This window comes from Rhinolophus sinicus, chromosome 15 (genome assembly GCF_057876585.1).
Source record: "Rhinolophus sinicus isolate RSI-liver-muscle chromosome 15, RSI-T2T, whole genome shotgun sequence".
Taxonomy (NCBI): Eukaryota; Metazoa; Chordata; class Mammalia; order Chiroptera; family Rhinolophidae; genus Rhinolophus; species Rhinolophus sinicus.
Window position 1 is genome coordinate 77,785,152 of NC_142515.1, and position 512,219 is coordinate 78,297,370.

Sequence of the window (512,219 nt, forward strand, 5' to 3'; positions counted from 1 at the left end):
GGTCATATTATCTACCCCAGGGTGGGAAGAGTAAATGAATTGTATATAAAGTAGTTAGAAAAGTGCCCCACTAGGGGCCGGCCCGGTGGCTCAGGCGGTTGGAGCTCCATGCTCCTAACTCCGAAGGCTGCAACAGCAACTGGACCTGGAGCTGAGCTGCACACAACTGAGATCGAAAGGACAACAACTTGACTTGGAAAAAGACCTGGAAGTACACACTGTTCCCCAGTAAAGTCCTGTTCCCCTTCCCCCCCAAAAAAAAGAATAAAAGAAAAGTGCCCCACTATAGTGGGCATTAAATAAACACAAGCAATTATGATTCAGCTACAACTTCCAAAGTCAGCAGAAATCACCATAAATGTGAACATCAGCAAGCCAAGTCAGCAGAGCCTGAAGGTCAGAGGGGAAAGTGGTTCCAAGAAGATTGGGGGTACTGCCGGCTCACCCCATCCTACGTGGAGAAGGAATAACAAATTAGTGTTACTTCCCTTGTCACTGGATTTCATCAAAAGCATCTCAAGCTGGCCACGGCTTGAGTGGACCAGTCCTTCTCACTGTCGACCTGACCCCAAGGCACCCAGCAGCACTTCCCTGGCATTCCTGGAAGGTCATCGCATTCTATAACAGAAGCCCCCACCCTCTCTGCCTTTGTGGTGATGAGTCAGTGCCCAGTTCCCTATTTCCTTCCTGAGTGAAAGTAGATGTGGGGAGTGAGCATCCCAGGCTGGGAAATAAAAGCTGTGGTCCACAGGGACTCGGACAAAGCTTTTGGAGACAGTGGGTGGACTTGTGTGGTCCAAGGAACTGATGGCACAGCAGCCGGGCTCCCTGGGTGAGGCTGGGTGGGGACTCTGGGATCTAGGGCAGGTGGGTAAGGGGATGGCTAGGTCTGGTTTCAGCTTGTCCAGGCTCTGAATTTGTTCTCTGCCCACTCAGAGGAGGAAGAGCAGATAACCAACAGCAACAGAATCTCCCCTCAAGCCTTTGGATTCCAACGGACCCCTGATTCCAAGACTTTCACAGGTACAAGAGGATTAGGGGACCAGGGGACAGATGACTGTTACCAGATTCCTGGGTCCTGGGGAAGTGCAGGCTCGGGGTCTGGGCTCCTGGGACTTGGAGAAGGTGGGGGCTGGGGCCCTGGCTCCTGGGTGCTGGAGGTGGAAGATAAGGGACAGGACGTCCCTGGGGCAGGCTGAGGGACACAGGCACGCTAGAACTGCCATCATTTTCTCCCTCAGGGTGTCTGGGACCGGGCCAGGTCCCCTTGGTGCTGCTGCTTTTCTCTTTCACAGTCTTCACTGGACTCCTGGTGGCCATCCTTGTTCAAGGTCAGGGGCAGGCCCTGAGGTCTGGGGCTTCCAGGGTTGGGGCTTTTGGCTACGGACATAGCCTTGGGTGGGAGAGGGGGACAATCCCGGAGGGAGGTGGGGCTGAAAGCCAGAACTTAAGTTACCGTCGGTTTCCCTGATCAGCTCTCTGGTGGCCTCTTCCATAGCCCCTCCCACCGCTGGTGCCGGGGAAGGGGGGAGAGGGGCAGAGGGATGAATGCTGGCTCCACCTCTCCTCCTGGTGTGGACTTCTCTGGACATCAAATTTCCTCATCTGTCACAGGATTAACCAAGACCTTGACCCTCAGAAACAATGTTCTCCACGGTCCAGTGTAGGGCATGACACAGAGTAGGTGTTTAATAATTGCAATTTGTTTTTTCCTTGGCATAGTCTCCAACATACCCAGGCCCCAGGGACTGGAGCCCTCGAAGCAGGAGGAGATTTACCAGGAACTGACCCAGCTGAAGTCTGGCCTGGGTGAGTGGCCGGAAGCCAGGGGCCACGGGCCTGGAAGGGTCTCCATGTGGTGTGACTCTGTTGGCATCATTCTTCTCTGCACCTTAGTTTTCTCATCTGTGAAATAGGAACACGAAATAAAAAGGATGATGGTACTTGATGCTCCCAGGGGGCCAGGCATACAGTAGGCACTACATTAAACCAGTCTCTTCTTCTGAGTTCTAAATCCCTGTTCCTCCCTGCCAGGGAGTGATGAGGGTCGGTATTTCTACATTCTCTGGGGGCTGAGAGGGAGTCATGGGAATTGGAGAGGGGAATGGTCCATGTGGCATGTGGAGTCAAGGAGGGTCCTGACCCTCAAGGGATTAGGGTGGACAGGTACAGGTTCAGGGGTGTCCGGAGCTGGGTCCCAGCCCTGACTCACCTTCCCTAACAGCTCGCCTCTGCCACCGGTGTCCTTGGGAATGGATCTTCTTCCAAGGAAACTGTTACTTCTTCTCCAGTTCCCAGAAGAACTGGCATCAGTCCGTCATTGCCTGCCAGGACGTGGAGGCTCAACTCGTGGTGATCAAAAGTGCAGAGGAGCAGGTACACCTGTCCTTTCGGGGGACCTGGCTTGGTCTGGAGCATGCACCTGACCACTGGCCAACTGGGGACCAGATGATGAGAGTGGATGTTCTGGGAGAGAAGCTGCTCACTCCACGTGGAACAGTGGGGCGGGGAAGGATACGCATGAAGAGACCCCGGCAATTTGTAAGGAGATACAAACAAGATCTGAACATGTGCGAGTGTTTTGGGGGACACCTAAAATATAAGTAAACCCCAGCGGTATCCTGGCAAATGTTTAACAATTAGCTCTTTGGGAGGCAAAAGCCCTGATTTGTATCGGTTGCCAGTTTCCCGGGTGTAAATTCTCCACCATGGCTGATTTCAAGCTGATATCATTCAATGCGGAGCTGCAAAGAGACGTGCATGAGCAGCTCTCACAAACTGGTTCGATCTAATTCCAGAACATTAATCTCAGGCATGAATGAATTAGTGAGGACATGCTTAGCACATGTAAAACCCATAACCATGTCATATTACCAAGTGTGTGTGATGAGAGACCAGTTATGTACATATATCTGCAAGTCAGAACAGCTGTGCTCATAGGATACAGATGTGAGGGAAACTCCGACATCCTGAGCGCACGTAGGGGCTCAGGATCTGGCAAACTAGAGGCTAAATGTCAGACTAAAGGATGGACTTCCTGCCAAAGGATGGGGAGATGCTGCGCCTGGGAAGTGGGGGGCCGAGCTCCCTCCTGACTTCTCTCCATCCACCAGACTTTCCTGCAGCTGCGGGTTCCCAAGGATGACCCCCGTACCTGGATAGGGCTCTCAGACCTGAAACATGAGGGGAAGTGGCATTGGGTGGACAACTCAACCCTGTCGAGCAGGTAAGTCTCAGGCAAAGGGGACCCTCTATCAAAGCTTCCTGACGTGAGCTTTACCTGGGGATCCTCCCCCACTGCCTGAGAGGGTTTAAGAGTCTGGGATTTTTCTGAGTTGGGAAGGTGGTCTCCACCTACTCCTCTGTCGATAGCATGCCAGGAGCCCCAGATTCCACCATCAGAACTGCAGGAGCAGCTTGCAGGCTGAGTGGGTGTTTTAAGATACAGCGTATGTTAGCAGACTATCTGAGATATGAGGTTCACCGAGCAGATTGCCATTGAAAAGATAGTTTGTTGCAGACACAGATTCTAAGAGAAGGAATACACATCACGGTGCAGGAGCGTCCCACGGGGAAGCACAGGTTGGTCAGGAAGAAGAGGGAGAGGAAGAACTGTGGGCAAGAGTCTTTATTGTGGTTTCAAGGGAACGAGTGGGCAAGGCAGTGTGAGGGGCCTTAGCATTGGCTCGTCTGAAAAACGTCAGTTACTCTCGGGCATAGGGGCTGCCCCTAGTTGTCTGGCGCTGGCCCTGGGGTGATCAGGGCAGGATCCTGAGTGTGAGAGCCTGATAACTAAGGTGGTTGGGGTGTGGGCTCTGGATGGTTGCTTTATGGTTGAAAAGCATGTCCCAGGGAGAAGGGCTTCTGCTCAAATTGTAGGGGCAGGAGGCCAAGGCGAGTTGACCCAGGCATGTCATCGGGCCGTCCAGAACAAGGCAAGCCCGTCATATGCGTGCAGGGCAGATGTGAAAGCATCAGGTTAACCGAAGCTGGAAACACAGTTAACACAGTGGGATCAGGGCTAACGTCTGGGTGGCCTTTGCAGCTTCAGCAAGTATTGGAACAATGGGGAACCTAACAGCCAAGGGGATGAAGATTGTGCAGAATTCAAGGGCGATGGCTGGAACGACTCCGGATGTGACAGAAGCAATCTCTGGGTCTGCAAAAGGCCCTCAGCTTCCTGCTCTGGTGATTGAAGGCTGGTTTCTGTCCTCACCCCTGCAACCCCAACCCCTCCTCTGCTGCATCTGCTGAATTTCACCCATGTTTACGCCATGTTCACCCATGGTCCTTCTCCTGGTCTGTGCATGCTGAGATGTCTACAAAAGCTCCGAGACTCTTCTGTGTCAGACTCCTCACCCTCTATGGGCTCAGCTATGTCCTTCCTCTGATGCTTCGAGGTTCCCCTTGGCTCAGAGATTGTAGTTCTAGAGACCTTGGAGCTCTTAAAAAAAAGATGAAGAAAAGAAAAACCAATAGGCTCAAAATGGAGTCGGTGGTGCTAAGCCCCATGTCAGCAAATCAAGACTTCTTTGCAGTTCCAGCCCCTCCCAGGAACGTGTGCTGTAACCTGTCCACCTGGAACTTCCTGGTGAGCACTAGTGAGGTCACGGGCTTGAGAAGACTCTGCCTTCTCCTAAGGGAAGGCGACCTTCCCTGGGATCATCCACTCTTTTCATTTCCTTGTTCCGTCCTCCTTCTGCCTATAAAAGCATGCATTTTGTCCAGCCTCTCAAAGCTCCTTGCTACTTGCCAGATGTGATGTTGCCTGATCCATGAGTCATTCAATAAAGGCAATGAGAGCTGCCAATTTACTCTACTGAGTTTTGTTTTTTAACAGAGCTACACAAAGTGACCAGAGCTACATAAAGGATACCATGGGGGCTCGATGGGGATCGTGTGTTTCATTGATCTACTCTCTCTGCCTTGAGAAGATCACATGGTTTTGGTGATCACGTCAGATCCCACAGGTTAAGGGCTGGGTCCTTCAAGACTGTCCCACCCTTCAGAGACCAATTGTAAGTCCAGGTTGTCACCTGGGCTTCTGACCAACCGGCTATAAATCAGAGGTTCCAATGACCCCCCCACCCCTGCCCTCCTTGGATTTGAGGAATTGGCTATAGTGTCTCACAGAACTCAGGGAAACACTTTACTTACTAGATTACCAGTTTATTGTAAAAGGATAGATCATGAACAGTGAGATGGAAGAGATATGGAGGAAAAGGTATGGGAAGGGTATGGAGCTTCTGTGCCCTCTCTGAGCACCACTCGCCCCTAATCTCCAAGTACTCACAACTTAGAAGGTGTTCAAATCCTGTCCTTTGGAGTTTTTGTGGAGGTTCATTACACAGGCATGATTGATTAACTCATTGGTTATTGGTGATTGAACTAAATCTGCAGCCCCTCTGGTTCTGAGACTTCAGTAGTAAGTCAGACACTTCTGTGGGTTCCTGGAAACGGCCGCTTATCAAATGAAGGAAGTTTTATCCCGGATTTTGCTTACTGACCATTTTTCTTGTGTTTATCTTTTTTTAAATGAAAAATTAGTGTTGAATAGACATATTTTATAATTGTAACATGAAGGGAACAAAAACAAATTGTGGAAGGATATAGACCATGTGGTGCCATTTGTTTAAAGCTTGCAGATGTGCAAAACAACCCAATATATTGTCTAAATGGATACATAGTGTTGACTGGCAAAAATAACTCTCCAGAAAATCCACCAAAAGAGCTGTTTATTCGGGAAAAGAAAAAGAAACAAAACTCACCACTGTCGCCCGGGAATGCACACCTCCAACCCAGGGCTCCAACTAGCTGCCCAAGTGAAAAATAACCCCGGTTCCAAGATGGCTATTCTATATATCTGCAAACCCCCCACCCCCACCCCTGGTAGTTACCACAAAGTCCAACAGGAAGTCAGGACCAGAGAGACAACAAGGGGCCTAGCTGCACCCATAGTCCTCCCATTTCTATGGTTAAGCATTTTAAGAAGCCGGTTCATTTTTATCAATAGTTGCAGTATATTTTAATATGATAAATATCAAGTTTGGGAGGGCAGTTGACTTGGGGGATGAGGAGAGAAATAAAGTGATTCGACCTTTACGGAATAAAGAAGTTTTAAGGTTATGCCGCAGGCTGCCTTTCTTCTGTGGTGGGTTTCTTTCCTGCGGGCTTCTTCTCAGCTGCTGGCTTCCTGGTAGCTGCAGCCTTTTTCCCACCAAAGGCTTCTTCTGCTTCGTAACGCCAACAGCCTTCTTTCCTTTCTTCTGTACCACTGGCTTCTTGCCTGGAGCCCCCTTCTCATCTGACTTGGCTTCTAGCACTGCTGCTGCTTTATCCTCCTGGAGCTGGTGGTTCTTGGCCTGGTGAAGAATGGGTTCCGGTGCATGGTCTTTGCATGTGGGTTTAGCGTCAACCCAAACGATTCTCAGGTTTTTCAGTGGATTCTTTTCAGGACTCTGCAGTGACTCTTCTTGTGTGGTGCTCGGTGGGCTCTTTGCATCTCTGGGATTTTCAAGATTCCACTAAGGTCTGTACTGAGTGTCTTGTGCATGGGAAGGTTGTAGTTACTCTTGAGGGAGGCAGCTTTACACCAACTGCCACACACATCATCTAAGTTGTGGAAAGCACTTTCAGCCCAAATGCAGAAATGGCACGCATGCCCACCAGGAGCAAGTTTCAAAGTGTTCAGTTTGCTTACATTAAGCCGAGTAATTCAAGGGATGTTTCTGAAGGCTTTGCAGTTGTCCTCATTATAGATGACACAAGGTACCCTGTATTGGAAGCGACAATGTTTTCCCATTTTGCCCTTGAGAGCTCTCATTTCCTAAGATGCATAGACATTTTTATTTATTTATTTTAAATTTTTATGGGGGAATATTGGGAACAGTACATTTCTCCAGGGCCCATCAGCTCCAAGCAGTTGTCTCTCAATCCAGCTGCGGAGGGTGCAGCTCACTGGCCCATGTGGGAATCCAACCAGCAACCCTGTTGTTCACAGACCGAGCTCCAACCAACTGAGCCACCCAGCGTCCCTGATTGATTTTTTTAAGGAGGGTGCAGCTCACAGTGGCCCATGCGGGGATCGAACCGGCTCTAACTAACTGAACTAACTGGCCACCCCGGTATTGACCTTTTGATGTCATTCCAGGTTTTAAGCTTTTTAAGGAGCAAAACAGCCTCCTTGGTCTTCCTGCAGCCTTCAACTTTACCTTCAACCACCAAAGGAAGTTCAGCAACTTCCTCAATACGATGACCTTTAGACATGACCAGCACTGGTTAAGGCCGAGGCGGCCAAGGCAGAGCAGATGGCATATCGCTTCTGTGCTGTGATCACTGCGGTGCCAATGGCGCCAGGTTGTGGTTGGTGCAAACATGAGGCCCCCATGACACACATTGCCAATGGCACCCCAGTCAGAACGCTGAGTCCCATCGCTTCGAACGCTGGGAATTCGAGCCACAGCTCTGCCAGGACCCCACGACTCAGCACTGGTTTGATGACCTGCTAATTCACTGACAGCACAGGGCTGCCTGTTGTTTTTGCGCAAGTTGGTGTGAACAAAGTTCACAATATCTGGCCGAATGGGAGCTTTGAACACAGCAGGAAAAGTGACATTTTTGCCAGATGATTCCCCCTTTTCGAATACACCGATATCAGTGAACGAGCACACGCCTGGCGGGGAGAGGAGACGCCACGCTCCCCTCAAGCCCATGGCTCCCACAGGAAAAGGCAGGACTGATTTACTTTTAAGAGGACCTGACGAATGTGAAGATGTCAAACCTTGAGAAAGCTGCTTGGAAGATGTGGCTTTTCATGGGCTTTTTTTCTGCATCCCTTTTTGCATGCATAATTTTTTCCATAATAAAAACAGCGAATCCAAAATTAACAGCAACAACCAAAGTGTAATATTCCGTTTGCACTGAGCTGGGTTCCCTGATGGGTAGTGAGCCTCCTGTCTCTGGAGAAAATAGAAGTCACGAAGTGGCCTTGGCCTTGGGGCTGAGTCCTGTGACTTTTGCCTTCTTCCCATATTAGTTCAAACCCCTTGTTCCCACTCTTCAAGTCCTTGTATGATCTGGCCCTAGCTGACACCCCAGCCCCAGACTACTGCCTGCGAATTCCTCTCTGTTTTTCTGAAAAGTCCCATTCCCTCTCCCCTCCCACTGTTTACAGGTGCTAATACCATGTTTGGAACACTCTTTCATCCACCCATCTCCTCCAGAATAATACTACTTCTCCAGGCATCACCTCCTCCAGGAAGCCTTCCCAGATTTTCTGGGCTGAATTAGAAGTCTCCAAGAGTCCTCATAGTGCCCCATGCTTCCTAGACTCATCACATGGTTTTAACATCCCTGGTCACTTGTTCCCCACCATTCTGCGCTCCCACCACCCCAAAAGGGTCTCCCTTCATTTTTATGGGCCAGGGCGAGGTTAGAGGTCTGTGGCCAGCCTCATGCCTGGAACCACCCTTCTCCTTTCATTTCCCCTTTCCTTTCCCCTGAGGCAAATTCTAGGCACGGGACATGGTGCTGGCAGCCTTCTGGTGACTCCCTAAGCTGGACAGCTCCCCCCACCCCAAGGTAACTTGGGCTCTAGGGATGATGTCTGACAATTAAGTTTGCGAACTTGTTGCAACAATGTTCCTAATGTTTTTTGATATCAGAGGGATTATTCATTATGAATTGCTACCAACTGGACAAGTAGTTGACCAAGTTTACTATTTGGAAGTGCTGAAAAACTGCGTGAAAAAGTTAGACAACCTGAACTTTTCACCAACAATTCATGGCTCTCGCATCATGACAGTGCACCAGCTCACACAACACTGTCTGTGAGGACGTTTTTAGCCAGTAAACAAATAACTGGATTAGAACACCCTCCCTACTCACCTGCTCTGGTCCCAATGACTTCTTTCTTTACTCAAAGATAAAGGAAATATTGAAAGGAAGACATTTTGATGACATTCCGGAATCGAGGGTCATATGACGACAGTTCTGATGGCCATTCCAGAAAATAGTTCCAAAATTGCTTTGAAGGATGGACTAGGCACTGACTTAGGTGCATAACTTCCCAAGGGGAGTACTTCAAAGGTGACCATAGTGATATTCAGCAATGAGGTATGTAGCACTTTTTCTAGGATGTTTGCGAACTTAATTGTCATACCTCCTATATACCATCTCTTCTTTTTTTATCTATCGATGGACACTTGGGTGGCTTCCTGTTTTGGGCTACTGAGAGTAATGGTGCAACGAACATACAGGTACATATACCTTTTAGTGTCATAAAAGTTGTGTTTTGTATTTCTTCAGATAAATACCCAGAAGTGGGATTGATGGGTCATATTGTAATTCCATTCTTAATTTGTTTGAAGAATCTGCATACTGTTTTTTATAGTGGCTGCACCAATTTGCAATCCCACCAACAGTGCATGAGAATTTCCTTTTCTCCACAGCCTCTCCAACACTTGTTGCTTGTTGATTTATTGATGACAGTCATTCTGACAGATGTGAAGTGATAGATCATTGTGGTTTTAATTTGCATTTTCTGATGATTAGTGACATTGAGCATTTTTTCATATGTCTGTTGGCCATCTGTATGTCCTCTTTGAAGAAATGTCTATTCAGGTCCTTTGCCCATTTTTTAATCAGATTGTTTGATTTTGTGTGTGTGTGTTAAGTTGTACGAATTCTTGGTACATTTTCGATATTAACACCTTATTAAATGTTTCATTGGTGAATACCTTCTCCCATTTGGTAGACTGTCTTTTCGTTTTGTTCATGGTTTCCCTCTCTGGACAAAAACTCTTTGGTTTGATGAAATCCTATTTGTTTATTTTTTCTTTTGTTTCCCTTGCCATAGTAGACATATCCAACAATTTTTTACTAAGGGTGATGTCAAACAATTTACGGCCTATGTTTTCTTCTAGGACTTTTATGGTTTGGGGTCTCATATTTAAGTTTTTAATCCATTTTGAGGTTTTTTTTGTATATGGTGTAAGAAAGTGATAATTTCATTCTTTTGCATGCATCTGTCCAGTTTTCCAAACACCGCTTGTTAAAGAGACTGTCTTTATCCCATTGTTTATTCCTGTTTCCTTTGTCACAGATTAATTGACTGTATAGGAGTGGGTCTATTTCTAGGTTCTCTACTCTGTCCATTGGCCTACATGTCTGTTTTTTTATGCCAGTACCATGCTGTTTTGATTACTATAGCTTTGTAGTATAGTTTGATATCAGCTAGCATGATACCTCCAACGTTGTTCATCTTTCTCAAGGTTGCTTTGGGTATTCAGGGTCGTTTGTCGTTCCATATACATTTTACAATGATTTATTCTAGCTCAGTGAAAACTGCCTTTGGTATTTTGATTGGGATTGCGTTGAATCTGTAGATTGCTTTGTGCATTATGGACATTTTAATGATGTTAATTCTTCCTATCCATGAGGACAGTACATCCTTTCATTTATTTGTATCTTCTTTGATGTCTTGTAGTTTTCCAGATACAGGTCTTTTGCCTCCTTGGTTAAATATATTTCTGTGTATTTTATTTTTTATGCAATTGTATGTAAATGGATTTTTTTTTCATTTCTCTTTCAGATAGTTTGTTATTGCTGTATAAAAATACATCCAATTTCCTAATATTAATTTTGTATCCTGCTGCCTTAGTGAATTCATTTATCAGTTCTAATAGCTTTTTGGCGAAATCTTTGGGGTTCTCTCTGTATATTATCATGTCATCTGCCAATAATAATAGTTTTAGTTCTTCCTTTCCAATGTGGATAACTTTTATTTCTTTTTCTTGTTTGATTGCTGTGGCTAGGACTTCCAATACTATGTTGAATAAAAGTGGTAAATGTGGGGGCCAGCCCGGTGGCTCAGGCGGTTAGAGCTCCATGCTCCTAACTTCGAAAGCTGCCGGTTCGATTCCCACATGGTCCAGTGGTCTCTCAACCACAAGGTTGCCAGTTCAACTCCTCGAGTCCCACAAGGGATGGTGGGCTCTGCCCCCTGCGACTAAGATTGAGCATGCACCTTGAGCTGAGCTGCCACTGAGCTCCCGGATGGCTCAGTTGGTTGGAGCGCATCCTCTCAACCACAAGGTTGCCCGTTCGACTCCCGCAAGGGATGGTGGGCTGTGACCCCTGCAACTAGAAATGGCAACTGGACCTGGAGCTGAGCTGCGCCCTCCACAACTAAGACTGAAAGAACAAAAACTTGAAGCTGAACGGCACCCTCCACAACTAAGATTGAAAGGATAACAACTTGACTTGGAAAAGTGGCCTGGAGGTACACAGTGTTCCCCAATAAAGTCCTGTAAAAATAAAAAAGTGGTAATTGTGGACATGTTGGTCTTGCTCCTGATCTTAAGGAAAACGTCTTTAGCTTTTCACCATTGAGTATGATGTTAGCTGTGGCTTTGTCATATATGACCTTTATAATGTTGAGGTATTTTCTCTATTTCCACTTTGCTGAGTGGTTTTCGCGTTTTTATTTTATTTTTATCATAAATGGATGCTGGATTTTATCAAATACTTTTTCTGCATCTATTGTTATAATCAGATTTTTATCCGTCATTTCATTTATGTGGTGTATCATGTTGATTGATTTGCAGACACTGATCCAAACTTGCACCCCAGGAATAAATCCCACTTGATCATGATGTATGATATTTTAATGTAATGTAATGTTGAATTTGGTTTGCTGATATTATGTTGAGGATATTTTGCATCTGTGTTCATCAGAGATATTGGCCTATAGTTTTTCTAAGTTCCTTCCTTCTTTGCTTCCTTCCTTCCTTCCTACCTTTGTAACGTCCTTGCCTGGTTTGGAATTAGGGTAATATTAGACTGGTAAAATTACCTTGGGAGCCTTCTCTTCCCTTCATTTTTTTTTTTTTAGAATAGTTTGAGAAGAATAGGTGTTAATTCTTTTTTGAATGTTTGATGAAATTCACCTGTGAAACCAAAGTCCAGGACTTTTGTTTGTTGGGATTTTTTGAACATTGATTTGATTTCATTAGTAGCTATTGGTCTGTTCAAACTGTCTGTTTCTTCTTCTTCTTCTTTTTCTTCTTCTTCTTCTTCTTCTTCTTCTTCTTCTTCTTCTTCTTCTTCTTCTTCTTCTTCATATTTTATTGGGGAAGGGGAACAGGACTTTATTGGGGAACAGTGTGTACTTCCAGGCCATTTTTCCAAGTCAAGTTGTTTGCCTTTCAATCTTAGTTGAGGAGGGCGCAGCTCAGCTCCAGGTCCAGTTGCCATTTCTAGTTTCAGGGGGCAGAGCCCACCATCTGTTGCAGGACTCAAGGAATTGAACTGGCAACCTTGTTGTTGAGAGCCCACTGGCCCATGTGGGAATCAAACCGGCAGCGTTCGGAGTTAGGAGCATGGAGCTGTAACCACCTGAACCACTGGGCCGGCCTTCCTTCTCCCTCTCCTTCTCCCTCTCCTTCAAGATTTTATTGGGGAAGGAGAACAGGACTTTATTGGGGAACAGTGATTTTATTGGGGCAGGGGAACAGGACTTTATTGGGGAACAGTGTGTACTTCCAGGATTTTTTCCAAGTCAGCCTGTTGTCCTTTCAATCTTAGTTGTGGAGGGCACAGCTCAGCTCTAGGTTCAGTTGCCGTTGTTAGTTGCAGGCGGCTCAGCTCACCATCCCTTGCGGGAATCCAGGAGTCGAACTGGCAACCTCGTGGTTGAGAAGACGCGCTCCAACCAACTGAGCCATCTGGCCACCCAGGAGCTCAGCGGCAGCTCATTGACTTCATTCTAGTTGCTGAGGGCGCAGCTCGCTGGCCATGTGGGAATCGAACTGGCAGTCCCATTGCCCAGAGCTCGCGCTTGAACCAACTGAGCCACCCGACCACCCTGTCTGTTTCTTCTTGATTCAGTCTTGGAAGACTGTATGTTTTTAGGAATGTATCCATTTCATCCAGATTCTCTAATTTGTTGGCATAGAATTGTTTGTAGTATTTTCTTGTAATACTTTGTATTTTTGTGGTGGCAATTGTCACTTCTCTTTCATTTCTGATTTTAGTTATTTGGATCCTCTGTTTTGTTTCTTCATGAGTCTGGTTAAAGATTTATCCATTAAAAAAAATTTTTTCTAACAACCAGCTGTTGGATTCATTGATCTTTTTAGACTCTATGTCATTTATGAGGTAGGACAATTAAGTTTGCAAACTCACCCTAGAAAAGTACTATATACCTCATTGCTGAATATCACTATGGTCACCTTCAAAGTACTTCCCTTGGGAAGCTATGCACCGATGCCAGCGCCTAGTGCACCCTTCAAAGCAATTTTGGAACTCTTTTCTGGAATGGCCATCAGAGCTGTCGTTGTATTACCCTTGATGTCTTGAATGTCATCAAAATGTCTTCCTCTAAATATTTCCTTTATCTTTGGGTAAAGGAAGGAGTCATTGGGGGCCAGAGCAGGTCAGTAGGGAGGGTGTTCCAATTGAGTTGTTTATTTACTCCCTCACAGACAGTGCCGTGTGAGCTGGTGCATTGTTGTGATGCAAGAGCCATGAATTGTTGATGAAATTTCAGGTCGTCTCACTTTTTATGCAGCCTTTTCTGCTCTTCCAAATAGTACAGTTGGTTAACTGTTTGCACAGTCAGTAGAAATTCATAATGAATAATCCCTCTGATATAAAAAATGGTTAGCAACATCATTGCAACTAGTTCGCGAACTTAATTGTTTGACATATTTCTGCTCTGATCTTTGTATTTCCTTCCTTCTACTCACTTTGGGTTTTGTTTCTTCTTCTTTTTCTAGTTCTTTTAGGTGTAAGGTTAGATTCTTTATTTGAGATTTTTCTTGTTTCTTGAGGTAGGCCTGTATTTCTATGAACTTCCTTCTTAGAAATGCTTTGGCTGTGTCCCATAGAGTTTGTTTATTGTATTTTTATTTTCATTCATCTCAAGATGTCTTTTGATTCCTTCTTTGATCATATTGTTCAACCCCTTCAATGTTTAGTAGCATGTGATTTAGCCTGTAAATGTTTGTGTGGTTTTCAATTTTCTTCTAGCAATTTATTTCTAGTTTCATACCATTGTGTTCAGAGAAGATGCTTGATATGATCTTAATCTTCGTAAATTTGTGGAGGCATGTTCTACGCCTAACCTGTGGTCTATCCTGGAAAATGTTGCATGTGCACTTGAAAGGAATGTATGTTTTTCTTCTTTGGGATGAAATATTCTCAAAATATCAATTTAAATACATCAGGTTTAAGGTGTCATTTAAGGTCGCTGTGTCCTTGATTTTCTATCTGGATGATCTATCTATTAATGTCAACGGGGTGTTAAAGTCCCTTCCATACTGCATTAATGTCGATCTCTCTCTTGCTGTCTGTCAAAATTTGCTTTATGTGTTTAGGTACCTCTATGTCGGGTGTGTAATTGTTTACAATGGTAATATCCTCTTGTTGGATTGACCCCTTTATCATTATGAAATGTCTTTGACTTTTGTAATAGCCTTTGTTTTAAAGTCTATTTTGTCTGCTTTAAGTATTGACACCTCAGATTTTTTCATTTTCATTTGCACAAAACATCTTTTTCCATCCCTTTACTTTCAGTCTCCGTGCGTCTTTTGACCTCAAGTGTGTCTCTTGTAGACATCATATTTCTGGGTCTTGTTTTCTTATCCACTCAGCCACCTTATGTTTTTTAATTAGAGAATTTAATCCATTTACATTTAAGTAATTGTTGATAGATATGTAGTTATTGCCATTTTATTATTCATATTTTTTATCTTTAGACTTTTTTCTTCTTAAGAAGTCCGTTTACATGTCTTGTAATAGTGATTTAGTGGTGATGAACTCCTTTAGCGTTTTCTTGTCTGAGAAGCTCTTTATCTGTCCTTCGATTTTAAATGATAGCCTTTTGGGGTACAGTAATCTTCATTGCTGGTCCTTGCTTTTCATTGTTTAAAGATTTCCTGCCAATCCCCTCTGGCCTGCAAAGTGCCCGTTAAGAAATCAGCTGAGGATCTTATGGGAACTCCCTTGTAGGTAACTAATTGCTCTTCTCTGACTACTTTTTTTTAAATTTAAAGTTTATCGGGGTGACAATTGTTAGTAAAGTTACATAGATTTCAGGTGTACAATTCTGTATTACATCATCTATAAATTCCATTGTGTGTTAACCACCCAGAGTCAGTTTTCCTTCCATCACCATATATTTGATCCCCTTTACCCTCATCTACCACCCCCCTCCCCCCTTATCCTCCGGTAACCACTAAACTATTGTCTGACTACTCTTAAGATTCTCTTTTTGTCTTTGACATTTGTCATTTTAATTATGATGTGCTTTAGTATGGGCCTGCTTGGGTTCATCTTGTTTGGGACTCTCTGAGTTTCCTGGGCTTGTGTATGTGTTTCTCTTCCAGGTTAGAGAAGTTTTCAGTCATTATTTCTTTAAACATGTTTCAATTCATTGCTCTCTCTTTTCTCCTTCTATGATCTGAATGTTTGTACAGAGGTCCCTTAAACTATCCTAATTTTCTAAAATTATTTTTTTCTGTTTGCTGTTGTGATTGGGTGTTTTCACTTTCTTGTCTTGCAAATTGCTGATTTGTTCCTCTGCTTCATCTAATGTACTTTTGGTTCCATCTAATATATTCTTCATTTCAGTTATAGTATTCTTAATTTCTGACTGGTTCTTTTAAATGTTTTCTATCCTTATTTTTATGCTTTCTATCTCTTTGTTAAAGTTCTCACTGAGTTCATCTATTCTTCCCCTAAGTTCATTGAGCATCTTTATAACCAGTGTTTTGAACTTTGTATCAGGCAGCTTGCTTGTCTCCATTTTATTTATTTATTTATTTATTTGTTTGTTTGTTTGTTTGTTTGTTTTCTGGAAGGTTGTCCTTTTCTTTCATTTGGGACATGTTTCTCTGTCTCCTCATTTTGGTGGCCTCACTGTGTTGTTTCTATGTGGTAGGTAGATCTGCTAGGTCTCCCAGTCTTGGCAGATTGGCTAATGTAGTAGGTGTCCTATGGGCCTCCGTAGCACCATCTCCTCGGTCACTTGAATTGGGTGCTCCAAGGGTGTCCCTTGTGTGGGTTGTGTGTGCACTCCTATTGTAGTTGAACTTTGATTGCTGTTGCAATGTCTGTGGGAGTGATGGATGCACAGGCTGACTCATAGAGAAGACTACAGCAGATGAAATATTGTGCATGGATTGACCCTACAGAGCAGGACTTGCTGTAGTGGAGCTCTGGTTCCTGCCAAGTTCACCCTTTAGGTGTGTCATTTGTGGAGCTGGTTGGGTGGTGATCTGATGTGTTCTGAAGCCAGCCACAGGGTGTGTTGGTTCTGGGGCCTCTTGGGAGGGGCTCTGGTGCAGGCCAAGGTTAGTCACTGTCTGTCCCTAACCTGGGTCACCTGGTAGGAGCTACAAAATGATCTGTAAATGCAGGCCACCTGTGCTGGGCTTGGAGCCACCTGGAAGAGGCTCATCTGCAAACCAAGCCTGGCTGCCACTAGTGCCAGTCTTGGAGCCACTTAGCAAGTTTTATGGGGCATGCCAAGGCCAGCTGCTGCTTGTTTGGGGTTTGTGAACATTTGACAGATCTTAGGAAAGTTTGAAGCATGAGCTGAAACAGGCCATTTGTGCGGAACAGCTGATGCAGAGGTTCAGGCATGAGATTTGGGTAGGGTGGGGTCTCAGGGAATCACCAGGGCAGAACAAATGGCGTTAATGGGTTATATAACTCAACATAATAATTATTTATTTTGTTCTATCTTTGGCCATTAACAACTTCTTCAGGTTGACTATTATGTCATTTTAACATGCTCCAGATTCATTTTGTATTTTCCTTGACCAGCTCTGTAATCAACCATTTCTCCAATGAACTCTGGTTTCTTTTAGTAAAAAAGTAATACTTAGAAACCAAAGTCGGTAGGCTAGTTATTGTATTGTTTCACCATTTTAATATGTATGATTCAATGGTGTTAAGCACATTCACAATGTAGCACAACCGTCCCCACCATCCATCTCCAGAACTTTCTCATCTCCCCAAACTGACACTCAGTCCCCATTAAACACTCACTCTCCATCCCCCTCCCCCAGGCCCTGGCACCACCATCTACTTCCTGTCTGGATTTGACTCCTCTAGGGACCTCATGTGAGTGGAATCATACAATATTTGTTCTTTTGTGATTGACTTATATCATGAGTATGTCTTCAAGGTTCATTCATGTTTTAGCATGTATCAGAATTTCCCTCCTTTTCATAGCTGAATAATATATATTGTCTGGAGGGACCACATTTTGTTTATCTATTCATCTCTTAATGGACACTTGGGCTGCTGCCACCTTCTGGCTATTGTAAATAATGCTGTTATGAACATGGGTGTACTAGTATCTGTTTGACTTCCTGTTTTAAAATCTTGTGGGTAGATACTTAGGAGTAGAATTGCTGGATCATCTAGTAACTCTAATTTTTTTTTTAAAGATTTTTTTTTTAATTGGGGAAGGGGAACAGGACTTTATTGGGGAACAGTGTGTACTTCCAGGATTTTTTCCAAGTCAAGTTATTGTCCTTTCAATCGTAGTTGTGGAGGGCGCAGTTCAGCTTCAAGTCCAGTTCCCGTTGTTAGTTGCAGGGGGCGGAGCCTCCCATCCCTTGTGGGAGTCAAGGAGTCAAACTGGCAACCTTGTGGTTGAGAACCCACTGGCCCATATGGGAATCGAACCAGCAGCCTTCGGCCTTAGGAGCATGGAGCTCCAACCGCCTGAGCCACCGGGCTGGCCCTGGTAAGTCTAATTTTTTAATTAAAATGTATTAGGGTGACAGAGGATTCATTTTCAATGGAAACTTTGTCCCCATTAAACTCCTGCAGACCCTCGCCTGTCAAAGGGTTGCCTTCATTTGGGCCAGAAGCACCCTTTCTTTCCTCTCATTTACCCTCTTCCTGCCTCCAGAATCTGATCTGGGGTCTTCAATGTTTGGAGACAGAGGGAGTCCACTGGGAGGCAGCCAAGGCAGTCGGCCATAGCAAAGGGTCAACCTAAATTCTGAACTCCCAGAGAGCTGGACTGAGTGGCTGCTACTGGGAGCAGGGTGAGGGCCTAGCCTCTGCTGTAGGAGAGGCAGCTTCACCCAGCCCTGAAGCCTAGGCACTGCGTGGCCTGACCCCCTGTGTCCAAATCTCAGCTCTTCCACTTGGGTGCTGTGTGAACTTGAGCCTATTCCTCAACCTCTCTGAGCCTCATTTGTGCATTTGTAAATGGGATAATCATAGCACCCACCCTGTAGGGTCATTGTAAGGATTAAATTAGATAATGCCTATAACATTGTTGAGAAGAGTCTGTATGCATATTTTTTTTTGTTTTGAGAAAATTATTTAAATCAGTGAGATATTTCATATATGAAAGAAAATTTGCACTTCCTAAACAAAGTCACAGTGCTATGGAAGTATGATGTTGTCTACTTCCCAGTGTGCCCAGAATGTTCCAGTTGGCGTACGTCTGTCCTAAGTGGTATAATGATTAGAGGCAGAGGTGGGAACAGTTGACTCCAGGTGCAAGCCATTGTCGTCTGTGGAGAATTTTATAATGATAACAAAACAGACTAAAAGCCCCTCTGCTTATTATTCGAATGCGCCGGCAATTCTAAACAACGTCAGTGATGAAACACTCCTCTCCCCCAAAATCTTTCATGGGTCTTAATTCTAAACAAGCACTGTGGTTACTACTGTGTTTTTTTAAAACACTGAAATATAAACCACATACCATAAAATTTACCCTCTGAAGCATAAAATTCAGTGGTTTTTGGTATGTTTGTGGGGTTGCGCCATCACCACTACCTAATTCCGGAACAGTCTTTTATCACCCCCAAAAAACTCCATACCCATTAGCAGTCACTCTCCATGACCCATCAGTTACTGTTGAGTTTTAATAGCATTATCCGTAAGGTTCAAACAAGTACATTTTTATATTTATTTTAATTATAATTTTTTAACTTGTATTTATTTAAGTGTGTTTTTCCAGGACCCATCAGCTCCAAGTCAAGTAGTTATTTCAATCTAGTTGTGGAGGGCGCAGCTCACAGTGGCCCATGTGGGGATCGAACCGGCAACCTTCTTGTTAACAGCATTGTGCTCTAACCCACTGAGTTAACTGGCTGCCCCCAAACAAGCACATTTTTATTCCTTTCTCCTACATGGAAGTTAGTTCTCAGAATTCCCAGATGTGTGGCATCAACTACTGATGTCCACACACTGAGCAACTGTGGGGACAGAGCCCCAGAAAGTAGTTTACAGGCTCTCGGCCTCACGTGGAGGGGTGCTGGTTCGGGTAGTGGGTGGCCGTCAGCTGTGGCTGATTGGCCGTCGGCTGTGGCCGGTTAGCTGATTGGCTGCTAGTATAACTGCTGTGGCTACAGAGGAGAGCCGAGGATTGCTGAGGAGAGCAGAAGAGAGTAGAGAAACAGAGTTGAGGAGAGGGTCGGTTGGTGGAAAGGCTGACGGCAGGTCACGCGTCCGGTGAGCCCAGCCTCCAGTAAGACCATAGTGGTATGCCTCCCCTATCTATGGCTCCATGGGTGTTCCTTTTTGGCCTCACCATATCCTGCGTTCTTATGTGGGGAGCGGGACCAGAGACCCCGCAGGCTGCCCCGCACGACAAATGTCGCAGCGAACAGGGTCTCCTGCACGACAAATGGCGCAGCGAGCAGGGTATGGTGTCGGCCAAAACTTTCCGGAAGATACTGGAGCAGTTTACACATATAAACCTCAGTTTCGTAAGCAGGGTACGGTGCGGGCCAAAACCTACCAAAGGATGGTGGAGCGGTTTGTGCGTGTGAGAGCCCAGCTTCGGGAGGCCCATGAGGAGCGACACCGGGAACGGGAGGCGTGGTCTGCCTGGGAGACTCAAGCCTCCAGCTGGCACACCACCTTCTTGGCCATAGAAGGCGTTGTCCTCCTTTTGTTGATCTGCTGCGGCCTTAGGATCTGAGGGTGGTGGACATCTTACAAGGAGGCCTCCACCCACTCAGACACCTGGCACAGTGAGCAAGATTCCGACCAGGTAGGAATGGCGTCTGACTCTGGGCAGGAGGACGTGTGGCCCCCACACAGTATATGGTGTTCGGTGGCCACTGTTCTCAGGAGTTGGACCCCCAAGGAAAGGTGGGAGGACATGGACGGGTCTCCGGCCAGCGTGGAGAGGGCCCTGCAGGCTCTGGCTGAGCGGTTGCCAGAGGAGGAGAAGGCTACAGCCGGCCACGTGGGCTGGATGTTCCTCACGGCCTTGAGTCTCAACACGGAAAATGGGCTTAATGAAATGGCCCAGGTGCCTGACCAGGTGTCCCGGTTGGAAGCGCTGGAAGCCCGGGTCCGCCTGTTAGAACAGGGGCCCCAAGGTGGAGACTCTGAGGCAGAGGCAGAGGAAGCGAGTGGAGACAATGTAGCTCCCAACCCCCAAGCCTGGCCAATCTTGAAGCAAAGGGTAAAATGTGAGCAACCTTTGGGCCCGGGGGCCATTGCTGCCGGCAACCCAGCTGTGACTGAGTTCACAACCTACACCCCTTACACTCCCACTAAGTTGCAGGAGCTGGGGAGGCGGTACAGACAGCGCCCTGGAGAGCCAGTCTCGGCTTGGCTATTACGTTTATGGGATGAGGGAGCAGACAGCATTCTCTGCTCCCCAGGCAAGATGGAAAAGCTAGCTTTCGTGACAGTGCATCCGTCCCTGCGACAAAGGTTACAAAACTGCCATAGATTGGCCAACAACCAGGGCAACCATTCTCTAATGCAGTGGCTCACTGCTGCGGTACGCACAGTATGGGGACAGGCTGGCGAGCTGCCAGACACTGTGAGTCAATGGCAGTCATATACAGAACTTACGCAAATAATCCATGAAATGGGTATGAGACATGCTATTTTTAACCTCAACATGCAGGGCCCAGATGACGAGCTTTTTACTGCCAGCACGAGAGATTTGGTTTTGGACACTGCACCTGCGAGTGCTTTTGGATCCTTGGTTGCTATTCTTACACCGTATGTAGGGCAACGGATCCATGAAGTTACAACTGCCATGGCCACCCTAGGGGATGTTGAAAGCCGGAGGTGAAGGAAGTTAAGACAGGAGGTCCGCACAGTTGAGACCTGGAAGCCCAAACCAAAGGTAAAGGGGCGAGGTCGCGGGCCTCAGAGAGTAACACGCGCACAGATGTGGCGTGATCTCATGGCAGCAGGGGTCGATAGGAAGAAAATAGACTGACAACCCAATGCACTCCTGCTGGAACTTTGGAATCAGTTGCGTCCGGAACAAAAATTCTGGAGAAGCATAAAGGAGGAGTCTGGGAAAGCGCGACCCGTGTCCCTCCAGGACTTCATGCAGCCACTTGAGGCCGACTCCTTTCAGCTTGATTAGGGGTGGGGCCAAGGTACCCGGTCAGAGGGGAGGAGCAGGGACCAGAGGCCCCACGTGGAACTGTCCATACATTGGTCCCCTTCTAATGTGCAGAGGGTTTTGGCTCTAGTTGACACTGGGGCAGACTGCAGTCTTGTTTATGGGAATCCAGAACTGTTCCCTGGACCAGCAATCTGCATTGATGGCTACGGGGGGAAAACTGTGACTGTGAAAGCCGTTTCCTTACCACTGGGTATAGGAAGGCTTCCTCCTCGTACCTACAAGGTTTATGTCTCCCCCGGTCCGGAGTATATTCTAGGGGTGGACGTGCTACATGGCCTCAGCTTACAGACGTCGGTAGGAGAGTTCCGTCTCCGGATCAGGGTGGTGAAAGCGGTGACATGCGGGCATGCTCACCACCCTTCTCAAGTGTTGCCACAGCCCTGGCGCATGGTTGCAGTGCGACAGTACCGCCTGCCAGGAGGACAGGAGGAGATTGGTCATACAATATTGGAATTGGAAAAGGCACATATTGTGAGGCCAACGCACAGTCCCTTTAACTCCCCAGTATGGCCTGTCAAGAAGCCAGATGGGACCTGACGAATGACTGTGGACTATAGGGAGTTAAATAAGGTGACACCACCCTTGCACGCTGCAGTGCCTTCAATTCATGATTTAATGGATCATCTGACTGTCCGCCTGGGGACATATCACTATGTAGTGGACTTGGCCCTGGCAGGTCAAAAGCCCCCACTGTCGGTGGTTGGGTCTGATAGCCCCATGGGGGGCCAGTTTGACTCATGATTTGCAAGTGACGCCAGGGGTGGTGGCTGAGTGGCCACCGCAAGTGACTATAGTATACAGAGGTCCTGATACCGGGAAGATTTTGCGAGGAAACTATGTGCTCTCACTATGGCCTATTATGGGGTCCCCTGTTCTGTTACATGTTGAAACTATGCAAGGGACCCCAAGTACTGCCATAAAGGTCTGGTACCACAAACCGGGAAAGGTGCCAGTGGCAGCGACCCTCCTTTCCCAGGACAAAAAGCTAGTATGTATCCTCCCAGATGGAAGGGATTTGCCATTGTTGGTTCCTAAGACTACCGTTTCTTTTCGTCCGTAGGTGTCAGTAGGCTAATACGGCACCAGGACCCTCGCGGAAGACGCTTGTCGCGTAGATTGTGAGGCGAGACCCTGTAGGGGTGGAGTGTGGGGACAGAGCCCCAGAAAGTAGTTTACAGGCTCTCGGCCTCATGTGGAAAGGTGCTGGCTCAGGTAGTGGATGGCCGTCAGCTGTGGCTGATTGGCCGTCGGCTGTGGCCCATTAGCTGATTGGCTGCTAGTATAACTGCTGTGGCTACGGAGGAGAGCTGAGGAGAGCTGAGGATTGCCAAGGAGAGCCGAGGATTGCCGAGGAGAGTGGAAGAGAGTAGAGAAACAGAGTCGAGGAGAGTGGAGGAGAGTCGTCGGTCGGTTGGCGGAAAGGCTGACAGCAGGTCGCGCGTCTGGTGAGCCCAGCCTCCAGTGAGACCATAGTGGTATGACTCCCCTCCCTATGGCTCCGTGGGTGTTCCTTTTTGGCCTCACCATATCCTGCATTCTTATGTGGGGAGCGGGACCAGAGACCCCGCAGGCCGCCCCGCACGACAAATGGCGCAGCGAGCAGGGTCTCCTGCACGACACATGGCGCAGCGAGCAGGGTCTCCTGCACGACAGCAACGTAGTGTTTTAAATATTGTTTTTGTCGTGGTAAAATATACATAACATGAAATTGACCATTTTAACCATTTTTAAACACACATTGATAAATTGCAGAACTATCCTCACCATCCATCTACAGAACTTACTCATTCTCCCCGGCTTCCACCATCTACTTCCTGTCTCTATGAATCTGACTCCTCCAGGGACCTCATATAAGGGGAATCACACAGTATCTGTCCTTGTATGTCTGGCTTATTTACTGAGCCCAATGTCCTCAAGGTCCATCCATGTTGTAGAAGGTAGTCACTTGGGTCTTTCTAGGACTGTTACGAATAAAGCTTCTGTGAGTTTTTGGTTTCCTCCTTGATGCTATTTATACTCTTTGGATAACAGTGTGGACTGTGGAGGTGGACTGTCCAGGTTCGAATGCCATCCCCACTATTTAGCAGCTATGTGACTTTGGGCCAGAGGCCTAGTTCAGTTTTCCCCTACCTGTAAACTGGAGGTCAGATTATCTACCCCAGGGTGGGAAGAGTAAATGAATTGTATATAAAGTAGTTAGAAAAGTGCCCCACTATAGTGGGCATTAAATAAACATAGGTAATTGTGATTCAGCTACAACTTCCAAAGTCAGCAGAAATCACAATAAATGTGAACATCAACAAACCAAGTCAGCAGAGCCTGAAGGTCAGAGGGGAAAGAAAATTGGGGGCACTGCCAGCTCACCCCTGTCCTGCGTGGAAAAGGAATAACAAATTAGTGTTACTTCCCTTGTCACTGGATTTCATCAAAAGCATCTCACAGCTGGCCACGGCATGAGTGGACCAGTCCTTCTCGCTGTCGACCCGACCCCAGACACCCAGCATCACTTTCCTGGCATTCCTGGAAGGTCCAGCCCATCTCATTCAATAACAGAAGCCCCCACCCTCTGCCTTTGTGGTGATGAGTCAGTGCCCAGTTCCCTATTTCCTTCCTGAGTGAAAGTAGATGTGGGGAGTGAGCATCCCAGGCTGGGAAATAAAAGCTGTGATCCACAGGGACCCGGACAAAGCATTTGGAGACAGTGGGTGGACGTGTGTGGCCCAAGGAACTGATGGCACAGCAGCCGGGCTCCCTGGGTGAGGCTGGGTGGGGACTCTGGGATCTAGGGCAGGTGGGTAAGGGGATGGCTAGGTCTGGTTTCAGCTTGTCCAGGCTCTGAATTTGTTCTCTACCCACTCAGAGGAAGAAGAGCTGATAACCAACAGCAACAGACTCTTCCCTCAAGCCTTTGGATTCCAACGGACCCCTGGTTTCAAGACTTTCACAGGTATAAGAGGATTAGGGGACCAGGGGACAGATGACTGCTACCAGATTCCTGGGTCCTGGGGAAGTGTAGGCTCGGGGTCTGGGCTCCTGAGACTTGGAGAAGGTGGGGGCTGTGGCCCTGGCTCCTGGGTGCTGGAGGTGGAAGATAAGGGACAGGACGTCCCTGGGGCAGGCTGAGGGACACAGGCACGCTAGAACTGCCATCATTTTCTCCCTCAGGGTGTCTGGGACCGGGCCAGGTCCCCTTGGTGCTGCTGCTTTTCTCTTTCACACTCTTCGCTGGACTCCTGGTGGCCATCCTTGTTCAAGGTCAGGGGCAGGCCCTGAGGTCTGGGGCTTCCAGGGTTGGGGCTTTTGGCTACGGACATAGCCTTGGGTGGGAGAGGGGGACAATCCCGGAGGGAGGTGGGGCTGAAAGCCAGAACTCAAGTCACGGTCGGTTTCCCTGATCAGCTCTCTGGTGGCCTCTTCCATAGCCCCTCCCACCGCTGGTGCCGGGGAAGGGGGCAGAGGGGCAGAGGGACGAGTGCTGGCTCCACCTGTCCTCCTGGTCTGGAGTTCTCTGGACATCAAATTTCCTCATCTGTCACAGGATTAACCAAGACCTTGACCCTCAGAAACAATATTCTCCACGGTCCAGTGTAGGGCATGACACAGAGTAGGTGTTTAATAATTGCAGTTTGTTTTTTCCTTGGCATAGTCTCCAACATACCCAGGCCCCAGGGACTGGAGCCCTCGAAGCAGGAGGAGATTTACCAGGAACTGACCCAGCTGAAGTCTGGCCTGGGTGAGTGGCCAGAAGCCAGGGGCCACGGGCCTGGAAGGGTCTCCATGTGGTGTGACTCTGTTGGCATCATTCTTCTCTGCACCTTAGTTTTCTCATCTGTGAAATAGGAACACGAAATAAAAAGGATGACGGTACTTGATGCTCCCAGGGGACAAGGCATACAGTAGGCACTAAATTAAACCAGTCTCTTCTTCTGAGTTCTAAATCCCTGTTCCTCCCAGCCAAGGAGTGATGAGGGTCGGTATTTCTACATTCTCTGGGGGCTGAGAGGGAGTCATGGGAATTGGAGAGGGGAATGGTCCATGTGGCATGTGGAGTCAAGGAGGGTCCTGACCCTCAAGGGATTAGGGTGGACAAGTACAGGTTCAGGGGTGTCCGGAGCTGGGTCCCAGCCCTGACTCACCTTCCCTAACAGCTCGCCTCTGCCACCGGTGTCCTTGGGAGTGGATCTTCTTCCAAGGAAACTGTTACTTCTTCTCCAGTTCCCAGAAGAACTGGCATCAGTCCGTCATTGCCTGCCAGGACGTGGAGGCTCAACTCGTGGTGATCAAAAGTGCAGAGGAGCAGGTACACCTGTCCTTTCGGGGGACCTGGCTTGGTCTGGAGCATGCACCTGACCACTGGCCAACTGGGGACCAGATGATGAGAGTGGATGTTCTGGGAGAGAAGCTGCTCACTCCACGTGGAATAGTGGGGCGGGGAAGGATACGCATGAAGAGACCCCAGCAATTTGTAAGGAGATACAAACAAGATCTGAACATGTGCGAGTGTTTTGGGGGACACCTAAAATATAAGTAAACCCCAGTGGTATGCTGGCAAATGTTTAACAATTAGCTCTTTGGGAGGCAAAAGCCCTGATTTGTATCGGTTGCCAATTTCCCGGGTGTAAATTCTCCACCATGGCTGATTTCGAGCTGGTATCATTCAATGCAGAGCTGCAAAGAGACGTGCATGAGCTGCTCTCACAAACTGGTTCAATCTGATTCCAGAACATTAAACCCAGGCATGAATAAATTAGTGTGCACATGCTTAGCACATGTAAAACCCATAACCATGTCATATTACGAAGTGTGTGTGATGAGAGGCCAGTTATGCACATATGTCTGCAAGTCAGAACAGCTGTAACAGCTGTGCTCATAGGATACAGATGTGAGGGAAACTCCGACATCCTGAACGCACGTAGGGGCTCAGGATCTGGCAAACTAGAGGCTAAATGTCAGACTAAAGGAAGGACTTCCTGCCAAAGGATGGGGAGATGCTGCGCCTGGGAAGTGGGGGGCCGAGCTCCCTCCTGACTTCTCTCCATCCACCAGACTTTCCTGAAGCTGCGGATTCCCAAGGATGACCCCCGTACCTGGATAGGGCTCTCAGACCTGAAACATGAGGGGAAGTGGCATTGGGTGGACAACTCAACCCTGTCGAGCAGGTAAGTCTCAGGCACAGGGGACCCTCTATCAAAGCTTCCTGACGTGAGCTTTTCCTAGGAATCCTCCCCCACTGCCTGAGAGGGTTTAAGAGTCTGGGATTTCCACTGAGTTGGGAAGGTGGTTTCCACCTACTCCTCTGTCGATAGCATGCCAGGAGCCCCAGATTCCACCATCAGAACTGCAGGAGCAGCTTGCAGGCTGAGTGGGTGTTTTAAGATACAGCGTATGTTAGCAGACTATCTGAGATATGAGGTTCACCGAGCAGATTGCCATTGAAAAGATAGTTTGTTGCAGACACAGATTCTAAGAGAAGGAATACACATCACGGTGCAGGAGCGTCCCACGGGGAAGCACAGGTTGGTCAGGAAGAAGAGGGAGAGGAAGAACTGTGGGCAAGAGTCTTTATTGTGGTTTCAAGGGAACGAGTGGGCAAGGCAGTGTGAGGGGCCTTAGCATTGGCTCGTCTGAAAAACGTCAGTTACTCTCGGGCATAGGGGCTGCCCCTAGTTGTCTGGCGCTGGCCCTGGGGTGATCAGGGCAGGATCCTGAGTGTGAGAGCCTGATAACTAAGGTGGTTGGGGTGTGGGCCCTGGATTGGTTGCTTTATGGTTGAAAAGCATGTCCCAGGGAGAAGGGCTTCTGCTCAAATTGTAGGGGCAGGAGGCCAAGGCGAGTTGACCCAGGCATGTCATCGGGCCGTCCAGAACAAGGCAAGCCCGTCATATGCGTGCAGGGCAGATGTGAAAGCATCAGGTTAACCGAAGCTGGAAACACAGTTAACACAGTGGGATCAGGGCTAACGGTCTGGGTGGCCTTTGCAGCTTCAGCAAGTATTGGAACGATGGGGAACCTAACAGCCATGGGGATGAAGATTGTGCAGAATTCAAGGGCGATGGCTGGAACGACTCTGGATGTGACAGAAGCAATCTCTGGGTCTGCAAAAAGCCCTCAGCTTCCTGCTCTGGTGATTGAAGGCTGGTTTCTGTCCTCACCCCTGCAACCCCAACCCCTCCTCTGCTGCATCTGCTGAATTTCACCCATGTTTACGCCATGTTCACCCATGGTCCTTCTCCTGGTCTGTGCATGCTGAGATGTCTACAAAAGCTCCAAGACTCTTCTGTGTCAGACTCCTCACCCTCTATGGGCTCAGCTATGTCCTTCCTCTGATGCTTTGAGGTTCCCCTTGGCTCAGAGATTGTAGTTCTAGAGACCTTGGAGCTCTTAAAAAAAACGATGAAGAAAAGAAAAACCGATAGGCTCAAAATGGAGTCGGTGGTGCTAAGCCCCATGTCAGCAAATCAAGACTTCTTTGCAGTTCCAGCCCCTCCCAGGAACGTGTGCTGTAACCTGTCCACCTGGAACTTCCTGGTGAGCACTAGTGAGGTCACGGGCCTGAGAAGACTCTGCCTTCTCCTAAGGGAAGGCGACCTTCCCTGGGATCATCCACTCTTTTCATTTCCTTGTTCTGTCCTCCTTCTGCCTATAAAAACCATGCATTTTGTCCAGCTTCTCAAAGCTCTTTGCTACTTGCCAGATGTGATGTTGCCTGATCCATGAGTCATTCAATAAAGGCAATGAGAGCTGCCAATTTACTTCATTAAATTTTGGAATTAACAGAGCTACGTGTAGTGACCAAGTGTGTGATAGGCTGGGAGCTCCTGTGTTCCATTTATTTATTCTCTCTGCCTTGACAAGATCACATGTTTGGCTGGCCCTGTGTAGCCGTCATGGCCCCTGCAGCTTTATCACATCTATGCATGCCTTCCATCTTCCCAACACTATTCTGCCATCACCTGCCACCTCTGTGATTGCTAGGAGCACCAAGGAGTTAATGACCCTGGTCAACCAGTGAATGCTGGGAGTTGGCATATAGGTGTTCCAGCTCTGTCCTCCCTCAGTGGTGTGGTGGGCCCTGGGGTGGGCCACCCAGATCTCCTGTCAAGGAAGGAGGTATTGCCCCAGCTGCTGGAACTGCTGCTGGCAGACAGGTAACAGCCCTTTAGGGACTACTCAGCTGCAGAGAGCCACCTGACCCAAAGTCATGTGTCTTCCTGGCACAGCTCTCACTGGTGCAGGGGGACAAAAGTCTGACCATGTTGGCCCAACTTGGGGACCATTCTGGAGTCAGCTGGAGATGTTGTCACACCTGCCCTGTTCAACATTTTCTGCTCATTCCTGCTTCCTTCCTTTGGTAGAAAAAAAAAAGAGATTTAGTCTTTGTCCCCGCTTCCTGGCACAGGGCACCTAAAATCCTTGGAATTTGCTGAGTGATAGGGGTGTCTTCTGTTAGTCACAGTGAACCCCTTTGACCACACTTGAGTTTATTCCAATGATGGGACCACTAGAGAGCTTCAGGTTGGAGCTGGTCACCAAACGACCAAACGTGTGATTAGAGGATGGGAACTTTCAACCCCACCTCCTGCTCTGGGGTAGGGGGTTGGAGATTGAGCGCTATAAAAACTCCTCAACAGGAGATTGGATGAGCTTCTGGGATGGTGGTCACCTCAAGGTGCTGGGAGGGGGACACCCCTGGAGAGGGCACAGAAGCTCCACGCACCTCCTCTTCCCCCACACCCTGCCATGTGCGTCTCCTCCATTTGGCTGCCCCTGAGTTGGATTCTGCACAATCATCCAGTAAATGTAAGCAGTGCTTTTCTGAGTTCCATGAGCCATTCTAACACATTAGTGAACCTAAGAGGGGGTCAAGGGAACCCCCAAATTGGGCTCAGTGTGCAGAATTGTGGGTATCCTGGGCATCCCATTCGCAGTTGGCGTCTGACGTGGGCTCAGTCTTGTGGACTGAGCCCTGTGACCTGTGGGATCTGAGCTATCTTCCCGGTAATTAGTGTCAGAATTGGAGAATTGCCTGGTGTAAGAAAAAAACGCAGAGATTTCTGCTCTGCTCCAAGTGCTGACTCTGCACCCAGTTCCAATATGGGGTGTGGTGCTGGAGTCTCCCCACACATTAAAGCAGTTCTCCGACTCCAGGGAGGTGTCCTACAATTCAGCTAAAATCTGACACTCTCTATGTGGCGATAATGTCAGATCCCACAGGTTAAGGGCTGGGTCCCTCAAGACTTGTCCCACCCTTTAGAGACCAATTGCAAGTCCAGGTTGTCACCTGGGCTTCTGAAAAACCCCCCTCGTTGGGTTCGAGGACTTTGCTAGAGTGGTTCACAGAACTCAGGAAAACATTTTACTTGCCAGAGCACCAATTTATTATAAAAGGACACATCAGGAACGGCCACATGGAAGAGATGCATAAGGCAAGGTGTGGGAAGGGGCACTAAGCTTCCACTTGCCCCAGATCTCCAAGTATGCAAATCTTGTTCTCTGGGGTCTTTATGGAGGCTTCATTATGCAGGCATAGTTGATTACTTCATTGGTTATTAGTGATTCAACTAAATCTGCAGCCCCTCTCCTGCTCCCTGACATTGGGGGTAGGCCTAAAGTTTCGACCCTGTAATCACATGGTTGGCTCCACTGGTTACCAGTGCCGTCCTTAGGTGACCATGGGGTTTTTCCCAAAAGCCACCTCATTAACATAGTCAAGGAAACCTTTAACACTCTCATCACATAGGAAATTTCAAGGGTTTTAGGAGCTTTATGTTAGAACTGGGATAAAGACCAACTATATCTTCTTATTATAAATCACAATACACAACGTGCCTGTCCCATCTCACTTACAGTCAGCTTCCCAATAAATGCAACCTGCTATCGGCAGTATAACTCAGAGGAATGTTCTAGATCATTTCCCAGAGGCCCGCAATGGGTTTTAGCCCCAGGTCTCTACGTCAGTCGCCTGCTCGCGGATGCCCCCTGTGTTGGCATCTTCCTTTCCCCGCCCCACGTTCTCACTCCTCTACTGGTTCTTCTTGGGATCACTTTCCAGACAAACCACTTGTAACCAAATCCGTGTCTCAGCCTCTGCTTCTGGGGAAACCCAAGTCGAGTTGCTAGGCATTTACCGTCTCTATCAAAATGTCCTTGGCTATTCTTGTGCAATTTCTTTTAAAGATGATTCTTTAAAATTATCACAGCTTAAATGTTTTTGCATGTAAGTAATCCATGCACACGGAACCAAAACATACCAATTTATACCATGAAAACTAAAGCTCCTCCCTCCCCATCCTCTGAGCCCAAAATGTTACCCTCCCTCGTTGTAACCCCCACTGCATTCCAAATACTCCACTGGTGAGGCTCATCTCAAAATCTGCTCGGCAATCCCTTCCATAAAATGTTTAGAAATCTATTTGTGAATAGGCCGAACACAGAGGATTTTTAGGGCAGTGAAATTATTCTGTGTGATACATGTCATGATACATTTGTCCAAACCCATTGTAGTCACACAACAGCCTAGCCAACTGTCCCCCCGGGTCTTTCCTTAAGGAAAGAAGAGTCTGTGAGACTGTGCCTTTCTGGGACTCTGTTCCATCCTTGTGTTTACACCTTATGTCTCTCTGTCTGGTCCCCAAAAGATGATTTGTAGCCAAAGACACGTAAGATATCTCACAGGAGATACAACCTACGCCAGGCGGAACCGAGTGGGGACCCCCAATGAGCTGCCTTAGAAGAATACGGGAAGGGGCCTTGCCTCCCCTTCCCCCTGCCTGGGAAAAGCTGTTGCCGGCTCTGGCTTTTCCCTGGCACCTGTTTGTGAGAGAAGTCATGAAGACAACAAAGATCAGTTCTCTCACTTATCTCAACGGAGCTGTTACAATATGAGAGACTTGACCCTGAGAAGGTACATACCTTATGTAAGACATCATGGGACCTTGTGCTTCGGCTGTTTACAGACAAAGGGTGATTGGAATAAACACTGTTCTGCTATGATGTATGAGTCTCACAGACCGTGTAAGAAACAATGTTACTTTCTTGTTTTTGTATACCTATCAATAAAAACCCCCAGTTGGCCTTATTCTGGGCTCCAGTCCTCTGAGACTGAGAGACCCCTGGCCTTCTGAGAGATTTAACTGCATTAAGTCTCTTTGTTTCTTTCTTAAAAACTTAACCCAAACCGCCCCTTCTCACACTCTCACTGCCCGTGTTGCGCTGGACGCGACACCCATAGCGTGCCCAACACCAGGAGTGAACCCTAATGTCATCTGTGGACTTAGGTGATGGTGACATGTCACTGTGGGCACATCCATTGTAACAAATATGCCACCCTGATGCAAGGTGTCGATAGTGGGGGAGGCTGTGCCCGTGTGCGGACAGGGGGTTTATGGGAACTCCATGTCCTTTCTACTCAATTTTTCTGTGAAACTAAAACCACTCAAAAACATAGTCTATTTAAAATAAACTGTGTGATCCTCCTCACAGAACGATTGCAGTTGATAAGTGTAGAAGGAATGAAGGAAATAGGAAATCATCAGAGAATGTCATGGCAGTAAATGCTATGGGCCAGCTCCACAGACGGATGCTATACTACATTAGTGTGACTTCAATGAGAGAACCGGGATCTTTGCATAACCTCAAAGTATCCCCCCTAAAAAATATTTATTAATTACCGGGCTGGTGTTGACATGTTCACACAGTTTTATAGTGCTTCCATTCAGAGGGGGGGCTTACTCCTCCTCCCCCATGAGTGGGGCAGACTTGGTGACTCACCTCATAGAAATAGAGCGCTGTTTCTCAACCTTTCTTACCCCCGATTTTCATCCTTGACCAAGTGACCTTTATAAATATTTCCCTGATCGTCTCCCCCATATTAAATATTAAGGAATAAGATTTTGTTGGGTAGAGCTGAGCTTTGAAGGGACACAGGCATGGTCACACTTAAGATTTGTTTTCTGCCTCCTTGGGAGCAATATAAACCCCATTGAGAATGCTTGGAATAGAGTGTGGAAAAGAGAAAATCAGGACTTTATAGTGGAGAAACCTGGAAGACAGCACCTTAACCACATTGTCAGTAATAATCGTGTGGACATCATGTACTCTCTTCTCCAATATGATGTGATGAGAAGAGCATTTCCCGCTTGTTGTGTTTTGTCCCAAATGTGTAACCTCTGTCTAATCATAAGAAAAGGCCAAAAAAAACACCCCATCAGGGACCATCCAGCACAGTGCCTGGTAGCTACTCAGCAAAACTGTCAACATCATGAAAGACAAGGAAAGACCAGAAACCTGTCAGAATTTGGGGGAGACTAAGGAGATATGGTAGCTGTTGTGGGGTAACTTGTGTCCTCCCTAAATTCATATGTTGAAACCCTAACCTCCAGCACCTCAGAATGTCAGTGTATTTGAAGATCAGGTCTTTGCAGAGGTGATTAAGCTAGAACAAGGTCATTAGGGTGGGTCTTAATCCAATATGACTTATGTCCTTCTAAGAAGAGGGGATGAGGACACAGACACGCACAGAGGGACGACCATGTGAGGACATGAAGAGAAGATGAACATCCGCCAGCCAAGGAGCGAGGCCTCAGGAGAAACCAACCCTGTCAGACACCTTGGTCTTGGACTTCCAGCCGCCAGCACTGGGAGAATACATTTCTGTTGCTGAAGCCCCCAGCCTGTGTTTCTTTGGTATGGCCACCCTGGCCAATGAATACAGTGACTAAATGACCTATGGCTTCCTGGATGTGATCCTGTGACAAAAAAAGGACTCCAGTGGAAAAACGTGCATTCTAAATGAAGCCTGCAGTTAATAGTACTGTACCAGTATTGACTTCCTCATTTTGACACACATGGCGGTAATGTAAGATGTTAACGTCAGAGGAAGCTGAGTAAAGGTTACACAGAACTCTGTCTACTGTCATTTCAATTCATCCGTAAATCTGAAATTGTTTTTCAAACTGTTTGAAAAAGACTGAAAAAAATCCGTTTAGGATTCCACTTACATGAGGTACATGGAATAGTCAAATTCATAGAGACAGAAAGAAGGGTGGTTGCTAGGAGCTGGAGGGAGGGGAAATGGGTACAGAGTTCCAGTTTGCAGTGATGGAAAAGTTGTGGAGAGAATGGTGGTGACGGCTGCACGACAGTGTGAAAGTACTTAATGCCACTGAGCTGTGCATTTAAAAATGGTTAAGATGGCGAATTTTATGTCTTGTGTATTTTACCACAATAAAACAACTCTATCACAAATCTAATTAGGATTTTAATTGGGATGGCATTGAATTTTATAAATTAATTTAGGAAGAAATAAACTCTGAGTGTCCTGTTAGGGAACTCCCATTGGGTCTTGATTTGCTCAGATTTTAGTCGAGTTTAATAGTTTTATTCATATTCTTGTTATGATTATTCTTTAATGTTCTAGAGTTTTTCTTATATAGGGGTGAAGATTTGTACCTTCTCTCATTTTCAGCTGCTTATTCCTAGAAAGCTACTCCCTTTATAGATTGATCTTACTGCATCTTTAATTAGTCCAGAAGTTAAGTCTCTAGGACTTTCTAGATAGAGGATCACGGCTTGGAAATACTGTCAAATTTGACTCTTCCTTTCTAAGAGTTATAGGTCTTATTTCTTTTAATGTTCTTACTGCATTGGCAAAATAGCAAGATGGGTATATTAATTTTGTTCTTACTTTTATCAAAACTGGTTCTCAGAATTCACTAGTAAGTCAGACATTTCTGTGGGTTCCTGGAAACAGCCACTTATCAAATTAAGGAAGTTTTATCCCATTTTTTGTTTACTAAGCATTTGTTTTCTTGTGTTTATCTTTTTAAATTAAGAATGAGTGTTGAATAGACATATCTCATAATTGTAACATGGACAAAAAAATTGTGGAAGGATATGAACCACGTGGTACCATTTGTTTAAAGCTTCCAGATGTGCAAAACAACTCAATATATTGTCTAAATGGATACATAGTTACAGTATGTTTTAATATGATAAATATCAAGTTTGGGAGGGCAGTTACCATGGGGGATGAGGAGAGAAATAAAGTGATTCGACCTTTACGGAATAAAGAAATTTTAAGGTTATGCCGCAGGCTGCCTTTCTTCTGTGGTGGGTTTCTTTCCTGCGGGCTTCTTCTCAGCTGCTGGCTTCCTGGTAGCTGCAGCCTTTTTCCCACCAAAGACTTCTTCTGCTTCGTAACGCCAACAGCCTTCTTTCCTTTCTTCTGTACCACTGGCTTCTTGCCTGGAGCCCCCTTCTCATCTGACTTGGCTTCTAGCACTGCTGCTGCTTTATCCTCCTGGAGCTGGTGGTTCTTGGCCTGGTGAAGAATGGGTTCCAGTGCATGGTCTTTGCATGTGGGTTTAGCGTCAACCCAAACGATTCTCAGGTTTTTCAGTGGATTCTCTTCAGGACTCTGCAGTGACTCTTCTTGCGTGGTGCTCGGAGGGCTCTTTGGATCTCTGGGATTTTCAAGATTCCCCTAAGGTCTGTACTGAGTGTCTTGTGCGTGGGAAGGTTGTAGTTACTCTTGAGGGAGGCAGCTTTACACCAACTGCCACACACATCATCTAAGTTGTGGAAAGCACTTTCAGCCCAAATGCAGAAATGGCCCGCATGCCCACCAGGAGCAAGTTTCAAAGTGTTCAGTTTGCTTACATTAAGCCGAGTAATTCCAGGGATGTTTCTGAAGGCTTTGCAGTTGTCCTCATTATAGATGACGCAAGGTACCCTGTACTGGAAGCGACAATGTTTTCCCATTTTGCCCTTGCCAGCTTTCATTGGCTGAGAGGCATAGTCCTTTTTAATATAATTCCAGGCCTTAAGTTTTTTAAGGAGCAAAACAGCCTCCTTGGTCTTCCTGTAGCCTTCAACTTTACCTTCAACCACCAAAGGAAGTTCAGCAACTTCCTCAATACGATGACCTTTAGACATGACCAGCGCTGGTTAAGGCCAAGGCGGCCAAGGCGGAGCAGATGGCATATCGCTTCTGTGCTGTGATCACTGCGGTGCCAACGGGGTCAGCTTGTGGTTGGTGCAAACATGAGGCCCCCATGACACACATTGTCAACGGCACCGCAGTCAGAATGCTGAGTCCCACCGCTTCGAACTCTGGGAATTCGAGCCACAGCCCTGCCAGGACCCCACGACTCAGCACTGGTTTGATGACCTGCTAATTCACTGACGGCACAGGGCTGCCTGTTGTTTTTGCGCAAGTTGGTGTGAACAAAGTTCACAATATCTGGCCGAATGGGAGCCTTGAACACAGCAGGAAAAGTGACATTTTTGCCAGATGATTCCCCCTTTTCGGAATACACCGATATCAGTGAACGAGCACACGCCTGGCGGGGAGAGGAGACGCCAAGCTCCCCTCAAGCCCGTGGCTCCCACAGGAAAAGGCAGGACTGATTTACTTTTAGGAGGACCTGACGTATGCGAAGATGTCAAACCTTGATAAAGCTGGTTGAAACGTGGCTTTTCATGGGCTTTTCTCTGCATCGCTTTTTGCATGCATAATTTTTTCCATAATAAAAACAGCGAATCCAAAATTAACAGCAACAACCAAAGTGTAACATTCCGTTTGCACTGAGCTGGGTTCCCTGATGGGTAGTGAGCCTCCCGTCTCTGGAGAAAATAGAAGTCACGAAGAGGCCTTGGCCTTGGGGCTGAGTCCTGTGACTTTTGCCTTCTTCCCACATTAGTCCAAACCCCTTGTTCCCACTCTTCATGTCCTTGTATGATCTGGCCCTAGCTGACACCCCAGCCCCAGACTACTGCCTGCGAATTCCTCTCAGTTTTTCTGAAAAGTCCCATTCCCTCTCCCCTCCCATTGTTTACATGTGTTAATACCATGTTTGGAACACTCTTTCATCCACCCATCTCCTCCAGAATAATACTACTTCTCCAGGCATCACCTACTCCAGGAAGCCTTCCAGATTTTCTGGGCTGAATTAGAAGTCTCCAAGAATCCTCATAGTGCTCCATGCTTCCTAGACTCATCACATGGTTTTAACATCCCTGGTCACCTGTTCCCCACCATTCTACGCTCCCACCCACCCCAAAAAGTGGGCCTTTTTATGGGCCAGGGCGAGGTTAGAGGTCTGTGGCCAGCCTCATGCCTGGAACCACCCTTCTCCTTTCATTTCCCCTGAGGCAAATTCTAGGCACGGGACATGGTGCCGACAGCCTTCTGGTGACTCCCTAGGCTGGACAGCTCCCCCCACCCCAAGGTAACTTGGGCTCTAGATATATACATGAGACCCATCTTCTTGTCTCCTTGCCCTTTCCTTGGCTTGTACCCTCTGCCTGGTAGACCCTTCCTTTTTCTGTACATGCCCTTGACGACACAGTTCCAGTGTTACCACTTCTAGAAAACCTCCCGTGATCCCGTGACTGCATTCATCCTTTCTCCTCCATAACGGCTGATAAATCAATTCCATCTAGATCCTATCCCAACAACACATTATGCAATCCTTGCATTTTTTTCCCCATTTCCTCCCACTGAGCCCTCACCCCTCCTGTGCACCGCTATCCTCAAGAGCCCCAGAAGGAGGGTGTGCCTTCCCAGAAAGTTCTGCCCCATAGTAAAATCCTGCTGTAAGTCAGCTGTCAGCGGCTGTTGACTCAAGCAAGCTCCACTTCTGATGATGAAGGCAAGTTGAGTCTTGTGTCTCGGAACAGGGGAACTTCTAGAAAGAAGAGAGGAAATTTTCCCATTCCATGGAAAATTACCTTCCTCACCCTGCACTAACCTTGGAGAACGGCTGACCTCTAATGTCTCATCTTTCTTCCTCGCTCTGTACCTTAGGCACCCACTAGATGATGTGTGATCTGTGTCCTTAAATACATGTACTTGATGTGATTGTGTGATGCCATAGTCGCATGGATCGCAAGTGGTTTCTGCTTTTCGCGACTCCAGGTTACAGAGATCTAGACATGTTGTTGCCTGTACAACTAGTTTACTATGAGTTTGTTTCAGCGTGTGTGCCCACCAAGCTTTACTTACTCACTGACGAGAAATCAAAAGCGCCAGAAAGGAAGTGGAAAGACCAGGCACTACCCGAGAGATAATTGCATCTGTATCTATAATACATACAGAACTTCTATAAATGAATAAGAAGAAAACCAAACCGCATCCTAGAAAAAGATGGAAGGACACAAAGAAGAGCAGATCAAAATCTAATGAATATTCAAAATCTCGAGGAGCCAGGGAACAAAATCCAAACCCGCAATGAGATTCAATGAGAAGCAGCAAAAGTAGTTCTCTGGTAAAAATTTAAAGACTTTTTTTTGACTAAGGGGAATGAAAAATGAGAGAAGGGGGAGGGAGAGAGAAGACAAGAGATTGAAAATGCAGGAATTAAGGATTTCACTTGATAACTTAGCTATAAGAAAGAAATATAAATGAAAGGATAGGAGCAGGGAATTTTTTAAAATAAAAGGTGTGGGCCGGCCCGGTGGCTCAGGTGGTTAGAGCTCTGTGCTCCTAACTCCGAAGGCTGCCGGTTTGATTCCCACATGGGCCAGCGGGCTCTCAACCACAAGGTTGCCAGTTCAATTCCTCGAGTCCCGCAAGGGATGGCGGGCTGTGCCCCCTGCAACTAGAAACAGCGACTGGATCTGGAGCTTGAGCTGTGCCCTCCACAACTAAGACTGAAAGGACAACAACTTGAAGCTGAATGGCACCCTGCACAACTAAGATTGAAAGGACAACAACTTGACTTGGAAAAAAAAAGGAAGTACACACTGTTCCCCAATAAAGTCCTGTTCCCCTTTCCCAATAAAAATAAAAATAAAATAAATAAATAAAAGGTGTAACTGAAGAAAACAATAGCAAAACCCACCAGGTTTAAAGAGCTTTTTATATGTATTGACTCATATAAGCTCATTAACAGTCCAATGAGGCAGGAACTACTACTAATATTATTCCCATTTTATAGATGGGAAACTGAGGCATAGGAAGAAAGTTTATTCATCCTCCTAAGACTATATGCCTCATAAGTGGTGTAGCTGGGATTTAACCCAGGCAGTCTCTCCCTGAACTAGTAAACTATAACATGTCTTTAAACTAAAAATAGCAGGAAAAATAAATAAAACCTATTTTTTTAGAAAAAGACTCACAGGCAACAATCTTGAAACACGGGTAATAATACAGTTGTTGTTTTTTTAAAAAAAGAAAAGACTCACAAGTGGAATATACCTGAAGTCAGCCTGGAATGAGAAGAGAACATACAGCAGCAATTAGAAATTAAGAAAACAGTCTGTGTGCCCATATGGCAATAAACTTAAAGATCTGGAAGAAATACAGCTTCTTAACAAAACATGACCCATGTCAAAAGAGAAGTATTAAAAATGTAGTCTAATGTCTTAATCATTCTTTTGTCGTTTGTTTCCTTGATGTTTTGATTCTCGAAAGTTTTGCTTTTCCAGTATTTAGAGTTAGACCCCTCTGGGCAGGCATTGGCTGTCTTATTCACTACCACATGGCCAGGACCTTCCATAAAGCACATAGCAGGCACTCAATAAACCCTTAAGTGAATTAGGGCAGGCTGTGTGTCAGCCCTGAGGGAATGCGTACCCGGATGGTCTTACCCAGGGCAAATGAAAGTGTACAGCCCCACAAACACTTGTACACGAAAGTTCATAGCAGCCTTATTGCTAATAGCCCAAAACTGGAAACAGCCATCAATAGGAAAATGGATAATCAAACTGGTATGTCCACACATGAAATTCTACTCAGCAATAAAAAGGAACGAAGTTTTAATAATCATGCTAAGTGAACGAAGCCAGACTCAAAAGGCTAAATACTGTATGATTCCATTTATAGAAAATTCTAGAAAATGCAAACTAATCTAATGACAGAAAGCAGATCAGTGGTGACTGGGGGAGAATAGGGGTATATTAAATATATCATAATATAGTCACACCTGTCATCTGTAAGGCCACAGACACATGAGTTGGGCAACAAAAGCTTTATCACCTTTCGATGGTAAAGATGAAGAAACTGGGTACCCAGAGACTGTATGATTTGCCTGAGGTTATCAACTGGCTCATCAGTGACATTTTTACACCTCCTGATTCTACAAGAAGCAATATTCCTCTCACTGTACTTAAATGATCATTTCCCCCTCGGCTCAGGATTCTCATTCAGACCTGATCCATGGAGAGAGAGAGAGAGAGAGAGAGAGAGAGAGAGAGAGAGAGAGAGAGGTCCCAGGTACCCACAGAAGTTCAAGGCTGGCCCCTCACTCATCCAGCTTCTCTCTATGGTTTCAAACTCCTCAGCACTACCTGAAACATGCCAAGGGTACCCAACAGTGTTGACAGTCCACCACTTTGAGTTAAGGCACGCGTGCTTTTCCTAAAACTGTGCCTGGCCATGAGTGAAGCCATCGACACTGGCCCAGCGATAGAAAGTTGCTTCTGTATTTATGGAAAGTTTGATGAGGACATGGTCTACATATCTTCTTGGAGAGATTCCTCTGAATGAATTCTCTGCCCTTCTCCAGGTGTCTGATCCGAATTCTCTGCTGCAACAAAAGGAGGAGCTATATTTGTCAAGAGCAGGGAATCGATCTGAATTTTCTGCACAAGTCCAGTCTCTTAGATTCACGCTGCCTTTTTGATCCTCATTTCCTTTTTGATTTTCTTTTTTTAAAAAAATTCTCTTCTGTTTTTGTTTTATTTTATCATATATGTCTCTTTCATTCCTTCCTGGAACAAGAGAGGAAAACAGGCATTGAATAACATTTTTAAATAAAATGTGGATGATGTTTATGTCTGAGGGTTGTTGAGAGGATTCGAGAAGGTAGGCCATGTTTATGCATCTACAGGAGGGGCTGAAATGTAGGAAGTGCTCGGTAAAAAATAACATTTTACCAGCACAGCCAACTTTATTTGTGAAACAAGGAAAATAAAGGCTTACTTCTCTTGAAAAAAAAAGAAAATAAATAAATAACATGTTACCTTCTCAGCAAGGCCCACTCCGGCCCAGCACTCCCAAGCCCTTTGTCCTACTCCATGTTTTCTTCCATAGCACTTAGGACTTTTAAATATCCCAATTTAGGGTTCTCGCCCTCAGAATCAGGGGCCGGAGATTCTCTGTTCTGGGGGTGTCCTGTGCATTGTAGGGTGTTGAGCAGCATGCCTGGTCTCCACACACTAGATGGCAGTTATCACAACCCCCCTCAACTTTTGACAATCACCAAAGTCTCCAGGCTTGGCCCAATGTCCCCTGGGGAGCATAATTGCCCCCAGTGGAGAACAACTATTTATACAACTTACTTTTTCATTATTTACCGTCTGTCTCTCCCTACCCACTGCTAGAATGTTTGCTCCATGAAGGAGGGAATTTGCTCATTCGGGACATTGATGTCTGCCGGTATAGATGTAGATGTGAACAAAAGTCCACCTCTGTGCCTGGATTTCATTTCCTTTTTGATTTTTGTGTTGTGACCAACCTCATTGTCCTTAGCAAGCACATCAAAGCTTTTTCGTTGATGATCGTCTGTGCTCCTTAAAATGTAGCCATAAACATTTGTGTTAATAATGGCAGGTATGGCATGACAATGGAGGTAAATTTCAAAATGTGACAGTATGGATTTAAACAGTCACCTATCACAGGATCACAGGAGGTACAGCCGGCCTGGCACTACTGCATTCTTTGTCCCTTTGTCTTGTCAATCATTAGTACCGAGTTATGCTATAAAAAGTACAGTAACAGGGGTCTGGTAACGGAGAATAATCTGCAGAAAATTGCTGGGTGGTCTGTTCTGCTCTGACCCAACCTTCCCGTAAGTAGATTACCCCATAAGAAGTTCTGTTATATTCTATGGAGTTGCCTGCATAGTTCTTAGGTCTGAAGATGCCTCTCGTTAAGGTCCTTACACCGTCGCACCGCTGTCGGGTGATGCCCAGTTCCTAGATCGATGCCTGGCACACCGTAGGTGTTCAGTTTTTGTTGAAAAGATGAATGAACATTTAGTGGGTTTTGTGCCTCGGGATGGTGCCAGGACTTGATTTGCATAACCTCATTTCTTTGTCACAGCATCCCTTGGAGGGAGTCCCTGTCACTGTCCCCCTTTGCACAGAGGAGAAAAACTGAGGCTTCTAGGAGCTACATACATCATCCCTCCACCCACTCACCTAAGAGTTGAGTCCAGAAGCTTAGCTGACCACCACCTAACAAACGTCTGTGTTCTCCCTTCTGGCCCAGTGTTGAATTAAGGGCCAGCCTCTGTCAGGCACCTATGGGAGAGATGAAGAGGGAAGCTGAGCTGGCCTGGGGGGGCCAGACGTGAGGGGGCTCTCTCAGGGACCCAGAAGAAAGGACTGGAACTCATCCGGGTTCAGCTGGTCCCTCTTAGAAGGAAACCCAGCCCCTGACCTGTAAGAGATGGAGACTGAGCTCCAAAGCGAAGTCCCCAGCACCTGCCAGATGTTGCTATGGCAACCCCCCACACACACACACACACACACTCCACCCCCTTCCACCCTCTCTACCCTTCCTTTACTCCCCACTCTCCCACTTCCCCTACAACACTTCACCCTGACCCCTAGTCCAGCCCAGAAAAGGCACAGCCCTGTAATTTGTCAATGGGTCCTTGGTACCAGGAATTGAGACGCAGGAGATAGGAAGGAAGGAAGAGAGGGTGGAGCGAGGGAGGAGGCTATATTTATATCTATGTCGAAGCGGGGAGCCTGCTCACCATGGACACTGTCGGGTACAGCAAGTGGGATGGCAAGTGCGAGGAGGCATCTGGAGGTATGAGCAACGGGACTGCCTCACTGGCCCCCTTGGGTCCCTCTCCAGCCAGTGATTTGGGGGTTGATGGGGGAAGGGAGGGCAACAGCCAAGAGAGGGCACAAGTAGTGGGTGCAGAAGAGACACTACAGGCTTTAGAGCCAACCGGAGGTGGATTCAAATTTCAACTCTGCCACTTAAGGGCTGCGTGACCATAGGCAAGTCACGTAACTTCTCTGAATCCCAATTTCCCTGGACGAACCCAAGCGTCCAGGATTCAGTCCTCCAAGCCCAGGGATCCAGAGCAGTCCTAGTACAGAAGGGACCCAAGAGTCTATTGTTTATCCAAGGGTACCGGGGATGCTGGGGACGGCGACTCGTCTTCCTGGCCCTGGCTCTCCTGGTAGTCATAGCCCTGTGGGCCTTCATTCTGAGCGTCCTACTTTCCAAGGGTGAGTGACCCTGTATGATGGGAAGATTGTGTCCCAGCCCTCCCCCTCCCCCAGTACTGTCCTTCCTTCCGCCAGAGGGTCCACCAGCTGGGTCCCTGATCTTTGCCTGGGGCTGAGTGTGAATACATATGAACAGTTGGTGTGCATCTTCGGGCTGTGTGCACCCCACATTTGTGTGTATGTGTGTGCAGGAATGTGTGTGCATGTCCCGGTGCGCTTGTCACCCCTCGGCGCATCGGCACATCAAGTGAACTGTGCCCCTGCCGGTCCCCTCGGTGGGTCCCAAGAAGGGGGTCCCGGTACCCTCCGGGCGAGTGGAGAGTTCTCCAGTCCCCTGGACCGCGCCTGCCGGAACTTCTCTCCGCAGCCTCCACTCAGCGCGGGGCGCTGTTCGGCAGCCAGGACCTGTTGAAAACAAACGGTGCGTGCAGACCCGGGACTCCTGGGTGTGTGAGTAGGTGGGCACCTCAGGGTCCCCGGGGCTGCCCGCGGAGTGGAGAAGGGTGTCCCGTGAGTCTCCGCGAGTAACCTGGAGCCTGTGGGGCGGGCGTGGGTCGTTCCAGCCTCGGAGCAGAGGGCGGCGCTGGGAGCCTTGAAGAAGGAGATCGGAGTCTGCAATAGCTGCTGTAAGACGAGCGGGCTGAGGGCGCGGGGCCTGGAGACGTGTCTTGCCGGCTGGAGACCGGGTTTGTGGCCATGATTCCATGTCTCAGATGTCCCGCGCCATCTCCGCCCTCTTCCCAGGCCTTAGGACAGAGGCGCAACTGCAGAACGTGCGCACCGAGGTTACCGAGGCGCAAGAGAAGTTGATCCAGCAAGAGAGCTCCCTGAAAGAACTGAGCGAGCGCGGTGAGGGCCGGACATCGCCACGACCCCTGATCTCTCAGCGCTCCAGTCACCCGACCCTTGATTCACATCCTGACCCCTCTGTGACCCAGACCCTATTCTGTGATCCTGACCTCTTAACTCCAATCGTGCCCCCCCCCCCATACTGATCCTGACCCCTGGACTCTGCCCTTCACTACAACTCTTTAGCCACAACTGGACCCTTCCCAGCTAAAACAGTCCTTGGCCGTGTTGTCCTTTTTGCCCTCAACACTGACCACGGACATGGATGCTGCCCTTTATCTAATGGCAACCCTGCTCCTGACCCTGACCCCAGCTATAATCTGGACTCCCTTGACCTCGCAGTGACCCAGAGCTTGGCTGAAGCGGCCAGGGACCGCGAGGGCATCCGCAGCGAGCTGTACCGGGCGTTGGAGGCCGCACGATTTGGGAACAGTGAGCGGGACGGGGTGGGGTGGAGTGGGGGAGACAAGTGAACCCTGGCCGTGGGCCTCGGGGTTCCCTGATCCGCCCGGATCCGCCCTTTGACCTTGGCCTGTTCTCCATGACTCTGCCCCTGCGCCCCCAGGGCCCACTCCTAATCCCCTGGGTCTGCTCCACCTGCGAGCAATCTACCTCTTTGGCCGCCTTGCAGGCTCCTGCGAGCAGTGCCCCACGCGGTGGCTGCCCTTCCAGGGCTCCTGCTACTTTATCTCTGCGCTGCGGGCCAAGTGGGTAGACGCGCAGCGCAACTGCTCCGGCGAGAGTGCGCACCTGGTGATTGTCGGGGGACTGGAGGAGCAGGTGCGCGGCCTAGGAGATCCTAGGGGGGAAGCGGAGTTCACCTGAGGGGGAGGGGCCCAGGAGGTGTGTGCATGCCCGGTGGATTTCCCTGGCTCAGTTTCCCTTTCCATCCAGGCCTTCCTGAGTCGGAATACCGGAAACAGCGGTTACTGGCTGGGCCTGAGGGCGGTGCGCCGACAGAGGAAGATCCAGGGCTACCAATGGGTGGACGGAGTCCCGCTCAGCTTCAGGTGAAGGAGGGGATCTGGGGAGGGGGACAGGTCAGACCCTAGGAGCAGTGCTTTGGACAGATCTCAGGGACTCCTTAGGGATGGGCAGGGTAGCCCCAGGAACTGCCTAAGGGATAAATTCTGGGAGTTAGAAAGTTATATCCCAGGTGCATGCTCAAGTTAGATCCTCAGGCTGTTTAGGTTAGACCCAAGCAATTAACAGTCTAGACCCTGAGGCTGGACCCCAGGGCTATCGTCGGCCTAGACACCCCCATCAACACCCCCACTAAACCACTACAGCAACTGGAACTTGGGAGAGCCCAATGACTCTCAGGGGCGCGAGGACTGTGTCATGATGCTACACAACGGGTTATGGAACGATGCACCGTGCGACAGCATCAGAGACAACTGGATCTGCGAGAAGAGATTCAGCTGCTAAGCCCGCCCAGTGCCCCCAAGCCACGCCCACCGCCACAAGTGTGATTGCCTGCGCGGCTCACCCTCCTGGCTCCGCCCACCGCCATCAGATTTTTTTTTTTCTCCCTCCCTACCCACCACTACTGAAAACTCTGGGACTTCCTCTCCAACCTCACCACAAACTCCTCCCACGTGGACCTAACTTAGCCTCCACCCCTTCCAAAATCCTGGTTCCTCGGCCCTGTGATCTGACCCCACCTCCCTCCCTAGCCAAGATCAGGTGATTCCGAGATGGAGATGTTTGGTTTTCTTGCATTTCTTTTCCGAGACTGGAAGTACTTAAAGATAAGGGTTTTGTGAACCGTCCTCGATGCCCTAGGGAGCATCAATAAATGTTTGAAAAATGAATCTGGGCTCCTCGCTCTGGTGAGTTCTTCTCAGCTTTATCCCAAAGACCCTGACATGACCTCTCTAAGTGACCTCATGGCCCTATGATGCTCCAAAACCCAGTGAGTAGCGCGCCCTGGGCCAGGTGGGCTGTGGGGCACTGGGGACACAGGAGTAAGAGCCAACCCTTACTGTGTCCCTCCCACCCCCAGACCTCCTGCACCTGGTCTGGCTAAGCACAGGGAGTGACTCAATGGAGGAATGCATGAATGAGTGACACATAATGCATTTGAAGGAGCCACCTGTGTCCTCAGGGAGAGGGACTGTGCAAAGATTCCAAAGTGGTGGCCCCTTTTCTTGAGGAGACTGTCACTGCATTATGGAGAGACAAGGCCCTGAGACAGGTGAGAGAGGGGCTGCCCAGATCTGATGAGCAGGACCCTTTTGTCTCTGGAACTGAGGTTCTGTGATGACTGGGTAGGGCGATCAGGAAATACATCCCAGAGAAGACGGATTTTCGAGGAGTAACGAGATTTCAACATGTGGAGCTGGGAAGGGAGGGTTTTGCAGGTGGAAGATGTTGGAAGGTATTAAGTATGGCTGAACTCATTTGAGGGGTGGAGGATGCACAGAGCCTGGCTTTATCAACTGGGGGCTTTTTATCTGAATTTACCCTGCATTCCCAAAGTTTTCTGCGCCCATCCTGGGGACCTGAGGGCTCTCCTGGAATTTCCAGTGGAGATGAGTCTAACTAAGGGGTGTGACAGGCTATCAGCCTTTAGTTCTGTGCAGAACTGAGTCCAGAACCAAAGCTGCTGGGCGCACCCAGGCTGCGTGGCCCTGAGAGAGTCAACTGAGCAGGAAGAAGAGAGAACAACACCCAAAGGCCCTGGCCAGGTGAAACCTTTTGGTGGACCAATCCCCCAACCCTTCCGTGGACCCTCTACAGCTACAGCCCAGAGCGGGCACTGGCCAGGCGCAGGAGCCACCTGACTCCTGGACAGATACATACTTAGTGGACTGTTGGCCAGGCGGATGGCTTTCCAGATGGTTGCCTTGGAGGAGTATATGAGTTTCCCAGGGTTGCTGTGACAAATGACCACCAACTAGGTGGCTTAAGACAACACACATTCCCTCCAATTCTGGAGGTCAGAAGTCCAAAATTAGTTTTACTGAGCCCAAATCAAGGTGTCACCAGGGCCAGACTCCATCTGGAAGTTCTAGGGGGAGAATCTGTGCCTTTATCTTTTCCAGCTACTAAAGCTGCATCCCTCACGTTCTCTGGCTCAGGGCCTCTTCTTCCATCTCAAAGCCAGGAGGGTAGCACCTTCTTCAGTGGTTGCATTGCCTTCTCCTTCTGGCTCAAATCTCCCTCTGTTTCCTTCTGATAAGGACATTTGTGATTGCATTTAAGGCCCACCTGGCTGACCCGGGATGACCTCCTGTAATACTGCAATGCAGTTGTGAAACTAACCACCCCAAGTCAGCACAGATGCCACCCGCAGATTTAGGGCACAGTTCCTAACAAGACTGCCCTCACTGCAAGTTGGAGGGTCCCCACGTCACCCATACTTCTGACCAACTGATTCTGAGCAACTGATCTCACAACCCCTTGTGGTTCCATAATTTACTAGAATGACTCAGAACTCAGGAAAGCTCTATACTTACAATTACAGTTTTATTATGAAGGACGCAAATCTGGACTAGCCAAATGAAGAGACCCATAGGGTGATGGCTGAAAAGATCTCAAACACATACACCCCAAGTGTTCTCTTCCCGTGAACTCAGGACATGGCACCCTCCCAGCACTTAGATGTGTTCACCAGCCAGGAAGCTCCTCTAAGCATTGGTGTCCAGAGTTTTTATTGGGCTTTCATCATGAAGGTGTGATAGGTTGAATCATTGGTTATGCAGTTGCACTCTGTCTCCAGCCCCACTTCCCCCTCTGGAGCTCGGGTGGCTGAAAGTCCCACCTCTCATGGTTGGTCTTTCTGGCATGGCAAAACCCTCCCCCCGCAAAAAAAATCTCCTTAGTTTATAAACTCAGGTGTGAGCCAAGGGTCCCCCATGAAGATTAAAGACGCTCCTATCACATGGAAAATTCCGAGGGTTTAGATGCTCTTTGCCAAGAACCAGGGATAAAGACCAATCAAATTCTTTAATACATAACATCCCCCCCATCTCTAAATCCCTAATCACATGTGCAAAATCTCTGTTGCTGTGTGAAATAAACCAATCACAAAAGGAAAAGTACTGCATTATTTCACTTACTTGAAGTATCTCGAGTAGTCAAACTTAGAAAGAAAGTAGAGTGGTGATTGTCAGGAGCTGTGGGGAGGGAGATGTGGGGAGTTGTTTACTGAGTATGGAGTTTCAGTATTGCAAAATGGAAAACATCTGGAGATTGCTTGTTCAACAATGTGAATATACTTAATGCTACTGAACTAACTGTCCACTTAAAAATGGTTAAGATGTAAATTTTATATTGTGAATTTTATACCACAATGAAAATTTAAAAATATTTAATGCACCCATTTCCAGCTCCAAGTCAGATTGTTTTTTGAAAAATGTATATATCTGTGTAGCCATCACTACATTCCGAATATAAAACATTTCCATCTTCCTCTCAAATTCCTTCCCAACACTCCCCCTCCTGCTCCAGGCCACCATGATCTGCTTTCATCACTACTGGCTAGACTTGTCTTTTCTGGAACGTCACATAAATTAAATCACACTGTATGTTGTCTCTTGTGCCTAGATTCTTTCTCTAGGCATGATGTCTTTGAGATTCATCCGTACTGTTGTGTGTACCCAAAGTTTGTTCCTTTTCACTGTTGTCCCATCTTCCGTTGTGTGGCTGGACCACAATCTGTGTGTCTAGTCACCTTGAGTGATGTTTGCATTGACTTCAGTGTGAGTTACTATGAATTAAGCTGCTACGAACACTCTTGTACAGATCTTTCTATGGCTGTAAGTTTTTACTTCTCTTGAGTAAATACCTGGCAGTGGGTCAGATAGTAGGTGAACGTTTAACTTTTATAAGGAACTTGTCAAACTATTTCCCAAAGTGGTTGCACCATTTTGCACGCCCATTAGCAATGTCTTAGGGTTCTGGTTGCTCAGGGAGGGTATTTTTGACCCAGGAGAGACTTTAGCAGTTCTAGAGACAGGTGCAGGGGGGTTATCTAGAGAAGAGCAGGAGGGAAGGAAATAAAGCTGGAATCTGAAGCAGATAATGGGGGAAGATAGGAAGCTGGTAGTAACATATGCCTGATAACGTGTTTTCATGAGAAGACTGGGGGACTGGGAAACAGGAAATGGGGGAAGCTCTGCTATTTGGAATTATGGCCCCCTGAACAAAGACCAAGGAGGAGGTCGGTGAGAGAAGCTGGAGAGGAGTGAGATCAAGTCTCCTGGGAACAAGGAGCAATTTCATTCATTCATGCATGCATGCATGCAATGTAATTATTTGGATTCATTCAATGCAGTTATTTTCTCATCCACAAACATTTCTCCAGTGCTAATTAGCTTATTATACATCAGACACTGGCATTCGACAGAGAACAAAAGGTCAGGGTCTCTTCCCAGCAATCCCTCTCCTGGGCATCTACCCAAAAAACTCTGAAAACATTTATACATAAAGACACGTGTGCTCCAATGTTCATTGCAGCTTTGTTTATGGTGGCCAAGACATGGAAACAACCAAAATGTCCTTCGATAGATGAATGGATAAAGAAGTTGTGGTATATATACACAATGGAATACTATTCGGCGGTAAGAAAAGATGATATAGGAACATTTGTGACAACATGGATGGATCTTGAGAGTATAATGCTAAGCGAAATAAGTCAGAAAAAGCAGAGAATCATGTGATTTCACTGATATGTGGTATATAAACCAAAAACAACAAAAGAACAAGACAAACAAATGAGAAACAGAAACTCATAGACACAGACAATAGTTTAGTGGTTACTAGAGGGTAAGAGGGGTGGGGGGTGGGAGATGAGGGTAAGGGGGATCAAATATATGGTGATGGAAGGAGAACTGACTCTGGGTGGTGAACACACAATGGGATTTATAGATGATGTAATACAGAATTGTACACCTGAAATCTATGTAATTTTACTAACAATTGTCACCCCAATAAATTAAAAAAAAAAAAAAAAAAAAGAGGTCCAGGTCTCTGGGCATAGAGGATTCTGAAAATCCTTAGGCTGAGTGGATGTAGCCATTCACAAAATAATACAAACTGTAGGAGCCCATTTATATGAAGTTCTAGAACAGGCGAAACAATCCCAGGTAGGAAAAATGTGGGCACAATGGTTGCCTAGGAGCAGAGGCAGGGATTGCCAGGGAAAGGCCATGAAGAACTTTCTGGATTGATGGAAACGTTCTGTGATCTTGATAGGAATTTGGATTATAAGGTGACTGCATTTGTCAAAGTTCAAAGAGGGCGGCCGGTTAGCTTGGTTGGTTAGAGCGCGATGCTCGTAACACCAGTGTTGCCAGTTCGATCCCTACATGGTCCACTGTGAGCTGCGCCCTCCACAACTAGATTGAAACAACTACTTGACTTGGAGCTGATGGGTCCTGGAAAAACACACTTAAAATAAATTTACAAGTTAAAAAGAAAAGCTCAAAGAAAATACTCTTTTTCATGCGTTTCATTCTATGCCATTTTACTCAAAAAGAAAAAAAAAGTAAGGAGAGTGGCAAACAAATATTGGACTTTAGTTCACGTTCTGCAGGCTGGAGTATTTCAGAGGAAGTAAGCTGATGTATGTAGCTAACTTTGAAATGCATAAAAAAATGGATTGAGGGGTGGATAGAGGAGTGAATGAATGGATTTGTAATTAAGTGCACATAGAAAATATTGATTGTAGAATCTAAGGATGGGTTTTTCCTTCTAAAATTCAACTTTTCTGCATGCTTGACGATTGTCCTAATGAAGTGTTAGGGTTCAGGTCGTGGTGCTGCCTCCCTGGGGCTCACAATCTGGGCATGAGATGATAAGGAGGGGTAGATGGTTGTGTGCCCACATGATGAGGTTGGAAGTAGAACTCTTCAAAATAGCAATTCCCTGACTCCCTGCTTCTAGCCTGAGGGGTGAGATGGGGCGTGGGGGAAGGAGGGTCTCCCTTGGCGAAGCTAAGGGGATTTATACTGGGCAGCAGGGGTGGGAGCAGAAGAAGTCCCTTTCAGCTGCCCTCTGCCCCTTTCCCAGGGGGTGTCCCCACCAACAGCCCCCGGAGTGACCACAGGACCACACTTTCTGGGGCTGAATCAGCAGGTCATTGGTGACTTTAGGGGCCAGCCACAGTATCCTGGATAAACCTGCCCTACCCGTCACCCCACTTTCCAAGGAAATAGCCTTGAGACAGAGTAGCCTGTCCTTTCCCACTTCCCACCTCCCTCCTCCCAATTCCAGGAAAATCCCTGGGATCCCAAGGCGCTTTACCAGGTTGGCTGAGGTGTCTGGGGAAGCCCTCAGGGTGGGACAGGACACACTCTCCTCCAGCCTTGGGAAACCCCTTCCCCATCTTCTTCACCCTCCCTCCTCCCCACTCTCACCTCTCTTGTGTCCTCAGATCCACTCACAAGTGACTCAAATGGATGAATTTGGCAGACGCTGACAGAAAGCCCAGAATCCAAAACCATGCTTGCCACTTACTGTCTGGATGAGTCTGGGCCCGTGACTTTGTCTCTCTGAGCCTCAGTTTTTGCATCTCTCAAGTGGCAATAATAATAACAGCAATAATAACAACAGCATCTACCTCCTAGGGTACTGTGGTCAGCTGAACAACGGCCATCCTAATCCCCAGAATCTGTGAATATGTGACTTTACATGGTAAAAAGAATTTTACAGATGGAATTAAGGTAAGGATCTGGAGATGGGAGATGATTCTGGATTTTGGGGGGTGGGGCAGGGGGAGAATGTTGTCATAAAGGTCCTTATATGAAGGCGGAAGCAGGGTCAGAGTCAGAGAAGGACACGTGACAATAGAAGTAGAGTCAGAGAGAGGTGGGAAGATGTTACACTCCTGACTTTGAAGACGGAAGAAGGGTCCAAAAGCCAAGAAATAGGGGTGCCTCTAGAAGCTGAAAAAAGCAAAGAAGCAGATCCTCCCCTATAGCCTCCAGAAGGAACCAGCTCTGTGGAGGCCCTGATGTTAGTTAGTCCAGTGTGATTGTGTTGGACTTCGGAGCTCCAGAGCTGCAGGATAATAAATTTGTGTTGTTTAAAGCCTTCCAGTCTCTGGTAATGTCTTACAACAGTCATAGGAAACTAATTCAAATATGATGCCTGCAAAGCACCTACTGTGTGCCTTGGGCTGACGACTTGGTGGTGACCACTGGCAAACCAGACCCGTTCACACACGGGTCAGGGGTGAGAGATCATTAAACCGATGACTGAGGGGCTAGAGGCCGCTTTAGCTGGGGTCACTTCCCTCAAGAGCAGAGACCTGGAGGATGAGGAAAGACCAGCGAGAAGGCTCAAAAATTGGAAAAGCCGGTGGGTGTGGCTGGAGCCAAGGGGGAGCCATGCAGGAGGAGAGGGTACCAGCCACACTGCCCTCGCTGGCTGCTGGGAGTTTGGGTTTCCTTCTAAGGGCCTTTGCAGGAGTTGGGGCTTAATTATGGGAGAGACAGGACAGCCACGTGTTTGGGGAAGTACTGAGCGCTTCTCTCCAGCCGTGGTGCAGACGGTTTTACGCCCTTCACAACCTATGGGGGAGAATTGCGTTTATCTGCACTTTACAGATGAGGAACCTGAGGCCTAGACAGGATGAAGTCACCCCGCAGGGAAAGGGGATGGAGCTGGGACTCTGCCGGCCTCCCCTTTCCCACCTAGGGGTGGGCAGTGAACAGGTGTGTCCAGCAGGGGGCAGCACCCCTACTGTCCTGGCCACCTAGCCTGCCAGGATAGAGAAGAAAAAACATGCAATCCTAGATCCAAGTCCCTGAAGGGCTGGGGGCCTGAGACCCTGAGGGAAGGACTGGGGACCTGGGGTTCTGGGTCCCTAAGGGGCTGGGGGTCCTGAGGCCCTAGATTTCTGGGTCTCTGAGGGTGGGGACTGGGGTCCTAGAATCCCAGATCTCCAAAGTGCTTGAGGCATGGACCCCTCAAGGTGGAGCCTGGAGTCTTGGCTTCTGGGTCCCTAAGGGGCTCCCAGAGGGTGGAGTCTGTAACTTTGGGTGCAGCAGAGCAGAGCCATGGAAAGTTGTAGGCGTCAGGAAGATGTGATCTTGTCGCTGCTGTGCAGGGAAGGGACTGAGAACAGGTGGGAGGGAGATGAGAAGGGGGCTGCCACCATTGTCCCGGAGACACAGTGGCTGGGGGTGGGGTCATGGGAGAGGAGAGAGAACCAATCAAAGGAGGAGGAATGTAAAAGGTGGGCGCCCATGGCCCAGTGCTGGTGCTGGGTGATACTGGGCCCAGCTGTGGCTGCATCTGGGCTCACTCTGCTCCAGTCTCACTCGTCTGTGTTCCTCCAACACACCACCAGGGATCCCCAGCCAGGAAGGGAAAACCACAGGGAGGAGACGTGACAGCCACACTGGGCCTGCGGGCTGTTGCCCTTTGCACTTGCTGTTCCCTGTGCCAGGGATCCTCCACCTGATCCCTGAAGGCTGCTTCTTTCATTCCCTTCAGGGGCACCAGCTCAGACGTCACCCACTCACAGCCGTTTCTGATCACTCCGCTTCAACTGCACCTCTGTCTCCCCGTGTCCTACGTGCTTTATGTCTCTTCACAGCACACGGCACTGGTCTGTCTCCCGAGACTGAACGGCAGATCCAAGGGCAGGAATTTCTGTCCAGCTCATTTACTACTGCAGCCCGAGTGCCCAGGGCAGTGTCCAGTGCCTCAGTGAATGAATGAATGAATCGATGAATCAATGAATTAATCAATGCATGAGCAAATGAAGCTCAGGACTGAACACAGAGATGTGAGGCGTCAGCAAGCATTGGGGCGACTGAAGGCGAGGGGTCGTGAAGAAACACAGCAAGCAAGAGGTGCTGAGGGGAAACTGAGGCATGCAGTGCAGGGAGAGCAGAGTGAAGCAGGAGGGTCGCTGGTGGAGGGGCACCGATTCTGTGCACTCAGCCCTCCTTCAGCTCTGCAGAAGCCTGGCAGAGGGCCTGTGTGTGTGTCTGTATGACAATGTCTGTTTGTGTTGTGTGTCTGTGTGTGTGTGTGTATGTTTGTTTGTGTGTATGTTTCTGTGCATTTATATGTGCGTGTTTATGTGTTTGTGCATGTGATTGTGTCATGTGTGTATCTGTGTGCACACTAGGTGTGTCTATCTCGTATCTGTAGTCCGATTGTGTGGTGTCTATACCTACATTTATGACATGTGTGTACTTTGTTTGTACCTGTGTGGATGTCTATGGACTTGGCTGTATCTGTGCTTCTCTGTGTACGTGTTGTGTGTGTGTGTGTGTGTGTGTGTGGATGTCCACCTGTGGTTTGCTTGTGTCGTGCGGTCTGTAGATCTTTGTGTATGTGTTGTATCAATGTCTATGGGCTGCTTCTGTGGTTTTATTGTGTGGTGTGTTTGGTAGGTTGTGTTGTATCTGTGTTTCTAAATATTTGTATTTCTGTGTGTATGCATTATGTATGTCGTGTGTGTGTCCATTGTAATATGGTGTGTGTGTGTGTGTGTAGTTTGGTTGTGTCCTGTGGTTTGTATCTTTGTCTGTGTTGTGCAGCCATCTCTGAGTTGTGTCTGTGCGCATGTGGTGTGTGTGTGGTTTTGTGTTGTGTCTGTGTCTGTGGTTGGATAGTGTTGTGTTTGTCTATGTGTCTTAATTTGTGTGTGTGGTGTAAATGTCTGTGTGTGTGTTTGTGCTTTCATTGTTTGGTGTCTGTGCGCATGTGTTGCGCGTGTATCTGTGGTTTAGTTGTGTAGTGCTTGTTGGTCTCTATGTGTGTGATTCTGTGGGCAATGATGTTGCATCACTTGTGTGTGTGCGTGTGTGTGTATCTGTGTGTCTACGTGTTGGGGGCCCCCACACTCCACATCCCTCACCCTACTGAGTCACGGCAGCTGTCATTTGGGCCCAACCCCAGTTCTCTGGAATTCTCACTTCCCCACAGCACTGAGGCTCTGCAAGAGGTTATAAGAAGATGTCAGGCCTGCCAGGGCCAGAAGTCCAGTGCCCTCCTCTGTGTGAGAAACTGAGGCCCGAGAAGGGCAGAGACTGCTTAAGCCACAAGGTCAGAGGAGGCAGAAAAGCCACTGTCCCCTCTCCAGGACCTGGCATCTCTGGGAGAGGATGGTGTGGATTTCCCCTGGCTGGGATAGGGCGGGGCACTGGCTCATGAGTTCAAGGTCGCAAAACCCAGGGGAGGACCTGTGGCGGCTGGGACATTGAGAAAGAAAATCCAGCTGCAGCTTCTGCTTCTCCCAGAGTGGCCTGCTCAGAGATCTCCAGGTTTCTCAATCCTCCAGTCTAAACGAGCTCTTCCCCAAGGTACCCCCAACCCTGCTTTCCACCACCTAAAATTATCCTGTGGATTTATAGATTTTAACCTTTGTTCTTATGCTACAACATGGATAAACCCTGAAGACATGGTGCTCTCAGGAGGACTAATACTGTGTGATTCCCCTTATACGAGGTCCCCAGAGGAGTCAGATTCATAGAGACAGGAAATAGATGGTGGTGCCAGGGGCGGGGGGGGGGGGGGAGTGAGTGTTTAATGGGGAACAGAGTGTTAGTTTGGGAAGGTGAAGAAGTTCTGAAGATGGGTGGTGGGATAGTTACACAACAGTGTGTATGTATTTAATGCCACTGAGCTGTACACTTAAAAATGATTAAAATGATAAATTTCATGTTGTGTATATTTTACTACAATTAAAAACAAAACTCTTTGTTTTCCTCCTTCATGAGAGCTGGGACTTTACCTTGTTCCCAGGTGCTGGCACACAGTAGGTGCTCAATGAATGCTTGTTGAATGAATGGAAGAAGAAAGAGATCTGTCAACAGCAGATGGAAAGGTAGATGGAGACAGAAAGAAACAATGAAAGTGTGTTGAAGCCTGAAGCCAGCATCTCCTTGTCAATAAATCGTGCTTTGAAGCAGTGGTTCTCAAAGGGGGGTGATTCTGCTCCTCCCAGGGGGACATTAGGCAACGTCTGGAGGCATTTGTGGTTGTCAGGACTACTGTGTTTCCCCGAAAATAAGACCTAACCAGAAAATAAGCCCTGGCATGATTTTTCAGGATGATGTCCCCTGAAAATAAGCCCTAATGCGTCTTTTGGAGCAAAAATTAATATAAGACCCGGTCTTATTTTCGGGGAAGCACAGTAGATGCAAGGGAGGGGGGAGGTGCCACTGGCAGCAGTGAGTAGAGGCCAGGGATGCTGCTAAACATCCTGCACTGGACGGCCCCCAAAGCCAGGAATCATCCAGCCCCAATGTCAACAGTGTCAAGAACAAGAAACCCAGGTTTTAGAGACACCTCCTCCTGGAGGCCCTCCTGGATTTGACACACCTACTGCCTCACACACCCCGTTTCCTTCTCCCCCTGGCAACACCAGAAGAGATTAAACAGATGGGATGATCCCGGCGGCTGGCGCTGAGCCAGGAGGCAAGGTTCCTTCACGTTTGCGGTTGGCGCCGGGCCCTGTCCCAGGTGCTGACGTTCTGCATTTAGTGCTGTGGATGTGGCTCCACTCCGCACAGGGCGCCGGAGATCCAAGCATCGGTGAGTTGGAGTCGCGTAGAATCGGGTTGGGGTGGAGCTGAGGCTGGGGTTATATCCCGTCTGGGGACCGTGAATGGTCGTTGCGGGACCCCTGACTCGGTCTTATTGAGTGGAATCCAGAACTGGTGTGGAGCGCGGTGCAACCCCAGGCTCAACGATCCCAAACCTGAAAGAAGAACCGACAGTCTCAGATCGCGGCCCACATCCGCACGGTTTCCTGTTTTTCCCCTAAAGTGAATGAGACGTGGGTTGATACCGCAGAGGGGAAGAGGGAGGGGGCGATCGCGTGACAGGGTCCCCAGCTGAGATTTCACTCCCGAAGCATCCTCTTGTTTAAACTGAATGTTGGCAGGGACCCAGCACGGACCCAGCCGTAGAGCCTGGAAGGACACCGTACTCAGTGTGGCTTGGTGCTAGGGCACGAGAACATCTGGGAAACCAAAATCCACTCCGGACCCTGTCCTGTGTCCTCACTGAGGCCCGACAGGGCTTGTTTCCAACTTTCTCCCTCCCCCTCCTTCCTGTGTCCTCCTCATCGCCCTGCTGTCCACACAGCCGCTCGGCTGAGACCCCCGTCATTTTTCACAGCATCTTGCGAGTGCCCACCCCCACATCTCACCCGTTACCAAGGCCCATCTCTTTTCAAGCCGACATACTTCCCTCCATCCCCATAGCCGCTGCTCCAGGCTACCTCCTCTGGCCCGTGCACCAGGTGACAGTCGTCCCCCCACCCCACCCCAGTGTCTCCATCCCAGCCAAGCCCTCCAAAAGCATCCCTCCCAAGGTCCCTCCTCCTGCCTGGCTCCCCATGACAGCTCCGTGGGTCCCCCAGGCCTCCTACTGTCCTGTGTCCACCCAGCAGCCCCAGTGACCCCTCTGATGCCCACCTGAGAACTCTGTCTCCTACTTGAAATGGTCATCCTCTGTCACATGGCAAACCATGCAATGGGTTCAAGCCCCCACAATTAGCCCAGATCAAGGTCGAGAGGAACATTTGGAGGGCCCAGAATGAGCAGCCCCAGGCCACTATACTCATTCATTCAGTAGACATATAGAGAGGGCTGTGCGTCCCCATGCTGGGGACACAGTGCGACAAACAAGGCAGCACCATCCATCCCTGCTGTCCTGGATTGCACGGCCCAGGGGACATTCCAGTCAGGCCCCTTCCCATCTGGTGGAGGGCCCGACTCAGTCCTGGTTGGGAGGTGGGACCCAGGGGCACAGGTGGGCATCTTCTAGCATGAGAGACAGGGTGTCAAGCCTGGGGTGAGGAGGCAGCCCATCCAAGAGTGGGGGATTTGGCATTGGATATTCCCCAGTCAAGAGTGGGGATAGGGTTCAAGATTGGGGGACATGGTATAGGCATGAAGAGCAAGGTAGGCAAAGTGCCAAGGAGCCTCAGTAAATACAAGGCCAGGTTGCACGATGGTTAGGGCTGCAGACTTGGGATCCATGCTGCCTGGGTTCAAATCCTTTCTCTGCCACTTGAAAGCTGTGTGACCTAGGGCAAGTTACTTAACCTCTCTGTGCTTAACATCCTTCATCCATAAGGCAGCATAGATAACAAAAGCATCTACCTTATAGGGTGATTGTGAATATTAAATGTGTTACTGCATCTAAGACACTAAGAACTGTGCCTAACATGTGTTGCTACCAAATTAAACTGTACAACAAAATTGCCAATATCTGACCACAATCTTATCATATGTCATGTATCTTTCTTTTTCTTCCCTCCTTCCCTCTTGCTCTCTCTCTCTCTCCTTTCTGCCCAGTCACTTTGGTCCAAATCCTGATTCTACCACTTACCTCCATCAGCACTTTGGGAACGTGGGCTCGTGTCTCTGAACCTCAGTTTGCTCACCTGAGACATAGAGATAATAATAGTACGGACTTTACCGGGTTGTGGTCACAGAGGAGGCCATGTGTGTAACGTGGTTATCTGGGTGGTGAGCCCATAAATAGGTCTGTGAAAATAGATGCTGGGGGTGGGTCTGCTTTCAGAAGAAAGTGTGCCTCCAAGTTCAACTTCTCACCACTGCTTGCGGCCTCTGCGGCCTCTCCAATCGGCCCCAACGGACCAGGACAGCGACACTCACAAAACTCATGTGAGTATGAGTGTGTGATGTGTGTGAGTGTGCAACTCATGTGTGATGTGTGTGATTGCCTCTGAATGTGTCTGTGGGTGCACATATGTGACTGTGTGTGTGTGTGTGTGTGTGTGTGTGTGTGTGTGCGCGTGCGCATGTCGTGGCTGGTGGTCGGAAATGGACATTGGTTTCCTGGAAGAAATGAGCTCTGCACTGAGTCTCGAAGAATGACCAGGAGGTGGTCTGCGTGTGAGGAGGGTAGTGGGCAGTGGGTGATCGGTGTCATGGACAGAATCTCCAGGTGTGTAGGGACCTGGTTGGGCAAAGTGAAAGCCAGCCTATTGGCATGACTGAGCAGAAAAGGTGAATTTCGTGAGTGCACTGGGGAGCTGATGGTAGAGGGCCCTGAGGAGCCACGGAAGGTCATAGGCAGAGGCAGGAACTCTCATGTTAGATACATGGCCTGGCTTCTGGACCCTGCTGCCCTGGCACTTACCAGCAGCCCACGCCAAGAGGTCATGTCCCCAGGTAGTTGATCAAACAAGCTCCAGGTCTTGGGTTTGAGTCCCACTCCCACCACTGGGATGTGGGCAAATTACTTACCCTCTCAGTACCTCCATTCACCCAGCACCCCACCAGTAGATTTACTGAGTACCTATTGTGTGCCAGCCCCTCACACACCCCACCCTACTTCATCCAGTGGAGTCAGCGCTGTCGCTCACCCCCAGTTTACAGATGAGCAAACTGAGTTGCTCATCCAGAGAGAAGCCAGGACTCAGCCCCCGGTCTGGCTGGCTTGGGCTCAGGCATGTCCAGCCGCAGGATGGTGACACCTCTGGCCTCCTCCAGGATGGCCAAAAACCCGGTCTGAGCTGCCAGTAATCAGAACCTGGCTGCCCCATATCTCCATTTCCCCAAGGCTCAGAGATGGGAAGCCACTTGTCCAAAGTCACATAGCAAGAGGGACAGCCAGTGACCCCCAGGCTTGTTTGACCCAAAGCCCATGATCTTCAGCATGTAATAGGTGTTTTAAAGTCAAGCAGCTTTAAAGATATCTTGAGCAGGTTGGCAGAGGAGGAAGCTGAGGCCTGGTGACAGAGTTTCTGCATTTCCCAGCAGGACCTGGCACACAGTAGATGCCTGATAAATGCTTAGTATCTGAGGACTCACTGTGTGCAGCCCTGTGCCAAAAGACTCGCGTACATTATTATCTCATTTGAACCTACCACTGCCTCCTGAGCTGGGCACTATCATAGCCCGCATTTTACTGAGGGAAAAACTGAGACAGAAAGGTTGAGTCCTGGGCTGAGCTTGCACAGCCTGCAAGAATAACAAGACTGGAGGACAGTTTGGGGGTTTACTATGTGCCGGGCCTTATACAAAGCACATAGAGTCAACCACGACCCTACAGTGTTGATATTATTACTATCATAATTTTATAGATGAGGAAATTGGTTTCAACGCTCAGCCACTTGCCAAGATCACATGGGTGCACATTTATTGAGCACCTGCTGTGTCCTCACATGTGATGGGCTTTGGGGCACCCACCTCTGATCTCAGGCCTGTGGCCCTCCACACCAGCTGCGTCTCCCAGTTAACTGCAACACAAAACCAGCCACTGAGCTTCTCAAGCCCAGGATGCTTTCCTGTGGTAACTAGAGTCTGATATAACCCTAACCCTCATTAGAACCCAGATCCCAGCTGGAGCTGTGACTGTGTTTGTCAAGTGGACTGCCTTGACAGGTGGTGAGCACCCCACCACTGGGAGGATACAAGCAGGACTGCCATGGAGGAAAATTCATACTCAGGTGAGAGGTATCTCTGGAGCTGACACTGGCGAAAGGAATAATTCTGACCTCCTACCTTCCACCCAGGAGAGGAGAGGGGCTCCTTCCCTCTCTGGGACAAAAAGTGAATTTCTAGGGAAGACCCACCAGGGAGGCGGGTAAATCTCAAGTGGCCTTCATGGCACAGAGTCAGGCAAAAAGGGAAGCCGAGGCACCTCCCTTCTCTGACTCAACACCTTCCCAGCAATAACCACCAAAAAACCCAGTTCCAGCTGGGGCACTAGGAGCCCAATAGAGCGGGAGACCAGTGGGACAGGGACTGAGAACTCAGCATCATGGATCCTCACAGCCAGGATGAGGGCAGGGGGCCTGGGCCTGCGGTGGAGCATCAAGGTAGAGTTTTGGGGGGCCCAGGAGCTGGGGTGAGACCTGGGGGTCTGCCATCTGGGAAAATGGCTAGGGAACAGCTCAGATATGGGGGAAGAACTGAGACCCTGTATCCTGTGTTTAGGGAAGGGGCGCAGGGTGGGAGACAAACATCAGGGTGAGGGCTGGGGTAGGAGGGGAAGGAGGACCCCGCCTTCTGGAGGTGAGGCTGGGGACCCAGTATTATTGTGGGGGAGATAGCTGAACTTATAAAAAGCAGAAGGGGCACAGGTGACAGCTGGGCGGGGATCAGCCGTCTTTGGAGGGGTCTCAGCTCCTGGCCCAGGGCATGTATCTCTGGGCAGAGTCAGGCTTGCTGATGGCTGGAGTGTGGGCAGGAGCAGTAGAAAGTGGGCTGGATGGGCAGAGGGACAGACTCAGAGATGCACAGATGCAAGATGGACATACAAAGGTCAGGGGCCTGATGGACATGAAAGATAGCATGAGGGGGAGGTGTAGAGAGGAGGCTGGGGGTCCACTGAGACCTTCTGCTTCAGTGTGTTTTGGACAGGTTCTCAGGACTTTGGGGCTTTGGTCAATGGGGAGATGGGCAGAGCTGGAGTCCAGCCTCATCCTGCACCCTTCATTGCTCCGCCCATTCTTCCCTTTGTCCCTCCCCGCAGAGGTTTTGAAGTTTCACCGAAGACATGGGCAGTGCTGCAGGCGGGGGACGCAGATTGCCCTGTTGGGGCTGGTGTTCACTGCACTGTGGGCCGGGCTGCTGACCCTGCTTCTCCTGTGGCGTGAGGACACCCCTGGCCCCACATGGCCCCCTCCCAGACACCCACTCCCAGATCCTGGGGAGCCCAACACATCCCTGGGAGCCCAATTCCCACACGTGTCTCCAACCCCTTTTCGGGTCAATTTCCTCCACTCTCAAGAGCCCCCTCCCCTCGCTCCTGCTCAGCACCCATGGCTCCCGCCCTTCGGGCACCTCCCACATGATATACCCAAGGCCTCCATCCCCAGCTGGCCGGTGGGGTGTGGGTGGATGAAAAACCCTTTGTCTTCCCTCCGCTTCTCTTCTCCTGCCCAGACTGGGACACTGAACGGAATCTGAAACAGCTGAAAGAGACCGCTGCCTGGAACAGTACGGAGGGGCCAGGGTGGGAGAAGGGGGTTAGGACACCAGACAATTGTCCTGCTTCTGTCACTCACCACTGTGGGACGTGGGAGGAGGACTGGGCTTCACTGTTTCCCCAGGAACTGAGAGTCACCCTGTGTTCCCCCCTCCCTGGGTGGGGGAAAACCCCGCAACTCTTGGAGGGGGTGCCCTGAGAAGTTCCTGATAGAAGGGTGCCTGACCTCTCCGTGCCTCAGCTTAGTCACCTGTAAAACGGGTATCATTTCAGTGCTATGAGGTGGAAACAAGCTAAGACTTGGGAAGCACTTAGAAAACATCAGGGGGTGGCCGGTTAGCTCAGTTGGTTGGAGCGTGATGTCAATACCACCAGGGTTGCCAGTTCGATCCCCACATGGGCCACTAAAAAAAACCATCTGGCCTCCAGTAAGATTTTAATAAATGTCCACTGCTTTTATATTTATTTCTGGGTGGGGGAAGAGAACACAAATTCATTCTATTAAAAACAAAAAGCTGCGATCATTGTGACTGTGTGGGGGGAGGGGGTCCTGCACTTGGGGTCGGGGGGAGGGGAGGGGGATTCAAGGACCTGCCTGCTGGCTCCTGAGGCCATGTCTTCCCTTCCCCCACCCACCCCAGTCTCTCAGGTTTCCAAGGACTTTGAAAGACACACAGGTGACCAGATGGCCCAGAAATCCCAGGGTGAGTGTCCTCAGCCCGGGGTCTAGGGGAAGGAGAGGAGGGAACTTGAGTGAACATGGGTATACAGTGCTCCGGACTACCAGTGAATTGCAAAATGAGCAGGTGGCCCTAAAGCCCCAGGCTAAGGGGTCCAGGGTGCCAGTGGGAGGAGTGGGGTTGGCCTCGAGGGGCTTGCTTACCGCTGAGCCTCCTCCCCTGCAACCAGCTGCCCAGATGATGCAGAACATGGAGAAAATCCGAGCAGAACAGAAGAGAATGAAAACTCAGGGTGAGAGATCAGGGTGGAGGGCGGGGTCCCAGAACCATGGGGACCGCAAGGCCCGCAGGTGTCACCTCTGACACCTGTCCTGCACCCCATCAGAGTCTGAGCTCTCCCAGAACCTGGATGGACTTCTTGAGGACCTGAGCAACCTCAAGTCCCAGGGTGAGGCTTGGGAGGGGTCAGAGGTGCGGAGGGACCGGGAGGGGCCCCCAAGCTTGTCTGTGACCACTGCCCCCATCCAACCACCCAAGGCTTGAACGAGCGACACACAGCCTTGAATTCACTGGAAAGACTCCAGGAGGAGGTGGCGAAGCTGTGGATAGAACTTCGAGTGTCCAACGGTGAGTGTGTGTGTCTGTGCCTATGTGTGTGACAACACAGGTGTGTGGTGGCATGTGTTTGAATGCGTGGGAGACAGGTGTGTGTGACAATGTGGACAGATGTGTGTGTCTGTGTGTGGCAGGGCCAATGGGAAACACACAAGAGAGCCCTTTCTCAGTTCAGCTGCTCCCTCCACCAACCTGGGTGGGGGTCCCACACGTTTTTCCTCCAGGCAAAAGCTGTCCTTGTTTAGCATCACTGGGTCCTCTTTACTGATCTGTCCTCTGCCCATCATGGCTCAGCAATGGGTCATCAGTAGGATGCCCTCAGCCACAGCCCTCCCGGAAGGTTGTCTGACCCAGCCAGAGAGCTGTAGGGTCACCTCTGAAGAGATGGGGACAAGAGGCATTGTGGCATCTTCCCCGGGGGTGGCAGGGGTGGACGCAGTGCTGGCAGTTACAAGGTTCATGCGGGTGGCCCCAGCAGGCTGCAGACGGAGCAGAGGTTCAATCACTGTGCCTTTAACCTGAAGTCCCACTCTACCCCACCGCCTGCCCTTGATTTTTTGTGTGCCCCAGCTGGGTGAGAGGAGGAAGGATTTGTGCATGGTGTGAGGGAGTGCTGTCCCTTGAGGTGTGGCGAGGGGATTCCAGCAAAAGACCCCGTGTGCTCCCCTGGGGAGGCTGAGAGGATGGATCTGGACCACACTGACTCTGATGGATCACTAGCCCAGGGCCGTCTCTCAATGACTCTGACACAGCCACGACTCCTTCCCCAAAGTTTTCTTGAAAGGAGACGTTCTCTTCCTGTTTTAGTGCAGCACCCCCAGAGGCCTGCACGCTAGTTAGCATTTCATCACAGAGAAGCACACCGAGCTGTGTCCCTCCCAGGGCTTTGCAAACGTCTGTGGACCACAGGTCCCTAGAACAATTCCACCAAAGCTGTGGAGCTGTCCCTGCCCGTCACTCTAAGGTCTATTTTAAATCACAAGTGAGTGTACCCAGTAGCAGTGGGTTCAACCTCCCACCTGGGAATGCTGGTGGCAGCAACAGTGCCTGAGAGTTTTCTTGGGTTGTAAGCAAGGGGAGAGAGAGACCAAGGTGGCCCCAAGTCAAGGCCATGGGGACCCAGCCCTCTAGTCCCGTTCCCCACTCCCACAGGTTCTCCTGACCAATGAGAAGAAAATCAATTCATACCCCAGAAAGTGGCCAAGAGTGCCAGTTTTGGGGGTGCCAGCAATGATGGTGGCCAGGGCTGTTATTGGAGCAGTTGGTGGGGATAGTAAAGTAATGCTGGCGACCCTGGTGCTGGCATTGCCATCAGCATTGGTGATTAGGACATGGCCGGTGCGGTGTTGGTGAAGGTGATGTCAGTCAGGGTGTGGGCGGTGGAGAGATGTTGCTGGCACGTGGGTGACAATGCCACGGGGATGATATTGATGAGAAAGGGGTCGCTGGCAGCGGGCGTGGTAACGGTGGTGGAGGTGCTCCTGTGGTGGGCTGGGCTGGCATGTCAGCATCCGAGCTCCAGGGACTAGAGCTGCCTGCCAGACTGTTAGGCGCTGAGGTGGGTCTGCTTTCAGCCCGGACCCCAAGAGTGACTCCAGGAGAGACGCTGCCACCCACTCTGCCCATTGTACCCATGGTGCCTGCCACAGCGCCCACCCCAGCACCCACCATAGTGCCCACCACAGCGCCCACCATGGTGCACACCACAGCGCCCACCCCAGCACCAGCCACAGCACCCACCATGGTGCCCACCACAGCGCCTACCCTAGATCCAGCCACAGCGCCCACCATGGTGCCCACCACAGCGCCCACTCCAGCTCCAGCCACAGCACCCACCATGGTGCCCACCACAACGCCCACCACAGCTGCCCCCTTGAGCCTCTCCTCCACCCCAGGCTCCATGTGTAACACGTGCCCTGAGGAGTGGGTCAATTTCCAACGGAAGTGCTACTACTTCGGTGAGGGCGCCAAGAAGTGGATCCAGGCCAGGTTGGCCTGCAGCAAACTCCAAGGGCGGCTGGTCAGCATCCACAGCCAGGAGGAGCAGGTGGGCTTGGGCTCTCCAGAGGGTGCGGCCAGCATGGTGGTCGGGGGAGGGGGGAGCCCCACCCCAACCTCTTGGATGGCGGGCGGACCCAAGCACATCTCCCCAGCCCTCCAGCCCTGTCCTGCTCCCCAGGACTTCCTGGCCAAGTACATCAACAGAAGGGGATCCTGGATTGGCCTTCGGGACCTGAACATAGAGGGGGAGTTTGTCTGGATGGACCAGAACCCCCTGGACTATAGGTGAGAAGAGAGGATGTAAAGGAGATGGCCCCAGGCCCAGGCTTGGAGAGGGCACCTCTCTGTGATGAGAGGAGAGGGCATTTGGGGGCACATACCCCAGGCCCAGACTTGGGGAAGCGTCTCCATTGCAATGGCGGGAGATGATCAGGGTGTTTTGTTCTGTTTTGTTTTTCTGACCACAGCGCTAGGTTTTGTTAGGGATGTCACTAAGGTTGACTCTCTAGAGCTGCACAGACGTGTGGTGGAGACCCAGGAATGGGGTTGGGAGGGCTGGCTCAGCGGGGTGTGCCTAGGCTGAAAGCAGTGGGGCCCCTTCCCCCTGCTCCATCCTCTGACCCCAAGACTTCTGCTCCAGCAACTGGCGGCCGGGGGAACCCAGCAACGGGGGTGACACAGGCCTGGGAGAGGACTGTGTGATGATGCTGGGCTCCGGGCAGTGGAATGACGCCTTCTGCAGCAACCCGCTGGACGGCTGGGTGTGTGACCGCCTGGCCACGTGCTGACTGTCGCCCACCACCTCGGTTCCTCAGACGTGGACCCAGACGGCCCCCTGCCCGCCCACGGAGCACCCCTCTTTGTCATTCCGTTGCCTCCAATATGGAAACAGCCAGGCCCCAAGTGGGACCCTGAGGACCCCAACCAAAGTCTGGGTGCCTCTTTTGTGTCTGAAGGGACCCAGTGACATTTTCTCCTGCCCAAATGCAGGCAGCTGACCCATCCCTAGCTTCTGCCAATACCCCAGAAGGCCTGTCCCTTGCCCCTTAGCCCAACGGGCTATCGCCACCCCTCTGCCTTCTAGTGCTGAGTTCCCACCTCCAGAAGCCCTGGCTGCCAGCCAGAATGCTGGAAGGGCCCTCCCTGCTGGAAGGCCCCGCCCTGCTGCAGAGCTCGGCAGCCCTGCTTTCCCTGTATGCTTCCTCCATCACCTCCACCTTACCATCTGCTAGAGTCAGAAGTGGACTCCCCGTCCTTCCCAAACGCAGCCCATGTCTTGGCACCACTGGACAGACCCCCGGCTCAGGCAGCCAGGCCCCCCTGCCCCACCTGTATCAGGAACATGGAGAATGACAGCCCCTCACATGCACCCTCTGCAGAGGCCCCTTTGACTCTGGTTTCTAGGTGTGGATGGTGGGAACTGGGAGTTCCAGAGCCTGGTGCCTGAGCCCACCTCTGAATAACGGGAACAACTGAAATGACATTTGTACCCCCTTACTTCATTAACAGAAGCATTTACTAGGCAGAGTTGCAGATGAAGACTCTGGGGTCCAATGGAGCAGAGAACAGCCCTAGAGCCCCAGAATATTGCAGGGCAAAGCCGTGGACCGCCCTGAACCTAGTTCCCCAACCCAGGCTGCCGGGAATGCACCCAGTACACAGAAGGCGCTTAGCAAGTGCTAGCCAGCTGCAGAGACAGATGGGCAAGTGGTCTCAGCCTCACTCCCACTCAGGGTCTGTGTGGCCGAGGTGGCACCAGCCCTGGGCTTGTCCAGGATCAGCCCTGCACCTGAGGCAGAAGGGAGGCAGGCCAGGATCTCAGGAAACCCCACACTCATTAAACTCATCTGCCTACCCCACCCCCAATTCCTGGTCTGGAGAAGAGCCAGACGTGATCACGTGATTCTCAAGCCCACTGAAAGAGGAGGAAGAATCATGGGCAGATTCCCACAGTGGACCACCTGGGATCCTGGGAATTAAGGGCCAGGCCAAGGGCCAGCCACCACCCTGGGGGACTGGGGAGGGCGCTGTAGTAGCACCTGGGAGTCCTAGGGCTCAGGATGAGGCTGGGACAGAGCTGGGCATTCAGAGTGAATCGTGGGTGAAATCCCAAATCACCTGTTGTCTCTACCCACTGCCCACCCCCAGATTTGTCTCCCCCAGACTCGTCCTTAGAACTCTGAGCCACTCTACTTGCTTACCTGAGCTCTCCACGTGGAGAATGGGGAACTCAGCTCCACTCTACTAGTCCCTCAGGCCAATACTGGGGTCACCCTAGCCACCTCTTTCCCTCACCACCCCCTCCAAACTCCTAAGGAAAGCCATGGGCTCTGCCATCAAGCCATATTCAGAATCCACCCACTTCTCAATGCCTTGGTGGAGCCCACATCCTCGCTCACCTGAACTGGTGTGGTCTCACTTTTTACTGTCCCAAACCTTCCAGAGTTTCCCTCCAGCTCAGAAAAAAAGCTGAAGTCCTACAGGGTCCTTTGCCATGGCAGAACCCTTCCCACGCACCTCACCTCCCCAGCTTTCTCTCTCCTCCCACCAGCCCAGCCTCCTCACTGCTCCTGAAGCACTTAGGCTCACTCTGCTTCAGGGCATTTGCACATGCTGCCTCCCCTGCTCACTCCTCAGCAGGGTCTATGCTGAGCACTCTCTCCCTCCCATTTAAATTGACACCCCAACTTTTTTTACCCCACTGTACTTTTTCACCATGGCACTCCAACAAAATGTGGAATTTACTGATGTTTGTTGCCCATCTCAGGTTAAGAGTGCGAGCTCCAGGGCAGGTCTATTTGTTTTGTTCTCAGCTGTGTTCCCAGCGCCTGGCACATAGTGGGCCCTCAATAAATATTTGTCAAATGCATGACCATGGGCAAATGACCTCTTCTCTTGAAACTGCTTTGTGGCCTGGAAATGAGGGGATGCTGCCTTCCAGTCACCAAGGGCTGGTGCTGGGATCCTCCTCACTCTACTTCACACCCACTTGTCTGGGGGCTTTTGTGGAGACCTTACTTGCAGCCCAAAGCATCCTAACTCGAAGCTGCTGTGGTGGGAACCACCTGTTCCTTCTCCTCGTCCTCCTCTGCCCCAAATGGGTGCTCAGCCCCACAATCCTATGGCTTGTTCCAAACCTGCTTCCTTCTCTACAGATCCCTCCTCTTCAGCAGGAGACACACACCCTGGGCCCCCCCTTTCAGTTCACAAGCTCTCCTGCATCTTCTCCCCTCCCTTTCTCTCTGGCATCCTTCACTGCTGGACCTCTGGACGGAGCTGGCTGTGCCATCCTTGCCTCCTGCGTCTCTCTCCTACAATCTGGTTCCCAACCCCCCAGCAGGGCCCAGAAGCCACTCCCACTAGGGTCCCTGAGAACCTCAGACTGCTAAACCCAAATATGACCCCTGCAATTCCCTCCAAAATCTGGCTCCCCGCCACGTCCTCTGGCTGTCCTTCTTCTGGGCCGGTGGCTTCCATCTCTGTACTGACCCCCAACCTCTCCTGGACTCCAGACCCCAAATCCCTGTTGGCCTCCTACACACTGCCACTCAGCCCATATTCGGGCTGCCACCCTAACCACCCCGTTTCCCAGCTCCCTTGGGCCACCTCCCCTCCCCCAGCCAATAGCTATTTCCCGACCATCCCTGTGCTACACAGGCTGGGCGGAGTAGTTTTATTTATCCCGTTGCCACTTACTGCCTTCTTAATAACGTGCTGAAGCCCGCTGAGCTCATCGCCTTTTGCTGGGATGACTGAAACTGCCCCTGACCAAGCCTGGTGCCCTGGGTCTCCGCCTTGCACATGAGGCTAGAAAGAGCATTCTAAATAGCATATTGAAAAGTGCACCCACCCCTTAAACTCTCCATAAGCTGCGATGGGGACTCAGCCGAAAGTACCCGAGGTTCCCTTTCAAAACACACTTGTCCAGGTCCTGCGGAGGTAAGGGAACAGGGAAAATTTACACAAGCTTCGGAAGGATTTACCTTGGGGAAGAGGAGTGATCAGGGCCTTGGGGGTGGTGGGCAAAAGGGGTGCCTGAGATGTAACATGTTTTAAACAAGGGATGTGTGTTCGTGTGTCAATCATGTATGCAGAAATTAACTTCAAACTATTTTAAGCGTCCAGATTATTCTGAAGGGAGCCCACCCACTTCCCCTTGAGGACCAGGTGTCTGAGGCCATAGTTCTCAAAGGGTAGGCCTGGTGGTTCCTGGGAACTTGTTAGAAATGCAAATCTTCTGGCCCACCCACATCTGCAGCATCTGAAACTTGGGAGGGGAGGGTGGTAGTGCCCAGCCACCCAAGTTTTAATATTCTGTGCCCCAGGGCACTGCTTTTCAAACTACGGTGCACAGGAATCCCTTGGGGGGCCTGGGGTGGGCCTGAGGGTCTGCATTTCTGACAAGCTCCCCTGAGATGTGACACTGGGGGTTCCTGGACCACACTTTGAGTAGAGCAGGAGTCAGCCTGTTTTCTAGGCACAGAGCCACACCTAATCGTTGACCTACTGCTGGGCACAAACTATTCACTGTCTACTCCTTTACAGAAAGGGTGCCAGCCCCTGGTCTAAAAGAGTCTCTCTTAGCCTAATCCCTCAACCCAACCCCATTTCCAGCCACCCATCGCCGGTGTTAGGGGCAAGAAGAACCCTGGGGCCCCCCAGCCCACACTGTCCCTGACCTCCCCCAACCCTATCTGAACGCCCAAGCTGGGTCTGACCTGGCCCTTCCCACCTCCCCACAATATTATAAACATGCCTGGGTCAAGGTGTTGAGTGGATCCCTCAGGCCCCCACACAAGACACAAGACACATGTGAGAAGGGGGTTTTCTCATCCTTTATCTCCGGTGGGGTCAACGGCCCTCTAGTGCCCGGTCTCGAGCGATGACAGCCTCCTCGAACTTGATCATGAGCGTGGTGCCCTTGTGCCAATGTGCTGTGACCTTGGCGGGGAAGCCGCTGTGTGTGAGCACCGCCTCCACGATGCCCGCCGTGAAGCTGGCACAATTGAGAGTGCTGTTTTCTTTGGGCACCGAGATGTAGGTGTTGATGAGCGGTTCCCGCTCGATGATGTAGAAGGTTCGCGCATCATCGTTGGCCTGCTCCAGCTTGTCGGCCTCCTTGCCAAAGAGTGCCTTCCACACAGCACCCTTTACGAAGAGCAGGGCACCCAGCACCTTGGTCTCACGCCGGGCACCTTTTTCGCGAGCCACCAGCGCATCCAGAACACGAGCACCCACCTGGCGGCCCAGTGCTGCCAGGCGTGCTTGCAGCTCCGCCACAGAGAAGACGCGGCTCTGGCAGTGCTGCACCAGTTCCGAGAAGAGCAGCGCGAAGGCACTCAGGCTCACCTCCGTGCGCGGCCGCGCCAGCGCGCGTTCCAGCAGTGCCGACTTCCCTCGCGTGAAGCGCGCCTCCATGCCGCTGCTGCCCTGCTGGGAGACCAGGCATCGCCGGTGTTAGGGGCAAGAAGAACCCTGGGGCCCCCCAGCCCACCCCCATGTGCTCCATCGCTGACTTCCCACGTGGGAAGAGATGAATGGAAGGAAAGGGGGCATTCACCTGTGCGTAAATCTCGCCTCCATTACGCCTAGCCAGCAAAGGATAAATGGGGGAAGGGGTGGGCTTATACCCTCAATCAGAAGTGAGTTTAGGGGGGAAAGGTGTGAGGAGAGCCAGGAAGATCACAAGGGAGCGCTGGAAACCACCCTCACCCTCGAGTTCCAGATGATTCCACCTGCGTGAGAAATACCTTTGTACCCCCTCCGTCTCCTGTGGCCACAACTAGAAAACTAGTGCGGGGGGCAGAGGGCGTCAGACCTAGGGCTGGTCGGGGAAAAGGATGGGGTACAATGAGCGCACACTGGCAACTGTCTCTCCCCTCGAGTGCGCTACAGCACTGACTTCCTGCGGGTAAAGCAAACTTCCCTGCCTCTCCCCGTCTCTCCCCTGCAGAGACGTGGAAGGTGGAAGCAGGGGTTATATCGAGAACCACCGGCCAAGATTAGAGGCTTGAACAGACGAGATACAAGAGGCAAGCCAGGAGGGGACGCTGGGAATCCTTCCAACGCCGCGCCTTCGGGTTTGGGACATGGATGGGCCTGCATTTGTAAGAAAGACTGGGAGGGCAGAGAAGGCGTTGGGAGCCCGCCACCCCGGTGCTCTCCACAAAGGTAGCTGGACTATATGGAGGGGGCACACAGTCAGACCCCGGGCTTAGGGGAGTCACGAGGGGACGCTGTGATCTTTCATCCGGAGCTAGAAGCCACAGCTGTCCGTGGAGACCGGGAAGGGGGGCTGTTGGAGAAAACCCTGAGGCGTTGCTGAGACCTCCACAGTGTGGCTCTGCGGTGGGGATGGCAGCGGACTGGGGGATCCCAAGGGCGCTGAGACACCCTACTTTCCCCATCCACCCTCACCCACTCAGGTGTGAAGCCGCCGTCCAGGGTGAGCTCGGGAGGGAGAGCTGAGAACCCCGCTCCCACCAGGCAGGGACGGAGCCAGAGGCCAGAAGGGTCTACGGATGCTGAGACGCCCCCCAAGAGGTCTGCGTGGAGGATGGGAAGACCAGCGGGTTCCCAGGGGCTCCAGGACGCCCTCGCCCCGGTGCACAGCCGCCTACATAGGTAGGGCCCAGCGCGCGAGACGGGAAAAGGAGTGTTGAGACCCCCTCCACCGGGCTGCGATGAGGACCAGTGAGCTGAACCGCGGAAAGGCCGGGGCCATTAGACCCCCTGCCCCGGCGCGGAGCGGACAGAGCAGCCCACCCTCCTGGCGGTCCCCCTGGGAAGGCCGGAGCGGGCGGTCCGGGGATCGCGGACGCCGAGACCCTGGCCCAGGACCTACAGGCCCATGGGGAGGGGTCGGAGCCTACAGGAGCCAGCGCGGGCAGGGGCGCGGGCGGCTGGGGGTCTCACCAGGAACTGCAGTCGTCGGCTCGGCCGAGCTGCTTTACGACGCCGTAAAAAGGCCTTGTGTGCGCAGGCGCCGCGGCGGACAGGCGTGTGGGCGGGGCGCGCGCTGTGGTTCTCGAAAACGGCCGCCTGGGGTCGCACGTGTCTGTGCGGCCCGACACATGGGTGCGGTCACTCTCCCAGGGACCTTGCTGGCCTCGGTTGGCCCACATTCACGGGGACAGTAGCATGAATGGTCACATGCTCAGGGGCACATGTTTGACGATGGGCACACCTCTCTGTCTTAGGGCCACATATGTACATGTGTACATCTCAGGACACAAACCCTCATGGGCACACATTCAGGGACACGGACTCAGTTACTCTCTAGGTACACATTCGTGGACACACAGGGACCCACTCGAGACAGCGTTCTCACACACTCTCGTGCCCCCAGCGTTCCTGGCATAATGTCCTCCTGTTCACTCTGGTTTTTCCCATTCCCCAAGTGCAAACAGTTGCAGACCTTCGCCCACCAGGCCCCAAAGACCCCAAGTCACCCCAGTAACAGATCTGAAAGCCACATTGTTTTCCCTTGGCCTTTATTTCCATGAATCACAAAATGTGACTGCAGAAACAGACACACAGTGTACATGCTCTGAACACCCTGGGTGACATAATCAGTCACGTTCACATTGACACACACCTGTTCACCTGGGCACAGGGAGTGCCAGGGCACACACAGCAACACCACAGTTACAGTGATACATTCCCATGGTGTGCTGCACACACACTTCCACCATGACACATTTGTACACACAACATACTGCAGGATACTCATGCTTGTTTACACTCACAGTGAAACATGCATGGGCAACACATGTCAATAACACCTACACTCACGGTGACACGCTGTCACATGCATGACACAACATGCCACGACATGCACATGTCACATAGACAGTGACACAGGCGTGCACATCACACCCTCTGTGACTCCCACATTCAACATTCACCCAATATACCTTCCTGTGAGACACACTGAAATACCCACCCTCCATGAAATGCTTACCGCCCCCCCCACACACACACATGCACACACACACCTCCACAAAACTCATTCACCCTGACACATGATTTTCTATATGTGCGGATGATGGACAGGTTCAGACCAGGCTGGGGCCCCCATGTTCCATCTTCACTGGGAGGTACCAGCCCGTCAAGGTACCAAGCTTCAGCCAGGGCTTCCATGTCTTCTTGTTTATTCAAGTGAGGGCTGGGCCTCTGGAGGGGTGGAGATGTGAGGTCAGGTAGATCATCCCCCAACCCTTGAGAGAGAAGCTAGGGCCAAATCCAGGGTTCCACCTCCCCAGGCCCCAACTTACTTTCAGTTTGTATAGTCTGCAGCTTCTCAGAGATTTTATCTAGTTTAGTCTTGATATTGCCTATGTCTAGGGGTAGGGAGAGACAAGAGGAAGATGGGGTGGAGCCCCAGACAAGGCCTCCACTTTTATTGGAAGTTTCCTTGCCTGATCCCCAGGCTGGCAGAGCCTGTGCACTTGGGGTTTCCAGCAGCATTTAAATACCCCCAAGTGACTTGAAGGTGACATCCATCACCCCTGCAAACCCTGCGCTCTGGGAAGGCAAGACCTCTGCTGTCCCCTCCCCCTATTCCCCAGCACCACAATTTGCCCAGTGAAGGTCCACAGGGGCACCTGTTGGCAACGTCTCCAGTTTCTTGTTACAGGTCTGGACGTTGCTCATGACTGTGGCAATGAGCTTTTGGGTATCAGTGATTCTCTGCTTGACTTTGCTCCAGCCCAGCGTCTGCTCTTCCTGGCACTCTTGCACCGACTTGGAGACTGAGGGAATGGAGCAGGGATGTTTGTGTCACCACTGCTCTCCCTACCCGCACCCCAACCCTTCGGGCCTCCCCCAGGTCCTGCCCTCACCATTCTTGAGATCACTTTGCAATTTCAGCAGCTCCTGGGACATATTGGAACCTGTTCAGTATGGGGAAGGCACAGGAAAACCCTTCAAGCACCCCAGTTCTGCAGGCCTGGGAGCAGGGGTGGAGGAAAGGAGAGGAACTGGGAGAAAGGGGAATGATGGGAACTCTAGGCCTCCCAGCTCCTTAGGACCCCTCCGCCCCGCCACCAAACCCAAAAAACAGTCCACTCACCCTTCACCAGGATCCAGACCAACAGGATGATGCACAACAGGACAAGGAGAATGTACAGGCACGTGATGGCTCTGTGCAACCAGCTGGGGGCCTGGGCAGAGTCCGAGAACGGCCTGGACCGGGCTGGGACTGGGGCAGAGGCAGGGCAGGTGACCTACAAGTGCTCAACACCACCACTCAGACCTTTAGTACTGACGAATACTATCAATAGCTCTGTCACCTACGCCCACTCTTCCCAATACCATCAGCAGCTGTGACCATCGACAACACTGACACTAACATGCACCCTGACCTGCATTCCCAGTATTTGTCCCTAACACTGTCACCATTGTCCCCCACTCACCATCTTCACCAACAGTCACCAATGTCACTAGCTGTCACCAGCAGCCACCAAAATCAATACCCATTGTTACCAGCATTGTTCCCATCAATCACCCTCATCAGTTCTAAAGTGATTCCTTCCCAATCCACTCCATTGTCACCTACTCACCATCACCATCATCCAAATCTTCACCAACACTTCCACCTGCACAATCCCCACCACCTACAAAGCTACCCCCACCACTGTCACACACAAGCCTTGATGCCACCACACCCCACACCAGTGACCCTGACTTTCACATGCTTCTGCTGTTCCTGCAATCCCCTCCCATGGATGTGGGATGTGGGCTGGTGGGTGGCTGCTCACCCTGTTTCTTGGGTGATGAATGACTGCCCTTTGGCTGGTCCCGGTTTCTGAAGGTCAGTGTGATATTCTCATAGGCAGGGTCATCTACACCTGTGGGTGAGTCAGTGGGCAGCATTTGGAAACCTGCGTGGAGCTCCGGGGTGGGGGTGAGGGTGAGGTTGGGAGAAGGGCTCAGAAATCTTGGTTCACTGAACCACTGAACACATTTCTGGGGATAAAAGATAAGGAGTAGGGACCTAAGATCTGCTTCTTGGTTAAGAAAAGAGAGCTGTGTGAGTGTGTGTGTGATACACACACACACACACACACACACACAAATTTTGGGGAGGGGAAGGAGCCCTCTGGCCCCCACTCTCAGCCCCTTACCTCTCCCATCCCACCCTCTCCCTCTTGACCTCTTCCCCCATCCCCAGGTACCTAACCTTTTTTATTGTCTGGGATCCCCTTTTGCTTGTCTTTGAAGGCGGCTGCCTGCATCCTGGCCTCCTGGTTCATGTAGATTTCCTCAGCCTCCATGGTCCCCAGTGTGCCAATGTATTCACGCATATCCCCACCCACCGGAAGGTATCTCAGCAGATGAGGAAGTCTCCGGGTTGGGGTGGGGGGAGGATAGAGAGGTCAGTCTCCTCTTTTCAGGGATCCAGGACCCTCCACCCTGGGGCATCCTCACCCACTCAGATCAAGAGAGATTTACTAACAATGGTCACCCCAATAAACTTCAATTTAAAAAAGTGCAACAATTAAAAAAGAGAGAGAGGATTTAGGAGACCAGAGGTCTCAGGGAGGACCAAGAAGAGAAAACCATAGACCCAGAGACATAACACAATGGTCAGGAACTTGTGATAGCTAACTAACACTTGAGTCAGGAAGTGTTAGCTAACCTTACGATCATCATTTTGCAATCTAGAAATGTATCAAATCAACCTGTTGTACATCTGAAATTTATACAATGTAATGTGTCAGTTATATTCAATAAAAATAAATATAAAACGTTAAATGGTCGGGAACTTACAGAAAGCTGTGTGTGCGTCTACCTGGGTGAACCTCATCGTCCTGTTCTCTCTCTCTCTCTCTCTCTCTCTCTCTCTCTCTCTCTCTCTCTCTCTCTCTCTCTCTCTCAAGAGAGAAGCCGTGGGCCCTCAGAGTTCCCCTCTTAGGATAGGGATAGTCAGCCTTAGAGGCAGGATTCCTGGGTTCCCACACCTTCTCTCCTCTTGCTCCAATCCCACCCGAAGAAATTCTGCATCTTCAAGGCCTCGTGGAAGAAAGGAACGGATATGAGGCAACAGTGCTAACCACGGAAACTCCACACACATATCTGGGACTGAGGCCAGACCTACGCCTTCACCTTCCTGTGATCGACTTTCCCCTCAATCTGGAGACTTCAGATGGAGCAACACCCACTCTCATCCACACATCTGCTCACCTACCCAGACCCAGACCCACATACACACTCCCAAATACCCTCAGTCATACATGTGCTCATGTATACACACCACACACCCATTTACATGTTTCCACATGTGCTTACCCAGAGAAACATACACGTTTATGCATTCACCCTCCTACACTCTGTCTAGGTATCTTAAAGCTCTCTTTGTGTTTATCTGACCTTGAAAACGGGGGATAAAAATGAGACAATGTGTATCGGGAATTTTCTCTGTAAGTCTAGAGTAATGCCTTCCAAGAGAAATATAATATGAACCACATGTTTAAAATCTTTTGGCAGCCACATTAAAAGACTAAATTAATTTTAATGTTTGACATAATATACCCAAAATATTATCACTTCAGCATGTAGATAATATTTTTAAATTATCAATGTATTTTACTTTTGGGGGGTACTAAGTCTTCAAAATCACATATGTGTTTACACTTGAGGTGCATTTCAATTCGGAAGGGCTACATTTCGAGTGCTCAGTCGCTGCCGTATGGGACAATACTGGTCTAGAGTGTTATTATATAATAGTTTTCTCCCTTTGGAAAAAATAAGTAAAAGACTTTTTGACAATGTGCAAGAAGTGTTATGTTCTAGGTTTAAAATATATGATTAAATTCAAGATAGCTTTGGAATGGTCCCCCAAGATCTGGCGAGAAGAACGTTCTCTTTCCTAAACCATTGCCAACCTTGTCTGCTCCAGGAAGATCAACCTAACAGTGATTAGGTGCCAGCTCCTCCCTCTGATGATAGAAAGCAGTCAGCCATTGAGTAATTCAACCCCCTTCTGATGTAACAGCCACAGAGATGGGCCAATGGGGAGCTGGCTTTGCTCTGATGGACAGGTTCTGGGGGTGGGACCACAGGCTTGCACCTTTCCCTGGCTCAGGTGGGGCTAAGACTGGCTTCAGCCCTCTGGACCTTGAGAAAAAGGCAGCAGTGACATTTTGTCGCAAGCACCTGGAAGGGCAGTCGCCACATTTCAGTCCCGTCTTGAAAGTCTAGGGGACATTAACCCCTCAGCGGGGCCTTACTTCCCTGCGTGGTACTCGTGACGCGAGTGGGGAACAAAGTCCTGACACACAGGTTCAGGTAGAGTGAGTAACACAGCTTTATTTGGGAGCTAATGTCCCTCCAGAGGCCAATGCTCTGGTAAGTACAGAAGGTTATACAGAATAGAATAGAATTTAATAACGAACCAAGTCCCAGAGTCACATGAGGTGGAAGAAGGTTCCCGGTCCCGGAGAGGCTAGTGGGCCCATGACAGGTCTGAGGAAGCCGGTCTTGCAAGGAAGAACTTCGGAGAGTTCCGGTATCACTGCTTGCACCTGGCAGAGGACTCTGTCAGATCATCGCCCAGACAAACGTCCCGGAGGATCGTTCCAGAGTGTCTCGCTCAGAGCCTCGCAGAGGGACTTAGCCTGAGCGACCAGCCAGACCACTCATGGCATTGCTCTCGAGCTCTACTTTTATCCTCCTTTCCCTGGACTTGTTTGCTTCTTAGGTGACAACCGGAAGTTGTTTTGGTGAATGTGTTTATCATTCAATTTTGTTATGCTCAGTTTCACACAAAAACGTGTTTTTCACTTCACTCATATCAGTCTCACACATGTGTGGCCATATTCCTAGCTTGCATCCCTACTAGTAAACAACTTGTTTTGCAAACCTCAATCCAACATATACAATACATTTTATATGCTTTACACACACACACTTGGAGACCCACAAGCAACCATGTCACAGTGACCTGAGAGGGCTCAACAGGGTTGCCTGACCAGCCCCTTTCATGCGGGTAACAGTCTCTATTTTCTTTTAAGAAAGAAAATGTGTCCTAATCAGGGATTGGCTTAAGGTGAGCACATGATCCAAGCCTAGCCAATCAGAGTCTAAGATTTGGCACAGGGCTGGGCAAATGAACTAGACTCAACCAGTGAGACTCAGGCCCAGGACTTTTGTGGGTTAATTAAGAAAAATTAATTTTTTCCCCTCCACTGGGGCTGTCACACTGGAAAAATGTAACCCTAAAGCTGTGACAGGGGAGAACCTACTTGAGAGAGTGAAACCAGCACTGAGGAAAGCAGACCCTAGAGTCAAGTCCTAAAGATATCATTTGAGACCCTGGGTTTAGCTTCCTGAATCTGTTGTTCTAATCTTGGCCTCTTAGTTACGTAATCCAGAAACTTCCTTTTACTTTTGCTCAAACTAGCTTGAGGTGGGGTCTGTGGCACTTGAAGAATCTTGGCTGCCACAGGTGGCTGGGTAGTTGGTGAATGAAGAAATAGAGGCTCAAGAAGGGGGGCTTGCCTGTCCAAGGTCACATGGGCAGTACGATGTGATCTCCAATTCTGGGAACGGAGGCTAACTGCTGGAATTGAGGGTTCTTTGAGAAGAACTCTTTGATAACTGTGCTGGACTTGAGAAGACCCTTCTTGGGGTCCAGTTACAGGGGCACAATTGGGTGGGACTTGGAGACAAAGGCATACACCTCAGGGTCTTGGGACAAGGGAGTACTCCCCCTACCCCAAATCAGTGAGGGAGAGGGACAGGCAAGGCACTAAATTCACGTTCTCAGGTCCTGGACACACTTTTGAGTCAGTGGTCTCACTCCAACCCCATGGCCAAAGTGGGGTGAGGAGGGAGGACCCCTGGATTGGAGGGGAATCCCTGGATTGCAGTCTGGGTGGGTTCCTCAGGCACCAGGAGTGTTTATGATCTCACTCATGGCCCCCAGGATCAGACAGGGGGCTGTGCCATCATAGTGGGTGGGTAGCAGTGGAAGGAGAGTCCAAGACATCCTGAAAAGCAGGAACCCACCCTAACACCCATTCTCCAGACCCTGGAGCTTGCTGCTGGAAACTGTGACTTTTGAATCTGGGGTCCCTTTCAAGACTGGGCACCAAGGGTTCTGAGGTCTGCATTTCTCAGGGGCTGGATTTAAAGACACCCCCCCAGGTGAAGATTCCCAGGAAACTGGACCCTAATTACCTGGATTTGTGCCCCCAGGGATGCTGGAATTTTCCTCTTAAGGAATTAAGTCCAGACTGAAACCAGTGTTATCCAGGCTGACGTGGGGACTTGATGCTGGAAGCATGAGTCTGTCCAGGGTATATACATGTATACGAGTATGTGTCTCTATATCCTCATCCTGTCGGCATGTCTGTGTATTTCAGGGGTGCCTCCGGTGTCCATGTGTGTCTGTGAGTATAGAGTCTTCTGCGTGACAGTGGTAACTGGGTTGTGTTCTATGTGTGCAAATGGCCACATGTAACTCTGTGTATGTAGTGTGTGTACACCTGGGTGGTGTACCTGCATGTGTATGTGGCTGCTTATTCTACAGACATTTCCTGAGCACCTACTATGTGCCATGATCTCCTTTAAACACCAGAGATACACCAAAGAGGAAACAAGTTCCCTGCCCTGTGTCTTCATATTCAAGTGTTCATAACGGTGTGCGTATGTGCCCCCGTGGACTGCAGGTTGTAACTATTCGAAACTGTACCTGCACGTGTGAAAACTTGAACCTGTGGTGCTTTTCCTCTGGTAGAAGTGCTCAGCAGGCCCAGGTGAAGACTTTTCTGTCCACAAGCCAGGCTTTGCCTGAGCCTTGGGGTTCCTTGATGGGGTGGGGAGTGACTAAAGGAGCTCAGGGCTCTGGGCTGAGAGATGATTGAGGGATCCACCCTGATCCTGGGGCTGCTGCGGCCCTGGAGTGTATGTGGGGTGGGGGCAGGGATCCCGGTCTCATCCAGACCCAGACCCTGGATGAAGCCTGATTGTGGGGGCTGGGGGAGAATGACCAAGCAACTTCCTGGAAGGCCGTCAAGGTGACCCCAAAGATAACACTCACTTCCACTCCTGAAGGAGGCGATGAACCCATTCTCAGAGGTAGAGGTGGGGGCCAACATGGGAGGAGGAGGGAATGGGGCAGAAGAAAGACACAGTCGCCCCCTCCCCATCCCTGCCTCCCTCTAGCGTCTACACGCCCCACTCTTTTCAGAGACGCCCCACTCTTTTCAGAGACGCAGGATCAGTTCCCCACACAAAAGATCCTCTTCAGCATTTTCTCAGGGTTTATTTCCAGCCCCGTTCCTCAGACACCTGGCCACGCCCCCCGGGCTCACGCCACGCTCAAGCGACCTCAGGCGGCGGCCTGCAGACGACAGCAGCGAGCTCCCGTCCAGTCCATGCCCGCGCACTGGCAGTGGCAGGTGGTCTCGGCACGCACATCCCACGAGCCACAGGCGGAGCCACACGTGCAGCCGGTGACAGCGAAGCCTGTCAGCAACAGTGAAAAAAGCTTGGACCCCGAGCCCGAGGCTTGGTGGTGGAGGTCTAGGGAGCTGGAGGCTCCCAGACCAGGTAATGGCAGTCCTGTGCGTGGGTTGTGGGGAGGCTGGGGGCCTGGACACCAGTGTCCTAAGGAAATGGGGTCCCGCCCCTGGGACAGGAAGTATGCTGGGGTTGCAGACCAGTACCCTGGGGAAGTAGAGTCTGGGACTCCATGGTCCTAGAGAGAAGTAGAGGCTGAGCATGGGGAAGGGGTTTACACGGTACTGGGAACAGAACTGAGAACATGGACAACGGACTTCTGTACTCACCTGCGGGACAGGTGGCCAGGTCCCCCCTGGAGGTGACACTCCGGCAGGTCAGATCAATATTTCTTACTGCCTCAAAAACTGCAGGAGGGAGGAGGAGAGGGTCTGTGAAACCAAGCTGCCCAGGCCCTGGTGGCTTAGAAAGAGGCATAGGATCTAGAAAACTCCCCTGAGGAAGGCCCAGGTGGCCCAGGCCCTTGTGGAGAGCCCAGGTGATGGGGAACTCACCTGGAGCATGTCTTGAGGTGGGCGTTTTGGAGGAAGAAGGGATTGGAGCTTTGGTTAAAGGTGGAGCTGGATGGCGTTGGGATTGAGTTGGGTTTAGGGGTGAGGTTTGCTTAAGGTTGGGTTGGAACCTGAGGTTTGGTTGGGGTTGTGGTTGGGGTTGGGTTTGGGATTGAAGTTTGAACTTTAGGTTTAGTTGGGGTTAGGCTCAAGGTAGAGGTTTATCTGGGATTGGAAGTAGGGTTGGTTTGGGTTGGGTTAGGTTGGGGTTGAGCTTTGGTTCAGGTTGGGGTTGGGGCTGATTGACCTTTGCTCTAGGTCTGGAATCACAGGGGCCTCTGAGGCCCCTGGTAAGGTTGGATGTAAAAGTCCTTACTTAGGGAGCTGGTGACATCTTGGATCTTCTCATTGATGGCTTCGTCCACGGGACACAGAGACTTGCCATACACCAGCAGCCCCAGGAAGGGGAGGAAGAAAAGAGAGAGACCCTTCATCCTGCAGGGCTGGAAGAGGGAACCAAAAGACCAACAGCTGGGTCAGCTCCTGCCCATCCGGGGGAGGGTCCATGCCCACAGAGCATGTAGGATCCACAACCCTGGGTCCCTGTGGGGGATGGGGCCGGAGGCCCCGCTTTGCCCCCAGTTCCCGCACCAGGGCTCTGGGGGGAAGCAGGAGCAGCTGTGACTTACCGTTTAAGCAGACTCAGCAGGCCAAATCTTGGACTCGAATTCCATGCTGCTGCCACATCTCCCTCTTTAAGGCCTCTGGGTGTGGGGCTTCCTGTCTTGGTAATACCACCATTTGCCCCTGGCACTTCCTTCCCACATCCGGGGCCAAGAGGAAGCCTCTGGAGCAGGCTGCAGGGGCCCAAGGGTGGAAGCTTTGTCCCCCTTTTTGCCTAACCCTCCCCACATCCGGGGCTGGGACTGATCCAGAAGGTAGCGCCTGGGGGATGATTCCAGAAGCCGTATTACAAGAGACAGGTAGGGAAATGAGTTTGCATGAAGGGGTGGGGAAAGCAAACATGACCACAATAACATCCCTGTGTGAGAATTGCAGACCATGTTCAAATGCCTACCTACGATACAATGGATAAATAGAACCAGTTTATTTCCTCAGTGGAACAACCTACAAGGGCCTGTGGGCCAAATCCAGCCTGCTATCTATTTTTGTATGACCCATGAGCTAAGAACGGTTTTTACTTTTTTTTCCCCAATAGAAATTGATTTTTAAAGTTGTGTAGAAGACACATAACAAAATTTACCATTTTAACCATTTTCAAGTGTACAGCTCAGTGGCATTAAATACATATACACTGTTGTGTAACCATCCCCATCACCCATGTCCAGAACTTCCTCACCTTCCCAAACTGACACTCTGTCCCCATTAAACACTCACTCCTCCTCATCCCCACCCCAGCCCCTGGCACCACCATTTACTTGCTGTCTCTATGAATCTGACTCCTCTGGGGACCTCACATAAGAGGAATCACACAGTATTTGTCTTTCTGTGTCTGGCTTATTTCACTGAACATGATGTCCTCCAGGTTCATCCATGTTGTATAACATGTACCAGGACTTCATTTGTTTTTAAGGCTAAATTCCATTTTATGTCACATTTTGTTTACCCATTCATCTATTGATGGACAGTCCAGTTGTTTCTTGGCTATTATGAATGATGCTGTTAGGAACATGGGTGTGCAAATATCTCATGGAGTCCCTGCTTTTAATTCTCTTGGGTATGCACCCAGGAGTGGAATTGCTGTATTATATGGCAATTCTATATAGTTGAGCTTTTGGGGGGAACTGTTGAACAGTTTTTATATTTTTAAATTGTTGAAAAAAATATTTAGTATTTAGTGGCCAGATGAAAAGCATATGACATTCAAATTCCAGTCTCCATAAAGTTTTCTTGACACATGTCCATACCCATGTTTTTATTATCATCTGTGGCTGCTTTAGCAGAGTTGATTAATTGTGACAGAGACCATATTGAGGCAGGACACATTGAGGTAGCCTAGGAAATTGACATTGAAGTAACCTAGGAAGTTGACAACCCCCTCCAGGGTACTTAGATGCTTCACTGGTTACACCAGTAACAGAGTGAATGTATCCAGTACCTACAGCTGGAGAAAAATAAGAACCAGTTTCTTCCAACTAGGCTGATCCCTATGTACAGGGCATGACCCTTAGCTAATTATAATGTCATTATAATCTCATTTGCATTGTTGCTACTGAGACTCCCATCATGCATCTGACACCATGACAGTTCCAGAAAAAACAAATAAGGAAGAAAAAGCAGGAAACAGAGGGTACCGCCCAGGGGGAGAAGATGAATGAACTACGTCAATGGGACATCACTAATTCCCACCCTGGGAGGGATAAATACCCCTGATCGTGACTTCCTCAGTACGACTCTTCTATGAGTTCGCCCTCACTTTCCTCTCAAGTGTGTATTTTCATTTTCAGTACATCACATTCACTTTCCTGCGTCTGTCTCACTCTTGAATTCTTTCTTGCATGCTGCTTTGGGTTGAGTCCTCTCTTGGATATCTCCGTGAGCCTCAGGCGATATGGCCCACAAAACTGACCACGTTTACTATCCGGTCCTTTACAGAAAAATTTTTGTCCCACCCTGGTCAATAGCAATGAGTGTGAATGAGAGACCAATGAATGGATTGCAGCTACATGCAGTAGTCTGGATGATTCTCACCAATGTAATGGTGAGCAAAAGCTCCCAGACACAAAAGAGAACGTACCACAGAAATCCATATTTGTGTACTTTTCTTTAAACCTGTTATATTTTAATAAAAGTGATGTGTGTATGTGTGTGTGTGCGCACGTGTGTGTGTGTGTGTGTGTGTGAAATCCCTGTGTGGATACAACAGTACACAGGGCCAAACATAAGCAACATTTACTGAGCACCTACTATGTGCCAGATGTTGCACTGAGCATTGAGCATTGTGTAGGGAGCAAAGGGGCATTCCTGCTCTCATGCAATTTGCCCTTGTCTGTCCGGAAAGACAGACACCAAGAGAACACTTAATCAGCCTCCAATTCCACCTGTCATCTGTGCCCTGAAGGAGAGGAACGCCATTCTGGGAAAACTTCTGGCAAGAATCTAGCCTCAAAATACAGGAACACAAGAAGGTTTTTGTGGAGGAAGAGATGACTGAGTGGAAATTGGAAGATGAGCAAGCATTAAACAGGAGGACAAGCCAGAGAAAACATTTCTGGTGAGGGAACTGAATGTCACAAGGGGCAAGACAAAGGGCTCCAGTTTTGAAGAACTGAAAAAACACTAGTAGGGCAGGAAGGCAGAGAGCTTAGTTGGGATAAATGAATTCCACAAGCTCCCTTCTTTGAAGACTCTGTCAACCAAGCAAAAGTTTAGGCTGTAATAAAGAATAAGTGGCATTTATTGGAAGTTGGGGTTTGTACAGGCAAAACATACAAGGTGTAACTCTTTCCTGCAAAGGAAGGGTTGCTCACTAGGTTAACAAGGTTTGGTTAGTTCCAATACACAAACAAGGAGGGTGAAAACTACAAGGAGGAGGTCAAGTCCATAGGTGTCCATGCAGCAGTGGTTGTTCCAGGATGTTTATTGCCTCAGCCTTGAGCAGAGTTAGCAACAAGTTAGCAACAGAAGAGCAGCTCTGAGAACTGAGGCACAAGACATACAGAGGCCCCACTTCTGGAATTGCCTCCTGACTGTATTTTAAGTGGGTCTCCTAGCAATTCTTTTTCCATGTTATTATTTTTTTCATTACCAACCCCCACAGTTTGGGCACAGGGTGGCTCGGGAGGTGGCAAAAATCATTTTTTGAGCGCTCACATTTTTCAAAACTTTTAGTTTCAGGACTTTTCAGATAAAATCTTTTGAGGGGTGCAGAAGAAGTGGGCAGCTCTGATAGAAGAGTGAAAGCAGGGAGGATATATGGAACCCCTAGGGTTCCCTGGGGACTCAGTTTGCAAACCATTGGTTCAGTAGCAGGAAAAGTCCATATCATATGTCCCTTCTCTTTTTTAAAAAAAAATTCCGGACAGCCAGATGGCTCAGTTGGTTAGACTGTTGAGCTCTCAACAACAAGGTTACTGGTTCAATTCCCGCATGGGATGGTGGGCTGCGCCCCCTACAACTAAGATTGAAAACAGTAAGTGGACTTGGAGCTGAGCTGCTCCCTCCCCAACTAGATTGAAGGACAACAACTTGGAGCTGATGGGCCCTGGAGAAACACACTGTTTCCCAATAAAATTCAAAAAAAAAAAAAAGAAATCCTTTCATTTCCCCTGAGTCCTACCAGTGACTCTTGAGCTCTGCTGGCTTTAATTTTGCACTTAATGCTATCTAATATAATTTTCAGAGCAAGGTTTTTAAAAAGTACAATAGGACAATCATATACTTAGAATTTTTAAAAATCCATTTTATTGAGATATGCATACTTTCCTTACAATAAATCTCATCTATCTTAAGGATTCAGTTGGATGCATTTTAACAAATGTATACACCTGCATGCTGCATAATGTTTTGTTTTTCACAAGTATTTTGTTTTTTCTCTTTCTTTAAAGATTTTATTGGGGAAGGTGAACAGAACTTTATCATGGAACAGTGTGTACTTCCGGGATTTTTTTCCAAGTCAAGTTGTTGTCCTTTCAATCTTAGTTGTGGAGGGTGCCATTCAGCTTCAAGTTGTCCTTTCAGTCTTAGTTGTGGAGGGCGCAGCTCAGCTCCAGGTCCAGTTGCCGTTGCTAGTTGCAGGGGGCTGCAGCCCACCATCCCTTGTGGGAGTTGAAACCGGCAACCTGGTTGAGAGGACACGCTCCAACCGAGCCACTCGGGAGCTCAGTGGCAGCTCAGCTCAAGATGCCATGTTCAATTTTAGTTGCAGGGGGCGTAGCCCACCATCCCTCGAGGGACTCGAGGAATTGAACTGGCAACCTTGTGGTTGAGAGCCCACTGGCCCATGTGGGAATCGAACAGGCAGCCTTCTGAGTTAGGAGCATGGAGCTCTAACTGCCTGAGCCACGGGGCCGGCCCCCACAAGTATTTTTTTTAATCAGTGTAATTTACACACAGTAACACTCACACTTTTTAAAAAAGATTTTATTGGGGAAGGGGAACAGGACTTTATTGGGGAACAGTGTGTACTTCCAGGACTTTTTCCAAGTCAAGTTGTTGTCCTTTCAATCTTAGTTGCAGAGGGCACAGCTCAGCTCCAGGTCCAGTTACCATTGTTAGTTGCAGGGGATGCAGCCCACCATCCCTTGTGGGACTCAAGGAGTCGAGCAGGCAATCTTGCGATTGAGAGCCCACTGGCCCATGTGGGAATTGATCGGGTAGCCTTCAGAGTTAGGAGCACAGAGCTCCAACCGCCTGAGCCACCGGGCCAGCCCACATTCACACTTTTTAGTGAGTTCTGAGTTTCGACAAATACATAGTTGTAGAACTATCACTACCAAATAATAATTTAAATTACAAGTGGAAAAAAAAGTGATTTCTGAAAGATATAAAGGAAATCTGTGTCCTGAAGCCACAGAAAGAGGATTTTTCTACCCCATACAGCTGGTTTCCCACACAGCTGGTTTTCCTGTGGTTGAAGACCTTGTGAATATTCATAACTGTTACCAGCTCATTTTCTCTCTGTTAATATACATCTGCCCTTGAAGGGTTATTTTGAACAAAGGATCCCTGTATGACTAGGAAGACTAGACTCTGTTGCCACATTCTGTGAAACTGACCTCCACAGGCAACCTGCACTTCTGATTGGTTGCCTTGATAGATGATAACTTGTTGCCCTGGTGACACTGCTGCGATGACACATGGTTCTGTCAAATCAGAAAAAGAATCATTGATACTTGCTTCCCGTCTGTCCAACATGAATGTTGTAAAGAAAAGGAAACGCTTTGGAGCACTGCCAGATTCCTTTAGCAAAGAGTTGGAGAATTTTGTCTCTTTTATGTCAATACTGGGGAGGCAAGGTGGGGCTCCACCTTGCAGAATGGAAGAGGACAGGCGGATGGCTCTGGCAGAACCCACTGGGGGCAGGCTGTGCTTTGGGGAAAGGAGTGGCAAGGAGCGGCACCTTGAGGGTGGGTGGTGAAAATTGTGGCAGTTTCCAGTGTGAACAACCCGAGATTTTCCTTTGCAGAGACCCACTCCTGCCTCTCAGTGTTCCCCTGGCTCTTGCTTTCTTATAAAATATCATCATTCACTTCCAAGCTCCCAAGCCAGTTCTGAGATGATCGTATCTACTAATTGTTGAATGCTCATGCCTGTGCTGAAAATGTACACATAGGATCTCATTTAATCACCACCACCCGTAGATATGATTATTATCTCTGCTTTACAAAAGGCGAAGCTGAGGCCCAGAGAGGCTAAGTGACGTGCCCCAGGTCACACAGCCAGTTGGAGGAGAAGCTGGGATTTGAACTTGGGCGGTCTGGCTCCAGGACCTGCACATCTCAGCCCCAAGAAATGTGTGCTGGTGGGGAGATGGGTGGAGGGGCTCCCTGGATGGCCACAGCCACTGTCCCAGATTTTCTTTTAAGAAACGAAAGAAAAAGAAAAAAGGAATGGTCTTTTGAGAATATTCCTACAGCTATTCTTTTTCTATTCAAGAAATGACAGAAAGAAAATGTCCCTGTTTAAAAAAGAATTCAAAGAATTCAAAAGTTTATAAAAGAAAAGTTCCTCCATATTCCTACTCTTCTGGAGTAATCAAGAAATGAGAGGGGGTGGTTTTATGAAGTAACCTGCACCCTCCCCACCCCCAGCTGAGCAACTGTGAATAAACGGAATGGTAAGGGGTGGGGAGCGGTGGGGGAGCGTCTGGCCACAGCTTCTTCTGAGAATAAAACTGGGCCACAACCCCGAATGCCTCAGCCCCCACTACGTACCCCAGCACTCCCTACTGCCACCTCCCGAATCCTCCCAATAGCTGTGTGCAGTTTTACAGACGGGAAAATGGGGAGATTTCAGATCTAGATTTGTGTGATACCGAAGTCCTTACTTTTAACCAAGGCATTTTCCCACCCACACCATAATGCAGGGGGAGGGATACATAGAGCAGGGATGGGAATGCAAGGAGGACAAAGTGGGGGAGGGGCAGGAAAAACTTTGCAGAACCCACTTCCGGCCCAGCCTGACTCTTGAGGCCCAGCCCACCCAGAAGGAGCTATCTCTCCAGCCCCTTCCTATTGTATGTGCCATGTCCCTCCCCTGCCCAGCCTACCCAAGCAACAAAGGCAGACACTCAAGAAGGTTCAAGGATGTGAGGGGGCTGGAGCTCCCTTCCTGGGATGGTGTTCTGGCCCAACCACTTACTAGCTGCGTGGCCTTGAGCAAATGGCTAAGCACCTCTGGGCCTCAGTTTCCCCATCTGTAAAATGGGAGCGTTATTAGTGACTACTTTGTAGGGTGAGGTTGAGTACTTCCCCCCCCCCCCAGTTTTACTGAGATAGCATTGACACATAATGCAGTGTAGGTTTAAGGTGTACAACATGATGGTGTGATACATGTATATATTGTGAAATGATTACCACAAAAGATTAGTTAACACTTCTATCACCTCATATAATTACCTTTTTGTGTATGTGTGGTGAGAACATTTGAGACCTACTCTCTGAACAACTTTCAAGTATACAGTACAGTATTATTAACTATAATCACCGTGCTGTACATTACATCCTCAGAACTTACCCATCTTCTAACCGGAAGTTTGCTCCCTTTGACCAACATCTCCCCATTCTGCTGGTTGCCAGGGGCTGGGTGGTGGGAAATGGGTGAGGGTGGTGAAAAGGTACAAACATCCAGTTATAAGATGAAAAAATGCTGGGAATCTAATGTACAGCATGGTGTTTATAGTTAATGATACTGTAGTGTGTGTTTAAAAGTTGCTCCAGAGTAGATTTTTAAAAGTTCTAATCACACACTAAAAAAACTGTAACTATGTGAGGGGATGGATGTGCTAACTAACCTTATTGTGATCATTTCACAATATATACATATATCAAATCACTATGCTGTACACCTTAAACTTACATAACGTTATATGTTAATTATTTACCAGTAAATGTTGGTCGGGGAGATAGATTCCACATATACGTGAGATCATACAGGATGTCTCTTTCTCCATCTTATTTCATTAAGCAAGTACTTTGTGTGAATCTATGCAGACAATATAGATGGGGCAAGGCACATAATAAATGCTTCATAAATGTCGCTTTTGTAAATCATTATTTTCCCAGAATTTCCCCAGCCAACAGCAGGGATTCAGACTCTGAGTGGTCTCAAAAGTGAACTATGGTCACCCAAGCTGGAGGGCCCCCCCTTCCTGTCCTGTCACCTGAATGCTCCAGCCCCAGGGACCCCGTCTCTGGCCCCACTGGAGCAGAACCTTCCCACTCACAGGGCAATTTCCTCACCCCAGACGCTTTTACGCAATGTTCTTGGCAGTAGCTGTTGGTTAACTTGTGTTTTAAGATTTTGAGCAACTTTACAAAAAGAAAAAAGGAAAGAAAAGGACGCTTGCCCTGCTTCCTCAATGTCTAGGTTCATCGGGGACACTGGCACCTCCTCCCTTCTTCACTTTTCTCACTTCCTTGAGCTTTCCTTTCCTCATCAAGTCACAGTCACTTCCTTTTCTGCCCTGGGGCCACGAAATTCCCCCTCCCCCAGACTCATGGCACTTCTTACTCTGCCCCCTTCCTCTGCCAGGGTCCCTCCCAGGTTACAGTTTTCGCTGTCCCCCCACCTGGCCCAGTGGGCAACTCCCATGTGCCCAGGACCCTCACATTTTTCAAGTCGAGCAAGTTCATGACCACAGACCTTACTATCCGTTACCCAGGTGAGATATTATTCTAGAAGAAGCCCCTTGCATAGCACGGGTGGAGAATTATGGCCCTGTAACACGTTCCCGACCTCAATAACATGGGTGCTCACTTCGTCCCAGGGGTCCCCCAGACTGTCCAAAGCACTGATGTTAGCCTGAAGAATCCCTTTTTTTCGTTTTGTGGGGTCCTCCTTCTTGGCACACACAGAACCACTGCTCAGCCCAGGGCTGGCCCCCATTCGAGTGTTAAATAATCATATTATTATGTCCATAATGTATTATTACAGTCTATCTTTACATTATATTAATCTATGATGATGATGATGATAGCTAGTGGTTCCTGGTTGCCCCCTAAGTGTTTATAATGTGACTACCAGTGACTCTGAGGTCTGTCCCTACCCCAGGCTTCCCTGATGAGCGCATGAGCTCAGTTGCCTCCTGGGTATCTTGAAGACAACACATAAGAAAATGTATCAGGTTACTGGCTGAGGGGCAGTTCTTTTGAGAAGGACCTCAGCTAATTCCAGCAGAAAGAATGGTAAGTTTGGAAACAAAATTCAAGAGAGAATGGATCCAAGTGGCGAGAACCAGTGGCTGCTAACACTTTTATGTGGAGAGTTGGTGGGGACCAGAGGACACCCTTTCATTGATCGGAATGGGGGGTTCCAAGTCAACCGGTAAAAGAATGCGTATAGTCAGGCAAGTTAAGAAAGATTTTATTGTAAGACAAAAGTTTATCGGGCTGAGCAAAAGATGGCTACAGCCCGGGCTGCACGTCTAAAGGAGACTTGCAGCCCCGAAGGAGGGGGTGAGGAGGGTTTTATAAGGGCTGTGCTGACAGGGGAGCATTGTTTGAACAGAAAACGCTGACTGCCTGCAAGCCAGTAGCTGTTTTGTGGCGTTTTCTGTTATCGCAAGTTTGGCTCTGTCTGCAGGTGCAGGCCAACCGACATTTTGTTTTCTTGCAGACATGGCTCTGTCTTTAAGTCAGGGTCTCTGAGACCTAACATTCAGAGACCTAACAGGGGGAATGTCGAGGAACAAGCTATATGAGGTTACAAAGAAGCAACCAGTCAAATCCAGAATAGGGGCCATTCCCAGGATGAGAAGAGGACCCCAAAGAAAACACACCAAGTAGTGATAAATGCCCCCAAGGAAGCAAAGCAGAGGCCTTTCCAAGGTGGTGACATTGCAGCTAAGATGGAAAGGAGGGAGGGATGCGAAACTTTTGGAGAACAGTCTTGCAAGATGAAAACAGCAGGTGCAAAGGCCCCATGGCAGGAACAGTCCAGTGTTGCTGGAGCAGCTGTGGCTGACTGATCCAGGATTGGAGTGGGGAGGGAGGGTCTCACAGGACACAGAGAGGAGGAGGTTGGATTTTATTCTCATAGGAGGGTTCTGAAGACTCTAGATCATGTGTGTGGAGGGCTTGGCATGATGCCTGGGACGCTGTCAGGGCCTGATACTGCCGTCTGCTGTGGCCCACAGGGGCCCATGCATATTTGTAGAATCAAAATGTCCTTAGGTTAGAAACATTACATCATCTGGGTATAAATAAGGGACACAAGTAGAGGTGGTTTAAGTAACAAAGTTTTGTTGTGGCTGAGTACTGAGTAACCCCTGACCTACTTTCTGGACGTTTCTAATTGGGGTCACCCAAGCTCCAGTTACAGACGCGAAAGATCAAAGAAAGCGGAAAATTGAGCCACAGCGCCCGCTGGTGCTCACAAGCGGGTCTGGCAGGAAAACAGCCAATGCCTAGGGAGGCGTTTCGTTTTACTCTAAAACCGTCTCCCTCCCAATTCCTCTGTCTCCCGCCAGATAAATCGCTTTCCTGCCGAAGCCCGTCGGGGAGACGTGCATGGAGGTTGGGCCTTCTCAGGAGTCCGCGCCGACCCACTTTCTCTCCCGTCCTCCGCCACCCACGCGACAACCTTGCTCGTCCATTTTTCTGCTCTGGTGGGAGTCTCAGACAGATCCTAGAATTGCTGAATCAGAGTTTTGTACTTCTCCAAGGCCCCACCCATAAACTGTGTGCACGATTTTTTCTAGGAAAGTCGTCCTTAGATTTCCCTGAATTCTCAAAAGAATAGGTGACCTCCGAATCAGGGTCAAGTCCCCAATGAGCAGGGAAGGAGGGCCCTGGATGTCCTGTCTCTGCCAACACCCTCCTGGTCCCAGCCTTGTATGGGCTCCATGCCCAGAGGTGACAGAATGGAAACAAACGTCGTTCCACCGGGGGTGGGGGTGGGGAAGCACCATACCCAGCGTACCCCCCCTCCCCAGGCACCCGAATCTTCACCATGGCCTTCAACGCCCTGTGTGGCTCTCGTATCTTGTCCCTCAATACCCTTCCCCTCTGGCTTCATTCCACTTTCCTGCGTTTGCCTCCAAGGTCCCCTCCCCTCCTCATTTTCATTCCCAACTCAAACTTCACCTCCTAAGGAAAGCCTTCCCCGACAGGTGGATTAGGGTGTCCTCTGGGCTGCTAGTCTCCTCTGCCGTCAATCCGCCTGGCTGCGCGTTTGTGCCCGAGACAAGGATTCTCGTCTGTCTTATTAGTGCTATGGGATTCACATCTCATCTTAGCTGAGTGTTGTGGGCTGAACTGTGTCCCCCTAGAATTCTTATGTTGAAGCCCAAACCCCGAGTACCTCAGAATGTGACTGTATCTGGAGACAGCGCCTTTAAAAGAGACAATTAAGTCCAAATGAAGTCATTAGGGTGGGCCCTAATCCAATGACTGGTGTCCTTACAAGAGGGGATTAGGACAGACACACACAGAGGGCAGACCACGTGAGGACATGGGGAGAAGTTGGCCATCTGCAAGCCAGAGACAGAGGCTTCAGGAGAAACCAACCCTGCCAACACCTTGACCTTGTAATTCCACCCTCCAAAACTGTGAGAAAATAAATTTCTGTTGTTTAAGTCATCTAGAATATGGTACTTTGTTATGGCAGCCCTAGCAAATATACCCAGTAAAGGCTCTGGTAAGTCTTGCAGTTAGGAGCCCCTGGAAACACCCTGGGGGTGGGGAAGAGAAAGAGCGGTGGGAACCCGGCATGGTCTCTGTGTGCTGGTGCTCATATAAATGCAGTCTGATCCTGGGAGCTGGAGATCCCCAGCCTATGGGGCTGCAAGCTCCATCAGGACAGTTCCTGGGGGCTTACAGGACCTGTCCTACTTGTTAATACTACTAAGAATCCCATTGGAGCAGCCAAGGTAACTCTAGTGACAATGGAGGAATAGCAGCTGTCACCCATCAGCTTTCTGCCACCATCTCTTATTTCCTCTGCAAAGCAGTGGCCATCTCTGGCCCCATTTTTTAGACGGGGAACCCAGCCAGTTGGCCAAGACCTGACAACTAATCAATCTTGGAGCCAGTATTCAAACCAGAGCCCAAGTTCTTAATCTCCACTTGGGCTTCAGATGCCCCCTGGCAGGGCAATAGGGTGTGGTGGAATGTGGGGGGAGTGATGTGGGCACTGGCCCCAGACAGAAAGGAGGAGTTTATTTTTCTGGAAAGGGAGCTGGGCAGGTCAGGGTGGGGGTGGGAGGGTCAAGGCAGGGAAACGTTCTCTAGCTTCTGGTCCAGCATCTTGAGGTCGTCCAGGAAGCGGGTTGGAGTGAGGATGTGTGAGGAGCCTGGGCAGGAGAGGAGGGTTGGGGAGATGAGGTCGCTGCCTCGGCTCCTGACATCCCATCCCCCAGCCAGGGTCCTCGGGAGACCAGGCCTTGACTCTGAGTACCTCTTAGAAACACAGGGGTCCAGGCCTCAGGTGACCCCTTCCCTGGGATCCAAAGCTCCAGCTACAATGAAACCCAGGTGTTCAGCTACCTCTCCTCACCCAGGGCTCTCAGACACTAGCCATGCAGAGGTTCCAGCCTTTGGGGACCGAGGAGTCTAGCTCCCAGCCCCACCCCAGCCCAGGGACCCCAGTCCTGGCTACTCACCGATGAGTACCTCCCACTTGCCGTCAGTGGCCCTGGTTACTTCATAGGCAGCCCTCATCTCTGACATGGCCACGCCGCCCACGACGTAGATGATGAGCCGGGGCCCTGCCCGGGCCTCCACACCAGCCTTGTTCTTGTGCCAGTGGCCGAAGCGGGCACTGTGTATGTTGGGGGGGGCGGACAGGTCAGTAAAGGTAGGAGATGCCCCTGCCACCACTCTCACCTAACATGGGCCTGGGCGCCAGTAGGGGGGTCCCTAGTGCCCTCACCTGACAGCAGCCTGGGAGCTGGGCATGGGGGCGGGATCAGACACGAAGGGCCATAGCTTGCGGTCCAGCCGGTCCTCCACGGCATCCTGAGGCGAGAGGGGAAGGCTAAGGAGAAAAGCTCCAGGCGGTGGGGCCCAGGCTCTGGAAGCCCCTCACTGGTGTTTCAGGAGCCGAGATCCTGGCAGACAAGAGCCACCATCTGCATCTCCAGACCCTGGGGGACCCAGGAGTCTGAGCCCATAGCCCCTCGGGGACCCAGGAGTCTGAGCCCCTAGTCCCTCGGGGACCCAGGAGTCTGAGCCCGTAGCCCCTCGGGGACCCAGGAGTCTGAGCCCCTAACCCCTCGGGAATCCAGGAGTCCAGGCATCCAGGGTCCATGGGGGTGAAGGAATCAAGGTCACTGGGCCCCTAAGTGGGTGGAAATGCCAGGACGCCACAGGGACACCAGGCAGGAAGCCAGAAGCCTGGCCCCTGGTCTAGTCTTTTTTGCTTTTGGGTCCCAGGGCCCGGCATGGGGAGGGAGAAGGGGAAAAATGGGGGCTTTCCCAGGGACAAGGGAAGAGAATAGAGGGGGATAGAGGGGACCAGTGGGTGGAGAGGAAATGAGGCTCCTCCACGAGGGGCCCCTCTGCTGCCTCAATTCCTCAGGTGTGGGTTTGGGGTGCCCCCCTGATAGAGCAGACCGGATGCCAGCAATGAGGGATTTTCCATTAAGCCCTGAGGCTTAGCACCGTGAGCATGAAGGGCGCTGAGTTGCTGCCTGGATCAGGGCAGGGCGTGGTGGTGGCAGGAGAGGTCAGGCCCCTGCCCCTCCCCTCCCCGTGTCCACCCCCACCCGTGGTACCTCCATCACATCCTTGATGACTGGGGTCCAGCGAGACAGTTGATAGGTGGGCTCCAAGCGCTCCCTCCGCTCTAGCCGGCTGGAGGTCCCAGGACCCTACAGGCAGAGCATGGTGGGCCGGTGGGGGAATTGGGGAGAAGGAGGTGGGTCATAGATGGGGTTGGGGGCTCATCTGGCTTGGGGAGAGGTTGTACAAAAAGATAGAGAAATGGAACAGAGAACTAGAGAGAGAGGAGAAAAGGAGAGAATGAGAGAAGGAAGAAACAGGCAATGAGACAAAGAGGGCAAAAAGAAAGACAAGGACAAAGAGAAAACAATGCGGACAGAGACTGGAGGACGCAGAGAAATGGGGGAACCGAGAGGTGGGAGCCAGGGAGATAAACAGGACCAGGAGAGAGATGAGAGGCACCGCCCAGGGATGGAGACTGGGTCAGGGGAAGTGGGATATGTCAGGCCAGAGAGAGACAGGAATGGCTAAGCGGAAAGCTGAAACAGGAAGCTGCGTGTCCTGGGTGCACAGGGGGGTCCTCTGAGATGTCCAGGAGCCCAGGGTCAACTGTGTGCCCTGACCCCAATGCTGGCAACGCTGCTGTCCACCCCGGGACTCAGACCACATACCTCATGTTGCACCACCAGGACCTGGGCTCTGACTACACCTCACCCCCCTAGCTTATCGTGTGACCGAGAGCTGGGGACAGCCCTGGTGCTCCCTGGTCCCCAGACCAATCACCACATAGCATTCTGTTCCCCCAAAACCACACCATACCCTGTGGATGCCAGCTCTGTGAGGTGACCTCCGCCTCCCAAGGCCCAGGCTGACTCCAGGCACCGCCCCTCCCCACACCGACACTGGCCCAGGCTCTGATCCCAGCATACCCCAGGGTTGGTGACAGTGGCCCCAAGCTGCTCCAGGTTCCGGATGAGGCTGCTGTGGGCCTGCACGTTGGCATGCTGGATCAGCTTGGCCAGGTTCTCCTCACTCACACCTGGCCAGGGTGGGCATGGGTGGGCTTATGTGGGTGGGATTCTCATGGGGGGGGGGTCTGGGAGGGTGGGAGGCAGAAGGTGGCCATGTGGGTTCCTGGGTTAAGGGATGGTGTGTGAGGAGGTCCCAGGGCCTGCAGTGGGGAAGTCCTCAGGACCAGGAAAGGAAGTCACAGGAGGGAGTCCTGATGTTAGAATTCAGGATGGGAAGGGAACCCTGAGAATGTAGTCTGGGGGTCCTCTGGAATTATTTGAGGGACCAAGTTTGGATGAGTCACAGATTTGGGGGCTTCTCTTATGTCAATGGAGCCCTCATGTCAAAGAATCAATGAGGGGTCCCCGAGGTCAATGGCGGGGTATCTGTGAGGTCTGGCATGCCTGGTGAGCTGGGGCATCTCAAGGACAGGGGGACTGTGGGGTTGGGTAAGTCCCAGGATTACTGGAGACCTTGGTGACTCAGGATATGCTAAGGCTCCCACTGCCCCCCACCTACCATTCCGTAGAAGGATGTAGAGCAACAGGACCCGAATCTTGTCATAGGCGGGCACTGCTGCGTCCAGCAGCACAGGCACAATCAGCTTCATGGCATCCTTGATCTTCTCGCCCTCTGCGTCAGAGCCCATGGCCAAGTCCTACAGGGATTGGGGGTCAGCTGTCCTGTCAGCCACTGGCGGCAGGAGGAGGAACTGGGCAGGGACATCCCCAGGGTCCTCAGCAAGACATTTGTGGCCTGGCTTCATCCTAGTACCAGGTCTCTCTGAAGATTCCACCCGTCACTGACAAGCCCCACCCCTCACATTGGTCCACCTCACCACTGGCCCCACCTCTCACACGGGCCCCACCTCTCACACAGGCCCCACCTCACCAAGGCTCCGCCCCTCACCCCCTCCCAGCCTCTTCTCCAAAGTCCCTGCCCCTCACACAGGCCACACCCTGTCCTGGGCCTCTCCTGTACCTGCTCGACACTGCACAGCTTCTCCACGGAACCCTTGAAGTGCTTCATGCAGTCGTCAGCTAAATGCAGGTGTGTAGAATACTGTGGAGTAGGGGGTGGGAGTTGGGGGTAACAGAGACTGACTCAAGTAAAAAATAGGGTGGCAAGTGGGAGTGTGGGGGAGCAGGTTCTCCACCCCTGCTCACCTTGTTCAGCTCCTTCTGGTACTGCGGCATCTTTTTCAGGATGTGGGACAGGTCTTTGATGTTGGCCTGGGGACAGGGCAGGTGTGAGGTCCCCACTCCAGGCTTGGGATCCAGGTTGAGGCCTGGATGGGAGGCGTTTTCCTCCCAAGCTGCCCATCTGACGCAGGCCGGCCCCTACCTTATCCGTGGTCAGCCTCTTGCTCTCACAGAATGTCTTCAGAAGCTCCGTGACCTTCCTGGTGGTGAGGGTGGGTAGGGATGAGGTTGGCTGGGGGCTGCTGCCAAGACTATAGTTTGAGGGCAGTGTGGGGGTTGCAGGTTTGGGGGACAGAAGTTGGGGGGATGAATGTACGTGCACCAGGCTGTGTGCAAGCCTACACACAGAGGAGTAGGCCGAGGGGGCGTGGCTTGTAGAGGGGCACACTCATCGAGGGTGCAAGGCCCACATGGAGGGGTAATGGTGGTGGGAGTGATTCAGGTGGGGACCAGAGTGCAGAAGGGCCCACACCCCTGGCGCCCTGCCACATGCACATACTTGGACACGTCTGCAATGTGCATGTGCCGAAGTTCCACCCACAGGTCATCATCCTCGTCCAACAGCACGGCTTTCTCACGGGCCTCGCTCAGCCCAGTGGTCTCATACCTGCAGGAGGAAGAGACGTGAAGGTCAGGGGCACTAGCTGAGGCCCAGGGACCCAGATCTGTGTTGACTGGGGGAGGGAGGTTCTGGGGCCCACCTACCTGTACGTGTCCTGCTGGATATCCAGCAGGTCATAAGCCATGGCCTGAAATGTGAGCTCGTGCAGCAATGGGGACACGGGGTCAGCCGCCCGATCCATGATCAGCAGCTGTGAGCGGGTTTTCTCAGGGCCCTGGGGATGGTGGGGGTGGGCAAGGATGAGGACATTGACCCTGACCCCGGCTGGGGCCTCGTCCCACCTCCCCAGTTAGCCACTGACCTCGCCCAGACTGGGAGTGTCTGCCTTGAAGGCGTTCAGCTTGGCGAGGACTGCATGGGCCAGCTGGGCCGTGTCCTCTGGGCCCCTGGGGGGTAGGGGGTAGGCAGACACAGGGGCCTCAGGGCCTGGGGTTGGAGAGGGCCAAGCACAGACTGGGGGTCAAGGATGGGGTTAGGGACGGGAGTCAGGTAGCAGGTGAGGACTAGGGGTGGGGTCAGAAGAGGTTGAAGGTGGGATACAGGATGGGGCAGCATCAGGGTAGGGTCCCCACTTGCGGTAGCGGATGGCTGGGTACTCCTGCAGTGTGGCGCACAGTGTGGCAATCTGCTGGGCCAGCGCCTCAAGCTGCCGTGCCCGCTCGCCTGCCCGGAAGGGGCAGTAGAGGTTGTAGGTGCTATGGGGAGCATCGAGGGAGAACACCTAGAAGGACGCAAGTGCTGGAACCATGGCTGTAGGTGTGCACCTGCCAAACTCCAGATGCCAGCACCTGCCACTCCCTGGGGCCTCCCTTGGAGCCCGCTTTGCCATCCAGGAAGCAGGGTGGGGCATCCCCAACCCATGCCTAGGGAGGTGGAAATACCCAAGCCCCTTCCCCTTGGGTAGGACAACTCAGAGGTATGCTCTACACTGCCCCCTGAAGTTGCCCAATCGACCGAGCTGCAGGTGCCCACAGTGGTAAGAGCTCATTCTGCTCCGTGTTGGCTCCTTTCCTTTAGGATTCGCTATCCCCTTTACTTGTGTCAGAGCCTATTTCTGAGGGAACCTGGGTCATTTGGTCACAGACCCCCACTCCCTGCCCAGGACTAGGCTGGGCTGTACCTGCGCCTCGTAGGGGAGGAAGGCAAGGTGGATCTCTTTCAGCGTCTTGACCACCTTTGCCAGACGGGAGCGGCCCAGCTCACTGAACAGGGGCTCAGGGCAGGCTGGGGGGGACAAGAGGGGGCATCAGGCCAGAGCCAACCCCACTCCCCCTGGCCCAACCACCACGCCGCTAGCTCTTCTCACTCACTGTCGGTGAAGAAGATGTGTGCTGCTTTGTAGGTGAAGGTCGGGGTCCCCCGGAAGTCTGCAATCAGGGCCTGCACCGACTGGGGAATGGGGATCATTCTCCAGGCCTGGCCCGGCACCCCCTGGCCCGTCTGTCCTCTGCCCCGGCCTCCCAGCCGCTGCCTGTGACCCCACACACGTGCAGACATGCAAAGGCAGGCACACATGCATGCTCACACACGCGCTCACGAAGGCACCTTCTCTGTGGGGCTCAACAAATAAATGGCTTCCAGGCTGGGGATGGGTTCTCGCCGCTTGTTGATGTCCTCGACAACTAGTAAGAACAGAGGAAGGACATGTGAAGGTGGCATTGGGACCAGGGCACATGGCAAGTCTCAGACATGGCAGGATTCTGAACATTCAGGGTCACACAGTCACAACCCTGGGGGCCTCCCATAGAAAGCTATGCATTCTGGGGGCCCACAATGAGTTCACCCTGAGGGTTCTATACAGGGTTCCACACACAGGGGTTGCAAGCTGGGGAGGCTGACCCCTTAGGGGGCTGCAGCCAGGAGTCCTGTGTGGGAGATCTGCCCATCACGGTCTCCCACACTCAGGTTGCCCATTTGGGGAACATATTTGGGAGGGTGACACGCTCCAAGCTGTCTATGCAAAGAGCTGCATACTTGGGATTTCTGGACAATTTGAGGAGATGCCATACGCAGGGGCTGCACCCCAGGGGTCCCACGTTCAGGAGATCCCACCCTCAGGTTCCATCTGGGGAGCACGAGGTGGGGGTGTCCACTCACTGGTGATGCCCTCAGCCAGGATGTCGGACATCTTGCAGCAGGACGACAAAATGCGCATGCTTGGGTGGTCCATGATGAGCACCTGTCCACATGGACAGACAGATGGACCAATAGACAAGTGGGTAGGAGAGGCCATAGCTGTCCCGGGGTTGAGGCTGGTGTGGTGGGCAGGACCGACGGCTTCAAGAGCTGGCTGGATGGGAGGTAGGACCCAGGACTCCACCCCCACCCGATCCCACCCCTGTGGACAGAAGCCTCCTGGGGGAGTTTGAGGGGGTTCCACATTCAGGGCCCTCCACATGGGTTTGGACAAAGCATTCTGCTTCCCCCCTACCTTCCACTCCCCATCCTTTTTAACACTCCGAATAACTCCGCTCAGAATTTCTGTAGGGAAGGAAGGGGTAGGCTCAGGACGCTGGGTCCCCTGGCCCCACCACACCCCAAATCTTCTGGATCCCTGGCTAGACATACATCTTACATAAATCTTCTGGATCCCTGGCTAGACATACATGCTGTTTACTCCTCCCCCTCCCCATTCTGTGACATAGCTCCTGGTATCACCCCCAATTCATAGATAGGGAAACTGAGGCTCAGAGAGGGCAAGTGACTAGACCAAGGACCCTAAGTGCCCAAGTGAACAAGTGCCTGGGGTATAAGTAGCCGCTGGATAAATATGCTTAAAATGAACAATAACTGTAAAGCCAGGGCTCCATACTGGTCTTTTTGCCTCCGAGACTTGGCTTTCCCCTGGTTCCCTGCTCTGAAACATGCCTGGCTGTGGTCATTCCATCACCCAACCTCCAACCTCAATTTCCTCATCTTAAAAACGGAATCAGTCTCCCCATTAACCTCTATGTAGGTGGCTCCTTTTTAGTTGGGGTTCTGGGAGTTTGAGCCACACTCTGTCCTGCCCTGCCCCGCAGAGGGGAGTTGGGAGAACGGACGAGGTGGCCACGCCCTGCCAGTGTCATGTCCACTGTTATCAGGACCGCCAGGGCGGAAGGAGCAGCTGAGGCCGGAACTACCCGAGGTGCCGGAGGGGGCGATCTCCACCCATCCCCCAAGAACCCAGCCCGTGCGGCCTGGACGTCTGGGTCTCATGCTGCATGGGACTCTTACAGGCCGAGCAGAGGAAAGCGTCACCCACTCCTGGACCTGAACAGAGGCTTGGACACGCCCCCTGAGCATTCACACCACCTGGGGTCGCTGATCAGCGTACCCAGCCCGGCCCGTCCGCAGCATGGGGCCCCAAAAATCCAGCTCCCCGCGGCTCTCTGAGCCGGGGTCTGGGCATCCAGCTGTGCCCTCCCCACGTCCCGCCGGCACCTTAGCGGACCCAGGAATCGGGCCTCGGCACCTGCCGACGCCACACGTAGCCTGATACCCTTGGGTCCCTGGAGTCCAGTCTACCAACTTTGTTCCGCTCCGGCACGGGAGAGCCGGGACGTCCAGCTGGAACCAAGTCCCCCGTCCGCCCCCTCGAGGGTCAGGTGCTCGACGCCCAGGTCGGTCCCCAACTCCCCGCCGCCAGGGCCCCCGAGTCCTTGTGTCCCTGGCCCCCGCCCCCCAGGGGACGCAGAAGCCGAGCCCGGCCTGGGGCGACACTCACTTTCCCCCACCACCGCCTTCAGCCCCGAGGGCGCCATCTTCCCCAAGGGGCGCCGCCGCCGCTTCCGGGTCTGTCCCAAGGTGGGGGCGTGGCCCCGCGCGTCATCCACGTGGACCCCGCCCCGTGGGACCTGGCCCCGCCTTCTGCTCACCTGGCCCTGCTCCGCTGTCGGTTCTCGGAGAGGAAGGTGGGTCCCTCGTAGAGTGGACAGGCGGATGTGTCCAAGCAAAAGGCTTGGAATCGCTGAAGGGGCCCACCCCGACGACACGCTCACAGACGAGAGCTCAGACACTTCCCCTGCTTGTGTGCAGCGAGAAAGTGGGATCGCAGAGCAGTAATAACCCCTTAATCTTTCTCCGTGGCTGAGGGATGCTCCGTGCCCACACAGGGCCGCGGGGCCACAAACCCATGACCCATTTACCTTTTGTACCCCATAGTTTAGCAGCAACAACAGCAGCAAGCTCTGGCCACATTTGATAAGCTCAGGTGTTGGTCTGGAGATAGAAATGGAGCCAAGCCATCCCTCACTCAAACCTCCCAGACACCCTGACGGAGTGCGGTATAGACTATGAAACGGCGGCTCAGCGGGACCCCTGTCCGAGGCCGCATGATGAGTAGGCCTATTGGGATTTGAACCAGGGTCTGCCACAGGGGAACGCTGCTCACAGCCTGGTGCTCACGGGCTGCACACACACCCTCGCAGGTGACAGTCATGTTTATAGGCTGGTACACACGTGGGTTGAGTGGTATGCTCAACTGCTGGCACACTCATACACACCTCGATTCACACTGAACTTGAAATTTTAGGGCCTGCTCCTGCTGTGTGCCAGCAAAGGGCTGACACTGTCACAGGCAGGGCACCCATACAATGGGTGCCAGCAGCACGCATACAAATGAGGTCCCGAATTTAAAGCGTGATGCACGTGTGCAAAGGCAGAGTCCTGAACTGGTTCCTTCATTTAGTGTTTATTAAGAATTGGCCAGGTGCCATGCCCTTTGCCGCTTACATGGGACAGGCATGAAACAGACAACAGAAGGTCTGCCACCTGGCACTTACAGTTGACTTCAGGAGGGAGGGGATAGAAAATATTCAATTCTGCCCTAAAGGGAATAAATAGTGATACCGGTATGATAGCAAATGTCCCGTTGGCGGTGCTTTGTTGGGGTGGCACCAGAGGAACTCTCTGAGGGGGTGGCCTTTGGACTTGACCCTGAATGACATGAAGGAGCAGCCATGCAGCAACCCAGGCAGAGAAGAGCAGGAGATGAGGCTGGAGTTAGCGGTGGGAGTGAAGTGATGCTGGAGAAAGGGGCCAGGCAGGAGGCCGGACTTCTGTGGGACAAGGTAGGATTAACCCAGCCCGATCTGCATGCAATTGAAGGGTTTCTGGAATGCGAGACACTATGTGATAAAATTAGGACAGTCCCAGGCAAACCAGGAGGGCTGGACACCCTAGATGACAGTTTGGGTTTTTCTTTCTTCCTTTCTCTTTTTTCTCTTTCCTTCTTCCTTCCTTTTTTCTTTCTTTCTTTCCTTCCTTCTTTTTCTTTCACAGCTTTATTGCGATATAATTCGCCCACTGAGTGTACAATTCGATGGCTTTTGGCATATTCAGAGTTAAGTATCCATCACCAGTCCATTCTAGAACATTTCCATTATCCCCAAGGTGTTTAGGTTTTCTCCTGAGGACAATGAGGACCAAAGGAGAGTTCTGAGCAGTGAAAGGAGGGGACTCCTGCAACTAAGGAGGGAGCTAGGAAACTATGAGGAAGCTGGGACACCTTTGGCTTCTCGACCGGTCCCCTGGGCGTCTCTTTGTAGGGCCTGACACCCTCCATTATACTGAGTGAGGGTGATCAGGCTTTTGCTCTCTTATGGCTGAATGGTGTCCTGCCTACCCCTTGAAAAAAAAGCATGCTGAAGTCCTAACCCCCAGGACCTCAGAATTTGGATATAGGGTCGTTGTAGACATAGTACTGCAGTAGCATAGGTCCCTAAGGCAATATGACTAGTGTCCATGTCTCATGACTGACATGTGAAGATAACGGCACCAGGGGAATGTCATGTGATGACAGAGGCAGAGATTAGAGTACTGTAGCTAGAAGTCAAGGAACACTAAGGTTTGCCAGCAACCATTAGAAGCTGGGAGAGGCATGGAAGAATCCACCCCTCCACCCCACAGTTTTCAGGAGCACAGCCCTGCCAACACCTGGATTTCAGACTTCTGGCCTCCAGAACTATGTGATAGTAAGTGTGTGTTGCTCTAAGCCACCCAGTTTGTTAAGGCAGCCGCAGGAAACTAATACATCCCTGGCAGAGGAGGACATCACATAGGCATTGAGGACTTGGGGCCATGGAGAGGGTGTGAACACGGGTCCTGGATTGAGGAGGGCTGCCCAGGAAGAGGACCAAGCTTTGCACTCAGGCAGTGTGGCCCATTTATTCCGAGAAGGATCTTTAACTGGTTTCCAGAAAGACATCTTGGGGGAGGGGATGGGGTGTCAGTGGGTTCCTCCCAGTGGCATCCTTTCCCAGGGCACTGAGGGAAAGCCATAGCTGCGCAGGGGCGGGGTGGGGCTTTCCTCCTTGCCTCCCTCCCCAGGAGTCAGCCTCTAGTCCCCAGGTGAAGCTGAGGGGACAGATCGGAGGAGACCGCTCAACTTGGTATTGGCGGTGGGGAGATAGATCCCAGCCCTTGCCTTGGGGCCTATGGGGGGCAGCCAGACCCAGGGACAGTGAGTAGGGGGATGGCCAGGAGATAGAGATGGCACTAGGCTGGCTAGTGGTGCCTCAGGGGTCTTGGGGTCCAGCTTCCCCTTCCCCTACCATCTGCAGAAGGCAACTGCACTGCCTTCCGGTATGGTGAGACAGTCCTGTATTTCTTCCTGCTGGTGGGCTTGCAGACCCCACCAGAGCTGCCCTGTTGGCTTCTCCTCTCCCAATCGGGACCAGCCAGCCTCTGCTCCCCACTGTGGGACACTGCTCCGACCTGCTGCTGCACCCCACCTGAGAGTTCTTGGGGGCCAGTGAGTCCTGCAGGATCAGCAAGGTCCCCACCCAGATCACCATGGGGACTCTATCCCCATGGCAACCCCAGCATCACACGGGCAAAAACAATTATCTGGATCATCTTTATGGGGCTTAAGCTTCGGTGGGAGCAGATGGGGTGTGAGCCGGGGATTTGGGGCTGGGTATCCACTCTCCCCACATCCCCGTCTTTTAAAAAGCCTTCTCTGGCACAGGTCTGGGCCAGAGGCCAGCAGAGAAGTGGACAGCGCCAGGGAACAGGGACAAGAATGGACCGGGAAGAGAAGGTAGATGGGAGTTTAACCCCCCGTGTCAAGGTAAGCAGGCCCCACCCCTACTCACCCCCAACTCCTCAAGAGCTGTGAATGACAAAACTAGTTTGTAGGGCACCTAATTAGTGATTGAGTCTCCCGGGACCCCTGACCTAGTTTGCTGCTCAAGGAGGTGCTGGTGGGAATGAGGGTCTGAGTGCCTATCCAGGCCCCGGGGCAGAGGTCAACGCTTTCAGATGGTCTGGGTGAGCTGGGGGGACGTTGGGGCTTGGGGGCAGCCTCTGGTGTGTTTCCGTAGCTGGTGTCCCAGCCCCCAGGCTACCCTGCAGGCAGGCCCCAATCTAGGACTGCGGGACACCAGCAGCCTCTCCCTTGAGGTGGCACCACGTGAAGTGGCTCTGCTGGCTGAGCCCCGGGGGCAGGGGCTGGGAAGGAGACTTGTGTCTCATTCAGAGCAGCTCTGCAGAGCAGCACATCAGCGGGGACTATGGTGAGAGCCGAGGTGGAGGGGAGGGCAGGGTGGTAGTTGGTGAGGGGTCCCCCAACTGAGGGGCCAGCTGGACCGGGTATGTCTGTCCCTCAGGCGGGCTCCCCAGACCAAGAGGGCTTCTTCAACCTGCTGAGCCATGTGCAGGGCGACCGGATGGAGGAGCAGCGCTGCTCACTGCAGGCAGGGCCAGGAACAACCTCCGAGAGCCGTGAGTGGGCAGTAAGGGGAGTGGGGGGAGCTGTGCTTTCTGGGGGTTGCGACAGGGCAGAGTGTAGGGGTACAGGGCAAGTGACCATCTGGGGGGCCTGTGGGCAAGAGTCTGTCTGAGAGAGTAAGCCAGCAACTGGGGACACAGAGGCCTGTGGGTCTGGGGGCAAGGGGTGTGGGGGAAAGAAGAGCATGCTTCCTGGAGAATGTGAATGGAGGGAAGGGGTGGGCCGCGAGCTTCAGCTGGGCTGTGTTCCCTGGACTCTGTGTGTGTTCATCCCCACCTGCCTCTACTCCACACAGAGAGTGGCCCTGCGCCGGAGATGGACAGTCTCATGGACATGCTGGCCAGCACCCAGGGCCGCCGCATGGATGACCAGCGTGTGACAGTCAGTGCCCTGCCTGGCTTCCAGCCTGTGGGTCCCAAGGTAGATGATGTTCTGCTGGGGCTGAGGAGACACCAAGCAGGCTGAGCCCCCTAACCCTGCCTCCCACCCCCAGACCAGAGTGAATGGCCCCCCCACCTCTGTCCATCATGTGTCCCCTTGTGATGAATGCCTGGGAGAGCCACCCTGTGTCCCTGTCAGTCACAAGGCCCTGGCCAATCCAATACCTGACTTCAGACAGGAGGATGAAGGCCCACACAGAGCCAAGAGGTGCCCAAGGTCATGCAGGGGCCATGTTAATGTCAGAGCCATGGTTGGAACTCATGGCTCCTGCCCCCATGTATGACGGTTTCAGGGAGGCCAGAGAGAATAGAACACCCCTCCTGGGAAGATACCCCCAGGGCGAAGGGCCCATGAACTCATGCACAGGACACATGCATCCATACACTCATGTGTATCTATGTCACATGTAATCATGCAGATTGGGTTCTGATCAAACCCCAGTGTGATCCCCAGGACCCCACCTCACACCCAAATACCACTCTAAGTGTCGAGTAACTAAGGTATGTAGAAGCTTGGGGGGGGTGGGGGCAGATGGTGGGAGCTGGGACACTGGTTCCAAACTGCACCCTCCTCCATTGTTTGTGTCACCTCTGGCCTGGAGGTGTAATTAGCACAGGGCTTCCAGTGTAATTGTGCTCCTCCGCTCTCAGTTCCCTTCTGCCCTTGGTCCCTACCTCTGGCTGACCTCTCTTCATCCACAGGATGGAATGCAGAAACGAGCCGGGACCCTCAGCCCCCAACCCCTCCTCACCCCTCAGGACCCGACTGCTCTCAGCTTCCGTCGGAACAGCAGCCCCCAACCCCAGACACAAGCCCCCTGAGAGCCTGAGCTGTCCTGGGCCCCACTCGGCCCCCTGAAAGCAGACAATAAAACACTTTCACGAGCAACAAAAACTGAGTGTGTGTTATTTTATGGATGGAGGGCCTGGGACTTGGAGGCTTCAGGAGCTTTGCTGGGCACTGCGAAGGAGTTTCTCCTCCCGCTGCTTCCGTATCCTCTCTTTAAATTCTTCTAGCTCTTGGCGCTGAGGGTGAGGAAGGGGTGGGATGGGAAGGAAGGAGGGGGGCACATACCTCAGGGCCTGGTTCCTTCCCCCACCACTCTGCCCCTACTCCCCAGGCCACAGCTTCACAGTTCAGTGTCTACACTGGAAGCCCTGTGCCAATTACAAGGGTCCAAGTGGGATCAGCTTCATCCTTCAGGGAGAGGACAATAAGGAAACCATGTGCTCCTCCGCTCTCAGCTCCCTTTTTATGACCCAGAGGTAACATTTTCATTTGAATCCATCATGGCCAAAGGGACCCAGGCCCCTCCGTCCCTCTGGTGGAAGGAGGAGTATGTCACTTACCTGGTCCTCCTTCTCAGGTGGCCACAGCTCCCTCTGTGGGGACAAAGTCACAGATGAGCCAAGAGCCTCCAGAGCCCCACACCCGGCAGTTCAGCTCATAGGAGGCAGACATTGGTTCCCAGCAGGTTAGTACCCCATACCCTCCCCCATCCCCTGCAATGAACCCTTGAACACTCTCCCTGCGCCCACCTTGCGCTGTATGACGGCGTCCTCAAACCACTCGGCCTGATTGGCAATCCAGAACATAGCCACAGGGAAGGTGAGATAGAGTGTCATCTGGAAGGTGGGGAAATGGGAGAGCAGAGCCAGCGATAACCACCCCCCTCCGAAGTGCTGAAGTTGCTCAGAGCCTGGAGGACCATCCTCTGGCAGAGCCCAGAGGCATCTCCTCAGGGACCCCAAGAAGCCTGGGATTATGGGAGTCTCGCCCCCATAATCCAAGAGACCTTATTTTTGAAAGCTCCCTCCAAGTAAGGGAGACTCCCTCTCAAAGAAAGACACACACTCCTGGCCCCAGCAGTACAGGAGCTCCTACCACAACCACAGGCATCTCTTTGAGACTTCGTTACCCAGCTCCCCCAGGTCAGGTCCAGGGGGCACTCCAAAGCCCTCATTCTTCAGAATCTACTCCCCTAGTCTAGGAGTCTCCCTATCGGACACACACACACACACACACACACCCTGAGTCCAAGAACTCCCCCAGAGTCTGGAGCCTTCCGTCTTACAGCCCTCACCCTCGATCTCCCCTCTTAGAGGCCCTTCCTCACACCAGCCTTCCCGGAGCCCCCCGAACCGGGCGCCCCCTCCTCTGAGTTTCCAACCCTGAAGGGCCTTCTCAAATCGCAACATCTTTCTCCCCAGAGCTCTATCTCTTGGAATCCCCTTTTTTTAGAGCCTCCTTCTCAGATCCAGGAAAACGCCCCCGCCCACCCGCTCGATTGCCCACTGACCCGAAACACCTCCAGCTTCACCCCCATTTCGCTTCGGCGAGGCTACAAAGCAGCTTCCGCCCAAAGCCACCCCCTCCAGCAAAACAGCAGCAGCTCATTGGGAATTCGCGGGATCCACCGCTGAAGCTGATTGGCCGACGAGCCCCGGATGACGTCATCTCCGGGCTCCTACTCTCTGCTTCTGATCGCCAGCGACGTCTAAGTGAAAGTCAACAGCTTGTGTGGCAGTCTCGGGATGGGGTCAGCCAATAGAAAGTGAGTCTGGAGGGGGAGGGCGGGGTTGGCCTGCAGAGCGAGACGTCATTCGCACGCGACTCCTTCCTGTAGCTGGAGAGCCAGCAAAATGGTGGTGATGGCTCGACTCTCGCGGCCGGAGCGGCCGGACCCTGTGTTCGTGAGTTTGTTGCGGGGCAAGGGGTGGCTCGTGTGGGGACATAGGGGCTTCGATGCCGCAGGCGGTCAGGGTCTGGCCCCCCGGGGATCTAGGCCACAGCTGTGTCGGCCTGAGGGCGGGAGGACCCTAATGGGCCAGAGGCCGTATGGTGATGTCCCGGTCAGGCTGGCCAGGAGTAAAGGTCTCGTGCCGGAGCCCAGGGGGCCTGAGCAAAGAACTGCTGTCGAGGTTAAAGCTCTGGCGTCCCGGGCCAGGAGCGGAAATGGGAGCGGAAGAGGAGGGAAATTCGAATAACTGAATAATTGAGAGGCCTGGTGTCAGAAGTAAAAGCATGGTGACCAGGCCAGGGCTCTGGGTTTCTGTGGTAAAGGCTTGGTGTCTTGGGTAATAGCCTAGATCTGGTCCTCAGCGTCATAGTTTCTGGGATAAAGGCCTGGTGTCTGGCTAAGGAGAACCCTGGGGTCAGAAGTAAAGACCTGCTGATGTGAAGCTGGTCAGGCAATGGCCAGTGGAATCCTGAAGAGTCAAAGACTTGGTGTCTGGAGTAGAGGCCTGGTATCTTCACTAGATTCTTGGTGTTGCCCTGCGAACTCAAAGGCAGTCTGGAGGGTTTAGCTGGAAATAAATAGTAAAGATTTATTCAAGGGTCTTAGAGTGTGCAAACTGGAAACATGGCTAGGCAGAAACCCAGAAGTGTTCTAAACAGGAAGGAAAAGTTGAATTCTTATGGTGAAAAGTGCATTCCTGAGAGTAATCAGTTCTGCATTCTTAACCTGGAGGGTCTCGGAGGGTTATCAGTCAGATGTCAGATGGTCTGGATGCTGGACATCAGATGGTCTGGATGCTGGACATCAGGTGGCCTGGATACTGCCGTCGAGGGTATAAGGGGGTTTTCTGGAGGTCTGGTGTATATCCACATATTGACACACAGTGAACTGATGGATATATCCAGGCAGTGACAGAAGACTGGAAAGTTCAAAAGGTCAAGTTCCCATGATAGTTAAAACGAGTATATTCATTTCCTTGTTTCTCAGTCTACTTGACTTTTTGGTAATTTAGCAGCTTTACTATAGTGACACTATTTTCTTTCTTTTCTTGTGTTGAGGATATCTTTTTTTACCCATCCCCCCCCCTTTGCAACCATCAGATGGTTGTCCATACCGATGGATCTTTTTCTGTTTTGTTTTCTTCGATTCCACATATAAGTGAGATCATATGGTATTTGTCTTTTTCTGTCTGACTTATTTCACTTAGCATAATACCCTCTAGGTCCATTTGTGTTGTCACAAATGTCAAGATTTCATTCTTTTTTATTGATGAGTAATATTCCACTATATGTCCCATTCTTCCATTGATGGACACCTAGGTTGCTTCCATATCTTGCTGTTGTAAGAAATGCTACAGTGAACATAGGGGTGCATTTATCTTTTTGAATTAGTGTTTTTGTCTTGTGATAAATACCCACATGTGGAATTGCTGGGTCATAGGTAGTTCTATTTTTAATTTTTGAGGAATATCCATATTGTTTTCCATAGTGGCTGCACCAATTTATAATCCCACCAAGAGTGTTTGAGGGTTTTCTTTTCTCCATTTCCGCACTAGCACATGTTATTTGTTGACTTATTGATGACAGCCATTCTGACAGGAGTGAGGTGCTATCTCATTGTGGTTTTGATTTTAAATGCTCTAATGATTATTGACGTTGAGCATCTTCATATATCTGTTGGCCATCTGTATGTCCTCTTTGAAGAAACGTCTATTCAGGTCTTCTGCACATTTTTTATTGGATTGTTTGTTTTTTTGGTGTTAAGTTGTACGAGTTCCTTATATATTTCGGATATTACCGGCTTATTGAATGTATCACTGACGACTATCTTCTCCTATTCAGTAGTTTGTCTTTTCATTTTGTTGATCGTTCCCCTCACTGTGCAAAAACTTTTCAGTTTGATGTAGTCCCATTTGTTTATATTTTTTGTTGTTGTTGCCCTTGCTCAAGGAGATATATCCAAAAAATACTGCTAACATGGATGTCAAAGGTTTTACTGCCTATGTTTTCTTCTAGGAGTTTTATGGTTTCATGTCTTACATTTGTCTTTAATCCATTTTGAGTTTATTCTTGCATAACGTGTAAGAAAGTGATCCGGGGGGCCTGCCTGGTGGTGCAGGCAGTTGGAGCTTCGTGCTCCTAACGCCGAAAAGCTGCCGGTTCGATTCCCACATGGTTCAACCACAAGGTTGCCAGTTCGACTCCTCGACTCCCACAAGGGACGGTGGGCTGCGCCCCCTGCAACTAAGATTGAACACGGCAACTGGACCTGGAGCTGGACGGCACCCTCCACAACTAAGGTTGAAAGGACAACAACTTGACTTGGAAAAAGTCCTGGAAGTACACACTGTTCTCCAATAAAAGTCCTGTTCCCCTTCCCCAATAAAATCTTAAAAAAAAAAAAAGTGATCCAGTTTCACTTTTTTGCATGTATTTGTCCAATATTCCCAGCACCACTTATTGAAGAGACTGTCTTTACTCAATTGTATATCCTTGCTTCATTTGTCATAGATTAATTGACCGTATAAATGAGGATTTACTTCTGGGCTCTCTGTTTTATTCCTTTGATCCACATATATGCTTTTATGCCAGTACCATATTGTTTTGATTATTGTAGATTTGTTTGAAATCAGGGAGCATGATATCTCCCACTTTGTTCTTTCTCAAGGTTTATTTGGATATTTGGGGTCTTTTGTAGTTCCATATAAATTTTAGGATTAGTTCTAGTTTTGAGAAGAGTACCATTGGTATTTTAACAGGTATTGCTTTGAATCTGTATATTGTTTTAGGTATAAGGACATTTTAACAATATTAATCCTTTCAATCCATGAGTATGGTATATCCTTTCTATTATTTGTATCGTCTTCAGTTTCTTCAGTATCTTATAGTTTTCAGAGTACAGGTCTTTAATCTCTCTGGTTAAATTTATTCCAAGGTATTTTATTCTTTTTGATGCAGTTGTAAATAGGATTGTTTTATTAATTTCTCTTTCTGATCATTTGTTATTGGTGTATAGAAACACAGATTTCTGTATATTGATTTTGTATCATGCAATTTTTCTGAATTTATTAGTTCTTTGGTGGAGTCTTTAGGTTTTTTTGTTTTTTGTTTTAATAAATTTTATTGGGGAATATTGGGGAACAGTGTGTTTCTCCAGGGCCCATCAGCTCCAAGTTGTTGTCCTTCAATCTAGTTGTGGAGGGTGTAGCTCAGCTCTAAGTCCAGTTGCCGTTTTCAATCTTTAGTTGCAGGGGGTGCAGCCTACCATCCCATGTGGGAATCGAACCGGCAACCCTGTTATTCAGAGCTCGCGCTCTAACCAACTGAGCCATCCGGTCGCCCAGGATTTTTTATATATAGCATCATGTCATCTGAAAATAGTAACAGTTTTACTTTTTCCTTTCTAATTTGGATGACTTTTATTTATTTCTCTTGTCTGATTACTGTGGCGAGGACTTCCAATACTACGAATAGAAGTGATGAAAGCGGGCACCCTTGTCTTGTTCCTGACCTTAGAGGAAAAGCTTTGTTTTTCACCGTTGAGTGCAATATTAGCTGTGGGTTTGTCATGTATGCCTTTATTATATTGAGGTATGCTCCTTCTATACCCACGTGTTGACAGCTTTTATCATAAAGAGATGTTGAATTTTGTCATATGCTTTTTGTGCATCTATTGAGATGATCATACGATTTTTATCCTTCATTTTGTTAACGTGATGTATCCCATTGATTGATTATGGACGTTGTACCATTCTGGCATCCCTGGGATAAATCACATTTGATCATGGTGTATAATCGTTTTAATGTATTGATGAATTTGGTTTGCTAATATTTGTTGAGAATTTTTGCATCTATGTTTATCAAGGATATCGGCTTGTGATTTTTCTTTTGTTGTAATGTTTTTGTGTGGTTTTGATATCAGGGTAATGTTGGCTTTGTAGAATAAGTTTGGAAGTGTTCCTTCCTCTTCAATGTTTTGAAGTAGTTTAAGAAGGACAGGAATTAATTCTTCTGTAAGTGTTTGGTAGCATTCATCTGTAAAGCCATGTGGTTCCTGAGCTTTATATGTTGGGAGTGTTTTGATTACTGCTTCAATTTCATTGCTAGTAGTGGTCTGTTCAGATTTTCCCTCTTCCTGGATCAGTCTTGGAAGGTTATATGCTTCTAGAAATTTATCCATTTCTTCTAGATTGTCGAATTTGTTGGCATTTGTTTGTAGTACTCTTGAATGATTCTTTGTATTTCTGTGGTGTTGGTTGTAAATTCTCTTTTATTTATGATTTTATTTGGGCTCTCTCCCTTTTAGTTTAATTGCTCTTTCCTGCTATTTTTTTTTTTAAATCTCTGTTTCATTTATTTCTGTTCTTAATTATTTTCTTCTTTCTGTTTTCTTTGGGTTTTGTTCTTCTTTTTCTAGTTTCTTTAGGTGTAAATATAGATTTATTTGAGATTTTTCTTGTTTCTTGAAATAGGCCTGTATAGCTTTTAACTTTCTTCTTAGAACTGCTTTTGCTGCATCCCATAAATTTGGAAAAGTTGTGTTTTCATTTTCGTTTGTCTCAAGGTCGATTTTGATTTCCTGTTTGATTTCCTCTGATCCATTTTGTTGTTCAGTAGCATGTTGTTTAGTCCATATATTTGTGTGCTTCCCAGTTTTCTTCCTGGAGTTGATTGATAGTTTCTTGCCATTGTGGTTGGAAAAGATGCTTGATACAATTTCAGTCTTTTTGAACTTACTGAGGCTTGTTTTGTGACCTAATATGTGACTTATTTTATTTTTTCACTCTATTCCTCAGTGTCCAGGGCTAAAGGTGTGGTGTGTGGTCCATACCTGCTCTTCTGAAATAAAGGTCTAGCTTTCAAGTTCTGGGGCACAGTTGAACTAGGCTCTGGCTAGTGGGAGCCTGAGGTGCCAAAGACGTGGTGTCTAGGAAAAGGCTTGTTGTGAGGAGGTAAGGCCTACTGTCCAGGGCAGAGGCCTGGAGTTGGACCAGGGAGCCTAAGGAGTCTGGTGATCTGGCCCAGAGAGTGGGTAGCTTGATTTGGAAGGCCGAAAGAAAGATGTCTGGGAGACAGTCTTATGTCTGGCCTAGCACCCTAGGACTGAGGAGTCTGGTGAGCTGGGTCAGGCTGTGGGCAGTAGAATTCTGAGAGCTAAGTCTGGATTAGGGTCCTGGTATCTGGGCATCGGGTGACCTGGCTGTGAGGGTGGGCACTGGGATCTGGGAGGGGCCTGGAGTTCGGAGTGGAGTGATGCCCAGGCACTGAGGCAGGTCTCGCTCTGCCCCATGACGCGGCACCGGCAGGATGAAGAGGACCTGCCCTACGAGGAGGAAATCATGCGGAACCAGTTCTCAGTCAAATGCTGGCTCCGCTACATCGAGTTCAAACAGGGGGCCCCGAAGCCCAGGCTTAATCAGCTGTACGAGCGGGCGCTGAAGCTGCTGCCCTGCAGGTGAGAATGGCTCCAGCTGCCCTGCCCGCTCCAGCCCCCACCCCACCCTGTCCAGTCATAACGGAACTAGCCAGTAGGTCCTGGGGTTGCTGTGTGTTGCATAGCTGAGTATATATCCTCTGAAGGGTCAGTACACCACCCTCCCTGATGCCCTTGCCTATTCCCTCATTGCTGAGACCTCTCACCTCTCCCTAGGCCCCTTCCCCCAGCAGTTGCTCGTGGGGATGGAGCGAAGGATTCTGGGACTCCATAAAGCTGACCAATTCCTGTCTGCCTCCTCCCTGCATCCCCCAGCTACAAACTCTGGTACCGGTACCTGAAAGCACGCCGGGCACAGGTGAAGCATCGCTGCGTGACTGACCCTGCCTATGAAGATGTCAACAACTGCCACGAGAGGGCCTTTGTGTTCATGCACAAGGTTGGGGGGCAAGCTGGGACTGGGGATCAGTGGGGAGGTGGGGCTCAGAGTCCATGCAGGTAGATGAAGCAGGCGGGTTGGAGTCATGCTACTTCTGTGCACTTGAGGTTGAGCTAGATATACTAGTCACAGAGGGAAATGGTGCTGCATTCTTTGCTTAGCCGTAGGACATCTGGTGTCTTTGTGGCCGGGCCATGGTGCTGGCAGTTTAGAGACCCTGCCTCTCCTCATGCCTCCAGATGCCACGTCTGTGGCTAGATTATTGCCAATTCCTGATGGACCAGGGCCGCGTCACTCACACCCGTCGCACTTTCGACCGTGCCCTCCGGGCGCTGCCCATCACACAGCACTCTCGTATTTGGCCCCTGTACCTGCGCTTCCTGCGCTCACACCCACTGCCTGAGACGGCCGTGCGGGGCTACCGGCGCTTCCTTAAGGTAAGCCCACGGGGAGGGAGGCAGGGCCAGACTCAGGCAGGTGGGCTAGTTCCACAGGTCCAGTGTTCCCAAAACTGACTCGCTGGGACACTAGCCCCATGCAGGATGTCACCTAACAGACAAGATATGGGGAAAAGGCTTTTTGAGACAGGCAGGCTTTTAATGCCATTTATTTGTTTATTCTCCAAATAGTTGCTAGGGCCAGTTCCACATCGGGCATTGAGATACGTGCTGGGACAGTGTGACTAAGACAGTCCCTGCCTGCAGGGAGCTTTCAGTCTGACTGGGTAGACAGATGCACATGAGTGAGGACGTCGTAAACCAGAGTAAAACTACAACCCTAGGAGGGCAAAGAATGGGACACGAACAGGCAGGGTGGAGAGTCGGGTGCAAACGGTGGGGAGAGGGAGGTTGTTGTGTGGTTTTCTCAACTTACAGTGTCTGTTATACATTGTGAAACCCTTAGTATAGTATACTGTTCGGGTAGTGGGCTTGTGATGAAATCAGGGCCTGGCTTGTGAGGCTGGACCATTGGTTTAAGCCAGACCAGTCAGGGCTGAGATTGGACCAGTGTGGCAGGTGTGGTGGCCGGGTGGATGTGTGGCCTGCAGCCACCGAGCAGGGAGGAGGGCGCAGCAGGGTGGCCCCACTGACTGCTAGCATGGTGGGTTGGTGCCCAGCTGAGCCCCGAGAGTGCAGAGGAGTACATCGAGTACCTCAAGTCGAGCGACCGGCTGGATGAGGCTGCACAGCGCCTGGCCACCGTGGTGAATGATGAGCGCTTCGTGTCCAAGGCCGGCAAGTCCAACTACCAGGTGGGCGTGTGGGGAGGCGGGCCGGAGGGGAGGGCCCATCCCCTCGGGGACCGAGGCTCAGACCCCTTCCTGCGCCCTGCAGCTGTGGCATGAGCTCTGCGACCTCATCTCCCAGAACCCAGACAAGGTGCAGTCACTCAACGTGGACGCCATCATCCGTGGGGGCCTCACCCGCTTCACCGACCAGCTGGGCAAGCTCTGGTGCTCGCTGGCCGATTACTACATCCGCAGTGGCCACTTTGAGAAGGTACGCGGGCTCGCTGGGCGCAGGGCACTGGGGGCATGCACGTGGCCACGTGTGAGCAGGAACGCCTGCATATGCCGGTGTGCGTACACGTGCACACGTCCGCCCTCTGAAGGTCTGAAGGCCTGCTGGCCAGTGCACCGCCCGGGGTTAGCTGGGCCCAGGTTCTCCATGGCTGTGTGGCCTGGGTGTCCACATTTGAAATATTACAAGACTGACAGTCTCTCCTGTGAGGAATCAGGTGCCAAGTAGGTGCGTGACGTGAGGACGACTTCCGAGATGTTAACCTAAAGGTAAAAGAGGCAATAAGCATTTGAGATCCAGAAGAACAGCTGTTCAGGAAGCACTGATTTGGCAAAAACCCCAATAGTGTTCCAGTTAGGAGGTGAAGGCAAGGAGTATTTATGAGAAAGGGAAGGGGGGCAATGACACGAATAGAAGGAATTCCTACAGGTGCAGATAAGCTAAGAGTGACGTTAATTCTAAACAGTGTTGTTAGTTTTCAGTCCAATAGTCATAATAATCTGCTGTTCTGTCTTTGCAAATGTGGTTTAGGACACAAAGTTGCTTGAAACCCAGTCCAAAGGTTGTTTTGCCCAGTTTTAATATTCCAAAACTTTGAGGAGTCAGATAGGCAAGGCAGTTCCCCTAGGATGGCAACTCTGACTCCATTTATGTCAATTTCTACAGTGTTACTGTCAGTGTCCGTGTTATTTTGCTGCCAGTGGAGTGGCACGCTTGGGATGAGGGGTGTATATTGCTCTGAGAGGTCCCCAGGGGTGGGGGGGCTGGCTTGGGCTTTGGGGACCTGGGGGAAGGTGGGAGCAAGTGGAGCGGCGCTGAGTGGAAAGGGGGTGTGGCGAAGGGCTGGGGAAGCGGGGGGCCTTGCAGGCTGACTGGGTCCAGCTGGTGGAGGCGCCAGCCAGACGAGGCATGGCCAGGTGTCCATTTTACAATGACCGTTTAGGCCTCCACTTCACATAGAATGCGCAGGCCAAGGCTGCTGGCAGGAGACAAGCTGGCAGCCAAGTGGAGGCAGAGAAGCAAGACCAGCCAGGGGCAGGCAGGCTGGAAAGACGGGGTCCAAGCTGGGGGGAGCAGGTAGAAGGGGGCGTAAAGGGTACTTCGTAGCAATGACTGAGCCCTCTGTGACCGAGCTGAGTTTAGGTCCCTGCAGTGTAGATATGGGTGTCAGGCATTGGACACGTCTCCCTCAAGCCCTGTGGTGACGCTCCGTGAGGGGCTGTCACTCTCAGTTCACTGGGGAGGGGCTGAGGTGCCCACATCCCTCTAGCAGGTCAGGGCCGCTCCAGCTGTGGCTGTGCTGTGTCTGCTCCCAGCCTGATGGAGCCGTGCAGGCCCTGTGGGGTCTCCCGCCTCAGCACTGGTGCCATGGACGGTGCTGCCGCATTCCCTGTGTCCGTGTGGGCCCCACGTGCCGCCTCTTCCCTGGCAGCACTTCCTGGCAGCCCCCCTACCCCCACAGGCTCGGGACGTGTATGAGGAGGCCATCCGGACCGTGATGACCGTGCGGGACTTCACCCAGGTGTTCGACAGCTATGCCCAGTTCGAGGAGAGCATGATTGCAGCTAAGATGGAGACCGCCTCAGAGCTGGGGCGGGAGGAGGAGGGTGAGCTGCTGGGGAGAGTGGGCTGGGGGACTTCTGAGTGTCTGTGGGGGAGAGCGAGGCGAGCATCTCCCATCAGTGGGGCCAGCAGGGAGGGAGGCTGGGTGGACACTGGGGGAGTATCTTGGAGACCAGCCAAGACGGGGCACATCTCGGGCTTGGGCTTGGGCTGGGTGGGGAGGGAGGGCTGGGTCCACAGTGGGGTGAGTCTGGAAGGCCCAGAGCATTTGGCTGAGGGCTGGAGGGACAGTGGGCTGGGAGATGGGAGTGGCTGTGTACTGAGGCCCTCCCCCCACTGCCCTGGCCGTTCCCGGGGGTCCCAGATGACGTGGACCTAGAGCTGCGCCTGGCCCGCTTCGAGCAGCTCATTAGCCGGCGGCCCCTGCTCCTCAACAGCGTCCTCCTGCGCCAGAACCCGCACCACGTGCACGAGTGGCACAAGCGCGTGGCCCTGCACCAGGGCCGCCCCCGGGAGGTACGTGACTGCCCCCCCAGCCCCCCCACTAACCTCGGCCCAGCCAGCACCTGACCCAGCTGCTCCCGCCCAGATCATCAACACGTACACGGAGGCCGTGCAGACGGTGGACCCCTTCAAGGCTACCGGCAAGCCCCACACGCTGTGGGTCGCGTTTGCCAAGTTCTATGAGGACAACGGGCAGCTGGATGACGTGAGTGCATTTGTGTGTGCGTGTTGCGTTGTGAGCGTACAGAGGCGTCCTTGTTCAGAGGACCCAGGGGCGGTGGGTGGGTGGGTCTCGCCTGACCTCTGCCTGCCCTGACAGGCCCGCATCATCCTGGAGAAGGCCACCAAGGTGAGCTTCAAGCAGGTGGACGACCTGGCGAGCGTGTGGTGTGAGTGTGGCGAGCTAGAGCTCCGGCACGAGAATTACGACCAGGCCTTGCGGCTGCTGCGGGTAAGCACTGCTCGGCTTGTGGGCGGGGGCTGCGGGCGTGCAGCTAGCCTGGGGTTCCCCACCCGAGCTCCCCTGCTCTGCTGTCTCCCTGCAGAAGGCAACAGCGCTGCCTGCCCGCCGGGCCGAGTACTTCGATGGCTCGGAGCCCGTGCAGAACCGCGTGTACAAGTCACTGAAGGTGTGGTCCATGCTCGCCGACCTAGAGGAGAGCCTTGGCACCTTTCAGGTGAGCTGCCCGAACCCAGGGGTTGGGGGAGGGGGCGGGGCCGCGGCCGCAGCGCCCCAACCTGCCCCGCCCCGCAGTCCACCAAGGCTGTGTATGACCGCATCCTGGACCTGCGCATTGCCACGCCTCAGATCGTCATCAACTATGCCATGTTCCTGGAAGAGCACAAGTATTTCGAGGAGAGCTTCAAGGTTAGGAGGGCCCGTCAGGAAGTCCCAGGCAGCGGTGTTCCCACCCACTGCCTTAGGCACTGTATTGGTCTGCTGGGCTACTGGGCGGCTTATACAAATCTATTTTCTCCCAGTTCTGGAGGCCGCAAGTCCGAGATCCGCAGGGGTGGTTCCTTCCGAGGCCTCTCCTTGGCTTGTAGAGTCGTCTTCTTGTGTCCTCACACGGTTATCTGTGTCTGCATGTTTCTGGGGTTTCTCCGTGTGTCCAGACTTCAGCTTCTTATAAGGACACCATCATATTAGGTTAGGGTCCACCCTGACGACCTCCTGTTAACTTCTTTACTTCTGTGAATACCTTATCTCCAAATGCAGTCACATTCTAAGATGCTGGGGTTAGGACTTCAGTGTGAGTTTCGGGGGACACAGTTCAGCCCATCCCAGGCATGGAGCCCTGCCTGTGTGTGTGTCTGGGGGAGGGGGAGGTTGTTGGCGTGGGTGTGTGCAGGCTGTGTCTGCCCTACTGCTCAGGCGACAGGTGGTAGGTATGTGGGGTGTTCTGTGTGAGCATGTGTGCGCGTGGATACTGTGCATATACCTGGATGGGAGGGGTGCACGTGTGCCGCCCCTGCCTGAGTGATAAGCCCTGCCCTTCGGCCGGGGCGCGAGTGTCTGCAGAGCTGAGGATCCACGCCCCTCTTCGCCGGTTATGTCACCCAGTGGTGGGACCTAGTGAGTCTTGGTCCGGCCCTGTCTTTAGAGTCCGATGGTCTGTGGAGGGAGACAGGCAGCACACAGACCCACCTGACTGCGCCACGATTGTAGGGAGAGGTGCCCGGGGAGGGGCCCACTCACTGAGCAGGAAGGGGCCACGGGCAGTGTCCTGGCAGACTGGGTGCCAGGTGATCTTGCCCTGCAGACTCACACGATTCCCCCTCTCCGGGCAGGCATACGAGCGCGGCATCTCGCTGTTCAAGTGGCCCAATGTGTCTGACATCTGGAGCACCTACCTGACCAAATTCATCGCCCGCTATGGGGGCCGCAAGCTGGAGCGGGCGCGGGACCTCTTTGAGCAGGCGCTGGATGGCTGCCCCCCTAAATATGCAAAGAGTGAGGGCCAGGAGGCTCGGGGCAGGGTGGTGGGGCGGGGTGGGGTGTCATGGGGCAGGCTGCTGACCTCGGACCCTCTTTTGTCCTGCCGAAGCCCTGTACCTGCTGTATGCACAGCTGGAGGAGGAATGGGGCCTGGCCCGGCACGCCATGGCCGTGTACGAGCGGGCCACCCGCGCTGTGGAGCCTGCCCAGCAGTATGACATGTTCAACATCTACATCAAGCGGGCAGCCGAGATCTACGGGGTCACCCACACCCGGGGCATCTACCAGAAGGCCATTGAGGTGCCCACCGCGGGAGGGGCGGACGGGGTCCTGCAGGCTGAGCTGAGCGTGCCTGCACCTGGGGGGTGCCAGCACGCATTCTGGACGCTCAAGGAGCAGCCTGGTTTGTGGGGCACCCCCGAGGTGGCTCTCCTCTCGCCTCACGCCCTTTCCGCCATGACACCGTCATCACCCAGGTGCTGTCTGACGAGCACGCCCGAGAGATGTGCCTGCGGTTTGCGGACATGGAGTGCAAGCTCGGGGAGATAGACCGCGCCCGGGCCATCTACAGCTTCTGCTCCCAGATCTGCGACCCCCGGGTAGTGTAGGGGGGCGTTGGGCTGGTGGGCGGGCGGGGAGGCTGCCGCCGAGGGCCTGCGCGTACAAACGCCTGCACCCTCCGCAGACGACCGGGGCCTTCTGGCAAACGTGGAAGGACTTCGAGGTCCGGCACGGCAACGAGGACACCATCCGCGAGATGCTGCGCATCCGCCGCAGCGTGCAGGCCACCTACAACACGCAGGTCAACTTTATGGCCTCGCAGATGCTCAAGGTGTCGGGCAGCGCCACGGGCACCGGTGAGCCAGGGGCCACGCCTCACCCGCCAGTCCCCCGGGGTGACACGGGTCCTGGGCTCGGGGCGGTGGGTCCTGCCTCAGCCTCGGCCCAGACTTGATGTCCTGGGTCCAGGAGCATCAGGGTCCAACTCTGCCTCCCCTGTCTGAGGGCTGGGGCTTCAGGAACAGTAGGGGGCCCCCAGCAGCTGCTGTGGCTGTGGAGAGGGCCTGCCCACGGTGTCTGACCCCCACTCTCCCCCCAGTGTCCGACCTCGCCCCCGGGCAGAGTGGCATGGACGACATGAAGCTGCTGGAGCAGCGGGCAGAGCAGCTAGCGGCTGAGGCCGAGCGTGACCAGCCCTCGAGGGCCCAGAACAAGATCTTGTTTGTGAGGTGAGGACTAGGCTGGGGGCTGGGAGCGAGCCAGCCCTTCCTCCGGACGGACCTTCCCTGGGAGGCTGCAGAGGTGGTGGGGCCCAGCTGAAGAGTGTGGCCCCCCTACCCCAGGAGCGACGCGTCCCGGGAGGAGCTGGCTGAGCTGGCGCAGCAGGCCAACCCGGAGGAGATCGAGCTGGGTGAGGACGAGGATGAGGACGAGATGGACCTGGAGCCCAATGGTGAGGGGCCGGCCAGCCCGGTGGGGGAGGGCAGGGGCAGGACCCCCTTCTGGAGAGCTAGAGAGTGACCATGTTCCCCCCCCCTCCCCCAACAGAGGTGCGGCTGGAGCAGCAGAGCGTGCCGGCTGCCGTGTTCGGGAGCCTGAAGGAAGATTGACACCCCACCCCACCCCCACCCCCGTCCCACCCTGCAATGAAACCTGTTTGTAGGATATGGTCTGAGCCTCCTTCCTACTCACCCTTCTTGCTGCCAGGTGCTTAAAGGGACTGCCAGCTCATTCTCGCTCTGGTCCTGAGCCCGGCACCCCACCCCCCACAGATTGGCTGGTGTGGGAGGTAGGTAGCCGGGCTCCGGGCCAAGGCACACACCCGTCCTCACCCCACAGAGCCAGTTCTGGACTCGGAGACCAGTATCTCTGCCGCCCGAGGCCTCCTTGATCCCTGAGCCTATGGGGCCTTGCCCACAACTGCCCGGGTCTCACCCTCTTGCTCTATCCGACCTTCCCCACCACCCTACTCAGCAGGTAGGGACTCCCAGCCACCCTCAGGAGAACTGGTCAGCGAGCTTGGGAGGCAGGCACTCCCTGGTCCCAGGACTTAGCAAAGGCGATTCTCTCTCGGACAGCGGCCAGGAGTCAGGCCTCGGCCGTGGGCCACATCAGGGTGTGGCCCTCAGTCCTAAGCTCTGGGAAGCCATTAGCAGGCTCGAAGCTATTAAGGGATTTAAGGATTCAGGGATATAATCCGATTTGTGCCCTGAATGGGCCATGCAGGCTGCTGTGGGGGGTTGGCTCCTGACAGGAGGCAGCTGGTCATGTGGCAGGCCTGGGCTGTTGGCTTGGGCTGGGGGTGGTCATGGGGACAGAGAACAGAGGGCTCCAGGAGGCGAACTGTGCAGCACTGGATGGCGTCGGGGAAGCCGGTCCCTCACCTGGCCTGCCAGCGCCGCAGGGAGGTGAGCTCAGCCTGGCTTGAGCTTACAGTGTAGGGCCTACATCTGAGACATCCAGTGCCCATGCCAGGAGGCAACTGGACCCTCAGATGTGGAGCTCAGAGGAGAGAACACGGGAATCCCTGGCCCAGGTGCTGTAACTGAGCCTAGAAAGGTAGGCAGGCCGCTGGAGAAGACGATCGAGTTTAGCAGTTGGCCGCCGACCAAGTGCCAGGCGAGGCCAATAACAGCCACACGGAGGAAAATGAAGTGAGTGGGGGTGGGGGAGGCGGGCTGCTCAGAAGCCTCCTGTGCCCAAGACGTCAGTAAAAACGCTAAGAAATGGCCACAAGGGGAGCTGGCAGGGAAGTCGTGACCTTGGCAGGAACTGTGTCAGGGCCAGCAAGGGAGCTGAAGAGACTGGAGCAGGTTCAAGAGTGAACAAGACACAGGAAAACCCTCTCAGCCAGCCTCGGGGACAGGCCAGCACCAAGTCTCTTTAAATTATTTTATTCAAGAAGGTAGGGAGGACAGACAGGGGACTGAGCTGAGCCCTGAGTCCCTGAACCTCCCAGCTCAGCCCCCACAGCAGGACGAGACAAAAGTTAGGGGGTGGGAACTCCAGCCCCACCCAGACAAGGCTGGGACAGGCAGGACCCAGGAACACCCACGGCATGTCCTCCAGCTGTCCTCCCAGAGGGCAGTGACCTGGTGCAGGGCTATTTGGGGGTGCTGCCCCCCTTCTTGGGGGTGGTGGGCTTCTTGCTCTGCCAGAGGTGTCCCTGGATGGTGAAGGCGTCCACACTCATGGACATGGTCTTGGCGGGGATCTGGGTGAAGCGCTTGCGGTCCGAGTTGTACTTGTAGATGCCCTCGACCATGGCGGGTGTGACAGTGCGGGGGCCATAGCCTGCCAACCTGGACAGCTCCTCCGTCTCCCCCGACAGTGTGTAGAGGGCCCGGAACTGGCAGCTCGAGTCCCGGAAGAGGATCAGGAAGTGGTTGGCCTTGCTCTTCTCAATTTCCTGGTGGGCAGGGGAGGTGGTCAGCCAGCCCAGCAGGGCCCCGGACCCACCCGCCGCACCCCCATGCCCCACCCCGGCACAGGCTCACCTCTAGAATTCGGTTCTTCTGCGGCTCGTTCACCCTGCCCGCCAGGCAGCAATGTGACAGGGCATTGTGGATAATGAACTTGTTGGACTTGGCGCTGGGCTCCTTGTACAGCCGAGGACCTAGGGGGCAGGGTGGTCAGGGATGGCTGGGGACAGGTAGGGCCCAGCATTCACCACCGTAAGTCCCACTCACCTGTGTACTCAGGCACTGATGCTGGGGAGGAGGCGTTGCTGCCGTTCTCCCAGTCGCGGTCACGGTTACCAGGCAGGCGGCTTGGGGACATGAGACCAGATGGGGAAGGGGCCCTGCAGAGGAGGAGGGGTGGGACGGGGATGTGGTCATTGGTGGGCAAAGCCACCCAGTATGTGGTGGGACCAGGGAATGGACAGCCCAGAATTCCCCCTCCCCCACAGAGTGGGAGACGTACACGTGTGTTGTATGCCCTCCCAAGTCCACGCTATGCCCTCTTGCGCTCTCAGCCTCAGTCACACTGCACAACCACTCAGGTGCAGGGAGGCACATTCTTAGGTTCTGTCCATCAGGTACAGACAATCCCCCTTGCACACATTCATGTCCTTTTAGCCCTTTAGTGGCAGATACACATGCCACATACTTGTAGGCTCACACACTTGCATACACACAGACTCAGGCCACTCGCCCAGGCCAAACTCACCGAGATGGCCTCTTCACCCCCAGGTTATTGGCCTCGTTGGCCACGGTTGACAGTGATAGAGTGGACTGGGAGTAGACCTTGCTGAGCCGAGAACCTGGGCGGGGTGGGTAGAGGGCATTAGTTCAGGCCCTACCTGAAGCCCTCTTGTCTCCAGAAATGCCCAGTGGGGCCTAGCCTGGCAGACTATGAGGGAATGTGGGGTCAACCCTGCCCAAGACCCTCACCCTGTGCAGTCCCCAGCAGAAATCTCATCCCCAGATGGACCCGAGGGGGCCTCCTCTACTCAGCCACAGAGAGAACTCGGGGCTGGATCTGCCCAGCAGCCCTTACCTTACTGTAGGCCCCACATCCCTCTGGAAGTCTTCACCCAGCAGGAAGGGCACCCCACCTGAGGCCTTTATCACCCACATACAGCACCCCCTGCCGTATCCTTCCCCTCCCCAAGGGGTGTTGGGCAAGCCACACCCCACAGAGTCCTCACCCAGCAGGCCACGGGCAGGACTTCGTGCCAGGGCTGAGTCATCGCAGCAACCAGAGCGTGGCCGGGGGGCCCTCCGTCCACCTCGGCCTGGCCCCCCGGTCCCCCGTGGCCGTAGCACCTTATCCAGGTCATCCATCAGCTTCAGCTGGGCCCGGCGTTCATACTCGAGCCGTGTGAACTCCCCCCGCCGGGTGCCCACCTCCTCTTCAGCTGGGGCCCGGGCAGCAGGGGCTGGAGTTGCTGTGGGGGCCGAGGGGCTGGGGACCACCTCCTCCTGGGCCAGTCTGCAGATGGAGAGAACGAAGCAGTCAGGTCATGGGGTCACCGGTGGCAGGGGTCCCCAGGGACGGGCCCAGCCTTACCGCACAGCCTCCTCTCTCCGCTGCTCCTTCTCAGCCTCCTGCCACTGTTTGCGTCGCCGCGCCTCCTCCACCCGCCGTTGTTGCCGCTCCAGCAGGCTGGCCCGCTTTTGGGCCATCTCGTCCTCGGGCTTGTCTTCATCCTGGGGGCAGGCCCTGAGTCCAGCTGGCCATCCCTCCCCTGGCACAGCTACAGGCTGATCTGTCAGCCCAGCCCGCCAGCCATTCACCTGTCCTTTCGATTTTGTAATTGTTCTAAAGGCATTTAGTTGGTACCCACTTTATGCACAGCCCCATGTGCCTTGGGTACAACAGGGGCGGTGCAACCGGGGTGCTGCTCCCACAAAGCACTTAACCCAGTGGGTTAACCTGATACCACACAGTAGGGAAGACGCTCACCCCATTTGTCCATCTGTCTATCACCCAGCCATCTATCCATCTGCACACCCCCATCTATCTACCCACCCACACACCCTGTCTGCCCACTCCCACCCACCCATCCACCAGCTCCATCTATTCTTCCACCCACTGGAATGCCACATCCACCCGACCGTGTCCACCTGCCCACCCACCTCCCCACTCCCTGACCATCCATCCAAACCCCCCACCTGCTAAGGTGACTCACCTTATAGAAGAAGCCCAGGCCACCGCGGGGCTCTCCCTCTGAAGATGCCTCTTCCTCTAAGGAATCTTCAGCACCAGGGGGGCTCCCGTCTCCCTCATCCTCAGCCGAGGGCTCTTCCAGGCTGCCCAGTGGGATCTCGATGAGGCCTGGCCTGGCTGAGGGCTCCTCAGGAGGCGGCCCCTCAGACAAGAGGATGGAGGAGCGAGTTTGCACAGGCACCTGGCTCGGTGAGAACTTTCGCAGGTGGGGGAGGCTGTCAACATCATGGGGAGGTGTGAGCACCCTCGTCAGAGGCGCCAGCCGGAGATCCGCTGGCCGCGTGTGCTTGGGGCTGCGGGGCGTTGGGCTGGGACCGGGCCCTGGGCTACGCCGGGCAGCTGAGGCGCGCCGTACAGGGCTGGGGGATGCAGCTTTGGGGCCCATTGTGGGGCCAGGGATGACCCATGCAGCAGGAGACGGGGCAGCGGGAGGTGGGGCAGGCCCAGGGGCCTCAGGTGGGCCCAGGAGCCGCTGCTGCTGGTCTGTGAGCCTCTGCATGTCTCGTTGCAATGAGTTCAGTGCAGCACTCAGTTTGTTGACTGCCCGGTTATAATCCCCCAGTCCCTCGGGGGGCACCGGGCCCAGTTCTGGTGAGAAAGTCACTGCCTTGGGCCGTGGAGATGGCTCACCCTGGCCCTCACCTGCCGGCCGCTCCCCACCGGGAGCTGGGCCTGGCTCAGCCTCGGCCTCGGCCTCCCCACCAGCCTCCCGAGGCTGCACCTGCAGGAAAGCACTCTTGCCCAGTCGTTGGCGGTGTTTGGCAAAGATGGCCTCAATCCGTCGTTTCTGAGCCTCTATGGCCCGCCGTTTCTCCTCCAGCCGGGCTCCAAGCTCACTCATCTCTGAGCTCAGGGCCTCCGGTGCTGCTGGGGTGGCCACCGGGGACCCAGCTCCGGCCTCCACCTCGGCCTTCACCAGCTGCTTCTTGCGTTCAGCAAAGCTGGTCATCTTCACTTCAGAGTTGCTGGCAGCTGGGGACGAAGCCATCGCCTTTGGCGAGCCCTCAGACAGGGCCTGGGGTTTCAGTACTTCCCCCGCCTGGCAGGGAGAAGGTTTCGAAGGGCCTTCGGGGTGGGGCAAGTAGGCAGGTACCTTGTCGGGTGGGTAGGAGGAGGCCAGCGTGGGTTTGGAGGGCCCTTCAGGGGAGTGGAGGTAGAAGCTGCCATCAGCAGCCCCATCTGGGAGCAGCCGGGGCTCAGCACTGTGGATGATCTGCAGGGCCTCCTCGATGGTGGGCAGGTCACCAGGCTCTGCGGGTGGTTGGGTGGGGGTCCGGGCTGGCACGGGGCGTGGGGGGCCCAGGCTGTCTGAGCTGACGGAGCGGAGTAGGACGGGGTCTCCCATGACGACATCCACGTCGCTGTCCAGGCCAAAGGGGGTGCTGAACGACACAGCCTGGGAAAGGGGACGGCTGGGCGGCCAAAGGGAGGGGTTAGCCCCTGGCCCCGCCCCAGTCCCGCCCCCTCCACTGTTGGGGGAGGGAGGGAACCCGTGAGAAGCGCTCACCTGAGCTGTCGGTTCCAGGCCTTGCCGAGGACCTCCATGTGGGACATGGAAGGGGAGGACTTCAGCGAGCCTGGGGAGGGGTGATCAGTGGTCACTGTGGGGTCACTGGAGACCCTGGGTGGGGTCAGTCAGGGCGTGTCACTGGGTGAGTCATTATGTGGATGGCTAGCTGGGGGCCATTTGATGTCACTAGGGAGACTTGTTGATCCACTGGGAAGGTCACTGTGAGGATCAATGTGTGTCACCATGGGCTCTTTCAGGTGTCAGAGTTACCCAATGTAGGGGTCACAAGGAGACATGAAGTCAGCAGGGGTGGTCCTTTTGGATGGGGGTCTCCAGGGACAAGCCACCCCCTGCCCTCACCTGTGGATCCGCGGAGTGGAGACTGGGGGCCGCCGGGTGACAGAAGTGGATGGCGGAAGTTGAAGACAGGAGAACTGCCAAGAAATGCATGTCAGCCGTGGGACCACCTCCCTCACCTCCCCTGGGGTGGAGACCAGAGCATGCCCCAGCCCTGTCCCATGACCAGCCAGGAGGAGGAGCCTGTCATGGCCATGGACACTCATCCAGCGGGAACCGTACCTGCCGCCGCTGCTGTTCTGAGGGGTGGAGGTGTCTGTGGCCCGGGGGGAGGCAGCTGCAGCACAGAGAGGAGGGTCAGGCAGGGCTTGGCCTCCCCATCCCCACCTGGACCCGGGGCCAGGCCTCACCATGACCGTCAGGCAGCTCCTTGGCCTGCACGAAGTCAGGTTTCAGCACCTCGAAGCACATGAACATCTCCGCCAGCAGCACCACCAGGTTGACCTGGAGGCGAAAGGCAGGGTCAGCCCACGGGACCCATGGCCTTGGATGCCCGCCCCAGCCCCCTAGGCCCCAAGATGGCCTTACCTTGAGGGGCGGTGGTACATAAAGCAGGTCCTCGAGGGACAGCGGGCAGCCACGAGGAAGGCGGGAGGCGCAGAAATCCTGCACCAGCTGGAGGTTGTACAGGCTGTCCGCCACAGACATGGGGTCCTTGAGGCACACCTCTGTAGGGACAGGATGCCCGGGTCTATGGGCAGGAGGAGGGAGCCCGGGGGGAGGGAGGGCCCAGAAGCCAGCAGACACGGAGGACCTCCTACAGGCCTGGTGCCAGGCCTCCCTCACGAGGTGGGCACTGTGCTAGGCTGTTCCTCAGGTCTCTACACCTGCTACTTCCACTGCCTAGGCCACTCACTAGTCTCCCAAGAACTCAACAAGCTTTTCCTGATCACCCGGCACCCTTCAGGGCACCTAACATCTGGAATGTTCTTCTAGATCAACTTACTGTCTTTCTCTCTCAACGAGGACAGAAACCACCTGAGGTCTGTATTGTTCTAGCTGGATCCCTGCAGTTTAAAATGGGGTCTGGCTCACAGTACACACTCTAGAAATCTTTGCTGCAGGAATGAGTCATATGAAGTGCAGAGAGGTTTAGACACTTATGTGAGGTCACACAGCTAAATAGGGGAAGAGAGAGGTTCAAAGCCAGGTCTGCCAATTCTGGAAGCTGCACTTAAAATGACTGCACCACTCTAGGGACAGACACCTGGGTCTTAGGACACCAGGCTCCTAAAGGCAGGGTCTGGTCCAGGCCCACTCACCCTCAAGTCGTAATAGCTGAGGACAATAGCAGTGGATTGTAGCAGCCAGCGCAGCCCCACTCGCCAGGTCCTGGAGGCTGGTCACGGTGGGAAAGCAGGGGGCACGTCGGGCCAGGGCACGGTCCTTGCGGTATCGGATCTGTAGGTAGGAGCCGGGTCAGGTCAGAGGTCATGCTTTTCCCCATGTCAGTGGTCATGCAAGCTGGGCAGGGAAGCCTGGGGTTTCCGCCATGAGGGGGAGTGAAGCCAGGGGTCCCAGAGCCAGTGTGATGGGCCAGCCTGGAGCGGGGGAAGGGCAGCAGCAAGAGGCAGAAGAGGTGTCTGAGAGCAGCCAGGCCAGCAGCGGGGGCTGGGGGCAGGGACTCCTGAGGTCCTGGGGTGGGGGATACGTTACCATGGGGGGTTTGCTCCCCGACTCTTTCAAACAGAAGGCAATTGCGTGCTGGGGGGAGAGGAGCAGCCGTCAGCGGGGCAGGAGGGGTGCTGACTTGCTGGGCCCCCAAGCACACCTCCGGGATGGGGGAGAAGGAAGCCCTGAGCCCTGTCCTGAGCCCTGGCCGTCCAGCTCCCTGACTGCACTCTGGCTGGCTTTGGGGACCCCAGCTCCTCCCAGCCCAGAGGGATCCCACAGAGTAGCCTCCCATGTAGGGAACCCTCCTCCCACAAAAGACCCAGGCCTCTGCTTGGGGAGGGGATGCAGAGGAAGCAGGTAGGCAGAAGGAGAGGAACCCCCAATCCAGGCCCCAGGGGAGGGGGAAAGAGGCCCTGGAATGAGCAAAGGTGGGGACCTCATCCAGCCGTCACTTTCCCCTTGTGCTTCAGGGATGGGCAACTCTCCCCTCCCCAACCCCCCAAAGCTGGGATCTATCCTTAGGGAAGCTGGAGCCTCAGGAAAGATCTGACATCCTCTTCTGGGTTTGAGGGTCTTCCTCTTGGCTGAGGGGGGTGTCTTCTCCATGCACCCTTCCCATTGGGGTCAGGATCATGTGTCTGATTGGCTGGGGTCCTCCCTTCAGAAGCGCCAGCTGGCTCCCCACCTCAGTCAGGGGGATGAGCTAAGGGAGTTCTATCCTCTTAATTGATGGGAGAAGTTCATCAATTAACCAGTCAGGTTCATGGGGAGGGGTCTGCCCTCTCTGAACAGTGAAGATTTCCCCCTTCTCTTGGTTCACAAAGGGGTCCTCTCTGTTCCCCAGGGTTGAGGTCCCACCTCCTTTGCTCACAGCCTGGGGGAGGGAGGAGGAGGTGCAGACAGGCAGGCAGAAACAGACACACAGACAGAGTGACAAGCGGGACAGGCAGGCAGGTCAGAGAGACAGCCCCACTTACAGGAACCAGCTTCCAGTACCAGCGTGTGGGGCACTGATGCCAGAGAGGCAGAGAGGAGAGCAGCAGGAGTAGGCAAGGGGAGAGGGCAAAGAGAAAGAGCGTCACCTCCAGCCCCTCAGTGCACGGATGGCCGCGCGGGCACAGCCCCACCCTGCCCCCAGCCCTCTGGTCGTCCGTCCTTCCATCTACATCGCCTGAGCCTCACCGAGGGCTGCGTGGGGGCCACCCCATCCGCAGAGGCTGATGGAGATGCTCTCTGGGCTGCTTCCTGCTCCGTCTTCTCTTGCAGACGCCGGATGGTCTGAGGGGCCAGGAGAGGTCAGTGGTGAGGTCACTGGGTGATCCTGGCCCCCAGCCCATCCTGGCCCAACACCACCTACCGTGTCCACCCAGAAAAGGAGCTTGTGCTCTAAGCTGGCCAGGGCCAAGGGACCGGGCAGAGTCTTCGTCCACTCGAAGGCAAAGGCAACCATGAGAGCGTCAATGACAGCTAGGTGGGCTCCCTGTGGGGACAAGGACTGAAGGGTCAGCCCAACGCGGGACGGAGGGTACCCTCTGTGTGCCAAAAATAGAGGGGAAGAACCTAGAGGTCAGAGGGGCTTGAGCGTCTGAGCCAGGGTTGGTGGGTGGGATCTCAGGAAAGAAACTAAGATAGGGGGTCCTGGAAGAGCCACTGCTGGTGGGCTGGGCTTTGAGGTCCATACTAGATCTGAGGATCCGGTGGGCCAGGTAGGCAAATCCTCAAGGGCCAAAGTAGTATCTTTTGGGAGAAGCCAGGTATGGTGGGCCGAGCTTAGCGGACAGGAGGGGGCGGGGTGCCTACCATGAGGATAGGCTGGTGTCGCAGGTCGGCCTCCTGCACTGGGCGCTCGGGCAGCGCGGGCACAGTGCCCCTCCGGGCCAGCAGGGCCAGCAGCGCTGAGGGGCTCGGGGGTGTCTCGAGCTGCGGCAGCGCCTGGCGCCAGGCCCGGCAGTACAGCTCCGCTGAGAGCAGCAACCGCGTCACCGGGGGCTTCACGTGCTCCTGCGCATACTGGTCAGTGTAGAAGGGTTCCCACAGCTCCGAGGGTACATGCTCTGTGCGGGGGAGGGAGGGTGTGGGCAGGTCAGGGCCACCAGGCACACACACCCCCTATAATCACAGGGCCCCAACTAAGGGCGGGGCGGGGGGGGGGGGGTCAGGGTCTGGGCCGGAGGAAACACCTGGGAGAGTTGGGACCTGGGCTTAGATGCAGCTGTGGAAGAGTTTGCCAGAGGAAGGGGTAATGCTGTTCCAGGCGGAAGGGGGCACAATATCACTTAATTGCTTGCCCTGGGTGCCCTACACCCAAGCAACCCTAGGAAGCAGCAGCCAAGGAACAGCTGGTAACCCCAAAACCCAAGCACAGAGAAGGAGTAACCTGCCCAAGGCCACGCAAACGGGCAATACTGGGACTGGCATTCAAACCCAGCCTCAAGCAGACTGCACTCTCTCGCTTGGAGGCTGGGGTGGGACGAGCTGTGGATGGGGGGCTGGCTGGCAGGGTACCAGATGGGGGAGTAGAGAGACTACAGACACTTTGGGGGGTGAGGAGTCGGAACTTGGTAACTAAAGGAGGAGGTGAAAGAGGGAGGCCGCAGGGCCCCATCAGGTGTTGAGGAGCAGAGGGGGAAAGAGGGTGTTGCTGAGAGGGAGAACAGGAGGCTGAGTCTGAGGGGCTGGGGTTTCGCAGATGGCGAAGTCATGTCACAGAAGCAACCACCAAAACCCTGAGTGAGACGAGCAGAGTAGGAAGAAGCTTGAAGAAGCCCCATGTGGATGGGGGTGGCAGGGCCTCAAGTAGGACCCAAGGGTTGGGAGGAGAAAGATCAGAATAAGACCCCAGGAAGGCTGAGGCCAACATGGGTTCTTCCAGGGAGGCCCCAACTCTCATTCCAGTCAGAGCAGCTTTTTTGTATATTGGGGTTCTGTGTGTGTGAGAGAGTATGGGGGCAGGGTTCTATTGCTTAGAAACACTTGAGTGTGACCAGACCTTCCTCAGGTGCCCGTCTTCACAGCCACGCTCCCCAGAGACTTCCTGGCCTCGTCCACAAGGACCCAGGCATCCTTGCCTTCAGTCCCTCCCTGTCCCGGCTCTTTCCCCACCCCCTATAGTCACACTTGACCTTCCCACTTAAAGCCCCACCCCTGTGGAGAGTTGTGTTCACTCTGCCTCTCTCAACTCAGCTCCTTGAAAGAAGAGTTCTCCAGGCTTCACTTCCTTCCAGCCTATCCCGGCCCCAACCTCCCTGATCCAGCTCCCGCCCTCCCAGCTCCCAGCCTCCTCAAGGCCAGCAGTGGCCAACCAACTCACAATTGTGGGCCCATATCTCGCCTGGGCTCTCTGCCCAGCACCTCCTTCTTCTAGAAGCCTTCCTCCCCCAGCTTCCCATCTTTTTCTCTCTCCCACCACTCAAACTAATATCCCTCCCCACATGCCCCTTCCATGCAGATCTCCTGACTCAGTAGCCTTGTAAATGGACCTGGCCCCACCACACACACTATGATGGGTTCCATGGCCATCTGAGCACCTGCTGCAGCCTTGGCTGTGAATCCCACTGACCTCTGGGCATCTCCCATAATCCTTAGCTTCTTGCTCCAAACCTGCTCCTTCTCTCCATACCCACAGCAGTGAGAAATCACCATCCCTCTCTCACTCTCCCCCTCCAACATCCAATGTCTTCTTGTTTCAACTTCCTGGCATCTTCCAAAGCAAAACCCTCCTCCTTATCTCTCCAGCTCCTGATCATTTCCTGCTCCCATAGGCAACAATTAAGCAAGTTTCTTTCCTGAGGGGCTTGTCAGGGCCTTCAAAATGAAAACGTGAGCTAGTGCTACTGATAGCTAATGTTTATCAAGCACTTCCTCTACACCAGCGTGTCTGCACCTCTGCACTGTTGGCATTTGGGGCTGGATAATTCTCTGTGTTGGGAGTGGGGTAAGCTGCCCTGTGTACTGTAAGATGGTTAGCAGAATCCTTGGATGCCAGTAGCAACTTCCTGCCAAGTAGTGACAACCAGAAATGTCTCCAGACAGTGCCAAATACCTCCTGAGAGCCAAAACTGCCCCCCACCCTGTCCCTGATTGAGGACCACCACTCTATACTATAAAATGTTTATTAAACATTTACTGTAGAGCACTGCTGTCTGATACAAATATAGTATGAGCCACAAAAGTGGTTTCAAATTTTCTAGTAGCCACATTTAAAAAGTAGAAACAAGAAACATTGATTTAGCAACATAGTTAACCCAATATACACTTCACCCGTGAACAACGTGGGTTTGAACTGCATAGGTCCACTTATATGTGGAGGTTTTTCAATAAATACAGTAAATATATTTTCTCTCTCTTATGGTTTTCTTAATAACATCTTCTTTTCTCTTGGCTTGCTCTTATATACTTTAAGAATACAGTATATAATACATATGCAAAACTGTGTTCATCAACCATTTATATTATCGATAAGGCTTCCGGTCAACAGTAGGTTTTTAGGAGCTAAGTTTTTGGGGGGTCAAAAGTTATACGAGGATTTTTGACTGCTTGGAGGGGGGTAAGGTGGGTGGCGTCAGTGTCCCTAACCCCCATGTTGTTCAAGGGTAAACTGTATATGCAAAATACCATTTCAACATGTAATCAATATAGAAATATTATTAATGAGCCTCTTCATATTCCTGTGTTTTTTGGTACCAAATCTTTACTGTGTATTTTACATTTACAGCACATCTCGATTCAGACCAGCCACACGTGCTTTGTGGCTATCATGTGGGACAGCAGCTCTAAGTACAGGTAGCATTTCCCTACACCACGACCCCTTTGCGTGCATTTGGTCATTTAATCCTTACAGCACTTACATTCTTTTCCCCATTATGCAGATGAGAAAACCGAGGTCCAGAGAGCTAACTTGCCCAAGCTCACACAAGCTAGTACACAGCTGAGCCAAAATGAATCCAGTTTCCCTATGCATCGCATTGGTATTCCGAAGGTATAAGAGGGTGCATGTGGTGTTTCCCAAAGTTGCTTAAAGGAGGCACCCTTTCTAGCTTATCTCTGAGCTAGAGTTCTGCTGAGCCCACCTGCCTGCATTCCTGCCCAGCCTCCTCAGACCTGCGCCTTGGGGCCACCAGAACTCCCCCTTCCCCAGACACAATTCCCTGTGGGCACCTGCAAGGGTGCTCTTATTTGGCGAGTCCCCGAACACCTTCCATGGTTCCCCAGTGCCCTCAGATCCTCACCCTCGGCCTGACAGGCGCTGCTAAGTCTCATTAGTCTCCCTCATCCCCTGCCTCCCTCGGCCACCACCAGGCCACCAGGCCACCACCAGGCCCCGCATGTTCTTCCTGGAGAACTCCCTGTTGGCCCATACGCCGTTCCTTTGCCCCCTGCGTAATCTCCCCCTGGCAAACTCCTACGCATCCTTCAAGGTTCAAACCCTCCCTCCTCTGGGGAGCCTTCCCTTCTCCTCCCCTCCCTGGAAGATTTCAGGGATTTCCTCCCCCTGGGCTCGGCTGCATGCCTCTAGCACTCTAAGACCTTATCACTCTAAGCAGCAATGATCTGGTTTCATGTCCAGTACCCCACTCTCCTGCGTCCATCCCCAACCAATCCATCCTGAGCACCCAGCCCTGGCCTGGCACCCAACAGACATCCATAAACAGTCCCAGAGTTCATGAACCAAGCAGAGCTCTGCTCCTCACTTCCCTCTAAGGGCCGGGTGTCCCACCTTCTCAGGCTTTCTGTTTAGAGAAGGTGGGTGGGGAACAGATTGAACTTGACCCTCAGGGAGGGTGTTACACAGGGCAGGGAGCTGGGTCAGTGAGTCAGTACATCTCCTTTCCGTGAAATGGGACAGTAATTGCTACTCTGTCCCCTGGCCAGGAGACGGTGAATAATATTAATAAAAACATCACACGGATGCCAGCAGCAGTAATAGCAAGCACCCGTGTGGTGTGTACTGTGTGCCAGACCCAGTGCAAAGAATTCTGTAGTCAGGCTCTCTCCTCTGCCTCCCAGCAACCTTGTGAAGAAGATATTGGGATCCCACTCACCCTTGCACTGCCCTGGCACACAGTGGGTGCCCCCACAGACATTTGCAAAATGAGTAAGTGAACGAATGCCTTTTTTTTTTTTTTTACAGAAGGGGAAATGAAAGCTTAGAGAATTGGGATAATTTTTCCAGTCGGGTGGAGCTAGGACTCAAACTCAACTCTGATTTCCAAAGGTGAGCCCTTTATGGCCTCATAACCCAAGAGGTGAGGGGCTCAGGCTACCAGAGTCTCTTCCTACCAACTGCCTTTCTTTCTCAGGCAGATCCTTGGGGACAGGCAGGCCCCAGAGTGGGCTGGAGGAAAGACAGGCTCAGGCAGAACCAGGACAGGGACAGCTATCACGGAGACCCACACCCAGAACTGGTTGATCTGGGAAGGCCACTGAGGGAGCATGGGCTGTGCCCAGCTGGTGCCAAGAGCAGTGGGCAGGACCAGTGGGAGGGCAGGGCGTCCCCCCCCTCAAGGCCCAGACCTTAATTAACTCCGTGTTCCCCATGTCCAGGCCCTGGCTCCCATTTCTGGCATACGGCTCTGACTGAGCCCGCTCACAGCCTCTAATCCTGGGAACCCACCCACCCGTATCCTACCCTAGGAGTGACCCTACTTCTTCACACAAGTGGGACTGGTTAAGGCACTGGGAGAAGGGCTTGCACCTGGGCCCCGGCCGCAGGCGATCTTGGACAAGCCATTTCTCTTCTGCTGGGCTCGCCTGCATCCCAGGCAAAAAAAGGGCAATAAGTCACAGATGGCAGCGCAGGCTGGAGCCGTGGAGGTGAAACAGAGGGTTCCCCGAGCTCCCCGCGCCACCCGCAGCGCAGGCAGGGCCGATGCGGGGTGTATGTCGGGCTGGGGGGATGTCCTCGCGGGCGCGTGATGTGAGTAAAGGGGAGGAGGGCGTGCAACGCAAGGCCCGTGCTGGAGACCCCAGCCGGCCCGCAGACATCCACCCGCTCACCTGGGGCCCGGACGCCGGGGTCCCGGCGCGGAGCTGGGCCGCCGGCCCCACCCCCACCGCGCTCCGGCAGCCGGGCGGCCAAAGTCCACGGCCCGAGCCGAGCAGGAGGCCTGGAGGCCCGGGGACCCCGGCAGCCGGCGCTATTGTTCCCACGGCCCCGGCCTCTCCGGCCCGCCCCCCGCACCTGCCGCCCCCCGGCCGGTACCTGCGCCCCCGAATGCGGCCCGCAGCACCCACGCCAGGCTGGCCGCCGCCTTGGCCCGCGAGAAATCGTACTGGTCCAGTGACTTAATCTCGGGCACCAGGAAGGTCCTCCGCAGCGGCCCGGGCCCGGGGGGCGCCGCCTCCACCATGGCGCCGCCGGGGCTGCGGGCGCCCGCTCCGCGCTCGCTCAGACTGGGTTGCGCCGCGCTCGCACCCGGGCCGCCGCCGCCGCCGCCGCCGCCGCCGCCGCCGAGCCAGGTGCGGCCGCTCGCGCTCGCGACGCTGCGTCGGTCCCGCCCCGGGGCGGAGCGCAGGTGCACCCCGCCCCCGACCCGGTGCCCGCGCCTCGCCTCGGCCCTCGCTGCAGGGTGGGGCGGGGAGGCTGCAGAGCCGCGTGTATGTGTATGTGTGCGTGTGTGCGTGTGCGTGTGCGCGCACTGGAGAGGATGAGGGACCCCTGTTTGTGCATGTGTGTGCTGGTCCAAGCCTGTATCCTTAGATGTGTGAGCATCTATGCCGGCTTGTCTTCCTGGCCAGAAGGCAGCTGTGCGTGGGTGCACCTGTTTCTGATTGTGTATCGTGAGTGTACAAAGAATGTGTGTATTGGCATCTGTGTGTGCGTTCCTGAATGTATTTGAGTGGTGAATGAATGTATTTGAGGGTGTCTGCCGATGCGTATCTAGGTGTGAGTGTAACAGCGCGCTTATGTGCGTGTGCGGGTATCCGTGTTTTTCATGTGTGTTGTGTGTACAAGGATCTGTGTTGTGTGAGTGTCTGTGTCCTGAGGATACAGGAGTGCTTACTGTGTATGCATCTGGGTTTTGTCAGTGGCTTTGTGAGTGTATTTGTGACACCTCTAGGCACTTGTGTTTTGTACAAGGGTGTGATCAATGTTGATGGAGGATGGAGAACTATGTGAGAGAAATTGAGAGTGTTTGTGCAGGAGCGAGACTACTTGTATCTATGCGTGTGGTTGAATGGCTGTTACTGGGTTGTAATTGCAAATGTCTGCATGTGTATTTGTGGTATCAGCAGAATTTGTTGGGGGGCTCCTATTGTGTGTAGGTGGGGATGTATTTGTGTCCAGTGCATTTGTATATGAGTATTTGAGTGTGGTTGTGTGCACATGTGTATGTATGTGGGGAACAGTTTCGGATGTATTTTTGTGCATATATGTGTGTTTACACATGAGTGTATTTGTAGATGACTGCGTTTGAGTATATGGCGTCAGCCTAGTGTGACAGGGTGTGAACACAGTGGAAGTGGGTATAACGGTATAAGAATGTCCTGAGAGTGTGAGTAGGCATATTTGCATGAGTAAATGGGTTTGTGTGTGGTATGAGTTTGATTGTGTATGTCAGTGTGGAGGGGTGTTTGTGAATATACTTGTGTACATGAGTGCGATTATGTGGGTGTTACCTGGGAATATTCGTAAATGTCTGAATGCCTCTTTGTGGGTATTTGTTTAATATTTACTTTTGTTTTCCTTTGTGTTTTTTGTCAAAACCTTGACTGTGTACCTCTTAGCTGTGTGTAATTATGAATGCACAAGTGTTCATGTGTTAGGTCTCTGAGGGCCTGTATGTGTAGATATGTATCTACAGGTGTAGTTGTTTGTGTAGAAGTGTGGAAGGAGTGGCTGGTTAGCTCAGTTGGTTAGAGCGTGGTTCTGATAACACCAAGGTTGCCGGTTCGATCCCCACATGGGCCACTGTGAGCTGCGCCCTCCTTAAAAAAAAAAAAAGTGGGGGGAGGGGGGTTCACACAGTGTGAGGGGTATAAATGATAAACGTCTAAGTTTTGCTTTGTTTTGTGCACCTGAAACTAATATAAAAAAAAGAAGTGTGCGTACGTGATCTGTTTATGAGTGTCGACATGTATCACTGTCTGAGTGTATTTGTGTGTGTGAAATTTGCTTTTACATCTGTGTGAATTTGCAAATATTTGCAAGGGTCTGGGTGAGCATGAGTGCAACAAGGTGTGTTACCTGTTTTCTGAATGTAAAATGAGTATCTGAACATATCTCTATATGTGAGTGCATTTGTGGGTGTCTGGGTGTGCCTGTTTATGACTATATAACTGTGGTTGTGTGTGTAGGTGTGTGTGTGTGTGTTTTGAATGGTTTTGTGGGTATTTGTGTGCATCCAGATGCATTTCTGCGTCATATGTAAGTGAGACTGGGTGGGTGAATTCCGTGTAAGGAGATGTAAAGTGTGAGTTCTTGCACTCACAACTACGGAGGGGTTTCAACCAACACACACAGAACAGTGTTTTCGTGACTATATAAAATATAGCACTATAGTAATGTATTTCCTGAGACCCCACCTACCCCCACCCCAGATGGGGGTCCCTGAGCCCACCCTTTGTAGAACTTCCTGGGTCCCTTTAACATACACAGGTGTGTTTGAGACTGGGTCTCTTGGTCCAGAGAATGTGACTGGGCAGGGGGTGGGTGTGCCCAAGGGAGGGGAGCTGGGGCGTGGGCCCTCCTGTCTGGATGTGCCTGTGCGGGAGTGGGTGTGGGTACACAAAGGCGCCAGTGTGTATGTGTTTGAACACACATGTGGATGTGTATGATGCACGTGCCCTGGCTTTGTCCCAGTCCCCATCCCCCTGAAGGACCTGGACAAAGTCTTTCCCCACTGAGCCTCAGTTTCCCCATCTGTGGTACTGTTGGGGATTCGGGGCTCCTGCCATGGGGCGGCACCCTGGCATGGACGGCGTGCTGTCATGCCCTGCCCCTCCTGTGAGCATGGCATGTCCGGCCAGCTCACACAAGTGTTTGCTTTTCCTGGGAAGGTTCTCATGACCTCTGTGGACCAAAAGGACAAACACAAGTGAAGGCATTGCCTGTCGCTCGCTAGCTGGCATATACTCCCGGGGGACGCACCAGTGAACATGCAAGCAAAGGTTTCCAGCCTCAGGAGGAGGCCCACATGCCCTCACCAGTCCAGGGCCCTGAGGGCCTGAGGGCATCCGCAGCAGGAGCTGGGCCAGTACCCTCCCCGCAGGTGCCTGGGGCCTCCTAGTGCCCAGCCCCCACACTGGGCCAACTGGAACGCCTGGCTGGGCCAGACTGCCCCACCCACACTGAGGCTGGAATCAGGTCCCACCTGCCCCTGGGGGCCTGTTCCTTGGGCCCAGGCAGCTGCAGACATACTGGCTCCTCTGTGTGCACAGGCGGCCCCCTCCTCGCTGCCCCCTTCAGGCCCACCCCAAGTCCCTGCCTCCCGCCCCCTCCCTACCTGGGGATTCCTTCAGCTCTCATGCCTCCCAACTTTTTAGGCCCTACTGATTTAGCTGGGGGTGGGATAACTTATACAGTTTGTAGGTCAAGGCTTCAGGACTAGATTTGGGGGAGTGTATGTACCCCCAAAAAATCATCTGCATGGGGCAGCCAGATGACTCAGTTGGTTAGAGCGGAAACTCTCAACAATAAGGTTGCTGGTTCAATTCCTGCATGGGATGGTGGGCTGTGCCCCCTGCAACTAAAGATTGAAAACAGCTGAGCTGTGCCCTCCACAACTAGATTGAAGGACAACGACTTGGAGCTGACGGACCCTGGAGAAACACACTGTTCCCCAATATTCCCCGGTTAAATTTATTTTTTAAAAAATCATCTGCACAATTCTGCGGGGTGTGTGCATTTTTGGCATCACATTAACAGGTAACAATTTTTGAGGGCATCATATGCCCAGTGCAATCTCATATGATTGAATCTCATATGAATCTCAATCTCCTTACAACAGCCCTAGTATAATGAGTATTATACCCATTTTACAGATGGGAAAATTGAAGCCAGGAGCCCCCACGTCACACGGCAAGAGAATGGAAGGCGGCTTTGAGCCAAGATCACCAGGATCAAGGGTCCACCACTGAACTACTACCCTTTCCTTCCATTCTGAACATGACATCCATGACCCTCAGATGGGGCTCGGTGAGGCCTATAGTTGTGGGGCTCTCAAAGCAGAGGAGGTTGGGGTCCCCTCTCTGAAACTCCAGCCCACAGCGAGCTGTAGTGATGGGATTTGGATATGACCTCTGTTTTTGCCCCCCCCCGCCCTCCCCACACACAGTGTCCCATGGTGGCCCCTCTGAAGTTTGGCCAAGGAGGAAGATTATTATCAGACCCCCAGGGACCTCTGGGAGACATTCCCAAAATATTTCAAAATAATTAAACAAATAATATTGTGCATGCCAATGGCTGTCCCTGTCCTCATGCATTTAGAAGCAATGAACAAATACACCAAAAGAGATCATTTCAGCGAGGGACAAAGTATTGGGAAATAATAAAACAAAGCAAGAGTGCTAGAGACAGCTGGAGTGGCAGCCGCTTGGTTTTGGGAGGGGAGGTTTTTGGGGGAAGGATGGGATGGGGCAGAGACAGGAATGATGAAAAGGAGCAGTAGAAGGAAAAGCATTCCAGGCAGAGGGAACTGCAAGAGCAAAGGTCCCGAGGCAGGCATGAGCTTGGCGGGCTCAGGAAAGGTCACTATAGCTGGAGGTTCATGGAAGAAGATGCTGGGAGGTTTCAGAGTGTTTCTCCAATTCTCTCCAGTGAAGGGGCAACTTTCTTTTCTTTTTCAATCTATTAAATGCAATAAACATGAATTTCTAGGAACATAAAACTGAACAAGACGTTCACAGTGACAGAAAGTAAGGAACAACTGACCATGATGGGGGCATGTCAGAGGTCCATGGGAGCCAACTGAAAGGGCTCCCAATGGCCAAAGCTGGAGCAACTGGAGCAACAAAATTAATATAGTATTGGATTATAACCCCAAGAACAAAATACATATCCATGAGTCTAGACTGATATAAATAAATAATCAAATTATGTTAACAAATGAAGGGCAAGAGACAAACCTGATGTACAGAAGAATTCCAAATATTTTATGTAAATGCTCCACCCTCAAGGAGGGGTGGAACTGAACTGTGTTTAGTAATTCCTCCCAAAAGGTACAATTTGGAAAAGGGGGACAAAAGAGTAACGTTTCAGTGGAGAAACCCGAAAAACATGCTAAGTCACCTGGCGAGGTGATCAAGGTCAACATCAACAGTCATAATTAGACTGATAGTATATACTCTTGATATGACGTGATGAAATAGCCACTGTGATCTTCCTCTCCCCAAACCCATAACCCTAATCTAATCATGAGAGAAAACCAGAAAAATTCCAATAAGGAGGTATCCTTCAGAGTACCTGACCAATACGCCTCAGAACTGTGAAGGTCATCAAAGACAAGGAAAGCTCAAGAAACTGCCCCAGCCAAGAGGAGCCTAAGCGGACATGACAACTAAACGTCATGTGGGATCCTGGATCGGTAAAAAAGACTTCAGGAGGAATCTGAATAAAGCATGCGTGGGTTACTTAATACTAACGTATCAATATTGATTAATTAATTGTAACAAATGTTCCATACTAGCTTAAGATGTTACAAATAGGGGAAATTGTGTGTGTGTGTGTGTGTGTGTGTGTGTGTGTGTGTTGGGGAAGGAGTATATGGAAACTATCTACTATCTGCTCAATTCCTCTGTAAATTTAAAACTGTTCTAAAAAAATTTATTCATAAAAAAAGAATGCAAAACATGAGACTGACAGTCATCAAATTGCTGTCAAGATACTGTAGTTTCTAAACACTTATTACTTTCTGCACACTCTCATCTGGATGGGTAATCAGTGGGTTGGGCCCAGCACGCGTCTGTGGTTCTAATGGGGTTCTCACCCTCAGCTCTATTGATGTTAGGAAACAGATCACTCTTTGTTTTGGGGGCGCCCTGTGCATGATAGGGTGTTGAGCAGCAGCCCTGACTTCCACCCACTAGATACCAGTAGCCCCCCTTCAATTGTGACAACCACAAATGTCTCCAGACCTCACTACCCATCTCCTGGCTGACTGAATCACTCTCCAGCTGAAAACCACGCAGGCATACAGGTGACAAAGTAAAACCTGGAAACTTGGCCCAGAAGGAAACGTACACATCTGTGAGCTTCAGGCCTGTCCTGAGGGGCCTGGGATTTCCAAGACAATCCTGCTAGTGCCAGGTGGACCGTGGAAGTTTTGCTCAGGAGGCTAAGCCTGGGGCCTGGCTTTGGGGATAGAGAGGACGCAAGTATGCAGAATGCCTTTGGGAGAGAGAACTGACAGGACTTGCTGATTGATGGGGGCGGGAGGCCCTTGAGGACAAGAAGGGAGGAGGTTTGGGAAGATGCCCAGATCTCAACCTTTCGCAACTGGGTAGGTGGTGGTGTCATGTGCTGAGATGGGGACATGAGATGAGGGGCCAGGTAGGGTGAGGGAGGGGAGGATGATGAGTTTCGTCTCGGACAGGTTGAGTTTCACATCCCGGAGGGCCCTGGAGAGCAGAAGTTCATAATCTTTCACACATCACACTGAGTGTCGCCCCGTGTGCCTCTGTGAATGTACAATGTCCTCAAAGGGGCAACTTGGCCCTTTCCTCTCTCATATACACAAACACAATTGGACTTGGAAGCCAGCAAGATGTCCTTCCGTAAGTGAATGGAAACATAAACTGTGGGACGCCCAGGCAATGGAATATAATTCAGTGCAAAAAAAAAAAAAAAAAGAAGAAGCACTATCACGCCATGAAAAGACATGCAGGAAACTTCAATGGGTATCACTGAGGGAAAGAAGTCAGTTTGAAAAGGCTACCTACTGTATGATTCCAACTCTATGACATTCTGGAAACGGCAAAACTATGGAGATGGTGAAAGAATCAGTGGCTGCCCGGGGCTGGGAGTGGGGTGGGGGAGGGATAAATAGGTGGGGCACAGAGGACTTTTAGGGCCATGAAAATACCCTGTGTGATACTGTAATGATTAATACCTATCAAGACACATTCGTCCAAACCCACAGAATGTAGAACACCAGGATGAACCGTAATGTAAACTCTGGGCGCTGGGTGACGGTGACACATCAATGCAGGGTCCTCAGTTGTAACCAATGTCCCATCTGGTGCAGGACGTTGATAAAGGGGGAGGCTGTGCCTGTGTGGGGGCAGAAGGGATATGGGAAACCCCTGTATTTTTCTGCTCATTTGTGCTGTGGACCCAAACCTGCTCTAAAACAATAGTCTATTATAAACACCCACATACCTATGTGTGTACTTCCTCTTGGTGTAGGTCAAGGGCGAGATTATCTCAGCTGTGCTTCTGTCCTTTGCATGTCCTTGACGGGAAGACATTTTCTGTCCACTTCACCCTTTCTTCCTCCTCCTCCCTCTGGTAGGAGGAGGCCTTTGGGCAGACAGAAGTGAAGCAGTGACTTTGCAAGTGGAAAACACAGCAGGAAAAACCCAGACCAAGATGATTGTAGGGGGAGGAGGGTGGAAGAAGAACTGCAGAGAGAAGGGGGCTCTGGCCGCTCTTCGGGTGTCAGGGATGGGGGGAAGTAAGTGAGATGACAGGGAATAGACATGTTGCCTAAAATCTCCCCTCTGAAACTTCTATGCCTCTCTAGCCACCCTCCATGGTTTTCTTCTGCTTCTCTCCAAAGCTGTTCTCTCCCTCCCCCTTATCCCACCCTTCCACCGACTGGGGTCTTCCCTTTGTGTTCCTTTTCTACTTCCTATCTTTCCTCAAACCTCAATCCCTGCTGGAGAATTGCAGAATATTAGAGATGAAGGGAACTGTAAACATTGGCTGGTCCAAACTGTCACCCAGAGCTCAAACGAGCCCCCTCGTCCAGCCCATCCTTGATTCTTTCCACAAGAGAGCTCATTACTGAGAGAAGCAGCCCTTCCTAGCTCTGCTGGCCAGTTATTCCTTTAGCAGAATCACGCATACAGTAGGTGCTCGATTCATGTTTGTGGAATTTGTTTCACTGCCTCCCCCCGCCCCCATCTATCAACTTTTTTATTAAATTATGTATGAGTATGCTAGACATAAAGATAACTGTCAGGGTGTAGCAATGTAGGCTTTCATTTAGAATGCATTAATTAATAGAACATCTACTAAGCGGAGGAGCTGGGGATACAACCTGGACAAAGACACAGTCCCCATCCTCATGGAGCTTCTGTTCTAGTGGGAACACAAATGTTGAACCGCTAAAGACAATTATTTAATTACAGTTGTGGTCAGTGCGCTAGGAGGAAGAAGTGTAGGGTAAAGTGCAGGCAGAGAAACCATACAACAAGGTGGTGTTGATGTATGTTCAATACTCTTGTTACACCTACATAAATAAAACTGGTCACACAAAATCACTAATCAGCTAATGTGAACAGTTCTGTTCCTTAGGGACAGAAATTTACCACTGAGAGGGACCGTGTGTGGTAAATTGTTGAAGTAATGGTTTCCAATTTGTTCACATCTGCCTGTCTCCACCCAGTCAGGGGTCACCTCCCACACTGATTCAGAGCTTAGGCATGTGACTTGTTTGTGTCAACGGGGTAATAGGAAACGTGACAGAAACAGAGGCTTGAAAAGCATTTACACACTGGAATAAAAGAGGTGAGATCATTATAGGCCGTTCAGACACTAAAAGGATGAGGGAATTTTACGAATATGTACATTGATAAATTTGACAATTTACATGGCATACACAAATTCCTTGAAATGAAAACTACCAAATTTTACTTAAGAAGAAATAAATAACCCAAAGAGTTCTACGTCTATTTTAAAACGGAATTTGTGATTAAAAATCTCTCCATAAAGAAATTCCATGCCCAGATGACTTCACTGGTGAATCCTAAAAAATGGAGGAATGAAATAATACAAATTCTACACAAATGCTTTCACAAAAATAGAAGAAGAGGGCATACTTCCCAATTCGTTCTATGAGGGTAGCATTATCCTGATACCATAACCAGAGAAGGACATTACACACAAATAAAACCACAAACCCATATCTTTCTTGAATACAGATACAAAAATCCTTAACAAAATATTAGCACATAGAGTCCAACAACATGTAAAAAGAAAAACACATCATGATCAGGTGGGTTTTATCCCAGGAATGCAAGGTTGGTTCGGCATTTGAAAATCAATCCATCTAATTTGTCATATCACAAAATTAGAAAAGAAAAATCAGTTGAGAATCATCATTTCAATAGAAAAATCATTTGATACAAACAGTCACGCATTCATGATGTGGAAAAAAACTTTCAGCAAACTAGGAATAAAATGGAATTTTCTCTACCAAATAAAAAGTTATCTATGAACAACTTACAGCTAACATTATACTTAATAGCAAAAGATTGAATGCTTTACTCTGAAATTGGGAACAAGATAAGGATGACTGTTTTAACTGCTTCTATTCAACATTGTATCAGAGGTCCTAGCCAGTGCAATAAGCAAAGAAATAAAGGGGCAGCCTGATGGCTCAGTTGGTTAGAGCGCAAGCTCTTAACAACAGGGTTGCCAGTTCGATTCCCACATGGGCCAGTGAGCTGCGCCCTCCACAACTAGACTGAGGACAGCGAGCTGCTGGTGGGTCAGCTAGTTAGCTCAGTTGGTTAGAGCGTGAGCTCTTAACAAGGTTGCTGGTTCAATTCCCACATGGGATGATGGGCTGTGCCCCCTGCAACTAAGACTGAAAACGGCGACTGGACTTGGAGCTGAGCTGTGACCTCCACAACTAGATTGAAGGACAATGACTGATGGGTCCTGGAAAACTACACTGTTCCCCAATATCCCCCAATAAAAAAAATGTTTAAAAGAAAAGAAATAAAAAGCACACAATTGGGAAAAAATTAAACATGATAACCTACATAAATGAAAAGAAAGAAAAGACGTAAGATGTGATCATCTACTGTAAAAAATGTAGGGGCGGCCCGGTGGCTCAGGGGGTTAGAGCTCCATGCTCCTAACTCCAAAGGCTGCCGGTTCGATTCCTGCATGGGACGGTGGGCTCTGGACAACAAGGTTGCCAGTTCAACTCCTCGACTCCCGCAAGGGATGGTGAGCAGCTCCCCCTGCAACTAAAATTGAACACGGGCACCTTGAGCTGAGCTGCCTCTGAGCTCCCAGATGGCTCAGTTGGTTGGAGCGCGTCCTCTCAACCACAAGGTTGCAGGTTTGACTCCTGCAGGGGATGGTGGGCTGTGCCCCCTGCAACTAGAAAATGACAACTGGACTTGGAGCTGAGCTGCGCCCTCCACAACTAAGACTGAAAGGACAACAACTTGAAGCTGAATGGCACCCTCCACAACTAAGATTGAAAGGACAACAACTTGAAGCTGAATGGCACCCTCCACAACTAAGATTGAAAGGACAACAACTTGACTTGGAAAAAAGGCCTGGAAGTACACACTGTTCCCCAATAAAAAGTCCTGTTAAATATTTAAAAAAAAAAAAAAAAAAAAAAGCTATAAAAAAAAATGTACAAGAAGGCTCCTAGACTTAATGCGAAATTTAGCAAAGTTGTAGGACACAACGTTGATATATAAAAATGAATTCTATCTTTACATACAAACAACAGACAATTGGAAATTTAAAAATATCAATACCATTTTCAATAGTGTCAAAACCACAAAATACTTAGAGATAAATTTTTTAAAATGTGCAAGACTTCTACATATAAAACTGGAAAACACTGTTGAGAGAAATCAAATAAGGCCAAAACAAACATAGAGGCACACATGTTCATGGATTAGAAGGATTCAATATTTTTAATATGTCAAGTCTCCCTAAAAATGATCTATAGATTAAATGCAATCCCAATCAAAATTCCAGTAGGTTTCATTTTTAGAGATTGATGAGCTGATTCTAAAAGTTATACAGAAATACAAAGGACCTAGAATAGCTTGGAAAAATAGGAATGAAGTTAGAGGACTTAAACTACCTGACCTCAAAACATATTATAAAGTTTGAGTAAGCAAAACAATATTATGTTGGTATAAGGACAGATATATATCAACGGAATAGAGTCCATAAATATAGACCCACGCGTGTATATAATCAGTTGATCTTTTTGTGTCCTTGGCGCATACTGATTCATGATCAGTTGATCTTGACAAAAGTGTCAAAGTAACTCAATGAGAAAAGGATCGTCTTTTTGACAAATAGTAAGGAAACAATTATGTATCCATATGCAAAAAATTATGTATCGACTCTTACCTTACATCATATATAAAAAATAACTCAAAATAGATCATAGACCAAACCTACAAGTAAAAACCATAAAATTTCTAAATAAAAACATAAAAGAAAATGTCCATGACATACGTTTAGGCCAATATTTCTTAGGTAAGACACAAAAAAACCAAATCATTCAAAAAGGACAAAGTGAGCTTAATCAAAATGCAAAATTTTTGGTCTTTTAATGATACTGTTAGAAAAATGAAAATACAAGACACAGACTGGGAGAAAATAGTCTCAAAAATATTCTCTGATAAAAGGCTTTTATCCAGAATATATTAAAAACTCTTACAAATTAATAATGACAACAACCCATTTCTCCTCATGGGTAAAAGATTTAAACAAGCCCTTTACCAAAGAAGTTATATGAATGGCAAATAAGTATATGAAAATATATGTTCAGCATCATTACTCAGCAGAGGAATTCAAATTAAATATACAATCAGATACCACTACATGCCCACTAGAATGGCCAAAAAAACAACAACAAAAAGATAAAATATGACAATACCAAAAGTTGGCAAGTATATGAAACAATTACTCATGTATTGCTATTGGGAATGTGGAATGTTTTGGCCACTTTTGAAAACAGTTTGGCATCTTATAAAGTTAAATATATACTTATCATACAACGCAGCAAGTTCACTTTCCCACAGGAATGTAAGGGCAGGGACTTTTTTTTTCTTTCTTATCACTGTAGCCACAGATTACAACATGAGGCTTGCATATAGTTGGTGCAAACATTTGTTGAATGAATAAAGAAAGCCTGTTTAGCTCTTTTTTTTTTTTTTTTTTTTTTTTTAAGATTTTATTGGGGAAGAGGAACAGGACTTTATTGGGGACACAGTGTGTACTTCCAGGCCTTCTTTCCAAGTCAAGTTGTTGTCCTTTCAATCTTAGTTGTGGAGGGTGCCGTTCAGCTTCAAGTTGTTGTCCTTTCAGTCTTAGTTGTGGAGGGCACAGCTCAGCTCCAGGTCCAGTTGCCATTGCTAGTTGCAGGGGGCATAGCCCACCATCCCTTGCAGGAGTCGAGGAATTGAACTGGCAACCTTGTGGTTGAGAACCCACTGGCCCATGTGGAAATCGAACCGGCAGCCTTCGGAGTTAGGAGCATGGAGCTCTAACCGCCTGAGACACTGGGCTGGCCCAAGCCTGTTTAACTCTTTGATTAAGCTCCAGTATTATACACTTACTGGTCCACAGGCCCTCTTTACCTAACTCCTAGAAAAAAACTTAGGGAATTCAGTTTGGGAAATGATGGTCTAAGTCCATTCAGTGATACAATCCAAAATTGGTCACAGAGATGTGGGGTCTCTGTCAGAATCCATAAGAGGTGAGAGAGGACCCCTGGATAGTAGAGACCACCTTCAAATGGCCCACCTCACCTGCCATCCTTGTCTATACACATTAAAGAAGGTCAGTCAATTTAACACTCTTTCCTGATTAAAAAAACAACAACAACTCTTAAATGAAAGCCAACATCATGCTCAAGGTGAATTCCCACAAAAATTAAAAAGAAATGAGAATGGTCAATATCATCTGTAGTGTTCAGCTTTGTTTCTAGAAGTGCGAGCCAATGCAATAAGGCAGGAATCAGAAGTGACCTGCAATTATTGGGAAACAGAGATGATTTATCATTAACATGAGTCTACTTAGAAAACCAACTGCAAATTATTAGAACTAGTAAGTGTGGCCAGTTACAAAATAAAAATAGAACATTCAATAGGTTTTCTAAATGCCAGAGATGAATTATTTTGTATTGGCTAATTCACAATAATAACAAAATTTAACAAGAAGAGGGCAGGACAAAATATTATGAGAAAAATAAAAGAAGGCTTCAGTTAAATGGAGAACTAAAACCATTACTGAATGGGTGACTTTATATTATAAGGTTACTGATATTCTCTGAATTCATTTACAGGTTTAAAATATTTTGGGAGGAAGCTACTTGGGGAAAGTCCTGAAAGACTGACCTAGACTATATCTGGAAGAAAAAACAGGCAAGGATACCACAATAAAATTTTTTTGGGGAAAAAATGAAACTACCATTAAAATGACAATAATATAAATAGTGTGGTACTATTACATGAATAAATAAACATTAATAGAAAAGAACAGATTCTAGTTTTAATCTAGCTATATCTCATTCTTCTTACCTATAAAATGTAGCATAATACATTTTAATAACATTTAATAATAATTCATAATAAAGATGGCATTTCAAATTTGTGGGGAAAGAATAGAATATTCAATAAGTGTGGCTTGAACAACTGTTTGACCATTCGGGAAAAGAATTCAAACTCTACTACACATCACATTAAAAAAAAAAATTCAGTATCGATAAAAGATCTAAAAGTAAAAAATGAAGCCATAGAATAGGTCAGTATAAAAATGTTTGCCACATAAATTACAATGAGTTAATATCTTTGATGTATAGTGGACAACTAAAACAGAGACAGGTAAACTATGGCTCATGGGCCAAAACTGGCCCACCACTTGTTTTTTGTGTGACCTGCAAGCTAAGAATGAGTTTGACATTTTTACATGATTTTTAAAAATCAAAAGAGGCTATTATTTGACAGTACCTGAAAATTATATGAAATTCAAATTTCACACATAAAGTTCTGTTGGAGCACAGCCATACTCACTCATTTACAAATTGTCTGGCTGCCTTTGAGTTACAATGGCAGAGTTGAGTGGTCGTGACACAAACTGTATGGTACGCAAAGCCAAAACTATTTACTAACTGATGCTTTTCAGAAAAAGTTGAGAATACATTACTGTCAGAGAGGTCAGGAGCTCAGAGCCTCAAGCCATTCTGCCAAGAGGTTCAACTCTAGGCTTCTTATTTAAAAATTCAGGCTATTGACTGGGCCTCAGTTTACCTATAAAGAGCAAATTAAGATTGTTGCAAGGAATAAATGAAAAAGTAAGTGTGAAACACTTAGACTGAAGCCTGGCATATGCACCCCTGTACGGATGGGAGCTAGTCTGTTTTCAATTGCATCAGCAGGTATTTTAGAGATGTGATCCTGGCTGGTGCTTTCAAGTGTTCTATGAAGCGAGACTTTGGGTGTGTGTATCCCTTTTTCCAGGGCAACTTGGCAAAATGTATCAAGAATGATAACAAAACCACTTGTTTTTGATCCAGCATTTCCACGTCTGAGATTTTTTTCTAAGAACATAAGCAGAGGAACAACAAATATGTGTTTTTCCATTTATTTCTTCAATAATGAATTGGGGGTGACATAATGAAATCATCAGAAAGGCCCACAAAGATTAACGTGCCAGGATGTTCATCCCAACTTCATTTTTAATGGTGAACAGTTGCAAACGACCTACATACCCGGCAGAGAAGAGCTGCCTAAAGAATCATGCAGCCGTGGGAGTGGGAGAGAGGGAGGAGTTATGCTTTAAAGGAATATTTAACGAGAGTTTCTGGGGCTTTTAAAAATATCAATATAATACAATCTCAATGTAAAAGGCTCACATAATAGAAAAGTGAAAATACAGAAGTTCCCCTGAAACTCTCACCCTTCCACTTCCACCCAAGAGGGAACGGCTGTTGACTGTTTGGAACAGACTTGCAGGGCGTCTTATGCATGTACACACTTGTGTAGCCTTCGTGTTCTTGAGCGTAACTGCGATCATACGGAACACCATGTTCCCTGGCTTTTTGTCTCATGGAGCAACATAACTAGGGATTTGTTTCCATGTCAGGAAATGCAGGTCTGTCTCACTTTGTAAATGGCTGCAGTGTTCCCAAAGCATGCCGTGCCCTAATTTGTCTCACTATGCCCCTATTGTCAAGGCCTTGAGACTGTTTTCCACGTTTGTTTTACGAGCAATGGCATCATTACAAGCCAGGCTGCGATGAACACACATCTTTAGGCGCCTGTATTCATGGAATCAATTGTTGGATGTGGAATGGTCCTGTCAAAGGTGATGGGCTGTATTTTATTTTATTTGGAGAGGGGTGGATGGGCGGGAATCCCTTCTTTTAATGACAGAGACAGCACACCAAACTATAACAGAAGCCCATCAGGAGCTGCCACTGTACAAGTCAATGCCCAGAAGCCCTGAACTAGCATCAGACATTCACAGGAAGTCAGTTATGGTTAAGGGAACATCCATGCAGCATTTCTGAGGACACTGAGCAGACAGGAGACAGCGATGAGTCACACACGTGCTGTGTAACTTGGACTCCTCTGCAGGTTTTTCTCCCCTTCTCATTTGATGGTAGGGCCTGGGGAGGTTTGCAAATGACCAAGTGGAACAGAGGCCTTGTGTAGCAGCATCACAGAAGAGCCAATAGGTAAACAGATGTGGCCCCGGTTCTCCATGGCTCACACCAATGAAACAGGCATATGAATATCTGTCCTCTGAACATTGACTCAGGGAGCAAGTATGATGGATGAATTCTAGGGTCTGTACACAACTTCCCAAAGGCATACTAGGAAATAGGTTTATCAACAAAAACTTTGCCATCCCAAAGGGTAAAAGTCATTCTCCTAGTTTTTACTGCATGTATCTAGGTTTCAAATTAAAGGACAAGAAAAAAGGCAGCAACTCAAAAATTATTTGGAATATTGTGGCACTTCACCAATCTCTTTTGCTTATAATATAGGGCAGAGCAAATAAAAAAGATGATGTGCTTTAAATATTTGTTCAACCATAGTCAAATTCCCTTCCAAAAACGCTTCAATAATTTATACCTCCCCCACTCAAGAGTGTGGCAATGTTTACCATTCATCCCATTCTTTGTTAAGACTTGAGGTTCTCAATATTTTTAATGTTTGCCAAACTAAAGAATGAAAACTATAGGGTTAGGGTTAGGGAATAAAAAAAGAAAAAAAGAAGAAAGAAAAGCATTTTTAAAAAGGAAAAGACTGGGCGGCTGGATGGCTCAGTTGGTTAGAGTGGGAGCTCTCAACAACATTGCCGGTTCGATTCCCACATGGGCCAGTGAGCTGCACCCTCCACAACTAGATTGAAGACGATGAGCTGCAGGGCAGCTGGCTGGCTCAGCTGGTTAGAGCGCAAGAGCTCAGCAGCAAGGTTGCCAGTTCGATTCCCATACGGGTCAGTGAACTGTGCCCTCCACAACTAGATTGAAAACAAACACTTGGAGCTGAGCTGCACCCCGACTTGACATCCTGGAAAAATGTACTGTTCCCTAATAATTCCCCAATAAAAAAAAAGAAAGAAAAAACTAAAATTTGGCTGATGACTAGGAAGGTTCAACATGTGGTCATTATTTATTTTTTGCTGTTTATATTTCTACTATTATATATTCTTTATATTTCTACTGTTTACATACTCTCAGTGTCAACCTAGACTATAAAGAGGAGTAATGATGTAGGATTAGGAGTATGGACGCTGGGGCCAAGTAGCTTTGATTCAAGATCTGATTTTTACTGGCTGTGTGATCTTGGGCAAGTTGCTTAACCTCTCCGTGTCTGTTTCTAATCTGTAAAATGGCAATAATAATAGTATCTATCTCATAGGATTGAAGGTTAAATTACTTTGTATATATAAAGCACCTAGAACAGTGCCTAGTATGCAGTAAGTATTCAATAAACATTAGCAATTCTAGACCTTTTGCCTACAGTTTGTTGCAAATATTTCCTTCCAGACTGTTGCTTTGCTAATCTTTTGCCTTTGTCACGTCATCAATCTATTCATCTTTTCTTTCATGGCTTTGAGTTTCCATAAAAGCAAAATCAGGCATTTAAACTGAACATAGAGTAAGAAACTGGGAACAAAGAAGAAAATATTAGCAGTGTTTGTGTCGGGCAGTGAAATTTGCATGACTTGTTTTCCTTTCCTAGTCTCTGTGTTTTCCAAATGTTCTAATGAACATATATCATGAATATATATTTCCAAATGAACACATATTACCTTTATTGTTATACTTTGTTTTAAAATTTTATTTTAAGCACACTAGGAATCAATCCATAGAGAAAAAGCACTCTCCACTCCCCAGTAAATGTTGTTTGCCCCAAAGAACAAAAAGAGCAAGGAGCTAGCCAACCGCTCTGCACAATGCTGCCACAGCCCACAGAGGAAAGCTCCCCTTGAATCTCCACTCCCGGGGACAGACACCCAAACATCACAGCAGGGCTGCCACCTTGTGGCAGAGAAATAAGAAGCTGATCCAGGAAGGGGAGTGTATGTGTGTGCCTGTTCGCACATGTCGTCTCCTTAAGGAGCTCTGTTTCATTTTATTTAAATCACAAAGCAACCTTTGAGCTGAGAATTAAAATTACATGAAAAACATGGGTGAGAAATCTGAGTCACCCAGCTAACAAGGGGCAGAGTCCCCAGGCTCTGAGAAAAGTCCTTGTTCTTTTTTTAATCACCGAGTCCTCTGCTCTCAAAGGTTCCCTGCCCTGTCTGTGGATCTAATTCACATACCATATAATTCATCCATTGAACGTGTACAATTCAGTGGGTTTTAGTGTATTTACAGCGTTGTCCATCCATCACCATTGTCAATTTGAGAACATTTCCATCACAGGATTTGGAGGAAAGGGAACCCTTGTACACTGTTGGTAGGAATGTAAATTGGTGCAGTATGTAGGTTCCTCAAAAAATTAAACATAGTGCCAGCCCGGTGGCTCAGGTGGTTACAGCTCCATGCTCCTAACTCCGAAGGCTGCCGGTTCGATTCCCACATGGGCCAGTGGGCTCTCAACCACAAGGTTGTCAGTTCAATTCCTCGAGTTCCGCAAGGGATGGTGGGCTCTGCCCCCTGCAACTAAGATTGAACACGGCACCTTGAACTGAGCTGCCGCTGAGCTCCTGGATGGCTCAGTTGGTTGGAGCGCGTCCTCTCAACCACAAGGTTGCTGGTTTGAGTCCCACAAGGGAGGGTGGGCTGTGCCCCCTGCAACTACTAATGGCAACTGGACCTGGAGCTGAGCCACGCCCTCCACAACTAAGACTGAAAGGACAACAACTTGAAGCTGAATGGCACCCTCCACAACTAAGATGGAAAGGACAACAACTCGACTTGAAAAAAAAAAAAAAAAGTCCTGAAAGTACATACTGTTCCCCAATAAAGTCCTGTTCCCCTTCCCCAATAATAAAAAAAAGAAATTAAACATAGAACTACCGTATGACACAGCAATCCCACTTCTGGGTATTTATCCAAAGGAAACGAAATCTTTATCTCAAAGAGATATCTGCACCCCCATGTTCATTGAAGCATTATTCACAATAGCCAAGACAACCTAAGCGGAGAAAACCTAAGTGGCTGTTGACAGATGAATGGACAAAGAAGCTGTGATATATATGCACAATGGAATATTATTCAGCCTTTAAAAAGAAGGTAATCTGTCATTTGCAACAATATGGATCAACCTGACGTTATGCTAAGTGAAATAAGCCAGACAAAGACAAGTAGTTGCCAGGGGAAAATAGGGAGAAGCTAGTAAAAGGGTAGAGACTTTAAGTTATAAGACGAATAAGGACTGACGGACGATCTGATGTAAAACAGGGTGACTATTCCCACATGGGATGGTGGGCTGCACCCCCTGCAACTAAGATTGAAAATGGTGACCGGACTTGGAGCTGAGCTGCGCCCTCCACAACTGGATTGAAGGACAACGACTGATGGGTCCTGGAAAAACACACTGTTTCCCAATATTTCCCAGTAAAAAAAAATTAAAATAAACAAAAAACATGGTGACTATAATTACTAACACTGTATTGTGTAATTGAAATTTACTGAGAGTAGACTTTAAATACACTCACACACACACACACACACACACACACACACACAAAAGGTAAACGTGAGGTGGATGTGTTCATTAACTTGCTGGAGGCGGGAAATCCTTTCACAATGTATATGTATATCAAGTCATCACGCTGTGCACTTAAAATATTGTATAATTTTGTCAATTAGACTTCAATAAAGCTGAAAAATAACATTTCCCATCACCCCAAAAATAAACCCTGTGCTCATTAGCAGTCATTCCACATCTCCCCCTGCCCCAGCCCCTGACACTCACTCATCTACTGTCTGTCTCTGGGATTTCCTATTCTAGGTATTTCATACAAATGGAATCATATAACATGTGGCCTTTGTATCTGTCTTCTTTCATTTTGCATAACGTTTTCAAGTTTCATCCACATCGTGGCATGTATCTGGACTTCCTTCCTTTTTATGGCTGAATAGTATTCCCTTGTATGGCTATGACACAATCTGTTTATCAGTTCATCAGTTGATGGGCATTTGATTGGCTGTTATGAATGAGGCTGCTGGGAACTTTCATGCACAAGACTTCGATGGTCATGTGTTCTCATTTCTTTTGGGTAGATACCTAGGAGTGGTTTGATGGGTCATATGGTAACACTACGTATGAGAGGCCTTTAAGCTCATCTTCCCAGATCTTGGGGTCTGACCTCTACATGGCTATTTCCAGAGACCAGGTCAGAAACGTACCAAGCAAACTCTCTTCTGAGTCTGACCCCAGCAGTCTCCTGATTCCACTCCTCTCAACCAGCTCCTGTGAGCTACAGGGCAGGTCCTTTGACCCAGAACCTGGGCCACCGCTGGTCCCCCAAGATTTCTTGGCATTAGCTGAGCCTCAAGTTCTGGAACCAGAGAGAAGTAGCCTGGACACCCCCAAGAAGCTCCAGTGAAAACCCAACTAACTCTTAGTCATGAATGATGTTAACCAAGTACTTGCAACACTCTCTGTCCTGTACACATTGGCAGGGCATGTCCCCTGATGGGGACAATGTAACTTGTTCTGGCCAATGAGCAGTGAGCAGAAAGGCCATGTCATTTCCAGGCCAGAGTATTTAATAGCTGGTGTGAGGGTTTCCATAGATTTCTCTCCTCTTCTACAGTAACCTGAAACATTCCAGACAATGGCTTCTTCATCACCTGGGTCGTGGAGTGAGGGATATAGGGGGAAAATCCGCAGGTGATCTGAGGGAAAGTAATTAATTTTGTATTGTTTTAGGGCCCGAAGACTTTGCGGTCATTTGTTAGAGCAGTATATTCTCCCTTATCTGACTGATACAGCAACCCATCCATGCCATGGCCCTTGGGTCCAGCCAATGGCTCTATATTAGGTTGCTAGGGCTGCCATAACAAAGGACTACAGGCTGGACAGCTCAAACAATGGAAATGTATTTTCGCACAGTTCTGGAGGCTGATGTCTGAGATCAAGGAGTTAACTGGGTTGGTTCCTGCTGAGGGAGGACTCTGTCCCATGCCTCTCTCCTAGCTTCTGGTCACCTCAGGCATCCTTTGCTTTAGAGATGGTTCTCCCTGTGTCTTCACATTGTCTTCTCTTTGTGTATCTGTCTCTGTATCCAAATTTCCTCCATTTGTCAGGACACCAGTCATTGTGGATTAGGAGCCACCCTAATGACCTCATTTTCACTTAAGTACCTCTTTAAAGATCTTATCTCCATATAGAGTCACATTCTGAGTGCTGGGGGTTAGGACTTCAACATGAATGGGGGAGGGGCACAATTCAGGCCATAACAGGTTCCATTCCAACTCCCAAGTGCCAGGGTCCCCCCCTGCCTGGGATAAGTGAGAGAAGGTAGGGGAGGTTGATGCTAGTCTAAGTAGGTGAGACTTGGGTCACCTTACAGGTAGGTTCTAGTGACGGGGGCTCTTTCTAGGTCCACGGAGGACTTCTTTCCTAAGGACCAAGAGATGCTCCCAGGATTGCAGCCTGCAGTGGAAACCTCAATAAACCCACTTCCTGAGGAAATAGCATAGGACGGTGAGAAAGCTTATGAACATGAATCCCGGCTCCACCTCTTAACAACTGTGTAACTTAGCCCCCTCTCTAAGCCTGTTTTTCTCTTCTACAAAATGGGATATAAGAATGTGTTCTCAATAGAGCTACTGTGAGAAATCAAAGAGAGACTATACATGCATTAGTTCAAGGCCTGCTATATGGCAATCTTGCCATAATTAATGATGATTGTTATGGCTGTTGGTGGTGTTCGTACTTGAGTAAAGGAAAGATAATGTGGTTTCAGGGTGGGAATTCAAGATTCCTAGAGAGTGGGAAACTTCTCACGTATCTTTATCTTCAGAGCTTGATCTCATTCAAAAGACATTTATTGAGCACCTACTAAGAGCCAGGAGCTCTTCTATGCAAGGTTTCCCTGGTGAGGGAACTTATATTAGAGCACATCTCACAGAGAGTTGATACACAAGTAAAACCACTGTGGATAGTGAACGTGATTTAAAGGCAAGGGAAGGGAGGCGGGTGGGGATGGAGAAGCTACTTTAGACAGTGGCTTCAGACAGTCTGAAGAGGTGGTATTTGAGAACAGTCTTATATAGCTACTCAGAGCGAAGGACTTCAAGGGAAGAATCTATGAAGAGTTTGAGGAACAGAAAAAATGCTGGTGCAATTGGAGCAGCATGAGGGTGGAATGACAGGTAGTTAGGATGGAGACGTTGATAGGGGGCAAACTTGGGCTGAATAGTCAGCTTAATGGGCCCCTCAAAATCTGGCGGGGGCAGGGATGTTGGGGACGGGCGGGGCAGGCCAGCGGGGCAGGGGTAGTGCCTCAGACAGTATGCTCGCTGTCCGTGGTGCTGACACCCTGAGACCCGATTCCCCAGAGGCCCTTTCCACATGAGGTCGAGAGCCTGGAAACTGTCTCCTGACTCTTTCCCCACAGTGCTCAAAGAGGTAATTAAGTTAAAATGAGTCTGTTAGGACCCAGTATGACTGGTGTCCTTATAAGAAGAGATTAGGACAGACATGCCCACATGGGAGACCATGTGAAGACACGGGGAGAAGATGGCATCTATAAGCCAAGAAGGAACTAACCCTGAAGACACCTTGATCTCAGACCTCCAGCCTCCAGAACTGTGAGATAAATTTCTGTTGCTTAAGTCCCCAGCCTGCAGTACTCTGTTACATCAGTCTCAGCAAATCAATATACTTGGGGACTCTGGGAAGCTCCAGCCCCTCTCCAGCTCAACCTGAGAGCCCCCTTGAAGAGTAGCACCCTCAACTCCTCATCACCAGAGTTAGAAAGCCCGACCTGCCCAGTGGGTCTAAATTGCTGGGCTAGTTCAAGGCCAGGAGGGGAGCTCAGAGGAGCATGTAGAGACAGCACCTGCACACAGGAGGACCAGGGCCATTCTTACCTATCACATCCTCCCTGGACTTCATTTATCCCCATAGCATCAGTCTCTACTGCAGTTCGGATGCCTCCAGACTTGTTTCCGGCACAAATCTCTCCTAAGTTCCTATCCCCAAATGTCCAGAGCTCCTGCCATCTCCCCTGATGGACCTTCTGGCTCCTCAAACTCAAGTTCTAAATGAAGCCCAGCATCTTCCTCTGCTCCTGTTCCCTTCCTCTCATCCCATCTCGGTAAAGATGTCTGTGGGGACAGAGCCCCAGAGAGTAGTTTACAGGCTCTTGGCCTCACGTGGAAAGGTGATGGCCGTCGGCTGTGGCTGATTGGCCGTCGGCTGTGGTCGGTTAGCCGATTGGCTGCTGGTATTAACTGCTGCGGCTACGGAGGAGAGCCAAGGACTGCCGAGGATTGCCGAAGAGCCGCAGAGCCGAGGAGAGCAGAAGAGGAGGGCCGAAGAGAGCAGAAGAGAGGAGAGGAACAGGGTTGAGAGAGTGGAGGAGAGTCGTCGGTCGGTTGGTTGGCGGAAAGGCGGACGGCCAGCCTCCAGTGAGACCATAGTGGTATGACTCCCCTACCTATGGCTCCGTGGGTGTTCCTTTTTGGCCTCACCATATCCTGCATTCTTGTGTGGGGAGCGGGAGCAGAGACCCCGCAGGCTGCCCCACCTGAAAAATGGCACGGCGAGCAGGCCTCTGCGCACGACAATGTCCCTCCCCACACTCCCCTCATTCTCCTTAGTGTCCCTGGCTCTATGTTGTCCGCTGCCCACCAATCTCTATGTTCTGCCAAATTAAATGTTTCTTGGGCATTGTCTCCTCACTCTCCACGTCCACTGCTCCAATTTAGGCCTTGTCATTTCCCCCTGGTCTCTGGCCTTCAGCCTTGCCCCCTCTATGCCACCCCCTCCTGGTAATAGAACCCAGTAACAGAAACACCTGATGGGGCAGGTACTATTAGCATCCTCACTCACAGGTGAAGCAGCTAAGGCTCAGATAACTTTGGTCACGAGCCTGGGGCCACTGGTAAGAGGCCAGGCAGTTTGGCTCCAATCTAAGATCTTAACCGACACACCAGGAGCAAGGGCCCTGGGGGACATGTCTCAGTGTACAGCAGGGACTGGCTCATTCTCCGTGACCTCAGCTGAGCACACAGTAGGGGCAATGCCTGGGAACCTGAGAGTTCTGGAGACCTGTGCCTGTGTGTACGTGTGGATGCATGTGTATGCATGGGGTGTCTTTCAGGAACCAGACTCAGCAGTGCACACAGCAGAAATATACAGAAGACATGGAGGACTTACACATAGTAGGAGCAGCCCAGGGGGAGAGGCTGTGGGAGGGAACCTCGTAGGGAAAAGGAGGGGTGCCAGAACAGGCACCCCGGGAGTGCACCCAGCACTTGGAGGTCCTGTGGCCTGGAACCAGCACTGAGCGAGACTTCAGGTGAACTTGCGGACGGCACTCAGAGTGTGGGGAGCTTGGCCTGGGGCTGGGCACACAGGTCATTGTGACAAGTCCGGTCCCAGCCATCCTGAGCATGAATGCTAGGGCGAGGAGCCCCTAAACCCAAAGATGACATGGGTTCAGTTCTAAAATGGGAAGATTTATTAAGAATGACTGTTCAAGGGTTATCAGTGCACTACTGTCCCACCCCTTGGGGGTGCAGCAGTCCAGTGTGTGGCCCTGGGAGTCCAGGGGGACCCAGAGGGTCACAGGCATAGCAGCAGGCAGAGGGGGAGTGAGCCACCCCCACAGGGCCCAGCCCCGGGGGGATCCCTCTGCAGGTCCTCAGGTGTCCACAGCTGAGCTGGGCGGGTCCTGTGGCAGACAGTGTCGGTGCCTGAGAATTGACTTCTCCTCCTCCTGTAGGGACAGTGTCACACACGCGCATGTCACACAGCACAGGACCCTGGGACACATCACTCAGTACCCATCTGCCGCGTCACCCCATGTCGTGGGGGCCCCGGGCCGCCTGCTCTCACCATCTCTGAGGCAGTGCTGGGGCTGGCGCCCTCAGGGGAGCCGCCTTCATCGCGAGAGCAGTCAGGTCCCGCATCCTCCTCATATTCCGTCAGGCAATCCGACTCCTCCCCTGGAATTCAGTGAGGAAGTGAGGGGGCACAGACTGGTCTGCCATCTGTAGCCATATCCCACACACCCCAGGCCAGCCCTACCCTCCTGGGGCGCCCTCAGCCCCTTACCATCAGCACAGCCGTCGGACACGTAGGTGGCGGGGGGCTCGATCCTGGACACGATCTCTGCCAAGTCGGTGAAGCCAGAGCTGGGGAAGGCCAGCACCTGGGGGGGCAGCACGAGTGAGTCTGGGGTCCTGGGGTGTCAGAGGACAGGTGAGTCTCGGGGACCCCTGGGGTCCTGGGGTATCAGAGGATGGGTGAGTCTCGGGGGCCCCTGGGGTCCTGGGGTGTCAGAGGATGGGTGAGTCTCGGGGGTCCCTGCCGTCCTGGGGTGTCAGAGGATGGGTGGTGTCTTGGGGCACAGAGGTTTTGGGGGGAACTCTCTAGTTGGAGGGCTCAGTGAAACCCAGGGAGGTCCAGGATCAGTTGAGGTTTGGGGGAGACCCAGAGGAGCTGGGCGAGTCCCGGGCTTACGTCTGCTCGGCGGCTCTCGATGAGGTCAGCAGACCGCCGGTCTGTGAGCATCTTTTCAATGACGTCGCCACGGCTCCAACCCCCGAACACAGCCTTCCCATACTGGTAGCCCACATCCTGCAGGAAGCAAGGGGCTGGAGCCATCCATGTCTGCAACCCCCACCCCGGATGTTCTTCTCTGACTCGTCCTCTTTGTTTATTCCCACTTTGCCTGCTCCTTCCCTGGCCCCTCAAAAGCTTCCTGTTCTGGGGGAGCTGATATTTGAGACTAACCCTATTTCAGAATCACGGAGATACCTGCCCCTGTGTCTCCCATCCTGTGCCCCTGCAGGACATTACCAATCATTCTTTCCCACATAGCCCCACGCACTGTGCCAAGTACCAAATGACATGAGATGGTGGTAGGCAAGCTTATTTTCAGTTCTTCAAATATGCAGTACATTCATGGATATTGCCACCTCCCAGGCCCACAACAGACATCACTAATCCATCAGGGCACACTTTCCCAGTGAGCCTGGAAAAGGCATCATTTTCACTTAGGGCTCTGGGCAGCAGCTAGTGATCAATTGTGGTAGGCATGGGCTATGCCACATTTTTCAGGGTCAGTGGCACAGGACATATACACTGCTCCATCCCTCTCCCAGACTTGTGACAGATACTACTATTTGATCACTAATCTCATTCCCACCAATGCAGAAGCAGCATTAGAAATTTCTACATGGTGCTTCAGGCAGTGTGGCTGGCAGATACGAAACTAGTTCCTACATAGCACATGGGCAGCCAGCCACATCCCCTTGTCACAGCCACCACAGACATCATTAATCGATTACTGTTCTACTCCCTACAGATCCCACTTGGGAATGGAGCCCTAGAACCCTTCCCTTCATGTTGTTCTGGGTTTTCAGTAGTAAAGCTTTGCCAGGCCCCCACACTGGCACCAGGCCATTCCCACTTGCTCACATAGATCTGGTCGAACTTCCCAAAGTCCATGGTCTTGAAGCAGTCAATGGGGGGGCGCAGGTACTCGCAGTAGGAGCTGGACTTGACAACCTCCAGCTGCCGTACACAGGACACATAGGCCAGGCGAGACTGGATCTCGGCCATGTCTGGAACCTTGATCTTGTCCGCCCAGGGGTTTAGCCGCTTCCATAACAGCCACCAACCAGACAGGCTGTCCCCATAGGTGCTGAGGTCCGTCTCATCCTGGCTCCCCACGTCGATGGCAATGACTGTCTTGGCACCCATACTGCGGGCGATGTCCGCTGTGGGGCCCAGGGGGGGTCAGCGGGCAGCTCCCCACCAGAGCCCTGGCAGGGAAGTTCAACCCAGTCCCACCGACACCATCATGCAAATGGTCACACAAAAAACCCACGCGAACAACATGCTGGTATGCAAAGGGCATGGAAATCTATGCAAATAGCATGGAAATCAATGCCAATGACATCAAGAAGGTGGGGTCAGATGTTGGAGCTTTTAGGTGGGGAACCATGACCAGAAGGATGGAGAAGATGGAGGCAGAAGGACAAAGTCGTTGAGAAAGAAGATATGAGAACATACGTGGAAGGAGAACAATGCAGAGAGAGAGGGATCAAAGACACAGGGAGACAGAGATACAGGGAGATTGATGGGTGAAGAAACAGAGAAATGTGAAGTAAAGACAGCAGGACACAGAGCCACAGGAAACAAATGCAGTGGAACAGAGGCAGCAAGAGATTAGGGAGAAAAAGAGATATCTGGAGTCAGAGACCTGGAAGGGAAGAATCCAGGTGGAAACAAGGACCTTGGGGCTATGACAAGGTACAGAGAGTCAAGAACAGGGACAAGGAAACACAGAAAAACAAGACAGAGTGTGTGAGTGGGGGTGATGGCCCAGCACAGAGGGTGATATGTCCATGGGTCCGTGTGGCCCACTGAGGGTCCCTGAGTGGCTCTGGGGGACCCTGGGGGAACAGGGACAGGATCCTACAGCCAGGCCAGCCCAGAAAAACACAGAGTCTCTGTCAGACTTCACATGTGTCCCTCACGAGCTTGTTCGTACGTCTGGGTACACGTGCCCATGTCCACGTGTCTGTGTGCATCTAATGTGTCCGTCATCTGTGTGCATCTCCTGTCCATGTGTGTTTGGGAACAGACACAGCTCTGCGTGTGCATGCATCTCTGTGCACACCCCTGGGCCTGTATTCACTTCAGTCCTTGTGCACCTGGACCAACCTCTGTGTTTCCTTGTGCATCCAATGTGCCTGTCCACCTATGGCTTTGTACACACACGCCTGTGTTAGTGCGTGTTATGTGTTCAGAGAACCTATACAGGAGTTGGCAACCTTTTTCTGGAAAGGCCAAGAGATCAAATAATTTTGGCTTTGCAGGCCACGTGGTCTCTGTCACAACTACTCAACTCAGCCATTGCAGTGAAAAAGCAGCCACAGACAAGAAGTAAATGACTGGGTGTGGCCATGTGTCAATAAAACTTTATTTACAAAATCAGGCCGGGAGCCGGATTTGGCCTGCAGGGCTTAGTTTGCCAACCCATGGCCTACGAGACTGCAAGTATGTGTGTGCTGCCACAGTACAAATCTACTTGTGTACGCATGCTTCTGGGCATATAAAATTTTAAATTGCAAACCCACCCACCTTTCATCTGCACAGTCAATGGGCATGAAAGCTTAACTAGGTTTCGTACACCCCACCTGTCTTCGGGTGTACATTCATGTACATTTTATGCAATGTGCTAGGTGAGTGTGGATAGATTGGCATGTGAGGACACACGCACTGTTTTACCAGCGCATGTGTTGACCACAAGCACACGTGAGTATCATACTTGCCACGTGAGCATCTGCGAGAACGTGTATATGAGCACATATGCAGCTGCTGTGCACACATAAAGGTACCCTGTTCTTTCCCCATGTACCTTGCTGTGTGCATGTGTGTCTGTGTGCATCCGTTTACGTCTTAGCACATGGGTACACTTTTCATCTACACACATTCCTGTCTGCGGGAACACCACATACCTGCTCGTGCATGTGTGTGAGTACGTGTGCATACATACCCCTGCACAGGTCTGCTTGCTCGCATGTCCTCCTGTGCGCGTCTGTGTGTGCCTGTGCGTGGACCCATCAGCTCATGGGTTTACCTGTGTGCGTGTGTGCACATGCGTGAGTGGGCAGCCACTTGCCTGGCAGGTTGTTGATGTAGCCGCCGTCCATGAGGAGGTGCCCGTCCTTCGGGTCGCACAGTGGGGGCAGGTAGCCCGAGAGCGTCATGCTGGCGCGCACGTACCGCCACAGGGAGCCTGCCCAGCGGACACACAGACACAGACACGCACAGACACTCTCAGACACGCTCAGAGGCCCGGCCAGCCCGGTGGGCTCGCTGACCTGGCACGTTGTTGACATAGCACCCGTCCACCAGCAGGTGCCCGTCCTTGGGGTCGCAGAGTGGGGGCAGGTAGGGGCAGTAGGAGGCACTGGCCCGGACGTAGCGCCACACGCAGCCTGCAGGGACGGCGTGAGGGGGTGAGGCGCCCGACTAGTCTTCTGGCCCCCACCCGATAGACATACCTGGGACCTCTGGGGCATTAGTGGGTGACGGTTAGTGCTCGGCAATGAGGTCAGGGCAGACGGTCACTCGTGTTAACAGTGTCAGATGCTCAGCTGCCCTCCCTGTCCCTCCCCCCACGCGGTCACAGTGGTTGTTGTGGGGCCAGCCAGGGACCTACCATCTTTATGGACACGCATGGCCGAGGCAGTGATGTCCGTAGTCACATTGAAGTATGGCAACCACAGGTCCTATGGAGACAGGAAGCAAGGTGGCGGTGGGATGGGGACACCTGTGGGGAGGGGCAGGGGCGGAGTGGGCCGGGGTGGGGTGGGGGGGCACACACCTCAACCTGCTTGTCCTGGAAGACGCGATGGATGCTGCGGTTGAAGGCTGATCCCGTGAACATGGACGTGACAGGGTACGTGAGGTCCAGCACAGGCTCCAGTACGGAAGTCATGCTCTAGGGGCAAGGGAGGCAGCTAGGGTCAAACAGGGGTCACTTGGGGGTCACCATCAAGGTGGTCACTAAGGATGCTGATTGCTCAAGCTGGGAGTTGGGGCTTAAGGTCACTAGCGGGGGGTGGGGGGAGGGGGGAGATAGGGAGAGGGGGGGGGTGTCACAGGGGCTCATCTAAAGTCCTGGATATATCTCTTAAAGGTCCACAAATTAAGTCAGGAAAAGATCAGGAGAAGCCCAAAAACACCTCTGTGATCAGGTTTCAGGGTGCTCCTGGGGTGAGGAGACCAACCCAACACACACCTTGGCCCACTCCCGGGCCCGCTGCTTAGTGCGGCTGGCGCTTCGCTCCTCAGCATACAGTGCCCCAATGAAGGAGCCGATGGATGTGCCGCCAACTAGGTCGACAGGAACCCCCACTTCCTCTAATGCCTTCAGTACCCCAATGTGTGAGCAGCCCCTGCAAGGGGGAGGAGATCTGGTTACCAACTGAAAATCCCGTAGGCTGCGTCCCCAGGAAACTCCCTTCTCCTATCACCCCCCTGGCCAGGAACAAGATGCCAACTCCGCCCCTACGGGAATCTCACCCAGAGTAAGCTCCACCCTACAGGCAACCGGGCCCCGCCCCTGCCTGCACTGGCCCCACCCCCTCACCTGGCTCCGCCCCCGCCCAGCACCAGAGCAATGGTGTTGCCCGTGAGCACCCGTGCCAGGCGGGAAAAATCACTGTGCCGGTCCACACGCCTTGAAAAAACCTTCTCGTACAGCTCATGCTGGGACGGGGAGAGAGAGATGACCCGTAATGATGAGGGTGTAGGAGGTCGCATTTGGACCTCCATGGCCCCATCCTCACAGGTCCCTAACCGATGCCCCTCCAGCAGCCACGCCCCAGAAAGATCTGGAGAGGGACCTTTTCTTTGGATCCTGCCCTTACCAGCTTGGCAGGGCTGCGGCGCGAGAAGAGGCGGCGGGGACAGCGCAGGTGTAGGTGCCCAGAGCACCAGCTGCGCATGTTGAGCCACTCCACAGTGCGTGTGGGGCCCGGGCCCTCCTCACGGTGCAGCAGGACCAGCTGCTTGAGGGCGCGCACTGCGGTGTTCTCCAACATCTGCTCTAGCTGCGAGGGAGCAGAGGGCAGGTGTCACCAATCACGGGTCATTTCCTCCCCGCCCAACACACCTGGACAAGCATGAGACCCTAGGGTGCACGTGGCCTGGTACAGGCACTGGAGGGCAGGGGACGGGGCCCAGGGGAGGGGTCACTGCGCATGGTCTCCGGACCTGGCCCAGCGTGGGCTCCTGGTCGCCCAGGCCCACAATGAGGATGCAGTCGGCCTGGCGCAGGCAGCGCACGGTCCAGGGTGTCAGTGACGAGTCTGTCTGGTAGAGCACGATGCGGTGGGTGTCCTCCTGCTGGGCCAGCCACCCTGACAGCCGGAATTCTTGGATGCTGGGGTTGGGGTGGGGGTGGGGGAGTGTCATCCTGGGGCTGGTCAGGAGTTGCACACCCCGAGACCACTATAGCTCCACTGCTGGGGGGAGGGGGAGTTAGACACCCAGGCTCCCACAACATACACCCTCCAGAGGCAGATTCACCCCACTGACTGGATGGGTGAAGAGTATGCTCCTTGGTTCACAGCCTAGAACTGGAACCGGATCTGAAAGAATCCTAACCTTCAAGCTCATTCCTTGAACCCCCCCAACCCCCTGCACCCCAACACACACCTGTCTAGTGCAGAGGCCCCCAGGCGTGCCCGGATGATGTCACTGTTGAGGAGGAGTGTGGGGCCTGAGGATGGGTGAGGAAGGGGGTTAGGAACCCAAGTCAACAGAGCTGGGGGCCTCTCTCAGAACAGAATACCCCCCCACTCCTGTGGTTCCGACCTGCCCCACTCCCTGCGGGCCCACCAGGTCTCTCCACTCATTGGCCAATGCCCCACCCATATGCGCCTTACCCCACAGACCAGTGGCCAGCCCTCACCCACGCCCCTTCTCCCAACTGACCGATGGCTTGCAAAGCATGCTGCAACTCCAGCATGAAGGCCACCATGGGCACCTCGGCACACACAGGCAGGACTGCCACCGTTGCCAGGTTGCTGGCTGGGTTGGTGAGCTCCGAGTGAGTGGGGACACCCAGCCCCGAGCCTGTTGAGACCGCAAAGAATGAGATCTGCTGTGCAGCCTCCTATCTGCAGAGGGAGATCCTCTTTCTCCTCCTCAGAAATCCCTGCCCTTGTCCCTCAGCTGAGGCTTAGTGGAGCCACAGTGAAAGTCATGGCCTGGACCCACAGCCTCACACTTTCTCCTCTCCTGATAAGACCTAGACATCCGACCTTCAATTTTGGCCCGATTGTGCTCAATGGCATCCATTAAACAAGTCTACAACCATTCCGATTCCCCACTGTGCCTGCATAGACCTAGCGGTGCCCCACCCTATTCTGGCCTGGGTGCCTCTGTTCACTGAAGGGACTTGAACACAAAACTGGGCAGAAACAAATATATTTCTGACCCATCTATTGTTTCCCAGATTCTCCCTTAATACCTTAGACACCCATTAACCTCCATCTCCTGTGTGAACTTCTCAATGCCTCCTCCCCTCCAGCTGCTTCCCATAACAGTCTGAATAGGCTCCAATGCCTTTCCATGCCCCCCAGCCCCTATGTGACTTGCCCCAGTCTTGCACTCCCCATTGCTCACTTTCCTCCTCAAAGTGTTTCAAAATCACCAAACGCTGTGTGCAGAGTTTTTGAAGTTCTCTTCAATGTCCAGCCTCATCTTATTTATCAAGTGTCAGATCATTGTCCTCTGAAAAGCCTCCCTCCCTTCCTCTGCTAGCCACCCTCCATCAAGACCCTGTTGTTTTCTTCACAGTGCTTATGTGAGGTGTTGCCTACCAGGCTGTAAACACCTTTAGGGGCCTTGTCTGCCTTGTGCACTCTCCCACTCCTGTGCCCCCAATAGTGCCTAGCACATAGTAGGTGCACACGGGAAAATTCCTTTTCTGTAGAACATCAACAGAAAGGTTCTCAGGAATCCAAGATCTTAGCATCTGTGCCCCCATAGATGCCCAAGCATCACGTCAAGGGTGGCCAGGGCAACCAGGAGGGAATGAATAGGCCATTTGTACATACTGTGCAAAACTGGGGCAAAAAGGATGGGGAAAGACCCTGGATATGGGGTGGTTCTCGGCCATTGCTCACCACCGCCACCACCATGTGGGAGCCAGGTGTCAGGGGCGATAGGGCAGAAGCCCCTGGGGGAAAAGGAGTTTAGAGACTGCCAATCTCAAGCCCTAATTTCTGCACGCCTCGAATCGGACTCCATTTCCCAGTGCGCCATAGCTCATAGAAACTACACCTCCCAATATGCGCCAAGACAAGGAAAACCACACTTCCCAGCATGCACCCAACGAAACAGGTAACTTCAGAAACCACTTCCCAACATGCCTTGGGCCCCCAAACACCGATACATGAACTCCATCTCCCAGCACACTCTGGTCTAGGATGCAGACTCCATAGGACTCTTCAGGAAGTCCTAACACTCAGAACAAAGTTCATCCCTAAAGTCTCCACCCCCCAACACAACTGATATTTCAGATTTTATAAACAAGCATGCCCTGGGCCTAACACTCTGTTTCCCGGCATGCCCAGGAACACTAACTCCATCACACCGCAGCCGCCGGATCTCGGTCTCACTTCCGGTTTCAAACCACGCCCAGTTCAGGGCTTCCCTCTCCCAGCTTGTCCTAAGCGTCGGACTACATTTCCCAGCATTCCCGGGCACCGTCCGGCTCTCACCTGGGAAGGGTCCTTGAAGCTGCTGCAAATTCCCCAGAATTTTCTGGCTCAGCAGATGTATGAGGCGGGTCACGACCTGGGGCGTCAGAGGTCAGCAGTCCATGAGACTTGAGGGGCAGCTGTGCGAACCTTACCTTTCCTCCTGTTACCTGGGCCCCACCTCCAAGAGCCCCACCTTCACGTTGCCTCCTCCCTAGGGCCCCAACCTCCATAAGTTAGGCCCTGCCACCTCTGGCCCCCCCCCCCCCCCCCCCCCGCACAGACTCCCCCCATCAATCCCGCCTCCATTAGGAAACCATAGCACATGCCAAGAGCCGCACCTGCGGGTATCGTCGTTTGATGTGGCCCAGGGTGCCCTCGGGGAGTTTGGCCAGCTCCGTGTCGCGCACCGCGTGCACTGTGGTGGCGCGCGGCTGTCGTGTCAGCGCCTCCACCTGGGGAACCGTGTGCTTAACCGGGGCTGCTTGGGCCCGGAGGCCAGGGATAAGTAAGGGGGAGGCCAACAATGCAGCAAATAGGGCAGTACCGTTCTATCCAGAGTTCCCCAAGATACGTATGGAGGGAACCAAGCCTCACTACCCATTAGAGCTCCGGGGAAGGGGAGAGGGAGAGGACATGGATCCACCCAGGAGGGGGTTCCCTCTTGTGATGCAGAGAGGTCTAGGGTGGAGGTCAGATCAGAGTGACCACCCCGATGAGGTTCCCCCACCGCAGCCCACAGAAAGAAGCTAGGAAAAGTGGAATGGCGAGGTCACAGGTCCGGTGCTGCGTTCCCCGGGCCGATGTGTATGTTGGGGGTGGTGAGACAAACTGGACTGGGAGAGATCAGAAGTAAGTGGGTGGGGCCGTGCTCACCACACCGATGAGATCCCCTCGGCCGTACTCTCCCACCAGCTCCTTCTTGCCACTGCCACGCTGGATGACGCTGCGCAGCCGCCCATTGAGCACGATGTAGGTGCAGTCGGAGCGGTCGCCCTGCCTGGGGTGGGGGGCGGGTCATACAGGGTCAGGCAGTGACCTAGGCAGCGTCTGAGTGTCGAGGTGGCAGTGGGGGTTGCACCTGTACAGCGCGCGTCCCGCCTCCACCGCCGTCCAGTCAATAGCAAAGTCCATCTGGCGCACGAAGGGTGACATCCTCGCCGCCACCGTGTGCGCGGCGCTCAGCACCACACTAGGCTGTGCACGCATGATCCTGTAGACAAAGGGTGGGGGTGCATGGGCCAGGGACACCCTGGAACTGCCCTTAGGGAGGGAACAGAGCAGGTGATGGCCTGGAGTTGGGGCTGGAAAGGCTCAAAGCTGCCCTGTTAAGGTGTAAGCCGTCCAGAGGGATGGCCTCTCCCATGGCAGAATGGAGTTTGGTCAGGGCCCTCTAAGCGCCACTCCCACCCCAACATGGGGCCCAGTCATACTCATAGAAGTCAGACTTGGAGATCCGCAGGAAGGTACAGTCGCGCTGGGCTCGCAGCGTGAAGATGAGGGGCTCACCAGTGAGCACAGCCAGCTGCCCAACCAACTCCCCGGGCTGTGCCACGAACAGGCACACATCCTCGGCCTTGTCGATCATGCGCTGGTAGACGTGCAGGCAGCCCCAGAGTATGAAGTGCAGGCTCACATCCTGTGGGGGCAGGGATCAAGAGATGGGCATGGGGGCAACGCCCCCACTGCCAACTCAGGTCAATGCACTCCAAAGGAAGCGATGGAGAAGGGAGTGAAGGCTTTGCATAGCTCAGCTGAGCAGCATGTGTCTCAATATTATTCAGTACCCAGGGCAGACATTGCTAATGGATCACCAAACTTTGAGCCTATATTAAGGCCCAGGAATTCTTTCCAACACAACCAATTAGAGGCTGCAAGGACGGGCTACCTAAGGACATGGCTGAATTTAAATTTCTTTTGCTTACGCTGGGCAACTGGACAGCCACATGGAAGAATAAAGTTGGACCCTCAACTCTCACCGTATCAAAATGAATCAAGGATATGAATGTAAGAGCTAACACTATAAAACTATTCGAAGAAGATATAGGGGTCCACCTACATGACCTTGAATTTGGCAATGGATTCTTCGATAGGACACCAAAGGCATAAGCAACAAAATAAAAAATAAATTGGACTGTATTAAAAACAAAAGCTTTTGAGCTTCAAAGGACACTATCAAGAAAGTGAAAGGACAACCGACAGTATGAGAAAAAAAATTTGCCATCTGCCAAGGGTCTTGAATCCAGAATATATACAGAAATCTTACAACTCAATAATAAAAAAGACAAATAACCCAATTTAAAAATGGGCAAAGGATCTGAATAGACTCTTTTCCAATGGCCAATAAACACATGAAGAGATGCTCAAAATCATAAATTATTAGATAAATGCAAATCAAAACCATAATGAGATGCGACTTCACACTCACTAGGAGGGCTAAGATCAAAAAGTGTTAGGATGTAGAGAAATCAGAACCCTCAGACACTGCTGGTGGAAATGTGAAATGGTGTAGCCACTTTGGAAAATGGTACTCAGAATTAAAAGTAGAGCTGCCACATGATCCAGCAATTAGACTCCTAGGTATATACCCAACAGAAATGAAAACATGGTCCACACAGAAATTGGTACACAAATGTTCATACCAGCATTATGCATAATGCTGTTTCTACCAAAAGGTGGAAATAACCCAAATGTCCATCAACAGGAATGGATAAGCAAAATGCTAAACATCCACACAATGCAATATTATTCAGTCATAAAAAGGACTAAAGCACTGACACTCGCTACAACGTGGATGGACCTTGAACATACGTTCCTCAGTGAGACAAGCCAGACACACCAGGCCACACAGTGAAATGTTCAGAACAGGCAAATCTATAGAAACAGATTAGTAGTTGCTTAGGGCTGGGGTGGGGTTAAGAGGTAGGAGATTGATATCTAAAGGGTATGGGGTTTCTTTTCAAGGTGAAGAAAATGTTCTAAAATTGATAGCGGTGACAGTTGCACAACTCTGAATGTACTAAAAACCACTGAATTGTACTCTTTAAATGGATAGATTGCATAGTACGTGAACTACATCCAATAAAACTATGACACACACAAAAAATCCCCTTTGCTGCTGGTTCCCTTGTCCCACTCCATCCCTGTTGACTTCCTTGTTTCCTAGAAATCAGCATCTTTCTTCCCACCACCGGATATTTTGTTTTCGTCCCACCACTGGGACAAGTTGTTCCCTCTGCCTAGAATGCTCTTTCCTCCCCTTGCACCTAGTTAATTCCTCCCCAGCCTTCCTCCTTAGCTGAAGGTCACTTCCTCAGAAATGCTGTCCTGCCTAAGCCAGACGTCTATGCACTAAGTACATAAGATTTTACAAGAACAGCGTAATCCTTTGTATGTAACGTCCATCAGAACTGTGGGTTTCCCAAGGGCAGTAGCGACCTGGTGTTTCCTGCCTCTGCAGCAGGCAGCACAGGGCCTGGGACGCAGCATACACTGCATAGGAACAGGTACCCCTCTCTTCTCTGGTTAGCCTGCCCAGCCAGAAACCTCCCTGTTCCACCCTTTTATAAACAAGGAACTGAAACTGTCCAGATATGATTTCTTCCTCATCCACCAGAGGAACCTGTCTGGCACCCCACAAAGCCCCAGTGAATGCCAAAACACTGCACAGCCCCAGGAGACATACACACATGCTGGAACCTCTAAGACAGAATTTCCAGGCTGTGATTGGGAGATGAATGGGAGTTACTTATATTAGGCTGCCATTTGCCATCAGATTGGGAAGCAAATTTCTTTACTGCAGGACTTGTCAGAGCCTTGAATACACTTAATGATGTTCATTGGGAACTTCCACCAAGGTATAAAACCACCAGCATTTCCCAAACCTCTTTGACCACGGGCCCCTTGTTTGTGATATAGGTATTTCATGAAACACATGGAGAAATACGTGTGTAAAGCATGGTTTCTCAACGTTGGCACTACTGACATTTTAGATTGGGTAATTCTGTTGTGCCGGGCTGTACTGTGCATTCTGGCATCCCTGGCCTCTACCCATTAGATGCCAGTGGCAGCCTCCCAAGTCAGAAATGTCTCCACACTGCCAAATGTCCCTGGCGGGCAAAAATGTCCCTGGTAGAAAAGCATCCGTATAAAGTTTCAGAGGTGGACACAGCACAGTCCCTAACAAAGTCATGCCAACCCTGAGAAGCCCTGCGTGGCTGCATACTAGCCTGCTGGGTTGAGCCTAACACGGTCTCCCAGATAAGCAGGGTCTAAGGGCTCCCCAAGAGCCACTGTGGGACCCAACTTCCTCAGCCTGTCCTCAGTAAACCACACACAGCTGGCTAAAGCCTCACCCAACTTCCTCGCAGAAAGCAGTTCACTCCTGCAAGGAGTAGGTCTAGGCCACAGCTGGGTCAGCTGATCAGATGATATAACAATACCCCCAGCAGGTAACAGGTGGCTCATCCTGCACTCCGCCCTCCACGCAGAGCTGCAGTCTCAGTTGCCTGTCGTTTCCCCGTGTCACCTCAACCTGCTGCTCCACCCCAGCCCTAGGCCTGTCACCCTTGCAAACCTTAGACAGCTCAGAACTATTTCCTCTTTAATGCTACTGGGTCGTTATTACTTCCATTCCACAGATGAGGAAGTAGAGAACTTTCTAGATGACTCGCTCAAGGTCACACAGGGACTCGGGCAGAATCCGGATTTCAGCTCTGGCCTCTCCCTCCAGAACCTGCCTCCTGACTGAGATGGTGGCCAGGTTTCAGTCTCCCCACAGGGGTTCACGGGGCAGAGTCTCCTACACCTCCTGGGAGCTACCAGCAGGCACTGAAGTCCAGCTCTGGAGGCTGGGTCATGGCCTCCGGGTCCACATTCCGATTTGTGCACATTTATTAAGTGCCCATCCCAGCAGGGGCCCAGGATTGGAAGTTAGAAAACTCAGATGTACTATGGAATTGAAACATCAGAAAATAGAGGTTGCAGGAAAGGCCAGGGCAGGTGAGAGAGATCTAGGGGTTGGAGTTCTAGGGAAAAGGTTCAAGGGTTGGAGCTGAAAGGTCGATTGGTCCAGAGGACATGGGTACGTGGGATGGGGGTCAGTTCTAGGACCCGAGGGGCAGGGGTTGGAAATCATATAATACTGAAAGGTCTACATGTAAGGTCAAAGGCAAGGATCAGAGGTCAGAGAGAGGTCTTGGGGCACAGTTGTACAGTTAGCGATCACAGGTCAGCCTCACCTGGTCCCCCTGGCGGGCGATGATGGTGCCAGCTTTGGCATGATGTAGCAAGACTCGGCCGTTCAGGAGGGAGGGGTCCTGAGGAGGGAGGGGGTTTGAGACTGGTCCAGTCAGCCCTCCCCACCCTCCGCATCATCCTGTAGCTCCCGGGCTATGGCTGCCTACCTCAATCCGCATTAGTTTGGACAGCTCCCTCTTTGCTGCCTCAAAGATACTGCTGGTCTGGCGGCCCTGGTAGGGCCCGAAGAGGCAGCCGCCGGTGGCTGATTCATCCTCACAGTAGCTATATTCGCAGGCGCCTGCTGGCTGCTCCCGGAACTCCTGAGTGGGGGTCTGTGTGGGGCAGGGCCTGTGACCTCCCTGCTCCCACCCAACTTTCCTCTTCAGGGGACTCCACCAGGGAAAGGGCAGAAAGGACAGGGCCTTACCCGAACAGGGGCTACCTGGGGTCCCCCTGAGGCCTCTTCTTGCAGAGACACAGAGATCCGGCCACGTTCATATGCCATGTCGAAATCTGAGCGGGGGCCGCCGTGCAAGCCTGCGGTGGGCAGGGGGCAATAAAAGTAATAAAGACGAGAATGACCACAACTGCAGTCTAAGCCACCACGACCTCTGTGCCAAATGCCACATCCATGCAGACATGACTAACCAATGACCGCACTCTCCCTTGGAATCCTTCTCACCATGGTTGGGAGGGGACCATTTCAATGAGCACCCACAAAAAAGCCAGGAAAAAGTGCTGCCAGTGTTCCCATTTCACAGAGAAGAAAAATCTCTGGACAGCCTACGTTCCACCCAGAAGCTTAATGGCCAGCGCCTTCCCCTCCCAGGGCTCCAAACCTGAGATGTCCACTGGCATGGAGATGCAGCGGCTCAGCAGGGGGGCCGAGGGGGCTTCCAGAGATGTGGGCTTCAATGGGTCCCCTGGCAGAGACAGGCTCTTAGGATTAGGGGGTGAGGAGCTGAGAGGGGGCTGGGGAGGGGTCAACTCAGAGTCCCTGGGGACTGGGAAACTAGGAAAAGCAATTCCAATGGGTCCATGGGTCTGGGGGACTAGGCAGAGTCAGGCCTGAGGCTCTGGAGAACCAAGAAAGGGAGTAGGAGCAGAGCTCCCATGGGCTACTTAGCAGGCTGGGCTGGGCCCATCTTGGGCCCCTGGGGCCCAGGCATGGGTCATCTTGGGTACCTGTAGGTCCAGGCAGAGGGGCCCCCGTGGGATCAGGTGGCCGGCCAGGGGCCTCCCTGGGCTCCTCATTTGCCGAGGTCAGCACGCGCTTGGAGCCTCGCACGGGGCTGGTGCGGGCTGGGAGGCCCGGGCTGGGGAAGAGGCGCAGGGGCTGGATCTCCTGGGAGCAGAGAGCGCCCTTGTGGCATGTCTTAGGAGGCATGTGCCACCCCACCCTTCCAGCCCCACGCTCTCCATGAAACTCACGTGGCTGAAGAGCTCGTTGGTCAGACCCAGGTAGTTGTGAAGCGCCAGGAAGGTGACCCGCTGCAGCCTCACCATGATGATCTGCAGGTAGAAGGTCAACAGGAGAGGTTAGTGGGGGGGGGCATGGATGGGGAGAAAAGAGGTGCAACAGAGCCAAGGCCAAGGTCAGGAGCACTAAGGGGCGAGCAGGGCCAGAGACAGGCCAGGGAGAAACCCACAATGAGGTGGCAGAAGCCTGGGAGATGGGCCAAGGCAGCTAATGGGAGGAGTCGGGCAGCCACGGGAGGTCTGGCTGCTCCAGGCCCATAAGCCTGAGCACCTGCTCGGTCCAGCCCACAGGTGCCTGTGATGGGTGGGGGTCCGTGAAGGGAGGAGGAAGGCCCACTGACCTGCACCACTCGCACCAGGCTCTCAGGATACTTGGTGAACACGGCAGAGAAGGCCTCCACTGGCAGCCGCAGCACCGTGGAGTCTCGGGCTGCCCGGGCGGACACAGTACGCTGGGGATGCTGGTGACCCTGGGAGTGTGGGGGGAGCACGAGGAGAACAAAGGTCAGGGGCTGTGAGCCCCCTCACTGCTCCCCAACCCTTCCTGACACCAGTGCCTTGAGGGAGCACTGAAAGCATCAGGAATATATCAGAGATTGCCCCCCCGCCAAGGGGCCCTCTCCAACCCAGTCCACTGAATGTAGTCTTGTACCCTTGCCTCCTTCCCCTCACCCCTCAACTGGTCACTCACAGTGATGACATCCAGGATGCTCAGAAGGCTGTTGACGCTGTCCCCGGGGACCACTTCTTTCACCACACACTCCTTCCCATCCTGTAACATGGGGGCAGGGGGGCCAGTGACCAGGACTGCCCCCACCCTGCCCACCAGCATGCCACCCCTGGCCATGCCACTGGCCCTCGCACTCACCCAGCAGGTATTCCCTGATGCCCCAATCCCTGACCCTACTGAACCTTCCAACCAGCACCCATTATGTCCTGGCCATAACTAACTGCAACCACTGACCATGCAGACCACCCCAGATACCCTTGGGCATCTGTTCCCGACTCCTGTCTGCACATCTCGGAAGACCACCAAGCCTGCTGACTGACAGCAGTGCCTATCCCGAGTGACGGCTGCACCACTGTCCGTCTCCCTGCGGTGCCCCCGCGGGCAGCCCACTCACAGGCCCTGGCAGGCAGAGCTCCAGCAGCCCATCTTGCACCACATAGATGCTGGCGTCTGGCTGGCCGGGCCGGAAGACATAGTCACCCTGACTGAGCCTCTGGAAGATCATGTGCCGGCAGAGCTCCAGAAAGAGTGGTTTCTCGAAGTGGCCCAGCACCCTGTTGGATGGGGTGGGGGAGGAGGAATGCAGGTCAGATGAGCCCCCAGCTCTGCAGCCCCCCTACCCCCATCCCGCCTGCACCCCGACACTCACCGGACGTTCTTGAGCATGTAGAGCACCTCGGAGGGCAGGTGGGAGTTAGCCAGGTCACCCTCCGTCAGGTCAGCCTCGAGCACCGCGGGCGGGGGCTCCTTCCGCTGCAGCGTTGGCGTCTCTTTCTGGATACGCAGGATCCTGGTGGGAGGAGAGGGGTGCAGAGGAGAGCAGGGAGAGGGCTCGGACAGACCTTAAATCACCACATAGCCCTTCCCCAGGGGACATAGAACAAGGATCAGCACACTCTGGCCCACTGGCCAAATCGGGCCACCACTTCTCTTTGTAAATAAAGTTTTATTGGCACACAGGCACATTCTTTCATGTATGTATTGTCTGTAGCTGCTTACATGTTACAACAGTAGAGCTGAGTAGTTACAGCAGAGTTGTATGTGCCTTCACAGCCTAAGATGTTTACTATCCAGCCCTACACAGAAAACATTTGCTGACCCCTGATGTATAACTCTGAGATTGCCCCTCCACTAGCAATAGGGCCCAAAGATGGACCCTCTAGTTAGACCCCTGACATAGCTTCCAAGAGATGGGCACACCCCAGAAAAGCCACCTGTTTGTTATGGGACCCCTGACATAGTCATTCCAGTAACCACAGACTAGACTCCTGAAATAGTCTCTCTAATATAGGCAGACCCCTGGGGTCGCTTCCATTATATGAGGATACCTCAGATACCGCCTCTCTGTTCTTTATAAGGTCCCTAAGACAGGCCTTTTCCCCAAGTCTCAGAGAACCCTAAGATAACCCCTTTCATGGTCACACCAACTCCGGAGATAGCCCTCACTGCATGTGGAGAACCCAGATATATGCAGCCTCTCCACTGTTCATACACCTGGGAGAGCGCTTCCCCAGAAGTCTCAGATACTACTGTATACCCTGCATTGGTCACAAGAGGCTTGAGATAGACTCTCTAGTGTGAACAGTCTCCTGAGTTAAACCCCATGATACGGACAAATCCAGATACAGCCCCTCTTGTGAAGAGGGAGGTCCTTAGGCTAGCCTTTCCCCAGGTCAGAATGCTGAGCTAGCCCTCTGACGGTCATGGCAACATCAGGGTAGTTCTTCAACTGATAGTGGAAAACCAGATACAGCCCTTCTTCTCAAGTCACAGAAAGCTGTGTGACGAACATCTGTTTATCACGGGTAGCCCTGGGATGTCACCTTAATGTGAAGACACCCTTGTGACAGACTCCATGATGTTAGGATACCCCAGAGCCAGCTCCCAACTTAGAAAGATCCCAGAGAGAGCTTTTCTCAGAGAATTTGAGGGAGCCCTTTGCTGATGACAGGAACCCCTGAGATGTCCTTCTTATGTTTCTAATGCAAGAAGCTTCTTGTGATCATTCCTAGGGGACAGAAATTCCTGACATAGCCTCTACAGCGTGAGAAGAACTCCAAGGTAGGGAACATAGAGAGGTGTTTTCTGATACAGAGAGATTGCTGAGATAACCCCTGGAGAACAGTAACTAGAGATAGCCATTCCAGCTGGTCACAGAAACACCTGAGCTAACCCTAATGCGGTAGCTCTCATGTAAGGAGACCTGTGAAACAGCCTACATGGAAATCCCTGATATAGACCCCTAAATGTATAGCAAGGGGTCTGAGATACTGATTGCAAAGCAAATAGCTCATAGATAGCCCAGGGAGGCATGTCGCCGGTAGGGGAATATCACTGAGATAGCCCTTAGGGGACAGAGACCCCAGAGACAGCCTGTCTGGTGTGGGGGAGTGCTAAGATAACCTCTCTGATGTGAGATGACTCCCAAAACAGTGAGATACACCCTTCAGTGTGGGCTGATCACTCAGAAGGCCGCTGACATAGCCCCCAGCACCAGGTACACCCAACACAACCTTACTTCTTGGCGATGTTAAGCATCTTGAGTTTCTTTTTCATGCGTGGCCGGGAAGTGGTGCAGACGGAGGTATCCACCAGGGAGGAAGTTGACTGTGACACCTAGGAAAATTAGGAGGGAGAATGGGTCAACTGTCAGTTCAGACCCCAGGGAAGAGAGGGGCCAGATCCAGAGGTCCTTAATCAAGGAGGTGTTTACTAAAAGGTGTAAGTAGGTAAAGGGCAGGCCTGTGTGGTCAGCAGGAGCCCCAGGGGCTCCTAGGCTCACCTTCCGCATAATCTTCCGGCCATAGAAAAGCACTTTGTCCCTCTTCCGGAATCGATACCGCGGGCCCTCCGGGGCTGGGGTTTCTGAGAATAAGGGAGAGGGCCACTGAGCTCTGCGCGGACTCCACGCGGCCAGAGATGGGGACGCTGCGTGCAGACTCCAGCAACTCCCATCTCTACTGCCTCAGGGACCGCGCATTTCAGCTCCCCACCCCGCAGCCTCCCCAAAGGGGCCCTCTGGGTCCTCACTCGGCACTCGAAGCCTCCGCACCAGCAGGAGGATGAGCACGGCCGTGACCAGCACGGCGACTCCGGCCCCGATCATCACTCCCAGCACCTGCGGGACGAACGGCACTGGCTGTGCATCGCATACCCGCCCCGCCGAGCCCATCCCACTGTGTCACGTCCTCCCCTAAGAAAGCCACAGTCGCCTCTGGCTTCGGTGTCCCCATCCGCAGAATGGGACAGCGCAGTTCCCTCCCGTGGGGGCGCAACTCGTCCCTGCGCCTCGGCGGCCCGCGGGGCACGCCGGGAAACGTAGTTCCGCCTGAACAGAAACAGTCGGGTTCTCGCGGATCCGCGACGTTGCGCGCTGAGTACATCGGAACTTGTAGTCCCCACGGCGCCACATACCACCCACCCACCCCACCCCATCCCCTAACCCCTACCATTCCTGTTTGTAGCGGGGCCTCCATCAGCTGCTTCAGACTGGGCGGCAGGTCTGGTATCCCCAAGTCCTGGGAATCAAGAAGCTGTAGAAGGCCGTGGAAGTCTTTACTCTGGGCCCGCCCCTCCTCTGGTGCAAGCTCTGCCCCCTTCCTGCCCGCTGCTTGGGCGGGGGACAGCTAGAGGGGCGCTGCGGACCAGACGGGTAGGGCAAATTGACCTCGGGGCCCAGGCTAGGGATAGAGATGGGTCCCTGGCTCCTCTCCTGGATCCCCTCACCTACGCACCGGGCCGACCAGACACTCTACCTGTCCAAACCCCACCCTGGGGCCAAAGGGCAATCGGCCGAGTACCCAGTCGGAAGCCAGCGCACGGATTCCCTAAGGGCACGGCTCCATCATGCCCTGCGGGGTTGACCCACCGACCCTAGGTCCCACTCCCCCCGGACTCCCTGCGAAACTGAAGCCTTAAGCCACGAGGTCGGGGAGATGTCTGGCTCCCGGTTGAAGCTTGCCCCTGGGAAGCCCCAGGTGCTAGGAAGAGTGGGAGTGCTGCCGGGAGCTCCCACACAAGGGGTCCTGGGGGATGTCAAGGTCTCGGAAGGGTCCTGGGACCCTCAGAGTGGAGTGGGCCGCAAGGTGTTACTGCTGAAGGTTGATGCTGAAGATTTACTGTCACTTAATAGTAAAGTTACGGGGACAGTGCAGAACATCACTGGGGCTCCGGGAACGACGCTGGCGCCATTGCTGGGCGACGTAACCGGGGACGCTGGAACTACTGGGGTACTGGAAAGTTACTGATTCTGAGGAATACGGGATATTTACTGAGAAAACCGGGAGCGTGGGTGGGCACGTCCCTGGGGTCATTCGAGGGTGAGCGCGGTCCTAGGGAGGGCGTCCGGGTTCATTGGAAGGTACTGGAATATTACTGGGACTTTTCTGGGAGACTGAGGATGTTTCTGGCGCCACTGGAGTATTCATAAAAATATGGAGGAGTCACTGGGCCCTTGATACATTACCTGGAAAATTCATGGGGAGCTAGTCTCCTTCCATCCTAGGGCGTACCTGGCTACCGGTGTGGAAACACCTGCCAGGAACTGGGGGGAAGGGAGCTTCAAAAAGTCGGGGGCTACCGGGAATGGCTGAGGGTAGATGTTGGGAAAGCCGAGGGCTCGCTAATGACCCCGAAGGGACGCCCTTTCGGGGACCACGGAAACCCGGACTTACCCAGAGGCCGCAGCCGGGGTCCACTCAATGCCAACACCACTAGGGTGCCGCCCAGCGCCTCAGGCGCGGTCCCTTTAAATTGTACGCCGCAGGGCGCACCGAAGCCCCGCCCTCCGCCGTATTTGGAAGGTTGCGCGAGCCAGTTCAGTGTGGCGGCTTTAAAGGGGCCGAAGACCAGTGGGCGAAGGGAATACCCCTCCCGCTAGAAATGTGAACACGTTTATTTTCTCGTTTTATTTAACACCCATCCCACCCCAGTGTCCGACCTGACTGACCCAGGCCCTCACAGGGCGCTGCAGGAAGCCGGTCCTTAAAAATCAAACCCTAAAAATAAATAAGCAGGGATCTCCACAGTCCGAGGTCCTGGGGGTAATGTCCAATGGCAGTGTGGTCAGTTCACCAGCAGAGAATGCTCCTCCGAGGCGTCCCTGGAGGAGGGTCAGTGTCAGTGTCAGCCAGGGGCGGAGGGCAGCAGTTCCTTCTGGCACCTCCCAGTCCCCCAGCCCCCAATCCGAACCAATACTCGAACCTGCCGCAACAGCAGAGGAGACTGCAGGCTGAGCCGCTCCCGCGGCGGAACTTGCCGGAGGTGGGGCTGTCCTGGCACTGCGCGATGTAGGCCTGTAGCTCACTCTTCTCTCCGCCCGCACCGCCTGGGTGCTGGGGAGAGATGCCCGGTGGCCCAGCATGAAAGGGGCCCCTTGAGAGCTGCCCTCCCCTCCACCATCCCTCCCTGTTCCTCGTTGACCAAGCAGGATCCCAACTCTGGGCCTTTGCACTTGCTGTGCCTGCCACTCGTTGTACCTCATGGCTTCCTTCCAGCGAGAGCTTCCCTGACTCCTGAATGTGTGCACACCCCACATCTTGGTCAGTTGGTGCCACATCTGCGTCCCCTGGTCCCCAGATGGAGTAAACGTTGTGGCTTTCAGCTGAGTCTTTGCCCCTCCCAACCTCATGGAGGAGCCACCGTGGCTACCCCAAGTGCTTTCTGTCTACTAGGCCTTTGTTTTGGCTGTTCCTTTACCATGGTGCTCCCTCCCTTGGGCTTCCAATTCTTCAATCTAGAAGTTTCTGAGATGACAAAAATGTTTGATTCTATGCTGTCCGATACGGTAGCCACTAGCCACACTGGTTTCTGGGCACTTGATATGTGGATGATGTGAGTGAGGAAATGAGTTTGGAATTTTATTTCATTTTAATTAAAATCAAAATTTAAATAATCCCATGTGGTTAGAGACTAGTATTGGATAGCATATTCTAGAAACCTTCCTGGACTCACCCTAATACCAGTCTAAAGCAGGGGGTCCTACCGTCACGTTCCACACTTCCTTCATACCTCTCACCAGTCGGTCATCATACTTCCTTCCGTTCATGTATCATCCTTGTCTACTGGCCTTGGACAGACTGTACACCTTGCCTCATTTCCTAGATGCCTGGTGCCCAGCACAGGGCTTGGTCCACAATAGGCCCTCAGACATGTTGGCTAAAAAAGTTCTGTTTACCTGCCACCCCAACATTCTGCTCTGACCCCTTTCTCTCCTCTGATCCCTGTTCCTCTGACAACCCCAGTTCCTCTGACCCAAACAGCCCCCGCCCAGGCCACCCCACCGTACAGAGAGCTTAGGAGCAGGGCTTCCAGATTCCGACAGTACTGGGTTGAGCCTGGTTTCACCTTGGGCAAGTCACTGAAACTGTATGGCCTGGTGTCCCTGTTGGTAAAAGCAGACGTGGACACCCTACCTGGCCAGAGCCCCACCTTGATCAAACTGAGAATGAGGCAGCTGTGACCATGACATTAGTCCCGCCTGTGACCCCAATTCCAAGCCACCCTCTCCTTTGGCTTTGCAGAGTCTCCCACATTCTTTTCTCCCTGGGTCACCTTCTCTCCTCTCTCCGTATTGTCCCCCGAGACCCAGCTATGGCCGACTCCAAGGGACCCAGAGCCCGAGCTGTAGCTGAGTGTGAGTGTGGGTTGGCCCCACGGGCAGAGGGCCAGCGCGGCTGACCTTGATGGTGTCGTAGGCACCAGTGATGAGCGCGATGAAGAGACTCAGCACCATGTAGATGAAGAGACTGATGAAGGAGTAGAGGTAGAGCTGGGAGAAGAGCCAGACGAGGCTGCTGCGTCCCTGCTGCGCCTGCATCGCCGCGAATGTCACGAACATGTCGTCCCCGTTGATGAGCGAGAACAGGCACTCAGATACCATGGACAGAGAGCGGAACTGTGGCCAAGCAGTGAGGTCAGTGGGGTTGTGGGGACAGAGGGAGCGATGGGCGTGGCTGGGGGCAGGAAGAGGACACTGGGGTAACAGGGTACAGGACCAAGTACCAGTAGTCACAATGGGGTCACTGTGTAATGACAAAGTCATAGGGTCAAGGCCAGGGTCACCAGGGGTCAGAGGGAAGGTAGGCAGAACATCAGCAGTCATTATGTGGTCACCTGGGAGTCACTGTGGCAATTAACAATGTTATAAGGTCAAAGCCAAGGTCTGAGGGGACAGTGGGCAAAACTGCTGCAGACCTGCTGGTAAGGTACCAGGGGTCAAGGTGGGTTAATCAGTGTGACCAGCTCAATGATAGCTAAACCGAGGGTCAGAGGGCTTAGGAAGTGGGCTTGGAGGAGGGTAGCCATGAGCACCCTCTACCAGCCCGGGTCCTAGCCAGCTCATACCTTCACATGGTAGGGCCCCAACACGATCCAGCCGCAGAAGCAATAGCCCAGGTAGATGACAGCCACGCAGCAGCAGAAGCGCATGACGCTGGGCAGGGCTACCCGCAGTGTGGCAATGAGGATCTGCGGGGAGGCAGATGGGGACCCGACAAGGGCGCGGTCACAACCAGGGTCAGCAGTGTGGATGGGGGGAAGCAGGCAGGGCCTGGCTGAGGGCACTCCTCGGGGACAACTTAGAAGGGGCAGCGTGGCGCTGAGGGGGCCCAAGGGCACCCTATGACTGGACTCAGCTGGGTGGCTATGAAGGGGCAGGTTCATGTGGCCCCTGCCCAAATACAATGACAGGTACATCTGGGGTGGGCAGGTATGGGGCTAAGAGGCTTGTGATGGGCCATCTGCAGGGGCTGGTGATTGCCATAAGTGTATGAATTTGGGGTGGGGGGAATTGGGGGACATGTGACTGCCACCCAGAGGGAGGGTCCAGCTTGTGCATACAAGGCTTACATTGTACTTATGGAAGAAGGTCAAGTAGCGGATGACGCCGACCCAGACAAGCAGAGTTGAGGTGCCCAGGAGAATGCTGCAGACATCATAGCTGGCCATGTTCTAGGGGCGGGAGCAGTATCAACCCATCTAGTCGGCCATTCCAGGGATTTGGCCCCAGGTGGGCATCGGCTGGGGTGGTAGGAGGGCCAGGGTCTGGAAGGAGCCATCCGGGCCCTGGGTAGGGTGTGGGCAGGACCCACCTTGGCTTCAATGCCAATCTTCATGATGGTGCCCGAGATGGTGAGCACGTCACTGGTGACCAGCAGGATATACCAGCCGTTGACAAATTCCAGCCGTTCCCACATGCTGATGACCCGTCCCCGCTGGCACCACATGAACCTGACAAACTCCTGCAGGAGGCAGGTGGTGTGAGGGCCTCTCCAGGCACAGGAGCCTCGAGCCACCTCTGGCCCTTATGGCCCCAGAGCTGGGCGAGGTTGGCTTGGACACATGTGACACTGGGGTGGCTCTCACATTCTGCAGCAGGAAGCCACGGAGCAGGGAGCGGGCACACAGCAGGAAGGAGAAGGAGCAGGTGAGGATCACAACCACGTCAAAGAGGAGCCGGAAGCTGTTATCTCCTGTGGGGAGGGGGTCTTGGGTAGGGTTGGAGTGGCTCGGGGCCTTGGGAGTCCAAGGCTGGGGCTGAGCCAGGCCTAGGGGGCTGTAGGGCTGGTCAGTGGGCTCATGGGTTATTCTGGGTGAGTCAGACGTGTGGTCAGCGCTGGTCTGGGGCTTGAGGTCTCACCGTGCCTGAAGACGCTGGGGTGCTTACACTCCTGGATGTGGGCCTGGGTCACCAGGCTGATGGGGATACGTCCGCTGTATGCCTTATTGTCAAACGTGATCTGCAGTGGGGTGCAGAGTAAGCCTTGGGCAGACCTAGGCTCCCAGACCCACATGACAGATGGTCTGTCTGGCCCCCAGGTTCCCCATCACTCCCATGCTGCCCCTGGCCAAGGGTCCCCCGCCTTGGAGCTCAGGAGCCCTGTGGCGCCATGCCCCACACACCCTTGCCCTGGACACCGTGGGCTCACAAGGACGCTGAAGGTGTAGCAGTCTGGGATCTCATTGTTGATCAAGCTCTGGAGGTTGATGGTCTTCAGCTGGAAGTGGATGGTGACGTTGATCAGCCTGGGGAGGAGGGGCCCGGTGAGGGGGAGGGGACTCTGCCTCGGCCAATCCCATGCTGTCCCATGCTGACTCTGCAGCTGGCAGAGGAAGTGCTCACTCAGCAGGCATCAGCCTGGGCCGCGCCTGCCCCCGCCTTGTGGGGAAGTGGCTGCCAGGGGGCCCCAAGGACACCTGGCATCCTGCCTCCCCCCACCCTCTGTCCAGCCCTGGGGTGGCCCCTCGATCAGGCAGTACTTGTGGAATTTGAGCGTGAGGTTCTTGTAACTTGGGCTGCCATCCAAGAGAGACAGATCATCACTGGGGGGCACAAGGGGTTTCTCGGGGGGGTCCACACCGATGCAATCTGAGGACAGGGAGTCGGGGAAGGGACACTGGAGATGGGGGAGGCATAGGCAGGTCTACCCAGAATCCCTGACAACCCCCCTCCCTAATTCACTTGCCACTTTGCGCTTGAACGTTTGTTGTTTGTTCCCCTGTATCCCCCCAGGGTAGGACCCAGTCTATCTGTTCCCTGCACAGATGCTAGGACCTAGTGCTCTGTGGGCCCCCAAATGTTTAGTGAATTAATGATATTAAAACATAGCACCCAGCTCTTTCTGCACACCAAGGATTCTTCTAAGCATGTTGCTTACATCAAATTATTAATGCTCACCACATCCCCATCTCCCAGATGAGTGAGGGGCAAAGCTAGGATTTTAATCCCGGCAGCCAGGGGCCAACAAGAGCTCAGCCCTGCCTTGTCCACTCACCAGTGATGACCATTGGGTCGATGTCGAAGGTGTCATTGGCTGGGTCCACGTGGCCACGGTGGTAATACTGCTGACAGAGGGCCAAGGCCGAGCCATTGGCCCAGGGGCCACCCCCGCCCCGCACATATGCGTAGCGGCCCAGTGACACATCAGGGAGCATCAAGTACTGTGGGCAGAGAAGCGGAGGGTCCATCAGCTTGCCTGCTCTCCTCCCACCTCCTGAGCTGCCCTGGCCGCCCGTACCTGGTCCACAGCGTAGAAGATAGCCTGGTAGAGCTGCTCCCGCGTATAGGCTGCCAAGGTGTCATCCGCCCCATCCGAGTAGCCCAGAAGGAAGAGGTGGCGGAAGGCAATGGTGTTCTCCTCCCGGAATGTCACTGCCAACTGGTTGCTGAGCCCAAACAGGATGAGCTGGCAGGAGGGACAGGGGGTTGACATTGCTGGGACGGGGCGTCCCTCAGTGCATGAGTAGAGGAAGAGAAAGCCCACTGCCTGAGGGCGTATGTCCCCGTCTCCCATGCCCACCATTGGTTCCCGATGCACAGCACACAGTGGGCGCTCATGTAGCTCACAGTACAATTACTGTACATTAAATGTTTACTGGATGCCAACTTCCATGCTAAACCCAAACCTCCAGGGTAAGTACCACTGCTAGGCCCCTTTACCAGGGGAATCAGTGTAGTAACATGCCCAGTCACAGCACTAGACCAGAAGCTCCTTAAGGCAGGAGCTGGGCTGATCCATCTTGGGGTCCCCACACCCCAGCACAGGGCCTGACATGGGGAGAGGGGCAACTATCTGTTCAGTCACTGGGTCACTTCTCTTTGAGTCAACCTGGCATCAGACTACTTGGGTTCAAGGGGCAGCAGCTCCTAACCCTTGGTTGCCATGTGACTTAGGACAAGTGCCTTAACCTCTCTGAGCCTCCGCTGCCTCATCAATAAAATGGGGGCGACAGCAGTTGCCAGGACCTCAGAGGGCGTGTGTGAGGCTAAAAGGGGTTGCTCACATACAGAACTCAGAGGGCTTCCTGACTGGTTACTGCCACTGCCACTGTCATTATGTGCTGTGGAATCAGGACCAGGCTCCAACTCCCAGACTTTCCTTCAAGGAAAACAGCGGCCACAGGCAGTGTTCTGCTGGGGCCCCTGCAGGTCTCACCTGCACAGTGACCACCAAGATTTTCACCACTTGCAGCATCAGCTTGAAGGGCTTCCGGCCCTTGGCCCGAAATTTGTCACAGGGACTCATGAAGAAGTACTTGAGACGGCGGCGGAGGTCTTCCTCTTCCAGAGGGGTTGGAGGGGCTGGTGAAGTCCCCTCCTGGGTCCCATATCCAGGGCTGGGGCTCAGGAGGCGCTCTGTCTCTGTGGAAATGGGAGAGAGCAGTGGGGACTGGGCCCAGGCAGCCAAGAAAGAACTCTGGGAGAAATTCCGAAACTCGTCAACAGTTTATGGATATATGCAGAAGTGCTGCTGAGAGATTACCAACTTGGGTTTGGGACTCCAGGGCTGGGCTGCTTTCTGTGAGTGGTCGCCACTGAGTAAGTGTCGTTCAAGTCTCCCCTCCCGCGGTCGTGATGTCTGAGTCAGTCTCCCAGAGCCCAGACAGCTGCGGACACGCTTCCTCAGAGGTCTGAGCTTTGAAACAACTGATGAGTCTGAGGAGCCATTCTGAGCAATGGGGGACTCAGACTGCGTGGTGATTAGAGGCCCAAACACCAAGCGCTCCAGAGGCTTTGGGTTTGTCACATGTGCCACCATGGACGGGGTGGGTGCAGCCATGAAGGCAAGGCCACACAACGTGAATGGGAGTTGTGGGACCAAAGAGGGCTGTCTCCAGAGGAGATTCTCAGAGACCTGGTGCCCACTTAACTGTGAGAAAGATTTTTGTGGGTGGTGGTCAAGAAGACACTGAAGCACATCACCTGAGAGATGATTTTGAACAGTGTGGGGACACTGAAGCGATTAAAATCATGACCGACCGAGGCTGTGGCAAGAAGAGAGGCCTTTGTGACCTTTGATGACCGTGACGCCGTAGACAAGACTGCCATTCAGAAACACCATCCTGTGAATGGTCACAACTGTGATGTAAGGAAAGCCCTATCTAAGCAAGAGATGGCTAGTGCTTCATCCATCCAGAGGTCGAAGTGGTTCTGGAAACTTCGGTGGTGGTCATGGAGGTGGTTTTGGTGGGAATGACAACTTTGGTCGTGGAGGAAACTTCCGTGGTCAAAGTGGGTTTAGTGGCAGTTGTGGTGGTGAGTATAGGTGATGGTGGGGATGGCTATAATGGATTTGGTGATGATGGAAGCAATTTTGGAGGTGGCAGAAGCTTCAATGAGTTTGGTAACTACAACGATCAATCTTCACATTTTGGGCCCATGAAAGGAGGAAACTTGGGAGGCAGAAGCTCTGGCCCCTATGGTGGTAGAGGTCAATACTTTGCTACGGTGGCTATGGTGGTTCCACCAGCAGCAGTAACTATGGCAGTGGCAGAAGGTTTTAATTACTGCCAGGAAACAAAATTTAGCAGAAGAGGAGAGCCAGAGAAGTGACAGGGAAGCTACAGGTTACAACAGATTTGTGAGCTCAGACAAGCACAGGGGTGGTGGGGTCGAGCTGCTACAAAGAAGACATGTTTTAGACAATACTCATGTGTATGAGCAAAAAACTCAAGGACTGTATTTGTGACTAACTGTACAATAGGTTATTTTATTAGGTTGGTACAAAAGTAATTGCGGTTTAAAAGGTTAAAAAATTGCAAAAACCGCAATTACTTTTGCACCAACCTAATAGTTTGTGTTCTGTGGAAAGGGTAAAGCATTCCCACAAAGGGTTTTAATGTAGTTTTTTTTTTTTTCCACCATGCTGTTGATTGCTAAATGTAATCGTCTGATCATGATGCTGAATAAATGTGTCTTTTTAAAAATGTGCTGTGTAGAGTTAGTCTACGCTGAAGCCATCTTGGTAAATTACTCCAACAGTGTGAAGTTAGAATTCCTTCAGGGTGGTGCCAGGTTCCATTTGAAATTTATTTACAACCTGTTTGGGCTCAGAAGCCATTGCCTTCAGAAACTCTGGTGTAATTGAATTAACAATTACTGTGTTGGTGACCTGGAGCTCACCATTAAAAGGGTCACCCAAGCAGAATCATGGAGTTTATTTGGTTATTAATGATTGTTGGCACATCCTATGCAATATATGCGTATCTAAATTGAATTATGGTACCAGATAAAATTACAGATGAGAATGGAGCTTGTGTATCATCCATTATCATGTGTAATTAATACACAATTTAATATCCTCTTAAAAAAATAAAAAAAGATAGGAGTTGATTTCTGACCCTGATGCTCACCGGCTTGGACAGGCCACTCAGCCTCCCTGAGCCTGTTTCTCATCTGCAAAATGGGGCAATAGCATCTCTCATCAAGAAGCTAAAGATCTGATGCTTACAAAGCACTTATCACAGGGGCTGCTACCTGGTAAGAATGTCACGACATCCCATCATTGTTCCTGTTGTTGATTTGTAGGGAGAGAATGAATTGCTTCCACTGGCTTCTCACAGGGTACTCAAGGCCCCCAGGCGTGAGCATGGAACTCAGCTATATATTCCAGTATTTTCTGGACAAACACCCAAAGAATGACCTTTCCACTCATCATGAGTTGGCCTATCCACTGACACTCTCTCAGGCCACAGGCCTGGAGGAGAGATCGACAGTAACGGTAATAATAAGGGAATGCATTTGCTGAAGACTCACTGTGCACCAGCAGGTGTAATAGTGCTGCCCATATGATAGTTTATGAACTAATATGGCATCTTCATTAAGGCCACCAGCTCCTGGAAATCACACAGTCCTAGGACCAAATCCCAGACCTGCCACTTCCCAGGTGGGGGACCCCAGCACCTTTCTAAGTCTGTCTCCTCATCTGCAATGTGGGGGGGAAAGTCTCCCCCGAGGCTAAAACTCTGAAAGTGGCTCAAGAAAGAAGTGAGGCACCCTGAGTCTCAGCAGTTCTTCAGCAAATGGAAGCTGTTCTAAGCACTGCTTGTTCCCCTTCAATCCTGACCAGCCTAAGAGGAAGCTCTAAGGATTCAGCATCTGCTGGGGTCATAGCTGGTCACAGCAGCCCAGAACTGTCCCTGACACACCCCCACCACCCCCTCTGGGAGAACCCAGCTTTCCAGTCTGGGCTGGCCCCCTGCCTGGCGCTACCACCGAGATGATTGTGGGCACAGTCAGAACCTGTCCTGCAGGGAGGGCCAGCTCCTGGCTGTCCCTTTGGAGCTGGATGCTGTGCTGTTGTGATTGTTTACAAGACAGCTGGATGGAAGCCAGAGGGCGGGCCTGCCTCCCTAGCTAGGATGGTAGCTAACCCACCCCAGACACTACCAACTGGAACACCTTTCAGGTGTCTCCAGCTAGCTCAAGAAGGGGAGACCAGCACAAGGGGCCTCCCTCCAGGTTCCCCCATGAGAGGTGGAGACTGAAGAAGCTGGAGGCTGGGCACCCAACACCTGAGTTAAGGTAAGCTGAGCTTCCATGGGTTTGGAAATCTGACATTGAGTTAGGTGCCTAGGCTCAAGGAGGCAATCCCCCAGCCCTCCGCCTGAGTTTAAAGAAGGTATTTGCCTTCCGGATTGGGAAAGGAACACCTGGGAGTCTCACGTGCGGGTGGGAGAAGCTCGTGCCGGCTGAGTTCCAGCAAAGCTGAGCAATCGGAACCTGGGCTCAGACTGGAACTTCGCCGCCCCGTCAGAGAAGCCCGCTCGCTGTCTGATTTTAGGAACTCGACTAGAGCCTGGGGGTCTAGGAAGGGCAGTTGGGAGTCCCGCCACTCTGAGATCGGAGAAGCTGGTGCCCAACCGCCGCCCAGGTTCTTAGGAGCCTTCTGCCCAAATTTTCACACAGGGAAGCTGAGAGGTCAGCACTGGAGGTTAGGAAAGGGAAAGTGAGAGCTCCGCCGCCTCAGGTCGGGGCAGCTGGCCGCCTGCCTACCCGCCCGCCGCCCGCGTTCTGAGACCCGCGGGGGCGCCCGCGCCCTCACCTGAGCCTCGCCGGCCTACGGGGGCTGCCATACCGCGGAGGGGAGAGCCGGACGCCAGCGGGCGCCGCTATCACTGCGGCCTCGCTCCCTCGCGGTGCGGCTTCAAACCGTGGCGCATCAGCTGACTCGCGCCCCGGTCACGTGACCTGGGCATCCTTGGAGGCACGTGACCAAATCCAGTTCCGCCCCCTGCGCCACGACACCTGCCTGAGCAGTGCGCATGCGTGTCTCGGCGGGCGACTCCGAAGGGCAGTCGCGAGGTCCTAGCGCCGATAGGCGAACAAGATGCTGGGGGATGGGCTGGCTCCGAGCCTGCCAACGTAGGACTGGCTCCGTCATGCCGCATCTAGTACCAACCTCTTGGCTTCCATATAGTTGACCCCCTTACCCTCCGCGATGTCCCGTGATGACCCTACATCCTATCTCAGGGTTGTTCCTTTCCATCCTACCGAAAATCCTAGGGTTACTCTTAACCCCTTCCTCTTCTGCCCCTCTCATACGACCTATCAGCAAATCCTATCTCACTTCTTAATTATATCCCTAATAGGACCACTTATTTCTACTTTTATGGCTCTCAGGCCAGTCACCCACCATTCCTGGCCTGGACCGCTGCAGCAACTTCCTCTCTGATCTTAGGCCCCCACTCCTGACCCCCTCCATTCCACTCTCCACCCAGCAGCCAGAAGCATGTTCAATGAACAGTTCGTATCAGTCCTCTGCCAGATCCCGCCGGTAGATTCCCATTTCTTTGGGATGACAAGCAAACTCCCCACCGCAGTCTACCAGGACCCTCTGGTCTGCACCCATCTCCTCCCCTAGCTCATCTCTCAGCAGTCCCAGGGCCTTTGCTCACTTTTCCCCTAGAGCATAATAGTTAAGAACACAGGCTCTGGAGGGCAGATAATTCAGGTTTAAATCTAGGCACTGCCAACCACCACTTCTCTGTCTTCCAAAGAGTCCCTTAAACTCGATGTGTCTCAGTTTTCTCATTTGCAAAATGCTCGATTGTAGTTGTCTGCTGCATGGAGCTGTTGAAAGAATTAAGTGAGAAAATGCAAGAGCATAGTACCGGTACCAGGCTGGGCAAATAGTGCTGATGATTAAATTAGTAGTTACTAGGATTATAGAGTTCTTCCTCAGGAAAACTGTCCCTGACTTAAATAAGTCTTGTATACTTATTCTAGAATGTACCATACGCTGTAATTACTTTTTAGATGCTTGTGAATTTGGCATCTGTGAGCTCTGCCAGGTCTAAGGCCATGCTTATCTTGCTTCCTGCTGAGACCTGAGCAATCAAATGCATAAATGGGTGAAGTCCTTTGTCCAGTGGTGTAGCATCAGGGGGAAAAGAGAAACAGGAGAACCATGAAACAGAGCCAGGAGGCAGTGGGAGGATTTTACTAACTGCACAACACACAACTTTCCCAGACCCCCATAGGTGCCAGCATCCCCTTCAGCCATCGGGCCCCAGCAGTGCCCCTTGCTCCTGCACCCCCTCGGGACTCTCACCAGTAGAGAGGGCTGAGCTGTCATGGGTGGGAGAGTCTGGGGCAGGGTGGGGATCAGGGTTGGGGTCGGGGCTGGGCACGGGATCCAGGTCCAGGCTGTGGTCAGATCCGTGGTCAGGGATGGCCACAAGGTCAGGATTGGCATCGTGACCAGGATTAGGGTCAGAAGACTTGACAGGTTTAGGGGTGGATTTGGAGCCAGGGCTGGGTTTGGGGAGGGGGCCCAGCACAGAGCCAGGGTCAGGGGCTAGACCAGAACTGGGGCCCAGGTCAGAGCTGAGCACAGAGACAGCATCAGGACCCAGGAGGGAGACCTGCCCGGACCTCAACATGGAAGCGGGGCTGAGGCCCAGGCCGGCGGCAGCGGCAGCAGCCGCTGCGGCTGCAGCAGCCGCGCCCTCATGCACCCGCTTGTGCTTGGTGAGGCTGGAGGCTTGGCCGAAGGCCTTGCCACAGAGCTGGCAGCGGTAGGGGCGCTCTCCAGAATGCACGTGCAAGTGCTGCAGCAGCGCGGAGCTCTGCCCGAAGGCCTTGGAGCAGTGGGGACAGGCGTAGGGCCGCTCGCCCGTGTGGATGCGTAGGTGGTGCTGCAAATTGGAGCTCTGGCCGAAGGCCTTGCCACAGTGGGGACACCGGTAGGGGCGCTCGGCCGTGTGCGTGCGCTGGTGCTGCAGCAGTGCCGAGCTCTGGCCGAAGGCCTTGCCGCACTGTGGGCATGGGTAGGGCCGCTCGCCAGTGTGCGTGCGCAGGTGCTTCAGCAGCGCGGATCCCTGCCCGAAGCCCTTGGCGCACACCGGGCACTTGTGCGGCCGTGGGCCGCCATGCGTGCGCAAGTGCTGCGCCAGCAAGGAGCCGTGCCCAAAGGCCTTGCCGCACACAGGGCAGTGATGTGGCTTCTCGCCACTGTGGCTGCTGCGGTGCTTCAGCAGCGTGGAGCGCCAGCCGAAGGCCTTGCCACACGCGGCACACTGGTAGGGTCGCGCCCCGGTGTGGATGCCCCGGTGCTGGGCCAGCGTGGCGCCATGGCTGAACGACTTGCCGCAGTCGGGGCAGCGGTAGGGCTTCTCGCCACTGTGGGTGCGGCGGTGCTGGCTCAGCCCCGAGCTGCGGCGGAAGGCTCGCCCACAGTCGGGGCAGGAGAAGGGCCGGGGCGGGCTGGCAGGTGCAGGGAGCACCGCTGGGCTGGTGGCCAAACCCTCAGGGGTGGCAGTGAGACTGGATGAGAGGGGGTCCAGGTCTGGGGCTTCCTGGGGGCTGAGGGTGTCGCTATTAGGGTCGAGAACCAGAGGGACAGGGCCAATGACGTCTGGATCGAGATCAAAACTTGAAGACATGGGGTTGAGATCTTGGGGATCCGAGTCACGGATCCCCGAGATGGAGCTCGGAGCTTCCACATCGGGGTTCAGGTCATCGGAGATGGGTTCCAGATCTTCATAGCTGGGATCCACGTCTTCAGAGACAGTGTTAAGGTCTTCTGGGTCTTCAGAAACTGTGTGCAGCTCTTCCCGGTTGGGGTCCAGGTCTTCTGAGTCTGAGTCAAGCTCTTCATAAGCAGGTCTTGGGCCTTTGTGGCCTGGGTTCCTGACCAGGACCGAGCGTCGCATCCCAGGTGTGGAAGTGCCAGATGCTTCCCGGGCAGGATCTGTAGGGTGAGGATAGGGTGGGCGAAGGTAGGTTCTGGGGAGCAGGAGGGGTCTCTTTTGTAGCCTGGGCAAGGATGGGTAGGGGGCTGGGCTGTGCCCCAGAACCCACTTCTGAACACACACATGGATCCTCCTCTTGTCTCAGACTACAGGGAAACTTGTGACTTGCACCAGCCAGGGCAGGGAAAAGAGGGACCCTAGTGGGACATGGGGGGGGGGGCCCTCCCTTCTCAGCCTCACACCTGGATGGAAGTCATGGGACCCGGCACTAGAGGTCTCCAGTACCCAACTCCATGGCTCTGCCCCTCTCTCCATGCTGGACTCCTCCTCTGGTGGGAAGCTCGGGTCCTGTAGAGGAGAGAGAGTCCTAGGTTCCTACTCCATTATGGGGAAGAGGGTGGGTGTTGGGTTCCTATGCTTGTTCCTAAGTACATGGCCTGAGTTCCTGTCCCATAGTCAGAGGTGGCATATTTGGAGGTTCCTGGTAAGGAAGGGACCTCTGGCTCGCCTCCTAGAGAGGAAGTATCCTGAACTTAGAAGCCTATATCTGGGCAATGAGGGTGGGGGACAAACCACATCTGATAGTCCTCTTGGGTCCCTGGGGGAGAACAGGGGCACCCCTGGCTTGCTTCCTGGAGAAAAGACCACCTGAATGCCAGATCTCACAGTTCCAGGGTGCGAGTAACTGTCAAAACACCTGTGATCCTGAATGCCAGTTCCCAAAGCTAGAGAAGGAGGTGGGGAAATAATATGTGGGACCATGGGGGGGGGGGGCGGGGAGACCCATGGATACCGTTTCTAGGATGACTGGGACAGGTGTCAGCATACCTGCTGTCCAGTTGTATAGATCCTGAATTCTAACCCCTAGCGGGAGGCCAGGCAAAAATAATACCTGGGAACTCCTTTTGGGTGACTGTGGGGACTCCTGGGTAGAAAGGGGAAATCCGAGGGACTGAGCCCATGGCTGGGGTATAGGGACACATGTCAGGACACTTTTTGTCACCTCCTGGAGGAAAGATCCTGAATTCCAAGCTGGAGGTAGGGAGGTGGGTAGAGAAACAATAGCTGGGACCCCTTCCGGGGAGCAGGGGGAGCTCAGGATAACCTAAAGGGAGGTGATGTGCCTTGAGCTACCCACCCCATGGCATTGGGGGGCAGGCAAATAGATCTGTTCTTGGGGGACAAAGAGACCTTTCCTTCTGGGGAGGGAGACATCCTGAGCCACAGCCCCATACTTGGGAGTGGGTACATGAAAGGAGGGGGCTGAATTCCTAGATCACCTCCTCCACCCAGAACCCCAAGATCACCTCCTAGGGAAAGGGCTTCCAGAACTCTGGACCCCCAAGATTGGAGAGTGAGAATAACAATAACTGGGGTCCAAGGGGACAGAGGGAACCCCTGCATCCCCCATTGAGGAAGGGCCTCCTGAACTCCCGACCCCAGACTCAGGGTGGGGAGAACAATGCCCGGGGGCCCTATTGGGCTCCTGGGAGCAGGGGGTCTGGATCGCCTCCAGGGGAAGGGACGTTCTGAATTCCCCACCCCACAGCTGAGGGGTGGAGATCTAAAGCGCTACCCCCATCCTTCCCGACCTAAAGCGCTCAGTTCGGGCCCTCTCCTGGGGCCGCAGCGGCGGAATGGGCGCGCTAGGCCCGTGGGGCGTTCGGTCCTTCGCATCGCACCGCGACCCTGCTCTCCGGGCGGGGCGGGAGGCGCGCGGGGCAGGGGGCGCACCGAGGTCGTCCCGGGTCTCACCCCGCGACGGGGCCCCCCGCCCGCCCCCACCCAGGCTCCCGCCCGCCGGCCCGCTCGCGGGGACACTCACCCGGCGCCCCTCGCCCCTGCCCGGCCCGCCGCGCCGGCTGGCGCCCCCGGGTCCCGCAGCCAGCCCCCCGCCCGCCAGCCCCGCCGGCGGCCCCCTCGGCCCAGCGGCCCCGCCAGGCACTCCTGGGGAGCGACAGGGGCTGGCCGAGGGCCGCAGCGGGAGCTGCTGGGACTTGTAGTTCGCCTGCGCCCGCCGCGGCCGTCGCCATCGCTGCCCCCGCCCCCCCGGGCCAGCCTTTGTCCCGGCCCGGCCGCCCCGACCTCGCGGCCGCGCCTTTGTCTGCGCCGCGCGCCGCCTGCTCGGCCGCGCCCGCCCTCTGCTGTGCCTGTCCCTCTCTCTGCCCCTGCCTACTTCCGTCCCTGTCTCTGTCTCTCTCTGTCCGTCTCTCTCTGTTCCTTTCTCTGTCTCTCTCCACTTTAATCCTTTTGTCTCTGTTCCTGTCACTTTTTCTACTTATGTCCCACTGTCTCTGTCTCTCTCTGTCTCTGCCTCCTGCCTATGTCTCTGACTCTCTTTGTTCAAAAAACAGCAAACATTCTTTCTCTCTGGCAGACTGGCAGTGCACATAAGCATAGTCAAGTCTCTGAGAATCCCTGCAATTTACAAACTTGTTTATTTTTGCTTAATCCAGCATTTCCCTTTATGACTCCTCAAGGAAAAGAGTTGGGGATTCTGTCCCTGAGTGTTTCCCTCCTCCTACCCAGTTGATGGGTCACTCACTGCTGTCGCTCTGTGCCTGATGTTCCCTGGAGTGAGGAGAGAAGCCTGGGCCCAGACTTGGAAGGACTCTGTGCAGACTTTACCTGGAGACATAGATCCCCGCATAGAATGAAAAACAGCCTGGCAGCTGGCAACTGGGCTGTGGTGTTCTTCACTGAACATAAACAACAGTCACAGAATATAAACAGTGATCACACAAGGCCACTCTGTGACTATGTCTGCCCCAAGCCAGAGACAAGGACATGCTGCAACCACAAAAATGAATATATACACCCACTCCTGACTAACACAAATGACTGCTGCTTGTTACCAATGACAGCTCCCTTCCATCCTCCTGCTTGAAATGAAAAGCACCCATCTGCTCCAGGCTTCCTGATGGCACCAACTTATTATAGAATTGCTCCTACTTTCTTCAACTCTCCTTAAAACTACCCTGCACATGCCCAAAACCTATAAGATGCCCTCCTGCGCTCAACTCCCTCTTACAGACGTGCCCATGGTTCTCTACTATGTGGTCTTTCGTGCTGGAGCAAGCTAAAAAACAAAACTTTTTGACTACAGGTGTGTCTCTGATGGTCTTTGCCTGGTGAATTTTGACACCAACTACCCTTGAATACAGCTTTGGGCAAATCAGGCCTCCAGGACTCATCTCTCTTCCTTCCTGAACCTTCTAGCTCTGTGCTGAACTTATGGCCTAAGACCTGCTGTTCACCTCTGTGGAAAAGCCCGCAGCAGATCTGAGAGATCCGAGACTGCAATTGGATTATGTCACTGGTTCTTCACTCTGCCTCCTCCTGGATGATCCTATTGCAAATAATACTTGTAATGACAGCTGTCGTTTCTATCTTTTCAGTATCTCTGTCAGCACCTTGCTTTCCCTCGGTAATCCCCCTCTACTACTCCAGACGGACCTGTAGCTAACACAGCCCCCCAGTATCATGCGACCTACACTTATCAGAGAACCCCATCCCCTGGCCACAATAATTAGGCCTGGGATGAGGACATGACATTAGAGGATTTCATTATTCTTCTGGGATCACGAGCTGTATATAGGGCCTCATTCTGCCTGCAGCCATCGTCCTCAGTTGTCCGGAAGAACAGTCTGTAGACTGAAGCAAATCTACACCAGGATATAAAGGTAAGAGTTAGAGAGATAGCTCTGGCTACACTGGTTGAGCTCCTGGATATAGCCATACCTGAAGCCAGAAGCCCTCATTCTTTCCAATACTATGAGCCAACAAATTTCTTGGGTATTTAAGCTAGTTTTACTGGGTTTCTTTCCCTTGCATCCATGACAGTCTTGACTAATTCAGAAATGAGCACCTGGAAAAGAAAGCATATTAAAGGAAATAACTTGAAATGTGAAATTGGCTGAGCAAAGGTGAGGTAGAGGGCCGCCACATACATGCCCAGGGTGCCAAAAAAATATATACAAGAGGACACTTTGGTCATTGTTGCTCAAGCTCGCCATAATAAGAAGTGTCTGGACGCTGATGGTAACCACTTTGAGCACCTCTTGTAATTGCAGAAGTCAAACGTGACTTTTATTCATCTTTGCTATTGGTATATATTGAGTATTACAATTTTAATACAATTTTCCTTTTTAAAAATGTGTATACATTCTTTTGGCACCTTCTGTATAGATTCACTATAAGTGAATACGGCTCCCAAGATTTGCGCAGTGCACACTCTGCCCGGGTGTATATGGCAGTCCTGTAGAAGAGGTTTCCGCCTAGGCAACTGTGAATCTTTGTTATGTGGAAGAAAAATAGCTGATTAAATTGTTGCCTATTTTATCTTGGGACTCTACCCTGTGTCTCTTGAGACTGTGGCTTTAGGAGCTTTGGAGAAAAATATCAGGATGTTGGAATATAAACAGAGATTAGCATCTACTCAATTTTTGAGATTGCCAGAGTTGAATTCTCTGCCCCAAGATAAAAGGTGAAGATAGTAATGAGGTAGGAGATAAGATTGGGATTATGAGAGAACTGGGAGGGGGGGTGTCCTTGATGCCCCAGGCTGCTCTCCAACACTGAACATTCCCTGTCTATAAAGGAAACAATTACCCTCACTGGGAAGAGCCTATTAGCTGTCTTTCCACCTTCCAGATTGTAACCTGGGGCAAGGTAAATGCTAAGGAGATGGGCAGGCACAGGTCTGTAGCTAGAGACAAAATCCACCAAGGTTGGGCTCCAGACTCAGATTCTCACCCCGATTGGGAAACCAAATCACTTGGGGTGGCAAGTGAGCTAGGCCATCCAATCACACAGCATTTCATTCCTCTGGGCACAGTGATTGGTTCATGACTGTGCATGTGACTCAAATGGACCAATCACAGTGTTCCTTAAATTCCAATATAAGGAGTTGGGGGAAGATGCCCCACCTTCCTTTGGGGCTTTTTATTCGTAAGGATTTGGGTTGCCAGTATCCTTTTTTGCCACCCTTGGAGGGACGCAGGACTGTGAGATGGCAAGAGCTTGAGTCCTGATACTGAACAAAGCATGCCTGATGTTAGACCTAATTCCAGACTTTCTTGATTCTACGTCAATAAAATCCCTTTCTTAGAAAAGCAATGTAGAAGCTAATATGAATCCTCTTATATATTCACACTGGACATTTGAATAGTGAAGACTCTGAGAAGTGCTACAATTAAAATCCCTGTTTAACTCTTTTTTTTAAAAAAAAAAAAATCCCTTTCTGCTAGAGCTAGATAGAACTGGGTTTTTGTCACTTGCAACAAAAATAACTTAAGACGTTCACAAAATTTAGACACCATTAATTGAGCTGCAGTTGAACGCTAGGCCCTGTTCTGAGCATGGTTTGTGTGCACTTTAATCCTTGTAACCACTCTATGAAGGAAGAGCTATTGCCACCCCCATTTTACCAATGAGAAAAGTGAGGGTCAGAGCATAAAGTCACTTGTCCAAGGATAGATAAGTGGCAGGTCTGAATTCTGCTGCTTGGTGATGCTTACCTTTGATAAAGTTGTCTTCCTTTAACAATGAAGCTGTTTCCCCACATGAAATCCTATTTTATTCATTTTATTTCATAAGCCTTTTGGGTTTTATACTTCACAGGAAATGCCTTTTTTTTTTTTAGGTGAGTGGGATATAGGAGGCTTTGATATAAATCCATAAAGTACGTCCAGAATCATGATGATGTAGTGTCTTCCTGCATCGATTAAACATTTACAGTAAAGGTTCTCTTCTTTCCTAGGTCTGGTCAGCTCCATTGTTAGAAAACGCTTCAAGTTTTGCTGAAATCTGCCTCCTTGTAACTCCTACCCATTGTTCCTCATCTGGTGTCTGAGTTGCTTTAAACCATTCCTAGAACCAGGGAGGAGCAGAAATAATCCTGCAAACAGAGCTACATGGACTTGAACACCAAAGCAAGCCTCCTGAACTTCCTGGCAGGCAATGCAAAAAGGAAAAGCTTTTTTGAGTAGTCTGACCAATTAAGCAGACCAGCTTCATCAGGAGAGCCCGATTTTGTCATTCGGAATCATTATAGGATGGGTTTATTGCAGTGGTTCTCAACCAGGGGCAAGCCTCCCTCTGCCCCAGGGGACACTTGTCAATGTCTAGACTTTTTTTTTAAATTTTATTATTGGAGAGTATTGGGGAACAGTGTGTTTTTCCAGGACCCATCAGCTCCAAGTCAAGTCATTGTTTTCAATCTAGTTGTGGAGGGCACAGCCCACTGGCCCATGTAGGAATCAAACCGGTGACTTTGGTGTTATGAGCACTGCACTCTAACCAACTGAGCCAACTGGCATTTTTTTTTTTTTTAAAGATTTTATTGGGGAAGGGGAACAGGACTTTATTGGGGAACAGTGTGTGCTTCCAGGACTTTTTTCCAAGTCAAGTTGTTGTCCTTTCAATCTTAGTTGTGGAGGGTTCTGTTCAGCTTCAAGTTGTCTTTCCAGTCTTAGTTGTGGAGGGTGCAGCTCAGCTCCAGGTCCAGTTGCCGTTGCTAGTTGCAGGGGGCACAGCCCACCCTCCCTTGCTGGAGTCGAACTGGCAACCTTGTGGTTGAGAGGACACGCTCCAACCAACTGAGCCATCTGGGAGCTCAGCGGCAGCTCAGCTCAAGGTGCCGTGTTCAATCTTAGTTGCAGGGGGCAGAGCCCACCATCCCTTGTGGGACTCGAGGAATTGAACTGGCAACCTTGTGGTTGAGCGCCCACTGGCCCATGTGGGAAACGAACCGGCAGCCTTCGGACTTAGGAGCACGGAGCTCTAACCGCCTGAGCCACCGGGCCGGCCCCCAACTGGCATTTTTGATTGTCATAATTGGGTGGGAGAAAAGGAGTGTGCTAACGGCATGTAATGGTTATAGGTCAGAGATGCTAAACATACTACAATGCATAACACAGCCTCCAACAACAAAGAATGATCTTATCAAACATGTCAGTAGTACCGACACTGAGAAATCTTTATCATGAAGTAATTCAAAAGAGTGTCATGTACATCTTTAGTGGAAACAAGCAAAAGAGGTGCAACCAAAAGGACCATCTTGTCCCTGTAGGACCCAAAGCTGGACTCCTGTCCTTTCTTTGGAAATAAAACCTAGCTCCACACAATTGCTGCCCATAGGGAAAGGGCTCCGGGTCAGGTTTGAGGTTGGCTCTTAGTGGCCCATGAGATTGGGGACCTTGAACTCTGAAGATCTGAATACACGGTCAGGGAGTTGTATTCATTATTTGGAGTCAATTCTCAACAGCCTACAGAGGCTGGACCTGGCTACAGCCACCAAGACCCATCTTATCCCAGACCGAGCCAGCTTCTTAGTGTTGTCACCAGACCCTAGAGCGTCAAGATGGGGCGCTGTCCAAGGTGCTAGTCCTTGACTTGCTAAACAGGGTCACCCATGGGCTTCAGGGCGCCCACTCTACCCTCCTCCTTCCCACCTGTTTCATGTTATTGCTGTCTTGACACCTATCCCCTTGGACCTCATTATTTCCTGATGGATTTTGTCAGTTCTGACCTGGGGGCCAGTTGCCCAGCCATCCAGTGCACCATTCAGCTCCCAGCCTCTGCACACAACGGAGGAAATTACTGGACCATTCTCAGTGTGGCCTCCCCATAACCCTCTGAGCACCACCCAGTCTCTCAATCATTGAACTCTCCTTCCCACACCCTCATCTTCCTCTCCCCTGTTCATCTTTGTCTTTAGAAGGGAAGCTCTCTCCCTCTTTGACCCCCAGCCACACACAGGGATCCATGTGTGTATTTCTCATTTATAACATGCTAATGAGAGCTACTATTTATATTCACTTTACAGATGAGCAAACTGAGGCTCAGACGGGTTAAATGACTTGCCCAAGGCTATTATCCAGGACATGGAGGAGTCAGTATTTGGACACTGTCCATTCCACCCCAGGAGCCTGAATTCTCAACCCATCACCACACTGCCTCTGTTCAACACTCCATCCTTTCCATGTCATTCAGAACTTGTCACGGCACCTGAACACCTTGTATTGAGTCTGACCACCAAGCCTTTGCACAGGCTGGCATGGCCTCTCTGCTCAGAGTGGGGCAATCTCCAGGGTCCACAGAAGTGTCTGTTCAGAGTCTTCTTGATGGAGTCATTATCTCCTGTACAGCCCCCACTCCTCCAAGCATCCTTTTTCATGGCCGACTGATGGAGAGGGGTGGGAGGTTGCCAAGGTGGTGTTTATTGCTGACTAGGTCACGGGTAGGTAGGGGTCTGGAAGGCTTGAGGTTTTACCTTCCCACCCATGCAGCCCCACTGGTGAGGGGAGCCCAGTGGCACGTGGCTCTCCTGGAAGTTGCCCAATCTCAGCACTGCTGGGCCCTGGTACTTGAAGGCAAACTCATCCTTGTGTTGGGTTGAGAAGAAGTGCTGTCTACCCAGCGGGGGCTCCATGTGGCTATACTTGCACTGTGGATTCAGGGTGGGCAGCCTGGCAGAGCAGCCTGGAGGGTGGCTGACCCACCCGGGCCACCCTACGGTCCCTGCCCCACCCTGGGAGCATCAGAGCCTGGTGATGAGCTCTGTGGAGGTAGGCAAAAGTGGCCCCAGTTTGGGCTGACCCAGGAGCTGGATGAGAAGCCGGAAAGAAACTGGGTGTGGGGCTGGAATGACCCCAGGACTGGGCTGACCCCAGGCGACTCTGAGCTAACCCTCAGTTTGGGGTATAACCATGGCTGGTAATAGGAAGATGCCCCTGACCTAACTTTGACATAACCCTGGTGGTGAGTTTGGGATGACCTTGAGGAGGCTGGGATGACATTAAGATGACCCTGAGCCTGGGGTGGCTCTAGAGTGACCCTGAAAGGACTTGACAGAAAATCTGAGTCTAAGGTGACAGTGTAAGCATCCTGAGATAACTCTACACTGATTTGGGGGGGTTACCTGTTCAGGGAGGTGCCCCTCCCTCTCTCTCACCCGCTGTAGCATCTCCTCAGTCATGGAGGCTGGAGCTGTTCTGTGCGGTTTCAGCATCTTCTGGTTCATGGTTAGAAAATCTGGTTCTGGAGATTTGGGTGAGGGATGGCCGATCTGAGGGGCGGAGGGAGGAGAGGCAGGCCCCGAGGGATAGGGACTTGCGAAATTAAGAATGGGGTAAGGGTTCAGGGCTAAGCCTGGGCCAGTGCTGAAGTTGAAGCCAAGGAGGGACTAGTAGGCGGGGAGGAGGGAGGAGCCGGGGCGGGACTGAAGCCAGGGGTTGGGCAACTGCAGACGTATTTTGGAGGTGGGGCCAGGTAGGGTAAGCTAGGGAATCAGGGGGCGGAACCAGAATCTGACAGAGGAAAAGGGTGCGGCTATGGTCATGCAGAGGGCTATGGTCCCACGCGGAGGTGGGGAGTGGGGGTCATGACCAGGAGTGGGTGGTTTGTCCAGGTTTAGAATTGGGATCTTGGTCCATGGGGTGGGAGCTAGCTCTTTAGGAGGCGGAGCCAGAGATGGGCAGTGGGCGGAGCTGGACCCACCAGGGGCGGGACCAGACTGTGGCAGGGGTGGGGCCTTCCGGGGTGGGGCGAGGCTGCACTCACCGCCTGTGCCCTCCGGCAGGTTGCTAGGCAGCAAATGAAGGTTGGGGGCTTTATGGGCATGTTGCGTGTCAGGGGGGCAATAGGCCGTGCCCATGGAAGTCTGGAAGAACTGTCCCTGAAGCTTTGACTCCCCTAGGGTCACGTGACCCTGCAATTTCTCATGAGGCACGTGGCGGCTGGATGGCTTGGTCGGGGGTGGCGGCTGTAGGACCACATGGCATTTGGGAAACTCCCGCGTCCGGGATGGCCCAAGGCTCGGTTGGAAGGAAGACATAGATGGGCACTGTATGACTTTGGACAGATCACACCCTCTTTGGGCCCTAGGTGATGGAGCTGGAGGTTGGTATTCTCTCATTTTACAGACGGGGCCACTTGTCTAGCGGCTTACCCTAGATCACGCAAATAGATCCAGGGGATCCCCACACACATATCAAGTTTACTTCTACCTCAGGGCCTTTGCACATATTATTCATTCTGCCTGGGAAGCTCTTTTCCCGGATGAGCCCTGCCTCTTTCCCCCTTCCTGCTGACCTGGCCATAGAAGAAGTGCATGGAGGTGGTGAGGCTGCCTGGGCCCGGGCACCGATTTCCTTCCAAGATGTGCGACTCCGGAGTCTGGTCATGGTGAAGACAAAAAGGCTCTGCCAGTGGCGGAGTAGATGCTGAGCAGCTCTAGGAGGCTGAAGTGGGAGTAAGGGGCAGGGTAGCCAGCAGGCTCTCACCTGGCTCCTGGGCGCAGAAGTGCTCGGCCTTGGTAGTCCTGTCATGGAAGAGGCCATCTCCAGGACGAATATTCACACAGTGGATGCAAGTGGAAGCCTGGGCCTTGTCATACCTGCATATAAGGTATGCAGGGGATCCATCTGATCTGGGCCCTTGCAATTCCCAGGAAAAGGGAGGCGGGTAGGCTTCCCAGTGGCCAAGCCATGCAGTGTTAATGGTGGGAGATCTGGCACAACAGTGGGCCTTGCTTGAGGGTGATGGAGACCTCAAAGTCACAGTATTGACCCTAGAGCCTTAGGTGGCACACTACACATGTCGCTGAGCCCTTTGGTCGAAGGCCATGGTCCCTTGTGTACCTGTCTAGGGGCAGACCCTGAGGCCTGTAAGCTTGTTTCTGCTCTGAACACATGGGTCCATAGCCAATCTTGAAGTCTCCCAGTGCCACGCTGGAGGAGTCCTGTAAGTAGACAGGGGCAGTGGGAAGGGCAAGGCCACCAAGCCCCCCATCATTTCCCTCCCCAGAGGCACCAGCCCAGCTTTGATTTACCCTCTTACACATCAAGGCAAGTGGGCCCAGCAGTGCCTGGAACTGTCTCTGGTAGGAGGTCCCATCATCTGGTCTCCTGTGGTCCCACTTGAGGGGGTTGGGGCCCCCTGAGCATAGGCAAGAAGAGAGAGAGAATGGGATTGAGTCCCTGGAGCTTCAGGCCCACTGGATTCTTTGCTGGGAAGGGGAGGTGGAGTCCTGACTAGCCTCGCCTGAGGGCTGTCTGGCAAACACCAAACATAACAATAAGGATAACAAGAATCACTACCAAGTATTGAGCCAGGCATTCAGGTTAAGTGCTTTGCACCTCATTTTGGGGGCTGGTATTATCCCCACACACACTTTACAGCCTCTGCGAGGCTCAGAGAGGTTAGAACACACAGCAATTCAGAACCAGAACTGAATAAAACCCAGGTCTGACAACCCCTGAACCCAGCCTGAAGGGATTCTGACTAGTGATATCCACCAGCAATTTCCCTGGAGTCATAGAATTGGAAAACAATCACACAAATGACAGCTACTCTGTTGAGTTCTCTCTATATGCCAGGTTCATCATGCACTCTTAAACTCTTTTTGCTTTGCCAGCTCCTGTGAAGTGGAGCCCTGTTATTGCACTAATTTTGCAGATGAGGAAAACTAAGGCTGGGAGAGGTCAACTTGCTCAGAGTCTTACACGTACTAAGGCAGCAGGGCTGGGGTGGGGGTGGGGCACTAAGCAGATGTGTCTGATCCCAAAACAGCACTCATGATTTCTGCCCACGGCACAGCCTTCCGGAAAAGATTCAGGCCATGCCTTTTCTAGGGATGCAAAAACTAAGGCTCAAGGAGGTTCCAGGGTTTCTTAGCCACGCACTATTGCCCTTTGGGGCTGGATAATTATTGTGGGTGGCTGTCCTGTGAGTGGTAGGATGATTAGCAGCATCCCTGGCCTCCATCCACTCCCTCCTCCAGCGTGACAACCAGACCTTGCCAAGTGTCCCTTGGGGGAGGGCGCAGAGTTCCCGACCTCCTTGAGAACCTCTGGGTTGAGCAAATCGCACAATGCGCCGGGGTGAGCGCTTACCCAAGTGCCTGCAGGACGCGCGGGGCTGCGGGCACGCGTCGTGCTGCGGGAACAGTTCCTGGTGCGTGGTGGGCGGGATGCGCAGCTTGACTGGGTCCCCGGGCGGCACTGAGTCGCGGTCGAAGACGAGGCGCGCGCCTCGGATCTGCTCGCTGGCGCGCGCCGGTGACTCAGACCAATCAAAGTGGGCCCGCGTGGTAGAGAGGAAGGAGCGGGCGCGCGCGTCCGCGTGCATGTGCAAGTGGCTGGTCCGCATGGCAAGCGTGTGCGCCCGCGCCCGCGCCCTCTCCTGCCCGGTCGAGGACGTGGGCGGCAGCGCGAACGCGCAGTGCGTCTCCGACTCGCGCCCCTCGCTGGCCCAGCGCGCATCCTGCTGGAAAAAGGACGCCTCGGGCGGCGGCGGGCACCGCGGCGTGCGAGGGACGCCAGGGTAGGCCTGGAAGTCTCGATGCATCGTGGAGTGCGTGGCGCCCACGTGCAGCCGCGGGTCAGGCCCCAGCGCGAAGTGCGAGGCCTTGAGGAAGTCCAGCCGGGCGATCGGGCTGTGCAGCAGGGCGCCCGCGGCCATCGCGGGACGCGGCGCCACCTGCGAGGGAGTGGGGACAAGGGATGGAACAAGTGCCCACCAGGACCATGATGCCTTTTACTCCTTACTGTGTGCCAGGCACTGGGCTCGGGACTGGGGACATAGTAAGCAAGAGTCGCAGCCCCTGTGCTGCCCCCAGGGAAAGTAAGATAAGAATAATCATTCATTTGGCACTTACTGTGTGCTAGGTGGGGACCTAGGCCCTGGGAGGAGGGTACATCAGTTAAAGAAACAGACCAAGAGTCCTGCCCTTGTGGATCTGATAATGGTGTGGGGAAGTGTCTAATCTAATCTAATCTATAAATTGCAGAGTAAATAGAAGATGGAAACAGAAGTCCCAGAGTAGCAGGATGAGGGTTTAGGGTGGAAGGGTTGCAGTTTTAAAAAGGAAGCACCACTGAGACCACAGTTGAGCAAAGACCAGAAAAGGGTGAGAGGGGGCATTTGGGTCTCTGGGAGAATAGCATTCCAGGCAGATGCAACAGCAGATGCAAAGACCCTGAGGCTGGCACAGAGTGAGCAATGGGGAGAGCTGCAGAATTAACCTCTGCATTCTGCAGTTTGTCTGATATGGGAACCCCCTCTCCTCACTCTCAGGCAGTTGTTAAGGCCATGGGTCTCCCCTCCTTCATGTCTGGGAACCTACTTCTGTCTCTCTGCCCAACCCAGTCATGTCCCATCTCTGCCATACCTCTCCTCCCTGGTCTTCCTGCCCCCTGCAATTGTCCTGGGCCCTGATCCCTTCCTGTCCTCAGACTATCTGAGGTTTACACACCTCCCACTTACTTCTCTGACTTTAGCTCCAGGATTCCAGCACCCCATTTAGTCAACAGGGACTTTCTTGTCTTCGCTCAGAGCATAGGTGTCTGCCCTACTCTCATCCCTTATTGGAAACCAGCCCTGCAGGGTGCTAGCAACACCCCTGGCTCAGGCTCACCTCCTGCAGGAAGTCCTCCCAGACCATTTCAGCCCACAACTACTTGCTCATGTTGACTTCCAGAAAACACACATCAAGGTGTTTTTTTTTTAACGAAACTACAGTTTTTCAGTGTCTAAGTTTGTTGCTTTTTCCATAAATTTGCCACCTAAGATAGTTGAGAGTTGAGAAGATGTTAAATGATTTATGGGAGAATCTGACAACTGAAATTGCTAGCTGGGTCACCTTGGAATAAGTAACTGGGCTCCTATGAGCTTCAGTCTCTTCATCAGGGATGAAGATAGGGTACCTACCTCAAGCAGTGGCATGGGGACTAACGAATCCTAGAAAATACGCTTGGCATGGGGCTGACCCTCAAGACTCCCTCTGTCCCCAGTCTCCCAGAGCACGCTCACATGCTCCTCCCAAGGCTGCATCCAAGGGTTGTCCAGCCCTGCCCATTGTGACCCAATGAGCTTCCCCAGACAATGCTGTCACAATGGTCCCCCAGCCATCTGGTGGCAGCTGGCAGAAAAATCAAGAGCAAGACCATAGGATCCTGCCTCCTGAGAGTTCAGAGAGCCTGCCTGCCAAGTGACTTGACTTTATTTTTTCTTCAGACTTTTATTTATTTAAGTGTGTTTTTCTAGGATCCATTAGCGCTGAGTCAAGTAGTTGTTTCTATCTAGTTGTGGAGGGCGTAGCTCACGGTGGCCCATGTGGGGATCGAACCGGCAACCTTGTTAAGAGCACCGTGCTCTAACCAACGGAACTATCCGGCCGCCCCCCGTGACTTGACTTCTTGAAGTCTCGGTTTTGTCATCTGGAAAATGGAGCTGGGAATGGTAACCACTTTGGAAAGCAGCACTGGGGATTTAATGCAGTAGGCTGCTGGTGTCTCTTATTACCATTTCCCCAAGTTTTCTTTCTCATCTGCTTCCTAATCTCCCCACGAAAGATGGGCTAATCTCTGAGTCAGTGCCCACCCCCTCCAGCCCCAAGACCACCAGGAACACACATGTAGTTGAATGAATTTGGGCTTATTACTAGTTGCAGTGAGGGAGAACACACTCGTGGGGAACTGGGGGCATCTTAGGAGGGTGTGAAAAAGGGACTTAGCAGACTTGGGCTTGTCTTAGTTACTTCCGGGGAGGTTTGAGGAAGTGGGGCTTAGCTCTACGCTTGATGCTTTTACTGGTTGGAAGTCTGACTTTCTTTTTTGAGATGATTTGACAAAAAAAAAAAAAAAAAAAATATATATATATATATATATATATATATATATATATATATATATATCAACAGAATAAGGGAGATGGGAGTTAATGCTTAATGGGCGCAGTTTCAGTTTGGGATGATGAAAAAGTTCTGAGGTTGGATGGTGGTGATGGTTGCACAACAACCTGAAATCACTTAATACCACTGAACTGGACACTTAGAGATGATTAAAATGGTACATTTTATGTATATTTTACCACAATAAAAACATTTTTAGAAAAGAAAAATCAATTTCTTAAAAAAAAAAAAAAAAACAGATGAAATAAATATATAAATGTGGTCAACCTGTCTCAGTTCATGATGCCAGAAATAACCTATTGAATAGGTTCTTTTTTCTAATTCAGATATAACTGACATAACACATTGTGAAAGTTTAAGGTTTACAACCTATTGATCTGATACATTTATATTGCAATATGATTGCCATTGTAGCTAACACCTCTAAGGTGTTATGTAATTATCATTTCTTCTAGTTTGGGAACAATTAAGATGTAGTCTCTGAGAAAGTTTAATGTTTATGATACAGTTTTTCTGTCTGTAACCCCTGTACTCAGTAGTAGGTCTCTAGGATTTATTTACTCACAGTGGCCCATGTGGTGATCGAACTGGCAACCCTGGTGCTATTACCACCATGTTCCAACCAACTGAGCTAACTGGCCACCCAGGACTTATTTACTAGTAGGTCCCTTTTCACTAAATTTAAGCAAATTTTTGTTTTGTCTATTGAGTTGAGGTCCTGTCACCTGCTCTCTAGCCCCAAGCCCACCAAAAGGACTGGCAAATATACGTTTCAGCCTAGTCCGCCTGCCTGCTGGAAAAGGAGGACCCACGAGCGTCCTGGGTGCTGTCAGGCAGCAAAGGGGGAGAGGTAACTCTATTTTTGAGGATCTTAACTTGTATAAAACCGTCTAAGGAATGAAGCAAGAATAAAGCTGTGGTTGGTGAAGGAGCAGCAGTGACTCACATTAGTCAGGAAAAGTGAATGCCTGGTCGCGGTTGTGGTTTGGAGAATGCTCAAGTTTTGCCTGGGTTCAGACATGATTACGAGGGGGCTTGTTTTGTCTTGTTCCACCACGGTCACCTAGTGGCCTTGTCTGATGGTGGCATTTTGCGAAATTATTTATGTCCGGCAGGAGAACACCAGGGCCTTGCTCGGACGGCCAGGCGAGCTCCTAGCAACACCAAGGCCAGCTGGGAATGCCAGGCTAGCTCCTATCTCCTTCTCAAAGGTCAAGGTCTGCCCTAACCAGATGGCAGAGGATGTTTGGAGGGCTGGGCAGCGCCTGGGAGGCTCACTGCTGCACCGTTGGTGCCTAGAGCAGGGCCTGGCACACAGTAGGCACCCAGAGAAATGCATTGTGCTTTTACAAGGCTGTCAGGAATAGTACAGGCTCACGAGGAGGGATCCAGCTGCTCATGCAGGCTCTGCAGCCTGAGGCCCTCTTCCCTCTGCAGACCTAGGGCTTGGCTTGGATTTTTTCTGCTGCAGCATCAGTGCCCCTGCACCCTAGTCTTAAGCAAGGAGGACTGTCACAAAGTGACCGTCATGCCAGAGCATCACGTGAAAGGCGTACCCCGTGAACACCCTAACCAGATAACTCCAGATGCAAGGTGGAGTGACCATCTGGACAGCTTTATCGGACTGCAGATGGGTGCACCGCACCCAGTCTCGAACATAAATAACATCAGAGCTCTTTGACAGCTCCTTGCTCAGGCCTCAACTGACGAGCTGATAGCCACATCTGCACTTGGGGTTGGATGTGGGGGTTAAAGAGTCTCGGGATGTTGTGGGGAAGGTAGGCCTGGGGGTGGCAGGGGATTAGGGTCCAGGTGAGAGAGAATGTGGGCTCCCTATGGAGGGTGCTGTGGGCTGGGAAGAAGTGGGGGGATTCAAGGGATATTTTGGTGACTGTTGGGACGTGGGAGGAGTTTGTGTGGAGAGAAAGAGGTAAGCATGATGTCCAGGTCTGCGGCTTGGTGGCTGGGTGGCTGGCAGGTCAGCTGTGAGATGGGGACATGGGAGAGCAAGATGTTTGGGGATGACGCTATGGTCAGTCTGGGACTCGAGCACGAGGGGGCTTGTGGGATGGGCAGGTGGGAGTAGGAGGCAGGTCAGGATTGGCGAGATGGGGAGAGCCAGTGAAGAGGTGGCTAGAGAAGCTGTGGGAGTGGAGTTCTCCTAGGATAGTGTGCATGGAGCTGAGCCGAGAGGACAGGGAGCTGTGCCCTTGTTGTGAGCGGGACGTGGCTATCAGAGTAGCAGTCTCACACGTTTGTGTCTTTCCACAATGTCCGACTTTATTAGAATAAAGCCATGGATCTAGTCCTACCGACTGAGTTTACCACGGGCATTAACCAAGGCTTCGGTCAGAGGATAGTCTCTAATAGTCGAGGTAGAGTGGTTTCAAACAAGAAGGTCACACAGGTTTGTACGCAATAGGGTTAGGCAAAGCAAACAGAGTCTCACGAAAGAAGGATGAGAGAGAGTCCGGTGTTCAGCAAGAGTCCCTATGGTGCTGGGGTGCGTAGCCTCAGGCGTCAGGCTAGGCTGGTGAGATGGTCAGGGGACGAGGCTTCAAGTGTTTGGTCTGGGACGAGTGCAGCTGCGGCTGTCAGCTCGTCAGTTGAGGCCTGAGCAAGGAGCCATCACAGAGCTCTGATCTTATGCTCAAGACTGGGTGCGGTGCCACCACCTGCAGCCCGATACAGCCGTCCAGATGGTCACACTCCACCCTGCGTCTGGAGTTATCTGGTTAGGGCGTTCCCTGGGTACGCCTTTCACGTGATGCTCTGGCATGACTGTCACTTTGTGACTGACATAGCTATCAAAATTATTAGCATCCATTTTGTGTTCATAATTAATGCTCTAGTCGGCCTTGCAAACAACGACACTTATTGAGAACCTATTTTGTGCCAGGCAATGGAGCTATAGCTGTGACCAAGACAGATCAACATTCCTGCCCTGGTGGAGTTTACATTCTGTTGAGGAGAGACAACTAGATGAAGCAGCAAAATATACAATTGCATTTGATAGTGTTACAAGCTAAGGAGAAAACTAAGACAGCAGGAAATGTGGGTAGGAAGTGCCCAGGGGGGTGTGATGGGGAGTTCTCAGGAGAAGATGATGTTTGAGTAAACATGAGGAGGAGGTGAGGGAGGGAAACATGCAGGCATCTGGAGGGAGAGCATTCCAGGCAGAGGGAACAGCAAATGCAAAGGTCCTGAGGCAGGATGTGTTGCAATTTCAGACAGGAAGAGTAATAGGAGTTGAAATCGAGAGGAAATATTTTGCAAAAGGTGATCAGTCAACATCATTAGGCATTAGGGAAATGCAAAACAAAACTCTGGTGACATACCACTTCACACCCAGTAGGATGACTATAATAATAATTTTTAAAAGCAAAATAGAAGTGTTGGCAAGAATATGGAGAATGTTGTGCACCACTGGTGGGAATGTAAAATGGTGCAGCCAGTGTGGAAAACAGTCTGGTGGTTCCTCAAAAAGTCAAACACTGAGTTACCATAGACCCAGCAATGACAGTAGGTATCTACCCAGAGGAATTGAAAGCAGGGACTAGAAGAACAATTACATGCACACCCATGTTTATAGCAGCATTATCCACAATAACCAAAAGGTGGAAACAACCTCAGTGCCCATCAACTAATGAAGAGATAAACAAAATGTGGTCCATCCATACAGTGGAATATTATTCATCCATGAAAAGAATGAAATACTGATATAAGCTACAATGTGGATGAACCTCAAAAACATTATGCGTTATACTCAGTGAAACAAACCACACACAAATGGTCGCATATAGTTTGATTCCATTTATATGAAATTTCTAAAACAGGCAAATACATAGACAGGAAGCAGATGGTGGTTGCCAGGGCCTGGGGGAGGAAGGAATAGAGTGATTGATTGCTTGAAAGAGGTACAGGGTCTCCTTGGAAGGTGATGAAAATGTTTTGAAAGGAGTGATGTTTGTACAACACATGAATGTACTAAGTGCCTCTGAATTGTACATTCTAAAATGGTGAATTTTATCTCAGATTAAAAAAAAAGAAACAAAAAATAAAGTAAAATGAAAAAAAGGAAACAGGTCGTGTTCACTTTTAGAAAAAAGTTAATTTTTGGCTAGATAATACATGCATATTGCACAAAATTCAAAAGCTACAAAGTGGTATAGAGGTGGAAATTTAATTTCCTCTCCCCAGCCGCCCAGTTACCGTCTCTGGAGCTGCTCCGGTTACCATATTCTTGTCTATTCTTCCAGAACAATTCTGTTTCCTTAACTTTCTAAAAATGCCTTGTATGATATATTACAACAGCCACACATGCTCACTATACATAAGCCACAATGTGGATGAACCTCAAAAACATTATGCATTATACTCCGTGCAGACAATGCAGAAAGGGTGAAACAGAAATTAAAAACGAAACTCTCTCCTTGAACCCAAACTAACAGATTGGTGATTTTGCTCGGCACATTTTTTTTGTGGGTGGTTGGGAGGATTGGTTAACTTTGTGGGTTGGTTAACTTTGAGAAGACAAGCCGCGGTGCGGTAGAAGGCAGCGAGCTCCCACTACTGTCTTGGGTGCACAGGTCCGCAGAAGCGCACACGTAAGGGACCAACAGCAACAAACTCGGTTTGTCGCTGCAACAGACAAAGGGCCGGCTCAGGGACAAAGGGTCGCAGCCGCGCCTGCGCAGAACTTTACCGGGGCGTGACCTAGCGCCCGGCCCCCCTGGCGCTGCGCGGTGACGTCACGGAGGAGTTGCCATGGCGTCGCTGAGCGGCCTGGCGTCGGCGCTGGAGTCTTACAGGGGCCGGGACCGCCTGGTGAGGATGGGGCCGAGCGCGGCCTGACGTCGTAGAGTTGGGCCAAAGCTCAGAGACCGGGAAACTGAGGCCAGAGAGGGGGCGGAGTCGCTCAGGAAACCCCATTGGAGAGGCCCAAGCTGGGCACCAACCCGGTCTCCTAGCGGTGGACATTTAAGTTATTCCGGCCGGTTAACCCGTCGTGGCTGGACATTTACCGTAGTACCAACCAAATCCTCACGCTTGGACATTTAGGATCTGACCAGATCACTGACGCTGGTCACTGGGTTGTCCCAAATAATCTCGTAGGAGGCCTTAGGATGTTGTGGGGCTCCCCCTAATGGCTGGAAATTTAGGTTGTAACCACATCCCCTCCCGTTGGGCATTTAGGTTGTTCCATCTGTGCCCAGGGAGTCAGATTCTCAGTCCCAAACAGTCTCTCACACAGGTAGGCATTTCTGCTGTTCCAGGCAATTAGGTGGCTGGGCAATTATTAGGTTCCAACCAAATCCCCTCGGATTGGGCATTCAGGTTTTAACACCCCCACCCACCCACCCTCCGCGCCCAAGTTGGACATTTAAATTGTAGCATTTTTGCCATTACAAAGGGGCTGAACAGAGATTACAAGTGAAAATAATATATAACATATATATATATATAATAATATATAAAACAGGAAAAAGCAATTTCTGAAAAACAGATGAAATAAAGATAGAAGGGTGGTGAAGCTGACCCAGTTCACGATGTCCCAAATCACCCACTGTGTGGGTCCCTTCTCACTAAAACAATTCAAGCAAATTATCCTTTTGTCTGCTGGGATGAGGCCGATCATATCCCCACACCCCAGCTTGATGCAAATAACATTTCTACCTAGTCCTCCTGCCTGCTGGGAACAGGAGGACCCAGGAGGTGGGAAATGGGGTTTCGTGTTCTTGTCCCCATCACATCTGCCTCCAAAGGCTGTGCCCCTCAGTGACATGAGCCAGTACTCCCTTAGAGCCTCCTCAGAGCCTTCTGGACAATGATGTCATGCTTTTTCATTTGTCCCACCTACACGTGTTTTTTTTTTTTTTTCCCAATTTTCAGCTTTTATTAAAATCTTGTTGATTTAGACTCTTCCACTTGCTCATCCCATAGGGCCCAGGGCCGGCTTCGTCCAGGAGCTGGGTCATGCTGACAGCTTCTGCTTTCCCACAGATCCGAACAGTGGGGTACTGCTGCCAGCTAGTTGGAGGGGTCCTGGTCGAACAATGTCCGGCCAGGTCAGAAGTGGGGACGCGCCTGTTGGCGTTGTCCTCCCAGCTCAGCCACTGCAGGACCATCCTTCGACTCTTCGATGACTTGGCTATGTTTATGTACACTAAGCAGTACGGCCTGGGGGCAGAGGTAATGGGGTATGTGCGGCTGTGGGAGGGGGAGCAGACTCCAGGAAGCTGGTGTTTTATGGACTGGTCTAAATGAGTTATTTTTTTTCAATTTTGCTTTCTTTTTGGAGATGATCAGACGTTCTCATTTTAATTTAAATTTTAAAAATAGCTAATATGTTCACACATCCCTAAAGAGTATATAATTAATAAAAAGTCTCTCTCCTTCCTTTTTCCCAGTCCCTAGTTTTCCTCCTCAGAGGCAGCTACTGTTCTCAGTTTCTTGTGTTTCCTTCCTGAGGTCTCCTGTACCCACACAGGCAAATACACGTTGTTTACATGAATCGTTGGGTACCACTGACACTCTTCAGCCACTTACTTTTTTCACTTAGTATAGCTTGGAGGGCATTCCGTATCAGTTCAAAAAGATGTCCTTCCTTCTTAATGGCCACATAGCACTCTACTATGGAGTAGAACAGGGATTTATTTAACCGATCCTCTGGTGCTGGACACGTAGATTATTTATAACATTTTGCTGTCACAGCACTACTGCATCATTCCACATGAGTGCCAATAGGTCTGTGCTCCTCACTCAGGGGAGAACTTGTCCCCCTAGGGGACATTTCACCAGGGGATGGGCTGACAAGCTGCCCTGGGGTGACCTGCCCATTCCGCCTGCACTCTCAGGGCCCCCACTCTATACTCAGATGCTCTCCTGTTCTGCTTTGGTGCCCCTGGCCTGATCGTCCCCTCTCCAGTGTCTCCCTGGACCTGCCTCCAGTTTTGACACCCATTTCCTATCCTCTTGGCTTAGGGCACACTTGCTATACATACCTGGAGGACCCCCTCCCCCAAACATCTCCTCTGCAAAGACTCCCTTGAGTCCTCAGGAAAGGGGTGGGGGCCTCTGTATATCCCTCAGCCAGAACAAGAGCCCCTTTTGTTAGTCCCATGTTTGTGTGTCTGGGTTCCCCCTGCCCCTCTGAGTGTGTCTGTCTCCCCACATAGGCTGGGAACTCCCTGTTTCTCAGAAAATGGAGGGGGGAATGAGTGCATTAGAATGGGGACATGGGGGGGCTGTCCTCATGGAGGTGTGAAATGTGTCAGAATGCACCAGAAGGTCTCAGGCGGGATGGGGGAACTGGAGCGAGTTCAGAACCCCACTGAGGCAGGATCACAGCTGGCCAGAAGGAAGGAGGGGACAGCATCACCAAGCATTGATGGGGGTGAAGAGGGGGTTGCTGGGAAGACAGATGGGGGGGCAGGCAGCTAAGATAAGGAGGGTAAAGGCAGGGAAGTGATGGACAAAGCTGGGGGACCCCACCAGCTTGTCGGCCTTGAGGGACAGGGGCCTGAGGGGGCGTGGTCTTGAGGAGGCATGGTCATGAGGGGCGGGCCTGTGAATGTAGCCCCAGGGACCAGGCTCCTGCAGCCTCTATTTCTCTGCCGGGCTGGGTGCAGGCGGTGCGGTTCAGAATTCAGGTTTGTGGGCGTGGGTACAGTGCAGGACAGACAGCCCTCGAGGGTTCTGCAGTTCAACGACTTGAGGCCCTTCTCTGTATGAGGTGGGGCAGGTGGCCGCTTACCCTAAGCACCTCACTTTGCCTGTTCGTGGGGATGGTGACCCAAGCAATGCAGCGTAGTACAGCCTGGTATTGGCACCCTGTCCCGCTCTGCCTGGTCAGGCTTCTCCGCGGGCCTGCCTGCCTGCCTTGCTCCCCTCTCGGTCCTGTGGCAGAGTGGCTGGAAGTCTGTGGTGGGGCAGGGAGGCTGTGAGGCAGGGCGTCCCAAGTCATCCTACAAGGGGATCATCTGGGAACTTAAAAAAAATGTAAGGTTTTGTTGGCATGGTCTGGGCCCCTAATATGGGCAGTGGGTAGGTCCCACCCAGGCCCATCCCCCTCTCTCCTGGTCCTGCAGGAAGACGATGTCTTTGTCCGCTGTGTATCTGTCCTGAGCAACTTGGCCGACCAGCTGTACTACCCCTGTGAGCACATTGCCTGGGCTGCTGACGCCAAGGTCCTCCACGTGGACTCTGCTTGGTGGTGGTCGCTGAGCACGGCCCTCTGGGGCCTGTCCCTGCTCCTGGGGATTGCCAGGTAAGCAGTGCACTGCCCACCAGCAGGCTGGAAGAGGGCACCTGAGGTACCTGGGTGGGCTGACAGACAGGCTGGAAGTGTCTGGGTTGTGCCACTCCTACTTTTCCTCCTCTGGTCACCACCTCACTCTGGCTGCTGTAACAGGACTACAATGTGGTGGCTTTAAACAACATGAGCTGATTATCTTACAGTTCTGGAGGTCAGAAGTCCAAAATGGGTCTCACTGGGCTGAAATCAAGGACAGGGCCGTGATCCTTCTGGAAGCTCCAGGGGAATATCTGCTCCTTGCCTTTTCCAGCTTCTAGAATTCCTTCCTGTTTTCCTTGGCTCGTGGCCCCTTTCTCCATCTTCGAAGTGCATCACTCCAGCCTCTGCTTCCGTCGTCAAGACTCCTTCTCTGACTCACCTCCTGCCTCACTCTTATGAGGATCCTTTAACCTCTCATCTGAAGACCCTTAACTCAGTGCCATCTACAAAGTCCTTTCTGCCATGTAAGGGTCCTGGGGCTTAGGATGTGGACATCTTTGGGGGCTATGATTGTGTCCACTGGGTCCAGGAAGAAGAAATAACTCTATGGCCTGGACAGAAGTGGCAGGGCTGGCTGCCTGTACCTGGGTCCTGCTTGCATTGTCATCAGCAAATATCCCCAGATAAACAGCCAGGAATTCCCTGACTGGCTCCATGCTTCTGAAAACCGTAAGGTTTCTAGAACTCTCAAATAATTGTTTCCTCCCACATATTTTCCTGTCTGAAAATTTGCTGAGCAGATTTGTTCTGAGTCCCCTGCCCCAGAAAGCACAGGCAGAGCGGGACCTCCCCTGGCCAAGTTTCGTGGAAGTGAAGGTCTCTTGGATCCCTGAAGGGGAGCCCCTGACCTTGGGGGTGGGCAAGGCCCACATCTGCTGTCACTTGTCTCTGGGCAAGACACTCACGCCGTGTTACTGATGCGCTAATTATACACTTCTTGTAGACAGTCTGGAAAATGAACAAATCCAAAGTAGAAGATTCAAATCACCCAGTCTGGTGATCCCCCCTCTATACTTGGTGACGCTTCCCAGCCTTTGATCTTACACTGCGGACACATTTTTACTCACCTCTGATCTTATTTCAAGGACGCAGCTCCTTCTTGATCCCAGCTCTCTTCCTGGTCATGGTCACTTGTCAGTGTGTCAGGAGCTTGCTTCCCCTGTCTCCTCCTGGCGTTGACCTTCCCCATGTGCTCCGTGTCTCTGGCAGGGGCCCGGGCTGGGCTCTGGACTCCTGCGGCTGTAGTTCCCAGGGGAGCCCTGGCTCATGGCCTCTCCTCAGAGTGCCCTGTGACCTCTGGCCCCAAGAGACCTACCATTCCTGTTTTAGGAGCAGCCTTGGTTTCATTCATATTAAAAAAGTAGATTTTAAATTTTACAACAGTTTAAGGTCCACAGTAAAATTGAGCTGAAAGTAAAGAGATTTCCCACACACCCCTGCCCCCTGCAGCTTCCCCCAATGCCAACATGGCACCAGAGTGGCACCTTTGTGACAGTTGAACGTACATTGACACGTCATCATCACCCCGAGTCCATGGTCTACATTAGGGGTCACTGTTGCACATTCCATGGCTTTGGACAAATGTATGACAACACGTGTCTACCACTGGACTGTCACACAGAGTATTTTCACTGCCTTAAAAATCCTCTGAGTTCTGCCTACTATTGCATTCATTTTCAGAGCGTGTATTTTTTCCATCATTTTTCTATTTGCTGTGAGGAACGGTGTGGGGGTCGGGGAGCATTTGGTGTGAACTGGTTGCCAGGTTGCCAGAGAATCCCCCGGGAGGTGGCTGAAATGCAGATGCCTGGGCCAGGCACCCAGAGGATCTGATTCCATGGGGCTGGTGGCCTCTAGGAATCGTCATTTTCCCTAGTGCCCCAGGTGGCTGTGCTGCAGATCCACTTACCTCACTGCAGGTGCTTCCCTGTGTCCTCTAGTCTCTGGGGACGTGTCACTTGGATGGGTCCACGGTGGCTGAAGTCTGGCTGGGGTCAGCCCCGCAAACGGCAGGAGGGCTGACCTCAGCACAGTCACATCCCTGCCTACTCCCCAGCCCAGGCTGCACAGTGCAGGGGCCAGGCGGGCAGCCGGGCGGGCAGTCCTGGGGGAGCTACAGGCTGCTCGCCTGCTGGCCGCTTCCTCACCTAGAGACACCAGCTCTCAGGGGCCCAGATGGTTGGCAGACTCACCTCACACAGAATGGTTGGAGCCACTTGGTAGAGAGCTCGGCACACGTTACAGGGAACCTGTGGCCGCAGTGGCAGGAGGCAGGCGGCAGAGCCTCCTCTTGGGCCGGCATTGGGGATCAAAGCCCTGCGCCCCCACTCTGCTCTCGCGCCTCCTGTGGAGTGTCCTCTCATCCTCTGTGGTGTTGCAGGTCCCTGTGGATGGTCCTGAAGCTGAGAAAGAAGCTGAGGAGCCCCATGGAGGCCTTCACCAGGTACGTGTGGGGTTTTGTCCAGGAGAAAGGCTGGCTTCCTCTCCTGTAGGCTGGGGCCCCGTGGGTTTCCCCAGCCGGGAGGTGCTCAGAGTCACCACCAGTTAGTTACCAGCCCCGCCCCTGTGCAGGGCCCGTGCTGGGGCGGGATGGGCACCAGCTCACCGGGCCTCACGCAGCCTCCAGGTGGATGGTGGTCCTCGTACAGGTGAGGAAACTTAGGCTCACTTGAGGCCCCAGAGGCAGGAAATAGCAGAGCCAGGCCTTCATGGCTGTGCTCCCAGCAGAGAGCGTGATGGGTGATGGAGTCAGTTTCCTGAGGACCATCATCACTGTCAGTCTCTTCATGGGAAAGAACTGGAACCTGCCTACTGACCGGCCCCCACCCCACCTCCCGGACTGATCCCAGGGCGTTGGGAGGCCTGAGGTGTGGCTGCCAGTCATGCCCTGTGCACGCTGGGGGCTCCCTTTGGGGGTTGTGATGGGGACCCCTCCTCACTCACAGGTGGGGCCTGTGGTCACTCATTTCCCTTCCCCAAACGTCTCCTCTTTGCTCCCACAGCCAGCTGCCCCCGAGCAAGTGGAGGGCCATAGAGGCCCAGATCCAGTCGGAGGTGCTGACTGTCCTGAGTAACCTCGCTGACCTGGCGAACGCTGTGCACTGGCTGCCCCCGGGTGTTCTGTGGGCCGGCCGCTTCCCGCCGTGGCTAGTGGGCCTCCTGGGCACCGTCTCTTCCCTCCTCAGCGTGTACCAGGCAGTCCGGGCTGGTGGCCGGGCCAATGCCACCACGCCCTGACATAGCCTGAGGGTGTGTGCATACCGCTGGGACCCCGATGGAGGGACCCTTCCCACAGAGCAGAAATCACCCGGGCAGGGGGCTGGGTCTCTCACTGAGCAAATCAAGGCCTGGTGTGGGGAGATGCAATCCAGAGAACTCATGGAGCAGCCTGGGGCGCGAGCCCATGGTGGAGCGGGGGTGAGGTCTCCTAGGGGCCTTTCCACACAGGTCCCAGGATGTGCATGCAGAGGCCTGCCTCAGTGGAGTCCTGCTTTGTCCCCTCGTATCCTGTATTCACACAAATCCAGGGGGGCCACAATCATTTGTGCCGAGTGGGCCTTAAGAAAGCTGACAATCAATTAAATACATGGTGCTGGTGCCAGGCCCAGGTGTGGGTCCTTTTTCCTAAACTCAGCGGCTCGCCCCTCCCGTCCCCTGGCCCACTCCCATGCCCCTCTCTCCAGGCCGGGGTGCCTGTATCTTATTTTATGGAGGGCGTGCAGGTGCCACCTCTGGATGTGGCAGCCCATGTGCCTGGGATGTTTCCTGTGGGATGGAGCCACAGTGGGAAAGCACCCCTCCCAGCCCACCTTCTGGAACCTCCTTGGCCGGGGGGTTCTCTCTGGCTGCTGGCACAGCCCGCTGCCCCAGAGCGGCCTTCAGCCATGGAGGGCAGTTCTATCCCAAAGTCACGGGCACCTTGCCACCGATGCCTCCCACCAAGCCACGCCGTGCTTTCTCCTGGAAACCACGGGGTGCTTTTTGTGGCCAAAACAGCAGACGCTCAGCCATAGCTCAGACCAGGGCCGGTGTAAGCATTTCCTGGGCTGAGCCAGGGCTGGGCTGCGCAGGCTCCCGTCCCACACCTCATGGAGACTGGCAGGGTGGGGTGCGTTTTCAGTATGACAGAGGCTGTGTGTGTGGCCTCGGTAGATGGTGGCCAGCCCGTGCCTGCCCGTTGCTGTGGATGTGTCCTCAGAGCCTCCACTGCCGAGTCCCAGCGGCAAAGTGGAGGGAATCAGGCTCTGCCTTATGTCCCCACGTACTGGGATGCCAGGTGTTTGCAGTCCCTGAAACCTCATGTGATTTCAACCACAGCTTGTTTTTGCAGGGAAGCTAGGTGTCTGGGAATGGCTGGGATGGAGGGCTGCTCGGAGCAACATAGGGTGCAGAAGAGACCCCCACCCTGCCCTTGGCCGAAGTGCCTCTGGATTAGGGGTGGGACGCCAGGCTAGGTCAGTCTCCCCATCCCTCTTGTAAAGAGGGGTGCCCTTCCCAGCACCCGAGGAACCAGTGAAATTAGGGCAGGGGTCAGAGCAGCACCTGCCTACCTGTCTAGAGACTCAGAGTGAATACCTGTATGGCACGCAGTGTCTGTGGGGAACTCACGTGAACACTGGAATATGTGACACATCAGGTCACAGTTATCCCAAAAGGCTGGTATCCCTGTGGGCCTGAGCAGAGCCAGCTGCCAGGGTTCCGGCTGCAGCTCCTGGGCAGTCAGGGCTGGCACTGAGGTAGTGCTGGGGCCACCGCTGCCCAGACCCACTGCTGGGCAGTGCAGACAACCCCACCTACAAGGTGGCCACACCCCCTGCCCACCACCCTTCCTGGGCTGGCAGGATGCAGGGAGCACATCTACTGCAAACTTGGTCCGCTCAGGGAGCAGGGGGCTGACATCCTAGGACCACAGGGACAGGCCTAAATTGGAGGGGACCCAGCAGAGCAGGACTTGGTGGCATTCCCCATTATTGTCTGGGGCTTTCCCAGAGGGAACCAGAGCAGGCTAAGGCGCCAGGCTCCTCTGTGCGCTCTCCTGGCTCATCACACCATTCACAACAGGCCTGGGGTACAGGCAGCTGATTCCAGCTGGACTTGAGGCCACATCACTTGCCTAGGAGGTGTGCCCGCATCCCTGCACTCCCCATTTCAGCCGCAGGGCAGGAGTGCTGTGGTGTCACTCTCACCCAGCAGGAGGTAACAGCAGTGGAAGGGGCTCCTATGGTATCCTGGGCCCACGGGGAAGGCTGGGACGTCACAGCCTGGTTTTCAGGTAGGCCTTGCACTTGACGTCCAGGCCTTCCCAAGTTCCTATTGCAGCAGAGACTCTGAGGGGGGGTCCTGCCTAGTGAGGTGAGCCCCCTTAGGGAGCCTCCACCATTATAGCAGTGATGTTTGGTTAGTTCCTACAACAAAGCCCCAAAGAACAGCCACTCCTGTCGGCTCATCTTAAGACACTTTTATTGCTAGAATCAGGTCTTAAGTTCTAAGGTGGTTCTGAAATATCTCGCATGAGGAAATGCTGCAATCATTGTAAGAATCATCGTCAGGTGGATGAAGATCACAGTCACGATTTACGAAAACGTGCACAATCCCACAGGAATAAGAACATTGGCTTGGCCACTAACTTTACAAATAGAATTGGTACCCAGGCGTGACCTCAGGGCACTGGCCAGAGAAGATGTGCCGATGGCCTGCCTTGCTGCGTGGCACGACTGGAGACCCCTCAGCCGCGAGGTGAAGTGCTGGTTCCCACCACATGGCCAAGAGGAAATCCTTTGGACTCATCATCCGAGGAATTGTGGCATCTTGGAGGGTGCAAGCAGAGCCCATGGACAGGGGAGCGCGGCCTCGACTCATCCAGCACAGAGGGCCCAGGAATGTTCTCTTCACAATAGGACGGGAATGTTAAGTTGACTTTTCTAAAGTGCTGATTTGTCTCAGTACCAAAACACAAAACACTGATTAGACATGGCATAGATGAGCGCTGATGTGTCACGGGGCCAGGAAGCTTCTCCTGCTCCTCGCTGACACTGCAGGCCCCGCGGGGGTGTGGGGAGGGCCTGGGAGGGAGTCTGGGGGACAAGGGTGAGGATGCCATGTCTTTCACTGCTCTGCAGGGGCTGTGAATTGCCGTTTTCAGTTCCTTGTCACTGACTGGCTGTGTCGCCTTGACACTGATGCCCCACTCCTGGGCAGCCCAAGACCCAATCCTCTTGCCAACGCTTCAGGAGGTGCTGGGCTCTGGGTCCAGTGTGCGGAACCGGGGTGTAGGAAAAGGGGGCAATGTTCCCCCTTTTCCACCCCAGCACCCAAGCTTGAGTTTGGCCAGAGCTGGAACTCAGATCTGACCCAATCGCCACCCCTGGACATGTGACACCATCCACAACATTTATAGCCTGGCGACCCTTGCCCTCCTCTAGGGGAAAACTGACAGCTACAACAGCTGACTCGATACGAGGCGCCTGTGAGGTGGCCACCTGTCCATTTGAGGTCTCTAGGCCATGTGTGATCCCTCCAGTGTTTCACCATCAGCAGCCTGGACCTGGCAGCCCCACTGCTCTGCTCCTCATACCAGCATCTGCACGGGAAGGCTTCCCCGGGACAACTGACCCATCTCACGGGGACTGAGGACCCTCTGCCTGGGGCTGGGACCTCTGGGTGTGCACTGGCCCTGGCTGAGCTCTCTGGCCAGCTGAGCGCTGGGAGAGCCACACCCACTCGGTAAGGCGCCTTGGGAAAGCACCGAGTTGGTCAGCAGCAGGTTTTAAAAACCTCCGCCAAATTCAAATGAGTCAGTCAGACCCTTTCAAGAGCAGCCCTGACCGTCCAGAACCCACCCAGAGTGCCATCGGCCATGTTCTCCAGCTGCTCTGTCCCCAGGCAGGCTGTGTGCTGCCCTTGTCTGAGCCCACACCCTGGCTTTGAGGTTCATCATGAACCACGTGGATCTCTGCTGATTCTGCAGACAGACAGCTGACACCGACACCACCCGGCCTTTTCTGTGCCCTAATGACAGGCTCTAGAGCTCCAGCATCTCCTAGTGGCTGTGGAGCCCGCTCTGGTGCCAGCACCTCCTTTTCAGACTGGGGTCTGGCCTGTCATCAGGCTCCATGTGGAACCACCATTTGTCTCTACCTTGGAAGAATGCTGTGGGGTTGACCTCTCCCTACCCAAAGGGGTGCTACGATTTAAATCAGCTCCTTGGGTTAGCTCTGGTTGAACTTTCGATTAAAAATGTTCCTGTGTGTGTGTGTGTGTGTGTGTGTGTACATGTGTGTATATATGTATGTATACATATATACATATATATATACATATATATATATATATATGTGTATATATATATATATATATATATATATATAAAAGAGGTTTAGAAAGTTACCCAGGCACCACTGCAGATCCTATAGGAAGAGCCTAGAGACGACAGGTCAGCCCTGACCCTGACCCTGACCCCGACCCCAACCCCGGCCAGGCAGTCATCGTGGTGGTTTGCTGGGCAGGGAAAAGGGACAGCTGGGTGGTTCCCCAGAGAGCACAGAGGGTGTACAGGACAGGGAAGGGTCTGCACCTCGAGCCACACCCCCTAGAAGAAGATGACATCTTCCTTGCTGGCTTCTTCCTTGTTGAGTGGTGTGGGGTGCGCTGGCATGGGTGGGAAGGATGCCCCACCGGCCTTGAGGGGGAAGCACTCGGGGGACACATCAGCTGGGGCTGGGCTCGGGGCTTGGCAGGAGGGGTCTGGAAGAGAAGGGTGTGGGGTGTCAGCAGCCACCGGGCACTGAGGGTGGTCCCCCTGCCCTGGCAGCCGGGCTCACCTGCGGGGGGCACGGAGCTGTGGCTGCTGAGCTGGCTGGGACTCAGCGAGCAGCGATTCCGAGAGGTGCTCTCATCCTTGCCCATGAACTTGCTGAGAAGGAGCTGCTGCTTCAGGTCGAACGAGGCTGAAAGGGAGGGTGCAGCCTGAGGCGCTTGGCTTTGCTGCAGGCACACACGGGGCCCCTTACCTCGGCTGGGGTCTTCCCCCCATTGCTCAGCACTTCCCACTGCGCTGGTGCCCAGGGACAGGTCCTGCTCAGACAGTAAGCCCCAAGTACAGTGACACAAAACCTAGGAGAATAGCCCCCAACTGTCCCTAGAGGGGCCCTGGAGTAATTTCAACCTCTGGACCCAGTGGTCCTGGGATATAGGTCGTGCTTCCCGGGAACGTCCTTGGGAGGGCTCCCCCACCAGCACTTGCTTGCTCACAGCACCCAAGGGAGCCCCTGGGCTTTCTCTACTACAGGGTGCCCTGGGGCAAGGGCCTAGGGTCCCCCCTGTGGAAGGAGGACACTGGGTAGAGCCCTTGGCCCCTGGATTGACATGAGGTGGAGCTTGGGTGGGGAGCATTAGCGTCAGTCCCCATGCTGTCCCTCAGTGACTGGGGTTCTCTGACTTCTTGCTTCTGGTGACCACCTCTCTAAGAGTCTCCACATTCCCTTTTTTCTGAATAGCCCAGATGCTCCCTTGTCCCATTTTCAGTTTGAGAACCAAGGTGGGAAAAGGACCTGGGGTTTGTCATGTCAGTTTTGTTTCTTGAGACGAAAGACCTCCACATGGCGGGGCTGGTGGCAGCCTCAGCCTCATTGCCAGCTCTACTTTCTAGTTTCCTCCCGGCGCCCCTGTCAGAGGATGACCCTGGGGTCCTGTTTTTATTTGCCCACAAGGAGCCGCTCTGGTGTCACAAAATGGCCCACAATGGGACCTCCCAGTCCAGGTCAAAGGGCCTGGCAGGCACCAGACATCACCCACCTCCCGGAGATCACTCATTCCTGATGACGGCTTGGCCTGCCGTACCCCTGCCCTGCCCCCAAGTGCAGGATTCACCTGAACTCTCGCTGCGCTGGGAGCCCCTGCTCTTGCCGCCCTTGTCCTTGCTGCCCTTGGTGGAGGCGGCCAGCTTGGTGGGGATCTGCTGTTGCACGGCTGTCTGTCTCTGGATCTGGTTGGTGGCGCTGAGCAGCTGGATAGGCACGTCGCTCTTAGCCGGTCGGCTGTCAGCCGGGGCGCTGTCCCGACGAGCCACCTCGGAGCGCTCGGGAAACTCAGGTCCAGTGCCAGACAGCAGCACGCTTACCCGGGGCCCTGGAACTTTGACCATGGCTGTGGGGCCTTCCAGCCCTTCCCCGTTAAAGCTGGGGGGCTGGTTTGGGGGCTGGGCCTGAAAGAGTGACAGAGGACACATCCCACTGCTGGTTCCTCTTGGAAGCCCTCCCTGGGGCCCACGAGAAGCCACTCTGCTCAGCACAACCCACCCAGCTCCTGGGCCAGGGCCCCTCAGTGTCCTAGCTGGGAGGGTGTGACCTAGGGGCACGCCCAGTGCTGGGCCCCACGGAGCTGCCATTCATGGCCTATCCCCAAAATACACCACAGTGCTGGCACGCTCACGTGCACACACACGGTTATCATACACACACTTGTGTGCGCTCGCACAACTCATACTTGTATACATATATACACGCACATTCCCTCTTCCACCAACACGCTTGTACACCCACAGGCCACACTCCTCGTGCGCACCTCCGCTGGTGGTTCCGGCGGCAGTGCACTGGGCGCCGTGTTCTGCTTCTTGAGCCGGCGCTGCAGCTCCAGCCGCTCGCGTTCGCGCTCCACGGCGCGCTGGGCCTCACGCAGGCGCTCCAGGTCATGTTGGTAGGCCTCGCGCTGCTGGTCCAGCTCGGCCCGCTCCTGGCTCTGCTGCTCCTGCAGCTGCGCAACCTCGCTCTCGCGCTGCTGCAGCCGTGCCGACGCCAGGTCCAGCTCCTGCCGCTGGCGCTCCCGCTCGCGCTCCCAGCGCTGCTGCTCCAGCCGCAGCTGGCTCTGCATCTTCTGCACGCCCGCCAGCTCCTCCCGCTGCTTCTCAAAGTTTCGCTGCCTCTCCTGCTCCAGCAGCAGGTTCCCGCGCGTCGACTGCAGCCGGAACTGCTTCTCCCGCTCCTGGATAGTGGCCCTCTGCATCTCCACGTAGCTATCCTGCTGGGCGATGACCGCCTGGGGGGGAGGGTACTGGTGAGCGGGCACACCCTCCCCTAGACCCCAACCCCAGTCAGGGAAAGGGCAGTGCAGCTTGTCACCCCCACCCCCAGACCCTGTACCTGGAGGCTAAGGAGCAGCTGGGATAGCGTCTGGATCCGCTGGATAAGCTGAGGGAGGTGGGGGGTGGGGGAGGGAGGGAGAGAGAGAGAGAGAGAGAGAGAGAGATACACACGCTGGTTCTCAGTCTGAAGCCCTACTGGGTGTGCATGTCAGTCCCCGAAGAGATGGACAAGCGCAGAGCCTACCTCGGACTCCAGGACAGTGGGCAGACGGGGGCCAGACTCAGGGCCCAGTGCCTCCACCTGTGGAGACATGTGTCAAAGCAGAATTTTTAAGGACCAATCCAACTTGAGTCAGATCCATTTATTGACAAGACACTCCCTTAGCATGGGACAGGCACTTTCTGATCATCTGACGTGGGTGAGTCTTGGTGTCTGAAAAATGAGGGCGCAGGGTGGCCCCAGGTGGTGGGAGGGCTGCCGCCTGACTCCAAGCCCACCACCTGGCCCTGCTCTGAGCCCGACGCTCGGCAGGAGTGGACCTTCTGAATTGAAGGGGAGGAAGCAGCCAGCATGACTTTGGCATCTGTGGGAGTGAGGAGGACACTGAAAGCTTGTGGCCCCTGCAGTGTTTCTCACCTGTTGAGGAGATCATGGCTACTGTCCTGAGCCCCTCCCGTCCCCGGCCTCCCTCCATTCCCGGGGTCAGCAAGAAGCATGGAGGTTTACCTGCATGCATATTAACCTGGGCTGAGATATTACTATTCACCAATGAGATGAATGGCACTTGTCACCATTTGCCATAAGGAAAGACTAGAGGACCAACACAGGCTGCTCACACTTGTTAACGATAATTAAGAGGAGTTGGGTGGATTCTACTCAGCGCAGGGCCGTCCTGAGGAAGCAGCGTACCGTCTGTGGTGCTTCCTCGGAAGCCCCTGGGGCGTCGCTGAGCTTCCCGTCTGTGCTGCCTGCAGGGTCTTGCCCGTCTCGGGGGCCGGGGTCACTGCTACACACCTTCTTCTTAAAACTGCCACCTGAAAACCCCAAGCCAGGCATGTGAGAATGCTGGGGATCCTCAGGGGGTCTAGACGCCCCACCCCTCCCAGGTAGGAAATCACGGCTGGGTTGCAGCCCTCAGCCCTGTGCTGAAATGGTGGCATTTGTGGTGGAGGTAAGCAGAAGGTTCCAGAACCCTGACCATGAGGGAGGTTGTTAAGGGGAAGCAGTAACAGAGATGCCAAACAGCAAATGTCTGGCTTTGCCAAGGACGCGGTGTGAGGGAAACATCTGAAGAAACTGAACCTCTGGCTGCTGACCTTCCCAAGGGCCCTAGAAGCCCCAGCCTGGGCATGGGGGGAGCACCACTCACTCTTGCCAGGACCACTGGCGCTGTCGTAGCCCCCAATGGTCCCTGCCCTCCGGCGCAGGCTCCCGGAGCCGCTACTGTCTTCCGCCAGGCTGTTGGAGCTGCCCAGCCGCCTACAGATCAGGCTCTGGATGTCCTCGACTGTGAAAGGACGCAGGAGGGACCCAGTTACCCAGGAGCCATGCTGTTGGCGTCAGAGTGCTGCAGGGCCCAAGGCAGAGGTCTGTGGGGTGTTGGTCACCCTGTCCTAATCGCCTGATGTGGGTGATTCTGTGCCCTGCCTGCACAGGTACTGCAACCAGGATGGGCCAATCTGTGTCTGCAGGAGGCCAGCCCTTGGGGCAGCCTGTGGATGGGCAGCCTGGGCCTGTTAGGGAACTCGGCGTGGCTACTGCTTATGTGACGAGTCATACAGAATGTCAGTGGCCTTGGGTACAGGGCTGGTCACACAAAGCACTCTAGGACAGACAGGCTTTGGCCAGGACAGGAGGTAGGAAGAACATTCCAAGCTGAGGCACAGGACATGAGAGGGCCTCTTGGGGCCAAGGGGCCAATGTCCACTGGAGACGCAGGAGGAAGGAGAACGTCGCTGTTCCTGGGGAAGCAGGGGCAGAGTCCACATGGGATCCCTCTGCTCGGTTCCCTTCCCTCTGAAGGCAGGGCTGTGTCTGTCTGGTTTGCTGTTGAAAGAGGGGTGCCGCCGTCCTCCCAGACTGAATGCACACTGGCTGCCTGGCCTGCCATGTGCCCTGGTGAGCACGGGGGGCAGCAGCTGCATGGAAGCTGCCAGGGACGCTGACTGCGTGGTGAAGCCGGCATGGGCAGGGCGTACACTGGGGGAGCAGGGCGTACACTGGGGGGGGCAGGGCGTACACTCGGGGCGCAGGCCATCTACTGGCCAGTGCCCTCCCATGGTTGCTGGTGCATCTTCCCACTACATGCGGGGTTCAGGCCCAGGGTAGCTCTGGGTCCAGGAGTCCTCTGCAACGACCCACTAACTGTGTCCATGTGCATATTTCTGGATATGTCATCAGTGACCCACTTCTTAGAAAGGAGAGTAACGTCTTGAACGTGGGGAACCCGTCTCGGTCGACTCCAGATCCCAGGGTCCCAGTGTGGTGCCTCACATGTGTCAAGAAGGGGAAGTATTTGGTGAATGTGAGAGAAGGTGGTTTAAGTCTGCAACGAGGGGCTTGCACCAGGTCCTGTCTAAGGACCTTCTGGCTCTAGTAGGTGCTAGAGAGGAGCCAGCACTGCTCCAGGCCTCCAGCTGCCCACCCAGATAGAAGCGTGGCCTGGACAGGGTGGCGAGTTCGCAACACTGGGTTGTGTGCCCGGCCTAGGGCCCCTTGACAAAGCCACCCAGGCAGGACTGTGGCTCGGGAGGGGGGCAGCGCCCCATGGGGCCCCAGGGCCCGGCTACTTACTCTCAGTCATGGCCAACTTGAGGATCAGCTCCCCCTGCAGGTTCTCTGAGGGCTCTCCTCCTCGGAACAGGAGTCGAGGTTGAGCCAAGTCTTCCGGCCCGCTCATCTCGGCCATCTCCAGGTAGATGAGCTGCTTCTCGCTGAGGCTCTGGGCTATCTGCTGGTCCTTCAGGTTTAGTCGCTCTGCAAAGCCACGTGGTGTCACTCTTGTTTGGGATCGTTCCCCCTGAGCCCAAGGGTGCTGGGGATCCCCGCTGCTCCAACCTTGCTGAGAAGCAGTGGTGAGGGCCTGACCCTGCCTTCTGATGGCTTTCCCCAATTGTAAATATCAAACACAGTGGGGTGTGGTGAGACCATACCAGGCCGATTTACGAGTTTTGGACAAACTGAGAGCCTTGTAATATGTAGTTTTCTAATCTTGAAAGTCCTTCTTCAGGCATTTAGATCAAACTCCTTGTTACAAGTCTCTCGGTTTTATAATTTTTTGGCTGCTATGACTGCGACTTATTTTATTATACTTCCTCCCTGGTGATGTTTAGTAGAGCTACATCACGTTCAGCTAAATGATTAAGTGCGCTTACCAGTTCCAATCATTTTCCAGTTGATTCTACTGTATTTTGTAGGCAAATAATCATGTCACATGCAAAACATAGTTCTGTTGCCTGCCTTCAATCACATCTTACTTCTGTTTCTCCCAATATTACCCTGGCTGCAACTTCTAGGATGAAGATAATAAGCAAAGGGGGGTGGCCCTGCCTGGCTCCTGATTTTGATGGGAGTGTCCCAGACGTTCAAAGTTAGGGTGAGTTCAGCCTTTGATCCAAGATGGGAAAGAACATCTTGATAAAGAAAATATTTTTTGTATTTCTAATTCTCTAAGAATCTTGTTGGGAATGCGTGATGAACGGGCATTACTATGTCACTGTGGCATCCATGCAGGACATAGATTTCACTACTGCTCGGAGGAAAGAAAGAGTCAGAATGGGATGAAATGAACACTATGTTAGGATTACGTTTCCAGGGTCCAGTGGGATGTCCCCCCTTCCTTTTGGACATTTTTATTAATACCTTCAAAGGGGCATCTCCCCACAAAGAGAAATAAAGTATGTACTACCTGATTTTCCCATATTTATTACTTAAATGTGACCTAACTTAAAACAATGCAGTTAGTGAAAAGGAAGAGGAAGCTGATGGAGACCACAAAGTCCTAGGAATTGTTCTTGGCAATGACTCACTGAAATCGCACAGGATGCTGTTACAACTGGGAGGAGAATGGATAGCACAATACGTTACGTCCACACAATGGAATAGTATTCAGCTGTAAAAAGGAAGGGAACTGACAGCTGCTGAGGATGAACCTTGACAATATCATGCTAAATGAAATAAGCCAGATGCAAAAGGACAGATACTTCATGACTCCACTTATACAAGGTCCCTAGAATAGCCAAATTCCTAGAGACAGACAGTAGACGAGAAGTTACCAGCAGCTGGGGGGCGGTGGGGGGGAAGGAATGGGGAATGACTGCTAATAGGGACAGCGTTTCTTTTTGGGGGGATGAACGTGGTCTAAAATTGATTGTGTAGTGGTTGTGATAGTGGGATGAAAGCCATTGCATAGGACCCGTTAAAAGGGTGAACTGTATGGTGTGAAGCTGAGGTCCCTGGCCACAAAGCCAGGGCTGGTCTCGGTCTGCCTGGCTGTAGGCGGCTATGGGGGTCCTGTGCTCCTACAAGGCCCCATGGGACCTGTCCGAGATGGTATGTGACCTGGGACACCCACATCGAGCTTCTCCCTGAACAAGGACCAGGGGAAGGGAGCAGCATGTGTGGCAAAGCGCTTGTGTTAAGAAGGGGCTCAGGGGCCCTGAGTGCCACCAGAAGACCACTCCTTCCAGAAGACCACTACCTCATGACAAAGCCTTGCTGCTAATGCCCCACAGAGCTGCAGGACACAAGTCAGCCCACAGCAAAAGGCCTGGGGGACACGTCTGTGGGCATGGAGGTTGGGACTGACTTGCCCTTACCTTGGAAGTCCCTCAGCCTCACGGCGCGGGCCTCCATCACCTTCCTTTCCTCTTCAGCCTCGCTGAAGGGCCCCTCCTCCTCGTCTGGACAGCTGCAGGGACAGGGGACAACAGGTGGGTGAGAATGCCTCATGGGCTGGCTAGCCCCTGCCAGGGGCACTGAGAGGCATCTCAGTGGGCACTAAAGATGTCTGCAGAATCAGCTGCTAAGAGTGTCTGATTTTGTGATGGATTTAGCTTGTTAATGGAGGAAAAGGAGGGGGAAGAGAAAGACAGCATTAGCATTTATCCAGTCTCAGTGTTGGGATATAACCAACCACAGGTTTTAAATGCCTAGCCACCACTTGGAGGAGACTGTGGATAGCTTGTTTCCTGGGACCTGCTGGGCACAGGAGGCTACAAGCCCAACAGAGCTGAAGTTGAGGGTGGAGGAAGCTTGAAGCTGGCTGAAGTCTTCGGGAAGCTTCCAAGCAGAGAGAGAGGGAGCAGCAGGCTGGCTGGGTGTGGGGGCCAGGCCACCTTTCCCTGTCAGGTGGACAGGGAGCCAGGCATCATGCAGAGCCACTGGGCTGGGGTCCGGAGGGGTCCCCTGGCCCAAGGAGGAAGGACAGGACGCCATGACCTGCTCCAACAGGTCTGGCCCCAGACTCGGGGGGATGGGGACAGCCCGTGTGTCAGGCGGAATGTCCTACCAATACAGAACGTTAGAGCTGCCTGGCTCCATGTCCCCTGGCCAGAGGCATCGGGGCGTTTTTCGCATCTGATAGGTGGAGCTGTTGTCAAAAGGAGCTGGAATGGTGCCATCTGTCCCCTTTAGATGAAGGATGGACAAAGCACCAAGGTGGAAAGAGGGAGAGGAAAAGCAAAGGGGTCTCTGGTCTGCCTGTGACCTCTGGTGCTTTCAGACATTTCAAGGTCACCGCCAATATGCCAACCAGCAAAGCCAAGGGCAAACGGCCAGTAGCGGGAACACAGGCACACAGCCCTGCTCACCTCTCAACTGCCCTTCGGATGTGGGCCATCCAGGCGTTCCTCTCCTCTTTGGAGCTGGTGTAAATCTCGTACATCTCAGGCCCTTGTAGGGAGGCGCTGATCAGAAACATGGCTTTCTCCTCGTTGGCCACTTCCCTCACAATCAGCTTTTGTAACGAGATGACGGGGCGCTTCGAGTCCTGCAGGGCAGAACACGGTCGGGAGGGTCACCTTTCACCCTACTGCAGGGCACCCCACTCATCTTCAAACAATTCAAAGCAGAAATATTTTGCCATCTGAGGAAACAAGATACTATTGCCATGACATCCTTGTATCCTTTCCATGTGTGTTTGATGTGCTTAAACAAATGTGTTTTACAATCAGTAACGCATGTACATGGTACAAAACTCAAGAGAGGGCCGGCCCGGTGGCTCAGGCAGTTAGAGCTCCGTGCTCCTAACTCCGAAGGCTGCCGGTTCGATTCCCACATGGGCCAGTGGGCTCTCAACCGCAAGGTTGCCAGTTCGATTCCTCGAGTCCCACAAGGGATGGTGGGCAGCGCCTCCTGCAACTAAGATTGAACACGGCACCTTGAGCTGAGCTGCCGCTGAGCTCCTGGATGGCTCAGTTGGTTGGAGTGCGTCCTCTCAACCACAAGGTTGCCGGTTCGACTCCCGCAAGGGATGGTAGGCTGCGCCCCCTGCAACTAGAAATGGCAACTAGCAACGCCAACTGGACCTGGAGCTGAGCTGTGCCCTCCACAACTAACACTGAAAGGACAACAACTTGAAGCTGAACAGCACCCTCCACAACTAAGATTGAAAGGACAACAACTTGACTTGGGAAAAGAAAAGTCCTGGAAGTACACACTGTTCCCCAAAAAATTCCTGTTCCCCTTCCCCAATAAAATCTTTAAAACAAACAAACAAACAAAAAACTCCACAGAAACAAGAGTAGATCATATATAACAACAAACACCTCTTCCTCCTGACACTGCCCAAACACCCAGGGCCAATCAGTATTAGTCTGTATGTCCCACGTGAGATATGCTCCAGATGAACCAGTAAAATGCATATTTTTAACTGGTTATTACGGGCTGAATTATGTCCCCCCAAATTCCTGTGTTGAAGCCCTAACTCCCAGGACCTCAGAATGTGACTATTTGGAGAGACGGCCTTTACAGAGGTGATTAAGGCAAAACGAGGTCATTAGGATGGCCCTGATCCAACACAACTAGTGTCCCTATAAGAAGAGGCGATTAGGACACAGACATGCACAGAAGGACAACTGTGTGGGGACACAGGGTGCAGATGGCCCAGCAGCTTATCGCGTCCCATCACACAGGTGAGGTGGAGTCAAGGTGAGACAATGGTTTGGTGAAGCAGCCGGATCCTGTCTGTGGTGCTGGGAAACCTTGAGAAGGTCTAAAATGTCTGGGGAAGGTACATGGTCCCTAGTTAAGTCAGAGGCCACCTTCATTGCCAGATGAAGCTGGAGGCAAACCAGTTCTTTGAGTCCCGCAGCACTGCGTGCCCATGGTGGGGGGGCCTGACATCCTTCCCCTGCAGTGAGGTCTGCACTGTTAGACGCTAAAGGACCGGGGTCACCTAGGCGAGTAGGTAGAAAGCCACATCCCTGGTGGACACAAGCCAGGAGGGATGAATGGCATCCCAGCTTGACTTCAAGTCCATCAGCGCTCACGGCAGGCATTCTGGGACCAGCATGCTGTGGGGTCAACATGGTGACAGCACACAGGGATGCAGGACAGCGGCTGCCTGAGCTCGTGTCCTTAGTGACGAGCCAGTAAGTCCCTGGGAGGCATGGAAGGGCTCTTCTGCCCACGATGCTGAGGCCTGGGAGAACCTGAGTGCTTGTGACAGAAAGAGCCACAGAAATGCAGAGGGAGGCGGACACTGGAACGTGCCCCTGAAGCCTCGTCAGGCAACTAGACAGCAAAATTCTGCTGCTTCCGTGCTCAGGTTATTCTGCTGCTGCCTTGTTGGAACCTTCTGGCCCTTGGGAGGACCCAGGACAACAAAGCACAGCTGTACGTCACCCAGATGAGCTTTTCTAGCCGCCTTGCTCTGTACTGTTCTCGTCTTGTCGTCAAGGTAGCGCCCCCGGCCGCCCCCTCCACCCAGCTGCCTTCTGCGCAGGCAGCTTTACAGCAGCCCTTCCATGAATAGGGGGACACATACCACAGAAGCAAAGACATATTTCTGATCCTTTTCTTGGAGCAGCAAGAGCACATCGGTCAACAAGACGGCAAGGACGTCTAAGGAGAGAGCACAGGAAGAAAGGTGTGGGGTGACATGGCTACGTAGGCCCTGCTGGGCAGCTGGGCAGACAGAGCCCTAGGGGCCATCAGCACCACAGGAAGGAGCCCCGGTCACTCTCAGCCCGGCGCCTTGATGCTTCTGCATGAGCCTGAATGCTTCTTTTCGCCTCCCACCTCCCCACCACCTCCCCAGGTTTCAACACCTCATACCAACTACCGTGTTTCCCCGAAAATAAGACCTAGCCTGACCATCAGCTCTAATGCGTCTTTTAGAGCAAAAATTAATATAAGACCTGGTCTTATTTTAATATAAGACCAGGTGTAATATAATATAATATAATATAATATAATATAATATAATATAATACAATACAATAATGGGTCTTATATTAATTTTTGCTCCAAAAGACGCATTAGAGATGATTGTCTGGCTAGGTCTTATTTTTTGGGAAACAGGGTACTAGTGTCCTCTTGGTGGTCCCTCAACACCTCCTGCTCTGCTGCCAGGCCACTGTGCTCTGACGTTCCCCTGGTGTAGCAGTGCCCCTGGGGTCTGTCTTTGAGACTCTCTCACTGTGATTTCTCAAATGAGAACCCATCCCTGCTCCGTTCTTCCTACCCCCAGGTCACCTGGGACCTGAGCCGCTGGACGCTCACCTCCTGCCTCCTACCAGAGGGCCACACTCTTGCCTCCTCATGCCCGAGCTTCCTGGTGGCAGCAGACTGCATGCCTTGTCCTTGTAGGAACATCTCACGGCCACCCGCATGGCAGAGCTTTTGCACTTGGATGCACATCCTGAATTGCATCTCCACCAGGAGCTCATGTGGTGGGAAGCATGAACACTGCCTTCTTGGGAGCTGCCTCCGACCCCGTCTCAACCACATGCCCGCTCTTGCGGTCATTCTCTTGCACTGCAGCCTGCTGGCTTCCTTGAAAGCATTTACTGTGCTTTTCGCCATCTTTCTGTTTACTACTCTCTCTCTCTGCCTGCTGACTGGCCTCGTACCACCCTCCTGGGGGCCTAGAACACAGGTGGTGCTGAACTGTATCTGCAGGACGCACCTCGCTCAATATATGAACAAACACATTCTGCGGTTCGGCCAACTGAAGATCTGGCCACTCCCTAAAGACCTTTAAAGATGCCGCTGCCAGTGGACAGCTCAGTGTGTTTCTGAGGCACATGAAATGGACAGGAGACTTGGGGATGAGTCCCGAGTGCTCGCTGGTCTGGACTGCACCACGGATTCTGGAAGCCAGGACCGGAGCACACGCCGAGCAGTGACTGAGATGCTCGGTGACACTGAGGTCGGCAGTCCAGTCCGGGTGGCGTGTTCTACCCACACTAGGCCGTCAGTGGTTGGGCCCACTGCAGGCGCGCCCCGCACGGCCGGGTGGGAAACCTGGGGCCTCACGGTGCTATGGAATTCTGCTGGCAACGAATCCCCACCTCTCTTCATCCAGGGACCCTCCTGGTGTGCGCCACACCATCTCAGAGACTGGAGGAGCGTGCTGGGGTGACTGTCTCATTCTCACTCCACAGTGGCTGCCTGTGCTCCTACTGACTCAGCACACGACCACCCTTTAGCCATGAAGCAGCCAGGCTGCGGTGGCTCTGTGCCAGCCGGCACCCACAGACCCAAAATGGTGCCCATGGATCCAGAGGGCACCCACTACTTCTAGATAGTGGTATCAATCCATGAAGGGGCCACCCGTCCAAGGGGGCCCAGGGCAGGGCTTCACCTTTCAAGCGCCCGGACGTGGTCTTCCAGCACAGCGTGCCCTCCAGATGGAGCTGCCGCTGCAGCATGTCCTCCTTGCGGAAGGGCAGCCCGTTCTTGAGTTTGCTGGAGGACTTCAGGTCCATCTTGCCTGCGATCTCCCTGAGGCGCTGGCCTTTCTCGCACTCGCTGACCTTGGCGTCCACTTGTGAGATGACGTCTTTGATGAGGTTCAGGGCCTGGGTCAGGTCTTCATAGTCTTCGGAGCCAGCTGCCAACACAGCAGAGTTTTAGCGCTTTCCTTTGTCCACGATCACGAACGTGACAGAGGCGGACACACTACAGGGTCTGGGGAGGTTCCCTGAGGCCACTGCTCAGAGGACCCTCAAGAATTGCCTTCCAACTTGAATCTCCCCAGATATAAATGCTTCTCCAAAATAAATGCAACAGCCCAGCATTTGTTTGTTTTTTTCTTACCAACACAGAGCTTCTGTGGAATGCAGAAGCTAAGGTGCAATTCAGTGACACATGTAAAGGCCACCCCTTGGTAAAGAGACTCCCTATGCCCTCCAGCTTTGCATAACACTCCCTCCACCTCCTGCTGTTACCAAGAGTGGGCTCCTCCCTCTCCAGGGATGTGCCTTTCGTGGCCCAAGTCCCCTGAAAATGAGGGAGATGTGGTCAGCATTGCCCTGGCCTCTGGGTCTCGTGCCCCTTCCCTTCTGCCCTCCATGCTGTCGGCAGGCCCTCCTGTGGCACTGCTCATAAACACAGGAACCATCTCTTTTCTGTCTGGGTCACTCAGAAGTGACCCTAACACGGGCACTTTCTCCATCACGCAGCCACTCCTCAGATGCTGAGTGAGGGCCTGCTATGGCCCAGCCTGTGCCAGGGGCCGGGGTGACAGCAGGCCCGTGAGGCCCAGTTCCCATCCTTCTTGGTTGGAAGCCCCAGCACCCTGCACAGTGATTCTGCCTGGTGACAACTCAGTGAATGGTCCCCGAGCCCAGCAACATCCAGAGAACCAAAGACAAATCACAGAGGGGCATGTGTCCAAAGCAATGGTTACAACAGGGGGCAGGGCGACAGAGACCACCGGCATAACACCGACGGGCAAGGCAGCGACGGTACCTTCTGTGTTCTGGATGATGCGTTCCACCAGCACGGGGTACTTGGTGATGCGCTGAGTGACCAGAAGAATACACTCCTGCACGCCCAGCCGCCGCACAATGGAAAAGTTGCCGATTTTCTATGAAATAGAAAACAAAACCATGCCGTACTGACGTCTTACTTCCTGCCAAATCAGTGGATTTAACTTGGCCGGGTACCGAGGCCGGGGGCTCCTTCCTTTTTGGCTCACGGGAACCTTTTCTTTGCTGCGTCACCAGAAATGTAAAAGCAGGATACACACAAAGGCAACAAAAGCAAAGGCAGCCTGGCCTACAAAGGGGGCCCCAAGGCAGCAGGGGAGAAGAAAGCAGAACCAGCCAGGGGGCGGCCACGGGAATGACCCGGAAAACTATACGAGGCACGTGCACGTGCGCACATGCGTGTGAAGATCCTGACCCGGACTGACGGCTATTGGACCTTCCAGAACCAGACAAGGCCTGTGCCTTCTGAACCGGCTCCCTGCAGCTTTCTGATACATACCTCTAGCTAAGAACCCAAGAAGTGGTCACCGGAAGCCGTTTCTTGGTGGGGGGCTGAGAGCAGCTTCCGGCGCTCTCCTGAGCACACCACATGCTCTCCTTCTTTGCTCCCACCACTCTCGTCTGAGTTTCAGGAATGCCAGCCATCGCAGAAAGGACCAGGAGAGTCACTGTGGGATGTGTGACATTCTGGGGACAAAACTCGCTCTCTCTTGGTCTCCTTCATCTCATCAGAACCCTCCCACTTTCTAAGTGTTTCTGGCTCATGATGTTGGGTGGCCTGTCCCATGCTTGTCACCAGATGAATTTAGGCCCTAAAGTGACTTTTTTTCCCTTTCGCGTCCATCCACTGTGATGATAATGGAGTGACACTGAAAACGCATCATTTGAACCCCAGACCATTAGTTACAGAATATCATTTCAGAAGAAAGTCCTCAGGGTACAGGCGACAGGGGATGAAGCTGTTTTGGAGCCATGTGTCCCGGGGCCACCACACAGCCATGCGGACAGAGCCTAGCGGCCTCAACCGGACGCACTTTCTAGAGAGCAGGAGGGAGAGCCTTGGCCGACCCAGCTGACTCAGGCTGGGTGAAGCGTTTTTGGTTCTGAGCTTTGAGTGTCCACACTCTGTTAGGCAAAAGATGGGTGTGGGTCATTCCACAGACTATGGAGGACATAGGGGACCAGAGAGGGGAGGAGGCAAGGGAGGGGACAAAGGTTTAGAGTAAGGAATGCCTTGCATCAGTCGGAGCGTCCGAGGCACCACGGGTGACTCCAGAGGGGGCGGCTCCCAGGGCAGGGTGGCCCCGTGGAACGACACTTGTGTCACCTCAACAACCTGAGGAATGATGGTCAGCTGGTTCCATGTTGGGGCCTGCAGGGGCATCTTAGGGGCCACCCTTGTGTCAAGGAACAAAGCTCTAGGTCTGCTTTGCTTTTACACCTTGGGATTCTCCAGAAGATTCCACTGACATGTTCTTGAATGAGTTCATGGTTAAGAATGAAAATAAAAATGTGAAGATCACTGGTTTGTAACTGGCGCCTTAATTTGAAGATCTGCAAACAGCTGTGCGTGTGCGTGTGTGTGAGTGCGTATGTGTATGTGTGCGTGCGTGTATGTGTGTGTGGGGGGGGTGGGGGTGGGGCGAGGGGGGGAGGGAACTACAGTGAAAAGCATGTGTTAATTTAAAAAATAATTTTTTTTTTTTTACCTTGATCAAGTTTTGAAATTTCTTATTTTGCTGCAGCAGCAACTTGTAATGACTGACTGCTTCATTGTGGCCACTACAAAAGACACCATATTTTTCTTTCATTCTCTCCCCGTTTTCACCTGAAAACTGAAAGACAGTGGAGATGTTACTGAAAGGAAACACGAAAACCGCCAGGGAACGTTTTCATGTCGTTCATCTGACTCTGTAAAGTAAGTACTGAATTCACTTGCAATTTTACTTTCTTCTCTAACACATACTCAAGCAGAGACATGCTTTAGTACAGGCACAATAAAGGTAAAACGAGAAAACGTTCTGCTAATGGGCTTTACGATGTCACAGATGCTGTGACGACATCCTGAACTCCGAGAAGGAAACATAAATTTAAGCTGAACAAAATTAGAAAAATTTAGAAGCAAAAGAGGTATTCTTCCAGTTTATTCTAACGAGTTGACTCGGGAAGCTTGGATCACTCTGAGGTCAGGCGAGTGGTGGTGGTGCCCTCTGACAATCTTGGCTGAGGCTCAGAAGTTGACTCAGAAGTCAATTCAGGGTCAACATCCCTCCCACAGGTGGCTCTGGTCCATAGATACGCTTCTAACAGCCAAAAACACAGCCGCCAAAACCAAAAAATAAAGACCAGCTAACCAACCGAAGAAAAGCCCAGAACACAACACTGGACAGTGTTTGGACAAGTGCATATGCTTTTTAGGTCTCTGTGTTGCTAGATTAGCTGCACACACAGCTGTAACGGCCCAGGACTGCTGTGCTCTGGGGAGGCAGGCTCTCAATAAATGGGGGCGAAAGGGTTCCTAGACTCAATCCCAATGTGTGTGTGTGGGTTTCCCCCACATCAACAATTCTCAGATGACAGCAGGGTCTGACACTATCTACCAGGAGATGGCATCTACAAGTTAAGGGTTTAGTCCTATAAGACTGTCCTCCCCCTACTTCAGATGCCACTTGTCACCTGTGCTTCAGACCAACTGGCTATAGAGCAGAGGTTCCTGTGATCCCCTCCTCGGGTTCAATTAATTGGCTACAGTGGGTCACAGAACTCAGAGAAACAGTTTACTTACTAGATCACCACTGCCTTTAATAAGGATCAACTCAGGAACAGCCAGGGGGAGGACCAATTATGGGGGAAGGGGTGGAGCTTCCATGCCCTCTCCGGGCACACTCTCCCCGAATCTCCACGTGTTCACCAACCCGGAAGCTCTCTGAACCCTGTCCTGTTGGGTTCTTATGAAGACTTCATTACAGAGGCACGACTGATTAAATCATTAGCCATTGATGACTGATTCACCTCCAGTCCCTCTCCCCACCCCCAAGGTCGGGGAGTGGGACTCCAGCTTCCAACCCTCTAACCACGTGGTTGGCTCCCCTGGCATCCAGATCCTATCCTTAGGAGCTTTCTAAAAGTCGCCTCATTCACATAACCTAAGACACCTTCATGCTGTCACCAGTTAGGAAATTCCAAGGGTTTTGGGACCTGTGAGCCAGGAACTGTGGACAAAGAGCAAATACATACTTCTTATAAATCACAATACAGGGCCTTGTCCCTGTTGTTACTGATGAGGGACAGAGCCAGACGGGGGCTCATCCCAGCCGTGCCCACCTGCTGTACCAGGAGGTCCCCGATTTTCTGGATGATGTAATTCCGGTCGCTGCCTTCCTCCAGGGCCTTCCAGCGGCGCTCCTTCAGCCGAGAGAGGAAGTGGCTGTGCAGCTCGAGGAGGTCGTCCGCGCACGGGAAGAGGCGGCCGACAGCCTTGCTGCTGAACTGCAGCTCCTCCTGCAGGGCCCTGGAGTAGACTTTGAGCATGATCTTCAGTGTCCGTACGTGGTGCGCCTCCGTCTGCATCAGCTCTGTGGGGCACGGGGACAGGACTTACCCACGCAGGGAACACACCCTGGCGTCGCTCCTCCCGTGATCCACGGGGGCACTTGTGCGTCCTGCCCGCCTGCCATATGCCAGGCTGGCTTCTCAGTTCTCTGCTGAAGTCCTTGCCCCCGTGGCCTTGCTACCCAAAGGCCAGGCCTCCCACTCTCCCCACCCCGGTGCTGCAGGGGCCCCCGCTTGAGGGAGCAGCGAGGCGTGGGGTGGCATCTGGAGAGGCAGGATGCAGGATGTGTGCCGGGACCTCACATTCAGAGGAGGGTTTTGTGCCGAAGGCGTCTCAAGGCTGTTTGGAGCCAGAACGCCGTTCGGATGAACACCACTCCTTGGGGTGTGCAATTCACACATTTGTGCACGTCAGGGGCCAGACCCAGACGGTAACTGATGCAAAAGCAGAGCTCAAGTGAGATTTTAATTCACTGTTAACGGCAAAGAAAGACCAGGTTTTGTGTTGGAGTTTTCCTGTCATTCAAATCAAGGCCTTGAAGCTGTTAGAGATGAAACCAAGTCAGCAGCACTGCGCCCAGGTTTGTGTTTGCCCAGGGCTGAGACAACGCGGCAGCCGGCCGCCCGGATGGAAGCGTGACTGATGCTCTCCGTCCCTCTCTGAAGGATCTCTGGCCTGGACTGGGCCCTGGGAGGAAGCATCCACTCGCGTTCTCTGCCCCACCCCCACCCCAACCTGGTGGCCTGGGCAGGCAGCTCAGGGTGTGAAACTCAGAAGGAAGTGGGCGCCCGTGGACACCCCTGACTGGGGTGTGGGGATCCCGGAGCTGGACCTGCCATGTGGGATAAAAAGTAAGGACGTTTCTAGAAATGCCAGAATGCCGACAACGGACAGGAAAATTCCTCCTCAGGTGACACAACACTGTCAGTTTTGGGGGACAGTTCCCATGGAAGAAGGACCATATGAACAGTAAGGGTTAAGGGAGAGAAAGGCCTCAGCTTCCACTGTGGTTGCCTTGGGCCTCTGGCACCCAGCTTGTAGGGGTCCTGGAGCCTGGCAGGACATAGGTGGGGCATCCAGCGCAGCTCTGGCCCAGGCACAGGCGCTGTGTCTGGGAGCTGTGGTTTTCATTGTATCCTGCAACATCCCATTTCAGGGCAGTGGCTGCCCACGGCTAGTGGAAAGGGGTGCCCACCACGGAGCTGTTGCTACAGTCCCACACGGAGAGAGGGACAGCCTCCAAACCCCCCAATTATAGCCACGTTCAGGCCTGTCTGCGGTCACGAGGGACAGCTGGGACAGGCCTGGGGTGGTCTTCTCTCTCAGGGTCACCAACAAGGTAAGCGTGAGTCAGGCCTGGAAGGCAAGGCTGTCCTGGGGGAGCAGGGAGCGGGTGACACAGTTTCAGGGAGAGTCGGTAGTGAAGCCCAGACTCCACAGTGGAACAAATCTTTACAGAAAGAAGGAAAAGAAGTGTGGAAGGCTGGTGTGGCAGCAGAGGGCTTCCTACCGTAAAGCACATCCTGTCTTTTCACCACCTCCCTCTTTTGTTTCTTTGCGTACGCCGGCTCCACGGAGAGGCTCCAGGACTCGGCCTCGAATTCATGGGCGTCCGATTCAATCTCACTTCTCAGTGAGGCAGTATAGGGGTCTGGGGAAAGAGCAAGAGGCCACTGCTTGGGGCCAGCCCAGCCTGAGTCCCGTGTACACACTGGTGTGGGTCCCAGCACTTCCCAGAGTGATGGGGACCCCGTGACATCTGTGAAAGCATCGGGATGACTGTACCTTCTACGAAAATGGACTCGGCATTCGAGGATGTAAGTGAAAGGGAGTCATCCGTTGCCTGCTTAAATTTCAAAAATGCAGAGTCGGCTTCATCCATTTCTCCTGTGACTAGTCTAAATAAAAATCATAAAAACAATTACTACAAAAAATCGAAATACACACACACACACACACACACACACACACACACGCACGCACGCCCCATTTTATGAATGCAAATTAGACTGTTAATCCGCTTAAATACTATCTGAGAACTTTCCGGATTTCAATGTAAGCCTTAACTTTGCCACAGATCACTTCTGAAAATCAGGAGACTATCTGCCAACATAACATCAGGACTTCTTTCATAACTAACTTTAATGTTCAGGTACATTGTAAAGGTGTGTTAATCATATCCTTCCTTTACTGGCCACTGGAGCCCCTGAAATTCTTTCCAGAAAGAGTTAGGTGGACACAGCCTCACTCAGTCAAGGGTGGAGGGAGAATCCTTTCTAATGCAGAAAGATAATCAGCTCCTTTCCCCACCAACTCATGCAGGGATCACCGCGACAACATTTTTGTAACATGTTTTCTCCCTGAGCACTGCTGAATGCACTATTAAGAGAACCACCTCGAAGCTCTTGGAACACTGGGTTAGGGCATAAATAATGGGATGCAACCCCCTTGGGAACTTCCAGCCTCATCTTGAGTACACAAAGGGACCCTTCAAGAGCATGAAGCAAAATGGCTCCAATGGTCCAGCCCACCCAGAACACACCTTGTTTGAAAAAGAAAAGGAATGACTCTGAAACAAGTGTTAATGGGAATTTCACTGCTTGGCTGGGGGCCCATGAGTAGATTCACACGCCCCTGAGGGTCTCCTTTCAGAGAGGCTGCTGGCAGGGTCCCCAGGAAACGGCACCCCCTGAGCCCCCTCCCTTCACCTGCCCTTGACAGCAGAGAGGGGACCTGGCTTACCCGAGTCGCGGCCCCGTTCTCGCCGGGCTGGGTGCTGGCTGTGGACCCCCCTTCTGCGAGACCGTCATGCCGACATTCCTGGACAGGGCCGGGCTGCCATCGGACAAGAGGGTGTTCCTCGGGTGTTCCTTCAGGGACGCTGCGACGGAGGCAAAGACAGAGTTGGTGCTGAGAAAGTGGGCAGGGTAGTGGAGGTGGCCTGTCCGGAAGCCCTGCTCCGACTGCGGCCGCAGGACCGACAGGATCTTGGAGGTCAGCAGCTCGTTATCTAGAAAGACATTCTCGCTCCATTTCCTAGGAAAGGAGCCATAGAAAGACAGGTCGGGGCGGCTGTGGAGAGCGTTGTCTCTGTCGCTGCCTTTGGAATGTGCGTGTCCCATGTTCACGGCGGGGCTCCCAGACTGCGCAGTGCGCTGTTCTTATACCTCCCTGGGATCCTTCTAGAAATGTAAAGCTGCGTCTTCTCTTACTTTATTGGCTGAAGCAGCGGGTCTGGAGGGCAGGAAATTGGTCCCCACTGAGACCGTTTAGGGCGCAAATCACATCATATTTTCTCCTTTGGTAAAATAACAACAAAATATCCTGACACCCCTTCTGTCTTAGCAGGGGGTCAAAAGCAGAGAGCAGTTTCTGTTCACTGTAAAGAAGCTAATATCACGAAGTCGGGAGTCTGCGCTTGGTGTGGCTGGTGCTGACATCACACGTACGACTAATGAATCTGAGATCAGATGTCAGGATGACTGAGACCGAGACCACAGGGCATGGTGTGAGCCGCAGGCACCACAGTCCGTAAGCACTCGGACACAACCTGACCACCAGAGTGGATGACAGGCTCTGATCCTATTTCACAGGCGATTGTAAACCAACCTAACGTGCAACAGGGGACCCAAAGGGTTGCCCGCACTCATCTGCTCACTAATTTAAGAGCTGAGCTACTAGGAAGCACATAGCCTGTGATTTCCCACTGCCGGAAAGATGCAACTCTTAGAAAACCAAGCTGTCACTAATCAGGCTGGTCCACCCCCCACAACGTAACCATCTAACTCAAGCCTAGTTGAGCCAGGCTGCTAGGTTAATTTATTCACATTTGAAAGCTTTCCTCCAACAGCAGCATTAACAGGAAATCTGCTGGTGGCCTTCCCTACCTGGCTCCTGGGTTCCCAAAGCACCCACCCACTGGTTTCTCTATGTTACATGAAGAAAGCAGCTGGAACTCTGGTTCTCAGCAGCAGTGAGACTATGACCCTTGGGCGGGCATGGGGCTGGCCCTACAAGAAAATGTACTTCTCTCAGGAGCTTTTCTTGGGGAGAGGGGTTCAGCATGCTGAGTGAGTTTTAATTCAGGTGGAAATTTAGGGAGGCGGCAAGTGTGCCTGTGGGTGTGTGTCCGACAGAACATTCCTGTAGAGGAGTAATGAAGACAGCTCATAAAAAACAACAACCCAATAAGTGGTGTGACGCCGTTTTACACACACAGAGCATTCTAAATCAGCTATTCATTTTTTATCAGAGCTCAGCATGGTGACAATCCCATTTGGGCAGTGACTCCAAATGTCGCGATGTTGTGGTCGTAAGCGGCTAACAATTATTACAGCAGACAAAGATGACGAGGCTGTCACTCATAGACGAACTCCCAGGGACAAAGGCGCAAATCATAAAACCGAGGCCTTCACGGTCCAGAGCAGGCATTTCCTGCCATTTCGGCACCACATTAAACCCCACCCAGGCTATTATGACCTGAGTGCACAAATATGGGACAGATCCTGAAATGCATCCTTTGCCCAGCATCCTGGTACCACCGACAGACTGTTCCTATGATCTGCGGTCTTGCCTGAAGAGGGGTGGATTCTGCTTTAATCAAATAGTCCACAGAAGAAAAAGTCACCATAAACACCTTCAAAGAATTTCTGGTTCCAAAGGTTAGGCACCCCAACCCCTGCGCTGCTCAAGGGTCAAGTGCACTTATTTATTCAGCTCATCATCTGTTTCCCCAACAGAATGGAGGGCAGTGCCTCCCACAGAACAGGTCAAGAAACCATTTTTTCAAAGAAGATTATCCAGCCTTAAAAAGGACAGACATCCTGACACCTGCTACAATGTGGACAAACCCTGAGGACATGATGCTCAGTGAAATAAGCCAGACACAGAGGGACAAACACTGTGTGATTCCCTTACATGAGGCTCCCAGAGGAGTCAGACTGGTAGAGACAGGAAGTAGATGGTGGTGCCAGGGGCTGGGGGAGGGGATGGGAGTGAGTGTTTCATGGGGACAGAGTGTCAGTTTGGGAAGGTGAGGAAGTTCTGGAGATGATGGTGGGGATGGTTGTACCACAATGTGAGTGTGCTTAACGCCACTGCACTGTACTCTTAATAATGATTACAATGGTACAATTTCATGTTACATATAATTTATCACCATAAAAGAAGGTAATGATTATTTCTTTGGGGTGGTAGAATGCTTCTGTATTTTGACTGTGGTGTTGGTTACTTAAATCTATACATGGGATAAAATTTCACAGAATTGTACTCTCCCCTTTCGCCCACACGTAACAAATGGCAAAATCTGAATAGGGCCTGTCCCTGTGTTAATAATATGGTCCCAGTATCAGTGTCTCGGTTTTGACAATGGACTATGATTACATCATCACTGGGGGACACTGGGTGATGGGTACGCAGGGACTCGACAATTTTGCACTTTCTTGTGACTCATGCACTATTTCAAAATAAAAAGTTACAGTCGAATTCTCATGATTTGTAGTAGTGATGTCACAGTGGGCACTGCGTTAGCGAATCCTGAAGCACCACCTGTAGGAGAAATCCAGGGCGAGGCTCCTGTGAGCCTCCAGCTATCCTTTCAGCAACCAGTCACTCGCTACATGACCTTGGGTTATGTGTGCCTCTGCTGACTGACGCCTGACTTAATATACACTGTCAATCTCGTAACATGGCACCCATCGCCAAGAGCACGCTAACTCGTGCCTGAAGGAAGCGTGTCTGTCGTGCGTACTTTCTCCGTGAGATGCATCCTGCGCTTAGGAACACTGGACAGCCCTTCAGCACTATGCTTGCTATTTTAAACCATGAAGTCATCAACGAAGAGGACAGAAAAAAAAAAGGCAAAAAACGTGGCACTAAATACAGTGCAAAAAGGACACCTGCTTCCAGCATGAGCCTTTGCTGGGAGAGTGCGCACTGGGTCACTCAAGTTTTTGGTTGTCTGTGTCTGAGAAAGACCACGATAGCCGTACAAGTATTGATCTGGGGTTACAAATACGCTTTAGCAAGTAGGGGAATTCATAAACACAGACTCTGTGAATGAGGATCGGCTGTATATTAAAAAGCCTTAAATGAGACGTTACTGTATTTTAGAATGCCTTTGTTTGCTCAAACACACACCACAGAACTCTGATATTCTTTGTATTTCTTTAAAACTGAGTAACCACACACTTCCAAAAAGCATTTGAGATGCCCTTCTATTTTTTTGGGGGGTCTTCCTATAGAAAAGTTTAATGATATGCCTTTGGTGGCCATGTGACCGACTGAGAAACATTATTCGTTTTCCTCTGGAACAGTCCAACCATCACTCCCCTCAAGCTACTTAAGACTTAAAGAGACGGACAGTCATCCATTGACCCTTTCTCTAACACACGCAGCCTTGAAATAACTGCTTGATCAAGACATGAGTCAGTACCTCCACCACAGAGCAGCTGTGTTCATTTGTCTTATTATTCTGTATTTTTGATGCTCTGACATCTGTGTCCCCCACCCTCCCAGGAGTAGGCAGTTTCCAGAGATGGTCATCTAAGAAAGAGCTCCTTTTACATGCAAACCAACCAGTCCCGAGCCCACACCTGCAGCTACCTCCTTCACGGAGCTGTCATATCCAGGCCCACACCCACCTGCCACGTGCTGGATGATTAGGGACAGCCCCCCATGTGCCAGAGCCCACTGAAATTATTCACACGGGCCAATCCTAATCCCATTTACCCTGCCTCACCCTTTCTGCCCGATGGAAACCACAATAAAAGCTCTTGCCCTTGTTTTCTTCTCCCTCCCTCTGCCTCCTGACCCGCCCTGGTGCTTCCCTGTGTGGCCCTGATAGATGCAAAAATGAGGATGAACCTTGAAAATAAGCTGCATGAAAGATGTCAGCCACAAAGACCACGTATTGTAGATTCCCTCTACAGGAAATGTGCAGGATGGGTAAATCCATAGAGACAGAAAGGAGATTAACAGGTGCCTAGGACTGGGGGAAGATTGAAGGGTGGCCGCTAATGGGTGTAGGGCTTCTTTCTGGGGCTGTAAAATGGACTGCATGGGCTCTCAGTATACTCAAAGCTACCGAACTGTACACTTCAATGGATGAATTGGACGGTATGTGAATTACGTCTCAATAAAGCTATTAAACAAACACACTCCCGTGAGGAATAGCCCTCTTTCTGCAGGAGCAGATCAGGCCGTTTGGTAGTTGAACACACGGTATGAGTTAGTCATTGTGACCTCGGCTGTGAGAGAGACAGGAACACACATGTCTCCTAAAGCAGCCAGCCACGGGCAGTGGTGTGGCGCTGGGATCTGGCCCCAGAGCGGCCTTCAGCAGAGCGCTGCCACCCACCGTCTGCACTGCCATAAAAACCACTTCGGAGCCTAATTAGCACCGTCTGCCCACTGCTGAGAGGGGCCATCGATCGGCATGCACCCGGCGGTGACTATACCACAGAGCTCTTTCTACAAGGGGACCCAGAGGACAGGCAGGGACAAAAATAAGAAGTGAACAGTGAAAATGGAAAAAGTGCTTTGCCCGGAGGAAAAACACACCCCGTCCTTAGCAACAAACACAGATGGCAGCCTGTTCCCGTGACGATTTTTTTTAAAAGCCTTGTTTTGTCTCTTGAACCGCATAGTGGTTTCTGAGCAAATCAGACGACTAAGCTTGTGTGACAGACAGCGGGGTCCTACCTAATTACTTTACTTGGATAACATACCATGAAGTTCAGATTAATAGGGGCTATTTTCTAGTGTAGTTATGCTCCCCATGTGAACTCTGGTCTACCCTACATCCTTTAAGACATGAACTTTCTCCTCTAACACAAAGCACGACCTCCCTAACCCTGGCAGGAATCCTACTCAAAGCTACCGAACTGTACACTTCAATGGATGAATTGGACGGTATGTGAACTACGTCTCAATAAAGCTATTAAACACACTCCCGTGAGGAATAGCCCTCTTTCTGCACAAGGAAAGGACCCCACAAGGAAATCCCATGAACAACACTTAGTAGTTACGAATCTGTTGAAAGTCATTTCTTGAGGAAGACCAATAAGACATCAAGTGACCATATTAATTAGTTTTCAATTGTCCTTTCTCATCTTGAAATACACTGGCATCTAGAAAAATCGACTTTCAAGCAAGAATTTTATATTCTAAATGGCAGCTTCATCCTGTTGCTTGATAGGAATGCCACTGCAAACATCTTTCGAAGGCAGCTGAGCCCTGGCACAGAGGTACCAGCAGTTTTCGCCATGGCCACACAAACAGACTAGACAAGCGGCATCTTTAGGCAGGAACAGCCTTCTCTAGCTGCGCTGCAGTTTCAAAGGCTCAGCCTTGAAGTAACCGCTTGTTTTCTCTTATCTAGCATTTAGTGAGGTCCTGTGTCCCCTCCCTGCCTCCCATCCTTTGTCTCAGCAAAGACTTTTCTTTCAGGCTTGGGGTGTCGCCTGTCTCTGGAGAGTTCTAGCAAGCGCGAGTGTTTGGGAGACAATTAAGAAAATCAATACAAGATGAAGTTTTCAGTTCACAGTTCCTGACTTTTCGGCCACCTGAGAACAGAATAAATCAATGCCAAGACAACTCATTGATTTCTCTGTTCTGCTTCATTTTGATGTTACACAAGCAAGATGGTATAAAAAACCAATAAAAATGTAGGAGGAAAAAAACCTCTTAACCTCATGCTTCAGGGGACAAAGGAAAAAAAGGCATCTTGAGGCTCAGGAGATAGTGTGAGCCCGAAAGAATACTCTCTGAAACTGATATTACCCAATAAAAAAAATACACGCCCCCCCCCCATCACGTTAAACTTAGAGAACACCATTTAAAAAAAAAAGTATCTTCTTGACTATGTGTGTCGGAAACTTAAAAATCACAAAAAGGTATAAAAGTAGAAATAATCCATAATGCCACCATCCACAGTTAATTGCTGCTGGTATAAATAGTTTTATAAGTTGAAAAATAATGTTTAATAACAATGACTGAGATTTGTGTTGAAAAGTCCTTCACATAGAGCAAAAGGATAATAATAGCAAGTATGTATGTTTTGCATAAATACCATACGGGACACACAGGCTATGCCATTCATCGAACAATATACAGCTGAACCTTGAAAAATGCGGGGGTTAGAGGCAGGAAACCCCTGCACAGTCAAAAATCCACGCATAACTTGACTCCCCCCAAAACTTAACTACTAATAGCCTACTGTGGACTGATAACATAAACAGTCGATTAACACACATTTTGTAAGTTATATGTATTAGATACTGTAATGTTACGATAAAGTAAGCTAGAGAAAAGAAAATGTTATTAAGAAAATCATAAAAGACATATTTACAGTTCTGTGCTATATTTAGCACTACCGTAAGTTCGTCATCTGTCATACCTACACCAATATTGTCTTATATGATACGAAACACGGTAAGTGTTCTATGTATTACTAACACTGACGTAAAAATATAAAAAGGTAATATTAAAATAATTAATATTTATTTACAGGTATAATGACTCATGCATTGATAATGAAAAAGCAGCAATATGACTGCTTTCTGGTAGCCTAGTGTAGTCGATATGATGCTTCATGGTAGTAAGGACATCTCAAAAAATTTTCCAATATATTTATTGAAAAGAAATCTGCGTATAAGTGTAGCCGTGCAGTTCAAACTGTGTTGTACTTGTGAATCACAACACCATGAACCATATTCTGTGTTACTCTATGGATAATCCTGGAAGAATTAGAACAATGACGCCCAGGTCCACAGGTGTAAAAATGAACTTGAACCTAAACTTCATATTTTCAGAAAAGTGAACTCAAAATGGACCAGATTGAAATGGAAAATGTAAAACTATAGAAGTTATTACGGATAACATACAAGGAAATCTTTAGGAACCAGGGGTTGGATAGTGAAGAGTTCTTTGATATGACACCAAAAACCTAATCCACAAAAGCAATAAATACCTATGAACTGACTTCATCATAATTAAAAACTTTCACTTGTGGGAGACCCTGGTAGAGGATGAAAAGACAACCTACAGAGCAGGAGGAAATATTTGCAAACTGCCATCTGTCAAATTACTAGTATTTGGAATATTTAACAAGCTTTCAAAACTCAATTGTAAAAATACAAACAACCCATTTAGAAAATGAGCAAAAGACATGAAAATAAAGACATTTCACCAAAGATAAACAGATAGTCAAAAAGCAGGTGAAGAGATGTTCCACCTCATTAGCCATTAGAGAAATACAAATTAAAACCACCCAGAGGGCCGGCCCGGTGGCTCAGGCGGTTAGAGCTCCGTGCTCTTAACTCTGAATGCTGCCGGTTCAATTCCCACATGGGCCAGTGGGCTCTCAACCACAAGGTTGCCAGTTCGATTCCTCGAGTCCCACAAGGGATGGTGGGCTCCGCCCCCTGCAACTAAGATTGAACATGGCACCTTAAGCTGAACTGCCTCCCGGATGGCTCAGTTGTTGGTTGGAGCGCGGGCTCTCAACCACAAGGTTGCCAGTTCAATTCCTCGACTCCCACAAGGGTTGGTGGGCTCTGCCCCCTGCAACTAAGATTGAACATGGCACCTTAAGCTGAGCTGCCTCCCGGATGGCTCAGTTGTTGGTTGGAGCGCGGGCTCTCAACCACAAGGTTGCCAGTTCGATTCCTCGAGTCCTGCAAGGGATGGTGGGCAGCGCCCCCTGCAACTAAGATTGAACACGGCACCTTGAACTGAGCTGCCGCTGGAGCTCCCGGATGGCTCAGTTGGTTGGAGCGCATCCTCTCAACCACAAGGTTGCCGGTTCGACTCCAGCAAGGGAGGGTGGGCTGTGCCCCCTGCAACTAGCAACGGCAACTGGACCTGGAGCTGAGCTGCGCCCTCCACAACTAAGATTGAAAGGACAACAACTTGACTTGGAAAAAAGAAGTCCTGGAAAAGTTTTTGACTTGGAAAAAAGAAGTCCTGGAAGTACACACTGTTCCCCAATAAAGTCCTGTTCCCCTTCCCCAATAAAACCTTAAAAAAAATAAAATAAATAAAACCACCCAGAAAGTAGCAAAAATACGAAACAGTGACGACTCTAAATACTGGCGAGGTTGTAGAGAAATTGGATCACTTGTACGTTGCTGGTGGGAATGTAAAATGGTGCAGACACTGTGGGAAATAGCTGGACAGTTGATAAAGGAAACTAAATAATTGCACTCCTGGGTATTTATCTCAGAGGAATGCAAAACTCATGTCCAGACAAAAACCTGTACATGACTATTCATAGCAGCTTTATTCGTAATAGACAGAAAACTGGAAACAACCTCGATGCCCTTCACTGGGCAAATGGTTAGACAAACTGTGGTTCATCCACACACATGGAATACTACTCAGCAAGGAAAAGGACTATTGATAACACGCAACATCCTGGATGGATTTCTTGGGCGTTACACTGAGAGAAAAAGGCCAATCTCAAAACGTAACTGTATGATTCCATGCATATAACATTCTTGAAATGACCAAATTAAGTTATAGAGATGCAGAACAGATTAGCGGTTGCCAGGCTGAACAATGGTGGGGGGCAGGGGAGTGGGTGTGACATGAAGGGCGAGCTCAGGGATCATCTCTGTGGTGATGGGTAGTCCCGGATCTTGAAGGAGGTGGTAGTGATGGGAAACTGCACATGTGATAAAATGGCACAGAAGGCTCATACATTGTCACAATATCAATTTCCTGGTTCTGACATCCTATTCTAGTTACCTAAGAGGTAACCAGTGGGAAAAACTGGGGGGAGGGGATACATGACCCCTCTGTACTATCTTTGCAATTTATTGTGAGTCTAAATGATTTCAAAAGAAAAAGTATGAAATAAACAAAAGTACCACCAACAGAAAAAATAGAACATTCATGCCCACTGTCCCGGTCTGCTCAGGCTGCCATAACAAAATACCATAGACGGGTGGCTTAAACAACACAAATTTATTTCCTACAGTTCTGGAGGCTGGGAAGTGCAAGGTCAAGGTGCCAGCACATTCATTTCCTGGTGAGGACTCTTCCTGGCTTGCAGACGGTGTCCTCGTATGGCAGACACAGTGCAAGCTCTCTGGTGTCCCTTCTTGTAAGGGCACTAATTCCATCAGGGGGTCCCCCCCTCATGACCTCATGTAACCCGAATCACCTCCCAAAGGCCCTACCTCTAAACACATCACACTGGGAGTTAGGGCTTCAACGTGGGAATTTGCGGGGAACACAATTCAGTCCATAGCACCCAACAATGAATAAAACCATGTTTCCTCAGATCCAGAACTTCTCTTACCACTCACTGGATGCCTCAGCAGAAAGAGCAAGCAGCCTTCCTCTCCCCACCATCCTTCACCTCTCAGAGGGAAGACCAAGGGCACGACCTCTTAAGAAGGATTACTGGAGAAGGTGTTGGATGAGCAACCAAGACCTCAGACAGATGTTCTAACGGCCAAGGAGGAGGATCTGAGACTGGTTCTTTGTAAGAAAGCAGGCTTCAGAACATTCAGAGAGGGTTACCAAGAAAATCAGAAATGCCTGGGGAGCTCACTGCAAAGTACCTTTATTTGGGGAGACAAACAAGATTGTGACAAGTATAAAAAGCGAGGAGAAAACACAGGAAGATAAATTGAGCAATCCAGTAGGATGTGTGGCTGCCCTACTGAGAGCTGGCCAAAAGCAAGACTTTTTCCTGGGTGGAAAATGGGGGATTTTGTGCAGCAGCATCCTGAGGGGGTCACCATGTAAAACAGAAACGAGCAAATGTGTGGACATCAAGGAATGACTCCTGGCCGAGAGAGCTACCAGTCGGCCCCGAGCTCAGTTCAGCTTGAAACGAAGCACCTCCAGGGAGGGATTCGAAACAGCACCTCTGACAGGAAACTAACTGGTGGCCTGGGCAGGGCCTTGGGTCTTACGTGGCCCCTCCCGCACCCTGCTGCTAGCACAGGACACCTGTGACCAAGGAACCCCTGGGTCCACTTGGACTCATAATGGGGCTGCTCTTTGCCAAGCTGGGGGGCCTCTCCTGGAACCAAGGGCACTGAGGATTTATTCGTTGGGTATCCCTTCTTGTTTTATGTATTTTTTTTCCTGCAGGAAAATATATATAATATTTATCATCGCGACCATTTGTAAGAGTACAATCCAGTTGTATTTCATTCACACTATTGTGTAATCACTACTATTATCTGTCTCTACCCAAAACCTTTTCATCATCCCCAACAAAAACTTTGCACCCAAGTCCCCCCACCCCCCGCCCCTGGCACCCACCATTCTACTTTCCGTCACAAAGCATTTGCTTCTTCTAGTTCCCTCATATAAGTGGAATCCTACACATTGACCGATCTCAAGTAGAAAGAGGGTCTCTAGTGGGATGCCAAAGGGCTCTGTCCTCCATCTTGCCTGAGATGAGATCACAGAAGGCTCGCACACCAGATTCACAGACGACACGCAGAGGAGGAGCTGCCTCAGATGATGTTTAGAAGGGAAGACAGGGAGACAAGTGAACACAAAACGATGTTGACAGGTTACAACGATGGAAATGTCAAGAGATTCAGCAAAGGTGGGTGGGTGCGGGGCATGGGGGTTGTTGGGTGACTGTAGCAGTCTCAGTAAATCAACAGTGTGGGGCACAGAGGTTATCTTGGGTTGTATCAACATCGGGGCGGTGACAAGAGGCAGGAGGGCCCAGCTGCTGGCAGCCAAGCCTGCTGGGGAGTTTATCTTGGACTAATTTCAATGAGTAGATGGCTCATGGGCAGCAGTGGCCCGGAGAGCTGTGTTGTGACAAGCACCACGGAGGGTGGGATGCAGTGGACTGAGGACACCGTGAGGCTGGCTCGGGCCAAGGGGAGCTCATAGGGCTGACAAAACCACCAGGGACCCCAACCAGCCAAGACCTGAGAGGAAGGAGGAAGAACAGAGATGCCGCTAGGAGGAACGGAAGCCAAGGCCAGAGGGCAGTGGTCCTCGTGACGCAGGATCTCCTGTGGGGGGACGTTAGTGCAGACGAGGAATTTCCAGTTTTAAGGAATAATTAAATAGCAACCACTTGGTATTTCACGAACCAGAAAGAACCACCACTCCTGTCTTAGCACATTTCTTTCCATTCTTGTTGCGAACCGTCACTGCTGACCCACAAAAATGACCACTTCACACAGTTCGAGGGTGAGCTCCCACTGAACGTACAATTCTGCCCCTGGCCTTTCTGCTCGAGATGGTGCCTGAAACATTTTGCCATACTGTAAAATATATTTCGGAAGTCTTTTACAATTTCTTTCTCACAGAAATCTTTTGCAATGGCTGTAAATCCATTTATTAAATAGCAACATTCCTCCAATGTCACATTCGGGGGTGCTCCCAACATTTCATGTAGTTGTAAATAAAACTGTGATGGACATTTGTATGCAGTACTTCGTCGGCACTGAATAATTTCCTGGGATAAACTCTTATTAGTGGCTGGGTCTCCCTGTCCCATGTTTCCCCAGGCCAACTTTCTAGCATCATAGCACATATTGTCCGTGTTCCCCACCGACCAGAAACTTCCCAGAGCTGGTCAGTGTCTGCCTGGTCAAGTGCTGTAGCCCTAGCTGCTGGTGAGCATAGGGGGTGGAGGGTCTGAGTTCTCAGCTCCTTTAGTACCCATTCAACAGGTTTGTACTGAGCGCCGTGGTGCACTGAGGACACATGGTCCTCCCCAGGGAACTGGGATTGGACACTCACTGCCCAGGAGACGTGCCCCTCCCCTGCACCCCCCATCCTCTCCCCATGTTTACCGTGGCCCCGACTCATGCTCTCCACCTATGTAGGTCCATCCCCTGTGCCAGCAGCACAAGCCCTGGTCATTTAGCCAAGGCTGTGACCTTCTTGGTGGCCCGTTCAGACTTGCTACTCCTGTCCCTCCCCACCTGCTGCCTGAGTATCTTACCACACACCTGACTGGCGTGCCAGTGGCTTTGGTGTAAAGTCCGGACTCATGGCCAGACTCTCTGGGGTACAGGCCCCTCCCCAGACGCATCTCTTACCACCATGCGCACTCTGCACCCCAACCACGCTGACATGGAGCACTGGGGAGCCTCAGAGCCCCTGGGTGCCTCAGCCCAGGTGCCCCTTTGTCTGGTTGGCTTTGGGGTGAGGCCAGAGTCCCTCTGGGCCTCCTACCCCCCCTCTCCAGGCCTTCCTGCATGCTTCCCTAACCCTGTGTCATCTGACGGCTTTAATTGCACTGCCTCATTGAACCTTGACCTCCTCGAGGGCAAGGGTCAGGTGTCAGCATCTCTGGGTGATGATACTGCTTTGCATTTATGTGCTCGGACAGCCCGCTCATGGGTACACAGACCTGGTCCCTATCAGGGAGGGCACCCAAAGGTGAGGGTGGAGGGGCCCGATGTAAGCCCATTCTTGGCTATTTTACTTTAAAGACAACCTGCTGCCTTAAGGGCTATTTTCTTTGGTAAAATTAAGATAAAAATCTCTACCTAACAGGCTGTGTGGTCACTGGACTCTGATGGAAGGTGGGGCTAGGACACGGTCAGGGAGTGACTGTCAACCTCACGGCTCAGGTCTCAATGAATCCCCTGCCCACTGGGACTCCATGGTGTCTGCTGACCCAGCTCCTGCCGTCCGGGGCACCCTGCAAGCTGACGGCCAGCCCCCTCTTCTCCTTGGCTCCCCGGGGGATGCTTGCTGCCCTGACTTCACAAGGACAGCCCCCCTGCCGTACAGGCTCATAGACATCCCACCCTTGGGGGGCAGGCCACACATGCCTGCCCTCAGCCCAGCGTGTGGGCCTTCCTGGCAGGTTTTGACGTTCTGTGTCCACTGGAAGGCCCAAGGGACCCACACTACTTGTCTGCAGTCAGGATTATGGGACTTGTGGCCTCTAGCTTGTCAGGGAAAAAATGGGGGGGGGGGGGGCACTGGTGGTCCTATCTCCAGCCCTCAAGATCAGGACTTGGTCTCCCCCAGGCTTCTCCGGCCCCAGAATTCTCTGAGTTACCTTTCAGATTCAGAAGGCTCTTCAGAATCTTTCAACACTGCTAGGTGACTTATGATGAAAAAAACCAAAACCGTTTTGCTAGCACACTAAGAAAAACTTTGGGGTCCACAAGTCTCCATGAAAACCAGCCAAAGCTGCTTTTCCTCTCAGAATACCGAGCAGCTTCGTGGTATGAAGCATGCACGTTGCTAACTGGAAACATTAACGTGAGACCTTTATGCCGCAGAAGCAGTTCATTCTGTTTCAGTGTACCCTCAAGCAGCCTAGCGTCGTTTCTGTGACGTGATGTGTAGAAAAACATGACTCTGATTTTGTGTAAGGGGAAAACTGAGGTTGAAACGGGAGGGTCAGGCAGAGAGCTAGATTTTAGTGCCCAACCCTCCAGATATTGGTTACGTATCTGGTACACTGTCTAGGAGTGACTTCTTATTCTTAATAAACCTTCACTTCAAAGGATTTTTTTATTTTGTGGGGGAGGACTGCCAGCTTAATTATTATATGGTAAATAAAGTACGTTTCTAAATTAATATTTAATGCTAAGATGGCATTTCTCTAAGTTATTCTTGTTTAATATAGATAAGAACTAACTAAGGCAAACTGCTACAGGTGAGTCATCTTAGGGGAAAAAAAAAGAACAAAGTGGAACATTCTTGGGCATAAATCCAGCCAGCTGCATATTACTGTCCTGAAGCACAAAATGTGGTTCCAACCTCTCACTTGCAAGGATTCCTGGCTCATGAGACACGGTCCTCATGAAACACTGATAAGGGCGCATGAAAAAATGTCACCTACGTCACTGTTACCTGAATTTGATCCCTCTTGATTAACAGTACAAGAGTGAACTTCCCATGTAACAAAATGGAAAACCGAAAATTAACCAGCATTCTTACCACCACTTCCACTTACAAATGTCTCCGTACCCCATCTTTATTTGCATGGGTGTGAATGTTTGTAACCACAGTAACTATACAAATGTTTCGCATATTTCACAGGGCTTGGCCTTTAAGTATCACTTTAATCATTTCCCTGTTGTCAGACATTCGATGTCTTCCAGTTACACACACAAGTCTCAAAGAGACCGAATTACAGAGGCAAAGGTTAGCTATGCTTTATGACTCAGATATGCATCACCAAAGTACTGCACCAACCAGTGCAACACTTTGCAGGAAAATATGCACAAAGAAAGAAAATCCTGGAAGGTGATACAACAAAATAACAACTAATTGTAGTTGCAAAAGATTATGGGTGTTTTCCCTTATTTTCCTATTTTCCTAATTTCCTACAGTGACCGTATGACTTTTATAATTTAAAAAAACAGTTAGTCATAGGAGGAAGCTGGGTGTAAGGTATATGGGAACTCTCTGCATAATCTTTCTTAAAACTCTTCCATAAAATCTAAAATTATTTCAAAATAAAAGTATGAAAAAAACTCAAAGCAGATGGCAGCAATTTTTGGTGCCACCCAAAACCAACACTGCGTCACTATGAGCATGGCCAGCTTCTATTAGGTTATGTAAGATCCACTACTTTAGATTTTTGTCCCCAAATATGGGGTTGCAGAATTAGGCACATTTTGGTATACCGTGTTTCCCCAAAAATAAGACCTAGCCGGACCATCAGCTCTGATGCATCTTTTGGAGCAAAAATTAATATAAGACCTGGTCTTATTTTAATATAAGACCGGGTATAATATAATATAATATAATATAATATAATATAATATAATATAATATAATATAATATAATATAATAATACCGGCTCTTATATTAATTTTTGCTCCAAAAGGCTCATTAGAGCTGATGGTCCGGCTAGGTCTTGTTTTCAGGAAACACGGTATCTCATTCTCTTCCAAAACACAGGTTGCGGAATAAGGTGGAATGGAGGTTTGAATCTTGACTCTGTCACCTGCTGTGACTACCTCTGTGATCTTGGCTAATTACTTAGTCCCCCGAGACTGTTCAGTCATTTGTGCAAAACAGTAAGTGGAATTTACCTCATGGGGCTCTTAGGAGGATTAAATGAGGAAAGAAATCTAGAGACTCTAGGAATAGAGCAAGTGGTAGCTGTTAGCTCCCTCATGCCCGCCGCTGATACCCAGGCTCTTAAAGACAGACGTTTTCCTGAATGCAGATACGACCATGGCCTGGGCTCAACACCAGCCGATGTGAAATCCTAAAACACTGGGAGGGGAGTAATGGGGCTGGGCTGCTCCCAGCTGACCCGGCACTGTCACGGCAATCACAGCTTAGGACAGGGCCATGCTTTCCCCAAAATTAATAATACGTTTACAAATCTGTTTAGAAAACTTAAAACACATCTCTCTGTGGGAATAATGGTGTCTGAGGGAGAGCGATCCCTGGCCCGGAGAAGCCCAGGTGATCAAGGAGGTGGCACGGCAACAAATCATTATGGGTTTCCAGCAGTGGGAGTTGGGAGTGTCCCGGGGGAAGGCGAGTCATTCTGCCTGGTGTCATGGGGTCATCTGCACGGGGTCTTGAAGGATGAGTAGAAGGTCCTTATGAGAAAAGGAGGAAGGGGAAGGCCATTCCAGGGGAAGGGGATGGACAGATTGTGGCATACTGGGCGAAGGTGGTTAAAGCACAGGGGTGGGCAGGCGGGGAGCATGGAAAGGGGAGGGACGGTGTGGCCAGAGATGAGGGTCAGAAGGCAGGCAGGCTGGGAGTGTGCCTCCCTGGGGCACTTTTATTGCCTGATGCAGAGCCATGGGGAGATTTTAGGTGAAAAAGATGCACAATTCGACCTGTGTGTCATGGAGATAATGGTGACGGTGCAGATGAGAGATTAGATGTGGACAGAGAGATGACAGAGGCAGGGAACCAGCTCAGTGTTCTGAAAAGCTGGAACATACAAAGAAAAGAAGAGAAAAGAAGACGACAGTGCAGGCGTACCTCGTTTGATGCACTTCCCAGATACCACATTTTCATCAACATTAGGGCAAAAAGACCGAGACCCACTAAAGGCTCAGATGACGGTGAGCATTTTTTTTTTAGTGTAACTTTTGCAGGCACTGGGAAACCAAAAAAGTTCTTGTGACTCGCTTTACTGTGCTACTCGCTTTACTGTGGTGGTTTGGAGTGGAGCCTGCAATGTCTCTGAGATAGGCCTGTCGCTGAAGACAGAGATTCTGAAGAATGGTATTTAGTAAAAGCCAAGGTTTTGGATATGATCTCTCTGCTGTTCATCCTGGGTGAACTAGCACATTTGTAAGCAACACATCCTAAAGCAACTTCCACGTAACAGTCCCACCCTGTTCCCAAGCCTCTTCTCTGCCCATGGGCACAGCAGGGGCAGGACTGAGGCAGGTGATGCAGGCAGGCTACTCTGTGGCTGTCTGCCTGCAGACGCCTGCTTACCCAGAGCCACTGCCATCGTTTCCAGAGCTGCGCATGCCAGCAGTACTTGCTGTTGTACTTACAGGCTCTAATGACAAAATGCTAACTGAACTCATGAACCACCAGTGCAAAAGAGTTAGTGTTTCTACGAAACAAAGTCAAATGTTCTGGAAAAACTTACAAGCAAATATTAAAAGCAAGCAAAACAAAATACCATCTGATTAGGAGAAAGTGAGCTAAGGGCCAAAAAAAAGAAAGAAAGAAAGAGAGCGAGAGCAAGAAACGATCATAGAAACCTAGAAGGATTTAGCATCAGATGTCTTCTGCTTTCTTTAAATTCTCATTAAATGGAAATCAGACAGCACAGCCTATAATTCTGGTTTCAAGCAGGAAAGATGACAGATTTCCATCCTTCTCCAAGGAAAGGCTGTTGGGTCTACACCAAAAGATGGGCAAATAAAAATACAACTATCTAAATTAAATGAAATACATAAGGCACGTAACTTTTAAAAATAATTGCTGGCCTTTGGTGACCTCTTGAGAGCTCCCAGGCTGCAGACAAGCCCCTGGGCTGGGCTCAGGCCTCCTGCAGGCAGCCCCCTACTGTGGAGTGTGTGTAGTTCAAACAGTGCAACCACTACAGAAAACAGTATGAGATTCCTCACAAATTTAAGAATAGAGCTGCTAGATGATCTAGTTATTCCACTTCTGGGTATTTATCCAAGTAATACGAAAATACTAATTTGAAAATATCTATGAGCCCCTATGTTCACTGAACCAAGATATAGAAGTAACCTAGGTGTCCATCAAAGAAGGGACATGACAGACTATCACTCAGCTATACAAAAGAGTGAAATCTTGCCATTTGCGACAACATGGAGGGGCCTGGAGGGTACTGTGCTGAATGAAGTAAGTCAGACAGAGAATGACAAATACCACAGGATTTGACTTATACGTGGAACCTACAGAACAAAACAAACAAAGGAACAAACAAAACAAAAACAAACTCATAGGTACGAAGAACAGATCAGATCCATGGTTACCAGAGGGGAAGGGGGCTGGGGGGTAGATGAAAGGGGTGAGAGCGTCACTTGCAGGGTGATGGCCGGCAACTAGCCTTTTGGGGGTGATCACTTTGGAGTGTATACAAACGTTGAATTACAATGCTGTGCACCTGAGACATATAATTAAAACAAAACAGAAACCAAACACTGAAAAGGTGAGGCTCGGGGTTGAGAAGTCTGTGACCAGGGACAAGGGCCCTCCCCAGACCCTCCCCGTGTGACTCATTCACGCCCTACGTGTGCGTCTGTCCTCGAGCTGGCTGGTGCAGGGCATGTGGAAGAAGGCAGGCAGCCACCGGGCAAGTGATGCGGTGACAAGCTGGGGTGGCTCCATGGAAATACGAGTCTCGGGGGAAAAAGGATTTGGAGGAGGGTGGATCGGAGAGGAGCAGTAAGGAGATGCCAAAAGCAGGTTCCAATTAAGGACAGGCCACACCAGGTGTGCTCCCGAGACAGGCTGGGGACAAGGAGTTCCCTTTACAGCAGACGGGGCACCCCAGGTGGTGGTGAAGGGACTACAGGGGACAAATGTGGAAATGTGGGCTGGAGGGAACACACACTTGCAATGCAGAAGTGAAGGGGAAAGTGTGTCAAGAGGTCCAATCTGGGAGGTCTCTCCACTCACGAGTACACGGAAAGACACCCCAGGAAACAAATACAGATGCTCCTCGACTTACAATGGGGTTACATCCCGATAAACCGTCATAAATTAAAGATGCCATGAGTGGAAAACGCATCTGATACACTCACCTACCGAACACCACAGGTAGCCAGCCTTACACTAGCCTCCAGCTGGGCACAGTTGTCTCACTAAGCTGGGGAAAAGATCCAAATTCAAAATACACGTGTTGCTTTTGCACCACTGTAGAGTTGAAAACTCCTAAGAGGAACCATTGGAAGTCAGGGAACACCTGTATTTGTGGAAACTAAAAAGAACTATCAAGCCCTCCCCTGCTCCATTTCCTCCCTCTTCCTGTTGAATCCACAGGAGCAGATGGCCCTTCCCTCTTCTCCACATTCCTCAAACACGCCCCACCCGGGCTCCTGCAGTCCCAGCTCCTTCTGCCTGTCCCCCATCTCCTCAAGGAGGCCGCAGGAGCACCCTGTTGAAAGCATCGCCCTGACACACACACACACACACACACACACACACACACACACACACACACACACAGCCACCTGGGCAGTCTCAGGATTGAGAAGACTGTAACCAGAGTTTTCCCTTTTCTCCCAGCACTCACACCCATCTCACACACCACAAATAGTTAATGCTCATTATTTGCCATGGTTTTGTCTATAAAGTTGCCAGGAACACTGAATTTGTGAACACCGAGCGAGCCGTTGCTTCTGGGGTCAGGTTCCACGAGTCTCTGGTCATGCTTTTGTCAACCCCTCAGCACGTAACCTTGTATTACGTGTTTGGGTTGAACGATGCCTTATTTAATATAGTATATTGCCGATTTATCAACACTGAACGCATGGCCAACAGTGCTGTAAGTCAGGCCTGAACGAAACACGACTCAGGAGCACTACCGTAGAAAGAGCTTAGGACAATGCTTCGGGCCACTTTCAACAGCCAAATCATCAACAAAAAGCACAAAAGGGCAAAAAAAAAAAAAAAAAAAAAGTGGCACTAAATACATGGCAAAAAGGACACTTGTTGACTGTTTGCTCAGAAACAAGAAGGCAAAGTGGCCCCGTTGCACCGAGGATGGCAACGGGCACCTCGGGAGACTCAGGTGTTGCCCTTCTGTGTGCGTCAGTGAGCAACAAAGAAGGCACTGGACTGATTTGGGGGTTACGAGGAAATTTGAGTCCGTAGGTGGCTTCATACATATAAAATCCACAAACAACGAGGGTCGGCTGTAATGGTGTTTACTTAGGAAACTGCACACGGGTGGGGGTCTCTGTGCTGCTGTTCACTGTTGGCACAGGGCCTGGTGCATGGCGGATGCTCAGTGTTTGCTGAAGGAAGCGAGCGAGAGTGCGAGAGTGAGAGAGCGAGAGCGAGAGAGCGAGAGAGCGAGAGAGCGAGAGAGCGAGAGAGCGAGAGAGAGAGAGAGAGAGAGAGAGTTCGGGAGGTTCCTGGTCTGAGGGACGTCAGCAGGAATGAAGTGGACCAAGGGGCCACATGGAGGGAAGCCCCTGTGCGTGAAGGTTCCATCATGGGCCTTAGGGGCCCCAGAGTTTATAGTTTATCCTTGACACTGCAGCCACAGAAAGGTTTAGGCACAGGTATGAGATCAGATCATCTTGGGAAACAGTGACTGCAGTGTGGGGAGCAGACTGGAAGGAGCAGCAGGACCCGGGACCCGGGGTGGGGGTGGGGTGGAGAGCCCAGGACCCGACACGGGTGACCAAGGCAGGCTGACTCGGCTGGGAGAGGGGACAGATGGCGAGTTTGACTTTGGATGGGAGTTACTTAAACTGCCCCTGAAGACTCAAGGTGACAGCAGGTGGCAGCTGGACCTGGGAGTGTGGCACTGAGGACAGTGGTGTAGACAAGGGATGAAAACGTGGGCACCAGACGGCACCTGAAGCCAAGGAGCAGATGAGAACCGGGGGCAGGGAGACTGCTTTGCAGAGCTGCCTGGGGCTGATGGGACAAGACATGCCCTTAGGGTCCCCGCTGTGTTGCAAGTGGTCTTGGTTCCAGAAAAGCCTAACTGCATTCATTTTTGGGGTGGGGAGAGGGAGGGAAAAGAGGGGAGGCCTGCTGTATCATAACCACTGGCTCAAACTATTATTATTATTATTATTATCATCAAATGAAATCTCTGAGTTGTTTTCTCATAGGCTGTCATTAGGTCCCAATTCCCCATCCTATATTTATGTAGCTGCTTATTTAGACCAGAGATTCTCATCTGGAGGTGATTCTGTCCCCCAGGGGACATTTGGCAAAGTCTGAAAACATTTTTGATCGTTACTATTGGTAAACAGCCAGTCAGGACAGAGCAGAGGATGGAACCCAGGGCGGTCTCCCTCTAAGATGACACTAGTACACTAATTAACGCCCATCAGGAACTTTCATCCAACTTGTGAGCTTGGCTAATGGATGATTAGCTCAGAATTATCTTAATATCTCTGTGGGTTTCCCCTCGTGCCCCCAAGAATATGGTGGGGGACTTGATTATGGCTTCCCACCTCCACACGTCTCACCTGTTTCCCTCGCCTACCGGACTGGATAGTCTACCATCTGCCAGAAGAGGAAGTGAGGGTGATGAGACACGATTACTTTCCAGTGATTCACGCTGGCTTTAAGGCTGATGACTGCAGCTGCCCCTTTAATAACCCCATTCTTCAGGGTGACAGGAGGATGACAGCACGTGGGTTGGTCTCTAACTGACAGACTGTACCGTGTCAATTCTGCTTCCTTCCCAGGCCTGGGACCATCGGATGCCTGGTGATGTGCCTCGAAATGTCAAAGGTTGTGGGTATCTGAGACTTGCTTTTAAGTTCTTGCAAGACCCTATCGTGTCAGATGCAAGTAGTGTAGAGAACTCTTACAGCTTGAACTCGATGATAAAATAGAAAAACCAGCAAACGATACAATTCAAAAATGGGCAAAGGGCTTGAACAGACATGTCTCCAAAGAAGACATACAAATGGTCAGCAAGCATGAGAAAAGATGCTTCTTACGAATCATTAGGGAAATGCAAGTCAAGACGCAATGAGATGCCACTAGGACGGTGCAATTTTTAAACATGGAACATACCAAGCATTGACGGGGATGGAGATAAACTGGAACCCTCCTATAATTGCTGGTGGGAATGTAAAATGGTGCGGCTGTTGTGGAAAAGTTTCACCGTTCCTCAAACAGTCAAACACAGAATTACCATACGATCCAACAATTCCCCTTCTGAGTATCTACCCCAAAGAACTAAAAGCAGGAACTCAACAGATGTCTGCACAGCCATGTTCACAGCAGCATTATTTGCAACAGCCAGAAGGTGAGCACGACCCCAGCGTACAATGGAACAGAATTCAACTTTACAAAGGAAGGGCATTCTCACACACTCTATACCATGAATGAACCTAGAGGATACGATGCTCGGTGAGATAAGTCAGACACAGGAGGACAAATACTGTGCAATTCCACTCACATGAGATCCTCAGAGGAGTCAAATTCATAGACAGAAAGTAGGTGGTGGTGCCAGGGGCTGGGGGAGGGGGATGGGGAGTGAGTGTTTAATGGGGACAAAGTGTCACTTTGGGAAAATGAGAAAGTGCTGGAAATGACAGTGGGGATGGATGCACAGCCGTCTGAATGTACACTTAAAAATGGTTAAAATGGTTTTTTGTTTTGTTTTGTTTTTTAAAGGTACAAATAGTGCTGCAGGAAACTTAAACTTCAGAGCAGCTGCTCCTCAACCATCGTGGATTTAGATTTTCTCCCACGAACCTGACATTCCCCATGACCGAAGGGAAATGTGAAACGGCCTTAAGAACGTCTTTCCGCTTTTTCTACTGACAAGTGTCCTGACCTGAGTGACAGGACCCAGTAGCTTCACCAAGAGACTGGTTCCAACACACAGGGAACTCCGCAGGGCTCCACAAGTGGCTTGGAAGATCCCTGCCTCTGCCTCTTAGAGCACTCACTCCTCCCAACTCCCTCAGCAATCAGCAAGGATGGCTAATGGAAATATGGGGACAAACTCGCTCTGTGTGGTGTTTCGAGTCATGACGACGAACAAGTTTACCACACACGGGGCCAGGCAGACGCGTCCCTAGAACTTTGTTTTTACCACAGGGCACCTAGTAAGAATCACTCCCTAAGGGATGACATCAAGCACCAGTGGAACTAACCTTTTTTTTTTTTTTCAAATGACGGCGCAGCTCACAGTGGCCCTTGTGGGGATCGAACCAGCAACCTTGGTGTTAGCACCATGTTCTAACCAATTGAGCTAACCGGCCACCCCGGAAATAGTTTTTTGACGTGAGGTTGAAAAGGGGCAAATCCAGACAGGAGGACAGAGGTGTGACCTCGACTGGAATGTGACTGATAAAAACCGAGGAGCTCGGGAGTTCTGCTTCCTTATTAGCATATCCAAAAAAAAAAGAAGGTGTGAAAGCTGGAGGATTGGGCAGAGATGCCCTGCACTGCCCAGGCTGGTCCTGGCGATCACCCACTCTTGTCTGCTCCATTTCACACTATTTCCTGGCCTCAGGAAGGAGCCACCTCCTACACCATCCACAGGTAGTTCAGAGCCAGAAAAAAGCATCTGCCTTGTGAGTATTTTTCGGGACTCTGGGTACAAGGCCAGATGCTGAACTGCAGGGGTCCCAGCAAAACAATTTCCCTCCCTGGGGCCTTGCCAGAAAGGGCAGCAGGCTTTCCTCTTAGGCATTTAAAGAAAAAAAAAGACGTTAATTCAATTGACTGTACAGAAATCAAAATGACGTGGCTGAAAAGCATTTTAACGAAAATAAATGATTTTTTAAAAAGATTAATACAGGTGTGGCTACTACACATTTGAAATCTTCCAGAAAATCCCAACTGGCCTTATCATTACTATTTTTAAAAACCTCTGATGGGGGAAATAAAGAGCAAACGTTAGCAGAGGTGGTTGTAAGGAGGGCAGAGGAAATCAAACACTTGACAGAGGCCAGTGAGTTTCTCTTTCAGCAGATAAAAAGCATTCTGTTAAAGGCGGAAGGCAGGAAAGAAAAACATGCACGGACAATGCCAGAAAAAAACCTGTTTGCTTTCAATGGCCTGGAAAATTATTCAAGGGTGCTGCGTTCCTGTAAAAAGGCAACTGAAATGGTGTCAGGGTTTGTGAGGCTTAGAAAGACCCTCTGCAGGGAGTTAGTTCCCAGTGGGAACTCCCATCCCCTCCACCTGTGTCCCTCACCACATTTCCAAGAGGAGTCACGGCTCTAGAAACAGAATGGTAAAAGTCACGAGTCTAATATAGGGGTTGGTAAACTGTGGTCCACGTGCAGGCCAGCCACCCGTTTTTTGTAAATAAAGTTTTACCCGAATACAGCCACCCCCACCCCCATGTGGTCTGGGGCAGCTTTAGCCAGTAGAGTAGCTGCCAGTGGCTTGTGGTATGCGAAGTCTCAAATATTTACCATCTGGCTCTTTACAGAAAAAGTCTGCTGGTCCCTGGTCAACTGTATCTAATTGCCTTGTTCTGGAACGGGGCATGGGGAGAGGCTAGTCCCAACAGTGAAAACACAGCCGGCGTGGCTCATGGGAAGCTCCCATATTTAATCCCTGACACCAGAAGGAAACGGAATAAAGCAGGGGTGTCCAAACTTTTTTCAACGGTTTTTACCAAGGGCCATATGCGGTAAAATACACAAACAGCCGGGCCACTCACTCGAGGTGAAGTACGCATTGCCTCACCTGGTTTATTTAAGTAAACTAAATATAGTTTTGGAATTTGCTGCGGGCCAATTAACAATGGATCGCGGGCCACAATTTGGACACCCCTGGAATAAAGGAAGCAGCGAAGTGATTAACTGTGTGAGGCCATTACCGAATTCCAGAGCCCTGAAATAGCCTATGCTGGTAGCAAACAGGTTCAAGGTTAGTTTCTGAGCACCTACCTCAAGACCCCCACACTCCTAAGTATGCGGCTGTAACTATCACTGCAAGTCAGCAACCAGCACCTACTTGAGGAAAATTCCAGAACCTTACAAAGACCTTCATTAGTATTCCTTTTAGAAGTGCCAAGGTGTGAGCTTGAATATATTTTACATCCCATGCCTCAAGGTCGGGAAGGAAATAATGTCATGTACTTACTTACATAAGCTAGGTGCAAGGCTAGGCAGTCAGAACATTTTCCCCCCCTCTCTAAATCTGTAAGACTTTTGTATTTGGTGAAAGTGTTTTTTTTTTTGTTTTTTTTTAAAGTATAACTTCTTTTTTTTATTATTTTCTATTTTATTTTGTTGTTGTTGTTGTTGTTGTTGTTGGGGAAGGGGAACAGGACTTTATTGGGGAACAGTGTGTACTTCTAGGACTTTTTTCCAAGTCAAGTTGTTGTCTTTTCAATCTTAGTTGTGGAGGGTGCCGTTCAGCTTCAAGTTGTTGTCCTTTCGATCTTAGTTGTGGAGGGCGTAGCTCAGCTCCAGGTCCAGTTGCCGTTGCTAGTTGCAGGGGCAAAGCCCACCATCCCTTGCGGGAGTCAAACCGGCAACCTTGTGGTTGAGAGGACGCATTCCAACCAACTGAGCCATTCTGGAGCTCAGCGGCAGCTCAGCTCAAGGTGCCATGTTCAATTTTTAGTTGCAGGGGGCGCTGCCCACCATCCCCTGCGGGAGTCAAGGAATCGAACTGGCAACCTTGTGGTTGAGAACCCACTGGCCCATGTGGGAATCGAACCGGCAGCCTTCGGAGTTAGGAGCATGGAGCCCTAACAGCCTGAGCCACCAGGCAGGCCCCAAAAGTGGTATTTTAATGTACGGGGAAGAAATATATTATATAATATAGAGTACAGGCAAATAGCCAAACATTGGACAGGTTGTAATATCAGGCATCTATGTATGTATAGTCACATGCCATATAACGTTCTGGTTAATGATGGATAAATATATGATTGGGGTCCATAAGATGATAATGGAGCCGAAAAATTCCTATTGCCTAGTGACGCTGTGGCCTTCATAACATCACAGTGCAATGCGTCCCTCACGTGTTTGTGGTGACGCTGGTGTAAACACAGCAAGTGCGCTCAGTCATACAAATGCAGCACATATAATTATGTACAGTACATAGTACGTGACGATGACGATAAACAACTACGTTAGTGGGTTTCTGTATTTACTATGCTGCACTTTTTGTTATTTTACAATGTACTTTCTACTTACATGAAAAAGTCTGTTACGCCAGCAGTGGCCTCAGGCAGCTCACGTTTACCGCGTCTCTGGATGGCATCGTTTCTCGTGCTTTAATCTCATGTTGTTTTATACATTTAGTGGAGCCTAAGTGTACAGTGTTTGTTGTCTCCAGCCGTGGACAGTATGGCCCTGGCCTTCACACTCACTCACCAGGCCCGCAAGCTCTAGTCATGGAAAGTGCCCTATACAAGTGTGCCGTTTTCTAAATATCTTTTATACCATATTTTTACTGTACCTTTTCTATGTTCATATGCCCCGACACCACTGTGCTGTGCCTACAGTATTCCGTACAGTGACACGCTGTACAGGCTGCAGCCTAGGAGCAGCGGGCTGCCCCATACAGCCCAGGTGTGTAGGAGGCAGCACCGTAGGTGTGTGTAAGCGCCCTCTTCTGTGATGTCTGCACAACGACGAGGTCGCCTAACGAGGCATTTCTCAGAACGTATTCCCGTCGTTAAGCGGCGCATGACTGTACTTTATAGCAAATTATATTCACAGGTGATTCAGATTGAGAAGTTTTTCAAGCAAGAAACTGGCGCTCCTGAAGTGCTCCCCTTTCCTCTCTTGACTTACCGGGTTCCCAAGAGTGAGCCCAAATCCAATACTTACTTTAACTTTACAATATCTGAAAACAACTATGTGTTGAAAAGAATCTAAGCAATGAGTACTAGGAACTTGTAAACTTGTTCTCATTTACGAGTCACCAGAAACAGAAGGTTCTTGTGGTGGGTTCATGTCTACCCAGAACTTCAGAATGTGGAAATATTTCCTTATTTGGAAATAGGGTCTTTGCAGATGTAATTACAGATGTAATTACAGATGTAATTAAGCATCTCAAGATGAGGTCATCCTGGATTTATTTAGGGTGAGGGTGGGCCCGAGATCCAATAACTGGTGTGTTTATAAGAGAAAGGAGAAAGATTTGGACACAGAGAGAGACACAGATACAGAGGGGCCAGACAGACAACCACACAAAGGAGAATGCCAAGTGAAGACGTAGGCAGAGACTGGAGTGATGAAGCCACAAACCAAGGAATGCCTAGGGCCACCTTCTGGAAGCTGCTAGAGGCCAGGAAGGATTCTTCCTTAGAGCCTTCTGAGGGAACGTGGCCCTGCAGACACCTGGATTTCAGACTTCCAGGCTTCAGAGACAATCCATTTCTGTGACTTAAGCTAATAAGTTTGTAATAACTTGTTACAGCAGCCCTAGGAAACTAGCACAGTTCCACGAAAGTCAAAGGTTTATTAATTGTATTGCCAAGTGCTTCCTCCTTTTCTAAACACTTTCCTACAGTATGATGTGCTGGGATCCCACAGCGGCATTTTGACATTATGGCCTGCAACACATTTGTGAGTTTCTCACAAAATATAATAGAACAGAAAATACCAGAGTCTATCATGAGTAATAAAGATGAGTATTGTTTGGTAAAACTTCGGATCCCACTGTGAGGATGAGTGAGCGTGAGCATGCACGCTTACGGGGCCACTGTGTAAAGTATTAGTTTTCATTACTGTCACAGCCAAAATGAAACATACTCACCTAAGGTGCTACACAGAGTCCCAGAAGCCCCCACCTTTGGGCCCAACTATAAGGTGAACATTCCAGACCAATGGAAAACGACTCTAGTTTTTAAAATCTCCAGGGATGGAGATGCTCAGTGTTTGGCTAGTTTCCCCATCTAGAAGGCCTTCAGATGTCACCTTTACTCTGCTTCTGCTTATTTTCAGTTGTCCAGTTCACTAAGTATTTATGGGACAGGCAGGGAGGACCCAGAGCAGAGGCAGTGGCCGAGACGCTCCTCAAGCAAGGAGTCAGGTCCGGAAACTAATCAATACCCATCAGAGGACACTGGGTCAGGTCAACTGATGAAATAGGACGCTGCCCCCAGGGCAGCCTGTGCCCACCTCTGACATGTCCATGTCCCCATTCCTTTAATGCCCATGTTGTTACAGATTTTAAAAAGAAAATAGCTAGATTCAGGCTCCCCCGGGAAAGAACCTTGAAAATATTGTGAAAACATTAATAGAAGAAGCTAGATGCAAACGGCCACATACTGTAGGATTCCACTTACAGGAATTTGTCCAGAATAGGTAAATCTAGAGGTAGGAAGTAGATTAGTGGTTGCCAGAGGATCGGGGCCAGGGCAGTGGGGAGTGCCTCTACAGGGCACTTCCTTTGGGGGTGATAAGAATGGTCTGGAATTAGACAGTGGTGCTGGTTGCACAGCTCTGTGAGTATATTAAAAAAACCACACACTCTAAATTGTACACTTTAAAAGAGTGAATGTTATGGCATGTGAATTACAATATCCCAGTTTTAAAAAGCAGCAGAATAGGCAACCCTGTGGAAAACGGCAGGGCTTTCCCCAGCAGGCGGAGAAGCTGGAGGGCCTTCCTCTTTGATGGGAGCTTTTGGAATATTCTAGAAGAGGTAGAAACACCAGAAGCTTCCTGATAATAGGCCAGGTGGGGCTAATGACAAATGTAAAAGCACTGATTTACAAGATGTGACTTAGAATTGCCTCAAATTTCTGGAGCAGATCCCTGTGGTTGCATTAAAAAATTTTTTAAAAACATTTTTATTTACGGATTTATATATTTACTTTGCACTTCACTAATGAAGTTAAATTTTTTTAAACAGGAAAAAAGAGCTAAGTTGTGTTCACAGTCACAACCCTTTTTACCTGGTACACTGCAGGTGCCGGGAAATAATCAGCTGAATGAATGAATGAACACACACAAATGCTGCTGAGCGCTCTACAAGTAATAACAACACTGTGAAATAAGGCGCGTTATGCTTCTAATTTTACAGACAGGAAACTGAGGATCTGAGCGTTTAAATAGCATCTCCAATGACCTGAGTTCTCTGCTACCACCTTTCTTTCTGTTCATGGTGCTCATGGGTACGTGCATGCACGCAGAGAAGGGGCCATGGTCACTGGAGGCAGGCCAAATCCTAAGTAAAGCCGTGAGTGTCAGAAGCTTCCAAGGTAAAAGGAAGGGCTGGGAAGGGGAGGTGAGGTAGGGCAGGTAGGAGGGCTCCCAAATCAAATGAGAAGTGAGCTTTCGAGCAACGGAGATGAAAATGGGTATCCGAGTTTCCCAAGGCTGCTGTAACAAATGACTACACACAGAGAATGTGTGTCAGTGCCTCTTCTAGCTTCCAGAGGCGCCTGTGTTTCTTGGCTTGTGGCCTCTTCCTCTACCTTCAAAGCCAGCGGTGTAGCCTCTTCTAACCACCCTCTGACCTCTGCTTCCATCACACATCTCCTCTGACCTGGACCCTCCTGCCTCCCTCTCATCAGAACCCTGCGATGCCACTGGGCCCACCTGGGTATTCCAGGGTCATCTCTCCATCTCCAGATCCTTCACCTAGTCAGACCTGCAAAGTCCCTTTTGCCACGTAAGGTCACACATTTGAAGTTCTCGACGGTTAGGCAGGTAGGATGTAGCTGTCTCTGAAAGGCTGATATTCTGCCAACCACACTGGTCATGATGTTTCACAAGACCCGTGTTGTGGGAGAGGCCAACTATAGATTACAGAGCAGAGGAGAGATGCAGATGGCCCTTCAGTCTGTGAAGCCACAACTCCCACACATAGCGCTATGGGGGCATAAGGGTGGTTGGTACCTGCTGGGAATGGACATAGAACTGCAAGGGCGCGGAGACCGCTGGGCTTACAGGAGTCAGACCCCCGAGGCTTCCATCTCTGCTTCCTAATAAGCACATTAACCAGGTCACTGCTCTGTCAGATTGACTTTGTTTTCATTTCTGCCAGATGCTGCATCACTTAGCTGCCAGGTTCTCTGCCTCCCTTCCTCCCTCTACCCCCAAATGCTAGCAGGCACTGGCTGCTTTCTAAACCTTGTTCGCCAGCCTTCTGTCCTGCTCCCCATCACAAAGCACTACCGCCTTTGGGTCCTGACGGCCTAGGAAGGGCTACTCTTCAGTTCTTGAACCCTGAAAGACTTTGGGATGGGGTAGAAGTGCGGGTGGGGGAGAGGAAAGAGACACCCCCGCCCCCAATCCAAGGGTAGAGAACACAGCTTTCCCTCTCTCCAATGCAAGATAAATTTGAGAGGAGCCCGAACTGGTCATCTACGAGCTGCAGGGCACTCATGATGTGCAAGGAAGAGTTCAACTGGCCGATGCCCGAGGGGCCCATCACCCACCGGGTCACCTACGTCACACTCTCTCCCACGTGGTCAGCTAAGTCCCGACACATCTACCTCTGAATAGATCTGAAGTCTGACCTCTTTCCACACTGTTCAGATCCAAGTCACCTCCCAACAGGCCTCCCTGCTGCAGCCTCCACCCTTTCCAAGTCATTCTCCACCCACTGATGGGAATAGCCATGACGGCCTCCAAGATAACACCTCCACCTATGCAACACCCGCTTCGGCTCCGACCGATCACCAGCAAGTTTCCTGACTCTGAGGCTTCATGCGTGCTCTTCCCCCTGTGCCAACAGCTGCTGGGCGCTGCCCCACCACCACCGCTCCCAACAAAGAGGGCTTTCCTGCCTATGCCTGGGCTATGTCCATGGGGAAATTCCAGCCCCCATCTCTGCCTTATCCCCTGTCACAATGGACGGCACAGAGGACTTTGTAACCATCTGCACTTGGCAGGGACCTGAGTCTATACTGGACTTTAGGATAAGAAGAATCTATTGTCAACAATTCAGCCCCATACCATTTATGTTGGTGAGCTATCCCTTTTTCTCTAGGGTTGTCCGATCTTTACCCCTTGGCCTCTAGCTTCCCAGTGTCAAACCGTTTCTTACAATTCTGTCCGACACCCACAATCGTTTCCACTGTGCGTCTAGTTCTCATCCTGCCTCCTCCCCACTCTTACATAACAGCTTTATTGAGCTGGAATTCACATACTGCACAATCCACCCTTTTAAAATGTATAATTCAATGGCTTTTAGTACAGTCACAGTTGTACATCCACCACCACAATCAATTTTAGAACATTTTTAACACCCCCAAAAGAAACTCCACCCCTCTTAGATGTCACTCTCTGTTTCCCACTCCCACCAGCCCCAGGCAACCACTAATCTACCTTTTGTCTCTATGGATTTGCCTGTTCTGGATATCTCATATAAATGGAATCGGACACTATGTGGCCTTTTCCAGGCTCATCCATGTTGTAGTGTGTAGCAGAGCCTAATTCCTTTTTGTGGGTGAATAATATTCCATTGCACGAAAATACCACATTTTATTTCTCCATTCACCAGCTGATGGATATTGGGGTTGTTTGCACCTTTTGGCGACTGTGAATAATGCTCCATGAACATTTGTGTGCCAGTTTTTATGGGAACCTATGTTTTTATTTCTCTTAGGCACGTATGTACCTAGGAGTGGAACTGCTGGACCATATGGTCATTCTTTGTTGAACCTTCTGAGGAACTGCCAGACTGCTTCCCACAGTGACTGCCCCATTCTCCAGTCCCACCCACAGTGTTTCCGTCTTCCCATCTCTCTTTAAATTCTTCAGTTAGGAGCCCCCGAGTGGATACCGCAAAGGTTCACAATGACCCGCCATCGATCACCTGGCATTATGAAGGCCACAGAGCCGACTCCTGTCCTGCTTCTGATGCCCAACGATGCTGAGTATTTTGCTTTATACTGTGTCTACTCAATCTCTATCCACGTCACTCTTGTGAGGGGACTAATGAGTACACGAACCCCTACTGTGGATGACTTCACGGCTTATTCTTTCTAAACTCAATTTCATTTTGCAAATTAACCTCAGCAAATTCAGGATTCCAGCCAGGTAATTTGCTGTGGTCCTTCCCTCCCTCCATCCCACGCTGCGATGGAGCAGAACCTGCCTAGACCCTCTCTCCGTTTTGCCTTTCTCGCCTCCTGAAACCCACCGCTAAGAATGACCAGCTGATAAAATGTTCTGGAATTAGACAGTGGTGACAGCTGCGTAACTCTATGAGGGTGAATTTGATAGTACGGGAATTATATCTCAATAAAGCTGTTCTATCAAAAAACAGAGTGCATGACATGAGTTTAAAATGTAACCACCCACACGGTGCTAAATGTATACTTAGTTAAACCTTTAGAATTTTTTTTCAAGAGCTGATATGAATCAGCGTATTTGCTACTTAGGACATAACCAACTGCAACTTTATACTCAGTCGAAACTATGAACCTAAGAACAAAAGCAGAGAAGAGAAGCAAGTTGAATTTAGTTTACACGCAAGGCAATTTTAACAACAAAAAAGGAGCACAGCTGCAGGGGTCCTTTCACTGAGATCTCCCGAAGGACATTATTTTAATCAGCTTGTCCCCTCCCCCATCAGCCACATTCCTCCTCCAAAAAAACGTCCCACAGGCTGCTCCAGAGCTGTGACCGGAATTGTTTTGCACCTGGAGAGGGTTTTAAAAACACAGCAGCTCTTCACCGCTTTCAGGAGAAAAGTAAAGTTTAACTAACAAATAACAAAGAAACAACGACTGGTTGAACTTACTTAAAGCTCTCTGGGCTTTAAATTATTTAAGAGAGCTGTGATGAAACTGTTGTAAAAGTCATAGATGGAATTTGAAGACATGAAAACAGGCCCCAGGATGAGTGAGGAAGAATGAAGGAGACCTTGACTGAAAGATCAGAAATATGCTAAACATGTAGAAGGTAAACACCCGGGGAGGCACAGCTGGTGAGCACAGCCCTAGTCCGGAGTGGGGACAAGGAAAACGGCTACAGGGCCATAATTGCTACTGTGTGACAAGAAGGAAAAGTATACTGCAGCTTATGCCAGAAACAATGTACACGCCACCGCAGCTTTCAAAGTGGGGGCATTAGCAAGTCAACTTAAAAAAGAGAGAGAACGGAATCCCAGAATCGCTAACATATGCCATTTAAAAGTGACAAGCTAATGAAAAGCAAAACAAAGTACGCTTACAAGAACAAAATTTATTATGCCTCTGGCTGTATGCTCTTACATGCTTTAAAACTTTCTTTTTTTCCCTCAAAAGGGCTAGACCCATAGAAACGGCAAACTCTTCATAAAGTGTAAACTATGGCCCAATCCAAACAACCGAGATGCCCAAATTTTCCGGACTCTGTGTTACCTGGAATGTCAATCTAAAAATACAGGGCATGCAGACATACACAAAATATATAACATGTATTGAGCCAATCACCATTTGCTAGGCACTCTGCTGTGCTCCTTACTGCATATTATCTCATCAAATCCCCAACCAACCCTCACACCGGTTTAAAGATGAGGAGACTGAGACTAATATATGGTAGAAACTGGGACCAGAACCCAGATCTGATTTGACATTCAAGCCTGTGCTCTTGACACTTCTCCATACAGCTCCAGGATTAATCATTCACCCCTGGTACCTGCAAAATCCTCCCCCAAATCGCCGTTGGCCGTGCCTGGGGCTATTCACACTATCCTGAACTCTAGTCAACCAGAAGAGAAGGGTCCTTCAGCGCTCTGGGTGCAGTTCCACTCTACTCAACAAGGCAAGGGGGACGGGGGAGTGTTCTTTACTTTGGTGGTAAAACTTCAAGAAAACTTTTCCCCCTCTGGGCCAGCCATCTCTTCTACCTCTTGGATCTCAGCAAAGCAACAGGTGGAAAAGACAAGGGAAAGCAGCGACCACAAACCGTGCAAGGACCGAGGGCCTCACATTTCTGCTTGCAATGAAAGCTGCACCACACCATCTAAATTTTTCCGCAAGATAGAAACTGGGGAGCGGAGTAAGAAGACCCAAAGTCCACACACACTTGGTGGGTTTTGTTATCCAAACGCTCACTGGCACAGAGGACATCTGCTGCAGAGTGAGCTCTCCACGGAGGACTAAAGTACCTCGGTGCTGGTTATTGTTATGAATATTAGTACATTCCAGGTTCCAGCCCCAGGTGGCCCTGAACCTGGAGCCCGAGAACAAGTCCATCTTGATCGAGGGGAGGTTGCCCCAAGGGCTGGAGCCCAGATCGGCCGGCGGGCATCGCCTTCACCTCTGCATTGGCCAAACAGAGCCCCCATGCACGGAAGGGGCAGCCTGAGCGGCAGGGCCCGCCCGTCAGCTTGGTGGAGTCCAGCGGGGCCCTGCCGGAGGCCGGGGCAGCCCCAGGGGTCCCGCGTCCGCAGCCGCCCCAAGGGTCCGACGGCACCTTCCCGAGGTCCGAGGCCTCCCTCCCGAGTCCCGTTTTCCTCGCGCCCGCCCCACCGCCCTCACCTCGGCCGGGTTCCCCGCAGGCCGCTCGCCGTCCGCTGCTCCGCCAGTCTCGCCACCGTTTCCGCTGCCCGGCCTCTGCAGATCCACAGCCACCCGCAGCGCGGAGCCGGAAGCGGGAAGCCGCACCGGAGAGTCGCGCACGCGCGGCCCCGTCCCCGTCCCCATCCCCGTCCCCGGGGGGCGGGTCAGTGGGAGTGGTCCCCGAAGGGGCGGGGCCTCACGGCAGGTGGGGCCTCACGGCAGGTGGGTCCGCAGAACTTTGCTTCAGGTTGAACTTGGAGCGGGGGAAGGGGGTGTCCGCTCAGCCTTGTTGGGGGCGCCGGGACTGATCGGGGAGGGTACTTGCGATGAGGATGAGGGCGATTCTAGAGGGGCGGGTCAGCAGGGTTAGGAGGCTTTTTTGGGGAAGGGGGTCAATGGGGCCCTGGAATATCAGCGGGGTCAAGGAGCGTCTAGGGGGAATCCTGAGGGAGATCAGCGGGGGTGGGGGGGGGGTTTGTGGGGTCAACGGGAGCCTAGGTGATTAGTGGGGCGGGGAGGTTCTGGGTGGGGAGGACACTTGGGCTGGGGGGCGCCTTGGGGGAATCAGGGGTGCCTAGGGGGGATGTCAGCTGGCGCCTGGGGTTGGTGGTGAGTCTGGGGGCAAGAAGTCTGAGGGGAGGGTACAAGAAATGGAGAAAACTATATGTCACCTGCGAAGAAGGGGCAATGTAAACTACAAGTAGCACTAACTAAACGTCTGGGACAAATTAGTTATATACCTCTCAGGCGGTCCCTAGCATACGTACTACCAGATACCCTGAACACATGCCAGACACCCAGGCAGGTGCTATCAGATACCCAAAACATGCTTTCAGACACCCCATTTAGGTCTGTTAGCTATCCCAATACTAACATTCAGAATCTGAAAAACATGCCAAATATCCCAAAGTACCGGCCTTCACGTAAGAGCCATCAGATACCCCCAAACTGGCTTTGACACCCGGAAACGTATCAGAGACCCTAAACAGGAACGTTTAGTTTCCTCCAAAACACAAACCAGATACCCTCAATACAGATGTGATCAGATACCCCTAAGCAGGTGTTCAGAGTCTGAAACACATGCTGGATACCCCCACACAGGTGTTCTTAGACAACTGTAGGCATGCCAGATGCCTCCTCCAGTGTCAGCCCCCCCTCAGGTACCATCAGACATCCCAGCCCTGAGGCTGCTTGTCCAATCCAGGTCCCTCACAGGTGGGACCGTTGGGTAGTAACCAGGAGAGGAGCCAACTACCTCTCCAAGGTTCAAGCTGGTTCACCAGGCCAAGACCTTCCCAAACCAAACGCACACGATCTGTGATCAAGAGCCCACCGTTCGGAAACAGGGTGGGGGCGGAGTCCCCAAGTGACCTAGCTTCAGTTTAAGTCCAGTCTTTATGGCCAAGAGGAGAAGCATATCCAGGGAACTGGAGAATCCAGAAGTGAAAGCACATGCTTCGTCAGACACCCCACTGTGATCGAAGTCAGAAGCCCCAATACAGGTTCTTTTGAGGTTTCAATGATCCGTAAATGTTCATTGTCTGAATTGCTATGACTTGGACTTTGTCCCAAAGGCAATGGGAGCCATTGGCAATTTTAAGCAGAAAGAGTGATATGATCCTTATTTCTATAGTCACCTTGATTATAGAAACCTCCAGGTGACACAATTCTCCCCTAAATGTGGAAACTGACTTTTTAAAGGAGGCTGGCAAGAAGGAGAGGTATCTTTGGTCTTTCTTTTACCCACACAACCATTCTGTATTTATTCCGTCCTTATCATGAGCCAGGGACTCTGCTAAGAGCTAAGGAGACACAGGGAACTTAAATCTAAGGCAGTGTTTCTCAGTCTTGGCATTATCGACCATTGGGCTGGATAATTCTCTGTAGTGGGGGCCTGTCTTGTGCATTGGGGGATGTTACACAGCATCCCTGGCCTCTACCCACTAGATGTAAGTAGCACCCCCAGTCCTGATAATCAAAAATGTCTCCAGACATTGCCAAATGTCCCCAGGGGGCAGAATGGCCCTTAGCTGACAGCAAATGGCCTCAGAGACACTGAGACATTTATACAGTCACCTAACAGAGGCTTCTTGGGTTTTAAAGGGTGAGTAAGAATTAGGTGGCCCAGGGAGTTCCAGGAACAGCACTGAATGACCAAAACTCAGGTGATGTGCAAGGGGCGCCATAGATTTCAGGGTGTCTGGGCCATGGAGCTTGTGTGGCTGAATAGTAAGAGAGTAGGGCGGAGGGGCAGGCAGGGTCAGGCCATGAAGGGCCTCCAGGTCAAGGCCAGGAACAGGAAGGACTGTCTGCAGTGGTGTTCCTTTAGTGGGGCTGGTCTCTGGTCTCAGCTTTACCCTGGAGACCCACCTTCCATAATTGCCTAGAGAGTGACTCATTCCCTGTTCTGTTTAACTTACTGTGGGGCTGTTTCCTCTAGGGGACAGACTGTGACACGTGGCTTTGAATACCTCTGACAGTAGGTAGGCTTGTGGCAAGTTAGATGCAGGAAGTGCATGCTCTTAGCCTGTTGGGAGTGAGACACAGCTGTTCTGGCCTCACGTGTCTCCTTAGACAGGTGTGGTGGCTGTGTTCATAGCCCAGCGTTAGGGTCTATGATTCAGATGCTAGCTTTGCCCCAACAATAACAACAAATAAGAATAATGATGATGATGATGATAGATGCTACTCCTGCCCGTATGTACCCACATCATTTCTTTTACACAACATCAAATCTTCTGTGATCTCAAAGTATAGTCCTTGAAATCAAATGATGTCTCCAGGAGATGGAGCTTCAGTCCTACCATCCTGAGGGTGGACCTGGTTGAGCGACTCATTTCTAAAGAATATAGTAGGGAGAGAAAAATAGTAACCTGGCAGGTGTTACCTTAACCAGGTGATGAAGCTGAACATCTGCAGGGATGTCATATCCATAGCAGTTGCCCTCTGATATGATGAAACAAAGTTTGTTTCTCAAACCTATAACCTCTGTCTCATTATGAGAAAACATCAGACACACTTAGATTGGGGGACATGGTACAAGACACCTGGCTAATACTTCTCAAGACTGTCAAGGTCATGAACAATAAGGAGAGACTAAGGGACTGTCACAGACCAGAGAGACGGAAGAGGCAGGATGATTAAAGATAATGTAGACACAATGGGATTTATAGATGATGTAATACAGAATTGTACACCTGAAATCTATGTAATTTTACTAACAATTGTCACCCCAATAAATTAAAAAAAAAAGATAATGTAGTGTCCTGAGTTGAAAGAGAACCTCAATGAAAAACAAACAAACAAACAAACAAACAAAAAACCAACCTGGTGAAATCTGAATGAAGTGTAGAGTTTGGTAAATACAATCGTACCAGTGTTGGGTCCTAAACTGTGACCAATGTACTGTGGTCATATAAAACGTTAGCATTAGGGGAAGCTGGGTGAAAGGTAGGAGGGGACCGTCTCTCCTCTCTTTTTCCCTTTCTGTAAATCTAAAATTAAAAGTTTAGGGGAGAAATGGGGTCCCCTCCTCGGGGGAGGGGTAGGAGGAGTGAGTCTGTTGTGCCAGGATGGTGTTAAGAGTCCTCAGATATTTATATGCTCTAAATTAGGGTATATTACCAACATGCAGCAAAATATTCCAGCTATAACTTATAGTCATTGTGTATAATAGTTTGAAGTCATTTCGAAGTTTGACCTCTTGGTTTGCTATCATGTTAAAATCCCTAAGTAGGTGTTCCTTTCTCTAGAGTATATAATTAGTGTTGATTTTTCCTGTAACAAAACAAAACATTAAGTTATGGCTCCTGTCTGCCTCGCACTATATTCTAGCCTTGGTTACTCAATGGTTTATGCTAGCCACGGAAAGCAATCAATTACAGTGTCATGATTATACCAAAGAATTAAATCTCATCCTTAATGTCTGGTATTTCGCCAGTAAGTCTACAGATAAGAGATTATAGGAAGCCAGTCATAGAATTTGAAAATAAACTCTAGTCTTCCCTTAGCTATTTTAGGCTTTTATAGAAGGTATGGACTCATTGTAAAACATTTTTGCAAGTCTGAATGCTTATATACGATCCAGGCGATTTTTGCCTGGTTTAGAATTCCTGATAGCTTATTTTAAAGCAAAGGAAAAACAACTGAGCACGAGTTTGGGGTCTTTAGAACAGTTTGTAAAAATATGGTATGAAAGTGTTTTCTCTTTCCTACTATTTTAAATATTAGTGTACAGAGCTGTTATTAATGCCATTTTTATGGGAAAACCTTAAAAATTGCCGCCAAATATTGACAGTAAGCACATCAAACAACAGTGTCTTTGATGTACCACACTTTTGTTCTTCATGCATCTGTAATTTAATTTTCTTTTTTCTCCATGTCTTTTGTTTTCTTTCTTTTTCTTTTTTTTTTTAAATTGAGGTATTTATTTTCTTTTAAAATATAAAATTTTACCTTTGGTACAACCAAAAAAAATTAAAAGATTATTTTATTATTATTTTGAAATATCAAATGGTGTGATATGGCCATGGATTGATGGTCAAGGGTTCAGGCTCTGAGCTTGAATCCTGACTGTGTGACCTTGGAGGAGAACTTAACTCCTTTGGGCCTCAGTTTCCTCATCTGTAGAAAGGGGAAGTACTAGTGCCTATCTTAGAGGGCTGTTGTGATGGCTAAGGAGGAACTGCATTTAAAGCACATGGTGTTTGGGATATTGTAAGTGCTCAGCGATGTATTGTTACCCATTATTCTTATTATTTGTGCAAAGTCTTCTGCGATTGCCAAGTGACATACCGGAAAATTAGTCCTTGTTGGAACCCTCAATTTTCCAGTCATATAAGTAAAGGGTTTATTGATCTGCTGGCTCAGGTAAGTCACTTTCTTGGGTCTTCCTTGCTGCAGGGTAAGCTAGCTCAAGGGTCAGCAAACGTTTTCTGTCCAGAGTCCCACAGTGAATATTTTCAGCTTTGTGAGCGTGATGCAAAATGCTCTGTGCTGCTGTTGTAGTGCGAGAGCAGCCGCTTGTAACTTATGTGCTGTCTATGGCTGGTTCTAGGTCTTCGGCCTCACCCTTCTTTATGCCAATCTCTCACTTGCCCCTTGAATTAGATGCCCAAGATAGGGCTCCGGAGGCTTGATCCTGGCCCTCCAGGAAGGCCCCCTGTATCCAGCAGACCTCAGAGCCCCCAGAAGAGCACAGGAAGTCAGCAGAATCAGGAAATCATCTGCTGCTTGAAGGACTTCCAAAAAATAAAAGAAAGAAAGAAAAGAGAAAAAAGGACTTCAAGACGCTGAAGTTGCCAGAGCACTTTGCACTTTACAAAGCCCATACAAGGCCCCGCTGAAGACGCCTGTGTGTCAGAAAGCAGGTTGGAACTCGTCTGATGGAGAGAAAAGTTCAAAACGGAACACTGCTGACAATAGCAGCCCCTAGCAGGACACCCACAGCCCTAGGTCTGTGAAAACAGTACTCTGGGAAAAGGCAGGAATGAGGAAGAAAGAAAATGCCCACCTATGGAGCCAGGAGAGGCAACAAATGCAAAACCTGTGGCTCAGGTCACGGGGAGGCACCTGCCCCATGGGTGGAGGTGTCGTTCTCACTGCACGGTCCACCCTCGGTCCTGTTCTGTATCTCACTAGCCCACAGATCCTCGCAGGGACAATCCTGCTCCCCAGGGGACATTTGGCTGTGTCTGGAGTCATGTCATGGGAGGCGGGCTACTGGCATCTAGTGGGTGGAGGCCATGGAAGCTGCTCAACATCCTGCAATGCACAGAACAGCCCCCCCACAATAGCGCCCAGGTGGCGGACCCTGCACCAGCCTGAATCCTGCCTGCCACCGTCCACAGTCTGAATTCTCAGCTACAACCTGCACACACATGTTTTCTGATACGTAGTGGCCGCCTCCTCCTCTGCATCCCTACAAAGTGAGGCTCATTTTTAAAAAGATGGAATTCTAAACACCAGAAAAGACCAGAGTCATTTCCCTCTAGGGCCTCTTGAACCCAGCACTCTTTTCCGAGCAGAGATCCTTATCGTTATTCCCTTGAGAGCTCTGGGAGGCACAAGGCTGCCTGCTATGGGGTGAATTGTGTCCCCCTTCCCCGACCATAGGTTGCATTCCTAATACCCCCAGTATCTCAGGAGGTGGCATTACCTGGAAATAGGGTCATTGCGGATATAGTTAGTTCAGATGAGGTCACACTGGAGTAGGGTGGGCCCCTAATGCAATATGACTGGTGTCCTTATAAAAAGGGCAAATGGGACACAGAGATGCGCGCAGGGAGGATGCGCTGTGAAGACTGGAGTTCTGCTGTCAGAGGCCAAGGAATTCCCAGAAGCCAGGAGAGTCTCCTGGAATGGACCCACCCCTAGTGCCCGCACAGGGAGCTCAGCCCTGCTGGCACCTTGATCTCAGATTTCTCCAGAACTGTGAGACAATACATTTCTGTTGTTTAAGCTGAACAACAGTATCAGGTTGTGGTACTTTGTTACACAGCCCTAGCTAACTATTAATCATATTCTTCCTGAGCCTGGATTTTACAAGAGGATGTTTGCAATGACAGAGGCTGAGACTCAAGGGCACTTTGCAGGCCGTAATCTAACCAAATGGTCCCCGCCTTTAGGGACCTGCTGCTCTCCAGGGAGCTGAGGTCGGCCCACCCTTGGCAAGGGTGAAATGCAAAGGGACAAGAATGCAAAGAGCAAAGGAGGCCATGAGAGCGATTTAGAGGAAGTAAAGCAGAGAAGGTGGCTGCCATCCGGGGGGACAGGCTGGGCCACCAGACTTACCAGAGTTCAGAAAGAGTTCGCCGCACAGGGGGCAGTTGGAGTGGCTGAAGAAGGCTCCTCGTGCCAGCTGGTGGCCGTTGACACATTCCTTCCTCTCTCGAGCATCCTGACCTTTGTCCTTTAGATACACTGGGTTCTTCCCCTGTGGGGGACAGAGCTGGGACTTAGAATGCCCTGTGCATCCAGATCTGCCGTGAATCACATGGCACCCTGACAAGCTGGGGATGGCAGGGGCCCCACCCCCTGGCCCAGCCCTCTGACCTTCTCCTTCTGCCTGTTGACTCGACCACGGAGGAAGCTGAGTCTGCGCTTCACCCCGGTGCCCCTGTCACTCCTCTCCATCTTGCTGGCACCATCCTCGCTCCTAAAGGGGGGGAAGATCAATGAGGAGGGGGCAGCAGGCCCGGAGGGCTCTGCTCAGCCAGTCCTGCCTGTGGCTCCTGGAATCCACCTGAGATCCATCTCCCTCTGGCCTCCTCTTCCTGTTTTACCCCTTCTGTTGTCCCTAACTCTCTCCTTCTTTCTCTCACTCAACGAACGTTTTCAACCGCTTGCAAAGTTCCTGGAACTGCAGGGACCGGGTTTGCAGCGGGACACGGACATGGTCTTGAGGTCCCTTGATGGGCCTGGGCTGGAAACCTTGGCTCTGTCCATCTCTACCTCCTCCCTCAGATTAACCCTCCCCCCATAGCTAATCAGCCTATCAATCCTGCCCATTCTTCCTGTGGGATTTCTCTCAAATCTGGCTCCCCTTTCCCCCTAACACGTCAGCCCCAGATCACCTCCATGCCTCCTGGATTACAGGCATATCCTCATTTTATAAATACTTATTTATTAAGTCAGCAACAAACAAACCTAGCCCCAGCAGAATCTACTCCTGGAGGGAGATTCCCACACCTCCAGTCTGCACCCCACCTGCCTGCAATCCTAGCTGTGCTCACCATTATCAGTCACAAGAGAGCTGTGCATCTTAGCTTTGCAGAGGTGATCTGGCCTCTGCTGACTCCCTCACAGTCCCTCCTCCCTGCTTCACGCTGACACTATTCCCTAGGTGCCCTGCAGTTCCCCCAGAAGGCACTGTTTTCTTTTCTCCATCCTTATTTCCACATATTGGCAAACTCTTACTCTTCTACTGGAACCCAGCTCAAGCTGTAACCTCCTCCAGGAAGTCTTCCTCTGCCCTCCTAGGGTGTGTGAGGACTCCTCCCAGCCCCCACCCATCTGCTACTCCCACTGTTGCCTTTGGTGGCTCTAGTGAGAGGATGGAGGCCCCCATCTCAGAGCCAGGCACAGAGGGCCACTGGTAAGCTGTTTGTTTGAATCCAGTGCTGGCCCCCTGCCCACCCACCCACAGCTCCCATCTGCAGCAGCTCTGCGAACTCACTCGGACAGGAACTCAAACCAGGTGAGGCTTGAGTGGGCTCCTCCAGGGCCGACCGACAAGCGAGCCCTCTGCCGGGCCCTGCAGGACCAGAGGGAACAGACACCTGGGACAGCAGCCCCCCAAAGCCCCAGCTGCCCCTTCCTGCCCCTCTCCCTCAGGGCTTCTGTGGATAGCTGTGTGCCAGGTGCCCCGTCTGAGCGGTGTCCACCCTTCCTTCACATGTGGGCTTATGCATGTGGTCACTGGGGTGGTATTCCAGCAGAGGGCAGTGACACCTCTCGGTGGAACAAAATCAGTAGTATGTCAGGGAGATTTTCTAACAGATGGCAGTGTCCGGGAAAGTGGCACCTGTTCTCATTTGTGCAAAGGTACCTCATAGGCTAGTGGCATCTTGCTCCTCCCTGGCTGATGTCCCCTGTCCTTTCCCTCACCGGTCCCCCCCCACCTCTCCTGTGACCATTTCACCTTGTCTTCTAACACCTGCTCCCCGCATCTGTCCTCCCCCTCATCCCCACCCCCGCCCCCCTTCCCACTTACCCATGGTACTGTCGAAGTTCTTGCAGTACCTGCTGGACAATCAGCCTGACAGGGGGGAAGGGATAAAAATAGCCCAGAGTTGCCCCAAATTACAGACATACTCCCCAGGATGAGTTGGGATCACCCCACCAGGCCCGGGGTCCCGATGCAGACCCTAACCGGGAGCCCCAAACCCTCTCCTAATGCTATGCTGGAAACTTTCTGAGGGACCTGGGACCCTCCCCTGGGAGAAGGATGGTGTGGGGTGAAGACCAGGGTTATGGAGGGACTGGGACTGGCTCCAGTCACTTACTGCCAGCAAAGCTACGACCTGCACTGCTCCCCACCCCAGCCTTGACCCCTTGGCTGTCCACGGGGGTCCTTTCCCACCGTGGGGCAGACACTCACACATGACCCGGCTCCACGTGATCCTTTTCCATGCTCTCCAGCACCGGGGGCTCTAGGCCTGGAAGCAACCCCACCCCAGGAGGCACAGTCGTGAGGGGGCTCTGGGGCAGGACGCGCTGTGCAATGGGACCCCGACCCAAGGCAGAGAGCCAGGAGTGAGGTGTCCTCAGCTTCTCACCACTGCTTACAATATGCTAAGTGCTTTGCATGTGTGCGTTCAGTGAACCCCCAAGTGGCCCTAAAGGGATACACTCATTGTCCCATTTTTATAGAGACAGCTGTGTGGTGGCTGAGACTCTCTAGAAAGTGGTGGATTTGGGTTTAGCCTGCAGGTCTGTCTGACACCAGTGAGACACAAGCTCTTAGGACAGAGATTTAAAGACAGACAAGGAAATAAAGAAAGAGACAGAGTCTAAGAGAGGAGAGAGAGCCCAGGGCAAGGTCATTGCAATGGTGTAGTCCACCCTGGCTCTAGACCCCGGGGGCAGGGGGAGCTGCAGATGCTGGAGGCCCCTCCCGCTCTCTGGAACCCCCAGGACACCCAGGGGACCCTACGCCCCCTCCCCCAGCACCTTTCCCTTCTCTGGGGTCCAGCTGGGACCCCATGCAGGGCACCCTCCAGCTCAAACCCCTTACCCTACTTGGTATGAATGAGGGAAAGCCCAGCCCTGGCTACCTTGAACAGCTGGAATGGGCACCTCCAAGGCCTGAGAGATTTCCAGGGAGCTGATCTCATCAAACGACATGGGAACAGACCGTGACCTCACTCTTTTCTCGGGACTGTTACATTCCTGCAGGGAATACACATCTTGCTAAGCTGGGGAGGTACCCCAAGCTGCAGTCAGGCTCCCAGATCGAGGGTCCCCAGCCTCCAGCCAAGGGCGCCCCCCAGCCACAGGGCAGATGGATGCTCCTAGCAGCCAAGGGCTAGAGCCATACCCTCCCCAGCCACAGGCTACAGTCCAGGCCCAGGGACGCCCCCACCCCCACCCCCACCCGTGGGCTGGAGCCCTGAAACTGAGCTACAGATTCCAGCACATCAGGAATTTCCCCCCAGGTCATGGTCATGAGCAAAGATGCCCCAGGCACAGGCCATAGCCCAGAGACACGGTCCGCAGCCGTGAGCTGGCATCCCAGACCTGAGACAAGATCCCAGTGGCTGACCCCAATCACAGACAGGGCTTCCTTCCAGCAGGTGGTTTGCGTATTTGGCCAAGGAGTCCCTGCTGTGGACCCCACCCCAGTGAAGAGTCCTCAGGCCTGGGCTGGAATCTCAGGACTCAGCAACTCCCTGGTCATGGGCTACAGTGCAGCATGGACAGCCCCACCGGACAGCCCCACCATGACAGGTAAATCCCATCATCTGCGATGAGTGCTCCTTCCCACCAGCAGCGCTGGTTCCTGGGCCCAGAGGTGCGTTATTGTCCAGGGTGGCTGCAGGTTGCACCCACCTTGGCTGGGAGCTCTGCTGGGGTCCTGTCCTCAGACAGAGACTCTTTAGTCCAGGCCTGCAGACCCTCTCCAGGCAGGTTCAGAGCTAGGCTAGCTAGCGTCCGGGGGAGACAGGGCCCCTCATTCACAGTGGAGGCATCAAGGCTGAGCCTGGTGGAAAAAGAAAGGGAGTAGGGCTTCAGCGGGTCTTTTCCACCTAGCTGCTGTCACAGCTCCAGCATCCTCGGCCTTGGGAGGACTTGCAGCTGATGCTTCCGGGGGAGGGCACAGAGAGGGGTCCAGATCTTTCTCTAACCGAGGGGTAATGTGGAGAGAGCCCAATTAGGGGATTTGCCGAAGCTACAGTTGCATCACAGACCACCCATTTTTACATGGACTGGCTTTCTAGTTGGGGTGACTTGAGAGGGGTGGAGGGGGATGGGTGGGGGGGTGGCTAAATCACCCCCCTCCATCATTTGGGGCTGCCACTGTGGTGTGTGGAGTCGACCATCCAATTGCTTTGACCCCAGGTGCATCTGTGGCTTTCTGCGTGCGTGTGCAACTGGTGTGCAAGGCACACATTTAGGTTTATATGTATGGGTTGGAACAGGGCAAGTGTGCAAGCATGCTGGTTGAACGTGGGTATGTATACCTAGTGTGTGCAGGCAAGTGTGCACGTCTGCGATCATGTTTGCCCGCAGCGTGCACATACAACGTTATTTTGGGCTTGTGTTTGCCCGTGCACATGGATTCGTGTGTCCACACAGGCTGTGCACGGGCCTGAATGTGTGTCTTGGGAGAGGGCTGACTCTGCCAGGGCAGACACCCCTGATCCTGGGGGTGTGTCATGGAAGGCAGCAGGGGTGGGGGACCCACCTCTGCCAGCTGTCCGAGCAGCTCCGTGACCTCTCCCAGCTGCGTCTCTGAGGAAGGCCTGTGGAACCCGCCGAACTGGAGGATGAATCTCTTCCCTCTGCTTCGCTAGGGGGGCCACTGCCCTTGGCCCCCCCAGGCTGGCTGTGGGAAGGGGCCCCAAGCCCCAGGTCCTCGAGATATGTGCTACCTTGAAGGGCCTCCAAGTCCAGGCTGAGGTCCTCCATGCTTTCTCCGAGCTGCCCAGGGATCACCTCCTCCTGTAGGCCAACGGGGAGAAGAGGGCCCAGGCTGAAGGCAGCAGAGGCCCCAACACTCAGACCCTGCCCATCCCCTTCCCGGCCAACCTGGGCTCAGTGCCCTTCCCACAGCAGGTGGGGTGGAATGGGGTGTAGTCTGCCCCCAGTGCTCTGTCTCACCAGAGCCTTCAAGGCCTTATTCCAAAAGAGGGGCTGGAAGTCTGGGTGGCCAGACCTGATTTCACCTCCCTCTCTGAGTTTCCATCTGATGGTCTCAAGAAACCCCTGTCCTGTTGGCTCACTCGGCTTGTTTTAAGGCTCATGGAAGAAGATCGTGTCTGCAGACGCAACTTGTCAGAGCACCTCATGGAGGTACGTCACCCTCGACATGCATGGTGGAATTTCAGGCAGTGGTGGGGCTCCTAGTCTTGTCCCCGGACTCCTCACGGATCTCCTGGACCCTAAATCTCCCTCCCAGGCTGGGACTAGAGTGAAGCAAGTGAGGCACTTGCCCTGGCACAAAATTGAAGAAGGGGTACCGAAACTCTCAGGAATCAAGACATATATATATATATTTTGGTTAAGTGTGTTTTTCCAGGACCCATCAGCTCCAAGTCAAGTAGTTGTTTCAATCTAGTTGTGGAGGGAGCAGCTCACAGTGGCCCATGTGGGGATCGAACTGGCAACCTTGTTAAGAGCACCGCGCTCTAACCAACTGAGCCAACCAGCTGCCCCTGAAAATAGTGCATTAATATTTTAATGCAATATCTAAAACAACTCAAAAGTAATGCAAAGAGATCCACGATGAACCGATTATCAACATGTTAAGAAATGACAGTACTGGACCCTGCGCTTGAATCGCTCTTCTTGCCCGACTCTCCCCATTTCCAGCCCTGCTCCCTCCAACCAGCATGGAGTCTGGATCATCTAAGCTGTCAGTCCCTCCAATGCCTTTGCCTCCTGCAGCTCCTCAGCACCATTCAAAACGCTCCAGGGTCAGCCCCCTCCTGCTTCTGCCCCCTCTACAGCCTCAAGTTCCCTCCTCCCGCTCCCCCCCACCCGCACTAGGCAGCAACATGCCGGGCACCAAAGATACACAGATGTGGGCCGGCCTGGTGGCTCAGGCGGTTAGAGCTCCGTGCTCCTAACTCCAAAGGCTGCCGGTTCGATTCCGTTCGATTCCCACATGGGCCAGTGGGCTCTCAACCACAAGGTTGCCAGTTCGATTCCTCGAGTCCTGCAAGGGATGGTGGGCTCTGCCCCCTGCAACTAAGATTGAACACGGCACCTTGAGCTAAGCTGCCGCTGAGCTCCCAGACAGCTCAGTTGGTTGGAGCGCATCCTCTCAACCACAAGGTTGCCGGTTCGACTCCCACAAGGGATGGTGGGCTGTTCCCCCTGCAACTAGCAACGGCAACTGGACCTGGAGATGAGCTGCGCCCTCCACAACTAAGACTGAAAGAACAACAACTTGAAGCTGAACAGAACCCGCCACAACTAAGATTGAAAGGACAACAACTTGACTTGGAGAAAAAGTCCTGGAAGTGCACACTGTTCCCCAATAAAGTCCTGTTCCCCTTCCCCCATAAAAAAAAAAAAAAAATCTAAAAAAGAAAAGAAAAAGATACACAGGTATGTATCCCTAATCTCACAGCAGTTCCACCAGGGGGCATTGTTGCCCCACTTTCCAGATCAGGAGACTGAGGCCTGAGGCTCAGGGAGGAAAAAGGACTTGCCTAGGGCCACATAGTCAATAAATGGCAGAGCTGGACTCAAACTCAGGTCTGTCTGGATCTGTGCTCTATACTCTTTCTTTACTCACTGCTCTCTAGTTCTTTTCCTCTGCTTCCTTTGCCCTTTTTCTCTCTCTCTGCCAGTCATTCTCTTTGTCAGTTTTTCTAGCCAGGGCACCTGCCTTTACCTCTCCTTGGAGAACATTTTCTCCCAGCCCACCTAGAGTCAGCCTGGCAAACTCCTATTCATCCTTGAAAACCCAACTTGGGCATGCCTTCCAGCCTATTATCCTGACTCCTTGAAGTTAGGAAAGGTGTCCCTCTGTTCCTTTCCAGGCCTGTGTTAGGACTGTCCTCATACAGGGTTTGGTGGGTAAGTGAGTAGGTGGGCCTCTCCCATCGCTTCATTCAAAACCAACACTGAGACGTGGCCCCCAGGCATCCATGTGACTTCAGGAAGCCCATGATAGACTGTCCCAATTGTTGGCCTGAAGGTGGCCCCCTTCATGAATTCAGCAAGAGGGCCCCAGGATAAGATTATTAGATAAAAAATACAGGACACCTGGTTAAACTTGAATTTCAGATAAACAATGAATAGCTTTTTTCAGTATAAGTATATCCCAAACATTGCAATATTTGGTTCAAATCTAACTGGTGCCCTGTAATTTTATTTGCTCAGTCTCGTAGCCCTACTCCTGGACAACTTGGCTGGGCATGGCCAGTGTTTACCAGGTGAGAGGGGACAGAGGGATTCCTGTTAATGCTTGTTGTGGGCAATTTTCAAAGAAGTTTCCAATGGAAAGTAAAAAATACCCGCCAGGCAAAAGCCAGGCTCATGGTGAGCTGCAGGTCTTGGCTGGCAGGCGACGTCCCCTGGGATGAGGAAGGACTGGGTTCTCGCCTCTCTTCCCCTGCCTTCACCTACCGTGTTTCCCCAAATAAGACCTGGTCTTATATTAAGTTTTGCTCCAAAAGATGCGTTAGGCCTTATGTTCAGGGGACGTCATCCTGAAAAACCATGCTAGGGCTTATTTTCCAGTTAGGTCTTATTTTTGGGGAAACATGGTACTTGGAGCTCCCTACAGTTCTGACCTCTCCCTTCCTCTTTTTATTGTGGCACAATATACCTAACATAAATTTACCATTTATAAGTTTACAGTTAAGTGGTATTAAGTACATTCACACTGTTGTGCAGCCATCGCCACCATCATCTCCAGAACTTTCTCACCTTCCCAAACTGACACTCTGCCCTTGTTAAACACTTACTCCCCATTTCTGCCTCCGCCAGCCCCTGGAAACCTTTCATCTACTGTCTGTCTCTATGAATCTGAGTCCTCTAGGGCACTCATAGAAAGGGAACCATACAATATTTGTCCTTTTGTGTCCCAACATAATGTTTTCAAGGTTTATCCTTATTCTAACATGTGTCAGAGTGTCATTCCTTTTTAAGGCTGAATAACATTTCATTGTGTGGATGGACCACATTGCGTTTATCCATCATCTGTCAATGGACACTGGGGTTGCTTCCACCTTTTTGCTTCTGTGAATAATGCTGCTGCGAACATGGGTGTGTGGATATCTGTTAGAGTCCCTGCTTTTAGTTCTTTTGGGTAGATACAGACAAGGGGAATGAATTGCTGGATCACATGGTAATTCTATGTTTGACTTTTCGAGGAACTGCCACAGTTTTCCACAGTTTCCCTTCTTCTGGACACTCTCCTTTGAGTGCATTGATATGTTGCCCTTCCTGGGCTGCCCCTTCTCTCCCTCCGCCACCTCCATCTGTCCTTTACAGACCAGGGTCCCTCTTCTTTGGTCTCTGCCAAAATATGCACACCTCTGGCCCCGGTGAGTCCAGCTGGCCCGGGTTCACCTGGCCCTCCTGTAATCTCGGTGGCAGCCTCCTTTCAGCTCTGCCCTTGCCCCTAAATCGCTGCAATCCCATCCCTGGTTCCTGGACAACCTCTACCCACCTCCTGTTTCCCCCGCCACTGCCTGAAAAGTTTCTTTGTGTCTCTGGTTTTCATCCTCCTATGACTATAAACATGTCAGAACAGCCTCTTGGCCTGTGCTGGACCCCCCATCCCTCTTGCGCATCTGGCCTCACTCACCCAAGGCAGAAGTGGGAAGCCAGCCAGAGCTGGGGGTGGCTGGCAGCTGGGGCACAGGCTGTCCCAGCTCCCTTCAGCAGGTACACCCAGGGAGGGAGCGGCAGGGGGCTTTGCTGTGGAACTTGTACCTTTCTGCCAACACTTCCTGGCAAGACAAGGTAAGAGCTGGCCCAATGGGGGCCTTTCCAGGCATCTGACTAAACACTGCATGTTGGCCCTGACACCTCAGAGAGGATCCCTGGACCTTGGGGAACCTTGGGGGATGGGCTCCTGGCTCAGACCCAGAGGCAAGATATCCCAGGAATCCCCACTCTGCAGATGGGCTTACTGCATGCAGATTTAAATAGTAGATGAATAAACTTTTTTTTTTTTTAACAATGTAGTTATTTATCTCGTCATCTACTAGGAAAATATAGCATACCAAAGCAACTTCACACATATAGTTTCCTTGCTCCACCTCATCCTGTGAAAAAGGGGATTTGGTTCCAAAGAAAATAGCAAATAAATACCAGGGCAGATGGCTCTTGAGTGGCAGCTTGGTAGAAAGGCCCTAGTCAAGGTTTGCAGCCCTGGTGTGGCTTTATTAGCTCAGCATGACCTCGGGCAATTTCCTAAACCTCTCTGGGCCTCAGCTTTGTCATCTCTAAAATGGGTGTAATGCTGCCTTCTGGTCGGACGGCTCTGTAGGTAAAATGAGATGAGGTTTGTATATTGCAAGCCCTTGATCAATGGAAGCAAAAAACAGCATGGTTGCTGTTTTTATAATATATTTCAAGTTTTTATATTTCAGGAGTGGTGGGCCTTCCCTCTGGTAAGTTGATGACCGTGTCACAGAGTCACAGAGCCAGTCCCCTGTCCTCCTGGAGAAGAGTGGTGATTAAACCCAGCAACTACAATCAGTATGATAGAACAGTGGCGATTAAACCCAGCAATTACAATCAATGTTCCAGGAAGTGGGCTGGGGAAGAACTGAGGGGAGTCAGCTGACCCTGTCCAGAGGGACAGGAATTCTAGGTTGGAAATTTACTTAGAAAAACCCCCCTTTTAAAAGTACAAAACCCAAGGTACTCATTGATGGGAAAACCTACTAAGTACAAGTTCATTAGGAAAAGTTAGACAATCTTTAGATAGCTTCCACAGCCCGAACAAAACCAGAACACCCCTATTTCCAACCACATAAAATCATCTCCACATGACGTGTAAATGAGTTCTTGAACTGGCTATGCTGGTCAAGGTTCATGCGTTTAGAAATGATGTACATCTTGTCAGTTCATAGACTTTCAATAAAAAAACCTACTAAATGTAAAAGGAAGAGAGAAAGGAAGGAAGGGAGGGAGGAAAGAAGAGAAACAAAGAAATCGGGGTGGCGGGGGTCTTCCTAGAGGAAGTGACAGCGAGTGAAGCCCTGAGGAACAAGTCGGATTGTCTAGGCAGAGGCTGTGGGTGAGGGCTTTTCGGGCAACAAAAGAACAGGATTTTCAGGAGCCCGCGTGCAGGCTTGAGGACTCACAGTCCTTCTAACAACTGGCAAGCGCTCCTTATCGCTGGAGGTGGGGCAATAGGGCCAGGCCAGCAGGCCTGGTAGGCCAAGTTAGGATTTCATTTCTGAAATGTGGTGCTCCACAATGTGGTGCAAGGGAGGCCGGGGGGGCTGTGACTTGCCCCCAGAAAGATTATGCAAGATGCGGAGTGGAGATGGTGTTGGCCAGGGGCAAGATGGTGGTTGGGGGGCAGCCACCACACCTGTGCACATCCCATGGGAGAGCAGTGATGGTGGCCTCCAGGTGGGCAGTGGAAGAGGACGGAGAGACATGGACAGAATTGAGGGCTGTGCAGGTACAGTGTTCACAGGGCTCAGGGACAGATGGGGAAGGGAGGGAGCAAGGATAATACCCAGGGCTCTGGTGACCAAGTGGGCGACGATGACAGGGACACAGGTGGAAGGGCTTATTGGGGAGGGGTAGAGCCTCGCTGCACACGCCGAGGGCTCCCTCCTCCCCTGGCATATAGTTCCTCCATCACCATCTCATCTGCCTGACAGCCTGTAGCCCATGGTTCCTATTTGAAGAGGCCCAGGGACCTAGAAGAACCCGTAACTCAACTTGCTTCCTCGTCCTGTCTTTGTTTAACCTGGATTCTTCCTGACACTCAGACCCATCCATTCTCTGCTTGGGCTCCAGTGTCCTCTTCTATAAAATGACGGGAACGGACATGCAGAATGCCCTATATGGTTTACCCATAACATACCCTCCTTCCTTAGAGTGGTGGGCAGTATCAGATGCCATCCAGAACCCCCTTCAGTGAGAATGTGCTGTCCCAGATGTGGGGGGGGGGGAGCTATCTGCAGATAGCTGCCAGCTGTCACCCCTTCTGGGAAGTCACACCCCTTCCTGGGCAGCCCACAGACCACAGCTGATTGATGTGTTGGTGTAATGGCCTGGCCATCTCAGCCCAATTTGGGACCACTCTGCAGAACTGCTCTGGCCCAGAGATCCCGCCCCATGGGAACTCTTTCTTCCCTTTTCATCTATCCATCTACCCACCCACTCACCCATTTAATAACCCTTCCTCCCTCCCTTCCTTCCTCCCTTCCCTCCATCCATCTTTCCATCCATCCGTCCATCCATCCATCCATCCATCCATCCATCCATCTATTCCTCCCTCCCTCCCTCCCTCCCTCCCTCCCTCCCTCCCTTCCTTCCTTCCATCCACCCACCCTCTACATATCCCTTCCTCCCTCTTATTGTTCCAGAAAGGATTCCAGTTTCCTCATCTGTAACATGGGATAAAAACTGCTTTGCCAAGGTTTAATGAGGTTCCCTGAGGTAATGCACACAAGGTGCCTGGTGAAATGCAGGTGCTAAATGAAGTGTACTTGCTGCTACAGTTGCCATCTGCTCCTGCCCGCCTCAGCAGACACCTGCCTGCTCATCCCCCATGGCAGAGAAGAAGTCCGGATTCTCAGGCCTCCAGGGTCCACTGCTGCTCTTGGTGGCCGAGGCTACAGCCCCAGCGTCAAAGGGCTGGGCACATGGCTTGGGCTCAGAGCCTGTGGAGAAAGGAGGGACAAGGTGTCAGGGTTGAGCTGGGAAGCCCAAGGAGCCCTGAGTTCTTCATCTGCTTTGGCTCTCCCTGGGCCTCAGTTTCCTCATCCATAAAATGGGGTGGCTAGGGATGATGGCGTCAATGATCTTTAAGCCAACATCCATGCCATCCCTTCTCGTCCTGAGACTGTGGCAGACATTTCTATGCAATCACGAGGCTCTTTCCTGCTGAGTCATTTGTCCCCTTGGAATTCTTCCTAGCACACCACTTCCGGCAGCTATGTCCCAGTGGGCTCATAAGATGAAATCAATTCGTCATGCCTGCTACAGCCAAAAGCACTCATTGGGATAAGATGGGTCCCTAAGACCAAAAGAAGTGCCCAATGCCCATGTTTGGAAGGTCTCTATTGGTGGGACTTCAGGTTCCCTCTTGTCCCTATACTGACCTTTGCGTTCTGGGGACCTCTGGGTGGCATGGTATAGAAGGGAAAACATGGGTTTTGGGGGACAACCAGACTGTGTCCCTTCCTGGACCTGCCACTAGTGGTTCCACACCTTTGGGGAAGGATCCTGTTTCCTCACCTGGAAGGTGGGTGTGGTAATACCCACCTTTCAGGGCTTTGGTGAGGATAAAAGGGCCCAGTGCCTGTTAGGCATGTTATCGGGGTGCTTGGCCAGTTTAGCCACCTTCCTTGCCCTCTAGGCCAGGAGGGTGTCCTGGCTTGATCTTGGGTTCTGGACTGAGCCTCTTGCTATAGGTGGAGCAGGCGCCCCCTTTTCATCCCCCCATGCCCCCTACACTGTAGCCAGAGCATATCAGCCTGCCTATTCGGGTCCCTATGGAGGCTCCCCACTGCCTCCTAGCTTCGCCATTCATGGCCACCAGGATCTTCCCACTGTGCCTCCTCCCTGCTCCTGCAGGACTGGCTGCCTGAAAACCCCATTCCTGCCCTGAGTCCCCTGCGTGAAGACCTCGCACCACTCCCTCTAGCAATCTCCCCCCACCCCACCGATGGTGCCTCTTTGTGCATTTCATCTTATTGCCTTGCCATCTGGATGCCCTTCACTCCTCCATCCCTCTGCAGAGACCTTCCAGGCCCTGCACAAACCACGGAGGTGAGGGGAACATAGCTGGAGGTGAGGCACGAGGAGGGGGTGCAGGCAGAGGAGAGCAGACCAGTGGGGGGAGACATGGATGGACTGCCCAGCACTTTTGCAGCAACAGCAGTCGCTGCCCGAGGTGGAGCAGAAATTGGGGAAGGGAGTGGAATGGTGGATCCTTTCGGAAAATAGCAAGTTAGGTCCCCCCCTCCACTCACTCCATAGCTTGTGTCCCCTATGGCTGGGTTACCCTATGTCCTGGTGTGCTGGCGACAGTCCTAGTTAATGCTACATGAGCCAGGGTAATTATAAACATTACCCCCTTTCACTCCCTAAAGAGTATGGGTTGGGTGATATATTTTTTGGCCACACTGCCTGTTAATCATTGTTGCTGGCACCGAGGATGGGGTGACGATGTCCTTCTCTATCCCAATGTGGGGTGAACAGAGAGAGGGAGAAAGGGAGGGGCTGTGTGTACCTATCCACGTTTCCTCTCCTCCCAGCTGCGTACCTACACACACTGCCCCATGTTTGGGGGGCCTGAAGCTTGTACAAGGGGGGCCTTCTTTAAGAAAAAGAACCCAGTACTGTGAATATAAAACTGCCTTTGGGAAGTAGCAGGAACATCAGAAAATAGCCAAGGCAGAAAGAAACACATGTGATAAATAGATGAATGAAAAGGTTACATGCACACAGACATGTGTGCAAAAACAAACAAACAAATAAAAAACCCCACAGAAAACCAAGGAGATTGGAAAACATTTTGGCAGCCTCAAAACATTAAGCATAGAGTTAGCGTATGGCACAGCCATTCCATTCCTAGGTATAGACCCAAGAGGAATAAAAACGTGTGTTCACCCAAAAACTTGCCCATGACTGTTCGTAGCCGCATTATTCACAATAGCCAAAAGGTAGAAGCAACCCAAGTGTCCATCAACAATGAACCGATACGCACAATGTGGTCCATCCATTCAGAGTAATATGACTCAGCCATGAAAAGGAGTGAAGCACTGACACTGCTACATGGGGATGGACATTGAAGATCATATGTTAAGTCAAAGAAGCCAGTCAAGTCTCAAAAGGCCACATGGTATGTGATTCCACTTACACGAATTGTCTAGAAAAGGCGAATTGATAAGGTCCAAGAAAGTAGGTTAGTGGTTTGCCTAAGGCTGGGTGGGGGAGGGAAATGCAAGATTTTGGGGGTGATAACCCCATAATCAAAAGATCTGAGCTTCTTCTTGGGGTAAAGAACATGTTCTAAAATTGATTGTGGTGATGGTTGCACAATGCTGTGAATATACTAAAAGCCACGGGATCGTACATGGTGAATGGGTGACTTGCATGGTGTGTGAATTGTATCTCAATGAAGTTATTGTCAGACAAGTTGCTGGGACTCCTTGCAGAGTCATGAAGGGGCAGGTGCACAGGGGGCTTCAGTGGCAGTCGCCTTTGATGCCCTTGGCCTGCCACAGTGTGCGACGATGCCACAGTTTCAACCATCACTGCTCTCCCAGCTACGCTTCTGGGCTGGCCAAGGGACTATTCTGCTTCCTTCATGAAGCCCACATCTCCCGCCTTCCCCGCCCTGAAGCCGAGGAGCATCTGTGACTTAGGAGAAAAACAAGCAGGCCGGACAGAGGAGAAAAGCCAGACGTGGGGGTGGGTCCTGGAGGCTGATGGGAGCTTGGGGCGGGGGGGCAGCCCAAGGGGCAGTCCTCCAGGGGCCTCAGGAGAGGCTGCAGGGCCTGCCTGCTTTCCTGGGCAGGAGCCTCATGGAGGCCTGAGGCCACCCATAGCCTACAGAGAGCAAAGGCAAAAGCTCACGCCTGGTATCTGTGACTCTAGGTCTGGCATCCAAAGTTTAAAGGTGAAAGGCCAGGGCTAAGTTCAGTCTTTCTATAGAAGCTTCTGACCCAGGAACAGGCTGAGCTGGATTCTGATGCCAGGCTTCACTCTAATCCTGGTGTCACATGTTGAACTCCAATTTTGTGTCACAGACTGAGCCCTAATCCCACTGTCATACACTGAGCCCTGAGCCTGATACCATAAACTGAGCCCTGACCTGATGTCATAGATTGAGCCCCAATCCCAGTGGCATGGACTGAGCCCTTATCCTGTGCCATAGACTAAGTCCCGATCTTGTTGTTATAGACTGGGTTCCCAGCGTTGTGCCCAAAGGTGAATCCCAACTCTGGTCACACAGGAACCCTGACCCAGGTTACAGTCTGAACCCTGACCCCAGCCACAGACTGAGCCCTAACGCTGATGTCACCCACTGAACTCTGATTTTGGTGACAGACTCTTGCCTCTGAGCTCCAAACCTTGTCTCTAGTTGTCATCACTACCTGATATTCCCACTGCACCCCAACTTCAAGCTGTCAAGACCAAACTCATTGTTTCCCCTCCTTTCACCTCCCATATCAGTATCTCTGCCCTGTCCTCTCAGTGACCCGGCCAGAAAGCTGGAGACCAGCATCACCTCCTTGCTGTCCCTCTGGACACTGAGACCTGTCATTTTCACCTCTATGACATTTCTCTGCTCCGTCCTCTCCTCTTCTTTCCTCTGCCACTGTCTTAATTTCAGCCTCTATTATTGCCCTCTCTACACAACTACAACTCTTGTTGGGGTTTGCCCACACACACAACCACAATTGTCAGTGCCCCCCCAGTGCCATCTTTTGTCCTAGTGGCTGGTGTCTTTCTGACATAACATCTCCAATGGTCACTCCCTTGCTGTGCTTGCCACCCCACAGACTCCATCCAGTCCCCTAGGATGACATTCAGAGCCCCTTCCACCCACCCCCGCACACATGAGTCCCCAGCTCACCAGTCTCCTGTTTGCCTTTGTGCTGTTCTCACCATTCCTTCCTCCCTTTCCTGCCTGAAAAACCAAGGACTCTCTCCGACTCTCTGCAGACAGTCGTTGCCAGAGGACTTTGAATTGCTCTGAGCCTTTTTTCTACCCCCTGTTGTATTGTAGCAGGTTTATTTGTTCCTTTCTGTAGCAGGGGTTCCAAAGGCCAAATCTGGTTTGACACCTGATTTTGTAAATAAAGTTTTATTAGCATACAGCCCGTCCCCCCTTTATGACTGCTTTCATGCTACAACAGCAAAATTCAGTAGTTGCTTCAGAAACCATATGACCTCCAAAGCAGAAAATATTTACTCTGTGGCCCTTTACAGTTTTTCTGACCCCTGCTCCAGGGCAAGTTCTGTATCTGACCCACTTTATACCCCCAAGCCCCAAGTAGTAAAATCTTATGTGTATCCGTCAACTCCTGTATGCCTGGGCTCGCGCTAAGCCCATCATGTACTTTGCATTCTTCTATCCTCACAACAATCTTCGGAGACCCCCACGTTATAGAAGGGGAGACTGGGGATCAGAGAGATGTACTGACTTTCTCAAGGTCACACCAGGCTGGTAAGAGGCAGAGGTGGGATGTGAACCCAGGTATTTCCAACTCCAAAGCCAAATGCTCATAACCACCAGGCTATTCTATGGTGAGCTGATGAACGGATAGATGGGTGAATAAATGGATGGATGGGTGGATGGTTGGATAGCTGGCTAGCTGGCTGGTGGCTGGATGAATGAATAGTTGGCTGGCTGGTTGGCTGGCTGGATGGATAGATGGGTAAATGGATGGTGGACAGAAGGGCGGATAGATAGTTGGGTCAATAGGTAATGTGGCAGGGCCCAGAGGCAGTGATGAATTACATTCAGAAGATGGCATTCTTGAGGGGATGAGGTGGGCAGAGATGTAGATGGAAGTGGGGGCAGAATCATGGCAGAGAAGCCAGGCAAGAAGGAAACCATGTTGAGGCACAGAATACACTCATTATATAGGCACTTAGTATATTTTGGGGGACTGAATGAAAGAGTATGGTCAGAATGTGTAACTGGAATAACGGAGGGAAGGGGCTGTGCAGCCCCACCCCAGGGAACCTCCCGGGAGGTCCCAACCCCCCCTCCCAGCCTCGTCTGCTTCCCCAAATCGAACTCCACCATTTTCCCAAGAAGTCCCATCAGGCACCCCGACAGCCAGTTAGAGGCTTAAGAAGGGCACAGAAAGGCTCTTCCTAGGACCCCAGGATTAATGACTGGAAGGATACTCTGCTCCCCATGCCCATGATTCTCTCAGAGGAGCAATCCATCGGCCTGGATTCAGGTCTCAGGCAGCGTCTTCCGCCAGCAGCCAGTGCAGCACCAGCCATAAAAGGGTGTAAGAGTCCCTGCTGGCTGCCACAGCACCTCCCCCCCACCTGCCGGCCTATAAATCACAGCCTCAGCCTACCCAAGTAGGGGCACTGGGTGGCTTGGGCGGCCAGGAGTGGGTAGACCTTCCTTAGGACCTGGGTCACAGGTGGGCTGATCAGAGGCTCATGCATTAAATTTTCTAGCATCGCCATCCACTGGTAGATTTAAAAACCCTCTTTACGCCCTCCAGCTGCCCACACTGACGTCTTTGTTTACTGGGCATAACGCACCACAGAGGTGGCTTTGGAACAGAACTGGTTTTAAGTCTTGGCTCCTCTCGCTCGTGTATGCTGTGTGACCTTGAGCAAGTCACTCAATCTCTCTGAGCCCAACTTCATGAGGGCTCAATAACTGGCAGCAACCTCTTCCATCACAATTACTCTTCTATTGCATCCTGGTCCCAGGCCACCCTCTCTCTCCCCAGCCCTATCACACTGCCCTATGGCCCCAGACACTATCTGGTTATCTCCAAGGGCTAAATACCTCCTGTGATTTAAGAAGGGTCTTTGTGCAAAAGCAATTCACCCAGGCCTAGGAGGTCTAATACAAGGGCCTCTCTAGCCCCTACAGAGGCCCTGGGATCCAGGGAGCCACCAGCCAATGTGTGTGTGTTCAAGGGAGGTGTCTACCAGAACCCCTGGGATCTCAAGCCTCCTACTTTTTGGTGAGCCTCCGTCCTGCAGCCATCTGGGAGCAAACAGCATGAAGGACCCCCAGGAAGCCACAGGCTGCCTGAGGGCATTCGGGTGGCTGAGGGGAGGATTGTCCATTCCTGCAAATTTATCTCCTGAGACAACTTCCTGGCTGAGCCTGCGGAGACATTTCCTTCTAGACAAGAGGGACCCCACAAGTCTGCAATGTTCCATGTTCCATGGTGCAGCGGGGACATGGAATTTGGGGCTGGCTCAGGTAGAGCCTGTGCCCCAGGCGGGCTGAGGAAAGGATTGAGGCGGACAGTGGGCAGGTTGTCTAAGGAGCCCTGTCAGGGTGGCTGGTGCCTGCCGCTTACTGTCTGTCCCCTTACCTCTCTTGAAGGCCCATCGCTTCAGCCACAGCTTGGAGAGGGCTGGCCAGGAGTGGTTGAGTGCCGAGTTAGCCATGGGGGCTGCTTGTGGAGAGTGTGAGTGATCAGGAGGGGATGAAGCAGGAACTCAGCTGGGAATCCTTGCCAGGATGGGGCTGCCAGCAAGAGGGGCGGGGGCTGCCAGTAAGAGGGGCGGGGACTGCTGCAAGGGGCTGCCAGATGCATCAGCTGATGGGAGCTTGGGCCTGGGATGGGGGGCTGGGGTTTCCAGCTGGGGGGCCCAGGTACTCCAGCCTGGGGGGAGGCCAAGCCCTTAGCACAATCCCCACCCCTAGCACTATAGGCCTTTTACCCTGGCTAGACAAGACATTCTGGGAGGAACCACAGATCGCAGTGTGAGGAGTGGTAATGTTGGTTGGGGGCGGAGCTCAGGAAACAAGTATAGACTGGGCCCTGAGGTGAGCCTGGCTGTGTGTGAATGTCTGAGTGTTTGTGTGTGTGTGTGTGTCATTGTCTCGGTGTTTGACAGTGCTTGTGTGTGTCGGCACATAGAGTGTGTGCTTCCAGGTCTGTGAGTGTTTGAGCACAAGCCTTGAGTGTTAACTTGTCTACGTGTATATGAGCATCTAAGTGGGATGCCCCCACCAGTTTTATTGATATAATTGGCAGACAGCACTGTAGAAGTTTAAGGTGTACCAGCATAATGACTTGACTTAATGAAATGACTACAATAAGTTTAGTTGACATCCATCATCTCATATAGAACAAAAAAAGAAAAAAAAAGTGTTTTTGTTTTGTTGTGGTGAGAATTCTTAAGATTTACTCTCTCAGCAACTTTCAAATATACCACACAGCAGTGTTAATTATAGCCATCTGTACATCATGTCCCCAGCACTTATTCACTTATAACTAAAAGTACCTTTTGATCACTTTCACCCATTTCCCCTACCTCACCCCACCCCCAGCAACCACAATTTTGATCTCTTTTCCTATGAGTATTTTTTAAAAAACAATTTAGATTCCACGTATAATTGAGGTCATATACAATATTTGTCTTTCTCTGTCTTATTTCACTCAGCACAATACCCTCTAGGTCCACCCATGTTGTTGCACATGACAAGAGTTCTTTCTTCTTTAGGGCTAAATAATATTACCTAGGTGTTTTTTAAAATCTCTGTGATCCTCTGTGTGTGTGTGTGTGTGTGTGTGTGTGTGTGTGTGTGTGTCTGAATGCCCACCAGTATCTGTGGGGCTGGATATACATGACTCATCTAGGACTTGGGGAGATCTGCCTCTGATATCTTAAGGGGGTTTTGGTGTCTCCCTGAGTTTCTGCGTGTCTGAGTGTTTGTGTCTTTGTGTGTATCCCTGTGGGGTGTGTGTGTCTATGTGCGTGCCTGTCAGCACTTGTCTATGCAAGTGCTGCCCCCTGGTGGTGGAAGCTTCCTGACTTGCATTTTCACTCGTGTCTGAAAAATTCCTGGCTGTCATTTCTCTCCGGCCACCTTTCAGTCTCCTCCCTCCCTTTTCAGAGAATTACCCACACGCTGTCTGTACTGACTCACCCCTACTCGACTCCATAGCCCACTGCAGTCTCATTTCCATCCCCTCCAGTCTTCTTGTTCTCTCTGGGGCTAAATCCCACGGGCACTTTTCAGTCTCACCTTTGACCACTCCCTTCTTGAAATCCATTCCTCCCGGATGCCACATGCTCCTCCTTCCTCTGTCCACTACTTCTCTCTCTCCCTTCCTGACTTGGTTCATCATCCTTTTTTGTACCCTACCTTTAAATTCCGAGGGCTCTGTCCTTGGTCACTTCCTGTTCTCCCCACTGGCTCTGGTGTTTCCATCTGTACCGCCCTCATGACTTTAGCTATCGTATTATGAGTAGGTGGCCCCAAATCTTCCCTTCACAGAAAGACATAAAAGCACACACTCTATACACCAACACCCAACGCACTCTCCAGCACTTGTGGACAATGGCAGACACACATACACAAATAGTCAGATCCATACACACATGATTACATACACACACACACACCCACACACACACACACAATTATACACAACCTGCCAGACACATACATAGAAATCCAGAGAACAGGTTACGGAAGTTTGAAAAATCACATCCTCTGTTGTGCTCCAAGTTTGAATTCCTCATCCCCCACTATCCACCTTCCCCTGGACAGGCTACAGATGCCTCTGGGATCCCCCAGACTGCATGGTGGAGGGCAGTGAGAAGCCAGGAGGCACCGCCATCAAACCAATGGCAGCAAAGACAGGGACGCAGGAGCCCAAGCCCAGGGAAACAAGAGGTTAGAGCAGTGTTAGCAATGGAGGCTCGTGAGAAATCTTACTTTAAAAATACAACAGGGATATCTATTTCTGACAACGGCAGGCTAGCTCATTGTAGATTTACCCTCCCACCAAGAAAGCTTAAAAAGACCGACAAAATTGGAAGAAAAAAAACCCCTCCCCCTCAGTTGGAAGGCATTGGTGGTGAGGGTTTGAGGGGTTGGGACCCCGGAAGGAAGGGTAACCTAGTGAGGTGAGGTAGACAAAGGCAATGTTTTTTTCTCACAAGCAGGTTGTTGATATGAATGTAGTTCTTAAGTGGCTGTGACACAGATCAGAAAGAGGTGCAAGGAGGTGGCCACAATCTTCGTTTAGTCGTCTTTCAAGAACCTGCTCTGCACACTTGATAAAGACTGAGACCCACCATTAGGTTCACATTTTAGGAGTGGCCCAGAAGGTTTCTAAGGATAGACACAGGTCCCATGGATGGGGGCTGCTCAAGCAAGCAAGGCTTTGGGACAAGGACAGAGTGTGAGGGAACAGGCAAGGCTGCGTGCTGGGCCCTGTGCTATGGTCTTACATGCAAGGTCTGTGACAGTCTAATGGAGGAGCAAAGGGAAGGCCAGAGTGGTGAAGTCACTTGCCCATGGCGGCACAGGGGCAAGGGAGCCGGGATTTGAACCTGCAACTGGCTGACACAGCCATCCTATCATCTGTAACAACGGTGCCCAACCCTAAGTCAGGGGCTGGGAGCCAGGGGGCTGTGGAGAATGCCTGGAGCAGGCACACTGACCTGTTTGCAGTTGACATTCCACTGGTGCTGCAAGGCCCAGTGAAAAGTCTGCTTCTTTCAGGCAGTTGTCCTAGAGGGGCTCACAGCCGTGGTGAGGGGGCTGATAGTGGGGGCAGCCTCCCTTGGCCTTGCTTGGTTGTCGTGCTCTTTCCTCAGAGCAGCAGGTGACCAGGCCCACAGAATCAGCCCCCTGAGTGTCGTGTTTGAGGCCTTCCCTGATGTGCCTCCAGCCTCACTCACCAGCTCCATCCTCCCGGGCCCCGAGCTGTCTACTCCAAATCCACCTGTTCCTGGATGCTTCTGGGATACCTTCTCAGACCCCAGAGTTCCTAAAGCCCATGTGGCTCTGCGGCCTGGAAGGAAGCAGAGGCTTGGGTGTGCCATGCACAAAACCACAGCCTTCCTTCCCCAATGCGCCCCACCCCAGGTAGCGGGGGTTTGAGACTCCCTGAGGTGGGCCACGGTGGGAGCCGGGGGCACCTCCCCACGGGGAGGGCTATGCAGTGGAGGGGCCTCCTCCTTGGCAGATAGGGGCAAGGCCATTCTCAGGGCTGGCTCTCAGACATCAGCCTTAAGCAGAAGTGTTTGTTTTGAAAGTCAGACACCCCAGCCCCAACTTTCAGATTCTGCTTCAGGGAGGCCCATTGGGGGGCCCCCAAAAATATCCAGTTTAAGAAGCAAAGCAAGCCTTGTGACTATGCCACAGGGAGCCTAAGTCCCCTCTCCCCTATCCATCTCTGTCCCTGTCCTCCCCCCGACTTTGGCTACAAGGAGCTTCATCCTCCTTTTTCACCTTATGGTCTGTCATGGACCCCAGCCCCCTGGGGAGTTCTCTTAGGACCACAGACGTTCGCAGGATAAACACATGGGGCGCACCGCCTCCCCCACCCACTTGAAAGCACACTGAGCAGAAGGTGCAGAGAAGCTGGAAGGTCTGTCTGTCCAGTGCCCCTCGGGCCCCTCAGACCTCAGGGCTGCTCTGTCCCTGTTGGTCTCTGTGTCCCTCCCTGAGCCTCCCATGATCACTCACCAGCTGGAGACTTGTGCTCGCTTCTGCAGGTACCCAGCCTGGCTACCAGCTCCTGCAGCCCCCACGACCCATAGCCAGGGCTTTGAGCGGGCCCAGGGGGAGCATCAGTGGGCCAGAGCTCAGGGTAACCGCAGGGTGACCCAACTCAGCCCCAACTTTCTCTTCCTCAACTGCCTGCCCGCCTGCCTGGCGCCTCCCTCCCCAGCTGCGGGCCAAGGCAGGGGTCTGAGTGCAGCACTGGCCTGGGTTCTCGAAGCAGGGTACCCTCCTCCACCACTCAGCCCCGTGCGTGCAGGTGTCCCGAGGAGGTGGGTGGGGAGCAGGGGGGAGCCTCAGCACCCTCGCCCCCACCCCAACAGCTTCCTGTGGAACCAACTGCCAAAGAGGAACGGGGCCTCACATGGGTACACAGGCAGAGACGCATGGGGACACACAAGTCACGTGTATCCACAGATACACAGGTACTCAGACGCACTGATGAACATGCAGTGGTATGGGGGGACACATATGGTTACATGGGGTACACGGAAGCACCTGGATCCCCATGGGGTGCTGGTAAATGATTAATAACCACCTCTCTGACCAGAAAAGAAAATGAAGCCCTGATATGTAGCACCTGCCGATTCCCATGGTGTAAATACTCCCATTACGACTGATTTCACCTGCTAACCTGATGTCATTGAGTGTGGAGTTAGGATGAAATGCTTAGACTTGGCTCCAGCACGTCCCTGGAGCAGGTACTCAGGCATGTGGGTTTATATGCACATGGCCCCTCGCACTCAGGTATGTGGGCACGTGTGGATCCTGGGCAGCGTGGGGGTATGCAGACAGAGCGGTCTACCTGCACAGACAGCTGGGTGATACAAAGCACACCGAGGCTCCTTTACACTCAGAGACAAGTGGGTGCATTGGCACACACAGCATTGTGCATGGAGACGTGTGGAACCACTCACAGGCAGACGAGAGCAAAAACCAGGACTCCGAGGCCAGAGGGAGCTCATGAGGAGATACAGGCAGGCACAGCCAGCTCGTCCTGGCACACAGAGCTTGTTAAATGTTCAGGGATTTTGAGAGGCGGTTGTTAAATTTTTTATGACGGCAGCTGTCATAAAAATTTAATTATATAAATTGACAGTTAAATAAATTATGTTAAGAACAAAAATACTAATCACTTACACCCATCACCAGGTACTTAATACCACTGAACTGTACACATAAAAATGGTTAAAGTGGTAAATTTTATGTCATGTATGTTTTACCCCAATAAAGTAAAAAGGAAATTCGTCAGTTCCTAATTATTTTACTACATTTTTTTCTTGTTCATGCTCTTGAGGTTATTTATACCTTTTGGATCCCCTGTTTATGCCTTTTGAACCTGTTTGGTGGAAATAGTATATAAAGGAGTTACACACTATTCTCTATCGATATGGAATATAGCTATACAATAAGCCCTCAGTTAACATTAAATTTCTGCAACTTTAAGCAAAATAACATAACGAAACTGATTTTACCATAGGCTAATTGGTACAAACAGAGTTAAGTTTCTACAGCATCGTTATAAAGAAATGACAAAAGAAACGATGTTATTCAAGGACCTGGTCTACCTATCATCTATCTATCTATCTATCTATCTATCTATCTATCTATCTATCTATCATCTATCAATTATCTATCACCTATCTATTGTCTACCTATCTAGCTATCTACCATCTATCTATCGATCATCTATCTATCATCTATCTACTATCTATCATCTATGTATGTATGTATGTATGTATGTATGTATCTATCTATCTATCAATTATCTACCTATCTATCTACCTGTCATCTATCTATTATCTATTATCTATCTATATATCATCTATCTTTCTGTTTATCTATCATCTATCTCTCTATCAATTATCTATCTATCATCTAGCTATCAATCATCTATCTATCTATCTATCTATCTATCTATCTATCTATCTATCTATCTATCATCTAGCTAGCTTTCATCTAGCTATCTAGTTATATACTATACTATATCTTCCCAGTTCCATGTTCGGTGACAGCACACTGGTACTTTGAAATGACAACGGTGAGGGTATTTACACCACGGAGATTGGCAAATGCTACAAATCAGCACCCTGCAGCTGAGAGCTGGTTGTTAGACACTTACCAGCACACCCCTGCATGAAGGGCACACATGCTCTTGTAGCACCACAGGCAGTCACACACACGGATGAGGGAGCCCACAAAAGCACACATGGCACTCTGGAGACATACGCAGGCACAACAGTCTCGTGGACCCCTAGAAACATGAAGCCATAGGGACATACATGGAGACACAAAGACACACATGTGCATGAGCATGTACCATTGTGGGGATACACAGAGTGGACATGAAGACACACACACAGCGAACACCCCTGGATATACATGTGTCCACACAATGACTCAAATACATACACACACACAGACACACATACACGCAAAGGACAGATGCTGGGCACTTGGAGAACACATGTGGAGAAACTGACACCTCAGTTGCCGTGTCACCCCCACCTCCAAGCCACAAACACACAGCCCCAGAGGTTCCTCAAACCCTCACGACCCAGAATTCCACACTTGTCCTTAGGGCAATCCACAGAAACATACAAATGCAAGACCCACACAGGACACAAGGAGACACAGAAGTGCACAGATAAGTGTGCACAACACATTCCATACCCCGCCGGTTATTTAATGCAAAGCATATTAATTAAGTGCCTACTGTATACTGGGCACTTTATTAGGTGTGGGATAGCAGTGGACAGGACAGACATACCCCTGCTCTAGGGGAGCTTGTGCACCAGGAAATAGGCCCAAGAGGTAATTTCAGATGGTGTGAAATGCTGTGACAGGAAGTAAACATGTGAAGTGACAGAGACTGGGGGTGGGGTGGGTGGCGGCTGCTGCAGCCACGAGGGTCAGGGAAGGCCATGGAGCTGAGAGCTGAATGCCCAGAAGGAGCCAGGCATGTAAATGAAGACCTGGGGAAAGGGCGTTCGGCGGGGCAGAGCAGTCAGGGCAGAGGCTGGGTGGCAGAACTGAATGGAACAGGAGGCTGGAGGGCGCCAGTCACAGGAGGTGAGGCTGGCAGGGCCCGGACACCAGGACCTTGGGGAAGGGATGGTAAAGTGTGGCTGATGGGCACCACTGGAGGGCTTTAAGCAGAGAAGGAAGGGGCAGAGAAGGAAGGGACAAGATAACTGAGCAGAGGCAGAAGCCCCCGAGACCTGCACAGAGGCCACCACAGGGCGGTGCTGGGAGGGAAGGTGGGTTCAGGGTTCCATGTCCAGGAAGCGCTGCTCTGTGCCTCTCTCTGTCTTCCTCTGTCTCACTTCCTCTTTAGCTCTCAATTTCTCCTTTTCTCTCTGTCTCTCATCTTATCCTCTCCTTTCTGGGCTCCCCCTGCTCAGAACCGAAGCCCTCTCAGGCCTCTCCCGACTCCACTGCCCTTCCTGCCTCCCTATCCTGCTCCGCCATCTTAGGGGCCAATCACTGCAGATTGTGGTCTGCGCTCTGCCTGTGATGCTCGGCCTCTGCATCCCGGCCTCCATGCCCACTGCCCCGTTCTCCTCCTGCGAGTCCCCACTGGCCTCCTGGACTCTGACCCCTCACCTGTGTACACCTGGCTTCCCTCTTCCCTCCACGACCCTGTCTTTTTTCCAGGAAGGGCCCCTCTGCCTGCACCACCCTTTCCTGCTTTCCCTGCTGTTAAATATACATAATGTAAGTGTGGGGACAGAGCCCCAGAGAGTAGTTTACAGGCTCTCGGCCTCACGTGAAGGGTGCTGGCTCGGGTGGTGAATGGCCGTCGGCTGTGGCTGATTGGCCATCGGCTGTGGCCGGTTAGCCAATTGGCCCCTGGTATAACTGCTGCGACTATGGAGGGCGGAGGAGAGTGGAAGAGGAGGGCTGAGAGAGGAACAGAGGAGAGAGTGGAGAAGAGTTGTCGGTCGGTCGGATGGCGGAAAAGCAGACGGCAGGTCGGCGTCCGGTGGGCCCAGCCTCCAGTGAGACCATGGTGGTATGGCTCCCCTACCTATGGCTCCGTGGGTGTTCCTTTTCGGCCTCACCGTATCCTGCGTTCTTATGTGGGGAGCGGGAGCAGAGACCCCGCAGGCCGCCTCGCACGACAAATGGCGCAGCGAGCAGGGTCTCCCACATGACAAATGGCGCAGCGAGCAGGGTCTCCCGCACGACAAATGGCGCAGCGAGCAGGGTCTCCCGCACGACAGTAAGATTTACCATCTAACCATTTTTGTAGGTGTCCTGCTCAGTGGCGTTAAGCACACTCACATTATTGTGCAACCATCCCCACCATCCATCTCCAGAACTTCCTCATTGTCCCAAACTGACACTCTGTCCCGAGTCCCCCACTCACTCCCATCCCCTCCCCCAGCCCCTGGCACCACCATCTACTTCCTGTCTCTATGAATCTGACTCCTCTAGGGACCTCAAATAAGTGGAATCACACAGTATCTGTCCTTTTGTGACTGGTTTATTTCACTGAGTATAATGTCCTTAAGTTTCATCCATGGTGCAGCGTGTGTAAAAATGTCCTTTCATTTTAAGGCTGAATAATAATCTTCCATTGTATGAATGGACCACACTATGTTTATCCATTCATTCATCCAGGGGCATTTGGGTGGTTTCCGCCTTTGGCCATTGTGAGTAATACTGCTGTGAACATGAGTGTACAAAGATCTGTTTGAGTCCCTGATTTCAATACTTTTGTGTATATACTGCTGGAGAGTTTTAAGTGTGGATATGTGAACCAATCCTGTGTTTAGCTGTAAGAGATGGCTTTTTCGAGGATGTGGAGAAAAGGGAAAGCTCGTGCACTGTTGGTGAGATTGCAGATTGGTGCAACCACTATGGAAAACAGTATGGAGGTATCTCAGAAAAGTGAAAATGGAACTATCTTATGACCCAGCAATTCCACTCTTGGGTATCTATCCAGAGAATTCCAAAATGTTAATTCTAAAAAATCTGTGCACCCCTATGTTTATTGTAGCACTATTCACAATAGCCAAGACATGGAAACAACCGAAATGCCTATCGGTAGACGACTGGATTAAGAAACTGTGGTACGTTTATACAATGAAGTATTACGCAGCCATAAAGAAGAATGAAATCTTACCATTTGCAATGATATGGATGAACCTAAAGAACATTGTGCTAAGTGAAATAAGTCAGACAGAGAAAGAGAAATACCATATGATCTCACTTATATGTGGAATCTAAAGAATGGAATAAATGAACGAACTAATCAAAAACAGTCTCAGAGATATAGAGGAAAAACTGAGGGTTGCTAGATGGGGAGGTGGGGATAAGGGAGAAGGTGAGGAGACTAGAAAGCACAATCAGTTACCACAAGATTGCCACGGGGATATGAAAGTCAATTGGGGGAATATAATCAATAATGTAAAGATTTTGTAGGATATGCGATGGATACTTGTCTTATTAGGGAGACCACTTCACAGATGGTATAGATGCCTGACCACTGCGCTGTACACTTGAAGCTGAAGCTGAATAATAATGAATGTCAACTATAATTTTATATATATATATATATATATATATATATATATATATATATATATATATATGATCACAAGAAGTGGAGTACAGCATATAGAATAGAGACAGTGGAAATGTAACGGCTGTATGCGATGTCAGAGGGGTAGTAGATCGGGGGAGGGAGGTTATCACTTTGTGAGGGGTATAAATGATAAATATCTAACTATTACAGTGCTTTGTACACATGAAACTAAAAAAAAAAAAAGATGTCTTTTTCTTCAGAACGTAGTTGCCATCACAGCAATGGCCACTAGAGGGCAGTGCTTTCCCGGGACTTCTCTAGCCATAGTTCAAAACACAAAAATACCAGGCCTAGGGGCCAAGTCACGCATGGCCTGCGTTAGTGAGGGAAATGGGCGTGGGAAATAGGTGGCCTTTAGGTCTACCTTTCCTCCTACGACTTTTGATAGAGGTGTGGTTGAGTGAAATATTTCTGTGTTGCAGTAAAAAACAAACAAACAAAAATTCCAGATGAGCTAAAGATAAAATGTAAAAAAAACTCCACACAAAACCCAATAAAAATGATTGAAGGAATTTATAAGGTTATTTTTACAACTAAGGGTTGAAAACTTAAAAAAAAAATAACCAAACAAACAAAAAAATGAAGACAGGAAACTGAAAACCATGAATGAAAAGACATAAATTTGTTAGTTTATACATAAAGTAACAAAAATTTTAGGAAAACAATATTATAAACAAAGCCAATAAATACAGATCAACTCTTTGTCTGAGAAGGATTAGTACCTTCATATAGAAAGAGTTTCTAGGGGCGACCGGATGGCTCAGTTGGTTAGAGCGTGAGCTCTGAACAACAGGGTTGCCGGTTCGATTCCCACATGGGAGAGTGAACTGTGCCCTCCACAACTAGATTGAAGACGAGCTGCTGCTGAGCTTCCGGAGGGACCGCCGGATGGCTCAGTTGGTTCGAACGCCAGTTCAATTCCCACATGGGATGGTGGGTTGCGCCCCCTGCAACTAAAGATTGAAAATGGCAACTGGACTTGGAGCTGAGCTGTGCCCTCCACAACCAGATTGAAGGACAACGACTTGGAGCTGATGGGCCCTGAAGAAACACACTGTTCCCCAGTATTCCCCAATAAAATAAAATAAAAAATTAGCCTCCATTAAAAAAAAGTTTCTACACACTGATAAGAAAAAAGACAAACAAATAAATAGAAAATTGAGAAAGGATATGAACTGGTACATCTCAGAAACTAAAAAAAGTTTACATTGTGTGTATTTTATTAGCAAGGAAAGCAGGAAAAGGTAGTGCAGCAGAGGGGCCCTCTCTGGAGGTGAGACAGAGGTGAAACAGCATAGTGGAAGGGAAGGGAAGGCCAGGTGTACACAGAGTGAAAGAACATATGGAAATATGGTCCTAGGAGCACAGAGAGTGTGAATTTCAGTAACAATGAGCTGTCCATTCGCACCCAAGAGATTTGGAAGAACAACAAAGAGTGACAACGTGTATTTGTTTATCATCTTATTGTAGTTAAAATTGTAGTAGAAATCAGAAAATATGTGAAATTGTACAAGTTTCATTTGTCCATGATTTCTAATAGTTTCTAAAACTGAACAAAAGTTTTCACGCAGTTGTCATAACACATGTAAAAAGGAAGTGCTAAAAAAACCTAAAAAGATGATAATACCTACTGCTGGCAGAGATGCAGAGAAAAGGGTACTGGAGCATATAGTCAGATGATTAGAAACACTTCCCCTAACATGTATAGACCATAAATGATCACAGCTGAGGCTGCCCCTTAACAGCCTCTGCTTTATATCATCTTATTTCAGAAGTAAAACTTACTCTCTAGGGCGGCCGGTTGGCTCAGTTGGTTAGAACTCAGTGCTCGTAACACCAAGGTCGCTGGTTTGATTCCCTCATGGGCCAGTGAGCTGTGCCCTTCACAACTAGATTGAAACAACTATTTGACTTGGAGCTGATGGGTCCTGAAAAAACATACTGTTTCCCAATTTTTAAAAAAATGAAAAAAATAAAAAAGAAATATATATTAAACAACAACAACAACTTATTCTCTAGTATTTGTTGACCATTTCCCACCCCATTTCATGTAAGACCCAAGGAGGAACATCTCCATTACGACCTATAGGCCTCCCCCTTCTTTCAATGTTTAAAAAATGAGATATGATTTCTGTGTAGCGAAATTCAATCATTTTAGTGTACAGATCTCTGAATTTTGACTAATCCATACAGTTATGTATTTACCAAAACAATCAAGATATAGAACAATTCCACTGATCCCCCCACCCCAAATTCCCTCATGCCCTTTTGTAGGCATCCTCTTTTCCTACCCCTGGAAAGTACTGACTTCTTCTCTGTCCCTACAGGTTTGTCTTTTCCAGATACCATATAAATGGAATCATCAATTTTTAAGCCTTTGAGTCGGACTTCTTCCACTTAGCATGAAGCGTTTGAGTTACCCCTGCTGCTGTGTGTATCGGTGACTCCTTTTCCTCCCTGAGTAGTACTCCACGGCATGCACACCACTGTTTGTTTGCCCACTCATCCATGGACTATCATCTAGGTTGTATCTAGTTGTTGGCAATTATGGATAATGCCACAATAAACATGTGTGGGAGGTTTCTGTGTGAACATACATTTTAATTTCTCTTGGGAAAATACCTAGGAATGGCATTGCTGGGTTACATGGTAAATGTACCATATTTAACTTTATAAGAAGCACTTAAACTGTCTTCCAAAATGGTATGAAAAAGACACCGTTTTGTTCCCACCAGCCACACCCTTGTCAGCACTTAGTGTTGTCATCTTCTAATTTTAACCATTCTCACTGGTATGCAGTGGTCTCTCATTGTGTTAGGGCCCGTTTCTAACATCAGAAAATGTGGATGGTGGCCTCTGGGCCTTTCAGTGTCCCTAAATGAGAATGTGGGGGTCAGGGGTCACCTCCTCATCCTGCTAATCACTTGCTGTGAGCCCTGTGGAGGCATAATTACGTTTGTCTGTGCCACAGTTCCCTCCTTGGTGACTTTCCCATGCCATAAGTTTAGATGCAACGATGCAGGTGAAGGGCCCGGAACAGGATCTGGCATGTGGTAGGAGGCAGCCAGGCAATCGCGTGGCTTCTTTACCAACAGCTTTCTAGCCTCAGGGCCTTTGCACTTGCAGTTCCCTCTGTTGGAAAGGTATTCTGGTTCCCTTTCAACTGCTTAACTCTGCGTGTGTGTGTGTGTGCATGTATGTGTGTGTGTAGGCAGGAAACTAAGATTGGTTCATTAATGCCTTTAACCCATTTGTATTTTAAAAACAAAACAGCACCCACCTATGTTACAAAAAATAGACCTATGAATATGCAGGAGACATTATTTATTCTGTCAAGAGAGGGTCCCCTGCATACCTGAGGACTCAGTGTTGCCAGATAAAATATAAGAAACTGGACTTCCTATACTTTTATTTACTACTGTGGCAGCCCTACTCAGGGACCCTTTGTGGTAACCCCAGAGCCCCCCAGGGCTGGTTTCCCAAGTTCAGACAGAAGCATGAGGTAGGGGAGGCTGGTCCCCTTGTCCTGCCCACTACTGGCTGAGGACCCACCCCTTCCTCTGCTGTGGAACCCCCAGAGAAACCACAGGGGACTTCAGGGGTTTCAACAGGAAAACCACATCTTAATATAACCCAAGAGCCCAATGTTCCCATAATGAGATGTTCACAACAGCACAGCATTGCTTTTTCTCATACTTCCAATAGTAAGATGCGCCCAAGTGGCTCCCAGGGCTGGTTATGGATCATGAAGGCAGGGTCCCCATGCTCTGGGCTCTTTCCATGGGGTTTATTCAACTCATTAAATCTTCACAGCTGTCCTGGGAGGCAGGTCCCATTGGCCCCACTTTGCAGATGGGGAAGCTGCTGCTGGGTGAGGTAAGAGCGTGTGATACCCTGCCCCCTAGTGGCTGCGGTATGCATAAACCCTTAGACCATCTGCCTAGTTAAGGGCACACTGAGAAGCGACAGCCTCTGGACAGCTGTGCTCACCACCGTGGCGGGGCGGGGCATCCATGTAGAGTTAACTCTGCCTGTCTCTGCTATACCTGTATTCACGGCTGGTGAAGTGGACAGCCTCTGTCTGCCACTGCGCCCACACGAGACATGTCAGGAAACAGTGCCATGCCTCGGCAGTTCCCTTCCCATCATTGCATTCTTCATGAGGCTCCTCCAACTGGGGTCTTCAGCCTTCCTGGGAAACACTGAGGGATTGTTGTCCTTCACCAGTGTCTCACCCCCAGTCCTTGCCATTTTCTTCTTTCCCAGACTCCCTCTTGAGGTTTGTCTGGGGTGGGGCAGGGCTCATGCTTAGCTGCCTGGTAGGGTACACAGAGGCTGGGGAAAGGTGGCACTAAGTCTTGTGTTCCACTGACCAGGGTCACCAACAACGAGAGGTCGTGGTGCTCCAACACCAGCTCATCCAAGCCCCCCGCTAGGGAGAGTTAGGCTTTCACCTTTTAGACTCTAGTTCTGATCGAGGGGATCTCGTAGGTCTACCGTCGGCATGAGCCGAGAAGGGCTACTGGGCAGCGCTGGCAACTGCCCAGCCCCCTCAACCATGGAACAGTGCTTAGGACAGCAGCTGGCTGCCCCCTATCTGTCACAGTCAGATGAAACCCACCTCCCCGCACAGGACAGCACATGATACCTGTGGAGCATCTACTTTGGGTCAGACACTGTGCCAGGTGTGGGAGCCCTTGCAGAGCTCAGGGCAGGAAGTGTAAAGCAACATGGCACGTGCTGCAGTGGGACCCCAGGTGAACCTCGACCTGGGAGTCCCAGAAAACTTTCTCATGAAGTGATGCCCAGTACACAACTGATAGAGGAGTGAGGCGGGGGGACTCTGTGACAAGCACAGGGCCAAAATGGGGACCAACGTGATTCTTCCCCTTGTCTGCAGCAAGGACAGCCACGAGTGGGAGAGGCCATAATGAAGGAAGCTGGAGACAGAGGCCATTGTGTGCTGGGTCCTAGGACGCGGGTTTGGAAAGAGTTTTCGGTTTTGCTCCAAGGGCGGTGGGGAGCCATGGGAGGCATTATGCAATGGGTGGTGGTGGCAGGGTCTGGGCTTTGTTTTAGAAAGATCCTTCCGGCTAGAGAGGAGGAGAGTGGATGCAGGATGCAATCCGGAGGCCACGAGGCAGGTGAGGGGGTAGTGCTGTTATCCGGGAAAGAGGGTGGTGGCTTAGGCCAGGCAAGGGATGGAGAGAAGTGGGGGGTTTGGAAGGGGATTCAGGAGGCAGAAAGAGCTGGGTTTTGTGTAGACATAAAGGATAAAGAATAAGGAATCCTGCCTCCTGGCTCTCAGCCTGATTCCCTAGTGGACAGGCCCTGGGGGAGGCTACAAGGCCAGCACTTTGAATGCATAGCACCAGTTCCCACCAGCCCATGGGTGTAACGTTGGTGCCTGCTTCCCGCCATTTGCCCATTTGCATTTCAGGTGCCTGGAATTTTCCAGCAATCCCTCTGGTCACCCTGGAAGGGAGAGGGTGGGGAAGAATGTCCCCCGCCCCAGCAGCTGACCCAAAGGCAGAGGCTGCCCTGGGTTGACGCTCTTCCTTTTCCTCCGAGGGGTGGGGGAGCGTGCCAGAGCATCTGGGAACCCCAGAGGAAGGGCAGGGCGTCTCAGACATGGGGACCTCTCTTCCTGTACCCTCATGGACTCAGGGGTCAGGAAGCGCAGGTCTCCAGTAGGGGACTAGGGGGGGCGCATGTTCGGGTCATCTGGACGAATGTCTGCCTCTGGGTGTTCCTTCGTTCATTCATTTGCCCATTATAGCTGAAACTTCAGTGAGGGCGCCCTTCAGTGAGGGCGTCCAGTGAGGGGGAAACTTCAGTGAATCCCCCCTGACCCCCGTCCCCATGGCTGGCTCCTTCTTCCTAATTCAGCTTCTGCTCAAACAGCACCCCTTCGGGACCTGCCTCTCCCCCTGCCCTGCCCCCACCCACCAACCCTGTGGAGATCTTTGAACATACACATCCACTAGGCTCTTCTCATGTCAGGTCTGTGTTGGCAGGTGGTGGAGTTTGAGGCATTGGGCTCCCTCTGGTCTGTGGGCTCCTGCCGGCAAGATAGGTTTGGTGTTTATTAATGCCCAGTGGATCCCCAGTGCCCAGCACAGAGCCCGCGTCTACACAAGGCGCTCAACAGGTGTTTGTCAATATGAAGCCAGGCACTGGGGTAGAGGTCTGAGCAATGGGGACCTGGGTGCCGCTCTGTCTGTGTGTGAGTCTGAGCATGTCTGTGTGTGTGTCACATATGTGCTCGCATGTGCTGAGCACGTCTGTGTATGTGTGTTTGTGCCTGAGGCTGTCTCGATGTGCATGCCCACACCAGTCCCTATGTGTCCCGAGCACATGTGTGCATGCCATCCCACACGGGCACACCTGTGCATATAAGACAGTGGACACATGCACATACCTGAGCCCACCCACGTGGGTGTGTTGGAGCATATCTGTGAGTGTGTGACCACACAGGCGTCCACGTGCACCTGAGCATGACTGTGTGTGTATTTGCATGGTTCCATTTGAGTGTATTTTTATCTGAGTGCCTACTAATGTGCAAATGTGAGCTTGAGCATGTCTGTGCATGTGCCCACACGAATGCACACATGTCTCCAACATGCCTGCATGTGTACCCACATGGGCGTGTCTGCGCATGTGGATGCATGGTGCCCACATACATTCAGAGCTGGGCCTGAACCCAGGGACCTCCCGACCCCCAGCACTGCCTGATTTCAGATCCAGGAGGTCCTGGCCCACCCAGCCTCCCTCTCTCCCCGAACCTGGACCCTGAACCTTCTGGCCTTCCCCCAAGCCAAACTTGCACCTTCAAAGAACCAGGATGCAGTGGGAGAAATACCTCTTGGCAGCTTCTGGGTCTCCTGGCAGTTTCCATGAAGGGATCCAGAGCTGTCTGAGATGGGAACAGTTTTTTGGGAAGGGGCCCTTGGCTTCCAGGGGCACGAGCTGGAGCCACACATGCTATGCTGTTCAGGGCCTGGCTCCACCGGTGGGATCCAACTGCATGACTTCACTGCCACGTCTAGACAGGGAACTGGATGCCAGTATCAAAACAGGGGCAACCTATTGGATAGCTGGTGTGCATCTGCACGGTGCCTCCAGGAGGCTATATGGCACCTTGGGGGGGCTCAGTGTCAATAGTGTTCCCCATTTCAGAGCAAGGGAGACCCAGAGTGGCAGGATCTAACTCAAGCGACGTGACGCTAAGCCAGTGGTTCTCAACTGGGGACAATTTCCCCTCTTCCCCAGGGGACATTTGTCAATGTCTGGTTGGGAGATGTTTTTGGTTGTCACATCTGCCAGGGAGGAGGGAGGCTCCTGTCTCGTAGGGGTGGAGGCCAGGGATGCTGCTCAATATCCTGCAAGCACAGTGCGGCTCCCCACGGCAGAGTGGTCCAGGCCCACACGTCAGCAGTGCCCGGGCTGAGATGTTCTCCCATAAGGCTTTGAAGAGAGACAGACAGGGTCCTGAACTTAAAGACATAAAAGGCGTTTCAGATGCAAAAGACTTGTGTTAGGGACAAAAGAACAGATGAATAGCCAGTGAGCCTCTGAAAACATGCTTAGCATCATTAGTCATCAGAACTAGAACCACTGTGAGCTACCATGACACACCCACCAGAATGACCAAGGGGGGGAAATCCGAAGATACCAAGTGTTGACAAAATTATGGAGCAACTGGCACTTTCCACTATTGCTAGTGGAACGTTAGGTGGTAGAACTACATCCCATCAGTCAAACTGAGGCATAAATTCTCACCGCCAACCCAGATCAAGGACTGCACTTCCTAACAGACGTGCAAAGAACTGCAGTCACATTTTCTGATCCAGCAGAATATCAGTTCCCCAGGTTGATGACCAAGGGACTCACTGGAAGGGGGAACCCAGTTCAAATGCTAGGATTCAGGATTCTCTGTCCCTGGTTGGCACAAACATCTGTTCAAATGTCAATGACTGTCTTCTTAAGAAGCCTGCACTGGGCAGCCGTCATTGCGGCGTGTTTTAAATGTAGTTGATACTTATACCATTTTTGTTGTTGTTGTTGTTTGTTTGTTTTTTCTTAAATAAAGATGAGTTTTGAATAGTTTCTTTGCTCAATTGTTCCTTTCCTGAGCATGGCTATTGTGTAAAAAACCGGACTGATGGACATCTGACAGAGGTTTCTTGAGAAAGTGGGAACATGGTGTTGAATCTCCAGTCCTGTTCCCGGCAGGTGGGTGTGGGTGTCCGTGTAGTGGCGTTTGAACCTAAGGGAGGATGACGTGTGATGGGTCGGGACCTTCCCAGGCAGGGTCTTCCTGAGCCAGGCCCTGGAGAAGTTCCCACGGTCAACATTTGTTCCGTGGTCACATGTGAAGGCCAGGAACTTCCCAAAGTTCAAACTCTGGGGCAGCAAAGGCAGGTCCTACCTCTGTGAATGTAGTCACGACAACTGTCACATTTATTGAGCATTGGCTGTGTGCCAGCCCCCAGGCTAAGACTCTGCCAACACCATTTTATATCTTCTTCCCCTCAAATTGGACCACTCTCCTCCTGTTCACTGCTCTAAAAAAGTGGAAATACCCCATCCTATTACTCACTGTCACATCACTCAACTCTATTTTCTGTATTACATTTGTGACACTTTGGAATTTATTTATTTTCTCTCTCTCTCTCTCTCTGAAGCTTTGTGCAATCAGGAAGCTTTGTCTAATCTATTTCCAACTGAATCTCAAGCTCAACTGCTTTTCCCCATGTGGACAAGTCACACTTCACATCTCTGTGCCTCCTTTTCCTGGTCTACAACATGGATATGATAATAATTCTTAATTCAGAGTAAACCCGTTAAAGGTCTTAAAACACAGCATCTGGTGCATGTGTGCTCAAAAGCTATTCATTAATGTTATTAAGTATTTAAAAGATCTTCATAGAAGGAAGAAAGAGTCCTTGGGCATATAACTCCATTAATTCAAGGATTCATTCATCCAATAATTATTACACAAGAGAGGCGCAGACCAGTAAGTTCACACCAGGGAGACTGAAGTTCGAAAACACTAGTGATCGTGATGCTAACGAGTATTCGTAAGCATATTGTCGAGCAGGGTGTCATGTGGCATCTCTGCTCCCGCTCCCCACATAAGAACGCAGGACATGGTGAGGCCAAAAAGGAACACCCATGGAGCCATAGATAGGGGAGTCACACCACTATAGTCTCGCTGGTGGCTGGGTTGGAGACACAGGAAGCAGGAGCCACACTGTCTGCAACCTGCTGTCCACTTCTCTGCAATCTGCAACCCACACTCAGCTGTGCTAACTGCAATCCACTTTTGCTAGCTCAGCCACCATCTTCTTGCTAGCCCCCATTTTCTGCCAGCGTAGCCACAGCAGTTATATTAGTGGCCAATGGCTCACTGGTTACAGCTGACGGCCAACTAGCCACAGCTGATGGCCATGCAATCACAGTTGATGGCCATTTACTACCTGAGCCAACACCTTTCCACGTGAGGCTGAGAGCCTGGAAACTGCACTGCTGGCTCTGTCCCCACACACATCTATGTGCCAGGTCCCATTCTACACCCCCCCCCGCCCCCCGTGGGGAGGTATTTTCATTTCCTAGATGAGATGGCTGAGGCTCAGAGAAGGTAGGTGTTTCCCCACATCCTCACCAGCACCAGGTACAGGAGTCCCCCTTTATCCAAGGGGGATATTTTCCAAGACCCCCAGTGGATGCCTGAAACCATGGATAGTATTGAACCCTACATATACTATGCTTTTTCCTATGCAGACATCCCTTTCCATTTAAAGGAAGCACTTTTGGCTTCTCTTTGCATACCCAAATTGCCAAGATCAGTGTTCTTGCACTTTAACCGCAGATAAGTGGGGGACTTCTGTATTATGTTTTGCCAAACTGATAGGCAAACATTGCATCCTATTTTAATTTGCAAATTTTTGATACCTAATAAAGTTGTGAATTTTTCATGTGTTTCTTGGCCATGTGTCTTTTATCTTTTCCTTACTTATTTCTAAGATTTCTTACATATAAAGTATCCTTTGGCAAATCAGTTTCAAATAGTCTTTTCTAGTTTTTCTTTTCTTGTTTAACTTTTCAAAAATGTTTTTTGGCCCCAGAAGTTTCAAAATTTTATCTAGTTAAGATTATCAGTCTTTAAAAAAAATTATTGCTACCTTTGGTAAATATCCACCTAGTATTTTCTTCTAGTGGTGTGTTACTGCAGTTTTTTTACATTTAACTTTTTCTATCCATCTGGAATTTACTTGGTTGTGAGGGTTGAAGTGAAGGTCAAAACTTAATTTTCCCCCCAAGTGATTAGTCAGTTGTCACAGATCCATTTATTGAATAAGCATCTGTTTGCATTCAGATTTGAGGGTCCTCGTTTATAAATACCAAATAATTATCCATATTTGAGTCTGTTTAAGGATTTTCTGTTTCTTTTTCTAAATCCTTTTTGTTATCTGTACTATGGTGATATCTTCAGAATATTCTTCTGATCCAGGAAGAATGTTTGTTTATTTTTTTATATCCCTTAAAATCTTATGATTTCATTCATTTTAACCTTATACAGTTGTTATCAATTTTATCCTACATCATACACAATTTGGGCTGCTATTATGAGTCATTTCCCTGGTAACATTTCCTGGTAATTTCTGGCCTTTAGAAAAGCTATTAATATTTATGTATTTATTTTGTATCCTATTGCCTTCCTGAATTCCTATTAATTCTAATAGTTTTTCAGCTAGATTTTCTAAGGTAAATAAGGTTATCATCTGTAAATAAAGGTTATTTGATCTCATTTTCTCTTGATACTTACTCTTCTTATTTTTTCTTGTTACATTGTGATTGTCAGAACATCCAAATGTTAACAACCAACGACAACAGACATTCTAATAATAGCGACATATTGTTTCCTTAATTGTAACAAGAAAGCTCACATATCCTGTTACCCGTGATGGATTGGCTGACATAAAACAAATTGTTATGAGGAAAATATTATCTTTTTTTTCACACTTACTAATTAATAGCAATAGCTAGCATTTACTGGGTTCTTACAATCTGTCCGGCAATTTTCTAAGCATTTTATAGGATTGTTTCACTTAATTCTTTCCAACAGCCTTCAGAAGTATGTACTATTATAATCGACATTCACATAGGAAGAAACAGGTTCAGAGAACTCCCCCACTAAAACCAGCCAATGGAGGAATCGGGATTTAAACACAGGTGAAAGAACTTGTGAGCCTATGTGTTTAACTGAATGCTATCCCGCCCTCGTAGACAGTAGAAACGTCCTTCCATTACTAACTTATTGAGTTTTGATATCAGGGATGGATCAAGAGTTTATCAAGTAATTTTCTGGCTTCTTTAGGAGATGAACATATACTATTTTTTCTGCTACTTACTGAATTTTGTTTGAAAGACATCTCAACGTTTAGTAGAGTACCGGCAAATGGAAAGAAAAAAAGTCTTGAAGCTTTTGCCTATTTCTGTGGTGTAAATACTCTGACCATGGGTGATTTCAAGCTACTGACATAATATCGTTGAGTGAGGAGGTGGGAAGAAATGAACTCGGTTGGTTCTTGTGACTCAGCTGCCAATGCTGATTCCTACTTGCATTCCTGAAATAAACCTGTAAGATCACAGTGAATTATCATTTTAATATGCACACACATAAGCATAACAGAAGGCATACACTATATTGTCACTTAACACTCCTGGTGGGGTGTGGAGAAGAAACCCGTAATAAAGCACATCAGTATTTCAGGAGCAAAAATGCTTGAATATTCACAGTTTTTGTCATAAATACTACAAAGAGGTTCACATCAAGTTGGGTCAAGTTATATCAGTGCGAAACTTAGTTTTGGTGTTAAACTTTCCCCAAAAGTTCCGTTTGCAGGACTTTTTGATTTTCCAGAATTATGGATAAAAGTCTGTGAACTTGGGTTTTACTTAGCATGTTTGCTCTATTTTTTTGTGTGAACTTGGTCTTTAAATTTTTTTTCTAAGTTGTCAGGTTTCATATCAGAGTTGGGCTGTTTATAGAATGATTAGGAAATTTTCCATCTAGTTTTATAAATCTTTACCTATTTCTTGAACTTTTGAAAGTTGCACAATGGCATAATCATTTGGGATTGACCTTTTTTGGAGAGATTATTTTTGATAATGTTCTTAGTTTTTTTTCCTATCATTATTTATTTATCCATTCAGATGTTCTAGTCTTTCTTGAATTAATGTTAGTAATGCATATATTTGTAGAAAGCTCAATTTCACTGAGATTTTCAAAAATTTCAACATAGAGTTGCACATCAGATTCTTTTATTTAAAAAAACCTTCTCTATATCTGTATTTACAACCCCCTTTTCTATTTCCTGGTTTTAGATAATCACCGTTGTTTTCTTTCTCTGTTTCTTTTTCTTTTCTTTCTTTTAAAAAAAAAACTTTTATTTATTTTAAGTGTGTTTTTCCAGGACCCATCAGCTCCAAGTCAAGTAGTTGTTTCAAGCTAGTTGTGGAGGGCGCAGCTCACAGTGGCCCTTGTGGGGATCAAACCGGCAACCCTGGTGTTACCAGCAGCGCTCTCTAATCAACTGAGCTAACCGGATGCCCACTTTCTCTGTTTTTTGGATAAACTGGCTACAGAAGTGCCTATTCAGTTCCCGAATTCATCTCTTTATTGTAGTGTTTTTATGTGTTCTAATTGATAAAGATCTACTTTGTCACTCATTATGAATTCCTTCCTCAGCTTGCTATGTTTCTCCATGACTTCTAGAGTTGCATGCGTCAGCAGATCGTTTATTTCCACCGAAGCACTGTGGAGGAAGCTATTCATTTCATGAAGTGGAGGAGAGAAGAGAGTCAGAGAAAGGAAATTTTCAGCTGGGTTTTGACGAATGAACAGGAGTTTTCTCAATGGGCAGCCCTGACGGGGCCTTGCTGGCCCTAGGGAGCCTTGGGAGGTGAACCACAGCGACTACAATGCATTTCTAATAAAACAAAGCCTCTTGGCTGCGGTGCTGAGAATGGACTATAGGGGGCAGGAGTGGGAGCTGGGAGGTCAGGGAGGAGGCGCTGTTGGTAATACATACAAGTGGAGCTGGCGAAGGCTCTGGAGAGAAGGGAACTACTTTGGACTAAGTGGGACTCCATTGGTTTTGTTGAGGTATCACCGACACAATAAATTGCATATTTTTAAAGTAAAAATTGGATGAGTTCTGACATATTTATACACCCATAAAAACAATTAAGGGGTGGCCGGATGGCTCAGTTGGTTAGAGCGTGTGAGCTCTCCACAACAAGGTTGCTGCATGGGATGGTGGGCCATTCGATTTCCGCATGGGATGGTGGGCTGCGCTCCCTGCAACTAAACATTGAAAATGGCAACTGGACTTGGAGCTGAGCTGTGCCCTCCACAGCTTGAAGGACGACTTGGAGCTGATGGGCCCTGGAGAAACACTCTGTTCCCCAATATTCCCCAATAAAATTAAACAAACAAACAATTAAAATAAATTAAGATAAGATAAAGATACACCAGCCCCCGAAATTTCCTACTGTCCCTACTTCCTGCATATTTCCTTCCCTCCGGTCTCTCTGGCCACCCTAAATCACCAAAAAAACCACTGACATGTTTTCTGTCATCATAGACTAGTTTGCATTTTCTAGTGTTTTACATAAATAGATCCTACCGTAGATGCTCTGTTTTGTGGTCTGAGTGTGTAGTATGCTCACCCAGTATAATGATGAGATTGGGGCGGCCAGATGGCTCAGTTGGTTAGAGTGCGAGCTCTGAACAACACGGTTGCCTGTTTGATTCCCACATGGGCCCGTGAGCTGCGCCCTCCACAACTAGATGGAAGACAACGTGCTGCCGCTGAACTGCTGGTGGGCAGCTGGATGGTTAGAGTGCAATCTCTTAACAACAAGGTTGCTAGTTCAACTCCTGCATGGGATGGTGGGCTGCGCCCCCTCCCACCCCCCTACAACGAGCTGAGCTGCGCCATCCACAAATAGATTGAAGGACAATGACTTGACTTGGAGCCGATGGGTCCTGGAAAAACATATTGTTTTCCAATATTCCCCAATAAAAAAAAAAAAATGAGATTGGTCCACGTTGTTCTGTGTGTCCATACTTTGTTGTCTTTTTTTTTTTTATTGCTAAGGTATATCCATCCTATGGATATACCATAATTTGTTCATTCTTTCTCCTGAGAATGGACATTGGGTGTGTTTCCAGTTGGGGACAATTACAAAAAGAACTATGAACATTCATGTGCAAATCTCCATGTGGACATACGCTTACACAGTTCTGGGTAAAGTTCAGGAGTACTTTTAAAGGTCTACTGGAGACTGAGGGCCAAATTCTAGCCGTGATCAGTGATCATGCCATGAGGTCCTGGCCAGTGAGAAGGGGGAGAGGGGCTTCACACCCCAAGAAACGAGGCTGCTGCTACAAGGTGCTTGTGCCTCCTTCACATGCAGGAAAGTGGTCCCCAAGGGCAGCATCAAGAGACTGGCATCCATCCCTTTACATCCCTAACACATCTCTCTGCCGTGTGAATCTTAAGCACCTGGTTGAAATGTAAACATGAACGTTGCCCATCTTGTGAATTAGGTGACACACACCCGTATGTCAGAAGGGCCCCATTTCTTCTATCTCTGCAGCAGCAGCCCTGGACACCAGAACCACGGACGTGTGCAGCCTGCAGTGCCCATGCCAGTGCTTTCAGGAGGCGCAAGGCGATGGCCGATGGTTCTGCGCAGCCTCGGTGCCTGAAATCCCACTGGGACAGGCCACTGGGATGTTTAAAGCCTTTCTTTTTTTCTTCTGATTTCAAAAGTAATACATGTTGATGGGTGAAGGATTTGATTACACATGGCTCCAAAGAAGAAATGCACATGACCAATAAGCTTTTGAAAAGATGTCCAGCGTCATTCATCATCAGAGAAATGCACATCTAAACCACACTGAGATATCACCTCACATCCATTAGACTGGTTATTATTAAAAACAAAACACAACTGGAAAATAACAGTGTTGGCAAGGATGTGGAGAAATTGGAGCCCTCGTGCATTGCTGGTGGGAATGGAAAATGGTGCAGCCGCTGTGGAAAACAGTGTGGAGGTTCCTCAAAAATTAAAAATAAAATTACCATACGATCCAGCAATTCCACTTCTGGGTATATATTCAAAAGAACTGAAAGCAGGGTCACGAAGAGATATGTGTACACACGTTAATAGCAGCATTATCCACAATGGCTAAAGGTGAACACCCAAGTGTCCACTGATGGATGAATCGATAACAAAATGTGGTTTATCCATACCACAGAATATTATCAGCCTTAAAAAGGAAGGACATTCTGACACCTGCTGCAACAAGGGGGAGACTGGAGGACATGATGCTCAGTGAAATAAACCAGACACAAAGAAACAAATATTGTGTGATTCCACTCATATGAGGTTCCCAGAGGGGTCAGATTCATAGAGACAGAGAGTAGAATGGTGGGTGCCAGGGGCTTAGGGAGGGGAAGGGGAGTGAATGTTAATTGGGGACAGAGTGTCAGTTTTGAAAAATGAAAAAGATTTGGTGGTGACGGTTGCACAACAATGTCAGTGGACTTAAAGCCACTGGGCTGTACATATCAAAATGGTTAAGATAGTCAGTTTTATGTCCTATGTATCTTACCACGATTAAAACATTTTAAAAATTGCAATTTTAAAAAAGTAGTACATATTGTAAAATAAAATAAAAAAGGAAAAGACAAATGTAGGTTGTGGAAGTCCCATACTGTGATCCCAACTACTATGACCGTGTGTCTATCCTCCCAGAATGCAATAAACACACAATACATACTTGTATATGTATTTTCTTAGGTTCTCTATCTAGGCTCTAATACACCACATATCTTGCCAAATGGCATTGCATTATGCATATTTTTCTGCAACTTCTTTTAAATGTAATGATAGATCATGTTCATCTTTCCATATCATTACCTGGAAAACAAGACTTAGCGTGCTACTTTTAGATGGTGTCATATTCCGTAGCAGGATCTGGTAAACTGTGTCTTAAAGGGCCAGAGTGGAAACATTTAGGCTGTATGGATCAAATGGTCTCTGTTGCAGCTGCTCAGCTCTGCTGTTGTATTGCAAAAGCAGCAACAGGCGATATGGAAATGAATGGGCATGGCTACGTGTCTATAAAATTTATTTTCAAAAACCAACCCTTGTCCTGTGGCACCCCTGTATCATCATCCATCAACTGGGAGCACCCATTTTACAGATGTGGAAACTGAGGTCTAGAAAGAGACAGTCACATAAGTGAGCAAGAAAGAACTAAAACATTGGAGCTTATTTGTGGCAGCAGCTAGCATTATCTTAACACAGTGGTTCTCAACTGGTGGTCGTTTTGCCTCCCAGGGGATATTTGGCTATGTCTGGAGACATCGTTGACAGTCACACTGGGGAGAGGGTTCTACTGGCATCTGCAGATAAAGGCCAGGGATGCGGCTAAACATCCTACAAAGTACAGGGTAGCCTCCATACAAAGAATCATCCAGCCCCAAATGTCAACAGAAACCCTGAGCTAATTGAATGAATTCCCCACTTACAATAATTTTATTTATTTTGTTTTCCTGCACCATTAAGCAAATTCACATTTCTCAGCCAAGGAGAGAGAGGTGGTTCTCATCTGGGTCAGGGCAGGTCGGGTGTGGGAACCTGCTCAGAATAGAATAGGCTTATCAGCTACTGCTTGTTTTGGCCTTGCCTGATGGGTGGATGGAGGATGTGACTTCAGAACTGACCTTCAGGTTCGCCTGGGTTGGGAACATGCCTCGAGGTCTCAGACAGACGCACTCCTTGGCCTCTGGGTGAGGTCAGGCCACCTTGGAGAATGGTGAGGCTGAAGCTGAGTTCTAGGAGTTTTGTTAGCTGTTGATAAACTGATGGTGATGGTGGGAGGTTATTATTTTATTACCAGGGCTGCTTGTGATGGTCCAGCCCCATGGACTTCTTTGCTGTTCTGCCAGCATACTTGGCAGTACTTTTAAAAGGGTTCCTGCCTTAGGGCCTTTGCACATGCTATTCTCTCTGCCTGGACTGCTCTTCTCCCAGATATCCACGTGATTTCTCTGTCAGCTCCTTCAGGTCTGTGCTCAAATGTTACCTCCTCAGAGGTGAATTCTCTGACCACCTTATTTAAAATCTCACCATCACCCCCAGAGTTTCTATCCATCCTGTCTGATTCTCTCCAGCCTGGACATAAACCAGGGACAGCCTGAACATTTGAGTAACAAAGAGAAGGGGGCATGCAGGGGAAGGCAAGGTGAATGAGGTAGCAGCCATCTCTGTGACTTTTAAGATGAAGGAGGATGGAGCTCCCCTTTCTGTGGGGATGTATTACAAGCTGGATTTTGTCCCCTCCAAATTCATTTGCTGAAGCCCTAACCCCTAGTACCTAAGAATGTGAACATATTTGGAGGTTGGGCCTTTAGAGAGAGAACTAGGTTAAAATGCTTGTCAGAATGGGCCTACTCTAATATCACTGGGTCCTTATAAGAAGAGGTTAGGACATACAGAGAGACTGGGGGTATGTGTGCACATAAAGAAAAGACCGTATGAACAGGCAGCAAGAGGACAGTGTCTGCAGGCCAAGGAGAGACGCCTCAGAGGAAACCAACTCGGCCTGTGCCTTGATCTTGCCCCTCCAGCTGCCCGGTCAGCGGCACTTTGTTACAGCAGTCCAAGCTGACGAGTACAGAATGGAACCAGCAAACACAGCAGAATTGGTTTACTGGGTGTTTACCTCATACCATGCGTTCCCTCTCGCCATCCTCACCGGAGCCCTGCAAGGTCCCATTTTGCAGATGGGGAGCTTGAGTCTTGGAGATGAGGATCTGCCCCTCACAGGCAGGAAGTGGCAGGGGTGGAGTCCGGAGCTAGGCCTGTTGGAGTCCACAGCTGGGGGATGCGGTGGTGAAGGTCAGGGGCACATGAGAGATGGGATGACAGATGGACGCCCTCCTGCAGGTGTGGAGGGACAGAACCCAGACATGGGGGAAGGGCCGGTCCCAGCCGGGAACAAGGAGCCTCGAGGGAGGAAGGAAGGCAAGGCGGATGGGTGTGCTGGAGATCCGGGTACAGGTTGAGAAGGCATGGGATGGACCCCATGACTCGTCTTCCTTTCCGGAGTAGGCGAGAGGGTCACCAGCTGGGTGTGTGTGAAGTGGGCCTGTGAGGCTGTGGCTGCTGAGGAGAATGGGAGGGCGTGAATCTAGCTGTGGGGAGTGACTTTGGGACTGACTGGGAATTAGGGAAACAATGTTCCAGGGACCTGGAGATCCCCTCTGAAAGCTGGGCTGCCATGTCTCATGTGTTCCAGCCAGCTGGAAGCCTCTTTTCTGGGCCCCCTGTGGCCCAGAGACGTACAGAATACTGAGTTCCCAGGAAGGAGGCCAGATAGTACAGTGGTTAGGACCATAAGCTGTGGGGTACTCTGGAAGCAGGTGCTGATGAGGAGATGGGGTGCAAGATGTTTGTTACGGCATACAACCAGGGTTGGCCAGGATGTGGAGAAACTGGAACCTGTGTGCACTGCTGGTGCGACTGTAAAATGGTGCAGACGCTGTGGAAAACAGTTCGTCGGTGCCTCAAAAAATTAAATAAAGGATTAGCATCTGACCCAGCAGTTCAACTTCTGGGTATACATCCAAAAGAATTGAAGACGGGCGTTCAAACAAAACCCTGTACACGCATGTTCATAGCAGCACTGCTCGCAATAACCAAATTGTGCAAACAACCCAAATGCCCATTACGATTCCATTTATGTGGAGTGTCCAGAGCAGGTAAATCATAGAGGCAGAATGTCAATTAGTGGTGGCCAAGGAGGAGAATGGAATTGGGGGTGGTGGTGACTGCTTAATGGGCATGGGGTTTCCTTGTGGGAGCGATAAAACTGTCCTGGAACTCGATGGAGGGGATAGTTGTACAACACATGGATGTACTACATATTACTGAATTGTTCACTTTAGACTGGTTAATTTTTGATGTGAATTTCATCTCAATTTAAACACACACACACATTATATATATGACTACACATATGTATATAACTTGATTCAGTATTTATCCAACCTTATGAGGGATGACCCATATCATGCAGATTAAAAACTTTATTTTTAATTGAGATATGATTCACATACATAACATTGTATTAGTTTGAGGTATACAACATAATAATTTGATATACGTATATATTGCAACATAATCACCACAATAAGTCTAGTTAACATCCTTTACCTCACATAGTCACAATTTTACTTTTCTTGTGATGAGAACTTTTAAGATCTAGTCTTTTAGCAACTTTCAAATACACAATACAGTGTGATTAACTATAGTCACCGTGCTGTACATGACATCCCAGGGCTAACTTATTTGATAACTGGAAGTTTGTACCTTTTGTCTCCCTTCATCCATTTCCCTCACCCCTTACCCCCCACCTCTAGCAACCACCAATCTGTGCTCTGTATCTATGAGCTCGGTTTTTGTTTTTGTTTTTGGTTTTTCAGCTTCCTCATGTAACGGTATCATATAGTATTTGTCTTTCTCTGTTTAATTTATTTCACTCTGCACAATGCCCTCAAGGTCACCAGATTTGCCTTCGCTTCAGTACAAGCGGAGGCCACTAGGTGGTGGTCTCTGGTGGTATGCCACAGGGCTCTTCCTTGGCTCTCCAGTATGTAATATTTTTATGACTTCTTATCAGATCCCGCTGTTTTATTTTGTTCACAGTTCTCATTGCTATCTGCAATGATCTTTATTATTGCTTCTCTTCCCCACCCCATGTTTATTGCTTGTTTTCTACACCATACTGTCAGCTTGAGGAACAAAGGGCAGAAATCTTGTTTGTTTTACTTAAGGCTACATCCGCCAATGTGCTAGACAGAATAATGGCCCCTTCAAAGATGTCCACTTCCTGATCCCTGGAACCTGGGTCTATGCTGGGTTACATGGTTAAGGGGAATTCACGTTGTGAGTCAGCTGAGCTTGAGATGGGGAGATGATCCTGGATGATCAGATGAGCACAGTGTCATCACCCGGGTCCTTAAATGTGGAAGAAGGAGGCAGGGAGGAGAGAACTGGAGAGATGGCAGCATGAGAAGGACGATGCCTGATGCTGCTGGCTTTAAAGATGGAGGATTGGCCCACAGCCAAGGAATGCACGTGGCCTCTACAAGCCAGAAAAGGCAAAGAAGGGGATTTTTCCCTAGAACTCCCAGAAAGAATGGAGCCCTGCTGACACCTTGATTTTCGCTTAGGGAGACAATTTTGAACTCTTAATCTTCAGCTATGAAAGATAAGAAATGTGTTGTTTTAAGCTACCAATTTGTGGCAATTTGTTACAGTAGCAATAGGAAGCAGATGCATTATTAGTATTTACTTGTCAAATGAATGATCGGGTGGCAACCTCAGGACTCAGAACTGGAGAAGATGTAGTAGGAAACTTCAAGTTAAAGGGGCTGTGAGGCAGCCAGGAGGGGGGGTGGAATCTTGGAATCGATGGGGTGGGGGTTGGGGGGGGTGCCTAGGTCAGGCCAGCCCCTCAGGACTGGGCCTGAGGGGTCATGGAGTTAAAGATTATTGGCTAATGCCCTATTTATGGAAATACTTCAGAAACACAAAAGGGGTTCCTTGATCAATTCTCTCCACCCCACCAACTACTGTTTTCACAGCGTCCCAGTGATGTTGGTTGGTTAAGGTGTCCGAGACATGTTCTTCTCTTTCCAAAAAAATTAAAAAAAAATTGTATTCTAAACTTGTTTTTAAGGGCAGTTTTAGGTTTACACAAAAATTGAGCCGAAAACACAGAGTTCCCATATACCTTCTTTCCTCTCTCTTCTCAATTTTCCTTATTATTAACATCTTGTGTTGGTGTGATACACTTGTTACAAATGATGAACCAACATTGATCATCATTATTAACTAAAGTCCATAGCTAAATAGGAGGGTTTACTCTTGGTATTGTGTCTTCTTTGGGTTTTGATAAATGTATAAAGACATGAATTCATAATTACAGCATTATACAGAATAGATTCACAGCCCTAAAAAGCCCCTGTACCCCACCTATTCAGCTCTCACCACTGGCAACCACTGATCCTTTTCCTGTCTCCATAGTTTTGCCTTTTCTAGAATGTCATAGAGTTGGAATCATACAGCAAGTAGCCTCTCTAGACTGGTTTCTTTCCTTCAGTGGTTATACACACGGAAGTTTCCTCCATGTCTTTGTTACTTTTAAAAACATCATGGTAAACTATACATTACATAAGATCTACCATTTTAGCCATTTTTCAGTGTACAGTTCAATGGCATCAAATGCATTCACAATATTGTGTATCCATCACCACTATCCATCTCTAGACCTTTTTGTAATTAGCCTTATTGAAGTATAATTGACAAATCAAATTGTAGTAAATATTTAAAAGAGACAATGTGATGACCTGACATATATATATACTTTGCGAAATATCCACAATCACAGTCACGGGAATTAACATATCCATCACCTCACACATTACTTTTTTTATTTTTTATTTTTGTGGTGAGACGCTTGTTCTACTCTCTTGGCAAATGCCCATAACTTTTTTTCTTTTTTTTTAATCATCCCAAACTGAAACTCTATTTGATTAAACAACTTCCCATTATGCATCTCCACCCCCAGCACTGGTAGCACTGAATGTAATTTCTCCCTGCGAATTTGACTATCGTAGATACCTTAAAGAAGTGGAATCATCGTACACTATTTATCCTTTTGCGTCTGGCTTATTTCACTGAGCATAATATCTTCAAGTTTCATCTGTGTTGTAGTGTACGTCAGAATTTCACTCTTTTTAAAGCCTGAATAATATTATCTTGTATGGATGGACCACATTGTATTTATTCATTCATCTGTCGATGGATATTTGGGCTGTTTCTACCTTTTGGCTATTGTGAATAATGCTGCGATGAACATGGGGGTACAAACAGCTGTCTGAATCCCTGCCTTCAATCCTTTTTTGGGTATCTACTTAGGAGCGGAATGGCAAGATCATATGGTAATCTCTGTGTGTTTTTGTTGCCTTCTTAAAAAAAACTGGCGAATGTAGCAGGTGAAGGATGATACTCACCTAAGTTGTTTTCTTTGGTTAACAGTAAAACTGAGCACCTGGTCCCCTGGCCATTTTATTTTCTCTTGGAAACAGTCCCTTTTCCTTGTTATCTGGTAAGGTCTCTTTTCCCCCTTACCAACTTGAAAACACACTTTGCATAACGTAGATATGAACCTCTTTTGGGTCATCCTTGTTGGATATATTTTCCCACTCTGTTGCTTGTATTTCTATTTTGGTCATTTCTTTCTGGATATGTAGACATTTCTATTTTCATGGAATCTTGAAGGTGTTATTATCATTTCTTTGGTGACGCTATGCTTAGCAAACTCTCTCAGGAGATTGATACATATCCCATTCTATATTCTTCTAGTTTGTTCTAGAAGACTAGAATAATTTTTTTAAGTTAAAGTTTATTGGGGTGACAATGGTTAGTAAAGTTACATAGCTTTCAAGTGCACAGTTCTGTAATACATCATCTATATATCACGTTGTGTGTTCACCACCCAGAGTCAGTTCTCCTTCCATCACCATATATTTGATCCCTTTTCCCCTCATCTACCACCCCCAAGAATAGAACAATTTTAAAGTTTCAATTTAGCAAATTTTTAGTTCAGCAAATTATAGATGCACATTTAGATCTAGTTTTTAAATTCATTCATTAAAGTTACTCTATTGATTTCCTTTTCATATTACCAGGCAATTATCTCGGCCCCTTTTGTTGAATGATGGTGTTTGAGAAAATAAAATAGCAATTTAAAATAAATTGCTAAAAATTAGGATATATTTCTAGGTTACTTCTTATGATATATTGATTCAACTGCCTATTTTTGTGCCTATTTACATTTGTTTTGGCTTTACAAGATTTTAATATTTTTATATCTGAGAGTGTTATTGTCTTCCCAATTACCCTTCTTTTCTAGATCTTTCTTTTTGATGCTGTTTTAATTATTCTTTTAACATTTTTTTTAATTGGGGCAGGGGAACAGGACTTTTATTGAGGAACAGTGTGTACTTCCAGGCCTCTTTTCCAAGTCGTTCTTGTCCTTTCAATCTTAGTTGTGGAGGGCGCAGCTCAGCTCCAGGTCCAGTTGCGGTTTCTAGTTGCAGGGGGCACAGCCCACCATCCCTTGCAGGACTCGAGGAATTGAACTGGCAACATTGTGGTTGACAGCCCACTGGCCCATGTGGGAATCGAACCGGCAGCCTTCGGAGTTAGGAGCATGGAGCTCTAACCGCCTGAGCCACTGGGACGGCCCCTGTTTTAATTATTCTTTTAGACCAGTGGTTCTCAGCCAGAATTTTTCCTCCCAAGGCACACTTGGCAATGTCTGGAGACATTTTTGGTTGTCATGACTAGGATGGTGCTACTGGCACAGAGACCCGCGATGCTACTCAACATCCTAAATGCACAGGATGCCCCCTGACAAGGAATGATCTGGCTTAAACGTCCATAGTCCTCTAGATAAACCTCAAAATAATTTCCCTATGTTCTTTTGGATATAGGTTTTGATTTCAATTGGATTTATTAATTATTTTGTAGGGGGAGAGATGGTTTCTATGAGGTCTGACAATTAAGTTTGCAAATTCATCCTAGAAAAAGTGCTACCTACCTCACTGCTGAATATCATTACGGTCACCTTCGAAGTACTCCCCTTGGGAAGTTATGCACCAATGCCAGCACCTAGTCCACCCTTCAAAGCAATTTTGGAACTCTTTTTCTGGAATGGCCATCAGAGCTGTCATCGTATTACCCTTGATGTCCTGAATGTCATCAAAATGTCTTCCTTTCAATATTTACATTCGGGTAAAGAAAGAAGTCACTGGGGACCAGATCAGGTTGAGTAGGGAGGATGTTCCAATACAGTTATTTGTTTACTGGCTAAAAACTCCCTCACAGACAGTGTCGTGTGAGCTGGTGCATTGTTGTGATGCAAGACCCATGAATTGTTGGCGAAAAGTTCAGGTCGTCTAACTTTTTCATGCAGCCTTTTCAGCACTTCTAAATAGTAAACTTGGTTAACTGTTTGTCTAGTTGGTACAAATTCATAACGAATAATCCCTCTGATATAAAAAAAGGTTAGCAACATGGTTGCAACAAGTTCGCGAACTTACTTGTCGAAACTTGTATGCAATATTCTGTTTTTCTACACAGATTTAAATAAGGTACAACTTTTTATTTATTCAAGTCCTATTTTATGTCCTCCTATGAAGTACTATAGTTTTTTTGTTTAAATGGGTTAGAGTCATTTGTTAAAATTGTTTCCTCTGTACTTTATTTCACTTTGTAGATATGGTGATACTATTTTGGAAAATGACACTGTCTTATGTTGATTTTTAAAAAAAGGAATTAACATGCTTGGTTCAAATAATCCAACCAAATAAAAAGGGATTGCCTGTTTCCTGTGTATTCTTTGAGAAATATTTTGTGAATCTAGAAATACCTATGAATGAGTATATGTTAATTTGTGTTGCTGCACCTCTTTTAACACACAAATGGTGCCATTCCATTTACACTATTCTTCATTTAATTTTTTTTGTGTAATAATATATATCTCAGAGATTTTCTCATCTCAGTACACATAGACTTAACTCTTTCTGTTTTAAAGGTCATGATAGCCCACTGAATATTTTCCCATGTTTTTAAGTGTTAGAAACAGTTTTGTTTTAATTACAAATTTTTACATAATATTCAGTCTATCTAGATTCAGGTAACTGTCATGCTTAGCCAGTAGGAAATGGTCCTGTACTTTGCAACAATGAAAAGAGATGTTTTTGAGAAACGAAAATGTTTCACATGGGTTCCATCACACCTTTCACCTCTCTTGAAAACTACCCTGGGAGGGGAAAAGGAGAGACAATACCACAACAGTTACACCTTCCGATAAGTTGGCGGTACTTCTTTAATATTGTTGGTCCTATTCAGGTACTAATAAATAGTTCTACACAGAAGTGTTCCCATCTTCTAAGCGTTTTATTCAATGAGCTCAGTTGTTAACTAAATTCTCTGAAACTCAAGATAAAGCCTCAATCTTGACAATGGCTCCAGCAGCATCAGAAACCAGGAGAAGCCACACTTTGAAATCTCCCTGGATCACACCTCAGCCACACTGCGGTCTGCAGAAAGTGTGGGTAGAAGTTGGGAATGTGAACTGGGTCTGATGATTCAAAGTCCAAGTGGATAATAGAATGTTGTTGAGCCGTAAAAAAGAATGAAGTGCTAATCCACCTACAAAATCTGACTAAACCTTGAAAACATTATGCTAAGGAGTGAAAGTAGCCCGTCACACAAGGCCCGTCACACAGTGTGTGATTCCATTTATATGAAGTGTCCAGAACAGGTAAATCCGTAGAGACAGTAAGTAGATTGGTGGATGCCAGGGGCTGGAGGAAGGAGGATGAGAAGCGATTGCTTAATGGGGATACGGTTTCTGTTGGGGTGATGGCAAAATTTTGGAACTAGACCGTGGCAGTAATTGTACAACATCGTGTGCTTACTGTCACTGAATTGTACACTTTAAAATGGTTTAAATAGCAAATTCTATTATGTGTATTTTACTGCAATAAAAATAAAAACAATAACCCAATGTATTTGAATAAGTGTCAGCAATGGGGATTTTTAAGAATAACAGAACTTTCCCAGGCATGAAAAAGCTAAAGGAGGTGATTACCACCAAACAAGTATTATAAGAAGTGTTTTAAAAAACTTCTTGAAGAAGAAGAAGAAGAAGAAGAAGAAGGAGGAGGAGGAGGAGGAGGAGGAGGAGGAGGAGGAGGAGGAGGAGGAGGAGGAGGAGGAGGAGAAGAAGAAGAAGAAGAAGAAGAAGAAGAAGAAGAAGAAGAAGAAGAAGAAGAAGAAGAAGGAGGAGGAGAAGAAGAAGAAAAGAAAAAGTAAAAAATATGAATAATAAAATGGTAATAACTACATATCTATCAACAATTACTTTAAAATGTAAAGGATGAAATGTTCCAATCAAAAGACATAGGGGCTGAATGGATAAGAAAACAAGACCCTTACATATGCTGCCTACAAGAGACCAACTTCAGATCAAAAGATACACACAGATTGAAAGTAAAAGGATAAATAAAGATATTTCAGGAAAATGGAAATGAAAAAAAAGACGCTGGGGTAGCAATACTTATATCAGACAAAATAAACTTTCAAACAAAGGCTATAACAAGAGACAAAGAAGGACCCAGTAATTCCGCTTCTGTATATTTACCTGAAGAAACCCAAAACACTAATTCAAAAAGACATGTGAATCCATATGTTTATTGCAGCATTATTTACAATAGCCAAGATATGGAAGCCACCTAAGTGTAAGAAGTGGTACACACACACACACACACACACACACACACACACTCTCTCTCTCTCTCTCTCTTTGACAATTAAGTTCGTGAACTTTGTTGCAACAATGTTGCTAACCTTTTTTTATATCAGAGGGATTATTCATTATGAATTTGTACCAACTGGACAAACAGTTAACCAAGTTTACTATTTGGAAGTGCTGAAAAGGCTGCATGAAAAAGTTAGACGAAAACGATCCGAATTTTTCACCAACAATTCCTGGCTCTTGCATCACAACAATGCACCAGCTCACACTGCACTGTCTGCAAGGGAGTTTTTAGCCAGTAAACAACTGTATTGGAACACCCTCCCTACTCACCTGATCCGGCCCCCAATGACTTCTTTCTTTACCTGAAGCTAAAAGAAACATTGAAAGAAAGACATTTTTATGACATTCAGGACATCAAGGGTAATACGACGACAGCTCTGATGGCCATTCCAGAAAAAGAGTTCCAAAATTGCTTTGAAGGGTGGACTAGGTGCTGGCGTCAGTGCATAGCTTCCCAAGGGGAGTACTTCAAAGGTGACCATAGTGATATTCAGCAATGAAGTACGTAGGACTTTCTCTAGGATGAGTTCGCGAACGTAATTGTCAGACCTCATATATATGTGTGTATATATATATACACATATATATGAGGTCTGACTATATATATATATACACACACATATACATATATGTGTATATATGAGCTTATATATACATACATATGTATGTATATATGTGTATATGTATATATATATGTATATATATATATATATATATATATATATATATATATATATATATGCATATATAAACTCAGCCATAAAAAGGAATGAAATCCTGTCATCTGCAACAACATGGGTGAACGTAGAGGGTATTGTGCTGAGTGAAATAAGTCAGACAGAGAAAGACAAATGCCATATGATTTCACTTATATGTAGAAACTAAAAAACAAAATAACTGGATAAACACAACAGAAACAAAACCCATAGATACAGAGTATCCATTTGACACTATACATGGCTATTACAATATTATTGACTATATTCTCTATGCTATAATTTACACCCCCATGACTACTTTGTAACAACAATAGTACTTTTTAATCCCTTCCCCTTTTTTACTCACCACCTCAACTCCCTCCCATCTGGCAACCATCAAAATGTTCTCTGTGTATGAGTTTGTTTCTGTTTTGTTTATTTATTTTGTTTTTTAGATACCACATATAAGTAACATCACATTGCATCTGGCTTTCTCTGTTGGACATACTCCACTCAGCACAACACCCTCCAGGTCCATCCATGCCGCTGCAGATGGCAAGAACCCAGTCCCTTTCTTGGCTGAGCAATATCCGTTGTATGTATGTACCACCTGTTCTTTATCCAACTTCCATTGACAAACACCCAGGCTGACTCTACATTTTGGCCATTAAAAATAATGCTGTAATGCACATGTCTCCTCGAAGTAGCGTTTTGGGTTTCTTTGCATGAATACCAGGAAGTGGGATTACTGGGTCCTTCTTTGTCGCTTGTTAGAGCCTTTGTTTTAAAGTCTATTTTGTCTGATATAAGTATTGCTACCCCAGCATTTTTTGTTTGTTTGTTTCCATTTTCATGAAATAAATGTTTCTCTCCCTTGACTTTCAGTCTGTGTGCGTCTTTCAATCTGAAGTAAGTCTATTGTAGGCAGCATATGTAAGGGTTTTGTTTTCTTATCCATTCAGCCATCCTATGTTTTTCATTGGAGCATTTAATCCAGTTGCATTGAAAGCAGTTGTTGATAGATGTGCAGTTATTGTCATTTTATTATTTACATTTTTAATTTTTTTTCCATCTTAAAGAATTCCCTCTAATATTCCTTGTAATACTGATTTGGTGGTGATGAACTCCTTTAGCCTTTTTTTGGGTCTGGAAAGCTCTTTATCTGTCCTTTGATTTTAAATGATAGCCTTGCTGGGTAGGGTACCCTTGATTGTAGGTCCTTGTTTTTCATCACTTTGAATATTTTGTGCCAATTCCTTCTGACCTGCAAAGTTTCTGTTGAGAAATCAGCTGACAGTCTGATGGTAGATCCCTTACAGGTAACTAACTGCTTTCTCTTGTTTTTTAGGATTCTTTTTTTGTCTTTAACCTTTGCCATTCTACTTATGATGTGTCTTGGTGTGGGCCTGTTTGGGTTCATCTTGTTTGGGACTCTCTGTGCTTCTTGGGCTTGTATGTCTATTTCCTTTACCAGGTTAGGAAAGTTTTCAGATAGATTCTCAATCCCTTGCTTTCTCTTTTCTCCTTCTGGTACCCTATGATGCAAATGTTGTTATGCTTGATGTTGTCCCAGAGGTTTCTTAAACTATCCTCATTTTTTTTAAATTCTTTTTTCTTTTTGCTCTTCCAATTGGGTGTTTTCTGCTACCTTGTCTTTCAAATCAATGATTCATTCCTCTACCTCATCTACTTTGCTGGTGATTCATTCTAATGCATTCTTCATTTCAGTTATTGTATTCTTCACTTCTGACTGGTTCTTTTTTATGGCTCCTTTGTACTTTTTTATGCTTGTTATCTCTTTGTTGAAGTTCTCACTAAGTTCCTTGAGCATCCTTATAACAATTGTTTTGAACTTTGTATCTGGTAGGTTGCTTGCCTCCATTTTGTTTAGTTCTTTTCCTGGAGTTTTCTCTGTTTTTTTCCATTTGGGACGTATTCCTTTGTTTCCTCATTTTGACTGCCTCTCTGTGTGTTTTTCTATGTATTACTAGGTAGGGATGCTATGTCTCCCTGTCTTGTTGGGTGGTCATAGGTAGTAGATGTCCTGTGGGGCCCAGTGGCACAGTCTCCCTGGTCACCTGAGCCAGGTGCTCCAGGAGAGTCCCTTGCGTGGGTTGTGCGTGCCCTTCTATTATAGTTGAGCCTTGATTGCTGTTGGCATGTTAGTGGGTGGTATTGACCCTCAGGCTGACTGGCTGTAGGGTTTGGCCATGTCCACAGCTTATGGGCTGCTGTGCTGGAGGCTTACCCCACGGAGCCAGATTTGCCCCAGCAGGCTCTGGTGCCCGCTTAGACCGCCCTTTGTGTGTGCCGTTTCTGGTGCTAATTGGGTGATGTTCTCCTGTGGTCTGAAGCCGCCCTCCAAGTATGTTGGTTCTGGGGTCTCTTGGGAGGGGCTCTGGTGCAGGCCTAGGTCACCCACTGCCTGTGACTGGCCAGGGAGTACCTGATAGGAGCTGCAAAGGGGTCCATAGTTGGTAACTGCCTGTGCTGGACCTGGCGGCGTGTGGGAGAGACACGCTGCAAACTGAGGACGTCTGCCACCAATACTGGGTTTGGACACCAAAAGCCAGGACACTCTAAGGCCTGCTGCCCTCTGCTGGCTCCTGGAAAGTCCAGCTGCTGATAAAGCCTCCTGCAATATGCAAGTCGGGTGAGGTGGGGTCTCAGTGAGTCAGCAGGTTGGAGCAGCGGAACTCACCTGGCCAATCAGATTCAGATTTGGGCTGTGGGTGGGCGGGCTCAACATAGGAAAGATGGCGCTGGGACCTGCTGGCCGCACAGGAGAAGGACTCCACACAGGGAAAATGGTGACTGTCTCTCTAGTCCTTGCCCTGAAGTTACACAACTCAGTCTCTTCATGTATGTCTTTGACACCCCCAGAATCACTCTTCTTCTGCCGGAGCCCAGGGTGAGTACCTGCATGGGCCCTTTAAAAGGATGTTTGGGTTTCCCGAAGCCTTCTGTCCCACTCGAATGGTAGTAGTTCTCACTGTTTTTCACAGCCAGAAGTTGTGGGGGCTCCGCTTCCCGGCATAATTACTCCAGGCTGGAGAGCCTGGTGTGGGTGGAAGGCTGGGGTCCCTCGTTTCTTTGTGGGGAATGTTTGTAGCTGACATATCTCTCCCAATTTTAAACCGCCACAGGTGGGTGTAGGACCAGCCAGTTTCACATCTTCTCCCCTCCTACCAGTCTCGATGTGGCTTCTTTATATGCTTAGTTATAAGACTTCAGATGGTTCTGTGGGTTGATTGTTCTATAATTTAGTTGTAATTTTGATGTGTTCACAGGATGAGGCAAGCACAGCATTTATCTACTCTGTCATCGGATCTCTTGTCACATTGTTATCATTTTGTTTTGTTGTTGTTGGGGATAGTTAAGATTTAGTCTCTTAGCAACTTTGAAATTTATAATTTAGTATCATTGACTATAATCACTATGGTGTGTATTACATCTTCTGAACTTATTTTTCTATTAGTTGGAAGTTTTGACCTTCAACAACATCTCCCCAATTCTGCCAGCCCCCAGTCCCTGGTAACCACCATTCTATTGCTTTTACAAGTTCAAGATGTACATTTGCTTATGCCAATTTCACATCCTGCCTTTGTATCCTCAATGTTTCAAAAAACGGAAAAATAAAACCCATGGAAAAAATAAGAGAATATTGCATGTTACAATAAGAACTTGTCAATGCAAATCATACACAAGTGGTATCAGAGAAGAAAGAAAAGAACAAGGAAAATTTGAAATATTTGAATTGATTCAATATTTTTTTGAGGAGAATGTATAAGTCTCCCTGTTTCTTAGGGAAAATTTATTTAGGATGATTCTGGTCTTTGCTGCAATGAGTACCCTTCTGAATACTTCTTTGTATTAATACACTTATGGGAGTATATCTGTGCAGCATATAAATTCCTAAAAATGAGACCAATGGGAAAAGGTGTCAATGTAATTTAGATGTTGAAAGTCATTGCCAAATTGCCCCTCATGGGTTGAACTAATTCATACCAGTGATTCCAAGAATGTCTGTTTTCTCAAATCATTGCATTGTGTTGCCCATTTTCAGATTGTTGGCAAACAGTGAAAGTGACATGGGCGTATCTCTGGCCATGAGGAAGACTGAACAGCCTTCTATATATTTAAATACCTTTGTATTCCTTTTTTTTCTTTTCTTTTCAGTGGTCTGTTTCTGTGAGCTCCCTATTCATGTCTGTTGCCATTAAAATTTTGGCAAACAAGAGTTTTGGATATTTTTCTCACTGAAAAAAATTAATATTATGTATTACTATTATGTATTATAATATAATGCATGCCCTTTATGTCATTTAAGTTGAATATTTTTTTCTCACTTTAAAAAATCTGACTTTTGACTTTATGTACGAAATTTTTTTTCTATTCATATACTCTTAATGTTTACATAGCCAAATGTGTTATTTTTAGGTTTGGGATTGTGTCTTGCTTAAAGAGATATTCCCTACTTTGAAATTATAAAATGAAATTTCCATATTGTAGAGTCTTATGGTTTCATTTCTGAATGGTTATGAAATTCAACAAATACATTTTTAGTAGCATGAAGATGCCCGTGAGCCTTCTGTCCTCGGGTCTATGAATACAGTGATTTTGACAGTCTAGACTTCCTGTAATTGAACCATCTTTGCATTCCTGGGCGGAGTTCCACCTGATCCTGGTGTTGGTGTTATGTTCTTTTAATCTTCTGCCTGGTTCTGTTATAAATTCGTGACCCTGGGTTTCTGCACTGTTATTCATATGTGAAATGTGTAGTTCACCTCCCCCATCCCGTCTTCTACATGTAATATATTAAAGCAGGTTTCCATGACAACACAGGAGTCAAGATTGGCATTGTGTTTCCTGCTTTAATGAATTGGAAAGCAGCTAGATGGAGGGATATTGTGCTAACGGGACATGCTAAAGAAAGACCCCAGGAGGGTGGCAGTGGCATCTCCCCAAGCCCTCCTTGATGGTAAACAAAAGTAGAGTATTAGTTGCTGATATTCATGAACCATAAAACATCTCTCTCTCTCTCTCTTTAGATCATGGATCAAAACACAACAAATGTTGGACCAAAGCCAGTCTAAGGAAAAGAAAGCAAAACCAAAAGCCCCAAATGGTTTTTCAAAAGTTTTAAAATCTTTTATGTTGCCATGATGTCTGACTCCCAGGAAAGCTACACAGATAGTACAATGAACCCTCAGGTACACACTCTTCTCCAGATTTACCAGTTTCGTCACATTTATCGCATCTGCTTTGTTATCTCTGTCTCTTTTTCCCCCTGAACCATTTAAGAGTAAGTTCCAGACATTATGCCCCTTTACCTCTACGTACGTCATGAAGTGTGTGTTTCCTATGACCAGAGACATTCTCTTACATTACCTCAGTACAATGATCAAAATTAATATTGATTTAATACTATTATCAAATTGACCTTTTTAGTTCACCAATTGTTCCCATAATATCTCTTATAACAAAACAACAACAACAAAATCAGGAGCAACTTCGATCACTTAATTAAGGGGTGTCTGCCAGCTTTCTCCTCCATGAAGCTACCATTTTCCCTTTCTTTTATTATTGAAGACCATATAAATATCTGGTTATTTCTCAAACTTCCAACCACAAGTTTTAGCATTTGTTGATAGTTCTCACCTGAATCAATTATTTTGGAGGTTGCCAAATGGTTATTTTCTATTTACTGTCCATTCCAATGATTTTAATAAAAGGCAGAGATTGACTTTCAATTTCTAGATGCTTTTTTTGAGAGGGGGTTGGGTTTACAAAAGGAACAATGAGTGGTGGTGGTGTCTAAATTTTCCCCCCAGCAAGTCACAATTGAAATAATTCTTTTGACTTTATACCTAACACGGAAGTCCCACATCATGAGGATTTCCAGAGGACAGCATGTCTCCTTTCATGTCTTTTTCAGCACACACTGCCTTCCTGGAATTGTGGTGGCTTTTGGGGGCTCCTGCGGGTCAGAAGGAAGCCCACAGCTGTGGACAGGTGTGCACAAGAAGGAAGGGGAACAACATTTGTCAAATCCACACTTCTTGATACTCTGGGACTGCAGCCGCTTTCTATTTCTTCTCCCTTGGTCCATTCTTGCCCCATTGCAGATGGTGAGATGTTATTGGAAAGAAAAGCTGATTATGTTAACCCTTTTGTGTAAACCCTCTGGTGCATACCAATTGCTTTTAGGATAAAGGAGGTAGGAACCCTTAACATGGTGTAATTGAGGTTCTGCCCCTTCTAGTCCCACCCATGAGTTCAGCTTCTCCTCTTCTGTGCTCCAGCTACAGTGCCTGGTTTAGTTACAAGAACACCCGTCTGTCCTCCTCTGAGCCTTTGCACATGCTGTTTCCTCTACCTGGAACATGATTGATCATGATTGATTCCTTTGGCTGTTTACTCCTCATCTTCAGATTTCAGCTCAAAAATCGCTTCCTCAGAGAAGCCCCCCCCCATTATAACACATACGATTGTTTAATTAATGGCCCTCTTCCCCCTGCAGACTGTGAGTGTACAAGGAAATGGATTGTGTTTATTTTCCTCACTGTAAATCCCCATTAATTATTGCATGTTGATTCTTCTATTCAACAAGTGATTATGAAGCAATGAGTATGTCAGGCACTGGGTATAAAATAGTGAACAAGACAGACAAGATTTCTGCCTTCATGGGGAGAAGCGAAGATACACACCCACACAAAACATAAGAATTTCAGGTAGTGATACAGGTGTGATGTGAATAACAGGGAAGCAAAGAACAGGATTAAGGGAGGGGGCGTCGTCAGGGAAGGGTCACCGGAACAGGAAGGTGGAGCCAGGCACTGGAGGGACAGGGAGGGACAGGCACTAGGATAAGGGCCTGGAGGAAGGAGTAGGTTTGGTGCTATAGAGGAACAGTAGGCCCAGTTCCTGGCAAACTAATATTTGTTTAATAGACGAGGGGAAAAATGTATGCCTTGGGCCTAGAGCTGCGCTGGGTGCTTTCTCATGCTCTGCTTCCCCTGCAACTCCCCAAATCTGACCTGCAGGTATTGTTACATCCATCATGCAGGTGGGACCTATCCAGAGAGAGTGAAGTCACTGGTTCAGGGCTGCACAGGAAGTGAGGAGCTGCTAGATTCCCATTCAGTTCTGCTTTCCTGTACCTAAAGCGCCTTGCCCCCATTCAGTAAGGTAGGTTGACCATTGTCACGCCTTATTCATGAATGACATTGCCTAGACATTCAGATACATATGGAGGTCTGTGTATAGAAAATCAAGTGTGTCCACCTACCCGCTTCCCAGGAGATGTCTAGCGCCTGCTTTGCACTTTGGGGAGGTTCTGCACATTGTCCCACGCACCATCTCTCCAACTTGAACCACAGGCCGCGCCTAGGGCTTGGTAACACCGAGCACAATCAGCGCACCGGGCAGGCGAGTGCACATGGCTGTGCCTGGGGGCCTGGCTCTGGGAGAGGGCGCACGCGGGGTGGGAAGTCCGGCGCCGAGGAGCTCTAGTAGGACCAGACTCGCTGGCCGGACTGGGAGGACGGTGAGGCGAGTGCAACATTTAAGGGAGCACCAAAAACCCGAGCAACCAAGATAAATAATATTTTAATGCAATATTCAAAAAAAAAAGAAAGAAAACGAATGCCCCAAAGTCCACAAGGAACAAAATAGCAAAATGTTAAAGACACATTTTGCTGGGTCGGGCATATAGGGTGTCCCCGGGCTCTGAGACGTGGCGCTCAGGCCAGGCAGGGATCTGGGGCACCCCCTGAGCTAAGGGGGCGCCCGGGGCCTCTAGCGCGGGGCCCTGGAGAGGGAGGCAGGCGGGCGGGGCGGTGCCTCTCTCTGGCTGGCCTTCCTCCACCCCTCCCGGGCCTCTACCAGGCGCCGAGTCCCTTCCGAGTGTGGATCCGCGCCGCCTTTTACTGCCGCCTGCACAGGGCCCAGCTGACGGGCCTCGTTGTTTACGGGCCGAGCAGCCCTTGCTCCCGCCGACCGCCCGCCCGCACCCGCCAGCTCTGGTGTCTGCCCGCCAGTCCGCGCGTCCTTCTGTCCGTTCGTTCGTTTGTCCGGGCACCCGCAGATTGCGACCCAGAGCGGTCGGGGCCGAGAGCCGAGAGGTCCGGGGTGCAGCGCGGTGCTACCGGCCCTGAGATCGCGGGACGGGGCTAGGGCCGCAGTAGCCCAGGGTTGGGGCCGCGCGGCGGAATTTGTAGCGGCTGAGGCCGAGCTCCCCTCCCGGGCTGATTTAAGAGTCCTCCTGGGCCAGGACTGTGGCCCGTGGGCTGCCGGCGTATAAGAGGAGGAGGCAGGGTCATCAGCGCCTTCCAGGCGGCCACCTCGGAGCATGACCCCCGCGGGCCGGCGCCGCGCGCTCTGATCCACCCGGAGCCGCGCTCCCGCAGCCATGGGCGCTGGGGGCAGGCGGGGGGCGGCCGCTGCGCCGCTGCTGGTGGCTGTGGCCACGCTGCTGATGGGCGCCGTGGGCCACCTGTACCCTGGAGAGGGTGAGTCTGGGGGTCTGGGAGTGGGCGGGGAGCAGCGCGGGGGGGGGGGGGGGAAGGGGGTTGGGGACCCCTTGTCAAAATGGAGCCCCATTTGGGACTCAGAGCCCTTCTCGGTGGGGGGGCAAGTGGCCCAAATCGTTTCTCCAGCTTTGAGGGGGGCGGAAAGCCGCTGACCTTGGCCTTTGCCCGCCTGGGCTCACGGCTCCGCGCCCCGCGTGCCCGCCTGGACTGGAGGAACCTTCCCCCAGTGCCCGCCCCGCCGCAGGCGCCCCTCTCTGGAGCTCACCGCTGACCAATGCCTGGCCTCCTCGGAGCCCACTTCGCTCCAGAGACGGACACCCATCCTCTCTGGGTCGCCTTTGAGAAGTGGGGTCCCTGGGTCTGTGTGGCCTCGGACAGCCCAATGCCTGGGGCACACACAGTTTGGAGTCAGAGTCGAGGATGAAAGACGTGGGGGGTGTCCACTGGGGTCCCTGCTGGTAGGCGACGCTACGGGAGGCGGGAAATTGTACCCTCCTCCTGCCCCATTCCTGAGATCTAGGCCCGTGGCCACCTGGGGCTCCAGGTCCATGTTTACACTTTTGGCTTCTGTTTCCAGATGTCCGGAGGCAAACTCTCGCGCCGTGGTAACAGCACAGTTGTAGTAGAAGAAGCAGTGGCGGTTTTCATTATGAGTATAATTAGCGTCACCGAATGCCACTGGGCTGGTCCATCTTATCTCTCCGGACTCCGGAGGCAGATACTGTTGTTCGCCCGTTTTATAAAGGAGTAAACAGGCTCAGGGAGAAGACAATTCACTTGCCCCAAAGTCAATGCCAGAGGGAGGTCTTGAGCCGCTCTGTGTGCTGCCATCTTCCTGATAACCTCCCTGCTACAGCTCTGCCCTTCATGAAGGGGGTTTTACTTGTCATCCCCACGAAGTATGTAACCTTGGGTGAGCGTCTCACACCCCTGCCCCCATGGGCCTCCTTCCTGGGCTTCCCTGTGCTGGCAGCAGAAGGAAGCAATCCCCCATCCCAGCATCCTCCTTGGTGCTTGATAGCAGGCCTTTCTGTTTGTGGGACAAGGGCTGAAGAATCATGTAAGAAAATATAGCTGGGGTGTTTCACCGTGGTGTCTGAGGCCCTGCTTTAAAAATATCTGTTGGTTCCTTCAGATTTTTCCATAAAAGGAAATCAGTCATGATGAGGAAGGGGTCGGGGAGGGAAGATATAGAAGCTCCTGAGTTCCCTGATGGTAAATGAGACACATGAGAAAGCACACACAGGCTCTGGCATTGACAAACCCGGCTTGCTGAGTGCCTCTGCTAATTACACAAGTACTCGAAGCCCCCAAGAGCCTGGTATATAGTAGGCACTCAATGAAGGGTGGCAGTTGGTTTGGGTTCTTGTTAAGAAAATCCAAGATGTACTGTTAGACCTAACGCCAGACTGTGTGTGTGTGTGTGTGTGTGTGTGTGTGTGTGTGTATGTGTCTGCGCATGCACGCAGGGATATGTGTAGTTCCCTGCTCCTCTGTTCCTTGCAGCTTTGGTAATTCAATTAATTGTGGATTTGTGCCTAGGCTTCCAGGGGTCAATAGATGGCTTCACCACTTCTTTACATGTTTAGAGTTTCCACAACAGGAGAGGTTTTGTTTCTTTTATTCACTGTTACATTTCCAGAGCCTAGAACAAAGCCTGGTGCTTAGTAGGTGTTTGGTAAATATTTGTCCTTGATTTGGCTCCTATCCTTTTTGTTCTCACTGGTATTCCTTTATTCTCCAGACAATACCTAACTAATAATAACAAACACGTGGCAGGTCATATTCTATATGCTTTGCATGTATAATCTCAGTTACTCCTCACCACAACCCTATGAGGTATGGTTTACCCTTTTTCCACAGGTGAGGAAATTGACTATGTTACAGAGCCAGTAGGCAGCCGAGCTGGAATTAGAATCCCACCTAGTCTGGCTGCCGAACACTGGTTTCTTACCAAATGTTCCTTCTTTTGGGTCTGGGCCTCCCCACTCCAGCGCCACAGTAATAGTTAACAAAATCCTATCAAATAACTTCCCCTTGGAAGTTTGGGGAGGGGGGAGGCATTTTAAAGCTATAATGTCTGGCAGGGATGAGGGTGGAGGGAAATCAAACTGATTTTTAAGAAATGAGGGACTCTTTCTTGGAGATGTCACCCCACTTCATTCTCCATGAAGTCACTGTTGCTTTGCTGAACTGAGTAATGGCTTCCCCTCCATTTCTCCTTGGGTTGGCTGGCTCTGTGATTACCTGTGGGCATTGCAAAGTCAGAGAATGAAGGTAATGTGGGATGAATTAAAATAAAAACACCACAGAGCTTTGGGGTGAGGGTTCCGTGAGTCAGCTAATTGAGGTAGGAGATGCTTGCTTCCAAATCCTCGTTTTTCAAGGCGGCATGAGATGTTTCTGTATCTTCTCTCATGCACTCTGGAACCTGAGGGGCAGAGCATCTGCCTGTTTAGTTACCTCCCCGGGGTTATTCCTAACTTTTCCTTCTCTCCTGGAGACCTGCCCTCTGTCCCTGCCCCACTCATTCATAGAGGTCACTGGGGTGAGCCGCTTGCGGTCACCACCTTACCCCCCACTCCATCGTTGACATCCATTCTTATTTGATTAGAGCAGAATCTCTCAATCTCTCAATCTCAGTGATTTTGACAGTTGAGTTTAGATAGTCTTGGTTGTGGGGGGGCCGGGCTGTGTATTGTTGGATGTGGAGCAGCATTCCCGGTCCTTACCCACTAGATGCCAGTAGCACCTTCCCTCTCCAAGTCATGACAATCAACAGTGTCTCATGACATTGCCGACTGGTCCCCAATTGAGAACCACTGCATTTGGGGAGATAACTTTTTTCTTAAGCGTCTAGGACGCTTATCCATCTGGATGCCTGCTCTCTCCCCTTTGTTTGTTCAGGGATCTCCATCTGCCCAGGAGCCTTACTCTTTCCAGCCTATAAACACTCAATACTCCCCTGAACCTCATTACCTACCACCCACCTCCAGTTTTCCGCTGCCAAACCTCGACTTGGCAGGTCCTCTCCACAATCTCGTTTTCTAACCTTTCACCCACTGCTCTACCCTTGGCATCTGGCTTGTATCTCCCTCGCTTTGCTTTGCCGGTGGTTCTAGAGATGGTAATTCCTCACCTCCCAATTGCCTCTCCTAAGCCTCACCCCCATTAACCTCTCTGGATTTGCCACTGCCTACTCCCTCCAACTGGAAGGCACAGTCTCCTGGCGAGTTTTCACCTGTGACTGGCTTCCCCTGGTCCTCCCTCTTCTCTTCCCCTGTTCTGTGTTAGCTCTCTTCATAGAGGGAAAATCCCTACTCTGACCCTCTCTCAGCCCACTGTTTTATTTACATATAGCCAAACTCCATCTAGGACAGGAGCCAGCAAACTACACCCGCAGGCTAAATCTTCTGCCCTCCCACACCTGTTTTTGTAAATAAAGTTTTATTGGCACGCAGCCACACTCCTTCATTTATGCATCATTGATAGCTGCGTTTGCTCTCTAATGGCAGAGGATATTGTGATTACATGGCCTGCAAAAATATTTACACTTTAGCTCTTTACAGCGAAAGTTTGCTGACTCCTGATTTAGAACAAACTCCTTGAGGAGCAGGATGACATGCCTAACAGCTCGTGTGGTCCCTCGTAAAAAACTGAATGAATCAAATGAAACGAAATGCCAGATAAGTTGTTTTTTTTCCTTTAGAGAGCAAACTGTATTAAAGAAACTTATATGTTTGTTCTGAATGTATTGGTTCTGATGGCGAGAAAATATCGGTGATTTTTCCTCGTTAGTTTTGTGTGTGTGTGTGTGTGATCTTAGGATTTATTTATTTCAACAGTCATCTTGGCGTTGAATGAGGATTTCGTGCCATTGGCTCTGTCTCTAGAGCCCAAAAGAAAGTGATGTCTGCTGAGATTTTTCTCTGAAGACCTCTTGTGTTCCTTTCTATTAAGAATACGTCAGGGGTGGCTTGGTTTATGTTTTGCAATCAAGACTGTGCGTATGGCTTTTTAATTAGAATAATAAATAACAAGTAATGCATTCTCACTGAAAAAAAATCAGGCAAGTACAGAGAGGAAAAAACAAAAGTTATTAGTTTGGCATGTATCTTTTTAAATTTTTAAAATTATCATACAGTAAAATTGACTCTTTTTTTTGGGTGCACAGTTTTCAAATTTTCACCCAGGCATAGAGCTGTGTGGCCGTCCCCAGAATCAGGATCCAGAACAGTCCTTTCTCTCCCTGCCCAAATTCCCTTGGGCCACCCCTTTATCCTTACATCACCCCACCCCTCACCCCAGGCAGCGCTGATTTATTCTTCATCCCTATAGTTTTCTCCAGGCTTTAAAAATTATCCTATACTTGGATTAATATTCTTCAAATTGAAAATTTTAATCTAAGTACTGGATTCCACATTTGTGAATTCGCTTATTTGCTAGAATTTATTTGTAATTCCAAAATTAATATTCAAAGCACTTTTGTGGTCACTCCCAGACACACGCGGAGGGGTGAAAAATGCGAGTCACTTGACTTGAACGTTCCAGCTGAAGTCAGCCATGGCAGTGCTGTACCTTCTGTGTCAGCTCTCCGAAGGTGGATTCATGCAATCCTAAGAATGAAAACAAATGCCCTTTTGTGATATATCGACTGCCCTGGTATTTGCATTTTTGTGCTTTTTTGTTGGTGATTTTGTTGTTTAACATGGGCCCCGTGCATAGTTCTGAAGTGCTGTCTGGTGTTCCTGAGCTTGAGAGAGCTGTGATGTGCCTTAGGGAGAAAATACACGCGTTGGATAAGCCCTGCTCAGAGGACCTATAGAGCTTGGTGCTGTCTGCCTGGAGTTCAAACTTACTGAATCAACAATGTATATTAAATAAGGTGTTTCATGAGGGGTCACCTCTTGTTCTCTAGACCCCAGTATTGGGTAGGGTGGGGGGAGGTTGCCCCAGTAGCTTTTAGAATTTTAGACACTTATTTTGTTTCCAGCAGAGCAAGCTTTGCTGTCCTGTGCTTCCAAAGGCTGACTGAGTACGAGTTCCAGTTGGAGCTCAAGGCAGACTTGGGATTGAAATTTGATTTCCAGGCTGAGTTTTTCTTCCAGTTCTGTACGGAGATGGTGTCACATCAGGGTTGTACAGTCGCCTGTATTTCGTGTTCAGGAATAGCAGCCTGTTCCTGAGTGACGTTTGTTTCTCTCCCATGTCTTCTTGAGAATGTGGAAAACACAGGTACTTTCCAAAAACTGCATTGGTTAACAGTGCGGAAAAAGGTGGTGGTTGGACACAGAGGGGTGAAGATAGTGGGGCCACACCTGTATGTCGGGTGAGCTCGTGGTGATTCCTTGTTGCCAGTCTGTTTTCAGAGCTATGTCTTGTCCTCTTGCAGAAGGTCAGAGAAGGGCTGAGCTCTGTGATGTTGCTTCCTAACGATACCCACTTGCATTGTTTCGAAGCCAGCTCTTACTTACTCCTCTTGGTTTTCTTTCCTGTGTCTCCTTTGGTGCGCTCCACCCCCACGTCTGTAAGGGAGGAGGCAGGAGTGCTGAGATGGCGTGGAAGCCCCTTGTGATCCTGGGATTTGATGTGCGATGTCCTTAGGGTTACAAAACGATGGGGTTGCCTGGAGGAGGGGGGGGGGGAGGCTAGGTGTTCCAGAGCGTTCAGACAGGTTTCTAGAAGGTGCTGGTATCAGGGAGGCTGTGAGTCTTTGGTCCCCTCTCTGATTCCCTGCCCTTAAGTTTTGTGCTCTCCCAACCCCCACCCTCTTCCTTTTCTCCTCTTGGTTGCCCCTCTCCTCCTGGTTATATCACCTGTTGTCACCATTTCCACCAGCACGCGCCCCTTTCCCCAAACTCCAGACCCAATGCCCACTGGACCCACATCCGTGAGCATTCCAAAGCCCTCACACACTCAACGTGCCCCAACCTGAGCCTGGTGTCCTCATCACCCTAAACTGGTCCTGTCACAGCCTCTCCGGGTTCATTCATGCCCTTCCTCACTTCTCCCTCCTCTCTACCTCCCGGGGGACCAAGTCCAGTTGGTGCTCATTCCGCAGTGTCTCCATGGTCTCTCCCCTTTTCTTGTACCCATCCCCGAGATAGCACCCCCCACCCCCCAGGCCATGCCGTTGGCAGTGACGGTTCCAGCATGGCCTGTTCAGTTCCTTCTCCACTCTGCTATCAGAGCCATTTTTCTGTTTCCTCCTTGCGTTCTTTCACAGCTGCCAGCCCAATACTTTCCCCTGGCATCTGAACCTGGCCGCTGAGCTGGGTGCAGTCTCACTTCCCGGCGCTCATGGCTGCAGTTCCTTGAGGATCTGCATGCCTCTGTGCCTTTGCTTGCGTTTCCTGTGTCCCAGCCATCCTTTCCCCTACTTTTCATCTGTGGCCACTGCTTCTTTCTCACAGAAGCTGGTTAGAGGCCTCCTTCCTTCCTTCCCTCCCTGATGTCCTCATCCACCCCTTCTTTTACCCTTTCCATGAAGACTGGGAGTACCTCCCGGGGTCCCCATAAACATTGGTCTGCCCAGTGGAGATGTGTTCTAGGACCCTTCTGGTCCCTGGCCACTCATTTTTCTCTCCCCAGAGACAAGTGTTGCAAATTTTTTTTTGGGGGGGTGCATGTTTACCCTTCTAGAGATTGGTGTATATAAGCTAATATGTATCTTTATTTCTGCATAAATAATAGTGCTCTTAACTATTAAGATCATATCCTGGAGAGTTTTCCATGTCACCCATGAGGCTCTTCCGTGCTCTTTTTCGTACCTGTGTAGTATTCCACCCATCCGAGGTTGGCAAACTACAGCCAGATGTGGCATACTGCCCACTTTTGTAGAGCCTCTGAGCTGAGAATGGTGTTCACATTTTTAAATGGTTGAACAAATTCTCCAACTATGATTTTGTGATACAGGAAAATTATGTATGAAATTTGAATTTCAGTCTCTCTAAGTAAAGTTTTATTGGAGCACCACCACGTCACGTATTGTTATGGTTTTAGTGCTACAAAGACGGAATTGCATTGTGACCGAGACCTTATCGCCCACAAAACCAAAAATATTTGCTATCTGGCCTTTCAAAGGAAAAGTTTGCTGACCCCTGCCTTCTGTCATTGGTTCTTGGACTTGAGCATGCGGCCACATCACCTGGGGGGCAGATTCCTGGGCCCCCCTGAGTTTCTGATCCAGGAGGTCTGCGGTGGGGTCTGAGAGTTTGCACGTCTAACAGGTTCTCAGGTGATGTGAATGCTGCTGGTCCAGCGACCCCACTTTGAGCACCACTGTATCACCTGGGCGGACCATAATTGTTTAGCTGCCCCCTTATGATGGACAGCTGTGTTGTTTCGGATCTTGGGCCATATGGACCGTGCTGGGTGGAATGACCCCGCAGGCTCGTAGTGCATGTGTGATCCTGTCTGTGGCAGATTTCCTGACAGGGGCCTCGGGTGCCGTCAGGCTTCAGCTTCACCTATCTCGACGGTCCCCTTGTGCGGCACGATGACCAGCCAACATCTGTTGAATGAATAAAGGAGTGATTTCAACATGGCTGTTTTGCGGTTCCAGAACCTGCATCAGGTCTTCTCCCGAAGCTGCCACACCTCCCCCATTTCTCCTTCTTTGTGGAAGTCAATTTTAAGAGCCAGTCTTTTGGGCAGGCAGAGAATGCTAAGGGTATCTGATACAGCAGTGTGCCCACGTTCCACTTTCTGAAGGTATAATAAATCTGGGAATTGCTTCCGTGTAGCTTGGAGTGGGGGACCAACACGTGTATGTGGCCAGACCCGACTTCTTATCTACTCCTCATAGTTTTATCATGCACTTGTCATTGTTTACAGGTGAGGAAACTGAGGCCGTCAGAGATTGAGGATGTGACCCAGGGTCACACCCAGGCAGGTGTCAGCGCTGGGGTGGGAGGCCAGATCTGGTGGGCTTCTAGTGTGAAACTGGTATTGTTGGTGGCCTGACCTTTGAACCCAAGGCTTGTTGGTGCAGGACCCCAGAATTTTAGAAGGAGCAGTGTTAAGACTGGCAAGAATGCAGAGAGCAAGGTGTGGCCCCAGAGCCGGTCCCCGGGGAACATTTTAAGAATGCTGTTTCTAAGGAATGAGTACATTCTTGATTGAAAGCAGAAAGTATAAAACTCTTAGCATTGTAAAGGATTTTCAGAATCTTCTAGATACCTCCTTCCCTGCCTCTCAACACCTCCTTTGCTGCTTTCATAGTGGAGAGAAAACCAGGGGAGAGGGGACACTTTCCACGACAACTGTTACGTCAGTTTTGTCTCCTGAAAAATTTTCAGGTTCCTCTGACTGAGGGGGACATTCTAGACCAGCACTGCCCAACAGAACATTCTGCTTCGATGGAAATGTTCTGATCTGCCCTGTCCAATATGGCGGCCGCTGTCTGCACAGGGGCTCTTAAAATCGTGGCCAGTGCAATTGCGTTTTTACTTTTATTTAACTTTAGTTCATTTAAACGCAAAAAAAAAAAAAAAAAAAAAAAAATCAATACTGGATTCTGTTATTGGAAAACTCTTTTGTATGTCTGGAACAATTTGGGGCTATTTTCGATGATTCATTTTACGAAATCTACCTCTACAGATTGAACATTTCTGAGGGAAATGGAATATCTGAATTGAGACATGCTGCATGTATGAAACACAATGGTATTTCAGAGGTGTAGTGTGAAAAATATCCTGTAGAGTAGCTCATTAATAATTTTTTAGTATTGCTTATATGTTGAAGTGAAGTTTTTGGAGACACTGCAGTAAATAAAATATATTGAATTTGATCTGTTTCTTTTTACTTTTTTAGAGAAAGTTTAGAATGCCATATATGGCTCACATTATATTTCTATTGGATAGTGCTGCTCAGAACCTACACACCCTGGTAACCCAGAGCAACGAGCTGTAGTTTGCCATCACCCTTGACCTTCCCATGTAATAAGCAGAACTGAATAATTTTTATTGTTCTGTTTGTGTAGGTTTTAGTCTTGGCATCACCTTCTCCAGGAAACCCTCCTTGATTGCCCCACAATGAGTTAAATAGCTCTTCTAGCCCCTGAAGCTCTCTGTGATGGCATTCTACTCAGTTGTATTTTAAGTTGATTTGGGTAGTTAATAGCAACTACTAGTTTGTGAGATTCAGGGCAGCATCTGTCCTATTCCCTCTAGAACTTCCAGTACCTGGAACAGCGTCTGGCACAGGACAAGTCCTCAGTGCATATTTGCTGAAGGAGTGAACAAAGGAAATTCTCTTTAATGAGCTTTCTTCCGGTTGTCACTGCATGACAACTATTTCATTGTTTCCTTAAGTCCAGTTCACCTGCTTCTCCATTAGGCATGGTTTTGAAAAAAATAAAGATGGTAAAACTAACATAGCAGTTACAGCACAGATTTTGTGTTTGACTGCAGGGTAACTTACAATCCTAGCTACCACTTTAAACAGCCTGCGTTGATTTGCTCATCACAAAAATGGGCGTGAAAAAGGTACCTCCTCTGGAGATGATTTTTAGAATTCAGGGGAGAACGTGTGTGCCAGAGACTGGGCCAAGTGCTTTACATAGTAGGTGCTCAGGAAACACTAGCTGTCACCAGTAACCCCCCCCCCTTGTCATTGTCCTTCCCTACCTGTGTGTAGAGCGGTGATTAGCCAGATGCCACTTCTTACGAACTTGAGGCATCCTTCGGTTTCCATCCAGAGGCAATAAAAGCCAGCAGAAGCCTTACATCTATTTCTGGCACCATTTCTAACATCCTCTGGGTAATTTCTGTCCCAATAGTAAATTACTCTATTGTCTTGGACTAATAGGGACACATATGGCTTTAATGAGTTGAGTTAGAGTCACTGGAGATTTAAAAGAGGCAGTTCTTTATTGTCCCCTACAATTATAGTTGTTTAATCTTTTCTTATAACGACTTTATTGAGCCATAATTCAATAGCATGTAATTCACCCATTTAAAGTTTACAATTCAGTGGTTCTAAGTACATTCACAAAGTTGTGCCACCATCACTACAGTCAATTTTAGAACATTATCATCTTTCCCCAAAGAAATCCGGTCTTCTACCTGTTCTTCCCCCCACCCCCCAACCCCTTGAAACCACTAATCTACTTTTTGTCTCTATGGATTTGCCTATTTTGGACAGTTCATGTCAATGCAGTCATACCCCATTGTGGTCTTTTGTGAGTGGATTTTTTTCATGGAGCATTTTGTCTTCAGGGTTCATATTGTGTATGTCAGTGCCTCACTCCCTGTTATGGTCGTGTAAACTTCCTCTGTCTGGATGGACCACGTTGTGTCTGTTCGTCCATCAGGTCGTGGACACTTGGGTTGTTTCCACTTTTTGGTTGTTGAAAGCAATGCTGCTACGGGCATTTGTATGCCAGTGTTTACGTGGATATGTGTTTTCATTTTTCTTGGGTGTTTATCTAGGAGTGAAATTCCTGGTTAACTCTTTGCTTAACCTTTTGAGGAACTGCCAGACTGTTTTCCACAGCAGATTTACCATTTTGCATTCCCACCAATAATTTATCCACATCCTCGCCAACACTTATTGTCCGACTTTTTGATTTTAGCCATCCTAATGAGGGTGAAGTAGTGTCTCACTGTGGTTTGGATTTGCACCTGCACCAATTGTGAGAGAGAGAGAGAGAGAGAGAGAGAGAGAGAGAGAGAGAGAGAGAGAGAGAGAGAGAGAAAGAAAGATAAAGAAAAATAATAGAATGTGAGGCTCAGGCTTGAGAAGCCCAGATTTGTGGCCAAATCTAAGCCATATTTTGCCAGACAAGAGGCAGGACACCCAGTTAAATGTTAATTTCATAGAAACAATGAATAATTTTGAATGGTAAGTATATCCCAAACATTGCATGGGATGTACTTATCCTAAAAAATTATTCATTGTTTATCTGAAATTCAAAATTTTATTTGCCAGATCTGACAACCCTGCCTGTCACTGGTGGGCTGTATGCCTGTGGGTGATTGGTTTTGTCCCTTGGAGTTCCAGTTTTCCCATGTGTGGGGTGGGGATGGACTTGCTGAGAGAAGTCAATGGCTCATTACCTGTAGAGAACTCTGTGTGTAGATGGTGTTGCTGTGACTGTGGCTGGGAGCTTCAGGCTGGGCTTGGGTGGCATGAGTGTGTGGGGCTGAAACTGGTGGCCTGTCCTCTCCAAGCTGTGTCCCAGCTTCCTAGTGAGTGAGTGAGTGAATGAGTGTGTTTTCTCTTGATTTAGCCTAATCTGTACGGAATGTGACCCAGGAACATTGATGCTTTGTTTTCCCCAATTTTTTGCTTGGCTCTTTTCTTTCTAATTAGTACCTCTTTTGCAAGTCGTTCTCAGGGTGCATTTTTAAGAGGATTTACTACTATTCTCTAGAACAGTCTGTTTGCCTCAAAGATATTGGGGGAAGGTTTAGTGTCTTGGAATAACATACGTAGGTGTTGTGTATTGAGCCTTGTAGAACTCATGCTGAGGGTGTGTGTGTGTGTGTATGTGTGTTTTGGCAAAGAGAAACTCTAAAGAGTTTGATTCTAATGAATGTTAAGTATAAGGGGCATAAAAAAAGGCGAAAGATACAAATAGGTATATGGAGGAAAGGAAATCAGAGAAGGCTGCCTGGAGAAGGTGGCATTTGAACTGCATGTTGAAGGACGATGGGATGGATTGAGAAATAGGGAGCTAAGGTAAAAAAAAAATAGGGAGCTCCATTGTCCAATACAATAGCCACTAGCCTCATGTGACTATTTGCATTTAAATTAACTAAAGTAAAATTAAATATTCAGTTCTTCAGTCTCATTAGCCACATTGAGAGCCACAAATGGCTGGTGGCTTCCAGAGTGGATAGTGCAGATATAGAGCATTTCCATCACTGCAGAAACTTCTATTGGACAGCGATGGACCAGGACAGGGTGGCCAAACTACAGCCCCAGGGGAAAACTGGCCTGCTGCCAGTTTTTGTAAATAAAGTTTTATTTGAACACAGCCATATCCACTCATGTACATATTGTCTCTGGCTTTTGAACTATAATGGCAGAGTGGATTCGTCTCAGTGTAGACTGTTTCACTGCGAAGCTGAAAATAATTATTATCTGAGCCTTTATAGAACACGTTTGCCCATACTTGGTCTAGGGAAATGAAGACACAGAGCCTAGAGAGGATTGTGATATGTTTGGGAGAAATAAACAACAACAAAATAGCTGACATTAATGAGCACCCACTATGTGCCAGGCACTGCTCGTGGGCCTGCCCTGCATTATTTTACTCACAAGTCCTATTACAGGGGAGGACACTGAGCCATGGGGTTGTGGGGGAGTGGTGGGCAGACCTGTTGAGCATGGTGCAGGGGATGGAGGGCTGGAACCTGGAGGGCTGTGAGAGGAAAGTGTGCAGGGTCATAGGGAGCCATGGAGGGTGTCAGAGCTGGGGAGGGACCACCTACAGGAGAATGGGCACACTGGGTGTTTGTGGAGGGGCGATCAGATCTCTGGGAAGCCCTTGGCACTCCCAGGTAAAAGGTAATGAGGCCTTGGTTGCCTGCTTGGGAGGGAGGCAAGTTGACAAGGAGTCAGTGAGGTGGGAAAACTGTCAAAACAAATTCAGCTCTCCTTGCCCCATTTCTGACGTGGACACCTTGATCCCCATAAATCTGTTTCCTAAAGATCTTCAGTGTTGAGGCAGAGGGGACGGCTCCCCTTTCCCCTTCTGCATCTGCTGCATTACTCAATCCCCTGTCATTCCGGTGCCTCCATTGCGTCACTTTCCATGTGATGATGCTAAGGCTTCTAACAGGTATTGCCAAGGGAGTTACTTTCTTTGCCTTTCGAAGGCAGAGACACGTTACAGGAAAAGCTCTAATCAGGGTTGGCTATAGAATTTGCAGGTCTCAGTGCGGAATGAAAACGTGGGGCCCCTTGCTCAAAAATGGTTAAGGATTTCAAGACAGATGGGAGCGCATTAAGCTGATCGCAGGGCCCTTCTGAGCAAGTTGGGGTGCAGATCACATGCCCGTGACGCTGGCCCTGCCACTCGTTCTTACAACCTGTCCACGGCATGTGTGCTCACCTGTCATGCTCTCTGCTTAATCTCATTTCTAGTGTGCCCTGGCATGGATATCCGGAACAACCTCACGAGGTTGCACGAGCTTGCCAACTGCTCGGTCATTGAAGGACATTTGCAGATACTGTTGATGTTCAAAACGAGGCCTGAGGATTTCCGAGACCTCAGTTTCCCCAAACTCATCATGATCACCGATTACTTGCTGCTATTCCGGGTCTACGGGCTGGAGAGCCTGAAGGACCTGTTCCCTAACCTCACGGTCATCAGGGGCTCCCGTCTCTTCTTCAACTACGCGCTGGTCATCTTCGAGATGGTTCACCTGAAGGAGCTCGGCCTCTACAGCCTGATGAACATCACCCGGGGTTCTGTCCGCATCGAGAAGAACAACGAGCTCTGCTACCTGGCCACCATCGACTGGTCACGCATCCTGGATTCGGTGGAGGATAATTACATCGTGCTGAACAAAGACGACAACGAGGAGTGTGGGGACATCTGTCCAGGCACCGCGAAGGGCAAGACCAACTGCCCTGCCACCGTTATCAACGGGCAGTTTGTTGAGCGGTGTTGGACTCACAGCCATTGCCAGAAAGGTACGCTGGGGTATGCAGGGTTCGAAGCTGTTTCTTGTGTCTTGTTCACTAGAGAAGCTGGAGACATTCCCTAGCCCTGGAGGTGGCAAACCTTTTCTGCAAAGGCTCAGTTATTAAACACTTTAGACTTTGCAGACGGTCCAGTCTTTGTCATAACTACTCAGCATTGATGTTGGAGCGGGGAAGAAGCCACAGGCAACACATGAATGAGTGTGCGTCACTGTGTTTTGATAAAACTTTATTTACAAAACCAAGTGGGGGGCCGGATTTTCCAACTCCTGTGCTAGACCATTGAATGCTTCTCTTGCTTGTGAGAGGGGTAGGAGTGGATGAGTATAAACTTTGTTGTAGAAAAAACAAATTTATTTCTTATCTGATGATAGAAGTAACATTGCTTGTGGTAGACATTTGGAAAAAGAGGAAAAAAGCAAAACAGCAATCCTTATTCCACAATTATTGGGCATATACATCTTTCTCATGGTTCTGTTGTGTCTTAACTTACTTAACTTTCCTTGTTGTTGGGCATTTAGATTCCAGTTTTCACAAAGAGGGTGATGAACATTTTGGGGTCAAAGCTTTATCCAGGATTTGTTTCTTTAAGCCTTGCTTTTCCAGAAGTGAAATTTCTGGGTCAAAGGTTGTTGATCCTGATTGCCAAATGGCTTTCCGGAAATGGTGTGCCAGCGGGTGCTCCTCCTAGCATTGGCTGAGAGGCAACACCTTGGCCAGCTTTGAGTGTTGTTTGAAAAATCTTTCATAATTCCCTGGAGGGAGGAGCTGATGTGTTGTCACTGTTCTATTTGCATTTCTTTGATTGCTATCGGGGTTGAACCTTTTAAAACATGTTTGTCATTTGGGTTTTCTCTTCCTGTTCATATTCTTTGTCCATTTATCTTTCAGGACCTTAGTGGTTTTGAAATATTCATCTGTATGTGGTTTCATAGATGAAGGCTATTAACCCTTTGCCAATTGTGTTTTAGACATTTTTGTTCTAATGCTCTAGATGTCAGTTGCCAGCGAAGCTTAAAATGTTTATGGAGTTCCGAGCTGGATTTTCGCATGCCTCTCATGTTACTTTATGCTTAGAAAGTCCCTTTCTAGCCATAAAATGAATGTGTTTTTTTTCCCCCTAAATTTTCTATTTCCCTTTTAATTATTACAAAAAATTCATTCTGGACACCTGGGATCTATTTGTGTGCATGATTTGAAAGGATGTCTATTTCCCACCAAATAACGAGTTGAGGTCTCAGTGCCATTTATTGCAGAAATCTACCCCTTCACTGTTGATTTGGGGTCTGGTTCTGGGTATCCATAAATATATCTGTCTTTCCCTGCACGAGGGCCGTTATTGTTCTAATCACTGTAGTTTTATAATGTTTATAATGAGGCAAGTTACACATGCACACTTGTCACTTGTTTATCATCTCATTGCCTTTTTCATATGTTGTGAAATTCCCTGGGAAGAATTAGTAATCGTGAGATCAAGGGGGAAGAAAGTGAATGGAAGGGTAAAGGGTTGTATCAAAAAAGAATGGGGGAAGGGAGAAAGGAGGGTATCTCACTTGAGCCTAAAGCTACGAGGAAGCCACACACAGGGTGAGTCCTGAATAGAATCTGTGGAATTGCCGTGAGAACTCCATTGGAGCTTCAGGGAGGATCCCTTCCATGGCACAGATGTTGGATGCCAGGAAACATCTGTGAGATGGTGAGAGTTGAGAGAGTGGAGACCACACCTCTTCTGAGAGGTTGGGCCATGAAGGGAAGGAGAACCTGGTGGGCTGTGGATGGGGGAGGGGGCGGTGGTTATTGTACTGTAGAAAAACCTTGAGAATGTTGATGGGTCAGGGACAGAGAAGCTGAACTACAGCTTCAAGAGGAGCTCTGGTATCCTTGTTTTAGGGATCAGACAGGTTACTTGCCTAAGGCCACACAGCTAATAAAAGACAGCTGGAGTTTGCACCCAGTCTGAGACACAAAAAAAAGCATATTTGTTTTTTTTCTTTGGGGGCTGTCCCCTCTGTTTAGAAACGGGAGGGCCTCTTCTAGATGGGGCACCAGGGGAAACAGTGAAGGCTGAGTTCTCCAAATTTAGGAGCCTGTTTGAAATGCTCCAGGCTCGTGCGTCTTGGAATATAATTTAAGACATTCTTTTGTGGATTTATTTCTGTAGCCATTTTAGTCAAAATATCCAGGACCGTATTATCTGCAAATGTCTCTGATGTTTCCAGCAGATTTTTTAATTTTTTTATTTTTATTTTTTATTTAGTCTTTTGCTCTTGAGAACAAGGCTTGCTTTTCCAGCACTGGGGGTTTTGTCACCATGGAAGGTACCGCTCCGCACGTATTGTTGCGACAGACACCTGCCTGGTTACCGGGTTCCTGGCACCTGGCATCCATGTCAGCTGCCCCTGGTTTGTGATCAGTGGTGGGGTTCTCTGGGGGAAGTGTTGTCCTGTCCTGGTAACAGATGTCAACAAATGATTGTTCTTTGAACTTCTGTCTGTCGAGTACTGGCTTAAAAAAAATTTTTTTTATTGTGGTAAAATATACATAATGTGAAATTTACCTCTTCAACCATTTTTAAGTATACAGTTCAGTGGCATTAAGTACATTCACATCGTCATGCAACCGTCACCACCATCCATTTCCAGAACTTTCTTACCTTCCCAAACTGACACTCTGTCCCCATTAAACACTCACTCCCCATCCCCCTCCCCCAGTCCCTGGCACCACCATCTACTTCCTGTCTCTATGAATCTGACTCCTGGGGGACCTCCTGTGAGTGGGATCACACAGTGTTTGTCCTTTTGTGACTGGATTATCTCACTGAACATCATGTCCTCGAGGTTTATCCATGTTGTGGCATATTACAGAATTCCCTCCTTTTTAAGGCTGAATCCTATTCTATCTTGTCCATCCATTCTTCCATGGATGGGCATGTGGGCTGCTTCCACAGTTTAGCTATTGTGATTAATGCTGCTAGGAACGTGGGTGTGCATCTCTAGTTTTTTAAGTACTGAGCTTACCTTGTTGCTGTGGCTTGAGAAGTATCTAACGTGTGGGATTTTTGAATGCAAAGCAGAGAGAATGAGCCTTTAAAGGATACTTGTGTTAGGAGACAGATCTGGACCTGTGAAAACTATCTGTCAACTCATTTAGTCCCCTCGAATCCTCTCAAACACTTCGTCCAGCATCCATGGCCGTTGTCTTTTTCTTGCATGTTTGCCCAGCTCTCTGGAAGCTTCTGGGAGCTGGGCAGCATTTGGGATGAAGGTGTTGGGTTGTCCTCTGGACCCAGTTTAAGCATTCTCTACAATGTTCCTTCTTTTCCCTGTCCTCAAAACAGTAATGCTGTTGGGCAGAGAGAACAAAACAAGGTTCTTAATGGTTAAGGTAATTAAAAGGAAAAAAAATTGCTGTGGCTCGAGTTGCTTCCTCGCTATCACCCTTTCTGTAAATTTAGGGTGAAGATACCAGGGGGGGCCAAATGCAGGGCACCCTGGGTGTGTAGAGAGGAGATGGGGTCTGTAAGCCACATCATGAAACATGGTTATTGAGAGCCAACTATGTGCCAGGCATTGGGGGTCCTTGGGACTCCAAGAGGGGCCAGCCCCTCCTCTTTGGAGAGGACCTTCTAGTGGCAAATACAGGCACTGACTACGTAACTAATCACTTGTGGGTGAAAGCATAGTTGAAGCCCTCAACTGGTGTTTGGGGTCAGAGGATGTCCTCTCCCCCCAGGCCTCCCCCCATTGGTGTGTCGTGAAGGCCTGAAGTTGGCCTCGCTGGACCCGTTCCAAAGTGGTTATAAGAATCGCCTTAGAGTCCTGCTTAGCTATTCACTGGTCATGAGCTGGATTGAGCCTCAGTTTCCCTATCAGAAAAATGGGGAAAATTATGGGACCTGCTTGTTAGGGTTATGGTTTGGGGTTAAATGAGTTGGTGCACTTAGGAGGTGCACTTAGCCCAGGGCCTGGTCCTCCGTGAGTGTTCTGGAAGTTTCTCCTAAGTGCCATGGGTCCACCACCCTTTCTGGGCAGACCAGCCATTGGTGAATACCTGCCAAGTCTTGGCTGCATTTCTGATTTCTGTCAGGGGCCAGGTGGAGGAGAGCCCCAGAGGGAAGACCACTCTGCTCAGCTGGTACCTCATCTTCCAGTGCTCTGAAGACCCCAAACTCTGGGCTTTGGGGGGGCCAGAAACCACAGGGCTTGCTTGCTTGATCAGCTGCTCTAACCAAACCCAGTGGCGGTTCCCCCCCCCCCCCCCCGAGGCCACCCCAGCTGCTCACTGCCAGTCAGAGGGGTGGGTGAGGCCGGGCCATGCTCTGTGCCAGAAAGCTGGTTGGCGATGCAACATACAGACATCAGCAAGAAAGCAGAAGCAAGAGGCAGAAGGGGACAGGTCCCTCCTCCCTGAGTTTGCATTTGCATTTGTTTTTCCGATTCTCTGAAAGTTGGGGTGCTCTATTTACATGAAACATTAAATATTTAAATACTTGAAGGGTTTGCATTTACGCAGAAGGTTTAACTTCATATTGAAACTTTTCTTCTTCCATGTTTTAACTCTGCCTTTGGTATTTTAATAACGAGACTCTTCTTGGCAGTGAATGCTTATGTTGTGCCGTCGTAAGCGCTTTGCTTATGGTACTGCATCGAGTCTTGCCAGCAATTCCTTCTTACAGGTGAGGCCATCGAGGCCCCGAAAAATTAAGCCACTTGCTCCGGGTTACATCCCTAGTCAGTACTAGAGATGGGATTCGAACTCGAAACCCAGATATTCTGGTTCAGAATTGGGGCTCTTAACCATTGTGCTTTCCTGCGCTCATGGTGGAAAGTTGGTGAAGTGCAGAGAACAAAGAACTTGGGGGAGGGGCATGTCCCCTAGAATTTGCCCCTGCCAGCATGCTGGCTGCTTTTCTTAGAGCCCTGTCCATCTGGGCTTGAATTAGCTGCCTCCGCCATCAGGCTAAGTTCTCCTGAATATAGGGACTATGGCATTTATCGTTGTGTCTCCAGCACCTGTCATGTAGATAAGCAGTGACATCTTTGACCACTGATGACTAGCTAATGTTTATTGAGCACTTATGTGCTAAGAATTTGACAGAATCCTCACCACAGCCCATGAGAGGATGTTATTCCCATTTTACAGAAGGGAACACTGAGACTTGAAGAGTAATTAAGAAACTTACTCTAGGAGACTTTGCTGGAAAATGGTGTGACTTCAGCCTTAACTGGCGCCCTTTGGCAGAGGCAGCGAATGACGACCCGTGGTTTAAACCAGCCTACTGGCAATTTTTCTATGGCCACTGAGCTAAGAATGCTTTTTATACTTTATAAAGTTCGGGGCGGCGGGAAGGGGGGAGCATAAAGGATAATATTTTGTGAGAAGTGAAAATGATATGAAATAAAAATTTCAGTAACCCTAAATAAAATTTCATTGGAGCACAGCCATGCTTGTTCTTTTATTCACTTCAGTATTGCCTGTGGCTGCTTTAGTGCCATGAGGAGAGGTGTGGGTAGTTTCAGTGGAGGCTGTACAGCTCTTTACAGAAAAAAAAAAAGCAGACCGCTGTTCTTGGCTATGTACCTTATCAAGATGAGGGGGTGCGCTTGGGGGTAGAGCTGTTTTCAGAGGAAGTTGGGAGCACGGTAGCATCATGTGAACACCATTCCCCTGCCCCTTGCTGGCACTGAGGGGGCTACAAAGTATGGAATGTCATCCTGGATCCCCAGGAGTTCTTGGTTTAGCTGGAGAGTTAGAAGACGGGCGCTAACTAACCATTCAAGGCAGCCTCACCATAGATGTCACAAGACAAGGTGGGCCCCCCTTTTCCCTCCAAGTGAGTCACTGGGCTGGTGGCTCTAGACACGTTTGGAGCCGGAACACCTGGAAATCATGATGTTCTCTAGATAACACTGCAGAATATTGATAAATTAAATTCCTTCATGGCTATGTCACTGTAGTCCCTGCAGAAAGTAGGAAAGTCGAGCATGTTCACGTGGATACTGAGTGATTAGAAGAATTGTTAAAAGGTCAGTAGATCATGTAGCATGAAGAGCCATATGAGCTTTTCATTCATATTTATTCCTTCTTATACTATCACAGACCTTTTAAAAAACATAGGGCAGAATTTAAAGCACCGTGCTGAAAAAATTCCACGGTCATTGTAATATCTTTATCACTAAGATAACTGGAATTTTAAAAATGACTTTTAGTTTTGGAGATGATTAGATTTTGTACAGCAGGAAAGAAGTGCTCTAGAGTATGTTTCTGAATCTCCTCCCTTCCCCTCCCCTCCCCCGGTCGACAATCAGTTGCCATTGACATTTGTAGAAGGACAGAGATTGTTCCAGATTGGAGTGGTTACAAGGATGTGGGTTTGGTTTGGGGGGCAATGATGCTTAGAAAGAGAGTTAGAGGGAAAGGTGTCCCAGATGGGTGGAAAGGCAGTGACAGAAGCACAGGTCCTTTGTGGACCAGAGTAAGGAGGCTGCCTCATGCTGTGAGGAGTGGCTTGGACCATCACGTGTGACGAATTGCAAACGTTTTCCTGTAGGCATGATGGAGAGATCACGAAGGTTACATGGGGGCTGTGTTTATAAGGTTATAAAGCAGGTAGGCACAAACTCTTTCAGTAGGCGCAAGTGTACACTGAAGGAAGGTAGACCAGTTGGCTACATGGGCGCCCTAGGGACACTACTCTGCGAATCTTTAGTACTGAAGACCCAGACTTACAGTTTTAACAAGAGCTTGTTTGGGAGCTTAGAGACACCAATTGAGCTACTTTTTTTGCTTAGAGAAATAAATTGGCCCAATCCTTTGGAAGAAGGTAGAGTTGAATACATAATTATGGAACGGTGGCTGTCTGGTAACTTGGTAACTGGTCTGACGAGTTTTTCTTTTTCTTCCTCCTACTTGACAAAAATTCATTGACCAGTTATTTTCTACTGGGTCACCAGATCGTTTGTCAGAATTGAAATCTGTTCTTTGTGACTGAACACCTGAAATGCCCCAGGGAGGTCCCGGGGACCTCAGCTGCCATCAGGCTGGGAGCCAAGGTACTACCTGTGGTCAGTCCTTCATTCTCTTCATACACCTGTACCGGACAGAATATTCTCTTTCCCAATAAGGAGACCTGATGTGGTTGCTGGGATTTCAAATGTGTATCCCTTATCCTTCCCTCTCTCCATCCTTCCCCCCTCTCCTTCCTCTCTCTCCTCAGCTTCTACTCTCCTCTCTCCCGCCCTCTTCTCTCTCTCTCCCTCCCCCTTCTTCCTCTCCTTTTCTCTATCTCAGGCTTAGAGTCTGTGCTAGCTCAGGCTCGCCGTCTGCACATAGAGACATATAATGTCGACAGTGGGAAGCAAGCAAAAGGATAGCTTTCCTTTGGCACCCCTTTGTCTGTCATGGGTGAGGCCATATGAGTAGCACCATTTTGGGCTACTTTCCTCCAACTCCAGGTTTGGGACCAGATGGGCTCCTTCAACACAGCCTCAAGCCACAGGTCACAGAGACTGGGATGGAGTGTGGTTATCAGATCATCAAATGGGGCTGGGGGCAGCTGGTCGACAAAGCCCACAATCCTCAAGTACCTGGAGGGTTTTGGGTAAAGGGTCGTTTGACCTTTTATTATAGACGCTTCTTTGCTTCTGGTTGTGTCCCTCAAGGTGGGTCTTGGGTCTTTAATGATGGCTGTGGTCTAGAAAGGGGTTTGCTTGGTGGGCTTTACCTACTGAGTGTTTTCAAGTACTCACCTGTGAAGGAAACTATTCTCATTGGAAGAGCTGATAAGGACGGGGTTTCAAGGGCTGACCCTAGTGTGACACATTGGCACCGTGTGTGCTGACTACCTGCAGTGCTTGTCCGTGGACACCCGGGACTCCTGTCCCAGGCTACCCCATTTGCGGGGATGGAAGTTAATGGTTTTCACCTTTGCAAAGCAATGCCATGTTGGTTCGTTTGTTTGTTTTAGTGTAGTAAAATACACATAAGATTTACTATGAGTGACATTGAGTACATTCGCGGTGCCATGCAGCCATCCCCAGAACATTTCGTCACCTCACAAAGAAAGGTTCCCATTAGCAGTCACTCTCTGCTCTCCGTTCCCACCAGCACCTGTCAACCACTAATGTACTTCCTGTCTCTGTGGATTTACCTGTTATGGATGTTTCCTATAGATGGAATCACACACTGTGACTTTTATGTCTGGTTTCTTTTGCTACGTGAGTTCGAAATTCATCAAATTGTAGTAAGTATAGACTTCATTTCTTTTTATTGCTGAATAATATTCCGTTGTGTGGGTACACTGCGTCTTGTTCATCCAGGTACAGATTCATGGACATTTGAGTTGTTTCCGCTTTTTAACTTGTGAATAGAGCTGATGCAGACATTTGTGTCACAGCTTTTGTTTGAAGACTTATTTTCAGTTCTCTTGGGGGATATATCTGGCTTGGAGTAGAATTGCTGGGTCATTTGGTAGTTCTGTTTCTATGTTTAACATATTGAGTCAAGGTTTCTTTCTTTTTTCTGCTTTTGTTAAAAAAAACACTTGATCAAAGCAACCACAGATGCAGAAAACCACACAAAACAAATGTGTAGCCTAATGAATTACTCTAAGGCGCACAGTCATAGAACCCCGACCTAGGCTGAGAAAGCACTGTGCCAGCAACAGCCCCCCTCTGGAAGCCCTTCCATGGGTCCTGTCTCAGTCACATCACCCCTGTCCCCCCAACGTGGTCACTGCCCTGTCTTTTCTACTGGTCACTTCCTTCCTTCTGGATAGTTTTATCATTCAAGTGTGAATCTCTAGGCAATGTAGTTTAGTCTTGCCCATTAAAAAAATTGATATGTCTCTTTGGATCTACAGCAGTGATTCTAAACTGGGGGTGATATTGCCTCCTAGGGGACATCTGGCAATGTCTAGAGACATTTTTTTTTAAAATTGTGGAATATTGGGGAACAGTATATTTCCCCAGGGCCCATCAGCTCCAAGTCAAGTTGTTGTCCTTCAATCTAGTTGGAGGAGGGCACAGCTCAGCTCCAGTCCAGTTGCCGTTTTCAATCTTAGTTGCAAGGAGCGCAGCCCACCATCCCATGAGGGAATTGAACCGGCAACTTTGTTGTTAAGGGCTCACGGTCTAACCAACTGAGCCATCCGGCTGGCCCTAAAGACATTTTTGGTTGTCACAACTTGGGGGCTGCTCCTGGCATTGAGTGGGTGGGCACCAGGGGTGTCACTCAGCACCCCACAATGCAGAGAAAGCCCTTACCACCCAGTGTGATCCAGCTCCAAGTGTCATAATGGAACTTGTCTGCAGGTTCCCTCTGCATCCCTTTTCTTTTCCTTCCACTCTCCCTGTCGGAGAACTGGGCTGTGTGGCCTGGGGCGTGTCCCCCAGTCTGAGTGTCACTGACTGCACCCTCCTGGAGCTGTTCAGCGTGGCCCTGTCCTCTGGACCTCGGAGCCAGTGTCAGACTTAGGTTCTGTCCCTTTGGTGGCCTTAATTGAATATGTGCCACCCCTACCCCGCACTGTTTGTAGTCAGCTGTTTTCAGGCCTGACCATTCTGCTGCTGCTTCCCTTGAGCACCATTCTGGGCAGTGGCGGGCCCTTTGGCTGTGTTTTTCTTTTTTAAAATCTGCAAATTTTGTTGCACAGGCCTGTGGTACTCGTGGGCCTCCCTTTTTAGATAAACAAGGCACAGACTGTGAACTTCACAGCGAAACTATGTGTTCTTGATGAAGACAAATTTTGCTGAGAAAATTTCTTTTTTTACACGCACGAGGGATGAGGGTGATTTTCAAAGGAATTTTACAAGGGCGAGACAAAAACCAAGAAGCTGATCTTAGGATGCGTGGTTGCATTCGACCTCGAGCCATATGACAGAAGGAACACAGCAGATGGATCTGAGAAAAGAAAGACGGACGTCCCATGTGGGGAGGAGTTTGATGAAGAAAGAAGTCAGAGAACTGTCTGAAAGACACTTTCGTGGGTCAGAGGAGGGCATGATTCTTCACAGTTTTGAAAGAATGCCTTTGCACTGCTTGACTTGATTTGGGGGCTTCTGGCCATTGGGAGCATTACATTTACAGGTGTCTCCTGATGGGGACTGCAGGTAACAGCACCCACCCTTTGGTGGAATGAAAAATTCCACCAACAGGACTTGGGAACTTGGGGATGTGAGAAAGTGGAGGACACATTGGCATCTTGGCCCCGAGTTCTTGGGAGGAGGGATGAAGAAAGCTAACCTTGATCCAGCTCATAAGAGTTACAAATTCAGGACCAGAGAAGTCAGAAAATGACGTTGATTGTTTCCCCCTTGACCCAAAGTGCGAATGTTGCCTGCACAGAGGCAAACACATTTTATGTTTTTCCCAACTCAGGGAAAGAGATCTTGAAAAAGGGTCTAGCCAGCCTGGAATGGTGAATGGGAATCACTTCTTCAGGACCTACTCTTGCTACTTGAATAAGTGTAAACTGGCGTAGGTTGTCTATTTATTTCATTTTCGAGGACATTGGAATATTCGTAGAGGGCTTTCCTGGGTTTGGTGGTAACCCTGTTTCCCTCATGCTACTTTCCCCTTAAGGTTTTACATTTCTCAATTGCCCCTTCTCCTGGGTGGGTAGGTGGGATTTAGGAGGGCCCCACTATAGAACCACCTTGGTGACATTCGAGAATTGGGCCACCCAATAAGGTGGCCCCACTAGCTACATGTGGCTAAATTTAACTGAATTAAAATGAAATAAAAATTAAACATTTGCTTTTCAGTTGCACCCGCCACATTTAGGCAATGCACATGTAGAACATTTCCATCGTTCCAGAAAGTTCTGTTGGGCAGCACTACTCTAGAGCACTTTCATTGTTCTAGGGCATTTCATTTCATGATTAAAGATAGCTCTGCAGTCAGACAGACCTGGACTTGAGTCTTATATCTGTTGTGTGACCTTGAACAAGAGGTCTAGGACTTCTCAGCCTCCATTTCCTCATCTATATAAATGAGGAAATTGTAAGGGAGTCCGTCTTATAGTTGGTTCTCAACTTGGAACTGATATCCCCTCTTTTGATAAAAATAAAAATCCCATTCCTTTTTTCTACTTTGAGTTTGATTATTTCCCCTTAAATATAAAATATAACAATGAATGTTTTTTCAACCTCTATACCCCCTTGGGAGTCCCTGGAATAGAGGAAGTAGTGGCTTGGGAAAGTCGAGCATAACAAAGATGCTGTTATAGGTACATCTGAGTGAAAAGAGGAAAAAGGAAGAGGTTGTTGTGTTGACTGGAGCTGAGAGTGTCATCATGTCTATGGGTGACCAAGAATGAGGAATGTGTCAACTCCTCCTGGCTTCTCCTCTCTGGGGAATGGAGAATGGAGTGCTGTCAGTGTAAGCAGAATAGAAAAGGTGTGGGAGGAGAGGAAGTGGAGTCAGCATGGGGAAGGAACCGAGGGAGGGAACCTTAGCCTAGGTTCACCTTAATGACTCAGCATTGAGTATCTCATTCGACTCATAATAGGAATCTATCAGACTAACTTCAACCACAGGAGGGCAGTTTATTGGGAGGAAATAGGGCTTTCTCTTGGCACTTGTACCAGCTAGCTTTTGCTGTGTAACAGACCACCCCGAAATGTAATGGTTTTACATAGCTATCATTTATTTCATTCATGATTCTGTGGGTTGGCTGGGCAGGTTTTCTGGGCTGGACCCACCCAGTGACCACAGACACAGGCTCACAGGCTTGGCTGTCTCCCAGGTCTGGAGTCAGCTGGTGGGATGGCTGGTGGCTGGGAGGTAGCATGGCCTCACTCCTGGGCTGGCGGTTGGGATGCTTTGGTTTTCCTTCCTCTGGCCGCTCATCCTTCAGTAGGCTAGCTTGGACTTAGGTCACACAATGGCTTCGAGGTTCCAAGAACAGCAAGAAATCCATCCTTAGTGCACAAGTGGTATTCTCTGTGTGTGTCAGGTGTTCCAGAGTCCCATCGGTCAAAGCAAGTCACGGAGCTAAGACAAGCTTGAAGGGAGAGGGAGGATATAGACTCCACCTGCTGATTGGAGGGGAAGAATTTGAGGCCATTTTCACCATCTACCACAGAACCCCAGGGTGGGAAACGCAGTGGGACTCAGGAAACATTTTAACCAAGAGCTCGATCAAACACCCAGGACTGTGTGTAGTGTAACTGAGAACCTGAAATGACTTTCCTGAGTAGTGATTCAATTTCCTGAATCCCAGTTACTGAGCAATCAATTCCTTCCCAGTGACTCTTGATGTTTTCTTTATCATTTATTAAATTCAAGCAGAAACCATGGTCTGCTTCTGGGACAGCAATTTTATTTCATTCATCTGTGTCTGTTATCCCAGTACTATACTGATTTCGTTGTTATAGATTTAGAACATGTATTACACTTTTGCAAATGTTTATTTTTCTTGTTGAACTTAATCTCTATATTTGCCTCCTCCCGCACATATAAAACCCATTGAGATTTTGATGAAAAAATTGTATTAAATCTGTAAATTAATTTGAGAAATTAGTACCTTAATATTTTTCCTTTCCACACAGTGTATGTGACCAGTTTCTCCATTTGTTCAAATCTTTTCATATTATGCCTTTGAAAATAATTATTCCATCTATTTCCTCTTAATGGTGATTCCTGATTCCTGTATCGCAGTGTTTATTTTTAGTTGTTGCTATTGTGAATAAGCATATTTAACCTGAATCCAGATCCCTTGGTGAAGTTGATTAGTAGTTTAAAATTTTTTAAATCACTGTGTGCAATTTTGTTTTCTACATTTTGCTCATTAAAAAAACATCCTCTCTAAAAGTTGTACTTCTCATTTCAGTTTTAAATCTTATTCTAATTAACGAGGGCTTCAAGACTCATATTCAATATTTAACAATGGGATTACCTGACATACATGTTCAGTAGATTTCCTAGTATAAAATCATCCTTGCTTTCCTGCGGTAAACCCTACTTGATGAATTATTCTCTTGGCATAATGTTGAATTTGATTTGCTAGATTTGCTTTGCTTTGTTTTTTTGGATTTTTGCCCTTGGTGTTCATCAGTGAAATTGTGCTGTGTTTTCGGTCTGTTTGATTTTGCAATCTCTTCATCAGGTTTCACTATCTGATAATCTAGCCATGTAAAGTGAACTAGGCAAGTTTCCATTTTAAATGTTTTAGAATTATGGCATCAACACTTCCTTGAAAAACTGATTATCTGTTGGAAGAATCATAAGGCGCTCTAACCTTTTGGGGAAGTAATTATTTGATAACTTCGAACATTTCATACTAGGTTGTTAGAGAGTTTAGCTTAAAATGTTTGTTACCTCTGGTAAGATCTTTTACAATCAACTTTTATGATTTGTATTGTTTTAGCTACCATTGAGATTCTCAGGATTCATAACATGTTCTTATGTTTGCTATAATCTTGTTGGTATATTCTCCTTTGCGTTTATTTAGATTTGTCAGTTTTGCGTGTTTTTTTCAGAAAAGCAGACCTTACGTGTATTTATCAACTACTCCCCCCCAACCCCCAGAATTCATTAGTTCTGTTATAATCTTGACTCTTTCCATTTTTAGATTATTCTGAGCTATGCTATCACCCCCTCCCCAAGTCCCCCCTCTCCTACCCCTTGTGAAATGTTTAGAAGACTTACCAGACACCTAAATCCTTTTTGGAATAATTTTGGGGAATGAATGAAAGAATTTAATACCATTCTTTTAATACAGTGAAAGCTTGTGAGGCCACGAATTCACCCCTGAACACGGCTTTGGTTGCCCTCATGGGTTTTGGGTATATGACATTCTTCATTGTTTTCTTACGAGCTTGTAAAGATAATTTCAATTTGTTATTTTTTACAGTCATTATCATGAAAGCTGCTATTTAGTGCTCTTTCAATCACTTTATATAAATTATCTCATTTAATCTTCATAGCCACCCTAGAAATTATCCTTGTTTAGCCGCCTGTTTTAACAGTAGATGAAACCAAGCTCCAAGAGAGGCTAAGTGACTTGCCCCAAGGTCACACAGATAGTGGGGTGGGGGCTGGGGTAGGACTGGAATTTAGACCATGGTCTGTTTTGATTCTAAACCATGTGCCTTTTGACTACGCTACACTGCCTCTCCAGTTGAGTGAGTTTTAATCACTAGTTGTTAGGGTTTAAAAAAAATTAACTGTTCATTTTAATGGGTTGTCTCAATCTCCCAAGTTGATGGGGTTTAAAAAAAAATTAACTTGTCGTGACCTGTAGAGTTTCTGCATTTTATAATTGCTTGTGGCTTCTCGGTAGCTGAGTGACTATTTGATTGGCTTCTGTACGTGTTACATGGAAGCTGGAAGAGTCAGTGAATTTTGAGTCAGAGCTCAGAAACTGCAGTTCCACAAGGAAAGGTTCCCTTGGGACCCACATGCACGTGGAGTGTGAAAATAAAGGCTTAACTTTGCTGGCAAATGTCTCTGCCCCATCCGAGTTAGGAATTGTTTCTGGAGAGTTCTTATTCCACGCTCGCTGTTATCCCAGCTGCACGGCCTCCTGAGACAGCTGGAACTGATTTTTCCAAACGCATTTTCTCTCTCCTTCCCTCATCATGTGCTACAGTTTTGTGATGCTGGCTCAAAAGAGCGAGGGCCCAGCCGGGGGGACTTGACCTGTGGGCTGAGCTGCCTTTGGCTCTTGGTTCTGTTTCTGGGTCTTGCTCTCAGCATGAAGATGGTGCAAGTCAGTGTGACTTGTTGTGAAGGTGATGTGCTCAAACCTTTCCTGTAGATTGGGCTGTGATTCACCTTTGTTTTTATAGGACTGTATCACGTTAGAAGTATTACAGTAGGAGTTTTCGTTTGAAATCTAATAAAGGTTTGAATCTGCCATCTGGAGTCTGTGTTCCTTATACTGTTTTATTATTGATCACGACTAAGGGTGGTATTGTGTGGGGCAAATGGGTTTGGCAATAGTGCTAACAAACCCCATTTTCTCTGTCTTGGCTGCAGCGGGAGACGGAGCAGGTTGCTGATCCTCAAGGGGTGCTGCCTTGGATTTCTTTTCTTTTACTTTTTCATTTTTGTAGATGCAAACACAGCCTCTGAGATACACATGTGTAAATGTTTTCAGTGCTACAATTTTACGTTCATAAATTTTGTCTTATTTAACATAGAACCATAGACAGGTTAAATTCTTAAGATTTTTATTAAAATATAGCTAACATATAATATTATATTAGTTTCAGGGGCACACCATAGTTACTCAACATTTGTACCCCTAAAGAAGTGATCACCATGATAAGTCCATCTGACACCGTCCCACACGATCCCAATATTATTGACTATATTCCCTGTGCTGTACATTACATCCCCATGACTTATTTGTTTTATACCTGGAGATTTGAACCTCTTATTCCTCTTTACTTTTCCCCCCTTTGTAAAATTTTCAATTATAGTTGACATTCAACATTATTTTATATTCATTTCAGGTGTACAGCATAGTGGTTAGACATTTATGTAATTTAAGAAGTGATCCCCCTGACTAGTCTAGTACCCACCTGGCACTATACATAGTTATTACCACATCATTGACTATATTCCCTGTGCTTTACTTTACATCACTGTGACTGTTTTGTAACTACCAATTTGTTGCCTTTACCCTGCCCCCAACTCCTCCCATCTATAGCTCTGATAAATCTAGTACCCATCTGACACCATACATAGTTATTACAATATTATTGACTATGTTCCTTATGCTGTACCCTACATCCCCAAGACTACTTTGTAACAACTAATTTGTACTTCTTGATCCCTTCCCTTTGTTTACCCACCCTGGCGACCATCAAAATGTTCCCTATCTCTGAGTTTGTTTCTGTTTTCTTTGTTAATTTTGTTCTTAGATTCCACACATAAGCGAAATCACATTGCATCTGTCTTTCTCTGTCTGACATACTTCACTCAGCACAATACCCTCCAGGTCAATTGATGCTGCAGATGGCAAGAACCCATTCCCTCCCATGGCCAAGCAATATTCCATTGTCTACATGTACCACCTCCTCTTTATCTATTCATTCATCAACAGGCACCCAGGCTGCCTCCACATCTTGGCCATTGTAAACAATACTGCAATGAACATACACCGGTAGACGCACACATCCCCTTGAAGTAGTGGTATTTCTTCGGATAAATACCAGGAAGTAGGATTACTGGGTCCTTCTTTGTCTCTTGTTATAGCCTTTGTTGTAAAGTCTGTTTTGTCTGATATAAGTATTGCTAACCCAGCTTTTCATTTCCATTTTCATGAAATATCTTTTTCTCATCCTTTTATTTTCTGTCTGTGTCTTTTGAGCTGAAGTGAGCTTCTTGTAAATTTTTTTAAAAATTAAATATTGAACATAGAAAGCAGAACAAAATGAAGAAGTACGATTTATTTTCCAAAGTAATTAACAATGAAAATATTGTTAATTTTTCCTTACATCGGTAGGGAATAAAAGTCACCATTTTTTCCACATCTTTTCCTGGTGTTAAAAATTTCAGGCTTCTTAGTTTGGGTCAGAGTGGAGGGCGTGGAAGTATGTATCACTGTGGCCTTAACATGCAATTTCTTGATCGCTAACAAAGTTTATCATCTTTTAATATGTTTATTGACCATTCATGTTGTCTCTTGTAACTTTTTATTTTTATTATTTTTATTTTTTATTTCTTTATTTTTTTAAAGATTTTATTGGGGAAGGGCAACAGGACTTTATTGGGGAACAGTGTGTACTTCCAGGATTTTTTTTTTTCCAAGTCAAGTTGTTGTCCTTTCAATCTTAGTTGTGGAGAGTGCCGTTCAGCTTCTAGTTGTTTTCCTTTCAGTTTTAGTTGTGGAGGGCGCAGCTCAGCTCCAGGTCCAGTTGCCGTTGCTAGTTGCTGGGGGTGCAGCCCACCATCCCTTGTGGGAGTCGAACCGGCAACCTTGTGGTTGAGAGGACGCACTGCAACCAACTGAGCCATCTGGGACCTCAGCTCAAGGTGCCATGTTCAATCTTAGTTGCAGGGGGCGCTGCCCACCATCCCTTGTGGGACTCGAGAAGTTGAACCGGCAACCTTGTGATTGAGAGCCCACTGGCCCATGTGGGAATCGAACCGGCAACCTTCCGAGTTAGGAGCACGGAGCTCCAAACGCCCGAGCCACCGGGCTGGCCCTCTTTTTATTTTTTAAACATAATGAACATAGGCAGGGTTTCTCAACCACCACGCTACTGACATTTGGGCTGAATAAGTCTTGGTCATGGGGCCGTCCTGTGCATTGTAGGGTGTGGAGCAGCATCCCTGGCCTCCACACTCCAGGGGCCAGCAGCGCCCCCCAAAGTTGTGACAGCCAAAACTGTCTCAGACATCAGTGCCCAGAGTCCCTTGGTTGAGAACTATTGCTCTAGCGTGAATACCCTCCTTACCTTCACCAGTTCCAAAAACAGCCTTTTGCAAGTTGTCGCTTAAGCCCCTGTGCAGACCCAGTGCCTGTCACCCCCCCACCCCCCAAATTAACCACTGTCCTGACTTTTGTAGTGATCACTACCTTGCGGTTCAGTATAGTTTTATGACCCAAAGCTGCATCCTGAGACACATCGTTTAATTGTGCCCACTTTAAAAACATGTATTACGTCTTTACAAAAATGCATACTCTTTGTTTCATAAATTATTCATGTTTATTTCAGAAAATAATAGATAAAGGGAAAAGTATCAGTTCACCCTAAAATCCACCCCCAGAGCCCTGAATTCTTAATTTTGATATGAAATCTTCCATAATTATCCCTGCAAACATGTATGTGTCTAGTGGAATCCTGTTATGCATTAAAGAAAATCATGAGGTTATATGATGCCAAATGACACCTGGGTTGCAATCTGCTTTTTTCCTCTTAGATCTACAAAGGCTCTTTCCATATAAATATGGATCTATATCACACTTTTAATTCCTGCACTGCTGGAAATTTTGAGGTTGTTTCCAATTTATCGTTGGCATGAAAGAATGCTATGACAAAAATTTAGATAATTTCTTTTTGTTTACTTGACTGTTTTCAACTTCTGTTTTTCCCACATTTATTGAGATATAATTTACAAAGAGCAAAATACACACATTTGAAGAGTATGGTTTGAAGTTTTAACAAAAGTATACACTTGTGTAACTATCACCCCAATCAAGATATAAATACTTTCCATCACCCCTGAAAAGTCTCTGGTATTAACTGCCCCCCCATACCAGTGCCCCTACTCCAGGCAAACTCGGCTTGTTCTGAACCACACCCCCATCTGCTACTCTGCCTTCCATAGATGCTCCCCATCACTCACTTGAACCCCCCCCATCCATTCTCCACCTTTCTTCCCGCCCTTGCCCTGTGCGGTTATATCATGTTGGTCCCTCTTCACAGGTGTTCAGATACTTTCATTTTCTTCTGGACGGAATCAGATCTGGATACAAAATCTGCCTCATTCTGGCAGTTCTCGTTTCCTGGGTCCTCACTCTATGCCAACACTATTCTCAGAGCTTTATATGTATTGATACATTTCATCTTCTGGACCACCTGTGGAAGTTGGTGCTACCGTTATTCCCATTCTCCAGATGGAGAAACAGCACAGAGAGACTAAGTAGCTCAACCCGGGATCATAGAGCTGGTACGTGGAGTCTTTTTACCTCTGTGCTCTTCTGGTTCTAACACTTCTGAGGTCTTGGCCGAGTAAGTAAGGAGCCAAATATCCACAAGCCTGTTTCCCCATCTGTAGAATGGGATGGTGGCATCTCCATAAGCCTGCCGGTAAGGTCAGTTGGTAACGTGGGTGGTGCCCAGCATTTAGTTTCTAACCCCTTGGTTCCTGTCTGGAAGTATCTCACCATCTGCAAGCTCCGTGCCCACCAGCCCCCATCGGTTCCAGCCCCAAACTCTATTAGACTGTCCCCGAGCGTTTCTGCTTTTTGCATCAATTTCCCCTAAATTTCTTCTTCAGGGGCCATTCCCAGTGGTCATTACCTTCATCCAGTTTGAGCTTGGACTGGCTTGACCCTGCTCTGCAGCTCCTCCCCAAAAACCCCAGTTTGGGGCTGGGCATTCCATGGGCACCCATGAATGTTGGAGTAAACTGGCAACTGAACCTTTTCCCATTCAGGGCGCTGATTGAGGTAGGTCAGACCTTGATGCTGTGTATTTATGCTTGATGCTGAGAAGGCAGCAGTGGGTTAACTCTCTTTCCTCCTGTTTTATAAGACTGTTCTCCTGGGATTATTGGTGCTTTTCGGATATGAAGGATTTTATAGGATTTGAAGTAAGAAGGAAAAAACACAGCCCTAGGATTCAAAGCTCTGACATGTATTTGATACTTTCTATGTGCTCATAAGCAGTCTAATCCTAATGACAGCCCTCCGAGGGAAAATATTTTAGTTTCCCATTTTATAGATGAGGAAACTGAGGCACGGAGAGGGTGGCCTACCCAAAGTCACAGCTTCTGGAACTGCTCCATGCCATGTGGTGTGTGCCTACCACGAGTGATGCCTGGTGGCAACATTTACCCACCATGAGGCCAGTGAGTACCTCCCTCGGTGTCCCCATCTGGACCACACCACTGCCTCCCTGCCAGACTTGCAGGGTTGTCGCTGGAATCAGTCACCATGTGGAGTATGAGGCTGTTTTGTCAGCTCTGTGAATTCCTGTACGAATGCAGGCAGAAACTCAGCAGGGCTCCTGTCCTCCCACCTTACGTTGTTTTCTTTTTACTAGAAGAAGGTACTGTTTGCGTAACCTCTCTCTGAGATCGAGGTGATGGAATCTGAGAGTGGGCATCATGGGCTCAGGAGTTCTGCGGTGAGGTGAAGCATGCCCTGCGGCGTGTGTGTCCTGCAAGGGGGCAGATCGGGCTGGTGTTTGATGCTGCAGGCGCCTCATCACTCCGGTTTGGGATGTTGCATGGAGGCCCAGCCCAGCTACTTTAATTACCATCTGCCTGGAGCCCTCCGGGGTGGACTCTCCAAGCCCTCATCTGGGTCATGTTATCCCAACATGCATCTGCCTTGCTCGCCCCGTGCCCTGGGGTCCTTGTTGAGAAAATGCAGAGCAACAGAGCCAGGAAGGTGGCAGAGCAACTGTCTGGTGGCCTTGCGTACGTGTCTTTGTCAGCTGGGGCTGCTATAACAAAATACCATAGACTGGAGGGCTTAAACAATGGACATTTATTTCTCATGGTTCTGGAGGCTGGGAGGTCCCAGATCAAGGTGCCAACAGATTTGCTTCTTGGTGAGAACCTGCTTCCTGGCTTGTGGATGGGCCACCTTGTCACTGGGCCTCACATCACCTTTCCTTGGTGCCTGCGCCTGGAGAAAGATCTCTCTCTCACTCTTCGTATGAGGGTACTTATACCATCATGAAAGTCCCACCCTTAGGACCCCATGTAAACATACCCTCTTTCCCCCAAAATAAAAACTAGCCAAACAATCAGCTCTAATGCATCTTTTGGAGCAAAAATTAATATATAAGACCCAGTCTTATTTTACTATAAGACCCAGTATAATATAATATAATATGATATGATATGATAGGATATGATGTAATATAACATATAATACCAGGTCTTATATTAAGTTTTGCTCCAAAAGATGCATTAGAGCTGATGGTCTGACTAGGTCTTATTTTCGGGGAAACATGGTACTTACCTCCCAAAGTCCTCATCTCCGAGTACCCTCACATTGGGGGAAGTCCCCCTAATGGACTTCAACGTAGGACATTTGAGGGGACACAAACATTCAACCCATAACGTTGCGGTGACAGTCTCATTTGGAGAATGGCTTGATGCCAAGGTACCGAGGAAGCAACGTGGAAACAACCCAAGTGCCCATGGATGGATGAATGGACAAACACAGTGTTCCATCCAGACAGGGAAGATTATGCAGCCTTAGCAAGGAAAGAAATTCTGACACCGGCTACAACATGGATGAACGCTGAGGACATGATGCTCAGTGAGATAAGCCAGACACAGCAGGACAAACACTGTGTGACTGCACTCATAGGAGGTCCCCAGATTCATAGAGACAGGAAGTAGACGGTGGGGGCCAGGGGCTGGGGGATGGGGATGGGGAGTGAGTGTTTAATGGGGACAGAGTGTCAGTTTGGGAAGATGAGAAAGTGCTGGAGATGGATGGTGGGGATGGTTGTACAACATGTAAATATACTTAATGCCACTGACCTGGACACTTAAAATGGTTAAGATGGTAAATTTTATGTTCCGTGTATGTGTATTTTACTACAGTTTAGAAAAGTGTACCCAAGTGAAGTGTGCAGTGGATGAGTGTTGACATAAATGCTGCACACCCATGTAACCACCAGTACAGTCAGGGCAGAGAACACTCTGTCACTCTCCAAAGCTCCCTCCTTTCACGCTCACCCCAGGCAATCACTTCTCTAGCTTTGCCTTTTCCAGAACTTCATGTGAATGGAGTCAGCCTGTATGTGCTGTCATGTCTGGCGTCTTTTGTTCAGCATCATGTTCTGACATTCGTGCATTATTGCATTTATCAATAGCATATCCCTGTTTTAAATTGTTGAGGAGTATTTATTGTGTGGACATACAGTATTTTGTATTCACTTGTTGAAGGGCGCTTGGGTTGTGTTCAGTGTTTGGCTGTCATGCCGAAGCCTGCTATGAATGTTTGTGAATGAGCCTTTGCAAGGACACATGCTTTCGTTTCTCTTAGCTACACATGTAGCAATGATACGGTTGTTTGAGAATCCGCCGGCCTGTTTTCCTAAGTGGTGGTACCACATTGCACTTCCCCAGCAGTGTACGAGGGTTCCCGCTGCTCCCATCTCATGAGCACCTGCTACTGTCCATCTGTTGAATTTGAGCCATTCTAGTGGTGTGACTTGGTGTTTCACTGTGGCTCTGATTTGCATTTGTTTGATGCCCAGTGATGTCGCATATCTTCGACATGTGTATTGGGATCTGTATATGTTTTGTGGAGTGAATGTTAAAATCCTTTGCTTGTTCTTTTTTTTCATTTTGGCGTTTTTGTCTCATTGTTTGTACATTTTGGAATCGAGAATGTTGTCAGAAAGAGGTATTGTATTTTCTCCCTTTTAGTGGTCCCTTTCATTTTTCTTACCTGTCTTTTGAAGAGCAGCCAGTTTTTAACAGGATGAGGCTATTAATTTAATTAGCTCCAAGCTGTGGCTCTGAGAATCTTCCAGAAGCTCTAGCCCCAGATACACAGACATTTGCAGAATTATATTCTTTTTTGTTTGTTTGTTTATTGATAGGCTTTATTTTTCAGACCAGTTTGAGGTTTATAGAAAAATTGAGCAGAAAGTAAAACATATTTCTAGATAGATCCTTATTCTCCCTAACAGCTTCCCCCGTTATTAGCGTGGTAATTAAGAATTTCATTAGTGTGGTTTGTTATAATCGATGGGCCAATATTGATATAGTATTAACTAAAGCCCATAGTTGACATTAGGGTTCACTCATTGTGTCGTGTACTCTTTGGGTTTTGACAAACGTATGATGGCTCGTGTCCATCATCACAGTGTCAGACACTTCTGTGCTCCGTCTAGTCATCCCTCCCTCCTCCCACAATTTTATTGTATTTTTTTTCGTGGAGACATGATTGACATATAAGATTATATTAGTTCCAGGTGTACAGCTTTCAAATATACAGCACAGTATCATTAACAGTAGTCACCATGCTGCACATGACATCCCAGGACTTAGTTATTTTATGACTGGAAGTTTGGCCCTTTTGACCCCCTTCACCCCCACCTCACTCCCCAGCCCTGGCAACCGCCAATCTGTACTCTGTATCTATGAGCTCAGTGGGTTTCTTTTTTAAGATTCCACATATAAGTGAGATCATATGGTATTTGCCCTTCTCTGTTTGACTTATTTCACTGAGCATAAAACCCTGTAGGCCCATCCATATTGTTGCAAATGGCAGGATTTCCTTTTTTATGGCTGAATAGTATTCCATTATTTATATCTCTATAGCTACACATCTATATCTATATCTATAATATATCACACTTTATCCATTCATCCATCCGTGGACACTTAGGTTGTGTCCATGTCTTGGCTACTGTGAATTATGCTGCAGTGAACACGGGGGTGCAGATATCTCTTTATTTCCTTTGGATAAATACCCAGAAGCGGGATTGCAGGGTCATATGGTAGTTCTATTTTTTTTTTGAGAGACCTCTCAGAATTTTATTCTTTAGAGTAGTAAAAATTCTCTTTCATGTGTGAGAGTTTGGAGCAGAGATTTTAGGATGGTTTTTTACCTGTAAGTCCAAGGAGTCAGAATGGAAGACGTTCAACACTGTCTTTGAAGAGAGGGAAACGTAGTGGAACAGCCTTCTCAGGGTCTTTCAAGGGTGTTTTGAAAAGCTGGTGGTTGAACCTTGCCTTGTTTTCAGACTGTTGGCTGGGTTTAAAGTTCAGCCAGCGAGTGCTGAGGCAGAGTTAGGGCTGACTGATCAAGAGGGATGGTCTGACTGGTTTTGTTCTCATGAACATCTCTGACAAGTCAGCTTCCAGAAATATTTTAAAGAAAGGAATTTAAAAAAAACACCCAGACCTTGTTTTCATGATGCGAACATATGAAAGTGAGTATTTTGAAATCTTATCCTTAGGTCCTGATACTCCGAATTGCCAATTTTCTCACTTTCTTTTCCTCCTGACTCTATTGCATTGTGAAACATGACCTCAGGACAGTGCATAGAACATTTGTACAGTTTAGTAAGTATTAATAATTGTAAAGAGAGTTGGCCCCGAGTCATGTCGGAACATTCCGGGCTCCCTGAAGTTCCCCTACGTGTCCCTTTTTAGTCAGAACGGCCTTGCTCTCCCCAGAGATAATAGTGTTTGTAAGTGACCACTAAAACTACATTTTAAACAACTAAATGTTGACCCACACACAGTGCTGCATCCATTTTGAATGGATCATAATATTCTATTCACTGTAAAAAAACCTTGCAGCCCAATCTGGTGAATTTTACTAAGTTTGTTCTTTTTTATATCAGGGACTTGGGCCTCTACAAGGGTCGTATGTGGACAGTGACTTAATATCACATTTCAAACACAAAGTGTGTACACACGTTAAACGGGTATGTTGTACTAAGTCCCAGGGAAATCCAGAGCAAAGATATAACGTAGTAAGTAAAGGGGCTGATGCATCAGGAATATAAGGCTGTATTTTTAAAGGTTGTTCAGAAGTTTCCATCAACAAGGTTGTGTCCACAAACATCAAATTACCCAAATTAAAGATTAAAAGCAAAACAACCAGGCAGCCATGTTCCAGGAAACACTCTGTCGCCCTGATTAAGGGCTCAGATGAGTTTAAATCTCATCCTGTTGTTAGTTGACAACAACTCTGGGCAGGTGTTTATCCTCTTGGGTCCTCTGCTTTTCCACCTGTTAAAGGTAAAATATAATAGAATCCAAGCTTCCTGGTGGAGTTGTAAGATAATGCACGTACTGTGTTTCCCCAAAAATAAGACCTAGCTGGACAAGCAGCTCTAATGTGTCTTTTGGAGCAAGCATTACTATAAGACCCGGTTTTATATTGTAGTAAAATAAGACCTGGTATATCATATCATATCATATCACATCACATCACATCACATCACATCACATCACATCACATCACATCACATCACATCACATCACATCACATCACATCACATCATATCATACCCGGTCTTATGTTATAGTAAAATAAGACCGGGTCTTATAGTAATTTTTGCTGCAAAAGACGCATTAGAGCTGATTGCCCAGCTAGGTCTTATTTTTGGGGAAACACAGTAGTAAGTTGTCATTTAGATCCACATTCAGGAGTGTGAAGGAGAAAGCAGTCAGATATCAACCATGTTAAAAAAGTTAGTTGTCGGGGCGGCTGGTTAGCTTGGTTGGTTAGAGTGCAGTGCTCTTAACAACAAGGTTGCTGGTTCGAGCCTCACATGGGCCACTCTGAGCTGTACCCTTCACAACTAGATTGAAACAACTATTTGACTTGGAGCTGATGGGTCCTGGAAAAATACACTTAAAATAAATTTTAAAAAATTAGTTGTCTATATTTGCTTTAAGAGTAAATCATCCCCCCACCCCCCCACACGCATACTCTGCAGCTTTGGATTACTAAAGAACTTTCTTAAGAGTCAGAACACATAGATCTTTCAGTAGTTAGGAGAGATAAAATAAAAGCTAGCTTTCCGGGACTGCTCAAAATTGTAAGGACCTGACATTCTGGGTATGAAAATGTTGGATGTCCGGGGTGGTTGGGAGGTTCAGTGGGCAGTGTGTGTGTGTATGTGCATGTATGTCTATGTGTGGGTGCATGTGTCTGTATGTGTATGCATGTGTGTGGTATGTCTGTGTATATGTGTGTGTATGTGCATGCATACGTGTGTGTGTGTGCATGCACGTGTATGTGTGTGCATGTGGCATGTCCATGCATGTGTATATGTGCATGTGTGTGCATGCATGTATATATGTGTGTGCATGCGAGTGTGTGTGTGTGTTTGTGAGATGAGGTTTTTGTCACTGATGGTAGCTCACAACACTTGGCTTCAGGGCTTCAGTGTAGACATTTCTTGAAAAGCCGTAGTCATGTTTTTTTTCTTGTCCTCCTCCCTACGTAGCACATGCCATGACACATGGAAGGAACTATGATTTGTAACCTGGCACTGCCACTTACTAACTGTGGGACCCCGGGCAAGTTAATGGAATTCTCCAGGGTCACTTAGTGTCCTCATCTGTGAAATGGGAAAATAAATATATCACAAGGTTGTATATCAAATAAGATAATGCAGGAATAATAAACACTATAGTTACATTGCTGCTATTACTATAGTCATATTGTAGTTATACACTGTATAGTAGTCACCCCTTGTCTGAAAATATTAAATGGAAAATCCCAGAAATAAACAAGTCATATCTTTTAAATGGCATGCTGTTCTCAGGTGCATGATGAGATCTCATGATGTTCCTCCCGGGGCATCAGTCACCCCTCTGTCCAGCGTCTCCATGCGTACACACTCCCTACCCGTTAGTTACTCAGTAGCCGTCTCGGTTATCCGATCGACTATTGGGGTTCACAGTGCTTTTGTTCAAGTCACCCTTATTTTACTTAAAAATGGTCCCAAAGCACAAGGATAGTGATGCTGGTAACTCGGATATGCCCAAGAGAAGCCAGAAAATGCTTCCCTTAAGTGAAAAGGTGAGTTCAGTACCATACAATATTTTGAGAGCAAGAGAGAGACCACAGTCACATCGCTTTTATTGAAGTATGTTGCAATTTATTATGATTGTTCTATTTTATTATTGGTTATTGTTGTTAATCTCTAACTGTGTCTCATTTATAAATTAAACTTTGCCATAGGTACATATGTATAGGAAAAAACACAGTATATGTAGGGTTAGGTTTCAGGCATCCACTGGGGGTCTTGGAACGTATCCCCCACAGATAAGGGAGGAGTACTGTAGTCATATTGTTGCTGTTGTGTTGTTCCTTCTAGTTAATTTGAACAACCGAGACATTTAACATAAAATAAAACGCACAGATCTTAAGTGTTCAGTTCAGTGAATTTGACAAGTGTACACACTTGTGTAACCACGACCCAAACCAAAACAGAGACTGGGGCCGTCACCCCAGGAGTTCTGTTGTGCCCTTTTCCAATGAAGTCCCCCCCACCGGGCATGTAGTGTGATTATGATTTTAACATCATCATCATGGATTATTATTGTTCAGTTTAGTTTTTGAAGAAGAGAAGAGTGCAGAACAAGTGGGTAAATAATGGGGCCGCAGGGAAAAGGTGGGGTGCTCCCCCTGGGAATCCCTGTCACTCCAGACTTGTCACGCAAAAAGTGTATGAGCGAATCTGAGACATGGCCTCAGAAAAGTTTTGTTGGAAAAGTTTAAGAGATATTGGCGATTGTGGCAGGTGAGGGTCACAGCCCTGAGCCCTGAGGACCAAGCATGTGGTGGGGGGAGAAGGGTGGGTGGCAGATACACACCCTGGACACCCGGTGACTTTGAACGTTATCAAGACAACACGAAGCGTTTGGACCAAAACTGTTTGCACAAGGCAGTTCAGGATCAGGACCTTTTCTCCCTCTTTGCTGACCAGCTAGAATGTCCACAGAGACCCACTTCCCAGGTTCCTCTTGCAGGCTGTGCACATGAACCGGGAAGCTCTGAGCTTCTGCCACTCAGCGGGCTGCCGTACCCCTCCCAGTTCCCGGCTGTGGCTGTAGGGGCCACCCAAGGTCTCGGCCCAGCCAAAGGAGTAAGCTTCCCTATGCCCTGAGCCAGGCCGGGAAGCTGGAAGCTTTTAAAGGCCACCGCTCCGGCTGTAGACACGCGTTCCTTTGGCGTTCGCTTTGTTGAAAACACATTCCCTAGATAGTTTCTCTTTTGCACAGACCTCCGGGCTTCTGTTGCAAGGCCTTGCTGTCTGAGGAGCTGCCTGATTCAGTCTCTCCTCGGGGAGGCTGTGAGCTGACGTGGGCGACGTGCCATGCTGCACGCCAGACACTTGATGCGAATTAACTCTTCAGGTGGGCTCCATTATATTCTCATTTCTCAGAGGGAGAACTTGAAGCTCAGAGAAAAATCAGTCCCACACTCACGGCGACCCAGCTTCCACCAAGATGGGCTGTAGCTTTTGCTTCCCTCTCACAGTCTGACCTGGGCCTGGAGCTGGAAACCTTTCTCTCCCTCATCCCTCTGTCCAGTCAGTCCCTGAGGCCTGTCCATTTAACTCCTTACATGGCTTTCCAATCCATCTTCTCTCCCCAAGCAGCTCAGTCCACCTACTAAGTGCCAGGTGCTGTCCTAGGCTCCGCTGACGTGGCCAAAACAGTGGAGACAAGGGTTCCTGTCCTTGTGAGGCTGACATTCCATTGGGAAGGTTGTTAATGCCGTTACTAAGCTGGAGGCTTCTTAGGCCAACGAGAGGCCACTTCACGCCCACTAGGTGACTACTATCAAAAAACGAAAACCCAGAAAATAACATGTTTTGATGGGGATGTAGAGCAATCGAAACCCTCATCACGGCTGGTGGGAATGTGGAAATGGTGCAGCTGCTGTGGAAAACTGTGTGGAGGTTCCTCAAAAGATTAAACGGAGAGTAACTGTATGACCCAGGAATTCCACTTCTGAGTAAATACCCCAAAGGATTGAAAATGCAGACTCGAAGAGATGTTTGTACACCCATGTTCATATCAGTATTACTTGATTGTTAAAAAATGGAAGCAACCCAAATGTCCATCGATGGATAAATGGATAAGCACAATGTGGAATATATACCAGGTCTGACAATTAAGTTTGTGAACTTGTTGCAACGATGTTGCTAACCTTTTTTAATATCAGAGGGATTATTCATCATGAATTTGTACCAACTGGACAAACAGTTAACCAAGTTCACTATTTGGAAGTGCTGAAAAGGCTGCATGAAAAAGTTAGATGAAAGCGACCTGAACCTTTCGCCAACAATTCATGGCTCTTGCATCACGACAATGCACCAGCTCACACAGCACTGTCTGTGAGGGAGTTTTTAGCCAGAAAACAAATAACTGTATTGGAACACCCTCCCTACTCACCTGATCCGGCCCCCACTGACTTCTTTCTTTACCCAAAGACAAAGGAAATATTGAAAGGAAGACATCTTGATGACCTTCAGGACATCAAGGGTAATACGATGACAGCTCTGATGGCCATTCCAGAAAAAGAGTTCCAAAATTGCTTTGAAGGGTGGACTAGGCGCTGGCATTGGTGCACAGCTTTCCAAGGGGAGTACTTCGAAGGTGACCGTAGTGATATTCAGCAGTGAGGTATGTAACACTTTTTCTAGGATGAGTTCGTGAATTTAATTGTCTGACCTGATATACACAATGGAATATTATTTGGCCTTGAAAAGGAAGGACATTCTGACACCTGCTACAATGTGGATGGATCTGAAGGGCTTCATGGTAATGAAATAAGCCAGACACAAAAGGACAAATATCGTGTGACTCCACTCATAGGAGGTCCCTAGAGGAGTCAGATTCACAGAGACAGGAAGTAGATGGTGGTGCCAGGGGCTGGGGGAGGGGAGGGGAGTGAGTGTTTAATGGGGACAGAGTGTCAGTTTGGGAAGATGAGAAAGTTCTGGAGATGGATGGTGGGGATGGTCACACAACAATGTGATTGTACTTAATGCCACTGAACTGGACACTTGAAATGATTAATATGGTAAATTTTATGTGATCTAGATTTTATCACAATTACAAAAATAAATTGAATGAAGGAAATAAGCTGTGGTCCATGTGATGTGAAGCTATTGCTTGCAAGTGTCTTGTCCCACGTAGAGAGCTGTGTATCTTTTTCATCTTTTGTGTCTTCAGTATCTGTTTAGTGGCCGCAGAGTGGCAGGCAGCAATGCCATTCAGTAGATGAAGGAGTGAGAAACTTGGGTCTGTTGACGGAAAGAAGTGAGTGCGCTTCTGTGTGCTTGGGCAAGGGAGCCGTGTCACACAGGAAAGTGGAGAAGAGAGGTGGGTGCTTGTGTTCTGTCACTGGGCTTGCTGTGGTCCAGAGGAGGTGTCTGCCACATTCTGGGATCCCCTCCCCCACTGTTGGCCCAGTGGGCTCTGTTATGGGTTGGGTTGTATACCTCCCCCCCACCCCCAAAGAGATATGTTGGAGACTTAACCCCTAGGACTTCAGAATGGTACCTTCTTTGGAAATAGATTTTTTCTAGAAGTGATCGAGTCACAATGAGGTCTTTGTGTTGGGCCCAGATCCAATATGACTGGTGTCCTTATAAGAAGAGGAAATTGGACACTGAGACGAATAGGTACAGAGGAAAAATGACATGAAGAGATACAGAGAGAAGACAGTCATGGACAAGTGAAGGAAAGAGGCCTGGAATGTATCCTTTCCTCATGGGCCTCCAGGGAACCAACCCTGTGACACCTTGATTTCAGACTTGTGGTCTCCAGAGCTGTGGGAAGATAAATTTCTGACCTTTTAGTTCCTCTGTGTACTTTGTTGCAGCAGCCCTAGAAAGCTGACACAGGTCCATCTCTGAAAGGAAGTGGGTTGAAAGCCTCAGAAGGGCTCGTGATTGTGCGTAGCCTGGAGTTTGCACTCACAGCTCCTCAGCCTCCTAACTTTGGACCTGCCTCCTCGCCCTCCAATTTATGATTCCACCATTGATTCTGTTCTGAAGTCCTTTCTCATTCATGTGTAGAAAACATCCATCTATATTTTAGGTGTTTTCTTTTTCTTTTTTTCTTTTATTAGTTCTATGCTTTTCACACACATCTGGGGTTTCCTATACTATTTTTTTTCTTTTTTGCAATTTTTTAAAATTAAAGTTTATTGGGGTGACAATTGTTAGTAAATAAAGTTACATAGGTTTCAGGTATACAGTTCTGTATTACATCATCTATAAATCACATTGTGTGTTCACCACCCAGAGTCAGTTCTCCTTCCATCACCATGGATTCGATCCCTTTACCCCTTCCCCCCTTACCCTCTGGCAACCACCAAACTATCATTTGTATCCATGAGGTTTTGTTTCTTCATTTGTTTGTCTTGTTCTTTTGTTGTTATTTTCAGTTTTATATACCACATATCAGTGAAATGATATGGTTCTTGACTTTTTCCATTTGACTTGTTTTACTTAGCATAATAATCTCAGATCCATCCATGTTGTTGCAAATGGTATTATTTCATCTCTTCTTATAAGAGACTTGGGGTTTCCTACACTTTTGCAGAGAAGTGAGAATGTGACGTAATCAAATTTGTGCAGCACTCTGGGTTGAATGGACCACCTCACGGCAGGAGGGTCATATTTCCTTTAGTTTGTGTTACATACTTGTGTAGAAGAATCTGCTTTAAGCCCCTTACTCTAAACCATCAATCTTTGAATGTCTTTTTGCTTTCATGTCACAATTAAAATGATCCTAACAGTATCTTCCAAGAAGTTCTTCCTTCCCATTTTTTTTGCAAGATCGCTCTACTTTTGTTTATTCTTCTGAAAATGTACAAGATATAAACAAACCCAAGAAAGAAAAGAGAGTGAGAGTGAGAGTGAGAGTGAGAGAGAGAGAGAGAGAGAGAGAGAGAGAGAGAGAGAGAGAAACAGACCTGGAGGTGCTTTGTGGGTTTTATTGTAGGATGGTAGCCTATAAATTGATTTGGAGAGAAGTGACATCTTGACATTGTTTACTTGTACTTACGCATTTTCCCGAGGGTGCTTTTTTATTCTTAGAAATGTTTTATGATTTTTTCCTTCAGACAGAATCTAATTCTTGTGGGCATTGTTCTTAAGTTGGCTGGCTTTGTATCTATCCCACCATCCATCCGTCCATCCATCCATCCATCCATCCATCCATCCATCTAGCTAATGAGTGAGATTTTAAAACAGCATTAAAAGTGGTAATTACCCAGAATGTGGGGCAGGGACTGTGTTTTCCGGTTGCTGCTACTTTGTTAAATGCTTGCTGATTCCAAAGCCATGCAGTTGATTCTGTCCGATTTTCTAACTCTATAATCATAGCACCTTCAGATAACGATGATTTGCTGCCCTTTACTGATAATTATGCTGGTTATTGCTGTTAACCTTGTTATAGCAGGAACTTTCAGAACAGTGTTAAATGACGGACTTGAATGTGGTCAGCCCAGGCTCATGTCTGATTGACATGGAATGTTTCAATTGTTTTACTGCAGAGAATAATGATATAATTGTTAAGATTCTCGACCTTCCTGTTTTTAGCCTCGCTCAGTAAATGGGCTGTGATCATGACCTCTTGACTGTCTCATATATCCAAGATATACAAATGGCATTTGTCCATTTAGAAGGACAGCAGATTCAATGTGTTAAGCCATTAAGCTGCTAAAATAACCCTTACACCCCCACCCCAGTTTTTGAGCAGAGTGGACTGTTGGTTTGTTGCCTCCGGCCAAATGACCACATTCATCCTGGTCCAGCTCTTCCATGGAGAGTATGGTGGGCTCCAGGCCTCGGAACTCTGGGGAGCCTATGTCCTCATTAAGGTTAGGGTAGGTTTCAGAACTGCCCTGAGCAATGGTGGCCAGAGAAAAGCTGCCTTTCTGAGCAGGACCTATTGGGGGCGTCCGAGACTATTTCTTGTGCCCCCAGAGAGGCTGCAGGTTTGGGACAGTCAGATTCAGGCTCGCCAGCGCTTTTTCTAGGTGATGTCGCCCTAACTCCTATATTGAAGTAGGACCTTCGTGTACAGGTACAGGTCCCACACTATCTTGTTCCAGGTATGTTAAGAAACAGAAAAATACCTTTCAGGATCTAATGTTAATAACTGGCGACACATATCAGTTTTCAGGGGAAAAAAAAGCCAAACAAAACGACAATGATTGCACTGCGGCTGTGGTTTTCATTGAAATGGGCTGCTTTTCCAATCCATAACCCTATATGTCTCGATGGAGAAATTGTTGTGTAACTTGCAGGGGACTTTGCAATAGCTGCTGGTCCTCTTGGTGAAAGGGGAGACCGACCTCAGGAAATGTTTCGGGCCGGCTGGAATCGATACAAAACTTGAACATGCTTTGGAAAACAGTTGATCTTTAGGCACGAATGCAAGGGCTCCCTCAGTGAGGAGGCGGTTACTTCACCCTCAGCGCCAGCCCAGAGGGGGTGTCCAGCAACCAAGAGTGAATTCGTTGATTGTCTAATCTCCGCCATTGCTTCTTATTTCCTGGTCACGTAATCTCTCACACCAAGCCCACTGAAAATAAATGAAAAATGTATATGCTGGAAAACTCAAGCCGTTCTAGAAACATCCACGTTTACCATCTCAAGAGCGAAAGTCACAGAAAGTCTGATGATGCTGGGCACTGAGAGGAAAGGATTCCACGCGGCCCGTGGCTCGCTTTCCTTGTTTCATTGGTTTCCAAGGTAAGATTTGAGCTGTTTACTAAAGGAAATTAGCGTAATAAGTCTCCTCTGGCATAGATTTCCAGTGTCCAAGTAGAACTGCTGGGATCTTGCTCAAGAGTATTGGGGGTGGGTGGCGTGTCATGTCAGCGTCCGGGCTTTTTATCAGCATTTCTGCAATTTAGGAACCTGTTGGGAGAGGGGGTAAAATTGGGCTGGTTTCTAGGATTTACCTACTCCTTTTTGGGCTTTTTATTTTATTTTTATTTTTTTTAAGTTTTACAGCCAGTCGTTCGAAAGACAAAGCTTTTCCCCTAAGCCTGTGTCGAAATTGGAGACGTTCTGATCTTGGCTTTGATGTAGTCAAGAGGGGGCTCTTCTCACTCAGCAACAGAGATCCTCTGCCTTGACGCTTATGACATTCAAGGCGGGCTGATTCTCCGTCATGGGGACTGCCCTGGACACTGTGGGGTGTTGAGCAGCACCCCTGGCCTCCACCACTCGATGCCAGGAGCGCCCCTCCCCCCAGCTGTGACAACCACCAATGTCTCTGGACACTGCCCGTGTCCCCCGGGTGGCAGAATCTCTCCCCCTTTTGAGAGCGACTGGGCTAGGAGGGCTGAGTCTAGGGGAGGGAGGGCACTCTGCAGTTGTTCGCTGTTCCTTTTCATGGCAAAATGGAAACCAGGAGCCAGTTGTCAGCCACGTGGATGCAGAATCAGTGGTTTGGCACTGCAGGGCTGCCTGCTGACAAAAACCGCATCACCACCCTTGGGGACCAAAGAATCTGAGCAAATGTGATTCTGATCCAAGGCGGGTGGGTTTATGGGTTTCCCTGGTGCCTTACGAGCTGCTGAGGACACAGGAGCGGGGAACAAAACAGACAGGGGCCCGCCCTTTTGGCCGCTGTGCCTTAAACACCTGATTAGTGACATCGTAGACTAGAAAAGCACAGGGCGCAACTCAAGTTTATTTGGTTGAGCGTGGGGGCTGGGAACTTAAGCACCCCTAAGCTTACCTGGAAGAAGAGTTACAGAAGGAGACTTCAGTATTTTCCCTCGAGTGCTTCCCACACAATGGGACAGAATAAAAAGGAATCAGCTTATACCCATGATGGCAACTGGCACATGGTAACATTGATTGTCTCACTGTGGCTCAGCCACTCACTAGCTGTGTGACCCATGAGAAGGTTGCTTAACCTCTCTGTCTTGGTTTTCTCATCTGTAAAATGGGGATAACACTAGCAGTTAAGGTTGTCGGGAGGAATAGATGGTTAATAATTGGAATAGTGCTTGGCATGAAGGAAACCCTGTCTGAGTGTTTGCCCATCTGTGGGGACAGCCTCTCCTTCCCCCTGCTGCCATGATGGGGTGCTCACCTTTCTCTCTCCACTGTCCTCTTTTCTTTCCTCTGTCGGCTGTGACCTCCCCACCCCCATCCCTGCCCCTCAACCCTGCTGTTTCTCTTTTTCTCCCCCATCCTCTGGTGTGGTTTGGCTGTAGGCCTCCCTCAGCCAGCCATGTTGGAGACAAGCAGCACTTAGATTTTTAACAGAGTCTGGAGTCTTCTGCATTGCCCCCATGTCTCCGAATGCCCTGGTTTATTTGTGCAAAAACCCACCTGCTAGTGGTTAGTCTGGATCATCTCCACTTTGAGACGTGAACTTCATCGAAACACCCTTCGCTATATTTAACCTCAGTACGTTTCCTCGGGACTGCCTGTCTCAGGACTCCCTCGCCCCTTGCAGCGTGTACGTGTACCGTGTAAGACCTTCATCCTCCAGTGGTGACAGTGTCTTTCTTTGTGCTTTCTGGTTCCTCTGGTCGAGATGTGGCTTGGTTGCCTGGAGTGTGGCCGTCGGCAAGTCTCCTCGGCTTCACGGAGGCTCCTTGTCCCTACGGATGACGACGCGGCCACACACCCCGGCCGCCTGACACCTTTGAGCTGCCCATGAATGGGTTTTCAGAGCTTCTCTTGTTTACTTCGCTGCACGCCTCTCTGTGGGCTCTTGTGCAATCACTGGGAGAGGAAAAGCCAAGTGGAAAACAGCCCTGCCTGGTGTCAGGGCTTGAGGGTGATGGAGAAAGACTGAAGTGGAAATTAGCATTAACTGGTTTGCACGTGTTATAAGATTTTATCTTATTTATTATTTTTTAAATTGTGTGCCAGTCTGTTCTGCTGGTTCAGAGAAGGGAAGATGAGAAGCTCTGGGTCTAATGGAGGACAGGGACAGGTAACAGACACAGCAGATTAAGGGCTCTGAAACACCTGGGAGCATCTACAAGATATTACTTATTAAGTACCATCTACCAGGTACGTGGCCCTCATAATGATTTTTTTTTTCATTGAGCTGGGATTTAAACCTAGAGTCTGGCTCCAGAAACTCAGCTTTTCCTGCTATATTCTGCTTTGCAGAGGAAGGGGCCTTTTACACTGGGTTTTGAAGGGTGAATAGGAGTTTGATGAAGAAAAACCATCCTGTACTGACTTTGGCCTCCTGACTCCTAAGAATTGGCCAGAGGTCAACACGTGGAGACCAGAATTAGGCTACTAGGGTGACCAACTTGTCATGGTTGTCCCAGGACTTTCTTTGTTTTAGTCTTCAGAGCCCTGCTTCCTGGGAAACCCATCAGCCCTAAGCAAGCCAGAACAGTTGGTTACCCTAGGTTTCACCCAGAAGCAGAATTTTACACCAGAGCCTGGAGATCTGTTGACTTCTTTTTTACTCATCTCTAACAATGGTCATCTCCCAACATGCTCCCTTGTATCTTCATCCCGGACGTTTTCTTCTAGACGTTTCCATTTCTTGGTTTGGGTGAGAATTAAATGAGGTAGTTCATGCTTGTGATGAGCTAAACAAAGTGCCTGGCCCACGCTAACCCCTTGCAATTTTAGCCCTCTTCGTTCTCTCTGTGTAGGAGCTGGCACTCCTGTCCCTGAAGTGAGCAGGTGTCGTTGTAGCCTCTTCTGAGGAAGCATAATTACTCCAGCCTGGGCCTCTCCAAGGACATAGCTGTCTGCCACCAAGAGCAATGGGTGAACATAATGCTCATAAGTTAGGGGAGCACATGGGTGTGGGAGCTGCCCGGGTGGCATGTGTCAAGTGTCAGGCCTTAGTGGAGTGAATAGGAAACAGGTTCAGGGTTAGGATTCAGGGCCAAGATAGCTCAAGGTCATCAGAGGCCTGGGATTTGAGTGTGTGCTGCAGCCCACAGGGTCACACTGGGCCAGATGTTGGTCAAGAGTCCCTTCTCTAAGTGCTGATGCCACCTTTCCTTTGCCATTGCTTCTTGCTATCAGCTGGGCAAAGGGAGCTAGTATTTTCCAGGGCTTGCTGACCGTCTATGCAAAGCATTGCACTTTGAGTCTTTCTCTGTCTTTTAAGTCATAACCAAGTGAAATGAGGGAAGACATGTTGTGTGAGCAGATATGGGGAGCAGTGGTGACAGCTGGCTGCTCTGCCCAGATTGAGAGTCTGGGAGATCATTGTGGCATTTCGGTCATCATTCTTCTCCCCAGATTTAGACAATGACACAGGGGACAAATATGAGAACCCATGACCTTCCTTGTGTCCGGCCTGGAAGCATTTGACACTCTGTGCGAAGCCTGGGTTGCCTGAGCTGACCGGTGTTCACATTAACACGAGTAGAGAGGAGCCCCTCATCCTAGGCTTGAATTCTGATTCTCCCACTTCCTTGTTGGGTGACCTTGGGAATTAACATCTCTGTTTCCTCCTCTATAAAATTGGGATAAATACTGGTGTCTGCCACATACAGTCATTGAGTGGATTCCACGAGATCGTCTTTGCAAACTGCTAACCGGGCTTCTGTTATTTTTCCTTGGACCCTAGCTGTGGTAGGTTTAAACCCCCCAAACTTTTGCCCACCTGCAGAGAAGGTCCTTTTTCTATCCTGGGTGAAGCACAGTGGAGAGGAACAAAGACCTCAGGCCAGGTCAGAGAGACCTGGCTCTACGACCTTGGGAAAGCTTTTAACTTTTAACTTGAGTGCTAAGGACTGGTTCCCTCCAGCTGACCAGTGACCCAGGCGTCTTGGGGTTTCTGCTGCCACCAAACCCATTGGTTTATTTGTTCAGTCAGCGTTTGTGGGGGGCATGGGAAGTGGGCGAGAGATGAGAGCCAGACCTGCTTTCCCAGGTGCCGGTGGATGAGCCTGGTGGATGAACGAGTAAATGCGATGGAAGAAATGGCGATGGGAGAAGCGGCGATGGAAGAAGCAGGCTCAGGGTGGTGGAGGGAAAGAGGTCATTGCGTCCCTCCAGGAAAAATGTTTTCTGCCCTACCTGGTTCGTCTTACACTGAATTTCCCTCTTTGGATGAGTATGTGGTTTAATGACAGAGAAAATATGTTTATCAGGTTGCCATCCTTAAAGGGCGCTGATTCAGATAATGTTTGGCCAGGCTGTTAATAGCTGACCATCCTGGGTCTTAGGAAGTTCAAGTGCTTATATCCTATATATTAGCTATTGTTCGCTTAAAAAACCCATATTGTTATTAATTATCCCTGTTTTACAGATGGAGAGGCCCAGGGATGTTGACTCACTTGCCTGATTTCACATAAGTTGGTCAGTGAACTTGAGTCTGCCTGACCTCAGGGTGAGCTCTGAGCGCTAGCTGGTATCAGTTGTGTCCTGCTCCCCACTGAGCTGGGAGCCCCTTGAATCCTCCATGGCCTGGCTCAAGGCCAGCTGACCTAGAGAGTGTGTGTGGTCCGGCCGGGGGTCCTGTGATTGTCACAATTCCCACTGTGTTGTCTTGGAGGTCATGGTCAGACAGGCAGCTGTTGGAGATTCACACAAGGAAGGGGAAGGGTTTACTGGAAGGCAGCGTGCGAGCAGACGTGAAGAATGAGGAAACCTGAATGTGCACATTAAAAGTTCCGACCCTGGAGCCACACTGCCTGGGTTCAAATCCCGGCTCTATCCACCATGTTCTCGATATGTGACCTTGAGCAAATTAGTGAACCTTCTATTTCCTCATTCACAAAATAAAGATCTGGTTAGCGGGGTGGGGGTGGGGGGTGCAGACCCCCTAATACAATGCCTGACATGGGGCTGGCAATTTCATTGCTCCTTGAGTTATTTCTTTTTATTGTGGTCAAATATACATAACATAAAATTTATCATTTTAATATTTTTAAGTGGACAGTTCAGTGGCATTAAGTACATTCACAGTGTTTTGCAACCATCCCCACCATCCATCTCCAGAACTTTCTCATCTTCCCACACTGACACTCTGTCCCCATTAAACACACACTCCCCTCCCGTCCCCCAGCCCCCGGCACCACCATCTACTCTCTGTCTCTATGAATCTGACTCCTCTGGGGACCTCCTGTGATTGGAATCACACGGTGTTTGTCCTTCTGTGTCTGGCTCACGTCCTCCAGGTTGATCCACATTGTAGCAGGTGTCAGAATGTCCTCCCTTTTTAAAGCTGAATAATCTTCTGTTGTCCTGATGGACCACACTGGGTTTATCCATCATCCATGAGTGGTGCTCCTTGGGTTTTAAAACCCAGTTACCCTGACATCTTGCACACGTGTGTCCTAGGTCACAGGCAGAGAATAAATGTTCCATCACATGTACGTACAGTGAAAGGCCTGCGTTTCCATCCCCTGGCTTTGAGCCTTTCTCTGTCTTTCGAGTCACGACCAAGTGGAATAGGGAAAGATGTATCATGTGAGCAGATATGGGGAGCAGTGGTGACAGCTGGCTGCTCTGCCCAGATCTAGAGTCTGGGAGATCATTGTGGCATTTTGGTCATGATTCTTTTCCCCAGATTTAGACAATGACACAGGGGACAAACACGAGGACCCATGACCCTGGCTGTGTGCATTAGTCAAGTCCCTCCATGAGAAATGAGAAAGCCCAACCTGTTTCACAAGATGGTCATGGAAACTGGGATGGAACAGGGTGTGTGAAATTGCTCCGAAAGTGTCAAATGCAGACCTCGGAGCCACTTCTTTCCTCTCACATATGATTGGCGGCTCTGACTGTTCCCTTGGCTTTTGGACTTTTTGTGTCTGAGGTCTTTCTCTACAGGATGGGGGTTCTTGACGATGTCGCTTTTCTTCGTGAGTAACTTCAGCCATGGAGGATCTGACTTGAAAGGTGTGCAAATGGTTTGCAACCTTTGCTTCTGAAATCGTCCTCTCTGAGACGTTCTTTGTCTTGATAAATGAAGCACCCATAAAAGATATTTTATGCTGAGCGTTCTCTGGTGAGAGATGCAAAAGGAAAATGAACACTTGGTAGTAATTCTTTGCATACTCTATCAAGGGTGGGATCTTGCAGTGGCCGGCAGTGGTTTTATGACTCCTCAGTGGCTGTCCCAAGCCTGCGTTTTAAACAGAGCTGAGAAGGACCCAATTGTTGGTCTGGGCGCCCCCTGTGCTATAGGAATTCACTGAAGGAATGGGCTGATAGGAGCTGGCCGAGGATGGCACATAAACAAATGAAAACTTCTCTCTGATTCTGCCTGCCTGCCAGGCTGGTGGCATCATGAGGGCAGTGGCCGCAGGATGCCATGACCTGGCACATGGCAGACACTCAGCAAAACTAGGACAGGTGGAGGGCACAATGGCTTCCATGTATGTGCATGTTGGGAGCTGAGCTGGAGTTATAAGACTTGGGTTGTGGGGACGACTGGAAACCAGTGTGAGTGTAGGAAAGCCTGAGGGTGGGGTGCTGGAGCCTCTGAAGCTGGAGCTCAGGGCTGGATGGACAGACACACAAGCTCAGCTGCTTCAGCCCCATCCACTTTGATGATTTCCTTCTGCCTTTGCCACAGATGGTGCTCAAAGGCAGTGGTTCTCACCCAACGGTGATTCTGGCAATATCTGGGGACATCTGTGGTTGTCATGACTGGGTTGGGAGGGAATGCCACTGGCATCGAGTGGGTGGAGGTCCGGGATGCTGCTTAACGTGATCTGGAACCATCCACAGTGCCCAGGACGGCTCCCGTCATAAAGAATGATGGGCCCTCAATGTCAGTAGCGCTGCGGAAGAGAATGCCTGCTCTAAGGCAACAGTGATGGAATTATCAGTCCCAGGTCTTTACTTGGGAAAGCACCTCAGAGTTACTCGGCCAGGATAAAGGAAGCTAGCAGGTGGTCCTGTCTGCCTTGGACAAACCAATATTCCCTCCAAAGCTCTGTGTGGTAGAAGATGTGTTTGTTCCTCTGCTCTGGCCCATGGTATCTCCCTCGATAAGCTCTGTGGATTGTTCCAGATCGTGTTGAGGTGACAGCTTTCTACTCCATGGCCACCGGCCTGTAGCTCTCAGACTGTGGGAGAGGAGGCAGCTGTTCGGTCATTACTCTGTCCCCGTGTAAATGTGCTTTCGCATGTTTTGGTTCAGGGGGGTCACTGAATTGTGTGCTTTCCTTTTGTTGTTTATCAATTTAATTTGTTACTAATAATAAAAGCTGGAACTTACCTGGCCCTGAAGCCCGAGGTCATTGGGAAAGCTCGGTGGCATGCATCTCCTTTCCAAAGGCTGGCTTTGCAAAAAGCAGAGGATGGAGTCAAATCTTTCTCTGGAACGCAGCGGCCGCTGACACTTCAAAGACAGGATCCTCTCCCGAAAACCGAATTTAGCTTATTGCTAAATAAACCAACAACTTGACCCCAAGGGCACAATTTTTCTAGAATCACCTAGTTGTATCAAGGACATTTGGAGTGAGGTCTCTGGATGTGGGGCCCCTGGCACAGAATTTAAGGCGGCACCAGAAAACCCAGAGCATTAATGCAGTATTTTTAAAAATCCAATTTAAGTCAAAACGTCCATGATGAACAATAAAGATGGGATCTGATCCTGTTCACCTCACTCTGATCTCTTGACCTCGTCAAATCCTGCCTTTATTTAAAATTTAGATATTTTGTGCATCATGGACGTTTGGGCATTAAGTGTGGCTGTCTAAATATTACATTAAAGTATTATTTGTCTTGATGACTGTTTGATAGCCCCTAACATTTTGTCACCCCAGTCCCGGCAATCTGGATAGTTTTCTCAGCCCATTCTACACAGGAGGAAACTGAGGCTCACGGAAGCTTGGTTTCCGTCCTGTGGTCACACAGCCAGCAAGTGGTGGAGGGGGGACTTGAACCCAAGCAGTCAGACTTCAGAATCCTTACTTTCTCAGCTCTTAGGTTTTGCATTTGTCATTTTCCTAAATTTGTATGTTTCAGGTGGGCAGAGTTTCTCCTATTAATTTGTTCGTGGAGAGGAGACACCTGTTTCCTTTCACCTTCTTGAATGAAATGATGGCAACATAGATAATGCAGAACCTTGGCACTTAATTGCTCAAACCATCAGATTTCTACTTATCTATGATACTCTACTTTTTTTTAATTAAGAAATTTTTATTGTGGTAAAATATATGCATAACATGAAATTTACCATTTTAACCATTTTTGAGTGTACAGCTCAGTGATATTAAGTGCATTCACATTGTCATGGAACCACCCCCACCATCCATCTCCAGAACTTCCTCACCTTCCCAAACTGACCCTCTGTCCCCATTAAACACTCACTCCTGCCCCTCCCCCAGCCCCTGGCCCCACCATTCTCTCTGTCTCTATGAATCTGACTCGTCTGGGGACCTCACATAAGGGGAATCACACAGTGTTTGTCCTTCTGTGTCTGGCTTATCTCACTGAGCATCATGTCCTCCAGGTTCATCCACATTGTAGCAGCAGGTGTCAGACTTTCCTTCCTCTTTAAGGCTGAGTAATCTTCCATTGTGTGTGTGTGTGTGTGTGTGTGTGTGTGTGTGTGTGTATGTATCCATCTCTCTCTATATATATCTCTATCTCTAATCTGTTTGTCTATCTATCCATCCATCTATCTGTCCCGTTTTGTTTATCCACTCAACCTATGTTTTAAATGGTATTATACATGCAATGGTCAAAACCATTTTAAAGAGGTCCACAAGGAAAAGTAAGGCCTTTCCATGCCCTCTCCCCAAGGCAACTGCCCCTGAGTGTCTTGTTCACTCAGAGAGAATTCTGAGTGTACACGTGTGTGGATGCTGCATACACCTGCCTGCCCTCATTTTGCACAAATACTTTCCTTGCTACTCTGCACCTTGGCTTTCTCCTTTAAAAACATTTCTTGGAAGTTGTCTGGATTTTTTTCTCTTGTGGACACGTTCATTTGTAACGTATCTCTCCAGTCCGCAGTCCATGGCCATCTCTAGCCGTTACTATAAACGGTGAAGCAGTTGACTGTCCTCATGCTTGACATACACAGAATATTCATTTGGGGGGTGCTCTCCCTCAGTGCTGAGAGTATCCTAGATTTTGCTATTTACCTGAAGTCGGGAGGATGAAGTGGAATTTAAAGCTGGGGGGCGTTGTAGGACATCTTGTATTCGAACCTGTAAGTTATTCATGCATTGTTATCGTCAAGCCCACGGGGATCTTTTATGGAGTCAAACGCATGACTTTACAGAGTCCATCTTAACATTTGCATACATGGAAGAGTAGAAGCTGGAGATTTCAAATAAATGTCTGGCTGATGCAGGCTGTGGGGGTGAAGTGTGAGTTGCACGTGCTTTGCTTTCTGCAAGGCGTGCATGGAGGAATTAAGCCTTAATTTTTAAGGTGACATCCCCGCTCGTGCTGAGACCCACGTGGTCCTCAGGTGGGTTATGTGTCCAAGCTCCAGGTGTGCGTCATGACTCTTAACGCTCCCATCCTACCTGCTCTGACCTGTTTCCGAGGTTGTACCGTCAGCCTTGCTTTAAAGCTGGATTTGAAGATTTGAATTTGTCCAACACGATGGCGGCATGAGGGAACAATCTGAGCATGTTGCAGGTTTCACCTTTGCTTCTGTGTGATCTTGTCTCCGAGAAACAGTGGGTGAACTGAACTCAGGAAGCTGCCCCCAGCTGAACCAACTCGTGTAGGCAAAACCCATGCAGGCATCTGAAATGTGTCCCCTCCCTCAGACTCCCTCATGGGCCATGAGCGCTAACCTCAGCATCTGGGGTCCCGACTTTCCACTGCATTTTTAGGCAACACTCCCTCTCCGTCTTCACAATCACTCACAGCTACAACCCTCCGACACCCACTTCCACGCAAGCAAACTTCAGGGCCTTTTCAAGGTCAGGTGTCTCATATTTTGTAGTTGTGTATTTCTTAACAATTGAGCATGTGTAAAACAGTGTTATTCTTTTTTATTAGATTCCCATTTTATTTTATTATGTGTCACTGATGACGTGTTTGAGTGCTGTGGCCTAACCAGCACTCCCCATAAATACGGTGATTCTTAGGAATGCTTAGGTAGCAGAATGGGCTGTACTTATCTCCCAGTTAGTAACAGGGAGTTGAGATCTGGCATTGCCCTGGGACCCAGCTCATCACCTATAAGTCTTCAGTTTTGCTACCTCCAGGCTCTGTGACCGGTCCCCTCACTGTGCGCTGGCGGAAAGCTTAGCCCGCATGGGGACATTATTAAGAGCAGTAGCTACTGTTTGTACAGCTCTTGCTCTGTGCTGGGCTCTGGGGTCTCTTGGTGAATAAAAATCACAAGGGGCCTGGTCTCCTGAAGCTCAGCCTCCAGTGGGCCTAGCACTCAATGAACAACACAATAGACAGATGGACAGGATCATTTTAGGTGGGGATAAGTCCTAGGTAGGAAATAAGTCAGTGTGACAAGATAGGATGGGGTGGAGGGGGGTCCTTTACATAGAGAGGCTGGGGGATCCCCTCTGAGGCTGTCATGAGAACTGCGATCAGAAGAATGAAGGGAAGCCACTATGGGAGGCGCTGGGGGGCAGAGTGAATTCTAGGTGCCCAGAACTGTATGTGCAAAGGCTCTGGGGGACCTGGTGAGTTTTGAGGAACAGGGTTTTATTGCCTGGTTATTTTGTGCCGTGACTGAGGCACGGAATGAACCTCACAGCAGTTCTACAAAGTAGGTGGCCTAATGATCTTCCATTTTACAACAGGGGAAACTGAGGCTCGGAAAATCTAAGATACCTGCCCAGAGTAAGGGAGTGGCACATTTCATCTTGGATCTTATTCTCTGGCCTTAGTTTCTAACCAGTGGCACACCTTGCCCTACATAGCATATTACCAAGTGGGGTGTCAGGACAGCACTGCCTCCCATCCCTCACTAGAGCACCCTCCCTCAGCTTAGCAGCTGCCCCCTCTGCCTCTCTTGGAGGGGTTGGGGTCGCTGGCAGCAGCACCAGTGGGCCCGTTCTTATCTCAACGATTAGTTCACCCAGCCCTGTTTCCATGGTTCCAGCTGTTGTTTTCTCACATTTGTGAGAATTGTTCTCTGAAGCTGGTCAAGGCTATGACGCTGGCGTGTGTGTGTCAGACCCCATTTTTATAATGCAAAGTTTCTATTTGGGTACTTGCTGTTTAATTTTCCAAGGGTTTTTTGTTATTGTTGTTTTATTTATTTATTTTTTGGTTGCTAAGGAAAAGTGTATTAAATTTTATCTTTGTATCCTGTGGAACTCTTTGTAAATAATGGGCAGCTGGGAATGAGAATTGCCAAGGAAACACACAGGAAGGAAATTCACGGGGATATCTATTTGAGAACCAAGACATACCTTTGATCTTCAGTTCTCAAAGTGGGGAGCTCACCGTGAGGTGGGAGCCTGGATTAGGAACCTACCTGGGTAGGCTGACCTCAGAGTTCCTCCTGGTGGCCACAAAGGGGGACGTGCCACAGGGTCAGTGACATCTCAGAGGGCTCGTGGTCTTTGCCGTACACCAGTTCCAAGAACAGAAGTTTTGAACCAAACCTGTAGTTTTCTGGGGGTACAAGGGTAGGAATGGAGAAAGGCAGGTCTTAATCATGAATCTCTTTTCACATCCACAGCCACGCTCCTTCAACCCTCCTTTCCTTAGCCAGGGTGGGAGATGCAAGACGGTGGACTGTGGGTTAGCTGAGATTGTCGCTTTATTTCTGTGCATGAAGACGTCTTTCTTTCTAGCCTCTCTGTACCCTACCCAGCTTTCTCCCTGTGTTTGTGTTTGCATGCAGGGACGTAGCTACACCTCCTTCTTTGGGTCACACTCATTTTAGTTTCAGCCCAGAGTCGCTCAAGGTCCAACGTTTCCCAGCGCTCCGTAATCACAGGCCTGGGGAGGAATGTGCCCAACAGGCCTCCAATTATGGTTTCCTTAGGAGGTTATTAAATCTTGATTTCTGAGAGGAAAATTGGGCATCTTGTGTTTTCCCTTTCAGTCTCCAGTGTTCTACTCCTGTGGGTCGGCTCTTCTAGAAACTTCCAAGTGGTTTCAAAGGCCATTTAGGTGTCGTGGGGAAGTGTGGTTATTTTATGAAGTAGTTGGCCTTAAGAAAGAGCACACTGCATATTTTATTTAGAGCCCTGGGCAATTCTTTTAGGCTCTTTCCTTTGGGGGAAGAGATGAGCGTGGGGTTGACAGGAGCATGGAGAGATTGTGGATTCAGACATGCAGGTGTCTGGCTGGGACCTTTCTGTGCTGGACTGGGGGCTCCTGGAGGGCAGGCACAGCCCCAGTTGCATCTGCCTCCTGTGGTGGCCTGGGGCTGCCTGGCACAGAGCAGGTATCTATCTGTGTTTGTTGAATTGAATGGAGCATAGCAATGCGCTGGATATCCAGGACCAGCCATGAGTCCAGGGTCACCGGCGATAACCAACTCTCAATTGCCCTCTCCCCCAGCATGGCAGATTTGAGGAGGGACATGCAAAAGTCGGGATAAATAGTTTCCCCAAGAAAGCCTCAAGGGGAAGGAAACGAAAGTTTCTTGGAGCATGCTTTAAATTTGATCATTTAATCCATCCCTGCCCCCTGGGGGATGTAGGAGGTGGTTATTGCTGTTTCGTGGAGTCTACAACTGAGATGAGGTGCCTGAAATTGCTGGTGGTGCTGACACCTTTGAAAATCCTTTCTTGGGCTCTGCCAGGGGCTGGATGCTGTGCTGAGCACATTTCGGGCATGATCCCATCTGATTCTTGAGAGAGTCCGAGATATTCTTCCTGTCCCCATGAACACATGGGGAAACTGAGGCACAGAAAACAGATCATGTGACCAGGAAGTGCACGCATCTACTCGAAACCCAGGTCTGCCTGACTCCATAATTCTTTGTGTTCCACACTCTGGTGATTTGAAGCTGTGGATCCCAGGTTTGATGGGAGAGCCTCAAGAAAACATTTGCACAATGCGGAATTTCTCCAAGCCTTTCAGGCTATCTCCATCTCAGTCCTGGTGGCTGAGGGACTGGGATCCGTGGCCAATTGTCCCTACGTGTCCTAGCTGGATTGCATGGCAAAGATGGAGAGAGGGGCTGAGAGACTAAGACAGGCAGAGGGTTCAGGCAGATGATGGCATTTGGCTCTCTGGCTGTTCAATGCAAGAAACACTTTAGCTTTTACAGAATCACCTTCTGAGGAAACTAACAGCTCAGGCGTGTCACAATTCCTGTGAACTTGCTTGGAGTATCAACCGGATTTGTACTAAATGTTCTTGATTTGTAACTAAATGTTCTTGTGATGGTGCCGTGGATTTCTGTCTGTCTCCCCAGCAGGCAGTGGAACTGTCCGTGCTTTTCATCAGCTGTGTCCTGAGGTTTGGATGGTGCCTGCCATTCCGTGAGGGCCCTGGAAGGAAGATGGTGATGGGACTGGCGACAGGATGTATTTTGTTGCCTAGTAAACTTTTAAATTAAGAAACGAAGAGTCTGTAGTCAGGAAGCGTGTCTGGAAAGGTTGAAGGGGTTTCTAGGGCATCTCCATGGTGCAGAAAACAATCTGCCTGGAATTAAAACTGGCCGGGGAGCGAGGGTGTGGGCACTGTCAACCCTGGTGGGGAACACTTCCTCTGTGGTCCTCCGATGTATGTAAACGGCTTTGCACCAATGAGCTTTCTCCCCATCAGCTGACTTAGGGTGGGTACTGAAATGCTACCCATCTTTTAAGATGATACGTAGCACCCCGTCTGATGGGGAAGCATTTGCACAGCTTTATTCTCCTTTATGTATTTTCCCCAAGTGTATGCAGGGGCCGGGCAGCGTCAATATGGGTGGAGCCAGGAAGTTCCAGGTATACCAGCTGTTTGCTTGGGGAGGTGGAGGGAGAGCCAGTGGCCAAGGGGCAAATGTATTCTTTTCTCTAGTTGAAATAAACGTGGGCAGGAAATGGGATTCCCCCAAATCAGAGAACTCCATCTTTTCCTAATGGAATAGTGTCTGAGGTATACACCTGGGAGTGTCCCAAGAATAGCCACAGGGCTCCTGGCATGCAGATGACACACGGAGTTTCTCGTCTCTTCTAGATGGAAAAATAAAGCAGCCAGACTGGCTTTCAGAACCAACTCGATAAGGAAATGAGCTGAAAGTTGTCTCCCTTTGGTCACAGTGGAATTTGAAATAGGTATATTTTCATTCTGACGTGGGGTTCTATTTCATGGTGTCCCTGCAGAAATTTGGTCCATTCTGCTATTTCCTCTTGTTCTTTAGGAGGTGAGGGAACTTTCTCCATCCCCATCACTGTGCCTCAACTCGGCTAGCTTGTGGGTGTAGCAGTTCCTGGGAAACACTTGTGTCGATGTGTACACATTCAAGACCACTAGGTACTTGCTGTTGAAAAGCCATCGGTCATATAGGTGGACCTTTTTTTATAGTTGAGATTGTCCCCAGGGAAACCCTCCTTGCAATTCAGACCTTACACAGCAACAGATTTCTGACATTCCCTACTCCTACTTCCCTGTTCCCATGGAGGCTATGGTTCATTCTCTCTCTCTCTCTCTCTCTCTCTCTCTCTCCCCGCCCCTCTCCCTCTCCCTCTCCCTCTCTCTTCTCTGTCTCCCCTCTTTCTCTTCTTTACTCCCTCCCTCCCCCTTCTTTCTCTCCCTCCCTTCCTCCCTCTCCCCACCACCATCACTAGGAAATGGTTATATCTAATTCCAAAAATGACACAGAAAACTTAAACCTGTAGGTAAACATGAACACAGAAAAATATGCAAATAAGGAGAAAATGATTTTGCCTTCTGTGAAGGGACAATCCTTAATGGTGGTCAACTAGCACTGAACCAAACTTTAGAGAGCAAATTGTTGGATAGACAAGGAGAATTGAGAAACCTGGGGGAGGGGGGAGAGACTCAAACAGCTTTGATCAGGTAGATAAACCTCAATTAGGCAACAAGGAGTTTGAATAACATGGTTAATAAGATCGTGGTAACAGATATGGGTGGAACTTTGTACTCTGAAAACAATACACATTTTAAAGTACTCTTGGAATATTTAGAAAAACTAATCATCTGTTAAATCCCCACCCCCGGGCCCCCAAAAACCAAACCAAACAAAACACCCAATGCAGTACAGTTCAAAAAGCAGACATTGCACTGGCCCTAGTCTGTGGCTGCCAGTAAACGTAACTGGAAATTAATTTTTAAAAGCTTAACCAAACAAGCATGCAAGACAAACTCCTACCATATGATAATTAGAAATGAAACTTAACTCTTAACTTTGGTCAAGGAGGATCTCAAAACTTCAAATGTAGACTCTTTAGAAGACAGTAGAGATGTGGATTCCAGACAAACACAGAACCTTAAAGGATTATATAGAGAAATCACAAAAATGAGACAATGAATAATGAAACAAATCTACACAGGAAGAAGGAAATAACAAATTAGCAGGACTCACTGACTAGAAAACAAATAGAACTGACAAATTCAAGATCTGGATCTTTTCCAGCTACAATGCCCAAGAAGGTAGGCACTAGCCATGGAAAAATTAATTCAGTTTCTTAGTCACATTACCTATATTTCCAGCCCTCGGCGGCTACATGTGGCTAAGTGACTACTGAATTGGACAGCACAGATAAAGAACCTTTCTGTCAATGCAGAAAATTTATTTGAAGTGCTGTGTTGGCAGGAAGAGTCTATATAGTATAACTAAGAAAAAGGTAGGGGGAGAGCAAATATTGTATATAAAATTAAGAATGAAAATGGAGTTGTAACTTAAAATCCATTTAAAAAAGATAAAGACAGCTTTGGTAATAAATCATTTGAAAATAGTATCATACTAACTTCATTTTTACTGGCTTAACTGCTTGTGTTGTTTAGATTAATTGTTTACTTTTGCAAGAAATTAAGGCTCTGAATTTGCCTCTGAGAACAGCTATGCCTTCATCTCATAAGTTGTGCTCTCATGCCATTGTTAATTTTTAAATAGGCCATAAAATTTAAATTGGCTCCAGCAGAAAAACTTAGTAGGCTAACTCAACAACTTTTAAAAAAGTTATTGCTATAGTTAATTGCCTAAAATGTGTATGTATTATGTATACAAATGAGAGAAAACTTTAAAAATGTCCACAACCAACAAATAGGGACCCATGTGCCTTAGCAGGAGTGGTTTGCAAGAGTAGGAGCCACCACTGCCAATTGTGTGCAGAAGAAGCCCTGATGCCTTGGACTCCACAGCTCATACCCAGCTCCTCCAAGTCTGAGCTCTTAGCTTCCCTGTCTGTGGTTCTACCTGTCCAAGGTGGACGCTTGTGAGTTGTCCAGGCGGTAAGTCCTGATGACTCCATCTTCCTGATGGCTTCAGAAGCCCGCCTCTTCCCCCTTGTTCTTTGTGCCCTTGCCTTCCTCAGCCTTCCATCAGAGAGCCAGAAAATTGACCCCAAGTGTGGATCTGGTGGTGTCTTTTCTGGTGGGCTCCTCCTACAGTGCCCTCTGCTCCCCAACCTTCCTTTCTGGCCTGGTCTCCCACACCTCTTCCCCTGTACTTTGCTCTTCATCAACTCTGAATGGTTTAGAGTCCCCTGAAGGCAGCCCTGGTGATTCATGCATTTGCATGCACTGTCCCTCTCTTGCTGGGATAAAGCCAGTCACCTGTAGTCTCCCCCCCTCCTTTATTATTATTTTTTTCTATGAACTTCATTGTGCACTTGTTGTGTGCCTGGCTTTGGGATGCAGTAATAAGACAGACAAGGCCCTCCCCTTCATGGGGCTTACCTGTCTTTTTTGTGCCTCCTGGGAAAGCAGAGCAGTGTATCTATTTCTGCATCCCAGTGCCTAGAAAGGGCCAGATCTAGGTGGGCTGGGATGGAGAACAGGTGAATTAAACTTGGTCTTAACTCCATGATGCCATACCCAGCCCGTCTCCAAGGAGATCTAAGTTGGAATTTTAGCCGTGATGCTTGCTAGCTGAGCTGGCATTAGCAAAACAGCCCTCCTGTGCCTCAGTTTCCCCATATAATGAAGATGGTTGTTTGAATAATAGAATTAATAAGAGCTTATTAATCGATATGGGTTGACTGTTGTATTCTGCAAATGGAATCCATATTTTGAAGTGTATTCATGGGGGGTGAGGGTGGGGGTTAAAGATAATGCCCATTCCCTGCCTTAGTTTACTGGAATTGCAAATACACACGCAGCACACAGTTTTGACGTCTTCAGATGCACCGGGAACACTGGCCAGAGGGCACCCCAGAAAAGTAGCCTGTACGTTTTCTTAAGAATATAATTCGTGAGTATTGCCCTTGGTGTTTTGGGCGAGTGGTGGGTGGAAACATTGGGGGAAGGATGCACTGCCCCAGGAGGACCCCCCCCCCAATTTGGGTGATCTTGCTCTGTGACCCTGGCGAGCCGCTGCCTCTCTATGGGTCCCTCCCAAGTGAGGCCTCGGGCCAGGGCACCCCTCGGCCGTCTTGGGCGCTGCCAGGCGGTGACCCAATCTCCTCCCGGGCACACGCCCAGCTCCCCGTGCGTGGCCCAAGACGCCCGATGGCTGCATAGGGCGGCCCGCACACTGGGTTTTTCCTTTTATTTAACTTTTTCCAAAATTCCATCCTTTGCGGGTACGCCCCGTAGGGTCTGCACCCTCCAGAAGCCCTCCCGGTGCCCGGCGCGGACTGCCCAGCGGCGGTCACAGCCCAGCGCCAGTTGGGCTAAGGGAGGCCCGCGCGCCCGGGGCGGGGCCAACTCCCCGGCAGAACGCCCGCCCATTGGCTGAGCGCGAGGGCGGCGCTGCGGCCGCCGCTACCACCCGGCCTGGATTATGGAGCGGAGTGTTCCGTCGGCTTTGTGTGGCGCCCACACGGTTGGCTCGAGGGGGCGGGGCCTTGTCCGACCGGCCCCCCCCATCCCACCCGTGAATGCACACAGAGTTGCCTAGAATTGACCAATCCTGAGGCTGCCTTAGTGGGGAGGCCCCTCCCGCCCTCCCCCGGGACTCCGCCCCCTTCCTGGCTTGCGCGCCCGTATTTCTTTAGCGAGCTCTGCAACTCAATTCCAAATGCATCTGGAAAGCGATTCCATTCGCGCGTGGAGGAGTCTTTGTTAGGGAAGGAAAGGGGGAGCATCCGGGCTTCAAGGACACGCGCTTCTGCGGTCGCTGCCTCTCGGGGATCGCAGACTTAAAAGGGCGTCAGTTGACCACTCAGCTGTCAAAAGTTCACCCCCGCCGCCCCCCACCCCTTGAAATCATTTACTAGATTCCAATGGAGGAATTTCTCTGCAACTTGCTGCGAGCTTCCCGGGGCTCCGGGGACTCGAACCTCAGCTGTCAGGGTCCGGGGCTGCCGTGAGAGAGAAAAATCTTTGAATGGAAACAAAGTAAATTACTTTGAGGAGTTTATAAAATTCACACTTTCAGGGTAAGCCCTGGGGCACTGTGGTGAATGTGTCTGCAGGCCTATGACGCAAGTGTTCCGTTTGGAAATTTCTGGAAAGCAGTAATTTTTGGAATAATAAATCTTGAGTGGTTTTCTTTCTTTTTTTTTTTTAACTACAGGCTTTGGAAAAGTATGTAACAAAATGTTATTAACATATGTCGTGCTATGGGAACATTTAATAGTGTTTTGTTTTGTTTTGTTTCAACTACATAGCTTAGGAAAAACCAAACTGATTTGAACTTTAAAAAGGCAAAGAAAAAAAAGGAGCCGTAGTTTTGTAGGTATGTCATTTACAACGTGGTGCTGAGTTTGTCTCCCCTGCTATTCCGGCTTTTAACCTTGCTTTGGATAAATTGGTAACTTTTAATTTTGATGTGGTTTTCATTGTGGTTTTCAGGTTTACAGGAAAATTTTAAGAGTTGTACCTAGATTCATCAATTGGTTACATATTACCCTATTTGTTTTATTGTCTGGTGTATTTGTGCACACGCATTATATACATACGTTTTTTTCTGAACCGTTTGAGAGTTGCAAGTCAGTGCCTCTTAGCCCTTAATACTTCAGTGGGTATTTTCTAGAGAGCAGGAAAATTCTCCTATACAGCTATGGTATAGTGACCAAAATCAGGAAATTAACACTGACACAATATTTTAATCCACAGTCTCTTCTATAAATCTCATCCATTGTGCCATTGTTGTCCATCATCAATAATATGCTTTCCTGGTCCAGGTTCCAATCTAGGATCACACTAGATTGTGACTTGACTTGACTGTTGTGGTTGAGTTGACTGTTGATTTTGTAATAAGGCAAAAATCTTAGGAGAACCCGTGTAAAAGCTCTCATTGGTGTCTGTCAACTGTTTTTACACAGTAACTACTGGAACATTCGAGGTGAGAATTATATACTTGACCAATAACATTTATTGTCTAGCAGAGTCTTTTAGAAAATGTTTTTTCAAATATATGTCAGTGTTAAAAGGGTAGTACAGGTACATCATAAAAAATCAAAAATCAAATTGTGCTTCCCACAGGCAGTCATTGGGCACGTGCCTTCTGGTCCTTACAGAGGGTCATATATCCCATTTGTCTTCTTTTCCCTCCTTTTTGAGATACAATTTACATACAACAGATTTCACCCTTTTTGGTGTCAAGTTCTGTGAGTTTTGACACATATATACAGTCATGCAACCACCACCATAGTCAAGATGTGGTGGTTCTATCATCCCCCCAAGTCTCCCAGGGCCCCCTTGCAGTCAGAGCCTACCCAGTCCAGCCCCTCATGGCACTGATGTGCCCACTGGCCCTATAGTTTTGCCTTTCCCAGGATTTCATATAAATGGAACCCTACAGCGTGTAGCTTTTGAGACCGTCTTCTTACACTCAGTATAATGCATTTGAAATTCATCCATGTTGTTGTGTGGGTATCAGCACTTTGTTCTTTTTTGATTGCTCAATGGTGCTCATGATATGGAGACACAGTGTTTGTCCATTCCCCACTGAGGGACACTTGGGTTGTTTCGAGTTCGGGGTGATTATGCGTGTAGCCCCTGTAAATCTAGGTCTTTGTGTGAACATATATTTTTTCATTTCACCTGGGTAAACCCCTAGTTTGTGTGGTCAGGATAGGAAGTATATGCTTAATGTTATAAGAAATACCAAACTATTTCTCAAATTAGCTGTTCCATTTTGCAGTCCCACTGTGTGTGTCTTTCCTTTTTCCACAAATGAGTGCTTTAGATACTCCTCTGCACTCGCTTTTTCACTTCATGCTGCGTTGGATGCAGAGCTGCCTCCTTTTTTGCAGCTGCGTGCTATTCTACCTCCTTGATCTACAGTAATTTATCTACACATTCCCTGCTATGGACCTTTAGATTGTTTTTAGTCTTTTGCTGTTATAAACGCAACTGATTAATGTCTTGTAGGGTGAAGAATATCCCCGTTCAGGTGGCCATGGGCACTGGGTTAATTCCTAGAAGTAGAAATATTGGGTCAAATTGCACTTGCTTCCTTTGCTTTGAAGCCCCTCTCTTAAATGAGTTGGCATTTCTGTAAATCTCTCTTGAGGGCCAGCATTGTAGGGTGGGAAGCACTTACTTTAGAGGGTCCCCAGAGGATTCTGACCCCCTTCCACCAGTTTTTTAGAATTCAGTTTTCAATCTTCTCAGCAAAGTGTAGTGAAAAAGCCACTTGAGGTGAAAGTGTCAGGAAGGCAGTGGCTGCTTCTGCTGGTGGAAGTGGAGGCCAGGGGCTTTTGGAAATGTTAAGGAAAATTGGGAAGGAATTGGGGCCAGCAGCCCAAGGCAGCTTGGGGGTGGCAGGATGGCTGCATGGACAAGAAACCTGTGGATTTGGAGGGAAAGACGGCTGCTTGCCCTCCCCGAAGAAGTCCAGGTACATCTTCCCCCAATACAGTGTGCGCCTGTCCTTGGAAGCTTGACAGCTCCCTGATTGCTTGGCATTTTCTTGAAAAGGCTGCCATCTTCTCTGGCAGAAACAGTGCGGGGATGGCGGCCCCCTGGGACTGGGCTGCTGGGACAGGATGCAGGGCTGCAGGCACAGGGAGAGGAAAGGCAGCCCCGTCCTCCATCCTGGCGGCTTTTTCGTCTTGCACAACGCTTGGTTTTCATAATTCAGCGTGAGGGTGCCGGCGAGGGGAGGCCACACTGAGCGAGTGGCATTTCTATTAAATAAGATAAAGTACTTGGAAACAAAGTGGGGGAGACACCCAGAGTTAGTTTATCGTTATCAATGTTTAACTTTCTTCAAAAGTTAAAAACAGAACTCTTAGGCGGAAAAAAAAAAAAGCGGGAAAGAACACCTGCCAACACATTTTTTTTTTTTTTTTTTTAACCTTTAGCAAGGGGCCAGCGGGATGGTAAAGCCAAAGCATTTATAATTACTGAAATAGGATCGCAAAGTTAGATACAGGGCTGCTTAATGTCCTATGGGGCAATAAAACTGACATTTGGGGGAGGTTATCTCTTCAATTGGATACAAATGATTTACAGCATACCCATCTGTAAGTTGACATCTGGCTTCCTGGAGTCTAGGCCCTAATAGAAACAGTAAATCAACCACAGGTAGCATCTCACTGGGTAAGGGGTTGGCAACTGCTTTGGTAAATAAAGTTTTATTGGACGGAGTGGTCCTGGGGCTGCATTTATACTACAGTTGCAGATTGGACTAATTGCGACAGACCTGTGGCCCCAATATTTGCTTTGTGACTCTCTGCAGAAAAAAGTTTGCCAGCTTCTGTGCTGTAGAATAAAATAATTCTCAGGTGGGCATTGTAGAGGGGGCTCCAGCATGAAATATAAAAGCCTTGTGGTCAGCCTCTTGCCTGTTTGCTGGTGTTGCCTCAATTTTTCTTAGCATTGTCCAGACCTGAAGGCTTATGTGTTTGGGAAGTTTTTGTTAAGTCTTTGCTGATGCCTCTTCTGAACTTACGGACTGACCCTCAGACGCAGCCCCAGCCCAGGAAATAGGCCGCTTCCTGCTCTCATGTGTGTGTGGGGGTCTCTCAGAGGGTGGGTCTATGTGGGTCCTAGATCACTGTTGTCTGCCTTATATATATTGCTTCCAGCCATCAACTTTGAGCCCTTGTGTCTCTGTAGACAGATCATTAAGAATGATGACGACAGAAATAATACCCACAATAGGTAACTGATAGCACACCTATGATGTGTCTATCGAAGAATCTAGTGTTTTACCCACATCATCTCGTTTAGTTACAAGAAGGAGTGAAGGGACTGTTGTTATCGCCCCCATTTTACACACAAGAAAACTGAGACTGTGGTTCGTTCTTCAAAGAAGCCTTTATGGTGTTTCTGTGGGGCAGCGGGTACAATGTCTCTAAAGCTGAATGCACATCACTCCTCTCTCTGGACTGAGGGCACCTTGGGGATGGCCACGCCATTCTAAAGACCCAGGAATATCAGATTCAGAGCCAAAAGGTCAGGGGTTTCAATTTGGACCCTGCTGTGTCTCAACTGAGCCAGTTTTCTTGCCTCTGTGAAGTGGGCATAATATTTCTCATCTCTCTCCCTGCCAGGGTCTTTGTTAGAATTAAGTAAGGAGCTAATGGGTGGTATGTGAACCCTAAAAAATCTACACAGACGTTGGTGGGTTAACCTCCATCCTGCGCCTGTTACAGCTTCTTAATTCTTTGTGGATCCATGGAGAAATATCAGCATATGCACCAATGTGTAGATGCTCCAAATTTTGCATGTGGTTTTCAGGGTGTTTGTGGAGCTCTTACAACTGGGAGTACTTGCAGGAATTCTTGAGTCATTGGCTAAAAATTAGGGACTTTGGACTGCTCCACAGCCCCTCCTTTTGCTTCCTCTCTGTCTAATTGGACATGTGTCTCCTGAGCTCCTGTTGGGTGCAAGGAGTGACTGTCGTAGGGTCAGTGTAGTGAATGGTACAGACACTCCCCTGCCCCCTAAGCTCCCCTCTAGACAGACAATCAACAAGCACCCAAGATGATTTTTGAGAGTGACAAGTGCTATGAGGAAAACATAACAAGATAATGTGCTGGAACATGTCTTGAGAAGGAAGGAGTGACTTGCAATAGGGAGGTCAGGGAAGGTCTTTCTAAGCTATTGAGACCTGAAGGACGAGAAGGAGCCAGTCATGAGAAGATAAGGGATAGGGTGTTCCCGCCAGCACATGCAAAGGTCCTGAGGTAGGACTGAGCCTGGGTATGTGAGCGGTGGCTGCCGCATGGGGCGGACAGGACTCGAAGAGGCCGACAGGCACTCGTCCACATAGACCTGCTGGCCTTGGCAAGGAGTTTATTTTTATTCTCTAAGCCTCCGCTGTCCAATACAAAAGCCAGTAGTCACCTGTGGCTCTAAAAATTAAAATTGCAATACAATTAGAAGTTTTGCTCCTCAGTAGAAATTGGAATCCTTGTGTACTCCGGGCCAAAATGTGAAATGGTACAGCCACTTTGGAAAGCAATATGGTGATTCCTTAAAAAATGAAAGATTGAATTACCCTGTGAGTCAGCAGTTCTGCTTCTGGGTATATACATAAAAGAACTGAAAGCAGAGTCTCGAAGAGACCCTCGATCATAACAGAATTGTTCACAACAGCTAGAAGGTGGGAGCAACCCAAGTTCTATGGGCAGATGAATGGATTAACACAATGTGGTCCATCCATATAGTGGAAGATCATTCAGCCTTAAAAAGGAAGGACATCCTGACCCTGCTACAATGTGGATGGTCCTGGAGGACATGATGCTCAGTGAATAAAGCCAGACACAAAAAGACAGATACTATATGATTCCACTCACATGAGGTCCCCAGAGGAGTCAGATTCATAGAGACAGGAAGTAGATGGTGGTGCCAGGGGCTGGGGGAGGGGAGGGGAGTGAGTGTTTAATAGGGACAGAGTGTCAGTTTGGGAAGGTGAAGTTCAGAAGATGGATGGTGGGGATGGTTGCACAACAATGTGAATGTGCTTAATGCCACTGAGCTGTGCACTTAGAAGATGGCAAATTTTATGCTCTGTGTATTTTGCCACAATTGAAAAAAAAAATGCGGTTACTCGTCACACCAACCAGTTACCAGCCACAAGGGAGAAGTGGCGACCGTATTAGACAGTGTGCAGATTGAGAACATTTCTGTCATCTCAGAAAGTTCCATGAGACAGTGCTGCTCATATGTGAATGTGGCTTCAGGGGACACTTCTGTTCCCTGGGTCTGGTCAGTGGGGTCCACTCAGGCCGTGACGTTCGCTGTAGTCATCAAAAACCCTGAGGATTTGTAGTAATACTCTCCAGTTTCCAAATCGTGTTTCAAGCCTTGCAGGGAGTGAGCGAAAAAAGCCCTCCAAGGACAGCCTCTGCTGTGGCCGTGGTCTGTCCAGCCCCAGGGAAGCTATCTGTCCACAGCAGTCTGGGAAGGGAGGCCCAGGCTAGATGCTGAGGGACCACAATCAAGGGGTAATTAGGAAGCCACAAGTAGCCAGACATCGGGAGAAAGGGGATGTTGACGAGCTGCTGGAGGAGGCCATGGCAGGTCCCAGGCTTTAGTGGACAAGCTCAGCTGCATCGAACAAGAAAGCTCCCTGCAGCCACAAAATCTGTGTGCAGCATCTGACCCCCAGCCGGAGTTTCCTCCTTCCTTCCCATTCATTATTTCCTTCAGGTTGTAGCAGGAATGTCGCCTCCCCCTTACCTCCAGCACACGGCCACCTCGCCCCCACAGAGGCTGCACTGTCTAGATCAGCGCAAGCAAATGTCTGTTGAAACAATAAATGACCTTCGGGCAGTTTTCTTAACCTTCTTGTGCCTTGGTTTCCCCATTTGTAAAATGCAGAAAATGGAGACACTGATATGCCTGTTTATGCCAGTACTGCTGCTGCATCCTGGAACTGGCTTGCTAGAGCCGGTTGTTTAATTTTCAGGAAATTTGTGAATCAGTTGTTAAACAAGCTGTTACTAAAATTTAAATGATATAGACTTACAATTAAATTATGTTAAAAACAAAGGTGATAAATACTCAAAACTCACTGTCCCCTAATGATCTCACTCCTTTTTTCTGTTAGTCCCCCCTTATCCATGGCTTCGCTCTGAGGTTTTAGTTACTCGTGGTCCAAAAAATACTTGATGGAAAATCCCAGAATTAAACAATTCATAAGTTTTAAATTGTGCACCATTCTGGGCAGCACAAGGAAATCTTGTGCCATTCTGCTCCTCTATCCTACCTGGGACATCAATCACCCCTCTGTCCAGCGTCTCCATGCGTACACGCTCCTTGCCCGTTAGTCACTCAGTAGTCGTCTCGGTTATCCGATCGACTATTGGGGTATCACAGTGCTTGTGTTCAAGTCACCCTTATTTTACTTAAAAATGGTCCCAAAGCACAAGGATAGTGATGCTGGCAACTCGGATATGCCCAAGAGAAGCCGGAAAATGCTTCCCTTAAATGAAAAGGTGAGTTCAGTACCATACGATATTTTGAGAGCAAGAGAGAGACCACAGTCACATCGCCTTTATTGCAGTATGTTGCAATTATGTTATAATTGTTCTATTTTATCATTGGTTATTGTTGTTTATCTCTAACTGTGCCTCATTTATAAATTAAACTTTATTCTAAGTACCTATGTATAGGAAAAAACATAGCATATGTAAGGTTTGGTACTGTTTGCGGTTTCAGGCATCTACTGGGGATCTTGGAACATGTCCCCTACGGATAGAGGGGGACCACTGTGTTTATGCTTTTGAGGTTATTTGCTACTATTGTATCTGTGTGGTGGAAATACTATCTGATGCTGTGCAACCATGTGTCTCTTGCCAGCTCCATGTTCAGTAACTAGGTTGGAGGCATTTACACCATGGAAATTGGCAGATGCTACAAGTCAGAGTCTCTCTGTTCCCCTCTTTGAAGTGGTTGTTAAACATTCACGAGCGCACCACTGGTTTGGGGGCGTAAATAAGTTAATGCTTTTGTTAATGGTTTAGTGCCTGGTGTGCAGCACGTGCTGCAGAAGTGAGCTGTTATTGTTATTATTTTGTTTGGCTTGTGCTCCCTAATCCAGCACTGCCGTCTGTGCAGACAGGAACTGGGCAAAGCCATTGACCAGCTGTTTTCTTTCTCTCCAGTCTGCCCCACCATCTGTAAGTCTCACGGCTGCACCGCTGAAGGCCTCTGCTGCCACAGTGAGTGCCTGGGCAACTGCTCCGAGCCCGACGACCCCACCAAGTGCGTGGCCTGCCGCAACTTCTATCTGGACGGCAGGTGTGTGGACACCTGCCCACCTCCGTACTATCACTTCCAAGACTGGCGCTGCGTGAACTTCAGCTTCTGCCAGGACCTGCACAACAAATGCAAGAACTCTCGGAGACAGGGCTGCCACCAGTATGTCATTCATAACAACAAGTGCATCCCTGAGTGTCCCTCTGGATACACGATGAATTCTAGCAAGTGAGTCCTGGGTGTGGGTTTGGGCGGGGGGCGCTGCAAAGAGGAGGAGGACTTTGGGGTTGGTAATGGAGGTGCCTGCTGCCTGTGGAAACTGTGTGACAAACCAGAGTTCAGTGGCTATGAGTGAGGGAGCTGTGATGACCAGTGATATGTTTAGGTCTCGTGGATGCCATTTCTGCCTCCTGTTTTGGTCCTGGCCTTTGGAGCAGGAGACGTTCTCAGTAAAGGGCCAGAGAGGACGTAGTTTTGGCATCTTGTACATGATTTTTAAAGCTTTCTGTGCTTAGCCTTGGGAATAGAAGATACACAGGCAGAAGTCCTTGGCTTCACATTTATGGACTGTCCCCACTGACGGGGCTGCCTGGCTATTACCATCAAGATAGAGCTCAGGTTTTTTAAAATGTTTTTTCTGACCTGGAGCTGGACAGTGTGCTGACATCAGCCCAGAGCTCAAGGAGGAAGACTCGATTCTCGATTATTCTGAGGGTTTTGTTGTATTGTGAAGCACAGTGCCGTGAAACCATTTCCCACTATTTGGGTGAGAAATAGGGTTTTCTGTCTTTGGCGTGAGTCAGAGCCTATGCACATCGCAGACTTTTTGTTCATGTTTTTAGCTTCTTAGATGAGCTATTTTGGTGTTTCAGGGCCGTAACCAAGTTTAAAAAATCTGTTTCCTGGTTTTTGTGTTTGAAAAAAACCTCCACAAAGCAACACAAAAACAAATCAAAAACAGACGCACGCCGAGGGGCCTCCAGCTGACCTGCTTACGTAAAAAATCTTCCTCTTCAGACTTGAGAATTAGCCAAGCGAGAGTGTTCTGGTGGGAAATTTTATTACCCCGGGAGGGTAGGGTAGGAAGGAAAACAATCTTTATTTCAGTTCTTATGAGCCTCTCGTTGAGTGTTTGTGAAACCTGCAAGTACAATATGTTTTGTTTTATTCGTTTTTGATAAAGACTGTCATGTGGCTTCGTTGACCAAAAATAGGTGACTATAAATCACTTTTGCATGCCAGACAGAGCTATTTTTTCTTTTTTAGGGCCCAGTTTATCAGTAAGTTTGGGAAAATGACCATACTCCTATTGATTCATTTCTGGCTTGTTTTTTTTTTTTTGTTTTCATGTTTAAAATGAAGTGTGGATATTAACATCTTTTGGTAAGATGTTTGTTTAAAAGATATTGCCTTTAAATGAATGGTATTTTGCCTTCACCATAACTAAGACCCAATAAGTACAGCCACTTCCTTTGATGTTCTCCTGAGGGTGTGGTGGCCCCAAGAAATTGATAGCATTCCTGGATGCTCCAACCTTTACTGAGTGAAAGAGGGCAAAGGGAGAGATGCTAATTATGATTCATTATGGCACTATTATACTTTGCAGGTTTTTAAAAAATTAATATTTTGCCTTCGAAGCTTTTGTTTGATTTTATGAGAGACATTAATGCCGCTGCATTTTCTAATGTGGTTTGATATCAAATAGGACCAGATATGCTTTCTTCCGTTCTTGCGGCTTATCTGGGAAATAGTTTTTGTTTTTTTAGCTTTTATTGGAGAAGGGGAACAGGACTTTATTGGGGAACAGTGTGTGCTACCAGGATTTTTTCCAAGTCAAGTTGTTGTCCTTTCAATCGTAGTTGTGGAGGGCGCAGTTCAGCTCCAGGTCCAGTTGCCGTTGTTAGTTGCAGGGGGTGTAGCCCACCATCCCTTGCAGGAGTCAAGGAACCAGCAACCTTGTGGTTGAGAGCCCACTGGCCCATGTGGGAATCGAACTGGCAACCTACGGCATTAGGAGCACGGAGCTCCAACTGCCTGAGCCACCGGGGCTGGCCCTGGGAAATAGTTCAGAACAGAGGTCTGGGAATGCACATGGATTTGTTAAAAGGTCTCCCCATCTATGGTCAGTCACTTTGGGATACCTGGCGGGAGCAGCAGGCACCCCTTAACTCTATATTTAGGGTGAATGGGAAGTGTGTGATGGGTGCAGGGCATCTCTGTTCCTTCCCCCTAGAATGCTCTGCCCCTTGATATTTTCATGGCCAGGTTCTTGTCATCGAGGTCAGCTTACAAATCACTTCCTCTAAGACTCCTTCCCTGTATGACCGCCTTGTCTGAATTAGCCATCCAGCTACTCTTTGGTACATCACTCAGTTTTAACTCTTTTCCTGGCATTTACCACTAGCTGATATTTCAATTGTCAATTTACTAATTTCCCCCAATTAGACCACTTCACGAGTGTATCAGTTAGCTCAAGCTGTGTAACAAACCACCCCAGCACTTAGTGACTTAACACTCATCTATGGTTTCTAATGATTTTGTGTGTTGACTGGTGATTTGTCTGGCGTGGGCTTGGTCAGTCCTGACCAGATGGTATAGGATAGCCTCTCATATCTTAAATGGGCAGCTGGGGGTTCTCTCCACGTGATGTCTCATCTCAGTAGCCAGGAAGGACATGCTCCAATGTGCAAGTACTTTTCAAGCCTCTGCTTACATCACATTTGCTAATGTCCCATCGGCCAAAGCCATTTACACAGCCAAGCCCAGGTTCACTGGATGAGGAAACAGACCCTACTTTCTGTGTGACAGCTGAAAAGGACTTCTGGCCATTTATAATCTCCCACAGAGAAAGTCAATTGTTTTTTTTCACTCATGTGTGCCCGCAGATTAGAGCAGGCATTGGCAAAGGGCCAGCTAGTAAAAATTTTCAGCTCTGTAGGCCATATGGTCTCTGTTGCAGCGACTCTACTCTGCCCTCATAGCGTGAGAACAGCTAGGGGTGATCCATAAACCAGTGGGTGTGGCCGTATATAACGTTATTTACAAAAGCAGGTGGCCAACTGGATTTGGCACGCGGACTGTACTTTGTGGACCCCTAGCTTAGAGTGTCACCTGTCACATAATAAATGCTCAGTGAATATTTGTATAACCAACAAAGGGACCCAAACATTTGGTCCCAATTCTGCTTCCTCCCCAGCTGCTCTGACACCAACTGGGTGTACTGCATTCCAGTTTGACACTAACCACCTGGAGTGTGTCAAAGCACAGGCTAAAGGCTCGGTCCTCCGTAAGACGGCCCTTACTTCAGACACCAGCCATGCTTTGGGGGTCCCTAGGCCACCCACACCTTTGGTCGCCTGCCTATAAATTTGGGGGTTCCCACAAACCTTTTGGGTTCAATGATTTGCTAGAACTCACAGCTCAGAACTAAAATAAAGCTGTCGTGTTCTGTCAGTCCCAAGCCTACTGATGGCAGCACCGTCAGGTAGGAGTGCCATTTCGCTTGCCCTGGCACACATCACGGCCAGTGAGCTCCACAGACATACCCCACACTGGGGCTCCTGTTTGTGGCTGGGCCGGCTCTCGTGGTTCTTATTAGGATCCCAGGATGCACTTCAGCAAGAAACCATTAGGGAACTTTGAGGAAAAAGATTTATTACCCACAGGTCTTGGAGGGTACATGGTCTGCCTGAGGGCCACACAGTGAGGTCATAGGATGGAGGAGAGAAAGAGGGAGAGGGAGAAGGTGAGAGAGAGAGGGAGGGAGAGAGGGAGGGAGAGAGGGAGGGAGAAGGGGAACGAGCCTCAGGCTCTGCCTGTGTCAGGATCTGAGGGTGGGGCACATAGGGTTTCCTGGTTTTTTTATTGGCTAATTCAAAGCATGAGAGCGGGAATTACGGTGCAGGAAGGGAGACACGGGGTCGCTCGAGTGGTCAGTTACCTAGGTCACCAGGACTTTCTGCAAGAGGAAACTTCATGGTGGGAGCAGCCTGATTCTTATCTGGTGGTTTTGCTAGTAGCTGAGTCCTAAGGCTGGCGTTGTGTTTGTTCAAGATGGATGTCTTTCGAAATGGATGCCTGGCGATCAGAACAGCTTAATGTCAGGCACGTGCACTACATACACCTACAGTCACAGCTTTACTATTAAGGATGCATGGAGGGTGAGGTCTGGGAGAGCCCCGGGCACAGAGCTCCACCACCTTCTGGGAGGCAAGGACATCACCCTCCCAGCAGAGTTTTTACTGGGTTTTTATTACAGAGATGTGATCGACTGAATCCTTGACCACGTGATTGAACGCCATCTCCAGCCCCACTCCTCTCTTTGGAGGTCAGGTGGCCAGAAGACCCAGCCCTCTAATCACACATTTGGTCTTTCCGGGGACCCACCCCCATCGTGAGGCTATTGAGGGACCCCACAGATCATCTCATTAGTATAACAATGATGCTTCTATCACTCCAGAAACCCTAAGAGCTTCCGAAGCTCTGTGCCAGGACCTGGGACAAAGCCCAGCTATGTTCTTTGTTTTACCACCATCACAAAGATCCCAGGGGTGTAGAAATAGCAGTAGTGACAATACCACTAATAGAGTGATCACCATAGCCATGGCTAACAATTTGTGTTTTCTGTATGCCACGTGCTTTAGGTGGTATGCGTCATTTAGTCCTCATCCCCACCTGTGAGGGCAGGGACTGCCGTTCTCTCCCTTTCACAGACGAGGAAACTAAGACTGAGGCTGTAACAGCTGGGCATCTTGACATAGTGTGGGGCAGAGCCCTGACTCAAATTGGCTGAAGCAAGAGGAAAGGAGTTTATTGATATCTGTATCCAAAAATTTCAGGAAATAGCTTCAGGTTCGCCTGTATCCAGCAGCTCAAGTGATACGCAACTGGGGTCTTCCCATCCTTTGCTTTATTTCTCTCTCCGTTGCTTTTGTTCTCAGGCAGCCTCTCCCCCTGACTCCTTGCTCCGTGCTAGCAGTGTAGCAACACCCACTTATTAATAGATACCCCTGAAGGAAGACAATTTCTCCTTCCAGGAAGTTTTAGCAAAACCCTCACTGGACTGACTTGGGTATGTGCCCACCTCTAAACCCCTGGGGATGGAAGGTGGTGCCTAGCCTGGCCTGGATCCTGTGTCCTGAGTGGACCCAAGAGGGCTGTGCCAGCACCAACTGACCACAGAGACCCCACATGGGGGAGGGCTGGTTTCCAAAGGACTCCTGGGGCTGTAAATTTGAGGACATCAGGCTGTTGGCAGGCAAAGCCAAAGTCTGTCTCTAGTCACCCATCCCCAGATGTGAGGTCCTGTTATAGCCACGGTCACTTCAAACCCCACGCAGAACAAGCATCCCGTTTCCTTGGAGTAACAGGCTGAGTTCTGCCACACCGGGGTGACAGCATCAGTTCTGGCAGCACAGCATTTGACCTGGCAGCACAGTCCACATAAGACCCATCAGCTGAGCATCATTCTGTCACCATGGTAACTCCACAAGACCCATCAATTTGGTGTAATAGTGTGAGTTCTGTTTCCATGGGGCACAGAGTGAATCTACTAGCCTGTGGTACATAGGATCCCCATCATTTTAGGGAAAAGCTTTAGTGTCCTGACTTCAAGGTAGTGCTTAGGACCCGCCACCATGGAGAAAGGGCATAAGCCTGTCTGTCACTTTCAGTGGTAGTTCTTCCCTGGGGCGATTCACCTTCCTCCCTCCAGGGGACAATGTCTGGAGACATTTTTGGTTGTGTCATACCTTGGGTGGGGGTGCTACTGGGAGCAAGTGGGGTAACCCAGGGATGCTGCTCAGCACCGTTAGTGCACAGGATGGCCCCCCACAATGGAGAGTTCTCTGGCCCCAAATGTCAGCAGTGCTGAGTGTGTAGGACCCTGCTTTAGGGTAATGGTGGAAGTCCTGTTGCTTGGGACCCTGTGTAGCATGCTGTCTGTCGTGTGTAGGGGGAATCCTGTGTGTCCTGACATCCCTCTGCTCTTTCTCAGCTTGATGTGCACTCCGTGTCTGGGCCCCTGTCCCAAGGTCTGTCACCTCCTAGAAGGCGAGAAGACCATCGACTCGGTGACGTCTGCCCAGGAGCTGCGAGGCTGCACTGTCATCAATGGAAGCCTTATCATCAACATTCGAGGCGGCAGTGAGTGCTGGGGGAGTGGCCTGCTAGGGTCCGCGTTCCCTGTGAGTGGAGAGGGAAATGGTCCAGACTCTGCTTCGTGTTCCGTAGGCGATATTAAGTCCATCCTGGGTGGTTTTCCAACCAGCAGACTCACCCAACCGTTTGCTTCCAAACCTGAAATTCGCAGCTCCGTCTGGGCCGCATTTCCCGCCCTGAGATTCTGATTTTCCACATTGGGAGCCTGGGGCATCAGTAATTTGTGTTTTTAACAAGCAGGCAACATGCCCTGTTGCAGGTCTGGGGACCATGTTTCTAGAAATACCATCACAGGAAAAAAAGCATTCCTTTGTTTATTTATTCAGCAAACATTGGTGGAGTACTCAGTGCAGAAGCAATGTCCGTGCATGATGGCTCTTGCAAATAAGCAAATCAACGTCTAACATAAACTCAGGCGGTGGTCTCGCTCTGAAGGGAAGCAAAGCCGGGTGGGTAATGGAGGGAGCGGGTTGGCAACCTTTTCTTACAAAGGGCCACACAATAAATATATATTCAGCTTTGCAGGCCAGAGGGTGTCTGTCATAATTACTCAACTCTGCCCCTGTGGAGAATATGTGAACAAATGGGCATGGCTCTGTGCCAGTAAAACTTTATTTACAAAGTAAGCTGACTGGGTTTGGCCAGTGGTCTGGAGTTTGTGAACCTTGGAAACAGAGAGTAAGGGGGTTGCTGTTTTAGAAGAGTTTCTGATTGGAAGAGCCATGCTTTGAGTTCGTGGTGGAGCAACCCAAGCAGATCAATAGGAGAGTGATGTCCTGGGGGAGCCGGGTATGAGATGAGAAAAAAAGCAGTGGTCACTTGTTTAGGGACTTGCCGATCCCGTAGTAAGGCCTTTGCATTTTATTTTAATTAAGCATGATCCGTTTTGAGCAGGATATGTCAAAGTCATTTTTCAGCCTGTAATTTAACTTCCCATTATGGGAAAGTATGGAAAGTTAAAATATTTCTATAAAACTCACTGGATATTCTCTCATTTTCCTTAGACAACCTGGCAGCTGAGCTAGAGGCCAACCTCGGCCTCATTGAAGAAATTTCAGGGTATCTGAAAATCCGCCGTTCCTATGCCCTTGTGTCACTTTCCTTCTTCCGGAAGTTACATCTGATTCGGGGGGATACCTTGGAAATCGGGTATGTGGGTCCTGATTCTGTGTCTAGCCTGAATACTAACGAGGAAGACTGTGAGTCAGAAAAAGTTAGGGGTTTTTGCCAATACATGGAAACAACCTAAGTGTCCATCAGCAGATGAATGGGTAAAGAAAATGTGGTGTATACATGTATAACAGAATATTATTCAGGAATATTATGAATGAAAAAGAAGGAAATCCTGCCATTTGCGACAACATGGATGGACTTCGAGGACATTATACTCAGTGAAATAGGTCAGACAGAGAAAGACAAATACTGTATGTTCTCACTTATATGTAAAATCTAACCCCCCTTCCCCAAACCAGAAAGCCCACGCTCATAGATACAGAATACAGATTGGTGATTGTCAGAGGCAGGGGTATGGGGTGGGTGAAATGGATGAAGGGGGTCAAAAGGTACAAGCTTACAGTTATACAATAAATAAGTCCTAAGGATGTAATATATAGTATGGTGAGGATAGCTAACAATACTGTATTGTATATTTGCAAATTGCTAAGAGAGTAAATCTTAAAAGTTCTCATCACAAGAAAAAAATTTTTTTTAGCGACATGAAGTGATGGATGTTAACTAAACTTAGTGTGGGAATCATTCTGCAATATATATATATATATATATATATATATATATATATATATATATGTCAAATTATGTTATATATCTAAAACTAATAATGTTTATGTCTATTATATCTCAAAATTGCGTGAAAATGGAAAAGCAGTTTTTTTGAATTGGGGTATAATTGACATATAACATTATATTAGTTTCAAGTGTACAACATCATGATTCGATATTTGTCTACAGTGTGAAATGCTTACCACAATAAGTCTAGTTAATATCTGTCACCATACATAGTTACAAATTTTTTTTTTCTTGTGATGAGAACTTTTAAGATGTAGTCTTTCAGCAGCTGTCAAATATTCAATACAGTGTTGTTAACCAGTCACCATAGTAACTTAGGGGTTTTTAAAGCCAAAAAAAAAAAAAAAGAAGAAAAAAAGAAGAAAAAATCATTTATTAGGAGAAAATGCCTGGAGAAATCTTGAGAGGAAGGAATGTGTTTTGGAACATGTTTGAAGATCCACCCAAGGAAGGTGAAACCCATTTTACATTCACTCTTGGAAGTTTCAGGGGCTCAGCCTAATTTGTGCTCTCCAAGGGTGCTGGCCGGAATGAAATAGGGCATCTGGCTGTCTGGGCTTCAGTGTGAGTCGGAGTGTAGGCCTAACCAGGACCCTGTAATTATTGCATCTAGTACCTTCTCACTTCCTGGTTGCCTTGATACTGATTGCACCTGTTCATTGCTGAAATCTCATCTCCTCTGGCCCATAAGGTTCTACCTTCCCAAGACATCCTTCTGGTCTCCCCAGGTTTCCTTCCTTGTTCCCCTCGCAGGTTCCACTGCCTCTGAGAGTTGTTGTTCTGGTTCCCAGCATTGGCCATCTCTGTAGTGATCTCTAATGCTGAGAACCCCAGCCATGGCTTATCCCTAAGTTTGTCTCCGGCTGGGTGACCCCGGGAGCCTCAAGTACATGTACAAAATTGAACTCCCCTTCTTGCCCCAGTTGTCTATCCTTGTTTCTCAGATCCCCTCCCCACCAGGTCACACTGACCCTACTTCAGTTAGTAAAACAACAGAAATCCAGACTAGCCATGTTTCATGCAGATTAAGATGGACTTATGGGCAAGAAGTCTGAGGGAGCCATCCAACAAGTCCATCAAGGATGAGACCTAGGTGTTTTCCATCTTTGTGTTCCTCGTAGTCACAAGATGGCTGCCTCACCTCACCCCCAACCTTATGTCTGTAGACCCAACAGGAAAAGGGGAAAGGGACGAAGGTATATGTCAGTTGAGACTCTCTCTTTAAAAAAAATCTTCCCTGGAACTTGCCACACTCTCACCCCTAACATTGATTTCTGTTTATATCTCCTTGGCCAGAACTGGATCATGTGGCTGCTCCTAGCTGCAAGGGAGTCTGGGAGAGTGAATATTTACCTTTTTGAGTCTAACAGTAGAGGAAGGCAAGGGAAAGGGGGGGATCTGAATGGCTTTTGAGAAGCCAATACACAGAATTATTTAGAGACTACCTTCTTGAATCACTCACCAGCTCATGTTGACTTTTCTGCCACAAAATGCCTTTTTGTTGAAGTTTAGACTTTTCATTTGGATTTTTCCAGTGACCTCCTAGTTGGGCATCCTAGAAATAGACCAGCACCATCCAACAGAAATATAATGCAAGTCACATATGTGACTTTAAATGTTCTAGTAGCTACATTTATAAAACTTTGAAAGAAATAGGTGAAATGGATTTTAATAATGTATTTTATTGCTTTCAGTTAAGACAAACAAACATAAACTCATAGACACAGACAACAGTATGGTAGTTACCAGAGAGAAAGGGGCTCGGAGGAAGTAGAAAAGGGTAAAGGGGGTCAAATATACGGTGATGGAAAGAGACTTCACTTTGGGTGGTGAGCACACAATGCAATATACAGATGATGTATTATAGAATTGTGCACCTGAAACCTATATAATTTTATTAACTATTGTCACCTCAATAAATTTAATAAAATTTAAAAAATTGAAACAAAAATAATGTGTTCTACTTAACCCATTACATCTAAAATATCATTTCAACTTGGAACCAATATAAAAAAATTATGAAGATCTTCCACACCTTTTTTTGTGCATGCTAAGTCTTCAAAACCTTTTTACTTCCACTACAGTTCAGAATGGCCACATTTTAGGTGCTCAACAGCCAGAGGTGGCTAATGGTTTCTATAATGGACAACACAGGTCTAGATGCTTCCCTTCTCCTATCCATCATGTGCTGGTGGCCCACTAATAGTTCTAAGGCACAGGTCTAATCAAGTTACTGAGTTGTTATAAAACTTTCAGTGACTTTCCTCCGTCTACCAAGGAAGGTCCCATGTTCTTGGTCTTGGTCTGGCATGCAGTGTACTAGAGGGTTTGGCCCATTGCAGTTCTCCAGTCATTTCCTGTCATTTGTCGGCCAGAGCAGGCTACTTTGTTCTTCCTTGGGCCCAGCTCATGGGCCTCTGTACCTTCAGTCTTTCCCCTCTGTGAAACCCACGTCTCAGTACATCCCAGTCTTACTCTCCTCCCCCACAAGGTGGAGCTCAGATACCTTCCTGGCCATGAACGCTTGTCCCTTGTCAAAGTGCCTTGTATCCCCCTACCCCTGATTCAACACTTAATCAAGTATGTGCCAAGCAAGTGGTTAGGGCTGAGTACGTAGTGCTGAACGAGATCAACTCCAGCATGGCCCCACCATCTTGGAGTTGCAGATGACAAGCCGATGATTGACTAGGTGTGTGTGTTTCCATAGGAACTACTCATTCTATGCCTTGGACAACCAGAACCTAAGGCAACTGTGGGACTGGAGCAAACACAACCTCACCATCACTCAGGGGAAACTCTTCTTCCATTATAATCCCAAACTCTGCTTGTCGGAAATTCACAAGATGGAGGAAGTTTCAGGAACCAAGGGGCGCCAGGAAAGGAACGACATTGCCCTGAAGACCAATGGGGACCAGGCATCCTGTAAGTGGTGGTGCCCTTGTCTTTCCAGCCTGTGGACCCCCCTCACCTACCACACTGGCCCCCAGGGGTATCACTGCCCCCCAGTGAGCTTATACAACTATACAGACTTTCTGAAATACTGAGGACAGGTGTTGTACATCTTGTCTCTGTGCCTACTGCATCAGACACAGTGCCTGATACTGGAAGATGCCACATAAGCATTGAATGAATGACACCTCCTTACATATGGTCTTGGTTCAGATGCTACAGCAGGTCCTGCAGTTGCTACAGCTGGAGACTGTCAGCCGACTACACTTCTCTGACAGGGTCTCTCTTGAAGGCATATGCGTGAGCATTGAGCTGCCAGGGTTTCTGTAATGCCCTTATGTAGAGTTGGTTCCTTACGGCAGAATGTGGTCCATGCTGTGGGAATGCAGGGGAGGGAGAGAGTGAGGTTGGGTAGGAGCTTACGGGAGGGCTAGCATTCTAGGCAGAGGAAGTTACTCTCTCCAAGGCATCATCTCTCCAAGGAATTGTCTGTCCAATGTATACGTGATCTGCACACTCTCTCAATTCACTTAGCATGTGCTCATTTGCACTGCAGTTACGTCTTCTCACATGTCAGGCTTAAAGGTATGGACCTTAAAGGTATGGACCATATGCACGACAGAATTGTGTCAGGACAAACGTGACCCTTGAAAATCCCTAATGGCCAGTTGTCCTTCTCTCATTGGCGCCAACTGCTGTGATTCATTTGAGCATCTGGCCATGTAATTGGCTGGCAGTAGGTGCCAACTTCCATGCCCAGTTCTTGCCTTTGGACCCTGGGAGACACACATGGGAAGGAGGCCAGTCCATGGAGCAGCAGGATGACATTTCCCTTCCATGGACACTCTTGGGAGTGTAGGATCATTGCTTTCGGCTGAAACACATTAAATACTGATATTCCTTCTTTTTCTTTTTAAAAATTTTTCTAGGTGAAAATGAATTACTTAAATTTTCTTATATTCGGACATCTTTTGATAAGATCTTGCTGAAGTGGGAGCCATACTGGCCTCCTGACTTCCGAGACCTCCTGGGGTTCATGCTGTTCTACAAAGAGGCGTAAGTAGAGGGCAAAGAGGTGTGTGTGTTACGTGTATGTTCAGATGTTCCCCTCGGAGGCTCCTCTCTGTCTCCTTTCCACTCATGGAATGAATATCATAGGTTCTTTTTTACGATCTCACCAGTTGATGGTGTATGACGTCAGTCAGTCATGTCCCCTTTTGTCAAAAGCCAGAAATTAAAGCAGACAGGTTCCTTTTGGAGGTTCAGATTGGCCAATTCCATTTTGCCTCTTACACATCTCACCAGACGTCCTCAACAAAAGTTGCTCAGTCTACTTAATGGGTTTTTAAAAATTTATTTCTTAACCTACTTTGTATTTTTTCCAACATTTACAAAATTGTGGTCAAAATTGTCCATTTAAATTATTTTTAAATGTCCAGCTCAGTGGCATGAAGTACATTTGTTATGTTGTGTAGCCATCACCACCACCCATCTCTAGAACTTTCTCATCTTCCCAAACTGACACTCTGTCATCACCTAGTCATTTTGAGTATACGACTGTGCTGAAAATTTAAAGGAAAGTAATGGAAGTGGTGATGGTATTAATAGTAATAATAGCGTCATCTCTCAAGATTTATTATGTGTCAGGCTGTGTGCTGAGAAGTTGTACACATTCTCTCATGTAATCTGATCAAAAACTCGTGAGGTAGCTGCTATTGTTATATCATCACCATTGTTATTATTGGGAAACAATATTTATTATTTATCAAATCTCATTTAATGTTATTTATTAAATATGGTTGCTTATTAAATGTCATTACTTAATATTTGTTAGAATTATATAATACATTACATACAATATATAATAAACTAAAAACGTAATCATATATTAAAAAGAATGTTATTTTATTAAATATTATTAATCAATATTATTAATATTAAATAACATTATTATCGAGGCATCAAGGGAGGTGGTCCCTTTTTCTTTGGCTGTTTCTGTGTCATTTTTCCTTGTGGCATAAGGTTGTTGGTGAAGAAGATGTAACCCTGTAGGATGTCATTTCCCCTGGCCGCATCTCAGAGCAATAGTTGAAAAATGGTAACTGCCTTCTCCTATTTCATCTCGAAAGCCCTTATCAGAATGTGACGGAGTTCGATGGGCAGGATGCATGTGGCTCCAACAGCTGGACAGTGGTGGACATTGACCCTCCCCTGAGGTCCAACGACCCTAAGTCGCAGAACCACCCTGGATGGCTGATGCGGGGTTTGAAGCCCTGGACCCAATACGCCATCTTTGTCAAGACCTTGGTTACCTTTTCTGACGAACGGCGCACATATGGGGCAAAGAGCGACATCATCTATGTCCACACAGATGCCACCAGTAAGTATTTTGTGTGAATATGAGTTTGTGCGTGAATCGGACATCTTGCCTTTGACAGGCTGACATGGCGACGTTGTAGGAAGTGCTTTTTTGCCTGGTTATTGGCTTCTAAAAGCGCCAGGTGCTGAGCTTTATAATTTCAGAAGATAACACAGTAGCGACAAGCCTCCTGAGGGGTATCTACATCTCTTCTTCCTGTTGTGGAAAATTTTCAAATCATCACAAAAGTAGAAAGAAGAATGAACCCTGTGAACTGTCTCCCAGCTTCAACAATTATCAACATTTTGCCGTTTTTGTTTCATCTCTGCACCCCTTCTCCCATCTCCCCCCTTTTTTTTTGGCGGGGGCTAGAGTATTTCAGGACAGTTTAGTTATATTTTTATAAAGTCTTGGTTCTCCTATAGCAGTAGTTCTTAACTGGGAGTGATTCTGCCCCCTAGGGGACATTTGGTGATATCTGGAGACATTTTTGGTTGTGACTGTGGAGGTGGTGCTACTAGCATCGGGTGAGTGGAGACCAAGGAGGCCCCCGTGACAAAGAATTGTCTGGCCCACATGTCACTGGTGCTGAGTGTCAGAAACCCTCATCTATAGCACGGAGTCCAAACTTCATGAATCAGTGTCGGCATTTTTGCCAATGCCCTCTCATCCTGTGTCCTCCAGCAATTCCCAAGGCCTTATAGTTTCCGGAAACCTCCAGCTCCTGGGGCCTTTGTACACACTGTTTCCTCTGCTTTGAGACCCCTACCTTCACCCCTCACCAACTCTCTCAGCCACATACTTGAGGGAAGGTTTTGTGGAACCCAAAGGCGGTACAGTGGAGTGTGGGGGGAAGTCAGATGAGCTGCCAGCTTAATGATATGATTGAATGGCATGCAGCTGCCGAAATTTGCCCCGTGACTGGGTTCAATTTGGGGCGAATATTAACCAGAAAATGTGAGTTTGTCTCTTTTCACCATCCTCCCTTTCCCCAGAGTCAGCATCTTTCTAGGGCCCAAAACAGAGCTTGACACATAGTTGGAACTGGATACATGTTGCATAAATGGGTGAATAAATGGCCACACAATCTACATAATCTGCAGTAGGAATGGATTGTAATTTTGTAACTCATGCCCTTACTGGATGGGCATTCCATGTCTCCAGTTTTCTCTGATGTTAAATAACACTGCAGTGAACAGCCTCATGATTTCTCTAACCTGTATGTCCCCTCTCACACCCACCCGACAGCTTGCACCCTTCTCACAGTGGACCCGTTTTCTTTCTCCTTTCCAGATCCTTCTGTCCCCCTGGATCCCATCTCAGTTTCTAATTCCTCATCCCAGATTATCCTGAAGTGGAAGCCTCCCTCTGATCCCAATGGCAACATCACTCACTACCTGGTTTTCTGGGAGAGGCAGGCGGAAGACAGTGAGCTGTATGAGCTGGATTATTGCCTCAAAGGTGAGTGCAGACGGATGTGTGGGAGCGGTCGGTTTTACACACATCTGATCCACTTCCAGGGAAACACCTCTCCCCTTCCATTTCCCAGTGTGTTACAAGTGCACGCGCACACACACATTCTGTTCCATCTCATACGAAAACACACATACACATTTCTAAACATCACCACATGAGTACACACTCTAAAGACTTGTGTTGAAACCAGATATTTCCCATGTTTTGGCACCATCTACCTTTGGAATTTTCTCCTCCTTCCCCCCTCACCTCCTCCTTCCTTTCCCTCTCTGCCTTTCCCCCTCCCTCGTGGGGATGTAGCTGCGTTAACCCACAAGAGACTTCCCTGCTAGACTAGAAACACAACTGAGTGTGTTGGGAAATGACTGATAAAATCGTGGAAGGATTTTTGGCCCCTAAATTTAGGCCCTTAAATTTTAAGGATTGGAGACAGTGAGGAGCGATCATCTATTCCCTTCTGTGTTTTCCGTTAAAAATTTAGATGATTGATGATATTTTTTTCAGTCTTGAGTCTTATTTACTTAATGGACTTCCATCTATCTACAGAAAAATAATGGAAAAATATTTGAAGCCTCAAACTACTTCGTGTAAATTAGTGTAAGATTATTTTAAAACTAGGTTTTAAAAAACCCCATCAGATTGGAGAAACAAATCATTTTTTTTAAAGTTATTTTTTCATTTCTCTTTGTCTGTATTTATTTTTCTTTAGGTTTTTTGAGTTAGTGATATCCTCAGCCCTTGACCTTGAGCTGCTGGAGAGGTGTGGGGAAGCCCGGAGCCCTTGGTCCTCTCTTGGCTGGGCCTGACCTGCTGCAGGGCTTTGGGCACTCACCACGCTTGTCACCGGCTGCCTCCTTTTCGGGAGAAGGGGCAGAAGGCCAGATGATCTCAGGGAGCTGTCCCAGCTCTAGGATCATGTGCTATATGTATGCCTATGACCTCATTCCTCGCCTGAGCCGAGGATTCCAAATGTGATTTATCTCCTCGGCTGCTTTGCAGAACTGGAGAGCAAGCACAGTGGTTGGCTCAGCTGCCAGCTGTTTGCCCTGCATTCGCGTAACTGAAACCTCCAGCTAGAACCGCCACCAGCAGTGGGCGGGCAGTCAATGCTTTCCTTTTTTTTAAAGAGCAACAAATTTATTTATTTATTATTTATTTATTATTTTGGAAGTATAAATCTATCATTATAACGTGACTATTTAAACATAGTTTTATTTCTAATGATCCCAAAGTTTATGTAATTAAAAATAAACTTAGTAAGGAAAGATCTGTGTGATTCCACTCATCGGAGGTCTCCAGAGGAGTCAAATCCACAGAGACAGAGAGTAGATGGTGGTGCCGGGGGCCGCGGGAGTGGAGGGGAGTGAGTGTTTAATGGGGACAGAGTGTCAGTTTGGGAAGGTAGGAAAGTTCTGGAGATGGATGGTGGGGATGGTAGCACCATAATGTGACTGTACTTAGTGCCGCTGAACTCTACTCTTAAAAATGATTAAGATGATAAATTTTATGTTGTGCATATTTTACCACAATTAAAAAAAACCCAGAAAACCCCACATACTCATATACACACACAAATAATTAAACTTATTAACACACACACAAAATAAATTTACTAATCATGTCCAGTAGGCACTTCCTATTAGTATCATTTAGTGACCTTTTTTATTTTTTAGCTTTACTGAGGTATAATTGACAAGTAAACGTGTAAGATATTTAAATCATACATTGTGACGATTGATATATGTGTATACATTGTGAAAGGACTCCTCGTATCTAGCTGAGATATCCATCACCTCATATATTTATCTTTTTTTGGAGGGGGGATTTAGAACATATATTAACTCTCTTAGCATATTTAAATTATACAATACAGTCTTACCAACTATATGACTTTTTTTTTAAATTGGGATAAAATACACATAACATAAAATTTACCATCTTAAGCGTTTGTAATCAGTTCAGTGGCATTAAGTACATTCACACTGCTGTGCAGCCATCGCCATCATCCATCTCCAGAACTTTCTCATCTTCCCAAACTGACACTCTGTTCCCATTAAATACTCACTCCCTTCCCCCAGCCCCTGGCACCACCATCTATTTCTGTCTCTGTGGATTTGACTGCTCTAGGTATGTCACTATACTTTACTCTTTAGTCACAGAAAAACCATGGGACACCAAGTGTCATGCAGTGGGTGCTGGAAAGGGTGACGGGTATCAGGAGCTATGTCTGCACCTGATCAAAAGTTCCTTCCTCTCCAGAAAATTGTCAGGAAGCCCCCTTACTAAGGAAATCTTGAGTTTTATTCCATGTATAATGCCATCACTAGCCCTCTCACAGTAAACCCAGCCAGCTTATTCCATGTGTATTAATAAACACCAGTAGTATTTCTAAGAGTCCTTTGCAGGCTTTCAAATCTGTGTAAGTACTTGGGCCTCTGCGTGGACACTCACCACCCACAGGAAGGTACTTAGAGCTTATTGTCTACGGGGTCTATTTAAGGGCGGAGCAAGGATGGAATTTCTTTTGCTCAGTGGAATCTAGTGGAGCACCGAGGGCTGGTGGCAGGAAAGGGGACTCTAAGGGGCTGTCATGGATTTTGCCTGTAAGGAGTAGTGTGCATTCCCGAGGTTGTTACCAGAAGTGTGGTTGTGAGAATGGACGTCAGGGGTCAAGACACAGCCAGCCATGGTACCTACAAAAACAGCATTGTATTTTTAAGACTGCTACCTCGAGAGTTTTTTTTTTTTTTTTAATTCCCTTTTCTATGTTTATTTGAAAGTTTTCTTCTCCCGATCTCCTCTCATGTCTTTAGCCCAGGGCTTCTCTACCTCAGCAGCATTGACTTTTGGGGCCGGTAGTTCTCTGGGATGAGGCTGTCCTGTGTGTTGCAGGATGTCCAGCGGTATCTGTGGTCTCCACTGTCTAGATGCCAGTGGTCCTTTTTCTCCCCACCAGTCCTGACAACCAGAAATGTCTCCAGACCTTGCCCAGTGTCCTGGGGAATGGAGTGGTACAGAATCACCTCTTGGTGAGAACCACCGCTCTACTCTGACTTCAGGATTCCTGAATGAGCTAGATTCTTTCATTTGTGCTTCACAGTTTGATGACTCAGTATAACCACAGGGTCTCTGAGCTGGACCCCGTAGAATTCTCTGTGAAAATGTGGTCTGCCTGCTTGTCTCTATAGTTATGTGGTTGGTTGGTTGATTGATTGATTGATGGATGGATGGATTCATTCGTTCATTCAGCTGTGGTTGAATGTGACTTGGCTACTTCCTCTGTTCTTTTCTAACTTCACCTCCCACCATTATCTCCCACATCCTCTTCTAGCTACATTGGGTCCTTGGTGTCTTTCAACAAGCCAAGGAAGTTCCTGCCTTGGGGCCTTTGCACAAACTTTGTGCTCTGTCTGAACTACTTTACACTAAGATAGGTGCATGGCTCTTTCCTTTACTGAATCCAGGACTGCTCAGCGGTCACTTTCTCCAAGACCACCTATGAAAAATAGCACCCCCAGACACCCTCTGTTCTTTGACCATACCATGTGACTTATAGCAGATGTATATATTAGTTTATTGTGTATTTCCCACCCCTCTCCCTGGCCCCCGTGCACTACAATGTAAGTTCCCTGAAGGCAGGGACAGGCCTGGTTACCTTACAACCTCCAGCCCCGTGGGGTGATGGTATCTGACAATGTCTGGAACATGTTGACATGTACCATCTCAGTTGGCATCAACTGGACCCTACAGTGAAAGGTCTTACTTTTTCACAGTAGAACTTGAACCCAGACCCCGGCTTGAGCCCAGCCTCTCTGAGAAGATCCCTTTTGCTCTGTGTGTGTATGTGTTTCAGGGGGGAGATGTGAGTCCACCTGCTCTGCCTTTCTGTAGGGTTGAAGCTGCCCTCCCGGACCTGGTCTCCACCGTTCGAGTCGGAGGGTTCCCAGAAGCACAACCAGAGCGACTACGAGGAGTCTGGCGGCGAGTGCTGCTCCTGCCCGAAGACTGACTCTCAGATCCTGAAGGAGCTAGAGGAGTCCTCGTTCAGGAAGACGTTTGAGGACTACCTGCACAACGTGGTTTTCGTCCCCAGGTCAGTTCTCATTGGCTTGGGGTTGGGGTCGTGGCCTGGGGAACAAGGTAAAGTGGAGGTCCAGACGGTGGGCAGTCTAGGCTAAGTCTCTTCCCAGGATGGAGGGAGAGATACAGGAGGCTTATCAGGAAGGGCAAATATTCACCAAAAAAGGAGGAAACTTAAAACACCCAGCATTTGCTTCCTGACTTCTCCAGAACTCTTTACCCCAGCCGCTGGTCTCCATCCGAGTTCTGATACATATCCTGTAGGACTATTGAGGCCAGTCCTGAGACATGCCTGCCCAGCCCAGGCTTGATTTATCACCACGTCTCAAGCTCAGAGCATTCTCTTTTTAAAAATCTGTGTAACCTTCTCATCCTTCTGGAACTTTCCATAGCATTTTCAAAGCCCAGAGACTACTCCTATTTAAATACGTTCAGTTTCTTTTAGTGAGTGAAAGGACTTTTTGATGTATATCTGATTCACCAAGAGGGTTTGCAGTGAAAATCACTCTAGGCTTTTCATCTCTCTTTACTTTTCCTGCAAGCAAAGACAGTTAGGTAAAAAGGTTTCTGCGGGTCCCAGGTTGTTTCGCTCTCTCACGGCCTCAGCTTACTCATCTGTAAAATGGAAACAATAACAATTCCTATCTCTTAGGATTATGAGATTCCATGAGCCATACAGGGGGGCTCTCAACCGTGACACTACTGACATCTGGGGCCAGACCATTCTTTGTGGTGGGACCGTCCTGGGCGCTGTAGGATGTTGAACAGCATCCCTGGCCTCCCCCCTCGATGCCAGTAGCACCGTCTGCATCATGTTAGTTCATGAGTCTTTCAGCCACCCACTGAAGCAGGTGCCATCTCCCTTATGTGGATCCAAAGCCTGCATTTCTGAGCTGATGAGTGACTTGCCACAAGTTATGGCAGCAAAGGTGTGAGGTGGGCTTTGAGCTGCCTCCTACCTCTCCACCCTTGAGCTCTGTGCTTCCCCCTTAAAGACCTCAGCAGATGGCTATCCAGAAATGTCTGGTACAACTGGCTGTTTCAAAAGTAGATCGAAACCCTGGAAGGTTTACGTTAGGATAAAACAAGATCCTGAAACTGTCTCTTCACACGCCCATCGTTCCTCATCCGAGTAGATTAGCCGTTTCCTCAGAACCATCAGCATGTAACATTTCTTTTATTTTTCTTTCTTGCATTCCCTCCCGCCCCCATCCCATGACCCTGAACCCAAAAGAGCACACTGAGTGGCACACCCCAGGCATTGAGGCAGTTACTGTTTTATCTGCTAAAAACAAAACGCTGCCGGACTTGGGGAAATGGCTGAGTCGGTTGTGATGTTTAAACTGAGTCGAGTTTGATATCCTAGGGGAACCCCAGATCTCTGGCTAGGTCTCTGGGGCATATTTTCTCTGTTTTTCCCCCCTGCTCTTGCACCTGATGGGGAAGATGTAGTTCAAATGATGGGAAAAAGTGGTCCATGGGCACTCTTGGGCTGCTTGGACAGCATGTGGCTTCCAGGGCGTCAGAAGCAAGAGGTCTGTCTGAAGAAGTTCTATCTGTCCTCAAAGTAGTTGGTTTTGTTTTCACAGAAAATCCTCTTCAGGCCCTGGTGCTGAGGACAGTAGGTATGACTCACCTGTGGGACGTCCGTGTGGCCCTGGTGCTGGGCGCAGGGCCGCACTGGGAGCATGTTGTGTGCCTTTGCGACCCCAGGGGCTTCTGTGGCTTGATGCATGTGATGGGCTGCTCTGCCGAGACCAGGCGCTTCACAAATTCACATGTTAAATGCCTTCACCCTGAGATGGCATCTGGGCACGAATGAAGGGAAAAATCGTAACTAACACACTCTTACTAAAACAGGATCAAGGGGGTGCTTCCTGGGCACCTGCCAGATGCCACATGTTTCCCCGCTGCATTTGCTCACTCAGCACTTATCGATGCCTGCTGTGTGCGCAGAGCTGTGCCCAGCGCCCAGGGTCTAAACCACGTGGGACAGGTGGTGGGGAAAACTGACCAGGAAATACAACATTTTCATTGGGTGTGACAGGTGCAGGACTGCAGGTGTAAGTCAGGTGTGCCGCTCCCCTTTGAATGAACTTCCTTTGTTCTTTTAAGACACAGGGTGGTCCTGGAGGAGAGGACTGTGAGAGATCTGAGGGAAAGTCAAGGTGGTAGTACCCGTCGCGGGCTCTTGGGAAGAACAGGAGGCCGGACAAGAAAGGCAGGGTGGGGGTCATGCAAAGAGATGCTTTATTTTACTTTTATGGAGATATAATTGACATTTAACATTATTTTAGTTTCAGGTGTACAACCTAACAATTCGTTATTTGTATCGATTGCAAAATGACCAGCACAGTAAGTCTAGTGAACGCCAGTCACTTCACAGTCACAGATTTCTTTTTTCTTTTGAGAACTTGTAAGATCTACTCGCTTGGCACCTTTCAGATATGCATTAACTATAGGCACCGTGTGGTACATGACAGCCCCAGGGATTATTTATTTTATGACTGGAAGTTGTGCCTTTTGATCCACTTCACCCATTTTGCCCACCCCGGTGATTTTATTCTTTAAGCAGTGTTTGTTTGTTTGTTTGTTTATTTGTTTATTTATTTATTTATTTATTTATTTATTTATTTATTTTCAGGCAGCTGTGTGTGGCCCCAATCTGCCCTCTAGTGGCCATTCGGAAGATAATCGTGTAGAAAAGAAAGGTCTAGAAATCAGAGACTGGTCCAAACCAGTTTCTTTTTTTTTTTTCTTTTTTCTTTTTTTTTTATTAGTTTCAGGTGCACAAGACAAAGTAATACTTAGACGTTTATCATTTATATCCCTCACACTGTGTGAACCCCCTCCCCCCATCCACCATATCTCTGACATTGCACAGAGCCATTACATTTCCACTGTCTCTATTCCTAATGCTGTACTCCACTTCTTGTAAGTGTATACATACACACACACACACACACACACACACACACACACACACACAAGCTTGTAGTTGACATTCATTATTGTTCAGCTTCTGCTTCAGGTGTACAATGCAGTGATCAGGCATCTACATCATCCCTGAGGTGGTCTCCCTAATGGGGCAAGTCAGACCAGTTTCTTGATCTCAGATGTTAACACCAGGGGCCGACTCTTTCTCAGCTGTGGGCACAGCCCTGTGTGTTGTAACATGCTGAGCCGCATCCCTGGCCACTACTCACTCTCTGCCAGCCGCACAGCTGTCCCCCACATTGTGACAATCCAAATGTCTCCACAGAGGCCCCGTGTCCCTGTGGTGGTGGGACAAGGGGCAGAATCACCCCCTGTTGAGAACCGCTGGTCGAGTGTGAAGGTGTGGGGTAGTAAAATGCTGTGTATGGAAGGAGGAGAAGGATCAGTTGATGTTTGGTCATGGGGGTCTTGCGTGATTTCTTTGTGGCCTTTCGGTGTGCAATCCTTTTGGTATATACATATTTTGCCTGTTTCATGAGATCATTTTGTGTCCTCAGTTGTTCAGATACCAGTTTCTCAGTAGTTATTTATGGAGCACCAGTGCTTGATCATTTTTGCAAGGCCTACTTGTGGCTGTGTAGACATGTTTGAATCTTGCTAATATGGGTATATCTTTACTTTGATACCTTTGGTTTCCATCTGAGAATGCCATTGCTCTTTTCATACAGAAAGACCACACGAAATCTTAATGAGTACCCCCAAAGTAGGGTTTGTTTTCTGACCACACGTTTTTCTGACTACAGTGCAGTAAAAACTAAAAGTTGACTTCAAAGGTTTGAATATAAATTCTACTTCCATTAGATATCTGTTGGGTCAAAGCAGAAATGGAAACTTTCATTCAAGTCCATTTGGAAAATAATGGAAATGTGAATATCACATACCTTAACTTTTAGAATATTGCAAAGATGACCTTTGATACAAATTAGTAGACTTAATGGTTTCGTAAATTAAGAAAAAAAAAAAGTAAAACTACGAATGTATTAAGGAGGGAGAGGAAAATCAATATGGCTAAACTTGTAATTAAAATCAAAGGGGGAAAACCACAAATAACTAGAAGTAAAAAAGGTGATATAAAACTGGGGCCTAAGGAAGAATTTAATATGTTGAATTCATCTGGACAATCCTGTGCTATTCAATTTGAAACTTTCAGCTGGGAAAGTTATCTTGTCTGAACTGATTCAAGAAGAAGTAGAAAAAATAAATATTCTAATAACCTTGAAAAAAGACTAAAAAAAGGTGTCAGTTAAGTGCCTCAAAAAAACAAAAGCCCCTGAGCCCAGAGAGTGTGACAGATGAATTCTTTTGAACTCTGAAAGAGCAACTATTTCCTGTAATACAGAAACTTTTCCAGAGCATAGAAATCTATGGAAATCTTCCCAGTTCATTTTATGAAACTAATATGACACCCCTTAGCAGAACCTGACAAAATGCAACACTGAAAAGAAAACCGAAGATCAGCTAATATGGGACTTTAGATCCAAATGTCCCAACTAAAGCACTGTACTGGCAATATTGTTTATCTCAGAAGTACAAAAATGGTTTAAGATCTGGAGATCTGATAATGTAATCGAATTCATCAAGAGACCCAGTAAGGAAAATCATATAATAATTTCATTTGATAATGTTAATTTAAAAAATTCTAATTTAGAGAAAGGGAGGAAAAAGGCAACAAGACAAATATGACCCAGATGAAACCAACAGTCAGGTTAACATCATTTAAAAAACTATTCCTGTTAGAGTTGGAAGGAGCCCAGTGTCATCATTCCTAATGAACATTTCTGTGGGTAGCTAGCCAGTGCAGTTAGGTACAAAACAGAAATTAGAATTTAAAAGAATGGATTGTGGGAAATAAAATCATTGATATTTGCAGGTAATCTAGTGCAAGGCTGGACAAACACTGGCCTGTGGCCTGTTTTGTGAATGACGTTTTTTTTGGAATGCTACCACACCCATTTGTTTCCATTGTGTTTATGGCTGCTTTCTAGCTACAGTGGCTTGAAAGCCATTGAAGGTTGAGTAGTTGTGACAAAAGCCACATGTTCTGCAAAACCCAAAATATTTACTGTCTAGCACTTAACAGGAAAAGTTTTTTGACCTTTTTCTTGGCATGTTCCTTGAAAACCCAAGAAAATCAACTATGGAACTCTTAGAATGAGAGTTTGGCGAAGTAGGGACAATATAAATAAACAAAAGCCAATGGATATACTGGCAATAATGGGTATACACAACTGGGAAAGATCTCTTTCATAATTCCCATAAAACCTTAGTTACCACATCTATAATTACCTGTAAAGTAAAAATTTGAAAATTTGCTGAGATATAAAATTGTACAGATAAATAGGAAAGATGGTTTTTGATCCTTTAAAGGAAGCTCACTGGCGAACAGCAAACTGGGTAAATTGTGCAACACAATCGATAAAGGGTTAATATCCTTAGTGAATGGACAGCACAGGAGCAGGAATGAGGAAAGCAGTAGAACTTCCTGGAAAACTAGGATAAGGGTGGACCATTGCCTAGAGAAACACAAAAGAACTAATACAGGAAAGAAAAGTTCACACCGACCAGTACAAAGAACTACCAATGAAGCAGTAGTCTCTCAAGTTGAAAATCTGAAAAATGAAACCCTGCTAATCACTCAGTGTTGATGAGGTGCAGTGTCATGGCCCCCTGCTGAGAACAGGTCAACGTAAAGTTCTGGGGAGCAATTTAGCCGTCTGTGTTAAGAGGCATAACCTAGTGATTTCTCTTCTGGGGGTCTACTTTCAGGACCTAATAAGACAATCAGAAAAGATCAAAGCAATATTTATAATAGAAAAAAAGAACAGGAAGCACTCATATTAAAAATATAGGAGGATGGTCAAGTAAATTGTGCTCATGCATTAATTGGAGTATTTTACAGTTTTCCAAGTTTTCTGCATTGAGCATGAGCTTCTTAGAAACGAGGAGGGGAAACCTCGCCTCACATTGAAAAAGAAAAAAAACCCATAAATTCTGCCCTACTTAAGACATTATATTTTAAAGAAAATGTTTGATGAGTGCTTCTAATACAAATGAACGAAATGGGTTATAAAACTAGCTTGATCCTCATCATAGTCATGCAGGATATTTCTAGTAAAAAGTTGCCCACAGGAAACAGTGGGCAGTGGAATGGTGAGTAATTTGAATTCTCTTTATACTTTTTTTTTTTTTTTTGGTATTTCTAAACTTTAAGGCTATCAACATGTATTGTTGTTCTTCTTTTTTCTCTTCCTCTTCCTCTTTATCTTCCTCTTCTTCTTTTTCTTCTTTTAAAGAAACCTTATACTCATTTTTTTTTTTTTTTTAATTGGGGAATATTGGGGAACAGTGTGTTTCTCCAGGGCCATCAGCTCCAAGTCGTTCTCCTTCAATCTAGTTGTGGATGGCGTAGCTCAGCTCTAGGTCCAGCTGCTGTTGCTAGTTGCAGGGGGCGCAGCCCACCATCCCTTGCGGGAGTCGAACCGGCAACCTTGTGGTTGAGAGAGGACGCATTCCAACCAACTGAGCCATCTGGGAGCTCAGCAGCAGCTCAGCTCAAGGTGCCGTGTTCAATTTTAGTTGCAGGGGGCGCTGCCCACCATCCCTTGTGGGCGTCGAGGAATTGAACTGGCAACCTTGTGGTTGAGAGGATGCGCTCCAACCAACTGAGCCATCCCAGAGGCAGCTCAGCTCAAGGTGCCGTGTTCAATCTTAGTTGCAGGGGGCAGAGCCCACCATTCCTTGCGGGACTCAAGGAATTGAACTGGCAACCTTGTGGTTGAGAGCCCACTGGCCCATGTGGGAATTGAACCGGCAGCCTTCGGAGTTAGGAGCAAGTAGCTCTAACCGCCTGAGCCACCAGGCCGGCCAATGTTTATTTCTTAATATAGCTTTTTAAGGGGAAGAAAGTGAGCCAACTGCATTGACAGTTTTTGGGGTTATCCGTACCAACCTGAGTGGTAATAATTAAAGTTGAATCACTCTAATTACACAGGTGCTCTAAACGGTTGCTAAGCATTAGAAGATACGTTTCTCCTGTTAAAACTGATGGAGTTGGTCAGTGGCTCGGGCTGTTGGGAAAATACCATTTGGCAGGGCTTCCTGAAAAACTTGACTCTTACATGCTGTTGGCATCTTATTTTTCACACTGAACTTGGGTGGCCTGTGACTCTGCAAAATGAAAATCTGAAATCAAGCATGTTGAGAGCAATATGGGTATGTGTCTACGACAATGCTCCCAGAGTCCCAGCCCTCTCGGGATGGGCCTGCCCTGACTTACGATGCTGCCAAGGGCATCTTGAGAGCTGTGCTGGGTTGTAATTCCTGGCAATCTGCACTGTAATCCACCTGCCCTCTCGCAGCCCACTGCACTAGTCTTTCATTTTAAGCCTCTGATTCACCAGCAGCATTTATATAAAGATGGCAGGTGCGTGACCATGTATGTCCTGCTGTCGTGACAGGCCGTCGAGGAAACGCAGGGCCCTTGGCGACGTGGGAAATGGGACGACAGTCGTACCCACAGTTGCGGATTTCCCCAATATCTCCTTGACCAGCACGCCCACGAGCTCGGAGGAGCACCGGCCCTTTGAGAAAGTAATGAACAAAGAGTCGCTGGTCATCTCCGGCCTTCGCCACTTCACCGGCTATCGCATTGAGCTGCAGGCTTGCAACCAAGATTCCCCTGAGGAAAGGTGCAGCGTGGCTGCCTATGTCAGCGCCAGGACCATGCCCGAAGGTGGGTCGGCACATCACGGGCCGGGAGGCCCACGCCCACCCAGGAGAAGTCCTTTACCCTCTTTAACTTACTTGCCTTTATCATTTTTTATTTATCTTTAGTTTTTCCCAGCTTTACTGAGATACAATTGACATAGAACATTGTGTAAGTTCCTGTACACGGTGTCCAACACATTGACTTGATACCCTTGTATGTTGCAGTCTGATTATGCTGCACACACCTCCATGGCGTCGGTAACATCTCCATTGCCTCACATCATGACCAGTTGTTTTTTCGTGGAGAGAACATTTAAGTCCTACCCTCGTGTACAATGCAGTGTTATTAGCTATAATCACCATGTCGTCATTAGATGCCCAGAAAGTGTTCACCTTGTAACTGGAAATTTGTACCTTTGGAACAATATTTCCCCATTTCTCCCACCACCCAGCCTTGGTAACCACCATTCTACTCTCTGTTTTTGAGTTCATCTTTTTTAGATTCTACATCTAAGTGAGATCAGGCAGTATTTGTCTCTCTGTCTGACTTATTTCACTGAGCGTAATGCCCTCAAGGTCCATCCAGGTTGCCTTTATTATTTTTTACGTACACAGCCATTATATAAACATTAGAAAAATACACACAAGCCACAAGAAAAATAAGTAAAATTAAGAAATACATATATGTAGGGTATTAGTCCAGAGAAACAGAACCAACAGAATGTGAGCTAGATAGACAGACAGACAGATACGTGGGCCGTCCCCTATGGTGATCCTTACATGTCCGTTCTCCAACGAGGGAAATGGAGCATAGGACAGTGTAACCAGCTCCATGTCACTAGCTGGTAAATGGTAGAAGTGGGATTCGATCCAGGGGTCAGGTCCCTGCCTCTAACCTCTAACCACTGCTCCTTACAGCCAAGGCAGATGACATTGTGGGCCCCGTGACCCATGAAATCTTCGAGAACAACGTTGTTCACTTGATGTGGCAGGAGCCAAAGGAACCCAATGGTCTGATTGTGCTGTACGAAGTGAGTTATCGGCGGTACGGCGATGAGGTAAGACCTTCGACACCTGGGCATGAGCCTTCACGGCTGTCGTTGGTACCTCCTTCCTCTTCTTAAATTCTGGCCCACACGCTTCTCAGTAGATGCTTCATTATCAGGACTCAAAACCTTGATACATAACTTTCCAGAGAGATGAGTCAGAAATGCCAATCCACAAACATTTCTGTCAGCAGTTTCTTATTTTGCTTTCTGGCTCTGTCCTACGATTTGAGCGATGGCTGCCTGAATGTGTGTCTTTCCTCACATGACAGGAGACTCATCTTTAGAAAGAGTTATCTGAATCTGGGAATACATCACCTAAAACCTTAATAAGTGACTTTTTATTGGGTGAAGGGTGAACAGCAAGAGGCACAAGACAGGGGATCTAAGAACAGAAAGGAAGTGAAGCTTATCCCCAGGGCTCTCTGGTGCCGCGCATGTTAAGTGCTTTACACACAATATCTCATTTATTGTATTTGATCACATCGAAGATGGGATGAGAGGCCGCATTTTTTTAATGGACCACTAAGAAACAAAGAGATGCAGCCACGTCTAACTGGAAGGTGACATTGCTTGTAAGATGCGTTCCAATTTTAGAAATGTCAGAATGTGAAATGTTATGCCTCTTGGGGCTGATGAAGTGCAATAACTCCTCAGAATAACCCAGTGACCTTGGTATTGAGGTGTCCAGAATTTAAGTTGTGTCCAAGGTCCTAGGAATAGAGTCAGGATTCAAACCCAAGCCCATCTGATGTTCTAGTCCAGGATTTGGCAGTAAAAGGGCCAGATAGTACCCACGTTTGGCGGTGCAGCCAGACAGACTGTTGCAAATACGCAGCTCTGCCCTTGTAGTTCAAAAGCCACTATCTAGATCACATGTAAATGAATGGGTATGGTTGTATGCCAACAAAACTTTATTTACAAAAACAAGCAGTGGGCCAGATTTAGCCTGTGGACCATAGTTTGCCAGCACCTAACAAAACTGTCTGATTTCCTGGAACTTTGGTGATCCTGTAACCAGGTGGGCACAGCATGGCTTTCCTAAGCCAGGAAGGACAGGTGGGTCTTCGTCTGTTTACCCCTTCTGGGACCAGATCTGCTCTTGATGCACAAATATTCATCTCTGACAATGATTTAGAACTGAAATCAGCAAAGTACGGCCTGTGGGCCAAATCTGGCCCGAGGCCTATTTTTATACAGCCTGCAGAGAGTTGTAAAAAGAAACAAAGAAGAATGTGCATGAAAGTGAGTCCAGTGGCCAAGCTAAGCATCAGTATGGGAGGGGACTTCTCAGGAGTGCATAAAGGCAGCCATGTCCCATTGGGGACCATTATTGCGAGACTGATTAATATCTTATCCTGTATGTATTAATCTCAAATATCCTAAGAAAATAATTCAAATTTGGGGGGGTGGCAAAGCTTTATGCATAAGGTTTCCTTTTCTTTCCTTTTTAAAAGATTTTTATTAAAATATACTAACATAAAATATTATGTCAGTTTCAGTTATATACCATAGTTACTCAACATTTATATACCGAAAGAAGTGATCACCATGATAAGTCCAGCAACCATCTGACACTGTACTAGCTATCACAATATTATTGACTATATTCCCTATGCTGTACATTATGTCCCCATGCCTTATTTGTTTTATACCTGGAGATTTGAGTCTCTTATTTCCCTTCATCTTTTTTCCCTCCTTTTTAAAATTTTCAATTAAACAGTTGACAGTCAATGTTATTTTATATTAATTTCAGGTGTACAGCATAGTGGTTAGACATTTATGTAATTTAAGAAGTGATCCCCCAACCAGTTTAGTACCCACCTGGCATTATGCATAGTTATTACCATATAGTTAACTATATTCCCTGTGCTTTAATTTACATCTCCATAACTATTTTGTAACTACCAGTTTATACTTCTTAATCCCTTTACTTTTCTACCCAGTGCCCCAACTCCCCTCCTATCTATCACCCCAATAAATCTAGTACCCATCTGGCACCATACATAGTTATTACAATTGTTGACTATATCCCTTATGCTGTACCCCACATCCCCATGACTACTGTGTAACAACCAATTTGTACTTCTTAATCCCTTCTCCTGTTTCACTCACCACCCCAACCCCCTTCCATCTGGCAACCATCAAAATGTTCTCTGTATCTATGACTCTGTTTTTGTTTTCTTTGTTTATTTTGTTCTTTAGATTCCATATATACGCAAAATCACATTGCATCTGTCTTTCTCTGTCTAACATACTCCACTCAGTATAGTACCCTCCAGGTCCATCCATGCCACCGCAGATGGCAAGAACCCATTTCCATCCCTGGCCAAGCAATATTCCATTGTATACATGTACCACCTCCTCTTTATCCATCCTTCCATCAATGGGCACTCAGGCTGCCTCCACATCTTGGCCATTGTAAACAATACTTCAATGAACATATACTGGTAGATGCACACATCCCCTTGAAGTAGCGTTTTGGGTTTCTTGAGGTAAATACCCAGAAGTGGGATTACTGGGTCCTTCTTTGTCTCTTGTTATAGCCTTTGTTTTAAAGTCTATTTTGTCTGGTATAAGTATTGCTACCCAAGCTTTTGTTTGTTTTTATTGTTTCCATTTTCATGAAATGTCTTTTTCCCATCCCTTTCCTTTCAGTCTCTGTGTGTCTTTCAATCTGAAGTCTCTTATAGGCAGCATATGTAAGGGGTTTGTTTTCTTATTCATTCAGCCACCCTATGTCTTGTGTTGGAACATTTAATCCATTTACATTGAAAATAATTGTTGACAGATATGTTGAATTGCCATTTTATTATTCATATTTTTTGTCTTGTTTTCCTTTTTATTCTTAAAGAAGTCCCCTTAACATTTCTTGTGATACTGGTTTGGTGTTGATGAACTTTTTCAGCTTTTTCTTGTCTTGGAAGCTCTTTATCTCTCCTTCCATTCTAAATGATAGCCTTGCTGGGTAGAGTACCCTTGGTTGTAGGTTCTCGTTTCTCATCACTTTGAATATTTCATGTTAATGCCTTCTGGCCTGCAAAGGTTCTGTTGAGAAATAAGGGGACAATCTTATAGGAGCTCCCTTGTTGGTAACTAACTGCTTTTCTCTTGCTGCTTTTAAGATTCTCTCTGTCTTTAACCTTTGGCATTTTAATTATGATGTGTCTTGGTGCTGACTTCTTTGGGTTCATTTGGTTTGGGACTGCATTTCCTGGGCTTGTATATCTATTTCCTTTGCCAGGTTAGGGAAGTTTTCTGTCATTATTTTTTCAAATAGGTTTTCAATCCCTTGCTTTCTCTCTCCTCCTTCTGGTTCCCCATATGATGCGAATGTTGACCCGGAGGCCCCTTAAACTATCCTCATTTTTTTTTTATTCCTTTTTTCTTTTTGTTGTTTTGACTGGGTGTTTTCTGCTACCTTTTCTTCCACATCACTGAATTCAGTCCTCTGTTTCATCTAGTCTCCTGGTAATTCCTTCTAGTGCATTCTTCTTTTCAGTTATTATATTCTTTATTTCTGACTCATTCTTTTTTTATGTTTTCTATCTCCATTTTTATGTTTTTATCTCTTTGTTGAAGTTCTCCCTGATATCATTGAGCATCCTTATAACCAGTGTTTGGAACTCTGCATCTGGTAGATTGCTTGTCTCTATTTTGTTTAGTTCTTTTTCTGGAGCTTTGTTCTTTTCTTTTATTTGGGACCATGTTTCTTTGTCTGCCCATTTGGCTGCCTTCCTGTGTTTGTTTCTATGTATTAGGTAGGGCTGCTATGTCTCCCCTTGTCAGTAGAATGGCCTTAAGTAGTAGGTGTTGTGGGGCCCAGTGGTGCACTCTCCCTGATCACCTGAGCTGGGTGCTGTAGGTGTGTCTGTTGTGTGGCTTGTGTGTGTCCTCCTTTTGTAGTTGAGTCTTGGTTGCTGTGTGCATATAGTGGGAGGGATTGACCTTTGGGCTGACTGGTTTTGAGGACTAGTTGTGACTACAATGGAGGAGCTGTTGTGTAGGGACTGACCCTATGGAGCAGGATTTGCTTTAGCAGGGCTCTGGTTCCGGCCCAGTTTGCCTTTTGGGTGTGTTGTTCTTGGAGGTGACTGAATGATGCTTTGGATTGGGTCCAGTGAAGTTGGCCACATGGTGTGCCAGCCCTAGGGCCTCCTGGGAGGGGCTCCCCTGCAGGCCAAGTTCAGCTGCAGCCCGTGCCCTGCCCAGGGCCACCTGGCATGAGTTACAAAGCAATCCACCCGTGCTAGGCTTGGAGGTGCCTTGAGAGGCCAAGTCACGAGCAAGCCAAGGTTGACTACCACCAGTGCTGGGTTTGAGGCTGCTCTGCAAGAGGTATGGGACATACTGAAGCCAGATGCTTCTTGTTGGGGGTTTGTGAACCTTTGAGAGATTTTAGGAAAGTCTGCAGCCTGAGCCAAGATGAGCCGCTGGAAGCAACTTGGGTGGGCCTGAAATTTGGTGAGGTGGTGTCTCAGGTAATCACCAGGGCAGGGCGAAGAGTGTAAACCAGCTTCATGGAGACTCAGATATGGCAGCAGCCTGGGTCTGCCCACCAGGAGGGGGGAGGGTTCAACAAAGAAATAATGGCTTCCCCCAGCTCCTCCATCCAGGGAGAAAGCTGCCCCTCCAGCCCTCACTCTGAAGCTAGATAAATCAATTTTTCCTTGTATGTTCCTGGTACCTTTCGAACAGCTACTGCTCCAGCGCTGGAGCTCAGAGTGATTGAGTCCATCAGCGAGTAAGTCCGTACGCAGGCCCTTTGAAAGGAACACTTCGGACTCTCGCCACCCTCTGTCTCACTCAGCCACAATCTCTGCTGGTTTTCACAGCCAGAAGCATGGGGACTTCTCTTCCTAGCACTGGAACCTCAGGCTGGGATGTTTGGTTTGGGGCTGGGACCCCTTGCTTCTCAGGGGGGACCACTGCAGCCGAGATATCCCTCCCGATTTTTAATGGTCACACATGGGTGTGTGACCAGCCCATTCCGTGTCTCTGCCCCTCCTATCAGTCTCGAGGTGGCTTCTGTATGTCTTTAGTTGTAGGGTTTCAATTCAGCTAGACTTCAGGTGATTTTCAATCTATGCATAAGATTTTCATCACTAGCAAAAAGCACAAGCCACTTGGTGTCTGTCCATTGGAGAATGGGTACATGGAATATGGTATATTCATAAAAATGGCAGGATGTACAGCCTTTTACAAGGACGTTTGGGAAGACCTTTGTCCAGTATAATCTAGAGGTTGAGAATACAGGCTCTGGGCTTTAGATCCTTTATGCTTTTATCCCTTGTGTTCTACCAGCAGTTGAGAACACCCTCCCCTTGAAATAGATTAAGACAGAAAGGAAACTCATTAGCTCCTATAACTGAACAGTTCAAAGAGTTCAGGCATGGCTGGATCCAGAATTCCTTTGGATCAGTTGCGTCTTACAAGTCCTTGCAAGAGTCCAGCAGCTCCTGGCTGTCCTCCTGTGGTTTCAAGCCTTGTATCCTCTTAGCGCCAAGCCTACAGGAAGAGAAGGAGTCTGTGTCCTGGCATTCCCAGCCAGGCCGAGGTCACATGACATCCAATAATCAATCATCTGACCAGGGAAGTGCTGTGTGCTGATTGGCTCAGGCATGAGAGTTTTTTAATAACAGCCTTATTGAGATACATTCACATACCATACAATGCACCCATTTAACACATAGAATTCAATGGATTTTAGTACATTCACAGAGTTGTGCAACTATTACCAGAGTCAATTTCAGAATATTTTCATCACACACCAAAGAAACGCCTCTTAACCATCACTCCCAAATCTTCCCTGCCTCCTGTCTCTCTAGTTTCTGGCAACCACTAATCCATTTTCTGCCTCTATGGATTTGCCTGTTCTGGACATTTCATATAAATGGATCATGCAATACGTGTGTGACCTTTTGTTACTGGTTTCTTTCATTAGCATAATGTTTTCCAGGTTCATCTACATTATAGCCTGTGTTAGTATGTCACTCCATTTTATAACGGAAAATATTCCATCGTATGGATGGACCACATTTTGTTCCTCCTTTGATGGACGTTTGGGTTATTTTCACCTTTTGGCTATTGCGGATCACGCTGCTGTGAACATTTGTGAAGTTTTGGGGCGTATGTTTTCAGTTCTCTCGAGTGCATTCCTAGGAGTGGAATTCCTGGGTCATATGGTAACTCTACATTGAACTTTTAAGGAAATGTCAAGCTCTTTCCCAAAGCAGCTACACCATTTTATAGTCCCACCAACAGTGTATGAGGGTTCCAGGTTCCTCACCAACCCTTGCTCCGGTCCATCTTTTTTTTTGAATTCAAGTTTGATTTTTATTTATTTATTTTTATTTATTAGATTTATTGGGGTGACATTAGTTAGTAAGCTTATATAGATGACGTATTATAGAAACGTACACTTGGTCCATCTTTTTTATTACTGCCATGCTAGTGGGTGTAAAGTGGTATCTCATTGTGGTCTCGATTTGCATTTCCATGATGGCTCATTTAGGTCTGAGTTTTGTGTGCTTCCCCAAACCAATAGGACTTTTCAGCTTCAGGCAGTCAGAGTGAGTCCTGGAACTGGGGTAGAGCGGAGGGTGGCAGGAGCCACTCAAGGGGGAGGCGCAGCTTCCAGAGGAAGTTTGGGGTGTTGTTGGTGGCAAGGAGGAGAATATAGGTTCCGTGCAGACCCTCCTTGATTTTACTCTTGCTGCTGTGACCAACTCTACCCCATCTGACGGGAATTTTCTAGGCTTGCGCATTGAAGTCCTGTATCCTGGGAACCCTTGGTTACGGGTAAACTGGGACAGCTGGTTCCCTGTTGGCATTGGACCTCATCCCACGTTCTCCCAGCTGCCTTGGCCTGCCCCTCCTGTTCCTGGAGCCCGAGGGTCACCAGTGGGAATCCCCACCATGAATCCCCACCGGCGTCTGCCCTGCCTGGCCTGACCCCGATACCAGGCAGACCAGCCCTGGTCAACCTGTAGGGGAACAGAGAGATGGGAGGAAATTAGGAGAGAGTGTGAAAGGTTGCAATAACGTTTTAAAAAACCTTTTCGTAGACAAGACTGCTCGATGATCTCCAACATTTCCTTAGTTGTCTAGCATTGCTTTGATAAAGTCAAAAGTAAAGTTGTTTTTAAACCATTAAGACTTTGTTGGTTTTACAAAATCCTCTCAGAATTTGGTGGAGGTCATTTTTGTTCCTGTTTGCTGGTTAATAGCCCAAATCACCGCTTAGCTGTATCACTTGAATCTCCCTTTCCTTAACTCTTGCATTCAAGTCCCCTCGCCACTTCCCCTCTCCTCCCTGGGAGACCCTAGCTCCAGGCACTACCCCCCTCTTTGGAAAGAGCATCCATTTTCATGAGCTCATAGCCTTTGCTTCAGTATCTTTTGCAGTTTTGAGCTTTTTTTCCTCCCTGTTTATACAAACTTTTACGTAATTGTCTTCTTCACTCTTGATCAGGTTTTGCTCCTTGTTTTCTTTCTTTTCCTTTCTTTTTTTTGGTGTCTGTGTATCTGCATCTGGTTCTAGTTCCTTCCATCGTGCTCCCTTCTCAGTCCCCACCCCGAGATGTCTGGGGGTAAATGACGGACACTGGAGGATATGTATCCCCTTTGTCCTGGATAGCAGCTACCTTTGGTGTCTATATTTGCTGATTTATCTCTTTCTACTTGGTGACTCATCCTTCTTGGAAGAACCTTTGGACTAGAACTCCCTAACCCCGCCTCCAGCTGATTTGTTTTCTGGCTGTTGTCACATGATAAGCACGGGAGCTTTTACATTTCTTGCTCTCCCTTTAAAATTTTCCAGGCCAGATCTCTGCATGCGCTATGAGCTTGGAGCTGTTTCAGAAAGTTTTCACAATTGGGCCCAAGCCTTGCATGGTTTTATTTCCCAGTGAGCCTCCTGCCTTTCTTAACAAACTCTGGGTTGATCTCTATTTATGTGTTTATCACCGGGGTGTGGATGTTTACCTCCTCTCATTTATCAGACATTTAGGTAGATCCCAACTCTTTTCATGGAGGTGAAAGAAGTAAAGTGAAACCAAAAGACACCATGGGAAGGAAGGAGATTTTAAATTTGTCCTTAAGAAATTAAGCCCATATATCTGGTTCTGAGAAGGCAGAAACCCGGAGGTGTAGGAGGAAAGCCTGAAATGTGATTTAGGTGACGGGGCTCCCTTCTTTCCTGCCTTTTTGGGACTTTCTGGAGGTCTGGTGAAAATATGCCACAGTGGTTGCAAGAAGTTTTGGAGCCAGACGGTTCTAGGTTCAAAGGCCGGCCCTGCCACTCACCAGCTATGGGCTCTCTCACTAATCATTTCACATTCTCAGCCAGGGGTCGGCACACTGTTTGTGTATGCCTGATTTTGTGCAGCTTGTGGGCTAAGAATCACTTTCACATCTTAAAAATGGTTGGGAAAAAAATGAAAAGAGGAATAGTATTACATGACACGTGTAAATTATGTGAAGTTCAACTTTCAGTGTCCCCACAGTATTTTGTGGACACACGGCCATGCCTGTTCGTTTACAGATGTTACGATTGGGATTTGTCTCTGGCTGCTTTTGACGGCAGGGTTGTGTTGGTGACAGTGACTGTCTGGCCCCCTGAAGCTGAAAATCTTTATTATCTGGCTTTTTACAGCAAAAGTTTGCTGACTCTGCCCTAAGACTCAGTTTCCTCCTCTCTAAGGAGAAACTAAGACATGGGGTTGTTGTAAGAATTAAACGAAATGATCCAGGTCAAATACTTGGCCTGTGGTGTAGGAAGATTGCCTGTTCTCAGTCATGATAACCTCTGCTTCTGTTTCCTTGTCCGTAGAGCTAAGGTTCTAAAGTTCCGAAAGTCTCAAAGTTGCTTGCATGTTACACTCTGTGCCTTACTCCCTGTGTGTCGTTTCTGAGCCAATCCTGTGTCTGACATTCCCACCTGGGATGGACACTTCCGAGTGTATGAGGCACAACCCCCACTCCCCTCTCTCCTCCCCATGTCTTCCAGGAGCTGCACCTCTGTGTCTCCCGCAGGCATTTTGCTCTGGAGCGGGGCTGCAGGTTGCGTGGGCTGCCTCCGGGGAATTACAGCGTGCGAGTCCGGGCCACCTCCTTGGCGGGCAACGGCTCCTGGACAGAAGCCACCTATTTCTATGTGACAGACTATTGTAAGTGTGCAGTGACTTGGGCTGGTTGGGTCTGTGGTCGGTGCTGGGAATGGCACATTTCAGAGGATGGTCAAGAAAGCTGGAAGCTATAGGTGCTGGCCCTGGACTTGACCTCTGGGTCCACTGGCCACTGCTGTGTGATCGGGGCAAGGTGCTTGCCCTCTCTGAGCTTGCACTTCCTCATCTGTCCACGGGGGTAATAATACGACCACCTCTGGAGGTGAAGGGAGGTTTCAATGACATTATGAAGTTCAAGTGACTGGCACAGGACAAATCTGTAAACACATCAGTTCTTGTGAACTAGTGTTTCAATCTGTGTTGTTAGATGGGCTATGTCCTCCAATGGACGACGTGGGAGCTTCCCTACTCATCCATGGGTATGTTCTTGATGTCCAGGTAATAAGTTTTGGGCCAGCTGGACACCACTGGGCCATCTGGACACAACAGTGGACAATAGGGAAGGTAGAGAGGAGGGGAAGGCCGAGCTGGTCAGGGAGTGCTTCCTGGAGGTGGCAACATCTTGGCTGAGAATTGGAAGAATATACAAGTGGGGGCAAAAGAGGATAGCCACTTAATCTGGCATGTGGTAGGAGCCCAGATACTAAAATGAGTGAACAAACAAAGACTTTGACAGAGGGAGATTCTAGACCTGGAGGAGCAGGAGGTTATGGGGGAGGTAGGGGTTCTTCTTGGCTGGCTGGATTTTCACAAACCTGGCCCAACGGGAGCGTGGAAAGTGGGAGTGATTCTTGCAGGGATGGTTCTGGAGGGTCAGGACTAGGACGAGAGTTCTGACACCATCTGGGTGTATCGCACTATGATTCTGATGCTACCCACTGGAGTTAGCACAGAACCCCATAAGGTTAAGAGCACAGTTCCCAACAAGACTGCCCTCAGCTAGATGCCAGATGCAAGTCTCCTTTTCAGCTCATAGAACTCAGGAAAGTGCCATAATTACAAGGACAGTTATATTAAAAGGATACAACCCAAATGAAGAGATACATAGGACAAGGTGCCAGGAGGGCCCCCGTGTCCTCTCCCCATTGAATCAGGACACCTCATGTCACCCTCCCAGCATACGGATGTACTGATGAGCCAGGAAGCTCCTCTGAGCTTTGGTGTCAGAGTTTTCATTGGGGTTTCATCACCTTGGTGTGACCGGTTGAATCATTGACCACGTGCCTGAACTCCATCTCCAGCCCCACTCCAATCTTTGGAGGTTGGGTGGCTGAAAGTCCCACCCCTCCAATCACATGCTTGCTCTTCTGGTGACCAGCCCCCATCCTGAGTCATCTCACCTGTCAGCATAAACTCAGTGAGTTCCAAGAGAGTCATCCATAACAAAGACACGGCTAGTACTCAGAATATCTAAAGATTTGGATTCTCTCGCTTAAGAACCAGGGACACCATGAATGAAATTCAAAGGAAATTATCAAAGTGGGATAAATATTTGTAACATCATCGACAAAGATTTAATATCCTTAATACAGAGTGGATATATGAAAAACACGGGTTTGAACTGCATGGGTCCACTTATATGCAGATTTTTCCCCCAATAAATACTGTAAATGCATCTTCTCTTCTTTATGATTTTCTTAATAACATTTTCTTTTCTCTTGCTTACTTTATTGTAAGAATACAGTATATAACACATAGAATGTGCAAAATATGTGTTACTCGACTGTCTATGTTTTCAGTAATGCTTCCAATCCATAGTAGGTGGATTACTAATAGTAGTTAAGTTTTGGCGGAATTGAAAGTTATAGGAAGATTTTTGACTATGCAGGGGTTGATGCCTCTAACCCCGTGTTGTTCAAGGGTCAGTTGTATATATTAATGAGTAAAAGACATATGTCCTAACACAAAAAAGAAGCAAAGAACATAAATAGTCCATGTAAAAAGAAATACAAAAAAATAGGAAACATACGAAAAAAATGTCAAACCTCACTCAAAACCACACCAAAAAAGAAAAAAAAAAAGCAAATTAAAACAAGATGTAATTTTCAACTTATCAAATTGGCAAGGTTTTTTTTTTTTTTTTTTTTTTTTTTTTTTTTTAATAATCGCAGTACTTAGTGTGGTCCAAGGGTGCAGACAGGCAGACCTGCTTTTTCATGGTTGGTGAGTGCTAAAATGTAGTACTTTAATAATGTGCATCCAAAATCTTATGTAAGCCAACAGTTCTGGTTCTAGAAATGTATCATAAGGAAGCAATCAGAGATGTCTAAATAAGATACATGTTCAAGGAAATCCGGCATAGCATTATGCACAATAGCCAAAAATCTGGAGAATTAAATGTTTGACACATTAGTTTACAGTCGGCCCTTGAACAACAGAGCTTAAGGGCACCGACCCCTGCACAATTGAAAATCCTCCCATAACTTTTGACACCCCGAAACTTAACTACCAATAGCCTACTGTTGAGTGGAAGCCTTACCAATAACATAAGCAGTCAAGTAACACATATTTTGTACGTTATATGTGTTATATACTGTGTTCTCACAATAGAGAAGAAAATGTTAAGAAAATCATAAGGAAGACAAGATATATTTACAGTACTGTATGTATTTATTGAAAACAATCCACATGTACATTGACCCACAGTGTTCAAACCTGCATTGTTCAAGGGCCAACTGTACTTAAAAAAAGAATTATATAACAGAGAGGAAAGCAAGGCACCAGGGTGCAACATTTAAGGAGGTGCTCACCCTCAGGCTGTCCCCCATCGGAGATGGCACTGACAGCTTGCTCTTAGTCAGGGCGGTAGAGGAGGACGAGACGTCTCAGGATAGAGCTGGCTCCCAAGGCAGCAGGGGCCAGTGGTCATAGCTTACTCAGATGGCCTGGCTTCAAAGGCATGCTGCACTGTGGGTACGTTCTAGGACTTGGGGCAAGACTGCCCCTCTCCTTGAGCCTCTGTTTCCCAATCTGTTAGCTGGCATCAGACATAGTGCCTCCTACCTTGGCCTATGGGACGATTAAGTAAGATCACTTGCCCAAAGCACTTCAAATAGTGCCTGGCTTTTAGTAAGTGTTCGGTGTACTACTATTATTAAAAGACCCAGAGGCCCAGATTTGTTCTCTGACCTCTCTCTCAGAACCCATTTTCTTCCTTGGCTTGCAAGCATCTGAATACATGGGCGTGTTGATAATTACAGGCAACTCAGCCATGCATGTGAATTTAAAAAATAAAGGTTGTGTCACATTTCTTCAGCCAGTTTAAAAAGGGTTCTTTTGGGGGAAATGCACTTTCCTTTATTTTGCCTGGTACTCTTCCTGGGAATCAGGACACCCGCAAGTTTCATGGGCCTGCCATCCTATGAGGAGGGCAGGACCCGCTAGGACACACAGGGCTCTTCCTGATGAATTTTTCATCTGCCAGAGGTGCTGTTCGGAATTAAGATAGGCTATTTACTTTGCAGGGCTCAGTATGAAATGAAAATGCAGGGCCCTTGTTTAAAAATTCACTTTCAAGATGGTGACAGTGGAACATTAAACCCTTCAGAGTGTGGGGCCCTAGGTGATGGCCTGAGTTGCCTGGCTGTGAAGCTGGCCCCCAGTGGGGAAGGGAGAAGGCTGGCAGCGGGCGGTGGTCTGGGGGTCAGGGGTGTGCTTCCAGAATACAGACCTCTGAGTCTGCCACCCACCCCCATGGAGCCAAATGGTGTTTCGGGAATGCTGGGAGATAAGGGTCCAGGAGACCAGCAGAGGGAGGCTCAGGGGCAAGAGATGCGGGCCAAGTAAGTGTGTGTGGCCCACCATTATATTCGTACCGTGTTTCCCTGAAAATAAGACCTAGCGGGACCATCAGTTCTAATGCGTCTTTTGGAGCAAAAATTAATATAAGACCCAGTCTTATTTTAATATAATAATATAAGACCAGGTTAATATAATATAATATAATATAATATAATATAATATAATATAATATAATATAATATAATATAATATAATATATAATACCGGGTCTTATATTAATTTTTGCTCCAAAAGACGCATTAGGGCTGATGGTCCAGCTAAGGTCTTATTTTCAGGGAAACACAGTAGATGTGATTTGTGGTGTGAACACATTTTGATCTGAGACATATATTTTCTTATTCTATTTCAGTAGACGTCCCATCAAATATTGCAAAAATTATCATTGGTCCCCTCATCTTTGTCTTCCTCTTCAGTGTTGTGATTGGAAGTATTTATCTATTCCTGAGAAAGAGGTGAGTGCGGTGGCGTGCTGGCAAAGGTTAACAACCAGCTTTCTAGGAAGAAGTATGCCTACATAAAGATGTAGCTATAGATGCAGCTATCTCTAAGTTTATTATAAACTTTACTTATATAAAGGATGTGTAGCGTGCAATTTCCACATAATGACCATAATACAACATACAGTTCTCTTTATCGTAAATTCCCTCTAGCCAGTGGATTGTCACTAAATGCTTTGCTCGGTTTTTCCCCCTGAACCTTTGTGTCTATAACTGACCTATGGTTGCAGATGATGAACAGTTCATGAATGTTGATTGGCATTTTGTTTATGTTAAAGAGTAGGACAAAAATGAAATAAGACGTCCGTGTTCATCAGTCATAAGAGTGGCTTTGTGGAATCAGATAATAATTCTTAAATACTTCCCATTTTTTTCAATGTTTTGTGCCATCTGCAATGCCATGGCTATAGAGATGACACGCGGCTAAGTTTCATCTGCATGATTAACATTTTTTCCATCACTTTCTCAAGCCTGGACAAACAACGGAACAATAAATCAAGTGTTGGTTTGTAGCGTTTGCCTGTTTCTGTGGTGTAAATATTCCCACTGTGGCCAATGTCAAGCTCCGGATGTGATGCCACTGAGACAGAGCAGCTCACCATCGTGTAGTATTTCCACCACGTGGGTACAACAATATAATAAATGTGCTGGCATAGATAACCTCAAGAGCGCTCATTATAGTAAGCTGTAGTACAATAATTAGGTAGTGGTGAGTTTTGAATAGTGTTACCTTTGCTTTTAATATAATTTATTTAATTGGAAGCCCATACAATTTATTTTTGAGTGATGGTTGTATTTAACAACTGGCTCTTAAGTTTCCCAAAAAGTTGTTTCTCACGAGCTGGGAGTAGATGGCTCCAGAACAGCACCGGTGTGTGGCTACTGCTGAGAAGCGTTCTCATTTGCAGGGGCGACGCCTGTAGCCACCTGTAGTGACCGATGAATTCCTGTGAGAATCGCAAACTGGAATGCCTCTCTTTTTCTCTTCCAGGCAGCCGGATGGGCCACTGGGACCACTGTATGCTTCTTCAAACCCTGAGTACCTCAGTGCCAGCGATGGTGAGTACCGTCCTTTTCCCTGTGGGTGGCCAGAATCCTGCTGTCCGGTTTTCTTTGCCATCACCGTCCAGTGAGAGCCGAGGTTTGACACCCTGAGGGGCTGACATGAGCCCTCTTGTTCATTGGAGCTGAGGACCTGCCCCTTGCTGCAGAAACCCCACGACAAGGAGCATTTAAGACACCTGCTGTCTGGCACCTGTTTGGATGGGCTGATCTAGCTGGTCTGGGACCTGTGGGCTGGGCTGGGAGGCCGAGAGCTTGGTGTCCCAGCTGGGGGAATGTGGAGCCTGGGGCCCGTGCCAGAGAGAGTGCCGAGGGTCAGAGCCAGAAAGCTGTGTCTGAACTTGCTGCCCAAGCTGGGAGGTGGGAATTGGAAGCCAAAATGGGGGACTGTGAGTAGGGCGAGGGAGACCAGAAGCAGAGACAAGGTGGGATAGGCCGAGGCTACGTGGGTGCCAGGGTCACATCTGCTGTTGGTGGCAGCTGGCCCTGGATGTGGCGCTGCTGCTGCTGGTGGGAATGTAGGTCTGACACCCGCATTTCCATTGATTGTACCAAAGGGTAGTGAGTGACCCCTGTCGTAAGGCTTGCTTGTTCCTTCCAAGGGGAAGGCATCTGTTGCATTACAATTTTCTAAAGTGCTTCATGCAGTAAAAATCAAAAAGCAACTTTCGAGGCATGAGCACCACTGCCTGGCAGAATGCTGGCTGGGCATATAGGGGTGGTGTGTTAAGGGCACCCAGGATCTGTTGTAATCAGGTCTGATAAGACACACAGACACTGAAATGGCTGTCATGAAAAAAGACGTTTATCCTCAGATTCCCTAGAAGCAGGAGGCACATGCCACATAAGGCTGCTGGCGGAAGCACCAGGGTTGGTCAGGAGACAGAGAGGGGGAATGCAGGCAAGAGCCTCTATTGTGGTTTCCACAGGGAAGGCAGGGCAGGGCAGGGCGGGGTAAGACTTAGGACTGGCTGGTTTGAGTAATTTCTGCAGGCTCGGGGACATAGGGGCTGGCTCTAGGTGTCGGGGACCTGGCCCTGATCAGGGCAGGGGGACAGCCTGAGTGTGAGAGCCTGATAACGGAGGTGGCTGGGGTGTGGGCTGTGGATTGGATGGTCTGCATATGAAAGGCGCTTTGGTAGGTGAGTCCTTGCCGTCTCTGGGAACTGGCTACTCCTGGGGCGAGGGGTCAGTCCTTGCAGGGTAAGCGGGGCCCCAGATGTCAGACCCGCAGAATGGAGAAACCAGAAAAGGTGGTTGCTGCAGGTGGGATGTGTGGAGGGGATGAACATTGACCCAGCCTCCTTTCCCTGTTTGGACATCAGAGATGGGGAAGCTGACCCTCAGGGCTGTTGTTCGGTCCCCCAGTTGGGGCAAGGCTGGGATGCTGCTCATGGCTGTCTCTCCTTCCCACCATTCTGCTTCCTTCTGGGGATGCAGCAAAGGCTGAGGGCACAGGGGTGCCCAGTCACAGCTGCAAATGGGAGCTCAAGGGTCTTTAAGGTCAGAAAGGCCTGAGCCAAGGGATGTATACAGGGGAAGATGCAGGCTCAGGGCCCCAGGGGCAGGGTGTCCCCACTGAGCATCTGTGAGTTCATTTGTGGGCAGTGCTCTGTGATCAGGTCCTTGGACAAGCCACGGTGACTGATGAGCTGGCTAGGGCTGCTGTAACCATGTACCACCACTGCATGGCTTAGAAAACAGAGATTTATTTTCTTATAGTTTTGGAGGGTGGAATTACATGGTCAAGGTGTTGGCAGAGTTGGTTTCTCCTGAAGCCTCTGTCCCTGGCTTGCAGATGGCCGACTTCTCCCCATGTCCTCACATGGTCGTCCCTCTGTGTGTGTCGGTGTCCTCATCCGCTCTTCTTGTAAGGACACCAGTCATATTGGATTAGGGCCCACCCTAATGACCTCGTTTTAACTTAATTGTCTCTTTAAAGGCCCTGTCTCCAAATACAGTTCTGAGGTACCACGGTTAGGACTTCAACATATGAATTGGGGTGGGGGAGGCACAATTTGGCTCATAACAGTGACGGCACAGAGGAAAGAAAGCAGGAACCATTTTGGCTTTTTTTTTGGACATTTGAGTCATTTGCTGCATAAAAAAACACCCCAAACTAAGTGGCTTAAAACAACCGCCACTAATTGGTTCACAGTTTGGTGGGTCCACTCCCTGGGCTGTGCTCAGCTGGGCAGTTCTGGTCTCACCCACGTGGCTGCGTCCGCCGGTGGGTCAGCTGACGCTAGGTGCTCCTGGATGGGCTCACTCACATGTGCAGTGGTTCACAGGCTGGGAGGTCCCCCATTCCCTTGGCACTTTGCAGAAACAATAGCCTTTGATGGGAAGCAGCGTTGTTAGGCAGCGGGGCTCTGAGTCAGACAGGAAGGATGGGGTGCGGGTTCAGCTCGAAGGCCGTGAGGGCAGGGACCCACGCTTGTCCTGTTCTCGGCTACGTGCGTGGCACAGGTCCTGGGTCCCAGAAGTCACTTAATGAACATTTGTGGGGGGCTTGGGTGGGAGGGGCCGGGGGTCCACGGAGGGTGCTGTGTGGATAAGTGAGGAGTAGTGTTCCCATGTTCTGTGTACGTGCCGGACGAGTGGGAGGTGCCTCGCGAGAAGATCAGCCTCCTGCGAGAGCTGGGCCAGGGCTCCTTCGGCATGGTGTACGAGGGCAACGCCAAGGACATCATCAAGGGGGAGGCGGAGACCCGCGTGGCGGTGAAGACGGTCAACGAGGCGGCCAGTCTGCGTGAGCGGATCGAGTTTCTCAACGAGGCCTCCGTCATGAAGGGCTTCACCTGCCATCACGTGGTGAGTCCCGCGTTTGCCCCGGGAGCAGTCAAAGGCTGCGTTTGCTAAGCAAAGCTGAGGTTCAGGCTGCACTAAAGAACAGAAGGCATTGATGGGAGCAAAAAGGTACGGCTCCGATTCAGGTAGCAACGACCCTGCGCTCCAGAGAGGACAAAGAAAGGCAGGTCTGTAAAGGCAAAACCCACAGAGTGTGATTCTTTGCTGCCAATGAAGGATTGTTGGCTGGGCTAACAGGCCTTGGCTAGTTCCAATACGCAAATGAGGGAGGTGAACACTACAAGAAGGTCAAGTCCAGCAGTGGTTTTGCCAGGATAAGAGCAGCTCTGAGACCTGAGGCTCAAGACGTGCAGAGGCCCCACTTCCAGAATAGCCTCCCAGCTGTATTTTAAGTGGGTCTCTTAGCAATGCTTGTTCCCTTTTATTTTTTTCCATTATCACTTTCCCGTGGGTTCCCTTGTCCCACACCTGTTCTTCCTCTTCCTACTGCACAGAGTGTAAGGGAAGTGGGTGTGGGCTCCCTGCCCAGCCCCCAACCTGCTAAGCATCCTAAAGGTGGGAGGAGGGTCTCCCGTCTCCCTCCTCCAATCCCATCCTTGTCGCCCCAGTGCTTTCCGGAATCTTCCGTCTCATCCTCTTCCCGGCTCCGTTGTAAGCCTTACACACACGGTGGTGCATCTCTTCCCCACCCCCTCAAGTCAGCATAGACTTCCTGGCCTTCTGCTCCCAGTGTCCCCTAGTTTTCCTTGAGCCTCGTGTCCTTCATCTTTGCCCCCCCCCCCACGCACACACACTAACGGAGCACCTGCTCAATGCTAAGCCCTGTCCTTGTCTCTGTGATGCAGCACATTCCTACCCTCCTGGAGCTCCCAACACAGCGAGTGGAGACGCTGTAACCCCAGGAGGCTTGTTATTAGCAGATGATGCTATGGCAGAGTGGGAAAGGAGAGCAGGGTCGGGGGATTGGGAATTCAGGTGTGGGGAAGGAGTATTTGAGCAAAGACGTAAAGGATGTAGGGACTGAGCCATGTGGCCACGTGACGGTCAGGCAGAGGGGACAGCTAATGCAAAGGCCTGGAAGTGGGAGCGTGCCATATGTGCTCAGAGACATCAGGAGATAGCCACGATTTGCCTTGGATGGTGCTGTGTGTGGACAGGTCTGTCTGCTCCCTCACCCACCAGACTGTGTCCTGAATTCTCCTGCCTTGGTTGCCACGCCTCCCTTTCCCAGGGTGTTGACCTTGGCATTTGAGCCAGACAGACCAGGGTTTCCCACACACCATCAAGAAGCAGGGTGCTGTATGTGACCATACAGGGAGCCCTCGGGGAGTCAACAAACCCTCATCCAAGAATCACCCCCATGCTTGCTCTGCAGGTCCGCCTCCTAGGGGTGGTGTCCAAAGGGCAGCCAACGTTGGTGGTAATGGAGCTGATGGCTCACGGAGACCTGAAGAGCTACCTCCGTTCCCTGCGGCCTGAAGCTGAGGTGAGCGACCCCTGGGTACCCTGCAGGGCACCCTCTTTTGGCCCCGTGGCCCAGTGTCGCTGAACATGACCCCCTTTTTGACTTTAGAATAACCCCGGCCGCCCTCCCCCGACTTTGCAAGAGATGATTCAGATGGCAGCAGAGATCGCCGACGGGATGGCATACCTGAACGCCAAGAAGTTTGTGCACCGGGACCTTGCAGCTCGAAACTGCATGGTCGCGCATGATTTTACCGTCAAAATCGGAGGTTTGTCTGGCTTTCTGTGTTGGAATATATGGCCCTGGCCACGTTTAATTTCAGAAGGAGTTGTCTGTCATGAGTTGTTCAATCTTTTCCAGTACATTTGGATGAAGCCCGAACCTCACACCGTATAATTTAATTGCATTTGTTCATGAAGTCACTCATTCACCTCTTTAAATAATATTCATTGCAAGTCACCTGATGGAGGTGTTGGGGGTGCAGTGATGAATGTGTCCCCATGGTTTCTCCGCCCTCGTGCAGTCTTTATCTGCACCATCCGTCACAGTTGCCACTGGCCGGCCACGTGTGGCCATCTACATTTAAATTAATTCACACTAAGTAATATTAAAAGGTCAGTCCGTTGGTCGCGCAGCCACGTTTCAGGTGTCCAGTAGCCACTTGGCGCCCAGAGGCTGCCATATTGGATAATGTGGACGTAGACCGTGTTCATTATCACAGAAAGTTCTGGACAGAGCTGTTCCATGTGAACAATAAAATAGTTCACGCTCACATGAGCACGGTCATGAGGACTGGGAAAAGCACTGAAGGAAATGGGGTTCCATGATAGAGAGGAAGGGCCTCTGCCTGCAGGGAGGCACTGTTTCCCCAAAGACACACAGGACGCGAAGGTGAGCTGAGTGACAGCACCCCGGGGGAGTTTTAGCACATGCAAAGGCCATGAGGCTGGAAGGATGGCCAGTGTGGTGTGAATAAAATGAATGCAGAGGGGACAGAGCAGCATGAGAAGTGAGGCAGGAACCAGACCCAGAAGGGTTACAAGTCACAGTAAGTCATCTAGACGTTATGCTACGCAGCCAGCGCGAAGCAGGAAGTGATGTAATTCTATTTATGATCCAAAAAGACATTACCCTACATTAGCGGTCAGTGGGAAGCAAGAAGTGATGTTATCCTATTTATAACTCCCAAACACATTATCCTACGTCAGCAAGAGAAGCAGTGATGTCATCCTGTTTATGTAGCTTCTCCTGGGCACTGGGCTGTCCAGGTCTAGATGGAGAGAGGGGCCTGCAGGTGAGAGGATAGTGGGTCTGAGTGGGGCCAGGGCGGTGGAGAGGAATAGATCATTAGAGAGGGATGTGGAGGGAGAGGGGGCAGGACTTGTCGCTGTATTGGATGTGGGGTATGAGGAAAGGGGGTGGTCACAGGAGGACCCAACCCTGGGTTCCTGGTGGGGCAGTTGGCTGTTAGGTGGGGCCACGTCCAATGGGGAATAGTAGGTTGGCTGCAGAGAGTCAGAAGTTCGGTTTAGATTGCCTGTGAGTCGTACGTGGTAAGGAAACGTTTCTGAGAAAGGGATTTCCAAGCTCTGGGCCAGAACATCACTGCCTTGCCACTTGGTGGTTCTTTTTCCTTCCCTTTAAATGGTGGCCCATCCTTTCCCCCCACATTCCCATGAGCATCCTCAGAATCCATTCCTGAATTTAATATCCACCCAGGGAGCACACACCTGGGGCAGGTGAGCCCATCTGAGGGCTCTACAAGGGGTGGGGCAGTGAAAATGGCAGACACCTGGGCCACAGGCTGAAGGGTAAGAGCGTGTGAACTGTTTGTTGTCAGACTTTGGAATGACCAGAGACATCTACGAAACGGATTACTACCGGAAAGGGGGCAAGGGTCTACTCCCCGTGCGGTGGATGGCACCCGAATCCCTGAAGGACGGGGTCTTCACCACTTCTTCCGACATGTGGTGAGTCGTGCGTGGGTTGGCGACAGAATGCGGGGCTTGAATTCCAGGTTGCTCCACTGCTATGAGTAAGAGGGGCAGTCAAAACCTGCCTTCTCATGGCCTCTCCGTCAAGAAAATGAAGGGGATGTCATTTGTGAGGATTCCTAGATGGCAGCTATTCCATTCCAGTTGAGACTAATCTTATAGGTGTTTCTGAACACAGCATGAATTGTTTAATTCACTGACAGCTAGGTTCTAGTAAACCTAGAAGGTGTGTGTGTGTGTGTGTGTGTGTGTGTGTGTGTGTGTGTGTATTTTAATAGCTTCTTTGTTACTCCTCTCAACTGTTGGCAGGTCCTTTGGTGTGGTCCTTTGGGAAATCACCAGCTTGGCAGAACAGCCTTACCAAGGCCTGTCTAATGAGCAGGTGTTGAAATTTGTCATGGATGGAGGGTATTTGGATCAACCTGACAACTGTCCAGATAGACTGTAAGTGCAGAAAGGGGTTAAACAGGTGTTGCCTTTTTCATGCATGCTTGTTTGCCTGTTGTATCTTTGCATGCACACTTGTGTCTGCATATCATGTCTGCATGTGTGCTTATTGTTTGCACATCATATCTTTGCTCACACACTGTGTGTGCATCTCATGTCTACATGCATGCTTGTACTTGCATATTATATCTTTACATGTATGCTTTTCTACATATCATGTCTTTGGAAGGTTGTACCAGAAACCCCACAGTACTGGTTACTTTGGGAGAAGGGAACTGAGGAACTGGGGTGGAAAACTTATATTTAACTGTCTATTCTTTATACACTTAAAATTTTGTCAAGAAACTACTACCATGTTATATTCAGTTATGTCTCATTAATATTAGAAAAAAATAAGTCACTAAGCACACACATTAAGAAAACTTTATTAGGGATATGTATTACAGACTCCCCCCCAAATTTTCATTTTAAATATTTGTTATGGGACCAAATGGACAACACACCCGCGCACACCATTAAACACTTGCAAAATCATTTAGCTGTACTAATAGTCCAATAATTATAAAGTAAAATAAAGGGAAGTGCCATCTTCCTAAATTAGCAAATGAAGGAAGGAAGGGAGGAAGGGAGGGAATAATGGAGGGAAAGAGACGGGAAAGAAGGAAGGAAGGAAGGAAGGAAGGAAGGAAGGAAGGAAGGAAGGAAGGAAGGAAAGAAGGAAGGAAGGAAGGAAGGAAGGAAGGAAGGAAGGAAGGAAGGAAGGAAGGAAGAACGGAAGGAAGGAAGGAAGAGAGGGTGAGTTTTAACATTCAGTGTTAGCAATGGTATGGCTAGATAACCATTCCTATCACCCTGTTGTAAGAGCTACTCAGAGCAATGTTATTTAAAGTCTCAAAAAAATGGAGATGATCTAAACATCCAACAATATGAGAATTACCAAGTAAATCGATACATTAATATGACGTAGCAATTGAAATTTCCAATGATGCTTAAAATATTTTATAGCTTGGTGGATAAGCCTATGTTAAAATATTAAGTGGAAAAAGCAGGTGAATATTACATTTCCAAATATCTCAAGATAGAAAAGACCAGAGAATGGTGTGCGAGCTGCATTTTCTCTGTATTTTTGGGTGTTTTTAAATTTTTTTTACAACGAACATTTATTACATCTAGAGTCCTTTATCAGTATTTCTTAAGAAAAAAGTTTGACCTCTTGAAAAATCCATAGGCATTTTTAGGCTTCATCCCCAAAAGAATAAGACATCAACTTAGAAAACCTAGTCTAAAGAGACCTCATATGAAAAAAAAAGTACAACGCAGAGTTATTTAGAATCTCTGAGCAAAATATTGCTCAACATTGACTCATGGAGGCCATTTCCTAGCCAATTAGCAGCCAGCGGTGGTTCTGGACCAGGAAACTCAGTAGGTCCTAGGCCAGGGGTGTGCAAACTTCTGTAAAGGGCCATATGGTAAGTATTGTTAACTTTGTGGGCCACGTGGCTCTGTCACAGCTCCTCAACTCTTCTGCTGTAGCTGGAAGGAAGCCACAGGCAATCCATAAATGAATGGTGTAATGGTGTGCCAATAAAACTTTATTTATAAAAACACTCAGGGGGCCCGGTTTGGTCTAGGGGCTGAATTTTGCCATCCCCTGCCCTGGAAGGAGTTATGGTGGGGAAAGAAAGAGGTAACATGGAAATGCCAAGCCCTCGGAGCCTATGCTGCGTGCTGTTGGCTCAGTAAGGTCATGTCACTCTCACACCATCCTCGAGAGAGTGAGGGCAGGACGGCCACTCAGAGCTGGCCCACTGGGTTCCATCCACACAGTTGCAGCTGTCAGGTGCAGGGATGGATAAAATGAGGAGCTGTGGTCTGCAACATGTGTCATCAGGAGGGGCCCTTCTTGATCAGGTTTTAGGAAGAGGCAGCCCCTTTGGATCTCTTCTCAAAACCATCTTTCAGCTCCTACACAATTGCTGCTTCTGCTTGACTGTTACCTGCACATGTGCCGCTGTCTGAAATGAACACTTGCCATCAGTGTGTGTGGGTCCCCGGGGTGAGGTGGGGGCTGCTTGGCTGGGCACCTGACTGATCCCCCCCATGTCCCCCTGTCCCATAGCACTGAACTCATGCGCATGTGCTGGCAGTTCAACCCCAAGATGCGGCCGACCTTCCTGGAGATCGTCGACCTGCTCAAGGACGACCTGCACCCAAGCTTTCCGGAAGTTTCCTTCTTCCACAGTGAGGAGAACAAGGCACCCGAGAGCGAGGAATTGGAAATGGAGTTTGAGGACATGGAGAGCGTCCCCCTGGACCGGTCCTCACACTCTCAGAGGGAGGAGGACGGAGGGTCCTCGTTGGGGCTGAAGCGGAATTACGAGGAACACATCCCCTACACCCACATGAATGGGGGCAAGAAAAACGGACGCATCCTGACTCTGCCACGGTCCAATCCTTCCTAACAGCACCTGTTTGGGGTAAGGGTCCCGACTTCACTCTCCTCTGGTTTGAAGGCCTCCAGAAAACTCAGGATTTTCCCACGACTCTGCCAGTGTCCAGCGGAGCTCAGAGATCATTACTCTCCATTTCTGTTTGTAGTATGACTTAAAACACATCTGATTGATTGCCAGTTAGACTAGTCCTCAGAGGATGTAACTGTGAACATAGAGGGAAGGGCTGTCCACGGCCGCTGTCCTTGCGGGCAGCCGCAGGGTTAAGCCAGGGTGTGACTTCTTTTTGTAGTCGGTTGAAAGAAAGCACCTGTTTTTACAATTTTTTCTTTTCTTTTTTCTTTTTTTTTTGGCTGGTGTCTGAGCTACAGTATAAAACATAAAACTTGTTTGTGGAACAAAAGTTTGAAAGAAAGAAGAAACAAACCCTGTTCCAGTAGAATTCCAAGCTTTAGGACGTGGGCTTTCGGAAGGTTTTCCTCATCCAGGCTGAAGAATTTTTTTTTTTTTCCTTCACAAAATCAGTTCCTCAAATTGACCAATAGCTGCTGCTTTTGTACTTTTGATAAGGATCTGCAGTCCCAGTGTGCGTGTGTCTGTCCACGGTAGACACAGTTGGTGTGTGTGTGTGCGTGTGTGTGTGTGCGTGTGTGCAAAGCACTCACGCTGAGTTGACACTTGGGGATTGGCTCATGAAGGTTCTGCTTCTCTCGAGTGTGTGAGCGCCCGGGTCCCCAGCTCCTTCCTTCTTCTTCTCTGGGAGACTGTGCCCTCACTGATTCTTCTTGTGCCCCAATCTAGCCTCAGGAGTCTTCTCTTCCTTAACTTTGGTGAAAAATGGTTTTCCGGGAGCCAAGGGAGTGGTTTGGAGTGATAATGGATCTTTTCAAGACCAAACAAAGCCAGGACATAAAAAAGGAAAAAAAAAGAAAAAAAAAAAAAAAAAGAACCGAGATTTTAAAGAGTTTTGAGAATATATTTGTAACATATTTAATTTTTTAAAAATCTCCAATCAGCCTAATAAGTTATTGACTATTTCCCAGGGTGGGGGGAGGGCTGGTGGGTCGGTCTGCCTGTGTGGGGATGGGGGACAAGGCACCCCTGGCCTCTTTGCTTGGTCTTCGAGGCATCCATTTTTCTGGGAATAAAGCCACATTCGCTGCTAACCCTTTTGGACATCGCGAGGCCACCCTGAGGATGTGGACAGTTGGGTTTGATGGATGCTTAGGTAAGCTGGCAGCCACCTGGAGCTGAGCCCCGCCTTCGAACACACTTGTGGCTCTGGGATCCCCTGGTTCCCTGTGTGTACCTCTCGCTCTTCCTCAACTGGGTGTGCACATCTTACAGTTATTGTGCAGACATGACAAAATCAGATCCCCAAGTGTGACAGCACGAATGGACTTGGAGAACACTGAACAGTGTGAAGTGAGATGCACCTGTCGGGCCCCTCTGTCCTCAGAGCATCCGACTGTCCTCAGAACTGACCTCCCAGAAGCTGCTCTGTGCCGTGACCTCAGCTGGGCCAGGTGTGGGGCCTGAGCCGAATTCTCAGGTGCTTACGACGTTGCAATCCCTAAGAGAGTAGAGCCTGGAGGAGACACTGCTAAGGACCTCCACGCTCCCCAGAACTTCCGAACTGGCTGAATTCACAGTTTTTTCCTTTGGAGGGAAAGAACCCCGGCTGCTCAATTAAGAAACACAGTGAACCCCTTACTTTGGTTCATCAAAACCATCACCCTGATTCTCCCTGAGTGCATTTCCTCAAGGTTTTTGATGGTTTCCTCCTCCTCTTCTTCTCTTAAGAGTTGTGGGCTTAAGAACGGGTAGAGAAACACAGTGGCGACCTCCGAACCTTCTCAGTCCCTGATTGAAAACACAGGTAGACACAAATCCCAATTGCCTATTGCTCTCTTATTTATATGATTTGAGAAATTACAGCGTGTGAAATATTTCTTGGGAGCCTCCGTGATTGGGTACAAGGAGTAAGAGTTCCGAAATTATTTTCGCCAAATTTACTTTGTACATAGAAGAGGGTCTGTACGTAAATTAAAAGAACATGTAGGTCTAGGTATTTAGTTCTTTTCATAGTAAATTTGTAGTGGTCGTAGACTGCACTAGCAGCAATTTTCACATTTTTCTAATTCAGAAAGGTTTTCTTATATTAGGGGGAAAAGTATTTATTTTAATATATAAAATCACTGTAAAAATCACTTTCGTAAAAAATGGAGCGCATGTAAATTTTTATCAAAGAAAAATAAACAGGTGAATGTGGGGCAACAATTTTTTTTTCCAGCACAGTCTACCTCAGTGTATTGTTAGGATGTGGTTCAATGGACACCTCCGAGACTTCAGAATTCTGCCTGGATCCGATCCGAATCAGGGAAAATCCATATCAGCTGATTCCGAATGCCAGGGACCAGAAAGAATTTTGAGGGAGGGATTTGGGATAAAGTGTGGCCTTCTGTGAGCATAGATCCTTTTTCTGGCAGATAATATTCTTCTCTGATTGTAATCTTCGTTTTTTTTTTTTTTTTTTTTTTTTTTTTTTTTTTTAATTCTCCCTCCATTGACACTTGGTTTCAGTCCATGGTGGTGTGTCTGATGTGTGGGGCACCCAGGCACGAGCTGCCCTCCTTTGGTGAGGAGCGGTCGCTCCATCCATCTCCTGCCAGGTACAGCAGGCCTCGGTACAGAACCAGCACCACCCGCCCACCCCCACCGCCCCCCAACCCTGTCTGCCTGCATCCCCGCCAAGTGAACACCAACTTACCCTGCCCGCCCCATGGCTCAGTCCCACTCTTTTCAGGCTGAAATGCTGTTTGGTGGGGGGTGTGTGTGGATCAAATCACACTCATGGGCACCTCACACATAAGCACCCACTGCAGTGTCTCATTTTATTCTCCGAGTGGGAAGGGGGCGTCTTGAGAAATCCCAACCCGAAACCCACCAGCGTGCTGAACACACTTTTTTAGCAACGAAACGTTGGGCCCCCAGGTTGTCGTTTGGTTCACCTCAAGCCAATATTGTTAGATCTGTGGGGTTTACGAGAACCTGTGTGTAAATCTGGGAAGGGCCAGCAGGGCCACTGTCACTCTTGCCAAACCTCACCGCCCTTGTCATACTTTTAGGCAATGCCCTGGAGACTCACCTCTCTCCGCTTGTCCTGGAGAGGTAGGGTAGAGTGCTGGGTCCCCCGTGTAAACGGGATGTCACAGACTTTATTTAGCTGTCTCTGCTGTTGCAGTGAGAAGAATGAGGAGTCATTGGGTCACATACCTCCTTTTGTGTGAGATAATGTTGACTCTGTAACAATAGGATTGGGTCCTAGAAAATCATGGTTGTCCTGGGAGGTTGTCGTGATGACTTGCTGAAAAAAGCAACAAAGCCGGCTTAGGTGGACCCTTTTTGTTGTTTGTTTTTAAAGATGTCTCACTATTATGAAAACCCTTTCAGTCATGTGGTGACATCCGCGGAGTAGTTTCTTCTTCCGGGAGGAGAAGACCAAACACATCCTGGACCAGTGATATCAAACACACGTCTGGAAATGCTCATTTCTGGGAGCTGTCCTGGGTGCTTTGCTGTCATTTTGAGTTGGTAGAAAGGGAGAAATGCTGCTGGTTCTCATGCTAGATGTTGAGCACAGCTGAGAGAAAATGTGGAATTGATGCAAGGGTCTGCACACCCAGCCCGTGACTACTGGAGACTGCTGCCACCTGGTGGACGGATCTCTGACTGCCTCCCACAAGAGCAGGCAGGCTGCCATGAAAGGTGTTTGTTGGGTTGGGAGGTGTTTGTTTGCAGCCGTCATAACTTTGGTCCATGGGCAGGAATGCCGTCAGAGCGTGGTCCATGCTAGCCACCCGGGTAAGTGACTGGATGTGCTGTAGTCCCAATGACAAAACTTTTTCTACTTTGATGGAAGTTTGGGGTTAAAATTTTTCAGATGCCACTTGGTGGGTCCTTGACTCCTCAGGCTATTCAGAAATTATGGTTTTGTTGGGGGTGGGAAATGAGGACATGGTGATTGTGTATAAATGGTGCACATAGAATGGTGTCCCTTTAGAAAACCTTCCAGAATGTTCTTCAGAGTATTGATTTACACCAGAGGTGAGGTTGGGAATGGAAGGAGCAGATCGGCATGTGTTCTTTTCAAACACACAAGAGAATGTGATGTGCGTTCAGGGGCTGCAACTGAAGGCAAATGTTTCCTTAAGGTCCCCCAGAAATAGAGGGAAAAAACAGAGGGAAACAATGACTTTTTGAGCTCACTGTCACCTTCCGATAGCAGTCAACGCCCAGAACCAACCTCCAGCCAGATTTTTATTTGGGTGTCGCCCTAAAAGTCCTTGTTTAAAACCAGATCATGAGTCAGAGCCTCTTGGTCACATCTGAGAAGGAAGGAGTAGCCCCCAACAGGAGTGTGTGTTCACGACACGTTGATAAATGGCTTCTGTAGTCATCCTGCTTTGTATGCCTGGGGAGGTATCAGCCCTGCGTGTCAGCAGTAGACACCTCCTGTCTGCCGTCAGCCTTGCAGGATCAAATGTGCCTCGCCTTATGCGGAAAACAACTCAGAAACACAAAACCCACCAAAAGCTCAATTGTTATTTTTTTCAATGTTTTCCTACAAGAGCCAAGTAGCGCCATGTACAGAATATGCCTTTGTGGGGTTGGGGTGGGGAGGGGAATATCGAAATTGCTCTGCATGTAAAATACGGGATAATTACCTGTTTATATGAAAATTGTGAATAAATTATCTGAGAATACTCTTGTTTTTGTGTGGTGTCCAAGCAAGTACCTGTGAATTGTGTGGGGCTATGGCGGGGGGTGGGGACGACTGTGTTAAGGGAAATCTCCCGGGAAGTTGTGGGTACCTGTCTCAAGAGGGGACAAACCCCTAGGTTCTTCAAAGCAACGAAGCAGGAGGTTAAATATTGTCACCAACAGGGCTGATGATCCGCTGGTACCTACCTGTATAGGTTTAAATGACCTGTTTCCATACCAGTTGGTACATAACTGTCACCTCAAGGACCCCAGACCTCCCATGAGCCAAGCATTAAGGGGTTCATTCCAAGAATGCCAGGAGACCTTGCTCCATTTCAATATGCCAGAGACGTAAATGCTAAATATTTTTAATGTCATCCTAGGAGCATGGACCTCTCCCCAGGGTGGGCAGTCAGCGGGGGACCACAGATTGCAGGAGGGTTTGGAATGGCCTTCCTTGAGCTGAATACAGAGTGTAGTATAAGGAGACAGACCCCTGGCCTTCAGCACCCTGTGTGCCTTCATGTTAGTTGTTGCTGTGTAACAAACAGTCCGCAAACTTACTTGCTTAAAACCACATGCATTTATTTCTTAGAGTTCTGGTCAAAGTGTCCCTGCTGTGTCTGAGGCCTCTGGAGCTGGATGAGCTCATCTTCCAGGAGGCTAGCTGGGGCTTGTTCATACGTGGGGTTTGCGGCATACCCCTGGATAAGACAGTGTGTCCCAAATATGCGAGCACTTTCCAAACATCTGCTTGTGTGGCGTTTGCTACTGTCCCGTTGCCCAAAGGAAGTGACACCGATGAGCCCAGAGTCAGCATGGGGTGTGGGAAGGGAGGGGCCACACGAGGGTTTGCTCAGGAAGCAACTGAGAGTTAATCCTGCAAAAATCACCTGTACTTCTCACTTTATCCTTCTATGATTGAAGATGATACACCCTAGTTCGTATGACCATAATGAGGATCAATTGAGGTAAGGATTATTCCTCATGCTCCCCCCAGAATGTCCTTCTTACGCCCCCCAAACCCTTCCAGGTTCCTTGTTCTAGAAATCAATGCCACTCGTAGAGGAACTGACATCCTCAACTGTGTCTACCTGGGTTGGTGAAATTCAACAGAAGTCTTTTGGAAAATGGAAAATGCTTTTTCCCCAGGAAAGAGTCTCAAGGGGTGTTTGAGTCTGAGGGTGAGGAGATGGGCGGGGAGTCTTTTGCCCAGAGGGGCCGCTCAGCCTCCTCAGTCTCCTGGCTGAGGGACATCAGTGCAGCTTAGCAGGGTCCATAAGCCCTAGCCTGAAGTGGCAGATGTCAGTTTGCTCATGGCTTCCTGAAGCTTCACACCCAGGCCCCCTCAGTGAGGACCTGGGGCCCCACCTTTTAATGACCTTCCCCGACCCTGGCCAGTGGACCTGGCTGGCTCCGCCTGCCACCGGGAAGATTTGATTTGTCTCCATGGCTCAGGCATCCTCTCTGGAAACCCTCTGCCTGGTTTTGAATCCCTGCTCTTCCATGATGAGCAATATGAACTTCCCTCTGTTCCGATGCCTCATCTGGAAGGTGGACGTGAGAATGGTCCCTGCTTCTTAGGGCTGTTGTGGGAGACATGAGTTTGTGGGTATAAGGCATGTGAACAGGGCCTGGCTCAAGCGATCCATGGTTCCTTTTTGGGCTTCACATCCATGAGGACCCCGTTACCAGGACAAATCCACATGCACGCACTGTTGATTCTATAAAGCATTCCCAGTTTTTGCCTGTTTGTTTTCTTGCAATTTTGTAAAAGTCACAACGAGTATCCTGGTACATCATTTTGGTGTACAGGGTGATGTGGGGGTGGGAATTTTATTTGGCATTTTGTTGCCCTGGGGTCAGGTCCTCTGGTCAGCTGACACGTATGGCTGGGTGAGTCAGTCAATTTGTACAGAAGAGTCAATGTCTGCAGGTTGCAAAACAGAGAGTGCTGCTTCATTGGCTGCTCACCTTGGTTCTAAAAGAAAAGGAAACATGTTGGTTTGTGGCTTTAGGGTGAAACTGCCATCTTCAGGGCCTATTTGGGAATTAAAAATAAGGACACTCTCGAGGTTTCTTTGTTGTTAGCCTTTGGAAAGACGGACCAAAGTAGCAGAAAATCCTAATTCCAAAGTGAGCTGTAAACTATGGAGCTCTCCCTCAGCCCTGCTGTTCTCACAACTGTGCTGTATCACAATTGAGCCGTTTACACTGAATAAACGTTCCCTCTTCACTGCACCGGAAGTTTGGGATTCCTCTTGGCATTGAATTGGCACCAACGACTATCAGTTGACACTAGTTATCCTTGTAAACAGTTGTTTGGGACACAATATTGATGTAGGCCCAGTCTAAAAGATACTTCGCCCTGTTTTAACATTCCAAAGACTTGAGGTACCAGACGTACAAGGCAGTTTCTCTGGGACGGCAGCTCGGACTCCATTTTAAAGTGGCTCCATTTATGTTATTGTTTTTCACAGTGTGCATGGCTACCAGGGTCCAAGAAGCACCAGAGCTTCCTGAACAGAATCGAAGAAGAGGCTGCTGGGCAGGACAGGCATGTTTGGGTGTGAATTTGCTTGGGAAGGCTGCAGAGTGATGGACATGACATTGGTAATGCATGCAATGATGCAATGCATTCGTTTATTCATGGCGTGTAATGGAGAGCTTTCTGCAGACATCCAGGAGCTAGTTCCCACCATCCGGAGCTTACTTATGATGTCAGAACAATTTTCAATTTTGTTTTTAAACTACGTAACTGTAGTGCTTCTGATATGCCAGGTGTTTCCAAGCATTTTTCAAACATCAATTCCTTTTATATTCTCCATAACCTTACAGAGTAGGTACGCTCATTATGATGACCAACTGACAGGTGGGGAAACTGGGGCACCGACAAGGTAAGTAACTTGCCCGATACAAATATCTAGTAAAGGTTGGAGCTGGAATTTGAACATAAAATGTCAGCTCCATATTCTGTGCTGCTTACCATGATATTTGTTCTCCAAAGACGTCACACCATGACAAATTTGATCAACTTATTCGTTTTCTAGATCCATCCAATCACCAACCTACTTTCTCTGCATCTGCAAAACAACACCTGTGTAGAAATCATTGCACAGACACACCCAAATGACTTCTACCAGTGTCCTCTGTCCCCGAAAATGAATACAGAGAATGTTCCAGAGCTTTCTCCCCAGGCTGGATGGGCTCTGAGGAAAGCCAATGTCACACTCAGGAGCTCAGGGCAGGTTAGGAATGGGGTCTGAAGGGAAAGGCTGACCTCAGGAATGATATTGAATTACAAAATGGATGAGAGGGTCTCAGCAGCTACTGAATCCAGGACCTGGTGATGTTTCAACTTGGGTGCTAATTTTCTGGCTGTGGGTTTAAGGCTGGAGCTGCAGAACAGGGAGAGAGGGAAGCCAGACTCAGGAAAGAGAGGGAATGGAGATTCCTTTCCCAGTGGACTTGTGGTGGGAAAGTTTCCGCCTGGGAGACACAGTTGTGTGTCTAGTGTGACCGCAGGGAGCTGTGTCTGCTTTAGACGAAGTGCACAGGCCACCGTCAGGCACTCACTTCATCTCAGTGGGGCCAAGACAGACGCCATAATGTCATGCTTTCCCATAGGTGAGATCCTTGAGGCTAGAGATTGCCTCAGAGATTCTGAAAGAACACACTGAGGTGACATGTGCCATCCCCCATGCATGTCTGTCCAAAGGAAGGCCCCACTGAGGCAGACTCAGAGGGAAAAGTGAGTTTGACTAAAGGTGCTTACAAGGCAGCCAGGTGGCTGGAAGGAGCCTGGGAAAAGGGGAGGGGAGCGGGGAGGGTGGGGGTCAGGCCCACACCCTGGGGCCTGGTACCCGCCTTAGTTCCTGGTTCCTGTCTGGCAGCATTGCTTCAAAACCTTGCACCTAAATGTACAAATATTTAACATCTCCACTCTCTGTGGGCCAGGGACCCAGGCAGGCTTCCTTGGGTGCTTCTGCCTCAAAGTGTGTCATGGGCTGGGGCTCAGGTCTCAGCTGAGGCTGGACTGGGGGCAGGTTCATTCCCACTCACATGCATGTGGTCAGGTCTGAGATTGGACTGAGAGTCCGAATTCCATTCTGTCTGTGGGCTGGGCACTCCCTCGGTTCCCTCCGATGAGGCCTCTGCATGGCGCTCAAAACATAGGAGCTTGTTCTCCCTGTTCCAGAGAAATGTGAGATGGTGAGAGGGAGGGCGGGAGGGAGGGAGGGAAAGAGGGAGGGGGAGAGAGAGAGAGAGAACATGGAGAGAGAAAGGCAGGGAAGTCAAGAAAGCGAGTAAGAGGGAAGTGACAGACTATTTGTAAATAAAACTTGCATGTGACATCCCATCACTTTGACTGTATGTGCGTTCAGAAGCCAGTTCCTAACCACTTAGTGGTGACACATGGGTGTGTAGCCCAGGAGGCAGGGGTCAGTGGGAACCGCTGTGGGGGCTGCAGACCACGGAGACCCACGGGAGGCCCAGGGCCTGGTCCAGTACAACGGGACCATAGCAGCGTTTATGGCAGTGGGAGACAGCACCTGAATTTCCTTAACTTCAACCCCTTAAATGTGCAGACCTTGCAGCGTGGCTCAGGGGGTCTGACTTTCCCAAGAACACACGGTGGTATTTTGGGTATTCCATTTAGTGGTGTTCCGTACTACCTCGCACCCCTGCTTGTAATTCTTCCATCTCTGAGCTGTTGCATCAGACACATGTGACACCAGCCCACGGTGTTGTAGGCTTTATGTCACACACACGTGGCGATGTCCTTACAAAGTAGTTCTTGTCATCACCCTCCCTGTGCAGGTCGAGAGACTGAGGTGGCCCAGAGAGATGCAATGGCTTTTGCGGGACTCCAAACTGGTCAGAAAAAAACAGATCTGAGTTGAATTCTGTCTCCTCAAAGCTGGGGCCCCGGTTTCATTCCCAGGGAGCTGTGGGGAGGGCAGTGTTGGACATCTGTGTATAGTTGGGGAGGTGACATGGGCCAGGAGGTGAGCACTCACCAGCCCCGTTGGGCCTTAGGGTGGGTCTGATTGAAGGATGCTGCCGAGGTCATGGAACCTTGACAAAGTGACCTCACTGCCACTGTGACAGAACAAAACATGTCACTCTGGTGACCAGCACCCACATTCTGGAGACAGCCTTCTCTCCAGCTCACTTGACTGGAGACAGCCAAGATAGGAGGATGTTTTCCAGTGGTCTCGTGAGTTTTAGAGAACGTAGCTGCTACGTTCTCTAACGGGAGCCAGAAGTGAAAGTGTTTTCACATGCGTAGACAGTGGCTCTGGCTTTACCTTTCACCCCGCAGGTCCTTCAGCAAGGTGTGCCCTCAGGTGAGACAGGCTGCCCGGGGCAGTTGGACCACAGTGGTGACACCAGATGGGCAGCCCCTGCCCCCATCCCTTCTCATATGTGTGGTAGGACAGGGGAGAGACAGGTGGTGAGGGGATTCTTGGGTGGAGCAAGTGGTTAGCTGTGGGGAGCCTGGTGGGTCTGTCAGGTGTATCTCCAGGTAATGGCTGAGTGCTGGGGTCCCAGCTCACCTACCCACTGGTTCATCCTGGGCCCTCCAGATGTCATTGTGTTCCCTCTCTGGCTGGAGGTCTATGCAGATGTCCCTCTGGGCTGGGCCTAATCTGAGGAGCAGAATTTGTGGTGGGGTTTCCCCCTGTGGTGATGCCCAGGCCGGCCCCTGACATCACCTGGCCTGGATACTGGGCACCGCCTTTGCAGAGCTCTACCCAGGAGACAGGGGAGGAGCTGGTGGGTGGTACAACTTCTCCATGTCCCTGGACAGGGAGCAGGTGCACCAGGCCACCAAGGACCAGAGGTATGAGGTGAGAGTGGGTGCAGAGGTGTCTGTACCCGTAAGACCCCAAGATGACTGGGCCGCCCAGAACCCAGACTCAAATCGGGTGACTCCTCGAGGCCCTGCCAGGACTTTCCCATCAGAGTGTCCCACAGTCCCACCCCCAAAGTAAAAGGGACCTCCACTCCCCTACCACTAGCTATGTGGGAGGGGAGAGAGTCCTCGCATATCTGTAGGAATATTAGAGATAACTGTATGTTTGACCTCACACTAGGCCTTAGCAACATTCATTTTGCTACTATTTTGATTGTCTGAACTACTTGCCCCAGGTTTCCCGGGGAGCAGTCAGCTCTGTTAACCCTCCAGTCAACTTCCCTGGCTCAGGCCTGGTGGGTCCTACCCAGCTGCCCCCTCATCCAGTTGGAGCATCTAGAGCCCACTGGGGTAGAGCAGGGAGGTGAGGGGCCTGGGAAGACGATGTGGGGTGGGGTCATGGGCTGGTGTTTCCTTCTAAGTGGTCACGTCTTTCCTGACATTGGAAAGGCACAGGGAAAGTCAGGCATGGGGGTGAAATGTCTCTATCCTGCTCCACACCAACTCCCATACCAGAGCCTACCCACCCTGGGGCAGTGACCACCAAGACACGGCTCCAGGAGGAAAAACCTAACTTCTTGTGGTTCCCTCCCCAGATGGTGGCCAAGCAGTTGACACTGATGGATGCAGTGAGCAGTGGGGCTCTTGGTGGGTGGGGTGGGTCTTCTCTCTGTCATCAGCTGCCCCAGACCTGCAACGCCTCAGCCGGAATTCATGATCTTGCCCAAATCCCATTCCCCACTTACTTACCTTGGGACCTCGGCAACTTCCTTAACCTGCAAGCCTTCGGTATCCACACGTGGACCATAGAGCTGGACACTCGGAGGACCTGCTGGGCAGAGGGGCTGTGCGGAACAATGAGGTGGGACAGACAGGAAGGGGGCGGGGCCCAGCCTGCCGGGGAGGGAGGGCAGCTCCCTGGGGGCTGCCAGGTCCTTGGGTCGCTCACCCATTTGCCCAGGAGGTCTCAACAGCCTGAGCACTTCTTGGGTACCTGATGTGTACTTGTCTACGTGGGAGACAAACAAACAAACCCCAGGTTGTAGCTGCTGCTGGGGAATGTCCTTCTCAACGCTCAACAGGGAGTCAGACCAGAGGAGTGACCAGAATGGGAGAGAGACGCCACTCGGGATGGGCTGATGTGAGCTGCCTAGGACTGTGGGGGCTGTGGACCCTGAGCTGGGTGTGGTAGGCCAGGTGACACTCCCTGTCCTCCCCAGGGGTATTCAAGAAAGTGACTTCCTCTCAATACCTGGGCTCCATCTTGTCCACGTGGGACAAGAGCAACAAACAATGGGCGCGTACTGTATATGACACTGTCACGCAGTTTACTAACATGCAAACTCTGTGATCACTGTCTTGGGGGCTTGAGCCTGGCAGCCGGGACAGGGGCAGAGTGGTGGAGCTCTGGATCCAGGTGGCACAGGTGTGTCATGGGAGGGCCCAGGGATCCTTTCTGGGGTCGCAGGAACTGCCCTCTACTTCCTCAGCTCTCAGGACTGAAGTTTGCGGTCTGAACCTGCACAGTCCCAAGGGGCCCTCCTGCCAGGGTCACGCTGACCTTGACTCCTGGTTCCAGTGGTGCAAGGCTCACTCCAGCCTGGCTCCTCCCTTGGGTTGAGCGACATTCACCTCCCTGGGAGTGTTACTACGTGGGTCCCAGGTGAGCCCGCCCTGGGCCCCCATGCACCTGCCTCATCCAGGATAGGAGAGTCAATGAGGGGCTGATGCCAGAGGAAGAGGGGTTACAGTTCTCCCCCTCAGCTCATTCTCTTCCTTTCCCAGCATTGCCGAGGCCTTCGGAACTACTCCCTCCGCACAATAGCAGTGCACTGCAGACATCTCCCATCATCAGAATGAAGGAGACACAAGGACGGGTGTCCTGGTGGGTAGGCCTTTCCCCATCAGGGCACCAGGGACCCCCCATGTGGCTGGCAGTGCCCCTCAGTGAGCTGGGACCTCCTGGGAGGCAGCGATTCTGGGGACAGGGACTGACCCGCTTGGTGGGGTTTCTGAGTCTCCCTGGGAACTTAGGTCAGCGGTTCTGCTTCAGGCATCTGTTTCAGACCTTGGGTTGAGATAAACTGGAGATTTTCAAGTGTTTCCTTTGCAGCAAGAGAGCTCTATGTCAAACTGAAACCAACATTGGTCCAAACAGATCTGCTGAGCAGAAATGGGAATGGAGACCCCAGATGACAACAGGAGAAGCCCCTCCTTCTGTCCCATGAGACCTCAGGGCTCAGAGAACCTGTGACAACCCTCATCCTGGCCGTTTGGATGTTCATGGTTTGCAAACAAAAGGGATTTGCCCTCAAGCCCCTCCACATGATTCCCAAGTGTTTTCCTCCTTCTTCCCAACCCTCAGGAAGAGCTCCCCAAAATTGAAGAAGCTGTGCTCCACAGACAGGAGGATGAGCTGCAATGTGCTCATGGCAGTAACATGGAGGCTGGAGAGCTGGAAGGAGGGAAACAGAAGAGGAGAGATGGGACAGGCAGGACTTGGCTTGGTTAGTTTGTCACTCAGAGGCCTCTGAAAAATCCGTCTGCCTTGTCCTGATTGAGAGGAAGAGGGACGTGGGTGGCTGTGGGCAGGTGGTGGCAGTCTGGGGACAGGAAACCCGGTCATGGGATGCAGTGGGGATGGCAGGACTGTCCCAGGACGCTGAGGAGCTGGAGAACCAGCAGGTCTCTGCTCTGTGCTGGTCCATCAGCCGGTGCTCAGGTTCCTCCAGCGGGTAGTAGGTGGGGTGGGTGGGCGTCCTTTCTTCCTAAACCCGCCGAGTCTGCCCTCAGGACGCCAGGTCCCCACTGCTCCTTGTGTCTTCACTGCACCTCCCAGGGGAGGGCACGGTGCCTGCACCAGGGATGGGCACTGCAGGGTCCCACAGGCCAGGGGGACACAGGGCTGCCCTGCCGGGGGTCCAAAATGCGAGCCTGGGACAGAGAAGTGTGCTCTCTGTGACTCCCCCACTCTGGCCCTATTGCGGTCATTGCTAATCAGTCCTGGTGGGATTCGCACTTGGTGCCCAGTAGACAATAACATAAGGCCCTGACGGCGGTGAGAAGTTTCTGGGGACCTGCAGGATGCCTAATAGATCCTTCCTGACTGAGCTTATACATAAAAGAGGAAGCAGATGTCACCATCTGGTGCCCTACCTGTCAGTCAGAGATGACACTCAGAGGGTCCCCTTCCTGAGTGAATGAAGGAAGAGCTGTGTGCAGGGGGACATCTGAGAGTTCCAGGGAGATGCGGTCTCTGCCATGGCCCTGGGCCCAGCCTGGGGAAGAGACTCCCTGGGGCTGGGTCAGGCGGGAGCCACTTGGCCAGGCCGGAGCCACTTGGCCAGGCCCCTGAGTCACCCTGTCCCTCTCCCTCCATGGTTCAGCCTGCTGGATACCCACTGAGAGCCCAGAGGACATGACCCTGGTCAGTGGTGGGGCTGAGGGTGGGTGACGGCAGTGGGGACAGGGACTCTGGCTGGGAGGGAGGGCGGCCCCTGCTCTGTGGCCCCTGAGCCACTCCCTGCCCCTCTGGGCCTCGGTTCCTCACCCGAGAAGTGGAGGGAGATGATCCTGAGCTCCGTCCTTGTAGGTTGATGAGGTTCAAGTGAGGAGAGATGTGCTGAGCTTTGTGCCGGCTCCTCCCGCAGGATAAGGGGGGAGCCGTGATGACAGTCAGATGATAGAGTCCTCAGGAGACCCTGGCAGGCAGGGGAGTTCTCCTCACACTTTCCAAATGAAAAAGGGGCTCAGGGAGTCCAGGGCAGGCCAAGGTCACACACACCAGTGTGTGGTAGAGCTGGGATTGACCTGAAGTCAGAGCACGCTGACTTGGGAGCTGCTCAGGTACCAGGTGACTTGGACGAGATGTCCAGGATGTGAGATCAGGAGTACTGGGGGGACACGTGGGAGGGGACTGTGGCCTCACCGACCTGTCCTTGATCCTGCAGGAGGCATCGTCCTTGTTGACCACCCTGAGGATGGACCCACAGGAAGTACAGTGAGGCGGCAATAGAAGATACAGGTGCCTGTGGGGGAGGGGCCCAGGAGGCAGAGGAGAGGGGGCTCCTTCCTCCCAGCTGGAGGCCTCACAGAGAGGGGGCCTTCCTCTTCCTGTCCTGCTCCTGGTGCCATAGAGCCTGGAATCCAGCATTGGACCTCACCGGGAGGCCTTGAAACTGGGTGCAGGATGGATTTGGGGGGTCTAGGGGCAGGGACACTTAACCTCAGATTTGCCCAGAGCTGGCCCTGGGAAGTGACTGGAGAGGCTGGTGTCCTGGAGGGGATGGGAGGGAGGAATGGGGGGCTGCTGCTAAGGGTCCCAGCCTGCTCCATGTGGAGCCTTGGTCAGGGCAAGGATGCTGAGGCAGGAGTGTCAGGAGAGGTCCGTGGGGCACCTGAGAGAGTCGGTTCATCACCCTGCACCGACGGCACAGGGTGTCGCCCCCTGTCAGACCACCTTCCTCAGGTACCTGCAAGTGCTGCCCGGTGACACGGAGGGTAATTGGAAAGTAAGCGTGGCTGGAGTTTGGCAGGGCGGCCAGGGTCCTGAGCTTTGGGAGGAGAGCCCCGCACTGAGCCCTGAGCTCTCGGTACTGGGCACACCTCAGCCTCAGTCTCTCCATCTGTCGTCGGAGAGGGCTGAGCTGTAAGGTCGCTGGCCTCAGCTCCCTTGTCCGGGCTTCTCTGGAGCTCAAAGCCTGACCCAGGTCCAAGTCCTGTTCCTGGGAGCGCCTGCCCCCTGGTGGGCCCTGGAGGTAGTGCAATGAGAGAAGAAGGGATGGGGGCCAGTGATGGGGCTAAGGGGGCTGTTTCTGATGGACTTTGGCTGGCTGCCTCCCAGGGGGAAATGGAGAAGATCCAGAAAAGGAGTGAGGTGAGTAGCTGTGGCCTCAGTGCTGGAGACAGTCCCGCTTCATGGCTGGACCTCTGTGGTCCTATCCTTCAGGTCTTACATTTAATGCATTTAATTGGAGACTGATTCACAGAACGGGAAACCCATGGAACAGACGGGTGGGGAAGGGGCCGGCATCAAGGACAACTTCCTGCAGGAGGAGCTATTACACCCAACTGTGAGAACAGGCAGGGCCTGGGTGGAATTGGAGGGAAGGAAGGTTCTCCCAGCTCCACTACTGATCAGGCCTGCGAGCAAGGTCCCAGGAACGGCCCCTGCCCCAATCCTCACCCCTACAAGGCCCCTGAGGCGTCCCCCATCCTGGCCCTGTCTGCACCCTGTCCTTCGTTAGGGCCAGAATTTCTCCATCAAGGTGATGCAGCTGCTCCAGGAGGCTGCCTCTATGTACAACCTGGAGCCCGAGAAGCAGGTTAGAGCCTGGTTCTAGGCCATAGAGCCTCACAGCGAGGATGGAGGTGAGGCGGGAGGAGTCAGGTGAGGGCAGGGCCCACTCTCTCCGATGGGCAGCTCCAGAGAGCCTGTAGATGTGGCTCCCTGGTCAGTCCCAGACCTTGTTGTATGGTGACCTCTGGATACCAGCTGCTGGCAGATGCTGGGTGGGTGCCAGAGGTGCGGCACATGGGAGTTCATAGGTGCCCCCCTGTACTGTAGCTACAGCTGGAGTCACCAAACCCTTGAGCCACAAACATGGGAATATTCCAGGACAAGAGAATCAGTCATCGTGAGGAGCAGGGCCAAGTGAGTGTCCTTCTGGCAGTGGCTGGATCCAGGGGTTCAGCAGAGCTTCAGGCTGGGCGTGGGCCTGGGGAGTTGGACAGCCGGCGCTGGGATCCCAGCTCCACTACTGAGCAGGCCTGTGATGAGGCCACTGTCCTCACCTTTCAGGGCTCGGTTTCCTCCTGGGTGAAATGGGTGATGGTAATGAGCACTCCCAGGGCAGGGACACATGGGACGCTGTTGATTGACAGAGCAGTCAGCACAGGGCCTGGTGACAGAGTGCAGTGTGGGTGGGGAGATGGGATGTGATTCTGGGGGAGGACGCCCAAGATAACCAGACTCTTCTATTCAGAAATCAATAGAGGACAGTCCTAAGAACAACTGAAATGGGGCCCTTCATCACCTTTGGGGACACAGCTGAAACCCTAGCAGTTCACTGGGCCAGCTGCCACCTAATGGAAGAATATTGCAGCCTTTCTAAGGTCTCCTGAAGGCCAAGAGGGAGGGGACGACCCCGCTCGAACTCTGAGACCTCCCTGCTTCAGCACCAATTTTCCTACTGTGGAGGGCAATAGTTATTGCTGCCCATAGTAAATGTCAGAAGAGTATATTATATTAAAGTTCAATTTCTCTCACAGCCTGGGAGTTGTGGTGTGGTTCTTTCACGTTTGTGCTCATTTAAGTGACCTACAGAATCTCACAGTATGCAGTGTGGCTGGGGAGGTGCGCTGTGATTCTGGGGGAGGACCCCCAAGATAACCAGACTCTCTTTTCAGCCTTGAGGTCCTGGAGAGTGAGCCCACCTCTTGTGGGTGATGATTCTTGAGAGCTGCTCAGTGGGGCATCTTCATCAGGTGCCAGGACACACAGCTGGAATCTCTGGGGTCACTGCACCATCTCCTTCCACAGCGATAGTAACCTAGAAATCAATCACAGAAAGATAGTTGCAAATATTTGGAAAACATGACATTTTTTCCCCAGACATGTCAGACTTTATTATAGCAACAACACAGTAACAACAACTTATAATAGACTGAACTGTCTTTATATTACTGGTGCTCTGCCAAACATTTTCTATTATGTTCTTTAGTCCTTATCAGTACCCAGTGAAGTTCGAATTGGAGAGTAATTCCTGTCTTTCACTTGACAATTTTCTTTATAGACTAATACCTACTCTTTCCAGGAGAGGACAGTATTGGAGGGCAAGTTGCTGGTCTCACTTCCATCCTGCCCCTTTTTCTTTCTGTTTTATTTATTTTTTAAGATTTTATTAAAAATATGATTAGCATACAATATTATGTTTCAGGTGTAAACAATAGTTATTCAACATTTTTATACCTAAAGAAGTGATCACCACTGTAAGTCCAGCAACCATCTGTCACTGTACCACGTTATCACAATATTATTGACTATATTCCCCATCCCTATGATGTATTTATTTTATACCTGGGAATTTGGACTACTTACTGCCCTTTACCTTTCCCCCATCTTTTTAGTTTTTCAGTAACAGTTGACATTCAATATTATATTAATTTCAGGTATAAAGCATATAGTTAGACATTTTGGTAATAAAGAAGTGATCCCCCAACTAGTCTAGTTATTACCATATTATTGACTATATTCTCTATGCTTTGCTTTACATCCCCATGACTATTTTGTAACTGTCAATTTGTACTTCTTAATCCCTTCATATTTTTCACCCTGCCTCTCAACCCCCCTCCCATCTATCACCCCGATAGATCTAGTACCCATCTGACCCCATACATAGTTATTACAATATTATTGACTATATCCCTTATGCTGTACCCTCCATCCCCATGACTATTGTGTAACAACCAATTTGTACTTTTTAATCCTTTTTCCTTTTCCACTCATTCCCAATCCCCCTCTCACCTGGCAACCATCAAAATGTTCTCTGTATCTATGAGTTTATTTCTGTTTTGTTTGTTTATTTTGTTCTTTAGATTCCACACATATGCGAAATCACATTGCATCTGTCTGTCTCTGTCTAACATACTGCACTCAGCACAATTCCCTCCACATCCATCCATGCCACCGCAGATGGCAAGAACCCATTCCTTTCCCTGGCTGAGCAATATTCCATTGTGTATATGTACCACCTCTTTATCCATTCTTCCATTGATGGACACCCAGGCTGCCTCCACACCTTGGCCATTGTAAACACTGCTGCAATGAACATATGGATGCACACGTTTCCCTGAAGTAGCATGTTAGGTTTCCTTGGCTCAATACCAAGAAGTGGGATTATGGGGTCCTTCTTTGTCTCTTGTTATAGACTTTGTTTTAAAGTCTATTTTGTATGAGTACTGCTATCCCAGCTTTTTTTTTTTTCAATTTCCATGAAATAATTGTTTTCTATCCCTTTACTTTCAGTCTCTGTGTGTCTTTCAATATGAAGTGAGTCTCTTATAGGCAGCACATGTACGGGCTTTGTTTCCTTTTCCATCAGCCACCCTATATTTTTGATTGGAGCATTTAATCCAGTTACATTGAAAGCAATTGTTGATAGATGTGTAGTTATTACCATGTCATTATTCATATCTTTGATTTTTTTTGGTTTTTCGTTTTTACATTTTAAAGAAGTCCCTCTAACATTCCTTGTAGGACTGGTTTGGTAGTAATGAAGTCCTGATTTTTTTTTTTTGTCTGGGAAGCTCTTTATCTGTCCTTCGATTTTAAATGATAGCCTTGCTGGGTAGGGTACCCTTGGTTGTAGGTTCTTGTTTTTCATCACTTTGAATGTTTTGTGCCAATTCCTTCTGACCTGCAAAGTTTCTGTTGAGAAATCAGCTAACAGTCTGATGGGAGTTCACTTGTAGGTAACTAACTGCTTTCAGGATTCTCTCTTTGTCTTTAACGTTTGGCATTTTAGTTATAATGTGTCTTGGTGTGGGCCTGTTTGGGTTCATCTTGTTTGGGACTCTCTGTGCTTCCTGGGCTTGTATGTCTATTTCCTTTGCCAAGTTAGGAAAGTTTTCAGTCATTATTTCTTCAAATAGATTCTCAATCCCTTGCTTTCTCTCTTCTCCTTCTGGCACCCTATGATGCAAATGTTGTTATGCTTGATGTTGTCTCAGAGGCCTCTTAAACTATCCTCATTTTTTTGGATTCTTTTTTCTTTTTGCTGTTCTGATTGGGTGTTTTCTGCTACCTTGTCTTTCAAATCAATGATTCATTCCTCTACTTCATCTAGTTTGCTGGTGATTCATTCTAATGCATTCTTCATTTCAGTTATTTTATTCTTCACTTCTGACTCATTGTTTTCTATGGTTCTTTTGTCCTTTTTTATGCTTGTTATCTCTTTGTTGAAGTTCTCACTAAGCTCCTTGAGCATCCTTATAACCAGTGTTTTGAACTCTGTATGTTGTAGGTTGCTTGCCTCCATTTTGTTTAGTTCTTTTTCTGGAGTTTTCTCCTATTCTTTCATTTGGGATGTATTTCTTTGTTTCCTCATTCTGGCTGCCTTTCCGTGTTTGCTTCTGTGGTTTAGGTAGATCTCCTAGGTCTTTCAGTCTTTGCTGGGTGGCCTTATGTAGTAGGTGTCCTGTGTGGTCAAGTGGTGCAGTCTGTCTGATCGCCTGTGCATTTGTTCCAGGAGTGTTCCTTGTGTATTGGAGTTGAGCCTTGATTGCTTTTGGCATGTCAGAAGGTGGGATCGACTCTCAGGCTGATGGGCAACAACCACAGGGTATGCTGACTCCTCTAAGGGGGATTTATAGGCTCTTGTGCCTTTTGAGATCACTCTTTGGGTGTGCCGCTTGTACGGCTAATATGGCTCTGGTTTGGTCTGAAGCCGGCTTCTGTGTGTGTTGTTTCTGTTGCCTCTTGTTGCCTTACAGCTGCCAATCCGTTTGTTACCCCACGCTCTTCCCAGGATTTCACAAGGGAGTGAGTACCTCAGCAAACTGAGGCCCGATGGAGAGATATCGGAAAAGCTCCTTTGAGGGGAAGTCTCAGCAAACTGAGACCCAATGGAATCATATCGGTCCCTCCCCTTCAGTAGATTCCTTGGAGATGTGCGTGTGTGTGAAGGCAAAGTACAAGCTGGAACACAATGGGACCTTCCGGAAAGACAGCCAGCAGGCTACTAACACAGAGATCTTGAGATTAACAGTCTTTTACCAACAAAAACTACGTGTTGGCCCGATTCGGAGCCAGTCCTTGAGGCTGCAGCCCCTTGGCCCCACGTGTATTATAATCTTGGCTACTATCTTTTCTTAGCCCTGCGCCACCCTTCTCCCACCCCACAACCCACGTCATGCTGGACGCAACAGCCTCTTTGGAGGGGCTCCACTGCAGGCCAATTTCAGCCTTGCCTGTGACCCACTCAGAGCTACCTGAGTGGTACAAAGCTATATGCAGCTGGTTGCTGCCTGTGCAGGATCAGGAGGCATGTGGGAGTGGCCTCACTGTGAGCCGAGGCTGGTTTCCACCAGTATTGAACCTCGGGCAGCTTAACAAAAGGCTCAGGGCCCCCTATGCCTGTTGTCACCTGCCATCTGCGCATTATGCTCAGCCACTGAAAGAGCCTGTTTAGGTGTTTGGGCCAGGCTGGTTGACCCAGTGTTGACAGTGCCTCCAGCGATGCCACTTGAGTTGGGTGGGGTGGGGTCCTAGGGAGTCATGGGTTGTGGCCAGTGGTTTTCATGAAGTTAATGCAGTTTCAGTTCTTGTGCCGGAGCTGAGCCTGTGGGCACTCTGAAAAACACCCTGAGACCACTGCAGCCAGTCAGCGTTTGCCTCGGGCCCACAGATCCCTGAAAGAGCTGCACAAAAAGGGCTTCAGTGCGAGCTAGGGCTGATCGCCCCCCACAGAAAGTTTCCCAGGCCGCTGTGGGCTGTCCGCTGCTATACAAGCCTTCCACAGCTTGTGAGGTAGGGCTGGCTGCCCCGGAGCTAAGAATACCCCAGGCGAAGCTGCACTAGCTGGGCAGGGCAGAGTCTAAGTTACTAATGTAGTGTGTGCACATGTGGATTTCACCAGACCAATGGAGTCTCTGACTTGGCACTTTGGCAGTAGGTTCAACACAGGTTAGATGGCGTCCTCCTGTTGGCTGCATGTGAGGAAGACTCCACACAGGGATAACCGTAGCTGTCCCTCTAGCCCTTGACCTGAAGCCACACAACTGAGACTTTCTCTGTATGTCTCTGGCGCCTCTCGAGTTGCCTCCTCTCCACCAGAGCCCAGCGTGAGTGCTTGTGAGCGAGTGAGTCTGCGTGCAGGCCCTTTAAGAGGACATCTGGGTTTCCTGTCGTCTTCTGTCTCATGGGGACAGTTGGAATCCTTGCTGATTTTCACTGCCAGATGCTGTGGGGATTCCTCTTCCCAGCACAGGACCCCTTGGATGGGGAGCCTGGTGTGGAGCTGGGACCCCTTACTCTTTAGCAGGGACCTCTGCTGTTGAGTTGTCTCTCCAGGAGCTCAACCACTACCCATAGGTTTGGGGTCAGCCCATTTCATGTCTCCACCCCTCCTACCAGTCTCGATGTGGCCTCTTCTCTATATCCTTAGTTATAGGGGTTCTGTTCAGCTGGTTTTCAGATGGTTCTCTAGGTTGATTGTTGTATAATTTAGTTGAAATTTAGATGAGATCCGGGGATGTGGCAGATATAGTATGTATCTATTTTGCCATCTTAAACCTTCTTCCTGTTTCCACATTTTGACTGTTATGAATAATGCTGCTATGAACATTCATGTACAAACTTTTATATAGACAGGACTGTAGGGTTTTCTTTTTAATTATTATTTTTATTGAGGTATAACTGCTTATAATATTATACTAGTTTCAGATGTCCAGCATAATGAATTGATACTTGTATATGTTATGAAATGATCATTACAATCAGTCTAGTTAACATCCGTCAGCATTCATAATTACAGGGTATTTTTTCTTGTGACGAGAACTTTTAACATCTACTCTCTTAGCATCTTTAAAATACACAGTACAGTATTATTAACAATAGTCAGCATGCTGTAATAGGACTGTAGTTTTAAATTAAGTAGTTAGGGAAGGCCTTTCTGAGAAGATTGCATTTCATTAAAGACCTTAAGAAGGTGAAGGAGGGAGCCATATGGATAGGCACAGGGGACAGCCAGTGCAAAGGCCCTGAGGTGAGAGCAGGTTGGCATGTCCAAGAAAGCACTCTGAGAATTGAGACTGGACCATATTTAGCAGAGCTAAATAATGAGCAGTTTTCTTACCATCGTAAGACACTTGGAACTGTTCCCAGAAATGACGATGAAGGCCTCACAGAGAGAACCATGAGAACCATGAAGCTGTGGGAGGGTGGGGGAGCAGAGGGGTGAAGAACAATGGAAGCACGGGAGGCTGAGTCATCAGCAGTGTGAGTGTGAGTGGCAGGGTAGAGGTGTTATCCTGGGTCAGATCCAGCCGGTGGGGATTGTGTCACCAGTAATGGGAGCAGACCTGGGCTTTAGAAAGTAAAATTGGTGCTGCAGTGCCCTGGGACTCCCTGTGGGGCGTTAAATCGCCCCTCAGTCTCCTCCTCAAAGTCTTCTGTAGCAGCTTAGTTCTCAGCTGAAAAGGCCAGCTTCCCTGGCAGGATGCAGGTCTCAGGTGTCATTAAGGAACCAGGTAAGGATTGGTTGAATGATATCAGATATCCCTGCTAGGCCTGCCCTCTTTGAGGGAGGGAACCCAGGGTCTATCCTGCTCATTTCTTTGTCCCCAGTGCCCACAAAACCTAGAGAAGGGTCAGCGTTCATTGTGGACAGGACTTCTCTCTCAGGGCCTTGGGGTCAGGGAAGGGGATGGTTTCCCCAGACGGTCCATGAACAAGTATGAACTATCAGAAGAGAGTCAAGTATCAGTAAATTTAAGGAATATCCTCCAGGGAATACCCACAACGGGGAGAGGAAAGGGAAGAAGCATTTTCCTTCAGAATGGAGTGGGGGTTCCCTAGGGCACAGTGTGGACGGTGCCAGCTGAGCTGTTTAGCAATAAGATGTGTGACCCTCTCCTCCATCTTTGAGACAGAAGAATGGTGGAAAGTTCTTTGGAGAAAGAAGACATCCTCAAGCAGTTGCCCACGCCCTCCAGGGGGTCCCCAGCCCCTACTGAGAATCAGGCCCCCGGGAGCCTCCTCCCTGGAGAAATGCCTGTATATGGACAGTCTTGTAACCAACAATCTCAGTGGCTCGTAGCACCGACTCTGGGGTTAGTTTGCCTGGACTGAAATCCTGGCCCCACCACTGGCTAGCTGGGTCACCTTGGGCAAAGGCCTTACCTCCTCTGTACCTCAGTTTTCTCTCTGTAACCCGGGGGCAATAATAATAATAATCCTATCCTCCTCACTGGATTATTGGAGGCTTAAACATGATAAGCACATGGAGGGCGTAGGGCAGGGCATGGCAAATAGTAAATGCTCAGTTATCATTGTTATTACTGATGAACCCCATATGTCGGCTTTCTAGGGGTCCATGGACCTGTTTATGTTTTAGGGTTGGGGCCAGTGGAAAACTTTGTAAAAATTATAAAATATCTCATAAATAATTTGTTATGTTGATTATTGTTTAAATATTTTTTGATATGTTGAGTTCAACAAAGTACATTACTAAAATTAATTTTACCTGCTTCTTTTTACTTTGCAAAGTGTGGCTACTAGAAAATCAGTAATTGGTTATGGGGTTTACGTTATATTTCTCGTGGATGGCACTGGGTTAGATATATCTGATCTGCATGGCGAAGAGGGGTGTGTTCTGGAAAGACAGGCATTAGTTTGTGCATAGAAAATATACCAGACTCCGGGATAAATCCTTTTATTTACTAATAATAGTAATAAGACTGTACTGAGTAAGCAATTATTACGTTCTAACCCAGGGCTTCTCTACCTCACACTCTTGACATTTGAGCCTGGATAATTCTCTGTCGTGGGGCCATCTGTGCAATATAGGAGCTGGGCTGCCTCCCTGGCCTCCACCCTCTAGGTGGATGCCAGTAATACTCTCTTCTCCAGTTGTGACAGCCAGAAATGTCTCCAGACATTGCTGGATGTTTCCACACATTGCCAAAAATCACACACAAGCGTGCACACACACACACACACACACACACACACACACATGCACACATATGCATGCATGCTATTAACAAATATTGTTTTAGGCTAAGCAGAGAGCCTTATCTCATTAAACTCTTGACTTCTCTGGTAGGAATTATTAATATCTCTATTAATTATCTCGCAGATAAAAAAACTGAGTCCCAGAGAGGTTAAGTGACTTGCCCAAGGTCACACAGCAGGATTGAAATCCAGGTCTTTCCACTCCTGGTCCACTGCCCTGGGCACTGCATGCCACTGGGCTTTGTCTAGAGCAGCTCTCCAGAGAGAGCGTCACATACCACACTCTCCTCTGGGCACCCGGCCTGACCCTCCAAGGCTCCAGCACTCACTGGCCATGAGCCAAGGAGCTCTGAGCTTCTGTTTTCTTCTGTGCAGAATGAACTTGCACGAGGCTCTGTCTTCCCTCAGGTGTGACGAGAATCTAATTGTATTCCCAGGAATAAGGACAGGAAGGGCAGGGTTCAAGGTTTCTCATTTATTCCCACTTGTGTTTATTAAAACATACTCCGAGTAGACCTACCATGTGCCAGGCATCATAACCACTTTACACAGCTCCTGTGAGGCAGTTTCTTTCTCATTGGGCAGAGTAGGAGATGGAGGCTCAGAGAGGTTGAATAACTTGTCCAAAGTCACACAGCTAGCATGGTGCAAGTTCATGATTTAAACTCTGGCATTGGGCTCCAGAACCCATACTCTTAACCACTGTGCTTATTTGGGGGCTGATATGTGTAGCAAATACATCAGAATTTGGGGAGATAGACCCAAACCCTGGGAACCCATTCTCCCTTAGCCTGACCTTGGGCTCTGTTGGACCCAGACCTGGCATTTACTTCACAAGGAGCTGAGCAGGCTGAGCACCCCTCTCCCATCCTCCTAGGCATTTCCCTTGGTCATGTGGGAGGAGACAATGGAGCCGAAGCTTAAGGACAATGGGACATCTCAGTTACTAATGCCACTTCTGGGCAGGTTCCTGCTTTCCCCAGCAGGGCAGAGAGCTACAGCTTTCCAGTGGGATCAAGGGAGCTGGAGGACCCAGGAGCCAAAATCTCTGCTCAGATCCTCTGGGCTCTGGGTCTGGTGTGGCTAAAAAACTCACCCATGTTAAGGGATACCTGTCATGCCTGCCCCAGGGTGCTGCATTTGAAAAGAGGAGACTAGTTATTTGTAACCCTAAGGAATCAAGTGCCTCTTCTAGGTGGCCCTCCTTGATTTGCCCCCACTCACTGCCTCCAGGAACTCTCCTCCCAAGCTTTTCTTCCTAAGGCCACCAGAAGCTTTTTCTAGAAGTCCAACCTCACCCTGCTATAAACACCTCAGCATCTGTCCCAGGCCTTTGGGACAAGATGCAGTTGTGCTTGGTGCCCAGGCCCTTTCCAATGACTCCAGGTGGGAATTCTGCAGACCCCAGCTGTCAAGAGACTCTGCAGTCAGATCCTGGTGCCATTCCAGCCCTGACTCTTGCTGGCTGTGTGAGCTGGGGCAAGCCATTTCACTTCCCTGAGCCTCAGTTTGCCTCCTCTGAAAAATGGAGACACCTTGGGCTACTCCGAGTGTAGCATTATCACCCACGAGCTAGTCAGAAATGCAGATTCTGAGATCTGGTGACTCATGGGCACGTAAAATCTGAGAAGCCCTGGTCTACACCACAGGATGCGGTGAGGGTTGAAGGAGGGCACCATACGATAGACATTGCCTGAGCCTGGTACACAGCCAACACTCAGTAACTACAGGCAGACCTTACAGGTATTGCAGGTTCCATTCCAGGCCACCATAATACGGTGATATTGCAATAAAGTGAGGTGTAATCTTTTTTGCTGGTGGAGGGTCTTGCCTTCCGCTTGTAAAAAACACAGTACCTGTGGAGCGCGACAAAGTGAAGTGCAGTAAAAGGAAGTGTGCCTGTAATTGTAGCACCTTTCTCCATGCTTCTCCAGCCTCTTCACAATACGGGACTACAGTGACCCTTGCACAGGCAGTTTGCACTGCGTGGGTTCAATTATATGCGGATTTTCCCCAATGAGTACGTACAAAGTTGTGACAATTATGTTTGCAAACTTGTTTTCACCCATGTTGCTAACCTTTTTTGATATCAGAGGGATTACTCATTATGCATTTGTACCAACTGGACAAACAGTTAACCAAATTGACTATTTGGAAGTGCTGAAAAGGCTGCACGAAAAAGTTAGACAAAAACGACCTGAACTTCTCACCAATTCATGGCTCTTGCATCACGACAACGCACCAGCTCACACGGCACTGTCTGTGAGGGAGTTTTTAGCCAGTAAACAAATAACTGTATTGGAACACCCTCCCTACTCACCTGACCTGGCCCCCAGTGACTTCTTTCTTTACTTGAAGATAAACGAAATATTGAAAGGAAGACATTTTGATGACATTCAGGACATCAATGGAATTATGAGAGCTCTGATGGCCATTCCAGAAAAACAGTTCCAAAATTGCTTTGAAGGGTGGACTAGGCGCTGGCATCAGTACATAGCTTCCCAAAGGGAGTCCTTCAAAGGTGACCATAGTGATATTCAGCAATGAGGTATGTAGTGCTTTTTCTAGGATGAGTTCGCGAACTTAACTGTCCATCCTCATACAGTACTGTAAATGCATTTTCTCATGAATTTCTCAACAACATTTCCTCTCCCTAGCTGACTGTATTGTAAGAATACAGTGTGTAATACATAGAACATACGAAATATGTGCTCATCGACTGTTTGTTATTGGAAGTTCCGGTCAACAGGACGCTATAAGAAGTTAAGTTTGGGGGAGTCAGAAGTTATACATGGATTTTCAATTGTGGGGGTGTGGGGGGGTCGGTGCCCTTAACGTCTGTGTTGTTCAAGGGTCCTCTGTAGTCACATTTCTTAACACACATTTCTGAACAATTCATCTCAGTGTTTCACAACGACTTCTCCAGAGTGCTTGTTATTAGCAGCATGAGTTATTCTAAAAGTTTTAGAAAGAGCCTCACTGCAGCTCTAGGAGGTATTATTATTATCCCCATTTTATTGGTGAGGAGACTGAAGTTTACAAAGGTTGAGCTGCCTACGATCACACAGGACCTGACACATTTCTGCTCTGTCTCAGCAGGAAACCAGTGGTGATGAAGTAAGTATATGTCTTATCGACCTGCGTTCAACGTGGCTGTGACTTGGGCTGAACCAGGGGCACTGGGAGCCAGTCGGAGCCTGGGAACAGGAGAGGGCCCTTCCCTGCCCCGCCTGGGCTCAAGGGATTAAGCTGCCGGGGCACATTTGATACTCGTGGATCTCAACCACCTGGCCGCCTGGCCCTGGGGAGAGGGTGCTGGACATGTCTGTGGGCTCGGTGGTGGGACTGCACCAAGGGCAAGGAGTGACCCTCACATCTCCCTGATGCCTTGAATGGCCGGTCCGTGGCAGGGCCCCCCTGGAGGCCGGCAGTGGCTCCTGGTGTTGCTGGCACTGAGATACCTACTGCCCACAGGTAAGGGCTTTCTGCTGGTCCTGGTTCTCTGAGGAGGAGGGGACACGAATGCACAAGGGCGCCGGCGCTTTCTAGGAGAGCCTGGAGTGTCAACTCCGGGTCTCCCTTTCTAGCTTGGTCTCCACCCAGCTGTTTCCTCTTCCATGTTTCCAAATATGTCACTAAAGGAGACCACCTCCCTCCCCTCCTCCCCTTACTCTCCTTCTCTCCACCTGGCATTCCATTCCATTGTGACTTATTTACTTGTTTGTCTGTCTCACCCCCTAGCCTGGGAGCCCCATGAGGGCAGTGACACTGTTTTATTCACTGATATGTCCCCAGTGCCTGGAACCATACCTGGCACACAGTAGGCCCTCTGTAAATATTTATCTTATCACCTAGATCCTGTCTGGCTGCGGTTAGGAAGAACAGTGGCGAAGGCTGGAGTTTGGGGGTTGAATCCCCCATTCATCACTCAGTGGTGTGACTATTGAGGCCACTTGGCCTTTCTGTTTTTCCCATCTGCAAGATGGACGTAACGATAGGGGCACTTAGCTTGCAGGGCATCATGGAGATTTGCCTGGCACGAAAGGCCAATGAGCAGGGACCGTTACTGTTAGGAAGTGGGAAGAGCATATGGGTGGGGTGAGGGGCATGAATGGGACCTTCTCGGTGTGCGCAGTGCCTGGAAGAAACCGTATTTTCCATGCAGGCTTGGAAGGATGGCATGTAGGGTTCATGAGAACACAGGCAGCGTAGAGATACCAGCTTATATGATGGCCCCATTTTACTGAAGAGACAACTGAGGTTTAGAGAGGTTCAGGATTTATCCAGGAGCACGCAGCCAGAGGGCTGTAGTCAGGTCCCAGGCTCCTCTTTCTAACACAGTCCTACCCTCTTTCTGCCTCCCCTAGAATTGTCACTTCCTCAAGGGGCATTTCTTTGTTGAGTCCCTGCCATGCAGACCTGCAGGCTTTGAGGACAGAGCAAGCCCGTGCCACTTACAGGGAGGGCGGGTGGGAAAGTAGAAGCACAGTAGGAGAGATGAGGGGTTTGTAAGTTGGATTAGTTTCCTGGGGCTGCTGTAACCAAGTACCACAGAGTGAGAGTCTTACACAACAGAAATTTATCATCTACAAGTTGTGAGGGCCAGAAGTCTGAGATCGTGGTGTCAGCAGGGCTGATTCCTTCTGAGGGTGTGAGGGGAACTCTGTCCCAGGCCACTCTCCCAGCTTCTGACGGTTTGCTGGCAATCTTTGGCGTCCCCTCGCTTCTGGCAGCCTCCCTCCGGCCTCTGCCTCATCTTCACATGGTTTGCTGTGTGTGCGCGTCTGTATCCAAATTTCTCCTTTTTATAAGGCCCCAGTCATATTGGATTAGAGGCACATCCTACTCCAGTGTGACCTCATCGTAACTGAACTAATTACATCTGCACCAACTCTACTTCCAAATAAGGTCACATTCTGAGACGTACTGGGGGGTTAGGACTTCAACATATGGATTCGGGGGTGGGGGATAATTCAACCCATAAGAGGTGTTGGAGAAGTCAAGATAGCTTGTGTGTGAGGTCGGGGAAGCCTCCCCCAGGAGGGGGGGTTACGGGGAGCCCTGAAGGAGGTGTCTTGCACTGTCCCAGCCTGAGGCAGGGGGTGGGGGTCCCAGCCCCACGTGGCGAAGTTTAAGAAACACCTGAGTGAGTAGGGGTCACCGGCCCACCACCCTCATGCCCCACATTTGCAGAGGGAGGTGAAGTGAGGGACTAAGGAACCTTTGCTCCAGTGGTTCTCAGATGTGAGGGCACATCAGCATCCCGACTACAGGACTTATTAAAACAGTTTCGGGGACAGTAAGTCTGGAGTGGGGCCCACGAATCTGCATTTCTAACAAGTTACCATGTGATCGTGCAATTCTACTTCTGGATGTGTACACGAAAATATTGAAAGCAGGGTCATGAACAGATATTTGCACACCCATGTTCATAGCAGCATTATTTATAATAGCCAAAAGGTGAAAGCAAGTCAAGTGTCCATCAACAGATGAGATATAATCTTCCATAGACACACACACACACACACACACACACACACATGCGCGCGCGCGCGCGCGCGCGCGCGCACAGTCTGACAATTAAGTTCACAAACTTTGTTGCAACGATGTTGCTAACCTTTTTTTTGATATCAGAAGGATTATTCATTATGAATATGTACCAACTAGACAAACAGTTAACGAAGGTTACTATTTGGAAGTACTGAAAAAGCTGCATGAAAAAGTTAGACGACCTGAACTTTTCGCCAACAATTCATGGCTCTTGCATCACGACAGTGCACCAGCTCACACAGCACTGTCTGTGAGGGAGTTTTTAGGCAGTAAACAAATAACTGTATTGGAATACCCTCCCTACTCACCTGATCTGGCCCCCAAAGACTTCTTTCTTTACCCAAAGACAAAGGAAATATTGAAAGAAAGACATTTTGATGACATTCAGGACATCGTGTCACATGATGACAGCTCTGATGGCCATTCCAGAAAAACGGTTCCAAAATTGCTTTGAAGAGTGGACTAGGTGCTGACACTGGTGCATAGCTTCCCAAGGGGAGTACTTCCAAGGTGACTGTAGTGATATTCAGCCATGAGGTATGTAGCACTTTTTCTAGGATGAGTTCGTGAACTTAATTGTCCTACCTTGTGTGTATGTGTGTGTGTGTGTGTGTGTGTGTGTGTGTGTGTGTGTGTGTATAAAATGGAAGATTATTCAGCCTTAAAAAGGAAGGGAATTTTGACACCTGCTACAGATGGATGAAACTGGATCAGTTAAATAAGCCAGACAAATACTGTGTGACTCTGGAAATAGGAGGTCTCCAGAGGAGTCAGAGTCATAGAGACAGGAAGTAGATGGTGGTGCCAGGGGCTGGGGTGGGGAGGGAGGTGAGTGTTTAATGGGGACAGAGTGTCAGTTTGGGAAGATGAGAAAGTTCTGGAGATGGATGGTGGGGATGGTTGCACAACAATGTGAGTGCACTTAATGCCACTGAGCTGGACAGTTACATATGGTTAAGTTGGTAAATTTTCTGTTAGGTGTATTTTATCACAATTAAAAAAGATAAAAAGGAATTAGCCCAGTGCCTACCACACATTCAGAACTAAATGTCAGCTCTCATTGGGAATGTGGACATCATTCTGTTGTTATTAATATTGGGGTTTGATAGGACTTATTAAAACAGTTTCAGGTACAGTAAGTCTAGAGTGGGGCGCAGGAATCTGCTAACCTAGTGAGCTTGAGTCACCCTAAAAGCATGGTGGTCATTTTATTAATTAAAATTGCTTGCTTTGTGTTGCGATTTGTGCCAAGCCCCTCACCCCATTAGCCTCTGAAATTGGTGCTGTCATCTGCTCAAGGGGAAACTCAGGCACAAAGAGGTTAGTTACTGGGAAATCACGTGGAACCTTGGCTCTTCGTCTTCTTGAAGGAATGAATTCAATCAAGAGTCAGAATTCTGTGCAGCAATAAGTCTGCAAGAAATTTATTAGAAAATGTGAGTACACTCCAAGATGTGGATCAGGCTGACCCAAGAGAGGGAAGCAGCATCACTTTACATCGCGTGAAGGCTTTTATTTCCATGGGTAGAATTGCCTCCCCCTGTCCCTTCTCTTATCTCTCTTTCTTCCTCTGAGGTGCCTAGTCCTCTGGCATTTAGCAATGCATTTCTTTGATTTAGGGGCATGAATAAACATATCCCTTTGATGTAGGGGCGTGTGTAAACATCCCTTTGGGGTATGTGTAAGCCTGGAGTCCTGCTGGGCAGCTGCAAGGGGTCTTGATCCAAGGAGGAGCAGCAACTAGGGGCTTTCTAACTGGCCTCTGCTGTTTGGAAGAGGTTTGGGCCAGGGTCTTTGCACTGGCTCTTTGTTCTGCCTGAGTGTTCTCTCTGCAGCTCCCCCTGAGGCTGCTGTGACCTCTCAGAAAAATAATATAGGAAATACCCTGTCTTAGAATCTTCAGACTATTTCCAGATCTGAAATTACCCTGTTTGTTGAATGATTATGTTTCCCCCACTAGACTGCTCGGTAAGGGTGGAGAGACACAAGGCGTGCAGAGCACCGATGGGGGGCCAGACACCCCGAGGCACCTCCCCGGTCAGCTGTGTAAGCTGGGGCCCCTCCAAGCCTCTGTTTCTTCCTCTATAAGAAGGGGGCAATAGAAAGGTTTCAAGAAAGATTAAATAACAAGTTCTAGAATATGTAAGGGACACACAACAGGCAATCTATAAGTGTTTGCTGATTTTGTCATTATGATAGTGACACAAATAGTACAATCCGTAGCTTCTACTGAAGCAGGGCCTGGTTGGGAACCCCCCCCCACAAAAGAGGCTTTGCAATGTCCCTGGCCTCGCCTCATTTGGCTTCGGCTTTCACTACCATACAATGCAGCCTGTATTAGACACTCAGTATATATCTATTGGCTGGATGGACAGAGGGATGGTTGGTTTTTGAGCAGAGAAGGACAGTACCAAGCCCTTCTGAGCCCGAGATATAGCTTGTATCAAAACCAGAGAGCCTGGCTGGAGGGTGGGGTGCAGAGGGCTTCCCAGTTATGCTCTCAGCCTCCAAGCCCCCCCACTTCAGAGATCAGATGTCCGATAAAACAAATGGGAGAATAATGAGGTAAGCAAATGTGGTCTTGTCCATCTTTGAGGTGTTGGAATCTTGAAAACCACGTTTCATTGGAAAGGTGCTCCAGTTGAGGACACTCACAGCAGCCTGGTGAGAGCACAGCTCTTGGCGCAAAGCCAGAAAATAACCATCTTCAAGTTTCTGTTTGTTCCAATCTACATTTTTGTTCCCCTCCAATTTTTGAAGGAAAAAATAATGCTCCCTGCCATGCAACCGCCCTCCTTCCCATTCCCCACCCGTCAACATAGTTTTATTGTTTTTCCTCAGGGCTGCTTCTGTGGTCTCACAGCAGGAAATTCTCGGGAGGCTTCCTCCAGTGCTGTAAGCCTCCTGACCAGTCCTGTTTGGTTAGGATTCAAGAGTGTCAGCACTGCTCAGCTCAGGCCTTCACAAGGCCTGCCAAGAAGTCTCTGATATGCGTCACCCAGCCCATACACCTTTTCAGGGCTCAAATGTCAGTGAACAGGAAAAGAACAGATGGGAGTAAATAAGGGCTTGTCTTTCTCCTCTTGCCTCCTTACCCTTTAGGGTGACAGGGGTGAGAAGTAAACGATTTAAAAGGAGAGAGATGGAGAGAAAGAGAGGGGGAGAGAGGGAGGGGGAAGAGTAATGAGTGGTGAGAGAGAAGAAGAGGAAGTCAGGAAAAACAGACCAGACGGGAGGAGAAAGAGAGAAAGAAAAGAGGGCAAGAAAGGAGGGAGAGAGAGAAAGAGAAAAGAGAAGGGGAGATGGAGAGGAGAGGGAGAAAGGGGGCAGATAGGGAGGGATAACATGAAGTGCTTACTTGCCTGCACTTCTTTCTCATTTATCAAGCGCCCATTTGATCCTTGTCACAAAATATGGCACATGGACATGTAACAAATGTTTATTGAGTGAAGGGTCCAAAATATCTCAATCAGTGGTTCTCAAACCTGACTGCAAAGCTGAATGCCCTGGAAGCTTTGAAAGCAATCCTATGCCAAATTGGTATTTTTCTTTAAAAAAAAAAGCTTCTGCAGGACATTTTAATGCACAGCCAGGACTGAGAACCATTGCTCTAAGTAAAAGTTTTCAAATAATGGCCTAGGGCTTCATTCAGGACCAAGGATGTGTTTTTTCCCCCCCGCTTTGGTGCAAAAGTAATTGCGGTTTTTGCCCCCCCCCAAAAAACCTTTTAAACTGCAATTACTTTTGCACCAACCTATATTTGCATTCCTCGCCAATACTTCAGAACTTGAAGTTCATAAAGTTTCCAGGTTTCCAATTTCTTTTAAAAAGTTTGGAGTTTCAGCCACCCGAGGTGCACCTCCCCTCAGAAGCAGAGCAATAGCTGTCCCTTTCGAGGGAACCAGAAGAGCTTTGCAATTTGCTACGGCCCCCACCACTCCCTGCTGCCTCCTGGACGCTGAGTCAGAGCACCCAGTTCCCCTCCTCCTCACAGTGGGGCTGCTGTTTTTTTTTTTTTGGAATAAAGTTAGAGGAAGGTGAAATGTCCACCTGGAGTTAGCATCTCCAGGTCAAGGGGGAAATGGGAGCCTCATAGCCCCAGGAACACAGGAAGAAGTGTTTCTTTATGGAAGTCAAGGTTATTCCTCTGAATTTATTATACCAAGACTGCTTTTCTGACAGCCAGCCTGTTCGATCACGGCCTTTATATGTCAGGAGGTGAAGTGTGGTGGTGAAGAAAAAGGGCCCCAAAGCTGTGCTTCTCAACACAGTAACCTCTAGTCAATGTGACTAAATGTAAATTAATAGAAGTTAGATTAAAATAAAATTGAAGTTCCTCGGTCATATTAGCCACATTTTGAGAGTTCAATAGCTGTGTGGGGCTACTGATTACCATATTGGATGGTACAAAACATGTGCATTGCTGCAGAAATGTGAGAATTTGACGGCTTAATATATGTAGAGCTTTGGGAACAATGCCCAGCAAATACTAAATGCTTATTACTGTAATAAGCATTTAATAATTTATATAATATTAATACCATTATATATTTGTAATATAATGTAATATTAAATTTATATAGAATATATTATTAACATTATATTACATATGTATATAATATAATATATAAGTATAATACTTACGTTATGCATGATTATATAATATATTATTGTGTATTTTATAATTCTATGATATAATTATGCATACTATTTAATTAAATATATAATGTATGTCATAAATATAACATAATTACATTTATTGCTGTTATGAATATTATACATACTTATTATATATACATTATTTTATATAGTTATACAATTATACTTACAATTATAATTACATGATATACTATATATAATTACATTAATTAACATCTATTAACATTACTATGATTTATTTTACTGTAATAATTGTATTTCTAATATAAAATAACATTGACATCTATTATTAATATTACTGTTAATTTACTATAACAACAATAATAATAATACTTGTTACTATTATTACTATACCTCCCTGGTCCAGATGCATCGCCCATCCCTTTTCAGTCCTCATTCATTACCTATGAAGCACACATTATCCACTCCATACTACACATGGAGAAGCGAAGCTCAGAGAGGTTTCGTCATTTGCTAAAGGACAACAGCATTCAGCAGGTGAAACTCGGAGGGTCCAGGTTGTGAGATTTGATGCCCATGGCTGTTCACTCTACCATGCGCTCTCTTGAGGTGGAAACATCAGCAAAGTCCTGGGGTTCACATCACCAGGTGTGTCTGGCCTGTGATGCGTTGGCCAGTTTTGTTGGAATGCAGAGTATGTGGAAGGGAGAGGTGAAAAATGAAGCTATAAGTGTGGGTGGGGGCCAGCCAGACATTGAGCAACAGCCTGAGGATTTCGGGCCTCATTTAGGGAGGGCGTCTGAAAAGCATGTGATCTGAGACAGGCTGCTCCTAAGCTCATGCCAGTGAAAAGAACAGCCCCTGCCTACTGAGTACAAACTATTTGCTGGGACCATCGCCCATGGTCTTTCTCAGGGAGACCTTACAAGAACCTTTTGTTATTGTCATTCCCACTTGACAGATAAGAAAACTGAGGCTCAGGGAAGTCCGCACAGCTGGCCAGTGGGGGAATCAGGTTGCATCTCAGTGTCTCACTCCTGGCCTGGCTGCAGCTGCTGGGCCAGGGAACCACTTAATCTGTTGTCTTGGGAAGACGGCCCCATGGTGGGTGGCTTTTCTTTAGAAGAATTTGCATAACAAGGATGTTGAGCTGTCTTTGGCCTATGAGAGCTTCGAAGGTGAGTGTCATCACCAAAGTCAGACCAGGGCCCTAGGTAGACTGGTGGCTCTCCCCAGGGAGGGCTCCTCCTGCTCTCCCTCAGCCTCCCTCCTCCTCCTCTTCTTCCTGCTTCTCCTGAGCATTCACTTAGGGAAATCCTGAGGTGGGTTTTGAAGATTAACTGTGTTACTATGTGTAGAAGTGCTCAGAATAGGAGCTGTCACATAGTATGTGCTCATTAAAGCTGCTGTTGCTGATAATAATGACATTGTGATTATTATTATCACTGTCCTCACAGAGGTAACGAGACCAGCTCCAATTTCAGGGCACTAGGTGAGGAGAGAGTCCTAAAAGCTTCCTTAGGTTATGAAGCAGCCATGACATGTAACTTTTGAGAGAGGTATGGACCCTGGTGCCTAAGAAATCCTTGTAACATTTGAGGAAGTGGAAATAACTTCCTGTGGTGGGAAAAACCATTAGGACAAAGGGTTGTGGGTTAGAGGAATTATGAAAGAAACTTTCAGTCTTCTGAATTGTGTGTAATGTCACGTGTATGCCTGCATTTTGTCAGGGAAAGGAACCATTGTTTTTATAGTTATCGGAGGGGTCCATGATTGCTCCCCAAAGTGTGCAATAACCATTCATTCATTCCATCCCATTCAATGTCTGCTGCTTATCTACAATATGGTAAGGATTGACCTGGAGGCCAATATAAGAGGTGATATAGCTATTATTAATAATGATTAAGTAAAGCATTATAATTACTAGTCATATTTAGATAAGAATTATTATGATAACAGCTCATTCCACTATTTACTTGATGTTTACACTGTAATATCACTGTGCTGAGAATTTTACATTAATAATCCCACTTAATCCTCTCAGCAGCCATGTGAGCTGTGAATTTCTATTTGTGTATGTTTCGTAGTTAAGGAAATTGAGGCTCAGAAGGATTAAACAACTTGCCCGAGGGAACATGGCCAGAGGTGAGGTTTGGGGATTTAGGTTGGGGGGGGTCCATCCCTCTCTTCAGCAGGCTGATGGAGATTTTGCAAAGGAAGGAGAGAGGAGAAGGGGAGAACATTTGGAGGTGGGTAAAGGGAGGGGGAGAGAGAGGACAGGAGAAAAAGATTTGAGCAGAAGCTCTTTTTTATTATTTATTCATCCCATAAACATTTTTGAGCACCTACTGCGTGCTGCGCACTGGGTGTGCAGTGCTGAACAGAAAGGACATTGCTTTTGCCTTCTTGGAGTTGACGTTCCCGTGGAGAAGGAGCCAACAAGCAAATGAGGGAAGGTATTATCTCTGGTGGTAATAAGTGCTGTGGGAAAAATAGGAGAGAGAGAGAGTGGTGACACGGCTGGTGTGGGGTAGGGGTGGTCCTTGAAGAGGTGACATCTGAGGTGAGAATGGAGCCATGTAGATATTTGGCAAAAGGATGTTTCAGGCAGTGGGAACAGCAAGTGCAAGGGTCCTGCGGCAGAAGTGAGTTGGAGAAACAGCAGAGAAATCAAAGTGGCTGAAGCAGAGTGGACAAGCAGGGGAGAAGGAATTAGGGGAGGGACACGAGGTGGAGGTGGGGTTAGGGAACAAAACAATCGGTGACTAAAGTTTGGTCAAGCAAACAATCTTTGTCACCAGTCAGCCACCCACCCAGCTAGCCTTCTGTGATATTGTGATTTACAATAATAAATACATATTTGTTTTTCGTCTCCTTTCTGGTACAGTGCTCCTAAAACCCTTAGAATTTCCTAAGTGAAGAAAGCAAAGAAACAGTGTGTGTGTGTGTGTGTGTGTGTGTGTGTGTGTGTGTGTGTGTGCACTTTACATCCTCATGACTATTTTCTAACTACCAATTTGTATTTCTTAATCCCTTCATCTTTTCCCCCCAGCCCCTCCAACTCCCTCTTCTCCATAGATACACAGTTTGTTCTCTGTATCTATGAGTCTGTTTCCATTTTGGGTGTTGGTTTATTTTGTTCTCTAGGTTCCACATATAAGTGAGATCATATGGTATTTGTCTTTCTCTGACTTATTTCACTTAGCATAATACCCTCTAGGTCCTTCCATGTTGTCGCAAAGGGCAAGATTTCATTCTTTCTTATGGCTGAATAATAATCCATTGTGTATAGGTACCACATCTTCTTTATCCAGTAATCCATAGATGGACACCTAGGTCGTTTCCATATCTTGGCTATTGTAAATAACACTGCAATGAACATAAGGGTGCATAGAGCTTTTCAAATTAGAATTTTGGATTTATTCGGATAAGTGCCCTGAAATGAAATTGGTGGGTCACAAGGTAGTTCAATTTTTAATTTTTTGAAGAAACTCTGTACTGTTTTGCATTGTGGCTCCACCAATTTGTAATCCCACCAACAGTGCATGAGGGTTCCCTTTTCTCCACATCCTCTTCAGCACTTGTGGTTTGTTGATTTATTGATGATGGCCATTCTAACAGGTGTGAGGTGATATCTCATTGTAGTTTGAATTTGCTTTTTCTGATGATTAGTGACGTTGAACATTTTTTCATATGTCTGTTGGCTATCTGTCTGTCCTCTTTGGAGAAATGTCTATTCAGGTCCTCTGTCCATTTTTTAATTGAATTGTTTATTTTTTTGGTGTTGAGTTGTATGAGTTCTCTATAACTTTTGGATATTAACCCCTTAGATGTATCTTCTCCCATTCAGTAGGCTGTCTTTTCGTTTTGTTGATGGTTTCCTTCACTGTGGAAAAACTTTCTAGTTTGATGTACTCCCATTTATTTATTTTTTTCTTTTGTTTCCCTTACCTGAGGAGATATAGCAGAAAAAATATTACTAAGAGCAATGTCAGAGAGTTTGCTGCCTATGTTTTCTTCTAGGAATTTAATGGCTTCGGGTCTTACATTTAAGTCTTTAATCTATTTGAGTTTATTCTTGTATATGGAGTAAGAAGGTGGTCTAGTGCCATTTTTTCTGCATGTATCTGTCCAGTTTTCCCAACCCTATTTATTGCATAGACTGTCTTTACCCTACTGTCTATTCTTGCTTCCTCTGTCATAGATTAGTTGACTATATAGGAGTGGGTTTATTTCTGGGCTCTCTATTCTGTTCTGTTGATCTATGTATCTGTTTTTATGCCGGTACCATGCTGTTTTGATTATTATGGCCTTGTAGTATAGTTTGATATCAGATAGGTATAGTTTGATATGAGATATGTTGATACCTCCAAATTTGTTCTTCTTTCTCAAGATTGCTGTGGCTATTTGGGAACTTTTCTGGTTTTATGTAAATTTTAGGATTATTTGTTCCCGTTCTATGAAAAATGCCATTGGAATTTTGATAAAGATTGCATTGAATCTATAGATTGCCTTAGGTAGTATGTGCATTTTAATGATGCTGATTCTTGCTATCCATGAATACAGCATATGCTTCCATTTATTTGTATCTTCTTCAGTTTCTTTCTTTAATGTCTTATAATTTTCTGAGTACAGGTCTTTTACCTCCTTGGTTAAATTTATTCCTAGATATTTTATTTTATTTTTTTTGATGCAAGTGTAAATGGAATCATTTTCTTAATTTCTCTTTCTGATAGTTCATTATGTGTATAAAAATGTAACTGATTTCTGAATATTAATTTTGTATCCTGCTACATTACAGAATTCATTTATTAATTCTAATAGTTTTTTTGTTGGAATTTTAGGGTTCTGTATATAGTTTAATATCATGTCATCTGCAAATAATGGCAGTTTTACTCCTTCCTTTCCAATTTGGATGTCTTTTACTTATTTTTCTTTTCCGAAAGCTGTGGCTAGGACTTCCAATACTATG

The 512,219-nt window shown here is 49.2% G+C and overlaps 19 protein-coding genes, 1 long non-coding RNA gene and 2 pseudogenes across 51 annotated transcripts; 9 read left to right on the forward strand and 13 right to left on the reverse strand.

Annotated features, from left to right (window-relative positions):
* Nucleotides 1-681: 681 nt before the first annotated feature.
* LOC141572685 (CD209 antigen-like protein 2) lies at nt 682-4,810 on the forward strand. Its single transcript, XM_074337739.2, has 7 exons — nt 682-832; nt 937-1,023; nt 1,242-1,331; nt 1,723-1,809; nt 2,225-2,376; nt 3,114-3,226; nt 4,046-4,810. Exons 1-7 carry the CDS (start codon nt 808-810, stop codon nt 4,194-4,196), a joined length of 705 nt encoding a protein of 234 aa, XP_074193840.2. The 5' UTR covers nt 682-807; the 3' UTR covers nt 4,197-4,810.
* Nucleotides 4,811-6,123: 1,313 nt separating this feature from the next.
* On the reverse strand, nt 6,124-7,815 carry LOC141572851 (large ribosomal subunit protein uL4-like; annotated as a pseudogene).
* Nucleotides 7,816-17,742: 9,927 nt separating this feature from the next.
* LOC109461397 (CD209 antigen-like protein 2) lies at nt 17,743-28,172 on the forward strand. The gene is made up of 8 exons (XM_088792340.1): nt 17,743-17,761; nt 24,100-24,180; nt 24,285-24,371; nt 24,590-24,679; nt 25,071-25,157; nt 25,573-25,724; nt 26,471-26,583; nt 27,406-28,172. The coding sequence occupies exons 2-8, from the start codon at nt 24,156-24,158 to the stop codon at nt 27,554-27,556; spliced, it is 705 nt and encodes a 234-aa protein (XP_088648466.1). The 5' UTR covers nt 17,743-17,761; nt 24,100-24,155; the 3' UTR covers nt 27,557-28,172.
* Nucleotides 28,173-34,506: 6,334 nt separating this feature from the next.
* Nucleotides 34,507-35,923, reverse strand: LOC109461384 (large ribosomal subunit protein uL4 pseudogene; annotated as a pseudogene).
* A 6,106-nt stretch (nt 35,924-42,029) lies between these two features.
* Nucleotides 42,030-45,282, forward strand: CLEC4G (C-type lectin domain family 4 member G). Its single transcript, XM_019757581.3, has 9 exons — nt 42,030-42,188; nt 42,518-42,619; nt 42,987-43,040; nt 43,183-43,245; nt 43,364-43,468; nt 43,811-43,900; nt 44,100-44,248; nt 44,363-44,478; nt 44,758-45,282. Exons 1-9 carry the CDS (start codon nt 42,134-42,136, stop codon nt 44,894-44,896), a joined length of 873 nt encoding a protein of 290 aa, XP_019613140.1. The 5' UTR covers nt 42,030-42,133; the 3' UTR covers nt 44,897-45,282.
* Nucleotides 45,283-55,821: 10,539 nt separating this feature from the next.
* FCER2 (Fc epsilon receptor II) lies at nt 55,822-67,516 on the forward strand. 5 transcript variants are annotated; one of them, XM_074337741.2, is made up of 12 exons: nt 55,822-55,972; nt 57,974-58,077; nt 59,803-59,867; nt 60,896-61,015; nt 61,309-61,362; nt 61,993-62,055; nt 62,261-62,323; nt 62,417-62,479; nt 62,569-62,658; nt 64,221-64,693; nt 64,826-64,932; nt 65,288-67,516. In XM_074337741.2, the coding sequence occupies exons 3-12, from the start codon at nt 59,846-59,848 to the stop codon at nt 65,433-65,435; spliced, it is 1,203 nt and encodes a 400-aa protein (XP_074193842.1). In that variant the 5' UTR covers nt 55,822-55,972; nt 57,974-58,077; nt 59,803-59,845; the 3' UTR covers nt 65,436-67,516. The 5 variants fall into 5 exon arrangements, with proteins under 5 accessions (XP_074193842.1, XP_019613137.1, XP_074193843.1 ...); XM_019757578.3 differs by having other exon boundaries at nt 55,823-55,972; nt 59,747-59,867; XM_074337742.2 differs by having other exon boundaries at nt 55,827-55,972; nt 59,747-59,867; nt 64,542-64,693.
* A 1,947-nt stretch (nt 67,517-69,463) lies between these two features.
* On the reverse strand, nt 69,464-71,681 carry TRAPPC5 (trafficking protein particle complex subunit 5). Of its 2 annotated transcripts, none has more exons than XM_019757606.3 (2): nt 71,563-71,681; nt 69,464-70,077 (listed from the first exon to the last, which is right to left on the reverse strand). In XM_019757606.3, the coding sequence occupies exon 2, from the start codon at nt 70,063-70,065 to the stop codon at nt 69,499-69,501; it is 567 nt and encodes a 188-aa protein (XP_019613165.1). In that variant the 5' UTR covers nt 70,066-70,077; nt 71,563-71,681; the 3' UTR covers nt 69,464-69,498. The 2 variants fall into 2 exon arrangements, with proteins under 2 accessions (XP_019613165.1, XP_019613164.1); XM_019757605.3 differs by having other exon boundaries at nt 69,464-70,080; nt 71,563-71,670.
* Nucleotides 71,682-72,123: 442 nt separating this feature from the next.
* MCEMP1 (mast cell expressed membrane protein 1) lies at nt 72,124-75,677 on the reverse strand. Of its 2 annotated transcripts, none has more exons than XM_074337743.2 (8): nt 75,612-75,677; nt 74,831-74,994; nt 74,409-74,498; nt 73,721-73,849; nt 73,491-73,541; nt 73,254-73,400; nt 72,924-72,989; nt 72,124-72,822 (listed from the first exon to the last, which is right to left on the reverse strand). In XM_074337743.2, exons 2-8 carry the CDS (start codon nt 74,952-74,954, stop codon nt 72,800-72,802), a joined length of 630 nt encoding a protein of 209 aa, XP_074193844.1. In that variant the 5' UTR covers nt 74,955-74,994; nt 75,612-75,677; the 3' UTR covers nt 72,124-72,799. The 2 variants fall into 2 exon arrangements, with proteins under 2 accessions (XP_074193844.1, XP_019613166.1); XM_019757607.3 differs by lacking the exon at nt 75,612-75,677 and adding an exon at nt 75,421-75,573.
* A 4,221-nt stretch (nt 75,678-79,898) lies between these two features.
* RETN (resistin) lies at nt 79,899-81,525 on the reverse strand. Its single transcript, XM_019757608.3, has 4 exons — nt 81,356-81,525; nt 81,043-81,169; nt 80,445-80,522; nt 79,899-80,121 (listed from the first exon to the last, which is right to left on the reverse strand). Exons 2-4 carry the CDS (start codon nt 81,158-81,160, stop codon nt 79,985-79,987), a joined length of 333 nt encoding a protein of 110 aa, XP_019613167.1. The 5' UTR covers nt 81,161-81,169; nt 81,356-81,525; the 3' UTR covers nt 79,899-79,984.
* An 11,461-nt stretch (nt 81,526-92,986) lies between these two features.
* Nucleotides 92,987-101,155, reverse strand: STXBP2 (syntaxin binding protein 2). Its single transcript, XM_019757611.3, has 19 exons — nt 101,052-101,155; nt 99,777-99,826; nt 99,443-99,524; nt 98,891-98,967; nt 98,656-98,734; nt 98,466-98,569; nt 97,918-98,066; nt 97,647-97,731; nt 97,429-97,559; nt 97,223-97,330; nt 96,866-96,923; nt 96,688-96,753; nt 96,503-96,583; nt 96,041-96,179; nt 95,440-95,549; nt 94,564-94,659; nt 93,720-93,805; nt 93,451-93,608; nt 92,987-93,141 (listed from the first exon to the last, which is right to left on the reverse strand). The coding sequence occupies exons 1-19, from the start codon at nt 101,086-101,088 to the stop codon at nt 93,056-93,058; spliced, it is 1,782 nt and encodes a 593-aa protein (XP_019613170.1). The 5' UTR covers nt 101,089-101,155; the 3' UTR covers nt 92,987-93,055.
* Nucleotides 101,156-101,998: 843 nt separating this feature from the next.
* On the reverse strand, nt 101,999-107,934 carry PET100 (PET100 cytochrome c oxidase chaperone). 3 transcript variants are annotated; one of them, XM_088792341.1, is made up of 4 exons: nt 107,797-107,934; nt 107,036-107,122; nt 106,847-106,879; nt 101,999-102,384 (listed from the first exon to the last, which is right to left on the reverse strand). In XM_088792341.1, exons 1-4 carry the CDS (start codon nt 107,821-107,823, stop codon nt 102,142-102,144), a joined length of 390 nt encoding a protein of 129 aa, XP_088648467.1. In that variant the 5' UTR covers nt 107,824-107,934; the 3' UTR covers nt 101,999-102,141. The 3 variants fall into 3 exon arrangements, with proteins under 3 accessions (XP_088648467.1, XP_019613174.1, XP_019613175.1); XM_019757615.2 differs by lacking the exon at nt 101,999-102,384 and adding an exon at nt 106,393-106,522; XM_019757616.2 differs by lacking the exon at nt 101,999-102,384 and adding an exon at nt 106,529-106,694.
* Nucleotides 103,174-106,391, forward strand: PCP2 (Purkinje cell protein 2). Of its 4 annotated transcripts, XM_074337744.2 has the most exons (5): nt 103,174-103,299; nt 104,295-104,396; nt 104,935-105,049; nt 105,352-105,476; nt 106,199-106,391. In XM_074337744.2, exons 2-5 carry the CDS (start codon nt 104,349-104,351, stop codon nt 106,316-106,318), a joined length of 408 nt encoding a protein of 135 aa, XP_074193845.1. In that variant the 5' UTR covers nt 103,174-103,299; nt 104,295-104,348; the 3' UTR covers nt 106,319-106,391. The 4 variants fall into 4 exon arrangements, with proteins under 4 accessions (XP_074193845.1, XP_019613171.2, XP_019613172.1 ...); XM_019757612.3 differs by lacking the exon at nt 103,174-103,299 and having other exon boundaries at nt 103,407-104,396; XM_019757613.3 differs by lacking the exons at nt 103,174-103,299; nt 104,295-104,396 and adding an exon at nt 104,482-104,596.
* A 122-nt stretch (nt 107,935-108,056) lies between the features above and the next one.
* On the forward strand, nt 108,057-121,300 carry XAB2 (XPA binding protein 2). Its single transcript, XM_074337752.2, has 19 exons — nt 108,057-108,190; nt 113,543-113,691; nt 113,986-114,109; nt 114,349-114,546; nt 115,227-115,361; nt 115,444-115,608; nt 117,092-117,236; nt 117,557-117,708; nt 117,782-117,901; nt 118,016-118,147; nt 118,242-118,373; nt 118,451-118,564; nt 119,488-119,650; nt 119,745-119,935; nt 120,112-120,234; nt 120,321-120,492; nt 120,735-120,864; nt 120,979-121,088; nt 121,184-121,300. The coding sequence occupies exons 1-19, from the start codon at nt 108,140-108,142 to the stop codon at nt 121,243-121,245; spliced, it is 2,568 nt and encodes an 855-aa protein (XP_074193853.1). The 5' UTR covers nt 108,057-108,139; the 3' UTR covers nt 121,246-121,300.
* Nucleotides 121,301-122,513: 1,213 nt separating this feature from the next.
* CAMSAP3 (calmodulin regulated spectrin associated protein family member 3) lies at nt 122,514-136,252 on the reverse strand. Of its 6 annotated transcripts, XM_074337748.2 has the most exons (20): nt 135,991-136,251; nt 130,590-130,843; nt 130,147-130,269; nt 129,972-130,067; nt 129,767-129,799; nt 128,832-128,879; nt 128,438-128,576; nt 127,704-127,843; nt 127,526-127,619; nt 127,398-127,452; nt 127,179-127,252; nt 126,816-126,885; nt 125,271-126,720; nt 124,649-124,788; nt 124,391-124,570; nt 124,287-124,342; nt 123,806-123,899; nt 123,325-123,437; nt 123,133-123,251; nt 122,514-123,044 (listed from the first exon to the last, which is right to left on the reverse strand). In XM_074337748.2, the coding sequence occupies exons 1-20, from the start codon at nt 136,136-136,138 to the stop codon at nt 122,739-122,741; spliced, it is 3,732 nt and encodes a 1,243-aa protein (XP_074193849.2). In that variant the 5' UTR covers nt 136,139-136,251; the 3' UTR covers nt 122,514-122,738. The 6 variants fall into 6 exon arrangements, with proteins under 6 accessions (XP_074193849.2, XP_074193852.2, XP_074193850.2 ...); XM_074337751.2 differs by having other exon boundaries at nt 124,287-124,570; nt 135,991-136,252; XM_074337749.2 differs by having other exon boundaries at nt 124,287-124,570; nt 125,271-126,669.
* Nucleotides 136,253-159,805: 23,553 nt separating this feature from the next.
* PNPLA6 (patatin like domain 6, lysophospholipase) lies at nt 159,806-180,846 on the reverse strand. 4 transcript variants are annotated; one of them, XM_074337765.2, is made up of 34 exons: nt 180,725-180,846; nt 179,501-179,584; nt 179,082-179,169; nt 178,834-178,916; nt 178,570-178,667; nt 176,701-176,841; nt 176,446-176,605; nt 176,013-176,093; nt 175,663-175,791; nt 175,274-175,354; nt 175,028-175,187; nt 174,682-174,765; nt 174,270-174,379; nt 174,007-174,174; nt 173,842-173,919; nt 170,035-170,240; nt 169,683-169,814; nt 169,478-169,601; nt 168,943-169,056; nt 168,623-168,698; nt 166,830-166,970; nt 166,551-166,614; nt 166,107-166,275; nt 165,761-165,943; nt 165,481-165,599; nt 165,130-165,286; nt 164,713-164,829; nt 164,548-164,617; nt 164,005-164,121; nt 161,793-162,094; nt 160,833-160,949; nt 160,425-160,521; nt 160,206-160,315; nt 159,806-160,086 (listed from the first exon to the last, which is right to left on the reverse strand). In XM_074337765.2, the coding sequence occupies exons 2-34, from the start codon at nt 179,525-179,527 to the stop codon at nt 160,012-160,014; spliced, it is 3,978 nt and encodes a 1,325-aa protein (XP_074193866.1). In that variant the 5' UTR covers nt 179,528-179,584; nt 180,725-180,846; the 3' UTR covers nt 159,806-160,011. The 4 variants fall into 4 exon arrangements, with proteins under 4 accessions (XP_074193866.1, XP_074193867.1, XP_088648470.1 ...); XM_074337766.2 differs by having other exon boundaries at nt 179,501-179,569; nt 180,725-180,808; XM_088792344.1 differs by lacking the exons at nt 179,501-179,584; nt 180,725-180,846 and adding an exon at nt 167,720-167,826 and having other exon boundaries at nt 166,830-167,007; nt 179,082-179,336.
* An 81-nt stretch (nt 180,847-180,927) lies between these two features.
* MCOLN1 (mucolipin TRP cation channel 1) lies at nt 180,928-191,031 on the reverse strand. The gene is made up of 14 exons (XM_019757596.3): nt 190,874-191,031; nt 186,986-187,191; nt 186,068-186,235; nt 185,825-185,990; nt 185,310-185,418; nt 184,979-185,075; nt 184,690-184,789; nt 184,416-184,522; nt 184,142-184,291; nt 183,900-184,001; nt 183,396-183,518; nt 182,731-182,946; nt 181,254-181,384; nt 180,928-181,152 (listed from the first exon to the last, which is right to left on the reverse strand). Exons 1-14 carry the CDS (start codon nt 190,902-190,904, stop codon nt 181,116-181,118), a joined length of 1,743 nt encoding a protein of 580 aa, XP_019613155.2. The 5' UTR covers nt 190,905-191,031; the 3' UTR covers nt 180,928-181,115.
* Nucleotides 191,032-192,250: 1,219 nt separating this feature from the next.
* Nucleotides 192,251-196,073, reverse strand: ZNF358 (zinc finger protein 358). Of its 3 annotated transcripts, none has more exons than XM_074337768.2 (3): nt 195,850-196,073; nt 194,267-194,372; nt 192,251-194,023 (listed from the first exon to the last, which is right to left on the reverse strand). In XM_074337768.2, the coding sequence occupies exons 2-3, from the start codon at nt 194,337-194,339 to the stop codon at nt 192,327-192,329; spliced, it is 1,770 nt and encodes a 589-aa protein (XP_074193869.2). In that variant the 5' UTR covers nt 194,340-194,372; nt 195,850-196,073; the 3' UTR covers nt 192,251-192,326. The 3 variants fall into 3 exon arrangements, with proteins under 3 accessions (XP_074193869.2, XP_088648471.1, XP_074193868.2); XM_088792345.1 differs by lacking the exon at nt 195,850-196,073 and adding an exon at nt 195,617-195,636; XM_074337767.2 differs by lacking the exon at nt 194,267-194,372.
* Nucleotides 196,074-201,829: 5,756 nt separating this feature from the next.
* Nucleotides 201,830-207,159, reverse strand: SAXO5 (stabilizer of axonemal microtubules 5). 2 transcript variants are annotated; one of them, XM_019757598.3, is made up of 8 exons: nt 205,922-207,157; nt 204,859-204,965; nt 204,668-204,768; nt 204,311-204,423; nt 204,120-204,229; nt 203,589-203,790; nt 202,981-203,066; nt 201,830-202,473 (listed from the first exon to the last, which is right to left on the reverse strand). In XM_019757598.3, exons 1-8 carry the CDS (start codon nt 206,487-206,489, stop codon nt 202,261-202,263), a joined length of 1,500 nt encoding a protein of 499 aa, XP_019613157.3. In that variant the 5' UTR covers nt 206,490-207,157; the 3' UTR covers nt 201,830-202,260. The 2 variants fall into 2 exon arrangements, with proteins under 2 accessions (XP_019613157.3, XP_074193870.2); XM_074337769.2 differs by lacking the exon at nt 203,589-203,790 and having other exon boundaries at nt 204,120-204,203; nt 205,922-207,159.
* A 6,262-nt stretch (nt 207,160-213,421) lies between these two features.
* Nucleotides 213,422-220,618, forward strand: PEX11G (peroxisomal biogenesis factor 11 gamma). The gene is made up of 5 exons (XM_019757603.3): nt 213,422-213,546; nt 214,723-214,911; nt 216,810-216,988; nt 219,396-219,458; nt 220,018-220,618. The coding sequence occupies exons 1-5, from the start codon at nt 213,487-213,489 to the stop codon at nt 220,250-220,252; spliced, it is 726 nt and encodes a 241-aa protein (XP_019613162.2). The 5' UTR covers nt 213,422-213,486; the 3' UTR covers nt 220,253-220,618.
* Nucleotides 220,619-222,458: 1,840 nt separating this feature from the next.
* Nucleotides 222,459-307,423, reverse strand: ARHGEF18 (Rho/Rac guanine nucleotide exchange factor 18). 6 transcript variants are annotated; one of them, XM_074337756.2, is made up of 29 exons: nt 307,123-307,423; nt 296,499-296,623; nt 289,495-289,751; nt 288,639-288,789; nt 287,864-287,978; nt 287,188-287,245; nt 286,801-286,845; nt 286,264-286,341; nt 285,141-285,243; nt 284,880-285,021; nt 244,327-244,465; nt 243,370-243,482; nt 243,095-243,235; nt 241,356-241,606; nt 239,741-239,866; nt 238,012-238,129; nt 236,903-237,151; nt 235,082-235,158; nt 232,905-233,083; nt 231,912-232,003; nt 229,888-230,070; nt 228,464-228,601; nt 228,004-228,128; nt 227,338-227,394; nt 227,152-227,199; nt 226,577-227,047; nt 225,884-226,217; nt 224,836-224,961; nt 222,459-224,758 (listed from the first exon to the last, which is right to left on the reverse strand). In XM_074337756.2, exons 2-29 carry the CDS (start codon nt 296,511-296,513, stop codon nt 224,604-224,606), a joined length of 4,086 nt encoding a protein of 1,361 aa, XP_074193857.2. In that variant the 5' UTR covers nt 296,514-296,623; nt 307,123-307,423; the 3' UTR covers nt 222,459-224,603. The 6 variants fall into 6 exon arrangements, with proteins under 6 accessions (XP_074193857.2, XP_074193859.2, XP_019613144.3 ...); XM_074337758.2 differs by lacking the exon at nt 307,123-307,423 and adding an exon at nt 306,093-306,247; XM_019757585.3 differs by lacking the exon at nt 307,123-307,423 and adding an exon at nt 303,002-303,082.
* Nucleotides 307,424-310,058: 2,635 nt separating this feature from the next.
* On the forward strand, nt 310,059-315,333 carry LOC141572686 (uncharacterized). The gene is made up of 2 exons (XR_012498045.2): nt 310,059-311,173; nt 315,079-315,333. It is a non-coding gene; the product is annotated as an uncharacterized LOC141572686 (long non-coding RNA).
* Nucleotides 315,334-347,914: 32,581 nt separating this feature from the next.
* INSR (insulin receptor) lies at nt 347,915-477,424 on the forward strand. 5 transcript variants are annotated; one of them, XM_074337762.2, is made up of 23 exons: nt 347,915-348,510; nt 361,627-362,178; nt 421,331-421,652; nt 427,420-427,568; nt 428,588-428,732; nt 432,097-432,311; nt 433,268-433,394; nt 434,468-434,718; nt 435,991-436,158; nt 440,065-440,266; nt 441,843-441,878; nt 447,708-447,982; nt 448,876-449,015; nt 458,014-458,173; nt 462,285-462,384; nt 463,421-463,488; nt 466,061-466,305; nt 467,678-467,788; nt 467,876-468,035; nt 469,608-469,737; nt 470,071-470,205; nt 472,328-472,685; nt 476,083-477,424. In XM_074337762.2, exons 1-22 carry the CDS (start codon nt 348,411-348,413, stop codon nt 472,668-472,670), a joined length of 4,134 nt encoding a protein of 1,377 aa, XP_074193863.2. In that variant the 5' UTR covers nt 347,915-348,410; the 3' UTR covers nt 472,671-472,685; nt 476,083-477,424. The 5 variants fall into 5 exon arrangements, with proteins under 5 accessions (XP_074193863.2, XP_019613151.3, XP_019613149.3 ...); XM_019757592.3 differs by having other exon boundaries at nt 472,328-477,424; XM_019757590.3 differs by having other exon boundaries at nt 347,916-348,510; nt 462,282-462,384; nt 472,328-477,424.
* Nucleotides 477,425-512,219: the final 34,795 nt, after the last annotated feature.

Coding starts and splice junctions, on each gene's coding strand:
- PET100 (XM_088792341.1), bottom strand. CDS start 107,823: ATGGGGGTGAAGCTGGAGGTGTTTCGG. Junction 107,123..107,796: donor TGAAGCTGGAGGTGTTTCGG/GTCAGTGGGCAA, acceptor CCCACCTTCCAG/ATGACACTCTATCTCACCTT. Junction 102,385..106,846: donor CACCTGAGAAGGAGGACCAG/GTAAGTGACATA, acceptor CTTGTCCCACAG/AAGTCCGGCCTCCTGCCTGG.
- LOC141572685 (XM_074337739.2), top strand. CDS start 808: ATGGCACAGCAGCCGGGCTCCCTGG. Junction 833..936: donor ACAGCAGCCGGGCTCCCTGG/GTGAGGCTGGGT, acceptor CTGCCCACTCAG/AGGAGGAAGAGCAGATAACC. Junction 1,332..1,722: donor GGTGGCCATCCTTGTTCAAG/GTCAGGGGCAGG, acceptor TCCTTGGCATAG/TCTCCAACATACCCAGGCCC.
- ZNF358 (XM_074337767.2), bottom strand. CDS start 196,057: ATGGCGACGGCCGCGGCGGGCGCAGGCGAACTACAAGTCCCAGCAGCT. Junction 194,024..195,849: donor GCAGGGGCGAGGGGCGCCGG/GTGAGTGTCCCC, acceptor CTCACCCTACAG/ATCCTGCCCGGGAAGCATCT.
- CLEC4G (XM_019757581.3), top strand. CDS start 42,134: ATGGACACTGTCGGGTACAGCAAGTGGGATGGCAAGTGCGAGGAGGCA. Junction 42,620..42,986: donor GAGCGTCCTACTTTCCAAGG/GTGAGTGACCCT, acceptor TTCTCTCCGCAG/CCTCCACTCAGCGCGGGGCG. Junction 44,479..44,757: donor GGAGTCCCGCTCAGCTTCAG/GTGAAGGAGGGG, acceptor AAACCACTACAG/CAACTGGAACTTGGGAGAGC.
- STXBP2 (XM_019757611.3), bottom strand. CDS start 101,088: ATGGCGCCCTCGGGGCTGAAGGCGGTGGTGGGGGAAA. Junction 98,067..98,465: donor TCCTCCCCTACGAGGCGCAG/GTACAGCCCAGC, acceptor GCGTCCTTCTAG/GTGTTCTCCCTCGATGCTCC. Junction 96,584..96,687: donor ACCAGAAGGAGCTGAACAAG/GTGAGCAGGGGT, acceptor CCTACTCCACAG/TATTCTACACACCTGCATTT.
- RETN (XM_019757608.3), bottom strand. CDS start 81,160: ATGAAGGGTCTCTCTCTTTTCTTCCTCCCCTTCCTGGGGCTGCTGGTG. Junction 80,523..81,042: donor AGATGTCACCAGCTCCCTAA/GTAAGGACTTTT, acceptor TCCCTCCTGCAG/TTTTTGAGGCAGTAAGAAAT. Junction 80,122..80,444: donor CCTGGCCACCTGTCCCGCAG/GTGAGTACAGAA, acceptor TGTTGCTGACAG/GCTTCGCTGTCACCGGCTGC.
- PEX11G (XM_019757603.3), top strand. CDS start 213,487: ATGGCGTCGCTGAGCGGCCTGGCGTCGGCGCTGGAGTCTTACAGGGGC. Junction 214,912..216,809: donor AGTACGGCCTGGGGGCAGAG/GTAATGGGGTAT, acceptor CTGGTCCTGCAG/GAAGACGATGTCTTTGTCCG. Junction 216,989..219,395: donor CTGCTCCTGGGGATTGCCAG/GTAAGCAGTGCA, acceptor GTGGTGTTGCAG/GTCCCTGTGGATGGTCCTGA.
- INSR (XM_019757590.3), top strand. CDS start 348,411: ATGGGCGCTGGGGGCAGGCGGGGGGCGGCCGCTGCGCCGCTGCTGGTG. Junction 432,312..433,267: donor CAATGGGGACCAGGCATCCT/GTAAGTGGTGGT, acceptor AAATTTTTCTAG/GTGAAAATGAATTACTTAAA. Junction 469,738..470,070: donor ACCACTTCTTCCGACATGTG/GTGAGTCGTGCG, acceptor AACTGTTGGCAG/GTCCTTTGGTGTGGTCCTTT.
- SAXO5 (XM_019757598.3), bottom strand. CDS start 206,489: ATGGCCGCGGGCGCCCTGCTGCACAGCCCGATCGCCCGGCTGGACTTC. Junction 204,230..204,310: donor CTTCTGCGCCCAGGAGCCAG/GTGAGAGCCTGC, acceptor CGCCACTGGCAG/AGCCTTTTTGTCTTCACCAT. Junction 203,791..204,119: donor TGCACTTCTTCTATGGCCAG/GTCAGCAGGAAG, acceptor GTGGTCCTACAG/CCGCCACCCCCGACCAAGCC.
- FCER2 (XM_019757577.3), top strand. CDS start 60,182: ATGGATCCTCACAGCCAGGATGAGGGCAGGGGGCCTGGGCCTGCGGTG. Junction 62,480..62,568: donor GAGCAACCTCAAGTCCCAGG/GTGAGGCTTGGG, acceptor CAACCACCCAAG/GCTTGAACGAGCGACACACA. Junction 64,694..64,825: donor TCCACAGCCAGGAGGAGCAG/GTGGGCTTGGGC, acceptor CCTGCTCCCCAG/GACTTCCTGGCCAAGTACAT.
- CAMSAP3 (XM_074337751.2), bottom strand. CDS start 136,138: ATGGTGGAGGCGGCGCCCCCCGGGCCCGGGCCGCTGCGGAGGACCTTC. Junction 130,270..130,589: donor GACACCAGCCTATCCTCATG/GTAGGCACCCCG, acceptor TTGTCCCCACAG/GGAGCCCACCTAGCTGTCAT. Junction 123,045..123,132: donor AGAAGAACCGAATTCTAGAG/GTGAGCCTGTGC, acceptor CCTGCCCACCAG/GAAATTGAGAAGAGCAAGGC.
- LOC109461397 (XM_088792340.1), top strand. CDS start 24,156: ATGGCACAGCAGCCGGGCTCCCTGG. Junction 24,372..24,589: donor TGGTTTCAAGACTTTCACAG/GTATAAGAGGAT, acceptor TTTCTCCCTCAG/GGTGTCTGGGACCGGGCCAG. Junction 25,725..26,470: donor TCAAAAGTGCAGAGGAGCAG/GTACACCTGTCC, acceptor TCCATCCACCAG/ACTTTCCTGAAGCTGCGGAT.
- PCP2 (XM_019757612.3), top strand. CDS start 104,187: ATGGGGCTTAAGCTTCGGTGGGAGCAGATGGGGTGTGAGCCGGGGATT. Junction 105,050..105,351: donor AGGAACAACCTCCGAGAGCC/GTGAGTGGGCAG, acceptor TACTCCACACAG/AGAGTGGCCCTGCGCCGGAG. Junction 105,477..106,198: donor TCCAGCCTGTGGGTCCCAAG/GTAGATGATGTT, acceptor CTTCATCCACAG/GATGGAATGCAGAAACGAGC.
- MCOLN1 (XM_019757596.3), bottom strand. CDS start 190,904: ATGGCAGCCCCCGTAGGCCGGCGAGGCTCAG. Junction 185,419..185,824: donor CGACCCAATGGTCATCACTG/GTGAGTGGACAA, acceptor CCCTGTCCTCAG/ATTGCATCGGTGTGGACCCC. Junction 184,292..184,415: donor GTGGCTTCCTGCTGCAGAAT/GTGAGAGCCACC, acceptor TGCCTCCTGCAG/GAGTTTGTCAGGTTCATGTG.
- XAB2 (XM_074337752.2), top strand. CDS start 108,140: ATGGTGGTGATGGCTCGACTCTCGCGGCCGGAGCGGCCGGACCCTGTG. Junction 108,191..113,542: donor AGCGGCCGGACCCTGTGTTC/GTGAGTTTGTTG, acceptor CGGCACCGGCAG/GATGAAGAGGACCTGCCCTA. Junction 119,936..120,111: donor TCTACCAGAAGGCCATTGAG/GTGCCCACCGCG, acceptor GTCATCACCCAG/GTGCTGTCTGACGAGCACGC.
- ARHGEF18 (XM_019757585.3), bottom strand. CDS start 303,077: ATGGCTAACTCGGCACTCAACCACTCCTGGCCAGCCCTCTCCAAGCTG. Junction 286,342..286,800: donor GAACTTCGACAGTACCATGG/GTAAGTGGGAAG, acceptor CTGGTCCTGCAG/GGCCCGGCAGAGGGCTCGCT. Junction 228,129..228,463: donor CGCCAGTGGTCCTGGCAAGA/GTGAGTGGTGCT, acceptor TGGGGTTTTCAG/GTGGCAGTTTTAAGAAGAAG.
- MCEMP1 (XM_074337743.2), bottom strand. CDS start 74,954: ATGCGTGAATACATTGGCACACTGGGGACCATGGAGGCTGAGGAAATC. Junction 74,499..74,830: donor GATCCCAGACAATAAAAAAG/GTTAGGTACCTG, acceptor ACTCACCCACAG/GTGTAGATGACCCTGCCTAT. Junction 73,850..74,408: donor TTCATCACCCAAGAAACAGG/GTGAGCAGCCAC, acceptor CCTCTGCCCCAG/TCCCAGCCCGGTCCAGGCCG.
- PNPLA6 (XM_088792344.1), bottom strand. CDS start 179,223: ATGGGCTCGGCGGGGCGGGTATGCGATGCACAGCCAGTGCCGTTCGTC. Junction 174,175..174,269: donor CCCAGGTAGCCCCTGTTCGG/GTAAGGCCCTGT, acceptor TGCCCCACACAG/ACCCCCACTCAGGAGTTCCG. Junction 160,087..160,205: donor CCAGCACTGCCTCAGAGATG/GTGAGAGCAGGC, acceptor CTGTCCCTACAG/GAGGAGGAGAAGTCAATTCT.
- TRAPPC5 (XM_019757606.3), bottom strand. CDS start 70,065: ATGGAGGCGCGCTTCACGCGAGGGAAGTCGGCACTGCTGGAACGCGCG.